This window comes from Cotesia glomerata, linkage group LG1 (assembly GCF_020080835.1).
Source record: "Cotesia glomerata isolate CgM1 linkage group LG1, MPM_Cglom_v2.3, whole genome shotgun sequence".
NCBI lineage: Eukaryota > Metazoa > Arthropoda > Insecta > Hymenoptera > Braconidae > Cotesia > Cotesia glomerata.
Window position 1 is genome coordinate 6,846,044 of NC_058158.1, and position 576,716 is coordinate 7,422,759.

General features: G+C 30.7%; 23 protein-coding genes and 4 long non-coding RNA genes across 48 annotated transcripts; 13 read left to right on the top strand and 14 right to left on the bottom strand.

The window, feature by feature from the left end:
* The first annotated feature begins 1,978 nt into the window (after positions 1-1,978).
* LOC123267057 (DNA N6-methyl adenine demethylase) lies at positions 1,979-77,380 on the top strand. 3 transcript variants are annotated; one of them, XM_044731559.1, is made up of 12 exons: positions 1,979-2,582; positions 10,621-12,751; positions 49,602-49,679; positions 60,255-60,506; positions 68,593-68,830; positions 69,029-69,267; positions 69,615-72,258; positions 72,618-72,793; positions 72,953-73,306; positions 73,386-73,613; positions 73,719-73,873; positions 73,951-77,380. In XM_044731559.1, exons 2-12 carry the CDS (start codon positions 11,636-11,638, stop codon positions 76,505-76,507), a joined length of 8,037 nt encoding a protein of 2,678 aa, XP_044587494.1. In that variant the 5' UTR covers positions 1,979-2,582; positions 10,621-11,635; the 3' UTR covers positions 76,508-77,380. The 3 variants fall into 3 exon arrangements, with proteins under 3 accessions (XP_044587494.1, XP_044587498.1, XP_044587503.1); XM_044731563.1 differs by lacking the exons at positions 1,979-2,582; positions 10,621-12,751; positions 49,602-49,679 and adding an exon at positions 54,537-54,971 and having other exon boundaries at positions 73,951-77,377; XM_044731568.1 differs by lacking the exons at positions 1,979-2,582; positions 10,621-12,751; positions 49,602-49,679 and adding an exon at positions 55,669-55,800 and having other exon boundaries at positions 73,951-77,377.
* Positions 77,381-109,388: 32,008 nt separating this feature from the next.
* On the top strand, positions 109,389-123,631 carry LOC123267406. 2 transcript variants are annotated; one of them, XR_006510027.1, is made up of 3 exons: positions 109,389-109,554; positions 112,736-112,961; positions 123,441-123,631. It is a non-coding gene; the product is annotated as an uncharacterized LOC123267406 (long non-coding RNA). The 2 variants fall into 2 exon arrangements; XR_006510028.1 differs by having other exon boundaries at positions 109,397-109,554; positions 112,736-112,864.
* A 9,984-nt stretch (positions 123,632-133,615) lies between these two features.
* On the bottom strand, positions 133,616-136,181 carry LOC123273791 (transcription initiation factor TFIID subunit 4-like). Its single transcript, XM_044741266.1, has 3 exons — positions 135,861-136,181; positions 135,295-135,767; positions 133,616-135,228 (listed from the first exon to the last, which is right to left on the bottom strand). Exons 1-3 carry the CDS (start codon positions 136,179-136,181, stop codon positions 133,671-133,673), a joined length of 2,352 nt encoding a protein of 783 aa, XP_044597201.1. The 3' UTR covers positions 133,616-133,670.
* Positions 136,182-157,123: 20,942 nt separating this feature from the next.
* On the top strand, positions 157,124-256,861 carry LOC123267128 (uncharacterized protein DDB_G0284459). 3 transcript variants are annotated; one of them, XM_044731659.1, is made up of 8 exons: positions 157,124-157,211; positions 196,733-196,984; positions 211,710-211,905; positions 249,222-249,674; positions 251,563-251,769; positions 252,045-252,229; positions 253,044-253,676; positions 254,900-256,861. In XM_044731659.1, exons 2-8 carry the CDS (start codon positions 196,784-196,786, stop codon positions 256,112-256,114), a joined length of 3,090 nt encoding a protein of 1,029 aa, XP_044587594.1. In that variant the 5' UTR covers positions 157,124-157,211; positions 196,733-196,783; the 3' UTR covers positions 256,115-256,861. The 3 variants fall into 3 exon arrangements, with proteins under 3 accessions (XP_044587594.1, XP_044587592.1, XP_044587601.1); XM_044731657.1 differs by lacking the exon at positions 157,124-157,211 and adding an exon at positions 162,785-163,692; XM_044731666.1 differs by lacking the exon at positions 157,124-157,211 and adding an exon at positions 162,786-163,692 and having other exon boundaries at positions 252,066-252,229.
* Positions 256,862-259,588: 2,727 nt separating this feature from the next.
* Positions 259,589-279,791, bottom strand: LOC123267027 (probable chitinase 10). Its single transcript, XM_044731510.1, has 22 exons — positions 279,605-279,791; positions 277,169-277,499; positions 276,773-277,029; positions 275,214-275,267; positions 273,880-275,148; positions 272,989-273,479; positions 271,538-271,955; positions 271,163-271,442; positions 269,925-270,181; positions 268,598-268,926; positions 267,176-267,743; positions 266,489-267,037; positions 265,194-265,598; positions 265,043-265,119; positions 264,902-264,982; positions 264,577-264,817; positions 263,861-264,072; positions 263,329-263,793; positions 262,960-263,245; positions 262,531-262,892; positions 261,237-262,169; positions 259,589-260,020 (listed from the first exon to the last, which is right to left on the bottom strand). The coding sequence occupies exons 2-22, from the start codon at positions 277,483-277,485 to the stop codon at positions 259,742-259,744; spliced, it is 8,130 nt and encodes a 2,709-aa protein (XP_044587445.1). The 5' UTR covers positions 277,486-277,499; positions 279,605-279,791; the 3' UTR covers positions 259,589-259,741.
* A 6,336-nt stretch (positions 279,792-286,127) lies between these two features.
* Positions 286,128-293,064, bottom strand: LOC123267143 (cyclin-dependent kinase 11B-like). Of its 4 annotated transcripts, none has more exons than XM_044731702.1 (6): positions 292,849-293,064; positions 292,330-292,707; positions 290,557-291,045; positions 290,285-290,473; positions 287,786-289,261; positions 286,128-286,575 (listed from the first exon to the last, which is right to left on the bottom strand). In XM_044731702.1, coding segments are annotated over exons 1-6 (2,604 nt in total). In that variant the 5' UTR covers positions 292,920-293,064; the 3' UTR covers positions 286,128-286,574. The 4 variants fall into 4 exon arrangements, with proteins under 4 accessions (XP_044587637.1, XP_044587623.1, XP_044587631.1 ...); XM_044731688.1 differs by having other exon boundaries at positions 286,129-286,575; positions 290,557-291,060; positions 292,849-293,063; XM_044731696.1 differs by having other exon boundaries at positions 286,131-286,575; positions 290,548-291,045; positions 292,849-293,059.
* Positions 293,065-294,029: 965 nt separating this feature from the next.
* On the bottom strand, positions 294,030-299,946 carry LOC123267167 (cyclin-dependent kinase 11B-like). Of its 2 annotated transcripts, none has more exons than XM_044731710.1 (6): positions 299,743-299,946; positions 299,193-299,573; positions 297,596-298,045; positions 297,328-297,504; positions 294,791-296,272; positions 294,030-294,507 (listed from the first exon to the last, which is right to left on the bottom strand). In XM_044731710.1, coding segments are annotated over exons 1-6 (2,562 nt in total). In that variant the 5' UTR covers positions 299,814-299,946; the 3' UTR covers positions 294,030-294,506. The 2 variants fall into 2 exon arrangements, with proteins under 2 accessions (XP_044587645.1, XP_044587651.1); XM_044731716.1 differs by having other exon boundaries at positions 297,596-298,030; positions 299,743-299,945.
* A 772-nt stretch (positions 299,947-300,718) lies between these two features.
* LOC123267213 lies at positions 300,719-302,758 on the bottom strand. The gene is made up of 2 exons (XM_044731770.1): positions 302,525-302,758; positions 300,719-302,435 (listed from the first exon to the last, which is right to left on the bottom strand). The coding sequence occupies exon 2, from the start codon at positions 302,364-302,366 to the stop codon at positions 300,840-300,842; it is 1,527 nt and encodes a 508-aa protein (XP_044587705.1). The 5' UTR covers positions 302,367-302,435; positions 302,525-302,758; the 3' UTR covers positions 300,719-300,839.
* A 992-nt stretch (positions 302,759-303,750) lies between these two features.
* Positions 303,751-309,927, bottom strand: LOC123267246 (6-phosphofructo-2-kinase/fructose-2,6-bisphosphatase). Of its 3 annotated transcripts, XM_044731816.1 has the most exons (8): positions 309,298-309,927; positions 308,232-308,659; positions 307,514-307,519; positions 307,046-307,435; positions 305,740-305,974; positions 305,513-305,658; positions 304,503-304,628; positions 303,751-304,250 (listed from the first exon to the last, which is right to left on the bottom strand). In XM_044731816.1, exons 1-7 carry the CDS (start codon positions 309,383-309,385, stop codon positions 304,572-304,574), a joined length of 1,350 nt encoding a protein of 449 aa, XP_044587751.1. In that variant the 5' UTR covers positions 309,386-309,927; the 3' UTR covers positions 303,751-304,250; positions 304,503-304,571. The 3 variants fall into 3 exon arrangements, with proteins under 3 accessions (XP_044587751.1, XP_044587737.1, XP_044587745.1); XM_044731802.1 differs by having other exon boundaries at positions 307,046-307,519; positions 309,298-309,911; XM_044731810.1 differs by having other exon boundaries at positions 305,513-305,640; positions 307,046-307,519; positions 309,298-309,903.
* Positions 309,928-310,983: 1,056 nt separating this feature from the next.
* LOC123267300 (probable serine hydrolase) lies at positions 310,984-313,751 on the bottom strand. The gene is made up of 4 exons (XM_044731868.1): positions 313,644-313,751; positions 313,285-313,554; positions 312,912-313,056; positions 310,984-312,023 (listed from the first exon to the last, which is right to left on the bottom strand). Exons 2-4 carry the CDS (start codon positions 313,285-313,287, stop codon positions 311,188-311,190), a joined length of 984 nt encoding a protein of 327 aa, XP_044587803.1. The 5' UTR covers positions 313,288-313,554; positions 313,644-313,751; the 3' UTR covers positions 310,984-311,187.
* A 2,067-nt stretch (positions 313,752-315,818) lies between these two features.
* On the top strand, positions 315,819-316,499 carry LOC123267373 (DNA-directed RNA polymerases I, II, and III subunit RPABC3-like). The gene has a single exon (XM_044731966.1). It carries the CDS (start codon positions 315,974-315,976, stop codon positions 316,427-316,429), a length of 456 nt encoding a protein of 151 aa, XP_044587901.1. The 5' UTR covers positions 315,819-315,973; the 3' UTR covers positions 316,430-316,499.
* A 291-nt stretch (positions 316,500-316,790) lies between these two features.
* On the top strand, positions 316,791-321,554 carry LOC123267197 (cell division cycle protein 16 homolog). Its single transcript, XM_044731746.1, has 10 exons — positions 316,791-316,977; positions 317,046-317,198; positions 317,481-317,645; positions 318,050-318,209; positions 318,291-318,537; positions 318,611-318,690; positions 319,463-319,552; positions 319,620-319,929; positions 320,001-320,356; positions 321,240-321,554. Exons 1-10 carry the CDS (start codon positions 316,867-316,869, stop codon positions 321,524-321,526), a joined length of 1,959 nt encoding a protein of 652 aa, XP_044587681.1. The 5' UTR covers positions 316,791-316,866; the 3' UTR covers positions 321,527-321,554.
* A 748-nt stretch (positions 321,555-322,302) lies between these two features.
* LOC123267182 (cytoplasmic polyadenylation element-binding protein 1) lies at positions 322,303-332,300 on the top strand. 2 transcript variants are annotated; one of them, XM_044731735.1, is made up of 6 exons: positions 322,303-322,778; positions 324,231-324,702; positions 325,847-326,007; positions 329,025-330,201; positions 331,208-331,416; positions 331,554-332,300. In XM_044731735.1, the coding sequence occupies exons 1-6, from the start codon at positions 322,758-322,760 to the stop codon at positions 331,719-331,721; spliced, it is 2,208 nt and encodes a 735-aa protein (XP_044587670.1). In that variant the 5' UTR covers positions 322,303-322,757; the 3' UTR covers positions 331,722-332,300. The 2 variants fall into 2 exon arrangements, with proteins under 2 accessions (XP_044587670.1, XP_044587662.1); XM_044731727.1 differs by lacking the exon at positions 322,303-322,778 and adding an exon at positions 323,964-324,096.
* A 1,815-nt stretch (positions 332,301-334,115) lies between these two features.
* On the bottom strand, positions 334,116-336,186 carry LOC123267360 (peroxisomal membrane protein 11C). Its single transcript, XM_044731940.1, has 4 exons — positions 336,138-336,186; positions 335,752-336,048; positions 335,433-335,611; positions 334,116-334,532 (listed from the first exon to the last, which is right to left on the bottom strand). The coding sequence occupies exons 2-4, from the start codon at positions 335,974-335,976 to the stop codon at positions 334,259-334,261; spliced, it is 678 nt and encodes a 225-aa protein (XP_044587875.1). The 5' UTR covers positions 335,977-336,048; positions 336,138-336,186; the 3' UTR covers positions 334,116-334,258.
* Positions 336,187-337,099: 913 nt separating this feature from the next.
* Positions 337,100-390,327, top strand: LOC123267083 (protein lap4-like). 9 transcript variants are annotated; one of them, XM_044731603.1, is made up of 33 exons: positions 337,100-337,534; positions 338,544-338,661; positions 362,090-362,168; positions 362,254-362,343; positions 362,462-362,582; positions 363,041-363,579; positions 364,759-364,934; positions 365,078-365,238; positions 366,077-366,187; positions 367,654-367,887; positions 368,222-368,488; positions 370,798-370,882; positions 372,704-372,868; positions 373,058-373,233; positions 373,376-373,513; positions 373,648-373,800; positions 373,873-373,953; positions 375,225-376,094; positions 376,456-376,563; positions 377,316-377,495; positions 377,769-377,798; positions 378,108-378,266; positions 378,407-378,787; positions 378,966-379,121; positions 383,342-383,899; positions 384,108-384,213; positions 384,943-385,114; positions 385,998-386,103; positions 386,179-386,292; positions 386,973-387,092; positions 387,402-387,602; positions 388,021-388,104; positions 389,527-389,664. In XM_044731603.1, the coding sequence occupies exons 1-32, from the start codon at positions 337,373-337,375 to the stop codon at positions 388,060-388,062; spliced, it is 6,159 nt and encodes a 2,052-aa protein (XP_044587538.1). In that variant the 5' UTR covers positions 337,100-337,372; the 3' UTR covers positions 388,063-388,104; positions 389,527-389,664. The 9 variants fall into 9 exon arrangements, with proteins under 9 accessions (XP_044587538.1, XP_044587514.1, XP_044587553.1 ...); XM_044731579.1 differs by lacking the exon at positions 388,021-388,104 and having other exon boundaries at positions 389,527-390,327; XM_044731618.1 differs by lacking the exon at positions 388,021-388,104 and having other exon boundaries at positions 375,225-375,821; positions 389,527-390,327.
* Positions 390,328-392,076: 1,749 nt separating this feature from the next.
* On the bottom strand, positions 392,077-393,382 carry LOC123267351 (33 kDa inner dynein arm light chain, axonemal). The gene is made up of 4 exons (XM_044731930.1): positions 392,883-393,382; positions 392,605-392,750; positions 392,341-392,538; positions 392,077-392,272 (listed from the first exon to the last, which is right to left on the bottom strand). The coding sequence occupies exons 1-4, from the start codon at positions 393,256-393,258 to the stop codon at positions 392,237-392,239; spliced, it is 756 nt and encodes a 251-aa protein (XP_044587865.1). The 5' UTR covers positions 393,259-393,382; the 3' UTR covers positions 392,077-392,236.
* Positions 393,383-395,217: 1,835 nt separating this feature from the next.
* Positions 395,218-397,433, bottom strand: LOC123267294 (alpha-2-macroglobulin receptor-associated protein). Its single transcript, XM_044731854.1, has 6 exons — positions 397,127-397,433; positions 396,738-397,050; positions 396,073-396,183; positions 395,873-395,990; positions 395,635-395,791; positions 395,218-395,552 (listed from the first exon to the last, which is right to left on the bottom strand). Exons 1-6 carry the CDS (start codon positions 397,346-397,348, stop codon positions 395,352-395,354), a joined length of 1,122 nt encoding a protein of 373 aa, XP_044587789.1. The 5' UTR covers positions 397,349-397,433; the 3' UTR covers positions 395,218-395,351.
* A 6,222-nt stretch (positions 397,434-403,655) lies between these two features.
* On the bottom strand, positions 403,656-404,326 carry LOC123267415. The gene is made up of 3 exons (XR_006510029.1): positions 404,255-404,326; positions 404,081-404,170; positions 403,656-404,007 (listed from the first exon to the last, which is right to left on the bottom strand). It is a non-coding gene; the product is annotated as an uncharacterized LOC123267415 (long non-coding RNA).
* Positions 404,327-406,203: 1,877 nt separating this feature from the next.
* On the bottom strand, positions 406,204-409,430 carry LOC123267279 (putative gustatory receptor 28b). The gene is made up of 4 exons (XM_044731831.1): positions 407,935-409,430; positions 407,766-407,837; positions 406,381-406,470; positions 406,204-406,296 (listed from the first exon to the last, which is right to left on the bottom strand). The coding sequence occupies exons 1-4, from the start codon at positions 408,985-408,987 to the stop codon at positions 406,228-406,230; spliced, it is 1,284 nt and encodes a 427-aa protein (XP_044587766.1). The 5' UTR covers positions 408,988-409,430; the 3' UTR covers positions 406,204-406,227.
* A 20,123-nt stretch (positions 409,431-429,553) lies between these two features.
* On the top strand, positions 429,554-433,158 carry LOC123267268 (POU domain protein CF1A). Its single transcript, XM_044731823.1, has one exon. It carries the CDS (start codon positions 430,876-430,878, stop codon positions 432,229-432,231), a length of 1,356 nt encoding a protein of 451 aa, XP_044587758.1. The 5' UTR covers positions 429,554-430,875; the 3' UTR covers positions 432,232-433,158.
* A 50,150-nt stretch (positions 433,159-483,308) lies between these two features.
* On the bottom strand, positions 483,309-489,924 carry LOC123267392. The gene is made up of 3 exons (XR_006510024.1): positions 489,834-489,924; positions 487,328-487,535; positions 483,309-483,410 (listed from the first exon to the last, which is right to left on the bottom strand). It is a non-coding gene; the product is annotated as an uncharacterized LOC123267392 (long non-coding RNA).
* Positions 489,925-492,543: 2,619 nt separating this feature from the next.
* LOC123267377 lies at positions 492,544-493,068 on the bottom strand. Its single transcript, XM_044731974.1, has 3 exons — positions 492,959-493,068; positions 492,804-492,900; positions 492,544-492,718 (listed from the first exon to the last, which is right to left on the bottom strand). The coding sequence occupies exons 1-3, from the start codon at positions 493,040-493,042 to the stop codon at positions 492,570-492,572; spliced, it is 330 nt and encodes a 109-aa protein (XP_044587909.1). The 5' UTR covers positions 493,043-493,068; the 3' UTR covers positions 492,544-492,569.
* Positions 493,069-541,564: 48,496 nt separating this feature from the next.
* On the top strand, positions 541,565-543,503 carry LOC123267327 (carbonic anhydrase-related protein-like). Of its 2 annotated transcripts, none has more exons than XM_044731901.1 (6): positions 541,565-541,862; positions 541,985-542,176; positions 542,490-542,640; positions 542,701-542,803; positions 542,897-543,127; positions 543,213-543,503. In XM_044731901.1, the coding sequence occupies exons 1-6, from the start codon at positions 541,799-541,801 to the stop codon at positions 543,321-543,323; spliced, it is 852 nt and encodes a 283-aa protein (XP_044587836.1). In that variant the 5' UTR covers positions 541,565-541,798; the 3' UTR covers positions 543,324-543,503. The 2 variants fall into 2 exon arrangements, with proteins under 2 accessions (XP_044587836.1, XP_044587844.1); XM_044731909.1 differs by having other exon boundaries at positions 541,566-541,859.
* A 675-nt stretch (positions 543,504-544,178) lies between these two features.
* LOC123267320 (carbonic anhydrase 2-like) lies at positions 544,179-545,781 on the top strand. Its single transcript, XM_044731888.1, has 6 exons — positions 544,179-544,437; positions 544,531-544,719; positions 544,812-544,962; positions 545,030-545,132; positions 545,209-545,439; positions 545,514-545,781. Exons 1-6 carry the CDS (start codon positions 544,368-544,370, stop codon positions 545,622-545,624), a joined length of 855 nt encoding a protein of 284 aa, XP_044587823.1. The 5' UTR covers positions 544,179-544,367; the 3' UTR covers positions 545,625-545,781.
* A 627-nt stretch (positions 545,782-546,408) lies between these two features.
* On the top strand, positions 546,409-547,873 carry LOC123267309 (carbonic anhydrase 1-like). Its single transcript, XM_044731878.1, has 6 exons — positions 546,409-546,575; positions 546,639-546,833; positions 546,911-547,061; positions 547,140-547,242; positions 547,336-547,563; positions 547,643-547,873. The coding sequence occupies exons 1-6, from the start codon at positions 546,518-546,520 to the stop codon at positions 547,769-547,771; spliced, it is 864 nt and encodes a 287-aa protein (XP_044587813.1). The 5' UTR covers positions 546,409-546,517; the 3' UTR covers positions 547,772-547,873.
* A 1,357-nt stretch (positions 547,874-549,230) lies between these two features.
* Positions 549,231-550,666, top strand: LOC123267344 (carbonic anhydrase 1-like). The gene is made up of 6 exons (XM_044731919.1): positions 549,231-549,385; positions 549,449-549,625; positions 549,703-549,853; positions 549,934-550,036; positions 550,130-550,360; positions 550,440-550,666. The coding sequence occupies exons 1-6, from the start codon at positions 549,328-549,330 to the stop codon at positions 550,542-550,544; spliced, it is 825 nt and encodes a 274-aa protein (XP_044587854.1). The 5' UTR covers positions 549,231-549,327; the 3' UTR covers positions 550,545-550,666.
* Positions 550,667-572,882: 22,216 nt separating this feature from the next.
* On the top strand, positions 572,883-573,476 carry LOC123267397. Its single transcript, XR_006510025.1, has 2 exons — positions 572,883-573,021; positions 573,083-573,476. It is a non-coding gene; the product is annotated as an uncharacterized LOC123267397 (long non-coding RNA).
* The last annotated feature ends 3,240 nt before the right edge of the window (positions 573,477-576,716 follow it).

A 576,716-nucleotide genomic window follows, 5' to 3' on the forward strand; every position in this document is an offset into this window, starting at 1 on the left:
AAATTATTATGATCATTATTTTTTCGAGTCAAATTATTTTTTTAATATAAAGAATTGTAGAAAATAATGGGCGGCAATGTAGAGAAAAAATTAATGAAGGAATTGTAAGATATATCAGGAATTGTCAGGAGCATATGGCGTTTACTAACAAAAATACGTGCATTAATATTTCAAACGTAATACAATAAAAAAAAATGATGGGGGTATGTCTCTGGTTACAAAAAAATATACACTGTTGAATCTCCATTGGTACGTCGGCACCTTCGATAATCATCTGTATATACCCTCATAATATAATAATAGTATCCAAAACTTATGTGATGTACCATCTTCACATATATATTTATGTACATATGTATACTAAATGTTAAATGTGAACTATAGTATCTTGAATCTCCTGAGATCCAGCATCAGACTCTATCATCTAGTTTTTTTCCGACACATAAATCTCTTATCTAAACTCGTGCGTCAAAAAACAAATCTCAGTAGTTTTCTCATAACGATAAACTCCGTCATTACCATACATCATTAATAACTTTGTGAATAAGTAAACAAATTTTTTGGCATAAAAAAATTACATCTGAAATTTAGACGGGAGAATTTTATTTTATCGTTGAGAATTTTCTAAGCTTGAGGGTGAATTATTTTTCCGATCAATAAATGGGAGATGGAAAGTCATCTGTTATTTATAATTGTTACTAAAAATCAATACATTGTTATTAAGTAAATAGTAAAACAATAATTTATTAGAAAAATTCTAAATAATTTGCCTTGACTTTAAAAATTTTTTATTACATTTTTTTTTTATTTGAAAATTCATGAATAATTAAAATCATAAATTTATTCTGTAAAATTTTTTTAGAAGATAATTTTTATAAAAATAATTCTAAAGTTATAACAAAAAAGAAAATATTTCAATAATTTTTGGCAGCAAAATTATTTTAGTAAAAGTTGAAAAGTTTCAATTATAAATAAATGCTTAGTAGAAATAATTTAAAGGTATAACGAAAAATAATATTTATCAATATTTCACTTAAAAATTTATAAATTACCAGATTTTTTTTAAGTTATTAATATTTTGTAAAACAATTTCTATAAGTAAAAATTTATCTAAAAAAATTTTATCACTAAAAATACACAGTAAAAAATTTTGCGTCAATGCGTCAAAAAATTTTGAGTTAAAAATTTTTATGTTAAATATTTAACACTTTTTTGTGTTATTTTAACACAATAAATGTTAAATAAATAAATAAAAGTGTTAAATATTTAACACAAAATTTTTTGACGCAATGACGCAAAATTTTTTACTGTCTAACTTAAAAATAATAACAATTTTAACATACTTAAAATTGGTTTCAATTTTCTTTTGATCATAAAATTATATCTTGAAAATCAAGAAATTAATTTATGAAATAACTGTCCAGTAGAAATAATTTCAAGTTAACAGAAAGAATAATAAAAGAATTTCTTAGAGCAATAAATATGACTAAGCTGATGAATTAAACATATAAATAGTATCACAAACTAAAATATATTCACAGTAATAGCAAACAACAGAGTGAAAAATAATAAAAGTTGATAATAAAATAAATAGCATATAAAAAATATGTTTTAAAAGCAAGGGTTGCAACAATATGGCGCAGTGCGCTTTGCGCGCGCAGAACATCCCCTCCCAAAATTCATCCACATACACATGTCGTGAGACTATGCGTGTATGGTATAATACATCTCTATACATATATGATAACTACCACAGCGCCTAGGTTTTCATTCCAGCATAGCCATAATAATTTTACTAGCACTCTCACCACCCACCACTCGAACCACCACCACTACAGAGGTCTATCCTGGCGTATCCTGGATTCCCGCCACGGTGGTATCGGGATGACACCCGAACCCCGACGAACACCTCCGGAGGTTGCCGAAGAATGAAACGCGGGCAGCTGCGGCTCGTCGGACAAAGAATACATTTTGGAGCACACACAGTCACTGCGCGGCGAGCACACACAACACGGGCCAGCCCGCACCAAAGGTACACAATTTTATACTCGTGTGTTCGGGCGTATATTTTATAATTATTATTAATTAATTATACACATTAAATATTTAAAAAACGTATTAATATTAGTATAAATAATAAATATATTTTTTATCCACAAAATTTAAATTAAAACGAGTAGCCGTAAGTGTTGAAAAAAAAAACGACTCCGTTTATGTCGGCGACAACGCCGGGTTATATATTTTTTGTTTTTGAAAAATTAATAAAAGTGTGGACTACTGGAGTTAAGTGTGCATTTATTATGTAGTGACAATAGTGAAATTTATAAATATATTTTGACTTCTCGTATTTTAAAATCGTGCGTGTTTATGTATTTTTAATATTATTATTACCAATAAATAATAAAAAAATAATACGGTGTAATATCGTGATGCGGGAGACACGCTCTTGTCATTACTGCTGTTACTCGCGTGAATTAAACAAGATTATTAAATATGCGTGACAATTATTGCCCAATTATTATGATGATGGTGATTATGATTACGATGACAAGGGATCAATAAATTATTGATAACTAAAACAAGTACGGACATTTTTATTAATTTACAATTAAATATAATAAGTTTATTAAATTAATATTATAAAACTTTTTAATTCCACCAATTTAAGCTCCAAATTTCGGGAGTTTTTTCGCTCCAATAATTCACTCTCAGTTTAATCTTGCACTTATTAATTTTATTTGGTGTTTTCGGTTTAATTTGGGAGCCCTGTGTATCAGTATGTGCTTTTGATCGCGTATTCCTTGTATACGGTTATAACAAGCACGCGTAGATGTTCTTATTTTATTTTATTTTATTTTATTTATTGCTTTTTTTACAACCAATGTGTGCACCAGTAGTTGTAGTTGTTGAGAATGAAAGTGGTATGGATGAAGAGAGAAGGAATGAGAGTGCACACTCACTCAGTAACTCATTCTCTGGCTCGCTCTCACTCTCGGTACTCTCGTTTTCATTCGCTTTATATTTGCATCTTTACTTGGGCTGTATACATATTAAAATGAAATGAATATGCACTCATATGTATGTAAGTATATATGTATGGTGCAGTCATTCTCATTGCCATGTGTGTATGTATTTTTGACTCTTTATTCTCTCATACTTTTTTCAATTTAAATTCGTTCTCTTTATCCCGAGAACGAATATTAATGCCGGGTTACCGTACGTATTTATTTTATTTTTAATTATAACTTTTATTATAAGAGTATATCCGTCTCTTAGTTTAGTTTGTATAAAAAAAAAAAAAAAAAAAAAAAAAAAAAAAAAAAATTATACTGCAATTATAATTGAATAATTATTAAAGTAATACATGGTATTGTAATGCAGTGCAATGTAATGCGAACAGCGAATATTTTGAGTGCTCAAACGGACTTTTATTAACGATCTGGATAAATATAAACAGTTAACCTGTGACTCACGAGTTGATAACCCCGTAAAACTCTGTACTGGGGATTTTAAAAATGTGGAAACGATAAAGTTTGAGTAAATTTTTTTTTCTCGGCCACGGAAGTTTTGTTTAAAGTTAAGTCAACCTCCGACTCGAAATTTAGCTCCTTGCTTCGGTTTTTATGATGTCTGTAATAAATTTGTTGTTTTTGAATGTAAAACAATGGGCTCGTGATAAAAAAAATCGTAAACCTGGTTTTAAAAAAGGGACACACGAGGAAACTATTAACAGTGATGTAAAAGGAAAAAAATAAAGAGCGAAATAACGCTCGAGGCCGTATAAAACACGGCTTCCGTTTCGTTACACGACAATTTTTCTGAGAATGGTCCACAGCTAAAAAGCATCCAGAGAAACAGAACCAGCTCGAGGATAGTGTATGTACTGGGTTTTTGGGCATCGCGAAAGGACCGCCACGAGCGGAACTAAGTTTTTTAGTGAAATAAGAAATCGGCAAACTTTTTTTTTTTTTCAACTTCTAAGTTATTATATTATATTTTATTATTTTACATTAAGAGGAAATACGGAGATGTGGATTTAGATCCTGGATCGGGATGTGGTACTCGTAGTGTATAATGTATGATACTATATGAGTATGAGGCATGAGGAAACCAGCGCGGGCACCGAAGAGAGTAGAAAGAGAGTAGAGAAACACAAAACGCGAGAACAACGGGCGCCAGGGAGAGATTTACGGGCGCACCGGTCCCTCGAGGTTCCTTTTCGTTTTTTACATTTTTATTTTTTTTTATTATCGTTTCTTTCTCCTTTTTTATTGCAGTTATCGCCCACCGAGAGGGAATCGGCACGCGGCGACGGGGAAACCGCACCGCGGTTTGCTGAAATCTCATGAGAGAATTCAAAAGCCGAGCCGCGCTCCGATTTTCGAGATCAGTTTTGTGTTTCATTTATTCGTGATTTAGCGTTTTTTGGTTTCGCTTTAACCCCAAATATATCAATTACACTTTTGACTTTTATTACGTCTCAATTACATTATTTTTTGGTCTTTTTTTATGAAAGCCTACTCGAATGATTTTTCTCAGAAGCTCTAGAAAAATTTATTCATTAATATCTATGTAAATTAATCTCAAGTTTATAAAATTTATCTCTTTAATTTAACAAAAAAATACTTGAATTAAAATTTAAAAAGTGAATCTTTAATAAATTATTAAAACACCGAAAGCTTTTACTCCAAAAAATTCTTCATTTATTATTCTGTCCCAAGAAAACACTTACAGATAATAAACATAAAATTTTCTTTGAACCCTCGTATCAATTTGGGCTGATTACCCGCGAGAAAAGTGTATAAATATAAAAAATTTTCTCGATGAAAAATTAATAATAAAAATCTTACAGCCGGATGTGTGTTTTGAGGCAACGACCCTGAATTAACGTAAAGCATTTATTCTTCACATGTATTTTTTTGGTACGGATACATAATCACACAAGCAACAGTAAGACTAAACAGAGTATACTAAATCGTAGAAGAGCTGAGAAAAAAAATTTATTTTGATCTATACCAGAAAATTCAAACGTTATATATGTTACATATGTGTTCTTATCGTTGTTTTTCAATCTCTCATACTAAAATAAAATAAAATAAAAAATGTAATGTAAAATTGTCTATGTGATTATTGCGCTAAAAAGAACTTACAATCAGCACACAAGGTAACTTGTTTTAAACAAATCCACCGCACGTCAATGGACTATTTATGACACCGATTACATTGCTCTCATTTCCATGCAGCGTCCATACATAATAATACAACATGGAAGTTATCTCGGATATTTCCTAAAATTATCACACAATACCCATAGACTATTTAACTTAAAAGTTGATACCTAAAGTTAAAACGCAATACAAACAGAAATTATCAAATCTTTTTTGTTTATTTATGTTACTTTCTGTAAATCTTGTCAGCTTTTTATCCAAAACAAATAAAATAAAATAAATAAAGAACAAAGTTAAGAATAAAGCAGCAATATTTTGTTATTTAAATTTATTTTTTTGAAAACCAGTTATACAAGATAAAGAAGAATCACATGGAGCGATGCAAAGAGCAGAGGCTAATACAAGTTAAGGCAAAAGCACTCGCTGTAGTTCGGGTCCCATTAATCTGTGGTTTAGCGAACCAATTTAAATATCAGCGACGTAGTCAACGCAATTTTATATCATTTCCGATATCTCCAAGGTGTATTGGTGCCAGTTAAAGGGTTTTATACACACACACACATATACATATTACATATTATGTGAACATAACGCAAGTACATTAGACGCATGCGCGACTTACGAAATATTATATATATTGTGATTGTTCGGCAAACAAGAGGAACTCTTTGCCCCGCAGTCCACCCACTGGCATACCAATTTTTCAATTTATTTATTTTACTGATATTTTATTTCCCCGTCTCCGATCAAATCGAATAGAATTATAAATATAAATAATAATTATTGTCTGATCGATAAAAAAAAACAACCGGAAAGTATCCGTAAATTTGAAACGTGCTTGTGGACCGTATGTGCGCATAAATGGGATGATGGTTCATAGTCAGTACCGGCACCAAAACGCACATGTGTGCTTGTAATTTTACTCATAAATTTGTGGTAGTATTTATATTTGTATTTGTATTTGGATTTGATTCGTGTTTGTACGGGCACCGGATAAAGGAGAAGAGAATAAACGCATGCGTATAAGTTCTATCCCGGGTGTATAAACGTACAAAACGCGATGTTGATAATGTGTGCGTGAGACCTTGAATCAAGCAGCCTTTGTCGCGAGACTCCACCGCGGCACATCTCACATCACGAGGTCGACGAAAGTGTACCCAAGAGCTTTTTTGCTTCATCTTTAACCCGTAGTAGCAGTAGTTGTTGTAGTGGTACTTTTTTTAGGAGGATCTGTTTCGACTTTACTCACTCTTACTCTTTACTCTCTTTGCACTAAACTCCTCTATATATACATAACATGCAATAAAGCGACAACCAAGCCAGAAAATGCATTCATCATGCTTTGTTATTATTTTTATATGCGAAGATTTCTTCGGATGGAAATTTTTTTTTTTTTTTTTTTTTTTTTTTTTATAAATTGGTTCAATTTTTATTTTTTTATCTTTTCAATTTTACGAAAAAAATCTCAATTTAATGATTGTGCTTTCAAAAAAATAATTTTGTCGTCTTTTATAAGAAAAAAAGGTTTTTTAACCCTTAAAACGTCATTTTCATGCACAGTTATAGTGTCAGAATGTTAGTGCTGCTATTTTTCGGAAGTATTTTTGTTTTTAAGACAAGAGCAAAGCATAATGTTTAAGTACTGATAAAAAAACGAACAAAAACAACTTCTGAGTCGTAATTCAATAAAATGAAATAAAATAAACGTTAGAGTAGATAAATAATTATAACTCTTTGTTGTCTGGGTTTTATCGTCTAATTAAATTAAATTTCGTGAATAGTTGGGATGCTGAGCTGGGGATTTTTACGAACCAGAGGATTTCGCTGGTGTATTGTAGTCAGTGTGTCACGAGGATGTGGAATAAATTCTTGGCGTTTTGTGAAGTAAGGCTGGATCATGTTTCCAGGAAACTCGTCGGACGTATTTGCCGTGGATGCGAACATATGTAATGCAAGTTTGTGGATGCTTGCGAATACCGAGCAGTATAGAGAGTAGAGGCTTCTACTTTGGCTGGTATTATTATTTTTCGAGTTTCGACGCATTCTGTACCCTGAACCGAATCTACAAGTTTCGGCGTGCACTATGGTGTACTCTGGAGTATAGTCTGTATTTTGTATGGTACATAAAACATACTATGGGCTACACTATGGACGACTTCTTTCTCTTTTTCTCCTGTTTTTTTATCCTCTTTCTCTCTACTCTACTCCGTCTACTCGCGAGAGGCGGTATTGAATTTTTGTGCGTTCGCTACGGTCGATTCAGCGAAAGTGCAGCGTGGCCCGACTATACACCAAACCAGCTGCTGCTCTCACATCCTCGTACACATCAGATATATTATGTCAAAAAAAACTTGTATGGTTAAAGATACCAAACGCTTTTAAATCTTCCTCATGCTTTTTAACTTTTTTATTCTCATCGTCATTTCTTTTCAAATTCGATAAATTATTTTTTCTTTCACCAAATGTCCAATTTTTATCATTAATTTTATTTTTTTTTTATACTTTACATTCGTAGTGTTATTCAAAATTATTAATGGATTATTTTTATTCAGATTTTTTTTTAAACAAATTTTAATTCAGAAAAATAAAGTGTAAGAAATATTTTTTATTTGATTATTAAAAACTCGAAGATTTTTTTATAAAAAAATAAAATTGATAATATAAATGAAAGATATCAAAACTGCGTAGTAAAAAAATGGTAAATCTAAAAATAGCTAAAATTAAAATATAAAATTAATAAAGACTGATTATTTTTATTGGACATTTAGTAAATAAAATATATATTATTTTTACACTATCAAAGTCAAAGACTGGCACTTAGCGCATATCTCATCTCACTGACAAGTTTCGCGACCTTTAAAGACTAAAGTTCGCGGTATTAAGTGTAGCCAAGAAATAATATTACACAGATTGGTTTAAGTTCAATCCCCGAGACAGGTCCGTGATCTCGCTGCGTAGAACCGTTATAATTGTTTACGAAAAATGTAACTTAATAATAAATAACAATAAGAACAATAAGTGTATAAAGAAAATAAAACACGTGTCGTATTGTGTATTACAATATATGGTAATGGGACAGGAGTGAAAGCGACCCGGTGGTTAAATGATAGCAAAAGCTCGAGTTGTAAATTTCTATGGACGTCGGGAGGTGGATGGAGAGTGGGCGATGATCTACAACATTAACAATGGGTCGAGGACGAGGACCACAAGCAGAGATAAATTTGAAAGTTAGAGGGAATTATTAGACTATTCTCGCGCTCCTATCCGTAGACTGCAAGCACGGGCAATATTAATGCCTTCAATTGTCGCCGATGTGCGATTAACGTTCATCCCCTTCAGATATGCCCATACATTTATTAACTATTACCCATTAAATAAATTATACTTGCTTCGATTCTAATATTTATCTATTTGTTTATCGAATATAACTTTACCAATTAATTTTGTTTTTTCATACACAGTAAAAAATTTTTCGTCATTTTGTAGAGTGTTAAAATTTGTGTGTTGAATATTACACTCTAGTGTGTAGAATTTAACATTCTAGTGTGTTAAATCATTAAATTAACACATGAGAGTGTTAAATTCTACACACTAGAGTGTAATATTCAACACAAAAATTTTAACACTCTACACAATGACGAAAAATTTTTTACTGTGTACATTAAGAAAAAAATAACTTAAACCAACCCCCATGAAAAAAAAATGTAAAAAATATATATTAAAAATCTATAAAAAATATGTATAATAAATATATTTTTAATAACTAACTTTTGGCCGATTTTCATATATATTTTATATATTTCAAATATATTTTATATATATTCAAAATATATTTTTTTTATATTTTTGGCTATGTATTTTAAAATATATTGAAAATATATAAAATATATATGAAAATCGGCCAAAAGTTAGTTATTAAAAATATATTTATTATACATATTTTTTATAGATTTTTAATATATTTAAAATATATTTCGAAACATATATTTTTTATATTTTTCTTTTTTCATGGGGGAAGAAGAAAAATTTTCAAACTAAGAAGTCGATTTTACTTCAAGAATTTTTCTCGAAAATCAAATTAATTTTTTTTTTTTTTTTTTTCAATGTTTATGGAAACAAATAGAAGGGGGTTCTAAAACTTTTGAACTGTCTAGTCATGCAGTTAGGTGTGTAGTATTATATATCAAGAGTTACCCGATCGATATTACGTGGTCCTTGTTACGTGACGCTTGAGCTTGAGTTATTATGGTGTTTCTAGTTTGACGCATTAATAAACCATTTTCATTAGTCAAACATTTCTAATGTATATTATACAATGCTCGTGATAATAAAAGTTAGGGTGGATAGTTATAAATAAATATTTATGTTGACATTATACATTATTTTTTTATTTGATAAAAAAACATAAGTAAAATTATTCTTCTTCGGAATAATTTTTTCAACTCAAAGTTTTTTAATTAAGTTTATTATTGCCATAAAAAAAACATAGAAAAATTAATATGTAAGTCTAATGATCTGAAATTAATAAAAGAACTGGAACATTAAAGCAAATAATTTTACCTGGAAAATAAAAACTATTAAGTATTATTATTATTGTGATTAGTTGTTATGGTTAGTGAGTAAAAAAAGCGAAATATTATGTAGTAAGTAGCGTACGTACTGTATGTAGTAAAAATAATTACACCAGAAGAATAAGTTGTTATCGTTGGTTGTGTGAATGACGGCAGTGGGATAGTCGTTTACGAATACTAAAGCGTGGGAATAGCTGAGGTGGGCGCGTGTGTAGGGGGAGTAGGACTCGTAATAGTAACCTTGGCAAGTAAAGAGAACGAGAGTAGAGCGCGTGGTCAACGAGCTTCGACTCCTATCCTCATGCTCGCCCGCCAGCTATAACTAAACATCTACATCCATTTCACTCCGGCACGCACTTACACCGACACCATCTGGATATATGTATTATTACATCTAAATAAATACAAAATATGTATGATGTACTTGTAATATATATAAAGATAAATATAGTTTACTTTACTCCATACTGAGTAAATTTAAAACAATTTTAGCCATCGCATGCTCAACTGGTTTGTGTTTCCCTGCTAAGCAAGGCTATTGCAGAAAAAAATCATCTATGTAAATGTATATTTAGCTGCTCGAAATAATTGTTACTTTAATTTAAGTTTAAATAATGTTAGACAATTAAAGATTGAAGGATAAATTATTTTTTTTATTATTATTATAGTGATTTTTATTTTTTTTCATAATAATTATTTGGTATTAAAGCCTTTCCAATCATTTTAATTCACTTTATTTTTATTAATAATTTTTTTTAATTGACCAAGCCAATAATTGAAGCTGAGTCTTTAAAAAATTGAGAAGGTTTTAATATTAAAAATTATTATTATAATTATTATTTATTGTTATTAATAAATATATTTTTGTTTTTCTGTTTCAGAACGTACAAATCAACAGCCTTCTAAGCTATATTAACCTCAAGTGATTTATATTTTCTTACGAAGTGCGAATGACAAATTATTAGCCTCTATATTGTCTACGTAATTAATTCTCGAGCTTAGGAATAAAAGACTTACCCGTTTATGTATTTTGTTGGATAAATTTAAACAAACAAAACGACTAATTAAGTAACGGAGGAGTAGTGTTAAATTTTAAAAATATCTGATACCTACAAAAAAAAAAAAAAAAACAAGTCCGCCAGTGCCAAATCCAAGGATTAAATTTTAAATTAAAGTGCATAGAAGTTATTGTTGACGAAGAAAAGTAATACTAATAATAATTAAAAGATTAATATTAATATTAATAGTAATAATAATAAGTAAAATAAATCGTAAGCGGGTGAAAACGGCGTAACGCAAACCGTAAACCAAAGAATCAACCATTTTTCACAAATCAACGAGGTACATAGCGCAAGTACATCAGTACTGACTTCCGTAGACCGTTGCTAAACGACTGGAGATAATAAATAAATAAGTTATTTTAATAATAATAATAAATTAAATAAAATAAAGTATATGAATAATAGTTAAACCTTTTAAGTATTTAACACAAAAATGAAATTTTCGCTCAGGAATCACGTAAATTAATAATTAAATAAATAAATAAATAAAGTTTTAAACGATTACGGGAACCAATCTACTTCAGTTCGTAGCCTAAACCTGTCGAGTACAAAAATAAACGTTTTTAAAATTAATAAACCTTTAAAGACAAGTAAAGATAGCCAACGTTAAGCTCAACGAATGTGTAGCGGAAGTTTTAAAACTTATTATTCAGACAAGCCTTGAGAATTCGTGATCACATCATCATCATTGCATCAAAGTACAATAATTTAATAAAATAATTAAATAAATTTAGTCAAATTTAGACTATTATCGACATTGAGTTTATTATCATCACTGACAATTATTAAAAAAATAATAGGCGCGGATGAATAACCAGAAGATGCGTCGGAGAAGATGAGCGCAGAAGTCAAAAAGGAGGGTATCGCCCCGGAGAGGGTGAGCCCCCCGAGCGCGTTGGCCGTTTCTCCGGGGAATATCGGCCCTGGTGAACGGAATCATCTCCCGCCGTTCAGCAGCTTCGCGGGAGACGTAAACATGGATAGCGGAACAACTCTTACGACTTTGCACAGCCAGGACGTAAGCTTGGGCCTGATGTCACCCTGGGACTACTACGAGGGCCTGACGGGCAGGCTGATTGATTCGAGAGGCGAAGTGATCCTCGCGAGTAATTATCGTGAGCAATTATCACGGCCCTGGGAGTCTAAGCACGGACTTATCGGGCCCAACAACGAGGGACTGCCGAGTTTCGCGAGTCAGTTCGCGCCTCCCAGTGAATCGGAGCCCCAGTTGACGGCTTTGACACCGTTATCCCCGGCCTCGATGTCACATTCGCCGCCAGTGACTTCCGCGGTTGGGTTGCCGAGTTTTCACACCCTCGGATCCATACCGCCTGCTCCGCCGCATTCGCATCCGCATTCTAGAGGAACGGTCGGGTATCCGCTGGTCCCCGCTCCGGTTCAGGCCAGAGAAGTCCCGGCTTTGCAGCAGCAGATGCTGGATGAGAGACACATTCAGTTATTGGGCTCAAGCCCGGTCCAGAGCTTCGCGGCTCCGCCTGGTCATCCTCATCACACTGTTCTTACGGTGGTGAAGCAGGAGTACCCGCAATTGCATCACACCAATTTCCAGAATCCGATGTCCACGGTACTCGACTCCTCGCCCACCTCTCGCGTCACGGGGGTCGATGGGAGGAAAAAGGAGAGGAGAAAAATAAGAGCCGGTTCTATGGAGAGCGAGGACGGCAGTGGAAACGTTGAGAGTTCCGGGCAAGTCGCGGCTGTTTCCTCCACTGGGAACCGCGGACCTCATGGGCATCTTGGGGGAGGAATCGGCGATACTGATGGAGATAATGGATTGGGGGATAAACCTGCCAAGAAAAAACGCAAGAGGTGTGGAGAGTGTATCGGGTGCCAGAGGAAGGACAATTGTGGAGACTGTGCGCCCTGCAGAAATGACAAGAGTCATCAGATCTGCAAAATGAGACGCTGTGAAAAACTTACTGAGAAAAAGGTTTGTGGCATGTTTTTTTTGTTATTGTTTTTTATAAAAAAACCGAACATAATTTTTTAACTTTAATTGAACTATAATTTTTGTCTTTTAAGGAAATTTTTTATTTTAAATTTATTCTACACTGTGAAAAAAAATTTTCTGATACGGTCATAGATGTTCATTTATTATTTTTTAACTAAAGTTAGTGGAAAGCTCCGATAGAGGGTAAATGATCGCTGAAATTTCTCGTTGCAAGAGAGTTATCTAAGATTAGTTTTTAGTTTAATCCACTAACAAACTACTCTCTTAAAATGAATCAGTGGAATTTCACTGTTTCACAGCTAGAAGTATACACTGATAGAAGGATTTGTTTATAGTTAAAAATATTTGTTAATATTTAACAAATAATTTATTAGAGACCACTTTTTAGTCCTTAACAAATATTTCTTAGCATTTAAAAAAATTTATTAATATTTAATAAATGAATATCAGATTTATTAAATACAAACAAATCATTTTAAATACTAAGGAATATTTGTTTAATACTAAAAGGTGGTCTCTGATAAATGATTTGTTAACTATTAACAAATATTTTTTAATATGAATAAATCCTTCTATCAGTGTACCAAGTGGTATACATAACTGTAAAATAGTGAATATACCACTAATTTCCAGTGATTTTCACTGTTTCAGATTTAGAGAGTAGTTTTTCTTATAAAAAAAAATTTCTTGACACAAAAATCTATATTCTTAATAATTTTCGCAAATTTATTTTCTTATCTGAAGAGTTGGTTGAACTGAGCACGAAGAAAATTAATAAACTTGGATAATTTATTTAAAAAAATTCTTATCTAGAAAATAAAGTTTTTTTCTCTCAGAGACGAGTAATTTTGAACAGTAAATAGTTAATTTTTAATAAAAAATTTCATGAATAATCAGGTAAAATGAAAACCATAAGCAAACTAAAACAAAAATCAATGACTTATTCATAAAGGCTTTAAATATTAAGGGAATAAGATTTATAATTTCCCACGCATTTATAAATAAATGATCCACGTGACTTGATAGCTCATTTAAAATGAAAATTTAACCCAGCGGAATTTTCACAATAGTAGATAGTAGTGTTGTTATCTTTTAGCGATGCATGTGGAGGATACGAGCGTGTGAACGGGACATAATGTAACCACAGCAATAGACTTAATGGAGTACAAGTGTACATACCCGGTAAATTATACTAGTAATGGAGGTGTTTATAAATATTTTATGTGGGGAAAACTTTAGCTATACATTTATAAATTTTAATCCAACTCTATCACTACTCGGTGACTTGGACGCTGGAATAGAGAATACAAAATACATAGAAATAGTCAGTAGCTTGGTATAGAAGCTAAAACGGTTGTAGAGCTGGAACCTCGACATTGGCCCCGTCGGATTGGACGGTCTACTCTATAGTATATATTCTAGCTATAGCTTTATATAAAATATATAACACGAACATGTGTATACATATATATATATTTAGCGTGAACTTGGCCTCGATGTCGGCTGAATGTACCGTCGGGAATAAACAGAGGGAAGCTATGAGGATGTAGAGAAAGAGGTTGAGGTGAAAGAGGATTCCCGGAGGGAAATACAGAAACACAGATAACCGAGCTGGTTTATTATTGTACTGACGTTCAATACCGGGTTTTATTTTTTCAGACCTCGTTCCTCATCTATTGTTACTCCCTATCATAACATTTATTTGCTTTAAAATGTTTTATAATTTTTTATTTTAATAATCACCGTGGCTGTCGAATCACCAGCAAATTATTCAACCAACTAAAGTTATCGTAGAGCGCAAGTTCAAGGCCCGACCCGGCTTTTTAATCATGTCAATTTTTTTTTAATTAAAATTTATTTTAATGAACCAATATATTTTTAAATTAAAGCTGTCAATGAAAAATTCTTAGAGAAAAACATTGAACTCTTTTAAAAAAATTTTTTTTTTTTTTAATTAAAATATGCTTTTATACATAAGTGATTTTTTTATTCATTTAAAATTTTTTATCACAAGTTTCTTTAGAAAATTATCCAATCATTTTTTTAAGACAAAAATTTTTCTATAATATTTAATTAAAATAAATTTTGTTTTAATTTTATCAAGTAATATTTTTACATTAAAAATTTGATTAAAATGACATATTTTAAAAATTTAAAATTAAGTTATTTATATTTACAAGCAAAGATATATTGAGACGATTAATAACAAGAGAACTGTAATGTATAAAACGTATTCGGTAGCACACACACCGATAGTGAAAGATTTTCGCAAGCAAACAAATCAATTATATTTCTTGACGCTGTTATTGTTGTACGACGTTTGACCTATGAATCATATGGGCATTGAACGCTCATACACATACACAAACACTTTGAGAGCGTTATTTAACATTGAATAAATCAAAATATTAATATCTCTATTATTTTTCGCTTCAACCAAGATAAATGTGTTATTTTTACAGCGTTCGATTGTCGGAAAATTTTGTTTGTGCTACTGATTCTTATTATACATTAAAATTGAACGCGTATTAATCTGGCGTCTTGCTCTCTACATCATTTTCAATACAATACAATCTGAGATAGAAATTGAGAATTGAGACGGCCCTGACTTTGAAGCCCGCGGACGTAGTCGATATCGAGATGGCTGCGACGAAAATGGAAGAGGTGAAAGGGCTCACCATACTGAGAAAGTTACGTTGTACATTACATTGTACCCTGTACTTGTTCTCTTACTCTGCTCCAAAGCGAGTAAACTTTGAGTTAAGTTTATAGACGACAGAAAATATATTGTCATCTTTCACTATCTCGGGCTTCCGATAATCGATAATGCCATCACTCGTTAACGTTTTTGTGCTTATTCTTAAGTATTATATAATAATATAATATACACTTAATTACATTACCCAGTCGCCATAACCGGCGTCTTAGTCCTAGCTCGTCTTGACACGAGGTTCTTGTTCACAAGAATAAGCAACTAATCATACGTTAATCTTTCAAAGTAAGCTTCTCTTCTATTCTTTGAAATTTCTTCATCTTAACTTGCAAAGTTTATAAATATAAAAAGAAAATAATTATTTGCCTCCAGCATTTTTAGGTCAGAGATACAGTTTATTAAAAGTTAACCGGGTATAAATGTATAGTAGGATATGTAAAAAAAAAGCCGACAATTTTTTTGATTTCATATGAACATGAAATTTTTGTCAAAATAAAAACCCTGTAAAAATTAAAGCTTTCAAAATATTGATATTTAAAAGTCGCGAATCAAAATTTGCCATTTTCTATTTAAATAACAGAAATTATTTTTAAACTTTAGAATTTTATATTTTGTTATACAAGCAATTTCTGAGATAGTATAATACTTATTTTGTACACTGAAAAAAAAATTAACCTGATTCAAGAGAAAAATTCTTGAACCCAGAACATAATTTTGAAGAGGGTAATTGTCTTGAATCAAGTAAAATTTCCTTAAATCAAGAATTGTTCTACTCAAATCAAGAATTTTAAGTTCTTCAAAATTATATACTTGATTCAAGAACATTTTTTTTCTGTGTAGGAAATTGAACACTACAAAAACGGTCTCATGATTTTTTGATAAATTTACTTTTTCCAAAATTATTCGAAGTTAAATTTGAACATATTCTAAATTGTTAGTTTTTCTTTCATTTTTAGCAAGATTGTTTTGTATCAGTATCAATATTTCTAAGTTCATGATTTGAAAAAATACAATTTTTCGGTTTTTTTAATGCACAATGAATATGTAATATTACTCTAAGATAAGCGAGTATTAGAAATAGGCGAGCTGCTGAAGAAAAAGAAGTAACTGAAGACAACGCATGACGATAAATTAACGAAACTATACATTTCATAGTAGTAATATTTATATTTACGTATATATATATATATATATATATATATATATATATATATATATATATATATATATATATATAGATGTATGGATATATAGGCATTACAGGTTCACAGTCATAACAACTCACCCTCCGAGAAAAAAAAAACGCCCTTCATATCCTTGGGGGATAGCTCCCTCATCTTTTTATTTTTTACACTACTTAACTCCACGGACTTTCTCAAACTTGATTTCATGTCATTTATGTATGGATATATATATATATATATATATATATATATATATATATATGTATGTATGTATTTATATTTATATAGACATACCTGTCCGTGATCTCTTCCGATCACGCAACCTCAACTGACACGAACAGTGGAGATTTTTTCGCCATTTCATTCATAAATCTTGACGATCGATGTTCAGGAAATTCTGCAATGAAAATTAGATATTTTACCTTGTGAATTTTTTGTACTCAAAGGAGATTTTCTATTGAGTAGAAAACTTAAAGAGTAATTTTAACTTTCCGTCACACACGCTAAAGACCTGACGTCGTTACACGCGTCTTAGGGAATCACCGCGATGCTTTTTAGCTTGACAGTGTTGCCAAATCTATTTTAAATGCGCAAAATATTATTTTTTTAAATTCAAATTAACTGTGAAAATTTTTTATAGTTCTATTTAATGTTGAAAAACTAAATCTAAAAAATTAAAAATCTGAAATAATAAAAATATTTTTCTTTTGATCAGTGAATATAAGTTAACAATAAATAATTGAGATATAAATTTTGAAATATTGCGAATAATACATTTAAAAAAAATTAACGTTTTCGGTGAGCATAAAAAGTTTTATGAATACCCAATTATGCCAAAATGTCTCAGGGGGATAATATTTGATGATTTCAAAGGTTGATAATCGGTTAGAAGGATATCTGACAAGAGTTATGTATGAATACAGTAGTAGTATCTGTCCTGGTTGCTCTCTCAGCTATCAGTGTTGGTATAATATACATACATACAATACTGCACGTATTATACATACGTACTGTACATATACTAGGTCGATATAGGTATGTACGTACGTACACTCGAAAGCCCTCGAGTTTGCCGGCGATAAGGGAAATATCGGTAATCCACTTGAAGATTTGATTGTGAGAGGCTCGTTTATCATCGGGATGCCGTAATATAACGTTACTTAAATTATTCTTGGTGAAAAATAAAATATTGTACGAGCTTCAATGAGGTACGGGGTAGAGCTGCGATAAATAAAAAAAAAAAACACCATTTTGTTTACGAGATTTTAGCTTTTGAGATCGCTCAGAGTTAATGGAAGACACTTTTCTCATTTCTTGAGGCTCAGACTTGAAGTGATAACACTATCTGGTTGGGGATAAATATTTAGGGGCTGATACTTACTCTTCCGCGAATTTTGACACTACCGTGAATTCTCGAGGATTTAAAAATAAGAATTTTATTTATATATACTGCTGTCGCATTCTAATACACAGAAATAGTAAATTGGAAGCTTCCATTTTGGGGTAGGTTAAGAAGAAACCATTTTAGTTTTATTCAGGTGCCTCGGTAGCCCGGGGGAATCGAATTTTCGAAATTGCGAATCAATTTTTCCCCCGAATTTATTTTTATCGCCTCAAATCTGCACGAATAAATCTTGGGATTAAGTTATATACATATTCGGAAATAAATTTTTGAGATGAATTTATCTCACTAAAAAAATTTTACTTTACGGAACAAAATATTTTGGGTGATAAATCTGTGGACTATATTGGATTTATTGAAGTAATCAAATCAAGACAGAATAACTGTTGTATTTTTATATATTTTTCTATGTTATTAAATATTTTTCTTTTGTGTTGATCATTGAAATAAAAGTTGACCTTTGCGAGTTTGTTGCCCTGAAGCCAAGATAACCCTGAGGAACTCGGGAATACAACAACTTATCAACCACTTATCGCCTTTAACGGCTAAGACCCGTTGTTTCAGATATTCTAACTTTTGTCCACAGGTTTTATTTTTTTTATGTTATAAATTATTAATTAACACTTTTTATTACTAACAACAGTAACCAATAACTAATTATAATAACACAAAATAACACCGCAGTTAAATTCATGTCACAATTTTTTTTTAGCTGTGAATTTAAAAGCGACAAAAATTACTAACTGTGTTTTAATTAATTTTACTAATTATTAAATACTAATTTAGATTGTAAGTTTTGTGTTAAACTAATTTGAAATTTACTAACAAAATTAATTAAATAATAAATATATTAACACCAAAAAAATTAACAGTACTAACAAGAGTGATTAACAAAAGGGTGTTGAGAAAATTGTGGAAAAATTACAGGAAATTTTGGACTTGTTTATGTCGATAAATTTGTTATCAAAGATTGTCGATATTTTTATCAAAAGTTATATACTAAAATAAAATAATATTACAAAATTTTTTCATGATAATTAAAAAAAAATAAATTGTTTTTCTCATGTAAGTAAATATTAAAAATATTTTCTGTAATTTCATATATTTTTTCTTTGTTCAAAAATGCTTCAGATGTAAATAATTTTTGATTGCATGAAAAATAAAAATTCAATAATTTAAAGCTAAAGCATTTTTGAATGGCCCCTGACTAACAAAAAATGAAATAACAATCGAGTGAAAAAAAGACTAACAACAATTAGCAATAATAATTGAACTCAATTCCCCTGAAAAAATACAAATTACATAAAGCATAAAAAAGAGTGTAGATAATAAAATAGGTCCTTTGGTAATTGAATACTCAGTATAGCCGGTAGTGAGGATGGTATCGCAGTGTAAATTTTCCCTTGTCACTTGTAGATCAGCATCATCTGCCCTTTACGACGTACTACACAACGAGGATATCCTCTTTCTCGTTTTACCTTTCATAGGCTTCCTCGTTTCGATTTATCGAGGAAACCGAAACCGTAAGCCAATGCGATACAATTATTTGTGAAGCACTGTAGCTGAACCGTCGCTTCGATCAAGTCTCGTTAATTTTTATTTTACAGCACCGAAACTTAAATACAGAAAAAAAATAGAAATAAAGTAAACAAATAAATAAAAAAAACTTCGATAAAAATGCATCCTCACATATTGATCTGAGTAAGTGGGGCTTTTGGTTACAGAGGTGTTGAGGCAACGAGTAAAGGGTGTGTGCCGACACACGATTGTCAAAAGTTTTATCCACTAAGTTCATACATAAAAAATATATAATTTTTAATCAATAAATAGGAATATTATTGTAGAAACAATTAAATAAAAATATGTATTAATAAACGATATTTTTTTTTAACATCAGTATTTTTTTATTCCACATGAACTTGTTCTGATAAAACTTTTCCACAGTATACTTTACTTTTGAGATACAGATACTCGATTCATACATGTGTAAATAAATATATATCTCTATAAAAGTGAACATTTAAGAATCCACTTTCTTAAAGTTTCAAGTACGAAAGTCTTCTTTTCTTCCCGAGGGAACTACTCGATTATCTGTTCCCAATAAAATATATATTTATTTTTCTTCAACCCCGTCTTGGGTTTCGGCAACTCCTAAAACACTACCTACCACTTTCTTCACCGTTGAACACACTCATACACATATAAAATTTTTTTTGCTAATACAGTTTTGGTCATAGGAAATCCAACACCTCTCAGAAAGTAAAAGGGCTTAGAAGTCGTATATAGACTTGATCGCACGTTAGTACCTACATATTTCAGGATTAACTCACCCCTTTTTATTTCAAATGGTTTTTTTGTCCACGGCGGGCGAGCCGAAATGTGTGAAAACTAAGCTCGATCAATTCGGAATTATCGCCCCGAAAAGTAATAAATAATAGCTCTTTAATAAATTGTATATTTTATGCAGCCCCAATAGCATTAATACCTTCTTAATAATTCCATTTAATTCGACATTATTATTCGATATTAATATAACAATAAAATATAATACAAGACCAGATGCTGTATTAACATACGAATAACACAAATAATTTAAAAGATTCATTTATATTTTACAAATCACAATAGTATTGATCGGCAATTATTCCCTATTGAATTATTCGTAATATAATTAAATAATATATTGCTTTAATGAACTCATTAATAATTTATTAAGTAATCCATATCAAATATTACACATCCAACTACAACTAAATCTCATTTAAAATTAATATATCATAGAAAATCAATACTAACAAGAAACAACTTTAGAATTTTAGGTAATATTTAAATAAATAATTACTAAATTATTTTTATCCTTATTGTACCAAATGCAAAAGAGAGTGGATTTGTTAATGAATAAATAAATAAAGAATAAATATGTGTGATATAAAAATGTGTAAGGGCTTTACTCGAGAAATGATGTTGGTAACGCGTGTCACGGAGCGTGCTACGCAGTTTCTGACGGTGGTAGGAGTGCTTCCTCGAGTCGATATATCGATCCCCACCCCCACCGTTGCTTCCTGGCCACGGGAATACAGGACTCTCTCCCATAGGATGAGTCACGCAGCCTCCCTAACACTAATACTACCGAGCTCTTATATTACCACTACTGTGACTTCTACCACTACTTCTTCCGGCATTATGTAGGACCTATGTGTATGTGCAGCACCCCTATTTTGCTTCATCTTTTACATTTTTCTCTTTCACTCGCCACGTACTTGGACTTACACATATCTGAGCTGACATACGCAGAAATATTTATCCGATATGTGCTCCACGTGTGTACGTAGGAGTACAGGCATAAAGTGTATGATCGACTTGTCAAAAGAGTATGAAATGGTGATGGTGAATTTACACTACTTTTACTTTATTTTAGATTTTTTTACGCTTTTTCAGAAGCCCGCTGTTTTGTTTGCTTTATATTATTATTTGGAGCCTTCTCAGGCGTTTTTAGTTTTATTTCACGATGCGACAACTCGATACTCCACCACTGTACCTCTTTTAGCGGACTTATGTTGAGTGAAGGAAAATCCACAGTAAATTTTAAAGCTAGTTCTACATTATTCAGCACGTGCCGTATTTTTTTTTTTTTTTCCTTTTTGCGAACAAAATATCCCATGGGGTTTTACCACACTTTTTGCTTAGGAAAGTTTATTTATTTACTTAGGTAATAGATTTTAATTTTTGGTAAATGCTGTTTTATATTCAAATTTCCGTAACTCGTAAATCGAATTTAAGGACTCGGGAATATAATAAAATTGAGTTTTATTTTAAATTTTTAGTTTAGTGGATTTTATTGATAAATAAAATTAACTTCAATAAATTTTGTTAAGTTGAAATCATGTTGAAAGATTTTTTTCAATAAGACTTAGGAAATAAAATTTTCAATTCTTTTTTCAATATACTAAAACGTGAAAAGTAATATCGAGAAATTTAGTTCCGTTCCGGGTGCTGGATAACCTTTTTTTTAATCCTGAAAAATCTTTTCTCACTGTACTATAACGTAAGGGGTGTAATTTGACAGCGATCAAGAAACCTCTGAATTGGAAAAATTTTTAGTAAAAAAATTACAAACTAACCATTTATTATTTCTTATCAAAAACTGAGTTAATATTGTATATAAAAACGATTATAAAGTTTGTATATTTTTGTATCTTTTCTGTGAGATTGTACCCACACATAGCGTCACTAAGGATTTTTTATTTGATCTGTCTAGTACGGTATGGTATATTTTTAAGTGTAAACCGAGCCTGTGTAAAGTCGAGCAAACTTCTATTGAAAAAAATCAACAGAATTATCTTGAGATAACAAAAATTTTAAAGTTTAGATATCGTGTATACAAAACCAAAAAACATGTATATTACCCAAGATTTAAGGCATTTTTTATAATAAATTACGAAAATAAATAATAAAAATCGAGATTAAAAATTACTGGGTAAAAAGTACAGTATAGAATGAGGAATGGCGATGAGACGCAATTAACCCGCGGGCAAATTTCTTCCCGACTTTCGTCGACATTAAAAGTTATACGGCCTTTTCTCCCTAAAATTGATCTCTCTAGGGGCGCGGAATTTTTCGCTGCCACACCTAATCGTCGCTTCATTTTATAAGAAAAAAAAGTAAAAAGCCAACCAGAGGCAGTTCTGAGGGAATGTTAAGCGGAACGGGTTAAAAATCAATCCTTGTATTCCCTCCAAGAGGAATTAAAATTAAGTTGAACTAAAAAATCCAATTCTGAAGAATATAATGAAATATAATATAGTATAAATACTTAGCATTTTAAATATTTAAGTTGTCATGCACACGTGTGTCCTTACTCACGTGCACCTAATAATATATCGGCAATGTGCCCTTAGCGTACAATTACCGTTGAAAAATGCAAAAGCACCCCGCACACGTCAATGACATTGCCAGTACGGGTAAAAAAAAAGTGAAACTAATATTTCCAATTCTCATCGACGGACCGAGTCTTTTTAAACGCACCCGTGTAATATTTGTCATCGAATCCGAGGGTCGACGCATAAAATGTATAGTCAGAAAAATTATTTGATTCATTGATAAGTTACGGCGAATTTTTATATTTTTAAACCAGTCCCCTAACATTAAAAATAATTACTACTATTTTTTTTTTTAAATATGCTTTATTGCGAGTTAACTTGAACACAAAAGTTTTTTATGTTTATGATTTTTAAAAGTTACGACTCAAATAATTTATAATTAAATTTATTTTCTCCTCGGGAGATATTAAATTTTAAAATTAAATTTAGTCGTGTCTGGAGTTAAGTTGGTAGGAAAAAAATTCAATAAAAAAATTGTCATTGGCAAGTAGAAAGAAATGCCAAAAAATATTTACTTATGCTCAAGTTTTTTTTAAAAGAAAAAAGAATTTATTGCACTTAGTGATCTACACTCTAAAATATTGGAAGTAAGTATAGATTTTTATAAAAAAAATTTCCTAAAGAGAACCGATTATTTAGATTAAAATAATTTTTTATTTACTTAAAACAAGTTTCATATGCCAAATTACTAACAAAAATTTTAAACAATTTATTTCAAGTATATGTTTGTTAATATTAATAATATTTTCTCAAAAATTTGACTTTTGAAACAAAAATTTGACATTGAACCAAATTTAAATACTAATTTTTAAATCTTTAGTTACGTATTTTGTAATTTTTTAACGATAATAACAACTAAATCAATTATAAAGCATTCACTCCGTAATTTTTTAAGGAATAGTATTTTTATTCAACAGCTCATTCTATATATTAGCTATTGGACCTCTCCAACCCATAAATTGCTCACATAAAACCCAAAAATTGCCGCATGTAGTAGATTTTCTATACTTTTGTGAGCTGTTTTGAGAATCATCGACTTGGCGAGAAGTTGTGGAGAGCGTAGCATGAAGTCGGTGGGGGAGAGCAAAGATGGGGTACACTTACTAGGGGGTGGGAGGGCTACAGGGGATGCAAGCATCACGGGAAGCCTCGTAAGGATATAATCCGGCTAGATTCGCCGTATCGATTTTCGAGGTGCAGCGGGTACGACTGAGCTAAGTATGCGTATGTGCGTGCTCTTGTGTGAGTATAGTAATAGTAATAGTGATACGTAATGTCTGTATACGTATGGATTAGTGTACATATGTATGAATGTATACAACTCTGTCCGTATACATGTGTGTGTATGTATGTATGTAAGTGCGTGCGTGCGTGATGCTCGAGATATATCGCTCGGCTGCGCGCACGAGGCTCCGTGACTCACTTCTTGTCGTTGTCGTTGACTGTATAGTAAACTATTATACGTATATACATATATATATATATATATATATATATATATATATATATATATATATATATATATATATATGTACGGTTAAAAAATATACATTATTACTATTACAAATGTTCACTCAACCGATCCATTTAATTTTAACTCTTATTCAAATAATTTCCTTTTTTTAAATGAATTTAAGGCGGACTAAATTTAAAATTACGCTTTACATTAATATAAAATTTTGACAATCTTACGACACATTTGCGCAATTTTAATAGATAGAACTAGATTTTTAATTGAAACCTTCATAGTTATTACCAATTGTCATTGATAAAAAAAATTTTTTTTAATAAATTTATTAACAGATAAAAAGTACAATTATTGTCACAGAAATTTGCTTTCAATAAAATTTAGCAAAAAAATGCTTCTTTTTTTTAATAATTTTCTTTTATTTCGCTCGACACAATATTCACTCCTGAAGTAAAATTACGCCGTTAATTTCACCGGCGAAAATTAACTAGAAATTAACTAGATGAAATTAGACTGAATTTCATCCTACTCGAAATAAAATAAGGGAATAAGGTGAAATTAAAGTACATCAGGGTTGCTAGTGGAATAAAAATCCCCCAGTACAGTAGAGAGGCAGAAGTTCCCTCTTTAACATAAACAGAAAGCAAACAAATAAAAGTGCGCGGTAACCCAAAGAAAAATTCCCTCAAAAAAGAATATTCAATCAATGCACTTGTTCAGACACGCGAGGGAGTCAAGAAGTTCCTTAGGAGCACGTGCTACATGTACACTTGGTATTTCGTCCTTGTTCTCCCTTTCCTCACCCTCGAAAAACAAATTTAACCTTTTTACTCTTATATTCGTACATTTTAGTGTAGTCTGCATAGAATAACCCAGTATTATAATATGTACGTGGTTACTGCGAGGACTACTTTTGTTTTGTGTTGTAAATATATTATATTATATATATATCCCTATCGTATCCTTGTATGTATGTATGGGGATGAATAATCCACACGTACGCACACACTTGAGCACAACAGGTAAAAAAGGGCCTTACAGCTGTCGGACAGCTGCTCCCCTCTGTCCTACATACATAACATTGTCGATTAAGCCAGTCGTAGTATATTTCATCCATATCCATCCATACATACATAAATTGATAGAGATAAAGAGTAAGACATGTGGAAAATACATTTATACATTGCAAATGCACGTGGCATTTACGTACATAGTAGAAGCCTTTCTGATACGCTTTTACCCAGTGTAATGTTAATAATTACGATGTGTCCTTTACGTTAGATATTGTTTGTTAATAATTATTATTTAATTTTTTTTAAGTTTATGATTGAATATGCTTGAAAAATTATGAGATTAAATAAAAATAAAATTACTATGACTGAAATTGTTTATTAATGCATCTAAAAATTGCCAGCAAAATCTTTTCTGTCATTACATTGAAAAAATTTTATGAAAAAATTTTTTCAATAAAACATTAAGAGTTTAACTAAAAATTAGACAAAAATGTGTACTTGTTATTTTTTTGACCGACGATTTGTGTACAAAATAACACAAAAATTTTTACTGTATGAGATTCATAAACTTTAGAAATTTTTTATTAGTATGTTCTTGAATATTGATGGAATTAAAGATCTTTCCACGCAGTTATTTATTAACAAAAATATCAAAATTTGAAATGAATTAATTAAAAATTTTATTTTGAAAACAATTCCAATTTTTAATGGTAAATTTCATGAAGTTTTTATTGACAAGTGCGGATTCAAACTGAATGCAGGAGATCGGATGTCAAAGAGCTCGATGTCGAGCATTAACAATTTCAATCGCTGTTTTTCAATGTCTGCTGCGTACAATATAGTAATGTATGAAACGACAACTGAGCTCGATTAATTCTATTAAATTTTCTTATTATCTTTATTTGTATTATTACGGACGCTCGGTGAGTACTCACGTACATATATGTAATGATAATAATAATATGTCTACATAAAATATGATGTGATTGTGGTATTTTATTTAAAGTACATACATATTAAAAATAAAAAATAAATTTGATAGATAAAAATTAGTTGTTTTAAAAAGGATGTGACTCATACAGTTTATTATGATTAATATATTTTAAAAATGTATTTTAAATTATTATATTGTTTAAAGGTACCTCGCGTATTTTTTGAATTAAAAAAAAAAAAAAATAAAAAATTCCGAATTTAGATTTTTTGTAATATAATTGTAGTATAATTATAGTACGGTGAAATAATTTTTCAAGCCCGAATTATAAACGTAATTATTGTAGTTAGGGAAACAATAGACCAATAGAGTGTAGGTCAGAGTAAAAGAACGTTGTGGAGAATAATGTCGACAATCCTCGTTGATTGTGAGTTCATTATGACGTCATAAAAGTGAATCTAATATATTAGTGACACAAATGTGTGTATATATAATATACGTAGACACACACGAAGATTTTTCTCGGGTATTTGATCTCTTTTTCTATTCAATCTCGAATAATAATTTTGATCTCGACTATTTATAAAACATCAAACGGGATTCGTCTAACGTTTAGACAAAAATACGGTATTTATTTTTGTTTGTAAAATATTAAAATAAATACTACCCAAGTGAGAGTTGAGACGGTTCCACGAATTTCGGGGATCAAGGTCAAGTATAAACGTCGCACGGAGATCTGGATTATCTGAATAATCGGGCATCATGACGGATATAAAAATAAAAGATAAATTGCTGGCGATAGAAATGGTCATTTTTGTCTTTAACTACGTATACTATATATTTATAAATATACATGCTTTTATATTTGTCCGAGTTGGTCCTAGTCTAGAGTAAGAAGAGACAATTTATCATATATATTGGATGTATTTTATGGCAGCACATTCGAATAGTCTGCCCGTGTGAATAAAGGGCGAGTGCTATAGTTAACTTAATATATAACATATATAAGCTTGAGTGAACTAGAGTAGTATAGAAACAGAGCATGATTTATTTGCGCCATGGGGCACCACCGTAACGCGTCATATTTCTTTCGGCTGCGCCCAAACGGCTTTCAACTTTAATCGATCTTAAACAATATGGCTCAGTTTTAAGCTGATTTATTTGATTATTATTTTTCATTATAATTGTTGATAAAAAATTTCCGTCTGACATTCATTAAAAAATTCCTCATCTTTGCAAGCGAGATTTCAATTTAATTTAATCCAAAAAAATTTTTCCTTCAAATTTAAATTACTTGCTCAGTATTGAAATTTTATGAACATTTAATAAAAAAAAAAAAAAAAAAAACATTTTTTTTTTTAATAAATTGATTTTGATTTATTGAATTCAAACTTAAATTTTTTTTTAATTTTTGAAAAAATATCTAAGTGTCTAATTTCAAGTTCATAAAAGTAAGCCTTAAAATATCGGAAAAATAAATTTTTTTTTTATTCCCTATTGTAAAGGCAGTATACAATACACTCAAAATTTTGTGAAGAAATCATAACTCAACCAATAAAAGAAAACTGATGAAAAAAAAGAGGGATGTAAATGAATTAAAAACAGATTTAGTAGGATTGTCATCCCGGGGAGCGAGATAATAAAATTTTTAATATCACGAGTCTTAGAGCGAACGTAACACACGCAATTCGCTTTGGAGCTCACGTACGCCGTCATATACTGTAGACACATGTGCGCACACACGTACCGCGGTTAATTCTAATCCTTATGGCCGACAGCGGCCCTGCTTCTGCTAATCCCAATTACGAGTGGCCATTAGTTTTATTCAGAAGCTAAATAAAAGGAAAATCGTCTCAGTTTGTCGTTTATCCATCTATCTATACACATCTATAAAATTCGCTGTATATAAATAGTCTTATTTGTGTTGGAGTCTTCGGCAGTGCGTGGCTCCCCTTGATCCCTTTCCTTCTACTCCCCGACTCCGTGTTATGTCCCCTGATCGATCCAGCGAGCCACTACCTTGATTTATATGCCACGCTAATTACACTCATTTACATCCAGATAGATCAAGCGGCTCAGATCAATTAAACTCCTCATCCTCGTCCTATCCAGTAAGCACCCTCATATTCACTCGATTTAGATACTTTTATTTGTTTCATTTATTTTGCAGCAACTTTCATTTTCAAAATTACTGTTCTCTAGTCTTGTCACTATTTTAGCTTCAAAAATGCTTCGTCACTGATTCGTAGTTAAGTTTCTTGTTCAAATTTCAAGTTCTCGTTGCTTGATAACAAGATTCGTTCGGGAGTAATCGATCATTAACAAACACGATTTATTAAAGTAGGTTAGTTAATGTTTACTGTAAAAAATCGGAAGTAAATTATTACTAAATTTTTTTTTTTAGACTAAAAAAAATTTTTATTTAATCAAAAAAAGTTTCACATCTGAAATTAATTACAAATTACTAATAAACAATTTATTTCAAGCTAAAATTTATAAATATTACTTATATTTTTCCAAAAAATTTTAATTTTGAAACATTAAAAAATTTTTCATAAAGAATATTTCAAGTTTTTTTGATAAATCTTAATACAAAAAATTAAATAATAATAATTTATTAAAATTAATAAGTTTAATTAAATAAAATCAATTAATACAAACAAAATTCTCCATAGAGTGATTTTCAGTTTGGATTTTAAATCAATTAAAAATCTACTCCGCAAATTTTTTAGAGAGTATATTCATTAATATATATACATAGACAGCGAGTATAGTACACGCAGAGGTGCCTATTAGAAACTAGATCCGCGCAACAGCTGCTTGACTCTCGAAACCGGAAGCTGTCAGCCATTTTGTTTGCACAGTTGTCATGGTAACTATGGGAGATTTTTTTGGACATCTAGGCACGTTCGAGAGTCCACTACAGCATAAACCAAAATACATGTTTAATATAATATAAAAGCTTGAGAAAATTTAAAGAGCTTCCTTGCATGTATATGTAGTAGCTTACAAACGCACAAAATGAAATGGATGTGGAAGCAAAGAAAACTGAATGATAAATCGAGAAATGAGACATTGAACTGCTTAGCGGTCTATATCGAATATTGTCCCGTCGCAAGAGGCTCTATCGGGGGGACTGTGACTAATAGGCTTCATTGTAGTTTGTAAGTTTAAACAGCATTAAATAAAACCAGAGATTTACCATTATTCATGTGCTGATGCCTAATATTCGATTTATAAATTTATCGTACTGCTTTGCGTTTCACGTACTTATGTTCGCTCGACAAACTCATATTCTTCTCGTGGCTCAAACGACAGATGGCTTTTTTTTATTAGTATTAATCCGATGTATACACTGAGAGAAGAAAAACCTTGATCACTAAAGTTAAGTTAAGTTGAGGTATAATGTCTTAATCCAGGGGCTGGTTCAATGATCAGCATCATTAATAATTATTTCACGAAGTATCAGTTTTTAAATTATTCATTCACACAATACAATAGACAAATATGAGTGTATACTGAACTGTGCCAAATAAAACTATTTTTTTTTCAACGGTTCCATATGACAATTACGATGCCTGTCACAAAAAAAAATTGTTTTAAAAATTCCGCTCTCTCTTTTTTTGTTCAGTTAACGCTCGTAAAAATAAGAATGTTTAAAGAAAAAAAATTTTTTCCCAAATTTTTGGTACATAAGTCGGCAAATATAACGGACAAGATAAATATCATGGTATATTTTTGAGGAGGAATTATAATCTAAAAAAACAGTTTGCAAACTTCAGGCTATTGATAATAATTGTCGACGGTCTAATTAGCAATTGGTCTAACTCTTTATTTTTTATAGAGTGATTTTTTAATATTTTGATGTAGCAATAGTCCAATTATAAATTATTTGAATGATTCAAACCAAAATATTATGCCTTTATTAGATATCAATGATATTAAATGGTTTTTTAGAGTGATAATAAATTTTGAACTAATTGTTTTTGTCGTACAAATGGAAGATTCTTTAAAATGGAGTTAGACAATTTGCTAATTAGAACGTCGTTGTTTTTTATAATAATGAATTTTTTTCAATTTTTCACGATTTTCACTTTCACCCTTTTTATTAACGTAATATACATAATATGGAACCACAGAAAAAAAAAATCGATTCATTAAGCACAGTCTACTGTATACTACAGTAAGAAATAAATCTTCATATTCAAGCAAATCGAGTAGAGATAGTGTCACAAAATTATTTTCAAATAGATAAATTCACTGCCCGATAGACAAAACTCTATCAGATTAAAATCGTTTACACATTTACACGTTTATCGGAGCTATTAATCTACTGGAGCCGGAATGAGATATTTAGGAGCTTAAAAGACTTGTTTCCATCTACAATACACCACATTTTTTTTCTCTTCAATAATAAAAGGAAGAAAAATGCTGCGGTCACTCGAAACGAAAGTTAGATTGTCATCTACACAGCAGAGCTCGTGGAACAAGTGGAAGACAAAACTACAATTGGTGAGACAAACATCTGCCGTCTTGTGCTCTGCCCTGCCCTCGTTAACCAGGTCTCTCCTACAAGAAAATGCACCTTCATTAAATGTTAAACCGGGCACACCAAAGAACACTGATGTTAAAGTAACATTCTGTTTAGTTCATCAGGACGAAAAACGTGCCCGCCTTAATTCCAAATTCAAAATCGGACATTTTTTATTTTTTAGACTCAAATTCAGTTTTACTTCTTCATATCATATACATACTTATATTTATGACTTAAAGTTACTTGATCTTGACGCTGCTCTCAAAGTTCGGGCAGATGTTTCAGTAGACTCAAGCTATGCTCCAAATGAGGACCACGTGTGGAGGAAATTCATTTCCTTTTACGTTGTTTTTAGGCAACACTTATTCTTACTCTTATTCTCTTTTAGTACTAACTATCTTCTACGTAATGTAGGTACTATAATATAGAAGAGAATTTCGTTTAGTACGAGAAGGACCGACAGCTGCCATCAATATCGATTAGTGCACCTTTGGCTTTCTCTTATTTATCTAGGACCAAGACTCTGGGATCTATTTAACAGAAGTGGTTAAAGAGCTTCTTTATTCCTCACATCAACCTTTCTTCAGATTAATCGTAACTGAAGAATCAAATTCTCTTCCACGTTCTCCCAGACTTCGTTCAGTTGTACACAGAAAAAACTAAATAGTCAAATTTACTTAGATTCTGGTTGCTTGGTAGTGTTCATTAAATATTATCAAACATAATTTGAGAAAGTATTAAAGCCAACATTTATAATTTAATACTTAAAAAAATGATTTTTAGCAGTTACAATATAGTAATCAACGACTCTCACTCTTAAATAGTGTTTATTATAGTTCAATTCTTTCCGTGTAGTTATAGTTATATACTACGATACTATTGAAATTATGAAACTCAATTATTTCAATTCACACGCCTAAATTAAGCCTTCGAAAACATGGATACCTAACAGCTGGCTGCAATTATCACAAAATCTATCATCGCTGTAATTTCGAGTTCTAAAAAGTTACCTGAACATATTTTGCTTTTTATACTACACATATATCTACTGTATTTCATTATTCTCCCTTTCGTTCAAATACAGCGATTCGAATTTTGATTATCATTCTGATTCCTGATTTTGATTACCATCATCGAGAACCGGGATTAAAATCGATGATGCGTGAACACAAGTTTTTTTATGTTAAGTACAAATACATAGATTTATATTTTATCCATGTATATAGCTACATGTATGTAGCACTACTTTTATTATAGAAGAGCTCATCATTCTTTTATTAAAAATTAGAATGCGTCTACTGGTTTTGAAAGCACAAATAGATTATTTAATGTACTTTTTTAAAGATAGACTAAAAAAAGTCAAATAAATTTCTCATAATCTGTAAGCCTATTACAAATTACCTTGTATACTGTATTCTGTATAAATATATAGCAGAATTGGTACAGTATGCGACCGTTACGAATACGCTTGTCGGTGCAACAATGGCCGATATTTTTATAGCGATTTGCTACGGCAGCTACATCAACACCGACCGGTTTTTCAGCGTGGACTGAAACATCTGCCGTTTATTCGTTTCTTCAACATCTCCATATGTCTGTTTCGTTTACAGTATATACTCGAATTTATATATATATATATCTATATATATATATATATATATATATATATATATATATATATATATATATATATATATCTATATAAGGTCAGGAACATTGCACTCTTATTTCACACACACGTGATTATTCTGAAAGAAAAATAATTTTGTCATTGTCAAAAGTAATGACGAATTTTCCCAAGCGACGAATGATTAATTGAAGGCGGACATTGCATAATATATATTGCTTTTTTTATTAATAAATTAACTATTAAAAATGATTAATCACTGGGTGGAGATTTAATGTTATTTAGAGATAAATTTCGAGTTATGCGCGATGTAGAATAAATGGTAAATGCAATCTGTGCTAGTATAGAGAAGGATTGACATGCTAGAGCGAATCATACTTGCGAATGAGTTAATCAATCAATTTCCCGACAAACTATTCTCGCAATGAGATCTCTGCGAATTACATTAACCTACAGACATATATATGTGTCTGGATCTGTCAAGACGTGTGTATGTGTGTATGGAGATATAAAATTACTCTGCTTGGTATGGAGTGTGTCTATCACAGAAGAACTTTGCTTAGGACGCGGTCACTCTCTGTATTACGGATCAGACTATTTGTAATCTTCAATTCTATTATAGTTAACTATTTAATTTTTATGTTAACCCTTATATTAATTTAATTCAATTTTATTATTTTTATAATTAAAATTGATAATAAAAAAATGGGTAATTATAATTCAAGATAAAAAATGTATTATTTTATTATACAATGAAAAAACAAAGACAAAAAAAATAAATTGTAAATGTACGTACGTGATATGATATAATCATAAATTAGAGAGTGTGAAATAAAAATTAATATTTATTATTAAAATTTATTTGAAGGCCATAATTTAAATCGTGTACAGTGTAGTGCGGATGTAGCATCTTTGTCAGCATCAGCGGGATTATTTTTCAAATTTCCCAAGAGACTTCCGGCGATGTAGTGATAGTGTACATACTCTCAAAATATCCATGTAAATGTACTGACATTTACAATGTAAGTGTAATAGTATAGGATACGAGACACTCGACACACAGTCACAGAGCTTGATCAAAGTGGGCATAATAACAACCGCGTTAATACTTACACACATATCATATATTTATAAATCTGTACATACGTGTACACGTGATTTATTCGTTCGTATATTAATATATGGCGTCCTCCAAAGTTGACAGCGTATGCGTGCTCTCTCAGGGCACTCAGTCTATTATGCAGTAGCACGTTTACAATCAACGTCACGCATACATTCACCAGATCACATACAAGTCAAATCTTGTACATATTACTTGAAATTAAAATATACGCGCATATATAATTATAATAATAACAAAAAATCCCGGTTTGGAGCAGCTCGAAAGATCTAGTCTTGTCTAGAGAGATGCTGAATCTTGTGCAAAAAAATATTTAATTCGTACCTTTAATTTACATCCCGACAATAGAAATTAATTCCAAGAGCAAGGCAAAACTTCAAACTTAAATTTTTTACACCGGAATTTAATGTATATAGAGTATAAAACAAAATTTTTTTTAACACCCGGAAGACAATTCAATCAACAAATGCGGGTGATACGAACCAACTAGATCGTGGGAAAAAATAACTAGTGTGTGGATTATACGAGAAAATTTTTCAAGCTAATGTACCCTTATGTACTATCATTAACCTTTTCTACCCTTATATACACATTACCTCCTCGTTTACTCCACGATAAAAACAAGATTCAACCGTTTATGGTTTTTTAGTTTTTTTTACGAGTTTACTTGTCATTTATCACCTAATTGACAACTAAAATTAAATTATTTTTATTAAAAAGTTACACATCGTTTAATTTTAATAAAAAATTTTATCCTACTTTGACGTAAATATCCAATTATAAAAAATTGCTTTTTAATCAAGTAAACATTTTCTTTATTTTTAAAAAAATTAATTAATATAAAAATAAAAATGATATTCAAAAATTTTTTTACAACACAATGAAGTTCACAAACTAAATTTAATGAAAAGACTCGAGTCAAAAGACTATATATTACCAGCAGGGCTTTTAAAGTCAAAAAATGTATTATTAAGCCTTGATAAAGCAGTCGGGCGACAGTCTTAAAGTTATTCGCAATGAAAAGGAAAGCAGATAGAAAAGGAAATGGGTTTTTAATTAAAATCTTCAAGATTCCCAGGAATAATATGTGAATAACTGCGCAAAGAATCTCTTTATAAAATCTCTCATTTAATTATCTCAGAAGGATATAATATTAAAAATAGATCCAAAAACCGGTGATTAAATTCAAAATTGATGCATCGCGATAATTGTTAATAACACAGAGTGGACAGGTGACTTAATTAAAAAGCTAAAGCTTACATACAATATACAATATACAGATACTGTGAGCGATATAATAATAATAAATAATTGTCGGTATAATTGATACAGATAAAGCTAAAGAGTGAGAGAGTTGTTATCTTCAGTCGAAAGGGCGAGAACGAAAAAAATGATGAGCAGCTGGCTCTGAAACGCGATAGTGCCGGGACATGCACAATAATCGGTTAACAGGTTTTATGAACCTGTAACGGTGAAGTGTGGACACGACGGAAGCCTTACTCAACTCCATACTGAGCTAGAGCCGTCAGTACTTACACTATACCACCGGGAATTAGCTACTGTACAACATCATCCAGCATCACTCGGTTAAGTCATCCTATCTCCTTCTCTTTACTCTCAGCTCCGTCCCACAATACACACTGTGCAATGTTTAATATAAATATATTTAGTAGACCGTCACGATAAATTTATTCCTCATTGCTTCAGTGATGATCACCAATTACAATGTTGGTGCGGTAGTATTCGCGGATAGAAAAATCCTGGGAACGAGTGACAGTCCCCGCACTCTCATCAGTGACAGTGTTGGTATTGCCAATAAAATTACAGTACATGTAACATGTATAGTCGTTGAGTCTGTAGTATGGCCAATAAAAATAAAAAAGGATGTCAGATTGCCGCGGCGTCGGAAGTTACGGATTAAGTTAGGAAGTCGACTGTTAGCATGGGATTAAAGAGCAAGGAGAGTCAACGAGACGGGTATAAACAGATATTTAAAATTTATATTTAATCGACGGTCATCGTTGCAATAGAAAGTAATTGAAATAAAAAACAATTATTGGCTGAAGTCGAGTTACGAGTTCAGAGAATTATGCTCGAAAAAAATGGAGCACGTGTAAGGAAATCGCGTGTCCAAGTTTACGGTACGTGTTATCCGTGGTCATCGTACTATACGCTGGTTGGATTGAGTGGTATATATATGTGTGCATTTATGTGTATGTCTATACACGAGTTTGCGACTCCGGAGGGTGTGGGTGGTGGATGAGACAGCGAGTATTAGAGTAGCGGGTGGAACCTTGACCTGAAGCTCAACTCGAGCCGGTTTGTTTGGGTTCCGCCTACGTCAGACCAATAGTGGATCAACCGCTGCTCGGAAACTTTTGCACGCGACAGTTTATCAACTCCTAATATGTGTGTGCGATCTAAAGGTGCAATGCTTTAATTCATTTCGTCGATATATGATACATTATTTATGTCGGGCAGTTGTTATTATTTATGGATTATGTACTTTGTAAAAGATCGGGAGTAGATTTTCAGTCTTATCACTTGAAGCGCAAGAATGAAGAAGTAAAACATTCAAAATAAATTTTTAATTAGCTGAAAAAAGTTTTATATGCCACATTACTGACAAATACGCCAAAAAATTTATGTCAAGTTTAAATTTATGAATATTAATTATATTTTTTCAAAAATTTGACTTTTGGAACATTAAATTAAATTTTTATAGTTTAATTTATTTCTAAGTTATGTTGATAAATTCGAATGTAAAAAGTAATAAATGAGTAATTATTATAATTACTATCTTTAATTAAATAAAATTAATTACTTTAATGTTACTGAAATTAACGAACTTATGGTAATTTTTAGATTTTTTTAACAAATGAATTTTTATAGAGAAAATTTATCGAAAAATTCGACTTGTAGAAATTAAAAAATAAAATTAATGTAAATTTTTTAAAATATTAAAAATTATTTGTTAAATTAAATTAAAGAAAAAGATTATGTTAATTTCTAAAATTGTTAAATTCGCATTTTGTAATTTTATGAAGAATAACAACTATTTTTTTATTTATATTCAATAGCAAAAATTAGAAAATTCACTCCGAGGAGTTTATTATTAATATAATTATTCGGAATTTCACTTCGAAGGGATCAAATTATTTAAAAATTATCAACACTGCGAATTTTTTACAGTGTATTAATGACAGTGATAATATATGTTGATGTATTATAAGATCTACTGTCACGGTGATGGATCGTAGAGTTTGAGAAATAAAATTTATATCAAATATATTCCACCGTAGGTTATATTAATGATTAATTAATGCATGAGAACGCTTGCGCTCGCAATATGCCCGCAACATCTGTTGGTTTTTTCAAGAAACTAGACTGGTTTGAGTGATATGATTTTGAGCAGGACAAACAAAAACTAACGATATGATGATCAAAATTGATAAAAAATTGATTGATTAACATGTGAAAAAAATTAGATGAATAAAAACTATTATATCGGGGTGGTTTTTTTTTTTAAATAACGGTTCGAGTGAGGAACTAATCAGTTTTCAAAGCACACACGATCTACTAGAGCATCAATATTTCATGGAGTTCCCGAAGTTGGTTCAGCTAAGTTTTGAATCCGGAAAAGTTACTAACCGAACCCGTAACTAGATCTGAGTGGCAAACAGTATTTCAAGTTAAACGCGGCAGTGATGCTGGTGGTGCTCTGGCAGCGAATAGGCCCCACGGGCGTTAAATTCAAAGTTACGAGTGGCCTCCAGAGAGCCGATCTAATATCTGCCCGGTTCGAACCCTTAGGAATAGAAGGAACCTCAACCGCTATCGTAGACGGCCGGAGAAATACACCAAGGAAAGACCCGCCGAATTCTGTTCAATTAAATTATGTGGATGTTGCCCTTTTCAAACGAACCGCGATATTACCGAGTCTCACCCCCAGGCACCCTTTCATTTTCCATTTATATCTTAATGACTCTCGCCAACTATTCCCGTCAATTCCAGTTAATTTTATCATCATGCTCACACTTTATAATTATTATAAAAATTTTTTATTGATAAAAATTAATTATCTCGGATTAAAATTTGAAATTTTAATTCATAAAGGTTTCTTTATAATAATTTCTGTGTTAAGAAATTATAAAAATTGCCGTATGTCAGTTAATTTCAGTAAAATTAAAGTAATTTATTTTAATTAATTAGTTTAAGATCCAATGATTCGAATTAAATTAAATATAAGAGGAATAAGGATCAGAAAAATATCAATAATTTATTACATCAGTAATTTATTTTATTTAATTAAACTTAGTAATGTCAATTATTTATTATTTTTTACTTATCACATTAAAATTTATTAAAAAAACAAAAAAATCTCTAAACTTAATTCATACGCGGATTGTTTTATTTCTTTTCTCCAGTACTTGAAATAATAATATCCAATTTTTCCAGTTTAATGAACTAACTTAAGCGACAAGTATCCCGTGCACAAAGATTGACGAAAAGTCAAAGACCACAATCGCAAGAAAAGGTAGAAGGGTTCGTCAGAAAACCTCTATACTAATGCTCATTGGAGGCAGCCCCAATACGGCTTTAGAGTGCCTTCACACTGAAAAAGACCCTCTTTAGCAGCGAGTGAAGCATGGCTGTCTTTTTTCTCCTCTCTGTCTCGGAATGTCGACCAGGAGGACAGGAGGAAGCGGAGATGGAGCAAACGAATGAGAGTACAGCTAACCCGGGAGCAGAGTAGAGGTATTACATAAACACCCGAATAGAAAACCCGGCGTATAGGTGATGCAAGGGCGTTGACGTTTGTGCCGTTATCGGGGTCAGGGTCGTCGGTCGTGCATACAAGGGTTGGGAAATCCACCGGTAGTTTTCCGACTCGTCACACCGCCCCGCTGGGAATTTGGGTCGCTGATTCTTCGTGACCTTGGTACACAACAGAGCGATATAAACAGTAGTCCTGTTCTGTCATCTCCTGACAATACTTGTCCCTAAACCTCAGCTATACCTTTGCCTTGCCTTTACCACATTTGCTTGTATTATGTTCGATTTGATTCAATTCCATTGTTTACACGTCTAGTCCATACAGCCCGGACTACCTGAGGCTTGGTACCGGGACTATCAGAGGAAATTCAAGCCAATACAAAGACCCTAATCCCCAATAGCTAATAACCCGTTGGTGGAAGCTTTGGAGCTCGAACGTTCGTCGAAGGAAAGAGCAAAGACCAGATGAAGTAGAAGAGCTCGGGGCGATCCGTGATATGGGAGACCAAGACAAACGTGCCGACAATGGGCGGCGCCTTGCCTCTTTTCACGTGTAGTGGCTCGTGCCAAACTCACACATATAATACTCAATACGAGTCACATACGAGCTACCAGTCGGTTCTCGGCCGAATGGGGGAGTACTTTGGATATACAATATACAATATAAAATATAAATAATAAGACCGGGGTATCCCTCACTAGCTCGTAGTCCCTTGGCATTTCGGCACTGGGCCCCTTGCTTTTTTTCCTGTTATTTACCGTGTATACAGAAGGTATTAGTTTATAGAGAGCACTGATTTTATAAGGTCAGGGAAAGTATAGGTAGTTTCAGATGCCTCTGGATAATTATCTGTGATGTTTGTGTACAAGTTATAAGTCAGTTTCTAGTGTGCGAGCGGTTGGGTGTACACCCTCGCATGCTGAACAAAACCCCAGACATTACACCTGGCATGTCTAGACGTCTTCTTAAAGACCGGGTGCTCGTACTATTACGATATAATGTACTGATCTCTATTTTTCTTTTTCTTTTCTAGATTTTTAGTTTTATTTATAGGATCGATGATTTTTATTTAATGCCTAGGGTAGATAATGTATCGTAAATTTCGAAGGTTTGAACAAAAAGTGTAACTATTTTAAATTTAGCTTTCTTTGTCTTTGTCGAAGATTTTCAAGATTAATTAGTATCTTTTCATATTTTGAAAGACCAGTTTTCTGAATTTTTAAATATTAATTACTTCGAGAATTATAAAGATTTATAATTGAAAATCGAATCACAGCTACATAACCGATAGCACTTTATAGTTAAATTAAAAAAAGTTCAATACAAATATTTATAATTAAAGATAACCAGTTTTTTGTCTCGATTAATCAAAAATGAAAAGATACCCTTTTGAAACTCAGCTCCTCAATTTCGGTCGAAAAATTATTCACTGAAAAAAAAATTAACTTGATTCAAGAGGAAAATTCTTGAACCAAGAAAATAATTTTGAAGAGGATAATTCTCTAGAATCAAGACAAAAAATTCTTGAATCAAGTAAAATTTACTTAAACCAAGTAAAAATTTCTTAGTTTAAGAATTTTTTTACTCAAATCAAGAAGATGAAGTTCTTCAAAATTATGTACTTGATTCAAGAACATTTTTTTTTTCTGTGTAAATGGACATATCATCATATTAAGTCATATATGAAGATATTTTTATGGACACTCATCAAAGATTCACTATTCTTCCACGTCCAAGCTCATACTTCCTTCAAATTAATTAAAAATTTTCAAATAAATCGCTTGAATTCAATGATTTGATCTGTGATACTTCATAGAGTGAAAAAGTGGAGATAAATATTATGAGTTTAGATACATGACATTAGTTGCTGAGTAGATAAAAAAACTGACCTATGACATGGGGACGAGCGTGTGCTAAATAAAAAAGTGGAGGGTAATGGGCCCTCCTACCCCTCGCTATCGTATTAAGATATCAAATGGCCGAATATCCGAGCAAAGTCCCCTCGGAGACATGTGCCACGACACGAGTTATAAGTCTAAGCGTGAGGCGAAAGACCACCAGCACCAGCGTATCAGAAAGGAAAGTTGCTTAACCACCTAGCCACCCTTTTCTAGCGTACTATAGTGGCGTAATGTATCGCTGCCCTCGCCCGAGGTAGAGGACCGAGAGTAGAGAGTAGTAGTCGAACGAAAACGTGCTGGTACTGAGCGGGTCATGAATGAAATCCCTCCTTGGAGGGTCGAGTGCTGGCTGGATATGCTTGCCGCTGTGGCAGTATAGCTCTGTCGACCCTCTTTACCCATTCCACCTTTATATCTCTGTTGCTGTATACGTACATTTATATCTATATACGTTTATGTATATCGTATATACTGTGCGGATATACTATACGTATAACGTGTGCTATTCTCATGTGACTCTACTTTAGCGCTACTCACTCAGTCAGAGAAACGAGGAACAAGTAGTATAGAGGAAAATCCCGCACTCAACAATAACATATCCACGTGGACATTCACGTGTGAGACACTGGTTGCATCTACTTTTTATTTTTTTTTTTCATTTTTTTAGTCACTCGTTTTTTTTAATTCAAACAGTTGAATGATTTTTATTGAATTTAATTTGTTTTATTAAGTTTTTATTATACACTGATAAAAATAAAAAATATTATTTGTACAAATATTTTTTAGCTCAAGAATTTGTTAAAATAAATTATTTACTTTATTAATTTTTTGATAATAAAACATTAATATTTACTTGATCATTTTTGAATAATAATTGTAAATTATTAATAGATATCAAAAATATATTATTTTGTAAAACAGATTTTCTTGATAGAAGTATTTTTATTTTCAGTGTAAAATTTTGTTTTGTTATTAAATTTTCAGTTATTTTTAAAGTGCAAAAATCTATTTGATAATTTTTATTTTTAACTCACGTATTCAAATTTTAAATTGTAAACTGTACAAAAACAAAAATTTGAATTTTGAACATTATTGATGATAATAATAAAAACTTTTATTATAAATTTTTCATCCAGCTGATACTTTTTGAAAAAGCCTTTGAATAATACGATGTATAATAAAAAAAGTATTTTTTTACTAAAGTTGGCATGTGTTTCCATTAAAGGATGCGAACTGTAATTTAAAATAAACGTAAAAATAAGGAACATATTACATATATTAGCAGAAAAAGGCCATGTGGGAACATTTTTACCATCGAGGCTGGTAAATGTCTAATACATTCAACATAAATGTGTAAACTGTCATCGTCCCTTTGACATTTAATCAACCTTGGTGGTCTGCACATGCTTGTGTCCAAAAATAACCCGGTATTAATGTAAAAAACTAAATTATTTCCTATCAATAAATACTCATAAACAATAATAAGCACAGTCAATCAAGTCCAATAAAATTTCATCGATATCCATGGCTTAGAATAGTCATCTCAAATTTGTCCATAACTAAAAATATACGAATAGAAATACATATATATAAATGAAATAGTTGCGTAGGCCGATGAGAAAGACCGTGGAAAAAGGGGGAAATCCGAGAATGAAGGTCGCGATATATATTCGCACTTGGTCTATTTCTGGCGACGAATGCGGAAGAATTTTCTATTCTATCCGCGGGGGGTTTAACAAATCGCCGGACTTAACTAAATACATAACTAACCCGGATTGCGTGCTCCGGGTTTCTCGCCCTGTTCACAACACACGTTAAACCTCCTCACTTGCTTAAACCACCGGCCCGAAGAGTTTAAAACACCAAAATATTTTTATCAATTATCCACATCGGCTTCTCAAACTCACCTCTTGTTAACTTTCTTCGTAAACTATATAATTAGCTTCTATTTTTAACCAACCATTATAATTAAAACTACTTTCCTTGTTTCTCCTTATTGATTTTTTTTTAAATTTGTTTTATCCTTTACTCATTTATAATTGATACTTAAATTATCGGGTATAAAGTTCGCAGGTGAAATTTTTTTTATAATTAATGTTTGTACTTTTATAAAGTTTTTTTTTTTTTTTTTTTGTTTTTTAATGATTAATAATTACATCAAAAAGGGTAAAAAAAGGTTATCAATATTCGATCCTGGTTTAAGGCTAGTTAAGCGTAAAAATACAACAAACTTCTATAAATATACATCGCGTAAACATTGAAGTTCCCTTGGTATGGCTACCGCTCAAATTCAAGGGAAAAAGGCGTGCATCCTGTGTATGCGTATATATGAAAATATTAATGTATATATATATATATATATATATGGTTTTAAGGGCGTAGCTACAGAACTTGCATACACAAGCCCTTACATACATTCGTATGGTATAAATGTATATAAATTGGATGGTAAGCCGCGAATATTGCCGAGAAGGCCAGCTGCAAGGCGCTCGAGCGCGACCATGCCAAGAAGACTTTTGTATGTGTATGTATACTTGGAAACGTTGTAAAAATAATTATTTAAGTCGTTACCAAAGTATACTTACGCGTATACATGTCGATATATATATACAAAAATAGTTGATTGGTGTTAGGGTTAAGGTAAAGGCCGCATCCGGGTCGTTCGCGACGTCTTTTGTTGTCTTAAGCCAATTATCAACTTTTGTTCATACGCGATAATCATTTTGGTTGGAGATAGTAATTATTTAATTATATCCGATTAGTTGTTACTTTTATTGTTGAGGTTTATGGAATGGTAGTTTTGGTAAAAATATAGATAGGTACATTTGATTTATGTATTGTGGAAATTTTTCCATTGTCAGAAACCCATACCAAGATGAATGATTTTTTTGACAAATAAAAGATCTCGAGGACAATAGATTAAAATTGGATCAATTTTTGAAATTAATGATTTATGGTTTAATGGGAGGAAGAATAGTTTTTGAATTGTGGTCGCTGATTAATGGACTGAAATGTTTTTTTTGTATATTGAATTTTTTTTTAGATAGAGAGAGAGAGAAAGTTTATGGAAGCTGTTATTTGTCACCCTAGGATCGATATTAATTTAATAATAAGTAAAAGGTTTTAATTTTGTTTTTAGTTAAAAAAATTGAATTTTACATTAAAAGCTAATGGAATATTTTTCGAGAATATAGCAGAGTATATGTATTGGTTTTTGATCAATGAGTAATGTGGTAACTTGATAACGAATTCCGTAGAAATTTGTTAGTGCAATTAGGAGTACACGTATCGGCTATTAACGGGTTTGTGATGATAGCTAATTTAGATTTTAGTTTATAGTTTGGACGCAAAGTGGAAAGTGGAAAGTATTAGATTAGTTTCATGAGTTTGTACTCGAGGGAGACAGTAATTTTTGATAGGTGTGTATGAGTCTGTAGAAGACGGCTGTCAATATAAAATTATAATCGGGCTTAAAATGGGTTGGACGTATCATGTGTGTGACGAATTAAGTGAACGTCGTAAATTTAGCCAGGTGATGCGGACATAATGCTAAATTATTATTGTTAGTAAATCGAGCGTAGCGGTGTATTGATCTCATGGCGAAAATTAAATCGATTCGTTGCAGACTTTATAGTTTTGCAAAAAATAGAAAATTTTTTTCCTTTTCTTTTGTTCGACACACGACAAAAGTCTATTTTTTGGAAATTAACTGTGACATTATAAACTTCTCCTTTTATTAAGAAATTTTTTTTATAAATAACTTATTACAAATTTATTATTGCTTATTATAGTTTAATTTTTTTCCGTGCGTAAAAGAATCAAACATTAAATTTTGCGACGAGTTATACTTGAGTGGAAATAATTAAACTTAAATACAAAAAATGGCTTATCTTTACTTAAAGTAAGACATCACGTTTCGATTTTAATAACAAAAATGTAAAAAAAAAATCACCATGCGAGAGAATTCATGAGCTAATTTCCGAAATCTTGATCCCCAAAAAAACTTGTTAATTTCGTACGTCAGAACAGAAAGATTAAGATATTTGGAAGCGACTCTCGGAAGGGTACGGCCACGTCAGCAATCAAAAACGTGTAATTTATAAATACTCATAAAAAACAATAAAAAAGTGAAATTTTTTGGTTCGTTGACCTGATTTGAGTGCGAGTTAACAAACTGGAGTCCTCTTCCGGCGAGCAGCGTGTAGCATACAGCATGTAGCGGGCGGGCCACAACAACCTGTTCTAACCGTCCATCAAGGGTGTTCTAATGAAAGCAACGGCTCTTTCGGGCCGCCGGCCATCTGTCGTAGACACTCAAATGAAATGGTTTTGCCGGAATTAAAGTCAGCTGATAGACATGCATGCACTCTCGCATACTGCAGACTACACCCATACTATATAATACTATACTAGTACGAGCTGCTGCTCGGTGAATAAAACGGGCCAGTCTTAATTCAACTTCTCTTCTCTTATTTTCTTGCCCATTTAGTTTTTATCTTCTTACTTACATTATTACACTTTTTATTTTCACTTTCGCGATCGAAAGTCCAGTCAAGTAAGACTTATAGACCCGAACCGTCAGACAAACACACACTGATCCAACATGACGAATTATCCTTCATGTCTAGCAGCTGCAAACTATTATACACACACACTCACACACTTAAAAATATTTTTTTTACTTCCAAATAACCATTGCAACGCTTAAATACTTCCGATCACCATTATTATTCTACTTAAACATATTTTTAAAGGACAAATTATTATTTATTTTCTTACCGCCCAAAAATTTTTTTAAATAAATACTGATTAAAATCACCAGTCATTTATTTTTACTCACTAACTAAAAATGTCATTTATTTTTATTTTAGAGGAAATCCGGTTTATTTTAAATATAATTTATTGCTTTTTATATTTTTAATTACTCCCTTTGTCTTTTCCTAGTTCTGGTATTTAGAATTAAAACATTTTAAAATATATAAACATATTAATATATGTACGACGTATTGTAAATTTTTACGGTAATTATTATTATAAGTTTACAACATATGGAACAAATGGTCGGTATATATATTTAATAATAAACAACAAGATCCAACTGTCGTTTCCTATTTCATAATAAATATTTTTTATTGTTAACACAGCCACCTTGTCATAGAGCTTTATCAAAATAAATTCCTTGTAGAAGATAATTAGCAACGAGATAGAGAAGACGGTACCGGGTTAGGTAAAAAATATTACCGACATCAATTTTTTTATCAATTAACTTTCATCAGCCAGCAGCAGAATTCGCCGTCCGGCTACTGATGACTCTGATTGTTATTATTTTTCACTTTTATTATCATTATTATTTATTCGAAATATTTTAATTAGCTTATCGTTAAATCGTTGACAGCTGCCGCGTGTACGCGCGTGCTTCTAATTGGCTCAGTGTCTTTCGCGTTAGTAATATAATGCGAAATACCGTATTCATAATACACTTAAATTAAACTACTGTCTTTAAAAATTAAAATTAGCTCCAAATGAATATTTAACATTCTTTATGGACGTCGCGTTAAAAAATTACAATATAAATATGAAGGACAAATAAAATTATATAAATAATAATTGCTTGAGCAATTATTAACTACCTTTCATATTTACTTTTACATATTAAAAGGTAACTGATAGCTCGAGATTAAAATCAACCAGAAAAATAATTAAAGAGATGACTGTAGGCATAGTGTCGCATGTCAATAAAAAATTGATATAATTAAAATAATATTTTAACTGTGTTTCATTTTATTTATTGAATATTTGAGATTTTACTGAAGAGATACCGTCATACCTGACAATTTTATTTTAAAATGTTCTGTTACTTTCTCAAGTAACTTTTTTTTTTTTTTTTTTAACAATTCACTATACATAAATACACTTTTTAATTGCTGACTATATTTTTATGTATTTGTAATTCATATTTTCTGATAAATACTTTTGATTATACACTGAAATATACTTCATAAAATTTATCTCAAATACAAGCTTGTAAATATTAATTATATTTTTTCAAAAAATGTTACTTTTAAAACAGAGAACCAAATTTTATTAAAAATTATTTGTTCTGTTAAACTATAGCTTGCTTTGTGAAGAAAAAAATGATACTTTTTTCTAAAATCACTAAATAAATAACAATTATTATATTAATTTATTCAATAAAAAAGAAAGATTTCACTTCACTTAGTTTTTTCAATAAAAATATAAATAAAATCCTTTTCGCGGTCAATTTCACTCTAAAGGGAATAAATCTATTAAGAATCATTCACCTCGCAAAATTTTTACAGTGTAATGTTAATTACTACCCAACTCATTAATATTTTTACAACCATTAATAATGTACACACTCGACGTATTTATTTATCATAAAGAAATCTATTTTTACACTAAACCCAAAGTAATAATAGAAATTTTCCCGCGAGCCCTTAACCCGCTTTATCTCATTAAAACTCGGACGCACATTTAAAAATCGCTTACGTATTCACTCTTCCGTAAGAGGAGACCGGTGGTAATCCCAGCGGGGAATGACCATGCGAGTAAAACCCTGAGGATCCCGTACGTGTAATAGGCGAGAAAATGTTATATCTTTTCCGCTATTAATTACGCTCTGATTCGCGCCCTTTCCACATTACATCGCCATTGACCATTCCGATCTCTTCTTCTTCCCTGAAAATTCGCCCGATGTAATACTGACATTTGCTGCGTACTGTACACTGTAAAAAAAGCGGTGTTAAAATGGACTCATTTTAACACCGCTATGTAACACCTCTGTATTAACACCGGTGTAGCGGTGCTCTTTTGCGGTGTTGAAAATCCGGTGTAATATCGGTGTAACCGGTGTAATACCGGTGTAACAGTAGAATAAATTTACACCATATCGGAGTATGAATATTACATGATCCATAAAACATAATTAATATTCAATATTTATCAAAATGAGACAACTAACATTTATTTAAGAATTTTCAATTTATAAAATTACGCAGAAATCGATTTAATGAATGTTATACAACAAGTTAAATAACATTTACAATATTAAATGTTTAGGAACAATATAATAATTATTTTTATCGTAACCATGATGTTTCTCACAATATAATACATGTTTTAAACATGACAAATCTACAGCTGTGCAAAAATAAATTATCTCTATGAAAATCATTTAAAAAACATTCAAAATTGTTCTAAAAATGTTTCAAATTTGTTGTAAAAACACTCTAAAACTGTCCAAGAAATGTTCCAAAATTGTCTCAAAAATATCCGAAAAATGTCTCAAAAGTATTCAAAATTTGTTCTCAAATAGTTAAAAAAATGTTTTAAGATTATTTAAAAAAGGTTCCACATAAAATTTAAGAACAAGATTTCAACTAAATTGCTTCAAATAAATTTCATTGATTCTAAAATTATCTTAGAAGTATTCCGAAAATCTTAAAAAAAATACTTAAAAATTATGAAATAATTACTAAAATCCACTATTTTGGAGTTTTCGATTATTTATATGATGCCATTTTTACATCGAAATTTTTTACAGTGTATTTATTTTAATCAAAAATTTTGATCTACTTAATATTTTATTATTTTAAACTTTCTAAATTAAATATTAATTTTTTTTTTTTATTATTTACCTTTAATTATTAAACATGAAAAGTTTAATTATAAAAATTGTGTTAGTTAAAATATTATCAACACCGGAAAATTTACAACACCGAGTTAACACCGAAAAAAAATATTTACACCGCGAACGGTGTTACTGCACTGATAGAAGGATTTCTTAGCATTTAAGAAGATTTCTTTGTATTTAAGAAATCATTTCTTAAACATCATTTCTTAACATTTAAAAAATATTTCTTAGTATTTAAGAAATATTTCTTAGTACTTATATTTCTTAATATTTAAGAAATATTTCTTTGTATTTAAGAAATATTTTTTAAATACTAAGAAATGATGTTTAAGAAATGATTTCTTAAATACAAAGAAATCTTTTTAAATACTAAGAAATCCTTCTATCAGTGTGCTACACCGATTTCGATGTTGAATTTAACACCGGAATTTTTAACACCGTACACCGCATGGACTCACACCGGTTTTTTTTTTTACAGTGTATACATAGAGGAAGCCTCTTTAATCCTCCCGTAACATGTGCATAATATACCTGCCGACATAACACCGCGATATTGATGCTGCTGATCGTGTGGTGTTAGTGAGAGCCCGGGAATGCCGGTGGGGTGGGTCTGTTGCATATAATACCGGGATTGCGAGGGAAATCCGTGACGATGGTCAAGGAGGGTGTTGCGTAATGTTATGCAAGGAAAACTACTGTGTAATGGGTGGAGAAAAGGAAGAAACGATGAAAAAAAAACACATGAGCTAACCTCTGAGGCACCCCTGTCTTTCGAGCGTACGTTTATTTAACTTAATGGAACACGGATACTTTTGCGAGGTGTAAAAAGATTCTCCTGGGTTATTCCCTAAGTGAAAATATTAAAAAGGTACATTACGTTCATGTGTATCGATCCCGAGTAATTTACCCTTTGGCAATAAAAGTTCCGAGGGCTAAGGAATAATTATTCTCGTCTTATTTCTTGCCTTCACTTTAGTTCCTTACTTTTGAATTTTTTTATTATTATTCACTTTAAAGGCAGTAATTACGCTCAGAATTCAATGAAATAGTCACTTCAATGCAGGCCAGTATAATATAAGGCGTGGAATCGAAAGATTCATTTGCTTTAAAAATCTGAAATGAGATTTTTCGTTTGATCGCTTAATTAGATATTTATCGAGTTTAATTGCAATTTCTGAGGGGGTAAAAAGTGTCGGCTTGCTGAATTGGTAATTAAATTTTTAGTTGAGTACCTTTGAAAGGTAATTTAATTTCTTGTGCAATGGCCGAAAAAAATCAATTTTTCTTTGACCGTACAAACTTACGCATGCGTGACAGTAAGTTTAACGGTTTTCGGTTATATTATACATTTCTTCCTGGTGATACGTCACGTGGGTGCTGCAGACATCCTTTTTAGCCACCGAAGACTTTCATCGCCGATATATCAAGCCGTCGGTAAAATGCCTGAGCAAAAATTGCAGATAGTGTAGATTTCTTTTGATATTTTTTTCTTTATGATCGCTACTTTATCTACACTCTGTCAGTTTGTATCAACTGACAATTTTTTTTTTGTTTTATAGTGAATATTAATTTTGCTTCTTTTAAAAAAGCATTTGAATTTAACATTTTTTTACTTTTTGTTACAGCATTTATATCACTTGCAAACTGCAGACGGGACTTTTAGAGAACGAGGGAGAGGTCGAGGAAAAGGAGCTGGAACAAGAGTGAGTGATTTTTAAAATCATTATTTATAAATTTTTTATAACGATTTATAAGAAAAAAAAAAACTTCTAATCAGATAAAAAACTTAATTAAAGTTATAAAAAATGTTGTAATCTCGGCGAGGCAAACATAAAAGCTCAACGATCATAAGTAATCCCTTTTTATAAAAATTTTTTTAATGAAATATTATCCATGATTAAGCGCGTTTGTGTAAAAATATCAGCACCTTGATCTCATAGAGCTTTGCTGCAGCAAAAAAGCTTGTATACAATCAAACCCATTCAAAAAGACCGGTGAATAGAAGCTGAAAAATATCCGCGCAAAGGATCCTCTTGTTGCTCAAGAGGGTGTGCCTTCCAGCTGTTTGCTAACAAAAACCAGCCCTGTAAAAAAGGTTAAAAAATCATCACCCATTCAGCAACTTTAAATTTTTCCTCTGTCGGAGGTTTTTCCGTTTATCCGAAATGCGGGCCACTTTGAAGCCTAGAAGCTAATAACAAAATTCACCGTGCCTCCTATTAAACAAGCCAGATTATTGATCGATTGTGCCTCGGTACTATACGCCTGACTGAGGGAGAGGTACGGCCATGTTTAAAATTTTATCATTTCCAGCCTCTGGCGGTAGCAGCCGAAACTACTCCACACACTCTTATCTTGCACTACACGCAACACAACTAACGCTTAACACATTGGAGGCTCGAACCACCATTTTATACACACACAAGCTTTCCTATTTCTTCTTCTTTCAGTTTCGTCCTCTCCCACCCGCGAACCTCTTGTCAACCTTCAACCTCATCTCACCGTTCAATATTTTTTATTACATTTTCTTTTTTCTCCTTTATTCATTATTATTATTATTCTTTTTTTATTATTACTACATGCCTTTTTTTGTTTTATACCTACGTCAGTCATTTAAACTTAAACTCTTGTATTTTCAGATAAATTTCCACTTTCTACGACAAAGGTATTAATTATTGCCAGGGTTACTATTTTTATTTCATTTATTTCTCTGTACTCTGTAAATTTACATACACATTAAAACTCCAAAATAGAAGTCACTTCAAATTTTAACTTTAATTCAAGCTCCTTTTATTATCCTGCTATTTATAGAAAACCATAAAATTCATATTCACTCAAATATATACATAGAGATTGGTAAAAATACGACGCGATAAAATTTTAAAGTCCTCGAGCAAACACTTCCATGGGAGAAAATTTTATGAGAAGAAAATTGAGAAGATTGATTTTCTCTACTAAAACAGATACTCCAAAATTGAAGATAAATTTTATATTCAAACATACTTTCCTTTATAAAAACGTTTACCGACATCAAAAGCTTTTTTTGTCTTTTGGAGTACGTTTAACCATGAAATTTCTCAATATAAAATAAAATTTAAATAATGCCTATTTACATTTTTATAATAATTATATATTTATTTTTAAAAAAATTTATTTTTTACTCTATCAAATTTTATTGCGTCTCACTTCACCTTCTCCCTCGCCAATAGCTTCGTACTATATACACACATAAATATGTACCGATGAGTAATGTTATGCTATATCAAATATTTGTACACAATTATTAATATTTACATTATTTAAATTACGCAAATACTCATCAGGCAATATTTACATTCGTAATGTTTATTAGTATATTCGCCTGTTTTATAAATAATTACTTTTTTATCTACTTGCAATAAATAAATTAAAAAATACCCCTTGAGTTAAACATTTAATTTATATTCTATAGTTTAATTAAAAAAATAATACCCCGAGAAAATATATTGCAAATAATAAAAGTAAAGATAAAATTTACATTTTTAATTATCAAACCAGAATTATTTTCACTGCGAAGGGGATTAGCTTAATAAAACTCGCTCGTAAATAACTAAATAAAAAGTATAGAAAAAAGTTCTATTGAAATAATAATATGCGCGTATATAATTTATTTTATTTATTAGATTAATATAAAAGTACAGATGACTCATTGAAAAGAATCCCTTGTATCAGTATCTTGGGAGAGTATGGACACACGAAACTAGTTTCATACAATGAATCTGCATCACTAAGTTATGTTATTCGGTGGATGGTATATATAGCACAGTAGTATTATTTATTATATATATATATATATATATATATATATATATATATATATATATATATATATATATATATATGTAGATACAGTATATAGTCACAGTAACTATAACTTACGCGATGGAGAACAAAGGAAGCTGATACACGTCTGCCGATTCAGATTGCACGTGTCTATTTTAGTTCACGTGCATCGACGTATCATTTTATAAATATATATCGGAGCATCGATAAGCTTCAATATTTCATCTATTGTTTTTTTATCTCCAACATTTTAATAACATTATAAGAATAAGATGAATAAAACCCAGATAGATAGAATGCAGTGAAAAGTAAAATGATAAATGTTGATAGTGTTTAATACTTTTTAAATATTTTACTTTTTTTGTTAATTCACGTTTTGTTTAATCAACGTCCAATTGGTTTTACCAATTTATAATCTCGTAGAGTTTAAATTAATTAAACGAAATGGGTGAAGAGCGTAATAGTATATACATTCATCACGGTTGGGTGTAATTTCATTTTGGTGAAGCTCAAGCGAGAGAAAGAGAAGGTTACATACAAAAACGATCGATTTTTATGTGTACGTAAATCGTGCCCCAAGCTTCTCGGACTATTATTGCATTTGTGATACTCGAAATATATATATGTATTTATATATGAATCCTCCCTACGGCATTAATTTAATGAATGTTAAAACTCTAGGGATTACAATAGTGTAATATACTAAGGCTATTATTTTACTTTTTAAATGCTTTTTTTCTTTGACATAGATTAATTTATTTATTATTATTTCAGTAGTGTATTCATTGTTAATTTATGCTCGAAAATAATTAATTTTTTTTATTGAGAATTTTAAAGAAATTTTTGGAGAAATAATAAATATTTTTTAAGAAAAAAAAAAACGGATGTTATTAATAATTTCCGAGACTAAATATTTTTGTCTAAAAAAAATAGGTTGAATTAATAAAAATAAATTTAAATGTTTTATTTCAAAAAAATTCTTGTCTGAACAATAATTTTTTTTTGTCTCGATATATTAAGGTTAATTATCGAAGGAATAATTTTTTTATTTAAAAATAAGAAAATGAATTTTTTTATAAATAAAATTAACTTCATTTTTCATAAATTTATAAGTTAAAACAGAAAAATAAAACATAATTAGATAATAGTCGATATCGGAGAAATAAAAACCGGAAAAGCAGGGCAAGAAATCACAATAGTTTATAAGAGAAGGCAGAACTATGTAAAACACCCTCGGGATATCGTATCTCAGTGGAAACGCGAGGATCTTCAGACGGGCCATGTAGAGAGAGCTTTTGCGGTATATAGTGTAAGTTGGCGTGTTAACAGCGAGTCTGGTAAGAGTAAGAGTAAGAGTAAGAGTCGAGTCGGCGTTTGAGTTTGAGTCGGAGTGGCTAACCGTAGGTCGGGTACACACAACACACAGCCAACCGTACTCGAGACTCGAGATTTCTTGTAGTAGCAGGGATGACGCGGATCGCTTTACACTTTACACCCGCAAGCTCCAACCCGCACCGTACCGGGTCTATCTGGCTCAACAGCTTTCCCGTGCACGGTAAATGCCAAAAGAGCTATCTGCTGGCGAACACCACGGGGATATATCGCTCCTCGTGTGCAATACGAGGGTGGTTATTCACTATTACTAACACGATCTGTGGTACTATACTCATCCACTCATCCACTCATCCACTCTCTCTTTTACTCTCGGGCAACTTGTTGCCGCAATACATATAATACTAAATTTGTTAATACACCGAATCCCTTTTAATTCATCCCGTCCATTCCTCATTACTCATTACTCATTACTTATACACCTCTTCATTATCATCATTGTAATTATAATTTAAATATTTTACGCTCATTCCACTATTGAGTAAACAAAGTATTCAAAATTCACGTATATTCTTGTTTATTGTTCAACTAAAAGTTTTACGTAATTAAATAATGGTGAATTTCTATTTCTATTGTTTTTTACTTCAACATCGAAATATGTAAAATATATTAAAATAATAAATTATTTTCTTTCATTACAATAACATGAACAGCAACCAAAAAAATTTGAACTAATAATTGATGAAAAATATTTCTATAATACTCATAAAAAAAAATTAGCTTGATTCAAGAGAAAAATAACTAAAAAAAAAAGGAATTTTTTTTGTTCAAGAACTTTTTAATTTTTAATTTTTTAGAATAAAAATAAATTAGTTCAACATTCATGATTTTATATATTATATATTTAAACGAAATTTCCAAGAACGTGGACGACAAAAAAAAATGTCGATTATTTTTTATCAGCGTAAGCGAAAATTTTTACTGTCAGATAAAATTAATTTATTTAAAAAATTGATTCAAAATTTAGTCATTATTCTGTAGTAAGATTCTTTTTATTTCCAATTATTGCAAGCTGTACTTCATCCTGAATCTTACGAAAATTTTTTGGAATCATTACACATGTATTCCGAGCAAATCCTTCATACAGAATATCCACAACAGGATAAGTAAAGTACAAATTAAAGTATCATCTAGAACATCCCGGATGGAGCTTGCAAGGAAGGAATCGGGAATAGGAATAGGAAGAGAGCAACTGAAGCGAAAGAGAAGCATAAAGCATTTGCCGGAAAGACACGAACATTTCCGAGTGGCCGGGTGCGACGCTGTTCTCCTACGGGAGTTCCCGAAGACACGAAGAAACGCGCAATTGACGCGCCGCGACTTACAAACCCGATGCAAGTGTAAGTGTGGTACGAGCAATACAAGTATCGCCGGTGAATTTCGTGGGGGTTCGCTGCACGTACACTCAAAGCAGATGTGTGATAGGTAGACGGAATATTCGCGAGCTCGGGTAGGTGAGCATGTGTGTGTCTGCATGGGGCGCAGTATGGATGAGAGGGATAGGACGAAATAGTGAAAGAGAGAAGCCAGAAAGAGACAGAGAAAGTGGATTCGAGCGAGAGGGTACGTGCAGACGCGGACGGTGAAGTGAGATGTGCACGAGGTTCGGTGTAGAGAGACGGCACGCGCGGAGGATAGTCGCGGTTCCTCTGGCTCATGTACCAGACGCATTATCCCGTGTGCTCCGATAAGTCGCGCGTATTTTTTGAAAGTATTTATAAAATACCTTTTTAATGCTCGTTACACGAGTCACTCGCCGATTTTATCATTTTTACTAACAGGTAGATATTTATTTACTTTTTCATTAATTTTATTTAATTTTGTTTATTAAAATTTTTTTAATCAAAAAAATGCATGAGTCTTGATAAGATGCACGGGTATTATAATATATTATTAAAAAAAGTAAAAATTTAATATATTATAAATTATAGGTATATTAAATAATGAAACATAAATTTTAATTAAAAATTAAAGTGGAATGTATATTAATGTCAGTGAGTTGTGATAAGCGCAGGAGCATCGTGGTACGTATACGCCGGAATTTGCAATAGCGAGGAGGAGAGAGAGGCTGGGGGGAGGGAGAGAAAGAGAAAGAGGAGAAGGAGAGAGTGTGTAAGTAGTAGTAGTAGAGTATAGAGAAACGAGTGGAGGACGCGAGTAGTATAGAGGACCCAGTACGAGGAGTCAAAGAGCGCAGAGACGGTAGAGCCAGAGAAAGACGGGGAGGAAGATTCCGAATAAGAAAGAGAGAAAGAGCTGAGTTAAGAGTAAACGGAGGAGAGCCGAGAGGCTCACGAAAAGAGGGAGTAACGAAAGAGACTGGCTAAGGGAGAACACAACCTCTAGCACGAGGGACCTCGAACGTGGACGACCAGTTTAAACTCCGATTTATCGTGATCAGTGATTTCATTATTTTATTTCTCGCGGATTAAATTGTTTATTTGGTTGCATAGATTCTAATTGCAATTAATTATTGATAGTGTCTAAGGATAGTTGGTAGTTTTTATTTTTGAGGTGGTTTGAGGAAGTAATTAGAATTTTAATTAAAGTACCGGATTCGCGGACGTTGGAGATTTTCAGGAAATCGATTCGCTGTTTTTAAAAAATAAGGTGAGCTTCCGTGGTTTTTTTTTTTTTTAAGAGTCTAATGAGCTTGTAAATTTATAATTTTAATGATAGTAAGTAGGATGTTTATTTAGGGAGGGTATGAATGATAAATGGCGTTTTTTTGGTTGTTAAAATTTTAAGTATTTATAATTTACGAACTAATTTTTATTAACTGTCAGCCGGTAGGAGGAAAATAAAATAAATAAAAAAAGGAGAGACGGTTCAGTGAACGCGTCGAGGTCGAATTGTCTCTCTCGCTTAGTGATTTTGCAGCGCGGGAACGAGAGTGAGAGCGTAAGTCGGAAGAGAGTTGAACAAAATTAATTTTAATGATATATATGTATGTACAAGCATAAGTATATGTACAAGTATACGAATCTCCATATACATACATATATATAAGTATATTATGTGTATAAAAGTCTGGAAAATTAAATTTATCCGTGAGTTTGCAACTTTGATATTAAAATTAATTTCCTTTCATCTCAGGCTCCGCTGTACCTTTTTATGAAACTTTCGGTATTTATATTTGGATTTTCATTTTTAATTAATTATTTATTATTCCCCGAAGTGCCTCGACATTATATTTTCAACAATAGCCAAAAGTAAGTGGATAATTTTTTGACGTATACTCGGGCTTTAAGAGCTGAAATTGCTGTTGAGTACTTGAAAAATAATTTTTTAAAGATCGTAGTTGTATTTTTTAATTACACTCAAACTAACAAGTCTTGGATTAAGAAAAAATTTTTTATTTAAATATTTTTATTTTTGTCATTTAAAATTTTTCGAATTTCAATACAAAATTAAAAATATTTAATTAACTGAAATAAAAAACTTTTTTTGTACTAAGCAATTTTTTAAATGATAAAAAAAAAATTCATCTGTCTAAAATTTCTTAGATATAAAATAAACAAATTACAATTATGATAAATATAAAATGTAAAAGCACGTGGTTTATCCACGTGGTTCTCTATCTTGTCAGTGTCAAAGGGATAACACAGTAGTAGATAGAGTAGTCAAGTCAACATAGCTCAAGCTTCCACTTCTATTCACTCAGAGGACGAGATAAGTAGCCGTGTTATATGTTACTACCACTCTCGTATCTTTCCATCTCTTATATACTATTGCTCTATCTATCGCTTCACTCTATATGTACTCACACTTACTCAGCCTATACTACAAGACCTGAATCTTACAAAGCGATCATCAAGACTCCGAAAAATTAACATCACGATTTACGAATTAATCTTTGGTACTGAGCGCCGAAAATATATAAATATGAAACGAATAAAAAATATTAAAAAATAAATCGAGTTCACAGGCCTCTATTCTCATCATTTTTTACAACCATTTATTCCTCTCGAAATTATGATTGACAGCCGAATGAATTCGTCCATTTATGACAGCTCAATAATTTTGGTCTTTTGTTGTTTTCGATTCTATTATCTCTTTAAAAAAATAATAATGACGGATAAAAAATTGAAAGCGTTTTTTTAAATTTCCGCTAAACGATAACAATTTTACTCATTATTTTTTATTGTAGAAAATTTATTGAAGCGAAAAATACAAGAGCGGTGCATATATATGTATACGCAGTACAGTGTAGAGCGGATAGAGGATTTATCTTTTGAAATAGGTATAATATTTATATTGTTTGGAGTAGCTTTATTGCAGACATTGTTATTGGATAGCTTTGAGGATTATAAAAAAAAAAAAAAAGAATTAAAAACTAGTAATAAAATAATAATGATGATAATAATAATGGATATAAAATTGATATAGGATTTAATGAGCATGGGCACAATGGATTCAAATTGCTCGAGTAAGCCAGATTAACCATTTGAATTATGATTAGTTTATATTAATAAATCGGTGAGAAGAGCTGTTTGAGCCTACTATGGGATATTCTAGCGTTAGTGGATGCTAATGCTGTAACCTATTGATAAGGTATTCAGATAATTTAATCTGCTGTAATTAAATAGTTGTGTTTGAAGTTGTAATTGATTATATTCGAAATTCTCGTGATTTGATATTTTAGAAGAATTATTTTTAAGAACTTTTTATTCGAGTTTAACGCTTGGAAGTTTTAAAAAATTCTGATGTTAGAAGCCAGATCGATATTTATCGCCATATTGAAAATGACGTTTCAGTCTGTTAATTATGATTTAAGTTATTTAATTTATAAATTGAAACAAAATATACTTTGAAAAAGTTTTATTTAAACTTTTCATTTTTTTTTTTATTTGCTATTCAATCTTATTTTATAATGATTGACGATCGAAAATTTAAAATTTAGTTTTATTAATATTACAAGAAATTGTAAGAAAATATCTTAAAAGTTTTTAATGAAAAGGATTGTAAGTAAAATTTATTATCAACAAATATTATTTTAATGATAAAAAAATAGATAAGTATTTTAAAAATAATAAAAAACTTTTGCAATTAAATCAATATATTTTTAGGATATTTTAAAAGTGTTTTCTTATTTTAAATTAAAATAATTTTAAGAAAACTTTCTTGAATAACATCTAAAATACACTCGATAAAATATTCAAGATAAATAGTTTTCACTAAAACAGCATTTAGTTTACTAACTAAAATGATAATTTTCCCATAATAATAAATTAAAAAACAATTAAGATTTAATTGGCATAAAAAAACGTTTACACAGAATTCCGCTAATGGAAAATTTAATTGAAAGCTAAATAAAAATATTTATATTCCATTTAGTTATTTGTTATTTTTAATGCCTCACTTTATTTTCTATTATTTATACTTTTTATTTCACTGGGAGTCCGTGAGTGGTTGCCGGGTAACAAAAACATAAAGTAAATGTCTGGATTTTTTAATGCCTTTTTTGCAATACAACCAATGCAACCCGAGCGAAGAAAGAGAACAAGTAAAGATAAGAGTATACTTCCCGACGTCGAGAATTCATTAAGTCAAGTACTTATCGAATGAAGGGACCGGTCTAGCTCTACACAATGCTCCAGCTAATTTACCTCAAAACTAAATTTCAAATAAAAATTCAATAAGCCCAAATTATATACTACCCTAAAAAAAAAAAAAATTTTAATCAAGACAAAAGCTTTTTACCAAAATTGCAATTCTATTTATTTTTCTATAATAAATAATTTTTTCAAGAGTCTCATTTTTTTTTTGTCTTGAATTTAAAATTTTTGGTCAAAAAAAAATTTGTCCAACTTCTCTTTCAATTTGATAAATAAAAAATTTTTAAGTTGATAATAATGAATAATATAATAAAAATAAAATACAAACTAAACTTTATAAATTCGTTTGAACATATTTATAAATAAAAACTTATATCAAGATTGCCTCAGAAAAAAAAGGCAAAATTTACAAGCAGGACAAGGACAAAGACAAGAAATAATCCTGTGGAACAATAAATAACAATAGTATTAACAACGTACATAGATAGACCCAATAAATCAAATAATATAAATCAACATATATCTTGGACACATATAACCGAATTCCAGCGGAAGGTCTGATCGTTGGCTTCCGGTTCGGGCGAACAGCCAACAGACGAGCTCGCGAATCGTGTGCGAACGATCCGTGATAATACACAAGATAGAAATATCTCCGCTTCCGTCTAATCGATACGTCTTTTATTGCCGCTAAAAAGTTGCTCCATTATTTTCCAAAAACTCTCATTGCATATTCACGAAAATATTTTTGCGAAGCAGCTGTACTGTAGCGAAGACAATCTTCAGATACAAACCAAGCGAAGCAACAGTGACACGAAAACAGGGAGTAAGTTTTCGTATAAATGGTGTACAAATCATTTGAGTTGGAGTAGAGAAAATAAAACCGAGCGGGTATAACGGAAGTAAACAAACCCACTTTAAACGGGAACTTCAGTCTGGTACTTCTCTCCTAAACTTTGCTTCAACTTCCCTTTTATTTTTCTTTGTTTGCATGTAAAGACTCGAGAGGAGGTCACGCTCTTGAGTATACGAACTGGAAAATACAAGAGTCTCTTTACTAAATTCTCTAGAGAAATAGATGAAATAACCTCCTCGACGAAAGCTCAGCTTAGTTATGTATTTTATATAAATTGTTGGTTTTGATCAAGCATACACAGCTCTACGTATTTATGTGTCCATAATATGTGTATAGTCGCGTACTGTATACGGAAATTTTAAACATATACGGTGCACCAAGAGTATGCTAAACTATGGGAAAACTATTCCGAGCTTTTACTTAGGTCTCATGTGCATAAATTATTTCAAGTTTGTGTAATTGGGTTACTTTGTTTAATATTTTAGATTAAATTTTGTCTTTAATTTTATTTAAATGATAATTAAATCTCAGTGACTTTAATTAAGAAAAAATTCACCATATTTTTTTATAAAGTTTTTTTTTCAAATGTAGGAAAATTTTTGGATTAATAAATGAAATATTTACTTAAAAAAAAATTTTTTTTATGATTACAGAGCTACAGAAAAAACATAGCTAGGCAAGTAAGCACTCCAGATAGCGCACCAGCAGGCCTAGGAAGTCCGCAAGGAGGCATAGGAGGTCTCCAGCAGCACCAGCCTCAGCAACAGCAACAGCCACAGCAGCCGCCTCAGCAGCAGCCTTTGCACACAGACCCGATGCAGCAGACAAAGGACAATCTAAACTCCGCGAGTCAGCAAGCCGGAGCTCTCAGGAACGGGAACCCTCCACCGCCAGTTGTTTCCATGGTGAGTTTTATTAATTACTTAGTTATTTGTTAATTTCATCGAGTGCTGCTCGGAGAATTTTTTAATCAACAAAAAAATTCAAATAAACGACCGAACTTTGAACAATTCAGTAAACAAAGTTTAATAATTCTAAAAATCTAATAATTCAAAGATAAAGTTTCGGGCTCGTATAGCGGTAATATGTGAGGGAAATTAAAAGTTTAAATTTATTCCAGTATAAAATATATGAGTTTTGAGGAACTACGTAATTTAAAATTTAATATTATTCCTTTATTAATAGCATAAAAAAGTTAATTTGAAATATTTCTCAGCTATGCGCCGCTCTTAAAATATATTGCCGTGGATTAAATTAGCGTGAGATCAATAACTCTCACATTACCCTTATATATACCCGTCTTCTACTACACACGTTTCCCTGTACTGATAAAAAAAATTTTTAAATATCCGCTTATGTTACTATTATCAGTAACCATTACTAAAAATTGCATTTCTCCTCTAGAGTATATATAGTACAGCTTAAATAATATTTTAAAGTGCTCCTTAATCTAATTACGCTGGATAAAGAACCATTAGGAATAAACTATTTTTTTCCCCGAGCCGGCTAAAAATATCCTTTTAATTTTATCTGAAAATTAATTAAAGAAAAAATTAATCTATCCATCCGTCTATCCAGCCATATATAGCAAATTTAATTATTTCCATAAACTTATCATGCATCAACGTCAGCAAGTAAACCCGAATAGAAACCGTATCAACAATATTCTGATAAATTTTCCTCAACTCGTGTATATTTATACCTCCATAAATAACGATATTGTATTTTGAGAGCAAGTTCGTGTTACTCATTTATTCTATATGTAAATTACATCGTGACAGTTCTCAAAACCGAATTGAACGAGTTAATATGGATGAGAGTCCCGAGATTTAATATTTAAATTTTATCAACTGAGAATAATAAATCACGAAATTTCTCAAGGTACCTAAAAACCCTTTAATTTAATTCCGCAAAGTATAAATAAAATTGAAAAGTCCAAATAATAAAAAATAAGATTCTCTGGAATAAATATTTCAGACAATTTCCTTTACTCGGCTCATAGAATAACCCAAACCCTTTTTCTCTTGATTACGTTTGGAATGCATGAACCTTCTAGAACTCTCAATTCCTCCCTACCAGACTCTAATACCTCTCTTTGCTCGTCTCCTCCACTCTGGTGTCGTCATTCCTGGCTTTACTCCTCCACTCTTGCACAGATCTAGTGTCTCACTCCCTCCTTCGTCGCCTTGGTGTTGGTCGTCATCGTCGTCGTCGTAGTAGTTGCCGTTGCTTGGCGGTTCCTGTTCCTGCGGGTATTGATTCGCGTTGGCGGTCGGTCACCGCCCCCATAGCTAGCAGCGTCTGCTGGTGGTCTGCACCCCTTCTTCTTCACTTTAACCCAACTCTACCACCATACCACCGTACGACTATACCTATAATTCCTATATACATCCTATGTACATCCACATAAATATACATGCATGCATACATACATATTGTTGTTGTTTTTTCTGTATGTAGTAGCTTACTGTACGACAAACAACAAGGAAGATGCCATTTCGCGAGCCGCGACAGTCGATCTGGCTCGTATTTCTAGAGCCCTCTTAAACCTGGTGACTCTTAACATAAAAGCACTCTTTTGCAAGCTCTTGATCACGATCGAGTGCTTGATTCACACTACTATTTGTCACCGTTTTACTTTACTTCTTCTCTATTCTCCAACCCGGAAAACTCACCACCGAGACTTTGTATTTTATTTTTAAGCCGATCGATTTTAAAGACCAAGAACCCCACCCAACTGTTGATTATTCATGGCTTGCTGGATTTTTAGGCAAAATAAAAATCCAGTCTTTCGTATTATATATGAATATAATATTATTCAGCGGTGCCGGTAAAAATTTGAATATTTAAAGACAAAAGTATGTTATTATAAAAAAAAAATTTGAGAATGCAAATTAATGGATAACTATTGCTTTTAGATATGTAAATAGCACGATGATGTATAGATAATTTTAGGGGTTGAATAGAGGAATGGCAGATGGAAACAGAGTGACAATAATTGGGAATATCAAAGGATGAAGGGGGTGTTGTTTCAGGTGCATTCATCGAAACGAGCAATTATGCAGCAAACCGAGACCACGGAATTCCGGTAGTTCGTTGCATTGGTACATACACACGAATTGGCTCTAACCGCGGTCGCGGTGAGTTATACGGAGCACATGTGGTTTTCACTTGGATATCCACATTCGTACTCGGCGATCACTATATTACCGCTACTAACTTATATTTGTCCATGCATTTGTACGATTAGATATCTAGCCACACCTAAAACGGTATTGTGATACTTTTATTGTCAAAGAGTATTCTGGTTAATTATTTTGATTGAAACATTTATCGCAATCGAATATTTCGGATATAAATTCATTTTTTGATTATGTACAAAAAGGGTTCATTTAAAACGAAATTAAATTTTTATAATTATTGCAATATTTTAACTCCTTAAAATTATTTTCTAAAATAAAAAAAATTAGGGATTCAAAAGTTAGCACATAACTGACATTAATTTTTTTTTTTTTTTTTTAATTATAAACATTTATTTTTTATTTGAAAATAAAGTTCAGGATTGATAAAACCGAAAGATGGACCTTTAGATTAAGAAAAAAATAAAAGTGTCTTCATTTTTTATCTTGAATTTTAATTAAAAAAAAAAAAAAAAAAAAAAAACTATTTATGCCAGCCAGCAGTTTCTTCTTCAATATATTTAAACTTTTAGCTCATCTTGTTCGTTGCAATAAATTTAAAGTTGAACAGAAGATAATTTTTCCACAATAAAAAAAATAAATTATACAAAAAAAAAAACCCGATAATTACAAAATTTGAAGACATTCTTGAGTATGAGAAAAAAAATAAAAATTAAACGAAGCGATTGCGCTTTATAGGGTTTCTGGGCGACGGCGCAACTCGGATGATGCCCTGGGGAGGCGTCAACTCGACTCTAGCCTACGACACGGGTCAAAGTAGATGCCTAGCGTATCCACCGGCAAATCTCGGTAAAGTGTATATATGTGTGACGAAAATGCACGTAGACTCTACTTGATGTGGATGTATTGGATGTAACGTAGCTGTTGAGAGTCAGTTCACTGTTGAGGACAGAGGACAGAGCCGAGTGAAACAAGAGTAGCAACGAATAGGAAGATATAATAGGAAATAGTCCCTTGTGTGAACGTTTAATCGAATATAACCCGTAACCCGTGCAGAGTGGGCCACACGGTTGTTGTACTACCAGCACGGATGATTGTCTGCGTTAATTTCCCGATAAATTCGTAACTGCGTGTCGAACACCATTTTCCCCTTGCGGCCTCATGCGGTGGTACTTGTGTGTGCCCAATTGGAAAATGGACACGAGTGTCTGCCTCTGTATTTATCTGTATATCTATATCCACATATATAGAGTTACACATATGCATATGTATATAGACATAGACATAGATATCCGCGGATGGTTCGGCAAAAGCTCGCGTTGACATTCCCGTCGCTATTTAAACCACCAATGGCCCTCAATACCACTCACTGGCCGGCCAACTGCTGCCGCGCCCACTCTATCACCAATCCGCGGGATAAAACACCGCTTATTATTATTGCACATGTGTCTTTCTATCACCAACAATCATCATCCGCTAGTTATCCTCTATCTTATAAATGATTTATTTCTTATAATTTATAATCAACCGCCCAGATTAAAAATTTAATAAGCTTACACTTTTTATCCACTTCCTGGATTTAAAGTAATGCAGTTAAGTTTAATTAAAAAAATAGCATTACCACTCGAAATGAAACATTAAATATTAAATATAAAATATCAACTGCTAAATGAGAAATTTAAATGGTAAATTTAAATTTAAGACTATAAATTATTTAAAAGTTTTAAATAAAATATAACTTGTACTAAAATTACCACACAATTGAATTATATATTACCTCAGACTTTATCTTTATTTAGCTTGAATCTACTCGTTAATATTTATGCTTTACTAAATTTATTACCATGTATTTTAAATTTTAATTCAATACCATTCTGCTATTTAAATTGTTTTAGTTCACTAAAATTATTCGATAAATAAAATAATATTAAAAAAAAATTGAAAAATTGGGTCGAAGTCAAGTACAAATTCATATCTATAAATGTATATATAAAATACACACATATAGATAGCAGTGAGTTGATCTCCAGGTTTAGCGTTGAGTTGTGGAGATGTCGTAGGTCATCCCATTTTATCGTCGACAAGTGTCCCGAACCGAGCGTTACTCTAGGTCATGATACCAACCAAACCTACTATTCCTCACGCTTATATATATATATATATAAAGAGGAAGGAATAGGAAGACAGAGAGAGCGGCATAGAACACAAATGGAATGGATTTCCCACGGACTTTACCCTCTTACCCTTATCGCACGACAGTTCAAGAGGGTGAGACGTCACGCGCACACAAGGGGTAGTACTACAGTTGCCAGTTGAGTGAGGCGGATGTTCGCGGCTCGGTTGGCTGCACGCCCGTTTGCTACCCTCCCAACACCTATCTACTTACTACCACTGCTTCTGGTTCTGCTTCTGAATCTGCTAGTACAAGTACAAGTACAAGTGCTACATACAACTCTCATCCTCTTTTGAGCTTTAGCTTCCGCTTCTTGGATGTTATCGGGCTTTACCGCAAACACACCGATCCACGGCCACTTGTGGTCTCTTCTGGGTTTACACCGCTTCAAATCTCCGCTGGTGTGCTCTACTCCACTTTATTGTAGCTACTTTACCTCGTACATACCGCACGGCATTAGTACTAATACCGGGCTAAAGTAATCGGCTTCCGGGACCTTGAAACCGCAGTACAACCTATCGGGTTTTCGCTTTCGTTGCTTTTTATTAGATTTGTTAAGACCAGAGTTGTTTAATTTATAGCCCCTCTAGACCGATGTTTTTTGTCAATTCACCAAAAAGACGTGTGTCACGGGCTTCCGGATAATTGACAATCGATTTAGTGTCAGACAAATGTAATATAATTGTTAATTTGAATGGGAAATCCAATTGAACTGGCTGATGAACCAGACGTCGACGCCAGTAAATAAACTCTCTAATTACTAATTAAATCTCTTTTGAGCTTTGTATAGATGTATATTCTGTGCAGCCGAGATAATATTTTATCCAAGTAACAAGAGTCACGTTTTGTTTAATAGAATTCAATTATACAGGCCACCGATTTTAGAGAATAAATTGTTAATTTATTTAATTTGTAGTAAAAAAAATTTTTTTTTGAAATATTTAAAAAAATTTTAGGCTTTGGTTTAGATTTTTGGCTAATATAAGTGTTTTTTTTTTCACTCACCCACCGAAATGTCTTGTTGCAGATGAAGAATTTCCTTGCTGGTCTGTGAAAACTGAAAAAATAAAATATATTTTGTAGGAAACTTGAAAGCAATATTCATGGGTTTTATTTTTAATATTAATTTTGTGGTTTTTTTTGGACAGAATGGTTATACATCGAATTTATTTAAAAATTTATCGAGTTAAAGTTTAACCGAACCAAGAACGAAGCGATGAAAATGTTCGAGGAATTTAAGTTAAAAATTCAGGAACACAAAATCAATTCATCATTTATTCCATTCGTCTATTTTTGAAATTTATTATTAATATTTAATCAATAAATTTGAATATAAATTATATTTTTAATAAAATCTAGATCAAAAGATCATTGAATATATTTGAATTTTAAATTCAAATATTTTATTGGTAAATTTTGGTGAATGTGTTCGTGTCATTGATATGCATTGAATGTCACGACAGCACCACCCGAGTGGTATAATCATAATGCAAAACGTGAAACCCGTCGTTATATAGTTATACGAACTAATAAGAAGACATATATATATATATATATATATATATATATATATATATATATATATATATATATATACATATAGAGTTTTACTGGTGCAGTTATATATACATCATTCCATCGGACTAACTTTAAATTACCCCCAAATTATATCTTTCTTGATGTTTGATATCATATAACACTGTTTGATTACTCCAAGTTTCATCATTATTATGATAATAATAATAATAATTATTGTTAACATATTCTTACTCTATTTTCTCAACGAACCATCGGAAATAATTACTAATTAATTTTAAAATTACTATCTAATTCATCCTCATTGTTTACTTTTTGGTAACCACAAATTTCCGGAAACAATTCAGCTAGGATTTCCAGCTTGGTTAAGTGACCCGAGGAAATTTGTTTCCGGCTTTCAGCCGTGACAAGAACTTGATATTACATCCGTAACTCAATTCCGTATAATTTAATAATCTTCTGTTTGGACTCGAGACAAACTAAAAAACCAAAAATAAATTTCTAACAAATATAGTTTTTATTTTGATAAAAATTTTATCGCAATGTTTGTGATTGCAGAAATTAAAAATGTGTCGGAAATAAAATGTGTAAAAAGCTTTAGGCAGTAAGTAAAAAGATAGAAAGACAGCGACAGTTTGTTGAATGCGACGCGAGTATTGTCGCGTTCTCGGCGGACCTTTACCGCGACCATAAATTCAAGTTTTTCTCTCTCTTAGTCTCAGTGACGGTAAAAAAATGAAATTGAAAAAAAGTAAAAATAAAGGAAAAAAAGCTCGAGCCGAGACTCGCGATATCAAAGCTTAGAAAAAGTTTTTAACGGGATAAACTACTCGAGTATATTCACTTTTTGTTTTTGTTTTATTGTTTTTCACTTTTATTTTTTTTTTTCGTTTTATTTTATTTAAACTTATTTTTTGTCCGCTTAAGAAAGCGAAAGTGGAAAGCACTCGTGAGGAGAATGGCTTTTCTGCTTTACGGGCTCGAAAGATACTGAATAAAATATTCATCGAGAGCAAAAACGCCGTATAACTTGTTGAAAAAACTTCAAAGCTCCGAGGCTTATGCTGCTTAAGAAAAATACATAAATATTATAATTTTACGCCGTATATAACAACTATTATATATTTATAATATCATGTATTATTTAAGTACTCTCCATTGAAATTATCTATGTATTTTTAACTTCCCGCTAAGAAAATTGAAAATTTTCAAAAATCGGGAAGTTACTGTTTTCACCTCGTTTTCCGAAAATCGAGTTTTCATCAGATGTTGACGTTTTGAGGTCCCAGAAAGCTTCCCTGACTATTCCCGCGATGGTGTCTGTATGTCTGTATGTGTGTATGGATGTGTGTGTGTGTGTGTGTGTATGTATGTATGTATGTATGTAAACCTCTCATAACTTTTGAACGGCTGGGCCGATTTGATCGCGGTTGGTGTCATTCGAAAGGGCTTGACCAAACTTAGATTTTGAATACGATTCGGACCAATTCGGACCAGTAGATTTTGAGAAATCGCAAAAAAACTAAAAAAAAAATTTTTTTCAAAAATGGTTTTTTTGGAATAACTTTTAAACGGCTTTACCAATCAATTACAGAAACTAATCAGCTTTCAACATCAAAAAATTACCTCGATCGCCACCAGTCCGGTCAAAATCGGTTGATTCGTTCGTGAGTTATCGTTGATGAAAGAAAACCGAAAAAAGTGTTTTTTTGGAATTACTCCGAAATTTTTCGTTCTATCAATTTAAACTTGAAGATTCTTCATGAAGCTTAAAAAACTGCATCAAATGCCACCTACCGCGTGAAAATCGGTTTATCCATTCAAAAGTTATTGCGATTTGAAAATTCAAAAAATAGTGTTTTATCAAACTCCCATCAAACTTTTGAGCTCGAAGAGCTCAAAAGCATCCAAAAACTATTCTTTGAGCTCGGAGAGCTCAAAATAACACAAATTGTATTTATGAGCTCGAAGAGCTCAAAAACGTCATAAGTGCAATTTCAAGCGTTTAGGTATAGAATTGGCGAGAAGTTGCAGGGATGGCCTTCAGGTCAACCGTTTTCCTAATTTTTTTTTTTTATTATTACGAATAAAATAATTTCAACAATAAAAAATAATAACAATTGTTATTTTATTTTTTTACAGTCACCTGGAGTAATACCATTTTATGGTGACAGTAGCGGCGGATTCCGGCCAACTGCTGGTTTCAGTAATGCCGTATGGCATCAGGGTGTTACGCCTGTAGGCGCAGTCACCGTGGAAGCAACAACCGCGACATGGCCACCGCAACAATTTATTCAACAGATACCTGCGCCAAATCAGCTTGATGAATTAAGGTATCACACACAATACAGCGCTGCGACTCCATACCATCCACAACCAGGTAATAAACTGTTCGTGATGAAATTTTTTTTTCATATAAAATGCATTCAAACAGCTAGAGTAAAAAAATTCTCGAGGTAGAAAAAAAAACGAGTATTTTTAATAAAAAGCTAACGTATGGAAATGAATCGCGAGAATTTTATTAAATGAAAATGAAAGTGGAGAAAGAGGTAAACAATTGTTTAAATAAATATTCCAGTGGCGTATCAGCAGCAGGCATTCATTGCAACAGATCAATCGGCATTCCAGCGCGCGGGTAGCACGGGACAATACGGAATCCCGGGGCAGCCGTCGCCGCTGGCACCGGTTGCGCCCCAAACAGGGGCTGCTCCTCCCCAACGTGCACTCAACGGGCAATTCATGGACCCCGCGGCAACGCCGGGACAACCGATAGGCTTTGAGACCCGTCAGGAGTACGTCAACGGGTATCAGCAGCAGGTGAGCCATCATCAGTAGCTATCAGACACCGTTTGTATCATTTACACGCGTACGCTTTCACTCCTTTCATCCGTCTATCCACGTCAACTTCACAATAACAATAACTTGTGTTTTTTTTTTCTGATTTTATAAATAAAAACATGAATTTTCAATTAAGTATTTTACAATATTTTCAATTCAAATAAATTCATGGTCTACAATAAAATTCTATTTTTTTTTACTTTACTACGGTCGGCTGTTTAATTAAAAAAAAATTCGTTAAAATCACCGTTTATCGAACCTAAGCGCGGCAATACTGAATACACACGATGGATTTTAAGTTACAGATCGAATGATCCTCTTTTCAGGATGTGACAATGGCTCCGCCGCCCTCGACGACGCCAACAAGTCGCAGTAGCTCTGTCCACATGGACTCTCAACAACAGCAACAGCAACAACAACAACAGCAGCAACAAGCGGCTCAACCACAGCCACCTTCAGACACACAAGTAAAGGGGTTTGCAACAATCGCCCCGACAAATGTGTCGGGAAACGAGATGCCTGGGTATCCACTTCAACCGGACCCACAGAGTTCACACAACTCTAACGGATATCCAGGCTACGTGGAAATGGGTCAACCGGCTCAACAGCAGCCTCCTCAACAGCCTCAGCAACAAAACCAGTGGCAACACATGCAGAATGTCCCGCGACAGCCTTCAGTCTCTGATGCGAGCCAAGCTCACTTGTGGTCAGACACTAGTTCCAATGCCAAGATCAACAGTGTCAACGACATGACATGGTCAGACACTCGCATTCAGCAACAGCAGCAGCAACAACAGCAACATATTAAGAACGAGCCTAATGTCAATCAAGACATATCGAGACCCGCGAGTCACATGAGCTGGGACAGCACTCGCGAAGCTCCCCAAACTTGGAACGAAACTGAGAACCAGCAACAGTGGCCACAGCAGAGTCCAAAGAACCCGCGGCTGACGCCTTCTCAGCATCAGCCGCAGCAGTGGCCTCAGCACTCGCCCAAGATTGTTGAGCATCCTAGTCCCGCTCAGCAGAATCCGCGGATAACTTCAGTGTCGAATCAAAATTGGCAAACTAGTCCCGAGCTCCAGTCTCAGAACGGGCATCCCAATCCTCGGCTGACTCCGCAGCATCAACAGCAACAGACTCAGCAGTGGCAACAGCAGACTAAAATTGAAGCCAACCCGCGATTGACGCCGTCGAATCAAATGTCCTGGCCGGACACGCCTACTAGTCAGCCGAATTGGTCCCCGAGCAGCATGAAGAGCGACGGCAGTCAACAGCAGCAGCCTCAGCAAACTTGGCCCGATTCTCAGCCCAGTCCTAGACGAACTCCGAGTCATCAGCCAGCTTGGCCGAACACTAATCCCAATCCCAATCCTAATCCCAACTCCAATTCTAATTCTAATCCTAATCCTAATTCTAACTCTAATCAAAATACCAACTCCAATCCTAATCCAAGCTCAAATCAAAATCCACAAGAGAAAATGGACCGCCAAATCGCAAACTGGTCCCCAAACTCGGGCCCCGCTGAGAATCCTGCTTGGACCCAACAGAACAAGCAGGACATCCAGAATTCTGGGGAGAGAGTCATGTGGAGCAATGACAGATCTAATGGGTTCAATGAGAATCAAGAGTCAAACAGGACAAACAAAGTGAGTGATCGGCTGAAATCGATGCTTTTACACAAGCAGCAGCAGCAGATGCAACACCAGATGCATCCGATGGGTCCAAATGGGTCCAACGATTATTCCAGCGACGATCGCGTTAGAGAGTCCCACGAAAACGCAGGTGACACTAAGACACACGAGAAAAGATCTTCAGAATATTCGCAACAGTCTAACATGATTTCCATGCCCCAGAACAACGATGCCATGACCGGTAATTTTTTATTGCATAGCCACCACCACCGGGCCGATAGTTTGCCCGGCGGTGGTGGCTTATGGGAGTGGACTGGAGGAGGAATTCATCACAATATTAATAACAAAAATGTTATTAACAGTAGTAACAGTTCTAGTAATAATAATAATAATAATAATATTAATATAAATAGCGTTAATGATAGTAATAGTAATAACAGTAACAATAATAATAATAGTAATAATAATAATAATAATAATAATAATAATAATAATAATAATAATAATAATAATAACAATAATAATAGTAATGTTAATCCGGAGATATTACCAGAAACCGGAATAACAGCTATACAAAATTTTATAAAGTACAATGAGAAAAAAATTCAAGATAAGACGACTAGTGTATGGGACAGTACGATTGGTATCGATGAAAATAGTGATAATAAACTATTCCATCAAAGTCTTGGAATTATTAATGAGAATAGCAATAAAAGTAACGAAGAAAGCAGAGTCAGTGACAAAAGTAAAAGTAACGAGTACTATACTTCTCCGAGAAATGTTGAGATGGCTAAAAATTCGGGTAGTGGTGATGAAATTATCGCGGAAGTTAATAATGATAACAGGAACAATCGAATGGAAATAATGAGCAATGTTATGTACAATCCAAGTCAGATAAAACAGGAGATCGTAGATTATTGTCCAAGCGATAACGTAGAAGAGGATCGCAGAAAAGAGAGTCTTCCAATGGTAATAAAGTCTGAGCCGGATGAAGAATCGGTTGATAAGAATGATTATAAAGACCTGCAGACCAAAGATGAGATCACCGAGGAGTCAGAGGAAGCCAATAAGAAGCAGAAAGAAGTTAAGGGTGAGGAAATCGGAAAATCTTGCAAAATTTCAACTGGAATCGGAAGTGGAGCTGAAACAACGGTAACCACAACTGGAAGTTTGAGCTCGGTAACAACTGTCACCGCTGGAACCGCAACAGCCAGTGTCGGAACTTGCACCAGTGGAAGTGGAAGCGGAAGTGGAAAACCGGCGCAAGATGTTGACAAGAGCAAGAACAATATGCGGAGCGAAGTACCTGACTGCGACTGTTTTCCGCCAGATAAATGTGAGTTGTCATTGTGTATTACGCATCACACTAACATAGAGAGAACACACTAACCATCAATATATATCTATATATCTATATCAGCGCGTACACTGTTATATTCTGTAAAATATGTGCGAAACATTTTTTTTAAACGCTTAAATATAAATTTATATCCAAGTATACGTAGTAAATAAAGACAAACAAAAAATAAAAAAATAATTGGTGGAAACGGGGTTGGATTATTCTAATCGGCTATTATATTATTGGTATTGATTATTGATACATAAGTTACTAAGTAAATCCAACTCGAGTAATTGATATTGGGAGAGGGGTCAGACTGCTCGATTTATGTAAATAAAATCAAGTTCAACCACAAGGTCCGCCGGAGCCCGGATCTTACTACACTCATCTGGGGGCCGCAGCCAGTCTTCCGGATCTGAGAAATGATCTCGAACGGAGAACCGGGCTTAAAGGAAATGCGATACGATTTGAGAAGGTAGTTTACACTGGAAAGGAGGGAAAAACTACTCAAGGATGTCCGATGGCTAAATGGGTAAGAATATTTACTTAGTTTTAACAAAATTTTTTCCATTGAAAAAAATTATTTGATTAATTAATTTATAAAAGTAATTTTCTGTTGGATAATAGCAAGCTATTAATTATTAATTAGGTACTAAATGGTAAAATAGATACTAACTCAAATATTCAACAGATACTGCGGAGGTCAGGGGTGGATGAGAAAATATTGTCAATCGTAAAGCACCGCCAGGGACACAAATGCGCCACAGCGTGGATCGTAGTTGTAATGGTCGCGTGGGAGGGTGTACCGACCCACGAGGCAGATCGCATTTACTCTCTACTCACCCACAAACTGAATCGATTCGGTCTTCCGACGACACGTAGATGCGGAACCAATGAACCGCGAACTTGCGCCTGTCAAGGTCTCGATCCGGACACCTGTGGGGCCAGCTATTCATTCGGGTGCTCCTGGTCTATGTATTACAACGGATGTAAATACGCTCGCAGCAAAACCGTTCGCAAGTTCCGGTTGTCCGTTAAAACTGAGGTAAATATCCTTCGGCGATTTTATATTCTACCTTCCACCCTCAAACTTCGATAACTAAAATAACTTTTACTCTGCTCAGGAACAAGAAGTTGAAGAAAGAATGCATGTACTGGCGACTCTTTTGTCGCCATTGTACTTGAGCTTAGCGCCCGAGGCCTTCAATAATCAGACGCAGTTCGAACGTGAAGCCAGTGAGTGCCGTCTAGGGTTCAAACCTGGAAGACCTTTCTCTGGAGTCACCGCTTGCATTGATTTCTGCGCTCATTCCCATCGAGATCTTCATGATATGAACAATGGCTGCACTGTCGTAAGTATTTTTACCTCACTTTCATTTAATTCAAATAAATCCTTTACTTTTATTGATAAACTCAGTAAATAAGAAAGATTAATCAATAAAATTATCAATTAACAGGTGGTTAGTTTGACAAAACATCGAAGCCTCTCAAAATCTGATGATGAACAACTACACGTCTTACCTCTCTACATCATGGATGAAACGGACGAGTTTGGATCCAAAGATGGACAGCAAGAAAAAATCAACTCCGGAGCTATTGAGAGACTTTCAAAGTAAATTTCTTTTCTCATAATTTCTGAAGATAAAAAAATTCAATTGAAACTTTTATTAATTGATAAAATACGTATAGGTACCCATGCGAAGTGCGAGTCCGATCAGTGCCCTTGCAGCCATGCAGACGACACGGAAAAAAGCGCAAGGAAGATGAGACAGATATAGCAAACGCGAAAAAAGATGCGGCAAAGGAAAAAGTTGCCGAACGACCGCCTTATCAAGATCCAGCGCGAACGACGAGAGACCCACAACTATCTCTAGAGATGACTCCGATGTTTGACGGCATGGACGCTCAACTCCAGAGTTCCCAAGTGTCTTCGACGGTCTTGGACAGTCCAGTGTCCATGTATCAAGGCTGGGGCTTTCAGGGTGACCAGCAGTGGGCGAGAAACAACTGGCTAGAGCAGCGGAAAAACAACTGGTTAAACCACTGGAGCGAGTATTCATTCAGTGGGATGGAGCGTGATAACAAAGTAGATCCCGATAGCACCAGTCTGGATGACAATCGACCTCGCAGTACTTATTCGCAAGAAGACCATCGGCCAAGATCGCGAAATCTGCCGGATTCACCGATAAATCGCGGATACAACCAGTCACCTCGTCATGCAATGTCGCCAAGGAACTCTTTACCACCTACGCCTGGAGAAGTTAGTTACGCAAGCCACACACTTTCTCCGAGGGCTCTTTCGACTCCTCATGATCCTAAAATGATGTCACCCAGGAGTTCAGGGTATCCAGCACCGCCTACTCCGCATACCAATGACTCAAACTACAGTTTGCCGTCTCCGTCTTATGGGAAAAATTATCCAGGGTTCAATGATAATAATAATCGGCAGCCTAGTGTGTCACCGCGTGGATATTCAACTCCTCATCCTCAACACCATGACCAGCGTTCGTCACCAAGAGGACAGCAAACTCCTGGTCCGGAAATTCACAGCCATATTCAACGATTGCCATCCCCGCGAAATGACATTCGCTATCCAACCAATAATAATCAAAATAATAACAACAGTAGTTACATAGATCTACAACAAAGGTCTGGTTCACCGAAATCACGCAACCAAGATTATTACGGGCGTTTAAATCAACCAACAAACCAGCCGCAAAATCCGACATACAGAAATGATTACCACGAATTGAATCCCGTTGGAGCAATGCATCAGGCGGCAATGTTTCCATACCCGCAACAGCAATACGATAATTACAATTACACGGAGCAAAAGAAAGAACAATTGCCGACCGCAAACAATTGGAACGCGGTCGATAAACCAGCTCCCGTGTGGCCAGACCGAGCATTACACTCGGAACAACCGAAGAATCCGTGCATTGAAATGCCGGATCCTTCGCCATTTCGCGTCCCAAAGGGCCGTCCGCCGTCCAGAACTACGCCTAATCAGAATCCGTCTGAAACGAGCTATCAGAATACATTCAATCGAACCTTTCTTAAGCCTCAAATACCCCAGGAACAACCGATCAGAGCCGATTATCATCAAGATCCAAATGCTCCGCGAACGCCATCTTATTCTGCAGTTAATAAAGAGGGTTATGAACGTCCTGTTGCCAATTCGATGTGGGCGGAAGAAATGAAGGTTCAGGAGCTACACGCGATGTCTAATTTGGGTCACTCGTTTCCCCAGTATCCGGGGTATCCTGGTTACTCGGGCTTTGAGAAACCTTACGGTAATACTTGGGATGGTTATAATTATCACCAGTACCCTCCGCAACATCCTGTGCATCCGCAACATCCAGTGCACCCTCAACATCCAGTGCACCCTCAACATCCCGTGCATCCTCAACATCCAGTGCATCCCCAGCATCCGAGCCATCCAGTTCCGCAGCATCCAACGCATCCTGCTCATCCAGAACACCCAGCACATCAGAGTCATCCGACACCAGAGTATCAAGCACAAATTTATCCACCTAAACGGGAGCCTTATCCACCGCAGTATCCTTATCAAAATGTAACACCACCTTATCAAGGATGGAACAGATGGGAAACTCCTCGCTGGGATATTTATCCTCCGCCGTCATATTTTCCGGTCTTGCCTGAACCACCACCGAAATCAGAACCTCTTGGTGAAGTCGCGGACTACTCTGACAACGAAGAGTGCTTCAAGGACGCTCAACTAGGCGGCGTTGGCATCGCTCTAGGACACGGCAGTGTTCTGTTTGAGTGTGCGAAACACGAACTGCACTCTACTACTGCGCTAAAAAGGCCCAACAGACTTAACCCGACGCGTATCAGCTTAGTGTTCTATCAACATAGGAACCTAAACAGGCCAAAACACGGTTGGAGTGAGTGGGAGGAAAAGATGCGGCTTAGAAAATTGGGAATCACGACCACTACTTCCAACACTTCTATGTCTAATAGTATTAATGACACGATTAATGCAGTGGCTGCTGCTGACGGACCCATAGTTGAAACTCCACCGACCCCAACTCCGCCAAACACAGACTCCGGGCCCAGTGAGGCCCCTTCCGAGGCTTCCGATAAATCTCTCCATGTTAACACGACGAATTCGCAGTTTATGATGCACTCACCGACTTATACTACGATGACTTGGACAACTTTGTTCCCGATGCATCCCTGCATGATCACTGGGCCCTACCAAGAGGGCGGTGCCATAGGATGAGTTAACAATAATCTCGACTGCAAATTAACGGAAGCACAAATGCGCAATCAATAAAGTTATTTAATAACCACAAGGTTTTACTCCACTGCCATGTTTTTATTCTATCAAATAAATCGGGCTTTCAGTACAATTAAACTTTTTTTTGTTAATTATTAAAACTGTATGAAGCAGCTCAAATTTCAAGTATTTGATTGAATTGACTTTCAATTAAATGTTTATTGCAATCAATTTGTGTCAATAATTTTATTCGAAAGAAAATATTTAATTGAAAGTTGATGAATTTTTTAGAGAGATGTTAGACATTTTTGGAGGGTAAAGCGTGGCTATTACTACTGAAGACTTTGATGGAATAAATAAGCAGATGTATAAGAATTATTATTCACTGATAAAAATGTACAATAATGCGTGTAAATCTGTATCTCATTAGCGAGTCGGTACAGTAAAGAACTAACACGAATACATATCTCATTGTATATCTATTGCAAATTTTGAAGGTTCAATAATTATTACAATAGTAATTAATAAATAAATAAATTAAGAATAGAAGTGTGTATACAAATGTACCCTTAAGGTGTATGCGTATGCTCTTCCTCATGATAAATAATTAATATATAATAATAAATATTAATAAATAATCTATTGGCTATATATTATGAATATGAATTATGATATATTTTACGTGTTGGCGTACTTGAAGAGTTAATAAAAATAAAAAAATAATAAAAATTGTAGCAACAAAAATAATGTTGTTGATTAGTTGTTACGGTCACTGCACAATTGATGACGCACTTTTCATTTTAAATTAACGGGAAATATACATTAATCAATAATTTAAAAATTAATAATGATTATTATTATTATTGTTATTTTTATTATGATTATTATTTATTATTATTATTATTATTATTATTATTATTATTATTATTATTATTATTATTATTATTATTATTATTATTACTATTATTAATGAAATATGGACACGAAGAAATAATGAAATGATCTCAAGTTTAAAATTAAAAAGTTATTCTTATTATTTAAAAGAAATCTTTGTACATTTTTGCGCTTCTTTGATATTTATTTAATGCACAAGTTTTGCACTTGCCACCGTACTGAGTCTTTATTAATTAATAAATTAATTTAAATTTAATTAACTCGTTTTGTTTTAAACATACTAACCACTCGCCCCAGGCGATTGAGTACAAATTTTATTATTTCTTTTCTAACCGACCCCTTATTTTAAATATTGGCTTTGTTAATTGTAAATTTTTTTTATTTTAATTTTAATTTATTATTAACCGAATTTTTTTGTACATACTTTTATCTTTTTATTTTTCTATCCACGTATATACAATATATATTTTATATTAAATATATATATATATATATATATATATATATATATGTATTATTTCAATTATAAATATATTAATTTGTCATATTGGTGTTTACAGTAGAGCGGATCGACTTATATTTATTTATTAAAACAATTGCATCGATCCTCGATTTAAAAAAAATTAGCATCATTTTCTTTAGATTAATATTATATTTGAATCATTTATTAATAAAATAATTGATTAATTTAATTAAATTGAATAAAAAAAAGAAATAAAACACAAATGTGGCAAAACCGCCATTTTTTCTCCGCGGAGAATTAATTAGTAAGAATCATTAATATATTATTCATATATGATTAATAATTAATTAATTAGTTGATAATTGATGAATATAATCTAATTTAATTTAATTATTTATTAATTAAGTTTTGAATAAGTTGAATATGTACCACAATTTATTATGATGAGTAATATTATTTAAAGCGGTTGGAGAACGTCGGTGCTTTGGTTGATTAAGTAAATAATTCTAAGGTTTAAGTTTAGAAAGCATTGAGTACCGACGGGTGAACCTATTCCAAAATAACTTTTATTTTAAACTTTGTAAGCTAGCAACTTTATGTTTATTAATATTTTTTCTTTATATTTAATTGTGAATTATGTAAGACGAACAAAGATCCTAGTGAAAATACTCGAACAATTGTTTTATTTTTTTTTTGTATGAAATTTTTTTTTACTGTGAAATATTTAATAAATGAAATAAAAAATGTCTAAGAGAATTGTAACGTATCAGTTTTTTTTTTTTATTTTTTTTTTTTTTTAAGGAAAAGCGTAAAACGAATCGTTTCAAAATTTAACAAATATTTGTAAAAGTAATTAAAAAAAAATACATTTATTATATTGATAAATTTAAAAAGATATTTTTAGTTGAACAAGTTAAATGTATTAATTAAAAAATTATCATAATTTTTCTTACAATGTGAAAATTTTACACTATTGATAATTTTGGTTTTAAAAATTTTTAATGTGTAAAAAAAAAGTTTTAATATTTAATTTTTTATAAAAATAATGAAACGATACGTTTTACTTTTACCTAAATTGTAATTCCTTTATTCCTTAAAAAAATAACATATAATTTTATATTATTAATACAATAAAATAATAATTTTTTTAAGTGTAATTTAAACAACAAACAAATGGTAAATAAATGCAGGAATGAAACGAACATTATCGTTAAAAAACAAAATGTATAAAATACTTCCACTGATCTAATAAACTTCTATATAAAAAATAAATATCTCAGAACTTTTTATAACAAAAATGAAATAATTTCAAACGATGCCAAAATAGTTGTAATATAAGAGTTAAATCTAATAAAAAGCTATCGAAATTATTTATCAAAAGTTAATAAAAGAAATAATAAAGGTAATTGACTGTGGTTCAATTTAAAAATAGAAAAAATGAAGCTTATTAAGCGTATTTTTTCTCCAATGCCAAAAAGATGCCATTTTGTTTTATATAAAATAAGAAAAAAAAATATTTTAAAAAAATCTTCTAATGCAAGTTTATGTAGCGTAGACTAAGATGTGTAACGAGTATTATAAATGATTGATATTAAAAAAAAAAAATTGAAAAAAGTAAAAAAAATTTTATTGTCTTGAAACTTGTCCGCCTTATAAAGCAGTTGAAAAAATGATTGAACGTTTGTAGTTTACAAAAGATAAAAAAAAAAAGAAACGTTTGAACAATAGTAATAAAACTGGTGTTACAATTGTCCAATTTATTATTATAAATTATAATCTGATTATTATCATTATTATGATTAATATAATTATTACAATTCAATATATAAAAATTTATAAATATATATACAACAATAATAAATAAACTGTAATGTTACATGCATATTTAAAACGCATGTACGTATATTTTTTGACAGATACTCAGATAAAGTAAAAATTGATTATTAATTGCAATGAAATTAGTTATTAATGGCTTAATATAACTCAAATTTCATCACCTGTTTCATTAAATAATAAAATAAAAATATTTACAAATCGTTGATTCGAATATTGATAAATAAAAAGAGTTGAGATACCAAATTAAATATATTCATAATTAAATTAAATAGAGGAGAGAAAAATAATAAAAATTAAAGCACGCGGCATTTCGATTGAGTGTTTTTAAATAATCGAAGCCATTGTCCAACAAATAAGTTGAGGAAAGATAATTTTAATGAAGAAAATAGCGAGGAAATTAATGTTTCATATTGATTAAAAAAAATACTAAAAATAAAAACATTATGTATAGTACGGAGACATATTTCTGGTTGACTTAATGGCAGAACGTTTGTAGGTGTGTTTGTGAAATAAATAAATAATATTATTGATAATTGAAGTAAATAGATATAAAGTGTAAGATTATTATCGCAAATAGTTTTTAATGTGTGTGAAATATTGTCTAAGGGATTATTGTAATTGAGTATGAATTATATATAAATATATATATAGATATATATAAATATTGAATATAATGAATAATGATATTGTAATTGATATGTAAGATTAACTATGTTTAGATCACACGACAAATGCATACAAGAAAATTAATTGTGAATATACCAGATCATAGATGATGAAAAATACATTTAAAATCTTTTATGAATAATATTGTTTTTTTACATCATTACCTTTTGAGTTTTCGAAATTTTTTTTTTAACACAACTTAAAAATTCAACGATAAGAAATTGCTTCGAACTTTTACATACAATTTAATTTATAAATTGTTTGCATTATTTAATTATTTTTATTAAAGTTAAAATTCAATTATGTTGGGAGAAAATGAGTTTAATATTGTGTTGTATTAAAGTGCTTCAAGATAAATTTCATAAGGGTAAACATATTTTAAACGTAGATGTGCATAAAAAATGTTAATTTAATAACCGGCAGTTTTATAACCAAGCTCGGTATCAAAAAAGAAGAAATTGTTAATAAATGACAAAGCTGCTACGGGTTACTGAAAAAAATTCCGAGTTGTCTTCAAATAAATTTAAATATTTTTACTCCTCCATAAATTTAAAAGTTCGCATTTTTAAATCTGTTAAAATTCACCTGATACGACGTGTTTTACAATCACGTGTAGTATAATTTACACACCTGTCATTAGTAAAAAAATATCAAAACGACGTAACATATCGACACTGTCGTCGTAAAGCTGACAAGCCCAGCCATCCTTTGCTCAGTACAGACCGTTAACTTTAACACCAGAAGTTTACGACAGCCCAGAATTATCGCGCGGATTTTGAGTACCACTAAAACCTTGAACCTTAGTATTAGTAAAAATTACCCAGGTTTTTGCAAATAAAAAATTGCTCCCATCCACAAAAAACAAATAATAGACTAGTACATCTTAGCGTCATTTTAACGCACACATAACTACCCAAACAATAATAATAAAACATGAGTGAGATCGTAAAATAATTTCGAGAATTTAAAATCAGGCACCTGTTTAAAGTTATAAAAAGCCATTGAATGAATTTTTCCTCAAATTGCACTTAAAATTAAATTTATAAGATTTTTGACCGATGAAAAGTTTTTGTTGCGACAAAATTCTGGATAAAAATCTTTAAATCAATACTTGTGTGCGATTGAGGGGATATTTGGTGAATTGTTACCGTGAAATTGGTAAGAATCGGAGTTGGGACTTGTTAGACTTGACCAGACCCAGAACCAGAATTCCGCGGAAGCGATAAATAATGGATGCGCCGAGTGGACAAGAGTTTGCGATGCAATAGCTGCTGGCCTTGGAGCATGTCCATTCGTTTTTGCTTCTCTGTATCAATACACGCGTACACAATGTAGTCTCTCTTTTCGCATCTTTCCGGCCTGCTTTATAATCCAAGAGCACCATCTTAAACTTGCGGATCGCTAATATAATCCTAGTACGAGAGTGAAATCAATAAAATTGTTATTATATATTGAATAGAGGCTGAAATTTATGAGTATGATAATTTTCTCGATTATAATTTATTTTCAATTAAATAAATTATAAGGTATTATAAAAAGTGTCAAAGTAGAATTTTCCTGCTCACTTTTAATTCAAGTGTTTAAAAAAATATTTACTAGCAGTTAATATATTATGATTAATAAATGATTTAATAAATATTTATTAAATCATCTAATATTAAAAAATCCTTTATTAACAGTTAATAAAGTTTATTGAATATTAACAAATCCTTCTATCGGTGCATCACATTAACGGAGCAGAGTTTGATTATAAATTTTGTCTATAAATATGAAACAGTTAAGAGTATAATTTAAAATTTCAATTAGCAATTAAAATATAAAAGTTATCATCAAACTCGGGTCTATTAAATATTAGGGATTAGGGTACTATATTTATCCGTAATCGTGCTTGGGTAACTACGATCTTAAAGTAATTGTCTAACTGTTGGTATATTAGATATAGAGCTAGCTAGAGAGAGGCTTTCTTCCCGGTGGGCCTGTTACGTACTGTTCGATGCAGCAATACCGGTCCAGCTCATGCCGTATTATATCGCGGATCGTAGAAATAACTTAAACTGTAACTATAACTATCACACGAGTAGAGGCATCCAGCTCTTATCTGTCCCCAGGAATCTTCATTGTGAAACTTACAATTAAGAATAATTATCAATTACATAAATCACCGCACTGCAATTGACTTTGTGCTCACAATATATCCCGCTTCACGTTATATTTACTTTTATGTCTCATTGTCTTGATTAAAAACAATTTCCCGGAAAAAAACGTGTACGTCTTATGTATCGGATATTATAAAATATCAATTACTTTCCTCGATTCAATTAAAGTTTACACTTTTACGTCCCCAAGGACAAATCCGAGTAATTCAAGTGTCATAGTCCTTTGATAAATATATACAGATATATATTTATACATTTATGTATATGTGTATAACGTCGGGGAATGTTGTCTGCACCGGTTGAGTTCCTGCAGGACCAGTCTGATCTGGAAGGAAATGGTCATTGGCAGAGGACACATGGAAACAGGTAGTATATCAAAAAATCGGGTTTATTTTATTTTTATTATTTTAATCACCATTTACCCGCAGTTTGTGGTATTTATTACTCTAATTACGATCCACTGAAATATTATTTAAACTTTTTTAAATTACGGTTCAATTATCCGAAATTCCTCCGCTAAATTATTTACGTTTATTTGGTTCATTAATTTGCATGCTAATATATAATTGTCCTGGAAAGTACATTCGTGCATAAGCATCAAGAGTCTGGCCCACCGGCTTGTAAGAGTAGCTACATAAGGATAATTAGTTGTCCCGAAAAAATCATCTATCCTCAAAAACTTTCTTTTTCTTAATTACATGTATTTTAAGTAATTTCTTTTCCAAGGTAATAAATTCATTACTTTGACTACATAAATGCCCAAAAATTTATCATATTTTAATGAAAAACAACCAAAGAAATCATCAGAAGAAAAATATTAATAAAGTTATATTTTGTCGTGATCAATATTTCTTAAATTATTAGACGTGAAAAAAAATTCTATACTAAAAATTGACTAAGATAATCGCGTGAAATTTTTAAATATTATATTTACACTAACTTTTATTTACAGAGTAATTTTATTGAATGACTCAGCAAAATTAAACTACTTCTCTAAGGTATTTATTTTAAATTAACACTTCATAAATATACCTTTCAAATAAAATCAATAAAAATTACCTTTAAAAATTAATATCAAAGATTACGAGCGCAAGAATTTTTTTGCACTAAAAATTTATTTCTGGAAATAATTGGATGTAAATAATAGCCGACCTATCAATGCACCATTAACCGGATTGTTACAGTTCACAGATTAAAAATCGTCACATTGTTCTCTTTAATTATCTAAATTACGATAACAATCAGCCATCGTAGCCAACGACTCGGAAGTTCTACTCCCGGCACTGAGAACATATAACAGTTATTACATCGTTCAAAAAAAAAAAAAAAAATTAAAATTAACAAATAAATAAAATCCATACGATCTTTAGTTTCGTTAATTCAACCTGTATCATTAATTTGTCTGGAATTAAAATTCAAGTAATCTAATCCGATCTAACACACATATTAAGTGTCGGTGATAATTAAACATGCCATGCCTCTTATATTAAGGTTTGGTGGTGGATACGCCTACACATTTATCCCACGGTACACAGTATCTACCGATTTCGTTCGTTCATCTTAATCATCTTCTCTTTTTCCTTCTCGCTCACCTTCTTTCTCTAAATTACATACATTCATATGTATAATGATGACCTGCACGTCTCACGGCACCAACGTTCGATTGTAAGTTGACCAGCGCGGCACATTGACCGGTCCTAAATCTCACTTATATTCCTACTACTACTACTATACACCATAACCACTTGCACGATAAATTTTTACCTACATTACATCTCGTCTTATATCTGGCTCTCCAGCTCGCACGATACGATACGATATGACTCCCACCGAGCCCATGGGAATGAGTAAAAGCGTGCAAAGCCGGAGGCAGATCACCGAATTTTCATCCCACATACATGCATATTTTTTCGCCGATCTTCGATAATCGATACCGATATAAATATCGATATTAATCTTAATTATGTCAACTGTTATTTTCGTAACACATAAGGCTTTAAAGTCAGGTCGATTGAATTAATTTGTCGGTCATTGGTTGCTTTTTTTCACCTGATGGATACCGAAGATTGGGGTTGAACGTTATCAGATTTTATCTGCCGGTGATAATAACCGAAAACCTAGCTTATAAAGAATTATTAAAATTAGCTTACAGTACTTGTTCTCAAAATTTTTCTAAAAAATGCAAAATTCAGAAAATTTGGACTTCTATGCTCAATTTTTTGCAAAAAATATAACGGAGAAAATTGTGAAAATGTTGAAAAAGTGATAATTGATGAAGATAATGACGACATGGATGATATTGAAGTTAGAATCGGTTCACAAGATACTCATGGAGATTTCTAACAACTATTTATTATTAACTGAACAATGAACAGAAATTTTACTAGAGAAGAAGAAGAAGAAGAAGAAGAAGAAGAAGAAGAGGAAACTGAAAGAGAAGCTTAAAATTATGCCATCATTAAAAAAAATTTTATCGAAAAATTTCAACTATATATAAAAAAAATTTGAGAGAATTTTTTTGTTTACATACTTGTATTTATCTACATATATAAAAGAGGATATTTGTATACATGACATCGATAAACTCGGAAACTATTTGACCGATCATTATGAAAATTGTTATGTTTATGTATTTTTTCACGGAGAAGGTTTATATGCTATGTCCATTGATGTAACTCGCCACCAGGCGGCGCTGTAAAGTATCGACTTCCGCCCCGTTCAATAGATTGTCATAAAAATTGGTATGACCATGTATTTTTTCACGGAGAAAACGAATATGCTATGCCCATTGATATAACTCACCACCAGGCAGCGCTATCAAGTATTGACTTCCGCCCCGTTCAACCGATTGTCATAAAAATTGGTACAACCATGTATATTTCCACGGAGAAAACGAATATGCTATGCCCATTGATGTAACTCGCCACCAGGCGGCGCTGTCAAATATCGACTTCCGCCCCGTTCAACCGATTGTCATAAAAATTGGTATGACCATGTATTTTCCCACGGAAAAAGTAAATATGATGTCCATGTCATTAAATATTACGATCAGATAGCGCTTCAATGCATTAAGTTCTATAGCGATCAACTGATTTAAAATTTTATATGCGGCAATGAAGGCAATAAAATGTTTTCTCATTAAATTCAGTGAGTTATTTTACAACTTACATTAAATAAGGAAATAAGAGAAATAACTAATCTTCATTAGTAAATAAAAAAATATAATTTATTTAAAAAGCAAATCAGCTAACTTCAAATATATCATTTGTTATTTAACATCAATATTTAATATTTGTCTGTCAAAACTAAACATAATTTTTTTTTATACCTGAATAAGATTTGCCGGAGTCATTTCAAATATAATTGGCTTAAGAACATCCGGGAACACAAATTATTTTATGTTTACCGTCGAGAAAAATAATGTGAATTACTTGATGATGTTAAAGGAGTATTCTGAGCTGTTAATTCTAAAATTTTATGAACATCAGGTAGAATATAAGTGAATTTGATATATTACATATAAAGTCATAATTATAACTATAGAAAATACAAGTTTGCGATCCAAAACAACAATTTAAAAATGATTTATCTCTTATTTTTCTTAATTGATACGATTTTCAGATTACAGTCGACGCTCTCTGTATTGGACCTCTCTGTATTTGACCGCTCTCTGATTTGACCACATTCTTCCTCTGTATTTGACGATTTTACACAGCTCTTATGGACAAGGACGAGTCAAATACAGAGAATGGTCCTGTACGAGCGAGTCAAATACAAAGAGCGTTGACTGTATCCACATTTACAGTATTGTATTGAGCATATGCTCAAGCCTTGCGTCGTACTTTGATCGCCGATGTTGAGATGAACCCGATATTTTTTTGTATACATCACAAAGTGGATGTTACACTAACTGATATGTTTATGAGTTTGGTTAACAATTTTCACCCGCTAGATAGAAAGCTTGAAGAAAATGAACTCGAAGATGAATGATGGTTGACATATTGCGATAATAGAATTAATTAATTGCAATGTATTGAAATATATATGTACTTTGTTTAATAAACTAAGCTTTAGCCCGGCGAAGCGGGTTGGGTTCGCTATGCTAGTAATTCATAAAATAATAACATAAGCTTTAGCTAAAAGCTCAAATTGTTTATTGATTCATGAAGAATGGATCTAGAGTAGTTTTAAAAAATTAAAAAAATATCATTTTCATATGGCTTTTAATAATAAAAAAATAAAACAATCGGTATATTAAAAAAAAATATTTTCAACGTTTTATTTATTTATCATATTATTTTTCAATGTCTCCCATTGTAAATAAAAAATTAAAAAAGCACAATTTACATGTTCGATTGTGAGGTATTGAATAGAAGAAGATTAGATCCAATTTTTAAAAATGAATTGAAAGTTAACGTCAAAATAATTGTAACCACGACAACAAAAATATAATGATAATTTTTACGTATTGTTTTTTTCATTGGAAACAATGCAGAACAATGGCTCGGCTCGGCTTAGTCCGCAGTGAAAAGAAATCCATAATGAAATTTATAAAAAAGCAATAGTGTATTGAGTAGCAGCCGGGGGGCAGAAGGGCCATACTCGTTTTGCGTAAGTATATAGCTACGTGACAAGCTAAACGGCGATTTAACTAATGCTTTATTATGCGACTGAGTACTCAAACGTAAACATACTATTATACATACGTGGATTGCTAAATAACAACAATAATAATCTATTCTTTACCAAGAAAAATAAGTGTCGGTGAGAAAAATTCAGTATCGTATCGGTTCCAGGTTGTTTACGATGACGTTTTAATAGACTCGTTTCATTTGCTAAATACCAGCCCTTTGTGCTTTTAAAGCCCACGTCAATCTCGGGTCAGGTTCCACATAATGCATACAAATATAATATAACATTACATTTCATTTAAAAATAAATAATAAATAAATAAAAGGGACATATAATGATAATGATGAGATGATAAATAAAAATGGATATAAACTTTGATGTTACACTTGAAATATCTGGGGCTTGTAAAAGTGCTTGAAGCATTGCATCGGACACAACCGTTACACAAAATCTCATCTCGTCTGCATAAATATAACTTTGAGAAAAAAATAAAATAAAATGGCGAGGCGCTTTGCTTAACCAAGCAAAAAAAAAGCTCCAGTCAAGTTGGAGCGGGTTGACGTGCCCAGTCTCTGGTCTCTTGCTTTTGGGTCCGTAAGGTTGTGTTTTTGCAGCACACATCCACAAAACGTATTTTCCCATGGGATCGATGTAAAGTAAGCTGCTGGCAGGAGGATTTTTTAACTCTGTGCTCCTTAACCGACGGAATTGGGTCTATAGGTAACATACAAGGCTGGCATCGACCAGAGGTGTTTATACGGTCAGCGTCGAAATCTCAAACCCTGGTACCGGACTTGCTCTACCCGCGCATCTCTTTTGTACATATATTACATACTTGTACTGGGACTTATATATATTGCTCGGAAGAATAAAAGGAACAAGAACAAGGCGACAGAGATAATATCGACAGTAATTGCGGCCGGAATACTTTCCAAAGATTTTATAACAAAAAAACATTCAGCCACTCTCATCCTGATAATGCTAATTTTTATTTTTGTTCACAGCTGAATTATTTTTTAACATTGCTTTGCTGTAGTTCGACTAGGGAGCGACATAATAATTTTATTTGAATTCTATCTAATCGAATACATTTATAGTTTAAACAAAGCTACCGCACTGATAGAAGGATTTGTTTATAGTTAAAAATATTTGTTAATATTAAACAAATCATTTATTAGAGACTATTTTTTAGTATTAAACAAATATTTCTTAGTATTTAAAATGATTTGTTTTTATTTAATAAATCTGATATTTATTTATTAAATATTAATAAATATTTTTTAGTCCTTAACAAATATTTATTGAGGACTAAAAAGTGGTTTCTAATAAATGATTTGTTAAATCTTAACAAATATTTTTAACTATAAACAAATCCTTCTATCAGTGCGGCTGAAATATAATGTAAGCAACTGAAATATAACAAAGTCAAACGTTTACAAAAGGCCAATGAAACTCCCAATGGCTGTGTATGAACGGAATATATTTGTTTTAGGATGTGTGTGTATGTCCGTGTGTATTGTAGAGGATAGATGTACCTTCAAATATTTATAGCGGTCATGTGAGATTAATAATGATGGTAGCTTTGATGATCATTAAAAAATAATTGACTTATTAAAAGGATAGTAAATATAAAACTTTCTCTGGATCCTTGTTACGTAAGGCAGTCTTGAACGTGTTATGTGTGTTTTATTTAAATGATGGACGGAAAAAGCGAGCAGTAGTTAAGTTAGTTGAGTTAAATTAAAAAGGTAGTTCGCGATGCTTTCTTAAATTGATTTTATGAGATGCAGTTGCGTAAGTTTGTGTGGGTGTAGCTGAGTGGTAAAGTGAGATTAATAGTAATAACAATGGCAGTGTGACTTCCGCGAGTTTTAGGTGTCAAATGGCTTTTGTGTTTAATGCTGCTTTACGAGAGGATTACTGTTCTCGGTGCAGTATGTTCACTGTGTGAGTATTATCGTTTAGTGAACTTGACGTCGCGTACCAACAGTTTACGAGCTTAATGACCTCACGACTTACCAAGAGCACAGTTCATTCATGCCAAGTTATTAAGTCTTTTAAAGCTCGTGTTTTAGTCACCACGGAGTTGTCATTTATTTTTATTTGTACGCGTACTTATTACCACTAAAATCAAAAGTATTATTATATTGAAAGAACTTTTTGACCGCAAATTATAGAGAAAAAAAATTTTAATGGAATAAAATTTAATTTAATCATAATTTTTTTATAGTATAAATTTATTTTGTTGCAATTCATAAGCATCTGACAATTATAGACTGTAAATAAATTCATCATAAAAATGTTCACTGAGATTTTTACATCACACTGAGTACAAGAAAATTTTTACAGAGCAGAGAATTTTTTTTAACCAGAAAATTTTTATTGGCAAATTTAAAAAAATGATCAATAAAGTTTTAAAAAAAATATTTTTTTATCGCTTTTTATTGCCATAGATTTTATATCCCCACAAATTTAATTTAATAAAAAGCAAATAATATAAAGTTGTTGGCATAAAATATTTATAGATAGAATATGATTGATTATTATGACACGTGGGAATACAAAGCTTCTATTTAGAGGTCATATATCTATTGGCAGATAATAAATACCCGCATATTTACACTGACGCATACGCTGTCATGTTTTTCGCGTATCACCATCGCGAACTGTGGAATTTGCTCAAAGAGATGAGGATAAGGACGAGGATAAAGATGAAATGATGATGGCTCCGAGGTTGTGGCTATCTCAGAAAACACGCGCGTGTGTATTAAGACGCCTCGTGTTACATTCAGTTATGTCATTACTAGTTATGCTTAGTTATGCCACTTTTATACCACAGACATATCCATTTATTTTTTATATCATGATTATTATTATGACTACAACAACGATAGTATCTTCCACACGTTGCAATTATATAAAGTGTACTTTTTATTTGTTTAATTATTTTTATTTATAATCCCAATAAAAAGACGCAAGTCGCTAAGAAACTTGTAACACATTTGTTGCACAAATTATGTTCTATAAATTGAGATGATTCTCGGCTAGTACGAGCGTACATATAATCCTATGTACCGTGTCATTAAAATAAAAATTTCAATTAATCACTTTATTTCTTAATTAGCGGGACATTTTTCATCAAGTTCGTTATTTTTCTCCAACATTAAAATCACGAAATTAAGTCATTAAGACTTTCAAAGTCTATCAGTTATTTTCTTTTTAATTCCATTGCATTCATTATTATTTCTTACAATATTAAATCTCAAAATTTTTCATACTTCAACAATAAGAAAATTTTTTTTCTCATTTCTATAAAATATCTAATTAATTATTTCATTTGCGGAAATCAAAAATTAAAATATAAAAAAATAATAAATTGAAATAAAAAATTATCCAACAAATTTAAAACCCAAAATTTTTATTTTATTGCCAATTAGATTTTTATTTGAATTTTTGAAAAATTTATACTAATCTGTTAAAAAATGTTCAAACTGTTTATTCTTGAGCAATTATCAAATGATTATTAATTGCCTGTGAGAAGTAAATAATAATTCTAACCATGTATTAATAAAGGATTAAAACTTTTTCCAATTAAATTATACACGACAAGTAATAAGGAACTGATCAATAGAAACAGCAGCATCTAAGTATTATAATCAAAGACATCGGCAAGCTAATGTTAATATTAATAATACTGACGGTAGATACAAGGATGAATTCCTGAATCTCAATCGACCAGATTCGTCGATTTAACATCATACATAATATACTACTCCTACGCTCGGATATCTCAAACACGACGGGGGACACCCTCTAGACATCATGTGCGTACTAAGTTTATTCACTGATTTAACACACACATTTACGAACTCGTGTACACCTATAGCATAATATAAGGTATTATTTAATACCGTAGTTTATTATGGAGTGAGTAGTTAAAAGTCATATCGTGTCAAAGACCCAGACGAAATACCCAGTGCTCAGTTGCGAGTTATGACCATTAAAAATCCCTTTATTGCACTCTCGGCGTTTTAAAGAACCAAAAAATACACACTGCTGTACTGAGATTGTTTAGACGCAGTCATGGCTCTGCATAAGACGTAAGAGCTTATTACGGATTGGGAACAAAAGATAAAAAACTATTTAATCTGTGACGAATACCAAAGCTTGAATGTATAATGTGATTCTGCATGGGTTTATTGCACGACAACTTTAATTACCTCTTATCTGAGCCAACGACTCAATTGCTCTTTACTTAATAACAATTATTATTAATTTATTTCTTTGTTTGGTTTGCAGCATTTTTTATACGATGTTGTTTGTTGTTTAGCTTGTATTAAAGTGTTTATATTGCAGGAGTAAAGAGATTATTATTAATGTTCGGACAATATTTTGTTTTAATTGGGGTTAACGAACACTTGCTTGCTGAAAGGTCGATGAGAAATTTACAGGTCAATTAAATCTCGAATTTTCCCATTTAAAAACAAAAACAGCTTGACTGAGTAATTTACCTTTTACCGATCTTTGCTAATTTTTGAAGTTTAAGATATTTGAAATTTAAAATTACAAAATACATGCTGTCATGCTTCTGTACTGTGCCGCCCTCTTTTTATTTATACCTTCATTATTTACTATACTTTACTTTCTCTCTCAGTTGTAGCTCTCTTTCTCTCTTATTAGTTGGCACAATGCGACTACTTAGCAATATATAATTCATATATTATTGTATGAATTTTTAACTGATAAATACAAGTCTAATTATAAATAAGTGCTCAATTTAAGCTAGAGTGAGGACATTGTTATCGTAAACAAAGTTAAACAAGCAGAGTGACTAATAATTATATATATATATATATATATATATGTGGATATTAATCTTTTATGTTTGCTTTTATGTTATCATTCATTATTCTGAAGATATTTTTTCCGTGAGAGATGCTTTAATCTTCCTATGATGCATCGATATATTTTTTAACTTAAATGAGATATAGCTAGTGATGCATCCTTAAGCTTGCTGGCTCACATTGATAGAAGGATTTCTTAGTATTTAAGAAGATTTCTTTGTATTTGAGAAATCTTCTTAAATGTTAAGAAATCCTTCTATCAGTGCAATAAAAAAATTCATACCGAAGTATGTTTAATGAAATCTCGAAAAATTCACCAACTTAACCCTTCGTAGGTAGCGTGTCTTTTCCGAACCAAGTCGGTCGCATGGTGAGCGCTCCGCCGCCGTGTTAAATGTACGCGCTGTTGCCAAATGTAAACTAATACTATTTCTTTGTGAGATAAAGTATTTTTCAATGTTTTATGATTAAATATAATTTTACTTTTATATTTTATCATAAATTTAATTGAATAACAAAATTTTTTTTTTTTTTATTTTTATCACATGTGATTAAATTTAACATCTAAGACCAGATTATAAAATTATAATATGACATTAAATCTAGCTGTCACTTTGAAAATTTTTAATTTTTAACAAACAAATTTTTTCAAAAAATTATTTTTAACAAATTGCATCTTTAATTTTTAAAACGTCTGAATGTCAATTTTTTTATAATTATTTTTGTCATAATTTATTTGCTACAAAAATTCTTAAAATTATCAAATATCCGCTAAATTAATTATCATTAAGACTAGCCGACACAATCTTTTTGTGGAGAGGTGTGCTATTCTTTATAGTAGCACTGTAAAATACCTTTGGGGTGACTATAGATAGTACTCTCTCATGGGAGAATCAAGTAACAAATGTGTGCAATCGCGCTATGAGTATTCTAGCACAACTAAAAATAAACAATGAAATATTTAGTGAAAGTTTACGTATTAAGCTAGTATCTACTTTAATAATTCCTCTCTTTGATTATTGTTGTGCGGCGTATACGAATATGTCAAACAAATTATTATTAAAGATGCAGCGTAAATTGAATTCATGTGTTAGATTTATCTATAAAGTACCAAAATATGAACATGTTACCCATATTTCAAAAAAGTTAGGTTGGCTAAAGCTTGCAGCGAGAAGAGATTATTTCATTGCTTGTCTGTTTTATAAGGAAATTCGACTAAATTATCGGCAGCTATTCGGCTCAAAAACTAGACTTTTTGCCTGTAGCACTGCGTAGAGGTGATGTCCGGACAAGACTATCTTCGTATACCGCAGGCTAATTGTGTCATGTATAATTCATTCTTAATTCATGGCATACGTATCTGAATGCAGTGCCAGCTGAGACTGTGGCTGTAGATAATTTGGTTGAATTTAAAATGCTTGCTTCAATCACTTTTTGAACATGACAATTAACAATTGCAATCTTTATTTTGGATCTTATTTAAATATTTTTATTGTAGAATTATTATGACTTTAAATTAAGTTATTTGTTTGTATTAAATAATCTATTTGGATTTTATAACATTTGAAATTAAATCTAATTGCAAACCTTTAATTAGTTAAGTAATCTTGTAACCTATGTAAACCAATGTAATTTAAATATTGATGGCTTTGAGGGAGCTTAGGTTCCAGAGCCAAATAAATTTTTTATCTATCTATCTATCTATCTATCATACTCAGAATTAAATTCAATCAAAAAAAATAATTTGAAACATTGGTATCCATTGTTTTTTTTTTTTAATTCGTTCACCTGAAATTTTTTTGTTTTTTCATTATTTAAATAATTAGTAATATATAAAGCCAGACATCTGTTAATTTTAGTATGATCTATTATAAAATAATTTATTTACCAATTGTATTATTATTACTATTTTTATATAAATAATATTTAATATGAGTGTAATTATTACAGTATTTTGAACAAATCACAAGTTATAATGTAAACAGTGAAACTAACCTCAAACATTACTTTATTTTTTGTACCCTCACATGCGGTAAAACAGATTGAAATAGTGGCGGTAACGACATTTGGCAACAGCGCAGTTAGAAAATCTCCCGGAGGCTCACTCGCACCGGCGGCATAGCGCCGCCCGGTTCCGAAAATTGATTTTTAAGTTATTTCGTAAATATTTTTATGCTTTTTGATAACGTCACGATTTTTAGAAAGGTTAAAAGAATGCACTTTAATTTTTTTCAAAATTATCAATGAACTCAATTTCGAGAAAAAAAAATGCCGAAAGGCGGCGCCGCGCTCATTATGCGACCTACAGAAGGGTTAATGGACGACCAATTTAACCATCTCACATTTTTGTGAAGAGAATCCATTGATCTACTCTTAAGCTTCCTGGAAGTTCAATAAGGAATTGAGTGACGTATTTGCTGTTGAATTTCAAAGCATCAATTTTTATCAAACATGTGGTGATTAATATTAACCACCAAATATTTATTTTCGTTATTACAATATAATGACATTATCCAAGTCAATATGAGAAAAATATTATTTTTACCGAACATAATTTATTAATTAATTTATTTATGCGGAAAAAAATGTACGGTTTTAAAGTCAAGTGAATCAATGACCCAACTCATCAATGATCATGGACATAAATGTTGAATTGTCAACAGAGAGATGTATGTTTTCACATAAGAATGAGGAAGAATAGTATATATTTAGCTTGGAACAGGTACATTTTGCTGTTAAGATGAGAAGTTTAGATGAAGGTGGAATTGAATAAGTGTATATGGGCTTAAATGTATGTACAAGATCCACCATTTGATCGAGCTACTGGCAAGTACTGGAGACTACAGACTGCAGACTACATTCTACGGACTGCAGACTTACTCGGATCAAATGTCTTGGCGATCGAGTCAGCTATAAGATCCTCCTACGACCAACAAGTCACTGAAGAAGAACAAGAAGCTTGAGCCTCCAGCTGAAGAAGCGGTTGAAAAACCTCCTGGTAGAAGAAACACAAGATCTATGACCTCATCTTCATCTGCTCGAACCTTTTTATAGTTTCGTATTTTATTTGCAATCATTTTTTGCTGTTAATAACTTTTAACTCGAGATGAGTTTAAAGCACTCTTTAAGCCCATTCACTCTAGACAAACGTTACATCTTACATCACCACCTCGTTCTCGTTCAGGATTTAAATGAAGAGTTTACTCGTCCCAACTGAGCAGCAAAGACCACTCTAACTTTGGAGATGTGCCTTAAAGTAACTTCGGTACCCATGTCATGTGATTCATTTATGCTTTAAGTATTTGAATGATAGAAAGCATACTGTAATAGAATATTTATGAGTCTCTTGAGTCTAGAAATTAGTCTTTTGTTCATAACTTGATTATTCTTTGTTCTAATCTTTTATAAAATACCGACATCATGATTCAAGAGCATATAGTTTAATTTTATTTTTTTATCGTACAATTATAATTGTTTTCACAGAATCCAAATACGAATAAATCATTTTTTAATCAATAAATTGAGTTCATATGATGTCAACATGTCTTAGTTTTCATTAAAAAATAATTTAAATCGTCATTACACTTTTAATAATAATTCAAAATCATAAAAAATTCAAAATTTATTATTTTAACCTTTCTACAAAAAAAATTTTTCACTTTACAACAACAATTTTTTTTTGGGCAGATTAATTTATTTTTGGCTTCTAAGAAATGGTTTTTTGTTTTATGACATTAAAATACTATCACAGAGGTCACAAAATCGAAAAAAATTATTGAGATGACAGGTTTGAAGACCATCGAGGTTAATGGTTTTTTAAATATTTTTCAAAGAAGTGATACTAAACTTACGCATCAATTCCAAAAGAATGTTAATTGCAAGAAGATAAAAAATCACCTTTAATAATAATTCACGGGGACATTTAATGTGTTTGAAATGTTATAAAATTAGATCGCGCCTCCCGGGAGCAATAAAAGTTTGCAGACGTTAAAAAACAGGTTTTCGGTGAATTAAAATCGAGAGGTCGGATATGTGATATGAGATTGGACTGATGAATAAAAAATAAAATAAATAATCCGAAGAGTTCGATTTAGTTGGTTAATAGCAAGCCAACTTTAATACAAAGTAGCAATAGAAAGAGGCTGGGCCCTACACTGCGCTACTGAGCTGAAGCTGCTAGTGCATATAGGAGCCAATTAAGGCGCGTGCATGGCATTCCGCGTGAGTACAAGTGTGTCGCCGGGTTATATAAGGTTATGCCGGGTTTTATTTAAAATTAAAGTCTTCGACTCGGAGTTTTTAAACAATGTCTATCTCAATCTACGCACTGCGCACTTAACTACAATCCGACTAATACAATTTAAAATCAAGCTGTGTTGGGCCTGGCTGGTAAGAGAGAACGTTAAGATAATATTATAGCTAATGATTGTTGTTTACGGTAATCAGAGGTGATAATGCGATGAAGTAATTTACTTTTTGTATTCCTTGTACTTTTAAATTATCGGAGGAATAAAATTACCAATTCAGGACACGATTTCTATGGAAAGCTATCTCCGTCTTTATATTAGATTATTCTGGAGTATTGGATGTGGATGTAGATCTGAAGTTACTTAAAGATCCAGTCGATGGTTAGCTGCTTCCAGTTGCTACCAACGACTTCATCGCTTCTCACGGTCTCTTAAGGCATCTAATCTTTACGAGCAACTGACGGTACATTGTATCCTAGTCAAATGACATTGAGGGTAATCCAATAAATTTCGAAAACTTTATGGCTCTATTTAAATTTATTTCGATACTATTAATTGAACATTTACTGTAATAACTTTTATGCATAGTTACTGTTAGGGAAATCAGCAAAATTTTTCGACATTTTTATTTTTATTGTTTGAAAATTGATAAATTTAAGGATTCAACTTTTTTTATTTCATAAATTATTTCTAAAACAATTCACAAATACCTTTCCAAAATTTTTGATCAAAATATTAATCCGTTCTGTTTTAAATGATCAAGTGAGCGTCCTTTTTTAAAGTGTCAAAACGCGCGATATGTTATTGGCTAAGTGCACGATGGTGCTGCCCTCAATTTTCATGCTTTTCCTATGTTAAATCAAATGGAGTAATTTAGTTCCAGTGGCCGCCATTAGCGTTAAATCATGCTCTCCCCATAAGATTTACACGTAAAAGTGGTAGTCAGCGCCAGCCCTCCCCACCATATACTTCGCACCCTGCCAATACGGAGTGGTTACTTTTTCTTCAAACGCATTTGTGTACACATCAACTTAAAAAGTTTTAACTAATCATTTCAAATAATTTGGCAAATAGTTTCTTAATACCATAGCAACTGATTTTCGGCAACATATAATTGTTCAAAGTGTTTTTTTTTGCTGTAAAAAAATTACAAAAAGTGGCAAAAAATCTTCTACCCAAACCTCTAAAAAATTTTAATTTTTATGCAAGCTCAGTCATGTATTATAACTATAAAAATTTTCTCATTTGGAAAGTATCAATTGATAACCATCGGAAAATTTAAAATAAAAAAAAATAAATAGAAAGTCAGAATAAGTGGATTGTTTCAATTTAGTTCTATAACAATTTTCCTAGAGCTTACTTAGCACTTTTGATGAATTTATAGGGATGCACTGCGAAACAGTAACATGAAATATATCAAAGACGCAGACGCCTGCACTATTTTACCAATAGATATATTCTGCAAGGCAAGCAATCCTGAACTAAAACACTGTACTAGCTCGACTCGTCTGATGGCAATGCACTTTGTGCGTATATTATATATTTATGGTACAAGGATACAAGGCTTGGTGCTGACAGTTTATAATTCACCCTCACGACTGCTAAATAACATTGTCAGTTACAATTTTCTTTGATTTATTCTCCCAATTATTTAAAACTCATTACAAGTTATTGGTAAAAATTGTATTCAATCAGACTTTCGATATCCATAATAAGAACTACTATTTAAATTTCACGCGCGAGAATTCGAAATCGTTGGATGATAGATTGGATTATTGGCAGCGTTAATAATTATTCCGCAATTAACACTCACTTACAAGCGAAAAGGGCACGGGATCTGTTAGCGAGTCATAGACTGATCATTAGCACCATCTAACATCCAGGATATCGCAAGTTAGTACGGAAATTTTTAAGCTTTCAAGTTTATTACTGGAAATTTTTTTCAATGGGTTATAAGTTATAACTTATAAATAACTGCGTTAAACTGACTCTGATTCTCAATAATTCATCATAAGTAAAAAAATTTGCGGAGCAATAAAACCGTCAATTTTTCAGTGGATTTTTCATTGGACTAAATATTTACAAGTAACGGTGATCGGCCATAGTTTGTTTGTAAAAACAAAAAACCCGGCAAGGTCGACGAGTATCCGAAAGCAGCATCCATAAACATTTAAGTCCGACTTTTAGTCATACATCTGAGTACGAACCTGCTAGAAAGTTGATCACGGCTATTTCCGATCGAAACGTGTGTCAATCTACATCCACGTATCCATCCATCGCATGCCTACAATTTGATGCACAAATACGGAAACTCCTGTAATTTAGTATTTTACCAAGATATACATAAGATTTCAGTGACATCAGAAACCACGGATCATCATCATCAACATTATTATCATTATAACCCACATATGCAGTTGCGGGTTGCAGGAAGACGAATAGATGTCTAAAGACCTATTTGGCGATTTTTAAGATTGTTATCTTATGCACAGAATAATCACTTAAATCCCGTCCAAATAGAACGGATTTGGTGGTGACGTGTGATGTGTGTTACCGTCTGTCTGATAAACGGCCGACTGATGCCTTCACCTTGACTTTTATGAGACTTCTGATGCATCTCGGGTTTTATTGCTCGACATAAAGCCCCGGAAAAATATCTAACGCGATTAAACCTCCTTAATTACTTGTAATATATTATTAACTATTTATCATTCGTTATTAATAACAGCTTCTGATAAAATTTATTACCCATAGAAAGCTTGCTATTACTGACGTATTCAATCGTTTGATCTGATAAACATATGTATTTTAATAATTTATTAAACCGTTAAGAAACATGGGGGGTAAAAATACTGAAATTAATCATGCAAAACCGCAAAAGTGATAAATAACCTAAATATTATTATTTTTAATCAAATTGCTTTAATGTTGAACTTATTGAAGGATTTATGGTAGTTTAATTAGACAGTTGTTGACTCGTAAATATCGTGCACTGAAAAAAAAATTAACTTGACTCAAAAGAAAAATTCTTGAACCGAGAAAATAATTTTGAAGCGCTTCATCGTGTAAATTTAAGAAAATAAAATTCTGGGAGTAAAGAAATTTTTCTTAATTTAATAATATTTCTCTTTAATGAAAAAAAAATTTTTTTTTCATTGTATCTACGTATAAAGAGAAGTATAAACAATCCAGGGTTACATGTAATAGTTGTCTTGTTCCGATAAATAAAAGGTAAATAAAAGATGATGCGTTAATAGAGGGACATATAGGTGATCAACTTTCACAATTAGCCGCGGGGATAAAACTTGACGCAATTCTCGCCGTGAACAACGTGTTAGTGTCACTGGTTTGGTAATACCCGTTTACAGTTTACATTCGATGACTTTCCGCCGATTCCGTTAACTGATGATGAATAAATATCCTCTGCGAGTTAGTATCGGCAATAACACGCTATATTTATTCAGTAAATCCAATTCGATATCACCCGATCAAAAACTACGCCTTTATTAATATGTTGAATTTTAATATGCTTTTAATTGTAAGCATGTGAGTGTGCGTTATTGTAACAGCTGTTATGAATTGATTGTCACATTTAGGATGTAAATATCAAACGTATAAAAGAGAATGTGTATCTGTTGTGTGTTATGTATTGATTGGGGATCGGTGATCGGTACGCCGATGTGTACCAACTTGGTATGATTTGTGTGACAACCCAATGGAGGAAATTCAAATAGACATTATCGCCCACAGTGGGCGTTTATTCGTCCTTTTACTCGTACAAACTAGAAAGTCCTGTTAGGATTCTGACTCGAGCCGGTGCATCCCATGTATTATACATTTATATATATTACAAATCGATAAACATTTAAATATACCCCGTCATATATTTAGCAATCATGATATTTAGCAAAGTGATTTTATGACCTTTTTATTTTAAAAATTTCATTTAAAAAAAAGAATTAAGTTTGATGAAAGATTAAATTTTGCAAAACCTCGTACATAAAATTCAAAAGTTCAAATTTGTCTTTTAAAAATAACAAACTGTCTTTTTGCCACAAGTGGGTTCAATTCCTGAGCAAGATTTTTTTTCTATAAGAATTTTATACATAAAATAAAATCATAATAATAAATAATCCACAAGAACTATAATTATAAAATAACGTAATAATTAATGAAAAAATAAAATACCACTCAACGTAATTTCCTAAGATAATCTTTCCCAGGATCATGTTACTATCAATAACATACTCTGCATGACAACTCCCTGAGGTGATTCTCACTAAGCATATATATATATATATATATAAATATATTTCAGGCCATAGATTAGCATCTGAGCATCACGACCTCAAGAGAGGACAATCGCGTGTCATCTCAATCATCTCGAAGTCATGAAGCCACTCTAATGTATAAGAAAGCACTGCATAGAGGATACTGTACTCAGCGATCTCTTTCACCCGCGTCTTCCTATTATATCTACATGTATACATAGCAATAATAATAACAATGATAAGAGTAAGAGTAAGAATGCAATGTAGTATGCATCCAACTACTTACTCCCAGGTCTTTTAACGAATAGAACGTCATTGGAACTTTGACCCACAGACAATTCTCGTCTTACTGCACCGGTACAGTGTCTCATGTGGTTTATGAGTCGCTCGGACCTCGGCTAAAGAGTGTGGGCTCGTGGTGGTGGATAATACTCTATAGAGGATCTATGGAGGATAGATGTTAATGCAGAGGACTTGGCGATGATCATCAGGATGATTGGTGAGAGCCGGTGGTACGACAGGCGAGAATCCTCGCCACGACACAATGTGTGATGATGTACACCGCCGACCCACCGTTCCACACACAATCTAATGTCTTTTACATATATAATATAATATAATACAATCCTGTCTATAGACTCTGGTCTAACGACAGTGTCTATACACGTCCGAGAATACATTGAGTACATGAACAAGTAAAGGCGAGGAGAAATTTTACAAGCTGGCGTATACAAGTTCTGACCTTCGCGGAAGCAATTACCGACTACTGAGATCGACTATCGTCCAGTATAAGTATTCTTACTGCTGGAGAAGTGAATCCAATATCCAGTACCAGCAGAGGTGCTACTTTACTTTTGTTGGACTCTCTATAATGCATATCTTTATACTTGTACTTATACTGATGCTCAATGGCACCCGCACAGTAATCAACTCAAGTATTAACACTTTGACGTCAACATTAACATTGACTGCTGGGACGTGAATCGCGGATTCATATCCAGAATTTTTATTTTTCTAGAGTAGAAAGTTTTCAAGGATTCACATGTGTTGTATATACAACTGCAATGATACTATGCTTGACGTTTATTTATTTTGTGAAATAATTGTTTTAAGCGAGCTTAGAGTTGTATTACAGCTGCTTTGAATGTAGAACTCAACTGGGTTTCATTTTTTTGAGTTGTGGTCGACATTGGGATGTCTTAATAAATTTAAGAGAATTTATTTGTTGTTTTGAATTGGTGTTACAAATTTTTGAAAATTTTTAAAAAAACTATACCTTTTAAAAATATTCACGCAACATTGAGAAAAAAAATATTAGGCAGATAATAATTAAAAAAATTTTCTTGAAATTAAAAATTAAATTTATTATTTTTTTGAGAAAAAAATATCAATATTATATCTAATGTATGCAAAATAAATTAATCTCAAAAGATTATTTCTTTCAATAAATTGAACAAATAAAAAAATCAATGATTTTCACAAACAAATTAAGGAATAAATAAATCAATATTATCATTAGCAAAACAAAAAAATCACTATTATTTCTATGTTAATAAGACTGACTAAAAACTTCCGCGTTGGAATAGCCAAGCGTGGAAAAATGACAGAAATAATAAGTACTCAATTGAAATTCTTTTCCTCCAAATGACTTATTAAGCATAAGCATAAGCACTTAACATTTAAGCCTGAGTAAATAGAATATAAAAAGTTATGGGACGAGGATTGAAATCCGCGGAATTCAAACTGATGAGACGTCGTGACGGCGAAATTTGCAGTTAAGATTGAACGATCGACGAAGGACATCTTTAAGACTAGAAAGTTTAAAATCTTACTTACTATGCATCTATATCTATTTATCTACATACAAATATATTCACGAGCCGAATAAACAAACTCACAACATTAAGGTAATAACCATTTGAGTCAACGATGAATACAGTAGGCCCAGTTTAGTTCTCCAGTCTTTGTATTATATTATATCGAGACCTCGCTCTTAACTTCGCTCGTTCCATGAATATCTATCAACTTTTATTGTCTCCACGAGAGACTATCAAGTCCGTTTAGTTTCTCAACATAACAGCCAGATTTTGTTTTCATTTTTTGTTCCCCTTATCTCAAGATCATCGCGAATACGTGACGAGGCTACGTGACGTAACGTTACATATGATATTTTTTTTTTTTAATGTTTTGTGTTGTGTCTCAACTCATATCCGAGTTTTCTATTGTACACATATCTCTGTGCTATACTATACCGAGAAACGAGGAATTATTTAAAAATGATTTATTGTTTAGTCCAACATATATAGTAACAGTATATATAATTTAATAGTAAGTGTAAAAGGCAGAGCTTTATGAGGATCAGGTTACACACAATAAATACTGGGATTGATAGCCTGTGATTTAATATCGTAGGCCGAAGAGTAATGCAAGTTAAATCGGTATGTCGTAGGAGCGAGGCCGCGGGTTAAATCTGTGCTAATTGCCTTAGGTATTATAGTGTTGTTGTCCTCGTACCGCAAGGAGGCTTAGCTAGTATTTTATAAATATCTCTGTACATACAAATGTTATATTGCTTTATGCTATTAATAAGAACACGGTGATAAGAATAAATAGAATGTTGTTATAAATCAATAAATCGGTTGTCTCAGTCTTATACTAGCCAAATCTTATGTTTTACATCTAATCTGGGTCTTGCAAGTCTCAACCGGTTTATTGTATATTTATATATCTGATTTTATTCTTTAAATCTTTGAATACCGATCTTTGATTACCGATCTTGTCTAGGTCCATACTACTAGGTAATTATTACACTTGACGCTTGATATTTATTATTACGCGCATTGGAAGAAAAACTAGTTTGAAAAAAATTTTTTTTATTAATTTAAAAGTATTATTTTCAGAATAAATAATTAAATTTTCGAACCAAATTATCGAAAAATTTGAAGCTTTAACCAAAAGTTCAAAATTGACTTACTAAAAAAATTTTTTGTGTTAAATCAAATAGAAAAATTTTTGAACTAAGAAGGTTTTCAAAATAATTTTCTTAATTCAAGTTTCTATTTCTTGAATCAACTTAATTTTTTTAACAATGTAAGTCTAAAAATGTCAGAAGTGCAAAGGATAATATATATTAAAACTATTTTCAAAAGAAAAATTTACTCAAATCAAATAATTCTTCTGAGCATAGTTGCAGTTAATACGACAATATAATAAAATATAATGATGATAATAATAATAATAAATAGAATCATGACTGCATAAACAGATTTTTACATGCGTCTGACACCCGAGGAATGTGTCAGCTGGAATGTTGCAATGAAAAAATAATATTTTATAAAAGATATTGGCAACGAAATTATTTATGTCAAAAAAATAATTGCGTAGTATTATTAGGTACATTTATCAAGAGAGACAAGTCGGAAATAAAGTGGTTACACAACAAATATATTTCTCCATGCTATATATTTAAATATGCTTACCTCGTTACAATGCATCGCGAAAGTGAGTGTCTTTCTTCTCGCTCTCTTAGGCTCGGGACTTGGACTGGGACAGCTAGAATTTTTTAAGCCTGAAAGTGAGTCTCATCTCAAATTGACTCAGAGTATTGTTCGCATTGTTGTCCAGCCTCCTCATGTCATGTGACCTTTAGAGATTTTTCTGTAACAAAAATTATTATCTAAGTCAACACATATCAATATATATGATACGATTGTGTTCACATATTTATTTCAGTGCAATACAATTGTATCTCTATTGCTCTAATAACATCCTGGAGGTTTTTTTTCTGTATAAATATTTTTATTTTTTTTTTAAACAGACAGAAGAATAAATTTTATCCAAAATTAGTGAAAGTCATTGTAAATTTATGGTGCGTCAAAGAATAATTATGATAATGAATAAACCTATTTATAAATTTAAGGGGCGTGTTATTAATCTTATTTGTATATACATACAGAGGGAGGTCAGTGAGGTCTTGCGGAGAAGTGAAGGATGATTCTTGGTGTGCATGGATAGGAGGGCATCCGTAAAAGATCTTTGTAAAACTTGGTACCAGGTCAAACCGCGATCTCGTCCCTCCTATGTTACTTTTACCATAATAGTTGGATACATGGCGACGCATTGACGGTTAACATAAATTGCAGTACAGTAAATAAGATGAGCAACAAGAACAAGAAGAAGAAGAAGAAGAAAGAAAAGGAGAAAAGGTGTAGCCGCTAACACCAGGAACTCTAAGAATGAATTTTTATGCCCCTGCGAAAACGGTACGTTTAAGAAGTAATAGTTGATAGACTTGCGTTATCGTACATTGCCACCATGTACTATATAACTCGCGGAATATAAGACGAAGGAAGGAACCTCGTTTATAATCTCGGCTAGTGTTGCTATGTTGCGGGGTTAAGCTCAGGTCCCCGAGGAAAAAGATCCCTAATCCGCCCCAACCTGAAAGACGAGTTCATCCTGGACGGTACCGTTACACTTGCATACGTTCAGTAACCAGAGATCCTGGATGATACACAACAAAGAAGCTTAGAGTGTATGTTATGTTTATATTTACTTATTTATATTATATATAGATATATATTTACATTATATGCTTATAACAACTTATAACTGAGGAATAACGAGTATCATGAGAATGACCAATGCAAACGGTAATAGTCCTGACACTTTACTAATAGCTTTCAAACGGGCTATTTTGTTGTTGATAGCTTCTATTATTTGATCATCAACTTGATATATTTGAATAAACACTGATAAAAAATAAACTTGAATCAAGAATAAAAATTTTGATTTTTTCGTGCTACTACTAAAAATTACGGTTACACAATATATGTTTAAAGTTTCAGCACTCTTACATTTGTAATAAATGATAAATAAAAAATTTTATATTTTAGAAATTATAATCAATAGAAAATCATTCGCTCCGCAAATTTGTTATAGTATACAAGTTTTTATAATTAGTCGTTAATAAGCTGCATTCAAAGTGGTTACTACTTGGATGGGTGACCGCTTAGCCATATCCTGGCTAACGTGTAGATCTTTGCACGCAAGGAAAGAAGGACTAATATTACGGTAATCGATAAAGAAGAATATTTTTCATCAATTATCGGAGGATTTACCTCTGCTTTGATTGTAATACCAAAACCAAAGTTTAATCAAGACATAGTATACGATGAATTTATATTCGAAATATAAATTTTATTAATGTCTTCACTTATTTGTAAATAAACTTCTTGGAAGCTTGAGTTAATTGATCAACCTCGCGACTTAATTCTGATTTAGCAAAAGAGATATCTTCGCGTGAACAAGGCCATGGGGTTCCAGCGATAGTTGACAAACGGTAAACCTGCTGGAGACCGTATATTTATCCTCTATCTCCACATAAATATGTATAATAAGACTTATAATTATGTTTTTGATTTTATAAAAATTACTACACCGAGTACCTTCGTACTTGCCGGTAAGATTAAAATAATAAATATAGTTTCTTCTCAACGAAGGCGACTGTAATTTATCAACGATCCTGAATGATACACCATTAGGGCGTAGTTTGCCCGCTAAAATCGACAGTCACGATAATTATTGGATTAATTAACTGCTAACTATTATAATTATAACTGCTGGTTAGCGTTATAATTGTGACCGTGACATTAGACGATAAAAATTTTATCGATTTAAACAAAAATATAAATCATATATTCTTATTTCTTAATATGGAAAAATTAATCTTTTTAATATGACAAAAAAAGTTCCAAACTATAATTAAATTTTTAAAATGTAATTTTTATTTTTAAAAAAATGTGTATCACACAAAAAAAGACAAGAAATCAATTAAATGGGAAATAAAAAATTGTTCAATTTTTTTTCTTTATTAGGAATTTTATCACAAGTGCAAGAAAATTTGCAGTGGGCGATCGCGATAATTCAGCAAAATGACTGAAAGTTTATAACTCACCAGAAAATTTTGGGAATTCATCATATTATATAGCAGCACTTTTTAAAACATTTGTCATAAAACGAAATTGAGTAGTTAAATTTCCAATAAAAGCTACTAATAAGTTACTGCATGAGTAATTTGCAATGAATTTCAAATACTTTTTTGTTCTATAGAAACTAGAAGGCCGGGAACTTGATATTTAATAAGATTCTCCACTTTGTTAAAAGATAAGTTCACTGTCAAAGATGCTAAAGATATTAGAGTGGTAGTTTGACGTGAATGTATTTGCTTTTAAGAATACTCGAACAATAAAATAGTTACTAAAAATCCAGGAATGCATTTACCGTTTAACTTGCCCAAGTGCAATGAGCAATGAAACTTATACAAGTCGCACGTGTATTTGATCTATTGCTTCGTGGTTTTGCACGCGACTTTCCTGCTAGGAGTAAATCCTTTCCCAAGTCCAGGACTAATGGAAACTGTTTTATTTCCGGAAGTACCATAAAATAATAGTTGAGAATTTATAAATTTAAATAAACACGAAGACGAACTAAATCTTAGAGGCACTTTCGCACGCTCGAGGATGATACTTTTCCCCAGAAATCCTTTAATGAGATAGAAAACTGGTCAGGTTGTACGTTCTACTCATCAGCACTCGCTGCGGACGCTGGAATCGCCGAGTAAGGGGTATCTTATAAAAAGACGCAAACCACTGGCTTTTTGTCGGTGGTAATGAGTTCTTACTGTCTCATTTTTTGCTCTATTACAATGCTATAAGCTCAAAACTGTCTAATAATAGCACTGAAAGAAAAGAATTATTAGAGGTCATGATATCCTAGTATATAATAGTTAGACAAACAAACGCGGTCGGAATACAAATAATATTCTCAATATCTGGCTTAATTTAAAGAATAATTAATTTTAAAAATTACTTGTTAAATTTTTTCCGGCCTTATTTCAACTCTTCAAACAGATTTCGATCCCGTACGAAAAGATTTTTATTGTGTGAAGCATTTTAATGGGATGAAAAATGAAATGTTAACCTAAAGCGGCGCAACCCCGTTTCCACAGAAGGCGGAGAAAATTTCTACCGCGATTAGATGAGAAGATTCACTCGGATGATGGACAAGTTTAATTTCAATCACGGCTCTTAAAGGTATAAAGGCATAATACGATACGATCTAATGGTCGGTTGTTAAAATATTATATTCAATTAGGTGTTTACGTTTTATCCTCGTAATTGATCTTTTTTATTTTTAATCCATTTTATAAATAAACATGCATTATTAATATTTATTTATTATCAAAAAGCCTAATTGCCGGTCAATTAAATGCTTCAGATGTTATTTTCTAATCACAATTTCAAATCACTCATTTATTTTAATTTATATTGCTTGTAATTTATTAGAAAACGAGTTTATATAAGGTCTCAGCTAATTATTTTTTATTTTTTACTAATTTAATCAGTACAGCAAAAACAAATTTTTTTAATTCACATATTAAATTTAATGGGAGTCTAATTGTGCCCCAGATTTTTTGTTTCCCTCGATTTCGCCAATAAAAATGTATGAAATTGCTCGAATAGCCGCATACAAGTTTGACAGTCTCTTGAATCGTCATTCGTCGAAAAAAAAAGTCGCGCGTGCACCGCATTTTGATCGCCGAGGGCCTTGACCCGAGGTCGAGTTTTAAATTTATAAGTTCAGTTACACCACTTTACAATGTTTTCAAAATTTGTAAATTTCTCCAAAAATAGCCACAAAATAAATAAATCAATTAATTCCGTATATCTAAATAGAAATTGCAAATTATTTCGAGTGCTGAGAAGATAACATAAGACACGTCACCCTTATTTGTCACCGCTCGTGATATTGATCCATCAGAAATCCTGTTTATTACCCTCCTCAATTTACGGATGGTAAATAAAACCAAACCAAGAGCAAAGAGATGAGAAGAATGAGCACAGAGCAATACAAATGACAGCCATGTTTAATGTTTTAAATATTTTAATTCGAAAAATCTCCAACAAATAATGACGGACATTATCCATCAGCCTGGATAAACAGAGCTGTTTTTAATCAACCATCTGTGTTATGAAGTACCGAGTAATATGATAGTAAATTTCATCATTTAAACTCACATGATGTAAACCGAGTCACGAATTATAAATATTGATGCTAACTATTTCTACATTGTATTGAATTACACTTTCATTTTTTTTCCAACAATGAATCGATTTGCTAATTAAATATTTAATCATAAACAATTTTTTGTATTTTATTTTCTTGCAGTAAAAAAAATAGACCGAGATATAATATAATAATATATTTTACGCTAAAACGTTTAATACCATTTCGAAAATAACAATTTTTATCGATTTGTAATAACTATAATAACTTATTCAAAACCTTAATTCAATGTAACACCTGCTGAATATTTGAGTTTAATATATTCAGTATATCTGCATTAATATCAGTAATTTGTTGTCGAACATCTGCCGTAGTGACCTAGCCGTCTCTAAAGGTTACTAGATACATGCACTCAAAATTTTAGCATACAAAGCTCCGAAAGCAGATTCTATTGAGCGTGGGTCGATTTCATCTTCCATCTTTCATCCGTCCTCTATTCTGCAGGAAACTTTTATTCGCGCGGTTTTTTACTACAAAATCTCGTCTTCAGATGAATAAATCAAACTGAAAAGATAGTAACACTTTCTACATATTTACCCGCAAAGAGTGAGTTGAGTGTTGGAGCTTGAATGGATTAAATCCAGTAGTTAGACTGATGAAGAGACTCGATAGAAGTTGCAGAAGCTCCGTTAATAATTAACGAGCTGAATCTGTCTTGAAAGTGATCGAAGCCGGTGCCGATTAGAATCGTGGCGCCTTCTTTACTTACGACTTACGACCCACGTTGATGTGATGCATCGTTAAATTACATACATTTACATGATACCAAGCTGGTATAGACACTAGAGATATAGAGTAGAGTACAGAGCACAGAGCAGACTCGATACCTACCAACTATTGAGTATAGTAGTATATAGTCACACAATTTACATTAGCTGAGTAGAAAGAAAACAAATTACTCGACAGTGTAACTTGTAAGTACAAACTTGTCTGTTAATACTATTACCGCAAAATGTTTGAGTTCGTATGTTAATGCAGTATGTAGTATGTTGTATGTTGTTCTTAGTATATAGAATACACGTGATGCGATAAGTGTGTGAGCTGTACTGTAAGGTGTTTTTAATCTGTCCTCAAGGAAATGTTTTCGAATGACACTTGACATGGTGTCAACTCGATAAATTTATTCGATCACGGAAATTGTTTCACCGCTGTACTCAATACTCAATATACTTTTATTTACTCCACTTGTTTTTTACGAATAACTTACATCAAATGTAAATGTTAAATAAATAAACATACGTGTTTCTTTGTTATATTACAAGATACTGTAACTTACTCTTATATATGTATATATTTATAATAATAAGAGTGTAATGATTTTGATTATACCAAATCCAGTTAATAAATTTTGTTTGTCTCTTTGTTGTATAACCAGAGAAATTTAACTAGTTACGTCGATTTTATATGACGTTCGACACTTGTTATATGGAAAAATTTATAGGAAAGATTACAATTTATTATGAAAATGGTTTCAAAGAAGTTTGGAGAATGGTGTAAGAAAAATGTCAATAATAAAAATAATATCGACGAAAATGATAATAATGTTGTAGCAATAGCAGAAAAAGGAAGTTAACTAAAAATTAGAATAGAAAAACTATACGAAAAAAAAAAGATGTAAAATTTTTCGTCTTGATTCAAAACAATTACCCTCTTCAAAATTATATTCTTGGTTATATTTATAATTGTTATATTTATAAAGAAAAATGATAAATTTTCAGAAATGAATTTGTAAAAATAACATACCCGGAAAAGAAATTTTTATATAATTATATATAAATGTTTATATAAAATTGTATAAAATTTTTAACCATACATTATTTTATATAGTTTTATATAATGCATTTTTCCAATGTAAAATTTATAAATTTTCTAATACTGTATTTACATTTATTCTAATGTAAATTTGCAAGTTATGTTTTGACAAGAATAAAACTGTAAATTTTACAGAATTTTTCTGTAATATTGACAAGACTTTTTTTCCGTCTTACAATCGAAAAAGAAAACTCAAAAAAAATAATGAAAGCACCGAAACTTTATTTATGCAAATACATGAGAGCACCTTTAAATTTCTTGAAATGATCCTATTTGAATGGACTGAAGTATCATTACTATCACTATCACTATCTCAGACATTACATCTATATGTAAGAATTCAGAAGATATTCGAGGCGAGGCTCATCCAATCCCAAGCTGATGGCTGATGGTATAGAAACCCTGTACTCCCTATCCCGCGAAACGAGTTTCATTTAGTTTTGTGGTCTGCGCAGTACAGCGCAGGGTACCATTAGGTCTGATGAGCGCTGTGGTTACGTCATCCTCATCATCTGTGATCCTGTCGGCTCTTTCAACTCATCAGTACATAACAGCTCATGCACTGACTTTATTCGTAGACTTTTTCATAAAATCAGCCGGATCTTGGTTTAATTTAAATGCCAAGTTACGCAAAATTATTTCGTTCTATTTAATTCGGAGTAGAGAACTGCTGAGTTTAAGTGTTTTAAAAGTAATTAATTAAATTGAGAGAAGTATTTATCTTCAGTTTAATGAAATGAGAATGAGTACTGAGAAAGAGGAATTTTGAGGATAGGATTTAATGCGATTATCTAAGCCTTGAAGTTGTTCTAGATTTGCCTCCAAGGTCTTATTGGTATGAGTTCTCGCAAGCAATGACACCACGTCGGTGTGTATCGTCAAGCGATTTAATTAAGGCGTAACGAACGTGAAAGCAATCAACTCTAAGACTATATATAGAATTATCCTAATTTTACCTCACGTAAACACACCAATTTCATTTACTTTTTAAACTTTAAGGGAATTCTTGCTGATCTGCTATTGGGCAACAGTCACTCTAATGTTTTATGTACCGATCTATAGATATATACTTTTATATATTTATATATAATATGTAATATATATGTAAGTCTGTGTTTGTGTTTTGTGCATGAAAGGTAGGTCAGCTGTAATTGTTGCACGATGATTGCTCACGATCAATCTTACTTTAATTCATATTTAATTACGTTCATCTTTTTTCAGTTATTTTTATTATAAATATACCTTTTAAAATATTTTTTTATCCCCGAAGAGTTATTGTAAATGAGCACAAAAAATTATATTAATATTAAAAAGAAGCCTCGTTTTTATCATCTGCTTTGGTTTTCGATTTGTCTGAGTTAATTATTTTTTTATCATTTCAATATATTACTAATAACTCTTTAAATAATATTATACTTAAATATTAAACATTTGAAAATTTTTGTGATTTTGTTATTCAGAAAAATTAATATCCAAGCTTTTTAAGTACTATTTTTTTTGCGTAACTATTTCATCAAAAATTAATCAATGAACTATGAAATAATTCACATTGATTGAAAATTATTAGCAGTTATTCGTCTTTTTTAGATAAAAATAAAAAATATTAAAGACGATGTCACAAACAAAAACTTTTGAAAATTTTTAAATAAATTAAATTTGAAAAAAATAAAATTAAGATATTTGTATTTGTTTCGTTGTTTGTTTGATAATTTATATCTTTATTATCAGAAAATAAATAAATAATTAAAATTCAAATATTTAAATGACCCTCATCCTAAATCTCGTTACTAAAAATTTGGTTTAAAACTCTCTATGCAAATGTTGTTTATTCAAATAAAATAAACTTATCGTACTTAATTTTCAATCAATATTGCTCAATAATTAAAATACAATTACCAATTAAAATTAATTGATAGAAATTATAACTGAATTGACAGTTAAATAACTTTTCACGTCAACGTAAATATATTATTCAATTGTCAATTAAAATGAAAAAATATTTCAATAACCTGTTTTAGATGAATTATTTATATTTTCTACCGTAATTACACAAACTGTTTTATTATTAATGTAATAATTTCAAAATCATTAATTCAATTTAATTAATAACTCTAACGGACTGTTATTATTAATTAAAATTACTCAATAATCAAAATACTATGTAACTGTCAGTAAGAAAATTAGATAATTAAAAGGATGTTTCAATTACCGTTTATAAGTTGTTTCCCAATTTTTAATAAATTTATTAGTCAATCTAAATTTACCATGAGAAATTAATTACAGAGGAAGACGACTCTTCTTCAAGGGCAATAATTGAATGGATTCAATTGGAATGAGACAAAAAAGGTGATGCATTGCGGCTCCGGGCTCCAGTACTGAACCTACGCCCAAAAGATCTAACAGAATCGATAGGTGAGCACAGTCTACGGTCTATAGACACACGGAAAAATTCCTACCTATACCAATCCAACGTGAGATGTGAGAGAAATAAATCTCTCGTAGAACTGAGGTACGTGTGTGCTATCTGCTGGCGATAGCCAAAGGGGCTTCCCGTTTTCTTGCAGACTGCATGTATATATAGTACTCGAATAAAATTCAATCGCCGATATTCCGGTCTCCTGTCAGTTCCTTGTTGTACGTAGCAATACAGCGTACTGCTGCACTAGTAGACGTTGTACGTTACTAACTATACTTATAGTCTTCTTTTTTGCCCTCAATCCTTGATCAAAAAAATGTTCCATCCATTTACAAACTCTGGTACAAATAACACAGTATCTTGCATTGCCGATTCTCATACCGATGAGTTACTTCCTCTCTACTGTATAACTGAAAGAAAAACTTTTTATTTCCTCAGAATTATATTTTTGTGGAAATAAAAGTTTATGTTTTTCTGATGTAACACAAACTTTTGGAGTCAATGCACTCTAGCATTTATTACAAGCTCACTCCATATAACATTCTGCACTTATACTGTGTACTGTGACCTCTATTAATTTTTAATGCCGCTTTTTCCCGAAGCTCTTCAAAACAAATCAATTGAGAAGGTACTTTGATCTAGAGAGTTGAATTACTTACCCAAGAATCATTATCATTATTTTTACTACTATCATCATCGTAAACATATTTTTTGACATGTAGAAACCATGAAGAAAAATTTTAAGAATTTAGACGATATTATCACATCAAAGAATTTGCTAAGTTGTCTTAAAAATTGCTTTCTCACTGCGCTTTTGATTATTGTTCATGACACAATTTCTAAAGTTGGAATCGACTGACTAATTTATCGTCAACTCACGCTGCAATGAACAAGGTAAAATTTATTTACATCGATAATGTATTTAATCTAATGTGTTACCCGGGGTAAAACGGTCAGTGGAGAAAATTTTTAACTGATTTTTTTTTTGTTAATCAAAAGTCTTTCGGTGGGTTAATAAGTGTTTTGATAAATTCTTGTCGAGTTTAATTGAAGTAAATGATTAATTGCGCAATTACACTTTTTCCAACTCGGAAGACCGCCAAGAGGTCGTTCACCTACCATCTTAACATTTTCGTTTTTTTAGCTAAATTAAAATTTCAATCTTCAAAGCTTTACAAAGTTGAATTTTTTAAAATTACAAGTGAATAAATATTTTATTAATTTTTAATTTACAAGAAAAAAAGCGTCATTGCATAATCGTCTAAATGTTTCATATCTGTTGTATAATTAATTGCTCGTTCGTCAAAATTATACCACGAAATGAAAAAAATCGATTGCGACATCCAATGAGCAGTCAGTAATTGCCACTGCATATAAACTAATTGTCAGTAATCAAAATTAATTAAATCACAGTGATCAGTATCCAGTAAGAATTTTCATTCTGCAGTGTATTGCGTACAAAATAACACTGCACCACAAATTGCTCTTGTACAATTTGATCGCTGATTAACCCGAGTGGCAACAAAGTCCCTCGCAAACGTACACCGCGATTCGACTGATGATTTAAGCGATCGTTAAGTATTATAAAAGACTACTACCTCTTATCTCCACGGACATATAATCTGAAAGACTGCGTATATTTTGTCTGAGATGTCACGGTATGACGTGCAAATAAAAGAACAGGAACCGTCGCCGCGAAAAATAATGTTCATTAACAACCCGACCGCCATATAGTATATTTATACTCGTATTTTTACAGTTGATCATAAAGTCTCTTTACGGACACAAGTTCGATTCGCAGGGTATCTCACACTGGTATCAAACTACTTGTTACTTGACGTCACCCTTTGAAAAATAAATAAGTTAAATAAATAAAAGACAGCATAGCGCTAACACGAGGAAGAATAAATAATGAATTTTGTTCTTTTTATTCTTTCTTCATCTTTATCGTCTCTTTTCTTCCCTTGAGCCATGATAATATCTTCCATCCTCGGCTGCTCGGACACTATTATCAAAGAGACTCTGGAGATTTCTTTCGTCACCGCTGGCATCAAGGGCCACCCATACCCATCCAACGGTCATCTGCGAAATGGCGCCATACCCAACATGGTTTGACGTATCGAACAAGTTTTAAAAATACACTTGCCGTCTTGTCTCTATACTAGAGTTTACCCGAGCTTGTCTGAGCTTGAGTATAAGTATTATTAATTTTATTTACTCATTTACTATTACTATTACGGTCAGGTATTTTACAATTAAATAAAAAATTATATTTCACTCTCCCTTATCGCGGTAATAACCATACTAATTTCCGCGCCAATTCCCTCATTTGTCACCGTACCGATGTAGACAACGACGACTATGGCTCCAGAAAACCACTTTCATTTAATATGTATCACGACGTTGTCATTTATGTTTCACAATTATCTATTTTTGTCGGAGACCAAGACTGAGATAACGTCATATCAGCTATCTACATTAAATTCGTAATTAGTTTATCAAATAATTAACTTACTTTTTCACATGATTGAATATTCAGAGCAATTACTGCCTACTCTAATTAATCGACAGATAACGAATTCTAACCGCTTTGGCCAGTAGGAAATGACCGATTCTCAAAAAATAGATTATATTATCTTATATATTTTATATTATATTATGTAACTAAGTCAGTAATTTGTTATATAAAAAAATAACCAATAATATTTTTAGAAGAAATGATTATTAGCCCGACTGATCATCTTCCGCGAACGAAGGATCTTAAAATGGCAATGAGGTCTGAAACAAGTTTTAAAAATACCTTCCCGATGAACTCTCACACGCGATCAGACTGACCAATTGATATTTGGACTTATATATAGATATACAAGGAAGATTTTTTTAGTTTTGGGCGCCAGTCGCGAACAATCCGTGTTGGAGGACTCGATAGTGAACATATACGTGGACATAATACTTGAATTGTTTTATTTGGCAAAGTTGGACCACAGCTTTATTGGAGCCCGCTGCCAAGAGCAATGAACTCCAAGACCGTCGTTCATTTCCGATAAATAAATAACTTCCACGTTGATACCGAAAAAAAATTTGGCATTGCTGTAATTTGTTGGAAAAATTTAAAGCTTGTAGAAATTAAATTAAGCAACGTGATTATATTTTAACTGTAAATAAAAAAAAAATATTTTTATTAAAAATTTTAATTAATTATCCAAAACAAAAAAAAAGAAACTAGTTTATTTAAATGATTATTAAATTTTTAAGATTAAACTACTCGACTAATTTCTCGAGTTTCTCAATATTTTGCAACGATATCTCGCTCCCTGAAATTGCTCAATAATTTAAAAATAACGAATCTTCTCTAGTCGAGCAGATCTACTTCATTTATTCCTGAGAGTGTATTATCCTGGAGGTGGGATTAATGCTTGAACGAGATTAATGAAAATTATACAGGAGAATTCGCGGCATGTAGCCAAGTAATGCCGAGGATGTTTTGCGAGTACCGCAACTTGTCTTTTGTCTTGTCGCTTTATTATTTTTTACAGTCGCTATCTCGCCTTTGTTTATTATTTATTTTTATTTGCTCACTAAACTTTTTATTATTTTTATCTCAACTTTTATTAGAGTAGAGGGCATTAGCTCGTACTCGAGTCTCGACTGTACGTTGCTAAAAGTTTGTGCATACATGTACTCACCCGTGCGTGGACTTTTCGGCGAGATACCCGAGATTTTGTTCTTACGTATGCGCGACCGCGAGTGATCTTTCTACCCAGGCCGTACGAAGTTACGAGTCGCATTGCGACAAAAAACATTCTGGATAATAAACGTGTACCTAAATCGTATGATATAAATAATATAAAAAAATTACTAAAATAAAGTATAACGAGATAAAGCGTTAGATAAAAACACAAACGCAAAAATAAAAAATTTATGGAATTTTTAATTTATAATATTATTTCATTTCTCACGATTTATTTTTATTTAGAGTATGACCGAGTGTCTTTTGTATGACTTACGGCATTAAAATAACTATTGTGCAATGGATTATATATTTTTCAGAGGTCAAACATACGATCTTTCTCGAAGATGAAAAAATTCAAGTCTATTGATAAAAAATAGCGTGGAAGCAGATAGGGACAGGGTAAAAAATAGTAGACAGAGTAGAGTATCGCAAGAAATATAAAGAAATAAATACATTGAATAGGATAGAACCGTGTATTCTGAACTCCGTCGTGACATTAGAGTTTTCGCCGACCTTCTAGCATCCGAGGCAACCACCACGGCGTAGTAAGCACACTTGAAGGTATTATTATTCTCAAGAAGCTTACATAAGTAGTTTTGAGTTACATCTCGTTAGGCAAACCAGCTTGCCGGCTGACTTGAATTACTACTGGATTATTCACTGCTTCAAGCACTGTCTCTCTTCCCTTTTAAACACTCTGCATTCTGGGCTTTACTTATATCTTATATTATTCTATATTATGCTTATTCTTCATCTTTGTATTACTTACAACTAACAACTAACAACAGTTAGTTAAATACTGTACACACTATAAAACACTTGACACTGATGCTCACCGGAAATAATGTCTCTCAGATTTTACTATATTTGTCTTTGCTATGTGTATTATGCTCATGCTTTGCTCGTGTCCTTCATCTTCACCCTTTCGCGTCTGATATCCTACATACTTTACTTTTATGCTTTTCGATCATTTTGTTTTTTGTACTCCTTATTTTAATTACTAATATTAATAAAAAATATTAAAAATTTTCTGTAATTCGAGATATATACAAGAAAAGCTCGAATTCGAATTCTATAATGACCAAATTCTAAAACTAAACTTACGTTGATCAACAAAATGATTTTAAATAATTGATTAAAATTTTAATTTTTAAATAATATAAAACATCTTGACAAAAAAAGTTTAAAAATTATTTATATTGAATTTTGATTTGCTTTTCCTGTATCTAGCATTGATTTGAATTTTTTACCTTGTGGAATTTTTAATAAAAATTGATTTCATCGACTATTTATTATGCTCAGAATAATTCAGCAGTTTAATAATATTACGTGAGTTATGCAATAAATTCTTTTATATTTTTTAAAAATAAAGAAATTTTCAAAAAAATTAAAATCCTTTTATAATTTTATAAACCAAATCATCTTTTTCAATCTAAAAATAAGGTATGTGTTCTATTGTGTTGACAAAAAAGTAAAGCCTATGTAACTACTAAGGTAATTACATAATATAATATAAATTTTCCGCTTAAGCTCAAAAAAATAAATTGATCATTATCACCTTACCTAATAAACAACCTAACAATAAAACGATTAAAAACAAAAACGGTGTAAATTCCATGGACAAGATAATCATCAATTGTAAATTTAACAAACTTTCCATGATAAATATAGAGAGATATTGTTAAAATAAATTTCCCACGATATTTTATTAAGTACATTGTCACTTGGTCGTACGTTTTGTTAGTTTTATTTGACCATAGTGCGTGTGCTTTCGCTGTACGCGTTGCCTTGTACCTAGAGTACGGAAGAGTGTTTTGTTATATTATATCCTCAGCTAAATAAATATAGTCAAAGATACAATACTGGCATATTGGATAGAATAGATAACTACAAATAGCCGTAAATTTAATAGAATTAACCTGTCAATGGTTTTGCGTTAAGTAATTTTGCTAAATTTATTTAATAATACATTTTGGCTTCTATTCTATCAGAAATATAAAATTCATGACTAAAGTGAAGTTAGTTTAGAATCAAAATTCTCAAAACTAATCGAAAGAATGAACCCTGATTCGTTATTTGTTTAGGATTAGAGTAATTTAAATTTCTAGTTTATTAAATTTGGTATCCCTTGTATTGCAAACTAGCTACCAACTGTTATTGTATTAGTTATTGTCCATATATACCTATGATATGAATATATGTATGAAAAGACAGCACAGGTAATGCACACCATATACGAGTGTAGGAGGGTGTAATATTAAAATAGGTGAAGGCAGTTTACAATAGCTTCAAGTTGCAATACAAGTGTTACCTACGCTTGTTGCATTAAACGTTAAGTACTTTGTTGTTCAATAAAATATGTACAAATGTAAGCACGACAATAGACTAAGAATGCAGGTAGGGGTAATACTGATCCATGTTTCACATAACACATAATTATGTCGGTACATAATTTAATTAAATATGATAAGCTGATGGAAGTATTTGTTTGATTTAATTTTTTTTTTTCATTTTTAATCAAATATTCTGCAAGCCTAATTCTCAAAAGCGTTTTAATAAATGTAATGATAATCATGAAATTTAGCTACTGACCGCGGTGTCGCGATTCGCAGCCGCTATAGCATGAAGTGAATATTAAACAGCGATGCATTCGCTGAGGAATTGGCACGTCTGTCTATAAAATATAATATATAACTTTCTTTGAATAGTACAGGACCCATAAGGTAATTTAATATAAAATATGATATATTAGTAGTTTTATCGCGATGAAGAATTTGAACGAGTCGCGGTGTGCATGGTGTGGAAAGTGCACCTGAAAGTGCACCGGGGATCAAATGTCTATGGCATTCACTCGTTATATTGCGACTTTCCTTATATTATATTCGATGAGACTACTCCTTTATGTTCGTATGTGCTTATTTATATAAATAAAAACATAAATGAATGAATATATATTATATATGCATGCTTAGAGATAGATGTAGGCAATCTATTATAAAACATACTCGGGAAAATAGTTTGTTATCATACCGAGGAATCCAATTGTAAGAAAAGTAGATGGGCTGGAGAAAGAATTTAGCTTGAGGTAAGGAGCTTAGCGCTCATTTAATATCATGCTTTAATATAATAGATGTGTATTTTCTCAGATAACTTTTAACGGGCAATTAATTTTATGGCCGATCAATTGTAACCTGTAATTTTCTTTGTTAGACGGTTCATCGGGTGTCATCTTGCTCTGCTGTAATTAATGTTTCTTCATCGGTGTTAGTTGAGGTTTTAGTTTTGTTTTCATCCGAGATATTTATGATTTAGTAATTAATAATTATTTTGTAAAAATAATTACAGTCATATTAATACCCACGTAAATAAATTTTTAAAATGACGTTGAGTAACCTTTTATTTTATTAGAATTTTTCGAGTAGAGCTACAAGGTTCATGTTTTGACTCGCGATTGGTTTACCGCAAATATATAAAATTTTACGTATAAAATTAAAGCTTATATTTTATACCAAGTAAATGAGTTACTCAAATAAATTGTGAATAAAATGTTTAGTTCACAATTAATAAATGCAAGACTAATAATAGATGTTGCAATAAGTAAAAACCATGAGGTTGAGTTTAACTTTAATTTATTTAAAGGAAAGAAATGCGACTGCGCGCTACAAGGTATGTAAGAATAACTAAGAGCAAGATCACGTCAACTGGACCCCCTATTTTCCATTTGATCATGAAAATTAAGTTCATGTATCTTTTTTATAAGTACATACCAAGATAAAATGATCCCCGAAACGATTTTTAAAAATTTCGATTTTAACAATAATTTTTTTTACAGTGAAAATTTTAGGTACTTTTAATTAAAAAATGGATTGTAAATCAACCGTTAAAGTCAAATTAATGTGACTTGAAGGATTTGTTTTTAAAATGTTTGTATTTTAATAAAATATTAATAACTAAAAATTATTTGTTTATTATCATATTGTTAATTAACTTTTAAGTTAACAAATGAAAATTTCACTGACTTCTCGTGAAAAAATGAAGTTTTTTTTTATCGGTTACATGCGTTATTTATTAAAGTTTAAGATTTCAGAAAAAAATTTCACTGCTCGCGATTTATTTAAACAATATAAATTTATTTAACTATCAAACAAATTTTATTATTATTATTATGATCAATATTATGACTAATAAAATAAGTAAATTCTCTATTATTAAAGAAAAATAGAAAAAACGAACTAGTAATAAATATTAAATTTTTTAGGCATTTGTTAACTTTATTTTATTTTTTTTTTTAAACTTGGTTAATAAAAACTTTTTTATCTTCCGACACAATATTATATTATTAATCTTTACATATATATTTTCTCTGTGCGTGTGTTTGTCACTGAACTTTTTCTAAACGGCTGGACCAATTTTAATGAAACTTTTTGTGTGTCTTTAGGTGGATTCGAAAATGGTTTAGATTCACAATTCAGTCAACGGAAAAATGTTTATTTATTTAAATTTTTATTTATAAATTGTTCTTGATCTTGGAATGTTTTACATTGGATCTGACAGACAGTATCGAATATTCATTTGAGAAAAAAAATTATAATCGAAATTCAAAAAAATTTTGTGTAATTGTGTTAAAATCAATCAGGTGCTAATTGAAATATGTCATTATAATAACGTTTTAATAATAATTTTCATCAAAACGGTCCAAACTGTAACAACTCATTCAAATAAACTTGAAATTTTTTAATTTAAGACGTGTGTACAAGAAAACGTCTGTCTGGTCCGCTAGTAATAATATAGTAATATATTACTATATTATTAATAATAATATAATAATGTTTCGGAAGATAAAAAAGTTTTTATTAACCAAGTTTAAAAAAAAAAATAAAATAAAGTTAACAAATGTCTACAAAATTTAATATTTAATACTAGTTCGTTTTTTCTATTTTTCTTTAGTAATAGAGAATTTACTTATTTTATTAGTCATAATATTGATCATAATAATAATAAAATTTGTTTGATAATTATATTCTTAATTGTTATTTTTAATTATAATTAATCGAAGCTGTAACATAGTCTGACGTTCGACGGCGCGGTATTCTAACAGCGCCTGGCGCTCGGCGCGCTGTGATAAATAAATTTATATTGTTTAAACAAATCGCAAGCAGTGAAATTTTTTTCTGAAATCTTAAACTTTAATAAATAACGCATGTAACCGATAAAAAAAACTTCATTTTTTCACCGAGAAGTCAGTGAAATTTTCATCTGTTAACTTAAAAGTTAATTAACAATATGATAATAAACAAATAATTTTTAGTTATTAATATTTTATTAAAATACAAACATTTAAAAAACAAATCCTTCAAGCCCCATCAATTTGACTTTAACGGTTGGTTTACAATCCATTTTTTAATTAAAAGTACCTAAAATTTTCATTGTAAAAAAAATTATTGTTAAAATCGAAATTTTTAAAAATCGTTTCGGGGATCATTTTATCTTGGTATATACTTATAAAAAAAATACATGAATTTAATTTTCATAATCAAGTGGAAAATAGGGGGTCCAGTTGACGTGATCTTGCTCTAACTTAGAGAAAATACAAAAATTGTTACAAGGAGAGTAAGAACTAGGCGTTACAATTACAAGCAGGAAAAATTAGGAGTAGGAATATTTGGCAACGAATTTAGTTAACCAGGAAATAATTTGGAGGCAGGATAATTGCAAGTTATGCAGTTTGGAAAAATAAGCAGGAAAGGGAATACGGATGCTAAGATTTTTACCTGGATGGGCGATACGTTTACAAAAATATTTCTAAACTTAGTTAGCAATTAAAAGATTAAAAATACGAAATTTACCAAAAGTAAAAACCCAAAGTAATATAACCCAGGTATCAAATTTATGACCATAAGCAAATTAAAAACTATTTAAGAAAATATCCCAAAAATTACCATTAAAAATTCATTTTCTATTCTAAATCTAGAAAATAACTAAAATATAAAAAAGCAAAAAAAAAATTGTCTAGACTGCTATTGCAATACCTAGGCTGGGAAATTTACAGCCATAAATAAAATTAAACAAATGAATAAATCTTTTTCTAGATAACATGAAATACTCAAAAATACGGGTTTGAATTTAAAATAAAATATAGTATTTATATTATTTACCGATTTAAATAATAATTTTCGAATATACAAATAAAAAGTATAAAATTATTTAATTAATTTAAAATTTTCTAATAAAACTAATCGTACGACGGAACAGCTCAATTGAGATTTTCTTCTATTTTTTTTTATGAGAAAAATACGAAAGCAAAATAATAACTTTTCATTAAATTATTACAAAAATAAAAATAATGCTTCAACTAGTGAATTGTACGCCATCTATACAATTATCATTCGATTCAAATTAAAAATATTAGAAATTTTTTAAGGAACTAACTTTTAAAATTACCATTTTAAAAATATGATATCAAGAATTGAAATTTAAAAAAATAGTGTAGCCCTGCTGTCTAGCGGTAACCGAAATAGTAAAAACCAAAATCACTTACGATGACTTCAACAAGATGATTAGTGTATTCTCGATTATCAGCTTTCATCTCCTCGGCCATAAATAAAATAAAATTTTTTTCAATAATCTCTACTTTGTCATATATGTGTGTAGTACTGACGTGTAAAATATATTTGAGTAGTGATATCGAATATCAAATTATTATTATAATATTTTCATTCTTATCCCACGGATGATCCTCAGTATATCCTCTCGCTTGATTACACTGCTGAGACATATTATTTGCTTATATCTTTCTCTATATATTTAATAGTTAATACTTAATATTTGTATGTACACAGGTGAGTAAAGGTGTTGCAGTTGCAAGAGCCACACATCGACACCGAGTATAACACACGTCTATGAAATAATAGCCGAAGATAATGAGGAGTATCAACAAATAAGCATCATCTCAGTGTAGAAGCATGCATACAACTCTAACAACAAAGTATAAGAGCAATATAAGTAATGTTAATCAATAATCGTTTATCGTTAATAGGCATGACTGTTATCTCTCTGTAGTGTTTCGTTGTTGTGTACAAATAAAATATAAATATAAATATACAAAGTAATATAATATAATATAAGACTCGATGATATATTAATACATTTATGCTTGCGGCCAAGTGTCATGTTTATGATGCAAACGAGAGATGTCCATCATGTGACCTGAAAGCGTTTAGAGCGAGCTATAAGCAAAAAATAACAATCCGGACGCACGATCTCACAATGTTGTACATTGTAAATACAAGACTACGTGCAGCGAGCAATTGTGTCTCGAAAAAGACATAACAAACATTCGTGGGATCGTAATACAATGATTGGACCATTGGACTGATTTTTATGTCTCTATAATTCTCTGTGCTCGGTTCTTTCTCCGTCCATACTATATTGGCCAGCTTCACTTAGCTCTCGACACTCGCAGTTTTCACTCTTCTTTATCAATTTAATGGCCATCGTCCGAGTCCCGAAACAAGCTCACATTCAACTGAGACCCAACATTTTATTCTTTCGATTGTTTGACACTATCTCAGACATTAAGTGATGGTTCTGTCTCGCTTTAAGTCTAGGGACGGTATATTTTATTACCTTATTAACCTTATTACGTATAAGTTATGTGTACCCGGTAAATCACACCTTTGCTGAAGTTATTTATTTGATTGATACAATACAATTTTCATAAATTATCTGATAAAAATTTGTACTCAAAAATTTTGTGATCTTTTAATGCCTCTATCGCAATCATATTACACTTATACAATGATATAAGTAGATGTACACCGAAAAAACATTTAAATTAAACAATCTTTTACTTTCTAAAATCATTACATTTTGCTATTTTGAAAAAAAAAAAACGTTTTGAAAAAAATTTTACGTGGACGTCCGGATGTCATACCATTTTGGATGTACCAACGATTACTTCCGAACAAATTGATATTTCAAGACCGGACCTTTTTTATCAGTTTAAGAATTCAATAAAATGAGTCCGTATTTCATATCAGTGGCCTAGTTTACGTATTTTTTTTTAAATTGAATTTTTATTAAAATTCACTACGATACAACCATACAAAGCCAAACGAACTTTTCTTATTTGTCACGTGAAAAGTATGGTGCCACTTGATCAAGCTAAATTTTTTTAGACTACGTGCGCATATGACAAGAAAAACGGGCGCCGATATTAAAAAAAAAAATGAAAAATGAAGAATGAAAAATATATCTCGAACTTAAATGATAGGCTAATTTTAAGATCAATTTTTAATAAAAATATTTAGAGATAGACAAAATAACTAATGGTTAAATTGAAGAAAATTTTTTAAATCAAAAATACAATTTGGATTGCAAAAATGAAACAAAGCAATGAAATAACAAATCGAGGCGAAGATTTAATGTAGATCATAAAAATAAATAATAGACGAGACGAGATCGAAGGCTGACCCTAGCCGATCAAAAGTTTGTCACGGATTGACTGGCAACTCGCGGATTCGTCCAGGGTCGGGGACAAAGAGGCTCTGAGATTGAGGACTCAGGGCTTACGACAGACCTGAGAGTAACAAGTAACAAGAGACGAAGTAGTGCGGGCGATTTAATGTAACGTAGTTGGGCCAGTAAACAAGACAACGGGACATTAATAACAACATCCTGCTGAAAAGGTAATTGTAGTGATACTCGAGCTGAACATAGTACATACAACGTGGACCGGGATAGACCGTATTGTAGTGGTGCATGTAATGTGCCAACTATTGACTAGCGATAGTAGTGCCTTTACTAGCCTCCGTTATACTAGACATAGACAGGGAATATAATACGACGACAACTCTAATATAATTTAATATAATAGTGAACCGATACGAGGAGAGGACGCGATGACTTGAATCGTACCGATTTGCCGCACGTTTCTCGATTGTCTTGAATGACTCGTGATTGCATTGATACCTCGAAACCCGTGATCGAGCCACGATAGGCTAATAACGGAGCCAACAGATTTTTATTAACCGGTTATTGACGCTGACAACAGGGTGTTCCCTTTGATGCTAAAGACGTAAAACGTCCTCGATTTGCGGAGAGGAGACCGATGCTAATTTTATTTTATTTTAAAAACCTTTAAAGAAGTAATAGCGATAATGGATGAATAGATCGTTGACAAGCCAACCGAGAAAAATAATAATGATAATGAGCGAGAGACGGGATTGTTGTTATAAATTATAACTAATAATAAATGAAAAGAGGTTGCGTCGCACAAAGTCGCGATAAGCCATCGGGGATCAGGGCGAGAGAAGAGCCAGCTCTTTACTCTTTCATGTCTCGATTATTCTTGTTATGTGAATAGCAAAGAGATGGAGCCTGGAAAAATGTAAGGCTCAACTCTGAAGAATGAGAAGATGAGGAGGCTCTCTGAGGGAGAAAGTTCTATTAATCGTATGCGCAGTATTGTAAATGGGAGCTGGGGTCGCAAAAATTTTCATTGCACGACCACGAAAGATAGATACATATATAAATGGCTATATATAATGCATATTCCTGAGAGAACTTCAGACTAAGATACTCGTAGTACGGGAAGATACCACCAACGACAATACACCCGGTACGGGCAAACACTACTTGTTGCTAGATTATTATTATACACGTTAAAAGGAGAATTTTGTAAGATTTGTTGATTAATACTTGAGATATGACTTAATAATAAATATTTATCAACAGTTGGTTGATCAGTTATTGAATGAAAAAATTTTATTTTTATTTTTACACTGATAGAAGAATTTGTTTATAATTAAAAATATTTGCTAATATTCAACAAATCATTTATTAACTTTTTAGTCCTTAACAAATATTTCTTAGTATTTAAAAAAATTTATTAATATTTAATAAATGAATATCAGATTTATTAAATACAAACAAATCATTTTAAATGCTAAGAAATATTTGTTTAATACTAAAAAGTGGTCTCTAATAAATAATTTGTTAACTTGTTAATTTGTTTAATTTGTTAACAAATATTTTTTGATACAAATAAATCCTTTCATCAGTGTAGAGTCGATCAAGTTTTTTGAGTGATTCTCAAGATCTTGTAGACGAATATAGTTTATTTAATTTACAATTTTAGAACATCCAAATTTAAAAGAGACTAAGAGTAAGAAACAAATTTTCATAAAAATTTATTAATTTGATGAATGAAGGATATAGTAACACGAATAGCTTCATTTGAAATAAATAATAACAATTTTAATAAATTTGACTGAATTATCAAAAATATATGTTCTAGTGTCTCGAAATTTCTTTAGTAGAATTCATGAATTTTTACAATTGAAATTTATAAATAAAAATTATTGATACGAAAATTCAAAAACTACACTGAAAAAAAAAATTAACTTGAATTAAGAGAAAAATTCTTAAACCAAAAAAATCATTTTGAAGAGTTTCATTGTCTTGAATCAAGATGAAAAATTCTTAAATCAAGTAAAATTTACTTAAACCAAGAAAAATGTCTTAGTTCAAGAATTTTCCTATTCAAATCAAGAAGATGAAGTTCTTCAAAATTATTTACTTGATTCAAGTAAATTTTTCTTTCTGTGTATAAATTAAAATTATTTTACGACTGAATAACGATAAAACTTTCTATCCCTACACGGAGAGAAAAGAATAGAACTTATTCCTATGTAAGAATGGTAACCATTACCATGTTACATAGTAACAGAAATTTTTGTGAGAACCCTGTGTAAATTTGCTAATAAAAATCTTAAAAATTGTGATAAAAATATGAACAATCACTCATTCGATGCGGAATGAAATTCGAAAAATAATGTTATTGATTTTTTATTTTTTTGATGAAAATTTCAATTTGTTATTAACAAAAAACATAACCAAAATAAAAAATCTCAGTTTTTCGTAAATAACTCAATAACTATTGGTGATATCAAAAATCAGAAAAAAGATCCTTAAAGAGGAGGAAATTTCTTAAAAAAAGTCTTGACTTCCGGAACTCTAGCTTGAAAACCAATAATTTTTATTTAATGTTGAAAATAGGGTTCCGCGCAATTGCCGTCGTATTTTAGCATCGGCGCGGCCGTATGACAAAAGTCGCGCGGAACCCTATTTTCAACATTAAATAAAAATTATTTTTTTTCAAGCTAGAGTTCCGGAAGTTGAGACTTTTTTTCAGAAATTTCCTCCTCTTTAAGGATCTTTTTTCCGATTTTTGATATCACCAATAGTTATTATTTACGAAAAACTGAGATTTTTTATTTTGGTTATGTTTTTTGTTAATAACAAATTGAAATTTTCATCAAAAAAATTAAAAATCAATCACATTATTTTCAAAATTTAATTCCGCATCGAATGAGTGATTGTTCATATTTTTATCACAATTTTTAAGATTTTTATTAACAAATTTACACAGGGTTCTCATAAAAATTTCCGTTACTATGTAACATGGTAATGGTTACCATTCTCACATAGGAATAAGTTCTATTCTTTTCTCTCCGTGTATCATTAATATAATTGTAGTAAAATGATAAAACACGACGATTATAGATAAAAAATCAAAAGTCAGATGAACCATCATCTGCTTCTTGAACTTCATTTGCTTCAACTTCATGCTATCGTAACTCAACAGTTAACATTTTCATGACCCAGGAAGCCATTTCATTATTAAACATATTTATTAATTCATCAATTTATTAATGATTATTATTATGATTATAAATCATAATCATCGTTGAGGTTAAAAATAATTAAAAATTAAACTGCTAATTAGATGGATATAATTGAAGGATAAAATAAAAACCGAGGTTTCTGAAAGTTGACACGCGATTCCGCGAACTTTGTCCGGGGATTCCTGTGGTCTACTGTCTAACCTACGCGGGTGTTGGAGAACAAAGATTAATAACCTCCATTTCTAATGGCACATGATCAACTTGTATTATAATCCGAGTAACGGAGAGAGTAAACAGAGGAAGAGGTTGAGGCAAATACAAGAGATAATATAGTATAAGAGATGCTCCATGAGAACAAACAATTCAGCACACAGTACACGAGTCTGGTAAATTCACAGAATAAATAATAACGCCGTAGTATATCTCATTCGATGGCCTCGCGATTGGCTAAAATGCTGATAGCTCGGCAGTTATTAATCGACTTGTTTATAATGTCAGCCACTAAGATATAATCCCTACATACATACATAATATGATATTGTTACCAGATATTCCTCGAGTACATTTATCACTAAGTCGGAAGTCCGTTTGATTAATTCCCTATTGCGTCTATCTGTGTACTTAGCTCGAAAATTTAATTATCTGAGCTTTTTAAACGCTAGTGTACTTCCGTATGAGCCTGTACCTTTTATTTGTTATTTATTTATTTTTTTTTATCAATAAAATCACATTGACAAATTTAAAATTTATATATTTAATAAATTACAAGTGAAAGTCGCTTTGGCTTCACTTCGGTGGTGAATATAATGACTATACAGGGACATAAAGACAAATTTATGAATTCTAATTACTGTGTCAAACAGAGAACAGAGCACACAGTGTAGGAGCACATACATTGATGGTTATATTGTAACTTATTATTGGTTTTATTATTTTTTGAACTCTATTGTGCTTCGTAAAAATAAAGTTAAACAGCTGTGTCGCCTCGAGCAAATTCGTACTCATTAAATTAATACCAAGTACATACTTACATTATCTATACTATTTGTGTGTATGAATTCTGTCCACACTAATATCATATTATACTTAACCATATTGTACTACCATTACACTGCGACAGGTCGGTGTACTTTCACCGAGTGATCTCCCTTTTGTTTATTATTTAGTGTGATCTTTATTAACACAAGAAGCCAAAGATTCTCACGTAAAAATATTTGCTGTCTTCCTATGATTTATTATACATATTATCAAGGTTTGTCGAGTTTTTGTCATCGTGAATTTCCTTAATCTCATGCATGTGCAATATAAATGCCGGAGAATTAAATCCAAACGTCTTAGTACGAGTAGAGCCGCATTGTGCTGCATGTACTCAAGTACTCTACCATGAAGATCGGTATTGTGATAATGTTACTGTTATTATTATTATATATACCGACTTATCGTAACACGGGAATGTGTAAAATAAAGAAAGAATGTTATTATGCTGGTTAATAAGGAAATATTTTTTTTAAATGGTTTTTTTTTTTTTTTTTTTTCGTTATTAATGCACGCTCCATTACTTCCGGATTTTATTTCGTTTATCTATATGATCAGCTCAATTATATTTGTTATTATGAATTATGATAATATGATACTTGCTATTAAAATAAATTAATTATGTGTGTTGTTAAAAGCTGATAGTTTACTGAGAAATGTATTCCTCAGGGCAACGCGTGAATGGAATATTCAATATTTAAAATTTCATTGTTTTGTTCACATGCTACACAAGCTGAGTGTTAGATGCGATAATTAATAAAATACTGACACGCCTTTTAGAATAGAAGGTGAGTTAAGTTTAAAGTTAATTTTTTAATTCATTAGTTTTCATCAATCACGATTACTTTCAATCAAAAATATTTTTAAATAAAAAAAAAATTAATTAAAAATTTTTAATTTCGATGAGACTTGAAATTTAGTTTTAGTCTTACATGACATATTCTTGCGCAGTACAAAGCAGAGCTTGTGTTAATATAAACCTGTGATACGTGTGAAGAAGTTTTTGATGGAAATTTGTCGTGTATAAAATAATTATAAAGAATTTGCTCATTAAGATCGTCGATTAAGTTTCCGAAAACCTTTCTCCTGACTCTTGACGATACGTATCGGGAGAAAAAATGTTCGATAACTTTCAAAATAAGCGTCGAGTCATCGGAAATTAAAAGTCATCGCATCGAAAAATTAATAACATATTTTTCAAGGTTATTAAGGTCGAGTCGAAAGTTCGCTAGATGATTTTTAATTAAGACAAATATCGTTTGTCTTATTTTTTGTCCTGCTGCTCATAATAATGGACATAGAAAGTTTAGATTCTGTACACAGATTTTGGAGTATGGTGCATAGATTATTCGTCGTCGGAATTTTTGGCGGAGATGGGTCGAATAATTGAGATGTGATATGTTTTTTTTGGTACGTGTAAAGTAAACCGCAGCTTTCGTGACAACTGCTGAAAAAATATCATCATCAATCACCTTCCCTTTGTGTCTTGACTTTACCAAAAAATAAAATACGCCTGTTAACTAAAATTACGAGCCACCACGCCCGTCTGTCTCTCGTACGATATAATTTGCTTTTTTTTCGGTTTTTGTCTCATTAACTTTAAATTTATCTTAATTCACAAACCAAATTTATTTTATCATACATTTGAATTTAACTTTTAAATTATTATTTTTATTTTTAATTTTCAACTTCAATCTCAATTATAATTTTTAAAATGAAGAACGAATTTCTAAGTACTTAATTTCACATGTTTTTTTTCTCTTTCAACTCATTAAATTATGATTTTTTTATTAAATAATTTGAAAATTTTTTATATTTCATGTTATTAATGTATTATATTTCTTAATTAAAAAATTTCACACTTTTTTTTTAATTATAACGAAATCTTATTTTAAAAATTAATTTCAGTTACTGAGTTGATCATAAAAATAAATATTCAATAGGAAATAATTATTAAAAAATACTTTAATTAGTGAATTAATAATTTACTTTTTCTTATCAAGTTCAATATATTACCAAAGATTTTCTTAATAATCTCAGTTAGATTTTAATTAGACAACTAAAAAAATTATCGACATAAAACGGAATTGACTTCCAACATTCCCCAGTTCAACACTGCGACCGATAAAATATTCAAATCCGTCCGGACTAATTTAAAATAATCGTGAGAAATGAATTAAAGCATACTCTACATATCGCACACTATTTATATAAACTTTTAATTTCCAGTATTTTTGCCCCGACTTTTAACATCAAGCTCGCGTTGCGTGAAAACGCGATAGCTGTTTGCCATTTATTCAGAATAGAAGAACTCTGTGCTACTTTGCACCGCGACTTTCCGTTCTCATCGTTAGACCAAAAAAAAAAAAAAAAAAACTAAATATAAAATATACCCACATATCCATATCTATCTATCTATAAATATGTATAATATAAGCTTATAAATGTGGATACTACACATTATGAACAAACATAAAAATCCAGAGCACTCAGTTGCATAAAACGGACAATTTCAGCAACCCGGCAATTTGTAAATAATAAAATAATAACACAATTAAATATTTAAAAGAAAGAGTGAATCATGCTTTTGGTTGCAAAATTTTGTCAGTGATTCAGCATACCCTCATGTTATTTACGACTCAACTGCTTGCGATAGCCTGGCTCAAATAAATCTAAGTAAAAATGAAAATATAAATAAAATCCAGACACCTTTACGTAAAGGACAAGCGTGTCGAACGACTTTCCCGCCCACGATTCCAGGTATTTGTATATATCTAGGCATATAATTCTCGGCAATAGAAACAGGTGAATATGTACACACCGCATACAAACAATTATTCAAGTATTTAGCTTACGGCTAAAATGTATGAGCGCAATAATAAAACATTTAGAATAAACATTGCAATAAATTAAAAAACACGCTGCTGAGATAGCGAAAATGCTTTATGGAAATTATTTGCTAGTGCTGCTGAAAGTCCAAAACTAAAAAATGAAAAAGTCAATCAACAAATATATAACATTGCGCTGAGATTGTAATAAGAGATAAGGACAATTGGATTTTGATATTATATTGAAATTATTATATGTGAAGCTGTGTTACATTGAGTATTAATATTTGCGAGTACGAGTTAAGTGTTGAAGTATTTAAAATGGATTTTAACAAGATACGAGAGTTATTTGACATGAGAATGTAATAACCGTGTGAGCTTACATTACTTTCTTTAGGAGATATGAATATATACGTACGGATTATAAGCTTAAAGAAAGTGTTGGTATGGGTTGTGTTGGTCGGTTTGTAAAGTAAGCAACGTCCTATCCGTTATCGACAGTTAATTAGCGTTCCATCTATTTCTCAGTTATTAAACATTAATTGGTCTGGCCTGAGAGTGTGTTTGTTTATAAATAGATCTAGCTTAGGTATAGAACGTACATTATTAGAGATGGGGCTTATTATATGGGATGTCCTCATTCTGGTGGCCTACAACATTAAACTCGCGAATAATCCGAGTGCCCGCGATCTCTGATCGGTATTATATGAATAGGAGTAGAGGCGAAAGGTCGGAAAAGCGATCACGCCAGGAGATTCAGAACGTAACTGGTAACTAGTGTTGTTATTTTTTTGATAATAAACTCTGGATTAATTATTGGATTTTATTACTTTGGATGTGTGAAGATCAGAATAAAGTCTTGTATTATGTTGGATCAGAGAGAAGTTATTATTCGAGATTCTAAATATAATTAGTGTTGAGGATTAGCGTGTTGGAAAATATCTTTAACGTCTGTCTTTCAGAAGCAAGTCAATGTCCAATTTTTTTTAGAGATCTTGATCCACTGATTGACTTATTAACCTACGAAAGTTTGTTATAAAATTTTTAGCTAATTGAGAAGTTTTATTTTATTTTAATTGCCTACCATTATTCAATTAAAATAGTTTTTCTTTTTATGACATTGAAGTCAATAGACACTTGACTACTTTTTTTTTTAATATAAAACTGACAAAAAATTTTTTTTGAATAGTTTGATCGTAAATTACTAACTTTAAAATTTTTTAATTATGATTAATTTGTTTAAAAAATAATGTTAGTTGTCTATTAATTCCAGCACCATTTTTTTCTAACGTTATATTGCAGTAAAAAAAAATTGTTTATGTATAATTAATAATTTTTTTATTGAACAAGTAAATAATAAAAGCAAAAAACAATCTCAGATTGAAAAAAAAAAATTGGTAACTGTAGATTCTCAATTATTATTTACAAATGTTCTAAACAGATTCAAAAAAATTAATAATTAAAACAAAAATACAAGTTGAATAACTGTAATTGTTGAAAAAACATTTAAATGGTTTAATTATTTTTTAATAGATTTTAAATAAGCTTTGTACAGAAATTGGCTGCGGCATGAATATTTTTCTTGCTGGAGAACAAATATCAAATCCTTTGTGCAGACTCTCTTGATTCTAGGCCTCATTACCCTACGAGTCAAAGCAGAAACCGTATTATCTTCAAGCCTTGGCTTCTTTCTCATAGGACCTAACGCTTGCAGCGCTGCCAAATTAGTATCACGAGTCAGCCTTTCTTCCATTTCAGCTTTTTGAATTGCCTTGGCTTGCTCCTTCAGCTTAGCAAGCTCTTCATTCTTCGATCTACTCTTGCTTGCTTTAAGAATTGCCTGGCGTTCCTCAGCTTCTCGTTTATCGCTCTGAGCTTTATCAACTTCCTCAAGGAATCTCAGCTGAGCTCTAACATCCTGCGTCGGTTCATACTGTGGATCAGTTCTGTTTAAATCTACGCGATGTTCAGCTACGACTCCCATTTTCTCCACCAAATCCTTGAGCCTTTGTTCGGTTGCATGAGACACCAAAGCAAGAACATCTTTGTTATATGCTTCAATTTCATGCTTATGTAGAATTTTATTAATTTTTTCTTTCAAGACTGACGAGATTAAAAACAACTTATCTTCACAGGATCGAATTTCTTCACCAATTTTTTCATGCGAACTAATTTCTGATTCTTTCTCTATATCAACAACTCCCAGTTCCATAATATCTGTGAGCTTAGCCACATTAGTCTCTGGAGACACTTCTTTTTTATCATCTTTTGCCAATGGTGAAATTGTTAAATTTTTTTTATTAACTGGTTGGACATTGTCAATTTTAATTCCATGATTTAAAGGTCTTTGAACAGTTGAGCTTGTTGAAACTGGTAATTTTTTGATATTTCCATAAGACATAATTGGCAGTGATGGTCCACTTGCATTAGAAATTGATGACAATAATGGTACAGTCATATTAGAAATTTTAGGCAATGATAATCCGTGAACATTAGAAACTACTGTTGATAAGTTTTGAGAAGTCTTCAAGCTAGTGACTGCTGGTGATTTTTGAATAATTCTCTTACCACTTACTGGAGTAAAAACTGGTTTTAATTTATCAAGAGAGTTAACTGCTTGAATTTGAGCTTTAGCAGGAGTAAGCAAAGTTTGACTATTTCTCACTTGAGTAGTACCAGCCATAACCGTTAATGAAACCATTCTAGTAGCTGCAGACATAGTTTTATTGACTACTGGTACATTAACAGTCGACGAAGGTCTTAACGCAGGCACAGTAACAGAAGACTTTAAAATTTTCTGAGATTGTGATCCATTGACAGGAACCAGTATTGATCTTCCACCAGATTTTCTAATGAAACTCTGATTATTGGTAGCCGTCTTCGGATGAAGTGAAGAAAAGACATTCACTGGTGGAGCTCTGATACCCTCAAGAGTCAACTCCCCTAAGTACAGCGCTCTTCTGAGAAACAGGATGTTTAGATTGAGAAAATTAACCAGTCCTGGCTGACTTTCTGCGTTTAGAATCACTACAAGGTTGGAACAAAAATCTTCGGCTCCTATTTTTTTGTCGACGAAACTTTAAATTAAATTTTTCAATCGTTTTTTACCATCAGCAGCGATAGTCTTCATAGTCTTAACCAACAAGTAGTGGAAAAATTTATGCAGCTTCGGTAGACCAATTTTCTCTTTATCTGATTGAGTTGAAGCTGCTGGGCTTGTAGATACAACTGAATTTGCTGATACTGTTTTCATTGTAGATGGAGCAGTCGTATTAACAATCACTGAAGGGACTGACGCGGTTATACGAGAAGTCACTGAAGTTTGTGATGATACAACAGGCCTTTGGTTTAAATTTAATGTTCCCGAACTTGATGTTAGATGATAAGATATAGCAATTGGTGCGACAGTTGTCGAAGAAGTAGTAACTTTAGGAGCAATCGGCATGGGACGAAAATTTGTATCCCCGCTATTTAATGTAGAACCGATTTTAACCAGCTGAAAGTCATTATTGGTTTTTAAAAATATGCTACCCTGTGCTCCTGGCAGTAAACCCTGAATATTGTTCATCGATAGGTTCTCTCCTGGTTTTAGACCAATTACTTTTATAGGCACTGGCTTATTATTATTATTATTATTATTATTATTATTATTATTAATATTATTAGAGGTATTATTAATAACAATATTGTTTTGACTATTATTATTTACAATATTACTACCATCGTTGTTGTTACTATCAAAAACTTCTTGCTTTATTAAAACTTGACGGGTTATAAGATTTGGGAGACTTGACTGAGTATTGATAAGTTGACTAGCTGATTGTTCGTTACAACTATCAAAAATTTCTTGTTTTATTGGAACTTGGCTCGCCATTGCGTTAAGAAAACTTGACTGAGGACTGAAAATTTGATGAACCAATTGTTGGTTATTAGAAACAGTAATTGGAATGCTGGTATTACCACTTGTGAATTGCATCAACCGCTGACATTGATTGTTTATATCGTGTGGTCCAAAATTTGTGTTAGACATTGTAGTTACAGTCGAAATGATATTGCTTGGATGATAAGAATAGATTTGAGGTATCACTGGTAGACACGGCAACACAATTATCTACAGACTGCAAGTACAACTATCAATAAAAATAAATCACACGGGCACTCAGTTTTTAATTTGAATAACACTTGTAAATTTTTTATAATTAAAATTGTATGGACTAATTTATTAAATTTTATTTAATAATTATTTTGATAATAATTTATTATTAAATTAATAATTATTATTTTAATAATAATTTTATTTAAAATAACACATGTGATTGTAAATGTTGGCAAATATTTTTAGGTTAAGTTCGCACAACCGTTCTGTTACTCGGATTTGTCGAAATGAGCAAGCGAGAGTACTGTGGAGTTGAACAGACTACGAAAATTAGTCACATCCAGTGCAGCCAGATTGCGGGATTTTTTACTACTACCCAAGCACTAAACGCACGGTAAAAATCCCGCGATCTGGCAGCAGTGGTCACATCCCTACCATCTCGTAGAAGTTAGGACAGTTAGAAGTTATTTATAATTCTGACTAGTATTTTCTTTATTAAAATAAATTGAATTTTCTATCAGTCCTTCACTTCCATTTGGAAGAATTGCTCGCCGTATGATCGTTTCCTTGTCGTCTGAAAATAACATATGTATAATCTTAAACAATTGTTTTATTTTTTATGTTATACTACAATTTGTAACTACTAACATAAAAGCGGATAAAAATAATAATTTTCGTCCAAGTGAAGATTTTCATAATCTTTTACGCATGGATGGTCCTGATAATCATCGCATGGCATTTCACAAATCCCACATGTAAAGTGAACACGTAATTTCTATATTAAAACAAAAAGTTGAAATAAAAAAGATTTAAAGAATTTTTTCTTTCTCTTACTTGATTAATTTTTTTTTCATCAAAACATATATATTACTTATTTAAAAAATAATGAAGTCTTTCATGTATTATTCTACTGATACGTTTTTATGTTTTTATATTTATTTATAATTTTAAAATTTACCTCAAAGCTCATGGTAAATATTTTAAACAATCACTGTAGTTCTTGATATAATAATTTATAGTTTAAAACAAATCTTTGCCTGCGACTTTTCAATATTTATTATTTATTATTTTTATTTTTACTGATATTTATCAAAACACATAGTAACAACTGGTAACAACTGATTGCTTTGAAAATATCGATTACTATCGATACACGGAGAAAAAAATTTTGCTATAGGAACTCTATAGTAGTTAGTTAGTTGTAAAAGGTTCCAGTAGGTTAACGTTTTCTTATGGTAACAATACCGTTTGGCTCCTGCAACTCTACATCGTAGAGCTTTGAGAGCTAAACGTTATTTACCTCTCACAACTCTACAGGATCGTTCTGAGCAGGGGCTGCTCACTCTGGGCCCCCACCATGCCCAATTTTGTCTCCGGAGGAAAAGAGAGTTGCAACTGTAGAAAATGAAATTTCACCATTATTGATTCCTCAAATGTGGCAGCACTGACAATAATAATAATAATATCCGAAAGATGAACCGGAAAAACATTATCCGCCATTCTTGTAGCCACAATTACTGCGATCATATGCGTTAATTTTGGTTATCTCGAATTTTTGTGATTAGAAGCGTTTATTCTTGATTAATGATAATTAATCAGCAATATATAAAATCTAATAACTATTTACGCCTATTTCTCTAATTCAACATTTATTTTTTCTAAGCCTTTTTGCTTATATTCTTTATTTAAGTTTTATAACCTCTAACTTTTGTGATTGTTTACTTTACTTTGGTTTAAATTATTGCTATTAAAATGGTTCTGAGACTATAACAAATTTTTGGCAGTCTGATTAATAATTTTTTTTACGATTTAGCATTGATAATTTAATAAATAAATGCGACAGAACGAATTTATATTGCCAACGATAATTGTATATGACAAATAAGAATAGTATTATAATAGAAATAAAATAATAATAGAACTTATATTACAAATAAAAATTATTTGTAAAATAAAAATATGGTCGTCACAAAATTATCTTATTTTCTTGATTATATTAATAAATATTGGACATAAAATCACTACCGTATATGCACAAGAAAAGATAAATAAACGAAAACAAATTTTATTTTGTGTTAAATGGGGTCTTTTGAATGTATTCCGATAACTTATTACTTATCACAATATATTCAACTAATAAATTTAATTAACAGTCACTGCAAATGAACCTTGAAAAACCATAATTACAAAACCGTTCTAACGAAATTCAATTTAACAAAAAAAAACCTATTTCCTTAAATAAATAAACTGAAAACTTAATTGTCCTCATATATTTTTAATAATATGGATGAGTAACAAAATAATTATGTTTGTCATTTTAGAAGGTTATGAAATATGTCAGCGCACTCCACTACTGCACAACGTAGGGCGCTCCCAACTATACCGTTTGGCTCTGAGAACAATCCCGTAGAGCTATGAGAGCTCAACAACATTGAGTTATCAGAACTAAATAACATTATGTTACTGTAACTCTACAACGAATAGTAAACTGTGTATAGTTGTGGTAACTCTACAGTTAGGTTATCAGAACGAAATTTTTTTTTCCGTGTAGCATTGTTGGAGTTACGTTGGCGCTAATATAACCCGGAAAAAAAGCTAAATTAAATTTAGCTTTTTCGCTACATTTTTTCTAGATGGCGCACATGTCAAAATCTCGTCACGTGACCATATTTGACGCTGATTTCCAGCATGAAAAAGCAACTAAAGCTCAAATAAAAGTTTTCTTTGAATTTTATAATTCTAAAGAATTAAATCGTAATCCGGTGTCATTTGCTATAATCTCTTATTATTTAAATACGAAGATGTAACCTTGAAAATTTTTATTTCTTAAGAAAATAAAGTATTTAACTGCTTGGCCTAAAAACCTTTTAGGGGATGTAAAAACAATTTTATTGGTACACTGATAGAAGGATTTATTTATATCAAAAAATATTTGTTAATAGTTAACAAATCATTTATTAGAAACCACTTTTTAATATTAAACAAATAGTTCTTAGTATTTAAAATGATTTGTTTGTATTTAATAAATCTGATATTCATTTATTAAATATTAATAAATCTTTTTAAATACTAAGAAATATTTATTGAGGACTAAAAAGTGGTCTCTAATAAATGATTTGTTAAAAATTAACAAATATTTTTACACAGTAAAAAAATTTTCGTCAAATTTAACACAAATATTTGTGTTACTGTCTGTTTTTACACAAACTAATGTTAATTTAACAATTTAGTGGGTTAAATCAACACATGAGAATGTAAAATTCTACACACTGGAGTGTAATATTCTGCACAAAAATTTTTACACTTTACACAATGACGAAAAATGTTTTACTGTGTAACTATAAACAAATCCTTCTATCAGTGTATAGCGCGCAATTTAAATTTCTAGTTCACTTATAATATTAATAATTAATTTTTGCTCTCAAATGAAAGAATCGATCTAATATGAAGAAAATTAAACAAGTATTAAAAAAAGCAATAAATTTGGTAATGATTATCCCGTGGTTTATTTCTACTGCAATTTAGGTAGTCACAAATCGTAGTGTATATCTATCGCACGAGTACAATTGACGCGTGAATAATGACTATAGATACTCGATATGCCAAAACCCATATTGTCGATAGTCTCTCGTATCCCCAACATAACAAACTAAACCGTTACCGATTGAATGGGCGCATTATACCTCTACTCGGGCAAAGTAATCAGAAAATCCAGTGAATCTGCTAATAAATCTTCCCGACATGTATATTTTATGCCACGCTGAATGTCGATCGCTAAACGCTGAATTCAGTAAAGTCCATTATAATTTTATCACCCGTTCACTATTCAATTATCAGAGATAAAATGGAATTCAGTGAAAATACAATCAATTAATAGCATAAATTTTAATAATTTTTCAAGCACCATTACAGTCATAAATAATTAATAATTACACTGAAATGTACAGATAGAATGTAAGCACAAGCAAGTATAATTTATTATTATAAAGCAGTGGATGAGACGAGAAAATATTAGTAAAGTATTTAGTTGTAATTAATGTGTCAACGATGAGTATAATAAATAAGGTACAACTGACGGTTAAAACTTTGGATGCAAATGAATGGACGTCGAGAGTAAACAAAACATTTCTTCCGGTTCCAGTGAGTCGTGACTGAGCGTGGAAAGTCGAATAGATCTTCTAGCTTCAGCTTTCGGGCCATACTATATCTAACCAGAAAATAAAAGATGTAAAAACCAAGTCGTCTCTGGTTGTTTTATTTGAATCTCCATCTATACCAGGCACATGCACTCAACTATAGGTATAATAATCCAACCACTACCACCATTATCCAGTACCTACAGTTCGTGACACGGGTATTCATTCCGGAAGCCAATGGCGTCGGGGGTTACAACGTACGAGATTAATTGCAAGCATTACCGGGATTTATCGCAGAGTTACTACATCCTGGCCCATTCAAAAGACTGTCCGAGAAAACAAATTATTTCTCTGCATGAGAATTTCCGATTGATGATTCGTTTGATCTTTAGTCTGTCCAAAAGTATCTGAACCTTCCTTTGTCCAATATTTGTCTGTCTATTTATTCAGTTATTTGTATCACTGCTGGATAAGAGAAGAGCTTAGATTTTACATGTTGCATAAACTGAAAGCTCTCGAGATGCGAGAGACGAGTAGAGAGAAAACATGCTGATAGATAATAAACGGTTAATGCGTCCATTAGTTAGGTGAGAAAACTATTAGCTTGATGCATCGAGCTCCTCAATCATCATCACCGTTTATTCAATAATTTAAGGTATTGATTACGTATTTTTATCCATCATCATTATTATTATACATTATACATATGTGTGGACGTAAAAGGTAGTTTTCGAGAAAACCACTGTTAGCACGAGGACGACCCGGATAAAAAATAATTTAATTAGGTATTTGGAAAACTATTTTTTCCGATGGGTCAAGGGAAAGTTACTTTCTAGTTTTTTTTTTTTTATTGGATATTTATTGTTTTGATTGATCGCTGGAAGCTTTACTTGGGAATTAAAGATTAAGAAAGATTTTGGAGGCGATGAGTTGATGTTTAGAATTGAGAGTGCAGATCATTGATTCATTTATTATTTAATAAACGGTAAATCTAAGAAAGCGATAAATTTGAGTCATGTGAAATTTGTTTTGTAGTAAAGCTGCATGGTGACTCCGGATTTGAGCAGATCATAAAGAACCCACCAGACGGATCTCCAGAGACTCATTTACAAAAAGGCGCCCCAGTGTCTCGACATTGTATACTCTTTTCTTATTGCAGCTAAAACTTGAAGAAGTTATTTTTTGGGCAATATCTTTAACTACTGTTTGGTTTCGAACGATTATTATTATGAACAGAAGAATGTTTTTGTTAAATAAATTGAGTTAATTAAAAAAATTGATTTTTTGTCATTAATTATTCTTTTTCTAAAACCCTAACAGGTTACATTAAATAAAAAAAAAATTTTTAATTTATTAAATTCAAGACGAACTTTTACTTGCAGGTCTAACAAGGCAGAAAATAAATAAAGAAAAACGACCTTGACCACTAATTAACTCATTAAAGTTTAAAGACACCATAAAACTATTTATATAATGATAAACGACAGGTAAACACAAAAAATAAAAGTGTCTCGTGGATTTAACAGTATAAAAAAAATTTATGAAATGTTTCTCCCTCGAAAAAAATAAATAAAAGAAAAATAAAAAAAAGATAGGAATTAGATTAGCTCGTTCGACGTCTAGCAGTGTCTCTCCAGCTGTACTAAGAATTGTGGGAAAATGATTCCACCGGAAACTTGTTCGGAAGCAGCGTACCGTGGATCGGCCTTCCTCATCACATCCTTATCCTTATTCTTATTACTATTACAGCTCAACTGCTCCTTATTCTCATTACAACTTCTATCCGGCTTGGACGGCATTTTAACAGGTGTATACGTACACACTTATGAATATTTTCGCCGCTAACTACATAACTACATGGTATGTGCCGAAAACTCACATGATCCACATTCACAAATAACTTACGCAAATTAAACGACGCGACGCTTTATGCATGTACTCAACCCACACAAACACACACATCTTAAAAAATCTCTACTCCCTTATTTATTTTTTCCACACTCCCTACTCTCATAAATATAAAAACTCATAAAAAATTTAAAAAGATCCCAATCATGCGGAAGACGAACGATTATTAAGTTAAACTTTTAAAAAATAATTATTCCACTTGACACACTTTCTGAAAAATCGACAGAATTTTAATTGAAAGGCCGATAAAGAGATGTATTATATATATGCTACAAGTACTTGAGAATATATATTACACCTGCGTGTGAAGTGTAATAGAAGTAATATTCTTCTCCGTCTATACTGTGCTGTATACTCATATGTAATTAAACTGCACAAGTATATAAACCCGATGAGAAAATATTTAAAGAAGAAAATAACTTATTCATTCCGCGCAAGTTGTAAGACACTTTATTGTTCTCTAGACAGAAATAATTATATATTAATGATAAAGATAAAGATATTGTATAAACACTGTTTAGTAATATTGTTTAATTAATGTGTAAAGTAGGTGTAAGATATCGACAGCAAAAAAATATTATATTATATTTGAGAATTTCTGCACGCGGTGTCGATTCTTAGAAGAAGAATATTAAATTAGCATACATGTTTAAAATATTAGCACGTTTTGACATTTTTTATTTAAGCAAAATTTCGGAGACTAATGTTAATAACGGTTTCAAATTAACGCGGTTATTCTTTGAAGTTAATGTCGTTTTATCTTCGATACTTAGTAGACAATTGGTTGGTAGGAAGGATCGGAAGATTATATGAATAATAAACTTAGATTAATCGAGACAGTGGGTGATTGGAGGCTTATACTTACTAGGATTATTAATACTTGTATGAATAACTTATCGAGAAGCTGAATATCGATGTGTGGTGAGTGTATAGAAAGTAAATTAACAAATCTTCAGAATTGAAATGAGGGAATAGAATAAACCGCTTTTAAAAATGAATGAGAAGGAAAAGAAATAAAGTAAAGGTATTAGAGGACGGATGATGAGTAGAGTAGTAAGATAATGAAGAAGATGAAAGAGATGACTTTGAAGAGGTGGATCTTTTAGCCTGGTAGACCTTGAACCGACTACTCGTGGTTCTTTTCTCTTTTATTTATTTTTATTCGCTAATACAAGTTGCGTGCGTATGAGTGAGCTTAGATAGTGTTGGCAGAAAGAAGGAGGCGAGATCCTGCCCGATGGGGGAAAGGGCACTTCATTGAGTAGAGGCTCTGTACGCGGTGTTAGTCATGGACTCTGCTGGATACGATAAAACTTTTTGCGGTGATTAGTCTCGGTAAATTCACGAGCAGAATTATTACAACCGTTACCATTTCGCGTCTTCATTATTATACACAAACGGATTTTTAGATGCTTGGATGTGCAATATATTTAAAAGGGAAGGAAGAGATAGAAGATAGGGATCGGGCTCGAAAAATATTTCCATGATTCATTGCTTGGGAATTTTTCCCCCAAGGACACCGAGCGTCTGGAAAAATTTAAGCAAATAATTTGTAATAAATTCTGACAGCTTATACTTCTGTTGCTCGTCAATGTCTTAAGGGTTATGGGGCATAGGCATGGGGTATGTGCTCACCAAATTGATTGCTAGTTACTCTGACTGGTCAAGGATAAAATCCAAGATGTTACTATGTAGCTGCAATAGTCAATAATTTACAACGTATCTCTTTTAATTTATTGGCATCTCCATTTTTTGCAGACTTGGGAATGTATAAATTGTTTTAAAAATTTTATTAAGATGCTTTCACATTCTTGTGGGGCTAGAAAAATTTTACGGTAGCTTCAATTATTTTTTGGGATGTAATATTTAATTTGTGCGTCATTTTTAATTCACTTTAAAGCTCTGTAAATATTACTTTTCAGTAAAATTTATTATTCGTATTGATAGAATATTTTAATTATAATATTTATGACAATTCAAATCACTCATGTTTGTCAATAACTGTAAATTCAAATTTTAATATAATTTTAGCAAATTTGTATAAAGAAAATCTTCAATACAATAAATAAAATAATAAATATTTTAACCCCAATAAATTAATTTTAATTTTAAAATGATTAAAAAAATTGTAACAAAAATTTATCGATAAATTATATAATTTAAAAAGAAAATTTTTAAAGCCTGCCTTACGTTTATAATTGCAGTAATACCCACAGTCACCCTATTTTCGATCGAAAACTGATAGTTTAATTTAAGATAAAAATAATAATAATAATTTTTTAAAAAGGTATAGTTTAAAAGTGATAGGATTAAATATGCAGATGCTGAATTTGATAATGAAATATCTTTGACACGACATCTTAGCCGTACTACTGTAATGGTATATTTTCCTGGTGTAACTGGCTCCAGCAGGAGCAGGAGTAAGAGCAGGAGTATACGGTGACACGATATACATAGTAGAGAAAAGAAGAGAAGAGAAGAGAATGAACAAACGAACGAGATGCATTTGCTTCATCTAAGTAAAGGTAAAGAGTTAAAAGACAACATTTTAACCCGACGTATGGCAGTTGTAGTGGCTTGACTCTTAAGCCCATGTCGTGACGTTCGCCTAGGCTAACCACCAGTGTGATAGTATAACATAGGTCACGCCTATATGTACTGCCGCGGGATAATGTCGAACGACCGTAAATTTATGGCGAGAATTTAACGATACGATAACGTGGGAGTCGCGTAACCGTATAGTAAGACGACGACCAACTGACTCGTCCGATAGCTTTAAAACTTTCCCCTGTACTGTCTGCTCACTACACCCAGCCGCTCGTTTTCGTAGTATCTACACATTATTATATTACGATAAACCCAAACTAACTTTATATACATATCCATGTAACATATTTTATCTCGGGTGTGGATTCCTCACCAGTCACCGATATATGTATATACATTGTACAAGCATTTCGATCTTACGCAACTTTTGTATCACTATATAAATACAAATACATTACACATTACACACTATAAATTATTAATAAACGACGGAGATTATTCATATATAATAATCCGAGTTAAATAACACGTACCTTAATAAATAAGATTTCACTTTTTTACTTATACTACTTATATACTGATAATTTATCAATTGCTCGATTTTTCGGCAGAGGACGATTAAAGTAATTTTTTTTCTGAATATGTTCTTATTTACCTCTAAGTAGTTTCAAATTTTATTTAAATTATCTGCTCGTTAAAAAATTAAATTAATTTAAAAGAAAATTAATCATTTTTATCTGCATGATTAATTATTTTTTTAAATTACTAATAATAATGAAGGTAGTTTTCAATGAAAAATAGAATTGAAATTATTTTTGTCAATCATTAATTATTTTTGCTCCTATAAAAATTTTACTTGACCTAAGACTATTTTGATCTTCATTAATTTTCTTGATTTAAATGAACCTCTTATTCTGAATAATTTTTATTTTTTAATAAAGTAAATCAAATTTAATTAAAAAAATAAAGTCGTTGGTGGGTAATTAAAGATTAATTCAAAAGATTGAATTATACTAAAAATAAAAAACAAAATATATAATTTGCGAGTAATGAAGAAGAGGTCAAATGAAAAGTGAATGCCCGACATTTCTCAGAGAGCTGTCGATGTAGGTGACCTCGTATCTTAATTACCTTGACTGGAGTTTGATTCTTAGCAGAGTTTAACAAACTTTAATATAATATACATCAGCATCGACATCTACGACGGCTCTACTCGGTTATACTCGTATTGTATATCGTATAGGAGTAAGGAGAGGAGATACAAGAGCTTCTATTCAGTTTAAATCAGCGAATCAAGGAATAGAATGAAGAATGAGCGATGCCAGTCTATCTAGATATCTTCATTAGCACCGGATAATCTCGCGTATCCGCGTCCCTAGAAAGTTCCCGGATGATCGTCGTCGATGCTTGCGCTCGATAGTAATTTTATATACCTCCAATACCATCAGCACACATGCATTCACATATATTTATTGGTATAATATATACGTATATACCCTTAGGCACGCGTACAGTCATGGTCTTAGATCGACAAAACCAATGAACCGTTGATTATATTTTCTATCCGATGGCTTATCTTATTGAAGATCCGCGCGAATTGTCCGGGCAAATTTACGCGACAGCCTTCACTTATCGGGTGCTTTTTATTCGACCTATTTAGAGAATACTGCTCGGGTATTTTTATAAATTTACATTCAATACTGTGTAAATAAATAAATAAATATGTAGATAACTTTAACACCTCAGTAATACGATAGAGGGTACAGGATCAGATCTATACTCGTAAGATGTCTTGACACGATCCCAGTGTGTCCGAGCGATCTGATAACCTTTGATTTCCCCGGCCAAGGCACACACTTGTATAAATAAATATAGGAGCATGTATATGCGTGAATACAATCGATTAATTTTGTTATCAAACATGCTTGTATCTCTTTCACCTACAATAATATATATGATACATTTACTTTATTACAAATAAAAGTATTATATGTACAATATACATAATTCCTAATATAACGTTATGTGTTTTAGAAAGTGTTTACAACATTCCACATACTTTATTGTTATTTTATTACCCGTTTGTTGTTACTAACTGTCGTTATTTTTAATAAATTTATTTCCTAAAATGAAAGTTAACAGTTTACTCATTTATAATTTTTTTTTTGGCTGAGAAATTTCGCGTGCTATCCTCGATCTAACGCTGCTTACATTAGTCTATATCTAATCTAAGAAACTAAGACCTGCGAGAAAGCAGAATTGATATCTATCGTGAGCTGGACACCATCGCGATTAGTTATTGACAGGAGACAGGAGAATACATCATGGTGAAGACTGTAATAAGCTAACAGGATTACTAATTATTCTATGTTTCAATACTTAAGATCAGTCTAATTATTGAAACAATAAAAGTTGAACAAAATAATTAAATGTCTTGTTAATTAAAATTATAAAATAATGATATCATACGAGGAAATAATAAAATCTAAAATTATTTTGACTGGATAATTCTACTGGAAACTCTTTAACATCCGGATTGTTAAACTTATTTTATTATCATATTAATACTAGCGCAGTAGCAATTTAAGCAGAACTAAAAGAACATTAGCCTTGTTATGTAGCTAGGAGAGTTTAATGCCACACTTCGCGCTTAAAAATCCAAATATGAGATAAATAAGAACGCTCATTCAGTTCATTCACTTGTTATTTTTTGATACTAATTGCTATTTGAATAAATTACATTAATTGTTAGTCATAATCATAATGAATGAGTTAGAAAATTAGTTATAAAAAATAAATGTTTATTAAATAGATCATAAATGTAGGCAAGCTGCTTTAGGACTTAAACTTTATGTTCCCTGGAGCATTACTGCTTACGTCACTCGGAACATTGACAGACACAGACCAAGACTTGCTGCTGCTAAAATTTTTATTATTGTTAAACTTGACCTTGCGCTTTTACAGCTGATTACTCAATGGTATTAATTTACGTAAAGGAAGAAAACAAATACTTTAAAAGTGATGACAAATTTTTGTCGTAAAATATTTAGCAATAAATAAAAATAATTTTTTTGTCGATTTAACGAAATGGAGGTCAGACGAAAAAAATTAATTGATAATTAGTAGATTGCCTTGGAATGAATTAAATTAATACTGATGTATTGATTGTATAAATTGATTGATTGTTAATGACAATTTAATTTCGCTGAATTATATAAGGATAAAAAATAGCTGTTAGTTCCCCCGTTTTATTGCGAAATGATTTATTTTAAATAAATTTGAATAATAAATGCGTATGATGTTATATTGTTCGGCGAAATTGAGTGTAATTGGCGTAATTAAATTTGAAAGAAAGCAACCGAGAAAATGGGGGTTTTAAATAAAATGTTAATATGCACAGACCGAAAATAAAAAGTTGAGAATCGCGTGATATGCGGTCGTTAATATAGTTTTTATATTATATTATTTTGAATTATTTAGTGATGTCTGATGTCTTAGTGGTTATTGACGCGGCACTGATGATCAACTTTAAATAAATAAGCTCACGCGAAATTAGTGTAGGTACTTGAGGGTAATAAGTATGCTGTTCTGTTGGTTTTTAGTTTATACTTATTTACATTTTGTTTTTGTTTTAATAAAGAAACTACTGTCACTTTCACGTAATATTATAATATTATAGCCTTTATTTAACGTATCACGGATCACAGAGACGGACTGACGAATAAATATCGTTAAGTATCGTGCATGTTATTCTTGTAACCGGGCCTTCGCAGCAAGAAGAGAAATTATTGGGAAATAAAAACTGATGAGACTGATTTTGAGATAACAGATAATACGTCGTTGGTCGTCAGGCTTTGTATTGATTTATTTTTATCTATTTAACTTGTATATCGCTTAAACTTTCATAGAATTATTCATAGACATCGAAATTATGAGATCAATCAACAACTGTTTCAACTATTAACACATGAGTGATATTTCAATTTCTTTTTTTAATATTGTCAAAGCTGAGAGTAAAAATTCGTAGCGTCTTAATAGAATCCTGAGGTTTGTTATCAGTTTCTAGAGCGAATAGCAGACTTGTAGGAGTTTAAGTAAAGAGACGTAATTCTAAAAGACACGGTGACGTTAGAGAGACGCCGACAAGGCAATTAGCCCGTCTTGGAACCTGGTGGTCTGAAGCGGTCGTCTGCATTTTCCTGTACTCACTCGCACTCGACAGGCTACACTAGACTTTAGTACAGTCGACGCTCTCTGTATTGGACCTCTCTGTATTTGACCACATTCTTTCTCTGTATTTGACGATTTTACACAACTCTTATGGACAAGGACGAGTCAAGTACAGAGAATGGTCCTGTACGGGCGAGTCAAATACAGAGAGCGTTGACTGTATCAGCCGTGGTTATTTCGCAATACAGCTTCGTACCAATGACTTGGAGCTTGGAGTAGCTGTAACATCAAAGTCGACACTTAACTTATATACTAGTCCGCTGCTCGTGCTAATCGACGCTAATGATGAATTAAAATAAAAATTACGCCTCGTCGGTTGTTGACTTACATGCCACACATCCACGTATGTTCATTCACCTTTATATTACTTTACTTATGTATATATTTTTATTATAAACACGACCGTCCCCTTTACTTTTATAAAAATATCCTCGATTGTTCTTACTCCAATTACATGTCTTTATTGTATTTAATTCACCTTATACCGTTATAATTTGTAAACATTAATATACCAAAACCGTTGTCGTTATGTCATATATATTCTGATATAAATATTACATACTCATCATGATTCCTTAAAGTTTTTTTTTTATTTTATTTTATAATGAAAAAAAAAGCTGAAATTTATTTTAATGTTAAAAATTATAAAAACTTCTTCAATTTATTTTATTGATCAATAACTTTTAAAGAGCATACTTCATTAAAGAAATATATCAGATTATTTATGACCATTGATTTGTTAGTTTTAAATTGCTCGGGTCAAAGAATACTTCTCTTTTTTTTTTTTTTTTTTTTTTTTTTTTTTTTTTAATTTTGATTTACTAATCCATCATAAGAAATTGTCATAGAAAGCTGATCATGTAATCGAATTAAAGATTAAAGGTCACTTTAGAAATATTTGATCTTCAAAATTTTCAAATCCAAATAAATGGACTTGAAATATATAAAAAATTTTTTTAGCAATTTTTAATTAAGCTACTCATTAAAAATGATGAGAAAAAATATCGATTGTAATTTTTTTATTAACTCTATTTGAGAATAAAATAATAAAAATTTAATAGTCATACTGACGAGAGTGTAATTACTGAATAGATCATCGAGAATAAAAATGATAGCGTTAGATAGAAAAAAAATGGCTAGAGATCACAAACACGACAAACAGATTGAAAAAAAAAAATAAATAAATAAAATGCTGAGCAGTATAAATATACTTTCACTGAGAATCTGAGTACGTATATCCAAGTGAACTAGATTTATTAACCAAGTCAATGGATCAATCGAGCAGAGTCTATTTAGATCAAGCCAGCTAAACATTTGAGATGTTATATTACGGTACAGTGTATTGCCTGATACTCAGTATTATTTCATAAATTACTCATTATTCATTAATAATTTCTCTCAACAAATTAAGACATTCACTAAAAATAATATTTACAACTCAATTTACTGATGTGAACGAGATAATCAACAGTAAACCACTCATGAACCTGTCACTGAAAAAAAAATATCGATAAACAATATTGCACGTGAAAAAATAAATAAAAAAAAATAAGAACCCGGCGAGGTGAAAGCCACGTGTAATCGCCGGTCCTTTAGCTTCCGCTTTGATACACCACTAACAATAATAAAGAAGTATAAATAAAATAAAAAACGTTTCGGGAGGTCCTTGGATCATTGAAGCAGGAAATGGCACGAATTTACTCCTTAGGCGATCTACAGTCACAAACCGTGAACGCAACTGAGCTCTCTTAACTTTTAGCTCTCAGCTCTTGCTCTCATACTCAACTCGGTATTATAAATTAACGACGAGATATCTAACTCGTGTAAGAGTACATAAATACTGTATTAAATATATATCACGAGAGCTAATCAAAGTTTCGTTATTGGATGCCCAGGGTCTATTAATATATTTATACAAACATATATATTGGTATGTATGCATTCAACATCTACCTGCATAGCAGTGCTAACCAACAACTTGATATAGAGTCACATCGAGTTGATCAACCGTAAAGCAGTTTATCGGACGAATTATTAAAATTGTTAATTAGATTAACGATTAGCTCTACTATCAACTATTACTTTATAAATCCATATATTCACATATAAATATTATCATTTCGTTCTACTTTTATTTAATTCAATTTACGAGGTATTTAGTTGAGATGGATTTTATTTTATTGATTAATCTATTTGATACTATAGTTTTATTTTATTTTTTTAATCAAATATTTATTGAATCTAACTAATGACGGTGATTAGAAATTTACAGTGCTACACGGAAAAAAGTAAACTACAATAAATAACAATCGATTTATAATAAGTAATGATCAACTGCTAAAAATTACCATTTCAAACAGTAAAATCGTGATTTTAATATTCACTATATAATATTTACCATTTAAACGTTACAATTTACTCTTTACATGGAAGAAACTACTATTTCAAACAGTAATATTCGCTATGTAAATCTCTAAAATGTTAATATTTACAAAGTTAAATGGTAAATTTTAAACGCAACGCTAAAAATCATACTGTAATTATTGACTTGCTTGGACTGATAAAATGTATATTTTAAAAGTATAATTTTTACTGTTTCAAATGTTAAATTCTTCCAGAGTGAGACCCCCTTCTCTTTCATCTAAGCTCTTAATATTATTAAAAGACCCCCTTCTCCTCATAATATGGACTATATGTTCAAATGGCAATTTTTACTGTTTGAAACTGTAATTTTTTAAGATGAAAGAGTCGTTATTTACTATAGTGACGGCTACTAATCACTTACTTTGGATATTAAATTATAAATTGTGACTTTTATACTTTCTACATTAAGTTCTGTAATATTTATAATTTTGCCACCCCGATGTCCGCTTTACTGTTTGAAACTATAAAAATTAACCGGAATCCGAGTGAATATTACAGTTTACTTTTTTCCGTGTACCTAACTGAATCAATTATCGCAGAAGTTTTATGTTGAATTGTTATCATTGAAATTAACTAATTAATCATTTTTTTTTTTAATTGGAATAACCTCAGAATCGTGAGAAATTTATAATTTCGTTAAATATTAAAAAAAATCTAATTGTTGTATAACTTTTGACATTAATATATTGCATTTCAAAAAGAAAACGAACCATCGTGACAAAGTCTCGTGATAAATAGACAATTTAAATCAGAATTAAACAACAAGTCGAATCCAAAGGTATCTAGATACCTGCATTAAATGTATAGTAATACAGAACCGAGAAATTGTCACTTTGCATACTAAAGTTTGTATCAAGAATAACTAAATGTTGCAGACGCTTATGAGAACCCGGTTGACTGGGTGAAGTTATACGACACGTAAAAGACACGAGAGACAAGTAACACACATACCTGGCACTTGGCAACTCAGTACACTAAACTCTATATATAATAACATAATACTACACTAGCTTAACTCAACTTATTGATTCATTTAAAACACGAGAAAAGGCTTTTGCACTCGCACGTGCCTGACATATATAATATTAACAAATCTCTGGGTTCAACGTTCAATCAATGGGAAAACAACGACTACATACTTACACGTTTTTTGACACTTTATAAATCAATCCGAACAAGACTTATTTTATTTTAACCGAAAACTATTTAATAATTCATTTATTTTAATTTTTATTTCAATTGACTGCGAAAAATTCGGTCATTTAACTCATTATTTATCATAAAAAATAAGTATTTAACTATTTACATATATTTTAATAATTAAAACTCATAAAATAGTCGAGAAATACGTCCGTCAATCAGCTATGTATTACATTTGATAATTGAAAAATAATAAATTGTTTAATCATAAATTACATTAAGCGTTGCATTAAAAAACATTCGAGATTCATCAATGCAACAGGTAATAACTAATTCAGCGAACTATCCACGGAGCTGTGGTTGTAAAATATTTATAAAATTAAAATACTTGAGTCTAAAAACTTGAATATAAATTGATATGAACAGATAAGAGAGTGGGACTAAAACAACTGGGCATGAATTCGGACTGGAATTGGGACCTGAGAATTTCACTGTGTTGAACCTGGCGTAGCAGCGAAATGCTGGTATACAAAGTAAAAATACATTTATAAATATTGTAATAAATATATACAAGCACGCATAGATATAAATTTATATATCATACGCAGATGTGTAATTTAATAAATATCTTATCAATCTATTAAAATGGGCGCGGATAAATGCTGTTGGGCTCAAGATAGAGCTATGGAAACTTATTTTCACGGCACTTTCTTCGTGTCGTATGCTAATTTCACGCACGTCTCTCGGGTAAGCAATAATCTTTATACCTTTATAACTCATACACACTTTATTTATGTTATATGTATATTTATATTTGTATGGAGTGTACGGAGGATGGAAGTCAGTGTACACTCGATTCATATTCATCTATATTACAAGTATACTAACACGAATATCCCGAGGCTACTGTTTTCACGCCCGCACACGATATGATACGATACGATACGATTACAAGTACGTTATTTTAATAAAATATTTAATGGACATATTGATCCGTCGTTTTCACACTGAATTATGATTTTCATATTCAACTGCGATAAGAAATACTGATCATAATCAATAAATTGTAAGTAAATATTTTTTTATATTTTTAGATATTTATTATTTAATTTTTTTATTGTAGAAAAAGTCATCAATGATGACTAGGAGAAATTTAAAACTAAAAGTGATTTTATCTATTGTACAGCTGGGAAGAATTTCAAGTGCTGATGATAAATAACATTTATTATTCTCACGATGGAAAAATTTTTGTTTCAATTTTTATTGGGACATAACGACTTTGCTATTTTTTAATAGATGATCAAATTAAATATTAAACTCCGAGATGGCTAATTGACCGTTGAGGTAATAATAAATTTTCCTTGTAGGAGTTTTATAGATCCATTAAAAGTATTCAATTATTTTATTAAATAAAATGCAAATGAAGGTATGAGGATTAAAGTATCCTATAAATTTCAATAAATTTTTTTTTTTTTTTTCGTAGAAGTTTTGCAATGACCATCATTACGGTGGTTAATTTTTTATAGCGTAATTTTTATAGGTGAATTATCATCAGCATTACAGTTTATATTTATGAGCAAAGATATAATAAATGATGAATTTTTATTTTTCTAATTGAATAAATTAAAATTTTTTTCAAATTTGAACTATCAATAAATCTTAGTAAGATTTAATAAATATCATTAGTTACTCAAAAAAATTATTATGAAATTAATTTTAATGACAATTTAATTAATAGTCGACCACCAACTGTTTAAATTTTTGTAAAAAACGTTATATGCAATTAAAAAGTAATTAAAAATACACATGACATGAAAATTTCAGAAATTTCTCTGTATGCAATTTTTTTATTGATATTGTTTATATTTACTCGTATATAAAAATTAAAAAATCGTCGACTACTACTTTCACTGTCATCAATTTGAGATTAATTTTGGAAATTAAAATATTGTATTAAAAATTAACTTACATACTCAATGATCTTGATGAGTTTTTTCTTTCACTATCACTAGAATTAAATCACCCACTTATTCACAAAACTACTTTTAATTAATAAAGAAACTAGCAGACATGCAATGATTTAAATTTTATACAAAACCGATTTAATTTTTAAATGCTTATAAATTTCAAATTTTAATAATTCATCAAACTATTCCAAAATTTCATACACATTTTTTTGTTAGATTTTATAATACTAAAGATAGCCGACGTTTTTAATTTTTTCTTATTTTTTTCATTTATTAAATTATAACTATAAAATATTTTTAAAAAATTGCACGTGTAATTTTTTTAATTTTTTACAAATTTTCTCATAATCATTTTTTCAATAAAAAAAAATTCTAAAAATTTTTAAATGTCGGCTAACTTAATTTTCATGTATATTTTTTTAAAATAAAAATTTAATATATTAACATAAAAATCATTCATGTGTAAAAATTTAGTTAAATTTAAGCCGCGTAAATGTAGAGGTTTTTATTTTTTACAAAACTATCAATATCTTTATCTATATATAAATTTTTCTAAAAAAAAAAGTGCATGTCTGCTGTTTTCTGATCACTTTCTATTTAATAATTCATCACTTTTACTTAAAATAAATATCTAAATAAACACATAGTACTCCATATTTCTATTTAAAAAACACTACCACAATTACACTCTTAACAGAATTCGAAAATAAATGTCCGAAAATTAAAGAACGCGATATGACATTCAAGCACTTGTATATGTAGATAAATTTATTAACAAATAAAAAAACAAAAATATAAGTTATAATATTGTTCAACTTACAGCCTTCTAAAAGTCAGTTGATAAAAAATTTCAAAGTATGGAGTATGGATTTCCATAGATGTATATCTATTTAGTCTCGGGTATGGTATGAATGCAATACGAAACCTCTAGAGACAACGAAATTCCAGGAACGTTAGTCTGCTGTTTCTTGAGCTACCGACACATCGATCGGGTTCTTGACTTCTATTCTATTCATTCAATAGCTTGATAGAAAAATCAAACGTCTGTTTCTTGACTTTTTCACTGACATATTTTAATTAAAACCGTGTGTCTGTGTCATTATTGTCTTTATCGATAAAATACTTTCTAATGCGACAGTTTATATATTTATTTGTTTATTTGACATTACATCGAACTCGCATACCAAAAAGCGACAATCACTCACTCCGATTTTTTACATTCTCCTCACCTGTGTATCGCGTATCAGCATTCATTCATCGGCCTCATTATTTTTAGTTATCAAAAATATTTATTTTTAATATTTATTTAATAATTAATTATTATTTGCTCATTATTAATTATTATTTAAGTCATTTAATAATAAATAACCGCTTAAATTTACAGCGGAGATGTCAATGCGCGAGAAAGAGAGAACAGTGAAGTGCGAAGTGCGAAGTCATGTCCGGAAACAATAGACGAGCTTTTTTCCAACGGATTTGTAACGCGACTCCTGATTGGTCAGAGCTTTTTGAAATGAGCCAATCAAATTGCCTGTTACAAAAACTGTTATAAAATCCGACCAATGAGAAGACAAATATTTAAAAAAGCAACCGCAGCGCACTCTAGTGACTTTTCGGGGACTTAAAAATAAAAATCCCGAAACAACTGAATGACTCGGCGGTATTTCGAGCGGGAAGTGAAGTACAGTCGGCTCGCGACATCTTGATTATTTATTTCGCTCGCGATTTTCGGTGTAAATAAAAACTTAAATTATAAAAAAATAAGATAGTTAATTATTTAAGTTTTTTTTTTTAATTATTTTAAATGTAAAGTAAGAAAAATGAAGTATACAAATTAAATGAAATGTGTTTGTGTTCGTAGTGATTGTTGTCTGTGTGTGTTCCCGGTATTTTTGTTTACATGAGTGGGGCTGTCACGTCTATCTTTTATTCATTTGCGTTTTAAATTTTTTTAGCTTTATTAATCATAACTTCTCAAATATCAAAGTCAAGTAATTTTTATTTTTTTTTTAAATCATTAATTATTAGAAACGAGAAGTTAAAAATATTCGTATCAAGATTTTCATGAATTTTTTTTATTTATTCAATTATTTACGAATACTTAGTTAATAAATCCATGATTGTTAAGTGTTTTATTATTGATTTTAATTATTGTAATTAATTCAAAAACTCGGGAAATTTATTCAATTGTTAGAAATGTCAATGTGTGATACTCAAAAAATTGGATTTTTAGACACTTTAAAATCTTTAGGTTCCTTTTTTAATTTTTTTAAATAATATTTGATTAATTTTAAATAAAAATGGAAACTATCCGGCATCTGCTATTTTTGTGATGATAAATATTTGGTTCATAAATTATAATATACTCTTCATAGATATGGCTTGTGACACTTATTGTCAGGTTCAGCTACTCCAGAAAATTTATTTTCGAAGCTTGAGGTAAAAAAATCCTAAAAAATTATCAAGGTTGTTTTAAAAGATTCTAAAATTCTGTTTTATTTATTTATTTTTTAGATTTTTTTCCAGTGATGAGAAACTGATGGAGTATCAGTCCCAGTACCTTTCGCAGTGTCAATATCGTGAGCGATGGTGATGCTTGGTTGCTCTTCGAAGTGAGTAATATTGATTCTAAAAATTACTTTATTCTATGAATTACAAAATGATGATAAATGGGTGAAAATTGAATAATTAAGTTAGTTTTGGCGTAAAATAAGTTAAAAATAGAAAACAAAAGATGGGTGATAAGTATCATCAATAAGTCATATTTGTTGATTCAATATTTATTCTATTTTTTTTATAATATTTTACAAAATTTATACAATTATTACATTTTTTAAAAGTAATTAAATATTGAAAAGTGATGATACTGAAATTAACAATAATTTTTTTCAACGAATAAATAAATATTCAGAATTTTTTTTTAAATTAAATTTGTAGAAATTTCTAAAATCTGTGAATGCAAAACTGAAAAATATTTTTTTAATATTAATTTATTCGTTGATTTCAGTATCATAAAAAATAATCTGCTGGTTTTATATATGTTAAATCTTTTTAAGATGATTAATATACAATTCTCAATCACTAAACCTCTCTTTTAGTTTTGAAATGGAAAATATCACCTAAATTAAATAAAAATAGACTATTTCTCGTGCAAGAAATTGAAATATCTCAATAACACCCCGCAACATTTAAAAAATAAATTCTTGCATACAAATTATAAGTCGTCTATGCATTATAAAACGTTTAGTAGTCAAAGTGTCGGTATTTACGTGCATGTAATGTTAACCTGATGGCACGGTACTTATGCTAATTCACACCGGTGGTCTCTCACCGTTTCAAGAGAATCAGGTGAATAATAAAGCAGCCGCTGAGCGCAACCTCGTTAAGAGACAACCGGTCAACCTACACTGCACACACACAAATAATATAGAAGCCAAGAGGAAGATGAATAAGACTCGGATCACTCTGGATAAGAGCCAAAGCCAGCGAATCTGGTGCGGGTGAAACAGATATGGTAAAAACGGGGAAATTGCGTGTAACTGAACTCAGCTATATGTAGCGTAGTCTTCGTCGTATTATATCCGTACATATACGTAGAACATATATGCAATGCAGGGAGTTCAACATATCTTTGATACGAATGGATGCCGTATTATATTATACGTCCAACGTCTACGATAGTTTATAGTTGGTGTAATCGTAGTAATATCAATAGAAATAGTTTAGTCTAAGTATCAGCAGTATATAGTGTAGCAGCAGTTGCGAGTTCCAAGTGAATAAGAGAGTAAATGAATGGGCTCACGTCCGCAAAACCTGTGCATAGCACAAGTGCCGGCTTTATGCGTTTGATACATTTCCTTCCATCTAGTATACTATTTCTTCTTCTTCTTCTTCGTTCCCCTTTCGCTGCCGCCAATTTATGGAAATCACGGATTTGTTTTGATCGCGAGAAAATCTGATTAACGATCGCACTACTTTCAATATCCAATTCAATCCTTTTTAACGCAACATTTTTAATATTTATCTATCAATTTCTGTCGATATAAATTTTCTTATTTAATTATGTAATAAATATTTATTTATTTTGCACGCTCATATATAATATATATAATATAATTAGACATAAATATCCTTGTTGCATATAGAAATCCATCATTAAAATATATTTATTGTGAGTCGCGAAGTATTTTTACTTTTCGTACATTATTTATTATTTACTACGTATTGAAAGCCTTCAATAGAAATTGTTTAAACAAAGTGAGTTAACGTAATATAAATGAGTTTGCAATGAATATTAAAAATGAACTTTGATTGAGTTATTGCGCGATATGTCAACACAGCAATAAATGAAAGAATGGCTATTGCCAAAGACACTCGAGGATGCTAAATAAATTTGATCGAGAGCAATGCAAATAAAGAAATAATTTAAGTACAAAGCTTATAGTGTTTTACAAGCGAGAGAGATAGAGATATATTATATCTTGTAGATTTAAGATACATGACGTGATGATTTCCATCGGCGACTTTAATGAATCCATATGATATCTTTGAATACCTATATTATATTATATGTATCCTTTAAGAGGAGCTCGTTATGATTTTATTACGAGTTTTAAACTTTCCATACACAAATTTCACTTTTAAAGGTGTATTATCAAATAAATCATCCTTAATTCTATAATTAATTTTTCATTTCAACGCAGAACGTCTCGCGAAACTTATTGCATTCGGTAAAAACGCACTACTCAAAGGGTTTTTTATTGCATTGTCTGAGAAGTTGGATGTAGTGGTGAAAACAAAATGAAAAAGGTGGCACGTAAATCGAAAATTTAACGTCGTGTCTCAGGACTCTGTTCACCGTGACCAATAGCGATGGTGTAACTTGTGAACAAAGTATTGCCTCTTCTTGTACCTACGTATATATTATATGCGTATGTGTATATTATGTATACTTAAAAAGATTCTGGGAGTTTACGAGGATACTGGCCCGCAAGGACAGCTCCGATACCAGCCGAAGATGGTGTAACCATATGGTCATAGCGGCTGGATATCGAGGCACTAAATATTTCCCGAGTGAAAACGATTCTCGTTAGTCTTTACAATGTCTTCATGCACGCGTGATGTAACAACTGATTGTGATGAAGAGAAAAATGAGAAACTAAACCAACAAAAAACACAAATTGTTTCTGATACGTGTTGTCCTTTTTTTTTTATTTCCGTGATTTACCTCAATTGTTTCAGCCCATTATCGTTTCAAATTTTTTTATGCTCTTGTATAATTTATTTTTATTATTATATGATTCATTAACGTACCCAAATTTTCTCAGCGCAATACTTTCGATTACTCCGATTCTCATCGCGATTACACTTGATATTATAATATAAGTTTATTTTTACATTCATTCATTCATTCAACATACGGATGCATATATTCCGTGAAATTTTATAATTTTTTTCTGTCAATTTCGAAATCTTGATTGTTTTACCAATACGATTTTAATATAGATAAAACATTTATTTTTTAAATTAAAAATTTGACTATGGTACGCATCATAATTTTTGTTTTTTATTGTCATAATTTTTACTTATATTTTAATGTTTTTATAATTTTATTTGAAAATTTATTTTTGAGCAGACTTTTATGATATTATTTAAAAATTTTCATCTACATCTTACTCTCATTACATAATATATTATTAAAAGTAATTATTGACTGAAATTTTTATTCATAAATTTACTAACTTAAATAACTCTTTGATCTGTCCAATGATTTGATTTATGTCATCATTAAAAACTTTAATAACGTCTTTATATTCATTATAATTATGAATTACATAATACAATTTTATTTTAATTTGTATATCAGACTTTCCACATGATTTCTTATCAATACTTATTATCTATTCACGTCAAAGAGAATCTTAAAAAATTCTCTTGAGATAATAGTTTAGAGTTTAAATATTTATTCCCAGTACAATATTCGCAAGTAAAAATTTCCAAGCCCGATTCCGATGGGGAGCAAAAATTCCCCCATTTTTTCCCCAATCGGCAGATCGAATTCCCCGTCTTGTTCATCACCCGCCGCCCGATCAATTTAACCACCCCTACGGAAATATTCCGCCTACACGCATGTCTACACACGGATCCATACATTGGTACGTACAGTACATAAGTACAATCAAACGAAAAAAGCGATTTGGTAGATAGAACTTGAACCACGACTACGGTTTAGTGAATCGAGCACAAACACACACATAAATATATCATATGTGTATATATAAGTTACTCTTTCGGGTTTCGAGGAACAGCTGTCGGCAGCACAGCTAAACTCGGTCTATACTCGCTTTATCCATCATCAAGGATAAACTTGTCCCTTTCCAACAAAACTCTCACCCTCTTCCACTCTCCTTTTCTTCCACATCCTACGAGTACCCCAACTTTGTTTCTTCTTTTTCTCAGTCCGATCAGATCGCCTCCACACACACCACCGTCTCCGATGCGTCTCAACCGTAACCAAAAATAATAAAAGACCCTTACCTCCTATTCACTCGTCCTTCTTCTTACATATATATTATTACATCCATGTAGTCGAACACACTCTCAAACAAAGACCAGCCATATAACATAGCCCATAGCGCCACGAGCCACTTTGTGTTTCTCCAGCTGCACTCTTTCGCCATACAATTATTTTCGTAAAAATATTTTTACTCGTTTTTAATCTTTTTATCTTTATTTCAATTAAATTTATTTACAAATTGAAACGTAAAATAAAAGAATAAACATTTAAACGCCCATCTTAAGGGTCAGAGGTCCAGGGTTTAAATTTAGCCGGTCACAAATCATCCAAGGATAAAATATCTTCAATAAAAATCTAGAGAGACAAAAAATACATGGCTAATAACTGTTACAGTATATTATACGACCATGTGTAGTCTTTTATTTATTAAGTTTTTTCTCTGCTGTCCTTACATTACTCTTAAGGGCCATGTGTGTAGCAAACTCCCTTTTAACAGATTCTTTTCATTTATGCCGTGAATTTTTGTGGTATTAAGAACGTTCAAGGCTAAAAAATTCTAAAATTAATATTCTATTCTTTTAATAACTTATTAATTTTTTAAAATACTTAATTAGACCATAGTTGAAGGGAGAAGTTATTTTAAGACAAGCTTGTCAACAGTACAACTAGTAATTATAGACTTTCATATTATTTAACAAATTGACTTCAATAATAAATATTTAATTTACATCAACTTTATTTAGTAAAATGTTATTTAGTAAAATGAGTTTAATTTGAGTTTAAAAATGAGTTTAATGCTCTAACTTCTAATCGTACTCTATTGTCTATTTTAAACACGACTATCAACGTGAAATCTTACTTTTAATTACAGCCTGTAATTATCAATAGATTATTCATATTTTCGATAAAATTATTTTGTTACTTGCATACTTGAAATATATTTAAAAGTAACTAAGCGTTTCTCTTGTCTAAGTTATAATAAAATTACTTTTATGACGTTGAGACATAAAAAGTTATAAAACTTCCATTAAATATTTATTCAAACTTTTATAACTTTTTAAATAAGTAATAATCTATTTAAAAATTTTCCAACAAATAATGACATAAATATTCTAAATATCGAATATCAACAATATTTTAGGCATATAAATTTTTAAATAAAGTGTTATATTTACTCCAAAACTCAATAATGGAACTAAAATAACCTGACATGTTCTTCAGAATAAAATATTTCATAAGATAAGATATTTATAAAAAAAAGAAATCCAATTTTTGAGATTATTTTCTTTAAAATGTCATTTTGAATATTAATTTCAATTTAATCTATCGAATTTTAGATTTAACACTCCGTTAAACTCATATGCAGTGCATGGGCTCTTGATGTTAATAAAAGTTGAGTTTGCGTTTAAAATCCTCCAGACTAATAAAACGCGTGTAGCCGGTACGCATCCCAATCCCATCCAGTCGCATCGGTCCAGGTCCATGAGTTGAGTCTCGGACTGGATCCCACTACTATCATCTATAGTTGGGATATATATCGCTCGACCACTGCCTCAATACCTAACCGTTCCACCACTACAGCACCCAACGACTTACACACTACCGCCACCACGGGCTTGAATCTTTCAAAGCCTAGAATCGCGGCGTCGACGGGTACTAACTCCTCCGATACGAGCTACGAGCCAGTTACTAGTTACTATACACTGCTCATACTCAGTGTGCTGGTGATCTGCCGGTTACGGTCCTCGGTCCACAGTCTGGTTCAGTACCTTTCTGTCTACCCAAGTGTTCACATGTCATTTCATTGCTTTTATCATGCCGACAAAATTTAAACTTCAAACTAATGAAATTATTTTTTAAGTTTGAAAAGACCGGTTGATTTTTTTTATCTGTTAAATTTATTTTATATTTTTTTAAATTGCGGACAGTGAATTGGAGTAGTGAATTTTTGACTGAAAAAAATTTAAGTGAATTTATTTTATTGAGAAGATAGGATGTAGCCAATCGAGATTTTAAATATTTTTCTATTACGACCAAGCTACGCTAAATAATAAAAATAAACAATTGACAGTTTTATTGAGCGACTTTTGGTGAATTCACGGTGAATTTAAGAACTTGTTTGGTGGGTTGTTTTCAAGTGGGAGAAGAAAAAAATAAAAAGAGGACCTCGGGAGCCGAAGAATTCGTGAACGGGAGAGCAAGGTTCGAACCCTCGACTTTAGTTCAGTTCTCTAGTTTTTTTGCTCTTTAACTTTATGCTTTTGCCTGTTTTGTACTGTGTGTTACTGCCGGCGTTTTAATAATAATTATTATTACTACAATACATTCCATACATCACTGTTGATCCTCGACACAGCTATAATTTAAATATTATTACTTTTTGGTCTTTTAACCGACGATAAATATTTGAAAGTGCGAGTGTTGTGCTCCATCGGGTGGCGAAAAATGTAAAAAATAAACTACGTCCAGCTGTTTTATTATTTTTTATTATATTGCTATTTAACTAAGCAACAAACATTTATGTGAGAACTTAAATACTGCAAAAAGCTTGGATATTTATTATTTTATCATTTTCGGTAAGTCTACTAGATACTTAATTCATATTTAGTTAATTATTTATTAGTCATTCTCTTTAAGTGAAACCGGCGCTTGGAAGATTTGTATGCTTTTATTTCGTAAAGTAACAATTAATTTTAAAAAAATTTATTACGATAATTGCCTATAACAGGGACCTTGATAAATAAACGTAAGGTCAAATGTTAACAATAAAATCGATCTCGCAACGGAAGTCCTTGTCTATAGATTTAAATAATTACTCTAAAGTCTGCAGTATTTTTTGTGGCGTTACTCAATTGCTGAATCAATTAACAAGGACTTTAAATACGTGTTGTATAATGTCGAGTATTAGAGACGAGTTGAATACTTATATAAATAAAATAAAGGAGTTGCGTACAATGTTAAGTTCGCTGCTGTAAAAATTTTACACAATTTTTCTTTATAATAAATTGCGAAAAAAAATATAAAGCAATTAGAATTCGTAAATGTTTCACTTTTTCGTATTTAAATTAAAGTTCTGTGTGAAATTTTTAAAAACTGTTTTGATTAAAAATCGAATTTCTTACAAAAAATTTCGGAGTTGAATTAAAAAATTCATTCTATGACTTGAAAATTCAATTTTCGTTTTAAAAATTAATGACGCTAAAATTGATAAGGACCATTTTTATAGAACATCAAATTTTCTACAAAAAATCCTTGTAAAATTTTTTCGTATCTCTAATATTGAAATTAAAGTCCGAGTTTAAAATAAATTTTTAAAATTTTGTAGAAAAAATTTAATTCTAAAATTCATTGCCGTTTTTATAATTAAATAATTATTATTTAAACCCAGCAAGTTTCCGCGATCGGTAGTAAAAATTTCTTGATCGTACTAGTATTTTTCCAGTAACAAGTTAAGGCAACGATGTTTTAAAATGCATTAGACGTTTAATTTAGCAAGGAGTAACTATTGGAGCGTCTAGGTCTGGTTCTAGCGAGATCGTAACACTGGTGAGGTCAGATAATTTAAATTAACTTACTCTTGGTATTGCTAATCGTGTAATAGCCTGTCAGGTGTGTTTACTTGTTAAATCAGTCAGTCAGGTGAACGTGGCCAAGTGACTGGCATCGTCATTGAAAACTTTCTCGCTTGCCGCTGCTGCTGCTGCTGCTGCTGCTGATGCTCAGCTTCTTCAGCTTTTATGACAAAATCTCATCTTTAAACTTTCATCACCTCATTTTATTTTATTGTTTCTAAACAATTCATTAATAATTATTGTTATTAGCATTATTAATAATAATAATTGCTGTTGTTAAATCTTTAATAACTTAATTTAATTAAAAAATTAAATCAGCGGAAAAAAAATTCTACAAGCGAAATGCGTAAAATTGATGAGCTAATTTTTTGTTTGATTAATTTATGAAGCGAGCATTATTTTCATGGTTTTTAAAATTAATATGTAATGAGTAATAAGTCAGAGTGAGTGCTGGAAGTGCAGAGTAATTTCGGATGGGTTGAAAAATGAAGAGTTTAAATTAAAGTGAACGTAGACGCGTATTATCCTCGAGCGGAGGATTTTCGTTTGATGATGCCGAGTAGAGGTTTCTTGACGGTGAACATTATGGAGAACTCCATAGTCCATGGGTATAAAGGTAGAGTCACATGCTGTCGGTGTGAGAGGGCAAAAACGCGAGAACTCGAGCGTAAATCCAGGATGTAAACGTTCCTGCGAGGGCACTAAAGTCACAGTCAAGGTAGTCGTCCTTCTATAAATATATTTTTGTCTCCAATCTCTCATCGTTTTTTTTTTCTTCTCTTGTACTCTGTACTTTTGAAAATACCTTCGTCATGAGTCATGACACGTAATAATTTTATGCTTACTTTAATTTTCGACAGTTACTTTTTTTCATATATGATTTGATTTTCTTTTATTGGAATAAATTATTGTAGTCTAGAGGCTTTAATAAGTACTCTCACTCTTAATTGCTAGACTTATTTTTTCTTTATGTTATTTTGTCAGGATTTTTTATTTGTTGAGCAACTTTATTATCTTATCGAATCTTATCGGAGGTCTATGTATTTAAATTAACGGATTGATGTATAAATTGTAAGTTTATTTGTGGGTAAACTTGAACTTGGTAATAGCCATTAATTATTTGAATTTTTAATATGTTTTGTGATTAAGATTTTACCGTTATTGTTATGAAAGAACAGTCTTATCGTTCATGACCGTTCATTTTTTTAAATAATTTTTTTTTGAGAATCAACAAACATAAATTTTTGAACTTTAAACGATAAATTTTATTAGTAAAATTTTTTTTTTAATTTTATTAAAAAATTTTTCACTTTTGAACTTTAAATTTAAATAAAAAAATTTCCCTTATAAGTTTTAATTACAATTTCTTACTAATTCATCGATTAAAGAAATAAATAATTAAAAAGCAATTAAATAAAAATTTGAAGTATGAAGATTTTCTTTAAAAAAATTCAATAAAGAAAATAAAAATATGAGCGTAATGAGAATGAGAATGAGGATAAATATCTGAAGGCATAAATATTAAAACAATTTAAAGAAGTATTTAGCCAAAGAACTGTTGATATTCCCAGTAAGCTGGCTAAGTTTAAAAAAGGAGTGAAAATAGTGTACGTAGATTAAGAGGATAAATAAGATGAATATACAGCAAGAACAAAGAGAGTAACGGAGAAAGAAAGTTCCTTGTACAATTCGAAATCGAACGAGGCTAATAGGGAAGAGGAACACGCGGTGGTAATTTCACCTACGCTTTAACCAGCATCTATATACGCCGAGCGGCCAGCAATGAGACAAGACACACGGCTCACAAGACACATCACACATCACACATCCGACATCAGCATCAGACATGATAGATATATACATACTTATATATTTATTTATTTATAAAAAATAAATAAGATGCGGGAAGAGGAACGTGTCGCGATTGCAAGTACACTTCAATCCCGGTGGACATTAAAACCGGTATGAGAGACATTATTGGCCTCTTATGGTCAAGGCAGACTTGAACTGCTAAAGTTAAAGCTGAATAAAATAAAATAAAAAGAAACCATGCCTCTATCGCGACCGGTAACTACTTCACCACTTAGTCACCATCACCCACTACTTTTAACTTTTTCAATTATTATTATTATCATCGCCATTCTTATTTATATTAATTATGTAATCCATCATTTTGCTAATTGCGTAATGTACTTGTTTTAACATTTATATTACTTGAGTCATAAAAATCTCCAAAATTGGTATAATTTCAAGTTTTGATTATGAATTCTGTTTTATTTCCATTAAAAGTAATTAAACATTTTTTTTAATTATTAAATTAATATTTTACATTTGAATAATTCATGAATTACATGTTTATACTTTTAAAAATTAATTTTCATTCCAAAATTTTTCACTGCAGTTTAAAAAAAAGTCTCTAAAATTTGAACTTTAATATTATATAAAAGAACAAGTTATCTCATCATTTAAAATAAAATTAATGATTAACTACCAAAAAAATTTTGAATAAATCAACAAGGCTTCAGGAGTTTTTTTTTAGTCTTCTGTGTTCAGATTATTTAATTTAAATAATTACGCGTACCGCATTAATTAATGTTATTATATAAAATATTGTCGCATTAGATAAAAAAGGATGAATATCTGTTACCCCTGTTATTGTTATCCATAATTTTACTTTCATTATAATATAATGCTCATATTTTTAACCTGACCTAAAGTCATATAACGTTATATATACAGTATAAAAAAAAATAACTTTCATTGTCGAGATGAGAAAATTCATAGAAACCCGTAATTAAACACACGATTTTTTTAAACAAAAATGAAATAATTCTCACACTAAGTATGTGAGAAAACGGGTATCATACAGCGAATATACAATTAAATAAAATTATTTAATAGTTGAAATTATTAATATTTATTTTATTCCTATTTTCCATTTCAATTCGCCGTCGAACCGATTAATGACTTTTTCATAAGTCATTGCGTCTTACGACTTGCACTCATCCCAGATCTTGTTCACATTTTACTTAGAAAATAAATACAAACTTCTAACACAATAGCGATGTATAAATATATAATTAAAGTACACGAGTAACATTGCAACGGAAGTTAGTACAGGCTTAAAGAATTTCTAGTGTGTACAGAGTACAATTGAGAATAAAACGCGTAGTGAGTCTACAAGTTGCAGAAATGAAAGGAAAAAAAATAATCTGAAATCACGACAAGTGTAATTATAATTTATTCGTCCAGGAAATTGTTTAGATATTGCTATTTAGATTTGAGTAAAAAAAATGAATTGCGAATAGTAAAATATTATTCAAGGTCTGCTGATGGATGAAAGTATAAATTTCAATTGAAATAGATTAAACAAAAGGTAGAAAAAAAATATTCCGCGCACTGAGAAAATATAACGATAGCAATAAATGTGAACTGGACAGGACTTGTGCTCACACATTTGAATTTCACCGAGATGGATCACGTATTTCATTAAATGTCGCTCGTTGATCCAACTGGCTTGCACTTACACTTAACTTAGTTTACATATAGTACTATTATATGCATGCACTCGCTACATATGTAGTTGCTTCTGTTCAGTAGTATTACACACCGAAGATCATATAGTTGCATTATATTGTAGGTAGGATCTTGCTAAAGTCTAAAGTGGAACAACCTAGTCTCATTTTATTTCTTTAATCTCGTTCTATTATTTTATTCTTACCATACCATACAGTACACGACGCTCTACACTATACGTGTTACTTTTTTCCGTGCCTATACGAATCTTGATGCACGAATCCGCAATGCCGGAAGCTTACTTTACACTGGCTACAATGTACAAATGGACTTGCGTGCTGATTTCATCGCACACTATTTTACAATATTTATTTATTTTGATTTTAAATTAAAAATTTAGTCATTAAAAATCGGTTTGTAAGTCAGCTAATTGCAAAAAAGTCTAAAAAAATTTCAAAATCATTAAAACATTTAAGTTTTATCTTTTAGACCGTGAAATTTTTCATTCGGTTAAAAAATAATTTTTATTACACCTTTAAATTAATTTTGAATTAACATGATAATTTTCCATCCATAAAACTGTTTAGCTCTCTTAAATTGAATTTAAAATAAAATTTGATAAGAATTAAATCTCTTAATTCAATTTACCTTCAAACATATAATAAGCTAGCAAGATTGCACCATAGAGAACAATAAACAATAGCTGTCCTTGTTTAAGCAACTCCAACAAGACTCTAACTCGACACTAGACTAGATCTTGATCTAGATCTAGATTTAATATCAATCATACAAACATACGTTAAAAGATTCGATTAAACGTTTATTCCGACTAGAGATAATTAACCTTTTTCTCACCCCGTATCTCACCTAAAAATAATACAAAACATTTTAAAATTTTTATCACGACATAAATAATTCTTGTCACATGTCAGCTTGTCCTATTGTCTCCTGTAATTAATGCAACGTGTGTAGTGTACTTTAGCGAGCAATAATATAAAAGATATAAATAAAAACAGCAAAAAAAAGTGAAACGTTCACTTTTTTTACGCCGCTCGATTAAGAAAAGAAAATATTTCCGGTCTCGTATTTTTATTTTATTCAGCTCTTGTTCTATCTATGTATTAATTCATCATTTATTATATTAATTATTCTCTTGATAACAAAAAAAAAAAAAATGAATAAATGAACATACGCACACGTTATTCTTTTTGGGCAAAGTTTAAATTTCTCTATTTTAATCGCGCGGTAAATCTGATTCAGATGTTCTATTCACTAATGGCAAATCTGCAAATATAATGCTAAGAATAATAAAAATAAAATCGAGTGAAATCTTAATACAACAGTTGAGATGTTAATTATAAAAATGATAAAGAATTATTAATGATTTATAAATGATAATTTTTCTAACTTTGTATTGTTTCAATTTAAACTTCCCTGAGTAAATTTTTAATGGTATAACTTTCATTATTTTCCTAATATACATTTATGTTAACCTTATAGATAAATATAAATATAAATATGAAGTATATTATAGACAACGTTATTTATCTTTTAAAAAGCGAGAGTGAAAGACGGGCATGCACGCGTACGCACACTTTACATTACATGTATTATGTTATGGTGCGGTGTGGATCAGAAAAACTATTTTATGTATAACCCGTCCATCCAATCAGCTACTAATTTATCTATTTATCGTTAATTTAATATCTTTAGATACAGTGAACGTAAACAGCGTTGTGAACACATTTACCAACAAACGCATTAAATATAACATATAATGTGTATAATAATAATTAAAAACAAACATATAATTATCGGTCGATTTGACTTTCAATATTATTTATCGTAACATGTTATTAATAACAATTTGTTGCTTTTTAATAGATTTTATAATAGAAAAATGATTATTTTAAAGTTAATGATTATGTCGTTTACGTCTAAAGTCTCAAGTCTAGTCGGGTAGAAAGCATTTTGTCCTTTTTACTCAACTTCTATCTATCCTTGGGTTTCTTTCCCTTTCAATCTAGTCTTTTGGTGTTTTTTACGTGTATAAATAACTGTGAGAGTGAGGGATATGATGGGATGATATAAATTACACACGAGTAGGGTCCCACGAGCTAAGAACTCGCAATTATTTTTCATTCACAATGGCGGCGCCGAGCCTCACTCACTCGAGAGATGCTCCCGAGACCATTTGTGCTCTCCACAGGACTTTAAAGAATTTTTTTACATTTATATATTAGATTTACATTTTTTATCTCACAATTCTTTGAAATTTTTTTTAAATTTATTCGAATACTTAATCCATATTTTTTTTTTAGTATCGTCTAAAAATATTCTTCAACAATTTTTTTTTAAATATAATTATAATTTTTTAAAATTTCAATTTTAATTAGTATTACACAATTTTTAATGACAAAATTTATGGTAGTCATTAATTTTTCCTCAAAAATTGTTTACAAATATTACTATGATTTTATCTGATCATCATAAATTTTCTTCAAATAATAATAAATAAAATCCCAATCATTGGAATATAACCGTTAAATTTAATTGTTAAAATAATAAAATACCTCACAGATAATTTATAACCCAGAGAATCGTTATCTAAATGACTTTCAGTGATACCGCGCATAGCAATGTAATGTATACTTTAACTAGTCCCACATGTATATTAGTCCTGGGAGTTTATCTTCCCTTGGCCACTAACATGCTCGTATTTATTAAGTAAACTCAATGACCCAGAGACTGTTTTTTATCTCAACTTCCGGTGGGAACACTTGTAGAAACTGAAAACACGTGTACTTTTTATACCGCCCTAGCTAATTGTATTAACAGTTATAACTTTTACCGTAACTTTTTTCTCATTATTCAAAATTTGCATAAATGAAGATACTGAATAAATCTCCGCTATAGACATATAAAATCATACATACATATTTGCATACATACAAAATAAAAAGAGAAAGAATAATTATTCCCCATAAATTTATAATTATGATTTTAATTTAAAAATTTTTTTACAAAAAAAAATATCAACATTATAAAAAAATTATTTTTATCATGCTAAATTTGTTTATTAAAAAAAGATAAAAAATGAAGTGTATGCTGATTTCAATGTCATTCTAGCATCATGAAAATTTTTTTAATACTCATATTATTTTCTGCCACTATCAAAATTTCTCACAATACATATACCTAAATACAATAGCACATTATATTACCAAAAAAGCGCTTATTTTTATCCGGGTAGAGTGTAACAAGCTGATGTAATTCACACTTATCGTTTGCACGCGACACAGGATATCCTTGAAGCCCGCTAACGGGGTTCGCCAATACAGAGTGCCGCGTCGACGTCGACACTTGAGTGTCTCTTTTATTTCGTCCTCCCCAGGAATTTCAATAGCATATTTTCCCACAGGTATAAGACATTGTTGAACAGTATGCTGTATGCTGTATGATAGTTACTTGTTACTGCTAAAGTATACCCGTATCTATCGTGTGCCCATTACCCCGTTTGGTTTACTCGAGTGCATTCGGTACCCAGCTCATACAAACCGTACTGTACCTGGCGTATCACATCCCGACTCCTTAATCCTCAATACTATCCTTTCCTCGATTACGATGCTTATATCAGACACCAATTTACCGTCAATACAATTCATCTTTTAAATTCTCAACTCTCTCGTTACCTCCTCTGCTTAATTCTTATTATATATACATATATATATATATATATATATATATATATATATATATATATATATATATATATATATATATATATATATATCCACTTGATCTAGCTCGTATATAATCTCCGGAATTCGTGCCGATCGTGCCCGAAATTCACAGACGACATTAATTATTCTCCGATAGACTCTACTAGTATTAGTTTATTCCACACAGCCAAGTCACTTAAGCTCTCATTATTCGGCTTGTATATATAGATATAAATATATATATTGACATGTTAAGTCGTTGTATTAGTTACAACAAAACCAAGAGCCAAATTGTTGTTAAGAAAATTCTTAAAAAGCAGATAGCTTCTATCTTTTTATTTATTTTTTCTTCACTTCAAAACAGAGTCACGACGATTGGGTGTCCCACCATATGTACACTGCTGGCACATTATCTTAATGTAAATGTGTCGGGCATGGGTATATTCAGAATCTCAACACAACTTGAGCTCATTATCGGTGTGTGGAAGAGCTCACATGTGTAATCCTATGCATGCGAGCTGTTAATATGTGTTGCAAGCTCACATCGACACACATGCCACACGATCGTGAGAATGCGATCCGCTTTTATGGGAAGCCATTACGGCCACCGCCAAGACACATACATATGCACTTATTCTTATTCAGCTTCGTCTCAAAGTTATCTCCCCAGTAGCAAATAAAATCTGTACAAGTTTAGTATAAGCAATAAACAAAGAAAGTGGGCCTTGACCTTTTTAATAATTAATTATTAATTTGTTTGTATTTAAGATTATATTTTTTTTATTAAATATTAAGTTGTAATTATTTATCACAATTAAAATTACGGCTACCGTGTTAATTACTTATTAAGTAGTCGCTTTGTTTGCTATTGCTATTGTTATTGTTAAGTATTAAATTGATTCATCTTTATTTCGGTTTTTTGAAGTAATTAAGAGATTTAATCAACAGAGAAATAAAGTAAGCTTAACATTGTAACGAACGTTTTCCGTTTGGTTCGTTGATCTTGGCTGTTGCGTAATCATATTTTAACATACTTATGTGTTAACGGTTTTTTTCCTTTATTTTTTTTGTTGGTAGTATTATTGTAGAGTTTTTTTTTTTTCCGTGACAATGTATGGAAAATAGTGGAATGAATGGATGTCAGTTTGAGTTGGATAACTATAGATAATCATTGCACAAGTTGCTAATTTTATGAAATTTATTATTATCCTAATAAGAGTATAAATATACCTGTATATTGACGCTAATGATATGAATGAACAATCGTGTATTATGAAAATATGCTATAACGGATTATATTTGTGTTTTTTTTTTTTTTTTTTCCATTGGTGTTATTAATTGTAATAGACTGTGAAAAATTATTAGCATAAAAATAGATTTCAACAAAATTTGATTCGTGAAATTTATGAAAAAAATTTTTACAGAAAAATAAATTTAAGCAAAGTAATTTGTCGCTAAAAATCTGAATAAAAATTCTTTAAAGCAATTTAAAATAATTTTCTCGGCAATTTGCCAAACAAATAGCAATAATTATTTAGAAAATATTAATTTTTGTGTTGACACTCAAAACCTAATTATCAATTTTAGCCTAAATGAACAACAACAATTCGGTTTAATTTGAGTAGGAACAAGGTCAGTAATTAGCTAATTAACTAATTAGGAGAGAGAATACGTGTAATTATTTTTTCAAGTGAGAATAACAAGGAGGAGTAAAAAAAAGTATTTAAAAAATAAACAAGTAAATTTAATGAGTTATTGGAAGAAAAAATATAAATAATGTGTAACAGAAATAGCGAGTATTAGAAAAGATTCTCATGTGATTTCTCTCGGCGAAAGAAAGCGCTAATCAATGACGAGATGATCTTGTTGTAGATTGCGATTACCGGAAGCATTTAGCTCAGTATTATATCGAGCAAAGTTGAAGTACTTACAAGCAGAGGCTTCAATTTAGAAGCGGGAGGGAATTAATTGTTTGCATGTAATAGCCCGAGTGTTTAGTTTATATTATACTATATTATATTACAAACAACATACTACAATATAGAATGTATGTTGTTGTGTTTTGTCGATACTGGATAGAGGTGTGCGTGAATGAGCGAGTAAATAAAAGCGAAGGTAAGCACAAGCACCAGATACCTCAATATCTATGTATGTTTGTAAGTTTGTAGTATGAGAGACTCCTAGCGTAGTGTAATGTAGTGTAGTGATCTGGCACGCCACAGTCGTCGCGATAAATCGTCGATTAAACGGTGGGTCACGACCTCGCATTAGTTAGCGAGACTTTAAAGCTACTCCACAGTCTGAAGTGCAGTCAAGAGAGTGTAGTCCTCTCTTTTATTAGAAGACTCCCCGATCCTTCCAGGAAGTTGCTCACCGAACTTCTTATTCTCCACTTCTGACCTTCCCCACGCCCTCGTCTTCGATTCTTGTTCCACTTGTTCCTTTTATTTTATTTATTTCCTCCATTTTTTGTCCCTTGGCACTACAATCACGATTGATTCCGTGAATTATAAACGAAATTTTATTTTTTTCCGTGAGAAATATCTGAATAATTAATTTTCTTAGAATAAATTTAAATGCAATTTATTTTATTAAAAAAATTATCTGTGAATGAATTTTAATTTTTATTATATTTTCAATTATTGACTTAATCAACCAACGAATAAATTGTCACTTTCATTGGAATATTAAAATTTTCCAATTCAAATCAAGGTCACAATTAAATCTTAATCTGTTGAGTAATTACGAAAACCATAACATAATTTCTAAAAAAAAAATAAAATAATGAGTTTTGAAATGGTATTAGTCGATTAAAAAGTAACAAATTAAATAAAATAGTAGAAAACAGTTGTACGCATTCGTATTGCTTACAGCGAGTAAGCGTAATGCAAATTGAATTTCATAAGTTGGGCGTTGGTATTATTGATGTCTCTAGATCAACATTCGATATTATTATATACCCACGTGTATCGCATTTGTCCATACTCACTGCACACGTGGGTGAGTTCATACACCATAACGACAGACGTTCCCATTTTTACAATACACCATTCACTGCTCATTCCCTCTTTATTTGAAAATAATTACAATAATAATTTAATCTAATCACTACCATTCTCTCAAAATGTTAATATAATGCCCATACTTGCGGATACTGATCTATTACAATGAAAATTCACAAGACTCCGATAATAGACTCACCATCTTTATTAAATCCAAATTGATAACCCTAACAATCAATCGTAATTATTATAAGTGAAGGTAATTGGGTCATTGATATCACTGAAATTAAAATAAAATTAAATAGAAAAAGCACATCAGTATTTTTTTGTCTCAATAATATAAACTTGTACATCCAGCAAAGAAAAAAAAAACCAGCTGGCATTCTTCATCACGACATAATAGCGGAAAAATATTTAGCTATCCGACAATCGATGTCACTGGGAAACTATTAACAATGCTTCCTCATTAAACCTTTTTTATAAATTATAAATTCTCTGTAAAATGGCAAAACTTGTTATGTTTCTTTCTTCTATCTCCTCTAAGCCATTTATCCTTATACATATTTGCTTAAGAAACATGTTCTATCAATTTTCTCAGCAAAGAATCCACCGGAATGTAGCGAGACTAAAATTTCAAAGAATTTTATAAATTATTGCTCAAACATATCTGACCCCCCAAGCTATCTTAATATCAAGTCAAGTGATCCTTTCATCCTTCTCTTATTTTTTTTTCCTTTATATTATATTATATTATACAGCCATCAGACTCATCCGCACTTGTCGGTATGCCCATAAATAATCCTCGGCTCATGATGAAAGAGTGTGTTATATAATACAACTAAAAATTTCGAGCAGGAACCATAAAAATAGCCGAGCCAAGAGGAGTTTACAACACAACAGAGATCCTGAGCAATTTGAAGAGAGTTTCCGAGAATTATAAGCTGTTGCCAAAGTTATCGTAGATCTGAGTAGAGGTTACCCGAGTGGAGTCTTAGCGACCAATGCGAGTGAGGCGTGGAAGTTCCCTTTTAGCTTTTAGCTTTGTGCATGTAATGGTTACTTCTTTGTATTTAGCATCGATCTATACATTGTACTACTGTACATACACGAATTCCGAACCTATCCTAACGATCGAACCAGGTATAAACCGAGTTACTTGGCTGGTGACTGCAGGTCGAGGTTTAAGTCCCACAAAGTCCCACGAGAAGACTGGTACCAGTCCCAGGAGACTGGTTAGCTGTGGCTACATTTGTTATTTTGTGTTTTATCCTCCTTACCTATACCGGCTACTAACTACTGTACTAACTATATCATTCTAAGGTTTACTAGGAACTTGGTTTTTGCAGAAAGTCAACTCCCATTCTTATTGCTCGACGACAGAAGAGCCAACACTTGGACTTGGACTCAGCTCCTCAAAAAGGCCAACACATGGCAAAAATTAATCAGCCTGATGCTAGGGTGACCATATAATAGTAATCGACGATAAATAAAATCACAGTTATGTGTTATGTGGATCGAGCAGATGTTGACAGTAGCTCGAGCTGAAGCAACATATCGCATTGTCAATTATTATCAATAGAATAGATAATGCAGCATTTGGGTTTAGATGATGTTCGGCTTACATTAATCCCTTTCATTTATATTCTGTGCTAGGGTTGATTTAATGGGTTAACATATGAATGCGTGTGTAGAAGGGGTCTTGTATGCCCAGTGAGTTGTTGCCACCCAAGAGTCCACTGGTGTTTTCTGTAGAACCTGAATCTCAAAGGTTCTCAACCTCTATTAGTATAGCTAACATTGGCTGGCAATTGCCAATACACACACACGCACACGCACTGTTACTAGTATTTGCTAATAAATAATCAGTGCGTGTGTCATGCACGTTTTGCAAATGTGAAACGTGTTTTCCGACGGAATAAAGTTAACCAAGTAGATCTATACTACACACATTTATATTTAATATGAGTGTTGCTATTATTATTAAATATACTTATATTAAACGAATGTGTATACCAAGTTAGTGACGATACTATAAGCTATGTAGATGTACTTCTTCATTCAAGGGACTGTGAATGCCTTATACGGGCGAGATTGTGCCGGTGTCATGTGTGCTAAGAGTTTTGCGTAACACACTAGCGACCAGTGTGTGCCATACGCTTTTTATGTGTGTGGATGTCGATGTGTGTAGCAGTTAAGTGCTGGCCTTTTTTGGAGCCGAGATGCCGCTACTCTAACAAACGATGCATAATTATTTTTTCCACACTTGCACACTTGCACACTCCTCTTTACTTCACTCGTCCAGGTCTCTTTCATCTGCCATTTAACCAACACACCGAACGCCGGTATTAATTTTATAAGATTATTATTAACTGCCGCGAGTGCCCGTACAAGCCCCCAAATTTCAATGTTGCATTAATAACGCTGACACTTTAAATAACTCAGGAACTGGTCTGGGGATCGCACTGGGGTCCTCTGGTACTCCCGACTCCCAATAATCGGTTTACCGGTGTAATACGGACGTATCAAGATTCCACACCATCGAGTTAAGGTTACCATACCATCGTATGCACTTTTTTTTTTTTTTGGATAAAGATTCTCGGATCTTGATTTTAATGTAGGTTAAGGTTGCTAAATTTGTGTTGTATATCAATTGGGAATTTCTCTTTAATTTAGTGATTGATTTTAACGATAATGCGGTAAACGTTTAACCTAGTTCACTGTCCTATTTTTTATTGCACCACAACCGGCTGAGTATACTGCATTTTTCTTGTTAATGATTGTTTATATCGCGAGTAAAGAAAGAGGGAAGTTAATTATGCTGAAGATTATTTAATAATTTTTTACAGTGATAAAAAAATTAACTTGGTTTAAGAAAAAAAATCTTGATTCAAGAAAAATGTTTAAAAAATTTTTAAGTCAATTTTTTTATCTGATAATCCAATTATTTAGCTAGTTATTTTATTGAAAGATTAAAAAATTAAATTATCTATCCCCAAAAATGCTCTTAAGCATTATTAACAGTCTTTATATAATTTTTGGCAATTTAATGTCTCAAGAAAGTTAATATCCACGAAGACAGGATATATCAAATTAATGAGTTAATTAACGACAATAAATCTTCAGCTAAGAGTAATGTGATGTAAAGTGAAGCTGATTTGAAAGGCAGGGTTTCTCAAAAAGGCGGTGTATTGAGCGTACTCACAATAATAAATATGAAATGATGAAAATAATTGAATGGCATCGGCCAAATAAATCGCCGGCCTTTCTCGCATTTCCGAGATAAGGCAATTTCTCACCGGTAGACGACAAGAATACGTATTTATATATAATAACAAAATAAAATATTTATCTAATGTACTTTGGTACATATAAGATTGAGCGTAGTATATCTCCCGCTGGTTGCATGGACAGATACTTTCCTTCCTGCATTTAGGCACGTGTCTTCTCTCTAAAAGAGGAGACAGCCGATCATTTGAGGCTCCTGCTCTTAGTCGGGGGTGAAGTGGGAGAACTTCTTTGAGAAGATAGGGGGTCGCGTGTCCGCCGCGACAGATAGAAAGTTTTAAGCCGTTTTTAGTTCTGTTTATGTTTAGTTGTTATGTTTGCTCTCTGTACATATTTACTTAACTCTGTTTGTTGGTACTTACAATCACATCATAAATAATAAAAATATTTATGATTGTGTTTTGATAGCGACGTTCGCTCTAATTGCCATGCTTGTTTTAATATTTTATTATAGACATTATTTCTAGACTTTAGAGGATTTTCTCTTCCTCCTATTCCTATTTATAATATAGAACGATGGTGCTTTGATTTAATTACGACAGAGTTATAATTTACAACAATAAGAAATAGTGAAACGGTGACGATCCTCTGGTTAGTTATCCCTACTATACATAGTTATTATATCTACCTACTAACAGAGCTAGTTGTAGCTCTAGGCTCTGCAAGCATTCCCGTAAATCAATCACAGCCTATTACTTATCGAATTGACAATTTACCTTTTATAGACTCCAATGCTGCAAGTGTTGAAATGATGTACCTCTTCAATTATATTTGTATTTTTTATCTCACCGATTAATTATTTAAAAATTTATAAATTTTTTATTTAAATTATTTACAGTCTTGTTTCAGAAAAAACTGAAAATAAAAAACACTTAACATGTTAAATTATTTATTTTCTCAATTCAATCCAATTAATAATTTTAATTGCCTCGGAAAAAACCTTGAAGCTAAATAAAACGGAGGTAGCGTTCAAGGACTTTCTCAAAATCGGTTCCTCTTCCGGCGGTTTGAATTTCGTGCCCGCAGAATTAAATGAGTGCTTCTGTTACTGCTGCTGTCATAGCAAGTAATTGCCAGAGCACTTTGTAGAGTATTGTTAAGAAATTAGCCTTAGAACCGTCACTCGTACTCGTTTAATTGCGGTTTAATTAGGCATTGTTAGAATCCGGTTGGATTTCACGAGATCTTGAGATAAGTCAGAGACTGGGTACTGGGTGCGCTACTGCCATTCTGTATCTGGTGGCGTGAAGAAGCTTGAACTTCGACTCTCGCCAGTTATAAGAAGATCAGTATCGTCCTGACATTATCTGCTTGAGCAAATCGATCATTCTCTGGTTATTTTGAGGAATAAAACGCTATTCCATTCACGAGAATCTACGCGGTGCCCACGCATCTTAGATTATCATAAGTCAACACTATCAATTCATTTTATCCGGCGAGTATCTGATTAATTATTTATTTTTATCTATCATTATATACTTACTACGCTAATTAACTCATTTTCATTACCGAGCTTGCTAACATTTACGTATTAATTAGCGCAGACTTATTAAGCCATCATATATAATCTTTAAACCTCAATCCCAAGGTCGGCAATTTAAATCTCACTAGAATTTTTTTTATATATTTTCGAACTTGATAATTTTGAATTCGTACTTTTTATTTAATTTTCAAGTAAAAATTTTTTTCGTCTAAAAAAATGAAACTTTTTCTTACGAAAAGTCGTGACACAAAATAATATTATATCCAGTGGCATTGGCTGAAATGCGACCTTGTCACGCCTACAGATTTCTTCTTAAAGTATTTCGCATTGGATGAGAAGCCCATTATAAAAAGCAGAGGATCATGGAGAAATTTAGGCCTAGTGTCCAAGTAGAAAACAGATCAGATCTGACACACAGACGTAATTACAGAAACAGAAATAGACACATGTCGTCCACTCTAATGCTATTAATAACCTCCAGGCAGGCATTGACATTGAAAATATATCGACTATTAATTCAGTGAATCAGATTATTGTGCGGCATTAATACAATACACTTAACTCGTATCCTCAAGCTCACTTCGAAAGCCTGTCAAACATATATGACAATCTTTTAAGAAGTAACAATATCACTCTCACATCGACATCCGCTCATGTGCAAGTACTCAAAGTAAATATAAAGAAACGAGTAACAAAGTTAATGTGTAGGCTTGAAGCAAATCGATCTCTTCAACTATCCATACGTACATACATACATACTTACACACAAGATATGAAGAGCAAAAATGCATATATGCCTGGTTGCCGTTACCGGGTGAGTCAATTAACAATAAATAAGAGTTAAGAACACTAGGAGTGACACTAGAAAAGTTGTAATGACGTTAATAAATTTATAAATCATTCACCATTTCCGGTCATGACCGCAGAGTCAATTGATGTGTGAATCAAATATGGCTTGGGATTAATTTGTTACCGAGCTAAGATAGAGTTGAATACACATACATGTGTTTTAATAAATATATTTACAGATGTAATGTGTATATTTAACCATAAATTAACTTTAATGTGTGTCTGCTGGGCCTTATTATATATTTATGTGTTTATAAACAAAGATATGCTGGTAAATGTGTGTAAAAGTGAATTCGAGAGGATGGAAAATAACAATATTAAAAAAATATAAGACTTTCTCCTGTAACTTTGCGTGCTATCCGCAACAACACAACATCACATCGCCGGTTAGGTGCTCTACGTATAAGCTTAAATAAAGCGCTGCCGCTGGTTAGCTCCTATCCTATTCTATCCCATCCTATCTACTGTTATATGTACTACGTACTTAATGCTATACTGGTTAGGTATTATATCGGTATTATTTGTAAACGGCCGCGGTAATCCTCGTCGGCGTTCCGCGTGACAACCGACGACCTTTGTATTGCAGTTGCGACCTAGAAATGCCCTCCAGCCACCTTTTGCTCTACGCTCCAGCTTAAGCTCCACAATCTATCAGTTTTATTTTGTTCCTGTACTATTTGTATTTGTATCTGTTGCATTCTTGCCTGGTTAGTATTATACATATAGCCGATAGCCGAACGGTCGATCTATGTAACTTTACTTAACTCGCTCTATGTAATTAATATTGAGATGATATTTATTTAGCTTTTATTTTTCCCTCCAATTTACCAGTTAATTATACCACCAGTCTATCATCACGATGAAACATCTCCTTCCGGTTTGTTACATCAGATTCAGATATCGGACGTTTCACTTTACTTCTCAATTAAAGAGTTTCTGCTAGTTTTTGTCGAATTTACAAATAAATTTATTGTTTTTTACTATAAACCCAGCGGCAAAATCACAATTTCACCGACACAAAATACAGTATCAGTGCGAAAAATAACAATCGGAGTAGAAATAATGATGATCAGCGATATATTTTCAACACGGGCCTTGTTTTTTTGGGCGTGACAAACGGCTTTACTTTTACTGGGTCAGCCTCTAATTGAAAGCATCATGCTTTTTATTGACTCGTCTTTCAAACAGATAATCTCCGGCTGGATTGATTGGCTTAAACACAACATCTGAGAATGAAACTAGTGTTGCTGTTACCTATATACACTAGTGCACTTTGTTTTTATGGGTTTTAAATTATTATTGGCCTTTTAAACGGGAATAAACTCGGTAATAATGACTTTTGTTAGTGCATGAAAAATACTCTCAATGTCTACATTAAATTTTATTAATAAAAATAAGACATTAAATTACTGCAATAGACTTTTGAATTTATGAGTACGCGGTTAAAAGATTTTTGCATGGAATTTTCTCAGCATATTATGAACAATTTTATGTTTAAAAATTGCATAATTATACATTTTTTTAATTCCTAGTTATTTAATTTTTTGTCTAAAGAATATTATTTAAATTTTCTACAAAAAAAAAATTTCAATCAAAATTTCGATGCCAAAATTTTATAATTTATTTTTCTTTTATTTCATTACTCGAAAAACTTTTTTTATATCAATTCTGTTAATCAGAAATGTTATAAAGTTTATAAGAAAATATTTTTAAAAAATTTCAAGCTAAAATTTTTTAAATTAATTTTTACTATCTTGAAATCACGAAATCGGTAATTTTTCTAGCGTGAAAGGCATTGAAAAAAAAAAATTGTTTTTAAAACAACATAGCACTTTTATTTACACCAAGATAAGCTGGTGAATAATAGAGTTGAAAGTTTTACAAGTAAAGATATACATACTAATACAGAAAGCAAAGAGATAAGCGCTGAGATGTATCATCGGTTTAAAGCTTAAGACACAAAAGTAAAGTTTTGTCGGTAACTCGGATAAAAGTTTGTTCGTCGAATAGCAATCGGTCGGGTTAAGTCTGTCACGCCGTAGACAGAACACAGTAGACAGTAACAGCAGAGAAACCGTGTAAATCCATTTTATTCCATTGAGAAAGTAAAGCAAAGTGAAGTTAAGGATACTTAATACTTACTGGTATCGAGAAATTCCCGGATCGAAAAAAGCGACACCAGTACACCGAGTACGAGGGAAGAGACGACAAGTTCCACTTAACGATACGTATATATATATATAGCATATATATATATATATATATATATATATATATATATATATATATACATATATAATACTATTATATGTATGTATATACAGTAGAGTACAGCCAAAGTAATGCCAAAGGCAGTTGATAGGAGGCTGACGCCTTGGCTCTTGCTTCAACTCAACTCTACTTGGTAGGAGGTAAAACGCATCTTGCCTTCGGGCTTTCATTTGATCTCGATAAACCATCTCCACTTGCCCTTACTTACTCTGTACCCTTTTCGACTGCTATCTGCCGCATATCTACCACACCCTCGCCTTCAGCGTCTAATCTCTATTTATTCCGGAATTTTATTCCGCCAGTACAGTAATCCGCTCGAAATCTCGATAAATAAGTATTTTTAACCTCGTACGTATTTTATATTGTATTTTAAATATTTTCACTTTGTATTGCGGGCAACTGTCACAAGATGTACGCACCACGTGTGTCAGTCCTGCGGTTTAGCAGCAGCTAGGATAAATATATATAAAATACAACGAAAGGAAGTCAGCGGATATAAAACAGATAGTCAAATAAAATAGAAATCACTCGGTTAAATAGAAAACCGTTCACTAAATCTTTCACAATTACAATAACTATTTAAATAAATTAAATGGACAATTCATTACTGGACAACGTAATTAAAATAACAAATAAATTAAAAAATAACCTAGCAAGCTGATTTACATAAATATAAAAGTTTTCTTGTTGTATGATTACAATTATTATCACAAATGTTATAAATTACATCTGAACGGCGGCAATATTGTAAACATTTTAAAATGTCGCGAAAGTCCTCCGGCTTTGAAAAAATAAGTCAGGAGTTTTCTTGGTAACACTAGAGTGCCGGAAGTAGATACTCGAGGAGGTGAAACTACAGAATAGAACAACGCTTGTGAATTAACGGTTGAGAGTTAATAAAGACGAGTCTCGCGATCTTTTGCTCCTCTCTTCTTATCTGTAAACATATTATACTTCCGATGTTATTCTTCAGCTCACTCGCTGTTATTCTTATTACTATTATCATTATTATCATTATAAATGAAAAAAAATTTTGCCACTATTTGAAGATATTAAAAATATTTTTTATCAATTTCAAAGAGAGTACATTGAAAAAAAAATTAACTTGACTCAAGAGCCAAAATCTTGATCCAAGAATACCATTTTGAAGAAAATGACTTTCTTAAGTCAAAAAAATAAATTCTTAGGTCAAGAAAAATTTACTTAAATCAAGAATAATTTCTTGACTCAAAAATTTATTCTCATGACTCTAGAAAATCATTTTCTTCAAAATGGTATTCTTGGTTCAAGATATTGGCTCTTCCTGAGTCGAAATTAAAAAAGTGATTTGAGCCTCATGAGCCTCCTTTCTTTTGTTGTTGGGTTTGCATTGAAATTTAAAACTGTATTTTCACCATCAGCCTAAATATAGGCTGTTGAGGTCGAAATCAGTTTTAACCCTTACACCGGCCACACGGGGTGACTAGTTACCCCAGGCTTAAAAAAAGTGGAATTAGAGGTCTTAAAACTTTCAAATTAATACAACAAACGGCATCTGCCGGTAACAGACAGGTGTAAGGTGTGATTTCACTACATAGTAAGTCAAAGAAATGCATGGTAGCGTTTTGAGCGTTCGTTTTCTCGGCCTGGGGTAACTAGTTACCCCAGTGTGGCCGTAACCGTAGTTCAGTAAAAAAAATTTTTTTATTTTAATCGACTTGTTGTAGTGTCAACCGACAAAATAAAGGTAACTTTTTGATTTTTTAGTACCAAAACAATTTTTTTTATCTTAGTTGTTATAAATTTTAGTCTATTTATGTAAAATTTGAATTGCTTACCGAATAAATCTCGAGTACGTTCAGTGTATGAAAACACATGGAATTCAGTTTAAAATTAAATAATGCTGTAAGGCGGGACAGAAGTGGAGTTACGGTAACTATTAACTGAAGCGTTCCAAGATTCACGTAACAGAATAATTGGGAGGAAGGAATTGAGAAAGGAGCTTCTTAATGAGAATTTATAGACTATGCGAGAAAAAATTCAGATAGCTCGGACTGGGACTCGAACCTAGAACCTTCCGAAGACATGTTGGCTACTCTACCATTTAAGCTACCCGGTCTATACCACATTTTTAAAATTAAATAATGCTGTGAAGCGGGAAATAAGAGGAGTTACAGTAATTATTACGTGAAGCGTTCAAACATTCACGTAACAGGATAATTGGGGAAGAAAGGGATTGAGACAGGAATTGGAAAGGACCTTTTTCATGAGAGTTCATAGAATATGCGAGAAAAAAGGACCTTTCTTTATAAAACGCAAAAGAAACCAATTTCATGACTTGTAATTTTTTTCATTTTTCCTTCAAGTAATTTTGCAAAATAAATATACTTTTTGAATCATTGATGGATACTGTTATTTTTTTGTGGTAGTAGGATATATTGTGCGGATCACCCTGAAGTTTTAGTCGTAAATATTTCAAAATGGCGGAGTAGTGAATTTTTTTTGCAAAAAAAGCCATTTTTCCGGAGTTTTGATGTATATGACTAGTTTTTAGAACGCCATCTATAAATTGACCAAGTTAAACCATTAGAAATATTGAAGAACTCGTCAACAAACATGACACAATTAGTTAAAAGTCTCAAAACATGTACACATCTTGTCCAACCAGGTTTTTCAGCGTGGGGTAATGAGTTACCCCGTGTGACCGTTATATGGCCTGGGTGAGGTGTGGCCGATAAGGGTTAAAACTGTATTTTGAGCCTAAAGAGCCTACATCAAGGGTCTGTAGGTTGATTCCATCTCTTTATTTTTTAGAACATAGAATTTTTTCATAATAGAAAAAATTTTATAAGTAAAAAACTGGACTTAGAAAATTTTTAACTTTTATCTTTGCAAAAAATTTTTTTAGTATAGAATTGAAATAAAAATTATGACTATTGTAATTAATGTTGTAACAATTTATCAATAATCCATAAAATATACGGACGGTAATAATTGAGTCAAGTTAATTTTTTCATCAGTCTATGAATGGTCACAATATCGATATCCCTCTTTCTCCAGATCATTTACTGCAAGAGCTTTTAGTCAGTTTGATGTAATTCTCTCACACAAAAGTTATCCTCTAACCGATATTCACTTACTTAGTTACTCATGTACTCGACTTGCACCGGTTGCCCCGAACATAAACAGAGTTGTAGTTAAGTTGAAGTTACCTTTACAAAGGCTCACCGAGAGAAAGGCTTCCGGGGTTGTCCTTGAGCATCCGCAAATGAAAAGAGTTTCCTGAGGATAATGATAATCATGATGTACTTACAGACAATGTTAACCATTTGCATATACTTATTTTATGTTAAGTATCAGGTAAAAAAAGCAGAGTCGCTGTTCTGTCGAGTTGTTTAGATAAAATAACCCATAATCATATCGTTAGATACATATATTTTTACATTTATTTTATTTTATTTTATTCTATACATTTATGTATCTTGTTGTTGTCTTATAGTTACGATACTTTTAACACTTTCATTTTATTTATATTTATATATAATGTAATATAATACTGTAGAGACAAGACATGAAAAGATAAGTCAGTGAGGGATAGAATAGGAGCTTTCATCGGTGATTCGCGAGTTGTTAATATAGAAGGCCGTTGGTATTGCGGGTCACGATCGACGTTGGACCAATTCAACCTTACCTGGTGAACAAGTAAAACTGCTAGAGGACTTTCGTTTCTGTTCTTACTCTGTTCAGTGTAAACGGTATTATATTGTACTGTATATATAGGATAGGATTGATCGGACAAGCTTGATACTTGATACCCGATACCCGGGTTGTCCGCAGATGGTGTGCATGCCGATGCTGAAATGCCCGACAGTAACAGTACAGGGAATAAAACGCGTTCGATAATGAGAATTATTTTCGTCAGATAACCCGATGAAAGTGAAAATAATTATCAGCACGAGCATGTAGGCTACTCGCATCTCGGATCTTGAATCTTGCATCAAGGATCAAGAATGAGATGTTATATGTTATGTCGGATCGAGATGGTAAGAGCCTTCGGTAATTATTGTTGTGACTGGCAATTAGGTCGGACGTTGTTCATTACTCATTACTTACCGTATTGGTAAGCATACGAAATCGTAATGACGTGCAATCAACGGACGGCTTACAATAAAAATTAATGTTTGTAGTTTTATACGTATATTGTACGGTATGCAGTGCATTGAAAACGCGTGACGCCGTGACGCGGCATCTGCATGGCTCCAATTATTTTTTAGCTTATATGGATTGTTTTTTTTTCGATTTTTTTTTTAAGCCAGAAGAGAAAAGTGATGACTGACTTGCAGCTTGTGAGTTATAAATTGTAAATTGTGAGTTGTAAATGAAACAGAAAATAAAAATATTTAAAAAATAATATGGATTAATTTTGACCCGGAAATATACGGGCAATTGTGGGCAGAAACTTTCCCTGTTAATGTTAGCGAGACAATTGGGCAAGGGCTTTGCAAGGTTGGATGCTCTCTTTTTTTTTAAATTACTGGGTATTTTTTGCATTTGTACGATATATGTAACTACGGTTGCGCAAAAAAGAGAGGTCGTAACTTATATTACTTATTGCTACGAATATAATGATATAGTCTCTGATGATTTATGTAAGAAAAATTGATTGTAATGATAATGATAATAATGATAATGAAGGATAATTTATCAATTGGTTGTCGATAAAAAACGTGAGAGGGTTATTGATTATTTTATTATTGTTTTTTAATCACGTGGGAAATTTATTTTTTTATTTGAAAGTTCGCTCTGTAATTGATATATTTATAAACAAATTTATAATAAGGTTATTTTTTTTGTATATAAGCGCTCAATTGAATATTTTATTTGAATTTTTTTATAAAGTTTTTGTCCATTTTTCTTTTATTATAAAAAATGAAAAAATTCAATTGCAAATCAATTTTTAAAAAATTATTTGTAAAAAAATTCAACTAAAAATTAAAATTAAAAAACAATTTAAAAAACTCATAAAACAAAACTTTTACAACTTAATTTTCTCACACTTAACATGACAATGAAAAGTTAGTCACGTTTCATCTTTGAATGATATTTTATGACGTGACACGATCGTTGACGAAGCTCGTCTAGCATACCAGTTATGAGAACAAAATCTAATCAAATAATTCCCTCGTGTATTTTGTTCATTCTTCTTCATCTTTTTCTTCTTATTATATACTGTAATAAAAGTATTGGAAAAATAATTTATTGGCAATGTATGAAGTTGAATAAAATGAAATTACCCGTTGACATTGTGGCGGTTAATATTCATGACTTAATAACACACGAGCCTGAACACGCTGAGCGCTGAAATGTCTTACAGATGCAAGCAAGTACATAAATAAAGTACAATGAAATGAAAATAAAATATATCCGGGTAAGCGGTGAAGTGGCGCTAACCTTAAAGTACATCTTAATTCGTTTCTGCCACCCACAGCATCCCACTCTCTATTCCCACCGGATAGAAGTTCGCAGCTTGTAGACTACACTCTCGACAAGCTATATATGTGCAAGAACAAATTTAATTTCCCAATGACACGTATCTCGGAGAAAATAATTAATTATACACAAAATCATGTAATTATTATTTTATATTATTATTTTCAGATGAAAAAATAATTGATTGACGTGGTATGAAGGAATATTCAATTAATTTTATTAGATGGGAATAAGAAATATATTATAAATTATAAATAATGATTTGTCAGGGGTTTAGCGGTTGTAAATTTGAATATAGGTGATTAATCTGAGCAGGTGGTCTGCAAAAAATAACTATGAGTATGATGGTCAACCTTGTTGATAGAAGAATGGCATTGCTCTTTGAGCCCACCGTAGTAACGTGTAATTCTAGGTGGTCCCCCTACTACGCCCGGTACGCGCTATACCAGTACGGTCTTCGAGTACTTGGTTTATATGCTCAAGGCAGTATATTCATAATGTATCCGCACTATGCAGAAAATAATATGCCAGACGATCCATTATATCTCGAGGAGCGTACCTGAGGATCGTATTATTGCTCCGGGCGATATTAAGAGTACGACTCAGCTCCTAAGATTTTTCAATTCTAACACCCGCCTTTGTCAACCAATAAATCTGATATTTATTTTATTATATTAATACATGTTATTATTAGATTGCAAAAATTTTTAAACAATGATCCTTTTATTTTTATTATTATTACTATTATTATTAATATCGGCTTAATCTTAATGTCCGATTTTAGTTTTTATTTAATTACTATACACTGGGACTATATAATACAAACAAATCTATTCTTTTAACTCTGACTGTATTTATATTATTCATATGTGACAAAAGTAACTTTCTGTTCTTTTCAAAATATTTTTTTAAAAGTCAATTCGACGTTATGACTTTATTTATTGATTCATTTTTTTGAAAGTAATACAGGAAATTTTGGGTCTGCTTATTTACAAAAACAATTTGACATTTAACTTTTAAGATTTTTTTTTTTTTAATATTTCATTGAGTTGATAAATTATAATTAATTTACTACAATAAATAAGTAATAGTTCCTTTCTAAATATAAGATAATTTTTTTTTTTTAAACATATGCAAACTGTATCAGTTACGTTCGAATAACTGAAATTGAATAAATTAATATTTTTAATTTTCTTATCACTCGTCAAATATTTTATTGATGATTAAAAAAATAACCAAAATTTTTAAACAACTTTTTTTAGAAAAATTTTAGAAAAAAAATTGCAGAGTCCAAATATTTATTTTTTCAATGCATCAATTGATAAATTTCATCAACAATGTATCCTTTAAAGATAATGAATAATTCCCACTCAATTAGAAGCTTAGTTAGTTACTCATAAAAAGAATAAAAATAAAATTAATGTCAATATAAACTTAAAATACAACCCAATATTTTAATCCACAATAAGTCATCCAAAAACAAAATAAAATAAAAACCTTGAAACAGTTTCGAACTAGCGACCTTCCGGTTGCTCAGCGATAGGTAACACCGCCACGTAAAATCCAAATAAATATTAAAGTGTGTCACAGACAAACTATCATCACCTGTTAAATAAAATAAACACATTCACTATTAAAACTCCAAATAAAACCTCTCATGGAATGAAAAACCCAAACCGAGCTCTGGTATTAACAATCTAAAAAAGAAATTCAGATTGTACCGGTCATTCCACCGTCCTTGTATCGATACAAGGCCTCTCTTTCTCTACCTGTTGAATTTATTACCGACGAATATCCCCGGGAAATTCGCGGAGTTACTCAAGCGGATAATGCATCATCGAACTGGAGCCCGGTGTATAGTTAAACTGAGCACAAATAATACGACTAAAACTGCAGCCCGAGCTTGCATAAAGACGCGGGTGTGCGTGTGACGGTGGTAATCGGTAGTATGTCAGCGGTAATTCGCGGTGTCCAACGCAAACACTCAGCTTCTATAGTATACTCATATCCAGCTAATAAATATGTGCGTGCATCGGTTACGAGACAGCTCGGCACCGTCAATCGCTAGTCGATTGAGGTGAATGAGTAAAAAATGATAAAAAGCCATACACATACAGAGGCGCAATAGCGTGACGGGAAACGATCCAGGACGATCTTGACGACTTAATCGATATATTCATGGGACTGTGACGGAGGTCAAGCCCCCCGCGGAGATATTTAATTTTATATTATCTCTATCTGAAACGCTATTTCCCGCGTAATTTGGAGTTTTTATGCAATCCCGATCGATAATTAACAATCGATGCTCAATAAACAGTTATACAGATTTACAATTTGCATTACGTTAGCATCAAATGGTAATAACACGCCATAGACTCCGAGCTTACCGTAAAATTAATAGTGTGTATCATATCATATCCCCACTGATGTGATACGAAGAGCCTAAGCATATATTTGTTTATTATTATACATAGATTGGATTGCATTTGTAAATAACATGTATGTATATGCATGTAGTAGCACAGATCTATTCAAGCGAAACAATAAACGTGAGAACACTTATTCGTAACCCGGATGTAACCAGTAATCGCACAATCTCGAGGATCTAATCGACACGTCCGACGGTTACGTCTAATTTCTTGGTACTTTTTTACCGTGTAGACAGTATGTTTATATCGTTGTAAATGAGTATGAGTAAGATGAAAGTATACAGATGAGAATATATTTTCAGGTCATGTTAAATAAAACTACAAGACGAGTATAGCTCTTCTATTTTAACTAATCTAATGTAATAGACACACACATTAAACCTAATATTTATTATTACATATTATAGTTATAGTTGTAGTTATCGTTATGGTTATTATCAAAACTATCATTCTCGAGATACCTATTAGACTCAAAACTTACACCGGAAGGGATCCTCAAATCAACCATCAGTCGGTCTAATTACAGATCCGTTAGGAGCAAAAAAAAAAAGCAAACAAGAAATTAAATCTTGATTCGGTAAAAAAAGGGGTCTTCATCTTCAAACACGTCTTTCTGCTCTGAAAATTTCTATTTTCTTGTATTAAGTTTAAACAAACTTGTTTTCAGAAAATTTAAAATTTCCAAATTAAATTCCAAGTACCTCGAACTCGGTTAGGTATTTACTTTGTCGAGATCTCTTTTCATGTCTGTGTGATAAATAGTAGCACTCGAACGGTTGCAGTTACAAAAAGTAGCCCAAACAGAATAGAAGAAAATAAAATAGATTTTCCAATGACAAACTTTATTCATGATTTACTTTTTGAAAAGTCTTTTATATCGAGATTTTATCGAACGCTGGCATGGGTCAAAGACCGTTAGCTTTTGTCGTGACCTCGTCCTTCGTAAACGAATTTTTACCTATCATTTATTTACATACATACACGTTTGTACATTTCAATACATCGGTGTATAATATATACGAGTAAAGTACAGAAAAGTATAAGTGGAACGAAAACATTTGATATGATACTATTACTGTGCATTGTCAACGTGGTCCATGATCGTTGTTTATATACATCATATACATTACATATATGATATATGTATGTTTGAAGGGATTACCGTTAGGTGAATCCGGTAACAAAACAAATAAAAACAAACCAAACAAAAAGAGCTTAGTTCAACTACACTTGGGCTCAACTTCGGGTCTATTGGTTATGAGGACAAGCTTATTGTTTCGCGGTGACTCTGTTCACTAAATTGACTCTGAATGTTTGTTGTCGTTAATCTCTGAGAAATAGTTGCTCTTTAAACTTGTTGCTGTAAGCATGACTAGCCGGTTTTCATCCATTTCGATCATTCGATTGCTTCCTTATGTATGTTATACTATATGCGTACTTCTCAGGAAAAAAAAGTTTTGAAAACTCACAAATGTTCATTAAACTTCTGTCCTCTAAAAAATATAGAATTATATTTTTTTTCACAATTTTATAGTCTCTAAAAGCTAGGTAATATATTAAAGAGTTCTTTTTATAACTTAATACTTAATGTATTTTACAGGATATCAGAGCATTAACAAAACATAAACGATCTCAGATAAGTTATATCCTATGTTCTTCATTTAGCGATAAAGCACAAGCTCTTAGAGGCGTGAACTAGTTATCGGAACTGCTCAGTGCAAATCAATTCTATCTTTACCTTTACAATATAGCATTATCTACGAATTGAGTTATAAATTTCATTGACTGCTTCTCTGTTATTTAAACATTAAACACATTTTCCAAGCTATACGTCAAATTAAACGGAATTAGTACTAAACGACCGCTGATTGCTGATAATTGATAAATTAATGGGAAAGCAACTTTGTTGAAATAACTTTCGATAGTAATCTGTGAACCAATTAATCAATCCACCTTTGCTGAGCCTTTACTCACCAGCAGACTCTATATAACAACAATAATAATATCTACATGATATATATGATAAATAATATTTAAGTCTAAAAAGCATGTTTTATGTGAACGTTATCATATTTGATAGTTGCTTGAAATTTCTTTTATAAAATTTTGTTAATGTCATATTGATTATGATTGTACGTGTTACTTTCTATGTCGTTTATAAAATATCATGAGTATCATGATCATGAGTGAAAGCTTCTGTATATATATATATTTATATTAACTGTTAAATAAAGTGGACTAAAATGGTAGTGATTGTATTTTATACTTTATATTTTATATTTATAAGTAATATCAGCGGAGTTTGCTCTAAAAGAGTGTGGAAAATTAATAGAATTGAAATGTCGGAGATTGCTCAGTGATAGATGTTGATAGAGGCTAGGAAGTGAATATGATCTAGTCTAGTCTAGTCTACTTGAATTAAATTTTTATAATATATTGTATTATATTATATTATTATATCTCCGCAAACTTGAAATGATACCACACACGATCGTGTTATTATTAACAAGCTGTACCATTTATCTAAGTGTGCTTTGTTATTACGTCGACTCGTTTTTCGAGTGCAACTTGCCTGAAATCGACACGATAATTCACCATTTCATTGCCAATTACATACCATACAATACGTGCTTTAGAGTTTTTTCAGCCGCTAAAATAGTTATTGAAAAATCCCAACCCGACCGAAGTTTTAAGAAAAAATCCAATGCATTTAAATCGCGCGTTTACTTTTATTTCTCTGTCTAAAGTACATTTCTTAAACTCAGCCATCAATATCAAGCATCGACAGACTGAGCTTAAAATCCGTAATATCAAATTCTCGTTTGAAAGCTTTCTAAATAATAGGACGAGATGAACGGACCTTGAAGCTGTCAGATCTCACGCAGCTCGTGCGGGTAATCCTTGAGGACTTTATCTCTAGCTCGACTTCCCTCGATCTCAAGTTTTTGTGATGTCTTTTCCTGACGCCTGCGGCTAAGTAGAACTCGTTCCCTTCCCATTTAGTCACCCTCCAAGTAAAGTTTGTCTTTGAGGTTACTAGAGAATTGGGAACAAAGCACCCGAGGAGAGGAAACAAAGATTATTTTATTCAACATCCTGATAGCATGGTAAATTTATTTTATTTTACTATAATGGTACTATACGTAGTCAGTAGCTTTCTGTGCCAACTGGGACATTGAACTTCCGTGGAGGACCAAAACTTATTTTTATTGATCACTTAAATTTTACAGCTCCCAAAAATCCAACTTATTTTCTCCTATTCTGGCGTTAAAAATAAAATAAAACAGTAAATCATCGAAATTACAATTTTTCACTGCCATTAACATCCTCTACATGACCTTAATTACGTCCAATAAAATGTTAATCTACTACCAGTATCTGGTACAGTACAGAATAGATACTAGTACTAATAAATACTAACATACATACGCACAGTAAATATTAATGTTGGAAAAAAAAATTTTTCAAAATAAAACAATGGATACTTTATCGCTCGACTAATATTTCTGAAACTAATTTCCATCTTACGGTTGTTAAATATTAGCATTAAAACCACCTGACTAAACTTTTGTTAAAAGTTATCAGACGTGTAATATAAAATTGATGGTACTTATTATTTGAATATTATAGAATTCCCCGAATTTACCGACGAAGGAAAAAGATGAATAATTAAAGTAACAAGTCTAGTGTCTGGCAGTTAAACTTGAGTATTTGGACTGGATCCAACTTCAAAATTCAACAATATCACTCACATTCTGCTCTAAATACTTTCCTCGGAATTCGGGATTCCGTTCCAAGAATATTCCAAAAGCGAAAAATCTTGTCAACTCTTCTTGTGTCTTGATGAGATTAAATATCTGAGCAGAAAGCAGAGTAAGAGGATCAGAAAATAAGTCCTACGTGTAAATCAATCCATTTAATTTGTCTGTGTCGGTATTTGGGTTTTGTAACTAACATCGAGATTAAGTCCGCGCATCCATCAGCGTGACAGCAGAATGAACATTATTTGGGGAGTTAATATAATGGTAATGAACATGTAGGTATATTAGTTTTAGGCAGCTCATTTAGAGACAGCGGTGTTCGCGGACAAGCAAGAAGTAATTGTCGGTGATAGAGTCTCGTATGAAAACGGTTCATTGGTTTGTTCGGTATCGGAATCGGTATCGGTGGACTAATTTGCTCAAGGCAATGACGGAATGACGAATGGGGATTGTCTAACTGACACACCCTTACGAATTGTAACATTTGTTACTGTTCATCAATGTGGCGTTTCCGTTAGATTCATTATGCCGAGCGCTGTACGGAGCTTGTACCGTCTTGGTACTTGGTACTTCGTATCAATGCTGAATTCATCTAAGTAAATAGAAACTCAGTCAAGTAATTGTATAGATTAATGGCTCTCAATGTTTACTCTAAGATTATTCATGTTATCGTTTGTTGATTTCATTAGTTACTTTGTTGCCGAGTTATATAACTGATATCGGCAATTAAAACTTCCTTTCTTTGCTAATAAATTGGATTTTTCAATTATAGTCAATTATTTTACTAAATTCTTCAAATGGTTGACAACACTTTTTCATAGCATTCCATTCCGTATTTGAAAAAATATATCTTATAGATGCTAGTAAAGTTGTTACTAATTTTACAATTATAAAAATTGTAATAAAATCAAAGTTTACAAATTTTGAATGATTTCAGATAAAAAACTAAACTGTTTTTTAGTTACTTTTGTTGAATTTTAAGACTGAAAAAATTTCAAGTTACAAAAAACTAGATTATACGTGGGATTAAGGGAACAATAAAAAAATAGATTTATTTTTTTAATAATTTATTATTTAAAAAAATCTTTCAATTGACTATTAATTGTTACCGCTAGAATCTCAACCAGCAATGTTTGGACGTATTTAATGCGAGTCACTACCGTGTCTCTGAATTCAACATTTAAAGAATTGTATTATTTTTTCTCTTAACTATTAAATTTATTTTGATGTAAGTATTAAAAATTTTATGACACTTCAATTTAAGGTTGAAAATAAATTTTTGATTAAATTTATCTCAATGTTCCATTTTGTTCTGGGTGTTATTGAATATCTGTGACATTTGCTCATATGGCTATCGATTGAAATTTGTTTTTCACCCTAACATATGGCCTAAGAGTTAAACCAATTACTGAAAAATATTTTTAACCGCAAATTAAATTTGTAACCAATGGTAACATGATCCAAAATAATTTTATGTCGATTTTTCTCGTTAAAATTAATTTTATTAAAATCGTTTTTTCTATAATTTTTGATGATTATAGTAAAAAAATGGTTGCAATTTTCTATTTCATTAAAAATTTATTAGTATAATGAAACACATTACTCAGTAAAAATAGCAATAATTCCTATCATCGAAACCTCATTATCCATTATAAATTACTGGAAATACATATTAATAAAATGTTACATAGTACTGTTTTTTAGAAAGGTCGTGCAATCCGCTTCGAACCTCTGAAGCATTTAATGATATGCTTCTGCTTCGATAACTCCGAAAAAAAAATCCATAAGCATTTTGCGAATTAATTATTAATAATGTAAAAGAAAAAAAAACTAAACGCAAATTCCAGATGGTAAATAATTAAATGAATAATAACTGCATACATTATTATTATTGAAATCTCAATAACGTTAAAAATTGAGCACATACAATCGAAATAATTGTGATGATCATAGAAATGCGAATTATTCTTCAGAAACATACAATTAAGAAGCCATATATCCTGCTTTCACTCATCAATGTCCAAAGCCAGTGCAACAAAGTCTCACTAAATGTACAGTGAATTTGTTTCCGCGTTTATTTCTCCATAAAAACAATGAGACGTGTTAATCTTTGTGATTTCGTTATCCCGCGATCTAAGATCTTAATTTTAATTTTAATCGTTGACAATTAAGTCGACAAAACAAACAATCAAATCATTGCATAAGTGAAAAATGAGGAATTTAATTAAATTTAAATGATAAATTTTGAATTTTTCAGATTGTAAAATGCCGCCACCTGATCCTCAGCGTTAAGTCAGGCCTCTAAAAAATGGCCTCGATTCTGGGAGACGGCACGGGTCCCGGCGGGCCCGGATCCACGAGGTGCCTGCTCCTGTTGCAGCGGTCTCTAGCCATTCAACTGAGCCGCGGACCTCCGCCAATGATTCTCGCCACCAGTCAACACGAGACCATCAAGGAACACCCGGCTGATGAGATGTGGATGTATGACAAGGGCTACAATCTCTTCCAGGTAAGTCTCGTTACTTTCTATTCATGTTCTTTCTTTCTTTTAAGTACTGTCTATATAATTAAGAAGATAAGAAAAATTTTGTGATCATCGGAAAAATATTAAGTCAAAGTTTTTTTATTCATAATAGTCAAAAATAAAATTCAAAAATTAAAAATCAATAGTCTTCATGCCGGTTACATAGTGACATAACTCTAGCAATAGTTTTATGACAATCAAGTCCCGTTAAGTTAAAAATAAACTCGTTGCTGATTGGGCTCACCGTTATTCGTGGGAATAAAGTACAAAGGAGTAGTCCGTAATTTCATAAAATGTATAACCTGACGCAACAATTATTGCTGAGACAATACCGGATACTTATTATTTGTCTTAAAGACCTTTTTTTAATTTATTTAGCAAATACCCTGACCGCTAAAATCATCACTACCAATACCACTGTACTTTTATACTTATATTACAAGTTACATTGAAGTAGCTGTGCATTTACAAACAATGTGACTTCGCTCGGCTGTCTTGTCATTTTAATTCGTCAAACAAAACAATAACCGTAATTGTTATTATCATCATCGTGGATTTGATTTAAGAGTCAGCATTTATATTAATGAAATTCTTCTTGTGAAACGTAAATATTTTAACGAAACAGCTGACAATTTTATTATGCAAAAAAAAATTTTTTTTTATTGCTATCTCTGCAGTTTTAGTCTTTATTATAAAACGCCCTGAATTTATTTATAACAACACTATTGTCATTTTTTTAATACTTGACATACATTTAAAAGTACTCTTGGAAAAATAGTTTACTAATGAAATTGGCACGTCTCATTGGCTTTGACCGAAAAAAGTGCTGAGACATTATAAATTAGACAAAAGCTCCAACCCGAGTCTGAGCTTATCGCTATTTTTGTAAAAAAAAATCGACCTACAATTTTTGTTTGATTCAATAATTAAATACAAAGATTTTTTTTATCTATTAAAAATAGTCAAAAGCTGAAATAAAATTTCATTTTATTTTAAATGTCATAAATTATAATACTATAAGATTTAAAAGTTGAGACTTGATTGTTGTCCCAATAGAACACTAAAATTTTCATAAAAAAATAAAATGATCTATTAAGTGTCCAGTAATGATTATTGTATAAATAATCATAACGTTATTATTTATGATACTATTAAAGTAAGAAGAACATAAATCTTCTAGCAAATAGAATATTACTTCCCAGTGTCACGCGAATCGATAAATTTGTCCAGTGTTTTTATCAACAATAATTCAAAACGATATTAATCTACATAATGGCCTTGAAGAGTGATTAATTACCGCGTAACTTTACCTTAATACTCAGCAATATAAATGAAAATTTTCCTAACCGCTAATGCACAAAATAATTCAAGAGCAACAAGAGCAATAGAAGTCGGTACCAGTAAATAATAATTAATTACAAAATAACAGTACGTGATACTTACAGTCGGTGTATTTATAATTTGAATGAAATTATTTTTTAGTAGTTTATTGAATATTTAAATATATATATTTACTAGGCAATAAAGTGTAATACTTCTTAGTGGTATTTACCGTTTTCTTTTTATGTATACACAGTAAATATCGGTGTGGATGTAGAGTATTATGTATAGATAACGATATGAATTCAGGTAAGTAAATATCTCTCTCCTCTTTAACATCAATATGCAGTCATGGTTGATGTAACATACCAGATAAAAAATAATAATATTCAATAAATTAACGACTTTGTCTGTGTTATTATTCAACTACACAACTACAGATTATTAAACATAAATAAAAAAAATAGTAATCATCTTTGTTTTTTCTTTAAGCAGTAATTTAATAATTACTTTTATTACAACGAGGAAAATTAATATTTATTATAGAAAAAGTCCCAGGTCAATGAATTATTGAATCAATAAAATATTTAATATAATAATATCGCGGCTCTAATATATTAAAGGCATTAGATCTACTAACTAAAAATTTACATACAAGTTCTTTTCCAATTGCTTCAAATGAAATAAACTAATTAAAAAATAGAAAAAAGGCGCCGAGTATCATAAATTTGAATAACATATTTTCTTTTTACATGATCTATTTACTAAATTAAAAATTCCAGTCACACATTTTAACAAGTTGAAATAATTATAACCACTACTATTCAGTAGACTATCCAGTATTCATTTTTCTTTGAGTAATGGAAGGCCATTAATATCAATAAATGCTCACCGGTGAGCTAAGTATCATCATATTGACTACCTGAATAATTATGAAAACATTTTTTTATTGGTTGCCCTTTTTTTAGTAGACATGATTATTAATAAGTGAAATTAATTCTTGAAGATCTTCTTGTAACATTTTTTTACTTTAAATTCAGGTAAATTTTTCAGGTATCTAAACAAGTGTAAAATTAATTTAATTGTTCCTTTATTCTACCGTCTAAGAAATTACTCAATTTTTTTTTTTATCAATTAAAACTATTTTTTAACAATTAAATTTATTTTATAGCTCGATTTTGTAATTCAGTCAATATTATTCAAATTAATTCCACAAAAACGCGTTTTTTACGATAAAATTAAACACGCGATTTAAGATTTCATATTTATTTACATCACATCCTTAAATGTCGAAATGACATACAATTTTTTTCATGAATATTCACATAAAATAAAATTCAAATTTAAACAAGAGAAACTAAAAAAAATTAAAAAACAATTTATGATTTTCGACAGTTTTTTTATATCATTGACTTTCATAAACTTTTTATCATTTTTATCTGTTAAAAAAAAAATTACCCCCAACAAAAAAAAGCGGTAGTATTTTATCTGACCTAATAGAGTAGAGTTTTATCGAGTGCTTGAAATTTTCAGTTGTTTGCAATCCAACATTGATTCCGGCATGAGCAGAATTTCCCCGGTGAAAGTGACTCTTAAAATCCACCCTCAGCTTCTCTACCCTCTACCCTAGACTCGGTAATCACTCGGACTATGATATATACAGAACATGAGGATGACTGGCCGAATGGAAACACTTGCACACTCACGTCGCAAGAGAACATCCCACCCACGGACATTAATCGCTGCAATATCGATTTTCCATTGGTCGCATCGGGCTGAGCGAACTAAAACGAGACATTGTATCAAATAAAAGTGACATTGTTCGTAAGACATTCCAGTGAATCATCTCCAGGCCTATGACTTATAATTTATTGATGATATTTTTTGAATATCAGAAGAGAATATAGCACAGCTTTCGTATTGTATCATTGATGCAGACATTTATATATTAATATTAATATTTATAAAGATCAAGCTGATGTGTTCCGGGCTGTAGTTATTCACGTATAGTAGGATCATACATCTGAGATGAAAGCTGAATTATATTAAATAAACAAAGAATATAATAAGAGGCATAGTCTTGCAGTGAATTTTGCATCGGTGTGTATATTCGATCGATCTTGGAATATAGTTTATTCCCGGAAAAGCAACCTCGACGAGGGCATTGGCTCGGTAACTTGCTCACGCACGGTTAGAGTTGTTGAGTGTGCTGTTGTATATTGTAGACTAAGAAATAGAAGAAGTCCAACCGTAAGAACAAGAACAAGGATAAGAATAAATATAAGTATATATAAGAAGAAGGCAAAGTTGATGTGCGCACAATATTATACCGAGTCCTAGTCAGTTTTGTTGAGGTGAGTCGAGTCTAAACTCTTGAATCCTAGACTGGATTACTATACGTGCTGACTTGGAATGGAGTATCGAGTATGGAGTTGTACTTGTACTTACATTATATTATAGGATAGGTAATGTGTAATGGTGTTTGATACTGTTGAAAACGCAGGTTATGCTGGTACATGCTGGCGAACCGAGTTTACTAGCCGGACTTAAAACCGCCCGTCGAGTATGCATAAAGATAAGAGAGGCGTCTCCTCTGGGGCACCCAGGAATTCCCTTTACTTACTTATACCAAGCAACAGTGAATTACTAAGTCGAGACGGCCTTCGGCGACAAGATTCTATTTATTTCCGCGGCAATAATAACATTTTAATTTTTTATTGAGGTAGATGATCAGAATGATGAAAATATCGTTTGATCCTACTCGGAACTTATTAAATGTTTGCATTGTAAAAAAGCTTGGAAAATCCAAAACAGTAAGTTTTTTTCTATAAAAAAAAAATTTTATTCATTTTTGGTTTTAGATCACTTTCTATTTTTAAAATTCTTGAGATAAATAAATATATGCCATGTGTATGTTTAAGAAAAAAAATTTTATCACTTACAAAAAAAATAACAAAATTAAAAAAATTCAATATTATTATTATTATTATGATTATTATTATTAAAACATTTCAGAACAAAAATGAATTTTTGTTGAAAAAATAAAAATAAAAGTTAATTAACAGATTTACAGAAAGGTTCAGTTAGGATGGCTATCACACTGATAGAAGGATTTAGTTCTATTTAATAAGATTTAGTAACAGATACATGATAACAGATAAATGATTTATTAACAAACCTTTTATTACCAAATATTTAGTAATAGGTACTAAATCTTTTATTAAAGCCCATTTAGTTCCACCAAATAAATATTTAGTAGTATTTAACAAATGATTTATTGGTACTCAATAAATCGTTTATTAGTATCAAAGAAATTAATTTTTTAGCTAATTTTAGCGTGTAACCTAACTTTTTACCTTAAAATAAATAAAAATAATTAGTAAAAATAATTTTAAGTAAAAATGTAAGGTATTATAAAGAAAAGAATCTCATTAAATTATATTTTTTTGTTTGAGACATTTATAAAATTTAAAATTAAACAAGTTTTTAACATATCAATAATAGACAAATCAAAAAATGTAAACTAAACTCCACTGAGAAAAGACATAAATAGAAGACATTTATTAGGAGTATCTGTGTTTTTAAAGGTTTAATAAATCTCCCGAAATCGAGCTGAATAAAATAATCTAAGTTAGTGAATAGGTTATGTGTCACATAAACATTGGAATTAAAGCATAGCCATCTACCGACAATACTTGCCAAAGAAATATTTAGTACCTGTTACTAAATATTATTTGGTGGAACTAAATATTTATTTCCATGTAATAAGACTTTGTTCATATAAAGATGGGTACAAAATATTTGTTTCTCCCAAATAAATGAATAAAAATTTTGTTACTAAATCAGTTTAGTACTCCGTACTAAATCCTTCTATCAGTGTAGGGTACCCTGCAGGGTAGTTCTGAACGAGAAAGTTTAATCTTTTGTTGATAAGGAAAGGTTTTTATTCTTCAGCCGTATTGATTGTAAAAACATTTTTCTCTGTGGATGAGAAGCAAAGATAAAAATAATAATCCACTTATATGACTTTTATAACGACAGCTTTCGATTCGGTGATATGCGGACACGAGGTAAACCAAAACCACTTGGTGAACTGCAGTGAGTACTTTCGCCCAGACCGAGTGTCTAGAATTATCATACATTTATTATTACACTTTATATGTACTCCTGCAGCAAGTGTCTCGTATTTGTGTATACATGTTTCCATTTGTATATATGAATACAAATACATTATTCTGAATAGAACGCGAGGGGTATAAAACCACGTCGCGGTTTTCGTTGACCACTTCTGACCGTGGTAACTTGTCACACTTTCACTCAGCCCTCGTACTTTTATGGAAATTTATTAATTTTACTAAAAAGTCACTTTATATAATTGTCTGGATGCTGTTAGTTCGTTGTAGAATGGAAGATGTTTTGTTTAATTCCCGAGGAGGCGCATTAGTAAACGGGGAACAATTGATGCGCTTACGAACATTAAAGTTTTCCATAAAACGTTTAGCACCATTGGTTATTAATTTAATTAGTCAATAACACAACGTGTGGTTTTTCTTGGTTTTCATTTGGCTTAATGAACCATTACGTTGCTTTATGTGTTCTCATTTCAATTTTAATTACACTCCATCTTTAGAATCTCTATCACTGCTCACTGCTCCCAGCAAAACCTCTACTCAGTATAAGATTTAATTAATAAAATCCTTTTTAAATTTCTGCATAATGCACTACTAGTAAGTCCTTTTTTAAACAGTAAAAATGAAAGTTATTGCTTAGTCAATTATTTACGGCTTTTTTTGACTTGAATATTTACAAAATTATGATCGTTTTACTTCATTGAAGAACTTTTCTGCTTTATTCAAGGTTTAGAAGTCGTAAAAATATTTTTTTATTCAGAATTTTTTTTTAATTATTATTTTTACCAGTGCGAAAATCAATATTACTATTATTATTTTTTTATACATTGAAAAAGAAAATACTTGAATTAAAAAAAAATATTCTTAAAAATTTCATTCTTGTTTCAAGATATTTAATTCAAGATGTTTACTTGCGAAAAAAAAAAAAATAAAAATCTTAGATAAAGTAAAAAAGTTCTTTCTTCATAAATTTGAAAATTCAACAAAAAACTTTATTAATTTCAATAATTATAATAAATAAATTAAAATTAATAGGATCAATAAAATCAAAAAATCAATCCAATATTGAAACTAATCGCATATTCAAGAAAAATTATATTTAAAAAAAAACTATTACTAATTCATTGACCTTCTCTTCTCTTCCTTGTTGATTTAACAAAAATAAAAAAATAAAAAGTCTTGCAACTACCGTAAGGTGCATTGCGAGAATTACAAGCTATCGGTGCTTTACCCCGTAATTTAAACAAAACAAAATAAAATAAAATAAAATAAAAATAATAGATCTGAGAAATGGCACTTATCACGTCCGTCATTACCAATCGGCAGCCTCGAGGGCCCTCTAAAACAAAACGCGCAGTCTCTAGAGTACTCAAGTGTAGTTGTAGTTATATTCCGCGGTACGTCTGTGCCATTCTACGTTCTATTGTCAAGTGCTCGATGCGCAGAGCTGAACGTTTAATCAACAACCCCTTGCTCACGTTCAATCGCCCGTACCCATAATACACACGTACTGATTGTAAGTGTATGCATATAGAAACATTAAAAAATGGGAGTACACACTGGGTATGTTATACTCCGCAGACCCAAGATCTAACTTCTGCCTCGAGCATAAATCACGATAGCATAATTTATATGCTAATACCAAAAGAACCTAGCAGTACTTGGGTTTGCGTACACGCGGTATCCCGGACGTGGGTAGCATGTGCGTCTTTTCTTAACCGTACACATACACCATGCATCCATGTATTTATTATTATCTTATACATGTACTTACTTTTACGGACTTGACAAGTACGTCCGTATCAACTTGTACTCTCATGCAACATTCCTAGTTGAGGATATTACGGATTGTAACCTTGTCCCCGTTTTCATAAATATTATTATTTTTTTTTTTTTTTTATTCTTATCTGTTTTTCAACATTAGTCTCTAATTTTTTAATTTATTGTTGTTATCATTATTTTTTTATATTTTAAGTATTAATGACCGCGGTTAATTTAATACTACGATAAAATAATTTTCTATAATAATTAATATTAATATGAGCATCGGTAAAAAAGCTCCAGTGCTCTCGTTAACTTTCTCCGTGGGCTGTGATCACGCCATGATTTAATATTAAGCGCATTAAACCTGGAGAAAGACTGCTCTTTTGCCGATCTACATGGATAACATGCTCGATCATGAGATTTAGCTTGACGTAAGATTCATGCTCAAGTAGTGTACTGTCACCCACCAGTGGTTTTATCTGCTTTAATGCTTCTCTATGCTTAAATTATTACGTGCTTTTACTGATTTATTTATAATACTGATTTATTAATAATAACTAGCAATTTGTTGACAACTATTATAAAGTATTCTATTAATTATTTTAACGATGACAAGTGACGACGTTTCTGAAATATAAGAAAATATTTATTGTCTTATTGAACTTAATTTACCGGATTTTTATTTGTTGATTTTATGTCAGGGAGAAGTTTTATTGTCGAGATAATATCAAATGAAGAATTTTCATTATATTGGATTTTTTTTTTTAATATAAAAAATAATCGTGCACAGAAAAAAAAATTTACTTGAATCAAATAAATAATTTTGAAGAATTTTATCTTCTTGATTTGAGCAAAAAAATTTTTAAACTGAGAAATTTTTCTTGATTTAAGTTAATTTTACTTAATTCAAGAATTTTTCGTCTTGATTCAAGATAATGAAACTCTTCAAAATTATTTTCTTGGTTCAAGAATTTTTCTTTTGAATCAAGTTAATTTTTCTTTTAGTGTGCAAAATTTTTATGAATTCGTAGGATTATTTCATTTTTCTAAATAATTTTAATTAAAATTTATTCTTGTTATTTCTACTTGATAATGTTTATTCTATACAATTATAAATAATTTTTATTAATCGAAATTTTTAAGAAGACTTAATCTGTAATAATTTATTCATTTAAATTGAAAGCTTAATTAATTTGTCAAAATAAAAATTATGAAAAAAAAAATAAATGTGAAATTAAATAAAATAATAAAACCATTTAAATAGTAAGAATAAATAATAAATACCAGTGGTGTTTGCAATTAAAGTTAATAAGTTAATTAATTCATAGTGTGAGTACCATTTAAATAAACTAAAGAGCAATTACGTCTTAATAAAAGTAAATAGAGATATAATTAAAAGAAAAAAAAATCTAGTAAAGTGTTAACTTTACGAATGAAATTAGAGGTTTATACGTATTTAGCAGAAATAACATTTCACCGCCTCTTGCAATATTAACTAACAACTACGTACTACTGTAGACTGTAGATGCTATACTGTCTGATGGACGCTAAAGGGTAATCGTGCGCGTGAGAGAACGTCGAGTTATTGCATAATAATTAGTAGCTGAGCAATAACTATCGTGTACCAGTACCAGATACCAGTGTAGAGTCTACATTAAGCATTTTACATTGCAGCAGATACCACGGTAGTGAGAAGTTAATAAAAATACAAGTATGAATATAAATAAATACCCAACCCTAAGTACAGTTTACTATGTAATAATCCACCAAGTTCATTGCCAGCCGTGCTTAAGCTTTAACAACTTATATTCCCGCAATATTTATTCCTATAAGAAAATCACTCAAGGTATAAGTAAATTATGGAGTGAATAATCGAGCTACTAACAGTGATATACTATCCTTGCCATACTTTTTATAGACTCAAAGTTTTTTTCCTCGAAAAATAATGACTTTATCAGCTCGGCATAGCAGCTGGAGATAAAGACACTGAATGCCTTTCTCATGGTAATTCCAATGCTATTTTCTGGTCCCCTTTTATGTGGAGAAGAGTAGAGACTCAACGAGGAATATTCTACTATCCTCACCCTTCGAAGAAATAAAACGGGCGAGCCGTCCTATCCTAGGATACTTCAATGACTTTGAACGAGCTCTAAATCACCGCACCAGTCGAGATTTCTTCGAGAGGATCGAATAAATATGATAAAATCTAAAAGTAAATGCTCCAAACGATCCTTTGCTGACGAGACATTAAAAATTATACCAATGTGATTATAAATTCAACTTTCTGGCCGCTGCGCTAAACAAGGTTGCCACATTCCGGCTACGTCGAGCAGAAAAATAGTATGCACACCTTGGCCAGTAAAAAGTAAAGCCTCAGATCACATGTTTGTCAACCTCGGCTTCGCCTCGGCCAACAATTACATGTGATCTGAGACTTTTCTTATTTTACTGGCCTAGGTATATTAGAGTGGTCCAAAAAAAAATAGTTTTTTGCCTATCATCTTAAAAGCTTCTCTAAGGTATAAAAAAAAATTCTCTCCAAAGCGCAGCTTGATATCTCAATTCTTCATGAAGCTCAATGAATTTTTATTTTCCCATTTAAATAATACGTAAAAAAATTTTATTTACGTTTTCATTCGGTAAAACTATGAAATACATTTTTTTTTGTATTTTTCGTCAATTATTCTTGTAGGAAATTTAATTCTCTACAAAAAAGTACTGAGGTAGTTTCTTCGTAATCTTAACGAGTAAAAAGTTATTGAGCTTTAAATACTCGCACAAAAGAAAATTTAAACGAAGATAGTTTCAAAGCAACTTTTCGAAAAATTTTTTGGTAACTGTATGTAATGATTTCAAAATTTATCAAATTAGACTGTTTCTAATATAATTAACACGTGTCTTTAGATGAAGTATTAACTGTGAATTATGAATAATTTCTCTCATTACAATTTAGATATTTTTTCCTATGAGCAGTGATTTTTCAAAATTGAACTTGAATTTCATTACGGAATCTGAATCGAGGGCAAGCTAGTACTTCCGGATGTATACTGAAGTAAATTTTTTTATTTAAGAACATGTAGGACAGGGAGGACAGGTGAATATTTAAATTTTGAACATGATGCTGGGACATTTTTTGACCGAATGAAAAATCATGAAACTTTGCCGGAGTACGTAAATAGAAGTCTTCGTGCATTGATTTTTATTTTTGAATTCAATAATTAAAAAAACAATGATAAATAAACAGGTAGAGTTCGTGCGTAAAACTGCCTAATCTCAGGAGTCATCACATATTTAAATAGACAAGCTTAACTATAAAGAAATTGCTAATAAACTTACAACCAATATAATCTTTAAGACTGATTTAATTTTTTGGTTTTTTCTTATTTTAGTTTATATGACTTATAAGACATAATTATTAAAATGCAGCTAGGTTAGGGTAAAAAACTAATTGTCAACAAAAAATTTAATTTACTATATATCTTCACGTAGGCCGCAAGAGAGTGCTAAAAGTAAATTATCTAGTTAAAATTTTTTAAGCAGTGGTTAGAGTATTTACAAAGTCTGGTAATCTCCTTCAGTGCATTTTACATGTGGTTCAAATAAACAAACCGATATATTAAATTATCATTTGTTGTCACTGGTCCAGACTGAATTACCGATATCAGACTGTATACCATGTTTTTAAGAAAAAAATATAAATTACATAATCAAATACTTTGAAACAGAAAATGTGATACAACATGGATTCTAAAATCATATCTGATTGAATTTTCTTTTATTGCGAGTATTTAAAGCTTAATAACTTTTTACTCGTTAAGATTACGAAAAAACTACTTCAGTACTTTTTTCTAGAGAATTAAATTTCCTAGAAGGATAATTGACGAAAAATACAAAAAAAAATTTTTTTCGTAGTTTTACCGGATGAAAACGTAAATAAAATTTTTTTACGTGTTATTTAAATGGGAAAATAACAATTCATTGAGCTTCATTAGGAATTGAGATATCAAGCTGCGCTTTGGAGAGAATTTTTTTCATACCTAAGAAAAGTTTTTGAGACAGCAGCACTTGAAAAAAAAAATAAAAATGTTTTTTTTGGACCACTCTAAGGTATATAATATACTATTATTGTCTTCAAACAGCCATTGTAGAACTATTTAATTTATTAATCTGAAATTTTATCAACCAAAAGAAAATTTCAATCAATCAAAGATTTATGAGTATGTTTTCATAAACTTTCAACTTTCAAGTTGTTTAATAAATAATGAACCTTTCTTCTATTACTTATTAAGAAATCAAGTGTACAAAAATTTAATCTAAGATATAAATAAATATTTGTAAGTTAAAATATAAGTTATTTTTTCCCTATAACTGAGAACCCGAGATATTAAGCATTTTTAGATCGATTTGTTTTGTCTCAGGACACTTTGTCTTACGCATGTGCAGAGTGGGTGTAAACTTTGTTCCTCAAAGACGTTGGCGTATCGATTCTCCCCGCTCGCCGAGCCCCGTGTTCCTGCTGCTGACACCTTTGAATTACGCTTGATTCTACTATTATTTTTCGACTCTTACCACCTTGTCGCTGAATGTAAATAATGTCTTACGGTTTTTGCTCAATGAAGACGTTATAAGATAACTCACTATAGCACACTTACTCACTATCGGATTTATTCAATCCCTTTAATGTGAGTACGTCTAGAGAATTGAATTCATTCACGGTCTATCGAATGGCTTTTTACAATATTTCTTTTTTTTTTTTTTTCATTTTTTTTTTTCTGAAGCTTTTATTACTGCCTAATGGAATTTTTTATCGCAAAATTTTTTATGGACGAGCTTTTGAATCCCACGTAGAAATTCTTTGAGAGTTTGCATTCTAGAGATTCAGTGAATTATTTTAGGTATTGAATTTTGTTTAGCTGTCATAAAGGCTGTGATTTTTAGAAAAAAATAAATTGAATTTTTTTTTGTAAAAATTTATAAAATATTTTTACAAAAAAAAATTTTTTCATCAAATTTCTTTATAAATTTGAAAGAATAAATTTTTCCCAGGCAATAAAACTGATACATATATTTATTAAAAAATCAATTGACGGGCAGCGAAGCGAGTAAAGGCATTGCCATAATATATATACAGTGCGAATATAAATATAAATCAACACAACAGATAAATAATATTTTCTAAGCACTTAAGCCTATATCGATCAATGCTAATTCAAATGGATTTAAAATAAAAAATGAGGGAGATATATCTCTCGATAGAGCAATAGTAACAATCCAGAATAAAATCAGTAAAATTATTTTCACCTGAGGTATCATATAGGCATAAGCACACCCATTTTCCCTTATGTTGATATAACTCATACGAATAACTGATATGAGAATTAGTCTTAGCCATAATCCACGTGCACGTCCGTCATGGCGATATGATTTCGCATATATGTTGACGCCGGTGAGCTTAGCACTCCTCTACTCTAGCTGATACAAATTAACCCTATTATTGCCGGTCGGTAAATGCAACGAGCTGGCTATAAATTTTCATCAGCCAGCTCTGAATCTGCTATTATCTTTATAGGACTTGATATATTAGTTCTGGCTTAAGAGTTTCACTCGTTTAAATTATCGCACGTCAAAACAATCTAAATAAATTCTCACCCCTTTTAGCGGTCGATCATTGAATACTGCCAATATAAATATAAAAATAAAATAGTAGAAATAAATAAATAAATAGAATAAAGAGCCGCTATTACTTACAAATCTCAAGCATTCACAACTCTTATTTACGATCGTACTAACCGATTCTCCTTATGTCCTCGGCAATCCTGCTGGTATAGTAAATCGAGGGTTGGAATGACTGAGTAGGGAAGTAAAGAGGGCGAACCAGCTTTTTTTTCCGAACAGCTTCTAAATGGTCCTCTATGCAGTAAACACTCAATGGTACTGCAGTATTTCATCCGTTTGACGTGAGTCAGAGGGTCTTAAGTGGACATAGTAAACACTTGGACTTGGTACTGACAATTGTTTTATTTGTTTTAAATCAATATTCGCTTATTATTTTATTTTATGCGGAAGTTTATCGATATTTATTTTGCTATGTAATTTTATTTACGACGACTTAGTAATTAAATTAGGGTTTATTGGTATTTAAATTTCCCCAGTAATAATCTTCAGTAATTATTGAACAATTGATCAATGTAAAGCTTAAATATGTACAAAAAATTTTCATAAATAAGCTTAATACTATTTTTAATTGTTAATAATTTTATATCAAGTGTCGATAAAAAAAATAACTATCTATTGCAAATGACAAGGATAACTTTAAAAAATAATTTTAATAAAAAATAACTAGCAACCTTGCGGTCACTATGTGACTGCCGTGACTTGAGAACTATAAATAAATAAAATTTTGCTTTATTAAATAGCGACTTTTGTTAAATTGTACTGTACTTTTTTAACTATTGACGATTTTAAAGTTATAAGCTCATCCCGATGTTACACTCATCAAGAGCTTTCATTTGAGTACCCACATGCATTTTGATATATTGTTCATATATACATCTATATAAATATATGAAAAATTGATGTGGATACACAAGATACAAGGTCATTTCTTAATTATGTTAAATTGTACTACACTTTCTTAAATATTGACGTTTTTAAAAATATAAGCTCACCCTGATGTTACACTCATCAAGACCTTTCATTTGAGTACCCACATGGCATGTTTTATATATTTTATATATATGGTATTTGTGAAATATATACACAGAAAAAAAAATTTACTTGAATCAAGTAAATAATTTTGAAGAATTTCATCTTCTTAATTTAAATAGAAAAATTCTTAAACTAAGAAATTTGTCTTGGTTTAAGTAAGTTTTATTCAATTCAAGAATTTATTGTCTTGATTCAAGACAATGAAACTCTTCAAAATTATTTTCTTGGTTTAAGAATTTTTCTCTTGATTCAAGATAATTTTTTTTTCAGTGTAATATAAATAAATATATGAAAAATTTATGTGGGTACTCAAATGAAAGGTCTTGACGAGTGTAACATCAGGATGAGCTTATATCTTTAAAAATGTCAATAGTTCACAAGATACAATGTCATTTCTTAATTATTGACATTTTTAAAAATATAAGCTCATGCCCATGTAACACTCATCAAGAGCTTTCATTTGAATACCCATATGCATTTTGATATATTTTTCATATATACATATATATAATATATATAAATATATGAAAAATTGATGTGGGTACTTAAATGAAAGGTCTTGATGAGTGTAACATCAGGATTAGCTTATATCTTTAAAAATGTCAATAGTTCACGAGATACAAGATCATTTCTTAATTATGTATCTAGAGATAGAACATTTTCGAATGCAGTTTAAATACTTATCATAATAAGCGGCATGATGGCCGAGCGGACTAAGTCATTATCCCGTTAGTCAAGACATTGATTTTATTTGCATTAATTAATATAATTTTTTAAATTAATTGCAGAGCTTCTTGGAGGCAAATTCCAAGTGTTGGTGGAATGCAGCATTAGTGGACGCGACTCGTCAGCTACGATATAAAGGACATGTATCACCGGGTGTTTTGATGGTGGGTGGACCTCCTTGTGCCTTGGAAGTGCTGAGAGCAGCCTGGTCTCGTAATGTTTTAAGACCACCGGCTGATCATGCCATCACGTGTCTCGGTAAGTTATTTTATCATGTCTCTATTATAATAAATTAAAGTCACTATTAAAACGATTTTAAAAATACGATAGTGCCTCGGTAATTTATAGTGAGATTGCGTAACGTAAAATAAGAAACAGGATTTTTTCGGATAAATACGACAACGTAAAAAATATGAGTTGATATCTCAGTACAATATTCAACGGAGCATGTAAATTACCGTGCGTTATTTTATCTTATTTTATCTTCGCACATAACACTAGTCTTGCTTTTTTATATTATATTATACTACATTACTGTATAATATGCCGAGCGGGAGTGAAATAGCTCGGAAAATATATTCGGAAGATGCGTGTCTTTACTCGTCTTTGTTGTAAAGTATACAAAGCCTGAGAGTGCTGTTGTACATGAAAAAATGTTATCAGGTAGCGAGAATTTATACAAGCGACAAGTCATTGTCGTACATGTTCTCGGATACAAATATATTTTCTTAAGCTCCCACACATGCGATTATTCATTCAATAGCATATACACCAGTCTTCAAGGATATAATACAACATATTATTTTTTGTCATTTAAACCAGAGACACCGAACGCGACACTCGCAAAACCTAATGCAATTACACGGAAAAAGCTGTCCGTTATATTAGTATGAATTTAAATTAAATGTTGCCGCGTACGCAGTAGATGATACACATTTGCCTGCCAGCGTATTTGTAATGTATTTTATCTGGACTCATATGTAGTATAGATACGTACAGTATATCTGTTTACAAACCAAACCAATGCATTACATATAGAAACTCTATAATTACTCCTAGTTACTTTTATGTCTCTTTATCGGTGAGTATAAATTACTTTTATACATCATACTTTCTACTTTATTCAAATCAAATCCCTCAAGACAAATTTCTTTATACCATTTATATTTATATTTATTTAATTATTTATTTGTACATCAATAAATACATATCCCGACTTTTTTATTTTATATGAATTTATGTGATTGTCATTTTTCCTTTTTTACGTGTCCGCTTTGCAGCTGGTTATTTTTATTTTTTATTTCATTTTATCAACTATCATTTATCATCATTTTTTTATTACTCGGATTTTTTATTTGTACGATCAGGAATACTGAAAGTCTTGAGAAGAAAAATTTATAAAGTCATTTTGCAATTTAATGTGAATAAATTATTCAAAGTTCCAAATAGTTTATATTTTTTTATAACACTTATAAGTGTATTCAATTTTTCAGTATTAGTTGTTGGATTTTCTTAGGTACCCCCAAAGAATTATTTTAAAAAGTGATATCATCTTTAATCAAATTGAAAAATTCTTAAACTAAAATCTTGTTCTTGGCTTAAGTAAATTTACTTGATTTAAGAATTCTTATTCTTGATTCAAGTTAATTCAATTTTTAAGGGAATTTTTAAGTTAATTTCTTTTTATTATTATGCAGAAAAAAGTTGATTTCTTTTTGAAAAAGTTTGGGGTGTAAAAAAATGTTTATTTAAAATTTTAATATTGTCATAGATCATTAGACTAAATTATTTTACAAGCGTTCTATTATAAACCAAAAAAAAAAAAAAAAAAAAAAAAAAAAAACAGAAACTTCGATCAATCTTTGGAATGTGTCACGCAAGATTTATTTATCAGATCAGGTATAACTGGCATTATATACAGGGGTAGTAGAATTCCGAGGGCATTTATATGCTAAAATATACGATTGCATATGAATAAAATATGCGTCGGAAATAATTAAAATAAAATATTATATCCACTTAAACATAGCAGTTTGTAAAAATAAAACTCCATAATAGATCTATCAGCGAAATTGTCTAAACAAGACGAATCGACGTAGCTCACGTCTGTTATCTCACGTTTATTTGTTTTAGGGTAGATAAATTTTTCACTAGAAGATTAATGATCTGAGAATAGGCAGGAAGTGTCGCGGTGATTAATAGAAATATTAAAGTTTTATAAAATCAGAAGTAGCCAATAAAAAATATGTGATGGATGCCGGATAAGCCTAGACTAAGCCGGGAGAAAAGTTAAATAAATAAATTGTTCGGATGAGTGCTCACGGGTAATAGTAATATAAAGACAGCAGACCAATTACGCAAGGAAACTCTTTTAGTACGTGGACTCTTAAGTACGCACGTTTTATTTCGTTTAACTTGTTTACGTGTGTATTAGCATAGGAATTTAATGATCCTCGCGGCACGTAGGCGTCTTGATACCGGGACAAGACGTAATCACAAGTGCGATGATACCAGTTCATATAACAGTCGGGTTATTTTATAACTTAACATATTTGTTTGCTGAGGTTTATTTATGTTCAATTCCGTTAAATATATTGTTTATATCGCACTTTCTAGGGAATTTTTTCTTGAATGACATCGTTATAAAAATCGTTTTGTTTTTATAAGACATTTTTTTATCTAAGAGCGATTAATAGTCAATTTTCAAACGTGTTTTGCTCATGTATAAGATAAAATTTCGAAAAAAACGCTTTGCTCTTCGATAGATGATTTAATTATCTATCGAAGAGTGAAGCGCTTTTTTTAAAATTTGCATTTATTTATGCATAAAATGTGTTTTATTTAATAATTTATTATTTATTTATTTATTTTTTTATTTAATAATTCAAATTATTAGTCAATTGTTATGATATTTAATAAAAATTCAAATCACAAATATTTACTCCATTACTTATAGTCACCAAAATTTTTTAAATAATATTTCATTCCATGTTTTGAAACGTTAGATAGTGATGTACGATCGAAATTTTTTTTTCTTTTTTCACTTATTATTAAAATTATTTTCTTAATTTATTCTTGTAGTGTACAATAAATAATTATTTTTTTTTTTTACAAAAAATCAAATGATATGATTTTATTATTTTTATTCTGATATAAAATTTCACAATTTTCAACATTCTCGATTTCATCAAAAATTCGCGATAGTTTTAGCCACGTTACGTCACTTTAAATTTATATTGTTAAAATTTCTCTGCACGTATGCATGAAAAATAAAAAATGAAGTATTTCTTTCTTGAAAGATGAAATTTATTAAGCTTTCCTTCATGTCTCTCCAGAATTATCTAAAATAAATAACGAAAAAGCTTAGACTTTAATAAGCCGATAACAAAATACCAGAAACATTAAAATAAAAATAAAATAGCTAGGTGAATTACGTAGTCACTAAAAATAAAAACAAAATAAGCCTTGAGGGTTCTGTAAAGTCGATAGGCAAATTCTTGGATGAATCGAGGCGCAATAAGAGTTTTATATACACGTTACGTATCCTTATGTACGTGGGGATCGGAGGTAGAGGTAAAGCAAAAATAAAGAAACGGCTGGCCTGGCCTGGGGATAAAGGCGCTGTCTCTTCATAAAGATCGGGAGCCTTTAAAGACCACGATGCTCGTAAAGATAGGTGGTTAACTCAAGACCAAGAAGCTCGGCTTACTTGTGTTGTACTTTTTTGTGTTTTGCCGCGTACCAGCAAAACCTGTGCCTGTGCCTATCGAAAGACGCCCGCAGGCGCGCTAGGAAAACACCCGCTGTCTTACGTGCTGGTCCTATTCAAGTGTTTTTAGGCCGCCGTAAAAATACGTGACCTTTTGCGAAAGTTAACCATTACGAAAGTTTTTTTTTTTTTTAATGAAACAGGAACACGTGACAAAAAAAGGCAACAAAGTATCGTTAAAAGTAATAAATTTAAAGCAACATAACATATCACCGTTAGTTCTTTCATCGATATCAAACAATATCGGAGATTCAATCTCGTTATCGATGGCTCTAAACCTTCTAACGATAGTACAGTCTATAGCTACAGTAATAGTAATGAGAGTAAAGCTGCCACCGGCAGATGAAACCAGGTGTCTAAATCATAGCTAAATATTTTAAAAAGTTGAGTTTATATCTGTAAACACGATTATACGATGCCGGTCTTCACTATGTAGTCTCTAGTGTGTGCAGAGTGTCAAAGATAAATTTACGAGATGTGAAAAGTATCCGACGTAACTTTATTCTTTAAATGATCGAACGATACGCGTACGCTTTAAATTTATCTGCCTTTTATTTTACCTTTCACTTGATCGTGTAAAATTAAATGCATCTGATTTCAAACGCGGTTAAAATATCTCACGTCTTGAGATTTTCTATTAAAATTGCTAGTGTATATTTGTTTTTTGATTCACTCTACGTGATCTGAATATAAATAGTCTTATACACTTAAAAAAATTTGTAAGATGATTCTAATTAGTTTAACTCCTCCCGATTGAAGGATTTTATTTATATTGTTGATAAAAAAATTCAGCGGAGTGAATTATTTTTTTTTCTATTAAATAATAATAAGAAAATAATTAATAATTTATTATTTTTTATTTTTTACGTAGGATTTCTCAACTAGACTTAATAACAAAATAATCTTTATAAAAATTTAATTAAATGTTTCAAACATCAATTTGTTTTAGCTAATTAAAATATAAACTCTTTACTTGGTTGTTTTTTGGATTAAAATCTATATTTACTCCATATTTTTTATGATGCGATTCGGTTGACAGGATTTTTTTTTTTTAGTACAAAAATATTTTATTGTTTTATTCGAACAAAATAAAAAAAGTAGGTGTGTTATGGATATAAGTATCAGTATACAGCGTATCGTGTGTAACACTGATACTATTTAAAAAAAGTGAAGTAAGTTAGACGAGAAAGATCCCGTGGAGTCTGATGTCGCCGCCTGAGGCCGAGGTCTTGTCCTCGAAAGGAGTATCTCACGGTGGTACGTTGACAGGCTACGATTTCCATCTGCGCAGCAAGCACTAGCCTTTGGGAAATTATCCATTTATTGTCCAGGGTTTTTCGTCATCTTTCATTTAGCCTTACATGCCTCTAGCCCGAGGTTACCACGCGTAGAGGCTTGCTCTTGCATTCGCCGTGTGAATTCGTCTGCGAAACGAAATAAGACCGAGAGATCACGGCTTAATAACTATTTAATATCTCACGGTCCAGCCCTTACCTCGCGGGCACTCGGATATCGCTGACCCCGGCTCAGTTAGAGGGCAAACTAACCTTTGTCATCATCATCACCATCACCATCAGCATCTACTTCGTGGGTTATTGATCACTCTTTAGGCTTCCCAGTAATTAAATTCAAAGTTATACTCATTCTCATAAATAATTGATCACTTTCTGCATAAGACTCATCTATTTGCCGGAGCACGAGCCGGAGGGTCACATAGATTTTTACGCAGTGAAAATTAATTATTAAAATAACAAAATGTTATTCATTTTTTCAGTGATTAAATTTTGAATTGTATTTATTTTTTTTTTTTTTAATTAATTAAAAAAAATTTTCAGATTATTATTTTTGAAAAGTTCGAATTTTTTAAATCAAAAGCTATGTCTACACTGAAAAAAAAAATTAACTTGATTCGAAAGAAAAATTCTTAAACCAAAAAAATAATTTTGAAGCGAGTAATTGCCTTGAAACAAGACGAAAAATTCTTGAATCAAGTAAAATTTCCTGAAATCAAGAAAAATTTATTAGTTCAAGAATTTTTCTACTCAAATCACGAAGATTAAGTTCTTCAAAATTATGTACTTGATTCAAGAACATTTTTTTTTCTGTGTACTTACAAAAATAAAATTAAAAAGAAAATTTTTTTTTCTGAGAATTTTAAGAACACATAATTTACGATTGAAGTAAAAATTTTTCTGTTAGTTATAATTACAATAATAATAATAATAATAATTATTATTATTATTATTATAATCATTATAATTATAGTTTCAGAAAAAAAAAATTACTCAGAATAAAAATAATTTTCATAAAAGTTTCTTAAACAAAACAAAAAATTTTTAGGAGATATTTGTCTCCGTTAACACCAAACTACCCCTTAAAAATCAGTTTTATCACTTGATGTCACTGTATATAACTGTCCGTCTTAATTTAAAAAAAAAAAAAATTTAATTAAATTAATTAGCGATATTAATTTAAGAATAATTATAATTACGACGACCGGTAGCGAGATATGGTCGGATGTAATGCAGTAGCGAGTGGTAACGCTAAACCCACAACAGTATTAACCACCAGATACATGTGAGATACTATTATATGAACAGCGAATTAGTTGAGTAGAGCCTGGATATTATACATTATAACATTATACATTATACCGGCTACCTAACCAGCCACCAGCCTACGACTGCGTCCTAGGTATATAATAGTAAGTAAAGCGTATCGGTGTCTTTACCTCTCTCAGATCTAGCAATAGTTCGTACTCGCTCTCAACACTCTTTAATATTACGTGCAGTATAACTACACTAGATACATATTGAGTAACGGATAATTGCCACGCGGCTAATAAATAAATCCTGGACCTCCCTCGGTCACGCCCACGGTTCGAATAATAAGTTAAGAAGCTAAGTCTAATCGTTCTCAGCTCGTGTCGCCTCGTGGTGTTTGGCTGGAGAGACTCCAAGTCACTCTATTCTGTACTTCTGCTCCTGTCTCGCGGATCCATTAACGACCAGGCACCGGTAATGAGACTGAGACCACTTCTCGCCGTACCGGGCATTAACTGCTCCATCTTACCCGCTAAATCGTTACTCTTTTTAAATTCCCTCAAGCAGTATTACGCACAAAGTTTAAATTATTTGTTTTAACAAATTGCGAGATCTTTTTTTCCAAACCTTTCTCTTTTTTTTTTATTTTCTTCTAGGCTTATATTTTTATCGCAAATTAATAATAATAATAATAATAATAATAAATTAATTAAAAAAAATTAAAGAATACGATTTTTTAAAATTATTTTTTGAGTAGTAAAAAATTATTAGATGTAAAGTATAATCTCAAAATTAATAATAATTAAATTTTTATTAAATTAATTTTTTTTTTTTTTTTTCTATTAATACTAATAAATTTTTCATTTTTTTTTTATCAATAAAATTTTTAATAATCACAATAAAATTATTCTAAAAATTTCACTGCAATCTCGTCTCACAAATTCATCATTTAAAAAAAAATATAAAAAAAAGTGAAAATATAAATTTCAAATCGTGTGTAAAAGACATCTCACGTTCAAAGAAATTAATGTCACGATTACCTTCGAACTACAGGGTGAGAAACACAAGAAACAATGTTATATAAAATTTGTATAAATTTTAATATATAATAATAGTAATAATAATAACATGATAAAGTAATAACTTGATGAGGCAAATAAACGGCTTAAGAAATTTAAGATTGCAGGGTCGTGTTAACGCACTATGTAACGATGTAACGATGAGTGAACGACATTCTCTGGGTACTATGGGTATTGTACTAAGCCCAATAAATGGATATTAATATAAACGACACACGATATGAGTACCGAGGATTCTTAACTTTATATAATGCAGCGTTTAAAAACGTTTAAGATGATGATAATAACAATAATAACGGAACGTTTAGCCTGGCAAGGATCTTCGGCACATGAGAATTTTCTCGTTTAGTTTTCTGTTTTCTGTTCACGAGGAATAGAAACAAAACGCCCGACAAACGTTTCCACACTTATATATGATACTTAAATATTATACTATACTACATTATATTGCTATTGCTATTGCTGTTGCATCGGTACACCTATTACACACCGGCTTATAATGCAAGATGATCCGCGGTCCACTCACTTGCTCGCTCACTCGCTCCGAGTTATCCTTTGGGTAACAACCGCGAAGGTAAGAATAAACTTGGGAACTTGGGAATAAGTTTAAGAGTAACTTTATAGTTGCCGCTCGTAAGCAAGCGAGCCCATTTATCCTTATCTTAACGAGAATCGGCAATTTTCTGGCCGACTTCGTCGCACGAGGTACTTCTTTTAGCATCACGACAAGCTGTAGTTATACATACACATATATCATATATATTTACACGTATATATAAATACTAAAACTGTGAGAATAGATCTTAGGCGGATCTCAACACTGCTTTTGAGTAATTGCCAGTGAAAGTATTACCCTATCGAAATATTACACTTTTTTCATTTTCACCCCGCGAATTAATATTCCGCGGGCGATAATATTTCTAGGGTGAAAGCTCGATTATTTTTTATAATTTTATTTATGTTATTTCTTGAAATCAACCAATAAATTTTCAAAATTACACTCTTTGTTCTTAAAAATCATTTTTTTTTATTTAAATAAAAAATTGCAAAATTTCAATTTTTTAATTTTAGCTAAAAAAAATTATTATTAACAAAATTTTATTCTTACATTGCCGACTAGTCAAAATTGTTTTTTTTTCTTATTTTACACAGTAAAAAATTTTACGTCATTACGTCAAACACTTAGTGTTAAAAATTTTTGTGTTAAATATTTAACATAAAAATTTTTAACACAAAATTTTTTGACGCAATGACACAAAATTTTTTACTGTGTATCAATTCAATATTTTAAATGCAATGGAAAGTTTTTTTTTAACCCCCAAATTAAAATAAAAATTCACACAGAAGAGTGCGAAATCCATGGCGCAATAATTATTCAAATGAAATCAATAAAAAGCGTCTGAACATTTATATTTACCGGAGATCTGAGTAGATAATTATGAAAACAAATAAATCAGTTCTCAGTTGAATGATTATGTTTCTTATAAAAACCAGTAATTAATCACAAGATTAAATCGAGCTGGTAATTAAAGGTACAAAAATAAATAAAGACATGCAAAATTCAAAATGATCATCACGTTTATGAATAACAAATATCTATAATATACCTTTCCGTCTAACTAGACTCTTGATATATTAAATAAAGTATCATGGATAAATATATTGTCTGTGATAAATGAACACACATGTGAGTTATCTAGTGGCGAGCAAAGCAGGCGAGTCGTGTATAAACATATTGCCCGGTCATGGGAACTGGACCGTTCCAAATAACGCCTCAGTCTTATTCTTAGTCTGTACTCCTACTCAGGATCAGAGTCTTAACAGATAGATAGATAGATGTACATGCATGTATGAGTATGGAGGATCTAAGTTTACCTCCTTTACACCCTTTCTCTTGTCTCTAAACTCTGGTTATGCCCGTTAAAGCGTTAAACGGCGTACTACATGCATACACCCATCTCTCATTCGCCATGGACCTCGGACTCCTACGCGTCTTCATAAACTCTGTTCCGCGGCTTAACCCAGCTAGTATTATATCAGGTATAACACTTTTGAATTTTATTTATATTTAGTTTTTAACAAAATAGACTCGGAGTTTATTATTGAGGATAATAATAAAATAAAATAAAATTTACTAGCACGTCGTAGAGTGCTGGATAAGGAAATAAGAGTACTGGTAAGGAATGGATGGAGATTAAATGCACGCCCGTCACTTAAAAGTGTGCAAGCCTGCCCGAGAATCATGTCAACAGCGTTTCCCATCTACCTTTCAATCAACCTATCTACTCATATCACACTTGTGTTGAATTGTTGTATATTCCAGATGCAATATATTATCTTGTTAACTTAACTATTTTTAACATTTCACGGGAGAAATGTCAGCAGACGATCTCATAGTCAAACCCCTTTTAATAGAATTATTTTTTAGAGGCTCGTGTCTTGTGAATTGATATTTCTAAATCACTCAAATCATTTTTGACATATTGAATAATAATATTTATGTACACACGTTTTATACTGAAAAGGGCAATGGGGATGTTAAGACAAGACTTTTGTAATATTAACTATGATTAATTTTTTTTTTTTTATTTATAAGTACGATGGATTATAAAATTTATAATTCTCTTAATTAAATAGAATGCATGACTTTTTTTTTTTGTGTAATATAAAATAATTAATTCTTAAAATTGATTAATTTTATAAAATTATATTGAAACGTTAAAACTAAAGGATGGTAATCGTAAAAAAATGTTTGAGTTTCAAAATATTGATCTCAAAAACTTCAAAAGAAAAACAGTTTTTATTATTTATAAATTTTTAATTAAAAAGAGCTCAAAATTAATTTAATTTTTGATGTGACTTGTTGCTTCATATGACCTTACATTATTATTATTATTATTATTATTATTATTATTATTATTATTATTATTATTATTATTATTATTATTATTATTATTATTATTATTATTATTATTATTATTATTATTATTATTAGTCAGTAATATATTTCTATTCATATAATAAGTTTAATACATTATAAAAAATTCAACATCTAACTAACCAAAAAATCTATCAATCATTAATAAAATTTTGACTATTCGCTTCATTAGCTAACAATTTTTTTTAGATGAAAAAAATACCTAATTTATCGTATACTGTTCGACTATTCCCAGAATAAAGTCTGCTACCACATAATAATTAGCGTGACATAAAACAAGAGTATTACAAAATATGTAAATAAAATGACGGCGCGTAACACAAGCTTGTAAATGATAAAACAGACTTGATACTTACGGGGATTTGAATATTTTGACCAGGGATTTGATCGGATGAATATTTAATGATGAATAATTACTTATATGAAAAAAGCAGGAGTCGACAGTGTCGGGAGTTCGCGTCAAGCTACCGCAAGCATAAATGCTGACCGCGAGAGCATAGATCACAGAATCTCATTCGTGGATCTGCCGGCGCATAATCGCGAGTCGCGAGGGTATATTCGCCGCAGTACACTATTACATACACCATATATTATATACATATAAGACTAGTGTAGATTACATTATCTCTCATAGCTTATGGCGATGCTACGTGCGCAGTCAGCAGCCGGCTGAGAATAGGCAAGAATAAAAAGATAAATAATACCTAACTAGTGGATTCAGTAACACATCCGGTGGTCGTGGTTGGATCGAGTATCCGCTCATGCAGAATTATTCTTCAAGGAAATAAAACCCGTATTGTTGTTATTATTTTCAAATTTACTGCATGCGTAATCTTATTTCCTGCTTATTTAACTAAAATTGTTTTTCCTTAAATGTTTTTTTTAATTTCTACACAAAAATAAATTAATTTAATTCAAGAGAAATATTCAAGACTCAAAAAATTATTTTAAAGAATTTCAGTGTCTTAAATGAAGAGGAAAAATTTTTAAATGAAGTAAAATTTACTTCAAATCAAGTTCAAGAATTTTTTTAATTGATTCAAAATGATAAAGCTCTTCACACGATTTTATTTTTTTTTTTCGAGAATATTTTTTTAATGTGTAAATTATTTTCTCAAAAATTTTTTAACATTAAAAATTTTTACTGTAAACAACAATAGAAGCTTGTAATAATTTTCGATTGCACAAGATTAATTTAATCGACAAACAATCCGATGATTTAATCCAAATGACTCACTCAGAGATCTATGAACTTATTTATATGTAATTACTTAACGCGATCGAATGGCAAATAAAATATTTTACTTGTTCGCTGTGAGCAATAAAAAATAAAAAATAGAAAACTCGATTGAAGCCAGGCAGAGTGAATCGACAGACATGCACCTCCTTGTATACCTGCCGCTCGTCGATCAAAGAAAACCGATACATATATATATATATGTATCGGTATACCTTCGATACATACATATAAATAAATATATCTTTATGGGTTTAAGTAGTTGTATTGAGAGTTATTCTCTGCTCGTTTGCCTTCCGCTCACTTTACTTGCAGGTACGTTGCTTGCGGTCGATCATCACAACTGCTGCTTATGTTCAAACTTCTCTATACATGTACAAGTACACGTACATATAATATGTATGAGTATGAGTTAAGTATCGGTATCAGTATCAGTATGAAATAAATAAAAATAAAAAGACAAGTTAAGTCGTGAGATGCCGATCCAACCAACAGGTGACTATCGATGTCTACGGTTCGTTAGTCAACAATTCAACAGGCGGATTGGCCTTTTATTCAATAAATTAACAAATCAGCTGTCTTTATTTTTAATCTCGTATCAGGTATCGCGTTATATCATTGAATAAGAATTGTAAGAAGAATTATTATTTACTATTTACTATTTTCAGTTTTGTTTTATTGCTTTTATTACTCTAACTCGGTTTATTTACGATCACGAGTTACCTGTGATTAAATACCTGGAGGTTTCAATTTTAACAACAACCCATAAATATTATTTCATTATGTTCTCTGTTCTCTATTCTCTTCACTGTATAATACCAACATAACACTCAACTATGTAGTGGAGGCTAGGAAAAAAAAGACCGTTATCCTGGGACTAAGACTAATAATATAAGTCTGGAATTGATATTGATATCAATGCGAATTGAGTGCCGTTGTTATTACTAGTGTCTAATGTAAGAGAGCAATAAGTGAGAGTTGGACTCTCGATCTCTCTGTGCTACCCACGGAGACAAGGACGTCTATCGTTGGAAGGACGACGACGACTTTGACCGGTTTAGCACCTTTGCAAGTCGTTCACTTTACTCGGCTGCCTACTAAGGCCAAAAACTAGAAAATATTTTTATTTTTTATTGTTAATAAAATTATGGTCAAGTCATTTTTTATTTAGTAAAAATAATTTTACAATTCGTCAACAATTTACATTATATATAAAATGATTTTTTATTTTTACTAATATGAATGGCTAATAAAATTTAAATAAGAAATAATAACAATTATAAAGATAAAATTAATATTAATTCAAATTTTGAAAGTTCAAACCTGTTTGAAACTTAATCATTTTTATAATATAGTATGACGTGACAAAACAAAAATAGATGTTATTATTTGACAGAAATGATTTTTCTTTGAATAAGATTATTACATTTCGTATCAATATTTATTTAGACACTTTAATGATTATTTTTGTACTAAAATAAATTTAAATAACCCAAAGTATTTGTTCCGGAGTAAAAAGTTTTTATGATATATAGTGATGAAATTTATTGACTTTTAGATAATGAATTTGATGGTTCAATAAAATTATCATTGTGAATTAAAAAAAATCCAGTTACATATAATGTCCAAAATTTGTATCAGCTTAGTCATAAAAATGATTGATCAAAATTATAAACCATTTTATCTTAAGAATTAGACACTCAGCATTTAAATTTTAATTATTTAACAGGTGAGACCATCTTTTTCTCGCTTTGCTCTCACGGAGTTCAACGAAACTATCTCTGTCGCACTCCCAACAGCAGAGCAATTGCAGTTTCGATTGGTTTCACGAAACGAATGAAATTTTTGAAAAAAAACGCTTTGTAGTGAAATAGTTTATTAAATTATCTATTATCTCTAAAAACGTTTTTTCAAAATTTCCATTCGTTTCGCTAAACCGATTGAAACTGCAATCACTGGTCTCGACTGTTAAAGGAAATCCGTCGAAGGTATTATATTAATGCCCAGCAGAGGAATTTCGGGTTTTATTAGAATAGAAGTCGCTGACACAAATCTTGAATAAAGACTTGACCACACCTCGCGGCATTCAACGGCCTCTGTGACGCCTTTGTCACCGCGTAGGAGTATTTACGACTATTTTACCACCAACTAATGCTGTCTAAAGGTCAAATTTTCTTATAAATTTTGATTGTCATCTCCAGGACTTTTAAATCCAAAGATAATGACTAATACAAGACTCAAGATTAGTTGTCAAAAATCCAATTTAAAAAATAAACAAAAAGATTTGATCAATGCAATATAATAGTAATAAAATAATAATAATCGCAATTCTTAAGTCATTGTCCCGCCTAGGCGACAATTAGCCTCACCCCAAGGACAAGCAGAGTGTAATTATTACCACGCATACTCGCGTAACCCGGCTTAGTACATCCGTTTTAAAATGTTAGGTGTGACTTGTATTGAGTGAAAAGCAAGTAAAAATAAAAAAAATAAACAAGCCGAGACAATGTAACATCTAATAAAAATAAATATGCAATAGCTCAGCAGTAACATAAAATATAAATATAAATATAAATACATAAGTACAAATACAAATGTTCAAACGTGTTGACCTATCATGGATCTACAGAACGGCAACATGTAGGCTAATGTTAAGAAAGCATGACGACTTGCAAACATACTCCAGACTTGCCAGTTGAGTCTGCAATCTTGAGTCTTGAGTCTTGAGTTAAGTTAATATAAGTCCCAGTCAGTACAGATGGAAGTAAAGAGTACATAGTAAGTACTAAGTATGAGTATGGTGCTGATGCATACTGCACAAGGAGGCCCGTATAATGCCTATATGCTGTACTAACTGTGGTGTGCTGTGCTGTGCACCTTCTGATTGATGACACGCGTCGTCACTTTGTCAGCACGTATATTTATGCGTAGGGGCATCGCTTTCATCCTGGATAGGACTTTGTGTGGTATATTGTAATATAATAATGCTATACCATACGAATGTATAATAGGTATGAATATAATGACTGCACTAACAAATTATCGCTAACAATTTACGTCAGTCGCACGTGAGAGTAATAAGATGCAATTATCTACCATCCAACTTATTATTATTATTATTTTTTAACATTTTATGTTTCAAAATTTATGCGGAAAATATTTATTGGTCATTTTTTATCGTACAGTAAAAACAAATAATAACTAACATTTTTAGGATTTTTAGGCAAAATAATTATTCGCTTTTTTGTCAAGAAATTATGAAAAAAAATCCACAAGTAAAAATTGTGAATTAAAATTTTTTATAAATGATTTTTTGATACTATTTTATTTGTTAATTAAAACAAAAACTAATAATTTGATCAAATTTTTATTGATCTTAATAATATTAATAAGAGAAGAATAATACTAAATTTATTTCATTTTTGCCAACAAGTGCCATAAAAGTTAGTTTGTAGAGTCTTTAATATATTTTAATCTAATCTAAAATATTCCAAAAATTTATAAATTATTTAAGCTAGTTAAGAGTGATATTAACAATAAGACGAAATGAAATATTTAAGTAAATAAATGTGGTGCTAGAACCAGAGCTTTAAATATTTATTAAGATGCAGATTTAATTTTAAGAAACTGTGATGAAAAAATTGTAAAAAACAGTTCCTACTATTGTACAATGCAAAATAAATATCTATCTACTAAATTTATTTATTATTTTTTTTAATTTCTACTAAATAAAATTTATAGCTGCAAAAATAAATTTCTTATAAGCTTATGATTTAACAAAAAGTAATATTTATAATAATAAAAAATATTATTATTATTATGTTGATTTTTTAAAAAAATGTTTTGGCTTTTAATCTCTAACTAACGCCTACACAAGTGATAATAAGCGATTGATCTATAGTTGATTTTCTCTGGCGTCACGCGTAACAAATCGATAATTTATCGATTTGGAACTGAACCGGAATACTATTTTTTATTGGATTATATTCTTGTTACATATATTACGCGTGTGTGTGCGAGCAATAATAAAAATATCGACATAATGATAATGATAATAATGAAACGAAAAAACTGGGCAGTGGCTCTTGGCTTGAAGCCGAGCGAGATTAAGTTCGCTTGCATAAACCTATTTCACCCTTGGTCGATTTAAATCGATTGCTGCCGATTCAAGAGCTGCCACTCAGGTACCACATATTCGTTGACGTGTCACGCAACCGTTCAATTGTGAACATTAAAATATAATCTATGGTTTATGCACGTTTCTCCATACCATAGCTATACCACTTTAATTAGTCCATTATATTTTATCTTTATACTTTTAACAGATTGATAACGATACATCGGATTTTATTCTATAAACATCGTGATATTTTAATCAAGTCCCGTCGTTAAATTTTATTCATCCGCTTTTTACATTAAGACATTAATTTTTTACGTAATAATTTTTTTTTGAAATTTTCTAATAGATCTTAGTAAAAAATTTTTTATATCTTTGATTTAATTTTTTTAACAATCATTAGTTAAACTATAAAAGTTCTTAAAGTAATGGAGTAGTTTAGTTTCTGCATATAATTATGATAGTAATCTTAATTATATTTAATGTTCAGTAACTGTACAAGTTGCTTTTAATAAAAATTTTTTAATTTTTCTAACAAAACACAAAACAAATAAATTGCATAATAGTTAATATAAATTTTTTTTTCTTAAACAAAGTTTTTACACCCAATTATAAATTTTTATTATCTTGCAAAAATCATTAACATTTTTTTTTTAATTATTTTGTTAATTTTATTTTAATAATTATTTAATTAAAATTATTTTATTTAAAATTTTTTCTAAAATACTTTAACTGAATTTTCAACTTACACTTTACACATTTTTAAAATTCTTACATATAAATCCCATGAATAAGAAAATTATCTATTTGATATTTAATCAGCAATTTTTTTAGTGAAAAAAAGCATTCGACATAAAACAGTTGTTACAATTTATGAATACAAACTAAACAAAAGTTAAGAAAATAAATGTAAAGCGTGTAATCATTGAACTTGAAAAGCCCACGCGACTTCCTGCCTCGACCGTCAATTTAACATGATTATTGAAGAATATAAAGTTCCAGTTATAGATGATTTGTAGTGTGATAAATGATGTTTTGAGATTACTGTGATTAACCAATCGTATCTACCGATCAATCTACTTTACTCTACTCTACTCCAGTTTATATATTACATACAGTATTATTTTATTGTAGATCGATCATCTATTTAGTATACAAATGACCACCACTGATAATCAATTTTATTTATTAAAAATATATTTGAGTGAATTATCATTAATTAAGTTAAGTATACTATTACTCGGCAAACAGTTAGTTATTTATCACTAATAACAATCATCGTTCGAATCAATATAAATATTAAAATTAAAATAAAAATAATTTAAATAAAATAGTTTATCATAATCGTAAATCAGGAGTAGTAAAGTTGTAATAATAATACGAAATAGACACCCAGATCGGTCGGAGTGATGCTATCAAAGAGAGACAGGTATGCAGATTGATTATCGATACGTTCAATCGATATCCCAACAGCAACAGCCGGACAGGTTTAACTTCTTCAGTACATTACATATATATATATATACCGGTTGCAGTTTGCTGGTTTCTGTGATGCTGGACTCATTCTCGACTTAAAATCCCTTTCCGTGACACATAATACACATCAACCAATAAGATACATATCAACTTGCTTAACTTTATTATTTTTAATTCACTTTATTTATTTAGTTTTTAATTTTTTGCATTAACAAAACGAGTTTTCACAGCCGACTACAAGCTGCCTTGTATACGCTGCCTTCACGGCAACACTCTAACAATCTATTGATTTATTTTAAAGATTTATCGTGTGATTAATTAATCACACGGTAACGAGACAGTTGGACGACAAGTCTGATAAGAAGAAATTCGGTTAGTAGGCAAATATATATAGATATAAATTTTTTTTTTTTAATATTGTTATTTATTATCGGCAAGTTGTTTGCGACAATTGTTATTTCAATTTTAATGATCGAGCAGTCATTTTTTTTTTTATTTTTTTTGACAGTATCGTAATTTATGTAATTGCAAAAAAAAATTTTAATTATTTACCAACAATTATTTTAGTTAAGATTAAGTCAGGTAAAAAAATTAATTTATTTTATTTTTGTAAATTGTTATTTAAAATACTGCAAATTTATTTGATAAAAAAAAATTAACCCATGTTGGAAAAACTAAATAATAATTTTTTGGTTTCATAAAAAAAAAAAAATGAAATTACAAAAATATTTTTAAATAAAGTGCGCTCATATTGTCTCCAAATTTTAATGTGTAATTTGTTCACAAATTTTCTCTATAATGATTTAGTTGTTTAAAAATTTTTCTAAAATAAAAAAATTCCAAAAATGAATTAAAAAATATCTCAATGATAGCACCGTGTGTAAATAGCAACAAAGCGTGAAAATATTGCTGCAAATTCAATTATACAATTGCAAATGCAAAATCGTCTGACAACGAAGAGCCGTAACACGCCCACGGCAATCCTTTTATTTTTAATTCCATTTGCTTCATTCCACAAGCTGTACATTACACACGACACATCCATACCATACCATACCATACCATAGTATACTGACGCGGCGTACACTTCAGGAAAGTACCAGCATAAACAGTAGAGAGTCGAGTGGAGATGAGAATGGAGTAGAGAGTGAGTAAATGAGAAAGAGTTTCCACTATCCTCTATCCTCTATTCACTATCCACTGTTTGACCGGATCCAACGGACACACGCGACCCCGTGTAAACGTGAGACCCGCAACTACTCCCGCGAGCTTATAAGCCCACCACCGTCATCGTGAGAAATAGACTTAACTCCTTGCCTTGCTTATTCGACCAACATACACATACATCGTAACACACTTGTATTATTTTAAAAATCCAACATAAAACATTACACACTAATATTTTATTTATGTGAGGGTGTGGAAATAGCAGACAGGACTCGTGATGCAACGACACATTAAATAAATAAATCATATCTTTGTTACTATACTCATATATAATTGATAAATAATTCAAGATTGAGTTCACACCTCTTTTATATAAATTAAAATATAATCACCCGTATAAGCTACTTTAATTAGCCGGTTTGTTTCTTTAAAAATATAAAATAAATGATCGGTAGTTGGTTGAATATAATTCCGAAAAAAGTCAGTAAAATAAATCGGTAAATTTATTTAATTCTTGGAAATAACTACACAAATTCCCACGTAAGCTGGCTTCCAGTAATGCGCACTAATGTATGTAAATCTCTTGTACCCTAGTATCTAGTATTTTCTTAAATTCATTGCATTCAGCATTACTACGTTTAGTTAAATTACATTTTACATTTTACATTACATTACATTAGATTAAGTCGATCGGTGCACTCCTTTTTCTCGGTAGTGTGTCTGGTGCCGCGACCTCGCTATCGAATTCGATCGATCGTGATCAGGGATCAGGAATTGAATCGGATCGCGAGAGACTACTCCCTTTCTTTTATTTTCTTACCTGCTAACCCTTTTGCCGATATTTTAATCTTGGGAATTTATTTTGTCGAGAAATAACTTTAAATATTTACATACGATACCTTTACAAGAATTCCAACAAATAAAATACAACATTTCTTTCAAGAACAACTAATTTTTATTATTTAATTAGCCTTGAGTTTTTTAATTAAAAAACTACTTAAATAAAATCATAAATTTAAATTAAAACATTTATTTTATACTTGAAATATCATTTGCTCCATTCAATGTTTTTAATATTTAAAAATATCATGTTAGTAAAAAAAAAATTAGCAAACAATTTTTTTTTATTAAAGTAAATCTTTTATTTTTTTATTTATAAATTACGATCATTAAAAAAATTTTTTAAATATTATTAACTTTTAGTTAATTATATACCAATGAAAATTATATGAACTTTAATTAAAAATTTTATTTAAATTGACTATAATCACATATCTAATTTAAGAAATTATTTCTCTTACAATTACTCTACCTCAGATCTAATTAAATGAAAATAAAAATAACAAATACCCAGCCTGTTACAAAATATCAACAATAGGCCAGCATCGGCACAATCAATAAAATAAATATAACTATATAACTTTAATTGGGATGTAAAGTGCTGAATATCACGATAAAGTAGCTTGCGACAGATGAAATTGCTCTAGAAATATAATATAAAACAATTTTACTCATGAGTCAGTCACGAGTTTTAAATAAATCAACAATCAAAAGCTTTTCCCTTATTACAGTTCACTCCCAGTGAGTAAAAAACTGCGCAATTTATAAATAAATAAATAAATATTTATAAACAAACAAAGCGACAAACCGATCGGCTCATTAGCGTCAGTGACGTCTTACCTCGTTCTCACCGAGCCCTCTCGTATCGGTAGAACGTTGGATCGAGCATATAACATGGAACATGTCGATTATTCAGTAATTGCAGAGTGCAATTGCCGGTTTTTATTATTTTTAATTTATCCTCTTAACTTTTATTTGAACTGCTAAGGCGAGAAGAACCTCCTCTTCTCGTCCTGGCTCCCAAGCTATATCATTAGGATCATCACGATTGCTCCGGATCAGCATCCACTTTGGATATAATACAGCAACGCAACACGAGAGTTATCGTATCGTAAACTACCTGCTTAGTTTAGTTGTGCTCTGTACTGCCTCTACTGAGTATCAATACCTTCTTATTCTTTACTCTTTATATTACACACTGGCAACTGCTTTGTTGCATGACCTAAACAATTTTTTTTATTTTATTTTATTTTATTTCATTACATTTAATATAAAGACGATACTATAAAAAATAAGCTTGCCGTGTAATGATGAGGATGGCCTGTTTGGAAACCTACACACTCTCACGATCTTTAAATCAGGCTGCAAATTTATCTTTCACATTATTATGTGTTATGTGTAATGATAAATTGGCAAATACACTTTATGCATGAATAAAAAGATAATAAAGTGCGTTATTCTTCATGCATGTATACAGATCGTGTAACATAATACAATACAATGTATATATGTATTTTTAAATAACGGAATTTTATTATAAATAATCTCCTCAATCATATCACTGAAAGATCTTCGGTACAATCAAAATAATTTAAATTATTATTTTAAATTATAATATCAAAAATTTTCCTCAATATTTTTAGAATTTTTTTCTTTTAACTTTTGAATTAAATTTCCTGTAAAATAATGCCGGTAAAAAATTTTGCGTCATTGCGTCAAAAAACTTAGTGTTAAAAATTTTTGTGTTCAATATTTAACACTTTTTTGTGTTGATTTAATATTTATTATGTTAATAACACAAAATTTTTTACTGTAGGAGAGATAAAAATTGACAAAGATCATTTTTATAGAGAACTAAATTTCCTACAAAAAAATTCTCTTGCAATTTTCACATCTTCAATATTTTCCTCGGAATAAAAATTTTAAACTTTCATAAAGATTTTTCCGACATAAAATCTGACAAGTCATTTTAACATCGCACAAGTATTTGAATAAAATGTAAAGTGAAAATATTCTGATTGATAGAGAACCCAATGACCCAGTGACACATACACTTATATTGCTATCATACATGAACATATGTATATATTTATATATTTTATAATAAGAATAAGAATAATAATAATATAATGATACAACGCCCATGTATCTAAAATAAAATAATTCAGTATTATTAAAATCCCGAGGTGATTTTATTTATTACCTTTACTTATTCGATATAATACATTCGTAAATACATATAATATTTATAGGCGTGTAAATTTGTGAGTAGAGTGCAGTACAAGTAAAGTGAATGAGGATAATTTCATTTGGATTCCCACGGTACTAATAATTTAAATCCTCAAAATGAGCTGGTAATTTGTTTTAAATTTATTGAAGCCTTCCAATAGTTTCAATCGATTGATACATTAGTTATTTTTACGGAATTAAGTGTACTTTCTCGTTTACTTCCATGCATTCAATTAATTCGCTAATTCAATGTTTCCGCAGTATAACTTGCAGTTATAAATACGACTGGTAGTGTATAGTATAGAGTTATTAGATATTGTGTGGGATTTTTAAATTTCTTCAGTGTTTGAGTTATTTATTCGATGCCGTGATGGAATGAAAGTATCAATTTTCGATTATCGTTATCAGGGAGATCTGGGCAGCTAATAAAATAAACATGGTTTTGTGTTGTTTTGTTAGGACTGATACGGGTGTTAAGTATTAAATATCGCGAATTAAATAGTTGATACCGAAGATAAATGTTATTTTCACTTTATTAGTATAGATTCTGATATACATATAATATAATATAAAGCATTGCGGCGTACATCTGTCTTATTCTTATTTTACCGCCCACTCGGACGATATATCTATCAGTTTGTTATTTATTTGAGCTTATTTTCATTAATACATGTTAAGGCCGGAAATCATTCGTATCAATTTTATAATTTCCTACTCGAGATCTCGTGGGACTTGCCACTTGTCTTTGAGTCACCAGGTGCACGATATATTCATCGCCTTTTTTTATTATCATTTATTTATTTTATTTATTGATCGCTTTAAATCAAACGCTTTTTTTTTGTGTATTTCCATCTTTGGAAAATTTATCATTGATTTATCATTTATAATTGATTAAAATTATTCGAAATTAAAAATCTAAATATTAAAAGCTCGAAATATGAAAATTTGTTAAAACGATTTTAAAAAATTCTTCTGTCTAAAAATGTTAATTAAATTAGACAAAAAATTTTTATTAAAGTCTGACGTAAAGTGATAATTTATTAAAATAATTTCACTTTCCGCTAATTCATAATTGCACTGATATATATTTTTTATTCGTTAAAAAAAATGAATAACATAAGTACTGTCTCAATATCCTGATATCTTGGTTAAAAAAATCGAATAAATTATTCTTAATAGTATTTGTTAAAACTAATTTAACCGGGGAAATAATTTCCATACATCGTAATTAAAATCATAAACCAACCGAGAAAATAAAAAAGGATCTAGTGTATAATAGAATAGAAAGTCATGATCATGCCCATACAAAGCATCTCGAAAACCTGAGCAAGTTCCAATAAACAAACCACCAAAAAAAAAATTTAATTACTAATTAGTAATTACAAATACGTGATTAATAAACTCCGGTATGCGATTCCCAATGCAGAGCTCATGCTCGGCACACATGCAATCGTCCAGTATTGAGCTTAAAAATAACTAAACAAGGAAATAAAATTAAAAACAACAATAATCGTTCATTCATTCTCTTTGCCTGCTTTAATATCAAACCGAACTCTATCTTATGTCTATTCGGGAACCCACGCAGGCTAATAAATAGTCGTTAAACTTAACACATTTTATTCGACACTACTTCAGAGTGGAGTGATAGTTGTCCGGCTAAATAAAACCGCCATTAACACGTACTTTTTTTTTAAACAACTTTTAAAACTATTCAACTCACGCACACTCTTTCTGTATTATAAGTACACTATTATATACTTTATATATGCTATACTTATAATACCCGTTTCCCGTCACAATCACCGTAAATAATTCGTCACATTCATTCATCCAAAAATGTATTTTAGTTCATTAATTCTGCAAAGATTCATCCATTTTTATTTGGTCACAACTTTTTAGCTTAGAAATTGAGGCTTAAATTCTAACAAACTATTTTTTCTCAAGACTTTATTTAATTTTTTTTTTTAAGTATTTACATTTTTTTTTGTTTATGTAAAATAAATTTTTATAATAAAATGTCTTATACAATTTTTTTTTTCGATATTTGATATAAAATTATTAATAATAATAAAGTTAGCCAACGTTTTTAATTTTTTGATTATTTTTAATTTATTAAATTAGAACTAAAAAATATTTTTAAAAAATTGCACTTATAGTTTATCAAGTTTTTTACAAATGAAAATTTTTTTTTATTTTTTTGTAATAATTTTTTTAATAAAAAAAAAAATTCTCAAAATTTTTAGATGTCGGCTAACTTAATTTTCATAATTATTAAAAATTGAAAATAGTATTAACTTTATTATCGAAACTTTGCTGTATATATTTAAATTTAACTTTGATTAATTTATGTACACAACACAAGTACTTGAGGCATGTGAATTTAGATTTATTAAACTTTTTTTAAGATTTTAATTACTCAAATTTTTTTTCTATAAATTCTTATCAGATGCTATTTAAATCAGCCGATTAATTTACAAAAAAAATGAATAATTAAACGACTGTAAATAATTGTTTGGAGTATTAATGAGAACCAATAAATAAATACCCTATTTGAAGGATAATTTCGTTAGCAATAACTAAAAAACCAACATAATATAAAATTACTGGATCGAGTATCGTCATAAAGTAGGTTACCGCCCGTTTTCTCCTGAGCAAACCGATTTCATCGAGCGCCACTGTCTCTGAGTAAACTCAAGTAAATAAACAGCACGGTTAACGGAGCAAGAGCAAATCAAAAGGCAAACTTTTATTATTTTTACAATGATAATAATAATTACCATCAATATTCAATAATCGGCAAGCTTTGAATATAAATGACTGTTAATTTGTACCCTGAATAATTCTCGGGCTTAACTTTGTATCGTAATCAAGATCGTTAGTTATTCATTAATTTAATGAGTAATGATAATGATGAATGAGGGTAATTAGATAAAAATAAAGAGTGTGCGGTTAGTATAGTATAGGTGGTCCCGCCTCGTTTGAAGACCCGGTGACTTAGACCAAGAGCAAGACTAAGACTAAGACGAGAACGACCCGGATCCCATCGAATAATCACGATCTCTTATAAGTCAGCGAGGAACAGTGAGCGAATAAAAATAAAGAGTAAATAAAAAATGAGAGTCTAAAGTCACTCTGGTATCGCTAGTGGAGTATTCTCTCGTGATCGTCGCTCAAAGGTTACCCACAAAACCAATACAACACAACCCGGTACAGAGTTACTGAGACTGAAACCGATATATATCGAGTCAGTAGAGCCAGTTCACTTAAGAATAAGTCAGTGCGGTGCTCGGTACTGCAGATGAGGAGAGAATAGAATAGAATACACGTATATAAGTATACAAACACGATCAACTGTTACTGAGAGTTAGATTTACATGAAATTTACATTCTGGCAATGACTCCCGTACGATATCTAATGCAATGTAAGTCTAAGTCTGCCTGAATACACTCCGCGGATATGTATATGTACATGTACATAGAGATACAGATGTTGAGATATTTAGTCTGTATAGTGAGACGGAATTTTATTTTTACTTTTTGCAAGACTGGGATGAAAAATAGGAGCTCATGGTCTTTATTGGTGTGCTTGTTTAACCTCATACTCACATAATGCAAGTTGGTAGAAGATTTAGGAGTAAGTATCAAGTAGCGTAAAAAGAGTAGAAGCAATGTCGTGCAGCAGCATCCCTTTGGCTGAAAGCAGCACCCACTTGGTAGGACGCTAGGATGATGATACACGGTGACCCACTGGTGGAATAAACTACTAGGAAATTACCTTCGTTCACGTGGGAATCAGATTAGTACACACAAATAACTAAACAACGTGACTTTACTTTGTGAATAGCCTTTTTGTTTATTTACTTTTTGACGTTGACATACAATACGATCCGGAGATAACGAGCTCATTTTATTTGCTCCACCATTATTTTAACATCATTAATTTTTTTTTTTTAGTTTTTTTAGACACTCTTTCTACTGACAATTCAGTTAATAAGCTTATATTTTTCAAGGCTCTTTCGGGATTACTTTTTTAATTGGCTTAAATGTGATACCATTGACTATTTATAGTTTTTAAATATTCACCGTCTATTTTAGTAATTTTAAACTTGTACACTGATAAAAGGATTTATTTGTATTAAAAAATATTTGTTAATAGTTAACAAATCATTTATTAGAGACCACTTTTTTAGTATTAAACAAATATTCCTTAGTATTTAAAATGATTTGTTAAATATTAACAAATATTTTTAACTATAAACAAATCCTTCTATCAGTAATTTTTAAAAATTTTTTACTCATATTGTAAAAAAACAAAATAATTACATAACATAAAAAAAAATTACAATTCAATAGAATCGCATAAATTTTTGCTGTTTGTACTTCACAAGACTATTTGCCTTTAACTTAATTTTTTTTTGCTGTGAGAAACTGCAATGTGTTATACAATCTTCCATGATTGTTTAGTTCTCAACAATTGATATATTGCACAAATGATATTTCTAAGTCGATTAGTTTATTAGCGTACAGTATGGGTGTAAATTTAAAAACTGAGTTTTAAATAGTATGGCTAACGGGCTATTGGTTACACGAGCAAGGTAAAACGGATAGCGTGTACACGAGACAAAATGACTATTTTTACTTGTTTGTTTGCGAACCACACCTTTTCCACAGCAAAAAGCAATTCAACTTAAGAAAAATCAAGTGTCTCAGTCTCCGTATTCAATTTGACTAGACCAGTTTAAGTTAATGATCACACGTTGAGCAATATTTGTATTGTGCATGTTAACTTTTTCCAAATAAAATATAAAACTACACTAGATCTAATTGGCAGGCGTGCAACTTTTATCAATTTGTAATTTATTATAAATTTATTCCGATTAAGCGTCAAAAATTAACTTTTTTCTAAAGCTTATTTTCCGCAGAGCAGTTGAGTTTGAAAGTAAAAAAGGTTGCGTAATTAATGAGTAATAAGAAAGTATTTTTTTCATGTTCAAGGCCGCAGCAATAAAAGTGATTTTTTTTTGTTGAATTTTTTGTCGGTTTGATTATTGATTCTCGGCTATAAAGCTGTAGGTCATGGACCAGTGAGTATCAGAATCATTGAGCGTGTCAGTGGCAAAACACGTGGATCACCCACTCACTCTTTATACTCTCTACTCTGTCCAACTCATCCAGTTGCTCTTATTCACTACTCACTATTATATCTAATCAATCTAATCATTATCATTATCGTAGATATTTGAATCTCGGTATATTATATACATTACCCGTAATCGCAAATCGGATCATTGCCTTAAGAATTTTCTTACACTCTTAATTACTCCTGACAATTGAATTGAAGACATTATGCTGTACTTACCGCCAAGAACAAACATATCTGATTTTATATCCCAACTCCAGATCCATATTTATAGCCCTGCTTTTCAAATTTATTTCTCAGTCTATTAATCCAAAAAATTGGCTCTTTTATAAATTTTACAACAATTTTATAAATTTTTTATTTTTTTATAGTAAAAATCTTGAAAGTTTCAGTAAAATTAAAAATTTTTGTTGTTTGCCCAGAATAAGAGGGACGTAGGAGGTTTAAAAATTATAAAAACACCTGGCTGATGAGTTCTTCATTGTCTTATAACCATATATCCTATTATCTTGGAATTTATTTTTCCTTCATTCATGTGCCATTTTCATTGACTATAAATATTATCAATTATCATCATTTGTATACAAACTATTCTCTCTTCCTAATTGACTTGGACAATAAATTGATACTTGAGGAAGTATGAGTATAAGCGGGGAAGAAATAGTGAATTTTGATGGGTGAGGATAGGTTAAGATTGTTATGAGGTGAAGTGACGGAAATAATCACGTGACTTTTAGTATGTGTTTATCCGTATAAGAAAATTAATTTAAATTTCATTAAAATTTTTATCTTTTATTTGGAATCGACTGAAGAATATTTAGTATTTTTTTTGTAAATGTTATAATTCTCAAAAGAACATTTTCTTAATTCAAGTAATTGTTTTTTTTTTTGTGTATTCACAGTTTTCTTATATATGAAAAATCTATTTATCTTTGTTTATTTATGATTACAACCATTCATAAAAATCCCCGTATATTATGTCGTCTTAAACAATTTTTTTCTTGAGAAAATATACTTTCTTAATTTGCATAAATTTTAATACTAGAAAAAATAAAAAATAAAAATTCAAAAAATGTTGCAAAATTAAAATTTTTTTCAAATTCTGTATCTTACTTTCTGTTTTATTGTAAAAATTTTTTTAAAAAATCAACTTTATTTCAGTTAATTAAAAATAATTATTCTTGACGGTAAAAATTAAAATCTATTCAATTTATGTAAAATAAATATGGATATTTCGACTCAGGGAACCGGAATGTCCTAGAAAAAGGAAAAAAATGAAAAATAGCATAAAAAGTTGTCTTAGAAACTCACCCACGCGGATCTGGGCGTTTGATACAGACAGAGCATATAAAAGATACGAAGAACAAGAAGAATATTTAAGACATTTATAGTATGTAAACTCTTTCACTAGAATAGCACCAGTACACAACAAACGCATGTACTTTGGTAGGTTTTTAAGCCGTCAACAGAAGAATTTCACTAAGGCGCGAAAGTAGATTGTTATCGACGTGACCAATCGTGCGAAAGCCGGTGTTTATCGTCGCGAACAATCGGATCGTCGTCTTAAGCCGCTCATAGAGTCAGTAAAGTTACTTGCATGCATGTGCCCAGTTTTATAAAATAAATAAATATAAGTGCATGATATATATTTATAAAATGATATTGGTAACAAAATAACGATAATCGGAAGAGATCGGGCTGGATTGTTCGACCTTCTGGGTCGCTGGTAGAAGACACGTTAGCGGTTAGTGTACTATGCTAGTTAACAGTTGATAGCTGGTAGTTGGTAGTTGGTAGTTACCGGTCTTGTGGAATTGGCTGGCATACTGTCTCTTCCGGTCTCTTTCAGGTGCTTTATATGCAAAATACATTAGCGGGCGTTCTTGTCGTTACTCTTGTCGGCGTTTTATATAGAAGAATAAATAAATAAAAGAATAGTGGGTATAGCAAGAACTAAGCCGAGAACGAGAGATCTGCTTACGTCCCCATGACGACGACGGCTCTGTATTTACGCGCGAAAGTCGAAGGCGAGAGATAAGTCGGCTTATCGTCGTGATCCATCGTGTCGGGTACGCTCGACCTACGCCCGCGGTTTATAGTTTGTCCATGGGAAATGCCAGCGTACACACACCAAACGCCAAATCAGGGAATCACCCTCTTGTTAAGACTATTCAGGACGACCTTTTCACCATTACATTGAAATTTCGCTACAAGTCAAACGCCGAGCACTGTGTACTCTTAATTGTCTTAACTTAACTGGGTAACTTTTTACCGAGTCTTTTATTTTACTTTTATAAATTAACATTGTATCCTTTTTTATTTAAATTATGCACAGTCATCGTTTCTAGTCAAGATTTTTATTCTTTACTTGGAATTAAGTTTTTTTTTTGTTTTAGCCTTATCATTATTATTGATCGATTTTTAATTGAAAAGTTGATGAGTTAAAGGTAAAAATGTTTATGTTTAATATTAAAAACTTCTGGATTTTTAATTAAATATTGAAAATTAACAATTTAGACATTTAAACTCTCAGTAAAAAAAAATAAAAAAAATTTTGACGCAAAATTTAGAAATTTCGGTAAGAAATTGAAAAAAATATTTTAAGCTTTTATTTAATATTATAAATTAACAATTTGGACATTTAAACTCTCAGTAAGAAAAATAAAAAAAATTATGCGTCAAAATTTAGAGATTTTGGTAAGAAATTAAGAAAAAATTTTAAGCTTTTATTTGATATTAAAAATTAATAAATTATAAATGTAAAGATTTAGAAAAAAAAATTTTTTTGTAATTTTTACTGTAAAATTATGTCAATTATTTTTATCAAATAATTTTATAAAAAAAAACCTTTAGTAAAATTTCATAACAGAAAATAAGAGTTGTAAATGTCTTTGAACTCAAGTAATATCAACATAACTCGGACTTATTATTTACAAATCAAAGGTGGTATATAATTTAAGTTAAAAAACCCTCACTTTCAATTTAGTAACCTCCCTCTTCCGGTAGTAAAATATCACTTACGATTTCCATTTACCAACATGCATAAAATAAAATGAGGAACAAGCTGAGCTGTAGCTGTAACATAAAGAGTCAAGTAGAGTGTGCAAAGGATCTCGGATGTGAGGAGACCAGATAGACGTCAATTTAACTGTTAAATTAGCACTTTCCCAGTGGATAGTTACTAGGATGGGAGTACTAGTTGGCAACCTCAGTACCCTCTTCATATCACGGTAGTTGGTGTCGGAGAAGATGTCAGGTATTATCAGGATAGGAAGAATTCTCTTCCTTACCGCTATCTAAATCCATTTGCCGTGTGTGTTTAAGTGCTTTCGCATAAATGTGAATAGAATATATAAATGAAATTCATAATGCATAATACTCGCCGTCCCAATGTGCAAAAGGTTAACATCTCAACTCAGCTCGCGAGCTCAAGAACCAGCTTCACCACCTCTCACGTTTTATCTACACTTTAAATTTCTTCTTACTTTGTTCTGTTCTCTTCTCTACTCTGCGATAATGCTATGTTATGTTATGTGTAGTGACAGATTTCGATTCTCTACTTTCTCACTTTCAATATTTGCTAAAACCCCCAGTGAGTTGTAGACACCAGACAAGATCAACTTGTCGTACATTTTAACTATTATACACCTTCTCTACAAAATTTAATTATGTATATCTTAACATAAGTATCGTCGGAATTCATATAAAATCAATTTAATTTAATATTTTATTACTACATCAAAGTCTATTAATTTAGTATTTCATTTTTATTACAGTTGAAATATTTTTTTCGACAAGTATTAATTGAAAGAAAATTTCTAGTTTAATTAATAATTTTATTTAATTAAGTTCAAAGGATAAAATTGATTTGATGTATTTAAAAATTTTTTTTTTAATCAAATTATTTTTTTTTTAAAGCAAAAAATTACAATCGACCTTAAGTTAATGATTAAAAATAAATAACTAAAACTTTTTTTATCAACAAAAATAAAAACTGTTTTTGTTTAATAAATTTAGTGGTTTCATCCATATCCATATTTGTGAAACTGTGAATTAAAATCCACTTGAAAAAACAATTTCAGTCAAACATTGACCAAAAAAGTCCTCAATTTCCGCTTGTGTTAGGTTAATAAAAATATCAAAAGTACCATATTGAGTTAATGAAAGTCTTAAAAGGATTTTCCCATAAGAATGAAGAATTTAGTGCTCTGAAATCGCAATAACACTATAAAAGACAACAAAATAATGAACGTCTGTGTGTATATCCTCTGAAGAGCATCATTAAATTAAAAGACGTCTAGTCGACATGACGACATAGCATACAGCGAATAGTACTGAGGATAGAGAAGCATAAACTGTTTAAATTGAGAGCAGCAAGGCGTGGTCTGGTGGCTCCTTTCCCTCGTTGCATTTAAGATCTCTTTAAATTGTGCAACTTCTCCCATACCCCTCAGTCTCTTTTCCATCTTACGTTTCTTAATCCAGAATTTAAGAAAAAAAAGGAGTCGTGTATGAAACAGATCCAGATCATGAAATGAGCATTGCTATCGAAATGAATTCTCCCACGCGATTCGTTCGCTAATTTTTAAATATTATAATGTTTAAATAATTTATCAAAAAAGGCGTGGTTGTCTCTAGCTATTTAAATAAAAAGCCTTTAATGTAAAATGTAAAATGAAAAAGATCAGCAAACAATCTCCAGATGAAAATCTTGGCAATAAATTTTCTAACTTGGTGTTAAAAATTTTTACAGAAAATAAATAACCAAAGATCACGGCCTCGACTATTTACTTACTAAACTCCCACACGTTACACGGGTGATGTTCGGTCCCCGGTCCCCGGAATACTCTCGTTTTGACCCATTTAACTATTTACCACAAATGATTGGACATGTTTACGTTATTAACTGCCGTGTACGCTCGAGAACGTGCCAGTTAATATTATACGCTAAACATACAATAAAACCCAGCAGTGCTTGCTCTTGCTTAAAGTTATATTACCAGACTAACTATAATATAATTTAATATTACTTGAGATCCAGCCTCTGGAACGGATCTTGTCCTCCGAAAGGGTTGACAGTCTCTAACTGCTACGGTCTTTACTTATACATACTACCTCTAGTCTAATGTTGGCATTTAACTTTCACGCGTACAATAGACACCAAGATCTGGCTGCAATTATCCGTTAAATACATAAATATATATTATAGATTTTTTTTATTTTAAATAGTTATCCTCCAGTGGTTTCGTATGCATTAAACCTTGCTAATATAATATAGTATGATTAACTTGGTATACAAAAATATTAAATAAATGATGTATATATGTATTAAAGGAGTAGGTGGAGTGTCCTTATCATTGTGGCCTTTTAATTCCGCGGAAATCAGTGCACTGACATTATTCACCGTGCCAGGAAACTTTAAACAGCTATTCCGTGAGGCTAATTTGTTTAGCTCGTAATACTATAATGTCGCGGCTAGTCAGGTTAGTGTCACTGGACATAAAGTACGTCGCCGCCTTTCGCGATTAATTGTTACGTAATCCGCGGATATTTTATCAGGATAGACGGTAAATTGTTGGGACAACTTTTAATCGCGGAAATACTTTTTTTGTTGTTTCTTTCAGAGTTTATTACATTAGTTTCGTAGAGAAATTTGTTGAAGAATTTCATTCGGAATTTGGAGTAAATTATTGGAGATACGGAAAAGTTTTAAGAATTTTTTTGTAGAAAATTTAATTCTTGATAAAAAAAATTCTTATTAATTTTGTCGTATTTTTTTTTTTTAAACAAAATTTAAAGTCTAATTTTTTGAAAATTTTTTAAATGAAAAATATTTGTACAAATTTCGAATTCATTTTATAGATAAAATATTGAAGATGCAAAAAAATTAATAGATAACTTTTTTGTAGAAAATTTAACAAAAAAAATCCTCAAGAATTTTCTCGTATCTTTAATCCAACGAGAATTCTAATAAAAAATTTAAATAATTATTAATAATACTGGAAATTTTCTGCAAAAATAATAAGCAAAGTAATTATTCATAATTTTCAAGGATCACTATCACATAAAATTTTTACAATGACATTAAATAAACTTGACTATCTTCACAATTATGACACCAAAGTTGCGCAATATTTGAACTCTAAATATTTACATACTAATTTTTTCACATAAAAATAATTGAAGATTCAATATTTGATGTAATAATTGATGCATTATTTATTTAATTGTATGACTTACGCACCTGTTGATTTAATGCAACACAAACAGATATTACATGTAGAAAAACAGAAGGAGCTGTCGGACAGTTCAGGCGTAGACATTTAGTATTTTCTCTCTTAATAAATAAAACATTTAAATTGAAATAATTAAAAACTACCGCTCGTAGGAGGACCACTCCCGTCTTGGTTACGCATGAGCCACGACACGTGCAACATTTGTACATATTTAGATTTTTAATCTATAAATCTTAAGAGCGATAATACAAGATTTCAATCAGCTTCCACTGTGGTTTGTAAATAAATGCTTTAAGTAGATCTCGAGCAATTTATGTACTTTTGAATGGCAGTCCCATTTTTGTTTTCCTTTTATTAAATTCCAAAGTTAACACTAGTGTATGCTTATGTTTTATTACATTAAATATAACCGTGCTTGTATGGAGGGATATTATTAAAGTTATGTTTCTTGAGCAAAGTATGAAGATATTTTGCTAAAAGTGTCACGTTATCTTGTCACAAACACCTCGTTTAGGCTTCTACTTGAGCAGCTTCATGTTATTTATGTTCTTCTTTAATCTTTCTTTATTACATTACCCGTGTTATTATCATCTTCGGGCTATAGTGTAATATAAATGTAATCTCCCATATTTTTTTTAATACAAAAATATTTTCTTCATTTTAATTTATTACCACTTACGGTGTTTTGATCCTTTCTACAGTTATTATTAAAATTTGTCTAGACGGATTCTTTATTTTATTGAACTTTTAAGACAGATTTATATTTTTTTAATTTAAAAAAATTTTTTTATTCCTTCATTCTTTGTTGAAAAGCTTTCATTCAATTTTAGTGATTCCAGTGAAATTAGAAAAAATTCATAATAATTATTTAGATTTTAAATTTTTTCTTTTAGTGTTCTAAATTTATAATTTCCAAAAATATCTTTCATAATTTTAAATTTATCAGTCAGAAAAAAAATTTTTAAATTAATAAAAAAGATTTCAAAAATTTTTTATTAAAGAAATTTTTAACCAACTATATAATTTATAATTTAATCAAAGTCTATTGAGTTTAGTTTTTAAATATTTTGTTATTAATATTGAATAAAAAGAAATACACCTATACATGTATCGAGTAAAATTCCTCAGGTAATTTTAAATTTATAATAGTTACAAAAATGTTAAGATTTTAAATTTTACACACTATCAATTTAAAAAAATTAAAATATGAAATAATAAATCCAAAATTCAAACTTTTGTAAATCAACTAAATAATTTATTTTTCTAATTTCCAAACGATAAATCAGATGCAGCTTTAAAGATTAAAAACATCTGTGAATTATCAATTTTTCCTCTTGATTAATCTTCAATTCACCATCGGATAAATAATTAATTGAATAAATCAAATGAAATGCATGCAATGGCGCCAATATCAATCATCGATGTAAGCCATTCATTGATGCTAAGAATATTTCTATTTTCCTATCGTCACGTTCGCGTATATATATTTATAGAATATAATATAAAACATATCAAGTATAAAGTAATGTGCAGTCAACTGTGCGTAGAAATTGTATCGTTAAGAAGATCCGGATGTTGTTTATCTACCAGCCGTCGCACTCTTCAATTAATGCTGCTTTTACTATTTCCCAATAATAAAATACAAGGCGTCAAATATTAAAAACAACACACGTTTTATAAGTTTTCGATAATAAATAAATATAAACATTTCTTCATCTTACATTAAATTTAAATTTAAATTAAATAGATTAATTATTAATTATAATTATTGAATTATTCAATCACAATAATAAATAAAAAGGTCTCTGAGATGAGTATATGTTAATGAATAATTTATGTAAGTGCATAATTACGATACCTTGACCCTACCTGAGTCGCGGCTCTATTTTTGATTGAACATATTGATTACGAATTAATTATAAATTGTAATTCATAATTACAACTTGATAATATTATATTATGCTCACAATTAATTACCAGTCAATTGTAGAGACATTAATTATAACCTGGACATGTAATTTTACATCATATAGAATCATGATCAATACAGCAAATCATTTTAGTCCCTCGTCTAGAAGACGTCCAATCCCGAGGGTCAATTTAACAGTAATAGTAATAGTAATAGCGGCCCGAAATCTGATTGATAGCTCAATAGTTTCTTCAAGTCAATAGATCTCATGCTTTTTAATCTAATAGATAATAGGTAATTCTAACTCTTATAATATAATAAAGTAATTTAGTCAGTTTATAAGGTAAAGGCCAACATCAAAGCTCCGACTTATTGATCTGACTTTTTTATAATCTGGTATTCAGCGTGCGTACCAAAGACCAGGAACACCTATTGAATTTCTAGAACACCCTTCCTGCCTGCCGCTGAGTTTTCGAATAATCTATACTCTTTATATTGCTTGCCGGCGGTCTCAAATGTAAGGGAAAAAGCGCCTCAGCTTACAAGCTTCTGAGACCACGTCCTTGGATACGTGCTTGGAATTAGTTATTTCTTTGGTTTTAGTGATACACTTTCTTTATTCTAGGACCAGAAGGTTACACATTTTCACGTTTTCCGTAAATTGCTTAATTCAATTTATTTTTCTGTTTATTTCGGGGACATTATTAATGTCCGTGGTTTATTTTTATGGAAGAATAATTATTTGAAATTTATTGTTGAGTCAATTAATGATCAAAGATTCGAAATTAATTTTATTAACACATAAAAGCAATTTTTTATTTTAAAAAATAATTTTTCATCATAATAATTTTTTAAACGGTCTTGATATTATAATTGTAGCTGTAATGTCTAGTATAATTATATATATATATATGAATTGATTATTTTTGCCATCTTATATTAAATATTATAATTAGTGATCCTGTTAATGGCTGTAAGCTGTTGGGTCTAAATAAAGGAAAAAAAAAAAAACGGTCAATTTATTGATAATTTTTGAGAAAATTATTTTTAAGGTCAATAAAAATGTTTTTAAATTATTTTTTTGGTTCAAAATTTTAGTTCTTTATTCATTTATTTATCAGAAATTAAAATTTTTATTAACTATAAAGCCAGTTTTTTATATTTCGTTTGAATGTTATTGATGATTGTCTATTTTTTTTTTAATAAACTATTTTTAATATTATGTATAAAAAAAAAAAAAATTAATGTCAGCCAGGAATAAAAAAAAATATAATGCACATTTAATGTAATTTGAATATCTCTTCTTTTATTTCTACATAGTCAACTTATTGTTTCACAAATATTTATAAGCAAAGCAAAATACTTAAAGAAATCTAAAGTTATTTTTTTACGATTAAATTCCAAAGAAAACGAGTGTAATACATTCTTAAGCGTATCTCATGCATAACTCAACGTACAGGTATCAATTTAAGCTATTTCGGTCACTAGTTTTTGCCGTAAAAAATCGTATCAGGTGGTCTTCGGTAACTAAGATGAATTAAAAATAAAAATCAGCAAGTACAATATTTGTAAAAATAGAATTAGTGAATTAAAAATAAAAATTTTATCGGCTATAAAAATAAAAGTTTAACTACCAATTAAGAGGCTGATGAGCTTACAAAGTTATTAAAGTAGAATTAATTCTTAACAAGATTTAGTTGTTTAATTGTCAAAGTAATAGGTGCGTTGGGTTATATGGGCATAAATAAGCAGTAACGGTAAAAGTTTGTTTATGGCATAAAAACACAAAATGTGGATTGAGTTTCTAGTTGATTGCATGCAACAGGTGGTTAAAAATGTAGTTTACAATGAGATTATAAGATGATGCCTCAAAGTTGGTTTTATAGCGCCGTAAATTACAATCTCGCAAATAATCCCGCGGTAGTGCCCTCTGGGCTGAAACTTGTACGATTAAGGTGCGAACGTTTCACTGTCTTGGTAAAACGAGGAAGAGTATATATAATAAACTCTAATGTAGCTTTTATTGCTCGATGCGCTCCAATATAATATAATATATTAATAATAAAATATATATCTATCAGTATCTTTGACGAAATTCGGGTTTATATTAGAAAGGCATTACTTTTACTTGTTACTAAATAATGTAATGTGGTTAATTTATATATTTAATGTAAGGTTATTATGTAAAAATTAATTGACTATGCATTAAACGTCATTACCATAATTATTATTATAATTATATAATTTTAGCCGTCTATTATTCTGATGTTACTAAACTATGGACCTTTTGAATTCGTGTAAAGTAATAGAGCTATTAAATGTCGAAGAAATTATTTATTGGAAATATTTTTAAGGATTTATAAAATCGAGTTTTTAATTTTTATTTTAGATATTTTCAGAAATTTTTTACTAAAAATTGTGAAAAATTTTTTGAAGCTTTAAAAAAATTTTTTTTTAATTTTAATAAAATATTTTGAATAATTCAATTTTTGCCAAAAAATGATTAAATTAATTTTTGAAAATTTTGATCCTCGTAATTTTATTAAAAATTGAAAAATTTTTTGGAGCTTTAAAAAAAATGTTTTTTTAGTTTTAATAAAATATTTTGAACAATTCAATTTTTTACCAAAATAATTTTTTAATTAATTTTTGAAAATTTTGATCCTGGTAATTTTATTAAAAATTGAAAAATTTTTGAACTGAAAAAAAAAGTGTACTTTCTTAAAAAAATCAAAATCAATTTTGAAAAAATTTTCAAATTTTTACAAAAACTTTAAAATTAAAATATTATATAAAAAATTTATTTCAAATTGTTTTTTGAAATTAACTATAATTAATAAATATTCTCAATAATTTGAATAAAAAATAAAAATATAAACATTGTATTGTTTCAGGCGATATTGAAGACTGTTTAGTAGCCCCGGTGTCTCAAGGGCAATTTACACCACTACCAGAAGCACTTTGTTGGGCAATACTGGAGTTAACATCCCAGCGACAGGCCGCAACGCTGGACACGCTGCGTTCAGCGCTGAGAAATGCGTTTCCTACAATGCAGCGACCGAACCGTGAACTGGTGTACGACGCGCTCGCTAAATTAATGCAGGAGCGTAAAATCTACCATACCTCGCAGGGGTACTTCGTGGTGACACCCGAGACCAAGAGATTGAGACGAGATTCCAGCGGTTCCAGGAGAAATTCGCGCGAGGTCTCGAGCTGTCGCGGGCAGGGCATGCTTATGAGCAATGACGAAGCAATGGCACTCGTACACGGTGAGATGCTCACCCTCAGGGACGGTAATGTGACGCATCAAGCCGTACAAACTAATTTAGCTGACGTTATTTGTGGAGGTAAATTTGTTAATTTTATTTTAATAATATTTCCTTCCTTTCCTCTGTCTCTTAACTTAACTCGTTAGTATTCTAAATATCAGTCGATAAAATAACTAGTCGGCTCGTAATACCGCCGAGTTTATCGATAACTTTTATAAAAATTAACTAGTTAAGTTAAATATATATATTTATATTTATATTTATATTTAAAACGAGAAAGCAGTAATAACATTATATTGTAAGGGAAGCTCGTTTATACTTGTCGTCCTTGACAAGTTTGTACGCGATGTCTGGAGCATTTGCAAAAAAATAAAAACTACTTAACTTAACTTTATTTTAAAAGAATAATTTTATCGAGAATTTATTGTAATTAAATTAGATGGCAAGCAAAATAAGGAATAAAATAATAATAGTAAAAATAGGGTCAACAACTTATTCAGTATCCACTTTTGTCATTTTGTAAGCGGTGAAAGATGGATTCACGTAGATCTTAAACTTGGAACGTGATCACTCTTTATATACCGCATATCTAACGGTCTCTTTTCCAATTGCACGTTCTTTTATTGCCTTTACAACCGATACTCTACGTAAAAATATAATAATCACCTCATAAAAAAACGGTATTACCGATATATCTACGATCTAGACTAATGCCAATAATTTTCAGACAGTAAAAAAATTTTAAACAACGTACTATCAAATAATTTACATGTCATTTATCTCATCATCCATCACTTGAAAAACGGAACGAGCTATTTGTTCTTATATACGCAAAAAAAAAAAAAAAAAAAAAATTATTAAACTTGATTTAAGACGATCAAATTTTTTAAAGTTTATTTTTTTAGTTCAAGAACTTTTTCTCTTTAATCAAGTTATTATTATTTTTAATATTTATTTTTTCTAAAGACTGGTCTATATAATACTTTATAGATATTTTTCTGACGTAAGTCATTGAAAATTTTCAGTTTATTGGCTATCCAGTCTAATACAACAATTTCTTCTCTAATTATCCATAGTATTGTTAGCCTGTATTCCCTTCAGGTAACCAAAAGATCCAGGTTCGAGTCCTGGTCTGGGCTGTCCGAATTATTTTTTCAGTCAAATTTATATTTAATGACAAATTTAGATACTAATTGAAAATAAATTGTTTATGCCTGGAGGGAATACAGGCTAACAATATTATGAATAATTAGAGAAAAAATTGTTGTATTAGACTGGATAGCCAATAAATTGAAAATTTTCAATGACTTACGTCAGAAAAATATCTATAAATTATTATTATTATTATTATCATTATTTTTTTCAGTATACTTTGGGATTTTAATGTAAAATATTTGTAACTTTTCGGCTGCGCAATTTTAAAACACAGTAATTGACAATTATAAGATTTTTTTAAATTTTTCTTATTAAAAAAAAAGTTTACGCGCCAAATTGATAAAAAATTTGATTTAAGAATAGAAAATACTTGAATATAAATAGTTTTTAGAAAAAAGACTTGAAATTAAGGTCTAAAAGTTACAAGAAATGCAGTAATACTAAAAAAAATCAGGTATAAAAATTTTGCAATTACTGTGTTTTAAAATTGGGCAGCTGTTTTATTTCCAAGCTTCTTAATTAAAAAATTTTGCATTTAAAAAAATATCAAAATATATAAAAATGATTCTTATTTTATTTTATCAAAAAAATGTTTAATTAGTATACAAAAAAAATATTCTAACATTGTTTTAAAATAATATCATTGAAAAAAAAAAAAAGTTCGTGTTTTCGTCAATAGATGGCTCATTAAATTTTTTTCTCGCAAGTACTGAGCTAAAAAATGAAAAATCTCAATATTGTTGTACTTTACTAATTAAAAAAATGCAGAATTATAAGATTGATAATAACAATAATTATTTTTAACCTTCAGGAAATCCGAATGATAAAATTCTATTCGCACGATGTCGTTCAGTGCCCGGTCGCTTAGAACGAAGGCATTCGTTGCGACTGTGGGGTTCAGCTCGTCGACTTCACAGGAGCGGAAGTTCACGATCACTGCCACGAAGACCGGAAAGAAGTGACACCTCGTCAAGCGCCGAGTATGCGAGCACCGATAGCGCGCCTCACAGTCCCACTAGTGAGTATATCATTCCGCGACATCTATTTTTAATAATTATATGGAATGGGTTGTGGTGACGGGTGTTATTAACTCCATTGCTAATTCGCTACTAACACTGCTGTCATTAATCATAATCATTAATTGTAAATTATAAATTACAAGCCATAAGTCACGCAACTTAGTAACAATTCACGGCTTGAACGTGTGATATATGCAGCGAGTCACCCTTAGCTGGCAATCCATTCCCGACATTCCTTGCAGAGCATTATGAGCGTTACACTTTTAATAATCAGGTCTGTCTGGGCTGTTTACAGAGAAGATAGGCTTACTATCAAGGCTCTTTCGGCGCAGCAGTCGGAGGAAGGGTGCACCGTTGATGGGCACTTTTAGTGCTCAGTATCCGCCAACCGAGTGGTTCAACCCGAGGGTGGTTCATCTTCACAGCGTGGCAACGCAAACTAGAGCAGTTAGTCCATCGGTAATTTTTTTATTCATTTATTTATTTATTTAGTGGATAAAAAATTATTAATTGTACAAGAAACTTTATTGGATCAAAGGTAATTGGATGAAAAACAAACTATCAGGTCATATATCTTTTTTATTGTATGAAATTTCAACTATTCATTTATTTTTCATCAGGTTATTAAGATAATAAGTCAAATTTTGTCTCCGGTTATTTATACGATAAAATTGATTTTTTCTAAGTAGAATTTAGCATAATTTAAGAATTATTAACATAAATTTATGTCCTTTTAGGGTTTGATATTGTTTTCAGTAATAATTAATTAATTATGATAAGTTTTTGGAATAGTTATAAATAGATTCAAATTTCGGACTGGATAAAATATTTTTATTTATTAATTTCGTTTTGTAAATATTAATTTTTAACGTCAAAAAATATTTATTGTTTATTTATTTATTCCAACGCCAATTGGCTTTATATATTAGTTTTACTTCAAGTAATTTTAATTTTAGGCGAATTATTAAAACATCTAATCCAAAAAATTAAGAAAATTTTGTGACAGGCAAATTTTTGATAAAAAATGGATTTCTATAGTTAAATTTGGTACCACAAAAAATATAATAACCTGAATTTATGTCTTTTAACGGTTTGATATTTTTTAGGAGATAGTAAATTTATCATTTAAATGATTAAGAGAGTAAGAAAAATTTTTTGACGGGCATACATCGTAAAATAAATATTATACGATAGTTACTTTAGCTTTTTATCGAATTAACTTTGATCAAGTCAAATTATAACTAGCAGAAAAATTAACAAAAAATGCTTGCAGATGATGGAAGGATTAGACCAATCCCAGGCCAGTTTTCAAGTATGGGACGACTCAAGCTCCGTACGATCAGCGACGTTACCCCGGCGGCATCGCCGTCAACCGAGCGGAGATTCTACCAGTCTGCTCGCGAATTCAACCCCACGAAGCTCGCGACGTCACCGCTCTCCGTGCTCGACTTTGCCGCGGTCAAAGTGCTCGAGTCTGAGTCGCTGCACGTCTCGCGCCTCCGTCCTGCCTCCTTCCACCGCCATAAACCCCGAGTCGTATCACCAATCACGTCCGCAGCTGCCCACCGGGAAGCACTCGAGCAACTCATCACCGAGCCGCAGCGGCGGGAGTTCTGGATCCGTCCGCGTGACCACCATTAACACCTCCACAAACAACAGCAATAGTCAAAATAGCCACACCAGCAATAATAATAGTAATAGTAATAATAGTAGTAATAGTAATAGCAATAATAACAGCCACCACCACCACCACCTTCATAATAACAGCAATAGCCATAGCAATAGTCCAAGCCCAGCCAAGACTGCAACACTGGGAAGGTCAAGCACTCGGCATAGCTCCAGAAGACCAAGTCACGACTCAACTGGTAGCGGCACCAAGTCTTCGAATAGTTCACCCCAACATAAGGTCAGATTAACAATTCAAATTATTACCACACACACAACACATTTATACACTCGTACTTACATACTTACTTACAAACTCAAATTTTTTTTTATATATATTTACATTAATTTTTTTGTAATTATTTTTTATTATAAGTTTTTTTTTTCTTTCAAGTACACGGAAAGAACAAGACGACACTGGATATTCATTCCAGATTATACTCAGTGATATCTGTGGTGAAAAAAAATTTCAGATGGTAGCTAAAAAAATCTAGATTATACTGCGTTGTATCTGAATTATACTCATTGTAATCCGGATTATACTAGCTACTATCTGAAATTTTCTTTCACCCAGTATAATCTGGGATGATATCCAGTATCATATTGTTCTTTTCGGGTAGATGGAAAAAAAATAAACATACGAAAATTACATTTTTCTATAGTTTCAAAAATTATAATCTAAAACGGTAATTTTTTTAGTTTTTTTTTTTTTTATCTAAATTTTTTCAACAGAATTCTGTCAAAAAAAAATTTTCATCTTATAATTTAATATTACTAATATTTATTAATTTGTAGTAAATTAATCAGAAACGTGTTTTTATTTTCTTACTAGGAATTTAAAAAAAAAATTCACTTTCTTTAAAATATTGTGCTAAGAAATTTTGAACCTTGAAAAATTTGTCTCAGACTAATTAATTTCTTAACTATTAAACAGCGAGTCATAAAAACATGTTATTTCACTTAAATTACGAGTTTTTTAGTTTATACAATGTAACATTCCATCGAAAACATTGTTATGCACTATCAAGAATCTGTTATAAAAAAGCGAGTCCTTTGACTGACCCACGTACCAGTCATAAACCCAGTTTAAACTGACTTACTTTTCCTTGAAAAAATACATGTCTTCTCTAAACTTAAATTTAACTTTTTTGAAACATTCAATAAATTATTTTTAATCAGGTGAAACTTTTCTTGATTATAAAATTCATTACAAGATCCAAAAAACAAACTGATAAAAATTAAAATAACCAAAAATGAAATTTATTTCTCAGTAATAAATTAAGCATTTAAGTGTCGGAAGATTAAATTAAAATGGTATAAAAATATTTGCGAGTCAATTAAATCTCGTACCTCATTACACATACAGCGATCAAAGCTCACTCCATAATCACTGATCACTGACACATTACCATAGCTAAGAGAGTAAAAATACAAAAAAAGTAACTGGTTTAATTATTTAAATAGATACTGCAGAAAGCCTCGTCGATGCACTCATCAACTCACCTAACGGCGAAATCGGTGTCCAGTGGTAAATTATCATCAGCGTCATTATCATCATCCCCACTGAAGACATCAATTACCGCGTCTGCCAAGTCATCACCGCTAAAGGTTATCCAGCAGGGGTCATTAACGCCGCTGCAAGAAGCCCAGAATTCAATAACCTTGCAGGTATCAACGAACCTGAGTCCGGTGAGTCCGCCTCAGGACCGCGGGAGCATATCGAGCAGCGTGACTCTCGCCTCAAACGCCTCGAGCACCACCACTATAAGCGGCTCTCCGGGGACTAAAATTTACGTCCATCAAAACAACTCGCCGATGCGGTCAGTTATCACCTTCGAGAACGGCACCACCAAGAGCTGCCTCGAGGAGAAGATCTTGAAGGAGGAAAAGATCTGCAAGGAGAAGCAAGAGCTCGTCAGCGAGAAGGTCCACAAGGCGATGATCATCGAGAAAGAAAAGCTCCTATCTTGCAAAGAGGATGACAAACTGCTCACCATGAAGAAGGTCAACGACGACGACTGGAAGCTCATGAAGATCGAGAGACCTTCCTCGTTATACACCAATGGCAAGGACGGAAAGTCCGAGTCCGATAAAGAGAACAAGCCAAAAGTAGAAGAAGAAATTCCTAACAAACTCAAGCTCACCAACCGCCTGAACAACAGCCAGGTTCACCTTATTGACGGCTCCACTAACAACATCGACAAGTGCAATTCTGATATCTCAGCTGTCACTGGATCCACCATCAAGAACACCAACGACGCGATGAACAACTCGAGGAAGCTCAGTCTCTCTTTGTCCAAGGACGCGCTCAGCTTCAGGAACCTCTTGCACCCTGGCTCCAAGAATAATATCGCCTCGAACCCTCCCTCGCCTACTAAATCCTTTGACGGCTTCGGTGGCTCCTATAATAATGTTTACATCGAAAATCTTGATACTTTAAAGTCGAGGCGCGCTCCTCAGGGTTCGGAGCCCAATTTGGACAAAAGCTTGAGTCGCGCGGATCTTTACTCCTATCCCAGCCTCAGCGACATGCAAGTCCAGTTTACGAGCTTGGCTGCTCAGAAAATCCTCAAAGGCTGTCCGATTAACAGCGTTGACACTCTGGTGGAGGTCAATATGGCCGCTGATAAGCCCAATAATAGAGATGTTACCGTTCATACTGATTTTGGTCTTGTTTGAATTGACATTTTGATCCGAAATTTATTGCAAAGATTTTTATTGGGTTGTTTTATAAAAAAATTAGGATAGTTTTTGTAAAAATAAATTATTATTATTGAAGAAATGGATGAAAAAATTTTGTAACTTGTTCTTTTTTATAAAAATTTTTGAATTCATTTCATATTTGGGAAGAGTTAAGGTAGTTGTTGTGGTACAATATTGTCAAAAAATTAGAGATTATACAGGCTGCAAAAGTATATGAATTTGTAAGTAAGTAATCCATAATTTTTACGGAAAACTGTACTCGGAGAGACGTAAACTATACAGTATTCATAAATTTAGATATCAGGGTGTGCCAAATTTTAACTTCCGTGATGGACCTCTTGAAATTGAAATTTTGAGTTCCGCTTTTAAAAGGAGTTGTGTTAGGGCATTTCATGAGATATTTTGAGCGTAAGGGATTTATTTAATTATCTTAGAATTTTTAACAGGAGTTTTGTTTAGACATTTTTGCTGAAATTTCAAAATTTGGCCAAACAAAACTCCTGTTAAAAAATTATATGAAAATCAAATAAATCCCTTACTCTCAAAATATGTCAGAAAATGCCCAAACATAACTCCTGTTAAAAGCAGAACTCAAAATTCCAATTTTAAGAGGTCCATCACGGAAGTTAAATTTTGGTACATACTATACTCTGTATATACTTTTTCATAAATTGTTGAACTTTAATCCGTTGTATATAAATAATTAGATGGTAAAAAATTATTTTTTTTTTTAAACTTACAACAAATTCATTAATTAAGACTGTTAGTTTTTTGAAAATTTCTGATAGCTTTTTTTTATAACTAAGAAACTGGTACAGAACTGCAGAGAATGTATGCAATCAATATTAAATATCCAATTTTTAATTGAATTTATCTCAGGTTATACACTGAAAAAAAAATTAACTTGATTCGAGAGAAAAATTCTTGAACCAAGAAAATAATTTTGAAGAGGGTAATTGTCTTGAATCAAGACGAAAAATTCTTGAATCAAGTAAAATTTCCTTGAAACAAGAAAAATTTTCCTAGTTCAAGAATTTTTCTACTTAAATCAAGAAGATTAAGTTCAAAATTATAGGGTAGAAGTACCGTTTGTGGCCACTGTACCGTTTATGGCCATTTATTGTTTAAATAAACGATAGAAATGAATTTATACTAATTACAAACTCGATTTGTTTTAATATAAATTTTTTAAAACAACAAAAATATGGTTATAATATTATAATTTTTTATAAATTAATTCAAATGTTAACTGACCAAAAACGGTGCTAAGGTGGCCAAAAACGGTACTTCTACCCTATACTTGATTCAAGAACATATTTTTTCCTGTGTAGATGGTCATTCGACTTGAAATTTTAACAGCCGGTCTCTACGATTACAGCTTTATATTTCTCTTCTAGACAAAGAAGAATTTTCAAAAAAGCTCTGTTACGTAATAGATTTTTTAATTATCTATTTCGTAGCAGAGCGTTTTTTTTAAATTCTCATTTGTTTAAAAGAAAAACATAAAACTGCAATAGCTTTATAATCATAAGTGCAACAAGGATAGTACCGTTTCTTGCGATGAGTGCGATGTGATCGGCTGTTAGAGGTAATTGTATCATCATGCCCTTAATAAGTATACAAAAATTTATAATTTTCTGACGCTATTATTTTATGCCTTAACCACGACAACTACCTTAATTAAATTGAAGAATTTAAATATCAATACATAAATAGTAATGAATGAAATTCAACCAAAATGAGGAAAAATATTGTTTATATTAATGTTTTTTTTAAGTCAATAAGCAACATGAGCTTAGTAGATAGTAAATCGTCTCATCTTAATAAAAAGTAACCTAAGGATCAAAATAATTAGGCAGTGATTACAACGAAGAATAAGTAAAGTAAAAATAAAATAAAATATGAGTATTTACTAGTGTAACTAATTAATGGCCTGTAATATATTTTATACATAGCGATCGAGTTAAATAGTGTGTCACGTAACGATAACCGGCCCGTATATCAAATAAATATGACGATTTATTTGTAACGAAAAAAAAAAAAAATAAATAAAATACGTAATTGCCATTACCACTAATTTCGATTTTATTCGGCTAATTAAAGTTATTGATTTATATTTAATGTATATTTAATTTGCAAAATAAAATTTTACATAGAAGATTAAATAAATAATTGTTAAATAATTTACTGTAGATAAAAAAAACAACTCTGCTTGTTACTGGATAAGTAGCGGAGAGATTTGAATCATCGAGCTTCCTCGCAGTTAATCAAGGCCTCTCGGGGCTCACTCTATAATAAATTATGGATGGATAAAACCATTTAAAAAAACTCTTGAATAATATTACTAATAATTAATTAACAAATACTAGTGACATTATCTAAATTATAAATATTAATTATTTTTTTTTCCTTTTGTTTTTTTAATAAATAAATTTATAAAAGACTGTTCGCAGCTTTGCATCGCTTTACCGTGTTAAAACGATTTGCTAAAGCAAATTTATTTATTTTATGGCATTTAAATGATCAATATAATAATAAATAATATAATTATAATTATAATCAATAAATAATTATCTGAGAGTCTCGTTAGGCCTTGAAGATAAATAAATTAACGGTAAAGCGTGTACTGTAAAAAGCAACGAGTTTTTGTTTACAATTTAATTATCAAAATTTATTTTCAATAAAATTATTTTTAATTAAAATTTAATGAAGTAACAGTAGACTTAATAAAGAAAAACGTACTAATTTTAGTGCAATTATAATAATAATACTTTTAAAAAATCCAAGTGCCAAAACAGTAGAAATTAATTCGATCGCCTTGAAAAAAACGGTGAGCGCATCGAGAATCTTTATAAATTTTTAATAAAAAAAATACCAAACATTTAAACTGATATCGATATCGTTGCTGCTACCGTATTTTTTATTTTATGTATATGACTGTTCTTCTCTTGAAAACTGATGAGACAAAAGTTATAACTAGTTAAAAAGTAATAACATTAACCGCATTATTAAAAACAATAATGACATGATTAAATAAATATAATAATATAAATTTTAGTTTAAAAGTAAGAAAATTAATAAAATTTATAATTAGGCGCTTTGTAAATTTATACCTCGCATTTTATAGACTTTATATATTAATAATTAATAATAATTAGTGGTAGTAAGACTTATTAATTTTTCGTAATTCACGTAATGTATCGCAAGGTGACTAATTATTTGTAAAGCCACTGCGTTATTAATTACTATATTGATGAATTAATTAATTAATTATATTTTTCACTTACAATACGACTTATTTTTAAACTCTCAACTAACTTGTAGAATTTTTCTCCAATGTGTAATCAATTTGTCACATAAAAATATAATTAATTATTAATTACCATAATCTAAATATATAGATACATTAAAACCCAAAATAACAACCATTAGTTTAATTTATTTATCATTTTTATTCTTGTTTCATCAATCTTCGCAGGTGACAGAAAAAAAAATTGTCACCCGGAAAAGTTTAAACAAGGATTAATTACAATTAATTACTCTATACTTAATAAATTGTTGCACTTAAAAAAAAAAATACATTTAAAATTTCAAGCCAAATTACTACGTGCAGTCTTTTCCGTGTGTAGATCCTCCTAAGCCGCGATTTAGCGCGCTGAGAAGCGGATACTTTCCACACTTGCATTTACCTTTGAAGTCGTCAAGATCCAGCGCCCAAATCATTCCACCCGCGAGGTCCAATTCGCGGATGAATGAAGCCTTCGCTAGGACATTTGTTACATCATCGTAACTTACCCACTGATCATTACGGATTGCATAAGGACCGATACGTTTTAAAGGATCTTTTGTTATTTTCCATCCGCTTTTGACTTTCTCGCAAATCTAAAATATTAAAAAACAAAAAATTACATTTTTAATATTGAATTAATAGGAATCTTATAGTTACTATGTGACTGCCGTGATTTGTGAACTATAAATAAATAAAATTTTACTTTATTAACCCTTCGTCACTCGCGTCATGAGCAGATTGCCGCCTAACAACTACTCAACCTATAGAGACTCACTATAGTGCGAGCGAGAAACTAAAAAAGACGCGAGTGACGAAGGGTTAAATAATGAATTTTGTTAAATTGCACTGTACTTTTTTAACTATTGCCGTTTTTAAAGATATAAGCTCATCGCGATGTTACACTCATCAAGAGCTTACATTTGAGTACCCACATGCATTTTTGATATATTTTTCATATATACATATATATAATATATATAAATATATGAAAAATTGATGTGGGTACTCAAATGAAAGGTCTCGATGGGTGTAATATCAGGGTGAGCTTATATCTTTAAAAATGTCAATAGTTCACAAGATACAAGGTAATTTCTTAACTATTGACATTTTTTAAGATATAAACTCATTTCGATGTTATACTCATCGAGATCTTTCATTTGAGTACCTACATGATATTTTTCATATATTTTATATATGTGGTATTTGTCAAATATATAAATATATAAAATATATGAAAAATTGATGTGGGTACTCAAATGAAAGGTCTCGATGAGTGTAACATCGGGATGAGCTTATATATTTGACAACGTCACTAGTTCACAAAATACAAGGTCATTTCTTAATTATTGACATTTTTTAAGATATAAACTCATTTCGATGTTACACTCATCCAGACCTTTCATTTGAGTACCCACATGGCATTTTTTATATATTTTATATATATGGTATTTGTGAAATATATAAATATATGAAAAATTGATGTGGGTACTCAAATGAAAGCTCTCGATGAGTGTAACATCAGGATGAGCTTATATCTTTAAAAATGTCAATAGTTCACAAGATACAAGGTAATTTCTTGATTATGTATCTAGAGATCGAGCATTTTCAAATGCAGCCTAAATACTTATTATCATAAATTGACTATTGGTGAGAATAATATGAACCCTTGAAAAGCCACTATTTAGATCAAGACCTTTCTAATAATACCAAATTTAACCATAAAAACCCCTTTTATCATATAAATACACTGGTCAAAAAATTTTGCTTACTCTCTTAATAATATCGATTAGATAAAATAATGAAAATTACCTCATAGAAAGCTAAAAATCCAGCACTTCTTGTAAAAGTACCAGCATATCCTGGTCTTGGAGCTGATGCTTGCAAACCAGAGTCATAACTACTGGACAGCGTGAAACTTTGCCCGTAAAAAGGAACACCCATGACCAATTTCGAAGGCGCAGCTCCTTTTTCAATCCAGTACCTCATCGAGAAGTTGGCATTGAAGTAATCGTACTCATCACCCGGATAATAGTAAAGCGGTGCTACATGTCCTGTTTTCTGTTCCCAATGCCCGTGGAAGTCGTAAGTCATCACCGCGATCCAATCCAAGTACTTGTTAAGCATCGGAACATCATAGCCGTGATCAATGACCCTTTTACTAGGAGACACAGCTGCAGAAACTAGCCACCCGCGGGGCTTAAATTCCTGACTCAGTTCTTTGACCAGCAATGCAAAAGCTTTCTTGTCTGAAGCTGGACCACTTTCGCACTTAACTTGCCAGCAAACTGGGTACTCCCAGTCCAAATCCAACCCGTCGAAGTTGTACTTCTCGACAAACTGGACCGCGTGTTTGACAAACCGCGCTCTGGCAGTCGGGTTGTTGACTAGACGACTGTATTTGTCGCCTGCGGAGTCATTCCATCCTCCCAAGGCGACTAGGACCTTTATACCCTTGGATTTGTAAGCGGTCACTCGCTCGTAGAATTTGTTGTCTACGTCTGCCCACATGTCGTGCATCTTTATGGTCAGCATGTCATAGTCCAACACCGTGAATCCGTAAACGATGTGCGTGCATAAGTTTGGATTTATGTCTTCTGGAAGATATTTTCCGCTTTCTGGACGGTACCATGCCCAGTTTGTAAAGTAGCAGATAACTTTTTTCGAGCCGCGGTTTATTTCCTCGACTTCGTGGATTTGGGATGGCATTCCCATCACCATGTCTGATTGCGAAATTGCGTTACTCTGGAATTAAAATATTAGTAAGAATTATTAGCAAAAATTATTTTGCTTTATTAAATAATGACTTTTGTTAAATTGCACTGTATTTTCTTAAATATTGACATTTTTAAAGGTATAAGCTCATCCCGACGTTACATTCATCAAGAGCTTTCATTTGAATACCCACACGCATTTTTGATACATTTTTCATATATACATATATATAATATATATAAAATATATAAATATATGAAAAAATGATGTGGGTACTCAAATGAAAGGTCTTGATGAGTGTAACATCGGGATGAGGTTATTTCTTTAAAAATGTCAATAGTTTACAAGATACAAGGTCATTTCTTAATTAGGTATATAAATAAAAAATTACCTCTTCAATTTTCTCAGCTTTTTTTTTACACTGAGCATTCTCCGGCCAATCACAGTGATCTTTGTTCCAATGCAAACCTGAAGGACAAGTCATCACCGACAACTGTCCGAAGTTACACAACACATACTTGGAACAGTCTTCAGCATGAGGAATAAACTGTTTATCATCACACTCTCCTATCGGCAGCATCGTCGGAGGTGGAGCTCCAGCGATAACTTCTATAGAATCATCTGGGTCGATTGGCATGGGCTTGTGGGTTGTCGAAACCGTCCATTGGTCCCAAGATGTCGTTTGTTCCCATGACGGCTTCTGGCTGATCGGCTCAGTTGAACTTATTGGCGCTACTTCAGGAGCTTTTGACCCTGTTGAATTTCAAAAATGAAATTTAATATTTTAAAATTAAAATAAAATAAGAAGAATATTAAGTACCTGTAACTTTGCAAGTAGGACCAGCCGGATAGTTTCTTAACACACGATTCATGGTCTTCAACAGTGGACTGGCTTCGCAGCCGCATCGGTTTTCAAAATCATCAAGATCTAGAGCCCAAATCATTCCACCACCAAGTCCAAGCTTTTTGATAAATTCCGACTTGAGTCTTATCTGTTCCGCGTCGTCAAAACTGACCCACTGGTCGCCTTGGTACGCGTAGGGCCCAATACGTCGCTCTGGATCTTGAACGACAGTCCAACCCCTCTTCAATGTTCTTTCGCAAATCTAAATAAAATTTCAACCAAATTTTACTCAGAAATTTCTACAAAACTTCGAAATTAATTAATTAAAATAAAAATTAAATATACTTCATAGTAAGCCAAAAATCCACGAGCGCGAGTCGAGTCCCCGGCTTCTCCACCTCCGTAAGTTGGAGCATTCAAGTCATGTTGGTTCCTTTCAGCGAGGCTGAAAGACTGTCCATAAAGCGGAGCTCCCATGACAAGCTTCTTCGCTGGCGCGCCTTGCTCCATCCAGTAGTGAATTGAGAAGTTTGCATTGAAAGTCATCTCCCAGTCGTCTGGACGCACGTACAATGGAGCAACATGTCCTGTTTTCTTGTCCCACTGTCCGTGGAAGTCGTAGGTCATTACGGAAATCCAGTCCAAGTATTTTGCGAGAGCAGCTACGTCGTAACCATGACTGATCACTCGCTTGCTGGGAGATACTGCTGATGATAGCAATAGACCCTTGGGCTTGAATGTGTCGCTTAATTCTTTTACTAATGCTGTGAAGCCTTCTTTGTCTGAAGCTGGACCTTTTGTACAATCAACCTACAAAATTTAAGTTTTTTAGTTGAAGAATAAGTTCTTAATAAAACTAGTTTTATTATTGATATACCTGCCAGCAAACTGGATACTCCCAATCTAAATCAAGACCATCGAAGTTATACTTCTCAATGAACTGCGTTACGTGGGTGATAAATCTTGTTCTTGAAGATGGAGAGTTAACTAAACGACTGTATTTATCGCCTGCTGAATCGTTCCATCCTCCAATTGCTATCAGGACTTTTATTCCTTTGGCTTTTAGAGCTACTACTCGCTCATAAAATTCTATAAAAAAATTTGTAATTTGTAATTTTTAAAGTAATTAATTGTGTAAGGTAAAGTTATAATAAGCGGCTATCCCTCTTTACATCTCAGAAATAACGTCTCGTGACAATAATATCTCAACAATTACATCTCAGACATAAATGTCTTGGTGCAATTTTGAATTTGTGTGCTGATTTTATGCTCGAAAATAGGCCAACAAACGCGCGTAATCGTGTTGCGCCCTTTTAACATGGTTTTTGGGTGTGTTTATACTCGAAAATATAGGCCAACACAGACGAGATACTATTGTCTGAGATATGATTGCCGAGATATATTTACTAAGACATTATAGACTGAGAAATTATGAGGGGTCACCATAATAAACAACGTTTAAGTTTGAACATCAATTAAATAAATAAAAATATTTTGAAATTAATTAATTATTAAATCAACTTTCAACTAAGTCAAAATATTTTATAAAAAATAAATTCTACTAATGATTTTTTTTAAGAAAAAATTTCTTACTGTTGTCAATATCTGCCCAAGAATCATGAGGTTTAATAGTTAACGAAGTGCCATCTAACACAGCAAATCCATAGATGACGTGAGTACACAAATCACTATCAATATTTTCAGGTAAAAATTTGCCACCTTCTTGACGGTACCATGCCCAGTTTGTGAAGTAACATACAACTTTGAATTCTTCAGGTCCATGTTTCATACCATGGCCATCATCATTACCATGATTATTATTATTATGATTATTGTTATTGTTGTGATGATTATTATTATTATGATTATTGTTATTGTTGTGATGATTATTATTATTATGATTATTGTTATTGTTGTGATGATTATTATTATTATGATTATTGTTATTATTGTGATTGTGATTATTATTATGATTATTGTTGTTATTATTGTGATTATTGTTGTTGTTATTATGATGATTATTATTATTATTATGATTGTTGTTATGATTATTCATATGATGAGGTGTCATGGATTCAGTAGGCTTGCTAGGATTATTCCAATCCAATTCTTGACCAACTGCTGGAGGTAATATAGCTGAAAAATTGAATTTTTCATTAAATAAATAACAAATTACAAAGTATTACTATTTTCCTAAGAATAATACTTACGATGATCATGTTTATTAGGAGGCTCAGATAAAACAAGTTGCAAAGTTTGCATCAGCGGATGACGACCTTCACCGCATCTCCCTCGGAAATCGTCAAGATCCAGCGCCCAGACCATTCCACCCCCAAGATTCATGTCTCTAACAAACTGGGCTTTTTGGCGAATCATATCTGAGTCATCGAAACTTACCCATTGGTTACCCTTGTACGCGTAAGGTCCCATACGGCGTTCAGGATCCTGGAAGACTTTCCATCCGCGATTACGAATTCGGTCGCAAATTTCGTAGTAAGCCAAGAATCCAGCGGCTTGAGTGAATTCGCCAGCTACCCCAGCACTCGCTGGGGCGTTTAGTCCGGTTCCAGCTTTCGGATCGTGGATTGAAAATGATTGACCGTATAATGGCATTCCTAAATTCCAAAAGTTCATGGATGATTCGATTTTTTTTATTCTTTTTTTGACTTACAATCAAACAATTAAACACTGCCAGAAGAATTTATTAACTATTGATTAATTCGTTTGTTTAGAAACATTTTATTCATTTATTGAATGTAATAAATATTTTTTTTTACATTTATCAACAATAAATAAATATTTAATAACAATTATTAAATATTTATTAACAGTTAATAAATTTTTAGAGTTAATTTGCCTTGTTTAGAGTAAAATATAATTATCATTCATAAACAAATAATGCGGCATAAATATTTATGATAAAGATACAATCCACCAATTATTTTCAACGTCAAAAAAATTCCTGTTACTTATTACAGCCATTAATTTATTATTAATTTTATTTCTTCTATTTTTTTTTTATCAAAAAATTAATGTGTCGGATCAAATTGAATTTTTTATTGAAGATATGGAGTTTTAAAAATTGTAAAAATAGAATTTTTGTGCCCAATTTTTATTAACTGTTTGTAAATATTCAATAAATCATCTAATATTAAAAATCGACGTTCTAATTAGCAAATTGTCTAATTCCATTTTAGAGAATCTTCTATTTGTACGAAAAAAAAACAATTAGTTCAAAATTTATGATCACTTGAAAAAACCATTTAATATCATTAATATCTAATAAAGGTATAATATTTTGGTTTGAATCATTAAAATAGTTTATAATTGGACTATTACTACATCAAAATGTTAAAAAATCATCCTCTAAAAAATAAAAAGTTAGACAAATTGCTAATTAGACCGTCTAAATAATTTATTAACAGTTAATAAAACCTATTAAACATTAACAAATTCTTTTATAAGTGAATGATCAAGTAATTCAATAAATAAATAAATAAATTACCCATAACAATTTTCCTCGGCGACGCGCCTTTAGCGATCCAATAATTAATCGTGTAATTGCCATTAAAGAAGTAGACCTCATCTTGATCGTGATAATAAAGGGGCGAAACGTGTCCCGTTTTCTTATCCCACTGTCCGTGGTAGTCATAAGCCATAACCGCGATCCAGTCGAGGTATTTATTCAAAGCGGGTACATCATACCCTTTGTCAATAACTGTTTTACTGGGAGACACTGCGGAGGACAACAACCACCCGCGGGGTTTGAACTCAGCGCTCAGTTCGCGCAACAAAGCCGCGAAACCTTCTTTGTCAGACTTAGGTCCTTTGCTGCAGTCGACTTGCCAGCAAACTGGGTACTCCCAGTCGAGGTCCAGCCCATCAAAGTTGTACTTCTCGATAAATTTAATTGTATGCTCAATAAACTTCCGCCTAGAAGCCGGTGAATTAACCAAGCGACTGTACTTGTCACCCGCGGAATCGTTCCAGCCTCCGAGGGCCAGAGACACTTTAACGCCGCGTTTTTTGTAAGCTACCACACGTTCGTAAAATCCTGGAATTTATAAATAAAAAATAAATATGAATATATGTATTGTTTGATTGAACTTGAGTTACAAAAAATGAATAATTGATTAATTATTAAGTTAATTGGACTTTACCGTGACTAGTAGCGGTAATTAATCAAACTTACGATTATCATAATCAGCCCATGAGTCATGCGCACGGATGGTAAGCTCGGAATAATCGAGTACCGCGAATCCATAAATAATGTGAGTACATAATGTATGATCGATGTGTTCCGGTAGGTATTTTCCGATTCCTCGGCGGTACCATGCCCAATTTGTGAAGTAGCAGACTACTTTGAAGTATCCAGAGAGTGGAGATACTTTTGTTGGATCTATTTCTGCAGAAGGAAGCGGTTTTGGAGCTGCTGTTGTTGTTGTCGTTGTTGTTGTTGGTGGTGGTGGTGTCCATGGAGTCTGTGTAGTTGTCGTTGTTGAAGGAGAAGAAGAAACAGTCCACCAATGCTGAGTAGTAGGCTTGTACGTTGATTTCATAGTGGTGGTAGTTATTTCATTTTGGCTAGTTGCAACATTTTCTTCACAGTTAGCGCGGTGTGGCCAGTCACATATGTTGGATTCTCTGTTGAAGTGTAGACCTGGAGCGCATGAGAATTTTTCATGGCGACCCCACAAACATGCGTGGTAACTCTTACAATCCCCAGGAACACCGCTGAAACTTCCTGAAGTACAAGGTTCCTGAAAAAAATTTTTCTTTAAGTTTATTTGATAAATAGCTATTTTTAATCTTTAAATTCTCACGAATTTTTCAATGCTAATTAATTTCAAATTAATACAAATAATGTATGAAGTGGGGTCAACTCCATTTTGGACCATAACTAAGTGAAAAATTAATATTTAAAAATGTTTTTTTGATTTGGCTTGTTTTTACGACACATTTATGATAAAAAAATGTCGTGAAAGGAAAAAATAAAGATTTCGATCGCTTTTTTAGCTTTAAAAGTTGGAAAAAATATTGGCTTTCATGTTTTTGAATAAAATTTGTATTTTATCCTTTTTTTGATATATTTTTTTTTTTTTTTGAAAAATACATAAGAAAAAAACAAATAATTTCAAAAAAAAAAAAATTCTATCGCCAAACATAAGGCAAAACGGAGTTGACCCCACTTGTCAATAATTACCCGAATTTTTTGTTAAAACAAATTGAAAATTCAAGAAAATATTGAATTTAGTTAGACTTTTAGAATTAAAGCTTTCTTCTATCAAATCTCGATGTTTTGGAATCTTAAGTCTTTTTTTTTTTTTTAATTTAAATTTGCATAACCAGAACTTTAAAACTTTCAATTTCTGACGCAGAAAGTTAAAAAATAATTTTTTTTTTTATATTCTCTTTTGGTTTTAAAAACGCTATTTATTAAAAAGAAGAAATATAATAAATTACAATCATACAATAAACTGTATTATATTATTTATTTAGACTAAAAAAAAATTATAAAAATGCCAAAAAAAAAGTTTTAGAAATATTACAGATAATTTTTTTTTCTAAATAAAACAACCAAATAGCTAATGATAAATGATACATCATGACTTACATTCAAAGAATCCATTTCCTTCATCATCAGCGCAGAAGTTTTTTTCGGCGCATCTTTACAAGGATTCATAAAAGCCCAGTCGCACATTTTTTTCGCGTCATTCCAATTAAGACCGGGACCACATTGCTGTTTTACGAGGTTGTCATTAACGCAGATTAAAAATTGCGTACACGAATCAGGAACGGCGTAATATTGTCCATGTGAACAAGGTTTGCCTGCTGCTGTTGTTGTTGTAGTAATTGTTGTTGGACGCTTTGTGGTCGTTGTAGTAGTTGTGACTGGTCTTTGCACAGGTTTTTGGGCCCAAGGTTTGTCGACATTTTGATTAACTGCAAAAAATTATTTTAAATATTATAGTACAAAAATTAACAAGGATCTAATTTTTTTTTTGACTTTACATAAAAAATAAATTAATATTTAAAATATTTTTATACCAATCATAGATAATATTTGTTGTAATTGCTGAAAATAAAATATCAAAAATTGATTTAGCAAATTCAAAAAATATAAGAACTAAATTAAAAAAATGACAATACCTAAAAACACATTCTGTAAATATTTATCGCCAAATACTGTGAGAGAGTTTAAATTATTCTTTTTAAATGCTAATAAAGAAGATGACAAAATAAATAGGACAGTAAATACAATGCCGTAGATGTACATGGCACATTGAGTTCACTTAAAAACCACTCGTTTAAATTAAACACTTAACAAAAGTAAGAAGAAATACAGAAAATACCGTTTATATTTAAAGTCTAGTCTATACTACTCCGTACTGGTGAATATAATATAAAAGAAGACAATAGCACTCTGTGACTACAACTACGACTATGCGACACTTATAAAGTATGAGTCTTTAAAAAAAACTGAAGAAGCGTAAGAAGAAAAGTCTAACATTATTCCGCTTAATTCACGAGTGACAATTTAAATGAACAACTGGTTTTTACAGTTACAATATATATTAAATATTGCATACATATTTTAAAATTCCACATTCAGTTTATTGCTCAAAGAATTATTTAATACATAAATAATAAACAGTCTGAGTAATTACAGAATCCGATTATATTTAAATTTGCTTTTTAATCGCGGAATTAATTTCTGTCAACTTGCTAACTTCATAGCTATTAATTAATAGATAAATTATTTATTTAACACTTTTAATGACAAATTATATGAAAAAGGTACTCATCAATTTTTATTAATTTTTTTTTTTCAACTTAATGAATCTTCAATTGAATCATCATTTTTTTAATTCTATTAAAAATTCATTTTTATTTATTTTGTGGTTGTCTTTTAATTTAAAAAAATTATATTAATTAAATACCTCCTTGGTGACACCTGGCAGTAGCAGGCCAGTCACAGCGATTGTGAGCACTGTCCCAGTGTAATCCCAGTGTACAACTTCCACGTCTGAATTCTCCAAGGACGCATCGGAAGTACAGACGACAATCGTTAGGATCAGGAACATATTCTCCTGAATTACAGGAGTTTCCGGTGGAAGATGATCCTGTTGAAACTGACTGGGTCGTCGATTTTTGAGTTGTCGGTTTTTGGGTCGTCCATTCAGTCCACGCCGGTGCTCTGGAAATAAATAATAAATAAAATTTATTAATCAATTAAAAATTCCTATAAAATAAACGAATGAAAATAAAAAGATGTAATAATAAAATAATTAATAATTAATAATTAACCTTGATCATCTTTATATTTTAAAAGAGAAAATTTCTCTTAACCTTTAGCCACACTTGCTAATAATCTTGAGATCGTTAAACGCGTCGCGAAGAGTCGCTGCAATACTTTTTAGCTCGAGATTGTTGCCAAATACATTTTAAATTTACAATTTATTATTTTATGAAATTTTAATTAACTGTAAAACATATTATTTCATAGAATTTAATTTAATGTTTGAAAAATTTTTCAGTTTCAATGAAATTTTTATTGTTAAACAATAAAAATTTACTATAAATATTTCTAAGTTGCAAGTAAAATTTATCAAGATGCATAGTGGAAAAAATTTGTAATTTCTCGTGAAATTATTATTTAAAATCTAAATAAATTAAAAGTTGAGGTCTGAAAATATTTTTAGATTAATAATAAAGTAATTCTTAAATAATTAGCAACAATAGTGCTAATAGTTGTTTAAATATATTCCAAATAAAAAATATCATTCGGGGATTCCCTCAATTGCGCAAGTAATAGACGGTAAAAACGTGCTTATTTTTTAGAAAATTTTCAGTGAAATTTTACAAAACATCACATTTATTACATCTTTGAAGATTTAATTTAATAAATACACAGAATAAAAAAATTAACTTGAATCAAGTAAATGATTTTGAAAAACATCTTCTTAATTAAAGCAGAAAAATTTTTAGATGAAGAAATTTTTCTTGGCTTAAGTAAATTTTATTTGATTCAAGAATTTTTCGTCTTGATCCGAAACGATAAAACTCTTCAATATTATTTTTTTGGATCAAGAATTTTTCTCTTGATTCAAGTTAATTTTATTTCTTCCATATTTGTATCACAGAATTGACAGAAATAATTATATAATATTTATATTACTTAATTGTTGTTGTAGAAGTGGTCGTAGAAGATGTAGGGTACCAAGTACTCCAAGTCCAAGTTTGCCAATTAACAGTAGTAGAACTAGGTTTTTTCGTTGTCTTTTCGGTCCAAGTAGGCCATGTAGTAGCTTTTGTAGTTGAAGTAGAACCCGGACGCGTAGGCCGCGGAACACCGTCGTTTGCATCGCTGTGAGTCGTCAGCGTGGGCGGCGGCGGAGTTACTGGCTCGGAGGGTCGCTGACAGTTTTCTCCTTGTGGTGTCGGATCCAGAAGCCGTCCTAGACATTATATATATTACGATTAACAATTTACGTAATATATTACGCTATAACAGCATCGCGATAATAATTAAAGTAATAAAATCTTAATTTACCCAGAGCACGATTCAAGCTGCGCAACAGAGGGAAGGGTTCTTTGCAGCACTTGTTAAGAAAATCGTCGAGATCGACGGTCCATGCCATTGCACCGCCAAATCCGTTGTCTTTTATCCAGGCTCCTTTTTCTGCGACACTTTTCGCGTCATCATAAGCTACGAATTGGTCATGGAAATAAGCGCTAGGGCCAGAGCCAGTTTTCCACCCGCGGTATTTTATCCTTTCACAAATTTCGTAGTATCCCAGCATGCCAGGCTGACCTGTAAATTCTCCAGGCGTTCCAGGTCCTGTCGCGGGATCTCCTAGATTAGAACGTTCTGGCTGGGAAAGACGGTACGCTTGACCGTAGAATGGAATTCCGACTACTAATTTTGATTTTTGGATTCCTTTGGCAATTAAATAATTAACTGTCCAGTTCTAAGAAAAAAAAAAATATTTATTAAAGATCATGTAAAAAGACAAAGTTTATTACCAATTTTATTTAAAATAATATTGATACCAAAAAAAAAACATTCAAATTAATTATTATACAAAGGAAAATTTTCAGAATTCTCTAAATTTATTCTTTGATATGCTGATGAGTATATATGAGTAAGAAAAAAATTTTAATTTTCATTTATTGATAAGATTAATGAGAAAAAACTTCGGATTTATAATTTTTATCTGAGGAAAATCATATTAATAAAAAATTTCCAATTTATGGATTTTATCTTCAAGTAAACATTATAAAGAAAAATTTCTAACTTATAACTTTCATTTATTGATGATTATATTAAAAATCGACGGTCTAATTAGCAATTGGTCAGACTCCTTATTTTTTAGAGGGTGATTTTTTAACATTTTGATGTAGCAATAGACTAATTATAAATTATTTGAATGATCAAAAAAAAAAAATATTTTACCTCTATTAGATATTAACGATATTAAATGGTTTTTTAAAGTGATAATAAATTTTGAACTAATTGTTTTTTCGTACAAATGGAAGATTCTCTAAAATGGAGTTAGACAATTTGCTAATTAGAACGTCGAAATAATTTTTAAAACTTCATGAAAATATTTCTCTAATGACTTGTGAGCGTATAAAGAAAGAATTTATTGGTAGAGTTATTATTAACAATTCAATTAAATTTGGTACATTAGTAGAATACTGTAACATAATTACATTAAATTTTCGACAAGCTACATAGATTTTTAATTAAAAAAATTTTCAAGTTTACTTCACAAAAAATATCGTTCAGATTTCAATAAAAATTTAATCAATGAGAGGAATTACCATACTGAATATTTTAATATTTTGCATAATTGAAAGTAGAAATTCAAGACATGTGATGATAGGAATTAATAAATAACTTTCAAAAATGATCTCTATCTCTCTTTTTTCAATATAACTTTGCTCAGATTTTATGTACATATTTAATTTAATGTCTAAATTAAAACAATATTTACTCACAACATTGTAATAAGGATAATCATCTTGCGGGTGAGCATACAGTGGAGCCAGATGACCGGTTTTGGATTCCCAGGCCCCATGGTAGTCATAAGTCATAACAGAAATGAAGTCCGCAGCTTCTGAAATCTCTTGAACATCATAAGCTCTGTCTATAACTTCTTTGTACCCTGAAAGAGTGACTGCTAACTTCAAAGAAGGCGTCGCTGCATTAAAAGCACGGCTCATTTCTTTAATAAACTTGGTGAAATTCGGACGGTCCGAATCTGGGCCTTTTTTGCAGTCGCTCTGCCAACATTTCGGGTAGTTCCATTCGAAGGACAGTCCATCAAAATTGTGAGCATGCAAGAAATTTATCGCGCTTTCAATAAATTTCTTCCTCGAGCTTTCACTGCTGACTAATCGCGAGTACTTGTCTCCAGTACTGTCTGTCCAGCCCCCAATTGCCAGCAAAACTCTTGCGTCTCTTGATGAAGTAATTCTCTCATAAAGACCTTTAAAAAAAAAAAAATTATATTTTACACTCATTATTTCTTCTTGGAATAATTACACTAATAGAAGGATTTATTCATAGTTAAAAAAATTTGTTAATATTTAACAAATCATTTATTAGAGACCGCTTTTTAGTCCTTAACAAATATTTCTTAGTATTTAAAAAGATTTATTAATATTTAATAATTGAATATCAGATTTATTAAATACAAACAAATCATTTAAAATACTAAGAAATCTTTGTTTAATACTAAAAAGTGGTCTCTAATAAGTGATTTAGTGATAAAATAAATAATTATAATTAAAATAAACAATGATAATAATAATAAATAATAATTAAAATAAATAATAATCTCTAATAAGTGATTAAGTGATAAAATAAATAATTAAAAATAAGATTACCATGTTCAATATCTGCCCAAGGATCAAACGGCTGTAGGAGCAAAGTATCAGGATTCAACCCCGCAAAGGCATAAATAACATCAGTGCACAACCTAGTATCCAAATGTTCCGGCACGAATGTCCCTTCATCCTTCCTGTATAACGCCCAGGATGTGACATAACAAACAACTCTAGGTCCTGATCCTCTCTGCAATTTTAGCTGCTGACTGCGCTGTCTTTCCTTCAAGGCTGCTAAATAATCCACCTGCTCCGCGTACCGTCCTAAGTGTCCAGGATTACACATCTCAGGGTCAGCCTTAACACACCTTTTCTCTCTAGAATCAAAGAACTGATCATCTTTGCACTGTCCGTGGTAAAGATTTCCCCGCTCGCAAACGAAAAATCCCGCGCAGTTCTCCCTATCGCTGTAAGTCTCTTCCGTATTGCATTTATCAACCGGAGAGTCATACAAGCCGAGACCTCTGGCGGCGACTTTCAATATCGGCCAGGGATCCCCACAAATTCCTACAAAATCATCAAAGTCCAATGAGCTCAGCGAAACACCGCCAAGATTCGTGGACTTAATATAAGCGACTTTGATTTTTATTGAAATAGGGTCGTCATACGCGACCCATTGGTCGCCGAAATTAATGTAAGGTCCGTCTCTATCCCTTCCGTGGTCCCAAAGGCCCTCCAATTTACTGCAGATCTCGTAGTAGGCCATAATTCCGCGTTGTTTCGTGTAAGAGCCGTCGATTCCTGGCCCCAGGCTGGGCGAAGAAACTTCGCTTGAGTTTTTGTACTTCAAGGTGTAGCTTTTGCCAAACAGCGGCAGGTCGATGATTATTTTTTGCGGACTGACGTCTGCTTCCAGCCATCGCTGCGAAAATGATGACAGAGAACGGAGAGATGCGAGGTGGGAAGTCTTCTGGTAATTCAGGTGCCAGGGCCTCAGGATTATTAAGTCTGAAGTTTCTGCTAGCTCTGGGTCCACCAAATCGTGTGGTCGCAGTACTACGGCCAGGGTGTAGCCTCGGGAAGACAGTGAGCTGTAGAGCGACTGTAATAATGATTTTAATTGGTAATTTGAGGCCAATCGCCATTCTATCTGCACACCGTCGAATTTGTTCTCTTCGAGGAACTTGAGGGTGGATTGAATAAACTGCTGGCTGCAGCGGTTACAATTTATCAGCTCACTGTAGGCTTTTGTGTGGTTTGATGATGTTATCGATGTCAGGATTTCGAGCGATGGGTTCTTTTTACGCAATCCTGTTACTGCTTTGTACCCACCTGATTATTTTAATATATTTATTTAGAATTTGTGATTGAGGTTTTTGTATTATTAAAGAGCTTACCTCTTTCTACATTGTATTCTGGGTCACGCGGTTTTATGGTATATGTATTTGAATCTATACAAAAAAAGTCATTTTATTCAAATTTAAATATAAATTTATTTATTGGATATTTTATATTAAATAATTTAAAAGAATACATAAAAAATCGCGACTCTTGATTTTATTTTCTTTAACTTACATTTCCCTTCTCTTACTATAAATTTAAATCCCACTCCGCCTGGGCCTATACTGCCAGTTATTACTCGTATTGAAAATTTACGGCGTGGTGTAATTTTAATGCTTATTTATTAATAAAACGCCTGTCATGCAATTGCAATAAATTTATTCTGCTGAAAAGATAATCCTTACAAATTCTAAGAAAAAATCCCTAGAAGCCCTTTTATTTATTTATTTATTTTTGTATTTTATTTAATAATTTTACACGGCGATCAAGTTGAAATTTCTTCTTGAATTATGTATTTAAATTTATTATTTTACTCATATAAAAGAATTATAAATAATTTACGAAGATTAGTATGCAATACAATGAAATATTTTAATTAAAATATAATCGAATTTTGTTATATTTAAAAATATTTTTATTATGTGATAATGTGATAATCTGATAGTGATTAATAAGGCTACTATTATAGTTTTTGCCGTATGAAACATTAGTATGTTCCATTTCTTAGCAAGGTAGTGATGGTTTTACAATAAAAACCTAAGGTTTACCTATCATAAATAAAAAAAGTAGATTAAATATTCTTTTGTCAAGAAATTAATAAATTTAAATGGTTTACCTCAAGATATTTTCAAACCAAGAAATCCTTGCATGGACAATAATTTTTATTTAACTTAGTGTATGGGTAATTCTTATTTTAAAGCGACCAATTATACTCTCACGGACAACATGTCTTCCTTCATATAATTTTGTTTTTAAAAAAAAACAGCTCATCATCATCATCATCATTTAAGGTAAATTATAGAATTAAAAAAAAACTTTTAAAGAAAGTCATTTATAAAATGACTTTTAATAATAATACTCTTAAATTTTCAAAAAATTAATTTGATCAATTTTATGTACATTTAGACGAAGGAACATTATTCTTAAGAGCGGTTGATAGTTAATTTTCAAACGTGTTTTGCTCATGTATAAGATAAAATTTCGAAAAAAACGCTTCGTTCTTCGATAGATAATTAAATTATTTATCGAAGAGCGAAGCGCTTTTTTGGAAAATTTTCATTCATTTATGCATAAAATGCATTTTAAGATTCTATTTGTTGTACAAGTATGACAGAGATATTTCTGTTTGACCAATAGAGGGCGAGAGAGAAAAAAGTGTAAACACCTCGACAAAGATTTCTTAGGTAAAAAAGTTTTCTCTTGAAAAATTAATTTTTTTCCAGTATTTCAATCAATTCGTCCATTTCTTCAGACAAGCAAATATCTTTCAAATATTTCTCAAAAATAAATTTTTTGTGTCAAAAAAAATTTTTTCAATCCGATTATTTTTTCTTACTTTACAAATAAAGTATAAGAAGTTTAAGGATTTAATTGATTAATGTATTTATGACATTACCTATAGCCGCAGCATTGTAAACCAAATGAGTACAATGTCTAGCAGGAATCTCCTGAGGATGCAACGCGAATGGATCATCACGATAGACAGCATCGGCATTATAATAGCAAATAACTTTAGGGGGGCCTTGATTGCGCCTAATAATTGGTGGCGAGAGCTGTTCAAGCCAGATAGACTCGTGCTCAACAAGATTCGTTCCCAGAGGAGGAGGCGGCCGTCTTTCCACGGCTTCTCGCTGCAGTGTTCCCTGAGTTAATCTATGTGCAACAATTTATTTTATTTTCAATTTTTCTACCATCTCCAATTTATTTACAGTTGTTACGTATAATTTCACTACTTAGTACTTAGCATACCAATTTACCACAATAAAAATAAACAGAGCCAATAAATACAAACCGCTCAAGGTCTTCTTGCGAAGCCGCGGATTTCATCCCGCCGGCGTCGCGGATTCGCGGAGACGCCTCCACTGCTTCGCGGAGCGGCAAACTCGTAGATCCAAATTCAAGTTCATTGTTGATGTTGGAGGATCCCAAGGCTAGGGGAAGGCCTTCGACAGAATTTCTCTGAAACGTTGGAGTATCCGAGGGTGGAATGTGCTTCTGCAGCGGTGGCAATAGCCGGTAGTCTGGCAGGTGATAGGATGCCACTAAAGTCAAGGTCGACAGACTCAAAGTCAGCCTCAGCAAGGCCGATCTGCGGATTGCCCAGCCCATCGCTGAACTGCTCGCTAATTTACATAAATCCACATTATCTAATTAACATACGGATAAACCTATTTTTTATTCGTGGTCATTATTTTTAAAGTAATAATAAAAAAACTCGTTTATTTTTATTTAAATGCAATAATGCATTGCTATCGCGCACGCGGGTGTCCGAAATTATGCAAATTTTTTTCCTTGCGTTCGGAAGAAAGAATATTATCAGCGTATATGGCTTTGCAAATGAGTTTTATCTTACATATAAATATATATTTATAGTGGATGTAGTAAAGGATTTTTTTTTATTATTTTATTAAACTCTGGTATCTGTATCGTGTTATTGTTTTTTACTTGCATCCGCATCTTAGCGCTTTTTCTCTCTTCTGTTGACTCTCAACTCGTAATGTACCTGGAATCACGCACGATAAAATAACACGAACTGGTGGTAAGGAGTTTAAGTGTAAGAATAAAACTCAACCGACAAGTTGTCAAGCTGCTGAAGAAAGAGCAATAACTGATTTTATTTTTATTCTTTATTTTATTCTCAGGCGACTAAGTGATAAATTGCTTTTTATTAATTTACATTTCTTTGTTTTGGTTTTTTTATTTTTATTTTGTTATGGTTTTCTGCAGGTAATAAATTATATTCTAGTTAATAAATTTTATAGAATTAGTTCTATTGAATTTTTTAGTTAAGTAATTATAATTAATTTGGGGATTAAATTTTTAGTAAGAAAGAAAAAAAGGAAGACTTTGATTTTTATAAATTAAATTATTGTTATTTTGTTGGATTTAACCAATTCTTTGGATGAAAAAAATTTTCTTTCGTTGAAATTAATTAATTGATCAATCAAAGGACTAATAATAATTTTTTTATTAATCAACAATTAATTTTTCACTAATAAGGAAACAATTTTGTTTAAACAAAAAAAAAATTCGCGTGATAAATTAACATTTAACTATGTTTAATTTATAGTTTGATTGTTGTGACCTTAAAGAGATTCGAAGAACGTTTTTATACGCGATAATTTCATGGTGATGGTTGTAGTATCATCAGACCGAAGAAAAGTAACTTTTCTTCTTTGATTCGTCTATTAAAAATTGAAGTTTTATATATGACAAGCATTATTAAATAATTATCAGCGTCTACATCTAAATTTTCTAAATTCTTTATTTTATCAGCGAATTAACAAGCGTGTAATATATAAAATTACTGATTGGTATGAATGAAGATAAAAATATACAAACAAAGTATAAATACTATAAATTTAAGTTAGCAACAAAACAATTTTTTGTGCAAAATATTGTAAGTACAAAAAAAAATTGACATTCATTAAAATGTAAAGTTTAAGATTCATAAATTATAAATTTGAAAATTACTCACAAAAATTCAATAAAAAAAAAAAACTTAGCTTGAAAAAATTTTTTTACATCGTCAAAAATTCTCCCCAAAATAAAGTATATACTTTAAAAAATTCTCGGTTAATTAAAATTATGAAAATTAATCATCAAAAAATTTATTAAATTAATTGTAACTTTTGTTTAACAAAAATACTTAAAATTTTTGTTGTAAAAAAATAAAAAAAAAGTTTTTTCTCCCGTAAAAAACTGGATAAAAAATAAATAAATTTAATTTTAAAAAACACTTTTTCTTTCTTAAAAAAAAAAATTCTTATTCTATCATCGGATATTTAATCGCGTCACCAAAAAAAGTGACAGTGAAGTCACCAATAATACTAGTATAGACATGAAATATTAATCAATATTAAAAAATACGTGGCAAACTTTTATTGAGTCATTTATAAACCCGTTATCATTTCAAAAGTAATCCACTTGTAAATCGGAAGTAGATAACTAAAACAATTATTAAATAAATATTTTGATTTTTTTTTAATATATATCTTATCATCTATCAATATAGTAAATAAAACGTGCAGATGATTCTCCATCAGATTGAAGTGCACAAAGGAGATTGATTAATTCATGTCTCGCGCGCAAATTCAATAACTCGGCGGCCCTGGCGATTTCAATCACCCTCGAATATTAAATAAACAATCTTCGTTGAATACAAAATAAACTATGATTAAAAATTAAATGTAAAATTAATTGATATAAGAGAAAATTAGATGAATACCTTGGCAAAAATGTCTTTGATAAAATCACTCACAAAAATAACTTGAAATGTAAAATTAAAAATCATCAAACAACTAATCACAGAGAATCACTCAACACAGTTGTGCAGTAGTTTAAGAAATGCAACCGAGTATCGGAGGTGCCGGCTCCGTTACTACGTGATTAAAGAGGGTCCGGACAACCTTGCTTGGTAGGGCAAAATCGTGAATGTGGTATTCCGGACGCGTATAAGGCCCATATATACTCCTCGCGAGTCCCCGTAGAGACGAGCTCACTAACCACACACATGACGAGGATTCAAAGATGTCGATGTCGATGTTTATGCCAAAGCCAAAGCCTCGCCCTTGTATGTCGACTTTTGTTGTTAATTCTTTAGCTGTTAAATTATTGGAGTTTTAAACGCTTGGCTTGCAAGTACTTTTAATTTTTTAATCAGGATTTTTCAGAGAAAGCTGGAAAAATTTAGTTTTTATAAATTAAAGTTCGGTCAAAATTGTTTTTTTATGTAATTTTTGTACTGATAAAAAATTAATTTGATTGAAGAAAAAATTTTGAGAAATTTGATCATTTTTAATCAAGAAAAATTCTTGTTAAATAATTATTTTAAATAAATTTTTGCTTGATTTAAAATAATCAAATTCTTTAAAATAATTTAAAGAAGAAATGAAAAACTTTATACCTACAAAATTTTACATAAAAAAATTAATTTACTTCTTCAGAATTGCTTTATTTTTCAGAACAAAAAATTTTTAATCAAATAAAATGATTTTTTTTTATCAAGTTAATTTTTTACCTTAAAAAAATTTTTATTGACCTATTACACAAAAATCACTGAATATTTTTACGTTAAATTTATGAAAATGAAGTTAGTCGACATTTCAAAATTTTTAGAAATTTTTGATTGAAAAAATTTCAATTAAACAATTAAAAAAAAATTTTCACATGTAAAAAACTTGAAAAACTATAAGTGCAATTTTTCAGAAATATCTTTTTAGTTGTAATTTAATTAATAAAAAATGTCAAAATTTTTCAAATGTCTAACTTCAGTGTCATTTAAATTTGCATAATTAAAAAAAACATCTGTACTTTGAAGATTTAAATTTATTTAAAGAAAAATTAAATAATATTGCGGTTTTAAAACATGACTTATGTATGTGACAAAAAAAAAAATTGTATAATCAGATAAGTACTTAGTATAACTTTTACAAGATAAATATTTGATCATTTTCCACTAAATCATTAGATCACACCGAAGTCGTAATTTTCCAGTATCTCATAAAATATATAATAATCTCAATAGTAATAATAATAATAATAATAATAATAATAATAATAATAATAATAACAAACTACCAAGAAACTATGACTGAACCTTCTCACCTCATGATTCATTTGTTAAACGAGATAAACACCTGATGTTTACAATATTTAACGCGGAATTACCTGGAAAAACCAAATATAAGAATTAGCCACCTAAAATTTCTACGATAACTAATTTAATTTATTCTATCACACCAAATTCGTTTATTCAAATGAATTTATACTTACCACTCGATGTATTGGGTGATTTATTGAGACGTTGAAATTTCGGTGACACGTTAAGTAATTATGAATCCATAAATACATACCAGTCGATAAGATGAGATGAGAATAAAGATTTGAATTGAATGATCTGAAAATTTATTTATTATAATGGTCGCCGTAAATCGAAGGTCGGGTCGTTGCCACTAAAGTGTCTCTATCTACTCGGTTATATTAATCACAATCATGTTAGGCTGTGCATATTTTTTTTGTGATTGATTTTATTTTCTTTCAGGAACAAGAACCGAGTAGTGGCTTATTTTATATTAATATCGGGATTAACTTGAGAGGATTCGAGAAGAGGGAATCACTCGAGAACACTGGAGTTATGTAAATCTCTGACACAACTTTTTTAAAATAATAACTATTTACATAAGTGCTTTTATTTGGGTAATCTAAATGGATTCTATGCTCGGACATTTAGGTACTTAGTGATAGGGAATATATCTATGCTCATAAGCCTTTCGGGTACTTTCGCAAAACATTAAGTGGTTGAAAGATACTTTTAACTTTTAAGGCTTGTGTAATATTTTTATTAGAATATTTTTAATACAATTGTACTTGAGAAATTTGGAAATTCGTTAGTATTCGCTCGTTAGGACAGCTATTGACAAATACGTCATACAAATGGACATGAGAAAGCTATTAACGCGGTAATCCCCGCTAATTTATCATAAGTACTGATAAAAAAATACCTCGGATAAACGCTCAATTTATTTCGCCCGTGAAACTACTTTTTTTTGTTACATCATCTTCCATAGATTAATTTTTTTTTTGGTAAAGTATTATGTTTAGAAGTATTATATCCGCAAACATTAATTTTCATGTAGATTTTAGGTCCACGGGCAAGATGGGCCCTCTGAAAAAAATTTGATTTATTACGTCCTTAGTTACAATATTAATATCATTTTAGATGGATATCAATGTAAGAGAAAATCAAAATTTGTGCGACTAAAAAATGAAAAAAATGAAAAAATCTCAACAGATTTATTTTAAGAAAAAGTAAAAAAATTTTAGACAGCTAGGTTTAGTATATTAATATTTTTAGACTCGATAGTTTTTATTATTTTCTCCGAGAAATTTTATGCTGATAAAAAATAAAAAAAATTGATCAATGACATTTGAATATGTATAAAATATTTATTACAATTTCCTGTCGAGTATAAATACTAATCAGGACCTTGGTGTTATTGTTATTTACAATTAGGATTGTTTACATGTCAATGATTTTATTTAAATACTTATTGCTGTAATAAAATTATTTCAATGTCAGTATGCGACCATTTAGTTAGGCGCGGTTTATAAAGGATGATATCATTCTTCATAAAGGTTTCATATCATTCTCACCAATAGTGGATTTAAGATGATAAGTATTTAGGCTGTATTCGAAAATGCTCTATCTTTAGATACATAATTGATAAATGACCTTTTATCTAGTGAAATATTAATATTTTTTAAGATATAAGCTCACCCTGATGTTACACTCATCGAGACCTTTCATTTGAGTACCCACATCAATTTTTCATATATTTTATATATTTATATATTTCACAAATACCATATATATAAAATATATAAAAAATGTCATGTTGGTACTCAAACGAAAGGTTTCGATGAGTGTAACATCGAAATGAGTTTATATCTTAAAAAATGTCAATAATTAAGAAATGATCTTGTATCTTGTGAAATATTAATATTTTTAATGATATAAGCTCACCCCGATATTACACTCATCGAGACCTTTCATTTGAGTACCCACATCAATTTTTCATGTATTTTATATATATGGTATTTGTCAAATATATAAATATATAAAATATATGAAAAATTTATGTGGGTACTCAAATGAAAAGTCTCGATGAGTGTAACATCGGGATGAGCTTATATCTCTAAAAACGTCAATATTTAAGAAAGTACAGTGCAATTTAACAATAGTCATTATTTAATAAAGCAAAATTTTATTTATTTATAGTTCACAAGTCTCGTTAGTCAGATAGTGACTGCAAGGTTGCTGTTTTTTATTTATTAAATTATTTATCGTAAATTAGTGTAACAGAAGCTTCCGACAGATTAGATATTAATTCTCTTTATAATATAAAATTTAAAATTCTGATTTTATGGTAATTTTTAAGAATTATGTGCAAAGGGTCAGTCATAGTACTTTTATTTCATAAATTATTTTTATCAAGTGATTGATTAAAGAGTTTTTGATTCATAGAATTAAAATTGGAGATATGAATGAATGTTATGAATAATAAATCAGCGATGAGAATTAAAAAAAGTTTACGTGTAAGCGAAACCGGGTTGATTGACTAGAAAAAAGAGTGAGAGTTGACAATCCCTCGGAGGAGCAGAGTATCAGTCTAAAATTGTATCGTAAAAGTTGGTTCAAGGCCCAGTCAGGTCAAACTGGAGCAGGTTTTTTTCTTTTGGTTTTTATTTTGTTCCCCGGTTTTAAATTTGGTACTTAAATTTAATGGTATAAAGATCCGCCGGCTCTAAAAAAGGCCTTAAATTATTTGTCATTAGATATCTCGATCTGTTATCGAGAGTGTTCAAAATCTCCAGAGACTCAACTGAGGTTGAACGTCCGATGCAAACCGGTGACATCTCGGCTAAATTAGTGACATCGCGAGCCCGGGAACCCGAACCGGATAGCTTGGTTTGTATGTGCCAAATCAGGTTTTGGGACTCCTAGTGATCTGCACCGGGGCCATAAGTACTGAATAAGAAAAAATATTCCCTTGAGTAATCGTCTTGTTAGAATTTTTTTACAACCCGTGGATTTTATTAGTTGAAAAAAATTTTTTTCCTTAAAACTATTCATTTTTATTTTAAATAAAATTTTTGATTAATAATAAAAGATTTTTTTTCTTTTTCAATTTTTATTTTTCAAATTTTTTAATAAAATAATCTATAATATTAAGAGAATAAGAAAAATTTTCTTTCCAGGATAGTCATATGATAAAATCGGTTTTTTTTAGTGAAATTTAGTGTCATTGCAATGATCTTGACTTGAATTTATGCCTTTTCATAGTTTCATATCATTCTCACCAATAGTCAATTTATTATGGTGAGTATTTAGGTTGCATTCGGAAATTATCTCTAGATACATAATTAAAAAATGATCTAGTATCTTGTGAACTATTGACATTTTGTAAGATATAAGCTCACCCCAACATTACACTCGTCGAGACCTTTCATTTGAATACCCACATCAATTTTTCATATATTTTGTATATTTTTATATTTCACAAATACCATATATATAATATATAAAAAATGCCATGTGGGTACTCAAATGAAAGGTCTCGGTGAGTGTAACATCGAAATGAGGTTATATCTTAAAAAATGTCAATAATTAAGAAATGACCTTGTATCTTGTGAGCTATTAACATTTTTAAAGATATAAGCTCATCCCGATATTTTACTCATCGATCCCTTTCATTTGAGTACCCACATCAATTTTTCATATATTTTATATATTTATATATTTCACAAATACCATATATATAAAATATATAAAAAATGTCATGTGGGTACTCAAACGAAAGGTTTCGATGAGTGTAACATCGAAATGAGTTTATATCTTAAAAAATGTCAATAATTAAGAAATGCCCTTGTATCTTGGGATTTATTAAAATTTTTAAAGATATAATATAAGCTCATCCCGATATTTTACTCATCGAGCCCTTTAATTTGAGTACCCACATCAATTTTTCGTATATTTTATATATTTATATATTTGACAAATATCATATATATAAAATATATAAAAAATGCCATGCGGGTACTCAAATGAAAGCTCTTGATGAGTATAACATCGGGATGAGCTTATATCTTTAAAAACGTCAATAGTTAAGAAAGTACAGTGTAATTTAACAAAAGTCATTATTTAATAAAGCAAAATTTTAATTTTTTATACTTCCCAAGTCACGGCAGTTACATACTGACTGCAAGGTCGCTAATATTCCATAATTTCGATCACTATTTAAAAAATGAAAGTTTCAACCAAACAAATAGAGCGTACTTGAAAAATATCAAGATATACTCCTTGAAAATGTCTTCTGCAGATTTCATAAAAGTCGAGTGTCTTTGACAGATTTTGTGACGTCAGCGGGTAGTATAAAATCCATGATGATTTATGGGAAATCCGAAGTTGTCTTGGAGCTTTCTAAGCATCAAGTTCTCTATTTAAATTCATTTATTATTTTTTACTTATGTTTTGATCATTAATGACAAAAATTTAATAATTTATATAGTCTTTTAAAATTTTTGACTCGGCGTTTAAAAAAAATAAAAAACCAAGTTAAATTTTCAAGTAAAACAAAATATTTTAAGATTACTTATAAATATAAACAGCCAATTAAGTTGACAATAATTTTTTTATTGCAGAAAAATGATTCACGCAAGTAAAATAACAGCTAATATTTTAATATTAACTGTGTTTTTATTAATTATTGACTCTACTGACGCGACAATTGAAGACATGGATCGAGAAATAGCGGCTAATTTTCCGTACGGGCGAGGAATGGTAATTACTTTATTTTTTTTATGCAAAAAATCACATAAAATTTTTTATTTATTATTTACAGGATAATGAGCAAGTGCAATTAGCCAGATTATTGCTATCATACCCACGAGGTATGGGTCACCCAAAACGCAACTCGGAGTTGATAAATTCACTGCTCGGGTTGCCAAAAAATATGAACAACGCTGGTAAATAAATAATTAATCAACCTTCTGTAATGATTGATGACAAATGATTAACAAATTTGCAAATATGTTTAGTATGTAATCCAAATATATTTACTACTGTAGTTAATTGATAAATGAATTTAAATATTCGTCTGTATACCAAAAAAAAACCAGATATATAAGGTGAGATAAGATTGTATCAATGAATAAATAAGAATGTGAATTACATTAAAGTAGTCTTTATTTTTTATTTATATTTTTTATAAGTATATAAATCCTTGCTTTTATTTTTTAACTTTAATTCTGTACACGATACACACATTTATTACACATATAACTGCAACATACGATACTTTTATTAAAAGTATCTTACAGGTTATTTATTTGATCGATTTATCACTCAATCAATCAATTTATAAGTTAATTATATTTACACTATTTTATTTTTTACCTTTGCATCGATATATGTATGTTGTTTTTCTATTTAATAGTAGTAAAAATAATTAAAAAGTATAAAATAAAGTATGAAATAAATTCCAGTAGACGTCAATAAATTCATTGTTCTGTTACATTACTTTTTTCGTTTTAAAATTTTAAATAATAAATCCGATCATAAGTATTTTTTATTAATAAATTATATCAGTGCGTTCTATTCCATTGAAATTGGAATGTCGATGTACTACCACACGGAATCTAAACAATTATTAAAATTATGTTATTATTTCTGATAAATATTAGTTATAATAAAATTAAGGACTAATAATTAATTAATTAATTAATTAATTAAGTCATTGAGAACGTTCATACATGAGAAGCTATGAAAAAAAAATAAATCATTAACAATTTTAATTCATACAATTATAATCTATATTATTAAAAGAATAAATTTTGTGGCCAGTGTATTTATATGATAAAATGGGTTTTTATGATTAAATTGGGTATCATTGGAAAGGTCATGACTTGAATTTGTGCTTTATCAAGGTTTCATAACATGCTCACCAATAGTCACTATATTATGATAAATATTAAGGCTGCATTCGAAAATGCCCTATCTTTAGATACATAATTAAGAAATTATCTTGTATCTTGAGAACTATTGACATTTTTAAAGATATAAGTTAATTTCGATGTTACACTCATCAAGACCTTTCATTTGAGTACCCACATCAATTTTTCATATATTTTATATATTTATATATTTTACAAATACCATATATATAAAATGTATAAAAAATGCCATGTGGGTACACAAATGAAAGGTCTCGACGAGTGTAACATCGAAATGAGTTTATATCTTAAAAAATGTCAATAGTTAAGAAATGATCTTGTGTCTTGTGAACTATTGACATTTTCAAAGATATAAGCTCACCCCGACATTACACTCATCGAGAGCTTTCATTTGAGTACCCACATCAATTTTTCATATATTTCATATATTTATATATATTATATATATGTATATATGAAAAATATATCAAAAATGCATGTGGGTACTCAAATGAAAGCTCTTGATGAGTGTAACATCGGGATGAGCTTATATCTTTGAAATATATATTATATATATGTATATATGAAAAATATATCAAAAATGCATGTGGGTACTCAAATGAAAGCTCTTGATGAGTGTAACGTTGGGATGAGCTTATATCTTTAAAAACGTCAATAGTTAAAAAAGTACAGTGCAATTTGACATAAGTCATTATTTAATAAAGTAAAATTTTATTTATTTATAGTTCACAAGTCACATAGTGACTGCAAGGTTACTAATAGTTATTAAATGAAAAAAAAAAATTAAAGCGAGTTTAATAAAAACAGTAAAACAATTTATTATAAAACTCCCGTATAATATATCATCATATATGAACGATCTTAATAACAGTAAATAATAAAATAACAAAATTACCAAAACTTGAGATGAAAACCACCACCGACAGGCGCTGCGCCGCGGCCGCTTTCCATAAGACCCATATGAAATCCACCCGAAGCATTGATCTCAGCATCGTCATTGTCCCCAAGCTGTTTGTACTCTTTGCCACCACTGGGTGGCTTAGGAGAAGCATTAGTAGTCGCACGGATGCCAAGCTCCGACTTGGCAGGCCAGGTAGGGAACATCGCGGGGTCTATTGGCAGCGGAGTCTCCGTAAAGTAAGTATGCTGAAGAGCGTCCTCAGCAGTCATACGTTGCGCCGGATCATAGGTCAGCATTTTATTCAGCAGTTCAATTCCGTTGTCAGATAACTTCAAACTGAATCGCTGTCTTAAATTGTTCACCGGATAAGATTGTGCGAAAGGTATCTTAGAGACGACTGGCAGCTTTGAGTAACCAGGCCAAATACGGTCACTGGGAGTGCCCAGTTCTTTAAAGATTTTTTGCAGTTGATCAATCTCGGATTTCCCGGGAAAAAGAGCTTCCATGCGTATCAGCTCGGCGAATATGCATCCTACAGACCACATGTCGATAGGCGTGCTGTATTCTTTGCCATTTAGCAATAATTCTGGCGCACGGTACCAAAGAGTCACCACAACTGGAGTGTATTGGCGCAGAGGTGATCCATATTCTCTGGCTAATCCAAAATCACCGACCTTGAGGATCCCCCTGTGGCTCAGCAGCAGGTTTGAGGTTTTTAAATCGCGATGGAGGATCCAATTGTCGTGTAAATGCGCTACTGCTTTCAACAACTGCTGCATAAGACACTTTACTTCGCTGGGCAAAAAGTTTTGCTTTTTCTGCTTCATCGTTTCCATCAGAGACTTCAGGTCGTGCTCTACGTAGTCCATCACGATGAATATCTTGTCCATGTTGCTGCCGACGACAATCTCGCGGACGGTAACAATATTCGGATGCTGCGCTTTCAACAACGTATTTATCTCCCTTAGACTAGTAATAGGAAACCCTTCCTTTTCCTTCTCCATTTTCAATCTTTTCAGCGCGACTATTTCTTCTGTGCGTTTATCACGTGCCCGATATACAACACCGTAAGTACCTTCTTCGATGCGGTTCAGACACTGAAACTCTTCTACGCTACGGCATCCTTGGATGGCAGGTAAGTATGGAGGTAGCTCGGGTTCTTTTTCTTCTTTTACTACAATTTTCACCCCTTCGGGTTCTTTGGTTGTGCCGTTCGACTCGATATGTCCTGGAGATCCTCCATCAGAGTGGTCTGACTTGGTGAGTCGCTCGACAGAAAGCGGACTAGGGTTGTTGTAATAGTCAGACCCGTCGTTAGAGTCGTCGTTGGACCCCTTGTTCGTGTCATTCGAGTCATCGTCATCGTCATCGTCATCATCGCTACTCGTGTCTGACGAGTCTGACGTATGTCTATCCGATGATTTGTCTCGACCGCTGTGGCGGTCTTCTGACGAATGCCTTCCTTGAGATCTGCAATTCGATTTAGTTTTTTTTTTTATTGACTATTTCCATGTGAATAAATTTGTTTAATATATAGAAAGAAAATAATTAGGCTATCAAACACTAGTTTTAAGATCGGTCTTAAGATCAAAAGTTCACATAAGAATTTTTTACACTACGTATACTTTTTTTGTACTAGTGACATTTTTAAAGATATAAGCTCATCCCAATGCTATACTCATCAAGAGCTTTCATTTGAGTACCACATGCATTTTGATATATTTTTCATATATACATATGTATAATTTATATAAATATATGAAAAATTGATGTGGGTACACAAATGAAAGGTCTTGATGAGTATAACATCGGGATGAGCTTATACCTTTAAAAATGTCACTAGTTCACAAGATACAAGGTCATCTCTTAATTATTGACATTTTTTAAGATATAAACTCATTTCGATGTTACACTCCTCGAGACCTTTCATTTGAGTACCCACATGGCATTTTTTATAAATATTATATAGATGGTATTTGTGAAATATATGAAAAATTGATGTGGGTACACAAATGAAAGGTCTCGATGAGTGTAATATCGGGGTGAGCTTATATCTTTAAAAATGTCAATAGTTCACAAGATACAAGGTAATTCCTTAATTATTGACATTTTTTAAGATATAAACTCATTTCGATGTTACACTCATCGACACCTTTCATTTGAGTACCCACATGGCATTTTTCATATATTTTATATATATGGTATTTGTGAAATATATAAATATGTAAAATATATGAAAAATTGATGTGGGCACTCAAATGAAAAGTCTCGATGAATGTAATATCGGGGTGAGCTTATATCTTTAAAAATGTCAATAATTCTCAAGATAAAAGATCATTTCTTAATTATGTCTCCAGAGATAGAGCATTTTCGAATGAAGCATAAATACTTTTTATGATCATCATAATTTTTCTTATTCTCTTAATAATATAGAGGTACTGAATGGGTTCATATAAAAATAAAAATAAAAATAAAAATAAAAATGAAACATACTTTGGAGATTTTGACTGGTCATCATCTGATTGTACAGGACTAAGACTATCGTCAGTCAACTCAACAATTTGATCATGATTATGATCTGGACTATGTGGACGTTTTTCCCCTCTCTTTAATCTCCTTGCTTGTAATTCTATTCTAGAAACTTCCTTCCTCCTGACCATTTCCCGATCAGCTTCCAGTAGTCTATTAAAAATAAAAATTATCTCAAAAAAATTCTAGTTACTTAAAGATTTTCAAAATTATATAAATTAACATACTTAAGGTACCTCTCCTTGCGCATTTCCTGCTCGTTAAGTTCCTTAATGTCTTTGGGCTGCAGCGGCAAGTCATTGAGATCCAATTCTTCAATATCATGGATCTGTATACCCTCCATCATTGATTCGCGCATCTGTTTATCGCGGTGTTCGCGTTCGCGGTCGTTTTTATCTCTATCCCGATCGCGCGCTCTGTCGTACTTGTGATTCCGCTTATGCCGCTTCTCTCTGTTCGATCGCTCCTCCATCAACTCATTTTCAGGATACGGATCATCTATATTCTGTAGATGACGCCGGTCGTCCATTCGTCCGCCTCCTCCTCGGCCGTCATTCATCATCATCCTTACATCACCCCGTCTGTCGCGCGTATCCTCCATTCTCATATCTCGGCGGTCTCGAGGTTCACGCGACTCTTCTAAACGCAACTCCCGACGTGATTCCGGTTTATATTCACGTAAATCCCTTGGATCATCTCGTCTTTCACGTCTTTTGTCAAGTAATCTTGAAACGAAGTTCCTTTATTCAGTATATTAGTAAAAAAATTGTACAAAAATAATAAATAAGTTGGTTTAAATAAAATAAATAAGTTAACAATTAATATGTATTTTTAAATAAAAATAAAAGTATTCAATAATGGAAAAATTTTTCGTAATGGATCATTACAAAATAACTGAATTGATTAAAAGTTTTTTTAACAATTTAATTTGTAAATTATTAACAAGACAAATTTAAGTGCTTAAATGTGTGATGTCTGGTAAATTTAGTATTATCTTATATAATAATAATTTGGTAATTTTTTAATAAAAAAATATTTACTGCAGACAAATATAATTATTAAACAAGACAAAATAATACTTTAGACGTATTAAAAAATTTCAGCTATTAAGAAATTTTTCAAACAGAGAATTTTTAACAAATTTAATTAAAAAAAATTTTTTTTTAATTGTACTTGTAATTTATGATACTGAGATTAGCTGATAACTATCAATTTTTTTAATTTTTATGAAAAATTAATTACAATAAAAAAATGTTTTAAAAAATTTTTACTAATAAGTTTTTTTTAATCTTCACATGTGAATTTTTTTATTACATTTTTTTCATCATAATTTCATTGCTATAAAATTATAAAAAAATTTCTAATATTTGTCAACTTCAGTGTCATTATAATTTATAATGCTAAAGTTAGCCGACGTTTTTAATTTTTTGATTATTTTTCATTTATTAAATTAGAATTAAAAAATATTTTTAAAAAATTGCACTTATAGTTTTTCAAGTTTTCTACAAATAAAATTTTTATTTTTATTTTTTTGTAATAATTTTTTCAATAAAAAAAATTCTTAAATTTTTTAGATGTCGGCTAACTTGATTTTCATTTATAATTTATATAATATTTTTATGACAAGAGTTATCCGACATTTAAAAATTTTAGAATTTTTTTTATTGAAAAAATCATTACAAAAAAGATTTTTTTTTAATTTCATTTATAAAAAATTTAAAAAACTGTAAGTGGACTTGAAAAAAATTTTTTTTAGTTTTTTTTTAATAAACTAAACTAAATCAAAAAATAAAAAATGTCGGTTAACTATAATTATAATATTTGTAAGTATTTATTTTTCCTAGTAAATAAATACTTAAAAAAATTGAAATATAAATTTTGTACTTTATTAAAAAAAAAAGTCTGACTTTAGTATAATTTTGACATATTTTTTGTCTATTTTTTGCATAACTGATACTTGTTAAATTAAAAAAAAAAAAAATCAAAATAGCAAATGAAAAATAACTTACCTAGTACGTAAATCTTCAAGAACACGATCACCAGTGTTCCTTTCTTTCCTTTCATGCCTAGATGACTCTCTGTCACTGGTAGCAGCACTTCGAGAGTGAGAATCGAGTCTCTCAGAGCGTTCTAATCTGTCACGATCTCTCTTAGACCCGTCAGACGCTGATTCCAAACCGTGTCTACGGTGCCTGTGTTTATTTTCTCTGCGCCGATCTTCCCGGTCGTGGTGCCTCGACTTGCGATCTTTGTCATCGCGCCTATCACGTCTCTCTCCATGTTTCTCTCGTCTTCTCGAGGACGTCGATTTACGTAAACGTAGAGCTGCCTGTGGTGGTTTGATATCCAACGAATCAGCAGTATCACCTGCTTCCTCCTCTGAGAAACTGTTATTAATTTTATTATTTTTACAAACCGTCTATCAATCAAAGAACGACAATTAATATCAAATAAAATAGAAAGTTTAATTCATTAAATTAATCAATAAATAGATAAATAAATAACTAAGTAACCTTAAAATAGCTCACCTAAAATCATCAATATCTTTCATTGGACTTTTTTTTATTTCACCGTCCTCACTCTGATTGTCTATGTCCATTTTTTTTACAGTTTTTACTAATCACATTTGTGTATCTTCATTTGTGTTTGTTTAATAAATAAAAAACGTAATTATTACGTTATTATTAAATATATATTAATATAAATGTTTTTATAATTTTATTTGTTGGTTACAGCCATCGTTTCGGATTAACGCCGCTCAGTGGCGCACTCATTCATATTCGTCATACTGAAGTTAGCTGACAACTGTCAATTTTTTAAGTATATACTCATAACAAATCAATTACAGTAATAAAAAATGAAAATAAAGTTAACCGATATCTAAAAATTTTTATGATTTTTTTTATTAAAAAACTATAACAAAAAAAAAAAAAAATTTTTTTCATTTGTTAAAAACCTCAAAAACTTTAAGTGCAATTTTTTAAAAATATTTTTAGTTATAATTTAATAAATTAAGCAAAATAAAAAAAATAAAAATTTCGGCTAACTTTATTAATTTAGCAAATATTTAATAATTTTAAGAATTTTTCTAATAAATAAATTACTGCATAAAAAAAAAAATAAAAAAAATTGACCTTTAGAAAATTTAATAAATTAAAAATGCAATTTTTCAAAATTAATTTTTTGGAACAAATTTTTTATGTGAAATAAAATTAAAAAATGGTCAAAAGTAACAGCTAACTTTAATATCATTGATAAAAATGCTTTTCAAAATTTCCTCATGTAAATTTATTTAGCAGATATTTAATAATTTTAAGAACTTTGTTAACAAAAAAATTGACATCTAGAAATTAAAAAAAATCAAAAATGCAATTTTTTTAAAATAATTCTTTGGAACAAATTTTTTTGTTTACTATAGTTAAAAAATGATAATTTTAATGTCATAAATTTTTACTAATAATTTTTTTTTAATTTTCACATGTGGAATTTAATTTATTAAATTTTTTTTCTAAATAATGTCATTGCTATAAAATTATAAAAAAATTTCTAAACTCAATTTCAGTATCATATATATATATGTTTCCAACAAGTTGGTATTTTCACTTCCTATTGGCTGATTGAAATAATCCGCGCTTTATCATGTCAGAACACATCCAAAACAATTATTATAAAAAATCAATAATTAAATACAAGAAAGAATACCAAGTGCTCTATTGAAGTAGTCATTTATTTTCAATCATTATAATACAAATATATAAATTCAATAATTTTACCTAGTCTGATTTGTTTCTGGGTTATCTTAAACCTGTGAACAATGTCAATAAACTTTAGATATTACATAATTATAACAATAAATGATACTTTAATATAAAGTACCTTACAAATGACTTCATTAGTATTTAACCTTATTACATGCGTTTTGTGGTTGAATATTTAATTAATTAACCATTTGTACAATACTTAGATTTAAACATTTAAACTAGCCGTAGAAAAATAATTGGCGTGTAAAGAACATACCATGATATAGTAACAAATTTCAATTGAAATTTATTGTATTTTTAAAATCTTAAAAAAATTATTTATTTACGACAAAAATAAAAGCTATTTCAATCTTTAATGTATTTCGTTGACGCGCTTTGTTAAGTAGAGTCGAATCGTCATTCGAATCATGTACATCCATCGGAGATCTAAAAAATTATAATTAATAATTAATATTATTAATCATTACTTACATTATCAAGTATATGAAAACTAATTAAGCAGATAGTTGATCAATTAAAGAATTTTTTTAATAAACAAATTATAGCAAAAAAAATTGACATGTAGAAATTCAAAAAAAATTAAATATGCAATTTTTTAAAAACAATTTTTTGGAATAAATTTGTTTGTTAAACAAAATTTAAAAGTTGTCAAGTGACTGCTAACTTTAATGACATATCAAGTATTGATTTAAAATAATAAAAATATTACCAAAATTTAAGATGAAAACCTCCGCCAGCAGGAACAGTTCTACGGCGACCGCTTTCCATAAGACCCATGTGAAATCCATCAACAGCAGGACCTAATTCAGCTTCATCATACTCCCCCAACTGCTTGTACTCTTTGCCGCCACTAGGAGGTTTCGGAGACGCATTAACTTTCATGGCTGATCTGTCTTTGGCCTCTGACTTAGCAGGCCAGGTTGGAAACATTGAGGGATCAATCGGCAGCGGCGACTCAGTAAAATAAGGATGCTGTAGAGCGTCCTCAGCGGTGATACGCTGAGCCGGATCATAAGTCAGCATTTTACAGAGCAACTCCATTCCGTTGTCAGACAGCTTGAGCCGGAATCGCTGGTGTAAATTATTTACCGGATAAGATTGAGCGAAAGGTATTTTAGATACCAATGGCAAGTTAGAGTAACCTGGCCAAATACGATCGTTCGGTGAACCGAGTTCTTTGAAGATTTTTTGAATTTGATCAATCTCGGATTTCCCGGGAAAAAGAGCTTCCATGCGTATCAGCTCAGCGAATATACATCCTACAGACCACATGTCGATGGGCGTGCTGTATTCTTTACCATTTAGCAACAATTCTGGCGCACGGTACCAAAGAGTCACCACGATTTGAGTGTATCTGCCCAGAGGTGATCCATATTCTCTGGCTAATCCAAAATCACCGACCTTGAGAATCCCCCTGTGGCTCAGCAGCAGGTTTGAGGTTTTTAAATCGCGATGGAGGATCCAATTGTCGTGTAAATGCGCTACTGCTTTCAACAACTGCTGCATAAGACACTTTACTTCGCTGGGCAAAAAGTTTTGCTTTTTCTGCTTCATCGTTTCCATCAGAGACTTCAGGTCGTGCTCCACGTAGTCCATCACAATGTATATCTTGTCCATGTTGCTGCCGACGACAATCTCGCGGACGGTAACAATGTTCGGATGCTGCGCTTTCAACAACGTATTTATTTCCCTTAAACTAGTAATAGGAAATCCTTCCTTTTCCCGATCCATTTTCAATTTTTTTAGCGCTACAATGTCGCCTGTGCGTTTATCACGTGCCCGATATACGACACCGTAAGTACCTTCTTCGATGCGATTCAAGCTGACAAATTCATCTACATAGCGGCAGCCCTGAATGGCAGGTAGGTATGGAGGTAGCTCTGGTTCTTCCTCTTCTCCTTTTACTTCTTCCTTCACTTCTTCGGGTTCTTTGGCAGTCCCGTTTGATACGATGCGACCGGGAGAGCCTCCGTCAGAGTGATCTGACTTGACAAGGCGGTCGACGGATATCGGGCTGGGATTGCTGTAATCAGAACCATCGTTTGATTCATCATTGGAACCTTTGTTAGACTCTGTTGAGTCGTCGTCATCGTCTTCTTCTTCGCTACTCGAATCCGATGAATCGGACGTTTGTTTTTCAGATGACTTGTCTTTGCTACTATAACGGTCTTCTGATGATTGTCTTTGAGATCTGTAATTGTAAAATTAAATAAATAAAAATTTTTTGTCTACTTCTATATCATTAAAAGAATAAGCAAAATTTTGTGGCCAGTGTATTTATATGATAAAATGGGTTTTTATGGTTAAATTTGGTATCGTTGGAAAAGTTATAACCTGGAGTTGTGCGTTTTAATGGTTTCATATCATTCTCACCAATAGTCAATTTATGATGATAAGTATTTAGACTGCATTCGAAAATGTTCTATCTCTAGATACATAATTAAGAAATGACATTGTATCTTGTGAACTATTGACATTTTTAAAGATATAAGCTCATCCTGATGTTACACTTATCGAAGCTTTTCATTTGAGTACCCACATCAATTTTTCATATATTTTATATATTTATATATTTGACAAATACCATATATATAAAATATATAAAAAATGTCATGTGGGTACTCAAATGAAAGGTCTCGATGAGTGTAACATCGAAATGAGTTTATATCTTAAAAAATGTCAATAGTTAAGAAATTACCTTGTATCTTTTGAACTATTGACATTTTTAAAGATATAAGCTCACCCTGATATTACACCTATCGAGACCTTTCATTTGAGTACCCACATCAATTTTTCATATATTTATATATATTATGTATATGTATATATGAAAAATATATCAAAAATGCATGTGAGTACTCAAATGTAAGCTCTTGATGAGTGTACCATCGCGAACGGCTTATATCTTTAAAATATATATTATATATATGTATATATGAAAAATATATCAAAAATGCATGTGGGTACTCAAATGAAAGCTCTTGATGAATGTAACGTTGGGATGAGCTTATATCTTTAAAAACGTCAATAGTTAAAAAAGTACAGTGCAATTTAACACAAGTCATTATTTACTAAAGCTAAAATTTAATTATTTATAATTCACAAGTCACGGCAGTCACATAGTGACTGCGAGGTTGCTAGTATTCATTAATTTAATTAAAAATTGAATTTTACTAATCAAAATATTTAATAAAAAATAATTTTTTTTAAAAATTCTAATTTATAAAATTGAAATTAAAAACTTACTTGGAAGATTTTGATTGATCATCGTCAGATTGTATAGGACTGAGGTCATCGTCACTTAGTCTATAAACTGGAGCAGGACTGTGCGGACGTTTTTCTCCTCTCTTAAGTCTTCTTGCCTCTAATTCTGCTTTAGAAGCCTCTTTCCTCCGTTCTAATTCTCGGTCTGCTTCGAGTAACCTGTAAAAAAATAAAAAACATCAATAAATAAATAAATTAATTCTAACTTCTTAAAAAAGGTACACAACTGATAGCGAAAAAAGAAAAATACCTCTTTTTACGTAACTCTTGCTCCGCGAGTTCTTTCGGGTCTTTAACCGACATCGGCAAGGGACTTGGCTCGTCCTCTTCATCTTCAACAACCTCCATGGTTGCTTCGCGCTGCTTTTCACGGTACTCGCGCTCGCGATCTCTGTCACGTACTCTGTCATGCTTGTGACTCCGTTTATGTCTTTTCTCCCGATTAGGTCGTTCTTGCTCCAACTCGTTGTCATTGTACGGCAAGTCTTCGATACGTACTTGGCGACGTTCTTCCGCGCGAATTTCATCCCGCTTATCACGTGTGTCTTCAATCCTTGATTCTCTTATTTCTCGACGGTCTCGTGGTTCACGTGTCTCTTCCAAACGCAGCTCTCGACGGGATTCCGATTTATAGTCACGCACATCCCTTGGGTCATCTCGTCGCTCTCGCCTCTTGTCCAGTAATCTTGAAGAGAAATTCCTTTTTTATTAAATTTATCAATTTATTAGAAAATCATCAATCTAAAAATGGTTAACTGTTTTTTTTTTAAATTAAAACAGAACATCAATAATTTATTTATTCTATTTATAATATTAAATTAAAATATCAATTTAATTGAATTTTATAAAAACAAATCTAAAATCTATTTTGTTTCAACATTGTATTATAAATACAATTTTTTTTTTTTAATTACAGATTTTTATAGAAAATTAAATTCTTTGAAATAAAAACTTGATTTGCTTTCTTCGTAATTTCAACGACTGAAAAGTTGTGTCTTAAAATTTTAACAATAAATTAATTAAATTTTTATTATATACACAGAAAGAACAAGATGACACTGGATGTCATCCCAAATTATACTGAGTGAAAACAAATTTCAGATAGTAGCTAGTATAATCCAGATTATAATGAGTATAATCCAGATATCACGCAGTATAATCTAATCTAGATTTTTCTGTCTACTATCTGAAATTTTTTTTCACCACAGATATCACTGAGTATAATCTGGGATGATATCCAGTGTCATCTTGTTCTTTCCGTGTACTTAACAATAAATTAATTAAATTTTTATTCAATACTTAACAATGAATTAAAACGCAACATTCAATATTTTTTCAGAGAAATTATTAAATTTGATTTTGATAATGAAAAATTTTTAGTAAAAATTTTGCTATGAGCTCACTATAACGAAAAATTTTTTTTAATTTACTTATTTCCATTAAAATTAATTAAAAAAAAAAAATATACGAACTTCTCTCAACGTCTGACTCACTAGTCGCAGTAAAAAAATATACGAGTTACATAAGCATATATCCATTGTAATACAAAAAAACTTGATACTTACGAATTTTAAAACCTTTATAACTATTTATGCGTTGAGATTACGAAGAAACTACACCATAGCTTTTTTGTAGAGTGAAATTTCCTCTAAAAACATGTATTTTTAAATTAGAATAGAAAATAAAATACTTTCACTAAAAGCAAACAATAAGTTTGACTAAAACGGGGGAAAAAATACAAAAAAAAGTTATTTGAAAATCAACTGAATACTAACTGATATAAATAAATAAATATAAATGAATAAATATTTGCTTAATTAAATCAACAGCTAATAAAAATAATTTACCTGGTGCGTAAATCCTCAAGGACACAATCTTCACTGATTCTTCCTTTTCTTTCATGTCTAGAAAATTCTCGTTCGCTGGTGACGACACTGCGAGAGTAATTATCTAACCTTTCACTGCGCTCAGATCTTTCGCGGTCCCTCTTGGACACGCTGGTATCAGATCCTGACTCTAAACCATGTCTACGGTGTTTGTGTTTGTTTTCTCTCCGTCGATCTTCACGATCGTGGTGCCTCGGCTTGCGATCTCTATCATCAAGTCTATCTGAATAACCAGAATGATTATCACGCCTTCTCGAAGAATTTGATTTGTATGAACGCTGAGATGCCTGCGGTGGTTTTATTTCCAACGAGTCCGTGGTGTCTTCTCCGTCTTCTGAGAAGCTGTTGATTTTATTTTTTTTGTTATTAAATATCTATCTGTCAAAGAATGTCAATTACTATCTAAATTTACTTTAGATATTTATTTTTAATGATATATAAATAAAACAAAATTAATCTTGAGGAAAATTTATGTTGACAAAAATAAATTTATAACCTTAAAATTTCTCACCTGAAATCTTCCGTGTCTTTTATTGGGCTGTGTCTCATTTTTCCATCATCACTTCGGCTGTCAACTTCCATTTTATTGTAACAGGTATTTTTTTATTTACGATTGTTAAAAATATAAATACTAATCATATATTTAAATTCTGTTTTATAAATATGATTCGTTGGCAAAAGTGGACTAACGTTTAAGAACGTTTTCTCTACCCTCCATAGAACGTTTGTATCAGCAAATTTTTTTTTTTTTTACATAAACCACCATCAGGTGGCGTAACTCTTGCCATTTTTCCGGGAAATTCAAAATATTAAATGAAAATTAATAAAACAGATTTTTAATAATTTAAATAATTTTTGTAACAAATTAATTATGGTAAAAAAATTAAGAAAAAAAAATTAACATGTAGAAATTTAAAAAAATTAAAAATGCAATTTTTTTAAAATAATTTTTCGGAACAAATTTGTTTGTTAAATAAAATTAATAAATGATCAAGTGACTGCTAACTTTAATATGACATTTTTTTAATTTTATTTATCAACAAAATTTGTTCCAAAAAATTATTTTTAAAAAAGTGCATTTTTTATTTTTTACAATTTATACATGTCAATTTTTTTTTGCCATTATTTATTTATTAAAAAATTTTTAAAATGATTAAATATAAGCTAAATTAATTGTCATAATATTCAAACAAATATAAGACAGTGAAATCAGCAGACACTTGACAATATTTTTTTTAAATTAAATCAGATCTAAAAAATTATTTTTAAAAAATTCTATTGATTAATTTTTAGAGCTTCTAAATATAAAATATTGTAAATAAATTATTCTTGCTGTAATTTATTTATTAAAAAAATACTAAAAATTATCAGATATCCCTTAATTTCAGTATCATACAAATATTTGCAATTTACATTAAAAACTTTTATTCAATTATTGCTTAAAAAAATATTATCCATACATTTTTACTAGAAAATATCTAAAAAAGTATTTTCTAAAGTTTTAATTCTTTAACTAATAAAAAAAATACATTAAAACCTTACAAACATTAAATATAACTTGAAGGATATTTTTACGACAGTATAAAATTACAAATTATACTATTTAAATTACTTCTTGTGGTTATTAGCCCAGGTCGCAGGACTCTGGGGTACAGTAAGAGCTTTGGATGATTTAATCGGCACAGGCGCCTTGAACTCCGGCATCGGATGTGCTTTCGGCTCCATAGTTTTTCTCAACGCTAATTCTTCAAGCTTTTCCTTCTCACGCTGCTTTTCTTCCCACATCATTCTTAATCTATCAATCTCCAGTTGCTTCTGTCGTATCTGAACATCAAACTCATGTCTCTCCTTGGCTCTCTTATCAGTGTGCAGCTTTGGCGGTCCTGAAATTCTGCTCGGCTTCGGAGCTTGAGTTTTCGGTTTAGGAATAACATTCGGCGTCTTATTCTCTTGATTAACTTTCGTGCTAATTTTTGCATTGCTCGAAGACCTGGTGGTATTTAAAACACTTGGCTTTTTAATAGTCTTGTCCATTACTCTCGATGGTACATTCGAAATTCTTTTGGCAGTCAGTGTCTTATTAACTAATTTATCAGATGCGCTGGCTAATGTTTTATTCATCGTCTTATCAGTAATCATACCACCGATTGTTTTATTCATTACTTTACTGGTAGTAGCATTCAATGTTTTATTACCAATTTGTTTTGTATCAGATGTTTTGCTAGTGATACTGTTACTTTTTCCCCGTGCTAAAAAGTTAAACGGTTGAGCCTCAATGTGTTTTTTTCTTCCGCAAATTACTGGAATACCAAAGTGATTTATTCGCTCTTCTTTGAGGTGTGCACCATCAGAAGCATCAGTAATTGTTTTAATTACATGCTTGGTAGCTGGTTTTGTAACTTTTGATCCCGATTGATCCAACATTGATGAATTAATATTTCGAGGCTTTGGTTTAGGAAGTAAAGAAGGTGAAGCAGGCTTAATTTTTTTAGTAGATTGGTTTAAAACTGTACTCTTATTAATATTTCTATTCATATTCTTCTGATCAGCGTCCGGAATAGATTTACTGTCATTGTTTATCGATATGTCATTTATTACGTCTTGTGTGGTGTTTTTTTGCTCTCCAGTATTGTCAGAAGTAGACTGAGGTTCAGAAACACATTCTTGGTGCTCGTTCGTTGGAGTATCAATTATTTGGCTACAAGATGTTTCTTCTTTCGTGTTATCAGTCTCTGTTAGACAATTATTTTGTGTCACTTCTGGATCTTCACTTATTGGAATGTCACTAATTTGGTCACCGGTTAATTTTTTACCTTCTACAGAGTGTGAAGGATCATGAATGACGGTATTGTTGATCGAAAGGTCGATTTGCGTGTTTGACGACAAATCCTGGCAGTCTTCGTAAGAACTATCTAGATTTGGATCTGACCGTGAAGATCTTCTTGGTTTTCCCGCAGACTCAATACTTAAATTATTCAGAGCATTCAGGAGTCCTTCTTCAGAAGTTAAGCTTGAATTTGCATCCTTCTGAGTATTCGAAGATAAAAATGATGAGTTTATTGTTGATGTTATCGAGTCATCTAGACCAAAGTCGGAATTTTCGTCTTGAGACCGCCACTCTGTGCTGTTCATCATTTTTTCTTATCAATTAGATTGTTTTTAGACTCAACAGCTGTTAATTTATTTTATGAAGCTGTACTTCACCTAAAATATAAAAATAATACACTTAGTATTTTGCCGGTAATAACAATACAACACAACCTTAAATTAAATGGGATAAATAAAATACTTACTAGTGCGTTAATTATTTATAGAACAAATATATTAATTGTCTTGGAAAAATATTTTTTTTTTAAGTGATTTAATTATTAATTTTATATTTTTTTTATTGTGTTTTTGTTGAGTTAAATGTGGAGATCGCTGTCAACAAAACGGTTACGACGCTCTATTTTAAAAATATACCAAACTATATATACTTTGACACTTAACTATACCTTTTTCAGTTAGCAGAAGTGTAGTAGTTAACTTTAACTGCCATCTAGATAAAAAAAATTTTGTTATTTTGAATAACGTTGAAATTAATGAACGTTAAAAATTTTATGAAAATTAAGTTAGATGACATTTTAAAATTTTTAGAAATTTTTTTATTGAAAAAATTTCAATTAAACAATTAAAAAAAAATTTTCACATGTAAAAAACTTAAAAAACTATAAGTGCAAATTTTTATAAATATCTTTTTAGTTGTAATTTAATTAATATAAAAAATTTTTAGACGTCTGCTAACTTTAGTGTCATAAAAATTTTTTTAGAATCTTATAACAATTAAATTGTTGTGAAAAAAATTTAATTAAAAAATTCCACTTGTAATAATTAAAGAAAATGATAAGTGAAAATTTTTAAAAGCATTTTTATTATTGTAATTAATTTGATAAAAGAATTTAAAAAATTGACAGCTAACTTCAGTATCATTTTTTTGAAAAGAAAAAAAAATTCTTAAATTTTTTACTCCATGAAATAATAAAAAAAATTATAAACATAAAATGTAATGACCATGAATTTTTATTAAATATTTTATTGTTTACATCAACTTGATGTTTATATATTAAAAAATATAATATATTTATTTTTATTACCATTGCTATGACAGTATTTATATTTTAATTTAAAGTCATAAGACTTAACGAGCAATAATAATAATTAAAAAATAAATATATTATATTTGTACAATGATTGTTTTTGTATAAGTAAGATGACCTATGACTTTTATTTTTAATACAGTCCAATTTATAATACAAGAGAGAAAAGGTTTGTAATAGTATATGTATATATAGTATAAGATAAAAATGTATATATTTAATTTTTTAGTTTATTTTTCTTCTTAATAAGTGTAATTATTGTAAATATATCTATAGGATTTTTGTCATCATGAATGACATTTTTTTTTACTTAATTGAATAACTTTAAAAGTTTTTTTTTCTTTTTGTTGAAAGATTAAAAAAATTTTCAGCCTCTATTTTTAAAAATTTTATTTATTATTTTATTGAGAAGGAAGTATTAGCTGTTTATTCAAGACGGTTAGTAAACGTAAATCGATCAATAAAGAACACATTTATGATATTTGATAATCAAAAAAAAATAAAATAATCATACTAATATAATTAATAATCACCAATTAAATATTCACACACTGCCTTGAGCATTTTTATCACATTATCATTAAGCATCAAAAATAAAATGATTAAATGCCCGCGTATTTTTTTTTGTTCAATTCAAAATATAAAACACTAGAATTATTCAAACTATTCGTATACATCAATTATCAATAATCACGAATAATTAATAACATAATAATTAAATAGAAAATAATTTGGCACTACATGAAGCTCTGACTTGGCAGCCTGCTGCCTCAAAAATGCTGCTAATCATCAACAAAATCAGGTAAACAAACAGGATGGAAAATAATTATATTATAAAGAACCATAATCATACTGATGTGAATTTAAATTGGCAATAGTAATAATACGGCTGCCTAATTTTAAACCACAGTAACTGCAAAAATTTTATACCTGATTTTTTTTAGTACTGTTGCATTTCTTATAACTTTTAGACCTTAATTTCAAGTATTTTTTCTTAAAAATATTAATATTCAAGTATTTTCTATTCATAAATTAAATTTTTTATCAATTTGGTGCGCAAACTTTTTTTCTAATAAGAAAAATTTTTTAAAATTGTAAAATTGTTGGAAACTGTGTTTTGAAATTGGGCAGCCGAGTAATAATTAAAATAATAATATTGATCAAATTAAATTAAATTTAATTAAATATTATTAAATGATAGCTATCAGGTGTGTTGATTTTCCCCTTTGGATCTGAATCTCTCCTCCAAATATCCGGGGATCTGAAATTAATTTTATCTTGATATATATTTTATATACTTCAATAACTTCATACAATTAATTTATAGCCAACAAATGGGGTCAGTACAGATTGTTGCATATAATTTTAATAACTCTACATATATAAAAAAAAAAAAAAAAAAAAAAAAAACGAATAGTAATAAATAGGCAAATGAAACCAAGCATCTAGCAATAACATTAATTCAACAATAAAGTACTGTAGTACGATAGATATTAATATAGTACATTAAACACACATTCATATGCACATATTAACTTTTCTCAAGTTATTACTCAATACCCGGCTATTCAGTTGGTTAACTTTTTAAGAAAAAAAAAAATAAAAAAAAATTGCGATAAAGAAGATTCATTTATTCAATTATAAACAAAAAAAAAAGTTAAAATATTATTAATTTGCATTCCCAATTAATATTTATAAATATATATTAATCGAACAATTAATTTATTAATAAGTCATTATTATGAGTGGAATGATAAATGATAAAGTAAAAAAAATTAATTGGTAAAAATAAAATGAAAATGAAAGTATTAGGAAAGCCATGAGTAACAAGAAAGGAATAAAAATAAGAAAGGAAAGAAAACAAAATCAATCAGATCTTTTTCTATTTAAAATGACAATTAAAAAATAGACAATTAATGAGGACTATTTAAATACAAGCTAAAGGTCAGGTTATTTTATTAGCAATGATAAAAAAAAAATTTATTAATTCATGGTCATAAGCTGGAAATAAGTATACGTCGCTTAATGTTTTTCTTTCCTTCCTTGGTCATGGAGTACGGTGACATACTCATTACTGTACACATAGCAAACCTAATCTACTGAATTATCATTTTTTTTAACAATTTCATTAGATTTAGCTTCTACCTTTGGTTTTGGTCGATGGGTATCCACTGCATCTATCGGTAACCGAATCCGCTCTACTTTGCAACCATATGCAACTGGTGTTAATTTTAATATCGTATGCAAAGGTACTTGTAAGTATGGTAACTCATCTAAAAGAGATATATATTCTGAATATATTACGGAAATTAATTAATAAATTTTATTATCTGTAATAGTAGTTATTGAAGATATAATTTATTACTACTTACCAGAGTTCTTGTCAAGAAAATAAGCAAGTAAACAACGTAGAACAGCTTGGTGAGTAACAACTAAAACATTTCCTTGTCTCTCGAGTTCCATTATCACCGGTTCAAGGCGAGCTACTAAATCTTCATAACTCTCACCTCTTGGATAACGGTATGAAAATTTATTTTGGTCCCGTGCAGCAAAATCTGTTGGGTATTTACTAGCTATTTCTTCATAAGTCATTTCTTCACATATTCCCTGGAAGGTAAAATTTAATTTATTTTTTCTGAAATAAAATAAAATAAATAGGGTAAAAGACCCCATTACTGACACTTGATTTGATTTTGGTACTTATTCAATTAATAAAATCATTAGTTTCAATAATGAATATATTACAGAGAAAAGTTTTATATTAAATAAAAACTAGCAATGCATGGGTTATATTCGAAAACAAAAATGCACGGATTAAATTCAAAAACAATACTTGATGAACATTTATAAAACTACAAATTTTAATGCTACATTTAATAATATAGAAACTATTACTCAAAGTTTTAAATTAAATAAAATGAAAAATTTTATATGATTATTTTCGAAAATAATCAGTTACTTTCATTTGTTTCTTCCATTTAAACTGTACGTATATGTTTTGTAGTTCTGTACAGAAAAAAATATTAACTTGAATCAAGTAAAAAATCCTTGAACCAAGAAAATAATTTTGAAAAATTTCACTGATTTAATCAAGACAAAAAATTCTTGAATCCAGTAAAATTTACTTAAATCAAGAAAAATTTCTTTGTTTAAAAATTTTTTTACTCAAATCAAGAAGATAAAGTTCTTCAGAATTATTTACTTGATTCAAGTTAATTTTTTTTCTGTGTGTAGTTTTGTAGTTTTTTGTAAGTATATTTACTGCAAAACGAATGAAAGTATTTGTCAGACGCTATAACAAATGAATTTTGCTATGAGTTTACTATTATAAGTACTGTGAATTCGGTTGCTATAAACGATTTGTCGCTATAAGCAATCTTGTTATAAGCGGTTTTCGGCTTGAGAATTTTATATGTAATAGAGACGAGACTTAAAAATTTCATCGCAATAACCAGCACGTCGCTTTAAGCGAAGTCGCTGTAAACGGTTTTGACTGTAATTCTAATCTTCAAGACCTTTAGATTAAAAAAATTTTTAATTTTTATTCCAAATAGAACATTTTGTCATTGAAAGAAAAATTGCCACTAATAGTAGAATAGGGGTTAAAGGTGCCACTAATGGGGGCTTTTACCTTAATTATTACTGAGTAATAATTTAAATAAAGATAAAAAATCTTACAGCATCAATTTCATTTAAAGCTTTCCACCTTTCCTGTGGAGCATTAACGTCAGCAGCTGTTTGAATAGTTCTCTTCAACCAGCTAGTCCATACACGTAAATTCTGTATATCCTGTTCATCAATATATTCAGCAAGTGCTTTGACGTATTGTCGTCCTCGATCGCTGAGATCGGGATTACCTCCGATTCTTCCTTCTAAATTCATCATACTCTCACCGTGCCTCGTTAAATAAATAGTGCGCGGTACAATGTGAATATTCATCAAGTAATAAACTATTCTACTTTGTATATGACCCTCATGTTTATACACCAGCACCTTTTCTCCAGTATTGTATATTTTCATAAATGACAAATTAGGTTCTTTACTCTCGTCTAGTGCCTCGTATTTTTCCTGATAATGTTCAATTCTTAGCGTAAAATCCGCTAGTACTTCTTCTTTATTCATATTCGCATAATCTGGACTGCTTACCTTTACCTTTAGCATAATAAAAAATAAAAATCAATTATCAATATTATATATAGAGATAAATAATATTGTACCTTTACACTAGGGTGGCGCAAAAAAACCGACTACTTTTTTTTTTTTTAGTCTCGAGTAAAAAAATGTCAGTTTTTTATGTTTTAAGAGCCCTCTCCAAAGAACAGTTAAAAAAAAAAATTTTTAAGAGGTCGCTCCAAATTTTTTTAAATTTCAGAGTCAAAAAATGCTACAGTCAACGCTCTCTGTATTTGACTCGCCCGTACAGGACCATTCTCTGTATTTGACTCGTCCTTATCCATAAGAGCTGTGTAAAATCGTCAAATACAGAGGAAGAATGTGGTCCAATACAGAGAGCGTCGACTGTAATCCAATTAAATAGTCACTAATAAATTAAAAAAAAATTATGAGCGACCTTTTAAGATTCACATTTTGATCTGAAACTTTCAGGAAAACTTTTTTTTTTGGTCTATAAAATTATGACGTAACGAGAAAAAAAATTAAAAAATTCGATTTTTGAAATTTATAAAAATTTGGAGCGACCTCTTAAAAATTTTTTTTTAAGCTGTCCTTTCGAGAGAGCTCTTAAAACATCAAAAACTAACATTTTTTTACTTGAGACTCAAAAAAAAAAAAATAGTATGGTTTTTTTGCGCCACCCTACTATACATATTTACAATAAATCAATAATAATAATAATAATACGAACCTCCATAATATTTTGTTCAACAATTTCCGGATCGTCACAAATAGACTCTACAAAAAAAAGTTTAAATCCCATTTTTTCAACAACAATATCATGAATCATTTGTCTCCTTTCGGTTGTTGAATTAGTGGCATCAAAAACAGCAACTTCGCCGTCACCGCTCTCCAGCCAATGACAAACATCATTAAGCGCATCAACAGCGCACTGGGTTCTTATAGCCATCGCTTTTATATTATCAGGACGAAAAAAATCATGACATTTGTATGCTGTTGTAGCATGTCGTCTATATTCACCTAAATTGAAGACCTTCGTGTTTATACCAATCCAGTTTAAGTATCTACATAATTTTTTTGATATATATGTTTTTCCACGTGCTGGTAAGCCGACCATTGCTATTACATGAGGCTTATTTACAAAATTTTCTCGTTCACCTGAAAAATTACAATCATTATAATAAAAATCTAAATAATTTAAAAATATAAATTTGTATTTTATCATTGAAAAAAAAAAAGATTATTATAAATTTATAATGAATTGACTCGTTCAATGTCCATATGTAGGTGATAAGATTGAGTTAATGATACCAATAAAAACTTAAATACAAATTTACTACACCATATTGTAGTCAATAAAAAAAAATTTTTAATTTGCAAGCAGTTTGTATAATATGTATGTATTTTTTTTTTATTAATATTTGTCCTCGATATGATATCTTGAATGAGCAAGGAGGCTAGAGGTTAGTGACAAATATCAGTGATACAAAAAATATATAATAATAATAATTATTAAAATGCATATGACTATGTATTACGTAGAGAATTTTTACTATTGTTTGTCAATTGACGTAAGCGATAATTTAAAAAAATATACTCAATGACTAGTTATCTATTACTCAAATAATTGCTCAATATAGCAAGCAACAGTGTCAACAATAACTCGAGTTATATTAATTATTGATTTACTCTACATACCGCCTTACCTGTTAATATAATTACATTTTTGTAAATATATTGTAATCCACAACAACAATAATAATAATATTAATTAATTAATTAATTAATAAATATACCTCGAATGGGAAATGGCTTTGTTTGAATAGTATCTGAGGTCGGTGGTGTATAATGCCCCTCGGTGTTTCGATCAGTCATCTTGCTCATTGGTAATTTTATTTATAAAAATACCCAGTTGTAATTTTAAAGTAAAATATCACACAAATACTTTTTTAATTTTTTAAAAAAACTAAATACTCAACAACATAAAAATTTATAAGATCACAGACAAAATTTTATATTTTTTAACCCTCAAATTTTAAAAGATATTACAGAAGACTTTTAAAGTCTTATTGTCTGGTCAAGGACGAGATTTAGTAATATTATTCATAATTATTATTATTATTTTTATAATTAAATAAACTTTTTCACTTTTTTATTTTAATAATAACTTATTATTAATAATAATAAACGATACTGTTGCAGTGATCACTTTTAACCAGTAACTGGTTCGATGGTAAAGTGATAGCTGATGATATATCAGAGTAGAGCTGAGAGTGCGTGGTGGCTTTCAATTGCAAGCTTTTGAATGTTTAAACGCACGCGCACTTTAATAATATGTCATTATTACTACATACACAATTGACAAGAGCGCAGTAATGTATATATAAATAAAAAAAAAAATTTCTTTTAATTAATTGTCAAATTTTTAATTTATTAAATTTATTAAATAAATTAGTTATTATTTTTTTAAGTTTATTTTACTGAAAAATTACACTGAATCCTCGCCAGACTTTAACTGGATCAACAATTGTGTCAAATGAAACCCAGCAAGTTTTATTACTTGACCGTGAAATCCGACTATTTCAAGATCATCAATGTTTAGACTATCAAAATTTATATATCGTCACTACTTTATTAATTATTTTTATATACAGTGATATAAAGACAGTAGGAGGAGAAGATTTAGTTTTATGAGAAATATCAAGACTAAACTGACGTTAACCAGCAGATTTTTAAGTTTAACTGGCCGCAGAAGTCGAAGCCCCACTGCTATTACTTAAAATCACGCGACTCGTGTACTCGCCAGTCACCAGTACTCGCATCTTTCAAGTTCATATATACTACGTACATATACGTGAACTTACGTCACAATCACGTACGTTGACTAGCTCTTTTTCTTCCGGTTTGGCGCCATGTATAATATATATAACATTTTTTATCCTCACTTCAATTATTCATGCTTAAAAAAATTACGTTGATTCACATCATTAGGTTTCATTCTGATAAATACTCATGCGTTTATTTATTTAGCAATTCTTTTTTTCAATTATCAAAATAATTTAATTTATTAAATAAATAACTTTACAAATTAGTCTAATTGTAGATCCGAGTCAAAATTTCCGATATCAGAATTACAGCACCAAAATATATGATACTAAAGTATGAAAATTAAGTTAGCCGATATCTGAAAATTAAAAAAATTTTTTTCTATTAAAAAAATTGGTACAAAAAAAAATTTTTAAAAATGTCACTTGTAAAAAACTTGAAAAATTGTAAGTGCAATTTTTAAAAAATATTTTTTTGTTCTAATTTAATTAATAAAGAAAAATCAACAAAATAAAAACGTCGGCTAACTTTAGTAATAATACTAAAGTTAGCCGACATTTTTAATAATTAAATTAAAAGAAAAAAATATTTTTAAAAAATTGCACTTACAGTTTTTAAAGTTTTTTACAAATGAAAATTTTTTTTCTTTTTGTCTGTAGTCATTTTTTTAGTAAAAAAAAAATTAAAAAATTTTCAAGTGTCGGCTAACGTAATTTTCATCGAAAATATTTAGTATGAAAACATTTAATGATAACTTCCGTAATTTTTTTTTTATTACAATTATTTTCGTGATAATCAAAAGTTTATCGTGATCATTTTTGACAGACCCTCTAGTTAAAATTAATTGAAGTAAAATTTAATTAAGCGTATTTAGATATAAAAGGATTCATAATCTCCGAAACAGTGGCAGCATTGCTCATATGAAAATGATGCGTCCCAGGTACGGTGTGGAAGCGAAAGTCATCAGAGACTTCTTTCAATTCTTCGAGTACGTCATAGTAAAATTCTTTGGGCTCGTTGTGTTTCGAATTTTCACCTTTTATAATCATGTAGGGGCAGTGAATTTGACGGGCGAGTAATTTAAGATGGTCGTGCGTGTATCCTGTGTCCGTCAAAAATAATTTGACTCGTGGATCGCGGTGAAAGTACATAGTACCGTCTTCTTTTTTAGTAACACCGCGCTCCATCAATATTTTACATAATTCAACGTCCAAAGAGTTTCTGGAGGCTTTTATCCATCGTGTTATCGCTTCCTCCTCGACATAGCTTGGAACAGGCGTCGTAAATTTTTCATAGCTGAAAAACTGATTCCATTCTCTGGCGAATAACGGTAGATGTTTTACGGCGTTGAGTGATGGGTACTTGAAGTAATCAAAGGCTACTACAAATTTAACATTGTCAGGAAATAATGACGTGTAATTGAAAGTTACCATGCCGCCTAAGGAGTGGCCCATCAGCCCAAATTTTTCCATTCCAAAGTATTCTTTTATGCGATGAATTGTTTGGACGTACAGAAGAGTATTGTACATGAGCCCTTTGGGGATCCAGCTGGAGAATCCATGACCTGGAAGGTCTATAGCTAGCAGAGATATATTTGATGGTAAGTTTACTGCCAGGGGATCGAAAGAACATGAATTGTCTTGCCAGCCATGCAAAGCTATTATTGGCGGTGCGTCTGTTGGTCCCCAATGTTTACCTGTAATTATTTTTAATCTTAGTAATCAAACGATTTAAAAAATAATGAAAATTAATTTAGCAGATATTTAATCATTTTTAGAATTTTTGTTAGTAAATAAGTTTCGAGAAAAAAAATAAGAAAAAAAAATTGACATGTAGAAATTTTAAAAGAGTGAATTTTTAGAATTAATTTAATTGTTAAATAAAATTAAAAATCGATCAAGTGACAGCTAACTTTAATGTCATTAAAAAATAATAACTATAATATTTTGCAATGAAAATTAAATTAGCCGACACTTGAAAATTTTGATAATTTATTTTATTTAAAAATAATTTTTAAAAAATTAAAACAAAAATTTTCACATGTAGAAAATTTGAAAAATTATTCGTGGAATTTTTTAAAAATAGTTTTTTAGTTATAATTTTAATTTAAAAAAAAAATCAAAAATTTTTTAGCGTCGGCTAACTTAATTTTCATTATTTTGCAATGAAAATTAAGTTAGCAGACATATAACAACTTAGATAGTTTTTTTTATTGAAAAAATTATTACAAAAAAATAAAAATAAAATTTAATTTGTAAAAAAATTTTAAGTGCAAATTTAAAAAAATTAATTTCCAGTTCTAATTTAATAAATAAAAAATAAAAATCAAAAACGTCAACTGAGTATTATTATTTTGTAAATGAAAATTAATTTAGCAGATAATTAATAATTTTTTTAACAAATAAATTATAGTAAAAAAAAATTGACAAGTAGAAATTTCAAAAATTTTTAAAAATAATTTTTTAGAACAAATTTGTTTGTTAAAAAAAATTAAAAAATGATCAAGTGACAGCTAACTTTAACGTCACTGTAACTTAGTTATAAAATAATAATTTTTTTGTATAAAAAAATTTTTTTTACTCACCAGCTAATTTACCCCATGGCACTTTAATTTCAACTTCCTTAAATTTTTTTCCAGATGAAAATTTCCGTTGTTGAAATTGAACTGTCAATTTAGAAGACTGATTTTTTAATACTCTATTGCAAATGCGTGCGAGCATGTTGACTGACTGCGGAAAACAAATACAAATTAATTAAATTAATGAAAGAGTGACACTTGGTGATTGTTAGAAAAATAAGGTGGAGGTGGTTATTATAGTGGACTTTGAACTTGCACATGAGAAGCGTGAGTAAACTGAGCCGTGTAATGAAACACGAGTAATAAGCTAATTATTTATCAGTTGTATCATTTTATTAGATTAATGTAAGCAAACAAGTTAATATAATAGATAACAAACCATTGCGCGATGAGTGTGCAGAAAAATACTTTAACGTCACTTTCAATCGCTGATACTCCGAGATGAAATTTAAATAATTGAGTATAGAGAGATTCAATCCAGCTAGAAAATCTAATCTATTAACGTTTCAGGGTTATGACGCGCAACTTCACACCTTCTGATGCATTTTTGTTTCTTGGAAGCGTGTGTGTATTATATGGAGACTATAGACGTGTCTAGTCTTCTTAGTGTGTGTGTTTTTTTCTTCACACGACAAGTGGAATAAGTCAACTACAAAGATAATAATAATATATTTAATTTAATTTTCATTATGTATGCTTTTAGGTAGAATATATATTTTTATATACTGTTTACATTACCAATAAATGCCTTCGGTCCCCAAAAAATACATTAATTGAAAGCACATATTTTTTAATAATGTCTGTGATAATTTGTCGTTAGACTTAATTATATGTTAAGCATTATAAACAAATTTATCTTTATCTTATTATTATTATTTATTTTTTTTTTTAAAACATCCAAGAGTTAAGATTGTAAGATGATAAAATATATTTCCTTTTTATCGATATTTGTATATTGCGCGATATAATTGACACCGGAAATTTCGAAAATTTTTCTATAAATAATTTTGTTAGAAAAAATTAATTTGTGATCAATAAAAATGAAAATGAGATTAGTAGACTTCTGAAAATTTTTAGGAATTTTCTTATTTAAAAAATTATTACAAAAAAGTAAAAATAGAATATCGTTTTTATTTGGATAGCGTATTTTACAAAACTGTATATGGGTTGCAGTCAACTAGTCAGATTGACAACATTCCGAATTAATAAATTACTAGAACTTAGAAAGTAAATATTAAATGTAATTTAAAATAATTAATTTTCCAAATTTTGAAATTCCGAAAAATATAGTCTTAAATAAAAAAAAAACTAAAGCTATATTAATAGAATCTTTCAAAGTCACAAAGTCTCAATAAATTAAAAAACATAACAACGAAAATTTGTACGCCAAAATGAATGAACAGACGAACACTCATTTAGCCGAAAAATGTAAATAATTTTATATTTAAATTAGAAATTTTTTTTAATTAATTTTATTTTAATTTACAAGCATGTATATAAAACACTTAAATTTCATGCTTGTAAAGGTGGACCATCTAAGAAAAATTTCCAATTTTTTGGATGAGTAATTTTTGGCCGAATTATTCGGATGAATATACGTCGGAACGAACCTTTTTCGAAATCAAATTAATTTTAACTCTTGAGGGATATAAGATTTATATTTACTTATATTCGATAACCCGGTGTTTTATAATTTACAAAATTGTTTTTCGGCTGGTATTCTATTTAAGCTTATGTATTTTATAAACTTTGAATGTAGCGGAATTTTAAATTTTCTAGAGTTTTAATAATTCGGAATGTTGTCGATCTGACTGGTTGACCGCAACCCAACTGTATCTTATATGTCTTAATTTAATTATTTACATTTGCATGTACACTAACTTTTGATTTAATTTTTAACATATCGTGTTCCAGATGCCATAAGGGCGTATACCGGCAAAAGGTCCCGGTGAAAAGCCATAAGGGCGTATAAAAATTTTTTTTTCGGGAATCAACGTAGTTTCATCTGAAATGTGCAGAAATGCGAAAAAAAATTTCATACGCCTTTATGGCACCCGGGACCCATCTCGGATGCCATAAGGACGTATAAAAAAAAATTTTTTTTTGTAATCGACGTATTTTTGTATGAAACGTGTAGAATTTTTTTTGGACTTAGAAAAAAAAAACAGAATTTTTATTATACGCCCTTATGGCATCCGAGGTGGATCCCGGGAGCCATAAAGGTGTATAAAAAAATTTTTTTTTCGGGAATCAACGTAGTATCGTCCGAAATGTACAGAAATGCAAAAAAAAATTTATACTAAAAATTTAGACATTATCGTTTAATTATAAATTAAATAATAATTATTAATTATAAATTAAATACAAGATTATAATTGTTAATTATTTTAACTTAATTTTGCTTAACTACAATATCATATAAAGTTAGATTTTAACAGTAAATGTTATTTAACAATCTTATTTTTGTTTAGTTACATATGGTTTTGTATTATTCTTTGTTACTTTAGAACAAGGGTCTATTGAATTTCACACGTGTCTTTTACGACTTTTCCTCATAGGGTTTTAAGTTCCATGTGGCGAGAAATAGTCCTTGAATTATTCAAGTACTTTTTATGGGTTCTGAGAATTCGGTTACAATGTCCTTTTGTACCGAAATATGTTTCTTTATTTTATTTTATTTTCTTTTGTAAATAAAACAGAGTTAACTAAAAGATGTTTATTACAACTGGTAAGAGTAAAAGCATCAAATAAATGATTTGAATATTTACTTCGAATATAAAATTTAACTAATTTTAATCATTTAATATTTATTAATTTGAATATTTCATTTGAATTCGCGCTCTCATAATAGATAGCGCTCTAATAATAGGTAGCGTCACCTGCTGGATGCACTAGGTGCATTACAACTGTAATGGTTACTTATTATTATTCAAGTGTTTGAATTGAACACATGGTGTAACTTAACCTCTCTTTCAATATTTACGTTTATATTTTCTAAAAAATAGAAAAATCCTTTGCAACCTAAAAAAATATTTACATTAAAAATTAAAAAGTGAAATTAAATAAAAATGGCTGGTGTTTTATTTGAAGATATTTTTAACGTAAAAGACATTGATGCTGAAGGAAAAAAATTCGACCGTGTTAGTCGATTGCATTGCGAATCCGAGTCCTTTAAAATGGACTTGATACTAGACATCAACAGTTGGCTTTACCCCATGGAACTTGGTGATAAATTCCGTCTAGTCCTCGCCACGACGTTGAGAGAAGACGGATACCCTGACGGTGGAGACTGGACAGCAATCGAGCAAGAAGGAGGATCAAGAGCGGACAGTTTTGAGTACGTTATGTCCGGCAAGGTTTATCGTATGGAAGGTGACGAGTCGACTAACGAACCAGGAAGCCGTCTCTCAGCTTACGTTTCTTTTGGAGGACTTCTGATGAGACTTCAAGGCGACGCGAATAATCTTCACGGGTTTGAAATCGACCAGCACATGTATTTGTTGATGAAAAGACTTGCCTTTTAGTTTATTTATCTAGGTTATCCACTTAAGACTATTATCTAGATAATAATGTATGAAAATTTTGATATTGTTACTCAGTAATAAACCAACTGTTCATCAGAAATTAAAAAATTATTTTGAGAATTCAACTAGACATTTGTTTGATAAATAAATAAATAAATAATTGTTAATTATAATTCTTTTGATTATTTACTTATTAATTGTAAGCTTAGTCCTTAATTATTATATAGTTAAAAAAAATATTTTGTAGATAAAGTAGATCCTGACTTTTCATATTTACTTGTTTAGTTTTCAGTTACCGGTTCATAACCTTAAAAATAAAATGTATATTTATGTTTTTCTACTTATTTTTATTGATAATTAAAATAACTTGTATAATAATAAATAATTATTTAATAATAAAAAAATAGACATTTGTTGTAGAATTTAATAAAATAAAAATGTCACGACTAGAGTCTGATATTGATTGCAATGGAATGCAAAATGAAAGTGACTCTAAAAACATTAATTTAGACAATTTTAGAAAGCTAGTCAAATCTTATATAGATGCGGTAAGTCAAAAAATTATTAAAAAAATTTTTTTTAATTAAAAAATTAATAAAAAATACTTTTTATCCAGCACCTGTACAGTGCAGCATTATTTTGGGCTGATAAGGTGGTTTCTTTGGGCAACGAGGAACCCAGGGATATCTGTACCCTTGGACAATGTATGTATTTGATGAAACAATATCACAGAGCTGCTCATTTAATTAAAAGTCGAGGCTTGGAGAAGGTAATTAATGATTTGTTATTTTTTTTTTTTTTTTTTTTTTTTTTTTTTTTAATTACACTTGCATTACCAGACACTTGATAATTTTTATATTTTTCTTAAAAAATAAATTAGGCATAGAAAAATTATTAAAAAATTGCATTTATAATTTTTTAGAGCTTCCAAGGATGAATTTTTTTTATATAATTTTTTCTTGTTATAATTTATTTGTTGAAAAAATTAAAAAAATTATCAGTTGTCTCTAAATTTCAGTACCATTTTTAAAAATTATTTGTTTGTCTGCAGACGGATCCTATGTGTCATTATTTGACTATTAGAAGTTTACTTGAAGCCAAAGAGTTCACAGAAGCTCTTCAAATAATAAATGAAACGGAATTATGTACGAGTATCTCGCAAACGGGTGTTAGTTTTATGGATCACACAAATTTTATGCAAGATGCACCGAAAAATGTTAGTAAAATAATTAATAATTAAGGTAAAAGACCCCATTAGTGGCACCTCTAAGCCCCTACTAGTGGCACTTTTTCTTTCAATGAAAAAATGTTCTACTTGGAATAAAAATTAAAAATTTTTTTGGTCTAAACGTCTTAAAAATTAGAAATACAGTCAAAACCGTTTACAGCGACTTCGCTTAAAACGACGTGCTGGTTATTACGACGAAACATTAGAAATAATATATTCATAATAGAAATTAATGATTTCATTAATAGAATAAGTACCAAAATCAAAGAACGTGTCAGTAATGAGATCCCCATCACTAATAGGGTCTTTTACCCTACTATATACTTTTACCCTACTACTTTTTATTTAATTATTCAAAATAAATTTTTATAATAATATGATTAATGAAACAGGTCCAAAGCGCGATATTTTACGTAAAAGGACGAGTACACGAAGCTACTGATAACAGATCAGTTGCAGCGGATTGTTACAAACAAGCTCTACTTTGCGATGTATATTCCTACCAAGCATTCGAAGCTTTAGTACAAAACCAAATGCTCTCTGCCGCAGAAGGTCGTCTAATGATTAAATTTTTAAGTTATTTATTAAATTTACTATCGGACTTGAAATAATTTTCTTCAATTATTTTTGCAGAGAAAGAATTATTAGATACTCTGCCTTTCAACGAGCAGTGTTCAGAAGCAGATCGTGAGCTTCTTAAAATGTTATACGAGAGTAAATTAAAAAAATATCAAGCGCCATTGGAAGATTTGTCGATAACTTGTGCTAAAGGTGTTTTGGTAACTGATAGGCTTCAGGAGAATTTAGATATGCAAGTTGCTAAGGCTGAAAGATTATATTATAATTGTGACTATCAACAATGTTTTTCACTAACTGAAGTGTAAGTATGAAAATTACTATTTAAAAAATTTAATTAAAGTCTTTAATCAATATATTAAAATTTTTTTTTTCAGGATTCTAAAGAAAGATCCATATCACAGTTGTTGCCTACCTGTTCACATTGCCTGTTTAGTGGAATTAAAAAAAACTAATGGTCAGTTGACAAAATTCAGTAATTAATAAATTATTCTATATCATTTATAGAGTAAGCAAAATTTTGTGGCCAGTGTATTTATATGATAAAATGGGTTTTTATCTCTAGATACATAATTAAGAAATGACCTTGTATCTTGTGAACTATTGACATTTTTAAAGATATAAGCTCATCCCGATGTTACTCTCATCAAGACCTTTCATTTGAATACTCACATCAATTTTTCATATATTTTGTATATTTATATATTTCGGAAATACCATATATATATATAAAATATATATAAAAAATGCCATGTGGGTACTCAAATGAAAGGTCTCGATGAGTGTAACATTGAAATGAAATTATATCTTGAAAAATGTCAATAATTAAGAAATTACCTTGTATCTTGTGAACTATTAACATTTTTAAAGATATAAGCTCATCTCGACATTACACTCATCGAGACCTTTCATTTGAGTACCCACATCAATTTTTCATATATTTATATATATTATATATATGTAAATATGTAAAATATATGAAAAATTGATGTGGGTACTCAAATGAAAGCTCTTGATGAGTGTAACATCGAGATGAGCCTATATCTTTAAAAACGTTAATAATTAAAAATTTACAGAGCAATTTAACAAAAGTCATTATTTAATAAAGCAAAATTTTATTTATTTATAGTTCACAAGTCACGGCACTCACATAGTGACTGCAAGATTGCTAGTTAATAATTAATAAATTTATAAAATGAGAACTAATTACTATTTTAAATAAATTACAGCATTATTCTACTTAGCTCACAAGCTAGTAGATTTGTATCCTGACATGGCATTAGCATGGTTTGCAGTTGGCTGTTATTATTTCGCAATTGGTAATTTTTAATTAAATTACTTATCATTACTCAATAAAAGTGTTTGATTAAATTAAAATGTTAATAGGAAAGAGTGATCATGCAAGGAGATACTTAGCTAAATCAACAGCGTTAGATCGACTATTCGGACCAGCCTGGTTAGCGTACGGTCATTCCTTTGCTGTTGAAAATGAGCATGATCAAGCAATGGCTGCCTATTTCAAAGCATCGCAATTAATGAAAGGCTGTCATCTTCCTCTACTGTACATTGGGCTTGAATGCGGGTTGACTAATAATTTAAAACTAGCTGATAAGTTTTTCCAGCAAGCTCAAAGCATTGCGCCGAATGATCCGTTTGTCATTCACGAGACTGGAGTTATTTCTTTTTCTAATTTAGAGTAAAGTATTTTAATTTTTTCATATTTCTTTCACAACAAGATCCATCAAGTTAATTAGTTTTTTATTTTAGTTACAAGACAGCAGAACGACAATTTAAAGAAGCGTTGAGCAAAATTCAGATTGGAGGGAAAAATATCGTTTTACCTAGCAAATGGGAACCGCTTCTCAATAATTTAGGACACACGTGTAGAAAACTGAAGAAATATGACGAAGCTTTGGATTATCATCAGCAAGCTCTCGTACTAAATCCTCTTAATCCATCAACTTATTCAGCTATTGGATTTATTCATGCACTAATTGGCAATACCCAGGAAGCTGTTGACGCTTTTCATCGGGCACTTGGTCTGAGGAGAGACGATACTTTTACCACAACTATGCTAGGATATGTTTTAGAACAGTTGATCGATGAAAGTCCTCCTTTTCCAGGTGATTTAATTGATGAGATAATTTATCTAAAATTTTTAATTATTTAATCTATATTATTAAGAAAATAAGAAAAATTTTGTATCCAGGATAATTATATGATAAAATCGGGTTTTTTTTTAATGAAATTTAGTCTCACTTCAAAGGTTTTGACTTGAATTTGTGCCTTTTCAAGGTTTTACATCATTCTCACCGATAGTCAATTTATTATGATAAGTATTTAGGCTGCATTCGAAAATACTCTATCTATAGATACATAATTGAGAAATGATCTTTTATCTTGTAAATTATTGACATTTTTTAAGATATAAACTCATTTCGATGTTACACTCATCGATACCTTTCCTTTGAGTACCCACATGGCATTTTTTATATATTTTATATATATGGTATTTGTCAAATATATAAATATATAAAATATATGAAAAATTGATGTGGGTACTCAAATGAAAGGTCTCGATGAGTGTAACATCGAAATGAGATTATATCTTAAAAAATATCAATAATTAAGAAATGACTTTATATCTTGTGAACTATTAACATTTTTAAAGATATAAGCTCACTCCGACATTATACTCATCGAGACCTTTCATTTGAGTACCCACATCAATTTTTCATATATTTATATATATATTATATATATATGTATATATGAAAAATATATCAAAATGCATGTGGGTACTCAAACGAAAGCTCTTGATGAGTGTAACATCGGGATGAGCTTATATCTTTAAAAATATCAATATTTAAGAAAGTACAGTGCATTTTAACAAAAGTCATTATTTAATAAAGCAAAATTTTATTTATTTATAGTTTACAAGTCATGGTAGTCACATAGTGACTGCAAGGTTGCAAGTTTAATTATTATTGATTGTTATTATTGTAGATGCACCAGCGGAAATGCCTAAGTACAAATTCCCAGAAGCACCTCCGACAACAGAACCAACTGAATCGACCGACAACTCGGCAGCTGGAACTGCAAGCGCTCAAGAACAAGAAATTGAAAAATTACGTGTTAACTTATTTTCATCTTGGGGTGATGATAATACCGGAAAATCTGAAGAAAATCAACCTCGTCCTACAGAACGTCCTAGTGATGTCAATTACTCGTCCGGGGAAATGGACTCCGAGATCGAGATGCTGGACTCTTCAACAGCTCACATTGAATATTAATTAATATGATTCTGTTTTTTTTTTTTAATTATAATTTTTTTTAAATATAAATTATTGAAAAATATTTTCTTTTATTTAATTTCACTTGGTCATATATTTAAAAACAAATAATTTTTTATAAAAATTTTAAATAAATTTTAATATTCTTAAATAAATACTCAAGTAAATATTATTAGATTGACATCCTGAAAAATAATTTTATTCGCAGTCATTTTTATTTTTTTAATGAATTTTATTTGATTGAATAATTTTTAAAAAATTTCAAATATTATTTTTAATAATTTTTTAAGTTATTAAATTTAGTTAGTTTAATTAATATAATACTAAAGTTAGCCGGTGTTTTTATTTTTTTGATTTTCATTTAATTAATAAATTAGAACCAAAAAATATTTTTAAAAAATTTCACGCATTATTTTTCTAGTTCTTTACAATTGAAAACTTTTTTTAATTATTTTGTTATCATTTTTTCAGTAAATAAAAAATTCTAAAAAAAAATTTATTAATTTATAAATAAAAAAACTTTTTTTTAAATTGCACTTATAGTTTTTGAAGTTTTTAACGAATGAAAAAAATTTTTTTTTTTTTTTGTAATAATTCTTTAATAAAAAAAATCAAAAATTTTTAAATGCCGGCTAACTTTATTTTCATAATTTTTATCTAATTAATTGATACTGCCAAGGACTTTTTTAAGGATAACAAAATAGCGCATGCGTCAAAGTAAAAATTAAAATTGCGCGCGTGATCAAAAGTAGACGAGCCGTTTGATTCAGTTAGCCGAGCGCGACAACATGGTTAAGAATCTGTACTTTTTACTCCCATAAGCCCGTATAGTATATAATCACACATCAAGTATATATCAACTTTATTTTACGCTCGAGTCGTGTCAGTCACTCAGTCGTCCTCACAACAGGCCGTGGGCAACAGATCGTTAATAGATTTTCTTAAAATAATTAAAATAAATAACAAAATTTAATATAAAAAAATAAATCTTATTTTCACGACTCGTTATTTATCGTAATTAAAAATAAAAAAATATATTTATCGTGTTGTATGTAATTGTTTCTTCATATTATTTTCAACAATGTCTTTCCGAGTTGTCTAAATATAATAATTATTAGTTAGTATATTTTGTGCGAATTAAACAACACAAGACCACCGTCGAGGATATCAAGATTAAATCGCACTTGTTGACGGTGCTCTTTTCTTTCTAACGAACAAAGAAACAACTGAAATGCCGAGTCTTCATCAGCAGGTACAATTTTATTTTTTATTCTAATACTATTTTTATTAAATAATTCTGTAATAGTAGATTAAAAATAATTAATTACTATTTATTTTTTAGTAGTTAGTGTAATATTAAATAATCTTGCGTCTTTGTTTAGTCCTTTGTTTGAGCTTGTAAACGAGACAGATATACCAACGCCGGATAACATAAAACCAAAGATCGGCATCATATTTATGTTGAGTAAACTAAAACATCAACACTAAATTAAAAATATTATATTTTACTTGCAGGTTAATTTTTTTTGTTGCTATTTATTTTACAACAAGCTTCATGTTCCTCACTTCTAGGAACTTAATACTGGGATTAGTGATTTAACAAGTTATTTATTTTCTCTTTGTTAAAAAGGATCTGTTTACTAAAATTGAAACGCAATTATTATAAAAATTTTAATATTTTGGACAGTTGTGCGTATGTTATTTCTATAAATATTTTTAATTATCGAGTAAATTAAAAGTAAATATTTAAAAAAAAATTACTATTAACTAGAAAGTTAATTTTTTAAATACATAAATTTTTTTTATACAAAAAGTTCACTAAAATCAAAATTAATTAAAATCTCAATACAAAAAAATTCATTTTTTTGAATCCCGGAAAAAATAGACCTGGAAAAAATTTTAAAGTCATGAAAAATTCATATTATTTCAGATTTATTAAATTATTACTATTATTATTATTATTTTAATGAAATAATATGAATTTTTCATAATTTAAAAATTTTTTTCGGGTCTATTTTTTCCGATTGCCCAAAAAAATGTATCTTAATTCAAATCGATAAAAAAAAAGTTAAATAATTTGAAATAATTTTTTTCTGAAAAACAAAAAATAATTAATTAGTTCTTTTAGAAATTAGTGTGTATGTGTACTGTAAAAAAAATGCTTTGTTCATAAATTTTTAGATCGTATATCAAAAGATCGTATTCTGAGAAAACGTGAAACTTTTGCTCGATAATTAAGGGGCGGTAAGTTTACTAGCGGCCTCTTATCATACACAGGCTTGTAAGCTCTTTTTTCTTTATATATTAATTCGTGGAAAGTAATAGCTCAAACTAAATACCCACACCACTGACTGGAATATTCCCACATTTTACCTATTATCCAGCACCTAGACTTCCCTCTCCCCTTATCACCAATTTTCTTTTTTGCTATTATTCTATTTCATTGTGTTTTCCTTCTTCAATTGCTACCAGTCGATCATACCTTCCGGAGTCTTTGAACAGTCATGTTCAAAAACGATTTATGGGAGAGTGATAATACCGAGAATTCATTTGATTTTCATTTTCCCACGGTTCGTTTCAATACAAACAATATAATCTTTTATTTATTATTAATTACTAATACACAATAAAAATAATTTATTTAATAACTTTATTGAAGAGTTTGTTAATAATAAAATTTAATAATTTTTTTTTTAAATTACAGCTGGCCATGTCCTTCGAGGCTGAAAATAACAATGCAACCGATGGATTACGAGGATCCGAGTCGTCGTGCGAGCCACCGCAAAAGCACCAATTGCAACATGATCAGTACGATCGTGAGTACCTGCAGCCACAGCAGCTCCAACGTGACTACGAGGGGCTTCAACTTCCTCAAGTAGACTTCCAACGTCAGCACGACGTTCAGATACGAGAATACGAAAGAGAGCAGAGCTCAATTTACCAAATTCGTGCCCCTCAGAGAGAGTCGTTATTCCAGCGGCGTGAACGTGAACGAGACTCGTTTCAATTGCATCACCAGCCGGAGAGATCTGAATCACGGATCGATCAGTACCGGGATAAGCTTCACCAACCGCTCAAAACTCTGGGAAGTCTTTTGCTGGATGTACCAACTCCCACGGTACCCTTTCATCCTCACAAAGACACCTCTTATGATCAGACTGACTCGAATCTTGAAGGTATGCATTGTTTATTTATTTTATATTTACTAACACTTGTTTATAATAATACATAAGTATTTTTAAAATGATTTCCCTACTAACAACCTTGCAGTCACTATGTGATTACCGTGACTTGTGAAATAAAAATAAAATTTTGCTTTATTAAATAATGACTTTGGTTAAATTGCACTGTACTTTCTTAAATATTGAAGTTTTTAAAGATATAAGCTCATTCCGATGTTACACTCATCGAGAGCTTTTATTTGAGTACCCACATGCATTTTGATATATTCTTCATATATACATATATATAATATATATAAATATATGGAAAATTAATGTGGGTACTCAAATGAAAGGTCTTGATGAATGTAACATCAGGCTGAGCTTATATCTTTAAAAATGTCAATCATTTACAAGATATTTGTTAAATTGCACTGTACTTTTCAAACTATTGACGTTTTTAAAGATATAAGCTCATCTCGATGTTACACTCATCAAGAGCTTTCATGTGAGTACCCACATCAATTTTTCATATATTTTCATATATACATATATATAATATATATAAATATATGGAAAATTGATGTGGGTACTCAAATGAAAGGTCTTGATGAATGTAACATCAGGATGAGCTTATATCTTTAAAAATGTCAATAGTTCACGAGATACAAGGTCATTTCTTAATCATGTATCTAGAGATAGAGCATTTTTGACTGCAGTCTAAATACTTATCATCATAAATTGAGTATTGGTGAGAATGATATGAAACCTTGAAAAGGCACAAATTTAAGTCAAGACCTTTGCAATGACACTAAATTTAACTATAAAAACCCATTTTGTCATATAAATACACTGGTCACAAAATTTTGTTTATTCTCTTAATAATATAGATAATCAGCGATCTGTTTTTGTTTTAATTTATTTTTATTTATATTTTAAAATGAATCACTAGATAATGATGAGTTAATTTCAGGCTGGACTTTATGATTAGTCGTTTGTTATTAGTTATTTAAAGCAGTAATTTTTCAAGTCTATAAATAATTAAAATTAAAAAAAAAAACTGAAAATAGTCTTGTGTCATTTGCAGTACAGATTATATTTTTAATCGTAATATTTATATCTACTAAATTTACTAAAGCTAATAATTTGATTTGAACAGAAGACATGTCTATTTCCGACTTGTTTGGACTCGGATTACCCAGAGGATCGTTGATGGGCAGCCAATCGTCAATAAACTCACCGGGATATCGACATCACCAGCAACAGCAAACTCAAAATCATGGACAGAGTAATGTCTCACGGCCTTATAATAAATATCAGGTCAGTATTGTTATCTATCAATTTATCTTAAGAAAAAATATCTATGCTATTGGTTTATGCATTGTTTAAATTTTAATTCTATTTAAATAATTTATAAAATGAATTAAAAAACTTTTTGTTTACGACATTTTCTATGACAACGCTACTATATATGAAAGCAACAGTTTTCTTCATTTGTTCTCGGTACAGACTAAAGAATGTTAATATGCAAAAGCTTACGGTTACATTGTATAAGCCTCATTTTTAGAGCGTATGTCTGGCAACCTTTTAATGCTAAACTTTTTTGCGTGTTACAATAGATTAATATAATTTAAATAAGAATAGAGACGCAGTTTTTAAAATTAAAATACTTTCTTCATTTTTTAATGATATAAATAATAATTTTATTAAAATAAAAAAACAAAATAAAAAATTATTTTATTTAAATAATTTACAATCGTATTATATAAAAATTATTTTATAGTCTTTTTTTTTTTTTTTTATTTGTAAAAATAAAAAAATAAATGTGTTTAACTTTGTAAATTTTTATTTCGACTATTTTCAAGTACTACCGTGTAAATAGATGATTGAGAAACTTGGAAGAATCGCATCTGCACGTGACGTTTCAATATAAATTCTATATACACTAGGGCTATAGGTACTTGGGATTGCCGCTATTGATATTGTAACCCAATGCCCAATGCCAGATAGCTTATTACTTATTACATTTAGATTCACTTATCGAATTTATATATATATATATATAAATTTTTTTTTTTATTTTTTTTTCCACAAAAGCACAAAAATTACTAATCAAGTTCATCCAATATAATTATTATTCTATAGTTTTTAATTAATTAGTTTTTATTATTATATTATAGTTTTTTCATTAATTTAATCTAGACAGCAGTAAATTTGTCGTAAAAGAGATTAATTCAATAAAATCCTTAGTGTAGACAAAATTATAACGATCGAATGCGTTACATACGTGAGGATTGTGTACACATATGTATTTTTATGTCGAGAACATTTAAGTACATGACATTAGGATAGTAAAGCGAAGTACAATGGAGATTGGATAAAATAATAAATTATCGTAAAACGACACGTTAGGACGACCCGATTTTAAGAATCGAGCCAAGACTTATGTATTTTCAGGCCTGATGTGAGCCAAACATCTTTATTGCTACTCTTCGTCTTTCTTCATTTCTTCATTCTCATACAGTTATTCCTATTACTATTATTATTAGTATACAATATCAAAGGATAAGGTCTCGTGATAGTTTGTCGAATGGACATTACGCGGGATATTATCTTGGAAGTTGTCCAAAGATAGTGCTGGAAGGCTAATTCACCGACAGTAAACGCATTAAATATTATTTATTGTATTCTTTATTCGGTAGTATATGGGACATTCCATAGTGATTGGTGGGACATTTGACTCTGGGATTCCATCAATAATAATTATAATCTATAATTATGTGACTGAAACTTATATTATAGTAAAATTTATCTTATAATATAGAAAAATAACTAATTAACAACATCCCTTTATCAAAAACCTCGATTACTTTTTAAGTTTCTCGTAATTATCATTTGACTGAGTGTGACTGGTGGGACTAAGAACAAATCCTTCTCTCTTACCGCGGTATACTTAAAGTCGAATTTCAGTTCGACCACTAAACTTTTAAAAAATACTTCCCTATCAATATAAAATTTATCCTACAAACATTCAATATTATGAAGAATTAGACTGATTACCTACGTAGAAATAATTAAAAAAATTTTTTTTGTTGTGACTGGTGAGACAAGTACAAAATGTCTACATGAAGTTGTTTAATCAAAAGACTTTTATATTATTTCAACCTTAGAAACATTATTGTTTATATATTTAACTATAAATTATTTAGGATAATTAAAAAACAGAAATAAAGGATTTAGCATGCTGACAACACAATCTTGATAAACTTAGGTTTTAATTAATAACGAACATAAAAAAATTTGTTCTTAAAAATATAAAAATAAATAGGGTAGAAGTACCGTTTTTGGCCAGTCAACATTTGAATAAACTTATAAAAAATTATGATAGTATAATCATATTTTTGTTGAGTTTTAAAAAATTTATATTAAAACATATTGAGTTTGTAATGATTTATTAATATAAATTCATTTCTATCGTTTATTTGAACAATTAATGGCCATAAACGGTACAATGGCTACAAACGGTACTTCTACCCTATGTTAGCTAATAACAAACATAAAATAAATTTGTTTTTAAAACTATTAAAACAACATTTGACCTGGATACAAGTTAGTACGGCTGATAAGTTACTAGGAGAGAAAAATCGATTTTCTTATTGATTAAAAAAAATTTTCTTTACAAATTAGTAAAATATAAACTTTTAATAATAAATTAGAATGAACTAGAGAAATTTTAAAATTTTAGTCATTTTCCCATTTCACATGGAATGCCCCATATCGACGGTCTAATATAATTAGCAATTGGTCTCTCCTTATTTTTTAAAAAGTGATTTTTTTTAATTTTGATGTAATAGTCCAATTATAAATTATTTGAATGATCTAAACCAAAACATTATACCTCCATTAGACATTAAATGGTTTTTTTAAAGAGATAATAAATTTTGAACTAATTGTTTTTTCGTACAAATAGAAAAATATCTAAAATAAAGTTAGACAATTTGCTAATTAGAACGTCGATATAAAAATCTCTTGCAACATATAAAATATTTTTTTTATTTAAATTAAAGTTTTTAACACCTAGCGGTCAAGTGACTAGTAGTTTCTTTCATTCAATGAACATCTTTACAACTCGAACATATACTACAAGCTTTTAGCTTCACTAGCATTCAAATTCGATGGATCCCCATCGAACTTAATTATCGTGAAGAGAGAATGTCTCTCGACCAATAGCGAAGATGGAATGTCCATCCATTGGCTTGAATTAGATTTACTAGTCACTTTAATTTATATATACAATTCGGTTACAAAAATAATTGATAGTTTTTTTTATTTTTTAGAATTTCGAGGAAGATCGTGGATATTTTACATCATCACCGAGTATCGACATGCCAGGGACACCAAATTCAGTGGCGACTCCTGGGAGTCCAGGTACTCCAAGCAGTCTGTACTCGAGTGCTTACAGTTATTCAACAAGTGGTACCGGCAGTTCGCAGTTGACATCATCGCCTGCGTCAGCTCGATCGGGCTACCAGTCCTATGTAGGCTCCCCTACGTCGTCAATTAACTCGCCGCCTTACTACGGAAGACCTATTCGTGGATCTTCACCGTACAGCGACTGTAGTAGTCCTTCGATGGAGTACCCACCTGTAATCAGCTGCAATGGATCACGATCTACCTCGCCGTCAGACTCAGATCTCAGCGGTATTAACAGTATGGAAGGCTCGCTGTCAGACATAATGGCTTGTTTGTCATTAAATTCACCTGTCACACACTCGTGTCACTCACACGGCTCAGCTAACTCTGACTTCGCTGATATTTGTCCGAATAACCGCGCTGCTGCTCTCCAATGCATGGCCATGAAGAAGTATCTTGCTTCTACGCATCATGACCAGTCGTTCCGTCATCACCACTGCTGCAATAGCAATGGCAACCACATGATGCCCGTCAGTTCTTCCGGTGGACTCAACGAGCCGTACATTTCTTTGGATCGCGCTGCCAGAATACACCGCAGCGCTGCTTCCCTTCACAAAGCGACCCACACTTGGAGTGGCACTCTTCCAGCGCGTACGTTGAAGCCCACTGGGTTCTCATCGAAAGTTTTCCTCGGCGGGCTACCTTGGGACGTCACCGAGTCCACTTTGATCGCGACGTTTAAGCACATCGGTCCGATAAAAGTCGAGTGGCCGAAAAAAGATCATCCCAATGCACCTGACCCTAAAGGATTTGGCTACATTATTTTTGAGTCGGAGAAAGAAGTTAGAACTCTGCTGTCCTGCTGTGTCCCTTGTTTTAACAACAAGAATCGGTTACTTTATAAAGTATCCTCGAAGCGTATCAAAGGCAAAGATGTCCAGGTAATTCCGTGGGCTCTGAATGACAGCAACTACTCGAAATCGTCCTCTCAGAAGTTGGATCCGGGGAAAACTGTATTTGTTGGTGCGCTTCATGGTATGGTAACTGCTGAAGGTCTTGCCAATATAATGAACGACTTGTTTGATGAAGTTATCTATGTTGGTAAGCATCATCTATATTATTAAGAGAATAAGAATTTATTATAAGTATTTAGGCTGCATTCGAAAATTCTCTATCTCTAGATACATAATTAAGAAATGACCTTGTATCTTGAAAACTATTGACATTTTTAAAGATATAAGCTCATCCCGATGTTACACTCATCGAGACCTTTCATTTGAGTACCCACATCAATTTTTCATATATTTTGTATATTTATATATTTCACAAATACCATATATATAAAATATATAAAAAATGCCATGTGGGTACTCAAATGAAAGGTCTCGATGAGTGTAACATCGAAATGAGTTTATATCTTGAAAAATGTCAATAATTAAGAAGTGACTTTGTATCTTGTGAACTATTGACATTTTTTAAGATATAAGCTCAACCTGACATTACACTCATCGAGATCTTTCATTTGAGTACCCACATCACTTTTTCATATATTTATATATATGTTTACATGAAAAATATATGAAAAATTGATGTGGGTACTCAAATGAAAGATCTCGATGAAGGTAACACCGGGGTGAGCTTATATCTTAAAAAGCATCAATAACTTAGAAATGACCTTGTATCTTGCGAACTATTGACATTTTTAAAGATATAAGCTCACCCCGATGTCACCCTCATCGAGACCTTTCATTTGAGTACCCACATCAATTTTTCATATATTTTGTATATTTATATAAATTATGTATATATATATATATAAATATAAATATGTAGATACATATGAAAAATTGATGTGGATACTCAAATGAAAGCTCTTGATGAGTGTAACATCGGGATGAGCTTATATCTTTAAAAACATCAATATTTAAGAAAGTACAGTGCAATTTAACAAAAGTCATTATTTAATTAAGCAAATTTTTATTTATTTATAGTTCACAAGTCACGTCAGTCACATAGTGATTGCAAGGTTGCTAGTTAAATATAAAACAGATCAGAAAAAATTTAAATTTTATTAATTAATAATACAAGTAATTTTTTTGTCAATTAGGTATCGACACGGATAAACACAAGTATCCAATTGGATCAGCTCGTCTTACGTTTAGTAGCAAACGTTCTTACAGAAAAGCCGTCGCTGCAGCTTTCATTGAAATAAAGACGGCTAAATTTTCAAAAGTTGTTCAAATTGATCCGTATCTTGAAGACTCTGTTTGCTCTGTATGCTACGTGCAACAAGGACCTTACTTCTGTCGCGAACAGGTAAAACATTCAAATAATTTAAAATTATAAGGTAAAAGCCCCAATAGATGATCACGTACCAGTATATGATCATCTATTGGGGCTTTTACCTTACTCATTTATTTGAAACAAAATTTTGATAATTCATTTGGTTATAGGTCTGCTTCAGATACTTCTGCCGTAACTGCTGGCTCTGGCAGCACTCGATGGATCCGATGCGTTTGCACAAACCCTTGACACGCATCTCAAAGACAAATCAAGTTGTAGGACTGACTCCCGGCTTCGGAATGCCCCCAGCGTCTCGTACATCTGGTTCCGTTATTTAAATTTTTTCGTAACGAAAAAAAAAATTGCCCCCGCCGCTAGAATCGTGTTTAATCGTTATCTAATTATAGTTAATAGTGTCCTAAACACTTTGTTCGATTATACTTTTATTTTTTTTTTTTTTTTCAACAGCTGTCAGACGGTATCAAGTATTTTGGTAGATTTAACGATAGTATCTTTATAAACATAGTTATAGTTGGGCAATCGTGACGGAAAGATTTAAAACTATGATAATTAGTTTGAATCATGTTGAGTAGTTACTATACAGTGCATTTAATAATGCCGATCATAAAAATGTTTTATTATTTATTTATCGTTTTTAAGAGACTGGATCTCTTATCATTCGAAACTGTTTTTTTTCTTTTTTTTTTTTTGCGCCGCGGCAAATAAAATCACCATCCGTTTATTATTATAATATTTAAAAATAAGTAGTAATTAATAATTAATGATAGTAATTTAATATTTAAAGGATCAGGTTTAAAAAGTATCGGTACTTAATTGATCATTAAATAATCTAATCTGGCTAATATTTGTGTACACTAAAAGTCACATTAGTAATTAGATAATGCCCATTAATAATTGTAAAGATTAAAGCCATTACGATCTTGTATTTGATATAATTTTTTTTGTTCTTACGCCGTTGCGTAATAAATATTCTATAAGCGTATTAAGTACACTGATAAAAGGATTTATTTGTATAAAAAAATATTTGTTAATATTTAACAAATCATTTATTAGAGACCACTTTTTAGTATTAAATAAATATTTCTTAGTATTTAAAATTTGTATTTAATAAATCTGATATCCATTTATTAAATATTAATAAATTTTTTTAAATACTAAGAAATATTTTTAAATACTAAAAAGTGGTCTCTAATAAATGGTTTGTTGAATATTAATGAATATTTTTTACTATAAACAAATCCTATCAGTGTATAAGATAAAATGTAGATTTTTTAAAAGCAAATGATCTAATGGCTGAATTTATTATTAGTGTTATTTATTATTTTATAAGATTTGTGCCATAATTACTTGAGAAAATAATCTTTAATATTTTCGTAATTGCAATGTTATAATCTATAACCACGCCAAAGCGTTTATAGAGTGTTATTAATATTATTATTATTAATTTATTACGTTAAGTACTTTTATTTCAATCGGAAATAATTACCGTAGTAATTAAACCCGCGGGTGAATTTCAATCGTGATAATGCCTAACTAGTTTTACGTTTCATTTCTTAGGTATAGCAAGATTGAGCCAAATATTATTGAGTTAGAGCTAATAAAAGAGTTGGCTGTTGATTATCATGATAAGAATAATTGTAAAATTATGCATTGAGAAAAGAGTGAGCTTGACTCGCGGCTCAGTTTCTTCATAAGTTAGATTTTTGTTAACAAAACTATTTCAAATTATGTTATTATTATTATTATTATTTTTAACATTTTTTGTTGTTAAATTTAATTAATCTTTTGATATCAAAAGAAATAAGCGTAAAATTATTCAGGCTGAATTTAAATAAAAAAAAGAAAAAAATGTTCTTTAACTTTTGATATAATTTTGTTGATCAATAAATTAAAATCACAGTTTTGCATATATATTTTTTTTATTTTTAATTATTATTTATCCTTTATGTTTACTTTCCTATTACTTTATAAATCATCTTTCATTCATTTATTTATTTATGCTAGAAAACTTTTTATCTATGTAATATTTGTTTTAATTATAAACACTACTTAAATTTGAATATTTAACAGTAATGCTACTGAAGCTTTAACTAATTAATAAATAAAATTAAATTAAAGCTTTTTACTTAAAAAATAAAAATATAAAACAAAGTTAAAGTCAACTTGTTGGCAGGAAATTAAAAGTACACTAAATTTCACAGTATTAATCTTATTATTGGTATTTTAGAGAAGAAAAAAAAAATAGTTAATGAGCTAGCTTTTATTGTGACGATAAAAAGGAACAAAAAAATTTTAAAACGCCTCTTTTATCTAAATCATCTGATTTAAAAATATAAATTTTAATAAGTCCGTGCCTTTTAATGATATAATGACGTGAATTTTATTATAAAAAGTTGTTAAAGGATTCAAAATGAAATTATTTTTTAATTAAAATAAATGTGATGATAATGATTGTTGGAGCGCATAATTTGAAGCTTTTAATAATTATTTCATTTGTGTTATTATTATTAAATTATAAGTATTTTCAAACGAAAGTACAAATATAATTTTATTTATTATTCATGTGCGTTTATACTGAAATTATTTTAAAAGTAAATTATTTTTTTAACGACTGCTCCCTTATTCAGGAGCTCGACTATTGTATTTCCTTAGCTTTAATTGATTTATAAAATACAATTGATAAAAAGCTTTGTACGCTTTGAAAACTTCAATGTAATCGTTACAATGTTTTATTCATGACAATAAATAAATGTTCTCTTAAAAGTTTAATAATTATTATTATTAAAATAATTGAAAAAAATTATTTTATTTCAGTAAAAAAAATACTGTAAATATTTGATATTAATCTGATACTTTAATTGGCACGTTTTATAAGTGATTGATAGAGTCCTATGAGTGATGATACAGTTCCAAGTGCTCCAACTTGCCAAGTAGACAGTTTGCCGCCCCAGAGAGTACCATTAGGAAGATAACTCACTGCATAACTCATGTCTAGCAGCATACGGACACAAACTAATGTTTCATTGTACATTTTATGCCTTAAAGCTTTTTCCTCGTCTTTATTACCACATTTATTCTTCAAACTCATCTCTCTTTGCTTCAATAGGAGTTTATATTTTCGCAAGGACCTAGGCAATTTAATATAGCAATAAATATAAATTTACAAAGCTATAAAAATATTACAAATAATGACACTGAAGTTGACAGACATTCAAAATTTTTTTGCAATGAAATTATTATGAAAAAAATTCAATAAAAAAATTCCACATGAAAAATTAAAAAAAATTTTTAGAAGCATCTTTTTATTGTTATTGATTTCTTAAAAAAATTAACAGCTGTCAGCTAACATCAGTATTATTACAAATGATAATACTAAAGTTAGCCGACGTTTTTTATTTTTGGATTTATTTTCATTAATTAAATTAGAGCAAAAAAATATTTTTTAAAAATTGCACTTACAGTTTTTAAAGTTTTTTACAAATGAAAAATTTTTTTTTATTTTTTTGTAATAATTTTTTCAAGAAAAAAAAATTCTAAAAATTTTTAGATGTCGGCTAACTTAATTTTATAAATAATAATAAAGTCACCCGACATTTTTGATTTTTTTATTTTGCTTAATTATTAAATTATAACTAAAAAATATTTTTAAAAAATTGCACTTATAGTTTTTGAAGTTTTTAACAAATGAAAAAATTTTTTTTTAATTTTTTTGTAATAATTTTCTAATAAAAAAAATCATTAAAATTTTTAGATGTCGGCTAACTTTATCTTCATATTTTATAATACTAAAATTAGCCGACATTTTTAATTTTTTTTCAATAGTTAAAATAAAACAAAAAAATATTTTTTAAAAATTGCACTTACAGTTTTTTAAGGTTTTTACTAATGAAATTTTTTTTTTTAATTTTTTTGTAATAATTCTTTTAATAAAAAAATATTCTAAAAATGTTTAGATGTCGGCTAACTTAATTTTCATTTACAAATGACATATTGTAGGTCTAAAGCTCAGGTCAAGAATTTACACTTACTTCATCAAAGAAATATACAGAGAGGTGATCCAGAACCACGTGGACAGAGTATCCCATTTGTCAACGTCTACATTAACCAACTGATGTTCTCCAGCCCAGCAGAGGGTCTCGATAGGAGAGTAAATTACATCCACTATAATTTCTATCATCTCCAGCCATTTGATGTACGAATCAGCTGCCTGTCACATCGAACACGTCAATTAGACATCTAAAAAAATTTAATACATCATCACGAGTCTACCGACTCATAAATAAGTATATTTATTTATTTATTTATTTATTATAAACATAAATATTCTATGTATACTTATTTTATTACTTTGTTCGTCCAATTATATGTCAAAGCATAATTGAGTGTAGGAATGTCATCAAGTAGCCGAAGGATAACTCGGCAATTACTCATCTGGCTTCCAAATATTTTAAACTTTTTTTTATTTTCCTCAGATCGCGGGATCACTGTTGCTAATTTTGCTGCGTAAGATAATACTCTTAATAATTTATCTCTACCTTCATAACTTTCTAAATAATTCGACATTAATTCCATGTTTGTTTATTTATTTTAAAATTTTTTTCGAGGTTATGCCAACTAATTCTCTTGTCATGTGACAGATGATGACTGAAAAAAGTCAAAATGTTTTTATATTATATAAATTTTTCTTTTAAAATTAATAAAAATTGAAAAGTATAAGTAGAATTATATATTACCTTAGTTTTATTGTTTTATTTAATGTTTATTGTAGAAAATTTATTTATTTTCTAAATACATAAAAAATTTGTCATCCTCATTCATTTTATCAACAATTATCTTAGTTATCACACTTGAGTCATAGAAAAAAAAAATATTCTAATTATTTTTAAAACATCTTTTTAAAAAGTCTGAGTCATGAAAATTATAGAAGCAGATATTTAATATATTTTAGAATTTTTTTAAGAAATAAATTAGTGCTAAAAAAATTTAATAAAAATTGATATCTAGAAATTTAAAAAAATTAAAAATGCAATTTTTAAAAATTAATTTTTTGGAAGAAATTTTTTTTGTTGAATAAAATTAAAAAATTGTGAGGTGACTGCTAACTTTAATGTCGTGTCTGAGTCACTAAACGTAAAAAATAGATGAAAATTAAATTAGCCGACATTTGAAACATTTTGATTATTTATTTTATTGAAAAATAATTTTTTAAAAATTAAAACAAAAATTTTCACATGTAGAAAATTTGAAAAATTATCCGTGGAATTTTTTAAAAATAGTTTTTTAGTTCTAATTTTTAATTAAAAAAAAACAATCAATAATTTTTGAGTGTCGGCTAACTTAATTTTCATAAAAATAGATATTTATTTCCGAGGAATGTTAAAATAAAGCGAGTGAGTTTAATTTAAATTATATTACATTTTTAACAATCTGTAATTTATTAAATTAATTAATTAATTTTTAAACTGTTTAAAAAACTTTTTTAATATGTTTATTAGTTTTTTTTTTAATCATTATATATTTAAAATTTTTGTACTTATAAAATAAAAAATTCCTGACGCGTCACAAAAAAATTTGAAAATTTGGCGCGCAAAAAAGTTCTTCGTTTGGCCGCCAGAGGCGGTAGTTTCCTGATGTCGCCTTGGAGAAGCCACAGTGGTGACGTCAGACATCTAGAGGCAGAAGCGAGCGCGTTTGAAGCCGAGTAGGGCGTGATAGTGTGTGTCGTGCCGCCCGCAACTTTTAGCTGTCTTTAGTATTCTCTTAATCAGGACCTACACAGAGTAAAATAAGTAAATCTGGTGGAAAATCCATAAACAAACTAGCCAAAATATGCTCGAATAAAAAAAAATCACTCTTAGTACCGGTTAAAATATATACAGTGTGGTTATAATACGTGTGACAATAATGCTTGGTGTTGCGAATAACAGTGTTGTGTGATAAACGTTGTGTGTTGAGTTTAGTATATACCATGTTTCGCTGCATTCCAATCTTTAAAGGGTGTAACAGGCAGGTGGAATACGTTGACAAGCGTCACTGCTCACTGCCAAGCGTGCCCGAGGATATCCTCAGGTACTCCAGAAGTTTAGAAGAACTCCTTCTGGACGCCAACCATATCAGGGATTTACCTAAGGTACAACCAGAACACATACCAACATTCCAACTTTTTTAACCACATTATATATTTTATTTATATACACACACACCTTCAACGTATACTTAAATATATCTATATATTTATATAGTATAATCACAATCACCTAGTGTAATCATGATCATCAAGGACAGTGTTAACAACTCGTTATTAATTTTGCTATCCCCTTCACCTTAACACACACTCGATTCTCCTCCAATTCCCGTAACATCATATGAGATCGTGGATCTCCCGATGAAAATTAATGTTAGTCGACATCTAAAAATTTTTAGAATTTTTTTTTATTGAAACAATTATTACAGAATAATAAAAAAAAATTTTCATTTGAAAAAAATCTTGAAAAACCTTAAAAAAGTCCTTGACAGTATCAATTAATTAGGTAAAAATTAATGTTAGCCGACATCTAAAAATTTTTAGAATTTTTTTTATTGAAAAAATTGTCAAAAAAAAAAAAATTTTTTTCGTTCATTAAAAACTTGAAAAACTATAAGTGCAATTTTTTAAAAATATTTTTTAGTTCTAATTTTATTAATGAAAATAAAATTCAAAAATTAAAAACGTCGGCTAATTTATTTGTCATAACAAAAAATTAAGTTAGCCGATATCTAAAAATTTTCAGAATTTTTTTTTACTGAAAAAATGATTACAAAAAAATTTTTAAAAATTTTCAATTGTAAAAAACTGAAAAAACAATGTGTGCAATTTTAAAAAAATATTTTTTAGTTCTAATTTAATAAATGAAAAATAATCAAAAAATTAAAAACGTCGGCTAACTTTAATATTATGATCTCCTGTCTAACTTGTCTCGTTTCATTTTTTTTTTTACCTTTTCTCATTTTCAGTCTACGAGTTTATCGTATTTTTAAAAACGCGCACTTGATTCTTATCTATAATACATATTTTATTTACATAAATAAATAAAGTAGATTTTTTTTTTAATATTTAAAAATTTTAAAATAAATTATTAACATCAATTTATTTATTGCAGAATTTTTTTCGACTCCAAAGGCTACGAAAACTTGGACTGAGTGACAATGAAATTCGTCGATTACCGCCAGATATTCAAAACTTTGAAAACCTCGTCGAATTCGATATCTCAAGAAATGGTGAGTTTTTAATTATGAATTTTAAAAATAATTTTTCTTGTTAATAAGATTAATTTTTAAAGATTTCGGAATATAAATAAATCGCTCCGAACTCTTTTTTTTTTGTCTCTCACTCGAAATTCTCTTGTGACACATTTACTTACTATTATAATTATTATTATTATTATGATCACTGTCATGCTGAATGCAAAAGTAGATGAATGACAAAAGTTTAAATGGATAGTGGATTTTATTTTTGGTTGTAGACATTTATAGAGAGAGTTTATTGAGCCCGAGTTTGACTCGACAAACTAAAGTTGTATTATATTTATATAAATATACATATAGTGTATATATACTGCCGTTTAGTTGTGTTGGTATCGGACAATTTCATTGCACCGAGTTGACGATTATTGCGGAACGACTTTGATAATATAATGAATTGTAGCACATGGTCACGCCGGCATTGACGCGTCGACTACGAGCCCGAGCGTCACAAACTTGTCAGACATGTGGCGAGAAAGTAAAGACCCGAGGTGTATGTACACACTCTTACATTATTTTACTCTACTCTACAATACAATACAATACAGAATATAATACAGTACCATACGTACTACGTGTATGTAGAATAAATGTACATATGTGCTCTGAATGTGTACATAGATTTATGTAAAGATGTCTATGTGTTTATATGTTCGAGTGTTTATTGAATTTTTTTATTATATTCTCTATATTCTTGGCCTCTATTTATTATATTGTTATGTTGTATATTGTAACACAGATTATTGTTATCGATGAATTTCAGAGGTATTCCGGATAATCATAAATTATGCAACCAGTTATGAATAATATAATAAATAAATAATAGATTGTATTGTATTGTATTGTTATAATTGCTGGTATTAATGATTTGAGTTGAATTGAATTGAATTAAAATAACAGATCGTTGGACTGGATGTTGAATAAAGTGGCTGAAATTTTTTGTCAGAAAATTAATACCGTAACGGTAAATTTCCTGGTTTACGTTCCTCTACAGTCGGTGGTTTCTCTACAGGCATCCTTACAGAAATATATCTATATATATATATATATATATATACAGTAACAATAATGATAAATAATGATAGAAGTAGACGAAGTAAAAGACCAAGACCAAGACGATTACACTTGATGTAAATCTCCGCGGTCTTAAGTGCCAGTAAAGCGCCGTTATACTCTCTTCACTTGCTACAATTTTACTCTTCTATTAAAACTACTGCTGAGTAACATTTAGATACCCAGTTGACTTTGAAAGATAGGTTCCCTATCCCGTTTCTCCAACGATTAAATTTAAAATGTTGCTCACGATTTAAATAAATAAACCCTAAGCTTTCTGGGCAATCTGACTTGTATTTACAATAAAATTATATTTTATTGTATTGTAATTATATTGGAGAGAAAGTTTTAATGATTTATCTCCAGGGGATGATTATAAATATTTATTTATTTATTTATTTATTCATTTGACGCCAATCGGCATTATACATCAATCAGTACATTCTTTAAATTATAAGATATTAATTATAAATTTTTAAATCTGAGAATTTTGGCTCGAAAATTATACACAGATAGGTTTATTTGGCGATGCCTGGAGAAAATTAAAAAAAAAAGTTCAATAGTTCAAAAAAAACAAATTGAAAAAAAATATTTTGACGGTGTTATTAATAATATTGCAATATATGTTTCTTAAGATAAGAGCGAAAAGCCTGGAAGGAGCCACTAAAAAAGTTCACGGAATCATTTATACTGATAAAGTGTTTAATTTTGAAAATAACAAGTATTGAAACGGGATTTATTCGGTGAGATTTTTCTATCATAAAATAAAATTACAGACTTTTAGTTGCATCGTGCTCGTTGTCGACTACTTCAACTTGATTATTTCACTTTTATTCTCCTTTTCATGACTACAACCACGACTACGACGACGCGGTACCGGAGTAGACAAGTTGTCCCAGATCACTGAGAGTGGATTTACTCAGAGCTTCTTCTTATAACTATTTTTTTTCTTTATACCTTAAGCTCATCTTTTTTTATCTTTTTTATATTCTCTTTATTTCTTTAGAGTCACTTATTCGTTTTCACAAAGTCACTTTGCGGTAGAAAACCGACTCTTTATTCCGTTCCATCAGTCTTGGTAACTAAATTGAACTACTTTTTGCAGTTTCAAATTTTTTACCTCAATGCTGTATTCATATTATTTTTTCCTTACACTTCCTTTGTAACAATCTTTCACATATTTTAACTCTTATGTGTATAAAATGAAAGGTGATAATTTTTTCTGATTTATCGAGCATTACAATGACGATAATTTTATTTATTTTGTACTCAGTATTGTAAATAAAAATAATAAAAAATTAGTTATGCTAAAAAACTTTCACTGAGACTGAGATGTTTTTACAATCGACCAACCAACTGGTATTTCCGCTTCACTCGTGTCGCATCACGATGAGTATAGTAGTTTTTTTATGCGATGAGCATACGCTATTTCTATATGCCGCAATGATGACATTATTCTTCGTCTTGTCGATTTGTCATTAACTATTTTTAAAATACAAAATGAAAAGAAAAAAAAAATAGATTATTAATCATCTGGGCGGAGTAAAAGCATTTTTTCATCATCTTTAAATGCCAGTTAGAAAATATTTATTAAACTGATGAGTAATTTATTTATCAAACGTTTTTGAAGCTTTTGATTAAAAAAAGCTGTAAAATTCTATTTTTTTTTTTAAATTATATATTTCAATTACAATCGTTTATTTTATAACAATAAATAATTTTTGTAAAAAATTTAATTTAAAGATTTTAATTTTAGTCATTTGCTAAAAAAAAAAAATTATTATCGTTATTTACTTCTCATCATTAAATATTTACAAGAGAGACAGATTAAATAACAAAAACTCTTGATCATTAATTTTATATTAAATTTTTTTACTTCCATCAGTTGTCAAAGTAAAGAATTATTTTTTTAGTACTCGGGTAAAAAATTATACAGCACTTGCGTCAAATTCAAAGCTCCTTGTCTAACTTTTTTCATAAATGTTTTTGTTTAAAAGCTCTCAAGATAGATGGTTACTTTTTCTCACTTTACTTATATCAATAGATTAATCATTTCTCAAAATATTTTCAAACTTAGATCCATCGTTAGCCTATCAAAACAAATAAAGTAGAAAATAAAAATAGTTTGCATGAATTGGTTCATTTTTTAAAAATATTATTTGAAGGAAAAACAATTAATATAACTAAGAAAAAAAACAATGAAATATTGCAACAATAAACTCGACATTTATAGGCTCTTTTGAATGAAAACAATTAAAAAATTTTCAATGGTACTTAAAACTATTCGGCACCTGTAAAGTGCAATAAAATAAATCAATCGTGTTTCTTTCATTACACCCAAACGCTTTTATAACCTATAAAACTAAGTCTTTAATCAAACGCCTTTTAGTTTTTAAAAATGCATCCTGATGATAAGAATAGCTTATTTTAAATGTCAAACAATTACAGTTTTTTTACATAATAAAAACGAAACATATTTTTTATAAATACCTGTTCTATATAAAACATGTTTACGTATCCTACATATATTTAAAAAAAAAACCAATTGTATAAAGAGTCTATTTATTTAATCGTATTTATTTATTTATCATTCAAACATTTGTGGTAGTCATTCATCCGAAGTATAAACATCAAGTTTAAAATATGAAAAGCTGTTTTATTTTTTATTTTCATTCAAAATATTGGGTTAATTCGCGGGTGAGTTAAACCGTGTAATAAGCGTCGTAATATCCTCGGGTACATTATACGGTAGCTAATTTTTTTTTTTCATGGAGCGTAGAAATGCAGTAAAGGACTGGGTAATTGATTCAATAGCATAAAGTATTTCGTAGGTATGCGGTACAGGTAAATTAACACATTGTGGAGAACGCCACTGAGTTATTTTATTAATTACGCTAACGAGATATTATAATTCCATTTGTACTCAGCTTCTGTGTGTAATTATCTTCCAGTTTTACGATTAATAGGACGAGCTGCTCTATTGTTGATAATAATTGTTAATACATTTATTGTAATTAGTCTTACAGTACTATTCATTCAATAGAGAAGTATGTTTTTTTTTTTTTTCTATTTAAAACAAGAGAATAAAAACATGAGATTTTTTATGAAAAGTTGTTTAAATTACTCGATACAATTACAAGTTTGTAATAAAAAAGTTATTAACGATTGTGTGTTTTTAAATCAGTATTCATTCATTTATGCTAACAAATAATAATTATTTTTATTCATTTTACGAAAAAAAATTTATCAGGTGAAAAAAATTACAGATTAAAAATTATAAAATTCTTTTTAACTTGTTAAATTAGAGTATTTATCATTGTAATTATATTTACATAAAATTTTATAAAAGATTTAGTATGTGTATTAATTAAACATAATTGAAAGTAAAAAATGTACAATCGATTAATCTTAAAAATGTTTCGCTACGAAGTCACTGAGAAAAGAGAGAAAACAAATAATTAATTAAAATAAAAATCAGGTCGTACAGCATTAATCAAGATAAATTTAACACAGTTGTTGTATGCATGTGTCTAGTTATATGTATATGTATATACCGCGTAGTGGTCGTTTATTGCTAGCATAACGTCAACACAAAACACATTTACTCCATATATAACGTACTAGTTATTAAATGGTAGTACAGTCTACTTTAGAGGACGATACTGAGAGCAACACAGTGCAGGATTTGTTTTTAAGTAGGCCAGCGGCGTTACATTTAACGTGACATTTAGTACACATTTAAATAATTATTATTCTCCAAAGGTCTTTCAAATTAATTTTTAAAAATAATCTTTGGTCTACAGAGCAGAAAAAAAAAGGCGTCATGTGTCACCCGTTGAACTTTCAGACCTTTATTATTCATCGAACCAACGGAGAATATTTGAACAATTATTGAAATCCAATTAGTAGGTTAAATTGCAAACAGTAATTACGGAAAAAATAATTTAATGTAAATTTTTTAACCTAGTTTGTGACTTTTTGTTTTATAGATTTTCGATAGTTAATATTTATTTTTTAAATTGACTTTATATTTATATTTTTTGTATAACTTTTGGCCGATACGGGAAATATCGTATCGGAAGAATTTATATTTATTTTTTAATTGTAAAAATACCGAGTTTGACGATTGAGTATAGCATAAGAATGAGTATCGTTGATGTTCATGATAAGATCAAGTAAATAAAACGGGAATAATGTAATTATAGTATTAACCTCAGTATTAGCCTTGTGCAGCCTTTCATTTAACTTTTAAACTTAACGACCTCGATATTAACCCCTTAGGGATAATTGGGCGGGTGTGGTTCTGCACCTCATTTTTTTTTTTTTTTTGATTAAAACCTTTTTATTTTTTCATATTAATATTAATATTCCATGCAAATTGCAGTGACAAACTCCATCAGAGCTTAGTCTCTTATTTCATAAGCCCTTTTTAATATACTGACATAATTTTGTTATTTAATTACTCCTTATGTTAATAATAACAATACTATTTTATATTATTGATACAATAATATCATAATATTTGCACAAAATTAAACATTATGAACAAAATAACATATTGTAAACTTTATAAACAATCAAATCAAAAAAAGTTTGGAAAATCCAAAAGTGCACGCTTAATAACGCTCATTCATTTTTTAAGAAAAAAATAAATTGTGTAATTGATTTAAAAAAAAAATTATAATTAAGTAATTTGTTACAGAGTATTTTTTAATTTTTTTTTTAAATATCGGCGCCCTTATTTCTTGTCATATGCGCACGTATTCTAAAAAAATCCAGCTTCACCAAGTAGCACCATAGATTTCACGTGACAAATAAGAAAAATTCGTTTGGCTTTGTACGGTTGTATCGTAGTGAATTTTAATAAAAATTCAATTAAAAAAAAAATATGTAAGCTAGGCCACTGATATTAAATACGGACCCAGTTAATCGAATTCTTAAAGTAATAAAAAAGGTCCGCTCTTGAAATATCAATTTGTTCGGGAGTAATCGTTGGTACATCCAAAATGGAGTGACATCCGGACGTCCACATGAAATTTTTTTCAAAATAGCTACATGAAATGATTTTAAAAAGTAAAAGATGGTTTAATTTAAGTGTTTTTTCGATGTATGTCTACTTATATAATTGTATAAGTGTAATATGGTTGTGATAGAGGCATTTAAAGATCACAAAATTGCTTGACCTTGACGTGTCGAGTATAAAGCACAACCTCACGCGCTTCGCGCTATGAGGCGTGCAATACATAGACGTTTGAGTTAAAATTATCGTAATAAGATGCCTAAAACGAAAAAGAAAAAGTTAATTTAACGGTAATAATAATCTAACAACTATTATTGAATTATTAATTGTAATATCATATCAAGTAAGTGTTTTAAATCAATCAGATTAGTCTATATGAAATTTAGAATAATGTTTATGCAAATTTGTAAAAATTACAGCTGTAAAAATTGTATATAAATGTAATATAAAAGTAAATAAATTTCTGATGATACCTGGAGAGAAATACAGGCAAAATACCACAAGAAATTAATTAAAACATTTATTTATTCGACTGGACAGCCATTAACCTAAAATCTAAATAACAATACTGTGTAGTGAATTATTGAATTATTATTAATTTAAATTGCAAATTATATTTAACTAATACATCCAATTTTAAAATTTTAATATATAATATATGATATCTACATTGTTAAATATTGAGTTAAAATCATCCTGAATATTATATTTTCCATATAGATATACTATATATCTAGAGTAGGTTGAAGAACATGAAGATTAGAGACAAACAAAGAAGATTTCAATCATCTATTTTACTCATTCAACAATAACTTTTTTAATTAACGAGCCTGACTTCTTTGTTGAATTTTACTCGCATAATGCAATAAAAATTAAAAAAAAAAAAGTTTAGTTAATTTTTAATGAATAGCTTACAAGTATACTTAGTACGAAGTTAATTAAAAAAGTCTGTAAATCAAAGTTTCAAGCCGGTTGTACAGTCTTTTCAATAAACATATTTTTAGTTTACTAATTAATAATTTTACTGCCGCTTAATATCACCATAAAATTAATATCACCATAATTAATAACATTAATTAACTTTTTAAAGAATAACAACCGATTGAATTTTTTTGAAGTAACTCTTCTTGCCACTTTTTCATGAATGGAATTATTTTAGAGCGTTGGGCATAAGTACGCTTATCTCCTGATATTTTTCACACGTCGTAGAAACTGATAGCCCTTAAGAGAAAAAACAGGCGCCTCTATAACTAGGTTTATTCAAAGTTGAACCAACAAAAAGTAACCCATTTTTCTCAGATACCTTTTATTCTGCTCTACCTTTGTATAAAACCTTTGCTTATTTGTATACGTCTGTAAAGATTGCAAAAGAAGCCTTGGCCCTTCTGGACGACGGAAGTTGGTACACATGGCTGAGCTCCATGAGCCTTGAACGTTTCTTCTATCTGTTCATTCTATTAAGCATCAATCTTTTTGCTTCGTAAGAACAATGGAACTTCACCGTCCAATGATTTATCTAAGACACAGGACACTGGGTAAAAATAAAAAAATCTAATTTTCTTCATCTTAAAATTGAATTATTACGCTTTAGCTTCTTCTTTGTTTTTAGGTAATAACAATAACGTTTATCCGCAGACGGTAATCTATCGGAAAAAGTAAGATAGAGTAAAAAATAGCTTGAGAAAACGATAAACGTTAAATAGAGGTGTGCCGGCACTTATAGACTCTTTTTCTACTTCTGTAAGATTAATAATAATAATATTACTGCTAATACTGTACCTTGATTCCACCAATGGGTAAGAATAATGATTGTTCCAGAAAATTTTTATACTCTTAAGAATATTAGCGATAAATATTTTAATATCTCAGCAGTTAATATAACTTTGCATTAAATCGTAAAAGATTATTACTAACTTTAATGTATATTTTTATCTTTTGATACATTTAAAGACTGTTATCACCAAATAAGAATTTCCCGTAAATCTATACTGAAAAAAATTGACTTGATTAAAAAAAAAATTTTTTTTAATCAAATAAAATTAATTTAAACCAAGAAAAATTTATCATTTAAAGAATTTTAAGATGATAAAGCTTTCAAAAATGATTTTATTGGTTTAAAAATAAAATAAATTTTTTTTTTTCATTGTACACTACAAAACGCCTCAAAAAACTGAAACAAAGCCCATAACCTGTAGAACAAAATATAAATTGATAGCATTGAAACTTGCCCACCAGCACAACTGGTAAAAGAGGCTAGTAAATTTATTTATACATCTCAGACACTTTGACGGATTCTATTGTTGGGCTATTACTAGTAAGCAAGCGTTAAACTCTTTTTTAAGTCGCGCGATTAATCTTGAGCGTGGGTAGTCCATCGACAACAAGCATTACATCGCGAGCATTCTTCCCTTCTTTTTATATTCTCATTCTTATTTATTGCTTCTCTTCTTGTTTATCTTACTCATAACATCCGTGGCTTCACCCAGCTCCACCCAGTCATCTCAGAATTTATCTCGATAGTAATCAATTTATTCAATTGAATGCACTTTATCATTTTTATAAACTTCCAATATAATGTTCTTTTATTATTATTATCACTAAAAAGTGTCATTATCGTTACTTTTAAGTCTTATCCATATCTTGTATTACTCTAGACATGCGAGGATGTAACTTTAAAAATTCTAAATTTAAAAAAAAATCATTAACTCTTTGGCGATTTATTGAGAGTATCAAAGCCTACAGTTATTTTAAGCTCATTCGATTAATAAACTAATAAAAAGTATATTTAAGTAACGAATCTTCATTTTTAATTCATTTGTATTACAAATGTACCAGCTGTCTACGAAAATAGACCACCACTCGACAGTTTTAGTCGCGTCTCAACTCCCCCAACGCCCAAAATAATCAATGATTATTTAATGTTACCTATACGAGTTATTTTAGAGTATATTTAACCTGAATATCAAAAGTTTCCCAGTAAGCCAGATCCTTTTAGCTCAACAGCGATAGTGATAACATAATTTGTATAAATATAAATATATAAATCGCATAAACTAATAAAAAAATTCATTAACTAATTAAATTATTTTTTTTTTAAGAATTTATTGATTTAATAATTATAAAAATTATTTTTTAACTTTTGATAACCATTTTTTGAGGAATAACAAATCTTTTTATCAGCGTAGTTGAGAGTACACTGATAGAAGGATTTAGTTCTATTTAATAAGATTTAATAACAGATAATAAATGATTTAGTAACAAACCTTCCATTACCAAATATTTAGTAATAGGTACTAAATCATTTATTAAAGCCCATTTAGTTCCACCAAATAAATATTTAGTAGTATTTAACAAATGATTTATTGGTATTCAATAAATCGTTTATTGGTATCAAAAAAATTAATTTTTTAACTAATTTTAGTTTGTAACCTAACTTTTTAACTTAAAATAAATAAAAATAATTAAAATAAATAATTTTAAGTAAAAATATAAGGTATTATAAAGAAAAGAATCTCATTAAATTATATTTTTTTTGTTTGAGACATTTATAAAATTTAAAATTCAACAAGTTTTTAACATATCAATAATAGACAAATTAAAAAATGTAAACTAAACTCAACTGAGAAAAGACATAAATAGAAGACATTTATTGGGAGTATATGTGTTTTTAAAGGTTTAATAAATCTCCCAAAATTGAGCTGAATAAAATAATCTGAGCTAGTGAATAGGTTATGTATCACATAAACATTGGAATTAAAGCATAGCCATCTACCGACAATACTTACCAAAGAAATATTTAGTACCTGTTACTAAATATTATTTGGTGGAATTAAATATTTATTTCCATGTAATAAGGTTTTGTTCATATAAAGAAATCATTTATTAAACTGTAACAAATAATATTGATGGGTACAAAATATTTGTTTCTCCCAAATAAATGAATAAAAATTTTGTTACTAAATTGGTTTAGTATTCCGTACTAAATCCTTCTATCAGTGTAAGTAAATGGAAACGTTTGAATTTGTGCCGAGTTGAATATTATTATTAGTACGGGAGATTACTCGTACTAGTAAGTAAGTTTGATAATTATTCTACTTAAAGTATCAAATCTATTTGACATTTGTATTGAGCTATCTAGTTGGTGAGGATTAGTTGGTACTGCGGGCTTTGTATTCATGTTGAGCACTTGTCGTTCAATATCGTTTGCTTCGAATCATATTAATCGTCTACGTCAACTGGTTTGTGCTATTGTCTCGCAATATTCTCCCTGATATTCTATCTCTTTCTTTACCCCAAAATCTATTGTCTGTTGATTGCGGAGCAAGTGGAGTAGAATATTCGATTCTCATGTACTATACGACAATGTATTGAGTGAAGTTAGACGTTATCAGAATAGTTAGTTGAGTGTTTCTGCAATTCAATTTAATCGTCTTGTTGTCATTGGCTATTGGTGATAGTTTCTAGCTAAATCAATGTCTTTACTTTGGAGAAATATAAGGCCTATAGATTTGTGAGTGAAAGGGTCGAATGATATTTCCTCGGCTGATTAATCACCAGCAGATTCAGTTGACGAACTACGGATGAGGGTAAAGAGACTAGGAAATTAAATATAATCTATGAAATTATACCATTTCCGTTTTATTTATTATTTCTGTGTTGTTATTAGTGTTATAATTTTTATTGTTATTTTTTATTTGTATGGGTGGGAAATAAAGAAATAAAATACTTGTTTAGGGTGGAAGGAAAATAATATTTAGAGTTTGAAATTTTTTAATTCCAAGTTTCATTGCTGGATAATATAGAGCAAAGAAAATGAGATCAGAGAAAATAGTTTGAAGAAGGTTATATAGACATTGGGGAATAAATAGAGTCCATTGGTCTTCTTATAGTACACCGGAGGACATTGAAAAGCGATCGAAGAAGACGAGAGTGTTGGTGTGTCGGTGCCCGATGACAGACTGGGGGTGAGCTGAGTAAACTGGGGCGCGTGGAGAAGTTGTCGAAGCCGTAACAAATAGTCTCTTTTACTTACGATAATAATAATTATTATTGTTATTATTATTCCAACAACAATAATAATTATTATTATTATTGTACACGGAGAAAAAAGTATTGCTATTATAGCGATCCAGTGGGTCGTGAACGAAGTATCGTGATTAGCTCAAAACAGTATTGTCATATTCACCATACGAATACAGTTATGCTCGAAACAGTGAATACTGAATACCACGCTCAACTGTATAGTGAATATCTCAAAACGTTTTCTTACTACACGTTTTCTTACTAATACTGTGATTATCACTATCCACAACGCGTTCAGTGCCACCACACATAACCAAGTCTGAAACTTACGAGTTTATTTATTTACAATTTTGGTGATGAAATAGCGATAATTGCACCAATTTATATTAACAGCGATATGGACAATTGGGTTGTTGATAAATTACTCGAGTGGAATCTTGAAAAACTCATGTCGTTTTTTGAAGGTCTAGTAAAGAAATAAATCTTCCTATGTTAACAGTGTTAATACTGTGTCCGTGGTTATTGTATATAATTCTACTGTGTTGATAAAGAAAAACAATGAACATTATATATTGTATTAAATAAATAACATTTGTGTTTTCATAAACGGTCTTTTTAGCATAAATAATTTGATCCTATACTACTTTACGCAAAAATATGTTATTTTTTTTATAAAGTACATGGAGTAATAAAGAAGTAAAAATTCCATTAAAAAATATTTTTTTTTATGATAAAAATAATTGCGTATTTTTAATGAATATATCAATAATACAAATTTCTAGGCTAATATTTTTAAAAATCAAAACAAAAAGTCATATAAAATAAATTCCAACTGCTGTCAGGCATTATTTAAACATTTTTAAACCTAACCTAATTCTTGACTGTCATATAATTCTTGACTGTCATATAAACTACACAAAAATTTTAAACTAATCAAGCTATACAAGGAATTCGTACACTGATAAAAAAATTGACTTGACTCAAGAGCCAAACTCTTGAACCAAGAATTTCATTTCGAAGAAAATGATTTTCTTGAGTTAAGAGAATAAATTCTTGACTCAAGAAAAGTTTCTTAGACCAAGAATAATTTCTTAGCTCAAGAATTTATTCTCTTGACTCAAGAAAATCATTTTCTTCAAAATGGTATTCTTGGTTCAAGACTTTGGCTCTTGAGTCAAGTCAATTTTTTTATCAGTGTATTTATGTTTATAACAATAATATACGAAAAAACTAAAAAAAAAAATAATCTGCAATAACATATAATTAACATTTAATCAAAAACAACTAATAATCATCTACAAACCGTAGCAATATAGACATTCGATATCCGAATCCATGTGGATCGTGATAATCACGATCCACTAGATTGGACATATGCGCATCTAAAGTATAGTCATACGTGGATCGTGATCATCACTATACTGTATCGTGATAATAGCAACACTTTTTTATCCGTGTAATAATAGTCACAGTGATAATGACAGCTTCAAGTATGTGTCGACTTTTTTTCTCAATTATTTCTCGTTTCTTCTTTTGACTAAAATATCAATCAATCTTTGAGATTTTTTTGAAGTAAAATTTTTTCTTTGACAATCCGGAGTTTGATATATTTTGATTTTATTTATAGAAAAGTAACTTGATGATATTTTTTGATAGATTTATTATTAGACTTAAGAAAATAGAATCCTGGTTTGATAAAATAAGTTTTTTGATTTTGAAAATTGTTGAAGAATTTCTTCACTGAACGGTCAATATGAGTAATTTATCTATAATAACTGTTTTAAGAAATAAATAATTTATTACTGAAGAAAAGTAAGTTTTAACAAAGTTAACAGTACGATGAAACATGATATGAATAATAATTAGTTACCCAAGAAAACTAAATAAGGTTCTGTACAATTGGATTGCGTTAGTTCCCCATTCGTGCTTCCCGGACGTTTTCAGTTACATTTAGTGCTCTATCTTGAATAATATACTATACTGTACAGTAAATACTATATAAATAAGTAAATAAAACAACTTACACTCCTTACTACTCTATAGACTCTGGCTGACTCAAAGGGAAGTTGATGTCTTACGTCCGATTATTTTTCATCGTGAGAAAATTTATTCTTGACTTTATAGCTTTCGCATCAACACACGTGAAGATCAAGAGAAATAGAGATAAAAAATTTAATAAAATAAAATAAAATCTAACGGGAAAAAGTATTACAAAAAATGCTGACATGAAAATCATTTTGATAAAATTGACGTAAATCTAATACATATATACGGTTAGTAATGTAATAAAAATGGTAACACGATGTGAGTTAATGGACTAATTGTATTATTTTCATTTTATTTTCGATGTATTTTTACTCTTACCAAGATTCTTACAATCATATCATGTCAAATCAAGTTTTGTTCTTAACAATTATCGCTGTGATAATAAAATTAATTTTTTAATAATATCCTTCAGACTCGAGATGCTTTTATCCGCTTTACTTATTAAATGTCTGATTTGTTATCTGCAGTATACAATATATAAACAGCGAGTAAAAGTTTCTTTCTTCTCGAGTATTTTTGGCATTTATTTTCGAGTTAATGCTTTTATCGCTAATCCGATTTTATTAAAAAATGAAGATACTAATTTATTCTTTTATTAAATTTTTATTCATTATTAAATTTCCTTTGTCCGTATTTTTATAATAAAATTCAATATTGTGCGACGTTCTTTCTTCTTTCTTTTCAATATTAAATATAATGCTCATCATTTAATATCGAGTATGTCCATGTAATTTTTAATTAATATATATCCAATACAATGTAACATAACATAAATTTTAATTTAAAAACTTCACTAGATAATAATAAAAAATATGTTATCGAATAATGGATGCATGTAAAGGAATTTTTTTTTCATATTGCAAATCATTAAAAAATACCCACGGTATTCCAGGTCTTGCAGTACTGTTATTATTTCTCAACGTTATTTCTCGATAAAATTTCATCTTCCACATTGCCGATAAAGTTGTTTAGTTATTTATACACATACATATATTTATTTATTTATTTCTTTGGAATAGACACTCGGAATATCAGATTAAAGTCGTGTTTTCTATTGATGGTGTGAACTAGTTTGTGATTATATTTTTATTTTTGTTATCTGACAGATATTCTACCGTATGGATTCAGCCAAATATACGTATTATATAAAATCCTATTTATATCCTACGTACATAAAAAATATCTATGTATTTCATTTGTGCTTGTATAACTTTTTAAGTTGAAAAAGCTTTTAAATTGATAACAAAAGCTTTCAACTTTTAATCTCAAAATATTTATGTTTCAGTCAAAGTAAAAAAAAAAAAAATTATTGAACGCATCTTAGTAAAACGATTTTAAGAGCACTGCTTTGCATGAGCGAAAAAGGTCAACCGTAGGAATTTTAATTTAAAGGTTTACTTTTTTTTTCATTCCTATCCTCATTATCTGGAAAATGCAAAAAAAAATTTAATCGAAAAATGTAAAAAAGTTTTTACAAATATTAATAAAAAATATCGATTGGTAATTGTTACTCTATTTCATATCAAGCTACAAGGAAATTAAAATCACACTTCAGTGCTTCTGAAAATTTATTTTCTTTCAAAAGTATTGCACAAAAATTTTTTTTTTTTTATATAGTAAAAAACTGTGTCACAGTATAAACATTAAACATTAGTAAATTACAGATGAGTACAAATTGCTGTATCTGAGATTTTATACCAAAGACTCGGTATTTTTCATTTGATATTTTTAATTTACAAGTTAAATATTTTTCTTTCTTTTAAAATTCTTTTTATCTTATCTCGTAAAACATTTTTAAAATATTTCGAACATCTCGTAACGTTTTCTAAAGTAGAACACCATTTTTAACAATAACATTATTGAAACCACCCATTTAGACCACAAACTGTTAAATGAAATCAATAAACTATTAATTAAGTGTTTGGAAGCTTTTGAAAATTTTCTAACCTTTAAAAAGCCCCTCTAACAAAATTATCGAGTCCTTTCTAAATCGATATCAGAAATAATTTTTTCCTTCTGACAAAACTAACGCGATGTTAGAAGCACCTCTTCTATTTCCAGAGTATAAATATTTATACTTATATATTTATAGTTCTGAATTATTGATTGATCATTATAATTATCAGCAAACAACATGACGTTGCATGTTGAAGCTTAAAACTTTCTCATGAGCACATAGAGGAAGTAAAGACTTAACCTATAGGTGCCTAACGTTCCCTATATTTATAAACTGATTGACTACATAATTCAAGTTTGCTTGTTGAAAATTCGTCAGCAAAATCGTGTGGGGAATTCTTCAATGTTTCTCCGATATAGCTTCTATATTTATCGATTCTCTTATTATATTCGCCACAAACTACTCGGTATATGTATACATGCTCGTGGAATTTAAAGTATATATGTCCTTGCATCTGTTATCGTATGCCTGTTGCATCAAAATTAGATTGACATGTAACGTCAAGCTCTATTTTCTAATTATCCTTTAAAATCTACGCCCACGCTTTGGATAACAGCTACTATTGCAACTGATATTGCTTTCATTAAAACTAAACTGTTGAAAGTTTTCGAAGATTTAGTGACTTTTCGGATACAAACATATTTTTAAATTAAATATCGAGTCTAAGAAAAAAATAATTAATAATTGATACCTAGTAATACTTATTCTCTACTAATTTTTGCGTGCATGTCCTTCAAAAATTAGCTTGTTATATATTTAACAACATATCAGTTAAATTACAAGACGAAAAAATACTAAAATACAATACTGGATTTTATAAAAAAAAAAATTAAACTTTTGTAGATTAAAATTCCAAAATTATCGATAGAATTAGAAAATTTTTTAGATATCAATTTTAGTAGATAGCCGAGTTTGTAAAATCAAATAATGTTCATTCATCATTACTACTAATTGTTATTTATAAAATAAAAAATTTTTTTAATAAATTTATTATCAGACATAATATTAAAAAAGCAAAATTCAAATAGTAATAATCTTTCTGCAATTTATTTCCTTGAAAATAAAATTTCGCATGTCTGCTAATCTTCGTACCATTAAATCCAAACACTTCTTCATAATAAATTAATTATTTCACTTGTTGATGAAAATCGTACACCAGCATCTCATCTCTCCTGCTCATGGTAAAAAATAAATAATTATTTTTAGTTTTGTTTATGATTAACCAACTTTTATATAAATGAAGAAAAAGTAAATAAATATAAAACATATATATATATACATTAACACTGAATAACGCTATTTATAAAACGACGATTTGTTGTAAAATTGAGGTTTTGCCCAGAAAAATATATCTATATAATTTCCGTGATGCTCTACTTCAGAGCTTTTCCAAGAAGCATTCGATGCATAAAACAAAGTGGCCTCAATTGGTACGTCATACCAGGGTGTGTTTTTAAATTCCATTAAAAGCATATTATATACAACTTCCAACAGTTTAATTGCATCGCTCTCCATTTAAAAGTTTATTATATTTTTATACAACAATAAACTTTTCATCGTTCAATTTAAACAATATTTTCTTATTTCGCCCCATGACACAACAAATATTATTGCTTATTGAGTTAATAACTAACAAATATCCCTCTAATTTGACTCCAATAAATTCATTAAAAGTTTATAACTCATTCAGTATCTTAGCAAAGTAAATAGCAGTATTAAGTTTGCCCCTAAAGTTGTAGCGTTTGATACAAAAAAAAGTACATATTAATAACAAAGTACTGAATTCTGCCTATAGAGTTTGTTGGTCTGTTCGTTATAAGTTATAATATAATATAATGAAAGTTTATATTACGTGGGCTCGTGAATACACAAACATTTCTCTCGACTGTGCTTCTATTCACCAATGCAGTAGAACCTGTACTGTATATGTCTGTCGTACAGCTACAATGGATACGAAAACAGCATCATCATACACCCGTACATATACAAGCGTACTACAAATCTCATATCATCTCATCTTATTAAAAGGATCTTTGCTCGCAGTCAGAGAGGAACTCGTTAAACGACGTTTTATCATGTACCTACTTGCTCATGCTCTCAACTTTTATTATCACTATTTTACTTGAATTTACATAGACAAGAGATAAAAGCTTTGAGGGACAACAGTGGCAACAGGTTTGCCCTCATCAAACATCAACAAACTCGAGCTTTTATTAAAACTTTATCCACGTTGCTAGAACTTTTTGCTGTATGCATATATATGTGTAATGTTAATTTGCATCTAACTCATAACTAGCGTATATGATAATTGCAATTCGTAAGCTTTTATTTAAATTCACATTGAAAAAAATTGAAATTATTTTCAGAAAAGGATTTTTTGGCTCAAAAATTAAATTAACACTTTTGTAGGAATTTATGGATGGGATTGATAATAAATAATGAGAAAATACAATATTATTAAAAAATAGTGATTTAAATAGAATATTTATTTTAAAATAATCGTATGGAGACACGGAAAAAAGTAAACTGTAAAATTCACTCGGATTTCGGTTAATTCTTATAGTTTCAAACAGTACAGCGGACATCGGGGTGGCACAAACGTAAATATTACAAAACTTAATGTAGTAAGTATAAAAGCCACAATTTATAATTTAATATCGAAAATGTAATTAGTAACTGTTACTATAGTAAATAACGACTCTCTCATCTTAAAAAATTACAGTTTCAAACAGTAAAAATTGCCGTTTCAATATATTAGTCTATATTATGAGGAGAAGTGGAAGGTCTCACACTCGGAGAATTTAACATTTGAAACAGTAAAAATTCTACTCTTAAATTATATATTTTACCAGTCCAAGCAAATCAATAATTATAGTTTGATTTTAAGTGTTGCGTTTAAAATTTACCATTTTATTTTGTAAATATCGACGTTACTTGTATAGAAATTTAGTAACTGTAGTTTATATTTTTTTACATCTCATGCGATCATTTTTTAGGTACGAAATTATAAATATCAAAGTCAAAATTCTTAATTATTATGCTTTAACATTTTCAACTTTCACATAGAGAATATTACTCTTTGAAATAGTATTTTCTTCTATGTAAATAATAAATTGTAGCATTTAAATGATAAATATTATGAAGTGATTGTTAAAATCACGATTTTACTCTTTGAAATGGTAATTTTTACTAGTTGATCATTACTTATTATAAATCGACTATTATTTATTACAGTTTACTTTTTTCCTTGGAAAAATGTCGTTACTTGACAAATTTTAGTCGCAGACTGACTATAATGTTAACATTATTTTATTGTGAGGTCTAATCCTCTGTATTGTCCGTAGTAAAACACATGTTTTTCCTCTTAACTAAGATCGTAATATTTGGTTGTACTGCACATAGTAAAATAAGGAGTCCTTTGTACAATTTAAGTACCTAAGGTCATAAAATCAAGCCTATACAGGCTTTCTTATTCTATCTCCAAAAATGTGCCTCAAATGTGTTTTTTACATTTCAAAACTAATAAAATAAACTATACTATTTTTCTAAAATAAATATTTCTAAGAACAGAATATCTAAAATATAAAACTAAAAGTTTTGTAACTGGAATTTATTTTTTCTCAGAGAATCCAACAACCTTAGTATATTAATTTTTTGACCAAAAAATACATATATTTTTTAATTTTAATAAGCAAAATAAAAATTATTTTAATCGACATTTATATAAAAATTTGCACTTTAATCTGCGCTCTCTGCATAAACATATCATACAAATCTAATATTATCTGCTGTTATGTATTATAATACTACATTACGAACATTACGTGTACACATTACCTCAACACAAATTGAATTGAGTAAAGTCTGCGATTGCCGCCTGCAGTGTAGTATTATATAGTATTCAGCTGTTTTCCTCAACTTGCAGTATCTCACTTTTATGTGTGATATATCTACATTACATACCGCACACAACATTGGACAAAACACATAAAATTATAATAATAATAGTAATAGTAATAGTAATAAAGATACATAATAGTAGTAACATTTCTGACGATTTATGTATCGTGTAGTTGCATCGATTGCAACAGGTGCCACATTCACTGCCGACTAGTGAGCGTACTTCCCAGCCAAGGCTACTGTTTTCCTTTACTCGGTTTTCATTTCAATTTAAAATTTTTACTATCTACGCTGTTCGTAAAAATTATTTTTTTGCAGTACTTGCATTTAGACGGTCATAAAAACTAAAAGCCGCTCGTAGACACTCTAATTATACGCTCGTTTTACTTAATGAGCATGAAAAAAGAGTTTTTTTAGTTTTAAAACTCTTGAATTTAACAATGTTTAGCTAGATGAATTAAATTAAAGAATTTTCAACTCTATTGAATTTATATTCAACAATTTTATTTATAGTAATTAATGCAGAAGTTATTTATTGATGATTAATTTATTTATAATTATAATTAAGAGTGTTTGCGTGTTATTGTCTCGATTATCAAGCGTACTTCCGACATGACAAGTCCCTTCACAAATACCGGTGTAATTTAGATTCAAAAGATACCGTGTTAAGAACTACCCAGTTTATTTAAATTTTAATTAGTACGACTGCATTTTTAATTTTCCTACGACAAATTATTTATTATTATTACTCTAAAAAAAAAAATAAACTTGATTCAAGAGAATTGCTTCATTATAAAATAAAACTGTCCAGTTTAAAAAAATTCTCCAATCGCTTCTATAAGTATCCATTTATTTAGTACTTAGTACTCAGTACTTGGTTATCGTGATGAGGTAATATAAAGGTATTGATGAATAGTACACATACAGTGGCTAAAGCTCTTCATCAACCACTTAAGCTATACTGTACCTGAGAGTTGTTCTTCAACGTAATATCTCTGACATAATTGAGTCAGTGAGATGAAAGGTGACGTGATATAGGGGAAAGCAGCTTTGATGACTCGATGAGAGCAGACCATACAAGTAAAGAGACTCTACTCTCTCGCAGATTCCACTTATGTTGCTCCGACGTACTTTCTTGCGGAATTACGCTTTGCTGTTATGTATGAAATGGTAATCGTCTCATAAATGATTCTCTATCAAATTATTATATAATTTATATAGTTGAGAAAATAAGGAAAATGTTGTGACTGATATCTGTTTTATAAAATGGGTTTTTATTGTTATACAGAAGAAATAGCTTTCTTGAGTCGAGAAATTTTTTTGAAAGATCTAATAAGTTTTTTTGGAGTTGGAAGAAATTTTGAGAATTTTGAGAAAAAAAAAATTTTTGTCCAGAAAAAAATTTCTTGGCTCAAGAATCGCTTAAAATAAATTTTAGTTTTTTGACAAAAGAATATCAATATCTATCATGATAATAAAATATTGGCATTAATTTTGATAGATTAACAAACGAATAGGTTCACTTGAATTAAACAAAAAATAATTTGATCAATTCTTGAGACAAGAAAATATATTTTTGAAAATTATCAAGAATATATATTCTTGTAACAAGAAAATTTTCTCAAAAGTAATAATTTTTTTTCTCAGCGTAAATAATTTTTTGAGCCAAAAAAATTATATCTTTAATGAAGATTTTTTTTTTTCTGTTTAGATTTGGTAAAATCAGAAAGGCCTTGACCTAAATTGATGCTTTTCAAGGGTGAAAATTTTTTTTTGGACGATACTCAATTTAAATTTAAAATTTTTAATAGTTTGTTGGCTTTTTAAGTTTATTTCGTCACATCTTTCATTAAATTCTCCATTGATCTTTAGATAGCGATATTATTTTTTAAATTAATTTAAAACTTATTTAAATTACGTAAATTGTATTTAAAAATATTTTAAAAAATTTTTTAGCCAATGAATGTCTCTTCAATCATTCTTAATGTCCGAAAACATAAAATTCGCACACATGCAAACAATTAAAATCTTCAATTTGACTTATTCATGCATTAAATAGGATTAATATTCATTGAATAAAAATGTTTGTGAGTGGGTTGATGTTATTTCAATTCATTGCAGTTCTCTATAAAATGTATTTATATTTTTAGCCAGTAGGTTGAATAAATGGGCGCCTATTAATAGTTTTTTTTTTTTTTTGGTTCATTGTAAATTGTACGGGGAAGTAAAAATGTGAGACGTTAAAAAATTAGTGTCGACTCGTGGCATGATCCCGTTGTTGTCATTGTACGGTTTGGTTTTAGGTTTAAGTTTAAGCCGTTGTTATCGTTTATTTATTCTTTTGATCCACGAGTATAGTACTCGAGGATATGTACAATTTATTTTTGGTCTCTGGTCGTGAGAGCACGCAGCAGTCGTGGCAACGATCTGACCCGCGGCGAACTTAGAAAGTCGGGTGGAATTCAAGGCGAAGGTTGGCTGTCTCGCGTGAGCGAGAAGATACCAACAAAAACTAAACAGTATACGAGAGACAGTAACACGCTAGCCAGGAAGCTTGTCCAGGTTCCTCTTAGCTTATATTTTTACTCTTATTTATTTATTTACTTACGTACTTATTTCAATTTTTATTGACGTATCTATCTGTAGATTTATTTATTTATTTATAAATAAAGAGGAATGATCGCCAAGGGAGATTAATTGTCCTATTGTCTTGCGGAAAACACACGCCAGGCGGGCGAAACTTTGAACTAAAAAGGTTTTAATCAAGACAAATGATAGATTCTGGGGGTTTTAATTACTGATCGCCGGTTCAATGCCTTGATTTATTAGCTTAAGTTTGTTAAATAATTTAAAGAAGGAAAGGGCAGATTATTTATTGACTTCAGGACTCATTCATTTTTTTTATTCTTTTTCTTTTAATTATTCCTTGGTTTAAATTAAGAAAAAAAAACACTAAACATTATGGTAAAACCCACGTTGGTAATTACAAGCCCGGTTTGTTTTGTAGACAGCCAACAAACTCTTGGTACGTTTAAGCTGATCGAAAGAAAGTATCTCACTTATAAGGTGCGATCGAGGATGTTGTGATGCTTAAATGGTAAAACAACATTTGATTTCAGTCAATATGGTTGTTGTTGTTTTACTGAATTTACGAAAACATTCTCAATACCAATTACTCGTGTTATTTTTAAATTCTCGTGGATAAATATTTTTCTTTTGTAAAAATATTTTACTAAAGTTTAATTTTTTTTTTTCGATACTTAATCGATTATTTTTCTGTTTTTATTTTATTTAGTTTAGTCAAAACAATTAAATACACTGAAAAAAAAAATTTTTTGCCTAGAAAAAAATTTCTTGGCTCAAGAATCGTTCAAAATAAATTTTGGTTTTTGGACAAAAGAATATCAATATCTATCATGTTAATAAAATATTTAAATTCCTTTTGATAGATTAACAAACGAATAGGTTCACTTGAATTAAACAAAAATTAATTCGATCAATTCTTGAGACAAGAAAATTTTCTCAAGAGTAGTACTTTTTTTTCTCAGTGTACACTAAATTATTTAAAATATTACTGTTCAGTCAAATAAATAATAGTTTTAATGATTGCGAATTAATTTCAATTTTTAAAAAAATTTTATTATATCATTCAATTACGAGAATCGAATAAAATAAAATAATGCGATAAAATTACTACCAATTTCAATGTTTACTATTAGTGTAAATTAATTTTGATATTTCATTATCTGACACAAAATAATGACATTGACATTAAATCTTATTTATTATTATTCAAACTTTAATAATGATATTTAATTACTTGCATTACTATAAACTATAATTATTATAATTACAATTTAGTATTTTGATAACAAATTTTTATTAATTGTAGCTGTAATTATAATCGAATATAAGCAAGTCCCTCGAATCAAAATGATAATATATAATATCTAATCAACAACGTATGTAATATCAAATATTATTCTTATCAAAAAAGTGGTGCCTTGTTTTATTTTTAACACAAAATAAGTTTTAATCTGTATCACTAATGTTATTTGTAGTAAAATAATCATCAAAATTCTTATTAAAAATGTATACTGGTTTATTGTTGTAGATAGTAGTTACATTTTTTGTTACAAATTGTAATATTTAAAAAAAATAATGTGTTTATAATTACCTTTGTTTTGTAAATATTTAAATAAATATGTTGATAATTTTTGTCATTACTCTAAAGAACTTTAAAATATCCGCGTTGTTACGATAAATGAAAGCAAAACGTTTGCCAGTGAATTGTTTGTTCGCCGGTTGCATAATTTCCCAGGTGTTTGGCTCTATGTCGACATGTAAAAAACCTCGGGATTAATAATAATAACAACAATAATATGACCTTGGTTTTATTGTTATAGATATATCGGACATTCCTGATAACATCAGAAATTTACGAGCTCTACAGGTGGCGGATTTCAGCAGCAATCCGATACCTCGGTTTGTATTTTATTATAAATTAAATGATAGTTTATTTGTTTGTATTCTACGCTGTAGTAGTTACATAATTTTATTTTTCGTACAGACTTCCCGCGGGTTTGGTGAAGCTGAGAAATCTTACAGTACTCGGCCTCAATGATATGTCACTTACTAGTTTACCGCCAGATTTTGGAAGGTAATGAATCACTCTTAATGTTTTTTCGGTCAATAACTAATGATTTACGGCAAAAAAATTTCTTATGCGATAATCCTGTCATTTTGATAGCTTAATGAATTTTTATTTATATTTTTAGCTTGGAAGCTTTACAGTCGCTTGAATTGAGAGAGAATTTACTTAAAAATTTGCCCGAGTCTTTTTCGCAGTTGAGTAAACTTGAAAGATTAGATTTGGGTGACAATGAAATTGAAGAATTGGTGAGTATTATTTTTTTTTTATGAATACAAAACAGTATCTAAATTAAATTATAAAGCGCTTTGTACAATTTATTATTTTAATACAATTCAATTTTACTTTGGCAGTAAATTATTTTATAGATAACTCTGTCACGTATATTATTTTCATTTAATTATATAGTTATCTGATTAATGATTTTGTTAGTAGTTTACTATTGTTAGCCGTTATCCTTGACCCGCTAATTGTTCGTAGCCTAAACAGACCGCGCATCTGCTAAAGTAATTAAAGTTCGGTAGTAATTAATAATTATAATTATCTATGACTATAATTTACCAGCCGATAAAATTAATTATGATTATCATTGAAGATAATTTATATAATAAATTTTAATTTAATTGATTTTTTTATCACAAGTACAAGATAATAAAAGGAAAAAAAAATAATTATTTTATTTATTAAATTATTTTAAATATTAAAGCCACCGTATCTGGGACAACTACCGGCTCTTCAAGAATTATGGTTAGACCAAAATCAATTACAACACTTGCCACCAGAAATTGGTCAATTGAAAACTCTCGCGTGCCTTGACGTCTCGGAAAACCGCTTAGAAGATCTGCCTGAAGAAATAAGTGGCCTTGAGTCATTAACCGATTTGCACTTGTCGCAAAATGTTATCGAAAATCTGCCCGACGGTATTGGGGAGCTTAAAAAATTGACGATTTTGAAGGTCGACCAAAATAGATTGACAAGCCTGAATCCAAATATCGGAAAATGCGAGAGTTTACAGGAGCTGATATTGACCGAAAATTTTTTATATAGTTTGCCATCTTCAATTGGTAATCTTCATAATTTAAATAATATTAATGTCGATCGTAATAGCTTGCAGTACTTGCCAGCGGAAATTGGAAACCTTAAAAATTTAGGTGTATTATCACTTCGTGAAAATAAACTACAGTATTTACCTAATGAAGTTGGACAGTGTAAAGCTCTGCACGTACTCGATGTATCGAAAAATAGGTAAACAATTATACATATGTTTATATTTTTTCATATTTTACGACAGTATAACTTAAAAAGTAGCGGAGATATATATCAGCTGATACACACCGTAGGTTATCTTCCGACTTAGGAGGTGGAGTGCACTATGGAAGCCATAATTTTTATCTGAAATCAATGGCACGGAAAAATTAATTTTCTTTATATAATTACGTCGAATATGAACCTTAATGATAAGCGATATTTTTATTTAAACTATTTTTTTTTTAATAAACATCGTATGAAAAAATGGTAAAAAGTAATGACTTAATTTCACAGCCCTCTAAGAAATGCAAATTTTTTTTTTTTTTTTTTTTTTTTTTTTTTTTTTTTAATTGAGGTTCATATAGAAGGTACACATATAAAATAAGTAATTTTTCTGTGCCGAGTGATTTCAGATGAAAATTGTGGCTTCCATACTGCTCACCAATTGCTAAGTCGGATTTATTTATTTATTGATCATGGAGATAATTCTCCTTTTGACCACAAATCCAAGTGATTAGAAAAATTACAAAAATGGTTGAAAATACATAAGTTGAAAGTAATAATAATAATAATAATAATAATAATAATAATAATAATAATAATAATAATTCCGAATTATTTTTTCGGTAACCGAAAAAAGTTTCACTGAGTAAAAAATAACATGTTTACTTAATCTTAATAAAAATTGTCAATTAAATAAAAAATTTTTAATTATTGGATGTATTCACCCGAAGATGGTATGAGTGCTCATATACAATAATGTGGTGAAAATAGTTAATAAATAAAAATTTAATGAAAATCAAATTAGTCTACTATTAAATTAGTTTACCATCAACTGGATCGGGAAAGTTGGCTTACAATAAATAACAATCTCTTTATTAAGTAAAATCACCGATCTTAGGAATAATGTTTAACAATAATAATAATTGCTAAGTTATATTGCTATTTAATACGAAAAAATACTCATAAATAAATGTATAAAATAACCTGATAGTTTCAATAAGTAATATTAATTTTTTATACCTTAAAAAAAATTAATGAAAATTAGCATGAAAACGGCCTTCTACACGTATTTCCTCCTTTAATAAATTAAATGTAAAAAAAGAATTTTTTTTTTTTATTAAAAAATATTTTTGGAATAATCAATCTAATATACAACACAAATAAATTTTTTAGATTGCAGTTCTTGCCGTACTCGTTGATTTATTTGAATTTAAAAGCAGTTTGGTTAAGTGAAAATCAAGCTCAGCCAATGTTGACTTTCCAAACAGACATTGATGAGGATACTGGCCAGGAAGTGCTTACTTGTTTCCTTTTGCCTCAGCTTGAAAACAATGCCGGAGGCTTACAAGGTAATAAATATATTTATTTAATCAATAAAAATAAATCTCCATTAAATAGTAGAGTATTACATTTAATTGAGCTTAATTTGATTGTCTAATTTGATAAATTGGTGAAATAGAAGGATGATAAATTTTTTGTATTTTATTTTTAGATGGAGGACCCTTAAATATGATAGCAGGAATGAGAAATGCGGTTCAAAATAATGAGATGAGGGAGTTAGCCAGCAGTGACGATGAAAATTGGCAAGAAAAGGAAGCGTCGAGGACACACTCGGTTAAATTCACTGATGACGGCCCAGAGGCCAACAAGGAGGTGAGCATGGTGCTCATAACCAAGCACTCAGCCTCTGCACAATCTGAATTAGCTCATTTTTTCCGGCACTTATGTTGCATGAATACCACTGACTCATTTGAGTCTATTAATTCTAATGTTGAACTATACAAATTTATTAATTTACCAACTTAGATTCCACTATACCTTTGTTTTAACAACTATACAGACATAACAAGCAGTATTTTAAATGTATTCACATTTATTTTAATATTTTTTGCATGTAATGCATGGTAGTTTTAACATTTCTTTTATTTTAATTATTAATATTGAACTTAACCTGTTTTATTTTAAAAATATATTTTATTTTTTTTCTTTTATTATTAATTTATATATATTTTTTTTTTATTAATTTATAAACCTGGTATTAGTTAATTAATTGGGTCTCGATTTGCATGTCAATGAAGACGTAAGTATGCTTTGATTTTAAAATATATATATATATATTTGTGTATATATTAGATTGTTTTTTAATTTATCTCTTTACTACTAATCTAATTAATTAAATCTAATAACAAAAATTATCTTGTGCGCTATTATATCACTAATGACGACTCTAAAGATTAGTTTAAATATCAGTTCAAGGGCTTTTTCATATTTCTTATAAATTCTTTTATTTTCTTCTTCATAAAAAAAAATACAAATAAAATAAGTTATTATTTAATTTATTTAATTAGTATAATTATAACATGCTTGCTTATCAATCTAGTCTGTAATTATCTAATAAAAAAACATGAGAATGGGTTACGAGTAATTAATTAACTAATTACTTGATAATACAATCTAATTAATAATAAATGACTCGATAAATTTATTTCAGACACCATTTGTACGGCAAAATACTCCTCACCCGAAGGAATTAAAAGCTAAAGCCCACAAGCTCTTTAGCAAGGGGAAAAATGACAGTAGATCGGGCTCGACAGACGAGCAGGTAAAATTTAATATCCAAAAATTTATTAAATTAAATAACTTTTAATCAGATTAAGGTATACTCTTGCGCGGTAAGGGGAGAGCAGTAATCATATGATTTTTCTCAATATATAGATATACATTTACACAGAAAAAAAGGTTCATTGAGCCAAGAAAATATTTTTCTTCTTAATTATTTTCTTGAGCGAAAAAAAAATTTTTTCTTGACACAAGAAATTTCAGTTAGTCCAACAAAATTAATTAAGGTAAAAGACCCCATTAGTGGCACCTTTAACCCCTATTAGTGGCACTTTTTCTTTCAATGAAGAAGTGTTCTACTTGGAATAAAAATTAAAAATTTTTTTGATCTAAAGGTCTTAAGGATTAGAAATAATATATATTCATAATAGAAATTAATGATTTCATTAATTGAATAAGTACCAAAATCAAAGAATGTGTCAGTAATGGGGCCCCCGCCACTAATGGGATCTTTTACACTTTCTTGCTTTAAGAAATACGTATCTTCATCCAAAAAAATTTATTTAAATCAAGAAAATTCAGCCTCTTGCTCCAAAAAATTTAGTTCTTGATAGAAGTGAATTTTCTTGTCTTGAGAAAGTTTCTTTCTTGCTTCAAAAAATTAAATATAGAGATAGAAGTAAATTTTCATTAATATTTTTATTGATTAACATATCAAAAGGAAAGATCAAATAATATTGAATTATTTTTTTTCATTCAATATGTATAATTGCACGCTAAAATAATATACAATGGGTATCAAATATTCAAGAGAAAAATTTTCCCAAGGTGAGAAAATTTTTTTCTCAGCTGAAGTAGGTGGCGCTGCTTCCCTAAAGTATCAAAAAATCTTGGTCAAATATAAAAAGTTATTGTATCAAGTATTTATGATAATCTGAATTAAGAAAAAATTACTTCCACCAAGAATAGAATTTCAAGAAAAATTTTTACTTCAGCCAACACAACTTCGGTCTTCCTTCAAGCACCCGAAAATTTTCTTGAGCCAATAATTTTGTTCTCCAGTTAAGAAATTTTTCTTTCTGTGTAACATTGGCTAATAGTGGCATTTATTTTTCTTTTAATTGATACACTTTAATTAGCCGGGCAAGTGTAAAATTTTTTAAATTAAATTTATCACTGATATATTTACTTTCATCCATAAGTTTTTTAAAAATAGTCACCGACAGTTTTACGAGAAAAATACAGAAATGTATCAATGTTTGAAGGTTACCCCATAAGACCAATTTTAAATTACTCAACTTCAAAGTTAATTATTTTTTTAAATAATCTTCAAATTTTCGAAATTTATTTAGACATATTTAAACTTCATATTAAAAAAAAATCAAGCCTTATCAAAAGTTGCCTTGGTGCTCATTCTATTTTAAATGAAATCAGAGTTTAATCAAGTACTTGTCTTGTCTTTATTACCGAGCGTCTTAATTTAACGCTAAACGAAACCTGATTGCTTAGGATGTCTCTCAAACATTCGGCCTCGACAAAACTGATGTAGACGCGTCTCACCCTAATGAAGAAGAGCAAGAAGCTTCGCAACCTGTCACAACCACTAGTACCACCGCAGAACTTGATGAGAGTGCACTATCGAATCAAGTTAAAGCTGCTGCGTCAGAACCGGCAAACGATAACTCTGTTACTCAAATTGATGAACGTGAAATCCATCATCAATCATCCGAACAATTATCTCCGGTAAGTTTATTGATTAATAATTTATTTAGCAATAATAATAACAATAATAATATTTAGCAATATATACATAAAATATTACCAGGAATATTTATCAATCCATTGTTGATTATTATTGTAAATATTTATTAAATACAATTTGGAATTTAGTTAAACCGCCCGGCGTATGCGTTCAGTGCGAATATTATATTGATTTTACTTTTTATTTATTAATAGGCAAATAATGGAACAATGGGGATGTAAATAATATAAAATAATGTAGAATAATATAATATAAGGATAAATAGTTAACTGGTTGTGTGAGTGGTGTGTTGTGAGAATGGGGCTCCTGTTGCAGGATGCTGTTGATGTCGAGGTTTCGGTGTCAGAAGTATCGGCTAAGGGTAGGCAGGAGGGTGGTGAGGATGAGTCCTCCGAGGGTGATGGTGATGATATGTCACAAAGACGTGTTGAATTTACAATATCGGAAGATCCGGATTATGAGGGTGGGGTTAATACGGGAAAGCCAAACAGGCTGCACCGACGTGATACCCCGCATCATCTGAAAAACAAGCGAATACACCCCACGATTGACAAGGATAAAGTCGCTTCCATCATCGCACAGGTCAGCATTTGATAACACTTCAGTCACATTTATTTGTTTAACTTATTTATTATTTTATTTCAACGTCATCATTCTCAATTAATGCACCGCCTGCACTCGTGCTCACAAGGACAGCACAACTGTGTTATTATATATTGATGATAATTCATAATTATTAAATTAATAATAATGATGTTACTGTTACTAATATAATGCTTTTTAGGTTTTAATTAGCGCTAAAAATAACTTTATTGTAAATGTCGTAGTGAGTGTTTTTTTTTTAAAGGAGATTTCTGTTTAATTTTTTATTAATCGTTAGTTATATTTATGAAGGAATATAATTATTTTCAATGTATTTGTCATAATATTTTTTCATGGTTGTCGTTATGTGGTGTCTACTTGACTGCTTTTGCATTCGTTTTTTTCATTTATTTGGTAACGGTCTAAAAATATGATTTATTGTCTGAAAAATTACTTCAAGATTATAATAATCTATTGATTTAAATTTATCAAGTTCAATACAATAAGTAAAAATATTATAATAAGGTAAAGTACACAGTACTTGAACACTTATAAAAATGGGACCAGTACTTGAACAGACTTTTCGAATTGTTATAATACGAAATCCGTAAATTTATTATAAGTAATATGCGCATATTATAATTATTAAATGATACAGTAATTGATTTCTATAAGTTTTTTCAATTATTAATCAAAACAATTATATTTTTGTTAACTTAAAAGTTGACATGTCGAGAATCGTCGATAGATGCTATTTTTTTCATGAAAAAGGGACTAAATCGTAAACCGAACAATCAGTGAAAGAAACGGTCCATCATTTTAAGTAAAAAAAAATTGTATCATCTAATGAAATAATCAATTAGTTTTTTTATTCGTTATTTTATAAATAACACATATTTTTTGCAAAGATATAAACTATAATTTTTATATTAAATTAAACTTGAACAAGCTGGGGCCGTATAATTTTAACAGCACTCTAACTTCTAATAAGTTTTGTAGCTAAAAATTAGTGTAATTAAAAATTATTGAACGTTTTGAACTGATTTTTTTTTTATTTATAATTGAAAATTTGCTTTGTCATTCATAAAAAATAGAATTAAAAAATTAAATGCAAATATTTCTCATTTTTAAATGAACATATTAAATATTCATAGACTTATTTTTAGTATTAATCAATAATATTTTATAAATCTTTGGATATTTCAATAAAACGTTGAAAATTTTTGGTGTTCCTATTGCCATATATTTTATTAGTTCAACTACTACTTCTTTCATCGTCTTTCTTAAAAACGTTGTCAAAATATAAATATTCAATTGCCTGTGTTATTTTGTGCTTCAATCAATTCAAAATTGTTTATATTTTCATGAAAATCACTTGTTTTAATTAATAATTACATTTTTTTATATTAAAGTAGGGTCAAATACGTTTTACTTTGAAACCTGTTAAATTACTGGGTATTTTACCTTATATTTTATTAGAATAAATTAGTCACGTCAAATTTTAGACCATTATCATTTCTTCTTCTATTTTAAATTGATAACCAATTGGGCTCGTTGGATGTACTTTTTGTCTATGGTCAATTTTATTCTTCACTCTCACTTGTTTGTTTGTTTATTACTTATATGTACTATATTTAATATATAAAATATAATAACATATCATTGGGTGCTGATTAGAGTTACCAGATCGATGCGTTGTAATCATAACGTCACAACTATTAAATGAAATTGCTTGTGTATGTATTAGAGTACTTTATTGCAAGATCTATTTATAAATATTTTTAAAACTTTTTAAGTAAAACAATAAAACTTATTTTTATCCAACACTTACTAAGCAATAAAGTGCTCTAATATATAAAATAAAATTAAATATAATTTCAGAAGTTTAAGAATATAATTATTAATTATAAAACCATCAAGCATTTGCTTTGTTCGCACTGAACGTTTCACTGTCTCCATTCAGCTTTATTAATTAACATTTATTTGAATTCTATTATTTACTTATTCCATGTTTCTATTATTAATTGTCATTGTTATAATTATAATAATAATAATAATTATTATTATTATTATTATAAATATTTTATTCAGGAGCAAGCGTTAAGTCGACGTATTTATTATAAATGTTATGAAATGAGGTAGCACATAATTTAGGTATCGCGTGTAGAATTATTATTTTTTATTTATAGTTAGCGTATAACTTACTGTTATTGTAAACCGCTGGCACAACTGGAATGGTTAACCGCAGTACTTAAATTTTAAAAATCTGGATTATATTTAATATTATTACTTTTCTTTTTCTCTCTAAGGCTATGATGAAGAAAAGTGACGAGACGTCCGTATCAACAAGTCTTCCAACCGAGTCTGCCGACAATTACGACATTCATAGTCAAGGTAAATTTTTTATATTAATTTTAAATCAAGCTACAGATACCGCTATCTAGTTTTTCATTTATATTATCGTTCTTAACGTCATAATTATATCCAATAAAAATTAATAAATAAATGTATCAATGATATAATGACTTTAAAAAAGGTATATTGAAATAGATTATCTTACCGTACCGTAAAAAAACCTTGTTCTAATTTTACTCAATGTATATACTTATTGAAACAAGTAAAGTCTCCATACCAGGATAATTTGAACCGTCAGTAAAGATGATAAGATACGATTAAATTACTCACGTCTTATCGCTGATACACTATCTCTATCTCCGATGATACGATTGTTGATGTAGACGTAAAATTATATCGTAGTATCTCGCGTAGTTTACGTATGTATGATGTATGAATGTGTATGTACGTGGGTTTGTGTGCTGTATCTGTATAGTGTACAGCAACATAACAACAGTACCTAAACGGAAATAGTGATTAACTGTGAGGTAGATTGTTGTGTGAATCATAATTGGAATTCTTGTCCATGATTAAATTGTTTTGGGCTTCGATAGCCAATTAATGGTCTGGTGAATAAAAATTATTTTTTTAAAATGCCAAAACGTTACCGTATGTTTGTTAAAACTCGTCGCATTAAAGGTGAATTTTATTTAAGGAATTTATTTATTTGTTTTCATTAAAATTAATAATAATAATGACTAGCAACCTTGCAGTCACTATGTGACTGCTGTGATTTGTGAACTATAAATACAAATTTGCTTTATTAAATAATGACTTTTGTTAAATTGCACTGTACTTTCTTAAATATTGACGCTTTTAAAGATATAAGCTCATCCCGATGTTACACTCATCAAGAGCTTTCATTTGAGTACCCACATGCATTTTGATATATTTTTCATATATATATATATATATATATATATATATATATATATATATATATATATATATATATATATATATATATATATGTATATATAATATATGAAATATATGAAAAATTGATGTGGGTACTCAAATGAAAGGTCTTGATGAGTATAACATCGGGATGAGCTTATATTTTTGAAAATGTTAATAGTTCACAAGATACAAGGTCATTCCTTAATTATTGACATTTTTTAAGATATAAACTCATTTTGATGTTACACTTATCGAGACCTTTCATTTGAGTACCCACATGACATTTTTTATATATTTTATATATATGGTATTTGTGAAATATATAAATATATAAAATATATGAAAAATTGATGTGGGTACTCAAATGGAAGGTCTTGATGAGTATAACATCGGGATGAGCTTATGTCTTTAAAAATGTCAATAGTTCACAAGATACAAGGTCATTCCTTAATTATTGACATTTTTTTAAGATATAAACTCATTGCGATGTTACACTTATCGAGACCTTTTATTTGAGTACCCACATGACATTTTTTATATAATTTATATATATGGTATTTGTGAAATATATAAATATACGAAATGTATGAAAAATTGATGTGGATACTTAAATGAAAGGTCTTGATAAGTGTAACATCGGGATGAGCTTATATCTTTAAAAATGTCAATAGTTCACAAGATACAAGGTCAGTTCTTAATTATATTATTTTTCACTAAAAAAACCGATTTTATCATATGACTATTCTGAAGACAAAATTTCTCTTATTTTCTCATTAATGTAGATAATAATAATAATAATAATAATAATAATAATAATAATAATAATAATAATAATAATAATAATTCATTTTCATTTATTTTAAAATCCATCAACAACAATAACGACAATAACAATACAACATAAAATAATTGATGTTTCAGGAGCAACGTCAGACGCGGAACCGTCGTTAGAAGTACGCGAAGAGCAGTATGAGATTCATATTGAGAGAACAACAGCCGGTCTGGGTTTGTCGATTGCAGGTGGTATTGGTTCGATACCATTCAAAGGAGAGGATGAGGGGATATTCATTTCCAGAGTAACTGAAGGTTCATTTGCTTTATAATATTACTATATACATAAATTAATATTGTTAAATACAATATGTATTACTATCTTATGTATACATATATAAATCAATTTTAAATAAAAGCAAACAGAAGTACTATTACATTCTGAAGGCTTCAGTAGTAACAGATTTTTTTTTTTGTTATTAATTGGGTCGATTTGATCAATAGGTGGTCCAGCCGATCTGGCCGGGTTGAAGGTTGGAGACAAAGTTATTTCGGTAAATGGGGTTTCAATGGTTAACGTAGATCACTACGACGCAGTTGAAGTTCTAAAAGCTTGTGGAAGAGTCCTTGTACTTGTTATAATAAGAGAGGTCACGCGAATAGTACCACCATCTGAACAGGTTAATATAATAACTCAATAATAATTACTAGCTCTATTTATTTCGCTTCTCTTTTGTGCTGTCATTATTGCCGGTAGTGGCTTAACTGTTAGTGGGTTAGTAGTGCGTGAGTGGGAAAAGCAATTATTATTTTTAATTTCAGCTGTCAACGCGAAAAGATTCAGTCTGCTCGAGTCTCAGTACCAGTCGTGCTCCAAGTGCTACATCTTACGTATCGTCGACTGCACTGTCCCATAATCTCGAAAACGGGGATACCAGTTTACCCCGTGATTACGTCAAAGTAAGGAATATATCCACCTATTTATTGATTTTATATTACTTATAAATTATAACTATCATTGTTTTTTTTTTATATCGTATTAATATTTATAAATAAATAATAACAAACAATTTTTTTATATAATTTTTTTGCAGACAAAGAAAATTCCCGAGCCTTTGCCGACAATGAGCAATGATGAGACATTAGTACCGGTGCTTGTACACACAACATTAATACGAGATCAAAATGGTCTTGGGTTTAGTATCGCGGGTGGAAAAGGTTCAGCGCCTTTCAAAGACAATACCGATGTAAGTGTATTTAATACTGGTACAAGAATAAATAATCTTTATTGACGTATAATTTATTTTATCTTTGTGTAGGCTATATTTATCTCGAAAATAACCGACGGCGGTGTTGCACAGAAAGACGGTAAATTATTAATTGGCGATAGAGTTGTATCGGTAAGTAATCACAAGCTTTAAAATAGTAATAATAAAATAACTAGCAACCCTGCAGTCACTATATGACTTCCGTGACTTGTGAACTATAAAAAATTAAAATTTTGCTTTATTAAATAATGAATTTGGTTAAATTGCACTGTACTTTTTTAAATATTGACGATTTTAAAGATATAAGCTCATCACGATGTTACACTCATCAAGAGCTTTCATTTGAGTACCCACATGCATTTTGATATATATTTACATATATATATATAAAATATATGAAAAATTGATGTGGGTACTCAAATGAAAGGTCTCGATGAGGGTAACATCGGGGTGAGCTTATATCTTTAAAAATTTCAATAGTTCACAAGATACAATGTAATTTCTCAATTATTGATATTTTTAAGCCAGTCCCATGGCTAAGCGGTATAATGCTTGTCATGCTTGCTTGGGACTGGTGAGGCGTGGGTTCGAATCCCGGTGTGAGCTGAAATTTAATTTTCAGTGAACATCGGTGCTCGTAACTCACGCCGGGCTGTACAGGTTTGGGTTTTTCGATGGTTTCCCCAAGCCCTGTGCTACCGGTGGGGCACAGGCAAATGCGTGCAGTTTCCCCAAAGTCGGCCCATCGCCGCATTACTCTCCAGGCTGAAAAAGTATGTAATACCGCCAAACTTATTCTGCCAAACTTAATGTACCGATCAGCCTGGAGTCCCCTTCCGGTCTCGGCCGGACCCCCATCGAGATAGAAGTCTGAAAAGCGGGGTAAAAATAAAAAAAAAAAAAAAAATTATTGATATTTTTAAAGATATAATACGCTCATCCTGACGTTACACTCATCAAGAGCTTTCATTTGAGTACCCACATGCATTTTGATATATTTTTCATATATACATATATATAATATATATAAATATATGAAAATTTGATGTGGGTACTCAAATGAAAGGTCTTGATGAGGGTAACATCGAGGTGAGCTTATATCTTTAAAAATGTCAACAGTTCACAAGATACAAGGTCATTTCTTAATTATGTATCTAGAGATAGAGAATTTTCGAATGCAGCCTAAATACTTATAATAATAACTTAACTATCAGTGAGAATTGTATGAAACCTTGAAAAGGCACAAATTCAAGACCTTTGCAATGACACTAAATTTTACTTAAAAAAAAACCGATTTTATCATACAACTATCCCGGAAAAAAATGTTTTTTTATTCTCTTAATAGTATATAAATTAAAAAAAAAGTAATTTTTTGATCTTGTGCCACTTAATAAATTTTTCAGATCAATGGGGTTGAAATGACCGAAGCTAAACACGAGCAAGCTGTAACATTGCTAACCGGTCTTGATAGGTTCGTGAGGCTAGTGGTCGAACGAGAGATACCTCGTTCTCAGGCGAGCTCACTGATGCAAGTAACCCCTTCGGAAAAATCTCCGCGATTGATCGGCGCATCCACGCCGCGTCCCTACACCGGGCTTTATAATGCAAATAGTTACATAGCAAATCGACCTGGTTACGCCGGCTACCGACGTTCTATCGACGCAGATAAAACACTCTCCCCAAGTCCAACGGCGAGAACACCGCCTCCTCCACCACCGGCGCCACTCGCGTTGGCTAAAGAACAACAACAACCTGTCAACGGCATTGCCAAGATGAACGGCGTAAGCGACAGTTCTGCGGCTGGCAAAGTTATCAGTCGAGGTGCCGTGAATCCACCCCAGCCTGCGCCGCGACAAACTCTACCGACTCCAACGTCGCAGCCTCAACAAGTTCAACCTCAGCAACATCAACAGCAACAGCAACCAAATCAGCAGTCTGGTACTACAACTCCGAGTCAGCCGGAACCAACCAGACCGACTTCGCCTCAGGAAGACATACAGGTACCGAAGCCAATCACCAACGAGGAATTTCAGGCCATGATTCCCGCTCACTTCCTACGACCTCCGACTTCCTCGCCCTCGCCAGACTCCCAGCAGGGCCCAGTCGTTACAGTGACTATCAAGCAGCCTGATAACTTACCTGGAGACGTTAACTTCCCTCCGGCGCCCACTACACTTGGTAAAGTTACCGAGACCATCACTAAGAGTACACTCACCGAGACAGTCGTAACACGTGTCACCGACAATCATCTGGTCCAGCCAGTAATCATTGAGGTATGCTCGCAGCTTCACGCATGACACTTTAACGTCAATAATTATCATTATTATTATTTTTATTATTATCATTTTTATTGCTATCACTTTCTGTTACTGTTTCTCTCTTGTTGTTCATAAATATGTATTGAGACAAATACATCACATTACCATAAATTTCCAACGCACACTCGATATATTACTTATTATAGAATTATATAATAAATTCATTAGCTAGACTAGACGCTACAACTCACCAATTCCAGTCCTCTCTATTAATCCTCCATCGTTGGCCATCTCGTCCTCAGTATCTGGATTTAACTCAAGTGATTTTTATTCATTTAATTATTATTATTGCTAATATTTGTTGATTGTTATTCAGGACGTCGTACTGATGAAGGAAGGATCTCTTGGCTTTAGTATCATTGGTGGTACCGATCACTCCTGCACGCCATTTGGCGCTAAAGAGCCTGGTATTTTTATATCACACGTATGTATAGTTTATTAATAAATTACAGTGGATTCTCGATAACTCGAACTTGGTTAAGTTGAAATTTTTAGTAACTCGAAAAAAATTTTTATTCCTTTCCGCTGAACTCTTAAATACGTGATATCTCGAATTATTTAGACTCTGTAACTTGAACTTAGTATCGTTTCCCTTGCAGTATCGATAAAGAATATTTATACTTTATAACGCGAATTTTAAAAGTGAAACTCTACACGGAAAGAACAAGATGACACTGGATATCATCCCAGATTATAATCAGTGATATCTGTGGTGAAAAAACATTTCAGATAGTAGCTGAAAAAATCCAGATTATACTGTGTGATATCTGGATTATACTCATTGTAATCTGGATTATACTGCGTGATATCTGGATTATACAAGCTACTATCAGAAATTTTTTTTCAGATTTTCACTCACTATAATTTTCACTCAGTATAAAGACGTTTTTTTCTGAACTATCCAAGCTTAAAGCAATCAAATCTGAATTCCTATAGGAATTTGCAATCCTTATATTCTTGTTTGTAATGTATATTTTCTCTCTAAGTTATTTTCTTGCAAATCAAGCGTTTTCTTAATTTTTTTGATCTACTTGCAAATTTTGAACATTTTGTTAAGTCGAAAACTCGTTAACTTGAAGTTTTTATCACTTCCCTTGAAGTTCGAGTTATCGAGAGTCCACAATGTAATTATAAATACTTATAATTATCATTAATAATTTGTGGAATCTAAAATAGGTTGTACCTGGAGGAATAGCTGCTAAATCTGGTAAACTTCGAATGGGTGACAGGATATTAAAAGTTAATGGTACCGATGTAACTAAAGCCACGCATCAGGAAGCTGTTATGGAGTTATTAAGGCCTGGTGAATCAATTGTTTTGACAGTCCAGCATGACCCATTGCCAGAAAATTACCAGGTATTTTAATATTTTAATTATTAATCGCTTAATACGTAATATTTATCAGCAGATTTCACGATTAGTTGCTTCGCTAAATGCTACATATTCGCACGCGGTTAATAATTATTGTTTTTTATTTATATAATTAATCTTAAATCGTGGGATAATGTAAATACTTTCAAATATTTATTTTATTTTAAATAATGTTAAAATTTAAATCGGTTTTACGGCGAGGTTTATTTATTAATCGCCTATCTATCTTAATTAAATAACTTGTTGTTATTTAACAAGCTGGTCGAAATAGAGTACATTCCAGTAACAGTAAGTAATCGATCTGATGAATATATATCTCCATTACATCCCTCGATTATTTCATTTTATATTTTCTTCTTTTTTTTTTTCTATACTTAACTTTCCTCTATACAATATTATTACATAATCAATAAAAAATTTTAACACGGCTTTTTTACTGCTTGGAGCTATTAATGTGATGCTTATCTACGTGCTCACTTGTACTTTTTTTAGCAATACAGTCACGTTTCTTATCTTTTTAAATTATAATTTTTATAATTACTTAATAGCCAATAAAATTCTAAGGTGATTTTATTAAATTTATTTATTTAATTTTAGGAACTTGTGATAGTAAAAGAGCCTGGTGAAAAATTAGGCATGCATATAAAAGGAGGACTCCGTGGTCAGCGTGGAAATCCACTAGACCATACAGACGAAGGTGTATTTATTTCAAAAATAAATTCCGGCGGTGCAGCTAAGCGTGACGGAAGATTGAAGGTCAGTTATTTTATATAGCTTAGATGATTCAGTTAGAGTGACTTTAATTAACTTAATTAACTTTAATTAATGTCGATTTAATAAATTAAATTCAATGATTAGTAATAATTGTTATATATTTTTTTTTAATTTATATTTAGGTGGGAATGAGATTACTCGAAGTAAATGGTACGTCATTACTTGGAGCTACTCATCAAGAAGCGGTTAATATTCTTCGCTGCTCTGGTAATACGATAACTCTTGTTGTATGCAAGGGTTACGACAAAAACGAAGTCGAGCACTTGTTGACGCTCTCCGGAAGAGAGTCTAAAGAATCACGAAGATCTCAAGATTTAAAAGACACATCCCCTACTGAGGGATTAAAGTCTTTGTCTCAGAGTGTCTCAAGTTTGGATCGCGATGACGAGGAGGCAGCAACTTTGAGACAAGAACAGGAAATGAAAGAAGAGCTTGTCGCTTGGGAACAAGAAGAACGCGAACGAGCGTTAATTGAGCACAGAGAAAAATCAACTCCTGAAAAAGTACGTTGTTTTTTTTTAATCGTACAATTATTATAGCGCTGGCTTATAAGCATGAATTTTTTTGGTTTTAATATATTGCTAGATTTAATTTAAAATTTTATCATTAAAGTTAAATAATAATTAGCGTATAATAGAGCGAGTAGATTATTAGACATAGAAAAAATATTTTTTTGCATAGGTAATGGATGTAGTAAGGGCCGCTGAATCGTTAGTTAATAAACCAAATAGTCCAGTTGACACACCTGTGCCACCAAAATCACCTGGTGGAACAAAAGATCTCAAAACCACTACTATTGTCATGAGTAAACACACATTGGCACCGCAGAATCCCACTGTAAGTACTCATATTATTTAATAAATGCTATACTAGTTATTCTAGATTTATTATTATTAGATTGATAGCTTGTGTATAAATAATTATATTATATTATATTTTTCTGAACTTATTATGCATGATTGATGCATGTATAAATAACTATTCTCATCTTTATTAAAACTATCTCATAAATAATTTATCGTCAACGTTATGAGTGTTGCACTTATAGCTTTTCCAGTAAATAAAATCACTTTAAAACACAGTTTAAATTATAAATTAATTAGTTATATATTTATGTATAAAAATAATGCTAAATCATTTGCACAAATTCAAATTGGAGCACTTTATACCGATTTATTTTAAATAGTTCAATGTTTGTCAAGAGAAATTCAATGTCTGGATGATATTTCATTACTATTATTATTACTACCATTGTTATTATTATTACCATCATTATCGTAGTTTATTTCGTTGAAACCAAACACTTAACAATTTATAAGGTCCTTATATTCATTATTGCGTACCCGTGATTATTTAGATATTTAAATAGATGTTTTTAAGCTACTCAGTGACTTAGCATGCAAACATTGCACACTGGTATATTTTATTTATAAAATAATTTTAAAGTTGTTTAGGAGACCCACGAGTACACCCACATGTGCCTTATTTTTTTAATTGTACGGAATTCATGTCATATGCACTCAGACATTATCTTTTCTTGATTCAAGATTAATTTGCTAATTATTACATACTAGCAACCTTGCAGTCACTATGTGACTGTCGTGGCTTGTGAACTATAAATAAAAAAAAATTTTCTTTATTAAATAACTTTTGTTAAATTGCACTGTACTCTCTTAACTATTGACGTTTTTAAAGATATAAGCTCATCCCGATGTTACACTCATCAAGAGCTTTTATTTGAGTACCCACATGCATTTTGATATATTTTTCATATATTCATATATATAATATATATTTTAAAAATATAAGATCATCCCGATGTTACATTCATCAAGAGCTTTCATTTAAGTACCCACATGCATTTTGATATATTTTTCTTATTTACATATATATAAATATATGAAAAATTGATGTGGGTACTCAAATGAAAGGTCTTGATGAGTGTAATATCGGGACGAGCTTATATCTTTAAAAATGTCAATAGTTCACAAGATATAAGGTCATTCCTTAATTATTGACATTTTTTAAGATATAAACTCATTTTGATGTTACACTTATCGAGACCTTTCATTTGAGTACCCACATGACATTTTTTATATATTTTATATATATGGTATTTGTGAAATGTATAAATATATAAAATATATGAAAAATTGATGTGGGTACTCAAATGAAAGGTATTGATGAGTGTAACATCGGGATGAGCTTATATCTTTAAAAATATCAATAGTTCACAAGATACAATGTCATTTCTTAATTATTGACATTTTTAAAGATATAAGCTCATCCCGATATTACATTCATCAAGAGCTTTAATTTAAGTACCCATATGCATATTGATATATTTTTCATATTTACATATATATAATATATATAAATATATGAAAAATTGATGTGGGTACTCAAATGAAAGGTCTTGATGAGTGTAATATCGGGATGAGTTTATATCTTTAAAAATGTCAATAGTTCACAAGATACAAGGTCATTTCTTAATTATGTGTCTAGAGATAGAGCATTTTCGAATGCAGCCTAAATACTTATCATAATAAATTGACTATCGATGAGAATGATATGAGACCATGAAAAGGCACAACTCCAGGTCCTGAAGACTTTTCCAACGATACCAAATTTAACCTTAAAAATTCATTTTATCATATAAATACTCTTGCCACAAAATTTTGCTTATTCTCTTAATAATATAGATTAAAAAATGTACAAATTTATAAAAAAAAAAATTATTTGATATCGTAAAAAAATTATTAATAAATAAAAAAAGTAATCTTGAATCAAGAACAATCAATTAAAAATATTTTAATTTTTTTCTGAGTGTTGCTATACTCATTTTCCGTCAATCATCGTATTTATTATTCGTTCATTGGTGAAAAAAAAAAATCATACTTCATTGTATTTTCAATAAAAACTGTATATTCCATGATCAATGGCGCATGGATCGTGTTACTGTCATATCAGTGTTTATAGTGACGCATGCTCTGGTTTATAAGAGCCAAAAAAGAGACATGTTTCACGTGTTTACAGACGATGGACGGTGACAGTACCACCCTGGCCGCCCTCTGACAGGAGTGAGTTGTTCAGTACTATCATTTATCTCTGTATCTGCGTACAAGTCTACCCAGGACACTGTACTGCGGTTTATTTGTCTTTTAACTAAAGTTGAAGCAAATAAACTAAATAAAGCAACCAACCAAAAACAAATTTCAGTTAAAACCAAAATGTATTTAATTTAAATATCTATATATTAATATAAAAATAATAATTAACAAAAAAAAAAAAAGAATTTATTGTGCTGTCCCGTACGTATAAATGTTATTAATCATACAATTTAATATAAATACATATTGAGTATATATTGTTACTCCGTTTGTTACTGCCATCAAGATTAAGACTCAAATCTTGCAATTTCTATCGGCCAGTATATTATTTTATTTACTTTAAATAAATTATTATAAAAGTCTTTGGCTATGGCTATGGCTATGGCTATGGCTAAATGACTATGGCTAAATATATTTACTGAGATTGTAAATAATATGTAATTTTATTTAAAATAAAAAATTGGCCGATGGTTAGGGATATTTCTGTGATAGGGTAAAAACAAAATTTTAAATATTATTTCGAGAGTTTATTTATATTTTATATGCATTACGCATTTAATAATAAATTATGACTTAAAAGTCTATAAAAAAATTCTTCACGGAAGAAATTGAGCTTATTTTGACTCTCAATTAATTGTAACGTAAAATGCTGCTAGATTTTATTTTTTTCTTATTTTATGCATTCAATTTTTAGGCTACTAAAATATTTTTATTAAATTAAATCTGTAATTGGCTTTGAATAATTACATAATTGCTGTAGCAAGATTATTTAAATAAGTAAGCGCTTTAATGCTTGTATAAAATATTTCCTACAGAATATGAATCTTGTGTCGTCCAATCTTAACGTTAATGGGATATAATAATAATAATAATAATAATAATAATAATAATAATAATAATAATAATAATAATAATAATAATAATAATAATGATGATGATAATAATTATAATAATAATCTTCAATGCTAGTACTGTACAAATGTATGTATCGTCTTTTGATATTTACCATAAATTATTTTTATTTATTTTTTGAAGAATAAATTAATATTTTGTTTATTATTAAGTTTAAAAAATCACCGAGGTTGTGAAAAAAATTGTAATATATTAATTTACTGTGTTACAAAAAAATGTCCAAAGTATTTATTCTATATAAATAATTAATAAAGCATATATCACTCGTACGTAAGAAAGACAAAATATAAAATCAAATATTTATAAAACCAAAGAAAGTGATTTTTTGAAAAGAATTAAAAAAAAAAAAAATATTTATACATATAGAAGTATATAATATTTATGTTTGTGAAAAATTATTATGCAATCACTGTTACGCAAGCCCATACTACTAACAAGATTGAAAAATCTTTGTTAATTTAAGCCGATATAAAAAAAAAAAAGAAAAAAAAAAGAGAAATTTTCTATCAATGTTATATGTTATATATAACTTTATTAATGGACCAGATTTATATATTATTACAAAATATAAATAAAACGTTAACGTTGAAAATTAAAAATATATATCAATGCTTGGATTGTTAATTATTAATTTAAATTTCACGATTTTATTATAAATTATAAATTATATTAATTATTCATCGAGACAGAAATTTCTCTTGGCAATAAAAAATTTATTTTCATTAATTACTTAAAAATTTGTATCAAAAATTTATTTTATATTAATAACTCTTTGTGGCATATTAATTAATAATTATTAAGTTTTAAATGAAATAATAAAACCTGAGCTTTTAAATGAAGGCTAAATGTTTTTTACCAATTACTTTTTGGAGTAATCGAAATAAGTGTTACAAAGAGCTAAAAGTATGAATAATGTAAAAAAAAGCAAACGAAAAAAAAAAATATATATATATACAGCTAAAAAAAAATACTACGTACCATAAATAATTAAAGCCCTGTTTCCTGAAATGAACTAAAGAATCTAATGTACTTTAGGCATTACAGTCAAAATTAAAAGAAGAATACGGTACATCTGTGGATGATCCTGTAGGAACTTCAATAGACCATCCAGTAACTACTTGTACTTCTACTACTACTACTGCCTCTACCAAGTCACAACCCCATGCATCAACGACTAATTTAGACCACCATTCACAATCTAAATCTCAATCTCAATCTCAATCTCATACACTTCCTCCTAAAAAGAGTCAGCAAAACGCTAAAAAAAGTATTACCTTCGCGACTCTACCCTCTCCTTACAAATCAACTCAGTGTATAACAACTCCTATTGTTAACTCAATGCCTGCCAAAGATAACCGTCCAATTTCAATGCACGAAATATCTAGTTACTATCCAGCCACTGATTTTTATAAAAAAAATATATCTAACATTGATAATGATAACAAGATTAAATCACCGCGTTTTCAACTTCCTCCGACGCCACTGACAACTCCTGTGGCTCGTTTTAAGGATTATGGGTCTAAGAGTATCACCACCTCACTTAACGACTTACAGATTGCACGTTCTGTTGATGGAAAAAATTATAAGGTTGAGGTGAGGTCTTCTTGGCATGTTTAATAACTAAACTAATAATTTATTAACTTTATTTATTTACTTTTCAGGGCTTTTATCTTTAAGTTTTATCTTTATCACACGCGTTTTTATTACTTTACTTCGTGATCATTTTTGACACTATTTATTTTATTCTTTCTACTGTTTAATTTGTCGTTTATTAATTTTATATTTTTTTACAATTGTTTAGCCTTCACCAACACCTTCACCAACACCAGCTAAAATGTCTGTAAGTGATCGGAAAAGATTATTTGAGTCTGCTGTTGAAGAACATCTTAAACCATCTCCTAAACCAGGTATTTTATAAGTTTATTTTAATTTATAAATTACTTTTGTAATAAAATTTATTTTTACAAAAATAATTATTAATTTTTGCACGACTCATGATGCACAACTCAAGCATCAGAGAGTGCTTTATGATCGAAAAATTATTTTCGCCTCATTTCGGCAACTATTTTTATTATTATACTCTTGTTAGTTCACGGAATCAAGATATTTTGCAGACTATTGTCAAGATAATTTAATGGAGATTAATTTGACATTTTTAAAAAATTGATTTAGTGCAATGGAAACGAAAAAAAAACATCAAAATAGGTCAAAAAATTTTCCTGTTTGTCATGTATGCACTAAAAAAAAATTAACTTGAATCAAGACGAAAAAATGCTCAAACAAAACTCTTGTTAAAAAATTATGTGAACATCAAATAAATCCTGACACATCAAAATATCTCAGGAAATGCCCAAACTTAACTCTTGCTAAAAGCGGAACTAAAAATTCCAATTTTAAAAGGTTGATTTTAGAGATTAAATTTTGACGCACCCTACTATATATATATATATATATATATATATATTATGTACATTTATCTCACTAGAAGCTCCTGCGCATTATCGCGCTATTTTAGTTGTTTTATATATTTTTTTTAACATTCTTTAATTTATTAATATTTCATAATTAAATGAGCATTATGAGTCTTGCACTTTTGGATTTTCCAAACTTTTTTTATAATTATATTATTTTAACAGATAAAGTGTTCACTTTCCTCAGTCAAGATGAGGTAGAAAAATTGAAACAAGAAGAGGAGAGAAAAATCGCAACCCTCACACGAGATGAGTTAAAATCATGGGCTCAGATGGACATGGAAGGTATGGAAGAGCCTGAAGAAATAATCGAAGAACAAGATAATAGAAGACCTAAGTAAGCGAGTATCTATTTTTTCAACTATAAAACAAAAAAATGCATTGCTAACTCTTCGATTGAGCACTGTAAAAGTATTTTATTTATTATTTTTATTTGCACCATCGGAGGAAGACTGTCTCTACACGAGGTGTACTTTTTTATACTTTAGCCAGCTGCAATTTATTATTTTAATTTGTTAGTTTTTATTAAATATTATATGTACATTTTAAACTCTCTATGTACATATGTAACTACGTTTTTTTTTTATAAAAAAAAAAAAATCTTTTTTTACTAGATTTATATAGTATAAATATATAAATGCACACAAAGTTATCAATTTTTAAAGTTAGTAAATAATTTTAAAGGATCAAGTATTTTATAATGTACTTAATTACAAATAATTAATTGGTATAAAATCTACGAATTCTACGTGTATGAGAAATGATTGCATGCTTTTATTTTGCTTCTTTATGCTTTTCTTGAACATCTTTGAAAAGTTATTTATGTTTTTATGACGCTTTTTGTGCTTAAGAATAATAAAATAAAAGTAATTTAGTTTTTTTACTCCATCTTTTTAAGCGTAAAACAATTAAGGTGAAAGGATAATTATATTATTTCATAAAGGGAACAATTGTACTGTAGTGACGTTTTTATAATTGAATTTTGAATTATGTACGCTAAAAGAAATTTATAAAATGTAACAACCAAGAAAACACTTTTTTTTTTTAAACTTTTTTTTTTTAACCCTGTGCAGTATTTTAGTGAGTGTGTGTGAGAGTTATAAAATTGCTTCTACTAAGAGCAAGAGCTTTTGTATCTATTTTTTTACTGAAATAAATTAACTGCAATTGATATAGTAAAAATAAAGAACTTTTTAGTACGCTAATTGATTACCTTACAGTAGCCGATTGAGCTCGCGAAGCTCGTTACCTTCCCTTCAAGGGTATCCGAGTGTCGTAAGAACAGCCAAGGCTGAACGTCGTTTGAAAGAAAAGTTGAAAGAGGAGGTAAGAAATTTTTAATCTTGTATTTATTTTCTCATTTAAATTAAACTTATATTTACAATCATTTTTCTTTAATAGGGATTGATCTCAGATGAAGATGAAGAAAGTCATTTAAGTCCTGCAGAACAACGTGCGCTGCGTGCGGAAAAAAGAGCTGCTTGGAGACATGCTCGTCTTAAATCCTTAGAACAAGTAAATAATATTTATTTAATTTTTTTTCTAGTACTTTCTTAAATATTGACGATTTTGGAGATATAAGCTCATCCCGATGTTATACTCATCAAGAGCTTTCATTTGAGTATCCACATGCATTTTTGATATATTTTTCATATATACATTTATATAATATATATAAATATGTAAAATATATGAAAAATTGATGTGGGTACTCAAATAAAAGGTCTCGATGAGTGTAACATCGAAATGAGTTTATATCTTAAAAAATGTCAATAGTTCTCACAAGATACAATGTCATTTCTTAATTATTGACATTTTTTAAGATATAAGCTCACCCCGATGTTACACTCATCAAAATTTTCCATTTGAGTACCCACATGCATTTTTGATATATTTTTCATATATACATTTATATAATATATATAAATATGTAAAATATATGAAAAATTGATGTGGGTACTCAAATGAAAGGTCTCGATGAGTGTGACATCGGGATGAGCTTATATCCTTAAAAATGTCAATAGTTCATGAAATACAAGGTAATTTCTTCATTATGTATCTAGAAAAGGCTTACATTCAAGTCAAGACCTTTGTAATGACACTAAATTTCACTAAAAAAACCGATTTTATTATATGACTATCCTGGAAACAAAATTTTTCTCATTCTATTAATAATATAGATTAATTATTAACAGGATGCATTACAAGCGCAAATGGTGATAAAAAAAATGAGTGAAATGGTGGACAGTTCTACAAAATCCGAAGTATTAAATTCAAGTCAAGTGGATCCACCTCAACCAGAAAAAATGGCAGAGGTATTTGAAATAACTAATTTAACTTACAATTTACAAAATAAAACTTTTTTTTTTTTTTTTTTTTTTTTTCCTATAAACTATGAATGATAATTAACTAATAATTGTGTTAAACATCTCACGTTAACACACTTACTAATAGCTCGTTTTAAAATGATTTATTTAATCAATTGATAAACTCTAACTTCCATAAATGTGGAGATTAATTTATTAATAATTAATTAATAATAATAATAATAATAATAAAAGAACGATGGAATGCTGAGAGGTTATAACAAATGGGTTGTCGTTTATTTTCTCACAATCATATAGTTTGGTACATTAAGGCCGTCTAGCGCGGATTTTCCAAAACTTGCCGTACGCAGCAAGGTGGGTCCGCCGAAAGCCGTCCGCGAATCTGAAAAAATAGTGGATGAAAAGGTAACTCGGCGTACTGAGGAGTATGTGGACGAAGTCACTGGCGAGCGTCGCGTCCGAACAGTCGAATACGTCGAGAAGCTCATTGAGCGCGAGGTAGTAAATCATCAACAACAACATCATCAAAAACCACAAAGTCACTTAATTAAATTAATATTATCACAACACATTTTGTGAACGATCATGCACCATTTTATTAGTCGTTTTTTTTTTTTTTTCATTGCATTATTCACCCGCTGTATATTTTTTATCATGTCGTACGCCAAAGAGTGCTGGCAAGCTCGATAAAAATATTTTTTAATTGTCCACAAGTAAATTTTATTTTTTTTTTTTTAAATAAATAAAATCAACAAATGATAGGCCAGATTCTTCGGGACGACGGATTGCTCATTTATTGCACAACGGCTTTTATTTTTTTGCATGCTACATTTAATAACTAACAACTAATAATTATTATTAATTATCAATATTAATAATTGTATTATTATTACACACTGATACTTATTGTTACAAGATACCAACACATGCACCAGGAATGCAACTCACAATGCACTGACTCAGCACCGTTTCATAATTATTTTATTCTTCACTTCTATCGGTATGGTTTTTCAATTCTGATCATTTTTCTTTTCTCTTTCTTTCGCTCTGATAAAAAAAAAAGTAATTAATACTAATAATTATTACTTGGTATGAAAAAAAAATAAAGAATTACCTTGTAATTATTATTTTTAGTCATTTAATTGAATTAAAACTAACAAAAGTTGAAATAAATAATTAGTCTATGGAATAATTAGTAATTAGATTTATTATAGAATTTTGGAGTGTATTTATTTTAGTTTGTTAGACAATTTAATCAGTAGTGGTCACACTTCTTAAAAATAACGTAGTGGTCATACTGGGTCTAGTTGACCCCATGTATGGAAAAAATTGTTGCTACTTGCGTTTTTTTCAATATTTTCACTCGAGCCGTACATGAGAGTAATTCTTAACACTTCCGTTGAATAACTCATCGTCTTTTAATTTTTTTTTAATTGTTTGATTATAAAAAAAAAAAAAAATGCGAGAAAGTCAAATTTTGAAAAATTTGACTTTTTTTTACTAAAAACTTCATTTTTTAAGATAAATGAAAATGACCTACGGGGTTCAACTCCGAATATCGCATACTTTGAAAAAAAAGTGGTGTCATATCAAGCTTTTCAAAAAGTATAAGGTACCGGTGGGTAATAAGGCCTATAGCTAAGGGAGATTTAGAAAAAAATCGAAAATATTGCATTTAAATATTGAAATGTATTATTAATTTTTATATTAATACATTAGCCATAAAATATAATGGAGTAATGGTAATGTTCACCATAAACAAACACAAAATTAAATTTTTTCAAAAACCTTGCGAATAGGCTTTATTTTACTATGGTAGGGTAATAAGGCCTGCGGGTAAAGCATACTGGAAATAGTTGTACTATACTTAATGAAATTGGTATTAGAGATCAATCATCAATTTATCACTTAAATTGAGCAACAATATTTTTTAAGATGTTGATAAAAATTAGAACAATGATTTTAAATTATTAAATATAAAATTATAAAAAATGTTTATCATTTACCCAAATCGTTTTTTAGGAATTCTTCTGCGCTACTTTAGCATATGACGGATAATGAAATATAGAAGAAAGGGAACGTTGTATCGGGACTCTATAAACTTGTAGCGACATTTCTATGCTACACGCTTCTACTAGAGAAGCATTTAGCGGAAGCGGTTATTTTAAATAGCATTTCTATCACTTAGGCCTTATTACCCGCGGGTACCTTATTTATTTGTGCAATTGAAATAAACTTCCATGAATTTCAAAAAATTTTCAAACAATAATAGATGGTACCACAGATACCATTTTGATTGATATCTTCGAAGCAAGAGCAACTCAAAAATTGTATGGGGTCATCTGGACCCCATAATGACCACTACGGGTTAAAAATTATTTTATCAACTGATTAATTAAATTGGGATTTTATTTTTAAACAGGTCGAAACACTGAGAGAAAAAATCATATCGCTGGAATTAAGCAATGCAGAGGAAGAAGTAGATTCCGGGAAACTTGGAGCGGACAGTGAACCAGAAAGCGAAAGTGAAGATTTTACTGGACAAGATCTTTCAACCAGTGTCGCAGTCGAGAGTTCAGACTCGTTCATTTGTACGAGCCCGACGACGGAAACTGTACCGAGTATTGGGAAAAACGCGGGTCCAAATAATTCATCTGTAGCAAAAAAAAAGAAACGAAAGCGCTCGAAAAAAGGACGGAATTAAAATAAATTAATTTAGTCTGGTGCGATTATATTAATATTTAATATTGTATAGTATATATACAATCTTAGATAGGGTTTTAGGCACTAAAGATCAAATTTTTATAATAAAAATAAATAAAATGGATTATTTAAATTTATAAATAATATATTAATGTAGTTATTGATGAAAATGAAATCAAGTAACTTAAAAGTGTTGTAATAACTATAAGACAATATTGTTGCAATTGACGTATGAAATTGTGTATTTATATATTTTTATTGAGCAACAATTGATATAGAATGATTTTTAAAATAATTTTGAGTTTTTTAAAATTTTATTTTACCGAATTTTATACATATATTTTTATGACAAGCCTTTGGGATAGATTTTCAACTAGCACAGTTTATACTTATCATTTGATAGTATCAACTGATTAATTAATTAATTAATTTAATATGACATCAATACACACATTCCTAGTATCTATTTTGTAACAATAGACATCACATATTAAATAAATGAATAAAATTCCAGCATTAACTCTTTGTAACTTTTATAAGCTGCTGATCTTGCCCCCAGTGACTATGTTAGATTAAACATTTTAAGAATAAAATAAAAGAGAACTTAATGTAAGGATTTGAGTGAAATAATTATTGAGTTTTGTTATAAACCATAAGCGAAAGATTTATGTCATAGAAAAAATAACTTGAAAGTTATTTTAAACAGCGTGTAAAAATGTTTTATTTATTTGAGAACAATATTAAGTAGATAGGACAAGATTTTATTAAATTTTAATTCATGAAAATTGAATCCCGGAAAAAATAGACCCAAGGTAAAAGACCCAGTTATTGACAATTGCAATTTTATTTTAATTAAAAAAAAACAAATTAACTCTGATAAATTAATAAATATAAATTTTGAATTATAAATTTTAAAATAATTGGTTTTTTGAGAACACTTTTTTTTTTAATTAGAATAAAATTGCAAGTGTCAAACAACTAAGCCAGTGTCAATAACTGAGTCTTTTACCTTAGAATAAATATTAAAGTTATGAAAAATTCATATTATTTCATTAAAAATATTATAAAATAAAAATTATAATAATAATAATATTTTTTTTTTGTAATAAAAAAAGGAGCTATCATTTTGGGGTGCTTGTTTTTCAGGAAAATTGTGGCAGTGATACAATTATTATTATTATAATTTTTATTTAATAATTTAAATAAAATGGTATGAATTTTTCATAACTTTAATATTTTTTCCAGGTCTATTTTTTCCGGGTCTATTTTTTCCGATTACCATAAAAATTTTAACCATTTATAATTATGTATTTTTTTTTTTTATATGAATATATATTTTAATAAATATGAAGAATAGCTTCAGAATTTATTTTGCTGTATTATGGGTGCAAATGACTTTTTTTATTACTATTATTATTATTATTATTATTATAATTATAAAGATTTTTTAATTAATTTTTATATTGATTAATAATTTACAAAAAAGTTTATTAACCAAAATTTAAATTAAAATCTTAGGCATTTAAGAAGTAAATTTTTGGCCTTATAATTGTTTGACATAAAAATTATATTTTTAAAATAATTTTTTATGCCGAAGATTTTAAATTTAAATAAGATCATTTGATGTTTGTTACTTATGAAGATAAATAAGTAACAGGGCCTTATTATGAATAGTATTATGTTTGTAACGAATGTTTACAATATTTTCATATGTCGTTGCACATGTTGTTGATCGATACATATATGTTATAGTAAATAATGTATAAAACAAATAATAATTATGTTAAAAACTATATGAGTGCTTGAGAGTTGAAATATCTATCCGTGCGGCTGTTAGTAGCTACAAGAGTTCGTTGAGCGAGGGACCAAGAATTTATAAATAAATAAATCAATCGCAAACGTCTCTATCATTAATTAAAGTAAACTACATCCAATTTATCAGACGCTTGTGGCTTGGTATTTTATTTTTTTTTTATTATTATTAAATTAACACATCTAAGTTAATAATAATTGAAAAAATAAAAATACGGCGTATTATTACTTATGAGTCAATTGCACTGTTATATCCATCGTTAAAAATTATTATTTTAATTATTACTTCAATAATCGTGAAGAGTAAGGTTGATATTGTTTAAAAAATGGACAAATGGGTTTTAAGTGCGACGTTAGAATTAATTATTGGACTTTAATTAAAAAAAAAGTATTTAATATTTTAGATTGAAAGTATATATTATATAAATATATTTATTACTGTCAACTATATGTCTTTATTAAGCAATATTTATACGTTTTGTAATGCTGAATCCGTATATTTGTAAACAAAAATATCATTCATATAAATAATCACTGAAATTAAAAAGATACTAAACAATTTATATTATAATATTTATTGTAAAAAATAATCAGTCTTGCTTTTCTTTACTAAATTATTATTTTTTCGGAGCAATTATTCCCTCCAGTTGAGTCTGTAAATTATAATTAATGTTATTTTTATCACAAAAAAAATTGTAAAAAAATTATTATTTAAATTAACCTTTAGTTGTTGATTAGTTTTCTTCAAAAATTGTATTTCTTCATTGTGCTTTTTTTCTTCAGCTTCGTGCAACTCTGCGGAACGTCTTTCGGCTTGATCAAATTTTTGCCGCAATTCGGCTACTGTTTTTTCCAACTCAGTTTTTTGAAGTCGTAATTCTTCCGCTGTAGCTATTAAATCTTCCTTACCTTCTTCGGCCTATTAATTGTTCTTTTAATTAAGCAATAAACTCTATTACAGAAGATAAATTATAGAAAACAGTACCTGCAATGCTTTGCGTATTCCAAAGGCAATACTACTTTGATAAAGTGTTTGATAAGCAGCCATTGTCATTTTTATTTCATCGCGAACTCGTAGTAATAATAATCCACGCTCTGCGCAATTTACTGTCACTTGCCTAATTATTTCATCTGTTACAAATTATGAAATTTATAATTTTAATTACTTAGATAAATTTTAAATTTGCTCTCAGTACCAATAGCGATAATAATAATAATAACAATAATAATAATAATAATAATAAATTTGAAAAGAATATTTACCGAAACATTGAGAATAAAGTTCACGGCGAACTGGACAAATTCCAGTTTCTCGGGCTTGTCTCTGCTGCAGTCTCATATCCAATTGTTCTTGTAAATTGATAACATCCAGTCTAGTTGCTGGAGTACTTGAAACAAACTGGGTCCAAATTTGCCCATCTTCCTCCCATTCTTTCGGAGGCAAAATTCCATTCAGTATTTCAGTGGTTTCGCGTCTTATATCAGCAGTCACCGGCGAAGATTGACCTTTACACGCCGATTTCTTCCCTGATTTTTCTTTAGGAGTTTTTTCCGGGTGCTTTTTGACCAACACGGGGTTGTCGTATTTCACCAAAGTATTTGTCGATGGAATTATACGTTCTTGTGCAACCGTAGCCATTTTTTTGAAAATAATAGTATTTATCAGTAAGTAAAAGATTAAATGTCAAGTTCACTGCACGTGTTTAGTAAATTTGGCGTTGCTATGACAATATTGATCAATTGTTTTTATTGTTTGGATTAAATTTATAAATTTATATCTAATTTATTAATTATCGTTATTAACAATTAAATAATTAGTTTATTTTTTTAATAAATTTTATTCAATAAAATTTATGATAAAATTAAATGACTTATAAAAAAGAAGAAATAAAAAAATTTTATTTATTTTTAATTAGATAAGATTAAGAGAAAAAATATAAAAAAAAAATTTATTTGCATTTATATCATTTGAAACAAAGTTATAATTTATATTTTATTTTTAATTTGATTAAAATTTTAAATTTTACGCGGTGCGCGCGCGCCTCTTGACCAATAAGGAATCGGCAACCATATTTCCGATATTTTGATACTTATTTCAGAATTAATTATTAAATTAAAGTTAATTTATTGATTAATAATATTCATTTTAAAATATAATATCTTTACTTTAATGATATAATCGTAAATTTAAGTAGTAAAAATTTTGAAATGATTCGACCAATCGCAAGCCTGAAATTCAAAATGTTACTGCGCATCCATTTTGCGTCACTTCTAGCCGTTACACATTTATTCGGCTCCCATAGACACTGAACTAAGAAATGCAATTTAGCTCTGACATTAAGGTGACTATTTATTGTTTTCACCGATCTTTTTTAATTGATTTAAGTTTTTTTGTACATAATTAGTTAACCGAGAGCTGTTTATATAATAATTTCAATAAATAATCTAGTATAAATAATTTAATTTGCCTGTAAATATGAACGTACTTACGTTCGAGAGACTTGAATCATTAGTTCATAAAATTTTATTGTTTAAAAATTTTTATCAACATATTTTTGCTCAAAAATATTAAAATTGAATAGTTAGATAATTAATTTTAAATAATAAATTATAAATTTAGTTAATAAATGTTCTGTCAGATACATTGCTATTTTAGTTCGATCATGTCAGTGGGAGCTGATATATCTTGTGAGTTTTTGAAAAATCCAGAAGTTTCTCAACTAACAAAAAGATACTTCTGTCCATTTTTTTATGAAATATTTTTAAGTAAAATTCTAGAAATTGACAGATGTCTGTTAATCTCAGAATCATTAAATATAAAACTCTAATAGTCACGCGGCGCAGATTTATTAAGACTTGAGCGTTTGAATAATTATTGAGTCATTTAATAAAGACAAAAAAATTTTGTTCAGTTGATTTTATTTTTATTTTAGTGAATATATAAATAGGTTTGTTAAGTAATGATTATCAGAAACTATAATGCAAGTAGTGGTCGTAAGTTCATGAAGTGAAGTGAAGTAGTGTTTCAAGTGAAGTAAAGTAGTTCTTGAAGTGAAGTGAAGAAGTGTTTTAAGTGAAGTGAAGTAGTAAATTTCTTAAGTGAAGCAGTGATGTAAGTGAAGTAGTAATTTAAATAATTAGTGATTAAAAAGAGCTGGTCCAGATCAACGACTCCTGATGCTGAGTCTTAATGATAAATCTTCCACCAAGGTTAGTCAAAGAAAAATCCAAATTTATTGAATACATGAAATTTTATAATGAAAATTAAGTTAGCCGACGTTTTTAATTTTTTTTTTTCATTAATTAAATTAGAACAAAAAAATATTTTTTAAAAATTGCACTTAGAGTTATTTAAGTTTTTTACAAATGAAATTTTTTTATAATAATTTTTTCAATAAAAAAAAAATTCTAAAAATTTTTAAATGTCGGCTAACTTAATTTTCATAATTTTATATTCATTAAACTGATGTAAAATTTCTTTTTTGTTTCATGAAAACCAGATAAGTAACGACCTAACGTGTTCCGAGCTTTTCTTGGTGTGGTGAGTGACAAAAATTATGTTTTTCCATGAATGGCCAAATTTTATAAGATTATTTCATTTATTTATTTAAAAATATTTTATTTATGATTTATTATACAAAAAATTATTTTAATGATATCTTAAACTTTGTTCAATCTGACAATTTAAGTCACTGAAGACATTAGCAGTTAGTGTAAATATAAAATAAAAATTTACAACTCAGAATGTCGTTCTAAGATTCGGGATTCAAGATTTGCGTGGAGTTTTTCAACAGTACGAGCGTGCTTTTTAATATTTTCTCTGGTAGTATTATCTGGGTCGTAGGTTTTCCCATTTTGAGCAGCGTCCAAAGCTGCCTGGCTGTGCATATGACGCAATTTTAATAATCTTGTTTGATAATGGTGAAGTTCTTCCTATAAATTTTAAACAAGAAAGTAAATTAATAATTTTGTTTAATTAATTATTAGACAAGTTGTTTTTGAAAACAATGTTTACTTTTAAAGAATCAAGCTCATTTTTAGTAAATTGCGCAGCTTTGGCTATTCTCCACAATCCCTGGACTTTTGGTTCAACAAATTCTTGATGGTCTGGACCTTCAGCAGTCTTTTTATCTAACTGATCGTATCCGCTCTTTATTTGATGATGTTTTTCTCTAGAATATTTCAGAAAGTTACAAATAAGACGACAATCAAATTAAAAATTTTGCAAACTAAAATTAATTATAGAATTTTACCGTAATAAATTAGCTTTGGAAACATAATCTTTTTTAGTAGGAATCGCGTTGGTTTCTTCATCAGACTCTTCTTTGTCGTCAATTTCATTCCAGCTAGGATGATTTTCTTCAATACTGTCTAAAACATTTAAATAAAATAGTTGAAATAATAAATCATTGACCAAAATAATAATATAAATAAATAATGACAAAAAAATTACTTTTGTACGCTTCAGGATCTCCATTTTCGACCTCTGATAAAATACTCATGTATTCATCAATTTTGTCTTGATGATGAGAAAACTCTTGCTTCAGAGCTTCTAATTCTTCAGCTGTTGATATAAACATTTCAAATATTAATAATTTAAAAAATAACTAGACAATTTTTTTATAATAGTTTCAGTTATTAAGAATATTATCATTTTAATTAAAGCATTAAATCCGCTTTAGCTTTACTACAATGATTATAAAATGTCTGTTTTGTTTTATAATTATTCAGAAGATAAGATAAGCAGGCAAATAAATTAAATATCAACCAAAAGTAGAGAAAATAACGACACTGAAGTTAGCAGACGTCTAAAAATTTTTGATTTTTTTTATTAATTAAATTACAACTAAAAAGATATTTCTAAAAAATTGCACTTATAGTTAGTTGCCAAGTTTTTTACATGTGAAATTTTCTTTAATTGTTTCATTGAAATTTTTTTAATAAAAAATTTTGAAATGTCGGCTTACTTCATTTTCATAGAAAATAACGTTACAATTAAATTGTGAGTTTTGAAAAACTACTCTAGAAACTCCCAGAAAATTATACAATAACAGATGTTAATTTATTTTTATCGAACTAATGAGTAACTTTTGATAAAAAAAATTAATTATTATTTACCAATAAAGCCCGCATTTTCTGCTTTTGCCCACAATTTATTGAGCTTTTTGTCTTTGAACAAATCTTTGGCTACATAATTGCTGCCATCATTAAGAGGCTTATGACGTTTCAGCAATTCTGGGTCATCAGTCTCCGCGAAATGTTCTAATAACCCATAAGTACTCATTATTCCGATCAATTTCTTCCTCAATCTGGCAGCTTTCAAGCCATCTGTGTCTTTTCCTTCTTCTTTGTAGTGTTTATAAGCCATCTCTTCTTTGTCATGCATCTTCAAATCGCTGAACAATGATTGCAGTTTCACATCCGTTAGTCTCTAAAATTAATCAATCAATTAAATAAATAAATTATAAGTACATAAACAATGAATAGGCAAAATAATTGTAACTCACATGCTTCGCTTTGGTCCAGACTAAATTTAACTTAGCCATGCGATAGGGTTTCTCAAGCTCTCTGATAGAAACAGGCACTGGAATCTCTTTGGAGTCATCATTTTTTTCATCAGTCGCTTTATTCGCGGCCGCGGAATATTTGTTGAGCCCCTCACACTCATTAATTATAAATATTGCACCTAAGCTTAAAATAAAAAACACCGAGACCAATTTCGATACCATCTTAATGTTTTACTTCAAACATAAACACACGTGCGTTCTTATCAGCTGACTAGATGCGAATGGAATTAAATGCCAATCAGTACCAGCCGTATCCTTTGTTTACGTCATCATTAAAAATAAATGTTTTGACAGAACAGAAAATTTTCTTACCTTCAAGTCGGTCAAATCAAAAAACAAACTACCACTAAATATCTCAGGTCGGTAAGAAAATTTTTTAGAAGCTTCCTTTGTTTGCTCAAAGATGACACTCAAAAAAAATTAAAATTTTCGGAAAATATTCCATTTTCTGTCAAAAAGACAAATTTTTCAAAATTGATTATTTTTAGTCCAATTTAGAGAAATTTAATTTCTAAAAGATAATTTAAAATTCTAAATAGGAATTATTTTTAGATTAAACTTGATCTAATTTTCTAAAAAAAAAAAAAATTATATAATATGCAAATATAAAAATTTAAAGTTCACATAATTTTGACAAATTTTTTCTTGATGATTTAATAAGAATCATTTAGTAAAAAAAAGAAATAAGATTATTGAATGTAGCGCCAGGGTAAAAAAAATAAATATATAGAATTTGCACCCTGCTGGGCCGCCTAATTGCCTCGGCTCGTTGGTTAGCTCAAAACGTTACTCGAAAAATCCACGAGGTCTAGTCAGGTTGCCCTTGAACTCTTGTAAATTCTCGGCACTCGCATGCCTCGCGTTTATTAATATGAGACTTAGACTCTTCTTCTATTATATTATAATTTATAAAGATATATATAATACTTTAGTCTTAAACTCTATACCTAATACACTACTCATACCTTCACAAGCATCACTACTGATACATTTAATATATCTATCTGTCTACTGATATATAGTAATAATATTAGTTATTTGGCCTCCGCCCCTCGACCCACTAAACAAGCAACGTCATCTATCACCACGCGAAACGATATATTTGTTTTTCGTAGACCTATCTAATTATTTACGAGCCCCAGTCAGGTCCCAAGAGACTCGAGATCAGTGAGGACATAACGAGAAGATGAAGAACCATCAGACATCCAACTAAATATTTTCCCCAAGGAAAATTAATTTTTCCATTTTTTCTTTAGCCTAGAGAAGAAAAAAAAACAATAAGAAAACGTAAATGGATAATTATTTCTAAATAGCCGGTTAATTTCGATGATCAAGAGGAGGAGGGCAGAAATAAGTGAAGACTTTACTGAAACATGTAATTATAAAAATGACGGGCGTTGCTTTGGCTCAATGGTGTGTCCACCTGATACACCTTGCGTGAAACCAAGAGTCTTTACTCGGTCTTCTCTCGTACATGGTACATGGCATGGCGCCCCCTCAGGCTCTCCAAGCCCATCACTCTGCCCCTCGAACCCTGGGAATGATAAATTACGGTTGAGATACCGGCACCTCCTCCGTGAATAAGTGCATCGGCAAAAACAGTACCATCAACAGTCACTTCGGTTTACCTTTTTTTTTTTTTTCGAATTATTTTTCTTCTCAATCTTCCTCCGAGCGCTTCGCTAGCTAAGCTTTTGTGCATCCAGCAAAAGCAAATTCTGCGCCAGTTAAAAGAATACGCGGCATCAATTTTTCTGCGTAAGCAAATCCAGTCCAGATACTCTGATGCTGACTGAGTACTTGATGCTCAGCCATTCCTCGAGATCAGCTGTCTCTCCGACTCCTTTCAAAGTCAATCCCAGTGTCGAGATATGTCTCGCAACTTGTTTCCGTGTTTGCTGCCCATTTTTTCATCGTCATTATCATTATCTCCTTTCTGGATAGTGAGAACTTTATTTTCTTCAATAATTTGTTTAGCTGCATCTTAGTTTGATGTTAGCTGGATCGAAGTACAACAGCTTGTTTGCAATTAGAAAGCAAATTAATTAAAAAAAAAAAAAAAAGCTTGTGTCTTATGATATCTGATGGAAACAATTAAGAGCTTTGCAGCAGCTAATTGTTAGATTGAATGATAATAACCTGAAAACAATGCGTGTAAATTGTAAATACATGGTTCACCCGAAAGTTGTTAGTGGTCTGAGGATAATTATTGACAGATAGAAGGTATCTTTAGGTAGAAAAATTCGTTACGACTTACGAGTTACAAGTGTGTGTTTTCTTGTTTGTATCATACATAGTTAAAATCTTTTGTTGTTTAATTTTTTTGGTTTGTTCTTCTTGGGATCCGCAAATATTCCTCGGGGAATCAGACTCGGTATGGACTCGACTCGAGGGACGATGAAAACAATGAAGGACTGATGAGAGAAACAATGGAGAACGGTGGAAGAAAAAACAATGGATTCTATTAGCATCTATACCTGAATCTTGTGTGCTCTTTTATTGAGGAAAAAATTGAATAATAAGATTTAAATAGTTTTGTTTGCTGTTTTTCACCCGTTCTTATCCTGCTTTATGTCCATATATATGTTTAGTTTATAAACTATTTTTTATTTGTTCTACTTTATTTTTTGATTGTGTATGGAGACGGTATATATATATATATATATATATATATATATATATATATATATATATATATATATATTTGGGCATGAGGTACAAATGTCATGACAGTGAAATATTATTTTCAAGGATTAGGCTACGGGGCACCTTATTGTTTTACAGAATTTCTCCAAATGTATCTGTGTAGTATACTTTACAGTTGCTGTGCCTTTAGGCATGTATTCTTCCGTGTCTGTCTCGAACATACTTATAATTTTGCTTATGTACACACAGACTTTTGACGCCTGAGTTGTTTGAAATTTTCACGCTCAATATTATTTAGTCTTTTGGAAATTATAAATTATTTACGTGGTTTTTCAATTTTCCACGTCTTTTTGGTCGTATAATTTTTTTTAAATTGTCTATTGTCTTCTTGTTCAAACTTTAGACTAAAAAGTCTGCGGTTGAAATGTTTGTTTTGTTTTTTTGGAGATAAAAAATTTGCTATCGCCAATCGTTGATTCTGGGACTATGTAAACAATTTTTCGCTTCGACGAGGCAAAACATGACAGGTTAATGTATGTAATAATGTAATTACTTGTTGATTGTTCAAGAGGAGCGAAAAAAAGAATTTACGAACCGTGATCGACATTCTTTTAGGAGTAAGATATGTAACCGAAGAATTTACGATTGTTATGCGGTGGTGTTATTTGAATTCGTTTAATACTTTTGTTTTTTGACTTCCTGCTTGAAAATTTCTTTTAAAAAAGGAGAAAAAATAAATTAAATCAATGTTTTTTACATTTTAAAAATAATCATTAATTTTTTGAATGATAATTCTATTCATTTTTTAGCGAAATGTAATTTTTTTTCTTAAAGTAAAATAACTGACAATGGATCAAAAACACAAACGACCATTACATAACTTGTTTTTTAAAATCATTTAAGTTTCAATTTAAAATATAAAATTAGTAGGATTATAAATGATATTTAGTAACATGCTGAGAGAGGCGTGAATCAAATAGACATACTTAATATTGTTGCTAGCACTAAATCGCGCAATTCATGACACGAGATATGTCGCGCCCCATTCTATAAAGATCGTTTTTCTCTCCCCAGGACGTTAAACGTTTTTCATCTTGAAATATTTTCGTCTAAGTGTCGAATCATGACAAGCTTTTTTCTGGTTAATCTGTCGTCACTCTCAGCCAGCCAAGCGTTTTTTCTTTAATAATTTTTCCGAGCGGACAAAGTCAAACAAGAAGACCTCAGACGAGTTACGAAGAAAGTTACGTGATTAATAAATAAAAACAAAAGTCAGATCTCAAGAGATTATCTTTCTCTGAAAGGTGTCTGCAATACGTGTCGGACAATTGTTTAAGATAAAGTTAACAAACGAGCGTTCTAAAATCAAAAAAACTCAGAATTAAAAATAGTGTCGTCTGTATTTTCGGTGGCACGAGCCAGGGGATTTTGTCATCTTTTACAGTAAACAATAATGGTCTTTTTTGATGATTCTCATGCGATAACACCTCGTGGAATACAGAAAGACAGAAAACATGGAGCATGTAATGGTAGTCGTGACTAGATAGCTTATACACAATCTAAATAAAAACTCAAAGTATACTCATACAGTATACATATAGTATTCTACACCGTTTGCATATTTTATTTTCTTAGTTTTCTCTGTTTTTAAAATTTTTCTCAATTCTCGACTGGATGTACTCTACAGGCGATGAGTTTATACATAACGATGATCAGATAATCTAAAAAACGTCCTCGTTGACTTCACTGATCATCAGCTATTCCTAGTACTACACAAGTTCCGACAAGCAACCTCGGTTTTTAACATGATCACTAGACTTGCTTTTTTACCAAAAAAGTGCCGCAAGAGATTAAGAGAAAAAAAATGTTTTCAGGTACGATACCTCTTACTTATTTCTGACATGTCGTTTTGTTTTTTGAGAAATGCATTTTCCTCTTCATTCTTCATCTACTCCATTTGTCTCAATTTACTATAAGATGAGTAGCTTAGAATTTCTGCTTTTATCATTTGAGTTGTTTGTGCTTTCGTAAACAGTTCATTCTAAGATTCATTTATTTCAGTAAATTTTTTTTATTTTTTTATTACCTTGCTGATTATCACTGATCGATCGATTAGTTGTTGCGTCTGGCTGAAATTTGGTTTTCAAATTATATAAATTTGTATTTAGTTTATACACGTAACTGTTTGTGTGATCGGTATCTATTTTAGTTATGCCGTTGTTGAGTTAAAGCTGCTGTGTAGTGGTGTGTCTCTTTTTAAACAGGTCACACTGGATGTCAAATTGGATTCATCATTCGTCTGTTTTTCCGAGACGATCATCATCATCAGGATTATTATCCTCAATTTTCGATCCTCGTAATCGAATAGTCGCCTGGTATAGATCGCAATGATACATAAATCCATTTATAAACTATATTTACAGCAGAATCGTTTTGCCGTAACATTTTATATTTTATTTTATTTTAAACCTTTTATCAATGTCTACCGGGGTTTTATATCTGTCACTAAAGTTTACAAAAATGGTGTGACTGACACGTCGTATTTTATTTTTTTCATTTTTTCTCCTTCCATGCTTGTGGTACGATTTTTTCAAAACCTTTTTGAAAATGGTCTCGATAAAGTGCAAAAATGCCTCCATTATTCACGTAAACTTTACGTGATGTTGCTTAACGCAATGACGAGACGCTAATCATGATACAATGTACGGAATACACATACAGTAGTGGATGTGGCTTATCGGTATACCCTATCAGTAAAGATACTTTTACGTAAAGCCGGTTACCTACACGTGTCAACATTAGAAATAGACATTGAATATTTTTATTTTTAGTACTATCGTAAGAGCTACTTTGCATTTAGTTCGCGGACATGTCCTGTTGACAATTGTCTTGATAAGAATTTTGTAAATATAAATGAGTTGATTTCAAAAATATTTTTAGTTTTAATAAAAAAAATATACTATTTTTGAACAAAAATTTTTTCTGACTATGAACATTTATTAACTAAATGATTTTTTTGCTTGAAAGAGAAATAAAAAAAGAATTTTTTTTTAAAGATCACCCAATTTATTTGAAATAAATAAAATTTTCAGATTTTTAAAGTATGATAGAACATTAAAAAAAAAAAAATGATTATAATGTAACACGTACTATGCGAGACATTAATTCCTCCCGGTTAATAGTTTATTACTATTAATTGTCAAATATTTTAGAAGAAAAAATACTATTTATTCATGAAAAAATACGATAATACTATTGTAAAAAGTAAGAGATGAAAATTTCCAGTGCTGCCTCTGTATCTTTCCAATAGAACTATAGCAAATTTTACAATAGTTGAATTGGAATGTTTTTCAATTAGTGTGATGGCCGTGCACAGCGCTAGACTTCGAGTTTATGTAAATGTTAAAGGATATGCGTCTTAGTTTACCTCGGATAACGTAGCGCGTGAGTCTCTGGCTGCCAACACAGAGTTCTAGGTTCGATTCCCAGATAGCACGAAAATGTCGGTTTCTTTTTTCGATTACTGTACAGGTACCAATTAGTCCAACCTTCTATCTCTCTACCTCCCTAATATTTCTTTTAAAAAAACCAACTGTGAATTTTTACAATAGTTGAATTGTAAAGTTCACAAACACATATTGTATAATTTGCTCTATAGTATTCGACTTTTTACGACTCTTGTTAGTCTTATTTGTTGGATAAAATTTACAATAGTAGATCGTAAAAATTACTAAATGAGAAGTATAGTCCACCGTTACTATTTTATTTAGTAAAAATTACAATAGTAAAATAGTAAAAACTCCTTCAATTTTCTTTCCGTGTAGTAAGTGGTCACAATAAAAAACATCTGAAACCTGTTGGAATATAATCGATTTAGACCTAGTTTCCTCTCTTAAATAGTTGCTTATCTTCATTTATTTAAACCGTGAATCAATAAATACGTACTCGAAACTCATCAGTACTTAATGATAATAATTAGCATGCTAGGTATTTGACAAAAATTATAGTTACACACTTTGAAAACTTGAAGTGTATTAATACTGACTTCACAACTAAAAAAAATCACTTGATGGAGTTTGATGTTAATCAATAGTTGTCGTCTAATTGATATAAGGTGATAAATTTATGCGAATTAGTATTATTATTACGAGGTAAGCCGTAATTGTGGAACAAATCTACAAAATTAAAAGGTAAAAATCAACAAATTTTAATACAGTTTAAAGTTGTATTATTTTAGAGATTACTTACATTGACTAAAAGTGTTTGATCGAGTGGTACCATATCACATGCTGTGAATTTGACTTTGAAATGTGAAATGATGTTCAAGAATTGAAATAACTGTTAAAGAAAATTGGTTATTATTTCATTTCAATTTGTCAGTAAATAAATATAATATTATTGTTAAAAATTTTTTATGTGTACTTGTTTTTTAATTTCTTGATTTGCAGAAGGTCGAAGCATGAGTAAATTTATAATTTTAGTAGTTTCTTGACTCTACAAAAAAATAATAAATTAATATAAAGAATCGAATTGTAAATTTAGATAATTATGTTATTGAATAACATTACTTGTTTAATTGTTTTTGTAACATTAGATGTCAATACTATAATTAAAAATATGTTCCGTAATGATATGGATACCATCTGAATTGTTTCTCTGGCATCTTCTTGCATGTAACGAATTGAATTCCAAATTGTGAAGTACAACATAGATAAAGTTTTAACACTAAGATTCAAAATATCAATCAAAATTGGCAGTCCATAAAATTTTTTCAGACTGTCACATATTTTGTATAAGTCCACATAAGCATTTACACTATCATTGTCAATAATATGACGATCTGGTTCTGGTTCTGGTACTGATACTGCCATATTTATTACATAAGATGGATGCACTTGTGCTGTATTGATTTTCGTATTATCTACATCTGAAATGCTTGAATTAATAGCTTCAAAATGTTTAGTGATGATGTTTAAAAATATTAAAAATTGAATTATCATTCCACCTTCAAAAAAACATTCCAATGTTAACTGCTCTATCATTGTTACTGGGAAATTATAACAAATTTTAACTAGCATCATGCTACTGATTATTAAAAAATCCGTAATTAATGCTAAATAAATTGTACAGTCTAATTCATTTTTGAAGTCGTTACATTGTCCAATTTTTTTTGTCACTAGCTTTATTTGATGAATTATACTTATTAGAGATCTTTGCCGGAAAATGAATATCAACATCATGAAAATTAAACTGTGTGATAAAACTAAATAAAGCTTTTCGTATAGTTCTATTGATAACACTTGCTCACTGTCTGGATTAGAATCTAATGAATAAACGATATAATTGAAGTATACTGTTGAAACATAGATGATAATGATTAAAACGCTATAGAATATTCCAATGTATGAAAAATAACAGATATTATTTTCATCTTTGCTAGGTGGAGTATTCAATGCCCACGGAGATAGTCCAATTATTTTGAACCAAAAATATTGAATAATCATAAAATATTGATAACACACTGAGTTTCATTGATTGTAATTTAATTTTTTCTTTAAATTGCTTAAATTTAAACCCTTCATTATTCAATTAATTTTTTTTTTGAAATATTTTTTATTTATTATGTTTATAACTAAAGTTTTCACTTGTTAGTCGTTCAATAATGACTAATAAAAATAGTTATACGAGAATGTTTCTTAGCGAAACGCAAATGGTTAGTTTTACTTTATTATTTTTTTCCATTTGTATATTGATAGTTTCCACTGATAATTTGATAAATAAATAATATGACGTGAGTGCAACCTTCAGCTAATTAACCGATCGATGATAATCTATGTCATTTTTTCTTCTATAGAATACTATGTAATAGTTCAATTATATTTATATTGAATTTAATGACAAAAAACATACCTTTATAACTTCTTATTTAGATTTTTTAACTCTTCTATCGAAGATAAAATAATTTATTCAAAAATTTTCCGGAATTTTTCAAATGAAAATTAAGAAATAAGAAAATTATTTGTTCTAAATCTCTTATTCGTGATAGTGTTTGCTTATTTTCTACGCCAATCGATATTTATGTATAATTTGCACTCACGAGATATGATTTTAAACTAATATACTCCTACAATTATTTACAAAGGTCATCATTCAAATAAAAGTGTAGATGAAATTCTTTTATTGATTTTTTTTATATATCAGCAATACAATAGATTTATTCACTTGTGCATTAGGAAAATTTTCACTCTTAAGACGCTGTTCTTAGTTAAAATCTTCAATTACAATTTTTATGTAGCAATAAAGATGAACTTGATAAAAATTAATTATCATAAGTGAAATTATAAACATGCTATAATATAATATGGTGATTGGAATTTTATAAAATTCATCAATAATTATTTGGAAGTCGAATTGATTTTAAATTGTATAGCTATAACAATGTATGATGCAATAGTAGAAGCAGTCTAAAAAATACGACGGGAAAATAAAATGTGTTAGTATATTTTAGTAGTATTAGTTTTGGTATTTGTAAAGTCGGTTTTACTTACCATCGCTAAAAGTGTTCGATTTAGTGGTATCATTTCACAAGCAGTAAAGTCGATCTTTGCGATGGTCAAGAAACTCGATAGATTAGTTAACTGCGAATTTGAAATTAATCATACTTTGATAATCATTAATAATTATTAATTATAAATGAATTACTCATCAACTCATTGCTATAGAAAAAATTAGGAAAACGGTTGACCCTGAAGGCCATCCCTGCAACTTCCCGCTAATTCTATACCTGGACGCTTAAAATTGCACTTATGCCGTTTTTGAGCTCTTCAAGCTCAAAAATACAGTTTATGTATTATTTTGAGCTCTCCGAGCTCAAAGAGATAACTTTTCTATGCTTTTGAGCTCAAAAGTTTAATAGAAGTTTGATAAAACAGTATTTTTTGAGTTTTCAAACCGCAATAACTTTTGAATGAATGAACCGATTTTCTTGCGGTTGGCGGAATTCGACACAGTTTTTAAGCCTCATGAAGAATTTTTAAGTTTGAATTGATCAAACGAGAAATTTCGGAGTAACTCCGAAAAAACACTTTTTTGGGTTTTCTTTCTTGCACGATATCTCTCGAACGAATCAACCGATTTTGATCGGATTAGCGGCAATCGACGTGGTTTTTCAAGGTCAAGAGCTTATTAGTTTTTGGAGTTGATCGATAGAGCCGTTTGAAAGTTATTTCAAAAAAACCACTTTTGAAAAAATTTTTTTTTAGTTTTTTTTAGATTTTTCGAAATCCATCGGTCCGAATCGGTCCAAATTGTGTTCAAAATCTAAGTTTGGCCAAGCCCTTTCGAATGGCACCAACCGCGATGAAATCGATCTAACCGTTCAAAAGTTATAGAAAGTTTACATAGTTATACTCTCACACACACACACACACACACACACACTGATAAAAAAATTAACTTGACTCAAGAGCCAAACTCTTGAACCAAGAAATCCATTTTGAAGAAAATGATTTTCTTGAGTCAAGAGAATAAATTCTTGACTCAAGAAAATTTTCTTAGACCAAGAATAATTTCTTAGCTCAAGAATTTATTCTCTTGACTCAAGAAAATCATTTTCTTCAAAATGGAATTCTTGGTTCAAGAGTTTGGCTCTTGAGTCAAGTCAATTTTTTTATCAGTGCACACACACACACACACACACACACACACACACACACACACACACCCACACACACACACACACACACACACACACACACACACACAGACATAGTGACACCCTCGCAGGGATAGTCAGGGAAGCTTTCTGTGACCTTCAAACGTCGAGATCTGATGAAAACTCAATTTTTGTAAAACGGGGTAAAACCAATAACTTCCCGATTTTTGAAAATCTTCGATTTTCTTAGCGGGAAGTTAAAAAATATGAATAGTTTACCTTCTCTTTGAGTTGTTGGTCAGCATAATATCGTATCAGAAGTAAATCGACGAGTTTCACCATTTTTTTGCTCTGAAAAAATCGAACGTGTTGATATAAACAGATTAATAAAATGTAAGTGTTTATTGTTAGAGTCGATAGAAATTAGGGGATAATTTAAAACTTGTACCTGGTTTACCGCTTTCGTGACACTAGACGTTAAAATTATTAGTAAGAAGATGCACCATGATAGAAGTATTACGAAATCATAAATTCCGTATTTCATGGATGATAAACCAACAAAATAATGTAGAAACAAAAGGTACATATAAAATGTATTTCTGATACTGAGAGTTACAGTGCTGATCAAAATAGGGAATCCATAAATATCTTGAAGATTCTCGCATATTTCACACAAGTCAATGTATGCAGATATTATATTGTTTAAATCACTAAGAATTACATCAGAAAATATTGATGATTGTATTGTTGATATTGTAGATAGTGCGTGCGCTTGATTTCCAATAATTTTTGCACCGAGAAGTTTTGAAAGAGCTGAATTAATTTTCTCCAATCGTTTAATGATCATAGTCAAAAATATCGTGTGTTGCATTATGACACCACTTGTAATAAAGTCAACAACTATTTGATTTATTATCATCACTATCAATTGAAAATTATTTATTGTTTGGATTTCTTTGCTGATTCCAAGAACAAAAAAATTAAAAATAAACAGAAAATACATTGTAAAATCAAATTCTGGTTCATAGCTATGACTATAGCCATTCAGTAATCTCAATTTCTTATTCATATTTTCAAATTTATTTATTATCTTTATAAGGGATTTTTGATATATTGTCAAAACAATATTATTTAAACTGATAATCAGTGCTGAAAAAATTAGAACATATCGGGTTAGTACTAATGCTGACATTTGCGAGTCAAAATCCAATAGAGTAGATGTTTTCTTGAAAAGAAAGTCGCAGTTCAATGCAAAACAGATAATGACCAATATAATGTTGTAACATGATCCAATACATGAATAACTGCAAATATTACGACCACAAAAACGAGCCTTTTGATTCTTTTTTAATACTTTCGACATGTTTAAGGTCCATGGTGCTAATCCGAGTATTTTAAAACAAATATATTGAATACACATAAAATATCGGGAACAAATGGAATTCCATTGGTTAAAATCGAACTTTTTTTTATTTTGGTTGGTGAATCTTGCTGGTTTCATTATTTGACGCGTAGACTTTATTCGTCAAAAATAGTTATTCTTGTGTGTTTGCTTTGCAGAAGTACAATTAAGACTGATTAATACTACAATGAGTTGTAAAACGACATACACAGATTTACGACAGCTTTTAGTAAAGATGAAAGATATGAGTAAAGTGGACAATAATTAGTTGATTTCAGATATAATAACTCTCTTGTATTTTTCATTTTTTGAATAATTTATTAATATTGATGTGCAGGTAACTTATTCAATTTATTTAACCTTGTCATTTATGATTAAATGTGTTAATTTTTATTTAAAGACACGCATGTATATTCAGTGAAGGGCACTCAATAATATTTATGCATAAACAACATTATCTTTTTTTTTTTTTAAGCAATAAATTATAAAAATGGTTAAAATGCTCATTGCCAAATTAAACTCATACTACAAAAATTAACTAGTGTGAATAATTTTTGACAGTATCAAAAGGTTAAGAAGAGACATTGAATTGTATAATAATATTCAAATAAGATGTGATTGTGGAACAAATCTAAGAAAATAAAAAATATTTTTAATTTTATGGTTTGACTTTTGATAATTGAAAATTATATTAATATAATACTCACAACCACTAAAAGCTTGCGATTAAGTGGAACTAATTCGTAAGCAGTAAATTCAAGCTTTGAATTTATGCGAGCTCTTAGAAAATTTGCTATCTATAATTAAAAAATAAAATTTCGTTAGTCACACATGAACATCATCAAAAAAGAAGGTTGTCTTACCAGCTCTTTGATTTGTTGGTTGAGAGGACATTGCAAAATAAGTAAATTCATTAGCTTCAAAGTTTTTTTACTCTGAAATAAATATAAGAATTATATATTTTAAAAAATTTTATGGATCAAATTGATTTTATTGAAAATTTATACCTTTTTTATAACTTTTGTGACATTCAAAGTCAACGCAGTAAGTGAGAAAATTTCCCATGATGTAAGGATTATATTTAATTGGATTATTTTTGAAGAAACTTCTAAAATTTTCAGCAGTGATACAATTATCTCATACAAATGAAGTAAATTTGCGATGCCAAAACAAAAAGTGATAATCACTAGAGGCAATCCATAGAAATATTGTAAATCTTCACACATTTCACATAATTCAAGGTAAGAAAATATGATATCGTCAAAATCGTGAGGAAGTAATTCTGATGATACTAATATTCGTATAACAGGAGAGTTTTGAGCTTGATTTTTTTGGATTTTCATGTTATAATATTTCGTAACAGTTGAATTAATTATATCAAATCGCTTAGAAATCATATTCAGATTGATTATGAACTGAATTATCATTCCATTAGTAATAAAGCAACAAGTTAGTTTATTAAACTTCGATAGCCATGAGTAATTATCCATATGGATTGATACTAAGCTTCCAAAAACGAAAAAATTAAAGATAAATAAAAAATAAATGGTTAAATCAAATTCTATTCTGTAATGACTAAGTAGTTTCAATTTTCGATCCACATTTCCAAATCGATTGTATACACTTATTATTGATTTTTGGTGTACAAGCACAATTATTGGTATCATAATTATAAGTAACGAAAGAAAAATCAAAACATGTCTTCTTAATATTCTCATTGTTAATACAGATGGTTCTAACAGACCAAACTTTCCAAAAAATAGATAATTAAAGTTTAAGAAAACACTATTAATGAACCATAAAATATTAAAACAGCTTCCAGCGCATGAGTAACTGCATATGTTAATTGTTTTGAAACTAGATTTTCTATCTTTATCAAATATTTGAGAAGGATTTAAGGTCCACGGTGCTAGTCCGATTATTTTGAAACAAACATGTTGGATCAAAATAAAATATTTAAAACACACTGAATTCCATCGGTCGAAATTCAATCGTTCTTTTATATTATTAAAATCTATTAAATACATTATGAAATTTATATTTTGTTCGAAGAATTATGTTTAACTTCTAACGGATACTTTTAAAACTGAGTACTACAATAATATTGTGCACAATAACAAAATAATGCAGGTTTAACTTCAGTGCGTGATAGATGTTTCATCTGCTCTATTAGAGTGCATTATCAATCACAGATATAAATAATTAGCTGATTGGTGATAATATATCTTCTCTAATTATTTCCTTGTTATAAATAAATTAGTCATTTTTATTTGAAATGGTAATTTTTTTATTTTACTCTGAAAAAACCTTGAGCGTATCGATTTTTTTGAATTTCAATCGATGAAAAAAAAATTATTCATTATAAAAATAATATCGTTAGTAGAAAATATTAGTTATCAAAAAGTAAAGCGATAATTTTATATAAATTCAAAATTAATTTTGATTTTGCGTAAATATTAATTTAATTATAATCAATTATTGCTTCATAATATTTTTTTAGTGGTTCTGATTGAGAATTTATTATTTTTATACTTAAAAAAGGAATTCAAAGATTTGACAGAGAATAAAAAAAATTATAATATTCGTATTACATGTATATTACACAGATTCAAAAGTTAAACCAAAATCTAAGGCATAATACAATGTATTGGAGTGTCATATCTTGATGACTTTTCTTAACGTGTATCTCACCCACAATCTTAAGTGCTCGCAACCCTTGGACATTAGAAAAGAGACACTTAATTCTCACCGTGAGAAAAACATCTGTGAAGACGTTTTTATCGTTTTACACCTGAAAAAAAAAATCAAAATTAATTCCCATCGTTAATAAAAAGAAAGAAAAAACGAAACGAAGCCACATGTTTTGAAAATACTGAAAACTAAAATATTATAAATTGAACCTGTTATAGTTTATTGTTACAAATATTGAATTCTCCGAGATTCCGAGTCTGTTCATCTAGAAGAAACCACCTTACAAGTGGCTTATATAATAGACTATAATGATTTATTCTTGCCAACAATCATAAACTGATGCGCGATCGAGGACTGAAGAGAGAAAAAAAATGTTCACAGTTGGAAAATAGAAAGTGTGTCGAAATAATAAAAGCGTCGTTAGCTGAATTACAATAGCCATAGTCATAACACTCACAGATATTCTATTATATTTTATTATATTATATATATATATATATATATATATATATATATATATATATATATATATATATATATATATATATATATATCTGTAAAGTTCGAGTGGTTTTCCGAGGATCCAAAAACTTGCGTCGACTTTTTGACTGTAACACCATCCGAGAAATGGAAAAAAATATCATCTATATAATATAATAGTAACATAGATATAGAAAAAAAAAAAATGCACGCATGAATTCACTTGGTGAGGGTGAACTTGGATAAAAAAAATGTAAAAAGTAAATCGGAGATCCCGGGTCATAAATTGTCGAGTTTTAGGTATTTAAGCGATAGATCATATTTTTAAACAAAAGTCCGTGTGAGATTGGTGGACAAGAGAAGAGCCAACGGTGAGTGCGACAGCGTTATACAGAAGGGTATGAGATGGTAAAAAATAAAAAATGTGTACTAGGTTTACGGCACGCCCTCTTTTACACACACCAGGAAACCCCATAAATCCTTCAAACTGCGGACTATGTTACACTATTTTCTAATATTTTGATTTATGTCGCTTTCACTGGTCTAATTTGGAGACCCAATCCAGTGTAGCTCTGTTACCGCATCAACAAAAACCAGGCAGCTATCGTGTGGAGTACCGCTGACCACCCTAAAGAACATTTTCATCCTTTATTTGCGCATTTAGGGATAAAATTTTTTCTCCAGGACAAAAGAAGTTTGTGTTGCGGCATCAGTACCTCTCGAGTTTCTGTCAAAAACCGTTTGGTTACACAATAAGGTATCGGTGTCAATTGTGGCTTTTAAGATAAAATTTACTCCAACTAAACATACTCATAATATTTTAGTGACTTGAGTTTTTCTAGTTCTGCTTCTATCCCTCAAATATAAAAGGATGTTTTAACTTCATACCAAACCAAAATATTACACAGTAAAAAAATTTTCGTCAAATTTAACACAAATATTTGTGTTACTGACTGTTTTTACACAAACTAATGTTAATTCAACATTTCAGTGTGTTAAATCAACACATGCGAATGTGAAATTCTACACACTGAAGTGTAATATTCTACACAAAAATTTTTACACTTTACACAATGACGAAAAATTTTTTACTGTGTAAATATAGAAAAAAGACGTCTTGGGGTTTTTTTTGGAGTTACACCGTCATTTGACCTAATAGTAACAATAAAAGGTCCTTTAAATTACAACACAAAGCTCGTGTTGATTACTTTTATCTTGAAAAAAAAAATATTCAAATATATTCAGATTTTTTCAATTTTTTCACTTCGGCGCCTAGAGTTGAATTTGTAACAATAGCCAATGGCTTATTATAAAAATAAATAACACCGCAATAACTGAGTGGGATAAATATTTAAAATAAGTTTGTTTTGGTTTATTTTATACAATAGTGTTTACGAAAATTGCCGGTCGCCGCTAATATATTACGTTGAAGCATGAAGAAGCTATTTGTAAGTGATGGGTCATGGTTATTTGTATTGTCAAAGATTTAAGAGGGAGTTTTATTATTTTTGTTGGATTTAGACATCAAATATTTTTTTCTTGTGCTCGAGTGTATACGCGACGTCAAAAGACAGATTAAGTTGCCGAAGGGGCTGCGATGCGAGATAAATAAAAAAACGAATCACTTCCTCGCAAAACTTCCGGCGGCGGGGTTAGTCCGCGTGTGCTTATATCGCCCATTGTCCTCGAGTACGTCTAATGATTCGTTCTGATCCGGTGCCTGGCTGAATAAGGGGATAGGACTACTACAGAGCGGCATTCCGTACATTTTGGCTTCCTGACAGACCAGTGTCTCTTCGTCTTCTCTCTTGTTGTCGGTTGGTGGTTGTTATTGCTGCTGTTGTTCAGTAAAATGTCCTCGTTGACTGTAGTCTGATATACCTTCATGTATAGATGGAGTATACAATACATGCATGCACAACTGAGGGATGTAGAGGAGCTTGAGAGAGCACGTTGTCGTGCTAGACGGATAGATTTAGCACAACGGAAGGGGGTAATGGCTTAGTAATACGTCGAGGGTAACACACGTCCAGCGGAAACGACTCAATCTCTATATACCTACTCACTAGCGCAAGCGTATAGATTCACCACCATTCACCCTTATTTATTATCATCAGCATGACCGAGCTATATGTATCTATTATCTATTACTTTTGCTAATTCACCGACATTAATAAATATCTAAATATTGTAGATCTATATACACATACACTTGTACTGAAAAAAAATTAACTTGATGCAAGAGAAAAATTCTTAAACCATGAAAAACATTTTGCACAGTAAAAAATTTTGCGTCATTCCGCCAAAAAATTTTTATGTTAAATATTTAACACAAAAATTTTTAACACTAAGTTTTTTAACGCAATGACGCAAAAATTTTTATTGTGTGGAGAGTTTAATTGTTTTTAATTATGTAAAATTTATTTAAACTAAGAAAAATTTATCAGTTAAATTTTTTGGAGCTCTATAATATACATAAATGTTTCCAATATTTTACCCAAAGTCTTTTGTATTTATATTGTAAGGTAAAAAATATTATTGTTGAGGTAAACCAAAGTATTTAATGACTATGATGGGTCGAGAATCCTATCGCCTCCGGGAGTGCTTAAATTCAATTCTCAATCATGCCAATTGTCAACCGTTCAGTTGTTTAGATGTCACCTCAGGCTATCACTCGACATCTGCTCAATTACTTTTCCAGCTTGCTTGAAAAAATGTTTTAAAAATTCAATTTGGAATTCGGAATGATAATAAATAGAGATTGAGAAGGAAAAAAATTAATATAACGGGAAAAAATAGTGTTCTATCAACTATCATTAACAAATGATAAATATTTTTGGTCATAAATATTTTTAATACCAAACACATAACACATTTATTCTCGTTAGACAGCCGTGTCTAAAAAATGATGATCCACCGGTCAAATTAATAAAAAATCTAATGTCTACTTTTTCAATCATACCCATGTATTTGAGAGTTAACTAGCGTAATAAATTATTTAATTAGAGAAAGTATTTAACAATGCTTTCGTGCATTCTTTTGGTTTACAATAATAAAAATCCATGCGGAGGTATTATATTATATTACATATAATAAATTGTGTATCAGTTTAGTTGAGATTCAATATTAGAAGAAGCAATGTGAAGAAGAGAAAGCTTCAGAATGATATTTGAGGAAGAAGGTGTATGATAAAAAGTATAATACGAGTAGAAGGGAAGATAATGCATTGGGGTTTTGGTCAGGCCTTGTTTATAATGGGTTGAACAAGGGTGCTAGAAGCCAGTGGGGGCTCGGGCCCCCCTAAGGTGTGGGTCTTATAGGGCACTGTGAGCCGTCGCAGTGTTAACCCGTGGGTTGCCTCGCTGTGTGTGCTCTCTAGTGTTTACTATAGTAAGCCGCGCTTGGTATTTAGGGATAACAAGAAGGCCACTTCATCATATACATCGGTATATATGATAAAAATATATTTATAAAGACGAAAAATGCTTGTTATAAACAAGCCTAATCTTTCTTACTCGTTATTTTCTGTCATAACCCGCCTACTTTTTTTAAAAACTCTCGTGAAATTTTTAAGAATTTTTAAAACTCTGAGTAATATGTTATTTATAATATTTATAACCCGTTGCGTAATTTTAAAAGTAAATATCGACATGAACATTTTACTGTAATTAATTAACAATAAAATATTTTTTATTACTATTTAATTTTATATGAATATTCATTTGAAAAATGTGTGGTATAAATTTAAAATTCGGCTTGGTGAGTTCAAAAGTTAAGACCGACTATGCAAGAAAATTATAAAATCCAGAAAACCCGGTAGTTTGTTATTTTTTATCGCAAACTTGATGAAGGAATATGCATGTAATTTAAGAAAAAAGTAATAAAACGTCCAAGTCGTAATGTTGCGGCGTTTTGATCCTTTTGTGTGAATTCAAAGTATCGATAATTGTTGGGGCGCTTTTGTGACTGATTTCGATCGAGGCTTCATGTTAATGTAATAAAATGGGTAAAAAATTGGTTGACTGAATGTCAGGTAGCAAGCGACGAAAGGTCAAACGATTGATCGAGACTCTAGATCGAACGGATTTTAAATGTACGCATTATCAAGTCAAATAAATGTGAGTGTAGAGTTGAGAAAACATGAATCGTGTTCAGTAGTCGCGCATCCGACTGATAACGATCTTGAGATTGGTTTTTTGAATAATATATATAAATATATCGACCATATTTTTTCTTTCCGTATTATATATAGGATTCTATACATATATACATGTATTACAGTATAGCTGAGATTGAGGAAATAATTCACATCATCTTTTTTAAACTGCACCACATTTTATGTTTAATGTATTTCTTTTTTCAAATTTACAAGCGACATGGCAGGTATATGCTATCCGGAGACATTTATACAAATGTCCTCACAGATTAATAGATAAATATATATATCGGCGAGTCTTGGTGGGTATTAGTATAAAAATCTGTGTGACTTATTGCTCGTCAGTAAAATCGGTGTACGTATTTTTTATTTTTTAGGGTATGCTCGATTTTTCCCCATCCGCTGACATAAACACGGGAATCAATTCACGTAGATTATCTTTATCGATTGTAAAGATGTCGTAGGGTCGCGTCTGAATGATCCATGACGGATGGCTAGGAAATATTTAATGTAGTTAAGAGTTTCCGCTTCATATTTAGCATCGAGACATTTCGTTGTGACATACTACGTCCTCTGTTTTTTCTTCTTCAATATTTTCAAATATTTTTTAACTTTCTGCAGACTAAATTAAAAAAAATCTGTACATAATTATTTTTACCCAATAAAAATTACTTTTTGACCGAGTGACTGAAATAAATAAATTTATTGAGAATGAAATAAAAATAAATGAAGAAATCTAATTACGAAAAAAAATAATAAAACAAAAGAACCAGCGGAAGTATGTGTGACGGGGTCACAAGTATCATATTGACTGCGTCGTCTTTTCCTGTTGGTATCATCACGAGGTCAAAATCTTGTATATAGTTAATTTATGTGTGTATGAAGACGTAGAGTCGATTATTGTGTGAGTTTGCGAATACAACCAAGTCAAGAGTTCGTTCGACGCGAACTCGTTGCATATTGAAGCAGGAAGCATGGGAATGGCGCGAGCCAAAGCCGATATGATACTCTAATTAGAGACTGGATTGACGTTAGTTTGTCCAGGAACGAGCAGCGCTGAGTGCTCAGAGGTTATCTCGATGTCTATAGTGGTTCAAACTACGGCAAGCAGAGTTAAGAGTTAAGTTTTAAGCTGTAAGCTGCATAGTAGTTGGTGAAGTAAAGAGAAAACCAACTACAACGAGGCTAAGTATCCACACGGAAAAAATTTTATTGTTGCTGCAACAGGAGGTAGTCATGTTGCAGCAACAGAAAAAAAATCCTGTTGCAGCAACAGGATTTTCCTGCAGCTGCAACAGGAGGCAGCCATGTTGCAACAACAGGCACAAATCCTGTTGCAGCAACAGGATTACTACTGTTGTTGCGACTTGATAGTAAAATATATTTGGGTCAATCCATGTCAAATCGACCAATAGTTGGAATCGACCCCTTTCAATTTGGATAAATTTTGGTCAGAAGTTTTCTTTTATCATACAACGAACTTCTGCCAAAAGAAAAAAAATAAAAAAATTTTTTTCAAAAGATATGCAAATTCAAAATTTCGCGATTTTTCCAGTTTTTCAATTTTGTTTTTGTTATATCTCGAACGCTATTATAGATACAAGAATGGCCTTTCGTTTTTTTGAAAGGGGACACTTGGAGCTATTGAAAAAAAAATATTTTGAAAAATGCCAAATTTGTTAAATTTTGAATTTTTGAAAATCGTCAAAAACGACGATCTATATTAAAATTTTAGCTCAATTTTTTTTGTATAATACCTTGTACTGATCTTAAAAGATCCTAAAATTTTTAGAACTGTGATTTTTTTTTCACTTTACTTCATTTAAAGTTGTCGACGCCACTTATCGTCTTATTAATATGGAAATGATTTGAAATTTGAGATTGAACAACATTAATATGCAGAAATTTGTAAGTAAACAAGTACTCAAAAGAACGAAAAAAAATTGATATTCTCACCACATTATTTCTGATTGTTATTGAAAATTAACATCTGTTTGAGTTATTTGACGTTAAAAACTGTTATTGAAGTGAAAAAACGGACAAAATATATCATGCGTTAAAAAAAATAAGAAATTATATCATGTGTTAAGCCTGACTTTAAGATGACGTTCAAAATATATATTTTTTCCTGTTGCTGCACCAGGATTTCTTCCTGTTGCTGCAACATGACTGCTTCCTGTTGCAGCAACAATAAATTTTTTTCCGTGCAGTCTCTTCTCGCGAAGACGAAAAGGAAAATAATAAAATAAAATAAATTTGTGTCCAGCTGGTGGCGGTCCTGTATCCAAGCCATATCCAAATGAAATTCAATCTTTGACTCGTGGAATTTGCATACTTTCCCCGGGCCCAGCTCGGAAGCGATCCGACTGTCAACGCATAAACATGGCATTTGCATAAAAGGACTCTGTTGAGTTTTGTAGGCGAGAGAATCGATCCACCGGGTTTATATAGGTGTCGACAGTGAGACAACTTCAAGAATTCAAGACTAAGACTTTATAAGATTTAACACTCAAGACTTTGTTCAAGACATGAAGAATACTGGCGAGCTCCCGAGATCAAGGGATGGCGCCCCATGCTCAATTTTCTTTCCTTTTTGTAACTTATTTATGCTATTTTGTTTTTTTCGTGCTCTACAAATTTTACAATAGCGGCTTTCAAAAGTCCGTAAGTTTCAGATAGTAAACTCATCTTCGTTTTATTAATTCCGACAAAGAGTGACGAACACAGAACATAGAACAGATAGCTGATAATTGATAACTTCAAAATAACTGATTCCATCTAGAGCTTTCCAACTTCAGTTTTTTGAAGCAGCCCAGACTGTTGTTTTGTGTAATTTTGACAAAAAACTCCAAGTCACTCTTATGAGTTTGTATATAAAGGTACATCCCCGAGTAAAAATGAAATTATTATTTTTTACGGAAAAATAATAAATTTCGTTCGACCGCCGCACCACCGCTGCACGACCGCCGTTTGGCGGACTATTACGCCGCACGCTAAAAATTTACTCCCCCTAGCATCGCCGCACCAGCGCTGCACAAATGGTATCATAATTAATTTATCACGCAATAATTAATTAATAAATAATGCGACTAGAAATCTTAATGTAAGACCTATTGATCAACCTCCTTTTAATCAAATGTCTAATATTCAAAAAAAAATTTTTTTTTAAATCAGACCAAAGCACCGCGAAATTATTGATTTTTTTAGTCGTATTGTTGATGTAGATTTTTAATTTCGTCCTCGGGTTGCACAGAAGCGGTACGCCTATCGAAATACTCTGAAAGAATTTTAAAAATTGAACTGTGATGGGATTCGAACCTGGATCGTCTGCATGGAAGTCTCGAACATTGCCTACTGCGCTGCAAGCCATAGTTAACTAAAAAAATTTAGTTAAGCTATTTGAAAGATCAACAAATATTTTATCTCAATGTATATACCATCAAACAGCAGTATGGTGCGGCGGTCGAACGAAATTTATTATTTTTTCGTAAAAATTATTAATTTTATTTTTACCCGGGCGCGTCACATCTGTGGTGCAGCGGTGGTGCGGTGAATAGAAATTTATTTACTTGTCACGGCGGCACTTGTAAAATAATCAAAATTGTCACGGCTGTAGTGCAGCGGTGGTGCGGCGTTTAAAAAGCCGTGCAGCAGTGTTGCGGCGGTGGTGCGGCGGAATTCTGTTTTTACTTAGGTCGGAATGTTACCAACTACAGCCGCATACGGTAAACTCTTAACCCAGTATCTCAGAATTGATCTAGATTTTGAAAAGCAAAGCTGACGTCTACGAGATCAAAAAAATGTTTACTTGACTTTTGTAAATATTTTCAAGCAAATTTATCATTTCTGTTGTTGTATTGTAAAAAAAAATCAACTTTGTAGGAAGATTATTTTTTAGTGAGAAAAACGTGGCTGTGCTCGTGATATCCCGAAGGCTCGCAAGAGACTGACGCATCATCAGCAGGAACAAGGATAATAACCAATTATTTTCGAGCATATAATTAGAAAATTACTGAGTGAGGTACCAACCTACCGAGCGGATCCTCTATACTCTAAATATATGTATATATCCTAGCGCAAATAAATAAAAAAAAAAATAAAGAAGCTCTGGGTCTCGTGCTTGAACGTGTTCTACATTCCCTTCTTGGTGCTCAATACTGTACGGTGTACTCTACTTAGTACATACTCTGAATAATTTTTGAATTATAATTTATAAATTTATTTTTCTCAATAGCATAATTACATTAGTCGATTAAATAACTGGCATTAAAATCTTAACTTTGTCTGAAATCTGTATTTACTTTCCGTAAATTAGTATAATTGTTGAGAATAAATAAATGAGAATAAAATTATAATGTGCAATGCAATAAATTTATAGCAGGATATTGACTGAGTAAACTATTAATCACATGTGAACGACGACAGTTTATCAGATTGTTTCGTAATGAAAAACAATTGATTGAAAAACATATGCGGGTATGTTGCCTCTGAAATAAACCACTGTCGAACCAATTACCTTACATCTACTCCACATGTAACTCTATACTAATTTTTTATTTTTTTTAGTAAATTTTTTCGGTCGCTTATTTTATTTGTCGTTAATAAATGATTGGGTGGGTTTACCTTGTCAGTCACTTCTTGACAGTCTAAAGTATTAGCCGCAGAAAATAAAAAAATACATAGTAATGATACGTAAATTAATAGGTGTGTACGTTTAAGTCAGTTATTATGTAAGTATGAATAATTTCTAATGCCCGTTGACGATGACATTGTAATACTTTGTCAGTGATATGTACGTACAATGCTCGAGACATTTCTTTACTTATTTTTATTTTACATATTTTTATCTAGTCTTCAAGAGAAAAAAAATTGAAATTGTAATTAAATAAATCAATCAAATAAACTTTCAGCTGCTACTTGGCGGTATTTTATGGACAATTTCGGTAAATAATCGGAAGTCCCGACAGTGTACCAGCCAAGAAGCGTTTAAAATGTTTAACCTCCGGAATCAACGTTGAGTCTGGGATTTTTCGTTGGCGTTGGGGCCCGAGAGAAAAACAACGGTTAAAAATATAAATATATATATCGGGTTTTGTTTTTGAGGAAGTAAGATGAGGGAGAGTTTGGGCCCCGAAAACTCCTCGTACGTGCGTGACGTCAATATGTCGGGGGTAATAAGATGGCCGGCGATAAAGTGGTGGGTGTAGATACAAGATAACAATCAGGCTGCAGTAGCTCCTGGCAATCTCGTGATTACAGGCTTAGCCCCACGAGTATCCTTATACACCCTCCGTTACTCTCCTCATCAGTCCTTGCTGTGCAGTCTTTATCCTTATACTCTTTCTCATCCCATCGCCGTCTTTTACGATATATATATTTATTATATTATATATACACGTATACTTTTCTGTACTAACTGACTCAACTCGGTCCTCAGTCACCAAAAAAACTAAAAGAATGATGAATTATTTTTTTACTTATTCTTATTTCATTTAGTCCCCCCACGATTTTGGTGCTGCATGTATACTATATATACATGATATGATACTATGCATGGTTATGCTCGATATCGTGGGCTGTGTTCGGGGATGAAAGGGTAGGGCCAGTAAGTTTGGGTTATAGAGTATCGTGAGTTGGTGGATGGGTGCCTCTTAATAATAATTTTGATCGGCAAATTGGCGTTGTGCATATTTCGGGATCGATCGTTATCTCGCGGAACTTTCGGGCCTTCTTGTAGTACTCGTTTGTGGCAACAGACAAAGATGAGGGTATGTTAGGGAATTAGTTTGAGAGAGAAGCAATAAGCGCAGGAGGTGGAGGTGGAGGTAAAAGAAGCTCGAGGAAAGTGAGAGACTAAGAAGTAGTAAGATAGCGACGGCTGCTGAAACTACTCTGTTGCGGTGCCCCAGGCTACATTGTTTCTTCTCTCGTTCATGGATACACATATATATAGAACTACCTCTCAACGCGTATGCAGTTTATATTATCGTCTGGAGAATGTTGCTGCGGATGATGAAATATTTTTTTTTTTAGTTTAGTTTATAAATTTAATAAAATTATTTACGGTTGAAAAATAATTGATAAATATTTTTCTTAATTGCAAAAAAAAATATGGAAACATTTTGAGTCAACCAATTATTTTTCGTTTAATTTTATGAATTTATTAACTCTAATTAAATTCAAATAAATTTTCAGAGACTTATTGTTTTTTGGAATTGAAATGAATCATAAATAATTATTGAAAGATATTTTGATATGTAGCTTGCAAAATGTACGAAAGTAGATTTAATATTGTTTAATGGTGTATATTTTCGGGTATGAAATAGAATTGTGATAACCGCGGCCAGACGATAAAGTTATATTAACGTCGTGAGATACGCGTTGCTGCACAGAGGGTTAAACAGTTTTAGTTTCCTCTCTATCTAGATACTGTGTTATCTATAGACATACATAGATAGACAAAGTGCTAAACTGTCAGCGTTAACCAATTGCCAGTTGTAGGTGTTACGAGCGATTTTCAAGTCAAATTTAATGCACAGCCGGAATATCAGCTGAGTAGTTTCGAGCTCTCTTCCATTACATTCCGCGATTGCGGTGCCAGAAGTTAGTGTCGAGTCCACCACACCAGTGTAATCCGTCCTCATTACTCGTGTCGAGGTAGTTGGATCCAACTGTTCCTGTTTCCTAATATTATTCCCTCCGGGCCTCATGGTCGACTACTACTCGAGCCACCGTAATTGTTATTTGCCTAATCGAGTGTATCAACATCTTACTCCTGAATAGTTTTTAAAAGTCGTTTATTCAATTTAACGCTTAATTGCTCCGAAATATAAAGAAAGGTTTCTTTTGAATTTTAAATACTGTTTACATATATTTTTACTTTTTGTTTCAATTAATGTTACTCCATATTCATAATACAATTTTAAATTCAAGCACAACTTATAAAATTAGATATTGTGTTGTGAAAAGATTTTACATTATAATATTGACAAAATGTTTCAAGATTAGACAAATAATTTTTTAATTTTTAATGAGAAATATTTGAATTTAAATTTAATTCAGTGAAAATATACTGATAATTCATCAATTATAGATAATTTCTAAAAATAGCACCAAACAGAACACACACATTAGGCGATAACAGTTCGAAGTAAATATTGTGATGATAAGAAATATATACTTTAAATTTTCCAAAAAAAGACTCGAGCTAGACCAGATCTTTATCAAAATGTTACGGTTGAGCGTATTATTACTTCGCGAGACAACATATGTGTATAAATGGATGTACAGATGTTGACGTTTTGAATGTATGTGTATTTATAATAATAATAATAATAATACAATAACAGTATAAAGACGTTGAAGAATCGCAGTCCCGACTTGGCCCACTGACAATAAAATTTCAAGTCACGTAAACTACGATAGTAAATAAACCACTGTCGTTCGTCCTTCTCTCGAGTTGAATTATACGTGTCCTCTCACCTCCACGTCGGGGTCATTGATTCTAAATGAGATATAACACTAAATAAAATTGTCAAACATATTTTTTCATCATACACATTTATATAATATAAGGAAAAAAGTTTAAGAAAAAACTTCTCAATAGAAAATATTTTTATCTGATCATCGTAAATTTTCTTAAATTTCACGCACCTCTATTTTTGGGTTACATTAATTTATGAAATACACAAACAATAAATTTTAGCCTAATAATTTTTGTTGAATTAAGAGGCGCCAAAAAAGGCGCCTATAAATTTTAGAGAACGAAAAAAAAGTTTTATTTTTGTCTTTTAATCTAGACGTTTTTTTCTTACGATCTAATCAAGATATCTTTTTACTCTGATTTTCTCGGGATTAAAATAGTAACCGCAACATTTTTTTTTCTATTCTGGAACGAAAAATTTAAACCACCAAAAATAGAGAGAACTATTTTTAATCCCTGTAAATATTTTTTTTAGAAACAAAAATTTGATCAATTATTTTAATTTTTAATTTCCGATATTATTAAAAATATATAAAATAAAAAATTCTCAGCGTTACTTATGAGTTAAACTAACAGATGGCGCCAGTGTGTTTGGAAGTAGTCATAGCCAATACTAATCCTCGAAAATGACAAAACTTTAGCTTCGTAACATTCTCAGCCGTTAACTGCTGACATCTGGCGGACAACCTCAACACTATTCTCTTCCACTATAATAACTTATCATCCTATCCCAACTACTACCCGCCAACACACCATCATATTCCCTCTGTTCTCAAAAATGAAATCCCCTCTTTTATCCCTCATATTTCATCCCCACTGTCTTAATCATAAAACACACGTCCATCTACTATAAACTACAACCGGTGAGCGCAGAGCGTCTCGGTGATGAGCCAAGGGACATTTACAGCACACTCCTTATCCTCGAATACTATCGTATCATCCCTTGTCTGTACACCAGCTCTAGCGCTGGGATATAAAATATAAAACCTAGGAATAGAATAAAAAATTATTAAAGAAGAGAATAAGAGAATAGAAGAGGAGCTTTTCGTTGATCGCACAATAGGGAAGCAAGCGACGTAAAATCCTTCATAGTATATTTTGTATTAAAATATTAAAATATTCATTCACTACGATAAAAGCGGTCAAATTACGACGGTTAACTCCCCATTCACGTACAAGCGTGCGTATACTCTGATCGTTTTTTAGTTTTTCTTTTGCTCTTTTTTTTATTTTATTCTTTCATCTACTTTTTTATGTGTACTCTAGGTAATACATAAAGTTTTTTTTTTTTATATGTAAAACCTTATGTTTTCTGACCTACCGCACGCTCAAAAATATTAAAAATCAATCGAACAAAACCCTTTATATAATAAACTAAATTTTTTCTCATTCCACGTCACAGCTTGATTACATTTGATGATACACTTTTTGTTTACTTTTTTAAATGTAATGTATTCATTTTAATACATAATTAAATATCTTCTTTATTGTGATTATAATTACCATTACAAATTGTAAATTGAATCATACTGGATTGTGGCATTTAAATAATTATGAATGAATGAAATTTAATTGAATTATTTATAAACATATTAAAATTTTTTAAAGAAACATTTAAAAACAAGTTTACATCTGATCTTTTAAATCTTAATTGGTCATAATGCCTTTAGCAAATAGGTGTTTATAGAGATAAAGACTACTATTTATTCACCAAAATCTCTGGCTCTTAGTCCAAACGGTAAATAAAAAATAAGAGAGATTATACATAATAACAATATGTAAAAGAGATAATCTATGGAGTTTAGTATATTCAGTACGAGTGACCTGCCAGACACTAGGATGTTTATAGCAAATATTTTTGCACCCTCTTGAGCGCTAACTAAACCAACTGAGACTATATCCCAGAAGTGTATAGAACAGACCACCATTGAGCTGGTCCGCAGTAGTCAGGATTTGTAAGTTCAGGAGCCAAAACCAGCTCACGAGGGTCCCACATACCACTTATATACATTAGGTGTTCTGTAATGCTCAGTAAGAATATATGAGGGGACAAAATCGCTCGTGAAACACGGCTTGTGCCCATTATAAAGTATATGCACAGTTATAGTCCTTCAGGTAGTCACCCGGTAGCTCTTTCAGAATAGTCACAAAAATTACAAACCAAAGAGGAAGGACTTTATCCCAGACTATGACTAGAAATTTTTACAATTATTTTTTATAACCAAGCCAGAATTATTGAAATAATTTTATTTTTCTAACGCACAGTGAATAGTTAAAAACATAGATACGTGTGTGAAGGTCAAGATTATGTGTGTGTGATAATACAGCATGATGTTGGAAGCCCGTCGGCAGTACCTGTCGGTCCTAAGCAAATATTTCACGCGCTGTTCAATCCAATTTGACACAATGGGCTACGAGAAATCGAATTAAAGGTGCATTACGGTTGAGGAACAGACTCGAAAGCCGATCGATTGTATAGCTTTGCGTTGCGCCATACTCACATTTATAAAATATAGTGATGCATACACTATCATATAGAGCTTTTTTTAGTTAATGAAATTGATTCTTTTTTTAAAATATTGATTGCTATTTCCCGAGACAAAAATTTGAAGACTGGAATGAAACTGCCAAAACTATCGATTACTATATTTTTGCAGTTTTAAAATTAGTATAGAAAACGGTGACACACGTTAATATCCCCGGACAAAATATCCCCGCGTTTTTGTTGGTTTAATTTTGAATAAACACACAAACACACTAAAAAAATAATGTTAAGATTAATTTTCAAATAATTATTGATGAATTTTTATATTTTTAAGAATTTTGTCCGGGGATATTTTGTCGCGGGGATATTTTGTCGGGGATATTTCATCCGGGGATATTAACGCACGTAACCTAGAAAACTGTATTTGAAGATAAAACTGAGTTGAACCTTCTAGTTCCGAATATTCGACGATTCAGGAGCATCAGGTTGAACTTAAGGTTCATTTTGATGATAAAAAAAAATCATTCAGTTTTAAAACAGGTTGATAATTTAGGCAGTCGGAGAATGATTTTCGTTAATAATAATTTGGTGTAGTTGATTTTTAATGAATTTAAATCACAACAATAATCAATGAACTTCATTGTGAACTGTACGTATGAACATTCCATTTATAGACAATTAATTAATAAAGCTGAAAAATCAAATGGAAGAAATTTATTCTGGACGGGACTCGATCGCGGAACCTCAGGATTCGAAGTCTGGAACGTTAACCACAAGGCTGCACTCAGATTTAAAAAACTTCCATTATTCTTCACTTTTAAGACTCAAAGATATCTGACTTAGAAAATCAGGTTCTCCAGTTCAAAAACAGAACATTCAATTTGATAGGATAAAAGAAATGAACTTGATTTCAACCTTATCAGACTGACTCGAACAAATAATTTGGTCAGCATCAATTCAGGTTCATATTTTGTTGTACAGAAGGTCGTTCAGTGTCAAAAAAGCTCAAAAAGTTGATGCTGGTTTGAAACTGGAAAGCCTAAATAATACTCTGGTTCCATTCAGTTTCAAATCAGTTTGAACCTTAATGCTTATATCAGGCTGAATAGTTTGATTTCAGTTTCAATTCAGCTTAGTCAGTTTCATATTAAGTTCAATTCAGCTTGAACAGTTTAACCTAAGCTTGAAATCAATCTCAACAGCTTCAATTCAAGCTTCAAATTCTTGCCTCGGGTTATTATCAAAAAGTGTTTTAAAATTTATCTTTTGGAGTTTAAAATTAAATTGATCAGAAATTAAAATTTTATTTATCATATTACTAAATTATTTATCAGAAAAATTTCAAACATATTTTTTTATCGATCGGTTTTATTAATTCAATTGATATCAATAAGCAATAGAGAATGAAAGATTGCGGATTAAAAAGATTTGTGTATTGGCTTGCAACAAGCATTCATTTAATTTTTATAATACAACTGTTGATTCTGTATGTAGAAAAAAAATTGGCTTTAAGAATATTTCTTCGAGCGAAAGGGCTCGTAAAATTTAGCAGCATTATCCCCTTCGAAATATATAACCCACCTCTATGAATGCATTATATTACACATTTCAGCATCCAAACATCCATCTCCAGGCAGTCTGCCACGACATGCACACTAACATAAAAATATATACAGATACAAATAAAAATACGAATATATATACAATACACTTATTTTCTAGGACTCTATAATACAAAGTGTCGCTTTTAGCAGCATAAAAAAATTCGCGTACGTGAATTTATGTGTACAGTCTGTCTTACTGGCGCCATGTACTAACCATTATTATCATTCTTCAAACAATCTACCAAAGAAAAGAAACATCCGCGAAGGCGCGTGTGGTAATACTCATATTTAACATACTTAGATTTATTACTTGTATATATTTTACTAGAAAATAGTATTTAAAAAAATTATTAACTTACTGTATACCTACAAACAGATATGTGGATATGTACACCACTGTATACTCCAACAAAATGAGAAGACTAAAAATAAAAAGTAAATTATTAGTATGTTAAAAAGTTTAGTATAACAGAAGTCTCTTAACCTGTTGCACGACTTTAACATTATTATATTCATCCGTATAATCAAATCGTAACAATCCCATTGCGATAAAATATGAAAATTCACTCTAACGATATACCATTATGGATATTCAACGAGTTCGAGTAGTGTGAGGTATAATACATAATAATAAGTAATATAAAGACAACCTTGTGCTCTCTCTAGCTCTAGTCTTCTTCCTCTATACATCACACTCTGCATGTATATACCTACATAATACTGTATATATAGATATACAAATATGGGTATTATACTCACAGCTGATCGCTAGATACTGGATTACAAGTTCTAGCGACATCATCATCCAGTGTCTCAGTCTTAGTCTATATCTCAGTGTCTTGCTACCCCGGATTTTTTAAATTTATTCTTTCTCACTTTCTTGCTCTACTCCCTTAGTTATTGCCCCTCTTCTTTCTTATTCAACTATTCATCATAAAATTTACAATTCTGCATGCATTAAATAATTATAAGTTACCTGTTGCGTCAACTAAAAAACGAGATACATTAATGTCCAAAGTTTTTGGTAAGAAGTACCAGATTTTTTTTAATTTAATTATTAAATAATTATTAGTAAGAGGTATTAATATTAATATTAATAAACGAAGCATGTGAGTAATAAAAATAATTTGTGCACAGAAAAAAAAATTAACTTGAATCAAGTAAATAATTTTAGAGAATTTTATCTTCTTGATTTGAGTAGAAAAATTCTTAAACTAAAAAATTTTTTTGGTTTAAGTGAATTTTACTTGATTCAAGAATTTTTTGTCTTGATCCAAGACAGTGAAACTCTTCAAAATTATTTTCTTGGTTTAAGAAATTTTTTCTTGATTCAAGTTAATTTTTTTTCTGTGTGTGGTTTAATTTCTGACTCTGGGGTTCATTTTATCTAGAACTAGGAGCAGCAGTAGTAGAGCAAAGTTACAGAGCTAGAGAGCTACAGAATCGGAAGTAAACTCGGATACAGAGTATAAGTATAGAAGTAGAAAGCAAAGCAGAGCAGAGTAGAGTGTCAGAGTTTGCTATTGTGAATAAGGCTGCTGGTGGCTGCAAGCATGCATGCATGCAGTTAGGTTGGCAGGGAAAAGCGCTTGAGGGGTAAAAAGAAGCTACAGAGCCTGATTCGGGGGGTTGACAGGCGGTACTGGTAACCTGGCGCCGCCCAATAGTGACGTAGTGCCGACGGCCACCTTGCCCGACGGACGAATGAACGGCTGAAAGTTTAGTGGTGGGGGGATCGACAGAAGGGTCGCGCGCATGACGTGAACGAGCTGGAACCTCGGGAACCTCGGACGAGCTGCGAGGCGAGGCAGTCAGTCGCTCTCAGCTACGACATGCATAACGCATGAGAGCCAACAAGATATCTTTCTCTCCCGTATTATTATTATATATTATTATTATTTCTTTTTTATATATCTTTCTCTCTCGTTGGTGTCCTCGTGTGTACAGTCGCAGTCGTTGTCCCGCGAGTCGAGTTCAGTTGAGCAAGTTAAGTAGTAAAGTTTTAATAGTTACACACTTTGTTGTTAACTCGTACGGGTGTTTTACTAAAAACTGTGCAAGATACCGTCGACGGTTAAGTCTTGCACCAAGTCCAGTTTTATACGATAAATCTCGTTAATTTTGTGAAATTGTCAGCAACCTCTACTTGGTTATTTTTTTATTTTGTCTAATTTATTTAAAAGACAACAAAAAAAAAAACAAAAACGGAGCAGCCGTCTTTTAAAATTTATATTTTTTTTTTAAATACAAATAAAAAAAAAATTCATTGAATTAGTGTGATGATTTATTATTATTATTCATCTGGGACTGAGTCCCAATAAATCACATCAATGAGTTTATTAATTTGTTCGGGACTTTGATAAGTGATAGTGCGTGACTTTAACACAACACACGGGACCACACTTGTCACTTTAAAATAAGTGACACAATTGTTTTATTATTATTTAAAGCTAAATAAATACAAAATCGGTGTGAATAAAGTGAAATATTTAAATAATAAATATTTAAAATGCGTAAGAACTCAGAAAGAGATGTAGTGAAAATAGTAAGATCGTGTAATCCACCGCCGAACATTGGCAGTGAATGAAAATATTTAAAATTATTTAAAAAAAATAGTAGTAGTAATAATAAAACATTAAAAATAAATAAACAATATAATACAATATAATATACGAACAATATAATACGGACAAGTTTTATTGAACATTATTTGACTATTATGTAGTAATATAATAATAGTAATTGTGGTAACCCTTGAATTCGGTGAATAAAAATCGAATCCCACGGTTGTAGCAACTTTGCTGTATACCTAGACCTAAACCCTTAGAACCCAATCTCGGCAAGTGCTTTAATCGATCAATTGGATTGCCGACAGGTTGGCACAAACACATCAAATTACTGCTCAAAAAAGTGTGTAATAATAATTATAATAATAATAACAAAATAAAAAAAAGGGTAGTGTCAAGTGTGTTGGAGTGAAATTTGAGAAGCCGAAAAGTGGTATCCTGCTACAATCTAGTGGGTACCGCTCCGACTTGTAAATAATTACGAGGGCGGACAGTCTTCGCGTTGACTGGGCAAGGAGTAGATGGCAGCTACCACGTACATGCCGATTAGTAGCGCAGTATCGGCCGACCTGGACGGTGGTTCGGGTACAGCTATCGGGATGAATATTTCCGTAAGTGGATACTCATCGGGCTCGCCTCGCAGCGCTGCCGATGCTGGTGAAATGAAATATTTATCAGCACCCCAGCATCACCATCACCACCACCACCATCACCAGGTGTCCTCGTCGCCGTCGCCTAATGGACTCTCGCATCCCGCGAGCCTGTCCTCGGCGAACCCTTGGGTCAGCTTGCAGCCAGGAAATGATCCTTGGGCGGCCTCCATGGGGATGCACCACACCACTCACCATCCCCATCACCATCCACACCAAGGAAACTCCAGTTTAGATGTTAAGCCTCTCACCGCCGCAGCGACGGCCACGGACTCCGTTCAGGGTATGCATCATCGGGGTCCCCATCAATCCCCCGGCATGGGTTCGCCCCATTCTTGGCACGCACCGGTTGTTCCGTCGGCACATTATAACCCGAGCGGCGGTGCAGCCTCGCCAACTACCTTGCAGCAGTATCACGCCGCGATGAACGGAATGCTGCACCAACACCCGCATCAGCACCCCCATCAGTTGCACAACCACCAAACGGGACTTCCTCATCACCTCAGAGAGGCCCACAACCACAGTCCACCCTCGGGACACCCTCTGCATCCTGGACATCCGCTCGATCGGGATCACAGTGCCGGTGAAGAAGATACTCCTACGTCTGATGACCTCGAAGCGTTCGCCAAGCAATTCAAACAGCGACGGATCAAGCTGGGTTTTACTCAAGCAGACGTTGGTCTTGCGCTCGGTACGCTTTACGGCAATGTATTTTCTCAAACTACGATATGCAGGTTTGAGGCGCTACAATTGAGCTTTAAAAATATGTGTAAGCTCAAACCTCTGCTCCAAAAATGGCTCGAAGAGGCTGACTCGACGACGGGCTCGCCGACGAGCATTGACAAAATTGCGGCTCAAGGAAGGAAGAGAAAAAAACGCACTTCTATTGAAGTCTCGGTAAAGGGTGCTCTTGAACAGCACTTTCACAAGCAGCCAAAACCTTCCGCGCAAGAAATAACTTCTTTGGCAGACAGTTTGCAGCTGGAGAAAGAAGTTGTGAGGGTGTGGTTCTGCAACCGTCGGCAAAAAGAAAAGAGGATGACACCTCCGAATACGCTGGGCGACGGAATGATGGAGGGCATGCCACCAGGACACCAAGGCCAAGGCGGTATCCACCAGGGTTATCATCCACAAGACCATCTCCACGGATCGCCTATGGGCCACAGCCATAGCCCACCAATGTTGAGCCCTCAGGGTATTACGGCACATTCGCTTGCGGCTCACTAGCGTTCGCCAGGGCCTCCCCCGCTGGGCCTCGCTATAACCAGCTCGCAGTCGAACCCAACCAGCCCTGAAGGGTTACCGCCCTTCTATCATCACTACCTCCAGGCGCGAACCACCGGATACGGTGCTTCGTAGCTGCAGTGGCAGCCGCAACATCACTATCATCAGCCAAATCATCAGCATCAACGGGAGTTTATCCGCGACATGCAAACGTCGAGCGGTGTTGCTGCTGCTGACGAAGATGATGACAACGATCAGCTGCCATCAGAAGAGGAAATTATTGCGTTCGATTATGTGAGACGGAGCGAGGCCTCGTCGGAGCACCGGGGAGGCCGTCGGCCGTACGTCCAGCTCGATAACTTCGCGCTGCGACAATACGAATTACCGCGAGTTTAATTTTTGTTAATAAAAAATAAAAACACAAATATATTATTACATATATAAATGAACTCTTTTTGTTAAATTCGCGGCAACGAAATACTAATAATAATAATAACTTAAAGTTAATATAGAAATAAAATAAATGGAAATAATAATTACAAATTAATGTACATTGTGTCTCACCGAAGAAGAGGACGTTTATTAATAAAATTATTAAATTAAGGACTGGCAGAAAAAAAAAATAATGACAGTTTTAAGGACAATCTATTGTAACAAATATATATATATATATATAAATATAGTTATTAATATTATTATTATTATTATTATTATTATTATGATTACAATTATAATTATTATTAATATAATTACGGACCTCACTCTTCGTCGTGCCGACGTTGTTGTTACTAAATTGTTATTTGTTTGTTCTGTGACGTGTGTCTCTCTCGACAAAGTGGCGTTCGCGTAGTGACTCGCCGTCGGACAGATTGGTTATGTCCGGACACCTTTACTATCATAATAAACGTAACAATAATTAAAGCAAAAGTTAAAAAAAAAAATATTAAATTTTTCACGGTTTGAATGTACTGGAAAAAGTGTAACGTAGTTAATACATCCGTTCGCCCTTTGTTGTTCGTACTCATATCTGCGGGTGTGTTGTCCAAATAAAAACGCGAGTAGTTTATATTTAAATTCATTATAACATCTTTCGCGTACGGATCACATCATCAAGAGACAAACCGACCGCACAAACACATCTTAATATGATAATAATAATAGTTATAATACAGCTAAAACTACAACTACTACTACTCAAAAAACTTAATACTACTACCTTCTACCTTCTACTACTCACGTACATCCCAACCAGAAAATAGAGAAGAACGAAAAATGTAACTTCTTCTTCTTCTACTTCTTCTTCAAGCGTTCCCGAGAACTGGCTCTCGTTCCAGTGAGAGTGAGTACTGCATACTCAAAAAAAAAATATAAATACTACCTACCTACCCTACGACGGCATTTGCTAAGCTTGTATTTTTATTTTCTGACGGTAGTAGCACGAAATTATTTATTTTGTTTTTTTTTCTTTTATTTTTTTTATTGCAAATTGTAAACTAAATTATGTTGCAATTAAAATCGCGACGCGGTATCAGTTTTTTAGAAAATTATTTTATCATTTTTAAAAAGGACACACACCAAGATAGAATTTATTAAATTATCCGTAATTTTACAGTTAGATTATTGGCAATACCCAGGTGAAAAATTTAATATATTTCCGATGTAGAGACGCACTAATGAGAGAGAGACGACGCTCATTGGCAAAGTTTACTATTGCTATTACCTATGTATGTATGTATTTATATTTATGTATCGATATGTACTTACATAGGGGAGTGCTTTGCGACCGTGTGGAATTTGTCCCGTGCAAATCCACCGGGTGATGTAATATAAGTAAATATGAACTGTAAATAATCTACCAGATAAATATCGTAAGTTAAGTATGTAAGCATTCTGCGTCGCGCGTCACCGGCGTAATTATTCTACAGCCCACCCCTTTTTTCTAAAAATTAACAATTATACATTATTAAATAATATATATACATGTGTATATATTATTTCGAAAAATTGTATGTTATGTGAAATGAGCATGGACTGTGTGAAATTTTTATTTTTTTAAAAATGTGTATTTTTATTTTTCATTTGAACAAAATTTTTTTTATTATTTACCTAAATTTTTTCCGATTATGATTAATTAATTAGTAAGTATGAATGCGAAAATGAAAAAAAAATCGACGTGTAATATAAAGTTTAATTGATAATTTATATTATTTTATTGAAAAAAGTTCAAAATTGTTTTCCAAATAAATATAATAATTCAAAATATTTTTTATTTATCATTTCTTAAGTTAGCTAATAATTGTAAAATGCTCGCGGCCAGATGTTTAACGAGTGGAATTTTATCAGTCTGATTGTTTTTAAAAATAAAAGATTTTTTTTTTAAAGTTAAAAAAGATTATTTTTATTTTTGTCGAATTGAAAAAAAATAGAAAAGAAATTTTAATTGATTAAAAATAACTTCGGTTCTGTAGGGATGGGCTGTCATGAGTGTATTTCATTCCAGGGTATTGAATAATTGTAAACAGACAAACAGAATACAATAATATGTGTCTAACTAAATATTTATATATAAATTTAATAATAATAAAATAATATAATAATGATAAATAATAATAAAACCCGGCATATGAACGCGCTCGCTGTGCAACTGGCCCGAGAATAAAACAAAGCGTATTATCATCGTCATGTATATAGATATTTATTATATACTTTTGTGTAATACTAGTATTACTTGCATTGTTCCTACGTACTCTAAGTCTTGGGTTTATTATTATTATTATTATTATTATTATTATTATTATTATTATTATTATTATTATTATTACTATTAATGTATACACGCGCTTGCAGTGGATAAAAATTCTTTTCTGTAAATATAATACTAGGATCTAAAATACCCAAGTGACTAGGTCCTAAAGTGACCGTAAAATTTGTTTAAATGTACGAAGAGAGTTTTTAATTCAAAATTTTAATACTTAGCCAAATACATATGCGATTAGATTATTTTGTGAGAAAAAGAGTTTTAAACAAAAAAATTTTTTTAAACGAATATTGTTAATTAAAATTATTAAATGCGTAAGTCGCGTTGACGCGGTACTGTAATATTATAAAAAATAAAAAATAAAAGCGGATTTATTTATAAAATAAAAATTTAAAGTTATTACTATCATTGCAAATCCACTTTTTCATTCTGACGATCTGATAATAATTTTACAACAATTGCGCTTTCTTTAGAATTTTTTTTTTTAATATTAAATGTATTTTTCAAATATTTTTTTTGGTATTTTGTTGTATAAAAATAGATAAATTATTTTACGCATGAATTTTTATTTAAACGAGAAAAAAATAAATCGGATTTTCTGGTGATACATATGATATAAAAATTATTGTAAGCTATTATTACTATTATTATAACTACTTACTATACTTATTATTTTTATTAGTTATTATTATCATTATTATTATTATTTTTATTGTAATTAAACAATCGTTGTCATTGTTATTACCCACCGATTATTATTTTTCTCGTAAGCGCGTGTGTAAAGTTTGTTGATTTTTTATTTTTATAACGTTAAAATCGAGTAAAGAAAATAAAAATTCGTTGTAAAAATATTTCGATATTACGTTGATAAACTAACATGTAGTAAGATAATGAAAGCGCAATTATTGTGAGGGTAAATGATCGCTCTGTCGTTCGTTAATTATTTGATATTTTGGTTTTTGTTATTTTAATGAATTAATTGATTTATTAAGTAAATAAATGTATGTACAGTGAAATAAGAGTAAAGAAAATTTAAAAAAATTATGTGACGTTATGATTGGAGAAGAGTGAGGCTAATTATATAAATAATAATAATATTTTTTTTTAATTCGTAATGAGTTAATTAATGAATAATTAATGGTAAATATTTACAGCAAAAATGAAAAGTTAGCCAATAGGAGTCGTATTCTCTTTGTACATATTACCTGAAAACCGTACACAAGTTAAGGATTACTCTGAGAGACAAGTGCGATATGTATGTAAGTGAATAGTATGTGAGATATGTGCAAAAAAGAAAGATAATAAAAATGTTAGGTCACTTGCGAGAAATCCATTCCAATTCCCTTGTATATTATTATTATTTTTATTATTATTATGATTATAATTATTATTATTATGATTATTATTATTAAATATTATTATTATTAAAATTATTATTATGATTATTAATTATTATTAACGTAAAATAATATTAAAGATGATAAAATAATATCTGCAGGCGAGTGGTAACACGTTTTGTTAGAATGGCAGAAAATTACTACTGAATTTTAATTAATAAACGAGATGAAAGTATACAATAATTCATTGACTACGGTTTTATTTATATTTCCTCAATTCCATTATTACCTTACTCTCCAATTTATTCATAATTATTTATTAATCATTAGGTCATTAATCTTAATTGTAAGAATTAAATTTAATTGACTTTATAAATTAACTTAATTATCGAGTCTTATTTAGAAAATAATTGCATGCTACTGTATTTAATATTTTAGAGGTTTATTTATACAACTAAAAATAATTACTATTATGATTAGTGTTACTGTAAAAATTAATGTCGTTGACGTGACTTGAGACATAGCAAACGTCCTTGTATGATATCTCATAATTACGTACAAAGTAGTGTTATATGTATATATCTGCTCATTAAAAAAAAATAAATTACCATAAGATTGATTTATACAAGTGACATGTGATTTTGGAAATAGATATAGATATCACGCAGATGGTTTGCCAGACATCGGTGAATACTTTCACTCTGTCACATGATTAACAGCAAATCTTTTTCTATTATTTTTTTATCTTTATCTTAATAAAGAAATTAAATTTTAAAAATTCCCGGCTTAGAGCTCCAGACGTTTCATTAAATAAAATAAACCACAATAAAAACGATATCAGCATTTATTCAATCAGCGGATATTTTAATTTATACCGACGTAAAAAAAAAAAGAGAAATGACCCACTATTATTTATTAATCGTCACGTTCTGTCACAAGCTTATTTTCACTCCTTATTTTCTACCGTTAAGTCCATACGTCACCTTAGTATTCAATCGTTATTTACGGAGCGGAATATTCATCATAAAAATCATTAATTAAAAAAAAAAAATTATTTTTTCGATAGTAAAAATAAGTTTCTTAAAAAATATTTCATTTTTTCACCGATTAAAAAACGTCTGTCGTTTAGAAACAGCAACAAAAAAAAAATATTTTAATCCCTCTATTCTCTCGAAATATCTTTTAAACTATAACAATAAAATTTTTGAAGGGTAGTTTGAGATTTAAAAAATTTGAATAGGATCATTTCGCCTCTTTCCCCCTATTAAAAAAAAATAATAATGACGTACATAAAAGTAAAGATTGTAGCGATGATGATGCATCTAGATTGCGTGCTAGCTTGAGATTAATTTAGAGTAGAAATGCAACTAGTGGAGTGTGTTTATGCGTTTCCACACGATAAAATATGAATATAGTGAATATATAATATATAATACAGAATAACAGGAGCCACCATCAGCGTATAAGTACTTATAAATGTACAAGTAGCATGTAAATATGCTCGAGCGGTTGATTGAATGAAATCGAGTTGTTTAATTGTAACACTTGATATGAGCGCGACATCATTGGTCTTGTTTATCTACCACACGACGTTTAGCTACCAACTCGGTATCATACTGATGGATATAATTATTATTGGTTTTTAAATTCTGCCGCGTGTGTAGCGCTGGGTTGGATACTCTACTCTGTTCATATTAATATCTCCTTATAGAAATACATTTATAATGTCTAATATAATATAAAATATAGTGTATCTTACATAGATATAGATATAGGTATAGGTAAATATATATTATTATATATGAGCTAAGTGAATAAGAAGTAAAGCGGTTGCTGGTTCGAGAAGATATTAGTTATGACCACACAACTTATGACCATGTGGTCTCATGTCTCGATAGCCTCGGTTGCAACTACTTGCGTATTATACAGTAGGTACAGTAATATATAATAAAGTATGCTACACTGATAAAAAAATTGACTTGACTTAAGAGCCAAACTCTTGAACCAAGAATTCCATTTTGAAGAAAATGATTTTCTTGAATCAAGAGAATAAATTCTTGACTCAAGAAAATTTTCTTAGACCAAGAATAATTTCTTAGCTCAAGAATTTATTCTCTTGACTCAAGAAAATCATTTTCTTCAAAATGGTATTCTTGGTTCAAGAGTTTGGCTCTTGAGTCAAGTTAATTTTTTTATCAGTGTAGTATAAGTAATATAATCCCCGGGTTTTAAACGACAACAAACCAGTAACCATGCATAGCATTCGTTTACTCTCTGATGTGACTCTGACGATGCTTGCATACCTTTTTGTACTGATCATCTTTTCAATTTTATTAGTAGCATAGTTTTATCGCGAAAAATATTTATTGTTTTTCTTCGATACTTTTGTTTTTTATTTTTTACTCCAAAAGAATGTGGGTGTAAGTACACAGAAAAAAAAATTAACGAATCAAGAGAAAAATTCTCGACCTAAAAAAATAATATTAAAGAGTTTCATTGTTTTGGATCAAGCTGAAAAATTCTTGAATCAAATAAAATTTACTTAAATCAAGAAAAATTTCTTAGTCTAAAAATTTTTCTGCCTAAATATAGAAGATGAAATTCTTCAAAATTATTTACTTGATTCAAGTTAATTTTTTTATCTGTGTATGTGATTTTATAGTAATTGTAAAAAAATTTTAAAGCAAATCAGTGTATGAACGGAGATTGTTTTTATACAACTAGGGGCCTGAGGTTGCAGGAAAACGAGTAAAAATAATAACAAGGAAAAAAATAAAATCACAACCCGCGTCGTAATAACCGAGTGTGAGATAGGACGATGCATAAGGGGAGAGTTTAGAGTGTCTAAGTATGAGTTATTATTGTGTGTAAAAAAATGTATAGCAAACTTAGAAAAAAAAAATAAAGGAAGCGAGTGGAACCAGGTGTCATCAGGAAATCGTCGGACGGTTTCCCCGCAGGACGCGTGACACGCGCAAACAATGAGCGTACATCGCTAAAAGGGTGACCGGGACGTGCAGGGATGAAAAGAAATCAGAGCGACGTGTTCACGGGGGCACAACCAACTGAGAAAATCTGTATCGATGTCTTTAAAAATATACATTGTTATAAAATAACAAAAAAAAAAAAAAATAATATGCAATGCTTAAGTAATTAACTCGTTAAGATAAATATTTAGTTTGATTATCAATTTTCACGGATTACAAGTGATAAATTATTAATTTTTAATAATTAATTGATTGTTAGATTGTACAGAGGCACCTCGGTAGAGACGAAAAAAAATTAGGGATGATATGAAGTAAATCGACGCTTGCGCTGGTTATTTCTGATATAATTTTCCCGGACACATGCGCTTTAGTCTTAACTCATCATTTCGTCTTTCTCGCTCAGTCTGGTGTCCTCCTCCACCCACACTCGAGCTCCCGTATACATATTGTAAGGCTTACACGTGTGCGATATCTCAAATACGAAAATGTTAACACCTACCGAAATAATCGGCGCTTGCGTGCGCAATAAAATGTCGACGTTTAATAATTAAAATGGAAGAACAATGACAACACAATGAAGGATGCGGACATGTATGTGAGTAAGTGTGTGTGTGTGTGTCTGTAGATAATTGAGCCTAATCGAAATTGAAACGGATGTTTGTTTGATCAATTATTATTTTAAAATAATATTGGAAATATATAACAACACGGTTGCGCGTAAATATGCCATGTTGGTGGTGTTTTAAATATTAAACGTGCTCATATAAGCACACGTTTGTGTGAGAGGTATATGACCTTCGATTAGAGACCGATTAAGATAGTTTGTATATAATATAAAGTCGCGAATCATTGGCTACCGTGCTCAGTTGAGTAGACTTGCTCGTTATTTGATATCAGGTAGATTGATATTTCTGTAAATTGACACCTTTGTACATTATACACACACTAAAATTTAATTTGCGCGCGCAAGCGCGCGCCTCATATTTATTTTCATGATATATTTATGTGTCGTTTATGTATATTATATTCGTTTTCAACCAATCAGAATGAGAATAAATATTTTCAACCAATCACATTACGAATAAATTGGTTTCACATACATTTCATCTCAATTTTATTATGGGATTACATTAATATCCTTTAAATTAAATTACATGAAAGTCTTGAAGTTAGTCAAAAGTCGAAACTCGCAAAAAACGGGCCACGATTCATTATTGGTTAAAATTTAAGCGCGCGCGTAGCGTGCTATTCAAATTTCTAGTATTTTATACTTTAGATCAATAATACAAGCCCAATAGGTTGATTGAATATATATTCTTTTATTATTACATAGATATATATATCTATCATTTAATGACAGGTTTTATTCTATTAATTATTATCGTGAATTGTGTTTAGATATTAAATTAACTACTGAATTTTTATTAGAATAGTTTTTATCTGATCTTTCATAAATTTTAAATTCGTTCTATTAACATGCGTGAATGTTTATTATTTTATAATCATTATAATAAAACAAGCAGAGATTTAAATAAAGTACTAAATATTTAAAAAAAAAAAATTTTCCCTAATAAAATTTAAATAATTTTTTTTTTTGAAGACTTAAAAAAAAATTAAATTAAATTTCAGTTTTTTGAATAAAATTTTTTTATTTTCTCAAAGAGCCCAAATTTTATTTACCAATGAAAGAATTTTTTCACACATAAAATTGATTAAATTTGATTACAAACCCTCTTCTTCTTTTAAGTGAATAAATTCAAAAAATAAATTAAATAAGGAAGTAACTTCCGGTGCATCACGGAGGCGCGAAGAGTTTGAACACTTGCGCGCATTGATTTAATAGCCGATGCCCACACTTGGTGGCAAACTTATATCACATAGGTATTTATATAGATACCTACATAGATATATACGCACACGTATATATGTTTAACAACGACAATGATGACGACGAGCACATCCGCGCGGACACAAAACGTGTACGTGGCGTGTGCGGAGGAAACAATTGCGGCTGCTGTCTTTATTGCCACTAGTTTTACTCTCATCTCCTTATCTCACTTTTATTAAATTTATATCTCTAGCTCGCTTTATCCACCAGTCAAATATAAGCTTAATAAGTGCTGCTACCTACATTTCATTTCCGGTCAAGTTTACGTCACTACCTCTTCTAGTAAGGGAGTAATGCTTTTTCAACTCCAATCCAAATGATGTGATAACTTTTCAACGATAATAATTGCAGCAATCAAATCTTAGATCTATTTTCTATTTTATTTTTATTTTTCATTATCTCGTAATTAAAATAATAAATGAATCTTCTCTCATTAATCAGTTTAAATACTTTGGTACACAGTAATTAAACACTGTGTATTAAAATTTATCAGCTAAGAATTTTTTTTCTTATTTTTTTTTTTTAATAAATGTGTTGGTTTGTATGCCAGACAAGTCAAGGTTTTTCCTTCTTATTTAAACTTCTGACTAGCTTTAGCGCTGGAAAAATAACTACATGAGAAAAATAGTTATTAATTCCGGGCGGCGATGTCACCGTCGTCTTGAAAATTCCATTTTACCTGAATAAAATCCAAGTAATCGATAAATTAACTCCGATTAACAAAATTATTATTTTTCTCTATCGATTGACTATTTTCATAAAAAGTATTATTTTTTCCACAATTGTGGTCATATCACATGAACACATGTACCGATGAATACGTACATATATGAGTATATAGACTCAAGTTTGCCGGCATTTTTTCTCTACAACTTCGCACCTCCGTATTGCGCAGTCGTGGCACGACCAATCGTGGCTGTCTCTAACCAGGTAGGCCTTGAACGACTCGGAACTCGCGGGGACCCACGCGTTATTCCTCTCCTTCTCTCTTTCTTCTCTTCTTGTACATATTTAAAGTTACTGTTTTTTGTCTCTCACATCAACATGTTGTGTGTAATACTGAGTAGAGAGCCCGAGCAAGCAAATGAGAGAGCAGAGTGAGCAGTATAGTAGACGAGAGTGAGGTCTATTGATGTGTAGATATGTGTATTGATGGAGCCATGAGCAACAATACACTTGGCTACTACCTATGTAGTATGTAGATATGACTACTATCTATATACACATATATGTACAGTCGCGGTATATTATGGATGTTTATTAAATGTGTGTATAACCGCATGTGCGCTGCCGGGCAAAAGACAGATAAATAACTCAGGTATGGCGTTGGCTGAGTAAACGATCTGAGCACGTGTGTGAAACTTACTGAGTCTACATCATCACACATGTACTGTATCCTCCTCATATACTTTGCCTCTGTTTCTTATTATTTACTTATTTTTTGGATATTATTATAATCATTACTCGTTACACTTTAATATTACGTTTACATTTTCAATTAATTATCCATAAGCTTCAAATAATAAAATTATTTTATCATTTAGTATTGATTTTTTGTTTACACTTTCATTGTGAAATTTTTTTACTTTTTTTTTTTGTTTAATATGCATATTAGCTTCGAGATATGATTTATTAATTTCAATTGATATAACAGATTAATTTCAACCGTCTAATGTGTGTAGATCTGAATAAAAATATTAATTGAAATAAATTATAATCGATGAATTAAAAATTTGAAATGTATTAAATATTATTTTATTTATTTATTTTTATTACATTCATCTTCAATTAAAATAAAAACAATTTATTTTAATTAATTGATAATTGGTTAATTAGCGCACGTGAGTGAGCTGAGTGTTGGGTGTAAATCTTAAAAACTCTATTAAGAAAACTTTACTTAGCAGTATCTTGCATTATACCGATATATATGTATATATGTATATATTTATACATACTCAGATAAATTAATCGATCGAATGTTAAAATCTCAGAAGGAATTTCAGCTCGTCACGCGATTGCGCTGCCATCAGAATCAAAGTCTTTAAATGTATGCACGTACCAAGTTTATAATGTGCGAAAGAGTTTTATCAAGGGCGCACGTTCCAATAAATAAATCGCCGTGATAAATATATATTTAAGTGTCTTTTATTTTAAGATACTCTCAAAGAATAATAATAAACTATAAGTAAGAGAAAGAGTTAATGTGAGTAATTATCCGGTGTGCAAAATTACTGTCTATCTTACGGATTAATCGAACATTAACTTACGTAAACTCTTAATCGGCATTACGCTCTTAAACATCGCAGTTTATGTGTTTATCTCTAATTGTTCTAACAGCTGCTCAATAATTTTCTCGCTTTACCGGGATTTTTATAATAATATAAAAAGTGAATTTTTAATATTCACGGAAAAAAGTAAACTAGTATTCACTCGGATTCCGGTTAATTTTTATAGTTTCAAACAGTAAAGCAGACATCGGGGTGGCAAAAATATAAATATTACAGAACTTAATGTAGAAAGTATAAAAGCCACAATTTATAATTTAATATTCAAAATAAGTGATTAGTAGCTGTCACTACAGTAAATAACGACTCTTTCATCTTAAAAAATTACAGTTTCAAACAGTAAAAATTGCCATTTCAATATATAGTCGATATTATGAGGAGAAGGGGAAGTCAGATGAAAGAGAAGGGGGTCTCACTCTGGGAGAATTTAACATTTGAAACAGTAAAAATTATACTTGTAAAATATACATTTTCCCAGTCCAAGCAAGTCAATAATTACAGTTTGATTTTTAGCGTTGCGTTTAAAATTTACCATTTTACTTTGTAAATATTGACGTTGCTTGTATTAGAAATTTAATAACGTTATTTTATACTTTTTACATATCATAACATCATTTTTTAGGTACGAAATAATAAAAATCAAAGTCTGAATTCTTAATTATTATACTATAACATTTTAGACATTTACATAGTGAATATTACTGTTTGAAATAGTATTTTCTTCCATGTAAAAAGTAAATTGTAACGTTTAAATGGTAAATATTATAAAGTGAATAGTAAAATCACGATTTTACTGTTTGAAATGGTAATTTTTAGCAGTTGATCATTACTTATTATAAATCGACTGTTATTTATTACAGTTTACTTTTTTCCGTGTTTAAAAAAATAATTAAGTCTTACAAATTAATTAAAATTATTTTATTAGCATGATTTATAAATTGAATAATTTAAAAAATATATCATTATTATTTTTAAATAATTATACATTTTTAAAAATGATAAATAAGGTCAGTATCATTAATTAAAATTTTTTGAGAACCACAAACTGATCGATCGATCTAATCGATACAGTTATAAGCGTATAGAACCCACGGGACAAGATATTGGATCGCGTTCTTTTCTGTCATATCAGGTTCAGTATCATAATCAGTATAACGATGACGCCGATCTTTCTCTCGGTATAAATGTCTTATTGTGACACGTATACCAACATTCACTTTACTCTCTCGCTGGCCACTTGTCCCTACTAAGATTCTTTGCTCATGAAACGTACAACTATAACCTGTACGACGGATAAGAAAAATATAAATGATATATAATCCATAAAACGCCTCGCTGTGTCTACAGATCGAGCAGGTGCGAATGCCTATACACACTCTACTGCTCATCAAGTGATCATCATCAGTAGCATTCCATTGGGACACATGTCTGTTATGAGAACGATTCATGTACACATACATACATATTGATAGATATGTAGGTTTATGCACATGTACATGTGTTATATATTTGTAACAATCTATATGTAGTATCTCTCATCTCTTGTTCACGAGATTTGGCACTTGTAGTCAATGAAAGACATTACATTGTACAGAGAGCACGAGTGATCTTTAAGAGCAACGGGCGCACACGCCTTCTTACTCACTTATAAAGTTAATTGAGGGCAAACGTCCACTATCAATGTAAATGCTATTGTCTCGTCCGAAAACATTAGTCTATGTTAGTGAAGCTTTTAAAACCTTGGACTATTCAAATCAAACTAAACTTTCATCTTCATCCATCCTCATTTTTCATCCTTTTCAATTCTTCTTGCTAGCTTAAAAAAATTATAATGATTAACGATCTTCAAACAAAATATCACTCAGTTTATTAATTTAACGTAAACACGCTGTTTAATGATATTTATTATCTATCATTAATTTTTCGAGTTAAATTAATAAAATACAATTTATTTTTAAAAGAGATTTTATTTTTAATAATAATTGTACACAGAAAAAAAAATTTTCTTAATATTCTTGATTTGAGTAGAAAAATTCTTGATTTAAAGAAATTTTATTTGATTCAAGAATTTTTTGTCTTGCTTTAAGAAAATCATCCTCTTCAAAATTATATTCTTGGTTCAAGAATTTTTCTCTTGACTCAAATTAATTTTTTTTTTCAATGTAACAATATACTAAATAAACATATAAAAATGTAAAATGAAAACTTGATAAAACAATTATCATTCTCACGTAAAACTTTTACTTTTATCCACACAATAATCAACAGCAATTACGCTCTCGATCTTGAACCTCACGTAAGATCATTTAGACAAGCCCAACGGTTATTATTGTCCCTATTAGGCGAACTTGAGTAATAATATTACTTTTTTATTCTGCTTGTGGTGTATAATCATAATCATAATCATACACGACCGAGTCATTCATATCATATCGTTTTATATTATATTATATATTATACCTTTACTCATAGGATTAAAAAAAGTGTATAGCCTGCTATGTAGACAATTAATTTATTGAATGTCCGCGATTATAATTACAATAATTATAAAAATGTTTTACAACGATACGGTACGAGGCTAGTATGATAAAATAAAATAAAATAAAATAAAATAAAAAGGCATGAGTGATTTGATGAGAGTACAGAGAGCGGTCAGTGGTTAAGAAGCTGCAGAGAGTAGCAGCAGCATCTTGGATCAGATGAACCTGCAGGATCGTTGCACGTGCCGCGTCGCGTGCGTGTCACGTTGTTTCGCGCATACATACATCCAGACAGGGCATATATTCACAAGGATGTATAAAATAAATATGTATTGTGTAAATAAAACATCCAACATTAAAACAGAAGTTTGTGAGTGTAATATGTATGCAGACTGCTACAGACACAAAGCACGCAAGGAACGTCCCTCTGTATTATACAGTGTTATGTGTCTGTAACGTGTCTCGTGCCGCATGCACATTCCGCATGCCGCGAGAGGGCGATAAAACGTATGCAGATTAAAACATTTTATTTGAATGATAATATAACACTTGTTGATGCAAGCGCGTTGGCCTAGGTTAGCATAATAAACGTTATGTAGATCTCCACTGTACTGCAGGCTACACTCTATCTGCTGTACTCTGTTATGTTATATTTATGTTTGCTGCGCGCGCACATGTGTACTCATCCTGTGTCATTATAAAAGTCCTTATTATTAAATTAAATGCTATCAAATCCAAAGTCAGTGCGGAACAAGTTTTATGAACAGAAAATAAATTTTTGGAAATTAAATTGTAAGATACATTTGCACTTTCAATAATTTATTATAAATTTTACATATTGTGGTCATTAAATACACGCTACAATAAAATTCTCACCTTGTATTGGTTCAAAATTGTTAGTTTATTTATAATAAGTGTATTAGATGATTAGATTCGAGGCGGAGGCGGCTGAAAATATTGGGTACTTGAACAGTGTGATTGCAGATTGCTATTTACTCTAAAAACTCTCACGCGGCTTTCCACATTCACGAGACGCTCATTCATTCATTCATTAAAAGACCCCGGATCCAGCCGACTGTGCATTCTCAATTTTATCGATAGTTCCCATCGACGCAGTCGCGATGCAATCTCGCACTTGCTGCACGTGCCAACTTGTACTTTACTACTGTTGTGTTATTAGGGGAGGGGGGGGGGGCAAAATGGGGTACTTAAGAAACTGTTATGATTTTAAGGACTTAAATATGCTGATTTTTCTCGTTTTCAGTCGTAATTGAAGGAAAATAATCAAATTTCAAGTTTCCGTAGAAAAAAAATTTTTTTTTTGCGGGCAAAATGGGGTACCCCCTGAAAAAGTGAAAAAAAAATTTTATTATCCGAAAATGAAATGTCGTTAGAAAAATAACATTTTCTTATCGATAAGTCTACGAAAGAACCCAGAGAGATGAAAAAATCACCCAAAAAAGAAACATTGTTATAGTTGACGCAATATACTCCTAACAAAAATTGAGGTAGCAAAAAAAATTTTTTAATTTTGTAGTAATTTTTGACGGGTTTCGCTTGAGTAAAAATAATATCAAGATAAAAAAAAGAGTTTCCTTGAGAAGATTCTAATTTTTGGATTTCCCGGAGAAAAATTTTTTAGACATAGTTCTCACGCAATTCCAAACAATAGCACGAAAAAAAACATTCGTAATTTTTTTGCACTCTCTTTCTTGGTTTAGGGATTCAGGGAAATTTTTTCAAGTTGAATAATCTTGTAGGCCTGAAGATCTTACTTTTTAAATTAAATATCTCACAAGCCCACCAAATGATTTTGAAGAAATTGGCAGACTCTGACACAGTTTTCTGAGCATTAATAGTTAAATTATGACATCAAAAATTATCCGAGAATAAATTTCGAAGTTATTTGAAAAAGACATTCTTTGAGAATGGTTAGTTTACACAGAAAAAAAGGTTCACTTGAGCCAAGAAAATATTTTTCTTCCTAATTATTTCCTTGAGCGAAAAAAAAATTTTCTTTTTGACACAAGAAATTTCACTTATTCCAACAAAATTAACTCTCTTGTTTTAAGAAATATATATCTTGATCCAAGAAAATTTATTTAAGTCAAAAAATCTTCTTGTTTTGAGAAAATTCAGCCTCTTGCTCCAAAAAATTAAATATAAAGATAGAAGTAAATTTTCATTCATATTTTTATTGATTAACATATCAAATGGGAAGATCAAATAATGTTGAATCATTTTTTTTCATTCAATATGTATAATTGCACGCTAAAATAATATAAAATGGGTATCAAATATTCAAGAGAAAAATTTTCTCAAGGTGAGAAAATTTTTTTCTCAGCTGAAGTAGGTGGCACTGCTTCCCTAAAGTATCTAAAAATCTTGATCAAATGTAAAAATTTATTGCTCAAGTATTTATGATAATTTGAATTAAGAAAAAATTACTTCCACCAAGAATAGAATTTCAAGAAAAATTTTTACTTCGGGCAACACAACTTCAGTCTTCCTTCAGGCACCTGAAAATTTTCTTGAGCCAAGAATTTTGTTCTCCAGTCAAGAAATTTTTCTTTCTGTATAAGATTTTTCTTCGACACATTAGAGGTTTACACTCATATACAAACACGCCGACAGATATCCTCGTAGGAATATTAAAAACTAGTTCCTAGGACCTTAAAAATGTGAAGATCAGATTAGAACTTGATTTTCGAAAACTGGCATGGAACCAATGACTCCCCGATTTTTTTTTTTTTTTAATCATTCATTTGTAAAGCGAGAACTTAAAAATTTAGAAAAAGTAATCGTAGATGTGAAAAAAAATTTATTACGATGCACAATGACGATAAAAATTACTGTAAGAAAAGTTAGAAAAAAAAAATTTTTTTTGTTTTTTTAATTAAAAAATTTTTTTTTTCTTTTAAATTGTAGGAAATGACGTTAAAATATATTTTAGGAAGCTGAAAGAGCTTTTAGGAAAAAAAAATTTTCCTTACGAAATTTTGGGGGGATCCATTTTGCCATCCCTACCCTATTTTGCCCCCCCCCCCCCCTATATTAGTTATTATGTTCTAAATCTTGCTATTTTATGTTTTTAAGGGCAAATTTTTCTTTTTTTTTGTTTTATTAATTGATTTATAAATAGTTTTGCATGTAATTTCAATTATTCTGACGTAAAAAAGACAGATAAATTATAAATTTAGTTAAACTAAAAATTTGCACTGTTGAACATTATTTTTTAATAATCAAAAGATAAAATTAGTTAATTAGAATTTTTTTAAATTATTATAATAAATGAAAATCAAGCATACTGTTAATTCAAGAGAATCTATCTTGACTCAAGAATTTTTCCTCTTGGCTCAAGAAATTCATTTTCTTCCAATTGGTGTTCTTGGTTCAAGATTTTTGCTCTTGAGTCAAGTTAAAATTTTTATCAATGTAAGTAGTGGCGCCTTGGCTTGCAAATTTCTCAGTTAATTGGTTGACGTTAAGGTGAGCGAGAAACGGCAGAGTATGCCTAATTGGATTGTCGCTCGTTCGCGATTAGAAGCACGTATTCTACTTTTATATCTCCGCGGTTTCTTGATCCGCTATTACGCTATTATACACACTATAAATACATGCCGGTGTTGTGCGCAAACAAACTCTGGTTTATCAACTTTTTTTAACCTATCCTTCAGTTACTACAGCAACAGCTACAGCTAATACAGTAATTAACGCGAGCGCGTTAACTATTGATCTATAAGCTCTCTTTATCGTTGATAACCTGAACAAAAAAATAACCGCTCACTTACGGCCGTAAAACATAATGTGATATTATTTCTTGATTTCTTCATTACGACTTACAAAACATCAATACCTTTTTACTTATTTTTATATTACAACTGTACTAGTACTAGTACTAGTAGTTATGTTCATTTATCTCGTTAAATTGAATTGCATTATATATTTAGTATGTATATGTATACATATAAAATCTCGAGTAGCTCCGAAAGTTTACCAAAAAAATAATTATTCGAATTAACATATTTACCAAGATATACATAAAATAATCCAGATTGATTGTCCAGATAAGCACGTACAGTTAATTCAATGTTGGGCTTGTGTCTAAGTATACAAATCAATGGAGCGCAAAGTTTTTATCTGTCTTTATACTCTCGCGCGATCGTTATCACTGCCTGTCTGACAGCAACTGGACTACCGTTGAGCTACTCTCTACTCTCTTTATACAAATAAAAATAACAATAATAATAAATACATACTCACACTTGACCATAAAGTACGTGGGCACATTTCGTTAGTATCTGAAGAAAAATAAAAATACCACGTGAAAATAATTTAAAAGTAGAACAAATAAATAATTCGTTTTTTCGACGTAAAAAAAATAACATAAGGAAAAATAATTTTTTTTCTCTGGGTTGTGAAAAAAAAAAAAAAAAAAAATAGCACAAAGAACAAAAAATGAGTAGTTTGTATGTCATTAGCCTGTCGGAGCAGAAAAGAAGCCGAGTATTCCCCGAAGACTTCGAAGGTCAAGGTCTTTGAATAATTCAAGTCGTGACGTGAATTTTTTTTTCATCAGCCTTTACTTTGGATATGTATGTTTTGGTTGGAGATCATGTTGGTATCTTTGCTCTGCTGCTCCTTGCATGCTACGTCTTTTCTTTGTACTTGCTTTCGTTGTTCTCTCCTCTACTCTGCTCTGATATGACGGCAAGGTGGAATAGGTGTCTTGACACACGGATAAGCAGCCAGACGAGATGATGATGATGATGATGATGACATGATGCTAAAGAATTACAATAATAGTAACAATAATAAAAGTAACAAGGTAAATGGTACAAGTGAGTTAATAACATTAAGTGAAATAAAAGTTAAAAATATACCGGCTAATTTTTTATTATGGTCCTGACCTTCACACCCTCGAGCAAGAATTTTTTTTACGGTGAATTGCTCTCGCTCGACATTACTCATTTTAATGTTTTATCATCTCGCGCTGGTAGATGTACACACTATAATATATCTATATATTTGTGGGAGTGTGTGACTATGTATTAAGTACATACATAAATGATGTACTTGGGCTGGCGACGACAATCGGATGTTAATGCCATGCAAATGTCTAAGGAGAAAAGAGAGCGGGGTTAGTGGTGTTGAGTTAGTTTGAATGAGACGGCGAGAACAAGTTAGACTCGTAAAAATAAGATTACTGATTATTCAATTGATATTATTTTAAGCTCAACTTTTTTTTACCCCGAAAATATTTTTTTTATCGTCTCTTAAAATAAAAAAATTCTACCACTGTTAAGTGAATTTAAAAAAGAATTTATCAAATTACGTAAAGAAAATTTATTGCATAATTGTCGTGGAAAATTGATAAATATAAGAATGATTCACGGCTTGAATGACGAGTCAGATGATGAAAATAAAAATATAAATAATATATAAAAAAACATCGGCGAGTATTACTAGTTACTAACTAACCAAGGTTACAACAAAGATTTAAAACATGAGACGCATTTTTATTTGGCCTCTTGGACACTCCTATTATAAACTATGTATACAATAATCACGCCTACGTACTCACGTGTTAATTTTTTTTCTTTCCGGTATTTCCATTTGTGCAAAGCACTCCGTACCAACGGGACACGGTGTCCTATTTAGAACTCGCGAGTTTCATCGGCACAACTATAACCACACACTCACATCAATGTTTATGTGAGTGTATTTCTGGCGTGCAAAAATTAAGTGTAAAAATATAAAAAAAGTATTGTTGTATGTATCCACTTCCTGAAATTCAATTCCAGCCTCGGGGACACGGCGAACCTCGGGGTTGCGGAGTCGGCAGAAAAAAGCAAGGGAGTGTTATGTTGAAAAAAAAATAAGTAAAGAGAATTAGCGGTAGGACGCGTGCAATGTGGACGTAGTTGTATTGTTACTGCGTCGCATTAGCGACTTTTGTGTCGAGGGGATGAAATCAGTGCCCTAAAATTTTTTTATGTTTTTTTTGTTTGCACTCAGAGTCTGTAACGCGTATAGTGGCTGAGGGGCATCGTTGACGTTCTCCTATTTTATGGATTTTCTGTTTCGGGTTTTAGTTTTTTCTTTAAAGTGAACTTTTATTTATTGAGTTTGGTGTCAATTATTTTTTTAATAGAGTTTCTAAATTTTTTACAATTAAATTTTACTTCAATTATTGTAAAAAAAATTTTTATTTTAAATATTTTGATAATTAAATCTATGGGCAAAAATTGGACTTTTGTTGTACTTAAATAACAAAAATAGATTCAAGACTGTTATTTGTAACATTTATAACAATATTTGCTTGTCAGTATCATAAAAAGATCCGTCACAACGTGTCATTTGTATAGATAGAGACCGATGGAGCTTGTGCCTGGCTTTTGTTCATCCCTAGTTGGCTTTGTACGTACTTTTACTTGCACGTTTCACTCTTCCTCAGTTGCAGCTTAGGCATTGCAGAGTAAAGCGTTTACAAATAAATATAACACAGTGTAGAATAATAATAATACACGATATAATAAAAGTAATACAAAGTACAGGAGGATTGAGTACCAGTGGCATCCCGTGGGGGTCGGGAAGCCAGCTGGTCATGAGCTATTTTATGATCTATCTCGTATTATAGATTTTTACTCTATACTGTGCTATAACTACTAAGTAGTATAAGGGACAGACGTTTCGCATTTCCTACATAGGTAGCATAGCAGCATCATGGGGGATTTTCCGAACATATTGGCCGGCTTATTTCAGGTCACGAGGTCAGATAGGACGATTAATTTTTTCCCTAATATCTTTTCTGAAAAAAACGACGGAGGAAGTATAGATACATATAAAATGATAAATTTGATATAAAATTTATAATCATGATCCTTTTGTAAATAAATTTGCTGATGATTTTGTTGTAGACTAATCCGAAAAGTAGTAGATCGTTACATTAGTTCAGGCAAGCAGATTTTATTAAATCTAGGTGATGGCTGCTGAGAGCTTTAGCTTTTAAAAAATCCACGGATATGCTTCAGCGAAAATAGAAGATGCCTCGCTCAGCGGGAGGCCGTGGATATATGTTATATGTCGATACAAAGTGCCTTTACCTTCGATATTACGTATTACATAGGAGCATAGGTAGATGTATATGTATATAATACATAATATGAAAGTATGTACATAAGTATATGTGTTAGCTTAGACCAACAACGCTAATACCAAATAAGAAGCAGTTTATAATCCGTAGAAGTTAAGATCACACGACAATGGAACCTGCGGAGCGTAATAAGGGGAACTGCTTACAGGATTACGTTTACGTATATACTGTTGTTGTTGAGTTACTATACAGGTAAAGTTTACCCTCATCGTGTGAATTTATACTTTGCTCTGATAAAATAACCCTTTTTAAACTTTTCATTTTTTTACACTATTTCATAATTAATAAATAATAAATTACAATCTTTAATACAGTTTTAAAAATAATTATTTTTAAATACAATTTTATTCAAACGAATTATTCTTGAAGACCTAAAGTAGTTATCGGTTACTGATTTTAGAAAAATAAATAAATATTTAAGTCACATTTGAATTTTTCACCTCAATAAAGTATTGTTATCCCGTATTAGTGGTTAATATATCGAGTAAAAATAAATTGATTTGAATAATTTTTAACAAGTGAATCAGTATCTCTGCTAATTTAGAAATTATTTTTTTTCCTCTTGAGTTTTATTTACATGCCACAGAATTTAATGTAAGCTGCATAAATTTTTTTTTCAATTAATACCTCGTATTCAAGAACTCTTCAAGCTTGGAACAAAAATAATTACACAAATATTTTCACTAAAAAACAATTTCAAGTAACTTTTTTATTGAAAGTAAAGATGTAGTTTATTCAATTTTTTTTTTTTTATTAATAAAGTCTATTTTAACTCATAAGTTTTAATTAATTGATTAAAGCATTCAGCAGAATAAATTCATTCATTTTAAAATTGATTTTTAATCATTTTTGATCAGTGAGAGAACCTTTTCAATGATTAAAAATTTTAGTTACTTTAATGGATGTGTAATAAAATTTTCCTTATTTTTTATACTTTAAAGTTTGACGTATAAAAATGTGAGATATTTATGTAGTATTTTTTATCGAACATAAAGTATATTGAAATTGTTTTTGTAGAATTGATTCTTTTAATAGACCGGTAATAGTATAGAGTTGTACACATTTATATCTATATAGATGTTTATAGATAGTGGTACAGTGATTCTTGTAGGTTCGATTAGTAAGCAAGGAACGTTTAGCCGTTAAATACGACGTTTGCTGACGGTAATAGCGGTAATTATCGCGTTAGTCTGCGGTGTTTCCGAAGGCATCCATATATACCCGTCGATACGATTCCCCTGTGCAATTATGTCTCATTACGATCCCACGGAAGCCACCTAACCATTCGATTGCTCTATTGCAGCTCGGATTTATCATTTTTTGCCGCGATATAATTCTACAAAGGTTTTATTTACTGCTGGCACTGGTGCAGCACAGCGATGCCCATCGGGCGATCCTCGGTACTACAACAATATCGACATCGTGATTTATTTCCATGAACAAGAAAAACAACTCGAAATAATAAAAATATATAAATACGTGCGATGGTAATAACAACAATAATTGTACTACAAGTAATAAAAGTTTAAGGAGACGAGGACCAAAAAATGAGAGTTGATGTACACATTCTTGTCATGAGATGACAATCATTAAAGCGTTTTTCGTCTCGTGCCAAAGTGGAACGTCGTCACTTATTCCTCGTGAATCGAATACATATAAGATGGGTAGAAAAAAAAAAACAAGACTCGTTCATCTTGATGGCCTTATAAAATTAGTTTCTTCAGTAAAAAATAATTTTGCATTCTTAAAAGTGTGACCAAACTTTAAAATTGGCTTTATGTCCTCAAGATCACGTATTTTTGTTTTGTATTAAATTTTTTATAAAAAAACGAGCCTCTACTCCCGGGTCGCTCTTTTCATACAGAGTTACAGTTTAGTTTTGAATATCCGGATGACGCGAAAGAACTAATATATATAAATGGAGTTTAATAAAAGAGACCAACACCTGAAGCGAGGTCACGGGGGAAACGTAATCCTTCGACTCCGTTGCCTGGCACGGATTCTTTTTGGATGCTCTCAGAATTTTATACATATATATATATATATATATATATATATATATATATATATATATATATATGTCTTGTCTATATATGTATAAATACATCTACTGTATATATATTTGGTTGTATCCGCTTTAAAACCTTTACTTAAAAAGTGATCGTGGAATTTCGAGACGCAGTCAAGTTAGTCTACGGTAAAACTTTCTCGAGCGGTGTTTTTTCTTTATTTTATTTTATTTTTTATATTCTTTTCTATGGATTTCTATTAGTCACAGTGTCACACCAGATTCAAATAAATTTTAAAATGATAAATATTATTTAACATACTAAAGTCATTAAGAAAATTTAATTTAAAATAATTGAAGGAATCGTAAGCTGTATGCACGAAGATATAAAAATTATTTCGAATGTCAGTAATTACTAAAATGAAAAATGATGTATAAATCAGTAGCAGAGACCATTTATCAATCATGCGCGTGTGTATTATATTATTATAGAAATAATAATCAATAAAGAGACTACTTGTATCATGCACGAAAGAAAATTGTTACAATAATGATGACTGATCGATTATGACATACGATCGATCTTGGGGGAACGAGTGGGTCACCGAGGGTCACCGGACAGCGAGCCCAACACCAGTGGCTTGCTTTTTGAATAAAACTATTATTATAAGGATAAAGACCTCCGAAAGAGGGCGTATACAGTAGAAACGGTGAACAATACGTCATTTTTGTGCTTTTGGATTTGGCCTCATGCCCACTGTCTGCTGTAATAATATTATATCTTATATGTCTTATATTTATTTCGGCTGATTAGATGGTTTGTTTATTTAAAGTATATGAGTTTGCTAACTCAATTGTCATCAATTGAAAATGACCATATATCATAACTAAAGACACACATCGAGTAGGGAGATAGGACACACACGTAGAGATAAAGACGAAGAACCATCAAATCAGTCAAGTCCAATTTAATTAATCAAATCGAACAGTTGGCCTCGTTTGACCTCACTACATTTCAATCTTCGAAATTGACCTCTCATTCGCAGATCGCGATCCATTACATTCGAAGAGTAGAGAGAAAAATAATAAATAAAAAAAACTGCAGGATGATTAACAAATCAGGTAATTACCGGGCCAAGATATCCATTAAAATTCTCGGGTTGGTTTGTAGTCTCTCGGGTTTTTTCGACTTGAGACAAGAGATCGAGAGAGGAAGTTATAGAGTGTAGATGAGAGATCTGAAAATAAAAATAAGAGAGCTCGACTGTGTATTTTCGATCCTCGAGAGTAAGGACGAGTGAGCAAGAGTAACATGGATAACATGGTGAGAGCAGCAGGTAAAAGAGAGTCTCAACGTATCTAGTCGACGCCCGGTCAGCGGGTGCTCTCGATCCGACTCGACCGGTTTTGCCGCGAAATTCCCTAGGAGTCTCTAGCCTTCGAGACGCTACTCCTTGCTCCTTACTCCTTTTGCTAGCTCACTGTATACATATAATACAAAAACATTCTGCTCGGCTCAAACTCCTTTTGGACTTGGCTGCTACCTAAGAGCAATCGGTCATAATTTTTAGTTAAATATTTTTTGCTCAAAAATCAATCATAAAAAATCTCGTCAACTTTTTGCTAGACTAAAAAAATTAAATAAATAAAATTTCCTCAGTTTCCTGACACCTCTCGAACGGGATCGAAAATCCAGTTTTGAAATCGAGTTCTCTCTCGACCCCGATGTCGTGTACGTCTACGAGCCGGTGGTTATTTCTCCGTATATATTTATATCTATATATAATATAAGCTAGCAACAGCTTCAGAAAACGGTCCAAGTTGATGGCGGTTTAAACCGAGCGCGCGAGTTTTAGTTGGGAGTTGCAACTTGGGAACTCTCCCAGTCCTCCAGATGCTGATCTGTGTAGTATAGTGTTATGATTATTATTGTTATTATTATTATTATTACATATTTGCTGCAAGCTACACACACATAAAAACATCCATACTTCCTCAATACAGATACCCGGGTACTTTTACATGGCATGCAACATCTACGCACTAACGGTCAAACGTTTTGTGTCCGCCTGTCAAACTACCCAACACCTGAGCTCGTCGATTGTTGCTAGAAAAGACAAGGGGGTCTGGTTATTCGCTCATATGTATTACTTATACATCTACGTCCTTGTGGGAATATTTTTATCAGTACTTCATGCTTTTTATAATTAGATTTATATTTATCTTAGCTTTGATTGGAGCTTTTAAAATTTATTGACGGCGAGTAAATTAAGTGCGTAGTTAAGTTGTAAATGAGAAAGCACTGAGATAAACATATGTACATACGCGAGGGACGATACCTTCCATTCATTTGGAGCGATCCAGTCATCAAGAGTGACAAGAAGTGCCATTAACGTTGACGTTAATCGTTGTAGGAAGCGGGCTTGCTCTTGATTCATCGGGAGGCGTAACTAAACCCGGCAAAGCAAAGAAGTTTAAAAGATGATCGGAGTTATATTTACTGGATAAAAAGTATTGTAGCGACACTGAGCTCTATTTTACATCCTACGTCTTACATAGATATTTATAAATACACATTCATCGTTCTATCGACGCAGTGATCCGGGTTGAGAAAAAAAAGCTTGACTCAAGGAACAAAATTATACAAGAGCGTAAAAAAAATCAATTTTCGTAATAACGCCACTTACTGCATTTTAATACTTTGGAAGTAATATTTAATTCACTTGTTACTTTATTACGATGTTTTGAATTGTAATTATCCGAATGTTGTTTTTGGCGCTACAATGTATGGAATTACAGTAGAGCTAGTATGCTGCTGCTGAGATTATTATTGCTGTTAAAATAATGCAAGTGGAGAGATTGTTATTATCATCCTCACGTCTCGCGTCTTACGTGCTCGAAAATTACTTAAATTTACTTATTCGGCTTGTCGGGATAAAAAATACTTGAAAATTTAAAAAGATCGCCGATTTATTTCAAAGATGCACAGAAAATATCCAGAAATACACTTTTGCATCGCGTGATCTGCGTGTCGTTCGCCGAAAGGGTTGCTGCATTTTTTTCAAAAAATTCACGAATAACGATAATGTGTAGAATAAAAAATATTATTATTATTTTTGTTGTATGTAGAATAAAAACTGGATGTTTCGGAGACACATGCGAGCAATTGAAGTTGGTAAAATTGTTGGTGATTGTCCCCATTGAACATATCAAGTGTCGCGATCATTATTATTATTTTTAATAGTTTAATGGTTTAATAATATTAAATTGGGTGTTTAAATTTTAAAAATTCTACGAGCTCGTTTTCTCTTTTTTATTTATTTTTGGTTGTTAAATAAAAAGTGTGTGGATATATTTTGATTGCGGTTGAGGATAAAAATATTTTTATTTGAATGCCTGTGTGTATTTATTTTCTTTTTAGTTTATTTTTAATTATTTAGAAAGTATTTTTAATAAAATAATCGAGCGTATCGAGATTTTTAGGCAGGTAGAGTTTTAAAAGTGAGCACTCGAGAGACTAAGACGCCGGCTCAAATTCCTTCAGTGTATGAACCAAAGGTATTTTTTAGATATATACTATATACACATGTATGAATACACCACACATGAAAGAGGAGAGAGTACTGTGAAGCATCTGAGGAATATCGTGAAGAGTGAACAACGTATAATGATATTAATCAGGGCGGCGCGTTCGGCTTCCTTAAAATTGCCGGCAGGCTCAATTTCTCACTTAAAATCTAATTAGACCTTCCCTCAAAAGAAGACCCTAAGAGCTCGAGAACTCTGAGTACCAGACCCACTCGATTCGCCTTTTCTTATTCTCTTTTGCTCATATTCATCATTCGCGGATGATGCCCGTACATTTTTTTAAGGTCCATGCCACCCTCCCGAGTCTTCTTGCTGCCAATACTTGACCCTAAAATTAAAGACTAAATAAAAAATAAATAAAAAGGCCTTTAAAAATAAAAGGCCCTCAATTTACCAAATTGCAGTTTGCTGAGTTTCAAACGTACACATTCCCCCGTGCCCCAATGAATCAATTTTATCAATTCACAAGCTGTCTTAATTAAATTTATAAGCTTTATTTTCGTTAATCACACGATAAAAAAAATTTTAATAGAAATTTTTTCACAAATATTCATTATTTTCTATCTTATGTTCAATATATATTTTTATAATCTCGCTTTGATACTCGTATTAATAATAAATAAGAGCAACAAAGAAAATAAATTTTAAACACGGGAAAAAAAATAACATGATGGGCCGATCGTTAGTAAAGTACAAATTTCGGCGTTTGCCGCAATAAACCTTAAGAGTTGGCTTGTAACTTCTTAAGACAAGGGAGAAGGCATCATGAGTAATCGCCTTGTTAGCCCTTACGGCCCATGGCGCTCATACTTGGTGTCTGTCGTCCTTTTTTGAGTACCGCCGAGCTTAAAATCTTCTCTTGTTCTTTTCTCTTACTATATTACTACACACTATACACTATATACTACACAGAGAAGAATTTTAAGATAAATAATACCAAGAATTATTGACAATGAAATTACACTTTGGCCTTTACTGTAAAATTATTTCATCAAAATTTACTTGCATCGATAAATCAATTTTTGAGAGGCTAAATCTTTAAATATAAACAAATAAATCAAAATTATTCCGTATAATATAAATTAATGTTAGATTATATATTTCATCATTGCAACAATAATTTCCCATTCGTTTTGTTTTTTACATTACAATTTTTATTTATACAATCCCTCCTTACACCACTCGAATGAGAGACGCGGTGTAAACCATAGGCAAGATACAAACAACAACATACCACAACATACAACATACATCGAAATACAAGACACAAGAACGCAGATCTCGGCATTATATCCACGCATCCTTTGGATCTGTTTGCATATGAGGCCCACACACTTTTCAATAAAAGTACATATTATATCGGCCGGTGTACGACGTACATGTGTATGGATATTTGTAGGGTGGTGTGGCGATGCCAATAAATAAGCTTCGTTAAAAAAGTTAAACTTACACGGCCGAGGTAATATGTGTATACAAGAAATCGGTACGCGTGCAGGATATTTCCGGCCATCTTTCCTCTTTCCTCTATACATCTCTAATCTTGTACCGGATGGTCCGAGCCCAGTGTAAGGATATTTCTGGCATTATATATGAGCACATGTGAGTGTGAGTGGAGCTAATATAAGGAGGATGTACCTTAGAAATTATTCAGGGATTCTCGCGGCAACACGCACGCAAATGCGTTTACGTTTAGCACGAACACAGCCCGGCGTAATATAAGGAGTACATACATGTATGTAAAACCGAGCCTATAGAGTAGGACTATAGATATAGGCCTATAGAGGAGGTGGGTGAGAGGGCGAAGGGATAGAGTGCAACAGACAAGTCGCGTGGCCCCATATCTCCGAGAAGAACCAGGGGGTCTACACGACGACGCTCTCTCCGTACAGACCAACACCGTTTTATCGTGTAACCAATTAATAATCTTTCTCTTTTCTCTCTTTTATTACTTGCCATTGTAGATTTTTTCGTACTAAGACTACTGCTACATTTCGGCTATGAAATTCTGTACTTTGAAATTTTATTGCATACTTCAGAAGGTAAAAAGTTTTTTTTTTATTTTGTAACATTTTTTTTTTTTTTTTTTTTTTAATGGTTGGGTAATTAAAATGTTGAGAAAAAGTTGATTAAATCTTTAAAAATAAATTAGTAGCGTTACATAATTATTGAAAAAAGGTTTAGTCATTAATATGATGACTTAATTAAATAAAAAAAAAATAAATATATTCTCAAATGTTTATTTTTAAAAATCATCTAATCTTAGTGAAAGCTAGGCCATGAATAGGAGTCCCGATGATTAATAATCTACGGATAGAAGTATCGGTGATTTGCGAAAGTGATATTGCCAGGTATACAGAAAAAAATTAAAAAAAAAAAACTAAGCAGCGCAAGTGGTCTAGTAGAGGCCACGGGGGGCTGGAGCGCCGTTCGTTAACGGATCGAGGATGATACGCGCAGTGTCTGCTGTCGAAGATCGATGGACGATTAATCTCTCTCAATCTTCTTTGTCTGTCGTTTAATCACTTCTCGTCTTGCTTGTTACAGGTAAAGCACTCATCATTCGTAATACTATGCAGGCGGCATGACACGCTGGAGACGGCCGGGGTCCGAGTTCCGACGTCTTGTCATAAGCAAGTGGACGACCATTCACGCCATACGCGAATTAAATAAACGGCCGGAGAGTGACTGTTTATAAGTAATAACAAATAACAAGACAACTTGTGGCTACGTATATGACGACTTGTCTTTCGAGACCCGCTACTGCTGTTTGCTGTTTATTGTAAATGTCTTTTTGACTTTGTACTCGTTGCATAGAGTAAGGAGACAAAATTTAAATTAAAGTTTAAAATGAAAGAGCCGTTTTTTGAATAACTAAAATTATTATTAATTAAGTAAGTAAGATATTGTGAAGCGTTAGCTGTACATCATCTTGTCATATAAATACTGAGTACGAAATAAGTAGATATAACGTAATGTAAACTATATATATATATATATATATATATATATATATATATATATATATATATATATATATATATATATTATATACATTATACATAAAAATATATATATATAAATATATTATGTCGAAATTTTAAAAATTGCTGTAAGGAAATGGGACATCTTAATAAAAATGTTATTTTACCTAATAATTATTTTTAATTTCAATTGATTTATTAACTTGTGAAAATTTAACGGAGAGTTATGAAATAATTATCAGCAGTATATCAAAGAAAAAAAAACATTTTAGCAAGGGTTTGGCGTTATGAATTGTTGAAAAATGTTTAATAAGGAGGTAAGTAAAGAGAAAAATAAATTAAAAGCAATATTAAACATCTGTGATTCAGTAATTAACAAAAGGGTTCATGAGATTTTTTTTTGCCAGACATTTTTCTTCGGTACTTAAATCTCAGGGTCTTGAGTTTAAATACCGTCGACTGTAGTCGATGACAGTGCATTTGATTTACGCCGAAAAGTTTCACTAGGAACAACTATGTTTTTTTTATTTTATAGCAGTAGAATATTTTCAAGATTTCATAACTTAATTCTAGATAGCTATAAGCTATAAAATATGAATTGAGTTTGTTTTGGGAATCGAGAAGACAAACAGCTGTAAGTTGAGATAAATTATCGTATCTTCAGTAGGACGATAGTGAGAGAAGGGGTTAGGAGGTTTAAATGCGGGACGATTTTTCATCAGAAGCAGAGATAATTTAGTGAAACATTTATCGGACCACCAAGCGGCTTTTCTAAGGGCTGAAAGCACACGTGTATACATATATCGCGGCTTGACTTTGGGCTTTGTGAGGCCAGAGAGAGAAGTTTCGACTGTATAGTGGGGAAGGGGAAGGGGAGCGACGTCATGGGACTGGTTGATGCACGCTTAATTCGGGATTTGGGACTAGGGGCTAGTTAACCCCCTCAGATGGGTTATGAAATGACTTTATGGCTGATCAGAGGGTATAGGTGTAGGCATCGCGCTGCAAGACTTACTTGCCACCCTCGATTATGGTCGCGGGGGTGTCACGGAACTTCAGCCCTTTAGCCGTCCCTTCACAATGAGGGTGACAACGAGTTTCTCCATGCATCTGGATCCTATTATATCTTATATGTGTACTGTAGACACTACAGAACGTATTATAGACTTTTTATCTTGATTTATAAAATAATATTTAGCAGCGCTTAATTAAAAATTCACGGTGAAAAAATTTAATCGGCAATCAGAGATAAATTTCTCTGTAATTAAATTTTTTATTCGCAAAAAATAAACGACAGGAGATATCCTCCTGTCGGTGGTATTATAAAGTAAATATATGTATATGGATATCCTTCTTCTCAGCGACAACTACTAACTACTATTTTACTATACATATACCACTATATACCACTCGGTTAATCAAAAGAGATTCGCAAAAAGATTCGGGTATTTACAAATGTGAAATAAATAATTCGAAAATACATCTTTGGTATCCGGTGAGTACCGTTACGTTTTACGACGCAGTCACACGATTTATTTTTGATCATACGAGATATCGCTGACCTTTACGATCGACTATATGCTCCGGGTTTCTCTCTATACCCGTAAATACCACGCGTCAACTTCTCTCCATCTAAATTCACTTATGGCTTAGCATTTTTGTCCAATACGACACCAGCAAGCTCACAACCTATTTAATTAAACACAAAAATAAAAATAAAAAAAATATAAAATATTATTATAGGCTAAAAAAAAATAAAACCAACGGAATGATTTCGCAAAATAAAAAATAAAAAAAAATAAAATAAAAGAGAGATCGAGTTTCGTGGCTCGGCAGTAGCGATTGTTGGGTGTTTGAGCACCTCTTGGCAATTTCACTCGGATCCACATTTCCACCTTTCTTCCCCAGTGGGGTGGCTGGCATCAGTGGAGAGCTGACGCAGTGGGGTAGGTGGTCGCGGTATGCCCGGTAGCCAATTGCCGGCTCTGGGCTCGACTCGCCGGGTCCATTCATCGCGGAGCACTACGTGACCAGTTTGCCAATCCCGTGTTCTTTCTCTCGGCTACACACCACGCGATCAGTTGCTCTGCTCTCTCCTCTCTTCTCTCTGCTTCTCTTCCGCTAATCTCGTCCTCCGTCTCTCTCTGTCACGTACTCCAAGGCACATACCGCTCCCTCCCGCCCAACAACATACATGTATATATACTTCTATATAATATATATTATTCTATACCTATGTGTACCTCCGCCAAACAACCCTCTCGTCTCTCGCGCCCCTCAGTCCCTTGTAGTTCCACGGAATTTCATGCTTTTGCTATCGACCGTCAGCTTCGCTACTCATATCTCTGTTATTCAATGCCAAATTCAAAATTTATCTCTGACACAGGGCTAAAATTTTATTTCTTATTTTTGGAATGAGAAAGTCTAGAAAATTTTTTATTTATTTGTGGAAATTCAAAATTTGAATCCCGGAAAAAATAGACCCGAAATAATTTTGAAGTTATGAAAAATTGTCATGTTATTTCATTAAAATTATTATAAAATAAAAATAATAATAATAATAGTAATAATGATATTTTTTTTGTAACAAAAAATGGAGCAATCATTCTGGGGGTACTTGTTTTTCAGGAAAATTGTGGCTGTGATACAATTATTATTATTATAATTTTTATTTTATAATAATTTTAATGAAATAATATGAATTTTTCATAACTTTAATATTTTTTCCAGGTCTATTTTTTCCGGGTCTATTTTTTCCGGTCTATTTTTTCTGATAAACTCAAAATTTATCAGATCTCAGTGTTATTAATTTTTTTATAAGTTTTCTGCTGAATTTTTACATAAATCAAAAAATTCAATTGATTGAAAAAAAAAAAATTTTGAATCAAAGAAATCATTTTTAAATATTTTTATTGATCTAAAAATTTTAATCAGTTTTATAATTTTTATATTGGCTTCAAATGAATGAAATTCTTCAAAATTATTTTTTAATCACAATTTTTCCTTTTAAATTAACTAAATTTTTTTTTGTTATTTAAATTCAAGTTCATAAATATAAAATAATCTTTTTTCGCTAAGAAATTAAAAAAATTTTAATTTATTAATTTTATAGTAAATATTATTCAAAACGTGCGATATAATTTTAATAAATTTCAAGAATGATTAAATACATAACACATGAATCGATAAATAAAATTACAAGTTGATTAAGAGCAAGTATAGTAATTATTATCATAATCATTATCAGTATAAATTATTTAAAAAAATGATGATTAATAATGTGAAAGTATAGTCTTATTAATTGAACATTTAGCCAGGAGCGAAAATATTGAATTGAGATGTTGAATTGATAAATTACAAGTTCAAGTGCAAGAGCTCTCGGAGTCATGTTCGATAACATGTTAATTTATGGGTATGCATAACGTGATATTGTACCTATATAATAGACATCTCCTTGAATAACGTGTGCAATATTCCGTACATCGAGTGCTTGATGATCGAGTAGTTATTGTAGGAGCCTGGTGTGTATTATATTATTATATTATATGGTGACTGGTGTTGAGGTGCGGATGAGTACGAGAGAAAAGACACGAGGCGGACTAGTGTAGTCACAGCGATACAATATCATATAATATACATATATACATGTAGTAGAAGGAGCTAACTCCTTCCATTCCTTATTCCTTGAGTAATAACCGAGCTTATACTTATAACTTATAACTTTATACTTATCTTGCATTAATTCAACGCGATAGCACGAGCTATGAAGAATTAATCAAGGAAGAGTTTGTTAGACACGGGTTTCGTGAGTGAGGAACGAGGTGAGAGGTGTTCGATGAGGTCCTCTCGGGTGACGACCAGTCATTGTCGCCCTGCCTTCTTCATCTGCATACAATGCTCCAAGACAGTACAGACCCATAGACTCAGACACATAGACTCTTCTAATAAAACGCTCAGACCAGACTCTCTATAGACTCACTAACTCTATAACCGTCCATCAAAGCCAATTTTTATAAAAATATCTGTTCATTGAAATATTGTAATTTTTATGTATCTTCGATTGAATTAATAATAGAAGAGAAAACTTACTTGCATTATGCCAGCTTTTATTTCGCGTTGAAACTCGTAAAGTTTGTATTTAAATTAATATTTATTTTTATTGCTAATAATTAATTTATGCTTGCATTTGGAATTTTATTTGTTCATAATTTAATATTAACATCCTGATCTAAAAAATAAATGAAGGTTTTCTTTTTTAAAAAATATTTTAATAATTTTTTTAAGTTTTAAAACAATAAATTACCTTAGATAATACTTCAAAAATCATTTACAAAAATAATTGTTGATCAAAATTTTTTAGAAAAATTTAAAATTTATAAGGGTTTTTGAATAATTTAATAACTTATTAATATTTTATTAAGTTTTAAAGGTTATAACAGTTCATTAAACCCTTGTAATTTCAGAAATGTCATTTGAAAATAACTTTTTTCATACAATTATCTATTCAAAAGCATAAGGGTTGACTAATTAGAGAAAATTTTCATAATTAAAATTGAAACAAGAAGTAAAGGTAAAAGATCATTTTGATTTATGTAATTGTGGAATATTTTGGTCAGTAATTATCTAAAGGTTAAACATTTGCAATGCATAATTATTTAGACTAAAATAAAAATGACTAAGCTAAAAAAATTATTTTTAAATTTGGTTTTAATTTAAAAAAAATTGAATTTTCACGTCTATGAGCTGCATTGGACTACAAATCAATATCAATAAATTATATTGGAAGAAATGAAATAAAATGGAGGATAAATATGAGGGCTAAAAATAATTATTTTTATAAAACAATTATTTAGAAGCAGTTTGGTTAAATGTCCTTCGTATGGTTTTATGGCGTTAAAGGACTGCGATCCATCAGAGTTCGGAGAAGATTGAGCATTCAGAAGGGCAATGTAATGAAAGAGATGAGATATGTAGTATTATAGCTGGCCAAAGTACCTCGTATACGTTTAGCCACGCACCGCGGATCATAACTGTTAGTGCTGGCCCATTTCAAACTGAATAGAGGCAACAGTTGCGGTTTATGAAATTAAATCGGCCGAGGCGACCGAAACGAACGACTAGCGTTTGTCCCCCGGTGCTCTCCTTCTCTCTTTCTCTCTCTCTCTTCGGTTTGCTGGGGAGAAGATGTGTAGGCGGTTTGAAAAAATTTTCAGACACTGCCGTAAAGTTTTAGTACACATTCATATTGGAAAAATTTAATTTAATAAAAATAGAAAGAAGAATGTGAAGTATAATAAAAATCGGATTTATTTTCGGCGATTTATTAAAAGATAGATGATATAGATAATTGGGTAATGAAGTGAATTAAATGGTACAGATACATCTTTCTGGAAAGTCTCACCCTCGGTTTATAATAGAGGGCTGTAGCAATTTGTTTTGAGTTCTCTTCTATTATTATTATCACTGAATTTCTTGTATCTCTTTTTGGATTATTACAACCGACGTCTGGTCACGTGTATTAATATATCTGACTATTATATTGGTTGTAGTAGTAGTAGTAGAAGACTATAGAGCCAAGAGTGAGACGGAGTGTGACTTTTATCTCTTCTATTAGCCCCCACTGAGGTAATTAAATTAAATGATCCTCGGGCCCTCAATCATCTCTTTACCATCATGTTGAGCCAAGTGTAAGTATTCAAACTTTTTTATACCTCTCTCTTATATAAATTTTTACTGTACCGAAAGAAAATAATTATTGTGGGGCCAATATTTTATTCATCCAACAAATGTAATTAATTAATTCAAATATTTTAGAATTTAAGATTTATTTGAATAAAAATCTTAAATTTTGTCTAGAAAAGGATTTTTTGGCTCAAAAAATTTTTTTAATTTACAAATAGATTTATTTTAATAAAATGAAAAGTATTTTAATCAATTTTCCAAACAAGGTAACACATTTTTGATAAAATCAATTTTTTAATAAAGTAAAAAATTTTCTTGATTCGATAGAATATTCATGAGGACATCACAGTAAACAATTTTGCGTCAATGCGTTAAAAAATTTTGTGTTAAAAATTTTTATGTCAAATATTTAACACTTTTTTGTGTTAATTTAACACTTTTCTGTGTTAATTTAACACTATAAATGTTAAATTTATACATAAAAGTGTTAAATATTTAACACAAAAATTTTTAACACAAAATTTTTTGACGCAATGACGCAAAATTTTTTACTGTGATTAATTACCTTGAGTGAAATAAAATTTTCTTGAGTGAAAATTTCTGCTTTAAGAAAAATTTTCTTTATAAAAGTATTTTATTTTTCAGTGTAAAAAATTATAAACTTCTTGTATTAAATATATTCAAAGAATTTCAGGACGAAAGAAATTTTCAACAGCAATGCTGGTTAATAAATAATGGAATAAATTCAGCTTGAGCGTGATTTGTGGTTCAAGTCTAATAAAATAAAAAATAATATAAACAAATCTGTAAAACACGTAGTTGAAATAATGGCCCGGAAATTTTATCGAGAATCGAATAAAATTTGTGAAAAGTAGTACAGCGGATAAGACGGGGTGCAGCTGGGACAAGAGTGCGAATGGAAGATCTGTTCAATTCGGGAAAGTTAGTACTCGTTGGCAGTATATCAGACGCCAGAATCCCTTTGCATTTGCACTACTGTGACTGGTATTACTCTGATGTAGTTTTTCACATAAATATATCTGTATCTCTACAGAACAATATATAAATAAATGTATACATATACGGCGTTGTTAAAGCCCTAGTACAGTAGGTCTTTGTATGTATATATCTATATATCCTTATATATACATGTTCTTATACTCACCCTCGACACGATCCAGGAGCATCAGGATGATACTAGCTCTCTCACGGGGCTGGGGGCTGGCGGCTGGTTTTGTGTGGCTCCTCATTCGGGCATTGCGCACGTGTTAGATGGAGTCCGTAGACTGAGGAGCTCCCGAGAGAGCTACGTACCATTTTGCATAAATCGCGAGACACCCCGTGCCGTACTCGCAGCAGAACCTCGGGGAGATTCCGGAATAGCTTTAACCTATAGTATACTGGCATAATACTCGCGCACACTCGCCGATCTTGCCGAGAGGATAAAAAAGAATAGCTCCAGCCGAGCAGAGCGAGGGAGCTCAATTTTTTCTTTATTTATTTTATTTAACTTTTTTCTCGGATACGGTGGAAAAATTTTACTGAGATGTGCTTTAGATTGTCTGCTGGGCTAATATAAATTATTTTTAGTTTTTACATACTTGGGTATTTTTTATCTTACATGCGATGATTAATTAGTTTTTATTTTCATTTTTTGGGAAAACATGTGTAATGAAAATCTAAAAAAAAATTTATCACAGTAAGGACATTTTTAAATCTTTCCTACTTAAAAATTTTTATATACATACACTGAAAAAAGAAAACTCGAAAAATTACAGTTTATAATTCAACATGGCGCTTCTTGATGAAAACTGGAAAAATTACAGTTTCAGATTGTAATTATTACAGATTTTATAAGAATTACATTGTAGAATGTAATATTTACATTGAAAGCTCTGAATATTAAATTAAAAAATTGAATTTAGAAAAATGTTATTTTAAACTGTAATTTTTCTAGTTTTGATTACGACGGGACCGATTTTACATTTTATACAGTAATTTTTCGAATTTTTTTTTCCGTATAATTTTATTAAAACTTTTTAGTTTATTTGGTTAATACAAAGTTGTATTGTTAGATTGCCAGCAAAACAATAAGTTTAAATTCCACTAGCTCATCCTCATTGCCAGGATTTACATGAGGGAGAAGTTATAAATGGAACGTATAACAATAGCTCTGGGTGTTGTTTTAATACCCGTGACAATATTTTAGATTACATTTCATTTTAAAAACAACCTCAAATAGTAATAAACCAACAATCTCCGTTACTCATACCTGTCCGACATATATATAAACCGTTCCCAAAGTTAAGCTGACATATATTTTAAATTAAACTTCTATATATTTATATATAAAAGATATTTTGCGCAATTAGTCAGTCGCTGAGAGAACGATAATCAATAAAGGCATATTGTCAATTAAAAATGATTTATATGACACCAACTATCGGAGAGTAGAAGTAAAATACATCTCAATGCCAGTGGCTGAGAGTTGTCGTGAGATGTGAGACGAATCGGTATCGCACATAAATCGATCCAGGAAACACAATCTCGATCTTTTCGATCTTCCATCATCTCTTTTTCTATGACGGACAGGACTTTGACCCACTTTTATTTTTTTCTCTCCGTCTCCTTCTGATCCGAGTGCACTCAAGAAGAAGACGATGATGTTTTAGCCGCTGTCGATACTGATGATGATGATTGTGATTATGATGACGAAAAAACGGACTTGGGAACTGAACTGAACTCATGGCTCCGGGCTCTCTTTCCCCTCATGTCTTACGTAACTCTCTGGATCTATATGTCAAGATTAGCCTTGCTTCACAACTCTAGAATAAAAAACGGTTTATTTCATAAAAAAGCTGTTACTTTAGCTGTTTAAAAAATTTTATCAAAATTTTTTAGATCTCGCTTTATCGTTGGCGATCTGAAAGGGCTATCGAACGAGTTTTTAAAGCCTGTCAGCCTCTGGAGCGAGTGTGTATAGAGGACATAAGCGAATCGGGTTGTAGGCATTATAAAATATAAAGCAAATACAAGTAAAAGGTGTAAACGAATAAACGAGGATGCAATATATCCGAGTGGGAGGTTAAACTCACCATTTTATGTGCATTCCGACACTAAGGATCCTCCTCGTTCTGGCTTACGGTCACACTTGTGTCGTGTCTACATATTAAACGTTAAAATGTTCAAGTAAACGCTAAAAATATATATACTTATGCTTATACTTGTACAATGATCGAAAAAATTAATTTAAATCAAGAAAAAAATTTTTTTTTGGTTTGAGTAAATTTTACTTGATTCAAAAATTTTTCTTTTTTTAAGTTTAATTTTTTTTAGCGTAAATTTTTACAAACAAAACAATATAATATTTTCACTTCAATACAAACTACTCCCAAATCGGCTCCCCCGGGTCTTTGGGCGAGCCCACTGTTATTTCTCAGTCAAGTCCGGCGAATGAGAATGGAAATCAGGTTTTGGATCTCTCATCGAATCTTCGGTACTAAAAATTTCGTACGATACTCCTAACTTAAACTTTAAGTTAGTCTTGCTATCTCTTAAGATTTTTCATCAGTAAAAATCAGCTTCCGGTTAGGTTATTATACAGAAAAATGAATGCCACATATCTATCGTGTGTTTATCTACCCTTAAAATCTAAACCAAAAATCACTTGCACGTCAGGTTAAATTAATACGTTTAGAAGAAGAAAAAAGTTGTGATTGATGGATTTAATATTATAAAGTTATAAAATTCCATGACTTATATAAGTGTTTAACGGCTTTAAAGATACAGCTGCCGATATATAAATATATTAAGTAAACTGTCTGTCTGTATATAAGGAGCAGAAAGTCTCGTTAAAGTGACCAAGACCGTGGATCCTTTGGTAATTTATTTATCGCACAAAGTAGCTTAGACAAGATTGCAGTGAGTAAAAAATATATATTACTTGGGTGTATATTGTATAGTTATATGTTGCTTGGTAAAATATCTGCACCGGCAGTATAAATATAGTATCGTGTAGTATAGTGGAACCGGCATATGTGGCATCCGGTTACCGGGGAAGCACACCGGTGATTGATAGTGATTTGGTAGATAGCGATCGAAGACATCCAAGACTGAGATTCTGTGATGCTATAAAGCGTCAGATCATGTGAGTGGATGCACCTGACTAAGATGACAGTATTTTTCACTCTTATTTCAATTTAGATTTTTTATTTCCCTCGATTTATCGTAACCACGTTATGTCCATCTATCAGCACCAGGCGATTAAAAATAAAAAAATTCAACCTCAAGATTCGCAGACTCTCGTCTAAATTACTGTTATCCGAGGGACGTTCATAAAATAACAGACATTGGGTTTGTTTAAGCCTCGTAAATATTTGTTTGACTTGAAAGAGTGTTTGACACGTAAATTTCAGTCTTCAGGCATTATTGCGTAGCAGGAAAAAAATTACACTGAGAGGATAGGAGTTAGAAAATTTCTAGTGTGTGGATAGGGAAGAGAGTAGAAGTATCTTATACCTTATATTATATATAAGTAGGTCTCGAGGGTGTACGATAAGGTCCAGAGTGAGTGAGTGGGCATTTGCCACCGACGAAAATCGTCCGGGAAACCATTATCCGGCTAAGACGCCGGGTATCGGGAACCGGCGATCTCTGTTTCGTGTGGGAGTCTCAATGTAAGTGGTTATATCGGTGAATAAGAGCGCATGAGTCGTCGGGAGACCAACGGAACTAAACTGAACCGAAGACGACTGAATAAGAGTGGATATAGTCTTGCTTACAGTAAGAGCAAACAGCAAGGATAGGACCTGAGGCCGAGGATAAGGTACAAGGATAGATGGATAGATGGACAGATATATCGCCACCCCGCAGGGAGACGCCGCCCCCGTTTATATTGCTCTGATCTACTCTAGACACCTTCTTAGACACCCTTTCAATTTCCTATATTATCTGATAATAATCTTCAATACTCTACCGGATGGCTTGAATTTTGCTGTTGTTATTGCTGCTATCTTAAAGAGCTCCAGCCTTGCAGCCCGAGCAATATTTCACTGTCTATAAGAAATGTTATTATTATTTTATTTAAAAGAAAATTTTTTGGGAATAAAAAATAACCGATGAATGATTAATTCAACGACTATAGCATCTGCCGGTAGCTCATATGTGTATAATGTAATATAATATAAATGAAAATGTTTGAAATAAGTTTCTTTAGCAGCTTGTCACCAGCAATGGCCTTTTTATTGTTTCCCCAGTGGCACGTTCGTAATCTATAGCCTTCAAATTTTGTAAAGTCTCCAATCACCCAGGCATTTTCATGCAAAAGCAAATCGTCTCACCGCGGTTGTCGTTTCTTTTTCATCTCTTATTCTTCATAATACACTTTTTACACACAACTAAGCTCTCCTCTTCTCGTCTCTTAAAACTCAAATGTATACATGTTATATACGTTACAATAACATCACCCGTAGGGTACGAATCTACGCGCTCAAATAAACTTTCCGTGCATATTATTAACGTAGTAATTCCCCGTGAGAGTCACGCAGCAGCCTTGCCTGTTCTCTCTCTGGACCCGTGGATACCTGGGACCCCATAAGGGCGTCCCATCAGGCCCAATTCCTCCTCGTCACTCGAGAAAACCTGCATACAGGCTCACAAATAAAATCCAAAACGTGTTTCAAGTGCCAAAAATTTAAACAAATCATTAAGTATATTTGTTATTCACCGTTTTAACAAGTACTATCGATTTCCGTTATATATATTTGTAAATTAATTCCTTGACATATCACGTCTATTTTTATGTATTTTTAAAACGTATTTTGATGCTAAATATTTTTATGAATAATTTTTAAACAACCAATGGAGCCTGGTAATACTAAACTGATCGCGATATTAATTTCAAACATGTATCCTTTACTCGCTCTCACGAGAAATAATCTTTTATAATACATATTACATACTAAATATTTTAATTTACAATAAGCCGATACGCATAAATGACGTGCCGTGTAAACTGTCTAGTAAGTAAGGCCCCAAAATACGAGCTCCATGTTTAGTTTCATGTCTTCAGTCGTTTCCCACTCCCGTTATTTTTTTATTTCTTCGTACAGTAATTTATATGTGAAGATAAACACATACACGCGGACACACAGTATCTGTATTTCGGAGGAATATACAGACTGAGGTCCTTAAAATGCATCATCAGACATAAGGCATACGCCGGCGACTACCCGGACCATAAAGAATAAAACACAGAGACAAGAATAAACCCGAGTTATATTATATTATAAGCAGTTGACTTATTTCAAGCGGCCGGTGCAAAACGCAAGCCCGAGGGGCCCGACGAGATAGCCCGAGGCTCTCCGAGGGGACTCGCCGATACGAGAATTTTTTCGGCCCCTCGGGGGCAGCTGAGGAACAAGGTACATACTCTCCTCTCCTCTCTTTCCTTTTTTCCTCGGCTCTGTTCTCTGCTCGATCCACACAGAAGCAATAACAGCAGCAGCAGCTCCTACAGTAGTGCTCCAATCGTGCAATATTGGCTCGACCTTTGTGATCCGCGATACACAGAGCTTGCCCGCACACGTTGATTTATGAGTGCTGTGCGTAAACGTACCATTCGCGGTGTAATTATCTTAATAACTCTGAAGACGTTTATGCGTCTTACGGACATACACTGGTAGCTCTAATTTTACGCTGTGTTCCATCAAATCATATATTTTATATTACTCTTTTATTATTATGTGTGTTTTATTTATTACATTCATTTATTTAGTTATTATTATTGATCCAGAGTATTTATGAGGGTTTTTCGAGTTAGAAGTGAAAGGTCGGGCTTACTTTACTTTATCTCTTGACCATTTTTATTAAAATATTTGTAATTATTTATTTTTTTTTTAAATTATATAATGTAATGCTGTAGAGATCGTAGATCCTGTGAGTTATTTACTCTTTCATTATAGAGATGGAAAGATATTAGTTGGTAAGCAGTTGAAATCAATAACTTAAACTTTTATCAGATGATCATAATGCTGTTGAGTAGAGGAGAAAATTAATTACGAATAATTGCTACTGATTAACCACCACAGACAATCTATTAATTCCATCTTTTTAATTGTTACTGCATTAATAAATTGTTATTTTTATTTTAATCCTTGTTCGGTAATTTTTATTATTATTTATGAACATTATAAAGTTGAAGTTGAAGTAAACTTTGAGTTTAAAATTATTTTTCGGTAAAACACCAATAAAGATTAATTAAAACCCCGGATTTTTGGTTTCATAACACAGCATGGAGGCAAAAAAAGTGAATATTTATAATATATAGTATAATATTTGTATGTAACGCACTAGACACTTATTTTTAGCAAGCGAGTCATGTCAACCGGTCTACCATAAAGTTGGAACCAGTATATATAATACTTGTCACGACAACTTGAGAGAGTTTCATTGAATTTCGGCACGATTGACACTACTTGTTTCTTTATAAATACGTATACACTTTTTATTTTACATACATATTATATTATTTACGCAAAAGACTTGGCAAATATTATTTACTGGTTGTCAAAAAAATGCGATACGTTAAATAAATTATATTTATAATTTATAATATTTCATATATAATATCATAGTCACATCACTAGATTTATCAAAGTCACTGGTTTCATTGTTTGTAATTATGTACCTCTGACAGGTTTCTCATCTACGATATATAATAGACACATATATATGTATGTACACTTATACATATATGTTATTCATTATCTATCGTGTACATTGACGATATAAGCGTAAATTAAATCACTGAGGCTCATTAAAAAAAAATAATAATTATTTTTTTTTTTAATTTTCAAATATAAAAATAACAAACGTGTGAAAGCAGGTCGATGATGAGCATGAAGGAACTGCGAGCTACACACTACACAAAATCCTTTATTCAGAAGCAGAAATATTTATCAATGCAATATTTGCACATAAAATGTTAACGCGTGGTTTCATTTTGTAAATTTGTCCATATATTTAGACATTACGTTGACTCATTTTTATTTGCCCTCTCATTTAACACGGTAATTTTATTCACACTATTTTTTCTCATTCAACTACACACGCTGAGATTTTAAATGCGAATAACATAAGAGCACTTGTTTGTAGAAAAAAATTGTGCAAACACTGAGCGCAAATATACTCAAATTATATTTTTTATTTTTAAATAAATTTTATTTTTCGTAGATGCATTAGTTGTTCGTCTGTTGTCTGTTCGCGCATAGAGTATATTAGATTATATTTTCTTTCATTTTTTTTATACTTCAATAAAATTTTTAATAACTATTAATCATTATCCAATAACAAGTTTGACAGTTTTCTTAGTTATGGTCTCTGTCAAGTGTACGCAACATACATAGGAGTAATAAATATTTTTAATAGCAGATAGTAACGTGCAATTAAACGGTAGATAATGCAGAAATTTCTCATGAAATATTAATTAAGTGATTAGTATTTAATTAAATTTAAAAAAAATTATTAATCTCTAAAAATGGTAGTTATTAATTTTTTTAGATTTTATTTCGATTGGCATATTTTGTTACATGATTATTGAAGGTGTGCACACCGAGTTTCCAGCATAACATCCAGATTTAAATTTTTATTAATGAACAAGATTTTTCATTAACGTCAGATTGATGATTAGCACTGTATATTTATTATGACTGATTGAGTATCACTGAGTTGACCAGTATTTGTTTTTTAAAGGCATGTTATGTGTATACGGTTATTAATATTAGAGATAAATATCTCAACAGGTTTGTAGCAAGTATATAATAGGCAAAACCTGGTAACCCAATTGCAATCATGACTGTATCAATCTATCCACCACTTAACTAGGTAATAACTAATAAGTACATAAATAAGTGAGCAATAAGTGAGTGAGCAGAAAACTACAGGCGAAATACAACCAGCATGGAATGTGTGTAATTTATATATCTTTATATATAAATATATATAAATCTAAATGTACAAATGCGTAAGTGTGCATGTATTTAATTTCTTTCCTAGCATATACATGCTGTCGATTATCAGCAAAGTCTTCACGCCCCGACGCATACGAGAGCGACGAGTTTTGCGAGAGACCACTACACGTCGTTGTCATTAAAAAATTGAAAGTCATACAAGCGTATACTCCTTACACTTGATATGCACATACATTCGAAGGCTAACCTGGTGTCTTTGGTGTGCCAGGTGGAATATGAAAGGACATGTTTAATAACTTGGTTAAGCTACTGGCATTATGGAATTTATTTGGCTAAAAAATGAAATTATAAAAAAAAAAACAAAAAAATTAACTGAGGATTAAAAATAAATAAATCACGGTACTCAAGTGGTCTATTAATTTCACTTGTAATGCGAAAATAATGAGTCTTTACACGGTTTGAAATGTCTATGGACAAAAAACGGCTCAGCGTTTCATTTGGAGTTATGTGTGTAATATAAAGATGAGCAGAGATGATGAGATGAAAAAAAAAAATATTAAAAATAAATGAGCGAGTAAGTCTGCGAGACTGTTTCTAGATTTTTGCCGTGGGCTACAGACGAAAGTAGATATGGTTATGATTATGATTGTGATTATAATGATGATGATGATGATGATAATCGGCGTAGTGACCCATGGTATTGGGATACACGCAAGACAAAACTGAAAACTACTCGCCTCCTTATCCAGTTGACCCAACCAGGCTCTTTTTCTTATTTTGAGAAAGATGGCTCGTCATTATATCACTAATGACTCGCCTTTTATCTATACTAGTTTTATTAGTGAAGGCACCTGCACCGTTCAGTCGGTCACGTGTGCGTTTTTGTGGAACATCTTCAAAATTACGGTGACTCGTCGATAAATTCCAAGATCCATTGGAAGATAGATAAGCAAGAGACAGGCAGACATAAGTATCTCTTTCTGGATCCTCGTTTCTAAAATAATGGAAAGGAGGACTGTAATTTAACGGGGCAATTGGACACACGCGACGTGAAAGTATTCAATAATTTTTAAAAGCCTGTATTAAAGCCCGTAATCGTATCCAATACCACCAATAATTGAAAGAAACCAAAAAATTTTTTTTTTTAGTTTTGGACTTTTAATAAAAATACACTGCTTAAATATTTTGACGTTAGACAGCTGGCTAGAAAATTATCCCATTTGCGGATTGGCACGCGACTAATAATACGGAAATTTATTTTTGCACGCCACTTTGCATTGGAAATTTATTCCCAAATATTATTTCAGTGAAAGGTATATCTAATAGATAATTATTTTTTTGGAATGCTGTAATTATTGTTGTTCTTTTGAAAGTGTTGGGATGCATGTAGAAGAAAAAAGCGAGCACACGACTAACGTTGTTGTTTTTGAGGATTTTAATGTTATGCGGGATTCCTCTTATGAATGAATGAACAAGACTGTATAATCAAACGTGCATATATATATATGTATAAAAAAAGCGTATATATAATAATACACATAACTTGTGTAAATAAGCAGTGTCTGATGGCTTAGGAAGTAGCTGGCCCACTTGATATCGCAGTATACTAATGAGAATGAGAATGAAAATGAGATGACTGCATTTATTACAATTTCATCAGGTGTTCTATAATGTAACGTGAGCACCTGCAGAGCCGAGTGTTACTAAGCGACGTAATATAACGAGCTGTACGGCATTTAGTGAGCAATAATAAATATATGTACATATTACTTATAATGAGCAACTGAGAGAGAGAAAGAGAAAGAGCGGATAAAGAAAAATAAAAAGGCTAGACTAATTTTTTTATCGCACATTATTTATTATGATTGTCTACTATTAGAGTTTTTTGGTAACTAATGGGTGTGAGAACCGTTCGTTAGAGTGTATAATGTATAATGTGGACTCATATATGTAGTCACGTATATAATCATATGATTTTGGTAATTTTTTTTAGTCCGTGGCGCCAGGCTGGCTAATAAAGATGAAAATGAGATGAGTAAGTTTATTTAAATTTTACGAGGTGCCGACGCGGTGGTTCTCTGTGGCTGATGATAATTAGGCACGAGCACGTGTGCCACGTCATACTCAAAGATTTTGCTGTGTTTCATTCATGATTATTCTCTTTCCCTCGAGTACTCCCAAGTAGTATATATTAGTATGAATTAAAATTTTTTTTTTCTTATTCATTTTTTTCCTCCACTATTTTTTATTCTCTTTCCATTATTTGTATTACGGAATGAGAAATTCTCCGGCCAGCTTTTTAAGGAACCTATCAATTTATATCGAGTTATATTTGCATAACACGTCGATATAAATCCACTCTGATTTATTCTCCGCATTTTATTAATTACGTCAATAAACATTGTTGTGAAAATAATAAATAATTTTTTTTTTCAATAACCTTAATACTATCAAAAAAAAAAATCAAGTTTTAAAAAATTTCTAGAGAGAAATCTTTTTTTTTTTCAATCAATATTTTTTACCACCAACGGTCGTTTTTTACGACAATCGCGACCGGTAACGTGCATCCGAGATGAACCAGCTCTTACACCCAAGCCCAGAATAAGACAGTCAGTAAAATAATGATGCAAAAAACGGTTGAGCATAAAAAAACGTACTCGCGCGTATACACAGTGACGGTTGGTTGTTTTGCGTAACAATAGGATCCGTGAGCTCGGCTTACTCGCGGTCGTCTTGTCTCCGTCTGATCAGTGGAATACGACTGGCAATACATGAGAACAGTCTTGGAGACACGGACCGAATTTTTTTTGGCATACATTAATAAGTTATAAAGAACAAGTCGTGTAAGAGTGGTGGATGCAGAATGGGGATGCTTGGATCACCTTGGAGGTTCGACAGGATCAACCATCAAGCTCCAAGCATCCTCTAATCGGAGATACACACAATGAAGAAAGTGAAAATATAACCCAAGAGCATTGCGTGGTTATTGCGTAAAGGGTTACCGAATAAGCAATAGGATCCACCAGGGTATATCTCTGGGGTGTGATCTTTTTTCCCCCACCACTCGCCGGGTGAGTCTTTGACTATTCACGGAGCAACATAACATAACATATTCTAGTGTACGGGGTCACAATGGTTTGCATATATTTTCCCATGAGGATGACACCGGCTGGCGGACCTCTACCTGGACCTTTAAACGCGGGAGAGCGTGGTAAAAAAGCACACAAGAGGAAGCCAATGTGTATACCGGCATAGAAAACCGGGGACATACTCATAACATATGGAGATCTATGCAAAATCGCGGGCTTCAGGTAGAGTCTCGAAGGAAGGAAGGTGAAAGAGAGAGAGAGAGAGGCGAGGAAAAGGGTTTCAGGCCTGTGTATTTATTTAGTGAGCAGCTCCTGAGGTGAGAAGGGGAGAGAGATAGTGTGCTGGGAAGGGGACGGGGGTAAGTAAGCGAGTTGGGTCCACGGGCCCAGTCCTTCCTACGACTTCACCCCTCATATTCGACTCGCTAGTCCATTGTTCCAGATCGTACGTATGAACGAAAAAGGAAGGAAGGTTTAAGGTATAAGGGTTGCTGAGGATCCCCGTAGCGGGTCCACCATCCATCCCCCCGAATTTAAATATATGCAACGACCGGCCGTCGAAGGACCAGCATCCACCAGGTATATTCAAATGCGCTGTACACATTACCTGAGCTCTTCCTATTGAAACACCCTGTCCTCCCCTCCCCGCCTCCAGTGTTCGATCATCTGAGATTTATAATAGACCGGCAAGGTGGCACCTTTAGCTTTCTTTCGCATATATTATGTTTTATATATTATATATTATATATTATACTTACGGTAGAAGGTACACACATGCCACGCAATAACCACCAGCAAACTGTGGGAAAATAATCGGAATCGCTTCCGTCCAAAACCCAAACCAACAGCAACTGTTTTGCCTATCAGGCATAACCAATTCATGCTTCAAAGTTACTAACTTGGGATGCTGTTTGGTACTAGAGTGTATAACGGTTAACGGCGGCTTTGGTGTAACTGAAACAAACTCGATGTTTAATTTAAAGCTTAATGATTTTATAAAAATAGTTGTAATATTTTTAATAGGAATTTGTTTTGGCTGAGATAGTTTATCGGATTGATGGTGTCGCAGGAAATAATAATCAGGATTTTAAATTAATGAAATGCAGCTTTAATAAGAAGCCGAACAACCTCGGGAATTGCCTAAATAGCTGGGTAAAGTCGTGAACCAGACGTAGTAATATGCAAATAGGATGGACGAGTGGCGCACGCCAAGATGCCACGAGGAAACAGCCAAGTGTGGCCAAAAAGAATTGCATGCATAATCATAACATTATTAGTTATAAAATCTGAGTGTGAATGTGTGTCACTTGTTTATTTGTATGAATAAAATTTTTTGTTTACATGCCATGCTTTTTTTTCCCCTGCATCATGTTGTGGGCTACTGTTCACTTGCAGTATTACGTTGTAGTTTTTAATCCATTATTAATATTTTTTTTTTGCTCGAGTTAGGTTTTTTATACTTGACTCACGAGTTAGATAAATAATTCATTGGGTGCTCATAATTATGCTAATTGACGAACCTGTTCAGATCGTCACCTGTTTACTGGGTCGCTGTGTTTTTTTCAATTTGAATTTCAGAATTAATCTGGCTAGACTCATCCGATGATAGTCTCGAGTCGGAGGGCTGTAAACAGTAAATAAATATACATACATGTGTTTTGTTGTGTCTATAAAAGTGATAATTATAATAATGCTACTACATAATAAATAATACGATTTAAAATTAAGAGTTGACTAGATATACATAATATGAGATGACTATTTTTATCATCATCTGGACTATAATAAGTGTGAGTTGCAATGAGGGCAACGACCACTGAGAATTTTCTAGTTCTGAGATTTTTAAAGTGAGCAAGAGCAACTTGACAAGTGGGCCCACGCTCTTCTTCTTCTGCTGGTACGCAACGTACTTCTGCTTATGATATTGACGGTTTACTTAGTCGCTACAGGTGCGGGATTATTCTCTTTTTCGAAATACGAGAAATCTCAGTAGCCCGTCCTCTTTTTTCAGGGCAATGTCCTCATTTCTTTCATTTCCTTTCACGTTTTCTCTCCTCTCTTCTCTTCGTAGTACTACACGCTGCTTCGTTCATACGTATCTTCTCTTTGTATATATATTGGTCCGTGTAATACCGAACATCTTAAACGCACTCGCGGTCCTTTTCAATAAAAAAAAAAAAATTTATTTATCTAGTAATAGTCACAGAAAATAGAAAAGCGTTTTCTAAAAAAAGATTTAGTGGATTTTATTCTTAAAAGATTTCTCTATTTTACAATTTTGTTTCGGCATTTTCAACGAGTTAATAAATCTGGATGTTAATAAAAAAAAAAAACTTTCACATTTTACTCAATACCTTAAACTTAACACTCAACATTTTATTAGGCTAATAAATTTCCAGACTCACGTTTCATAATACAGACTTCATAGGAAAATTAAATTAGGAAATACTTAACCATTAAGTTAAATATTATACATATGTGTATATATTATAGTATGTATTAAAAAATATAATTTATTATTACTTTACTATTACATTTGGTTGTTTTTTTGTTATTTTTATTTTTTTTTATTGTAAATGTCATTGGGAGTAATAAATTGATCCCACGCGGGTAGTGATCCTCAAGAAACTGCCAAGACCCGGAAACAAGGAGGTCGACGGGTCTCTTATCGGGTCTCCTCCGGTGGCATTTATACGTATTTTATATAAAGAATAAAGAGTGGAGTAAAATAAAAATATAAAAAGATTAAAGCAGAAGAAGGAGAAAAAAGATAATAAAAATAAGAACCGTGGTGGCGGGCCAGCGGGCGTTATTAGCATTGGCTGTTATCCCAGGCTATCTAATAAATTGTTCAAGGGGCGTAAGTGCGTGTGTGCGTTAACTGTTAGAGCCTCGAGCTACGATACCATACTCCTTGCTCTTTACTCTTTACTCCTTACTCCTTATATCCTACGAGCTTAGAGCTGAGAGTATCCTCCGTTTTATACCTCACCTATCTATCTATACACTCAGGAATGTTGACACTCGCAAGCCTATTACTTAAGGCCGCTTAGAAGACAACCGCGGTACCTACTATGGCTCTGAGCTCTAGTGTCCGCTGGATGACACTCCAAAGAACCGTTGCATTCAAAACACTATTTTTTAGTGGCTCCGTAATGGAACTCTTGTTAGATCGGTCGTTTGTCCGTTTATGTTCGGTAAATTTTCAATTTACTCGACCATTTAGTTTCAAATATACTGTATAGAGAGAAGAGATAAAGTAAGAAAATTTTTTTTTTGGTATAACTTTGTGTAAACTACTAAATAATGAGAAGGAGATTTTGGTTAGTAAATTATTCAATAAAATAAATTATTAGGAAATAATTATGTTGTTTTCTACTGCGCTGAAAAATTTTATAATTTTAATTAGAAAATTTAAGAAAGAAGGAAGAGTAATTTTATGAAAAATTTCATTGAGAAATGTTTCTTAAATAATAAAGTTAAGAAAAAAATATATCAAAACTTGGAGAAATAATGTAATATTTTATTATCGAAATTTTGTTCAATCTTTGTTTGAAACATCGCTGGTAAAAATGTCCATAGCAATTTTATAAAAAAATGTTCGGAAACTGATTGCAAAAACGTTTAGCTAAAATTTTTATTGGGCGTTTTAATAATACAGAACTTAGCGTGTAAGATTTATATGTGAAGATTGTAAAATTACAAGAATTTTTTATAGATTTCTTCACATGTCTAGGAAAATTACTTGTATAATACTAATTTTTGGATAGATATACATTATTCTGTAATTTGAGTCATTCTTTGTTTTGTAAAGCACTTGATCACGCGCTTCGTGAAACGCTTGACCACCAAGATCTGTTGGATGTATAATCAAAAAGACCCCATCTTCAATGTGATTCTGATGATCCTGATGATCCTGATGATCCTTGGCGTCCACCTCCAAATAATTGGGAAAAACAGCTGAGAAGAAGCGCCTGAAAAAGAAATTCATTATGACTTTATAGTGTCAAAAAAAAATATTAAACGAATTTAAAAAATGTCATGTATCATTTGTCACATCAAATTATTATATTTTCCAATTAAGCTGAAAAATTTTGTTGAAAAATATTTTCTAAGGAATAAAAATGTAAAGATAGACAAAAATACACGGAAAGAAAATTATGGGAACTATTCCTATACCATTATGGGAATGGTTCCCATAATGCTATAGGAATAATTCCTATACTATTATAGAAACTATTCCTATATCATTATGGGAACTAATACCATAATATTATGGGAACTATTCCTATAATATTATGGGAATAGTTCCCATATTGCTATAGCAATCGTTCCTATACTATAATAGGAATGGTTTCCATAATTTATGGGAACCATTCCCATAATAGTATAGGAATGGTTCTCACTATATATAGGTTTAAATCCTACACGGAAAAAAAAAATTAGGGCTGCGACATGATACATTCCTGTGGAAGATACATAACTTTCATGTGACAGCAACATGATTTTCATGTGGCAGGCAATAATAGTTAAAACAACAATAATGATTAAATAATAATAATCATAAAAATAATTTATATTATTAAGAAAATAAGAACAATTTTGTCTCTTGGATAGTCACATGATGAAATCAATTTTTTAGTGAAATTTAGTGTCATTGCAAAGGACTTGACATGAATTTGTGCCTTTTCAAGGTTTCATATCATTCTCGTCGATAGTCAATTTATAATAGATATTTAGGTTGCATTCGAAAATGCTCTATCTCTAAACATATAATTGAGAAATGACCTTGTATCTTGTGAACTATTGACATTTTTAAAGATATAAGCTCATATTGATGTTACACTCATCGAGACCTTTCATTTGAATACCCACATCAATTTTTCATATATTTTATATATTTATATATATTATATATATGTATATATGAAAAATATATAAAAATGCATGTGGGTACTCAAATAAAAGCTCTTGATGAGTGTAACATCAACACGAGCTTATATTTTTAAAAATATCAATAATTAAGAAATGACCTTGTATCTTAGGAATTATTGAAATTTTTAAAGATATAAGCTCATCCCGACATTACACTCATCGAGACCTTTCATTTAAGTACCCACATCAATTTTTCATATATTTTATATATTTATATATATTATATATATGTATATATCAAAAATGCATATAGGTACTCAAATGAAAGCTCTTGATGAGTGTAACATCGGGATGAGCTTATATCTTCAAAAATGTCAATAGTTTACCAGATACAAGGTCATTTCTTCATTATGTATCTAGACACAGAGCATTTTCGAATGCAGCCTAAATTCTTATTATAATAAATTGACTATTGGAGAGAATGATATGAAACTTTGGAAAGGCACAACTCCAAGCAAAAACCCATTTTATCACATAAATACACTGGCCACAAAATTTTCCTTATTCTCTTAATAATATAGATTATTATTATTATTATTTAATTATTATTGTTGTTTTAACCATTATTGCCTACAACATGAAAATCATGTGGCTGCTCCAATTTTTTTTTTCCGTGTATATATTAAAGGAATCATTTCGAACTCACTCCGCACGAAGATTTTATCTTTATTTCATTTTGAGAATGATTCCCATAATGGTATAGGAATGATTCCTATAATATTCTAGGAATACTTCCTATACCATTATGGGAATAGTTCCCATAATAATATAGGAACCATTACTAAATCTGGTAGTACGACAAATTACTCACTGTAAATATGGTCTGTTTGCCGACGACAAATATATATATTATCATTTTAAACCTACTTCAGTAATCGAAGCAATTAGATTAGTAACAATTGATGCACAGGGGATAGCTGATTGGGCTAAAGATCATGGATTACAGGTAAACTTAAATAAAACAAAATCTTTGATAATAGGGTCAAACAGTAAACTAAAATCATTAAACATTGACTCGCTACCACCCATTATTATCAACAATGTTCCTTTACCGTATGTAAGCCAAACAAAATGTCTGGGTTTATCGTTAAATAATGATCTCTTGTGGAAAAATTATGTTTCACAAACTGTTAGAAAAGTAAATACTGCTCTATATACATTAAAAAGTCGGAAGAATATTTATACTACTGCTATCAGAAAACTTCTAGTCACTGCAACTATTCTTCCTCTTATTGATTATTGTACTGTAGTGCTTATTGATGCCACAGCTGACAACAATTTAAAATTACAGCGAGCATTAAATAGTTCAATACGATTTATTTATAATCTAAAGAAAGATGAACATATTACTCCGTACAGACGTAAATTAAATTGGTTATCTGTGAAGTCAAGACGTCTATATTATTTAATCACTTATTATTATAAACTATTGCAAACAGGAAAACCTAGTTACCTTAGGGAACTATTTGTTGAAGATGAAGCTAGACGTTCTGAAAGATTAGCTATAAAACGAATAATGTAAATTTTGAATTGCCAAATTTTTCTACAAATTATCTTGAAAATTCATTTGTAGTAACTACAATACGTTTGTGGCAAAATTTACCTGCAGAAATTGCAAATGCAAGCAGTCTAGAAGTATTTAAAATAAAGATCTATGACTATTTCTTGGAACTTGACTTTCAGTAAATTACCTTCACGTTGGCTTCTGTATATATTCTAATATTCTTACAAACTATTGTTACTTACTAGTCAAAGCAACTACCATTATATTGTTAAATACGTGGATTAGAATAAATATTACATTGTTATTTATTAAATCAAATTTAAATCTAAATTAAAACAAAAGTTAAATCTAAAATAAAATTATAATTGTTATTTTATAAATAAGATTTTGATGTACACCTACACCTAAGTTTATTACTTTGTATTAAAATTCTAAGTGAAAATTTATAAAACTATGTACAAACCTTTGCCATTCGGCTAATTGCCTTGGCATATTAAATAAATACATACATACATACATACATACATACATACATACATTATGGGAATGTTTCCCATAATATTATGGGAATGGTTCCTATAATTGTATAGGAATCATTCCTATAATTATAGTAACCATTCCTATACCATTATGGGAACCATTCCCATCATTATGGGAAATTTTTCCATAATTCTTGGAAAATTTCCTATAATTATGGGAACAGTTCCTATAATTGCCTGGGAACTGTTCCCATAAAATTATGAGAATAGTTCCCATATTTTTCTTTCCGTGTATATATCAAAGCTTAGAGAAATAATGTAATGCGTTATAATTGAAAATTGATTCAATCTCTGTTTGAAGGATCGCTGGTAATAATTTCCATAATAATTTTATAAAAAGTACAGTACTTAAGCTGTCGGGTTCATATATAAGGATTGTAAAATTTCAAGAATTTTTTGTAAGTTTCTTCACATGTTTAAAAAAATTATTCATATGGAATTATAATTTTAGATTGGCATATATTGTTTATTAATTTTATTCATATTTTTTTTTGTGAAACGAGCTATTTTACAAAAATTTTTGGCAGAGAATGCTCAAAATATCAAAATCTGACTGTACGTCTAGAAGAACTGCTGAAGCTATTTGAACTCCAACTAACGAGTCTCCAAAAAACAGGACCGAAACTTCCAGATGTTTCTGATCGGTTTGATGATCCACCTGTAAACAATGCATGAAAGCAATCTGGAAGAAGCGCCTAAAAAATAAATTTATTATGACTTACAGTGTCAAAGAAAATCTAATTAAATCAATTAAAAAAATATCATTCATCATTTGTCACATAAAATCAAACTATTCTATTTTCAATCAAGCTTAAAAAATAACTACGCTTTGTAAAAAGTATTTGATAATTTTTTTTCAGATCAAAATGCATATAATTTTGCAAAGTAGTTACAAGTAAACAAGTATACTTACATCGGCTTTTCCAAAAAATGGCGATGAAAGAAGTACAATACTTATTGTCACAGTTAAAAACAAAAATTTATACAGCTCCATACTGTTTTAGTTTTGTAAAATTTGTAATATGTAATTCTCTTGAACAAAGTTGATGATTTGATGTAATTAGGCAGAGTTTTCCTGGCCTTATATACTGTCAGCGTGTTATCAAAAACGTGAATTCGTGCTGAAATGAAAAATAAATGACAATGACCATACCTTCGAACAATAAAATTTTTTATTACTAAAATGAATATAATTTAAAATTATAAACAACACAATTGATAACATTCCATAGTTTTAGCCTTTAATTATTTATTTTTATTCTTCTCAAGCTCTTCAAAAAAAATTTTTTCATTCAAAAAAAAATTTTTTTATTCAAAAAAAATTTTTTTATTTAAAAAAAATTTCAAATAAACTATTGTAAAAACACCAATAATTCCAGATAAAATCTGAAAGTTTGAAATAAAAAAAAAGTTTAAAGATTAATTGAAAGATAAAGGTTTTTCTCTATGTGACCACATGTACTCTTCACATAAATCTCTATCACTATCCAACTATCCACTAATTTATGACTTGACCTCTCGATTTAAATTCCCCGAATAGAATAAAAAGAACCAAAATTTTAAATTCAAAAGTAGGACACAACAAAACAAGAAATAAGATCTAGGTCACTTGTCTCCATAGTACCCCATATACGTTGCTCCACATGGAGCACAATCAGATGAGCAGAGTAGTCAACGACAGATACTTGATTCTATTATTCCCATCAATACCATCCGATCATTGGAATTCTACCGATACAAATATGAATACACATATCTCTTTATACCCCTTTGATAGATTTTTAGTTGACAACTGAGAAGGGAGAAGGGCGCAGGAGAGAGTTTCCATCGGCTTATGGGTATATATTATCTAAAGAAATGTGTACACAGAATAGGAAAGCCTGCAGTAGGCCGTGGGGTCCGTGACACCGATCCAACAGGTACGAGGCTCAGTGAGCAGGTAGAGGCATTGGGGCATCAGCCCTTGCACTTCATAGGAGCGCAACCCTCTTCAAGCCCCCGCCACAAAACACCGTGTACTTAAATAATGTATTCCGTCACTGTAACCATCATATTCACCCCGTTGTTATGCGTATATGCTAAAGATTATAAGGGAAAGTAAAAGTATTAGAAAAAAAAAGCACCTTGACGGTCTCTGTCCCGGCTCAATCCACAGTCACTGTTCAATGTAAACCATCAGTCTTACTTCACTCTTACTTTATCGAGTATAGTAATTTAAAATTTAAACGCCGTCGAAGAGCTGTCGTGCGTTAATGCGTTTCTTTTATTATGCAATATATATTTATTCGTGAATATAAATAATATAATAGCGTAGCGATATGACCTGCAACAGGAACCGTTTAGGGAAATAATTTCTCTAGTGTTATGTAAACGAGGTAACCGACAAAAAAATATTTAAAATAAAAAAGAAGCACCAACCAAACCATACGAAGAAAGGCGTAAAAAAAAACGGCTGTAAGATGACGACGTGAGGCGGCACGCGATAATAAAACATATGCATATCGATCATCATTTTTCGATCCTTCAAATAAGTACATAATATACATCCTGGTAGAGCTTAGCGTGAAGAATGAATTTTTTCGGCGAAGGATCTGATGGCACAGCTTTCGCCAGGAAGGACCAACGGTTTTACACTTCACGGTAGTCTACTCGTATCGGTTCACGGGAAAGAAAAAGAAGAGTAGCTTTGGCACATGGTAGGTTCACATACCGGAAGACGATCTTGGCCGTGGCTAACAGAGAAACCTGCGGTAGCAGCATCATCAACAACAACAGTAGCAGTAGCTGCGAAAGCTGCCTGTTCAGATCGATACTTTGGATAAACGAGGATCGGGTGTGCATATTTTATTAGCCCGTTGACGGAAGATGCAACGGATCCACGCAACGCTATATGTTGTATGTTCGCACAGAATCGGGTATACATATTTTTATTATTATTTTTCATACTTGTGGGTATGAATTCATGCGCAGGAAAGTAATAAATTCGCTGAAGATCATCCGTGGGATTTATTGATGATTTAAGGAGGTGATTTATGGGGAATGGTGAATTGATTTTTACAATTATTTTTTGATAGTGTGGATATTTACTCTAATATGAACTTTATTTTATACATAAAATGATTTTAATAATACATTTATTAAAAGTTTGTATAGAAATTAAAAATATTTAATAATTCGTAACTGAAATTGTTATGTTAGGACTAATGATAGTGCCCCTCAAATTTGTAACTAGATTTTGCATAATAAAATGAAATATTTGTATCATAATCTGGTCTGTCACATCTCATTTGATTTTCAGTTGATAATTTGCAGTTAAATTCTTCTAAAGCTATAAAAATAGAAAATGTCGCATGATTAGGATAAATAATTTCATTTCAATAACAATATTCTATTCAAAAGTTAATAAAATGAGTTCTTACGTTTGCATCCGATAAAACCTGATTTTTTGACACAAATTTGATTACTTGTACACGAATCCTCACATGGATTTTTTGAGAAATCTACTTTCGAGACAACTATTTTCGGGTCTACCTTTCGGTCTTGACAGTATCCTGAAAGACACCTTAACCGACTCGGACAATCATCATTATTATCACATGACGTTGTAAACCACAATCTCAATTCTTTCCAACAATCTGAACCAAGCGCCTGAAATTTATAGATTGTTGTTATTTTAGAAATAAAGAATAAGTGTACAGATTTTTGAAAAAAAATTGGTCTTTTGATTAATACTCACGTCAACTTTCCCGAAATACGATGATGAAAGTAGTATAATAGCTACTACAGCAGTTAAAAAAATCAAATTCAGGGGCTTCATAATAATTTTTATGGTAAAATTCGTAATACACTTGAAGGAGCTTCGTTATATGGTAATGTTAAATTTGTTTCACGTTTTTTATATACTAACGTCGCGTAATCAAAAACGTGAGTTCGTGCGAAAATGAAAAGCAAGAGACCATGAACATACTTTCGAACAATAAAATTCTTTTTTACAACAATCATTGTGTTATGAAATTTGATTAAGAAAAAATAAAAAAAAAGTTGGTATTTGCTATAAAAAATTTATCAATTTACATTATTTCATTGATTACACACTGTAAAAAATTTTCGGAGTGAACGCGGAGTGAATGAAGAGTGAATGATTCTTAATTGATTCACTCCCAGCGGGAGTGATATTTACTCCGAGAAGGAGTTAATTTTTATTAATAATAAAATTCACTCCGCATTCACTCCCAAAATAAATGAATTTAGAAATAAATAAATTTTTGTAAATAAAATATTTTTATAAACCCTTTTTATATTTAATTATTAAAAATTTAATTTATTATTTTTAATAATATTTCATTTTAATTATTATTATAATTTTTTTTTTCTTTTTTTTTATAAATTATTCATAATTAAAAATTGTCAAAAAAAAATATGTAGATATATATATATATATATATATATATATATATATATATATATATATACAGGGTGTCCCAGAAGTAACGGACGCCATTGTAGCATCTGACAAACAAAATAATTCTGAGGCGAGAAGTCCTTAGCCATTTTTTAATCAGACGCATAGATAATTAATTATTAATTAAAATAACGTCCTTTTATGCGTTAGAGAGAGAGAGCGCTAGTGTCAAGTCAAGTGCGTTCCAACGAAGACGCTTGCACGTGTGAATGTGTAAGTAAATATGTGTGACTACGTTAGCTATAGAAACTAGTTAGTCATACAGTTAGTTGTGTCTTTGTTTGGCACATACTTTACTGGACACTGGCGCTCTCTCTAACAAATAAAGAGACGTTATTTTTAATTAATAATTAATTATCTATGCGGTTAATTGAAAAATGGCTAAGGACTTTTCGTCTTAGAATTATTTTTTTCATCAGATGCTACAATGGCGTCCGTGACTTTTGGGACACCCTGTATATATATATATATATATATATATATATATATATATACTAGCGGACCCGACAGACGTTGTCATATACACACGTCTTAAATTTAGAAATTTTAGGAATGAGTTTGTACAGTTAAAAACATCATTAGTTAACAATATGCAATGGGAATTCTTCAATAATTAACATTTTCGTCAATATAAGCCCATTCTGATTTTATACTCATCAAGAGCTTTCATTTGAGTATCTACATGCATTTTTGATATATTTTATATATTTATATATTTGACAAATACCATATATATGAAATATATAAAAAAATGTTATGTGGGTACTCAAATGAGAGAATTCGATGAGTGTAACATCGGAATGAGCTTATATCGTTAAAAACACCATTAGTTAACAAAATACATTATCATTCGTTAATTATTAACATTTTCATAAATATAAGTCCATTATAATTTTATACTCATCGAGACCTTTCATTTGAGTACCCACATGAATTTTTTCATATATCTTATATATATGATATTTATAAAATATATGAAAAGTGCATGTGGGTAGTCAAGTTCAACAACAATTTATAAATAAAAAATCTATTAAATAAACATTTTCTCGTGGACTGAATTGTGAATCTAAACCATTCTGGAATCCACCGAAAGACACACAAAAAATTTCATTAAAATCGATCCAGCCGTTTAAGAGGAGTTCAGTGACAAATACACGCACAGAAGAAAATATATATATATATAAAGATTAATTTTGAGATTTTTTTTGTAGAACGAAAATTCATCCTTATTTTATTTATTTTAAAAACTCCGAACGTGGATGTTTTTCGGAGTGAAATTCGAAATCACTCTGAAATCACTCCGCAAATAAAAACTCCGGATTCACTCCCTACGTGAAGTGATTAATTAATTCACTCCGGAACTCCGAGTGATGGGAGTGAAATAGGAGTGAAATTCACTCCCGATTCACTCCGGATTTTTTACAGTGCATAAAGGAAATATTTTATTGATGATTCAAGGAAGTGATACATGCTGTCAGATGGTTAAATGAAAATAAATGTTTGTAATTTTTAATATTATTTTAATTAATATGAATTTTATTGAATACATGAAATTATTTTGATAATATTTATTATAATATCGTTTAGCTGAAAAAATTTATATAAGTTTGACGAAGAATAATGATATTATTGTTAAACATCGAATTTTATAGTATTATATTTTTTTCTGGAAAGTATATCTATCGTCTACCAACTAGTAATAAACATATTCGCAAACGTATTCTGGAAGAAGATTGAGCCAACTACGATAATTTATTGTACAGCATCGTACTGAATTTGTAGATAGTTCATAACAATATTGATCACTTGAACAATACTTCTCACATAGGATTATGCACCTTCCTGGAACATAGTCAGAAACAAAATGAAATATTTAATATTATAACTACACAATAACTCTGTTTGTAGGTTTCGAGAGTGTCTTTACCTGAAAAACACCACGAATCACTCGGACAATCACTATTACTATTACATGACATTGAAAACCAGGATGTCAATCCTCTCCAACAATCTGGATCAAACGCCTGAAATTCATAGATCATTGTTATTTTAGCAATAGTCTGTCGTTTAATTAATACTCACGTCAACTTTTCCGGATGATGATGATGATGAGAGTAGTACAGTAGCTACTGTTGCAGTCAAAAAAATCAGATTCAGTATCTTCATAATGGTTTTTATAGTAAAATCCCTCAGATGTAGGGATTATAAGATTAAAAAAAAATAAAAAAGGAGTTAATATTTGCTATAAAAAATTTATCAATTTAAATTATTTCGTCAATTGCATAAAGGAAATGTTTAATTATTTCACTTTTAGTCAACAAATGACGAATTATAAAATTATTTTTCATCTAAAACCGTAAAATTTTAGAGTAATACAATTTCTATGATATAATTAAATTATAATGTTATTTAAACACATAATAAAATGAATTTACACAGTTTAATTTGTCATTGTCAGAGCATTAATTGAAACACGTATAAATACAAGCAAATGATGATGAGCAACATTGCGTCAGTCGAATAAGTACATACATGAACCGAATGAAGTATACACAGTTGAGTAGTAGGTAGCGTGGTATCAGATTGTAGGATTTGACAGTAGTGTGTAACTGGCTCTTGTGTGAATGAGGATATCTAGTGCGAGCAGTCTGCCGGCTGTGTTGTGTTGTGTTTTGTTTGAGAAGTAAATTACAATAATTGAATAGACCACTAATTTGGCCCTTGAAACCTTGGAGGAGAGTCTGCGAGCACGCATGGAGATGCTTCCGGTTAACCACCAGACTGTACTCACGCCTCTGGCTTTTATTCACGACACAAACACCCATTTCTATACCAACACACACACATCTGCTCATCCCTTTACCTCCATACATGTTTATGTGTGTGTGTGTTTTTATATACAATACATGCTTTGAGTTCAGGAGCTCTCTATAGTCGTCATCGTGGCCACGTGCACACGTGCCTCACGATTAATTTAATCCAGCAAAATATCATAGCCTTTTTAGAAACAATTCATCATAATACGTCCGTCTTAAAGAGCTTATTCTTTGTAGAAAACGCCGCTAGAGCTCTATATTTCCGTTCACATTTTATTATATATTATGCCTATATGGATGAGAGTTTAATCCTTAAAACTTTAAGCTGTACCTTTATATGATAGTTATTTATCTAAGGTGTGCCCAAAAATGCCCAAAGTATAGTCCAAGCCAAGCCAAAAAAAAAAAAAAAAACTAAAACATTTAACCATAACTCCTTTGTTTGCAAATGCAGATAAATTATTTTATTTTATTACAACTTTCTTTATATCGGATACTTTATTTCCAAAAAATAAAAAAATATATATTTATATAATAGATAGTTTTTAGCTAGAGTTGATCGAGACGAAAAAATAATAAAAATCGTGAAAGAAACTGAAGAGCAAAGTAAGCGGCTCGTCTTTAACTTTTAACTTTTCTGGTCTCTGGTCTGCGAGTCGGCGGGCAAGAATACCCTACAGAGTCCCCCAGGAGTGTAAGGGACTGACGATTATAAAGAACGGAGTGAAAAAGAACCGAGGAGAATGGATGAGGACGAGAGTGTAGTGATGGTTCTGCTGGCAAGTCGCGGCTAAAAAACCAGTTGTGAGATCCGCGAAAGAGCCAACCACGCCGAGGATATACACCGGCTCATTGTGGGCCTGTGTGGTTGAGGCACAAGCGCGTGGGCCGCACGGGCCCTCTACTCTGAGGACGACGCCGTGCTATGGAGCTAAAAGCCAAAACGACGACCAGGGACCAACCGAGTAATATAAAGAGAGAAAGACTGCAGAAAAGCAACAACATCTGAGACGTACTCAACAACTAAAAAAATAAAATTAAACAAAAATTAAAAAAATATTTCTCTCATTCTCGACATCAGGCCCAGTGGATCGTTCAACTTGCTGATTGGCTCGGTGATGTGTTCTCCTAAAAAATTCCTCCTCAATTGAAAATAAAATTATTAATAGCAAATCTGTGAATTTTAAATACTTATTTTTACTTTTTATTTATTATTACTATTGTTATTAAATTTCTTTTTTGATTTTGAGATAAAAAGTCGAAAACTTTCGAGATAAGATTATCTGAATATACATATACGATAGAACTGTACACTACTGCGGGCTAAATTAAATTCCATTATGACATATAACGGGATTATATTGTTCGGTAACAAAGAGTGAATAGTATGGAGTGAAAAAAAAGGATTGTCATTGCTTAAGATCAAGACCAGAAGCTGACTACTCGTTTGGTGTGTATCTCGCCCACGGAATTTCATTTTGAATCCTTAGGCCGTTAGTGACGTCATCACAGAAGCAGTATGTTTTGTACGTGGCCGTGTATGTGTGTGTTGTAATATAATAATACCTATAAATGTATGCCTGTATTTGTGTATTATATATTTATGTGTGTGAGTGTATATGTAGTTCTTGAGCCACGGAAAAGGATTACGGGACGCGCTAGTGCAACGAAAAATTATGCAAATACCATGCAAATCCGGGGTTGAGCGGTGACGCTAATCCGCGTCACAATATTGGAGGTAATTGCCCGGATCCAAAAGGCCTTGCTTGTTCCTATTTCTTATTATTGTATTTAGATTCTTTGTACTTTTCTTCTGTACGGTTAACTTTGAATTTTCTCTGGATGGTACATGCATATAGCTCCTTTCTGGAGCCTAAATCTAAAATCTAAACACCGGAAGTTTTTTAACCGTTACTTTATATACATGGAGAGAATTTTGTGGTAGCGTCAACGATTTTTGTATTGTAGTTTTTACAATTTATATGATAGTAATATATTAATCAAATGTTGTTAAATCTAGCATTAATAGATTATAAACTATTATACAATAATTGTAATTTATAAAAATTAAACTTTTTCAATTAAACACTGGAAATTGATACATTTTTACTTGGAATAATTTATTTAAGACAAATCTAATAAAAATGATAAGAATTACTATCATATAAATTGTAAAACATATAATACAAATATCGCTGACGCTACTACAAAATTCTTTTCGTATATTAATCAATATAAAAGTCAAAATGTGTTGTGAATCATCGTAGAAAAATTATTTGCTGATTAGCAGGTTGAATAATTAGCGTATGTAAAAAATTTTTATTATAGTGGCCGAAAAAAAAGTAAAAGTAAGAGTTAAAAAGGCAGATGAGAGTTTAGTTTGAAGATGGGAGATGATGAATGACAAGCGGGCAACTGGACGGTTAAAGTTATCAGTGTAATCTGATAGTGCGGTGACGGCGGTCGTTTTCGTCCCGAATTTTTATTGCGTTTCGCTGCAAGGGCGAGGTCAAGAGACGCGGGATAATCTTAAAGACTGGGTCAAGTTGGTTGCATCAGAGACCTACTGCCGCTGTGGATCATTTCATGCATACATACATATAAGACCACAATACAACACACATATGTCCATATTATAAAAATAAAACTAAAAGCCATTGAGTTCGGCTTCGAGTAGGTGTCTTGAATTGGTGGCGGGCTTAAGACGCTGTACCGTGAATTAACGCGATTGTTCTCGATGACTGCACGGAGTCCTTGGCTCGATGACCCTGCTCATCACGTTACTCAATTGTTACGCAAGTTATTTTAAGCTGAGATGAGTAGCGACGTCTATAGTCTAGAGTCTGGAGCGAGATAAACGATGAGTCTGCATGCATGTCTGCGAGTTGTAAGACCTCACGAGGAATTAATAAAAAATTACCAGCATACTTGTACTTATAGTGACATCTGTTATGATTTCGAGTTAGAAAAAATTCATACCTTCGATACGGATGCTTAGCCGGGGATACATGAGACGAGGTGCTCTGTTCGATGTGAATTGGGGCGAGATGCTGCTAATAAAAAGGCTTACGATCCAACAAAGAAAGCCAGATCCAGATGTTCTCATCGACAGCGTACCCCTCTAAGGGTAACGACGGGCCCCAAACCCAACTCTTTTTTAACTAAAATAACATTCATAGTTACCGAGTAGGAAGTTCTGATTGTTAATATTTTATAGGGTATTACAGGATGCTGTTACGTATTTGATTTCTATTTCTTATGTCACGGCAATGCAGGTTTCTGCATAATTTATTTGTTAACATTCATGTATCCTCGATCTTTCTTACTTGTTACATATTTGTCAGTTTCAATTCTGTAAACTTCACCGAAGATCTCAAAATAATCAAACGATTCAATGAAAGATAACGGTCCGTGAAAAAAATTTATAGATGGTCTAAGGTGTGAGAATAAAAAAGTAATTGATTATTTTTTTCTAGAAATGTGTACGTCAATTAACATGTCTTACTAAACAAAAAATGATTTTTTATTTCATAACTTAATTCCTCAAACTTAACTCTCCTACAAGGAGATGATTCAGCGACTATGCGACCTCTATCGAAAATTTCCAAAACTACATTTGGTTGAAAAGTTACATATGATTATATCAGGTCTAATAAAGATATATTGAGTCATATAAGGACATATCAAACCAAATATAGAATTATTTTTATGTCAGGTCATATATTAACATATCAAATTTTCTGAATAAATAAATATCAGAATTTTTCCACAATTGATGAAAAAAACTCGGTTAATTTTAATCGAAATCAGGAGTATAAATATAAGGTTTTATTTAAAAACTCGTGATCTTCGTCGTGACCGCGTATACCGGCACCAGCTTTTGCCTTTTGGAAAAGGTCAGACAGGTTCTCTTTGGGGCCTACAACTACTATGCTCGTGGCTCTGTGTTATAACCCGACAACGAGGCTGGACCCGGTCGTTGGGCATCGGATTTAGATTTTAAGCTGATTATAAAACCGCGAGACCGGTTCGTTAGAGATATCTCTCGTTACGGGAAAACAATGCCAAGGTCTCTATATGTAGACACACATACACGTATACATATTCACATAATATACATACACATATACTCTTATTTGATCTTATGTGTAACAAACAACAATTCCAGTACAACACAGTAGACTCGCAGACATATTTATATAAATATAAATAAATCTCTTACGAAATGTTATTGTTATAAATATAAATGTAGATTTTTAACCAGCCGTCATAGTCAGTAATATAAATAAGATATGATCTACATGCACACACGCCAAGTGTTTATGAAGTTAAATAAATTTAAATAGTACATAAAAATAAATCTGGTGCTGCTCAAGCTCAAAACCCAGTCAAGGCAATAATCCAATAAATTTATTTTATTATTTCATTTCATTTAATATAATAATATAAATTTTAAATAAATATCTTTAACATGGTCTGGTTTCTTGATTCACGATATGAACACCATCTCTGCATCGCTTTAGACCATTCATTGGGCCCCGATGAATGAATATGAATGGTTGATGGCAATATACACATATGTTCGCGATTCTGACGCTCACTGGTTGCTCGTCTGCGTCAACGGCCAAGGTATAATATTGTATCAAACGTAGTTTGCTTGTGAGCGTGTTCAGAAAGAAAGAAAGACAAATTATGTACGAGGTTGGGATTGGTGTAAGTGAGGGTTGATGCTGCTGAATGCATCTCAGAACTCAGGTGAGTAAGAGTAAGGATCTTTTTTACTCTTCACGGTCTTTCGTTTCCAATGAATATAATCTTGTTGGCGCGTGTGAGTTGTATTCACATTGGACTGCACTCCAGGTTATTCACTGTAGGACACCTATGCAACACACATATGTATATATTGCACCGTCATTATTCAATGGCGATAGAGTAATTGATCTCACGCCTTCAGTAAGTTGTATCGACAATTTTTATAGTCTCTATTTTATTCTACTCAATTTCTCGATCGATCGACTGGACTTAACTGTTCAACTGCTGTAATCTAAGAGCTGAGATATTGCTTATACCGTATGTATTTTATTGCCTCTTTACCTTTCTATAAGCTCTATAAATTCAATGGCTAAGCATTAAGATTGTGTTTGAAACAAATATTTTAATTGCTCTTAGTGAATAGATCCATAAAAATCAAGCTCTTTAGTTTATCGGGATGAAGTATGTAAATTACAATTAATTTTAAAGTTGCAATTGTAATTTACTTTAAATATTTTTATTCTAGAAACGTAAGTTAACAGTCTTGACAACTCGAGTGTGAATAATGCAATAAATCGTGACACTCTCGTGTGGTTTGTGGTTTTAGACCTAACAGCGGATGTGGTATTTAACTGCAATGAATACCTTGACTATCAATTTTAATATATTTATATTTATAAAGAAGACCCATCGCTCATAGTTTTCTAAATAATAAAAGCTGGCGCCGTATCACTGCGTACCTGCGGTGAAGAGTTACCCCAACAATCCCACAAAATATAAAACGACGTAGTCAAAGTTAAAAGTTTATTTCCGTAAGATATCGCAATGTTAATTTTACTTTTTATTAGAACCATTAAACGAGTAATTTATCTCTGCTATCGATGCAGATGAAATTGGCATACAATCTGGCGTTTAAAGCTTGTTTTCATTCTCCGTTATAATGAGAGAAAGAGAGCGAGAGAAAGATAAAAATGAAGATAAAGATAAAGAGTAGCAGTCTAGGGTACCAACTTATTTTTCTTTTTGCAATCTTAAAATTCCAGAGCATCAACCATATCTATACCTATACCTGAAGAACACATATGTAGGCGAGGATAAACGAAATAAGATGATGAGGACAAGTGATCAGCCGTTCCAGCGTGTATCGGTGAACCGAAGTTTTTTTAAAATCATCAAGATCAGTTTTCGATGCTTCTTATTCTCGACTGAGAGTTCCAGCGTCTGGCCGGAGGCTTCTATGTCATATCCTATCCAGAGTTTCATAATACCACTAATAGCGATCTTTAGCCTCATACTCGTACTCACTTACACTGTATCCACTGCTATGTATAATCTACTATATCCAGTTCTACTTGGGCTAGAGCGAGAGAGACGGCAACAGGATCGAGAGCACCCAGCAAACATGCCCTGAAACCCCGGCTTCAATATTTACAGTCATGTTAATGTAATACACACACCAAAGTATTAATTAATTATTTTTATTTATCGCGTATCGCATTATCATACATATACGTCGAATGAGTATATAAGCATGTATATATAATATACAATATGTAATAAAATCCTATTGGGCAATTAAAATATCCGGCAAAGTATAAATACGATTATTGTGATACGCACTTGTCAGTTGAACAACAAGCATCATCACCCCCTCTGCGTATTATGTCCTCACTCTCATCTCCCAATGTTGTTCATTATACCTACACACACATGCACACCCTGAGCTTTACTATATCGCGTTCAATATACGTGTGTGCCTGTATAATATTCCCAAGTCTGTTGTTTGTATGCACATGTAAATCGACGGGTATTGTGTTTGCCGATTCCATCATCAGAACCTCCATATATACCATATCGAGCTGGTACCTATATACAAATCCACTACTCACTGCTCAGTATGTATCTATCGTGAGCAAGCGCATCTACATACACCTACAACTCTTATTGCGCATATCGCACACTACATCGAAACCCACATGACACATATGAACAAGTCAAAATGTCTGGTATTGTACCCACTCTTCATATTCACGTCCTTCGTTTTGTTTGCTTTCTATACCGTAATCCACACTTCACCTACTTTTTGGACCTCAATAAAAAAAAATCTTCAGCGCCACTGAAACCCGACACCCAAAAATGTTTTTTTTTTTTTTCCAGGTTTACGACAGTCGTATTTGCCTATTACATAGGCTAGCTTTTTTATTAATTATAAATCTTTATCTGTTAACGAGCGTAGACAAGACACTGGTCAAAGATTGGTGCGTACATAAAATAACGGACCCAAGAAAAACGGACATCGGCGAGTAGTTTGTACCCAAAACGAGACGGAGTTTTAATGCATCCCAAAAATCTTGAGCTACAAAACGGAATCAGCGTCACAGGAATGTGATGGTGTGCATGTGTGAGTGTGTGTTTAAATTGTAAGATGATGCTGAGAGAAATAGAACTATGTAGGATAAAGATGTAAGAGAAGAAAGCTACGCAAGATACTTGAGGTGTGTATGTGTGTGTGTGTGTGTGTGTGTTTGGGTAGGACATAAGAAGGTATCTTGGACCCACAGCATCACCTGTCTTCTTCCTCCCTCTCTTCTCTGAAGTCTGATGGGCCCACTACACGGAGTTCTATCTACTGACGTCCCTACACACTCAGCACGACGGACCCAAACACACACCATTCACGAAAGGAGCTCCTCGAGGCTTAACTTTTTCTTTCTTTTCTCAGCATGTATATTTATTTCTTTAATTTCTTTCTGTAGACTGTAGACTAAAGCCCATGGAAGAGCACATACTAAGGAGCTAGATCGTGAAACTCGACTGTCTCCTACACTAAACACCAAACACAAATCTAAATCTATAGGTTAGGTTTTAACGCCTAGTTTGGCTGGTCCACTTTCCTTTTTCAGGGCCCACAGACCCCCGTCACCGCGGCTACGGTTGTATGCTTTGTGGTTTGCGATTAGACAAATGAATATGACGGCTTTAAAAATTGATCCCTATTTATCAAAATGACTTTCTGTAAGATTAGCTTTTAAGATTGATTTTTAAAATTATTTTAAACTGAAAAGACCTGTTGTTGGTTCGTTGTCAGTGATACCATCATATCACGGAACCTGTTTACTTTTTTTCATATATACATACGTCTATACATATACCTGAACATATTTTTGTTGGCCTCTGTCGGACGTATTGCTAAACTCCACGTACCAAATATTCTCATTTAAATACAAAACAGCATCGCTTTTATTTATTTTTCAGCGGTTTATTTGTTAAGCACATCTCGGATCTTGAATTCATCTTGAGTATAGAGTGGCGTGTGCCGCCACCGGCACTTATATTCCAAGAAGTTGATCACGTTCCATACAAAGTAAAGCATCCACCAGCATCAAAACTGTTTTAGCAAAACAGTTCGCGTGCCGATTACAGTCAGCGCTAAATTATAACGTTTGTGTCACGCTTAGAGGTGATGCAGTGGAAGAGGATGATAAAATTTAGCATAAAATAAGAAATAGAGTTGAAAAAATAACTAGGCAAATTATCATTATCATTATTTATAGTATAGGAGCACGTGTCTAACGTCCGAGTTGTTTGATGGTTGATGTTTGATGGCTGACGCAGTAATATGACTTAACTAATTTGACGTGCGCCAAGGGATGTATCCTCGCGATCTGAAACACGCAGACCACCAGACACGAAAGATTATCATCTCGCCTCTATTTTGTTTCCTCCTGACACCGCAGAAAATTCAATTACTGTAATCAGTTAGCCAGGATAAATTAATTGCATCGTTTTGACTGATAACATGATGGCGCTTCTATTCGGATCTTTTTAATTTAATTATGTATTATAAAAATAAAAACGTAATATTATACCTTTTAGTAGCAGGCTTTTGAAATAACAGTTATTGCTTAGCTCACTTGAAACCATCATCAGTGAATGATATTTTTAAGTCATCTTAGAACACCACTTTGAAGCACTAAAAAACATAAACTTATTCAAGGCTGTAAGGCTTCCGAGCGTGAGGTAGTGAGCGTTAAATGGTTTGCGGTTCGCGGTTTTCTCTTCACGGATTTCACTGAAATTTTTGTACTTATGCATCATCTAGCAACGCCAATAATAATGATAATAATGATAGTGAAATAGTGACCAAGTATTAGAAGCAATAACAACAGCAACGGCAGTAGCAGCATCACCATCATCTTGTACTATAATCAGCGATGATATTCTCTCGGTACATTGTCATGGTGTAATACTTCTTGCATTACGCGACACGCGCTCGTTTGCACGTACACACGATAGGGTAAAGAAGGCGTGTACACGCATTTACAATGACGCAAGATAACCAGTACACCACCAGTACAGGTATGCCGTATAATATTCAACATTAATAGCGCCACTTTGGCGATTTTCAAGTGCTACAAAACCGGTAAGTAATCTTGATATTTTACTGGTCTAGTGTAATACGTGTAATTTTAAATTATTTTCCTGGAAGAGTCATCATTGTGACACAATCTTAATGCCCGATGAAACCTGTTTTTTTTTTCTATAAAAATATTTCGTAACCACTTTTTTTTTATTTAGTTGTTTTTCTAGACATTATATTTTTCGACACAACGGTGTTTTTGAAATTTAAACTTCAATTTTTCTGATAATAATTAATTTTTAAATTTCTGGCGTCTGAATTTAATTTCTCAATGTACTTTTTAGTACATTGTCTCGGTATGGTTCCAGTTTGAAATATTTGTACTTCAATTTTTTTTCTATATAGTATTAATATTATTATCATCAATAATAACCAAAATAAAAACAATATTTTCAGTAAAAAAATTTACAATTAAAAATTATAAGCCGTCATATAAATCCCTCATAAATAAATTTTATTTGATCAAAAAAAAAAAACTCTGATTTATTTGGTGCAAGGATGAATAGGCTATTTTTAAAAAGCAGAATTAAATAAAATAAAAGCTTAAAATTTATATAAGAGACTAAAAGTGAGTGTCTTCTATTTGTTGAATCGAAATACAGAAGAAGAGCGGCATTGAGAGCACCGAAAAGAACTAAACCTTCTTCAATCGTTGCGGACACATGAAAGCCAAAAGCCGAACTCTGAAATAAAAGCTGTCGTTGATCTAGTGCCCCAGAGTGTTGTTAACTAGGTCCGAATCCGCGGCGAGGTTCCAATCCGGCTCAACAAGTAAGAGCAAGGGTTCCAGGACATGAGACTTTTATAGCTCGGACTATAGACGCATCGACAGTCGCTGATCCTCTGCAAAGCCCTTTATTTATGTGGCCATACAAAATTCTTGAGAATGCGCATGCTACTCCGAGCTCTGCTCCACAAGGAGAGTATCAAAATCTGTCTTTTTTTTTTATAACAATTCTTATTCTATTAAAAAAAAAAAAAAAAAAAAAAAAAAAATTGTAGGTGCATTTAGGTAAGACTTGGCAGCGTGCCGATATTCGAAAGATCGTGTTGCAATGTTCTTCCTCAAGGTTCCGGGGGCCGGCGTATAGAGGCGTCCCGTAGGCGTCGCGAGCCGTTAAACGCATTCCTCCATAGAGGTTACGTTGCGAAACTTGCATATATACACACTCTACATTGCTACTTCCACTTCTATATTATATTACATACATATATGTTTAGATATATAGATATAGACACACATATATATGTACACATGTCTCGTTAGTCGCGATTCTCTCTCGTGTGTCCTTGTCTCAAGTTCGTGTTGGTCCCGTTCCAATGCTCTCTCGAGCACGCGCAATAGCTCTAATGACTATCATTTGCCAATCCATTGATCTGATATATATGTATATCATTATTATACATATCAGACTACCATAATATTGTTAGCACAGTTGTTAAATGATTAAACAATTCTAAAACCTCCAGAACAAAATTGATATATCTTAACTCAGAAGAAATAAAGTCTTTCATTTATATTTTAATTCAAAACAAAATTATTTAGATCCGAGCTTTTGGATTAGATTTAAATAAATTTTTTTAAAATTTATTTACTAAATTAAATATGTATATAAGTAACTATATAAAAACCGATCGTCGCAATTTTCATGGAAAGGATATTACACATAATATTATGACTCAGAGACGAGGAAAAGCGTAATTTAAAATTGTTGGGAAAATCACACATTGTGTGAATTGAATGTGCATTAAAAAAAAATAGTTAATCTGTCCTGTCTAAACATTTATGTCCTTTCGCGCAGCAGTCACGGGCGATCGGCTCGAAAGCACACCGCAGCGTCAGTAGACAAGCTGTATAGTATGCGTACGAGTGAAGTTGAAGTATGAGCTGGTAAAATAACAGAGAAAAGAGATAGCAATAGTCAGCTCAGTATCGTAGAGTGTTCACTAGACTAGCCGAAGGCGAGCGAACAACTTGGACTGATTGCGTAATTCCGCAACGCGACGAAGGCGAGCGGGATCGCGGTCCAGTCCATTTATACACGTGATAGGTAGGTAGATTATACGTCCTATACGTTTTTTTTATTTGTAGATTTTTTAAACTTTTAACTCACTCATATCATTACCGATAGGTATAAGCGGTTATCTCTGGAGTTTAATTTTAAAAAACAATAACATTTTGTATCGGTATCTACTTTTTAGAGCCCGAGTTAAGCTCGAGCAGTTTAGTATCTTATTTATAAAACGCGGCAATAGACTTCCGATCGACGTGACTCTCGACTGCTTCGTGTGGCTTTTTAGAGATTTATCCAATCGATAATGTCCCTTGGACGTTGAGCTGACTCGTATATATATGTATAAGTAAGTATTATATACTCTGGAGAGTATTAAACCGCTGGCTCTTTAAACGCTCTACTCGTGGAAATTTCCAAAGTCCAATAAGAGATAGGATAGGATTGTGGTAGTTGGTAGTTGATAGTTGATAGTGGACGACTAATGCAGTACGCTGAGTCTTCGAGACTTGAGACTTAAGACTTGCGTATCTTTCATTGCTGTCTCAAGAGCTTACGGAATAGGATATAAGCTCAGACAGCACAACAGCAATACGCTTTGTCCACTTACACTTTACGCTGACAGTACACCTGTTTTCTTTCCATGATATTGCTATCAACTCGAGTCACAATAAATATAAATATCTTTAATATAAAAAATTGTTCAAGATACTAAACGTTAAAAATATTTAATATTAATTTTAATGTCTTAATATATCCATATTAGGCCATATATAATTTTTTAACCAAAAGTTGTATAGAAAATTTCTCACAGATGGCGCATGGTCGCTAAATTGTTTCCTTATAAGAGAGTTAAGTTTAAAATTTTAACTTATAAAATTAAAAAAATTTTTTGACTGATCATAATAACATTTAATTAGGTTTTTTTTAATAGAATTTTATCTAAATAAAAATTATGATAAATTATTAAATTTAATTACAATTAATTAATCCGTACAATTTATAAATAATATAAAAACATAAAAATTATCACTAAAGATGTTTAATAACTGTTTACACATTTTAATTGACATATAAATTCAGAAATTTTTCAGGGATAAAATTTGATAAAAAATATTTACACCGTAATAGATTTTTTTTTATTAAAACAATTTTTTGAAGTAAAATAAAAAATCAACACAAAGCACTTTGTAATATGATGTGATGTGATGATCCATTGCGTGAGCTGGTACTCGAGAGTATGACGTCACGAGAAGGCTAAAGGGCGAAAGACAACGTAAGCGTACGGCGAGTAGAGGTAAGGTGAGAGAGCCTTAGCCTTACTCCTATCCGTTCGTGTTGTATGTAAAAGCCTCGAAGGTTGCCAAGCATTAATAAAACAAACACAATCTTTGACGCAACTCTTCTCTCATCGGCTTATTGTGTGTTGAGAGAACACTGCCATGCCTAAGATAAAAAATTTTAAATAAAAGCTTATTTTCTTTTTTCTTTTTTTCAAGCAGGTAGAATTTAGGTTTATTTTTGGATTTTATTTATCGGTGTATTAATTTGTGATACTTTGTCATAAAAGGCCATAAAATTATTTGACTGTACATATAACTACTACCCAACATCGAGTGGGCTGAACGGTAGAATTACGATGATAGCGATGACGACGATCATGATCATGATCATGATCAAGAGGATGATATGATGATGATGGTGATAATGATGATAGGCTGCTCATTATGGACACCGAGTAGTCTATACTAAAGGCTTGCCAGCACTGACGTCGTCAAATGTAAGTTGCGACACATGAGACTTAGGCAGGCAACGCGTTGCTCGCACAAACCCGATCATCCTTGACTGCTGCTGGCTGTATGTCTCGCGCAAGCACTTAAGAGAGCTGTTATATTGGATTTCTCGTCGATTTCTCAACCTCTGTCTATAGAACGTCAGCTAAGAAAATATTAATAAAAAAGGTTCAGTATTATAATGTGTATTTAGAAAAAAAAATTTTTTATCATATACGCCATGTCATAAAACGTGATATAATTTATTATATTTATGTACAAAATAAAATTAAAAAACAAATTATAACAAAGAAAAAAACTAATACGGAAAGATGAAAATTATATGATTCATTAAATTATAGGAGTGATAAGCGGCGATTTGATTTTTTTACGCCACGAGATAATTAATGACAGTGAAAAATTATCGGCCAGAGAGACGATGATTTACTTGTATGTTTATCATATATCATATTGTTGACAAACAGCAGTGGCGAGCTGCTTATAATGTAACTGATGCGCATGCGTGGCAGATCAAATCCCGCGTTAAGGCTCGCGCATGTGTGCGTGCTTAACATACTTGCGAATTTTATGCAAATAGATGTGAGTTGAGGTTGAGGTTTAAATTAAACTAATAAGAGTAATGTAAGAGCTTGCGCGTTGTAAATTGTAAATTGTAGTTGATAGGATTGTGCACAGCAGGAGTAAAGGCAAAGGTGAAGCCGATATTGATATTGATGCTGACAAACAGCGATATAATACGCGTTGGACCTAACCTGGGTGTGCCCCGCGTACCAGACCGCAATTCACTTATATTATGTTAACTGTTATGTGTTATGTGTTATGTGCTGTGCTGGTAACGACAGCCATCACACCTGCATTCAATACGTGGGGACACGACTAATGTCGTGGGCAACCGTGGATGATTGGTGTATTTCACGCATCACACGTCATGTTACGTTATTAATATTTCATATTTGTTATTATATCTTTTTTACTTTTGTAATCTTTAGATACTTTTTATTTCAATTACCTTTGTTCATCTTTACTGATGATAAAAAAAAATAATATGTCAAAAAATTTGTGAAGCTTTATACACCGTTGAAGCGTTTAACTAGGAGTCCTGTAGAGAGTCGACTCATTTACATTTTGAAGAGAAATTTTCACTAGAATTACAGCTGAATTTTCAACCAGCGTTGATCTGTTGAACATTGTAATCATTGAATAAAAAAGAAGTCAAGGCTAGAATCAGAAAATTGACGATTGGAGGTTAAACTCCTAAAAGCTGTAAATATATAAGCAGATACACATTGCGAGTCCCTTGACTCCATTGCACAGGGCGATTATTCGCGATCGAGGAGAGGGAAGTAAACACGTCGCGTAACACAGGAATATGCAGATTGTATGGTAATCATGTAAGATAGGTGGTACGTTTGTTGTTCAGTCGTTTGCCGAAAATATTGTCAGTTCAGGATTTTCGAATCACGACAAAGGCTTTTGTTGCTTAAACTTTATGCATCACACGTGAAAAACGCTGTTGTAAAAGTCGAAAAAAAAAAATAAATTTTTTGCTGTAATATGAATATATTTTATCCAAAAAAATTTTTCGTGGTAAAAAAAAACTCTTCTCAAATATTTGTTGTGTGTTTCATTTATTGATAGCAGTCCAACGTACAAGAGTTTAATAAAAAATTTATACTGTAATACCGGGCTACCATTTATACTTTTTTTAATATATCATAATAATCAGGAATGTTTTTCTAAGAAGGCATATTTGTTTCGTAGATGCCTGAATACAAGTGTTCAGAGACTTTAGCTCGGGTACCGTTTCACGCTTAAACTTCACAAACCTACCTGGCAGCGTCTGTTCGCGTCGTCAAACTGGTTTATTTGCCGCCACATAATATAATATATATGTATATACATACACATATATATTGTGTCGTATCTCGCAGTATCCACAACAATAATAGTACATTGAAACCGTAGGAGCGAATGCCGAAACGCGTTATTTGCGTTTTATCTTCGCCTATTTTTCTGCAAAGTAGCTCTTTTCACTCATCCACTTCACCGCCATACTATAAACGTCACCATTTTGAGTCTCAGCGTGGACTTAAGTCCTGTTAAGCCAGTATAAACAGCATCTATCAACAATAATAACCCCAGAAGAGTCTGAAATTCCGGATTTTCTAGATCTCATGCAAATAGTCTCATATCTTTCATTAATTTAAAAATATTTAAATAGCAGTGGTCGTAAGGTGAGTCTAAGTTGTCTTCTCCTCTCCTGCTGTTCTCCTCTATTCTCATCATTACCTGGACATGGTGATCAGGAGTAGCACCATAAGAGGCAAGAGGCTAACCAGTAGCAACCCGGTGATGAGCCGAGTAGAGGCTGAGGACAAAGATCAGAAGCCATTGACTTGTGAAAAAGACACTTTTCTTCCAGCTAAAATATCTCCCTTGCTCTCGTCACGATCTGGTCACGAGTTTAAAAGTAGCAGCTTAATCGCAAGTGGTGGTTGCTGCTGTTCCTGGGCACTAAGAACCTCTGCCGAGACGCTAAAGACTCATCCAGATAGAGAGATCCATCCAGGAGTTAAGACCGCTGCCAGCGGGCTTATAGTCACGGCTTAATCGACAGATTAATTATTTATGAGGCGTGTTTCATTCATTAAAAGTATATATGTGCATGCCTCCACTCTGTGGTAGATCATTATGACGTGATAATGTCTTAATTAACGATGGTTAATGAATCCCTATCGTGGGATGATGATCATCGAGTTCGAATAAGAGCATGCTTGCATTCTTATAAAGAATATCTGTATTCTTTTCTCGGATGAGATCCAGCAGGCTCAGCTCTGCTGAGGATACGAAAACTCGAGACTCAAGCCCAGAAGAGCAGTCAAGCCTTGCTTGTCTAAATTGCGAATTAATCTGCTGTTAATAAACGATCCGGTGTCAGCACGTGCTCTCGTGACCGTCTCGTATTGCCGAGTCCAGGATACGAAGCAGCTTTAGCTTTGTTGCCTTCCACTTCATCTTATAAACCGCGATCGAGCTCCTCCTCGTCTGTTCCTTCGGATTAAGCGATTATTCGAATCCCGGTTAAAAGACCACTCACGTCCTCGACTTCCACCCGCACGTTGATCGTTACTGTTGCTCGGCCCGAGGCTTTTTTTCACTCTTCACTGGTAATGTCTTCATTTTGCTGTTGGCTTTAATGCTGGTCTTTAAGATTTTTTCAGACCTTGACTCCTTGTTGATATGAGAATAAATTGCAGAGAAAATTCTGGAATAATAATCACGCTGAGAGATAAGACAGTAATTGGATATTAGATATATTTCATTGATTTTATTGGATCAATTATTGTCGCTATGTGTTTTTTAACGCTAATTAATTGATTTTATATGATTTAATTGCATTATATGTGGTTTAATGTACAATTAAACGATCACTTAGGGCTAGACGGTGTGTGCCGAGTCACGATGTCTTATTAAGTCTCGATCCACCGGATCATTCAAGCGCGTCGGTACGTATACGATACCATGCCAACGGGAATATCGAAAGAGAGAGGAAAGTCATACTCGAGGAGGAGTCCAGCTGATACAAGTATGTACGAGTATGTGGATAAAGAATTCATTAAACGACCAAAATAAGGTTGGTGCTTTAATGAGATCACTGATACGACGCTCCTGATTAGCGATTATGATCAAGATTGCGATCGTCATCATGTTTAGTCATTTGTTAATTTACATATATGAAATGAAAATAAATAAAAATTAGTTGAAATATATGAAAAGGTGTTGGACTAGTTGTCTTAATGGCTGGTGTAGGGAGATTAAATTGAGTATTTATTGATGCATAAAGTCATAATAAATACCGCGAGTACGCGATTGTAATTATTGGGCAAAATAATTACCGACGCCTTTTAGCGATTCATTTTTTTTTTTATTTCTTTTTTATTGCGTTGCCATTAACATCCACCGGCTAAAGGAGTGTTAATTAGCTATTTCGATTTTATTCACGATAAAGTTCATCACGGGTATATTTTACTCGTTAACAAGTGTGTACCTGATATACTCCCGTATAAAGTCTCAAGTCTACTCCGTCCCGGTGGTAAATTGTTAAGTGATTATTTTCAAACATTCATAAAAGCTACCGGATGAAATTATTATTACAAACTACTTATTAATTTTATTTTCAGTACTTCAAATGTTTAATTAAAATTTTTATTTCATCCAGTTGTAGTTTGTAGGGGCTACTAAATTATTGGGATTAATTAATAATAATATACGAAAAGTATAATTATTAATCTTTAAGTTAAATAATAATAATAAATATAAATATTGAGGCTAACATCGAGCTTCGATTATTTACGAGTTAGGAATCTTGTATTTTTTAATTTGATAAAAATTTTATTGGCAAAACACGGATGTTAAAGCAAAGTAGACTGCAATGGTAATTTTTTTTAATTTTATCAATAATTTACTGCGAAAAAAAATTTTTATTTAATCTAAAAATAAAACGATAAATATTTTATTATAAAAAAAAATTTAGATTTACATAAAATGAAGCCGCGATGATTTACGGGGTTGTGATTTTGTATTCGTTAATTTGACGAGAATTATAAGAGAACGTGGAAGTGTGTGAAAACAAACTAAAACAGGACGAATGAGCGAGTGAAAATAAGGACATCAGTAGAGCTGGTAACTGAAGGTGTGCACATAGCAGCAATGTGAGGGCTGTAGTAGTGGCTGAGCATCGAGTGAGAGACAAGTGGGAACGAGACAGCAAGGGTGGCTATCCCCGATTTCCATTTTAATTGAACTCAACGCAACATCATACTTAATGCCAGCGAGACCGGTGGTTGTACTTCAATTAAATGCCAGCGCTGTTTCACTTTATCACTAGTGCATAGTAGTCTGCAGACTCTGGCTTTGCTATATAGTATATCGTATATTTTTATATATTGTATATTGCGCACGAGCACTGGATTGTGGAGCTATCAACAGCAACGCACTATCGATTATATTACTTACAAACGGTGGAATTTATCGAAGGACGATTACAAGGTATTTTAATCAGCGACGCGTCCTTTGATAAAGTGTCCCCAGAGTTTCAGTCGTCTAGATTTATGTCTACTATGTAGCCATATAATAATACGCACAGTAGTTTGCACCAAGTACATAAATGCGTATCGAGAAAAGTAAAAGAGAGTAGCGTAAAAGTCGCGATAATGCGCGGAATTATTCATGCATGACGTCCTCATGCCCATGTATTTATATTTTAAGTAATCAGTAATCAGCAATTACTGATATCAGGACCAGTATGCTCGCTCGAAGACATCTGAGTCCTCTACTCAGGTTAAGGCCCAACGAAAGGTCCAGGTCTAGCGTAATTAATTATAAAATACAAATAAAAATTGATAGATAAAATTATTTTTTATTACATTATAATCATAAGATTAAAATCAAACATTTATTAATAATGTACTATTTAATTGAATAAGTCGCCAATTAATCATCCAATATGTCAAGTGGAAAAATAAATACATAAATATTAATTCTGATAAAAAATTTTAACCACAGTTTAATATTAAATATTTTTCCTCTTAATAAATACTTAGTGTTTTTGTGAGATTCACGTAAATTGTTGAGAACTTGTGTATGATTACAAGGAAGCAGGGAGCGGCGGCGGTGACATAGTCATGCAGTGAAGTAGAGAGTCCGCAGAAATGCCGAGGCCACCTCTACTCCCTATCCCCGTGTGTGGACCGACTTGATTTATTGACAGGAAAATCTAGTCGCCGTCCAGCGAAGTATAAGCGTTGGGCTCGGTTTACCTCACCTACACTTAACTCTAAGTCTACCTGTATCTCCATTCAGCTATACGTACTGTACTATTTTAATCGTCTTAGTTTCGCTGCACCAAGTCTGTATATTTCCTACGACGTCCTTCGACTTGGACGTCGTGCTATATACGTAACGCCACCATCACTTCGGTTGGAGTTTTATGTATTAAGTAAGCCAGCGTCAGATACAAGCTCTCTTGTTTATCTGTTTTACAAATATAAATAATAAAATAAAACGTGTTGTAATTAACATACTGATAAATAACCTTTTAATATCTATCTAGTATTTATTTATTTTTTTCGAGCAGAGTTTTATTATTACATATTTTAAAAAATATATATATATTGACTGGTCATTAAATTCTGGTACTAATTTATATTGGGAGTTAGTCGATCTCGAGACCAGAGACTGGAGACTCGAGACGATGAGTAAATGTTACGTCAGTGTTTAGAATATTCAAAAATTTTCGGAGACAGAATTATTGCGTAGAAATAAAAAAATAATGGATAAAAAAATGGAATAAAATAAAATAGGAAGTCTAAGAAGAAGACGAAGAGGTAGTAGGTGCGATAACCTTGGTTGACCTGTCTGGAGAGTAGAAACGGTTCCTCGAGGTCAGACACGAGGCCAGGAGAGACCATGTCACTACAGAAGAGACAGTCAATGAGTTTTAGTAGTTTTTATTTTTATTTTTTAGTTTTATTTACCAACTGCTGGCTACTTCGGTGGACTACACTCCAGCACGACCGAAGCAACACGCTATTTCCTTAATTTAATTCTTTATAATCTGTTTAAGCCACCCATTAACGCATCCTCAATCGTTTTCCAATTGGCTCTATCCGCGATATTTGAACCCTCCCAATGTTCTGTTTTACTTTTTCTCGTATTATTATTTACATATTTTTATTACACAAGATCTATTTTGAAATCAATTGCATTCACTTGTGTGGATTAACTGTGAGAGCGACTGTGAGAGCTTTGGTAATAAAAACAGCCAGAGAAAAAATATTTAACTTATTAGTTCTAATAATAATTATAATAATAACTATTAGTGTATGCAACAATAACTACAGCTGAGTCAAAACAGATTGGCCGGGAAGACTCCGGGCATTTCGATGAGGTACGACGTCCTCAAATCCTTGGAATGCGCCACGACCGTCACTTACCCGCATTCCACCGCCTCTAATCATCTGTGTAGTTTATAGTAAGTATCCGCGAATTTCCAGCTCAAGCCCAATCATCAACTGGATTATTCACGAGGGAATTTATAATAATGTTCAAATATTTCCTCCCGATGAATTATAAGATAATTCGAGCTACTGGTGTTACTGAAAGCTTTTAATAAAGATCAGTTGGAGGTAAAAATTGGAGGGAACAATAATTATTGGGGAAGATTAAAATTAAAATGGAAATAAAAATAATAAAACTGGAGATGGTGGCTTGTTTTTAATTTATTAGAGATTGATTATTCCAAATAATAAATGGATAATGGCTAGTGACTTAGCCCGTGAATAAGTCCGGGGACTCTTAAATTCAACTTCGGCCCTATAGACTATTGGGCCACGAATGAGGAGGAAGGCATTGAGATGCAGAGAGCGTGGTGCTACCGTGCGATGGTCCCGATACCGCCTAATGGACCGTCCCGCCCTCTTTCCTCTTTCCTCTTTTCTCTTTTCCCTTCGCCATCTCAACTCACCGATCCTCACTTTCTCGCGTCCTCCGGCACCTTCCAGTTCTTCTTCTACTGGTTCTTTATCCAGCCAGAGCTCGATCTCCAGCTCCAATTCCAACTTCAATTCCAACTTCAACTCTGCTCCAGCACATCAGCTTCTGCTACTTCTGATACTCATCCTTCTTTGCTCTACATTCATATATATGTATAGAGCCACACCAACCCGGCTCGATTAAACGGAAACTACTCGACTCGCGCCTGCTCTCGAATTCGGTTCCTTTTCCCAGCTACTGCCTGGTCACCGTCATCACGTATCGGCTGCTAGCTCTCTGGTCCTTTACCCACTCCTTTTTTATTTTTTAACTTTTTTTTACTTAACTCCTCTTCCTCTCAGTTGCCCCAACACCGATTGCCTATGGGCATGAGATAAAAGGGGGTAAAGAATTGGCCAGCGAGGCCGTACCAACCAAACTCGATCGAACACCCGTACCCGAACGATAACGATCGATCTTCTGAGGAATGAAATAAATAACTTGCTACTCTCTTTTAGTTATATATGTTGTACGTTATATATACATATACATTCCTTAGCGCATTCAGAGACAATGAAAAGTTTCAAGCGCATCGACAATCTTATACATAAATTACTTGTCTGATTTTTTATGATCAATTTTATCAAATAATTCTTTTTTGTTGTTTTAATTTATTACTCAATTCAATCGAAATAATAAACTCACATGAACACAATGGACTTGAGTTTGTGAAAATGAATAATATTCTTGAGAAATTATTTTTGGGATTGATAGCTATTTTATTTTTTTAATATTTTCTACGATTTTAATAGTGAGTACATTTTTTTAATACGGCCATATCAGGCTATGTATGAGAATTGAAAAATAATTTATTATTTTTCTTATACATGTTTACTAAATTAGTTGTCTGGTAAGAAGACGATTTAGCGACTATGCACTGATAGAAGGATTTATTTGTATTAAAAAATATTTGTTAATAATCAACAAATCATTTATTAGAGACCACTTTTTAGCATTAAACAAATATTTCTTAGTATTTAAAATAATTTGTTTGTATTTAATAAATCTGATATTCATTTATTAAATATTAATAAATATTTTTAAATGCTAAGAAATATTTGTCTAATATTAACCCTTCAGGACATGGGTGTTTTTAAGTGTCTCACTTGCACTGCAGCGACATCCATTATGTTAAATGTTGTTGCGTGAGAAAAAATCTCATAGCCCATGTCCTGAAGGGTTAAAAAGTGGTCTCTATTAAATGATTTGTTAAATATTAACAAATATTTTTAACTATAAACAAATTCTTCTATCAGTGTTCGCGCTCTGTTGGGGATTTTCAACACTTTTTCTTATTATTTTATCGTAAATCCATTAAATTTAGGATAAGTTTAATATTTTATCGGTAAGTAAATTTATTTTTAATGTGATAAATAATTTCGCTGAAGAAACAACAAAATTTTGGTGAAAAAAAGGCAGACAATATTTCATAGAGATGCATCACGCCAATCAAGATCCATCGTACCGACCATATTTCACAGTTATGGGCTAGATAAACCATGATTCTCAGTACTGGATGTATTATACCGTCGTCCTGGGAATAGGGTTGCATCAATGATGCAACGTCTAGTGTAGTCGATGGCGTCGAACAGGCGTTTGTCTTCCTTAGACCTCCACGGACCGGATATTCCAGGCAGGATCCAATGCTACGTTTTATACTTTACGATTTTAACAAAGATTTATTGCCCTTGATTCCCTCCCATGTACTCCAGCCGTTTAATTTTTTCAGCATAAATAAATTTGAATAATAAACTAGAGCATGATTTTGTGGTGGCGAAAAATCTTTGAGCTTTTATATTCAAAGCACAGCTGGAGAATCTTCAGCAACTTTTAGGCCGTGAGATTGGACTGTATGGGTAAGGGAAAAATATAAAGTTTGAGGGAGTCCTTGGTTTTTTGCTGATCCACGAGAAATCCCCGGTTTCAAGTTGACACAAGGGTTGCCGCAGCCCAACAGCGTTTCGAGTGCTATGTGTCAGTACTGGGAAGCATCGAAGGATAGGAGAGGACGGACGGGATAAGATAGTAGTCTACACGACCCTGCCAATGGTCCAACTAAAGAAAACGATGCTTTAAACCGCAGCGATATCTCTCAGTTTTATAAGACATAACAAGCCAAACCGATCATCCCTTGCGTACTGCTGCAAACCGAAACTCAAGTCCGGGTTCCCTGAGGGATCGTCAGCGCCACACGCTACTTGATCGGGGACCCGGAGATACATTCTAGGTTGGCCACTTGCGGGGTTGCCGCTAAATTGGAAAGGGGTTTTTTTTTATTCCTTGTTATATATACGTGTGGTGGAGAAAGAAATTTATTTTTGTGGATTGGGAAGGAATGACACTGATGGTCCTCATAAAAAAAAAAAAAATCTACGATATTTATTTTATAATATGTTATACTTTAAATTTTATCTCTGTAGTTGATGACCAACGATTTTTTCAAAGTTTTTAACTCTAATCGTGTACATTTAATCAACTAATATTTCATTTATTTATTTATTTATTTAAACAAACAAACCCAACAGCTTACGCCATTAACAGGGTTAATAGTTACAATAGTTAGTATATAAAAAAACAAATTTATAATGTATAACAAGATGACTTACCTAGAAATAATACATTAATTTAATAGATAGATTGCTAAATGAGTAGACCATTGATGTGTTAGCAATTGCAAACCAAAACAAAAAATAATAGGAATTGATAAAAATAAAAGAAAAAATGATAATAATAATATTAATAATAATAATAATTATAATTTAGAAAATAATTGGCTAAAAGATTATCAATATTTTATTTAAAAATACTAGAATTTAATTTGCGCGCGCCTGAATATAGAGTTTACATATATTTTCATGCTTATGATATATTTGACCAATTTCGTTACGAATAGTTTACAACACATATTTTTAATCTTAATTTTATTATAGGATCAATTTTAATTTGAATAAAAACAATAAAAATTGTTGACAGAAAAATTGGATATTTTTCTACCATAAAATATTAATTTATAAATTTTTTTTCGGATCGTAATGATGGGAAATATTTTTCAAGAGAATAAAAACTTTATTTATGTGAAAAAAAAAAAGAAATGATGTAGTAAAATATAAAATTCCATCAAGTGTAATATATAACTGGGCAATATAAATTTTCCCCTTTTTTCTTCTACTGATTTTTTGTGACGCTCACTTTGATTCGCGGGCAAGCTTTAGTATCCACGTATGTATATAAATATAAGTATAAATATAAATATAAACGTGTATACCAGTGGGGTGGACGTGATGTAGAGAGTTAGAGTGTAGTTGGCTTTTATATATTTGGGGTTTTGGATCTTATTAATGATTGATCGGGGGATATCGACATCGCCCCTTTCTGACGCGAGACTGATATATATTAAGCTTACTACGGTAGTGCCTCTGCACGTGACGCTATAAAAACACTTGTGACTTTTTCTTAAATATTCTCGGTGCAGCAGCGGTTGTTACCGTGAGTGTCACTGGATTTCTATCACTGATAAGTTCCTCTGATTCCTGATAACATAACTGAGCTTTGAATTTATGTCCAACTATTTTATCATAGGAATCCCTCACACATGCAATCGTTATGCTATATTATAAGTTATAAGTTATAATACATGTATCATGTACCTTTGTATAATTTTAAAATTATCTCGAAATTGTTTTTATGGGAAAAATTTAGTTTACGTTGATACTCGGGTTAGGTATCGTATCAAGATTATCGGGAGAAATAGACTGGAGGTATCGGATGGCGGTAATCCCGAGGGTGGCATTAATCCTACCCTTGAGTTAGTTCGCGAGAAATATGTGTTCTTCTTAAGCAACAAAGACCAAATAAAAGTAATCATATTTTCCTTCGCTTCCCAGAGGCACAATTAATGTCTATATGAATCAGTTATAATATAATAATTTAATAACAACTATAACAATATTTATTACGTTTTAGTTTTTATACACTCTAATAATTCTCGATCTGTAAATAATTTTTTTTTTTAATATTTTTTTGAATTTTGGCTTGAAAAATTATATTGAAAAGTTAGAAATTACACAACTTTCCATTTTATTTGATTATACAAAATTTTAATACTTTACTTAACATTTACTATAAAAAAAATAAATACTGAAAGTTAAGTTATTGCCAAATAAATAGTATCTGATTTTAGTAAACACGTTTTCAAGTGAAAATAATTTTATCCAATTATGTAAATAATGTTATTTACAGTCAAATAAATTACACACATTCGAGTTACGAAAATTTTATAAAAAAAAAAAAAAAAAAAAAAAAATAGGGATTTTTTTCCATATTTTTACCCAAAAAACTAACTAAACTATTTTTACATTGAAATTTAAAAGGAAAACATCAAACAAAATACAAAAATTAAATTAGTTTTGTTTAAATTTGAATTTAAATAAAGCAAAACAAATAATGTACTGTAAGAATAAAAAACATTGTACTACACAGATAAAAAAATGTTCTTGAGTCAATATATATTTTTGAAGAGCTCAATATTCTTGGTTTGAGTAGAAAAATTCTTGATTTAAGAAAATTTTTCTTAATTTAAAGAAATTTTACTTAATTCAAGAATTTTTCGTCTTGATTCTAGACAATTACCCTCTTCAAAATTATATTCTTGGTTCAAGAATTTTTCTCTTAAATCAAGTTAATTTTTTTTTCTGTGTAGTATTAAACTCCAAAAAGATAAATAGTGATTTTTAAAAGTAAAAGTAGGAAGCAAATTTTGTTTGAAAATTCGAAAAATTTTTGATAAAGATTTCTATAAAAAGCTTGAAATATAATTTAAAAACTACCAAAAATCCTGGCTAAATGTTTTTAGGGTTAAACGTTGAAGCAAAAAGTGAGCTAAGAGGTAGACGGTAAGAAGATGATAGTCTTCAAGGGTAGTTGAAGTTAGTAACTCCCCAGCGAGTAATATAATCCACGGGGTCCTTTTTTTTAGCCTACACAGCTCGAGAACCGGGAATTCATCGAGCCTTTTTTTCGGCTCTCATACTTTCGCCCTTCATCATTACTCCTCCCGGCTTTTCACCTATACCTCTATCTCTACCTTTGCCTCACCCTCCAACCTCTCGGTTCCCGGAGCACCTCCATCACCGGGTCTCATTCCTTCACACCCACCAGGTTATTTTTTTCCTCGAAATTTTCATTCCCGTCACGTATGTGGCGAGAAAAATTGTAGTCGAGCGCTTTACCCGGTTCGCGTTCTGCACGCTTGGCTCGCAACTCGTACTCTCTACTCGCTTTCCTCGCCGCCGTCACACGACGCCTAGACCTAAAATCCTCCTGCAAGTACATACCTATACTATACTATACGCACTGATAGAAGGATTTCTTAGTATTTAAAAAGATTTTTTTGTATTTAAGAAATCATTTCTTAAACATCATTTCTTAGTATTTAAAAAATATTTCTTAAATACAAAGAAATATTTCTTAAATACTAAGAAATATTTTTTAAATGCTAAGAAATGATTTCTTAAATACAAAAAAATCTTCTTAAATGCTAAGAAATCCTTCTATTAGTGCGATATACCCAATACAAAAAATCATACACTAATACCGATACACACTTCCTGTCAATATTTTTGATACCCATCCAACCGTGACTATTTTTATATTTTTATATTTATACCCAATAAAAATTATTTTGGTCCTTTCAAACTAAAAAATGGAAAATGAATAGAGTCATTTAATCGATTTGCCGATGATTTAGAGCGTGGTAGCTAACATTCGGTAGCTGGTAGCTCGCGATCCATTACCTCGATCATAATAAAAGGGTACACAATTTCTGCCTAACGAGATCGCATAAAATAAAAACCGCGGAGGCTCGTCTGGCTCAAGTTAAAATTACTAAAATGCGGAGGATGATTACCTGGACAAGAAAAAAATATATATTTATGTATAAAGTTATTTCTTTAAGTCTACTTTATAATAAAAAATATATAAATATAATAGTGCAGCAACCTGACCGGCAGTGTCGTGCTCAAGTCCTCTTTCACTCGCTGCAATAATGTAATTACGATGGAATGAATCTTGAAGTCGTGGCAAAGGCCTCGCGAACCCTTCTCAATACTTAACCTCACAGCAGAGTACCTTTGACAGTATGTTTCAGATTAATTAGAGCTTCAATAAATTTATTTAAAGTCTCTTCTTGACCTGATACTTTTTTAATTTAAAAAAAAAATAATTAATTTTTGATTAATTAGTCAATTTTACATCGCAAATCATTGTCATAAAATGTAACGAGATTTGTACAGCTAGATTATTTAATTAATAGTTCATGTTTACAGAGCTCTGAGAAACGAAACTAAAAACTAATAACAATGATAAATATTCTCAGTAGTATTCAATAATATCGGGTAATTAGCCATTTCACAAAATTGTACCCAGTGCAGAATTAATCAATTGACATTATGTGTATTTATCCGAGAACCATATATTTTTATTTCACTTACGCATGTATGTTTTCATTTTCTCAATAATTGATGGACATGTCAGCACTGGCGATTAATATGCAAACACAAAATGACCGCTAATAAAAAATCAATATTTAGTGGTATTATTTTTATTTTTATTTCTATTAATAATTATTAATTATAATTAATTGTCAAGAAAAAAATTTTCCAATAATTTTATAAGTATCGATTAATACTGTGTGATAATTTATTAGTCTAAATTTAACCTTTCAATATTTACCAATTTCATTTTTGAAAAAAAATTGATATAGATTTTTTAATTATTGTATTTCTATCTGCAGCTCTTGATAAAGTCTTGAGAAAGGAAAAACGTCCAAAGATAATAAATGAATCATTAAAAACAATTTAGTTACTATCCAAATTTACCTGTGAACCATTGAATTGAATAATTTCCAAAGTAACCGGAAATGAGAAGATTTGTTTCTTTTTTTTTTTTATTTATATTACAGCATTGAAATAGTTGAGGTGGTAAAAGGGAAGACACGCGCATCCTGCACAGGTCGTGACAACATGCGTACCCATGACTCTGTCTTTGTTCTTGTCCATTACACATATATATATTTCTATGTACATGTGTGTATTGTGTATATTGAAGACCATATAGGCTGAGTTGGCTGAAGTCTCTAAAAGTGGTGGCCGTCTTTGGGATAAGATCAAAAGCACTTGAGAAGATGGTATCACTTGGATGGTGCATGGTATTATGTGGAGGATTTCCTTGAAGTTGATACGCGGTCACCGCGACAATAATTGTTTCTTACGACTGTAGAACGGATTGGAGAAACGAGTGAAGCTCATACCTGTCGATGTCGATGCCAAGTCCCATCCAGTGGATTCGCGAGTGTCGGGTATGCAAATTGCCACCGGTTACTTGTCTGTCAGTCGCTCGATCTCCTCGATGCGAGTCCATGGAACTAACCCGAGGTTGTATCAGCGACACTTGCGAAGCGTAAGGCCTTCTTGGAATCCCAACTCCAATCTCGTATTTTATTTCTTATCCTCATTTTTATCTGTGAAATAATTGTTTAACTGTATGGGTGAATTTAATTTACGCGGTTTTTAACCGAGAGGATCTATGCATACTGGGATTTGTCACAACAGCTGGAAGTGTCACGTGGTAGCCACGCGGTCGATAGTGTGTAGAAGTGTGTAGAACGTGGCATAAATATGTAAGAGCTGCTCCGTGTTGAGCGTACCGAGGTACTCACTAGCATCCCCTAGTCTTCCTCATATCAGCATTCTCTTTCTATTCGCCGGATTGGATCCTACTGCGCCTGAGTAGATTCAAGTTAACCACTGTTTATGTTATGCATCAACAAAAAATTATTCCTCGTAAACATAACATTAAAAGCGTCGATAGAAAAATTTCAGCCTGATCTAATCTATCACCTGAAAATATCCTCTTATTTCTTTATCTATCCTTGTTCTTTATCGATAAAAAATTTATTCCCACTTTTATTTGTTGTGTTCTTGTAATGGAGTACTTACAATACAAGATCGCTTCGATGTTTGATTTCATTCTGTCTTTCAATAAATGTTTTATGTATTTTTTATGCGTCTAGTATATTATGCTTAATTTGACAAATAATTGGATTTTAGTTTTTTAAGGCAATTGAGACAAATTAACTAAAATAATATTTTTAAAATATTGCAATCATATGGTTTATATTTTTTAAATAAAAAATTATTTTTATTTTCTTTGTAATTTATTGGATGAAAAAATTCTAAAAATTATTATTCATGTGTCAATTTTTTATCATTTTAATTCAATAATCAAAAAATTAATAACCTTGCTCTAATAAAAAAATTGACTTGATTCAAGAAAAAAATTCTTTAACCAAGAATATAATAATATTTCATTATCTTAAATTATAAATTTAAATTTAACTCAATCATGAATTTTATATTAAAAAATCTTCAATTCAAAAGTTGTTCTCAATTTTCACTTGATCCAAAAATTTTTTTCTTGACTTATCAAATCAATAAAATCATCAAAATTTTATGCTAAGATCAAAATTTTGTCTTTTGAATCAATTGAATTTTTCCATGAGTATTAAAATAAAATAGATCTTAAAATCGAAGTAAAAAAATAGAATTGACCAGGGGGAAAACAATGATAACAACTTCTATAAATGTAGGACGAAATGAGGCTAAGGTATGCTCATTGTGATGAAGCATGAGTCTGACCCAGTGGGCCAGTGGGGCAGGTCGTAGCACCAGCGGATGATACATACATATTTATGTCGCGCACTGTTCAACTACCACTACAAAACCACCACCGACGCACCACTACCAGACTATAGCCAGCATTGCTCGCTCGAGATAGAGCGAACTACAACAACGTTTCCGTACACGTTCCAACCCCGGATACGAAGTCTACTTTCTACGTTGGCTTGTGTAAGGCCAGCCAGGGTGCCATTGGCCTTCGCACGGCTCACGGCTTCAGCTTGGGGTGCGATGCTAATCAGGAGCCCCCCGAACGCCGTCGAGGAAGGTGCGCATCCCGAGCACGCGCTCTGCTACCAGCTCATGGTAATGTGCGCCCCACAAAAGGACTAGACACGTGAGACGAAAGCGTTAATGCCGCTGTTGCTTCATTGACTAGTTTTTTTCATCTGTAGTTGAATGTCGTGACCTTTACGACTGCTTACGCTCTTTAGCTCTCACCTGTACTTGCTAGACTTTAATTCGCAGTGCTAATAATAATACCGATATTACACTACGCATTTATAATGTTAAAATTATAATTATAATTAGATTATGATCTATGTCAATAAAAGTTGTCCCTGATACTGGTTAAAGAGGGATGATGTCTTGATTAACTGCGAGACACGGCTTCATCAACTTTAAATTAATTCTTTATACTTTATTGCATTTAATTTAACGATTATATAAATCCCGGATCATTATTCACGTATGCATGTATGCGTGTAATAATCGTGTATTATATTAAAGTACCGTTAGATGATAGTCGTCATCAGGTTGATGTTTATTTTTCTCATTCATATTTAAATATAAATGACAAGTTAATGTTGCAATAACAACTTACATAGTATTCAAGTAAAAAATATAATTGGAAAAAAGATTGACGTATGTATAAAAAATGTTAAATGTTTGTAGCTTATAATGATGCAAAAAAATTGATGACAGTTTCTTATGACTTCAATCGGAGAATTATCTTTTTGTTTCAAGGGGAAAATTTCTAGTTTCACTCAAACTGATACTGAGTATGTAATAATAATAAAAAAGATAAGCAAAAAATTCTTAACGATAAAAATTTTTGATAAAAAAATTTTTAGATGAAAATTTGTTTCAAAAATAGTAAAATTTATTTTAAAAATTTATTTGAGCTCGGAGAAAAGGACATTCGGTATTATTATTGGTAATTTAGTAAGAATGTTACAAGATATTCGCGAGTATAGAGTACAGTGATCCACGATAGACGTCGTCGTGAAGAGATATAGAACTTGATAGGTAAACTTGCGAGGTAAGGCTAAGACTTCTGTACGCGCACGGATTTATTGAACGATAATATTCTTGCGTAAAGTGTATGTTTATGTACTTGGATGCGCCATTAATATCGCGTTTACTGGTGGCTTTTCGACAGGCTACTGAATACGATAAGCTGAATCCGCTGGTGCTTCTTCACCAAGTAGAAACAAGCATAAGGCAGCTTCGTAGGTTTATGCATGCGAGAATGCGTTAATAAAATTCAGAACCCCGACTGCGCGTTATTTTTTTTTTTTTGATGGATTCAGTTACACTACTGTTACACGATTTATAAGATTACGCTGATGTTTAATGACAATATTCGATATTTATGTCCCGGGATTTTTTTTTCATTTATTCATTCATGACCCGGCGGAAAAACATTTAAGCGAATCTATCTTTTTTTTTACTTTAAATAAATTACATATTCTCATATTTCTACTTTTTCTCAATCGTTTGTTAATTAGATAAATATTTTTTAATACGTTAAATTTCTAATATAAAAATAAAGAATTTTGTAAAATAATATGAAAAATTTTACAGTTTAATTTAAATTCAATATCAATAATAAAAATAATGCAAATATTTGTTTATCGTTCAGTTTACTAGCGTAGATATTTTCTTAATCTGAGTTTATCGATTTTTCGCCCACGTAATATTGTAAATAATAATAAAATGTGCAAGAGCTTGTCTGCATTTATCCAACTTACACCGTCAGAAATCGACATCATCGATTCCCTTCGGAGCATTTGATTTTCCGTACGCAATTGCATTCGATAAATTATTACACTCTTCCCTGTAAAATTGCCCTCACTTCGTGTAATAACATCTAAAAGCCCAGTCAGCTCTCAAGATTTTATATCCTTATTTTTCATGATAAAAAAATATTAAAATGAAATTAAAATTTAAAACAGTTTAATTGGGATCATAACTATTAAATAAATAAATACAGAAATCGAATGAAATTACAATAAATAAATAAATTATTGTCGCTACAGGTGTTGAAAGCTGGTGCTGTATACATATTTTAATTATAATTATTTATAAATTTAAATTAATAAGTATACATTAAATAAGTGACACATGATATCGATCATGAGCCGAAAATTCGACAATGAATTAGTGCCTCGCGCATAAACAATCATTTGTTCAGACAATACTGCTGTAGATAATAGCAATTAACACGATTGTATCGTTAAATGTTTGGTATCGTCAATAATTTGGATCCCGGGATAATTATCTGGTGGATTTATTGTACGAGTAATTAATGAGTAACCAACAAACATTAACATTTAGTTAAACTATGTCCAGTGTCATTTTCAATTGTTTTCAATTAATCATTTATTTATCAGATAAATATCCGGTACATGTAATAGATTTAATTATTTTATTGTTTGTTCCCTTATTTGCCTGGCACTGCTCGGGCTTTTATATAAATTTATTTAGTGTTCTATAGATACAATATGTTGGTTGTACTCTTGTATCGCGGATTATACTATAGCGGGAGGATACTTGTACTCGAGTAGATAGCTTGTTACACGTACGAGGACATATCTTGGCACTTTGCTCTCAAACTGTTTTGCCGCCGCGACGACGACAAAACCGCCACGATGCGACTAGATGTCCTTGCATCTTAAATAAAAGCAAAAACCAATTTATATATACGGGCTACGTGTGTGATATTATATTATTGTCTCATTGAGATATTTCATGCAGTGAGACAAATTTATAAAATAATCTGTTACAATTTTTGGTTTTGTTAAATGTTTTTTATTTTTGGTAAGTACATTATTTTACGCCAAGATCATTTTTAAAAATTGTATTGTTTTAAATTAAGAAAATAAATTCTTGATCAAAATATTTTTTTTAGTCTTAAATAAACTTCACGTAGTTCAAAAATTTTTATGCTCAATTTCAGACAATTTTATATAGATAATTTTGAATATTAAAAATATTATTTCTATAAATATTATTAAATTTTTGGAGATCTTGTCTCTCTTTTATCCAATTAAAAATACTAATTTCATCACATAATAAAGATGTTTAACTAAAGCTATTAAGTTAATATTGATAATATGTAATTAATTTCTGTACATAATTACTTAAAATGTTTCTTTTTTTAAAAAAAGATTAATTTATTCCGACTTCTTTGTACAATGTTACATTTTTTAGGCAGTCAAATTTGTTGCTACTGAAATGGAAATATAAAATTAACGTGTTTTTTTTTTATTATACTCTGAGAAAAAATTAAAATTTATAAACTTACCTGTTCATTTTTTTAAAAACATCTTTAGATCACTCTGACCAGGTTTTAGAGGTTCCCTTTAACCCGATGCTCATAATATGACCAGACCCGCATTCTGAGGCATCGACTTGACCACCTAGCCTAGAACAAAATATAAACTTCAAATTTATTGATAGGTATATCTGGAAATAAAAATGTAATATTTCGTACTCAAAAGTGAGCATTCAAACAACGTTGAAACTAAATTCGTAGTTAAGGCACACAAGTCCTCCTCGTCGTGTTTGAAGAAAATTGAGAAGTTCGTCTTTCTCACAAATAATATCACTGTTGAAGTAGTGATGAACTTCCAATTCGCCAGAAAATTTACTGTCCTTTAAACTGAGACTTGAAAATAAAAAGAAGTTATTACTTATAATTGTTTACCTTCTTAAAAATTTGATTTTGTAAAAATTTAAAATATTTAATTTACTGCATTGTTTTTTATAATTTTTTACTTACAAAGACATAAATACAAAAGTATCATAAGATATTTCTTTGAGATATTCTGTGTTGTTAAAGAGCCATTTTCCAATATCAAACAAAGTTGATGAGGCACCGTAATACTTTGTTTTGTCACTTGAAATAAATTTTTGTTTATGTTGGATCTGTAAATTCAAATTATTTTAGATTACAATATTAAGTAACTAATTAGCAGAAATTATTTACCAAGTGAGAGTTGACTGATGAAATGATACATAATATCAATGTATTTATAAGCAAATCTGTAGAATAAAAATTATCCAATATAATTTTGTTTTTTAGATCTAAGGCTAAGTTAAAAAAAAAAATTACTTAATCATTTTACTTGTTAGAGACATTAGACATCGGATGTTAAGGCTATAATGTTACTTGATAGTTTATAAATAACTAACTTACATTTAAAATTAATTTGATAAGAAAACAATAATTGTAAAGCTATAAAATTTCCGAGATAATTAAAAACTGAAATAAATGGAATTTCTAAATGACTATTTAATAACGTTGTTTTTTTTTATTTTTATTTTTTTATAATCATAAATAATCATAAAATAATTAATTACATATTTTTTTATGCTCAATTTAATACTATTTAAATTTAAAAATAAATATCATCCCGATCGTTTTAAATTAAAATTAAAAAATTGAATATTAATAAACAGACAAATCTATTATTTGAAGAAACTTTAAGATAAAAACTTTCATCCTTACACTTGTTTGACAAATGTCAAAATAAAAAAAAATCAAGTGCTGCATCCGTAATAAATAAAAAAGAAATTAAAAGAGATGAAAATAATTTGTTTAAGTCATAGCATATATGGTAAAGTGCTGACCTAACTCATGTCCACTTATAATTGAAACGCCGGGTTTGTTGTCGAAAAAAAAACAAAACCAAGGATTGAAGCTGGTGAATGGCGACTGTTGAAGAAAATTGTAAAGGATATAGAGGAAGACTTAGCTTGTGAGTGTGGAAAAAAAGTGCAAAAAGCGTAGTGGACACTTTGGACGATGACCACGATCCGTCGGAGCAAGAATGAGATACGAAAAAAAATATACATACATAGAAGTGAGAGTAAAAAAAGGTGCGTTTTCAAAGAGAATCCCGAAGGAACGGCCCGAGGCGACCCGATCGCTACACCCCAATTTTAATCAGGACTGGAAGTATGCAAGTAGGATAAATGCCTGCGAGCCTCCAGCCCCCTCGTCGCCACCCTCTGTCGCTCCTTATTCCTCTCCGACTCCTCTTACTGCCGAGCGTTACGATGCATGTAATTTATTTTTATTGCCGCCAATTTTTTTTCGACCCTCGATCACTGGCTCTCTCCCTCTTCCTCTTGCTCTTTATCTTTTTTCCCGTCTTGCGTTTAACTGTGTACCTATATAATACGTACCTATACCTCACTTGCTCTTACTCTTACACTGGTATTGTGTACTACTAATTTTGAGCTTGAGAGAAACGACTATTGAGGATAAATGTGTAGTTGGTACTCTAACGCGAGTAAATGGCCCCGCGGCATGTATATAAGGGTGTATGCTTCTGTAACATTCTTCTTTTCGTCTCTTCTTTCTTCTCCCCACCCAGTCCTACTATACTCCCAGTATCAGCTGCTGCAAGGCTGCACTGAGTTCTTACGACGATTTATACGCGATCATTTGATTGTCAGGGCTCTGATGTCAAATAAAAAGTCTCAATAAATTTATTTTAAGCTTTCGACATTTTTTTACTCCCGGTCTGTCTAAAATCCAATATAAAAAACATAAATAAATAGCTATTAGCTCTGCTACTCTCTATATATTCTCTCTTAAAAAAAATTGCCAATTACAAGTCACGAGACTTTTAAGATAACAAAATCTAACGGATTAACAAAAATCTCTTGAGTCCACGTGGTATTGAGTATGTTTAGGATGAAATCTCTTAAAAACACCGTAAATTTTTAAATTTATCTTTATGTTTAAATAATCTCAAAATTTACTTTCACGGAAAAAAGAAAACAGGAATAATTACAGTATAAAATGTAAAATCAGTCCCGTCGTAATCGAAACTATAAAAATTACAGTTTGAAATAACATTTTTCTAAATTCAATTTTTGAATTTAATTTTCAGAGCTTTCAATGTAAATATTACATTCTACAATGTAATTTTTATAGAATCTGTAATAATTACAATCTGAAACTGTAATTTTTCCAGTTTTCATCACAAAGCGCTACGTTGCATTATATACTGTAATTTTTCGAGTTTTCTTTTTTCCGTGTAGGAGTACATTTTTTCCACACTATTATATCATTCTCAGTACACTGATAGAATGATTTGTTTATAGTTAAAAATATTCGTTAATAGTTAACAAATCATTTATTAGAGACCACTTTTTAGTCCTTAACAAATATTTCTTAGTAAAGTAAAACCCCCAATAAATGATCACGTACCAGTATATGATCACTCCATGTATTTGTATATCTATATTCACAAATATAGGTATACAAATACATGGAGTGATCATATACTGGTACATGATCATCTATTGAGGCTTTTACCTTATTTAAAAAGATTTATTAAAATTTAATAAATGGATATCAGATTTATTAAATACAAACAAATCATTTTAAATACTAAGAAATATTTGTTTAATATTAAAAAGTGGTCTCTAATAAATGATTTGTTAACTATTAACAAATATTTTTTTATATAAATAAATCCTTCTATCAGTGTAAATATCACGGAAATATTTAAATAGTAAAAATTATTAATTCTTACATATAATTTATTATAAAAACTTTTATTTAATAATTATTAATTCTAACAGTTTTAATAAAAAATTATAAAGCTATTTATTTTAACTCTAGAAAATTTTTCTACCGAGATATGCGTAACAAAAAAAATTTTGTATTGTATTAGATAAAATAATTAAGTTAGCTTTTTGAATGAAAAGGACTACTTTAAAAGCTGTACTGGGGAAGTCATCGGATTAAATGGTCCGACGACGTTAGTTTCGTGGCTGCGCTTTTTATTTTAAAGGTGCTTGAAGATTTATTGTCGAGCACCAAGAGGCTCGGGGGTGTTGTGAGTTGGTGGTACTGTAAAAGAGCTACAGAAAGGCAAGCTCCACGATATTCAAGGGTAACAGCGAGAAAAAGAGAGAGAGACAGTTAATACATCTATATGTATAAAGTAAGTGGATAGAGTAGAGAGTAAAGTGGAGCGTTGGGTTTTTGAGTTTGAGCCGCGGGGTTATTGCAGTAAGCCTTCTCTTGGGGGTTCAAGATTACATACTACCTATACCTATGCCTTATACCCAGAGCCTAGAACCCAGAACCCAGAGTAGAGCCGAGAGACTCTCTGTATATGTCTATCTGAGTCTCTCTTCCTTTATTTGCTCCCTCGGATTTCGCTTACACTATTTTTTCTCCCTTATTCCTAGCCCACACTGACAACACACAACACCCACCGCTGGGAGTCTTTTTATTACGAGAATGAGAAAGAGAAATAGCCTACGCTTATTTTCTCGCCCTCACGATCATCATATACGGACCGGATTTTTTTATATTTTTTAAAGGCGCCCCACTTAAAAGAAACACGGTTTACGTTTATGGGCACTCATTCGACGGCACGGTACGTGAGCCAGCGCAGCCGTTCCGCAATTCCACGGGGTGCTGGCCCCGGTCGGAGCCGAGGGGTGCTGGTTTTTTTTAGTGTGATAAGCAGTTACAAAAACACCAGAGAATGAGTGTGGCTAAGAGGTTTGGGGAGTTGACTGAACGTGCCGTATGCTTTTCAATACTTTTTTTAGTGTGTAATCAAAAGTCCTTTATTCGGCCAATAATCTCTTTTCTTATTACTTCAGGCTTAATCGTCTTAAAAAGACGAAGAGCTTTTTAATTTTAAAATTCGAAAATTCTCTAAAGTCGAGGAAGAAAAATTCTTGAGCAATTAAATTAAAGAAAGCATTTATTTTATAACTTTTATTGAAGTTCCGTAAGAGGAAATTGATGTCAGAGAAAGAACAAAAATGACTCGGTCGCGCCTCATGATTTTCTCGCACTCTCCGGGGGCCTGTAGACTAAAAAATACCCGAGGAAGAAAAAAAATTACTAAAGTATCTAATTAAACGTAAGCTCTAGAGTCATTATTTTCTTATTCTTAATCTCATGAGACTTTAGGGTGTTACATATATATTTATATATGTACTTTGTTCATACATTTCTAGTATTAAATAAAAAAAAATAATAAAATGATATATTAGCTAACAAATTAATAAAATAAATTAAAACCCGTGAAATAATAAAATTTACTATGAAAATAATCCCCGTAATTTTGTTAAATCTCGACAAGTAAACATTAAAGTGTAATTTTGATAAGATAAACAGGAAAGTGGATCACTCAGAGGACTTAAGTTAGTGACTTGAACTGAAGCACGGCAGTATAGCAGCAGTTTAGTATTTTGTAGTGAAGCTTCTTATAGTCTATACTTATACATATACTGAACGGGGGATGAAATAAAGTGAAAGTGAAAGGCGAGGGGATGTAGGAAACGTAAAATGAGGAGCACCAGACTCGCGGGAACGATTAAGGTTTAAAGTGCTAGCTGATCTTACACTCGACATTTCGGCTTAGTCTCGCTTTATTTAACGCGTGTTTAAAACTAATAAAATTCAGAACCAGCTTCTGAGACGTTTAAAATCCTCCTGAGGAATACGCAATCAGCGGCGAAAAATAAAGGCGTTATTTTAAAGACACAGACACATGTCGGCATCAGAATTGTCAGAATTTTGGGTGTTCACTTTTAGTTAACTTTATTTAAAAGTTACTTATTATAACTGTGATTTTTATTCGGTTTAAATTTTCGACTATTTTCAGGGGAATGGCTTGATTATAAACTTTTGGACAACGCATTAAAAGTTTTGATGCTCAGATATACAATAAAATAATGTACTTAAAGTTGTAAGTTGTACCCGGGTAATACTATGGGAATTTAGTACTTAGGAAAACTGCTGTAGTTCTATTTATTGTGTTATATTGAGTATTGTATTTAGCTGGGAAAAACCAGCAAGAAAATATTTGACAGCCATATACTTAAGCCGAGACTAAACCAACAGTCTTAAGATTATAAAAATAAAATCCTTGAGCTTTGGAAGGGATGTACTATAAACAAACGACTGAAGAACCAAAGTTGTGCTACATTGTCCATTGATCTCAAGGCAAATAACTGCACGGGCCGCTGTGAGTATTGATGAATATGTCGACAAGACCTGCTTGGTTGGTTGGTTGGTTACTTCCAACGACTGGTGGTACATTTACTTGTATCAGCAGGTAGTCTGACGCTTACTCAGCACTACTGACCCGGGCTTGACCCTAGATGCCGGGAGAGCGAGAGAGAGCGCTCGCCCCGAGGGAAAAGGACAACCGCCCTCACCTTTCTTGTATTTATAAACGCTTGTAAGTTGTTTTTGACAAGGTACTATTTTATTGTGCACACTTTGCTTCGGTACTTGAGGAAGATGTTATGGGCATTAGTGTCATTACTTTCACTGATTCTCAGATTGTAAATCATTGCCGGGGAATACCCCAAATTTTTCAGACAAACCTGCTGGTACTGGACGCCATGCTCTAGGTAGACGTGGGAAATTCTTCCTGATTTTTGGTTTCGCAACTACAATACCCAATTGTAAAATTTAATAACTGGGATTTTTCTTCTATTTTATTTTATTGTGGGAAAATTATGAGCTTGATTTATTGAACCCTTATATTAGACTGGGATTTTTTATTTTTATACACTTTTTTTTTTAGACTTATTAATTTTTATAAAATTTATGATCAAATATTATTAACAAATTGAACTTTTTTTTAAACAATAAAATTTTTTTAATTTAAAAAATACATTTTTTAAACAATAACATTAAATTTTTTTTTTAAATTATATTTTTTATAACAAAAATTTTAGCTAAAAATTATTAACAAATTAAATTTTTGTTAAAACATTCCTTTAAAAAAAAAAAATTACTCGAGGATAATAGAATAAATATATGAATTATTTATGCGCAAGTTTAAAAAAAAATAATGATTCTAAAAATTTGTCACATTGAAAATAAATGTCCGTTTAGTCTATTGGACAGGTCTTTGTCGAAAAGACAAAACGAACCTGCTGGTCAATAAACCGATTTAAGTAACTGAGATTTTCCCGCGGAGTTTCCCACGTTTTCCAGTACCAGTCGAAATAACAAGTAACAAGTGTTTCTCATAGTTATATATGCAGTACAGGTTTGGTCTTTGTGAAATTTAAAGGCAAGTGTACCTCAATTTATGTGTGATGTTACCAACAAACCTGTACACAGACAAAGCAATGAAATGTGTGGACATCTACGAAGCTTGTGTACCCCTGAAATTCACTTGCGCGCTCGAACAGTCATCTACATCTAAAATGCTGCTGGTAAAATAGTAGGCGGTTAATAGCCGACGAATATTTTCTCAAGGTCTAGTACACAAACAAACCTCCGTATCCAGGAATCCTCAGTTGACACTGAGAATTAGTTTACGCACCTGAGGGACCACGTGTCGACCAGATGTGAGCACCTTCTTGCTATTCGTCTCCCATCCCGTCTAGTCTACCGCCTTCCATTTACTTCTCTCGCGTCTTTAAATTTACACCCGAGAGTGAAGATCATAAATTGACAGGTAGCGTTGTATTCTGCAGGTACCGATTCTTAATTTCTGGAATTTTGTTTATTGCACACAGATGCCTTCCTCGAAGCTGTATAATTTATTTTTAACATGCGAAATATAATTTCAGGTGTGTCATTTATTCTGCCGGAGATCGCGTGGGAAATTCACACGCGTGTGTCACCTAGCTCTAGGACAATTTACCAGAGACCTGCAGCAGCAGGTTGTGCAATGGTTTACGACCAAATTTTCCCAAAAACTTTAAACATATTCTATTCTTTTGAACAAACACACACATACTGCATACCCTTCTGACGCACCGCTGCAAGTGCAGGTTCATGAATTTTTCAAATTTGTTTTTTTATTTTTTAGCTCTTAATATTCTTAAAGCATTTGTCAAGGTCTTAAATTATTATCGCTTACACTTTCCCAGCAAATAAATATGTACATACATACATATTTATTTAGTTCTTTTTCTTATTCTAAAAAAATTTGCTTTTTTTTTCAATGGAAAAAATTCCTGAGCAGTGACGTGTAAAAAATCGTAAAAATCGTTGAGAAATTATAACGACTGGGAAATTCCCGGATGACCGGATGGAAAATTTATTGAATGCTTGAGGTGTGTAATTTTTTATTTTGTTAGTGCTTCTCCGAATCTCGGCTTAGTGTCTTCGGTAATGAAAAGAGAGTCACAGTTGAGACTGTAAGACATGAAAGCAATTTTCTTATTCGGCGTCTAAATAAAATCGAGGTTGGACCGGTCGGGTGAGAGGAGAGTTGAATTTGCTGGCATGTCCGCGCCTCTCGGATTCATTAAAACCAAGTTAAACGCCCCCGACGGACGGCTTTACGAGTCGAGCGTGTTCCTTGGCTTAAATTATTACGTTATAACGCCGCCGGCGAGGAAGATCCCGAGATCCTGAGATAGGAATCCTCGGGCGCGAGCCGTCCGCCATCAGACGCAACACTGACTGGCTACTTGCAGCATCACATGTGTGTAGAAGAAATAAGAATAAACTAAGGGCCCCTCCGGTGGACCCGAGCACGCATACCAACCTGTCGCTCTCTTTCAATCTACCAGCGAATGGACATCAGCCCGCTCGACAATCAACCGTCCAAAAAAATCTAAACTCTTTAATTTAACCCGCGAAACTCTCTCCGTCCTTTCTACTCCCTCTATATCATCATATTTTATGTATTATATATTAAATTTACATCTGCATCTGCTGAAATTCGTCGGTATATCTGTATCTGTTTGTTTGTTTATTTATTTATTTAGATTTTAATAAGTATCACGTAATCGGGAAGTATTCAATCCATTCCGTGAATATTTAACTGTTTTTTAAATTAACTAAGTGATAATGAAGTTTTTAGTAAGAATAAATTATTAATTATGTAATTCAATCAGTGAGTCATTGTATGAATAGTTAAGTGTGTTAATTATTTATTATTGGGATACTGAATTCGTTATCAGTCGACCGTTGCATCACTGACAAACTTTATAGCTGGTTAGGTGTTGTTATTTTTATTTATTCGAATAATTTAGTTTGTTCAATTTCAATTCATTTATCAATTAAACAATTCCTTTGTTCAATAATATGTTGCCAATCTTTGTTTTTATTTGTTAGAAACGTTTTTGATAACACGTCGGTATATAAATCTGCTCGAGATACTTGCAAATTGTCAGTAGAATTTTTTTTTACGTCAAGTTTTATACTTTAGAATAATTTAAAAAGAGAATATGAAGTTAAACTTTGTTTTTGTGTCTGTCGCAATAGCTATTGTGGTATTGTCATTTGCTCAAAAAATTCATGTAATGATTTTATTAAATTAATTTTTTTATACTCATCATATTAATATAATTGTAACATATATTTGTTAAAATAAAATTTTTTAAAAGTGTCAATTTTATCAACGGAAGAAAATGAAGTATAATTTATTTTTAACTTCCCGCCAAGAAAATTGAAAATTTTCAAAAATCGGGAAGTTATTGGTTTTACCCCGTTTTTCGAAAATCGAGTTTTCATCGGATCTCGACTATTTTCACGATGATATCCGTACGTCTGTGTGTGTGTGTGTGTGTGTGTGTGTGTGTGTGTGTGTGTGTGTGTGTATGTAAACCTCTCGTAACTTTTGAACGGCTTGACCGATTTCATCGCGGTTGGTGTCATTCGAAAGGGCTTCGTCAAACTTAGATTTTCTGTAAATTGGAACCGATTCAGACCACTAGATTTCGAGAAATTGCAAAAAAAGTGAAAAAAAAGTTGTTTTTTTTCATTTTTTTTAAATATCTCCGAATTGGCTGAACCGATCAACTTCAAAAACTAATCAGCTCTTAACCTTAAAATCCCGCATCGATCGCCACATAGAACGTCAGAATCGGTTGATGCGTTCGTGAGATATCGTTGTCGAAAAAAATCGAAAAAAGTGTTTTCTTGTAATAACTCCGAAATTTTTCATCAGATCGGAGAGCTCAAAATAACATATAAATTGTATTTTTGAGCTCGAAGAGCTCGAAAACGTCATAAGTGCAATTTTAAGCACCTAGGTATGGAACTAGCGGGAAGTTGCAGGGATGGCCTTCAGGGTCAACCGTTTGGAGACCGAGATGGACACTTCGAGAAATTGAGTTCGATCGAGTGACCCCTAAGCTTCATACCGCATTTTTAGCAACCTCGTACACGCGTGTAAATTTAAGGTCTTTAAATAAAGTATTGTAAGAATATCTCCGTGCACTTCACTTAAATAATCAACGCCCTTACTTCCCAAACTTCAATCATAATTTATATGATTATAATTATTAAAACGCTATAATATTTTTTTAGGGTTTCGATGCCAATTGTTGGAATTTTTTACACTCTCTATTTTCATCGTTTTGTACAAGTAATGCCGATTGCCCTGATAATCATATTTGTGTACTAACGAATTCAGGGTCAACTTGTATATTTCTAGTAGATAATTATAATTACTGGTTACCACGTTATATACTTGTACGTTAAAAAGTAAGAAAATAAAATAATATTATAATTTTTAAAAAATAATATGTAAACTCTTTTTCGACTTTTGTAATTTTGTTATTAATATATAATATGTATTACTAATGTTTTAATAAATATTATGAACTATTACTGTCATTAATAATTTTTTTTTGCCCTCCGGGCGGAAAGTGGCAACTTTCGTCCCGCTGCGCTAAACTAAGTTGCCGCTTTCCGCCTTCGTCGGACAAAAAAATAGTATACACTCCTCGGGAAGTAAATAAGAAAGCCTCAGATCACATGTTTGTTGACCTCGGCTTCGCCTCGGCCAACAATTACATGTGATCTGAGACATTTCTTACTTTACTTCCCTAGGTGTGTAATATACTATTTCTTAATTAAAGAAAAAAACAAATGCGTCAATAAAAATTCTTTAACAATATATTTTTTAATAAACTTAAGGAAAAAAAAAAATTAAATATTAATATCATGAAATATTATCAATATTATAAAATTTGTTATAAATATTAATTTTTAGCAGTTTCAAACGTAATTTAAAAATGTAAATCCCGCTTCAGATGTGCAAAAATCAAAACACAAAATTGCTCGACACTGACAAAAATAAAAACAAAATTGAAGCTTTGAAGTTACCCAAGTCTGTCCAGTTATTGACGTCAGAAAGTAAGTCTTGAGTCGTTTCATCTCCGGTCGACATATTTCAAAGATGCATCTCGATACTATACCCATGAGTCAGTGTGCTCTGGAAAACAGTGTCACAAATAAAAGAAACAAATATAATATGCCAGACTTATATTCTTCTGTATATTCCGAGAAATCTTGACATAAAAGATCATCAATCTCCAATGGACTCTTATAACGTAATATTATCTATTATCTTTCTCATACATCCATACGTAGATGTATAATGTATACATAAGCAGTCAGTAAATAAATAAATAAATAAGTAAAGTTCATACGTATGTAGAATGTAAAGGTAAAGGATGTTTTTGAATTGTTGATAGAAAATAAAAATTTTCAATAACATATCGATTGGAGGAATATAAAAGAGAAAATCAGAAACCTGTGGTTTTATAGTAAGAAAAATAATGACCATGTCGATGGTGTTCTCTTAAAAGCACTTGGGTGTTTAACTATTTTAAACATTACCGAGTTTAAACTCTTTTTATATTTATGTGTGACAAGTAGACTCTCTTGAATTATATAACACCTACGTAAATAGCTTTTACTTTAAACTTGTAACAGGATGTTTACTTGTGTACCAATAGCTTACAATATAAAAATTTATTTACAGTCTATTTTTATGCTCTATATTTTTTATTTAAATTTAAATCCCTTATTCTTTTCTTTGCTACTAACATCAATTTTATTTAAATATAATTGTTAACCAAAAAATTTTGAATGCCCAAAAGAGTTCTCAGAATAAGATGTACGTATTTTCCCACATATTAATGATATTCATTGAATGAAAATTAATGGAATCAACCCTCAAATAATATGTATTGAATATAGAATGAAAAATAATAACTAGAGCTCACTTTGGGGCTTCAGATGAATATTTTATAATTTTAAGTAGAAGATTTCCTGGTAAGTTTATACGTATATATTTATTTTATGTATCTCTCATTGGAAATGAAAGACAGTATTGCTATATATATGATAGATCTATGCTATGTATATGTGGGAATTGTATCAGTCGAAAATGAGGATAAGATCCCACGACCTCGCGGGTAGCGACAGAGAAAAGAGAGCAGGTGAAGGAGCGATTGGGTTAGAACTCACGTGTACCATGGGATTTTATGTAGATGATGATGATGATGATGATGATGATGATGATGATCGCGACGAGGATCAGGAATATACTTTCAGCTATTATCGATCGTGGCAATAACAAAACGTAAGTTGGATATATAACCGGTAGGTCGAAGCATTAAATAAACATGAGGCATCGATACTGTGACCCTGTGACACCGGTTGTTACGTTCTACGACACAATGACAATCATATACATATATGTGTAAATGTCGCTTTCGATCAGAACTACAGCGATGCTTTTATACGGGCAGAGCTGTATATTTAACGTACGGTGCTATTCACCTACGCACAATAGATCTCACACTCTTGTCGAACATCTTACGGCAAGGGCTCAAAACTAAGACACCCGGGGTTTTCGTCCTGGGAATCATTTTGTTAACCAAATTATCAATTCTGTTAAATTATCATGCGACAACTGGGGGTTCTTTTTTTTAATTTTATTTACCAGACCATTTTATTTTGCGTTAAGTATTTTTAAAGTTCTTCAAGAGAAAAAGCAAAAAATGAAAGCCTTAAATTTTCTTTAAGTTGAAACATTTTATAAAGATTATTTTAATTATTTTATTCCAGTAGAATATAGTTATTTTCGATACGTATGCGCAATGGTAGGTATTTTGGTAAGCTTGAAGTGACGTCACGAGGTTGAGATTATGAGTGCGTTGTTATCGGTCGAGCGAAGCGAGACCAGATAAAACGTACGAGGTTTTGTTGAGAATGTATTTATAATCTCAGACAAGTATCATCACTTCAAGTTTATTACCAAAATACCAACCTTTGCGGATTTGTATCGAACAAAATTTTTTGTAATAGCAACGGCGAAACTCGGATTTGAGAGGATGCAAATAAAATGTTATTCATTTATGAACTGTCACACGTAAATAAATAACAAACTAAAATATTAGTAAAATTGTTTACAAGAATCGACTTGTCACCAAGATTTTTTTTTTCGATTCATACTCTCCCTAGTGGATGATTGTAGAAATAAACGAAACTAAATATCCTATAGTACTTTTTAGCATCCATGCGGGAATGTAGAGACAGATAGAGAGAGAGAGAGATGTCACTTATTTTTATTTACCCGTGCTAATATTTTTATTTAAACTGAAAAAAAAATCAAGCTGAATCAAAAGAAAAATTTATTGTTCCATTGACTTGAATTTAGTTAATTTTATGTTCAGGGTATTATTGTATAATTACTTTAAATGTCTTGAAGTGAAAGTAATTTACGAATGGGCTGATGGCGAAAAGAAGATCCCTGAAGTTTATGGTGATGCACTCGATAGTTATTTTATTTTGCATTCCATACAATTTCGTTGGGGTTCCGATCTCAAGTCTGGAAGCGAACATTATATTCTAGGCAGAAGGTATTATTTATAAAATCGAAGATTAAATTAACATTATAATATAATTATTAACTGTACTAGTCTTCCAATGGAAGTCCAACTTGTTCATCGCGACTATGAATTTGATAGCTTTGAGGAAGCCCTGGAATACGAAAGAGGAATATTGATTCATTTTTCATTTTTTGTAAATTATCACTCATTAATATTTTTTCAAAAAAAAATTAACAATTCTTGACAAAAATCACCGAAAAAATTCCTGAAGTTATACAGCCAGGAACCGAGACTGAAATTGAACCATTTTCAGTGGAAACTTTTTACCAATCAAGTGATTTGAAGAATCTTATAATTTACCACGGATCGTTGACACATCCACCATGTACCGAATCAGTCATTTGGATGATATCCGGCAAAATATTTACCGCTACTGAAGAACAAGTAGACTTAACAATTTATTTTCATTCGATTAATACCTTTAACTTATCTTCCATCATTAATGTTTTATATTTTTATATTTCTACAGCTACAACGGTTTCATACATTAAAACTTTTGAATGGCGACGATCACAATAATCGACCACTTCAAGAACATAATAATCGCGAAAATCGACTCACTTTTATAGGTGTTGATAATCGAAACAATGAAGCCCTGTTCAAATATACTGATTGAAAATAATTAAAAAACATAAAATTAGAATAAATTAAAGTTATCAGGAACGTGGACCAAGGACCTTGGTCCACGTTCCTGATAACTTTAATTTATTATTTATATCATGGATGAAAGTAATTTAAATAAAATTAGAATTTTTTTCAATAATTTCAATTCTTTTGCTTATATATATAGATATACAGTTTGCATGGAGTGACTGCTGCTCAATTCTTTTCAATCAATATTCTTAACCAGGGATAGTACACGGAAAATATTAAACAGTAAAAATGATCGTCTAATTATTGGAAAGTTTTTTTTATTTATTTCGATAGAAATGAATATTAATTAGCTTAGTAAATAAATAACCTGAAATAAAGTATCTAACAGCAGCATAATAAAATTTACAATTCTTGACATTACCTAAAAATGATAAATTTAATTCTTTTTACATATTTATAAACATTATCAATATTGCAAACGCTATTTTAAGTTATTCGTATTAATTTGATTGAAATCAGAATCTTACAAACTCTATTAAGCTTGACATAAATATATTAAGTGATGATAATGTTTTTTTCAACATCATTAAAGAATCACAAAGAAAAATATTCGATAATAGTTAGTTAATAATTTTAATATATAACGGAAATATTACAAAAATAAATATTCTTCAATCATCAAGAAAAAAGCCAACTTGCTATTTGTTGTTACAATTATTAAGATAAGTTATCATTACTGCTACAGTTTTCCAATTTTACACATGTTCTGCAATATATTTTTAATGTGACTGTCAGCAATAATAATAAAAAATTAGATATTCAACCGAAGACGGTTTTTATATTTAATCTGAAGAATTTGAATTTTTAACGATCATCGATAAATTTCCGGAATTTAAAGAGCCTGGAACCGCTACCGAAATTAAACCTTTCGTGATGGGAGAAGTTTTTGAAGAATATCATGCCTCGAATTTCTTCAATAAAATAATTGTTTTTTTAGATTGCAAGTTTTTCAGGATAAAGAAATTCAAGAGTTATTCAAATGAATTTTTTATTTTTTTAAAGTTTCAGTAACAACTCCATCCTTGGTAAAAATATTGATGTGATAACAAACTACGTTTTACTTAAAATTAGTTTAGATAATTCGTAGTGATATTGGAAATTAAATGTTATTACAATGAAGGTTATTCATGATCGATAAATATAATTGTATCGATAAGTTGCTTGTTGCATAAGATTTGTGTATTTATAAAGAAATGTTTGCAATGACAATAAACATTCTTTAAAAATAAAAGGACTGTTAAATTTTTCAAACGTAATAAATTAACGAGAAAAATGATTTTTTCTATATTTAATTTTGTCTTGATATCACGATCTGTGTTATTAATATCTGCTGGTAAGAATTGAGTATACTGTTTTTATTTATTTATTAATTTAATACAAACAGTGGATCCAACAGCAAAGCTATTGAATTTTTAATTATTGTTTGATATAATTTTTTATTTAACAAAAAATTTACAGATTATAGTTATAGGAATGCCGATGACTGGAAAAATGAATTTCCCGAATGTGGTGGTTCGGAGCAATCACCTCTTGATGTTGGGGAAAATTATGATATTGAGGACAAACTTAGTAATTCAATCAACGAAATATATTTCGAAAATTATGACACTTTACCTGAAAGAATGATTTTGAAAAACGATGGCCATACACGTTAGAATTTTTTATTTATTTACAACTTCTAATACGTTATATACAGTGAAAAAAAACATCAACTTGAATCAAAAGAGAAATTCTTAAACCAAAAAAATAATTTTGAAGAGTTTTATTGTTTTCATCCCTAGACTGGTCACCCGATGAGCGTGTCGCCACCTAACAACTACTCAACCTATAGAGACTCGCTATAGTGCGAGCGAGAAACTAAAAAAGCGGTGACCCGTCTAGAGTTAATCGAGCTAATTTTTTTTTCTTTTTTTTCTTTTTTTTTTCAAGATAATGTTGTATAATTATTTCAAACATTTTTAAGTGAAAGTAATTTACGAATGGGCTGGTGGTGAAGAGAAGATACCTAAAGTTCATGGTAATGCACTCGATAGTTATTTTATTTTGCATTCCATACAATTTCGTTGGGGTTCCAATCTCAAATCTGGAAGCGAACATCATCTTAGAGACAAGAGGTATTATTTATAAAATCAGTAATTAAATTAACATTATAATATAATTATTGACTGTACTAGTTTTCCAATGGAAGTCCAACTCGTTCATATCGACTTTGAATTTGATAGCATTGAGGACGCCCTGGAATATGAAAGAGGAATAATGATCCATTCTTCATTTTTTGTAAATTATCAATCATTAATATTTTTTCAATTTTAAAAAGGCTGACTTATAAAAACGAATTTGAATGCGGATAACATTTTTTATAATTATCAGAAAATAGGTTCGGAGGAACACGAATTCCTGACAAAAATCACCGAAAAAATTCCTGAAGTTATAGAGCCAGGAACCGAGACTGAAATTGAACCATTTTCAGTAAGAATTCTTTATCAATCATCTGATGCTAAGAATTTTTTAATTTACCACGGATCATTGACACATCCGCCATGTACCGAATCTGTCATATGGATGATATCTGACAAAATATTTCCCGCTACTGAGGAACAAGTAGACTTAACAATTTATTTTTGTTCGATTAATACCTTTAATTTATCGTCCATCATTAATATTTCATATTTTTATACTTTCATAGCTACACCTGTTCCATACATTAAAACTTTTGAATGACGACGATCACAATAATCGACCGCTTCAACAACGTAATAATCGCAGAACTCGACTCACTGTTCAAGGTTCCGATTAATGGAACAATAAATAGTACACGGAAAATATTAAACAGCAAAAATGACCATCTATCAATTATTGGAGAGTTTTTTTTTTTTTAACATGATAGGAATGAATATTATTTCTTAGTAAATAAATGACCCGAAATAAAGTATCTAACAGCAGCATAATAAAATTTACAATTCCCGTACTTAAAAATAATAAAATTAATTTTTTTTACATATTTATAAACATTATCAATATTATAAACGCTATTCCCCCATGAAAAAAAAATATAAGAAAAATATATTTCGAAATATATAAAAAATATATTTTAAATATATTAAAAATCTATAAAAAAATTTATAAATATTTATAAATTATATATAGTAAATATATTTTTAATAACTAACTTTTGGCCGATTTTCAAATATATTTTATATATTTCAAATATATTTTAGATATATTTTTTTTATATTTTTAGCTATGTATTTTTGATGTATTTTAAAATGTATCTAAAATATATTTAAAATATATAAAATATATATGAAAATCGGCCAAAAGTTAGTTATTAAAAATATATTTACTATACATATTTTTTATAGATTTTTAATACATTTAAAATATATTTTTTATATATTTCGAAATATATATTTTTTAGATTTTTTTTTCATAGGAGTTTGAAGTTATTCGTATTAATTTTATTGAAATCAGAATATTAAAAACACTATTAAGCTTGACACAAATATATATAAAGTGATGATAATGTTCTTTTTAACATTATTAAAGGATCTCAAAGAAAAATATTCGATGAGAGTTGGTTAATAATTTAAGTATGTAACGGAAATATTACAAAAATAAATATTTTTTAATCTTAAAAAAAAAAGCCAACTTGCTATTTGTTGTTAAGTTTACTTGAAGGTTGTCTTTAATTTTTGCATATAATTGTAAAGATAAGATTATTGAACTATTACATTAATATTCACTCGACAAACAGTGTTTCACAGGTAAAATTTAGCATTACTAATGACAAGTTTTTAGACTAATCGGTTGAGTTTAGAATTTCTTTGTTTAAAAAAAATTAATGAAGAAAGACATGATTTTTCTATTCAACACATTTTTGATATTGTCATATCTGTTACTGATATCAGCAGGTAAAAAATTTTTTTTATAGAATATTAAATCTATGTAAATACTAACATATGATTGAAAACTAATTCATTAAATCAATTGAAATTTTGGTCCAGATTATAGTTACAAAAATGCTGATGAATGGAAGAATGAAAATCCACAATGTGGAGGTTCACGGCAATCGCCTCTTGATGTTGACCGAGTTGAGATGGAGGACTCCAGTGGTGAACCTAGTGCAATAAAATTTGAACATATTTTTTCTACTGTACCTGAGAGATTGATTTTGCAGAACGACGGCCACACATGTAAGACAAGTTACAAATTTACTTATATTTATGATTGAAATACTATCATTATTATTTTATTAATTATTGTTGTGATTTAAAATATTATAAAGTGAAACTAATATTCGAATGGGCTGATGGTGAAGAAAAGATACCTTACGTAAGTGGTTCATCACTCGAACATAAATACACGATACATTCATTTCAATTTCGTTGGAGCTCTGACGTTAATTCTGGAAGTGAACATCGAATTTCCGGTAAAAGGTAAAAATATTTTTTGTTTCATTTTTTATTATTATGGTTATTTTCTTAATCATGTCACTGTTCACAGTTATCCAATAGAAATGCAATCCGTTCACTATAACGATGAATACGATAGTTATGAAGATGCAGAAAATACCGAAAAAGGAATATTGATTTACTCTTTATTTTATGTAAGAACTTTTCCCGCATCTATATACATATTATAGTAATCTTGTTTAATATCTTGACCCATTTTTAATTCAACAGGAAGTAGGATCCGAAGAATTTGAATTCTTAACAAAGATCATCGATAAATTTCCGGAAGTCACTGAGCCAGGAACCGCTACCGAAATAAAACCCTTCGCGATGGGAGATGTTTTTGATGAGGATGATACCGCAAATTTTTTCATTTACCAAGGATCTTTGACACATCCGCCATGCTATGAGTCAGTTGTTTGGGTTGTATCTGATAGAATTATTCTAGCTACTTTGGGACAAGTAAGTTTCATTGTACTAAATTTTTGGAATTCATGATAATTATGTAACATAATTTAATATTTTTATTTTCACAGCTGCTCGCGTTTCAAAAATTAAATCTCTTCCATCATGATGATCACAATAATAGACTTTTACAAGAAATAAATGATCGGAAATTTGAATTGGTTGTCAAGGATATGAAATGAGCCAATAAAGTTCCATAAAAATAATTAATATTTATCAGATATTAGTCCAAGTGACTTAATTGTATTAACAGTATTCCTTCAAATATTATGGAATTATGTTTTGGTCATTAGTTGTAAGACGAAAATATTTCAGAAATAAATGAATACATATTTTGAATTGCGAAAAATTTTTTTTAAACCGGATAGTTTCTGTTTACGTAAATTCATGTAGAAAGTTGACAATACATTTGTATTGAAGTTTAACTGGAGGTCGTGTATAATTATAAAGATAAGTTATCATAACTGCTAGAGACTTCAATTTTACATATGTTCTGCAATTTATTTTTAATAAGTAACAGTCAGGAATAATAATAAAAAATTAAATATTTCACCGGAGATGATTTTTATATTTAATCCGAAGAATTTGAATTTTTAACGAAGATCGTTGATAAATTTCCGGAAGTTATAGAGCCACAAACCGCTACCGAAATTGAACCTTTATCAATAGCAGAAGTTTTTCATCAATATCATGCCTCGAATTTCATCGTTTACCAAGGAACTCTCACTCTGATCAAGTAATTCCTGCTACCGTGGAACAGGTAAATTTAACGATTATAATTTTTGAATAGTATAAAATAATGTTTTTTTTTTTAAATTATTATTATTATTATTATTATCAACTCGAGTAATGAAAAAATTATCGACTTGATAATTATAATGGAATTTTACTGAAGGTTACATTTTTAATTACTATGAACAATTATAATGATAAGTTATCATTGCTGTTTGAATTTTAATTTTACATACGTTCTACAAGAAGTGCTTCACAAAGTAACGATTAGTCTTAACATTAACAATTTAGCGACTGAACACTTAAGTCTTTAAATTTTTAAATATCAATATTAAAATAAAAAATGATTTTCATGTTTAACGTCATCTTTATATCATCATGTGTCTCACTGATATCAGCTGGTAAGAATAAATTGTATTGTTTAGCTGATAATAATTAAATATATATGCGAAATTTTTCTCCAGATTATAGTTACAAAAATGCTGACGAATGGGCGAATGAATATCCACAATGCGGTGGTTCACTGCAATCGCCTATTGATGTTTCCTTTGATCTTATTGATGAATCTGATTTCGATTCTGATCGTAAGCCATTAATATTTGAAAATATTTATGATACCGTAGCTGAGAGAATGACATTGGAGAACGATGGCCACACATGTAAAATTTTAATTTCTTTTTTATTTTTTTTTCCATTCGTATTTTTGATTCTTACAATAATTTGAAATGTTATCAAGTAAAACTATTGTTCCAATGGCCAAACGACCCGGAAAAGGTACCCTACGTTCATGGCGGACCTCTTGAAGATGAATATATAACACATTCTTACCAATTCCGTTGGGGATCTGACATTAAGAATGGAAGCGGACATCAGCTTGGTGGCAAGAGGTATTATTGAAAAAATTAACAACACAATTAATCAATATCAGAATATAACAATTATTTTTGACTAATAATCTAACATAGTTATGCAATGGAGATGCAAGCAGTTTACTATAATAAAGAATTTGGTAGTTATGAAGAAGCTGAAGGCTCTAAAAATGGACTAGCGATATATTCTTTATTCTATGTAATGTATCTTTCAGAAATTTTCAAAGTGTATTCTCAATTTGTATGTCACAGTTCAAGTCTTTTAACCATTTAACAAACTTTTAATCTATAGAAATTAGGAAAAGAATTTGATTTCTTAACAAAAATCATTGAGAAAATGCCCGAAGTTTTTGAACCGGGAACTTCCACAGATATCGAACCATTCGCATTGGGTGACTATTTTGATAAGAATAGACCTTCCACTTATATAGTTTACCCTGGATCTTTGCCACATCCACCATGTACTGAGCCAATCAATTGGATTATATCTGAAAGAATAATTGAAGTCTCAAAAGAACAAGTAAATTTCACCATTTAATTATCTTCAATTTATTAACATCCGTTACAATTATAACATTTACTTGATTCTATTCTTGCAGGTAAGAGCATTCCAACAGTTGAAACTTCTGAATGATGACGACCACAACAATCGACCTCTACAACCTATCAATGGTCGCATAGGTCATTATGCTGAAAATCCTAGTGCTTATAAATTAGCAAATCCATGAAGATATAACGATAATATTTTTAATGTTATGTAAATTATTTTGTTTTTGAATCTCTAATAAAGAAATTATCAAGCTTAGTTAGCTTGATATACTGCATCTAAATCAGATGAAAAGGAGAAAATTATTTTTATGTTAATCTAAATAGTAAAAAATTTAGCGTTATTCTATACACGAATCATATGTCACGATACATGATGATTACATATATTGGTGTAGGTTAACGCTTAATCTACACAGTAAAAAAATTTTCGTAAAATTTAACATAAAATTTTGTGTAGATGATTTTTTTACATAAAATTTATGTTAATTCTACACAAACTGTTTGTATTGATCAATCCATCCATTTTTTAACACACTCAAGTGTTAATTCAAAGTAAAACTACACTTTTTTAATGTTATTGGTCAACCAACACAAAATTTATGTTAAAGAATACTCCCAGTCGGTTAGTAGTATAAATAACACTTTTTAAATGTCAATTCAATATAAAGGCTGTGTTGATGTTTTCTATAGTAATACAAATAATATGTTGAATTTACACAAAGATATGTTAAATTATGACGCCGCTCCGCTTTATTTTGCGCGGAATCTCGGGAGTACGAGCATAGTCACGTATGCCACACAAGATATTTAGACATGTGAATGTGATAGCCTCAACGTCATTTTAATTTGGTGGATTTTGATTTGTGTCATTACGTGAAATACTTAAATGCAGCGTGAAAAAAAAATTATTTTCCATTAATATATAATTAACGAGTTTATTAATAATTAATAATTAGAAATCAATACATCATTAATCCTATAATCATCTATTGCCACTGACTTATAGTAAAAAAGCAACTATTGGTTAAAATTAATTAATCACTATTTAAAAATTTTGAATACTTTATTGAGTTCTTTAACTTTGTATTTATGGGAAACAATTTATTTTTTATTCAGAAATTAAAATCTATTTAAATATATATTTAAATTATTAATAAAACTCACAAATTTGACAGCTGATCTGAGTAACACAAAGAAAATGTTAAAATCAACACTTTATTTGTGTTATGGATAACATTTAAGTGTGTAGAAATCCGAGAATCAGCCGATGAAAGTTTTAACATATTTTTGTGTTACTTTTAACACAGAATTATGTTGATTTTATCAATACAAACAGTATGTGTAGAATTAACATAAATTTTGTGTAAAACAATCATCTACACAAAATTTTATGTTAAATTTTACGAAAATTTTTTTACTGTGTATCATCCACAAAAATTTTTTTGACATAAAAATAAAAAGTAAAAAAAAACCATTTCAAAATAATTTTCTTAATAATTATTTAGCTGTACAATAAAACACAATCGATTTGATAATAACAATGGAATTTTACTGAAGGTCAATTTTTTAATTGCTATGAACAATTATTATGATAAGTTATCAATGCTGTTTGAATTTTAATTTTACTTACGTTCTACAAGAAGTTCTTCACAAAGTTACGATTAGTCCTAACATTAACAATATAGCGACTGAAAACTTAAGTCTTTAAATTTTTGAATATTAATATTAAAATAAAATGATTTTCATATTTACCGTCATCTTAATATCATCATATGTCTCACTGATATCAGCTGGTAAGAATGAATTGTATTATTTAGCTTATAATAATGAAATATATATTCAAAATTTTTCTTCAGATTATAGTTACAAAAATGCTGACAAATGGGCGAATGAAAATCCACAGTGTGGAGGTTTACTGCAATCGCCTATTGATGTTTCCTTCGATTTTGGTCCTGAAATTGATACAATAAAATTTGAAAACGGAGCAGACTCTGTAGCTGAGAGAATGATTTTGGAGAACGATGGCCACACATGTAAAATGTCAATTTCTTCTTTATTATTTTTTCTATTCTTATTTTTGTTTTTTATAATCTTTTTTAATGTTATTAAGTAAAACTATCATTCCAATGGCCTAACGACCCGGAAACGGTACCCTACGTTCGTGGCGGGTCTCTTGATGGCGAATATATTAAACATTCCTACCAATTCCGTTGGGGATCTGACATTAAGAATGGAAGCGAACATCAGCTCGATGGCAAGAGGTATTATTCAAAAAAAATTAACGACACAATTAATAAATATCAGAATATAAAAATTTCTTTTGACTGATAATCTAACACAGTTATGCAATGGAGATGCAAGTAGTTAACTATAACAGAAAATTTGGTAGTTATGAAGAAGCTGAAGGCTCCGAAAATGGACTAGTGTTATATTCTTTATTTTACGTAATGTATCTTTTAGAAATTTTCAAATTGTATTCTCATTTTGTATCTTACAGTACAAGTCTTTTAATCATTTAACAAACTTTTAATCAATAGAAATTAGGAGAAAAAGAGTTTGGTTTGTTAACAAAAATAATTGAGAAATTGCCCGAAGTTTCTGAACCAGGAACTTCAACAGATATCAAACCATTCGCATTGTCTGATTTTTTTGATCAAAATGAATTCCACCGTTATATAATTTACTCTGGATCTTTGACACATCCACCATGTACTGAGTCAATCCCTTGGATTATATCTGATAGAATAATTGAAGTCACAGAGGAACAAGTAAATTTCACCATTTCAATAACTTCAAATTATGAACATCCGTTACAATTATAACATTCCCATGACTTTATTTTTGCAGGTAAGAGCATTCCAAAACTTGAATCTTCTCAATAATGACGACCACAACACTCGGCCTCTGCAACCAATCAACGGACGAAAAGCTAAATTCGCTACCAAATCCTAGTGCTGTTAACCATGGCATGGAGAAGCGGCGATTATATTTTTAATGTTATAGAAATGATTTTGTTCTTGAATCCCTAAGAAATAAATCATCGAACCTAGTGTCCTTGATATACTGCATCAAAATAAGATAAAACGAGGAAAATTATTTACTTAATTTAATATAAGTTTTGACGAACATAATGTCTCGAATTTCTTAATTTATCAAGGATCTTTGATCTATCCGCCTTGTTAATCGTCAGTCGTTTGGGTTGCATCTAATCAGGTAATTCCTGCTACCTTGGAAAAAGTAAATTTGACTATACGTCGACTTTTGATCATCATCGGACATTTGATGTTTTAATTTTTTAGATAAAAGCATTTCGAAAATTAAATCTTCTCAATAGTGACCGTCACAATAATCGATCTTTGCATGACTTAACTGGTCAAAAATTTAAGTTGGCTCCAACAGATGAAGAATAAGTCAATAAAAATACATCAAAATATTTAATTGTATTATAATGATATCGATATTACAATTTTCGAATAGTATAAAATAATGTTTTTTTATTTTTTTTTATTATCTATTAGTGCAGTAGAAAATTATCGACTTAATAATAATAATGGAGTTTAACTAGATGTTACATTTTTAATTACCATGTACAATTATAACGATAAATCCTCAGTGCTATTTTAATTTTAATTTTACTTACGTTCTACGAGAAGTTCTTCACAAAGTAACGATTAGTTCTAACATTAGGAATTTAGCGACTGAAACACTTGAATTAAGTTTTTAAATTTTTAAATATTAATATTTAAATTAAAAATGATTTTCATATCTAGCGTCATCTTCATATCATCATGTGTCTTACTGATATCAGCTGGTATGAAAAAATTGTGTTATTTAGCTTATGATAATCAAATATATATTTGAATTTTTCCTCAGATTATAGTTACAATAATGCTGACGAATGGGCGAATGAATATCCACAATGCAGTGGTTCACAGCAATCGCCCATTGATGTTTCCTACGATCTTTTTTCGGATAAATTTTGGTATACAAAAGAGATTATAATTGTTCCAACGATATTTGGAAATATTTATGATACCGTAGCTGAGAGAATGATATTGAAGAATGATGGCCACACATGTAAATTTTAAGTTCTAATAATTTAAAATTTTATCAAGTAAAAATATTGCTCCAATGCCCTAACGACTCGGAAAAGGTACCCTCTGTTCATGGTGAGTCTCTTAAAGGTGAATATATCACACATTCATTCCAATTCCGTTGGGGATCTAACGTTAGGTCTGAAAGCGAACACGTGGTTGCTCGCAGGCGGTATTATAACAAAAATTAACAACACAATTAATTAACATCAGAATATAACTATTGATTTTATAATAATCTACGACAGTTATGCAATGGAGATGCAAGTAGTTAACTATAACAGCGAATTTGGTAGCTATGAAGAAGCTGAAGGCTCCGAAAATGGACTACTGATATATTCTTTTTTTTCGTTATGTATCTTTCAAAAACCTTCAAAGTATATTTTTAATTGGCATGCCTCAGTTAAAGTCTTTTAATCATTAAACAAACTTTTAATTAACAGAGAAGAGGAAAACTGTTTGATTTCTTCACAAAAATCAACGAGAAAATGCCTGAAGTTTCTGAACCGGGATCTTCAACAGATATCGAACCATTCGCATTGGGCGATTTTTTTGATAAAAATGAAGAAAATACTTATATGGTTTACAATGGATCATTGACACATCCACCATGGTCTGAGTCAATCACTTGGTTTATTGCTAATGTAGAAATTCTAGTCTCATCGGCACAAGTAAATTTTAGCATTTGGTTATCATCAAATTCTCAACATCTGTTACAATAACAACATTAACATGATTTTATTTATGCAGGTAAGAGCATTCCAAAATTGAAATCTTCTCAATAATGACGACCACAACATTCGTCCTCTGCAATTGATCAATGGTCGAGGAGGTGAAATGGCTGCCAACTTCTAGTGCTACTGAATAAGCCAATGTATGAATACAGTACGATAATATTTTCGATATTATGCAAATGATTTTGTTCTTGAATCTCTCATAAATAAACCATCAAGCCTCGATTGCTTGATAAACTGCATCAAAACCAGACAAAATGCAAAACAATATTTTATTAATTTAATGTAATCTTTAATCCGTAAGAATAAGCACTTAAAAATGAAAAAACACAAGACTCGTGGTAATCACGTACTGTTCTTCATCTTACACCCATTCGATCGCACGAACCCTTTCATCTTATTCCAGCGGATGACATCTTTGTACCGTCAACTTCCGGCTCCCAGGTTCTCGGTTTTTTCTCACTACCAACACTCACTTCTAGCCCATATTCTTCTCCCTCGTGCATCACCTATCATCCCTACATTTCTTCTTGGTACAGCACACACTGAGTCGAGGCGTGGGTCCCTGGACGATAGATACTCGCTTCAGATAGCGACATCCATTTTTTTTGTCCCCCCGTAGTGTCATCTATAGGCATTATAACTCTATGGGTTGTGGAATTGCTTTTTAAATAGATAGCGAGCAGTCATCCACATACACACATATATAAGCGCACACACACACACACCAGAAGAGATGAGATGAGATGAGCGGAGCGGGATACATTAAATTAAAAAATAAAATAAGACAAAATGTATATAAAGCGTCCGTCTATTGTGCTAGTGTCCAGATGATTTATGCTAGATGACTTTTTAATAATTCCCGAGACTAATCGAAAAATCATTGGTGACAAATAAAGTTATCTTGCCGGTAACTTTTATTTCTATTTACAACTAAACCCGAAAGTTCAAATGTTTTTAATATTGTTATTATTATTCTTGTATCCATATGTGTATGAATATTAAAGGCTAAAGTATGAAGACATAGTATGAGCCGGCGACGTTTATTCGGGCATGTGTGCTCGCATGTGTGTAGAAACGACACGAGTGTCGGAGAGAAAAATGAAAAGAATAAGTGAGTGAATGAAAGAAAGGATTGAGTAGTCCAGAGGAGCCCTGGATGTTACTAACAACAAAGAGGGTGTCGCGGCGCAACGATGCCTCGACAATGCCACTCTGATAAACGAGGCGAGATTGTCTGTCTGTTCGTCCTGGTTGCTTGTCTTTTATTCCTTTTACTTTTTTAACTTGTTATATTTTTTTCATTCACTCCAAGCCCTTTATTTTATTTTGTCTACTCTTGAATTTTTTAGATTAGAAAATTACAATCCAATTTAATGAATAATAATAATAATAAAATTAAAATCAACTACTTGTAAATATTATAAATTTATTAAATTAATAATCGAACAAAAAATAAATAATGTTGTTTTTTATTGTCAATAGATGTAACACCTCCGCACTTAACTTTTGCCGACACATCCGGCGGCCTTATTTTATTTTCTCAATATTTTTATCGATTTAATATCTCGATGCGCTGCATAAAAAATCCTTAATTGGGCCAGCAGAATATAATTTTATTTTTTTTTCCACCTTAAGATTTCCGTTGAGTTTTTTTATTGGGCCGAGCCGATAAGCCGATGCGCTGCTCGCTCGTTTGCTCATTCACTTCCATTCGGGCAGACACTTGTAAATAACGTCCACAATCTCTCGGTCGTGGTCGGATCGACTCTAGTCTTAGCTCGAGCTTGTGTGACTAGTTCCATCATCGAATGACGAAAAAAAAGTTAAATAAAGTAAAGAAAAAAAAATAAAACATATCGTAGGTAGGTCTACATATTTTGTTGCGCAAGTGTGTCTTTTTAAAGATTGCTTTTTTATTTAGTTTTTTATCTCTTTCATTTTTATACACATATGCCATTGGATATTTCTAGGAGCGTGTGAATCCATCTCTGGTTACTTACTTAGTTATATACTCGATGTATACCAGTGTTACGTATTTTAGTTTTATTTTATAAGCGTTGGTGTTTTTCAGTGCCTCAATGGCTCGGGAGAAAGGGTTTTAGTTTTGGTCCACGTATTCATTTATATATATATGTATATGTACATATTATATTTTATAGATATATATGAATTTTTTTATTTCATTTAACAAGGGGAACTCGAAGGTCGACTGAGAAAAGGGACACGATTTCAATGGGCGTGACTGTATCAAAGCGCTCGTTATTTGTCGTGATATTTTTTTTTTTTTCAATCAGACTATAACTATAATATAATATAATGAATTAAAAAATTAAATCCCGAAAAATGAGTCTTGTAGGTAACATGGTAGTAAATTCGCGGGGTCACCCGCACCCGCAGAAAATCGGATCGGATTGAGAGACTCGGTATTATTTATTTCGTCTCGGGGTCAATGCATTATTCATGCGCGAATCCCTCGTCATTCATCCAAGCACGAGTATGGAATTTCCTCGTAAATCCATCGTTCGTTTCGATATTGATAGCCGATGCGGAAACCCTGGTCCAACAGACAGACTAGATTTTACTGATGCTGCTACTGCTTTATACTGTCTTTCTTTCACTCTTACGGTAATATTACTATTACTCGTATATTAGTTTACTCTCGCGCACTGCTATAGATATGCACTCTCGTAATATAACAAGAATCCGCGAGGTGGCTTGCCTGGATTACTCGGAAGCTTTCTGGTTTAGTCCCTGCTATCGGGGCTGAGCTCACCTTTCAGTTATTTTATTCAATCCAAAGAAATTCACTCAAGTGAGATTTTTGTTAAAAAAAAAAAAAAAAAAAATTTTAAATTTTATTTTGACGGCTAAAAAAAATATTTTTAACTTTATTGGCCTGGAGAAAAATATTTAATAGAATATTAAAGAGTGGAGACTGGAAAAAAAATTTTTACTCACGATAAAAAAGGACTAAAATGATAATTATAAGAGAATAAAACAAAATTATCGGTTTTAATGTGTAAATAAAAGACAACCGACAACGTGAAATTCGATGTCTTTCTTCACCTCCGATTTACCGAGCTTAATTCCCAAGAGTGTGTTCCAACAGCACCTCAGCCACCACCAATAAACTACACCCAATGTCGTCTTATTCTCAGCTGCACCGCTGTTTCCGCTTGTTTTTGCCTTGGAGGAGCATTGTCGTCGGATAGGAATTCTCGTAAAATAATTAAGAGAAAGCACAGACCAAGCACCGGCCGGTGATACGCCAAGACAACTAAACAGCAAGCCGCTACCCGCGATGAACCGCCGGTATTTTAGAGCCTCGTAAAAGGGACATTAAAATCTCTTCGTTCTCCACAATAAACTCCTATCCACCACTACACCATCATCCTACCGCTGGATGTATATACTTCGTCTAGTGCTAAGTATTCTTCTCTTCTTTCGTTAATTCAACCCCTTGTTTAATTAAATTACAAACAACTATTAACAACAAAAAACTTGTTATTCTTCCTGATAGTTAATGTTTTGTTTGAGTCAAAAGTAAATTTTAATTAACTCGAGGACAAAAGAAAATTATCTTAATTCAAGAATTTTTCTGTTTGATTAAAAAAATTAAATTTTTCAAAATATTTTACTTTTTCTTTTAATTTAAATCGAATTAATTTTTTTCATCAGTAATATAATTGAAAAAAAAATTAAAATAAATAATATCGAGCCATATATAAAAATTATTACGTTACTCGTATGTTACGGTACACTTGACCGTTGTCTTAGGTTATAAAATGCTAATGAAAATGTTAACCCCCAGGTGTAATGAGACTAACGTTCAAGAACCAAGAGCCGCTTATAAATATTCTGAGAATCAAGGAGACACTAGACTGGCAGACATGTGTATATGGAATTATAAAATAGAAAGTATTAGTTTATATTAGGAAAGGATTTATACAAACATACATATTAGTAAAGCAGGTATATTAAATATATGTTTATGTATCAGTGGTATACATAATATAAAAGTTATGAGGCCAAGTGTAAAATGAGGAAATATTTAAACTCGAGTCATGAACACTCAGGGGCTAGTTAATTATGTATACCCAGATATAAATGATTGTTCACGCTTATTCTACTCATTCTGTTTAGTTATATTGGTGATAACACACTCGCGTGCTGCTACACGTTATTTTATGTGTTATTATTTATATAAATAAATAAATAAATAAATAAATATATATATATATATATATATATATATATATATATATATATATGGGTGTATTGATGCTAATGTATACGTACATGAGCCATCGAACTCGGAGTAAAACATTAAAATGAGATGATAATTACCTCGATTTATCTGACTGTTTTTTTTTGAAGAGGCTTATTACTATTAAACTCAAGATTTTTCTTGCATTTATTAGTAATTTGTCATTACGGATTATAACACATTTGTTTTATTAATAACCGGTAAATTGTTTAGTTTTACTATACTTTTTATCTCTGTTTTTAAAAATCCACGATCGTAAAACTAATTAGATGAATTTCAAGCATAAAATTATCATTATTTAACGATGAGATATTACGAAAAGGTCAGGATGGAGTAACTTCTCTCTTTCACTAGTCCAATCAATAAAAGATAAAACTGTCGCGTAAGTATTTAATCGGCCAGACATCGGTTTTTAATTTTTCTTGCTAAATTCCATGTAAATATCCTCACCGCCGTATATACTATATATATTGTAGCTTAGAGGTGTCTAGTATTATGCATACATATATAAAATAATTTTGCGCCAGACGAAATGGTTTTATTTATCGCAACACAGTCGAATTAAAATGAGGGTCCTTCATTGGGGTCGCGAGAGGTCACGAGGAGCTATGACCGCCGACACATGAAATATTAGGATAATATTACTCTATGGTTTCTGTATAAAAAAAAAAAACACTCACTAGACTTTAAAATATATTCCATATTACGGATGTATATTTATTTATTGCTTTTTATGTAATAATAATATCCACTAATATAATGCGGATGAGAATATTTCTGTGTCGAATTTAGCGAAAAAAAAAAAAAAAAAAATACTAAAATAAATAAATAAAAAAGTACACCCTGGATTTCGAGACATCGAACTTTGTGGTGAAAACGAGTTTTGGTGACACCGAAAAAGGTGCTTTCTCCCACTTTGCTGATTCTCTGGTGGTCTCGTCGAACTCTTTTCAATGTACCAAATTCTACGTTTATTTTTTTGCTATTTTTCTTTCTTCAAGTTCATCCCAGTGTTTCTATTTTTTCAAAACTTTAATCTAAAATTTCAAATTAATAAAAATATTGTAGAAAAATTAAATTATTATTGAAAAAAAAAAATTTACAGACGATGCATACACTGAAAAAAAAATTAACTTGATTCGAGAGGAAAATTCTTGAACCAAGAAAATAATTTTGAAGAGGGTAATTGTCTTGAATCAAGACGAAAAATTCTTGAATCAAGTAAAATTTACTTAAACCAAGTAAAAATTTCTTAGTTTAAGATTTTTTTTACTCAAATCAAAAAGATGAAGTTCTTCAAAATTATATACTTGATTCAAGAACATTTTTTTTTCTGTGTAGAGCCGAATAAATTTTTATTTTTCATTTGAATCCTCAGTTTATCTTAAATAAATTTTATTTGCCATTCTCTTGCTGCGTTTGGGCTTCTGTTTGTTGTCCTCGATCAGTGAGTATAAGTTCCAGTAGGTTTTATCTCACATCGAGCATTGTCGCTTGCCATGGCCGGCTGACAGGCTCGCGTATGTACCCTGAAAGTAAGAGTACAAGTTCGAGCAAGAGCACATTACACACAAGATATAAGTATAAGTAAAAAAGCAACATAACATAACATAAATGCCTAAGAAGACCGCTGAAATACACGGATAAGGCCACGGAGCTACTATATGACTATATGGCGCATGCAAAAGATCCAGAAGATCAGAAGCTATGATTCAAGAGGAACGAGGAATGGAATATGGTACAAAGGGTGCGGATGCTTTTGATTCTGTCCAGCTGGCGTTCAGGTCGCCGTGTTTTCTGTTATTGTATTCTCCTTACTTACATATCCGCTACTCTATATCTTCCATATTACACACACGACATTTTATTTCCACTGGCAGCTTCTGGGCAATTCCGAGCCTCCTTTCCTTCCATCGCCATTTTATTCCGAGCTTTGCGTTGCAACTTATCGCTGGTACTTATTTTGATACTCCGATGCGCTTCTGCGGTGTAAGTGCATCGCACTGTCTCCCGTTACACCTTACATGTACATATATGTATATACACACATACGTGAAGCCAACCGAAGACATAACAGAAGCCCGCGAGCCGCGAGAAACCCAAACCACGTAAAAGACGCCCGTCACGTTAAACTAACCGACAACTCGTATCCAGCCAGTAGATTCTACAATTACTCGATGCATTTCTGCAAACTTACTTTGCTTGGATTACTTCCATTTCTTTCGGTATTTATTTTATTTTATATTCTGATATCTTTATTGCTACATTGTATTTAATCTACTCAATTAATGTATCTCTTTTATTTACGATTGACAAATAAATTTTATTGCATCAATTTTTACTGGTACATCAGCGTTCTACTGAGTACACAAAATTTAATTTTTTTTTGTTTTTAATTTAAATAATCGTTTTTTTTTTCTTCTTAATATTTAAATGTCACTATCAACTATCAACTATCTGAATATTAAACACCTATCAATATATTTTTATGATGTTTTTATTTGTTACCGACAAATATTTTTTGACTTTAAGTGTATAATTAAATTTTTTCAATTATTATAATAAAAGAATAAATTTACTTTTTAACTATCTTATATATTTACAATCCAACTTAGATCAACGACTATAATTTATAGCCTAATAAAAATTACAAAAGTACAAGGATTAAAAAAAAAAAATTAAACAGTGATTACTATAAATTTTTTGTCAATTGACAAATATTTTTTTTTTTAATTAATATATACTACCGATTGTTTAACAGAAATTACTTACTAATGTTTTTAAAAAGAGATAATTAATTATAAGTTTGAGATTTTAATTATCTACACAATAAATTAATTTTCTTTTCATCGAAGAATTTTAATTTAAAGTGAAAACAAAATACATACTTACAAATAAAGTACAAAAATTTAATTCGGAAATTTCTATCCAGAAAATAGATCGTGTAAACTTTTTAAGAACCACTTTTATTCCTTTAATTTTTTATAGTGTAATAATGAAGAGTACTTGCAGTAATGTATCAGTGCCGGCGTAATTACAGATGAATTGTGTAGACAATTTGTCTTAGTAAGTACTTACTGTAAGCATTTGCTACGAATAATTTAAAATCTAAACTACTTACTTCACCTTCTTCTCTGTCTCACTATCCCGAGCTTTATGTACATATATAGTTATATATACTACACAAGCACAAATAAAACTCTTACACAATTTTTCATCAATTACATTTAAAGACATTAAATGCGTTAAGTCACTGTTGACAATAAAAGATGATGAAGTGTCTTGGACAATAATATTCATAAAAAAGTCTATATAAATAGATAAAGTAAAAAATCTGCAGCATAATGCACTCACGTAATTCAACACTAATGGACAATAATATTGCTCAATGTCCAACTCAATACTTACAGGCTTCCGGTTAACAAATCCTACCACTTATCTTTATTATAAACCAGTTTTTATTTATTTATTTATTTAAGATCATCAAGTAATAAAAAAATTTAACTGAATTCAATTATTTTATGCCCTACTACAACTCCTACTATTACTAATAATCTAATAATAACAACAATTACAATTAGCGGTGGAGATTTATAAATTTTAAATTTGTAATATTAAAGCTTTCCTAATATTTTAATTTAGCTGTATCATTATTGAAAATTTTATTCACAACTTTTAAGAAAAAATTTTTGCTATTTTAGTGATTTTTGTTAAATTAACAATAAAATTTATAATTTTAATTAATTGAAATGTACCAGACCAACTTTAAAACTAATAATAAAATTGAATCAAGTCAGAAGTCGAATCTGGATTTCTGCAATTACTTGTTTTTTTAAAAGTTATCCTTGTAATTTTCAGCGAATTTGCACACTGATAGAAGGATTTGTTAATATTTAAGAAATCATTTCTTAGTATTTAAAAAATATTTCTCAAATACAAAGAAATCTTCTTGAATGCTAAGAAATCCTTCTATCAGTGTATTATAAATTTCATTGTTAATTAAATAAAAATCACCAAATACAGCAAAAATTTTCGCTCAAATGTTGTGATTATAATTTTTAATAAAAATAACTTTAAATTAAAAGATTGAGAATGCGTTAATATTAAAAAATCAAAAATAATAATCATAAAAATACAAGTCAATTTTATTTTGCTATTGAGGCACATATACATAAATATTTATACTTTAAAACGATAACAAAATAATGAGCACGTGTGGGTGCATAACCACACATAAGTACCGTCGATGAAATTACTAGAGTCTTGTTGTATACTGGGCAAAGTTTATGGTCGAGTTGTATTGGCTGGAATACTCGACAGGTAGATGCGAGTAAAAAAGTTTGTTCTCATTCGTGATATTAAATATATACCTACATTGCATATAATAGTTGTATATTAAACCTACCTTCCTACCGTTTTATTTAATTCAATTTTACATTTTACATTTAATAAAAGTTTCAAAAAGATGTTCGCCGGGAAAAAGATTTCACTTGATACGACTCGAACGTGAAATTGGACTTAAAAACTGAAATACCGTTCAATGTAAAATGTAAAATGAAGCAAAGGTAAGCAATACCGCGATGACTGAACACAACTATATATTTATATCTATATATAATGCGTACGAGTATGAGCATGATGCACGTTGTTAATTCTGAATGTCGGGTGGTACTGGACTTGAAATCATGCGAGCTCGACAAATACACCAGCTCAGATTATATGTCATTTTATTTATTATCATTATAATTCTTAAATTTTTATTATTATTTGTTATTTATTATTATTTTTTTATGTTTGATTTCCTTATTTACTTTTTTGAGTAACTGAGTGTACGCGAGTATTCTCGAGGTATGGAACACGTTGTACCTGTTGCGCGGCGACTAATATAAATAAAAACCGATTAAATATTACTGTGCTACTGAGTTAACATGCCGATTAATCATTATAATTTATTTATTATATTTATAAGAGTACGAGCTGTTTTGCAACTGTAAATTTTTTAGACAAGTGTTTTAAATTTAATGTCGTTTGTCTCATTAACTTGATTGAATTCATTGATAAGATTAATGCTCACAATTAATTATTAAATACTTGAACTAATTCTTGCATTATTTATTATTTTTTTTTTATCAGCCGTATGGTAATTCACGTTTTAATTATCATTATTAAACAATTTTCTACTGATTTATTATTAATTATTAATTATAATTATTACCAATAAATATTTAGCTGAGCCAAAAATTCATTTTTCAGAGACAAATTTTAAAAAAATGTTTCTTGTCTCACTTTAATATGTAATTGAACCTCATTATGAAGATTTAAAGATTTATAGTAAGCACCCGTCGAACTTTTAATAAAAATAAGAAAGGATAAATTAATGGTTATCTCCGTTATTGTGTTCGATGGATTTATACCGAATTAATTAATAGTATAGATGCAGAGTCCGTTATTCTCGGCACACCAGATGCCCAATTCTTCGACTCGACTGCTAGGAGTATTGAGCAAACGGGAATTATAAATATATATCGAAGAATTTCGGAATTAAATCACGTAATAATTATTTTGTAATATCAAAATCTATTCATCACCGATCTCTTGACCTTTATTTTACAGTTTTTTATTTTTTCTTCATAACTCTCGTGTAGTAGTGATAGAAAAAACACGTTGTTTTAAAAGTTAAAATATTGTAATTGAAAAAATAAGAAAAAAATAAACGTCAGCAAATTTAGATTGTAAATGTGGTGTCAGCTCTTGATTCAACATTTTTTTTTACACTGCACATTGTAACCGCTCTCGGTCAATAACGAAGTTCACTACTCGAGGGAATTTTGAGTCTACAAAGTCTGGTGATCGTGGTTATCGATAAAATTAGAAACTGTTACCAAAATAAAAAAAAAAGAAAAAGTTCTTCAAACAAAATTTTAATTTTTTAAATTTACACATTTCATTATTTAAATATTTTTTTTTTTAAATGATATTAATTGACTTTTAGAAAATTTTTCAATTTCTATTTTACGAAAATGAATTTATAAAATATTTACTTCCTAAATTTTAAATTGAATTTATGCCCCCATGAAAAAAAATATATTTTGTAATATATAAAAAATATATTTTAAATATATAAAAAATATATTTTAAATATATAAATATATAAAAAATATGTATAGTAAATATATTTTTATTAACTAACGTTTGGCCGATTTTCATATATATTTTACATATTTCAAATATATTTTAGATATATTAAAAATATATTTTTTTATATTTTTAGCTATGTATTTTTTATGTATTTTAAGATATATTTTTAATATATCTATAATATATTTAAAATATATAAAATATATATGAAAAATCGGCTAAAAGTTAGTTATTAAAAATATATTTACTATACATATTTTTTATATAGTACGAACTATATTTTTTTTTCATGGGGGTGAGTAATAAATTTTTCGCTTTATTTTCAAAATAATATTGAGTACCGACAAAATACTAGCATAAAATCTTCCTTACCGCTCAATTGATAAAAAATTTCCGGACAACGCATATCTTGAATGTATTTTGTGTAATCTAAATAATTTTAAAATCTATCATAAAAAAAAGCTTCTCTTACACCAGAAGCAATTACTATAATTTAACAAGTCTTTTAAATGTTGGACGAACCGATGAACGGGCAAGCAGAGGTAAAGTGGAATCATCGGATGTCCCTTGATTGATGCGGTTGTCGTTAGACGTTGTTAGAGAAAACCGGTATTCCTCCTGGTCGTCATCGACTGAGACTTGATGGTCTTGGTCTCGGTCTTAGTCTTAGTCTCGGATCGTTACCTTCGTTGTATCATACGTTTAGTTATCGAGAGCTATATTGGTTCTCGCTGTAGCTGTTAGCTGTGCTGCTGAGGCCGTCCTACGGGAGTATCACAACAGAAACCGATCAACTATCGATGAACCAACTTGGAAGTCGGCGAAGGACTCGGATAAATTCTCTGAGCATTCGATCACTTTATTATTTTTTTATTTTTTTATCCACATTGGTAATAATTATTATTGTTGTTATTGAGACCTTGTACTTTGAATATAAAATATGATATATGAGAAACGAGATTTATTTATTAGGTATTTTGTTAATGTAAAAAAAAAAAACGTAAATATACTTTGAAGCACTCGCGGTTCGATTGTCAGAAGCATTTGTGGCAAGTGCGCTGTATTGGGAAGTTGTTTTTATCGATTGCACGATCGGCGATCGACGATCGACAGTCAAGACTACGAGTGACCTGCTAAAGAGTTGTTCCTTGAACTTTCTACCGGATAGTTTCACCAACACCGCTGTTGACGTCTCATGTCTTCGTTCCCGTCTCACGCCAAAAAATAATGCTATATTTTTTATTTTTGCAAATGTTCATTATTAATTATATTCATTATTATATCGGTATTTTTCACAAAAGATTCTAGAGCAAGGATAAAATTATCTCGCGTGTTCAAGATCTATATTATTTATCATTAAAACTTGTATCGTTAATTTAATTGCAATAATAATCTTTAATTACGATTTATAGATGTATCGAGTGACTATTAAACATGCAGCTAAGGAAAAGGAATAATCTTCAAGAAAAAAATATCCATAGGATTTTTTTTTTTTACAAATTATTATTACGAGTATCAAGACAATACTTATCAAATAAAAATTTTTTTAAAGATTTACTGAATTTTTTTCCTTTTAATTTAAATAATTTTTATTGAAAAAAATTACAGATAAAATAAAATTATTTTTTCTACTTTACGATTTAAGAAATTATTTACTGTTCAAAATATCGAATTAATGTATAAAAAAATAAAAATTTTTTAGTATTCTAAAAATATCTTTTTGTCTGAATATTTCTCCATATTTGTATAATTTTTTATTCCCTAAACAAAATACAAAAAATTTCCGCTTTTGCGATATATTCGCAATTGTCACATAATTTGATTTAGCAATGGGAGAATATAACGAATCACGTACGACACTATATCAGGATCTACAGCTTGTCGATCGCGCCCGCATACCTGCATCCAGTTAACCACTAGTAGATGTCAACCTGGGCTTTTGTAAGACTCACACTAATATTTTTTAATTGTTTTATTTTTATTTATACCCGTCTTTACAACTTTTTATGTAATTTATTATTATTTATTTTTTTTTGCAGGCCAAATGGACTTTAATTATGTCATTATTTTTTTAGATGCGATTATGAAATTTATTATGAATAAATTTATTTTTTAATGCTTCGATTAAACGTCAGAAATAAAAACAAATAGTTGCTGATAAATAAAAAATTGTTTCGTAATAAAAAAAACCAACTATGAAAAATAAATAAATATATATTTTTAAATTGATTTATTATTAATTTATAAATTGGACAAATAAAAATTCGATAACTAATATAAATGAACTCGTCGGCAATAAGCCTGTAAATAGCAATAAGAGATGACTTGAACACGGTGGTCTCCATTATAGCTAGTGGCATTATCGTCATGGTTTGACACACGACAAAAATCTTTGACTCCGTCGAGTAGAGTAGAGTAGTGTCCATTAGGCTGATCGATCTCGAAACTCTCGATCGGTTGAGCGACACACTGTCGAGCGCGCATTCCACGCGAGTGATCCGATTGGATTTAAAGACTTTGAGCCGTATTATACACACCGATGATATATACAGGTATACGACTCTTAACTGAGACCCGAGACAACACAGTACAGCTAATCCAAAGACAGAGATGAATAAACATAAAATATCAGACCAGAATATCACACACATTAATAAATAGATATTTATACATTTACACATATCAATATATATTTATATTCGAGCCCGGAGAATTTCCGAAGCCGATCCTGTCGTATGCGTCCTTCGCTTTGCTTATAACTCACACAGCACCGGTCACTTTGTTGCGTAACCAGCCATCGCAACTTAAAGCGTTTTATGTCGATAAATGTGTGTGCTTTGTCAAACCTGATATATAAAAATTTTATTTTATAGGATTAACCTTTTTTTTTTGTTTTTAATCTCTCCTTTATCTGGTTTTATTATTGTTATTATTATTATTTTTTTTATTTTTATTTATACTACGTGAAAAAACCTTGAAAAAAAAGTACTTCTATGATTTTTCCACTTGACATTAGTTAATTGATGTTTACTTTTTGCATTTGCTAAATGATAACCATCAGTAATATATAGACATAATAATCCAGGAGATTTTTTTTGCTGACTGCGTTAATAGAGGCATCGCGTTGTAACCAGCAATAATATTCAGTCTGAATCATTCCTTTTAATACTACTACTCAGACAATATTAACACATATGTGAATATAAATACGTGTGTATTATAAATAAATAATAATTATCATCATTATTATAAGAAAAAAAAATTCATTAACGATTCATTTGATCACAGCAGAGATATATTATAATTTATTGTGCGCAAATAAAATTTTTTTACTTTTGTTATTTAACTTATACATTAATTTACGACTTTACAATAATTCGCAATCGTGAGATATATACGTCGGCTGTTTTTCCATAAAATATAAATCTGTATTTATGTAGAAAAAAAAAAAAAAGATACATTTTTTTTTAATTGTATTTTGCATCAATTAAAAAGTCCAACAAAAAGTTAACTAGCTCCAAGATTCATCATTATTGTGATCATAAGCTATTAGTTGAGCAGTTTAATCGATTAATCGACGGTCAAATTGAGATTTAAATGTTTCAGGCACTTTTTAAGCTGCCTGAGAATACATAAATTATATATTTCAAACTATATATACAACTGAACTACAACACAAAGATAACTAAATCCAAAGTGGAGGTGGGTTGGTGGGTGATTGGCTTTCGCAGCACGATTTGACCTAAAACCGTGCACGGTTCGATGTTCGATTGTACAGTATTTTCATCGTCTAACTTGGGGTCTTCTCCAATTCTCTTCGTTTAGTCTCTTCGATACCATATCGTGTATGTGGATACATATTGCATTTAACTGTAACTGGAAGACTGTGACCGCAGATGGTAAAGAAATCATGGTAGCGACCGCGAGCTAAAGGGCCACGGAGGTTCCGTGTCAGCTGCTAAACTTTCAGTCCCTGAATCAAGCGAGTCCTGATCAGGAAAGCGGTAAAAATAATTAAATCCAACGAGTATACATTTATGAAGAAAAAAAAGAGTGATGTTGTTATAAAACTGGTGGTGTTCGAGTATAGTATTAATCTCTTGAGTTTTTTACCGGACTTAGCTGAGCTAAACTCTGATCAGAAAAACGTTGATTTCACTCCGTTGGAATGGTGACATGTTGTTCTCCAAGTTGGTACGGGTACATAAACACGTATAAAAATAACATATATATAATACTCCTCACGTCCCTCTGGTATTGCTTGCATTGTACCCCACATACCGATTCGCGTCTACTCCCGTTAACGAGCCGCGAACTCAGTTTCTCGTCTCTTGACTATTTTATTGTATTCTCTCTGCAAAATTTTTATATTTGTATTTTAAAACTGTATCATTACTTACAGACAAAATACATCGACTCGAATATATATCTACAACTACAGTATACTACACATGTTCGAGTGTCTTCATAAATTTCAGCATCATCGGTAACAATTCGAACGTTTGCGAAAACGATCTTTATGTCACGGACCCTCAGCACTTGCGACGTACCATTATATTCAAAGGCTGTCGGAAATAATTTTGCATACATGAATAATATTCGCGCACCAAACATATTCTTCGGTAAAACCCCGGGATCCAGAATCTTCGAAGATAAACGAAGAGGCTATATTTTTTTTTTCCAGTCTGCGTTGAAGAACAAGAAAATGTTCTTGTAAAGTTTACATAAGTCGAAACGTATCGAAGCTTTTCGTTTTTACGTTTGTAAAGTAAAGGTACATTTAGATATTATGTATCCATAAATATACATATCTATACAGATATATGTATGTTTAAATGAAATGGATAAGAAATCGAGGGATGGATGAGGGTAGAACTGCGGAACTAAAAAAGATTGTTATTATTAAAAGTATGTGACGTAAGAAATCTTTGCAGGCTTTGATTTGGTATATTCTGAGATACAGAGATAAGATAAGAGGACGGGGGTTGGGGATGTTTGTGGTTGATGTTCGGTTCGAGAATGCGGTTATGATAATGCAATGGCTACCGAACTACGCAACATTCTTAAACTCTTTTGAATTTGTAATTATCTTTTTATTCATTTTTTTGAAATCTTTATTTTGCTCGCGGTTTTTTTTATTGTCGTGAGGTAACAACTTATCCTTTCATTTATTTATTTATTCGTTTAGAGTGATGACACTGATGATAGTTAAATTGAATATACGTTTTTATGATCACTAAATAATGAAATATAGCGGTGAAGCTTCTGTTGAAGATGCATTTTTAGTATTTTGTAAATGGAACACATAATATTGAATTTTAATGAAAAAAATTTTTTTTAATTTAAAAAAATGTTTATATTAATAATAATTATAATAATAATTAATAATAAATAAATAAAGAGCTAGAGAAATTTAAAAGAAGCTTTAAAAGCTTAATAAAAATAGGTAAATGCCAACAATTCGCCGTAACATAATAAAAACAAACTCAATAATATCCAGACGATTAAATACATCATTGGGTCGATTGGTTTTGATTTTAACAATGTTTTCTCTCCCAGATTCCCGTCGTTAAGACCCGCGCGTTGAGAATAAGGAAGTGTAGGATCGACGAGCGGAGGAATAGAAGGAATCGTATTAGTACAGTAGGTTACAAAAAACTTTAGTTCGACGAAGAAATAAGGAAATGAGAGAGATAAAAAAAAGAAAGTGTAAGGGAGAGTCCTTAGAAAGAGTCACCTCTAGCTCACCGAGGCTTTTTCCAGGGTGGTTTTTAAATAATTCCACTATTTCCATGCATATTGCAGGAAACAATTACAAGTGTAATTGCTAATAGAAGATTCCAGACGAGGCAAGGTTTATCTCGGTTTAAACCCAACCAGCACAGTATCCTCTCGTCTTCTTGTTTTTAATTTTATCTTTTCTATCCTCTATCCCCTTTAACTTACACCTTTGCGTTACACATTTTCTTTGACGGCGCGTCTTGTTTGTCGTACTCCTGTTTTTACATCCTCAATGTGGCGTTATAGATCTCATGCTACTGTGCTGCCGAGTGCAGGTTGATTGTTTTTTACAAACAGCTTTTGTTTATTCATTTTGTACGCGTAAACAGCTGGCTACAATCGCCTGTTAATTACAATCGTATTTTTTCCTCTGGAATTTGAATTCATAAAATTATCACTAAAATACAGCGATTATTTGACAAACATGGGAAGTTAATCGACATAAACATGTTTACTTTTTTTTTTGTATTAATCGATAAATATTGAAGAGAGAAAATTTTTCTATGTTCTTGTGTATAAATATTTATACTATCAACAGGAAAAAAATTATTTATTAGTTGATTATTAATAAATATTTAGAGGAGAAAACATAGACACTGGTGTTTAATTTTTTAGTATAAATAATAGTTTATTACTCGGATAAAAAATTTAAAAAATACAAAAAATTTTTCTACGAATGAATTTCTCTCGCGCGATAAACAAGTTTTGATCAAGAAGAAAATGTATACTAAACATGCATGTCGGCGAGTTACACAAAGAATTTTTTGCTGTTGTTCTATTTGTATTACTAGTGTAGTATATCCTGGTGGTAGTAGCTAGTAGTCTCGGAATCGCGATATATATATAAATGTATCGATGTATCGGTTTTATCGGAAATTTTTTGAGCCTGCCGGCAGGACCTGTGTAGCCTGTTGTATAAGGAGAGGCAGGAAATTCTTTATAAATGTCTAGCGTAGATCTATAGATTTTGTGTGTAAAAGTACGGAGATGTATGTACGTGTGTGACTTTGAAAGTATGTATGAGAAAGGAGAGAGCTAAAAGGGAGGCAAGAGGGAAAAAATCAAGCAAATTGGTATGCAGTACACACAACAAGCTAGAACGGGGGCGGGAGAGACTTCTACAGGGGACAAGGGGTGAGTTAGGCCAGCTAGGGAGTAGCTACTCCGAAGGGTGAGATCAATACTCTCTCTCTCGTCTTCTCTTCTTTCTACTATTTTTTTTTACGTTTCTTTTTTCTGTATCTAACACATTTTATTACTCCAGTCATTTTGTTGAGAATGCTATTTTTTATTCACACAGTAATGATATTGTTTTATTTTTAATTTTTTTCTTGGTAAATTTTATTTCTTTTCAATGAAATGACACGTGTTAATAAACACAGACTTTTTATGAATTAAAAGAGGTAATTTATGTATAATAACAAGGTATTTATGTTAATTAAAATACTAGCAAACTAACGAAGTGTGACGCGGTGGAATGTGATTTAAACTTTTTGTCACCCCTTTCTCTTTATATTTCGTTCAGTCTTAAAGTATTTTAAGAATGAAAGGGGTTAGAAATCGTGAGCTCCAACTTGTTTATGACTCAATCGAGGAAAATTTTTATCAAACAACAATTAATTTGAATAATTACAGTACTCATATACTCGCTGTAATTTTTTTTAAATTCGAAAAAAATAATATGTGTATGAAGAAATTTTATGAAACTTTTGGTACACAGAAAAAAGGTTCACTTGAGCCAAGAAAATATTTTTCTTCTTAATTATTTTCCTGAGCGAAAAAAATAATTTTTTTTGACACAAGAAATTTTACTTATCCCAACAAAATTAAATATCTTGATAGAAGTAAATTTTCATCAATATTTTTATTGATTAACATTTCAAATGGGAAGATCAAATAATATTTCATCATTTTCTTTCATTCAATATGTATAATTGCATGCTAAAATAATATAAAATGGGTATCAAATGTTCAAGAGAAAAATTTTCTCAAGATGAGAAAATTTTTTTCTCAGCTAAAGTAGGTAGCGCTGCTTCCCTTAAGTATCTAAAAATCTTGATCTAATATAAAAATTTATTGTAGCAAGGATTTATGATAATTTGAATTGAGAAAAAAGTCTTCCTTCAGGCACCCGAAAATTTTCTAGAGTCAAGAATTTTGTTCTCCAGTCAAGAAATTTTTCTTTCTGTGTAGATGCGAGAAAAAGTATAATAAATAAAAAAGGTGAAAAAGAATAACGAATAAAATGCAAGAGACCAGTCGGTGGGTCACGATTCGAGTTAATGCAGCGTAGAAGAAAGTCCCTAGGTTTATTAAGCTGTTGCCGAGGGAAAAAGATCAAGCCGTGCAAGAGACGCAGGATAAAGTGCACGAGAAGTTAGGACCAACGAGTAGAGAGGGCTACGTGTGTTCTATGTTGAATAAAAATCTATGGAAAAACAAACTTTACTGTGAAAAATTTAAGCGATGGATAAGAATGATGATATTAAATTTGAAGAATTATTAATATCTCGGAATGTTGGACATTGTTGTTGAATATTATGTGCATTTATTTGGCGAATGATAACGCACGAAAAAATTTAGTAAATAAGCACTTTCATAAATTTATAATTCGCAAAATAATCAACTGTAATTTTTATACAATAACAACGATTATTAATGGATAAAAAAATTTGTAAATATGTGAAGTGCAAAAAAGTTAGCACGTTCCAGAGATAGAGTAAAGTTAATAAATTAAATTTAAAGTGAAATAAATAGATAAGTCATTTCATATTGAGTCAAATAACGTGAAATTGATAAATACTTATGAAAAATAATTTATAGACTGATAGAAGGATTTGTTTATAGTTAAAAATATTTGTTAATATTTAACAAATCATTTATTAGAGACCACTTTTTAGTCCTTAACAAATATTTCTTAGTATTTAAAAAGATTTATTAATATTTAATAAATAAATATCAGATTTATTAAATACAAACAAATCATTTTAAATAATAAGAAATATTTATTTAATACTAAAAAGTGGTCTCTAATCCACGATTTGTTGAGATAGTAGAATCCGAGCAAAAACAGTCACTGTAAAAAAATCGCGCCAAGTCCACATTCATAAGACTATTAAGAAAAAAAAATTTTATTTCTTTACAAAAAGATATAAAATAAAAAATTAAAAATCCAAGTAACCGATATGGTTGTATATGATTTCGGAAATTAAAAAAAAATTTTGTTGTAAATTTAAAAATTAAAAGAAAAAGTTTTGGAACGTATTTAGTGTGCGTGGTTATAAAATATTTCACTTTTTATGAAATTCCTAAAATCTATCTACTAGGACTTTTAAAAAAAATTGAAGTACACAATGACGCACACCAAGTACGTTCCAAAATTTTTTCTTTTAATTTTTAAATTTACAACAAAATTTTTTTTAATTTCCGAAATCATATACAACCATATCGGTTACTTGGATTTTTTAATTTTTTATTTCATATTTTTTTGTAAAGAAATAAATTTTTTTTTCTTAATAGTCTTATGAACGTGGAGTTGGCGCGATTTTTTTACAGTGAAACTGTTTTTGCTCGGATTCCAGTATTTTTCGTAATTATAATAAAAATTGACAATTTTAATTTAATACATTTCTGGTGACAAACTATCCCCTTTAAGCTATAGTTCATGTAAAAGTTATTCTTGCGCCGCCTGGCGTTTGTAATTGCAAGCTGTTAAATGTCTTTTTTCACTGTAGCTTCCCATCTATTATAAGATTAGCATGCATCCTTATATTATTTAGTCTCTGGCCGTCCGCTTTATACATAAAAAAAATGTTAAAATCTAAAAATCTGGGTCGCTATAGTTTGTGCTGATTATTTTTAATAATTTTAAATAGAAATTATAAAGATAATTGATAATAATCAAGTAATACGTGTAATAAAAAGCATGAACTACTATTATAAAATATCGTGTAAAAAAAAATCAAAATAAATTTGAAAAAAAATTTGTAACCTCAAAAAACCGTTCTGCTTAAGGTATATACACACTCGGTAGTCTGGTTTGAGAACGGAACTTGGCGCCAGACTCTATCGAGTCTGTTGATTTTGTCAATCGCTTTTGACGACTGGATTTCAAAACTATACGATGTGGATGATATTAAAGGATAATTGATTGTTTGACGTTTCTTGTCTGATAATCGGTATCTTTATAATGAATCCGTACGTTCGAGATGCTTTACATGATAAACATGAATATAAAGCTGATGCAGAGTGGTCATTTAGAGGAAAAAAAAAGTTGACATTTGGAGTAATTTGGAGTCGAAAGTGCTTACGATGACTGGGTTGTAATGAAGGTTATAGGTGGGAAAACTTTTGTTCTGTATATTGGAATAACTATCTGGCTATATGTATCCTTCGAGATAGAGAAAAGCAATGTAAGTATCAGAAAGGAATTATGTCGAAAAATGGTAGACCTAAAAACGTATTTCATTTCAGGCATGGACACTTGGGCACAAGATTCCTAATCAAATGAAATGGTACAAGATGCGGTATTGTTTACGAAATCGTGATTGTGAGGATGATCAAATCTGTGGATTGGGAATATGTATCAATCCATGTTTATACAAAAAATGTTGCAATAATGAAGCTTGCCAAGTAAATAATCATAAAATTCGTTGTAAAAAGGTTCTGCTTATGACAAACATATCTACAACAAATATTTTGCCAGATACAACACCTTCTCCTGTCATCGTATCAAGTCCACTTTAATCATCTACTTATTAACTGTACTGGTGTTGATATTTTGTCTATTTACATACACAATCATTAACAACTGTAGATGATGCCTTGCATTTAAAATGATTGAATATTATTACTTTTCTCTTTCTTTAATATCGACGGTCTAATTAGCAATTGGTCTAACTTCTTATTTTGTCGAGGGTGATTTTTTAACATTTTAATGTAGCAATAGTTGAATTGTAAATTATTTGAATGATCCAAACCAAAATATTATTTATACCTCTAATAGATATTAAATGGTTTTTTAAATTAATAATAACTTTTTAACTAATTGTTTTATCGTTCAAATGGAAGATTCTCTAAAATGGAGTTAGACAATTATGCTAATTAGAACGTTGATATGTTTTCTTTATCATAAAAGCGCAATAAAACTTTTTCATTTGAAATAAAATTGCTATTTATTGTCATTTGAAAATTTTAAAACTAAGTCTATGTCTCAACTCTATTCTATTACATAGTTGTTAAAAATAAAAGCATTCTTTTAAGGTTGATATTGAAAAAATTAGCATGGAGACAATAAATGGGAAACTTTATTCGTCGAGCGATATCCTGTCCCGAGCTGACCCCAAGGCCGGAAGTGTGTGTAAGTTCGACGGGAAAAGGTGTCCAGGCGAGCGAAGAATATATGCATTGTAAAACAATGACGTTTGTCACGAGACTATTGCTTGTATATATATACTATATATATTATTGTTGTGTATATATATGCTACGAAATATATGTATAATAGAAGAGTATTAAGAGACACCGTTGAGGTGACGAACTGGGTTCATGGTTGTTGATGGACAACTGGGGTCAGATGTCGTGATTTCCTATTTTATTTATTGAAAAATATCAAGGTTGCTTATTTTGGACCATATTTCACGGACTACGTTCTTTTGCAACAACCTAACGGAATTTTTATATGGGACTGCGAAGTAAAGATGTAAAGTAAAGAACTCGTTTCAATCCACATCATTTATAGTCTCACTTTACAGTTTTTCAAACAATTTGTCTTTTTATTACACTCCAAAAATTATAAATTTCTATTATATAGACGTATCGATGTTCTAATTAGCAAATTGTCTAACTCCATTTTAGAGAATCTTCCATTTGTACGAAAAAAATAATTATGTTATGTAAAGAATTTTTCTTTACATATTTATTAATTATAAAAAATTCGAGTATGATTTTATTGCATTTTTTAACGATTGTAAAATATAATTCGAGTGTGATCATTAAGTGTCTCGTTCGACTCCTGTAAGAGGCCCAGGGAATTTCCCGTAATTAGTTTGGGCCCAGGTACATTTAAGAGATTAAATAGATAAATGGGAGTTTTGTTATACGTAAGCAAACTCATTTATACTTAAAATAAAAAAATACTTAAGTAATGACAAAGAATATTAGATAAAAAGATTTATTTTAAACCAAAAGATTTTAGAGTAACTTAAGTACAGAATTTTGAGTGTTGAGACAAATGTCTAAATGAATTTTAATATTGCAAGTTTTAAATAATTTTTAGATAATCAAAATTAAATATTAAATGAGAAATGAACTTTACGGATATGAAACAGATAAAAAAAATAGAACTTGAAAGTTAAACAATTTAAAATAAACAAATATTAAATAATGAAATTCTAAAATAATGCAACAAATTTATAAAATGATAAAACAGAAGTATTTCTACAAATAAATAATTAAATTCAAAAAACGTAAGAGATGCTATAATCAAGTACATATCTATTCATTCGATTTAAATAAATAAATTATTGTTAAACAGTACAAATGTACTTTATCTTTGCCTTTGTCTTTGTCTATACGTAAATGCGCTTACGTATACACAAAAACATAGATGTTTAATAGAACATAAGAGTAAGTAAGAAAACTATATTGCACTCTGACCCAAGTAGAGGGGACTCATGCGATATTTTTGAACAACTTAAGAGAGAGGGTAAGGGCCCAAGAAAATAGACAAATAATTGGACATTTGGTTCCCCCAATGAGTGGAAATTAGTAACGCCCTAAAATTCGACACCTTACAATTTTCACAAGAAAATCTCTCTCGTTGTCCTGACGTCCTAGTGTTAACATCACCTAAAGTTTTAATAAGTCTGAATAGACCACGTGTTAAATTTACTGAATAACGAATAAAAGATTGTAAAATTAAAAGTATAATTATAAAGTGAATCAAATCTAAAGAGTAAGTCAAATCATCAAAGTTCATCATTTTTATCAGGTACATTTTAAATAACTAATATTTGTGAATTTAATAATATCGTAAAATCGTTATATGAAAAAAAAGTTAACTTTGAATCACTGTGTAATAATTGTAATTATTGTAATTTAACTAATGATATTAATTTTTGATTTAAATAATATATGTATTAAAATTATTCAACGTCCAATTTATTCAACAAACTTATCATTCTCAATAAATAGAAACTCGGAAGTTCCCGGTCTATTAGCCTAACACGCTAGGACCGAATACTTAAACACAATAAATAATTTAAATGTAAAATCAATTAATTTCCCTAAATTAATTTTTTTTTACATAACAATTAGTTCAAAATTTATTATCACTTTAAAAAACCATTCAATATTATTAATATATAATAAAGGTATAATATTTTGGTTTGAATCATTCAAGTAATTTATAATTCGACTATTACTACACGGAGAAAAATTAATAATAGTATTTACTATACGAAAATATTAACTCCTACTATCTGAAATGGAAATAAAATTAATTAGTCACAAAATAATAGGTGTTATCATTGACAATTGTACTAGTTACTATTAATAATGTTAACGATTACTATCTAAAATGATAATTGTAATTATTAAAAATTATAACTGCTATAATCGAAGATGGTAACTGTAACCATCTCAGATTGTAAAAATTCTGAAAGAAAAAATAATATAAATTTATTTAATTTAATTCTTTATTTGTATCCATATTTTAGTTATTAACATTTTTTCCTTTAAAATATTAAAACAAATAATAACACAATCGTTTAAATCCATATATGATAAAAATTTCTAAATATTAGAGCTGTTATTGATTATTTTGAATAATTGACTATGAATATCAAAATAGCAATCATCCAAGATTTGGGTTACTAAGTCTTATTATTATCAATTATTAATATTTTTTCACAAGATAAAATAATGAAACATCATTTGATGGTTCCATTATAATTGAATTCATTGTAATCCTATCATCTATATTATTAAGAGAATATCATTAAGAGAAAATATTCTATCTCTAGATTCATAATTAATAAATGACCTTATATCTTGTGAATTATTGACATTTTTACAGATATAAGCTCACTCCGACATTATACTCATC

Coding starts and splice junctions, on each gene's coding strand:
- LOC123267057 (XM_044731559.1), top strand. CDS start 11,636: ATGAGCGCAGAAGTCAAAAAGGAGGGTATCGCCCCGGAGAGGGTGAGC. Junction 68,831..69,028: donor TCCATACCATCCACAACCAG/GTAATAAACTGT, acceptor TAAATATTCCAG/TGGCGTATCAGCAGCAGGCA. Junction 72,794..72,952: donor GATGTCCGATGGCTAAATGG/GTAAGAATATTT, acceptor AATATTCAACAG/ATACTGCGGAGGTCAGGGGT.
- LOC123273791 (XM_044741266.1), bottom strand. CDS start 136,181: ATGTCTAACACAAATTTTGGACCACACGATATAAACAATCAATGTCAG. Junction 135,768..135,860: donor ACAACGATGGTAGTAATATT/GTAAATAATAAT, acceptor AATAATAATAAG/CCAGTGCCTATAAAAGTAAT. Junction 135,229..135,294: donor CATAAATTTTTCCACTACTT/GTTGGTTAAGAC, acceptor TTTAATTTAAAG/TTTCGTCGACAAAAAAATAG.
- LOC123267128 (XM_044731659.1), top strand. CDS start 196,784: ATGGCCTCGATTCTGGGAGACGGCACGGGTCCCGGCGGGCCCGGATCC. Junction 249,675..251,562: donor AGCTGACGTTATTTGTGGAG/GTAAATTTGTTA, acceptor TTTAACCTTCAG/GAAATCCGAATGATAAAATT. Junction 253,677..254,899: donor ATAGTTCACCCCAACATAAG/GTCAGATTAACA, acceptor TTATTTAAATAG/ATACTGCAGAAAGCCTCGTC.
- LOC123267027 (XM_044731510.1), bottom strand. CDS start 277,485: ATGGGCTGGGCAATCCGCAGATCGGCCTTGCTGAGGCTGACTTTGAGT. Junction 270,182..271,162: donor ACTTCTACAACAACAATTAA/GTAATATAAATA, acceptor ATTTATTTCCAG/AGCACCGGCGTGGACTGAAT. Junction 262,893..262,959: donor TCCTACTTGCAAAGTTACAG/GTACTTAATATT, acceptor GAAATTCAACAG/GGTCAAAAGCTCCTGAAGTA.
- LOC123267143 (XM_044731678.1), bottom strand. CDS start 292,919: ATGGACATAGACAATCAGAGTGAGGACGGTGAAATAAAAAAAAGTCCA. Junction 291,061..292,329: donor CTTGAAGATTTACGTACTAG/GTAAGTTATTTT, acceptor TACTGAATAAAG/GAACTTCGTTTCAAGATTAC. Junction 289,262..290,284: donor GACCAGTCAAAATCTCCAAA/GTATGTTTCATT, acceptor ATCGAATTGCAG/ATCTCAAGGAAGGCATTCGT.
- LOC123267167 (XM_044731710.1), bottom strand. CDS start 299,813: ATGGAAGTTGACAGCCGAAGTGATGATGGAAAAATGAGACACAGCCCA. Junction 298,046..299,192: donor CTTGAGGATTTACGCACCAG/GTAAATTATTTT, acceptor TTAATAAAAAAG/GAATTTCTCTTCAAGATTAC. Junction 296,273..297,327: donor GATCAATCAAAATCTTCCAA/GTAAGTTTTTAA, acceptor TTACAATTACAG/ATCTCAAAGACAATCATCAG.
- LOC123267213 (XM_044731770.1), bottom strand. CDS start 302,366: ATGATGAACAGCACAGAGTGGCGGTCTCAAGACGAAAATTCCGACTTT.
- LOC123267246 (XM_044731802.1), bottom strand. CDS start 309,385: ATGAGCAAGATGACTGATCGAAACACCGAGGGGCATTATACACCACCG. Junction 308,660..309,297: donor AAAGCCATTTCCCATTCGAG/GTATATTTATTA, acceptor GTAATTTTTCAG/GTGAACGAGAAAATTTTGTA. Junction 307,520..308,231: donor TTGAACAAAATATTATGGAG/GTTCGTATTATT, acceptor ATTATGCTAAAG/GTAAAGGTAAGCAGTCCAGA.
- LOC123267300 (XM_044731868.1), bottom strand. Junction 312,024..312,911: donor GCCATGGGGTAAATTAGCTG/GTGAGTAAAAAA, acceptor AAATAATTACAG/GTAAACATTGGGGACCAACA.
- LOC123267373 (XM_044731966.1), top strand. CDS start 315,974: ATGGCTGGTGTTTTATTTGAAGATATTTTTAACGTAAAAGACATTGAT.
- LOC123267197 (XM_044731746.1), top strand. CDS start 316,867: ATGTCACGACTAGAGTCTGATATTGATTGCAATGGAATGCAAAATGAA. Junction 318,538..318,610: donor TGTTTTTCACTAACTGAAGT/GTAAGTATGAAA, acceptor TTTTTTTTTCAG/GATTCTAAAGAAAGATCCAT. Junction 319,553..319,619: donor CTGTTATTATTTCGCAATTG/GTAATTTTTAAT, acceptor AAATGTTAATAG/GAAAGAGTGATCATGCAAGG.
- LOC123267182 (XM_044731727.1), top strand. CDS start 324,031: ATGTTCAAAAACGATTTATGGGAGAGTGATAATACCGAGAATTCATTT. Junction 324,703..325,846: donor GACTGACTCGAATCTTGAAG/GTATGCATTGTT, acceptor TGATTTGAACAG/AAGACATGTCTATTTCCGAC. Junction 326,008..329,024: donor GGCCTTATAATAAATATCAG/GTCAGTATTGTT, acceptor TTTATTTTTTAG/AATTTCGAGGAAGATCGTGG.
- LOC123267360 (XM_044731940.1), bottom strand. CDS start 335,976: ATGGAATTAATGTCGAATTATTTAGAAAGTTATGAAGGTAGAGATAAA. Junction 335,612..335,751: donor CATATAATTGGACGAACAAA/GTAATAAAATAA, acceptor TCGATGTGACAG/GCAGCTGATTCGTACATCAA. Junction 334,533..335,432: donor CTGTATATTTCTTTGATGAA/GTAAGTGTAAAT, acceptor TAAATTGCCTAG/GTCCTTGCGAAAATATAAAC.
- LOC123267083 (XM_044731579.1), top strand. CDS start 337,373: ATGTTTCGCTGCATTCCAATCTTTAAAGGGTGTAACAGGCAGGTGGAA. Junction 377,496..377,768: donor CATTGCCAGAAAATTACCAG/GTATTTTAATAT, acceptor TTATTTAACAAG/CTGGTCGAAATAGAGTACAT. Junction 378,267..378,406: donor AGCGTGACGGAAGATTGAAG/GTCAGTTATTTT, acceptor ATTTATATTTAG/GTGGGAATGAGATTACTCGA.
- LOC123267351 (XM_044731930.1), bottom strand. CDS start 393,258: ATGGCTACGGTTGCACAAGAACGTATAATTCCATCGACAAATACTTTG. Junction 392,751..392,882: donor ACTTTATTCTCAATGTTTCG/GTAAATATTCTT, acceptor AATTTGTAACAG/ATGAAATAATTAGGCAAGTG. Junction 392,539..392,604: donor GAATACGCAAAGCATTGCAG/GTACTGTTTTCT, acceptor AACAATTAATAG/GCCGAAGAAGGTAAGGAAGA.
- LOC123267294 (XM_044731854.1), bottom strand. CDS start 397,348: ATGGTATCGAAATTGGTCTCGGTGTTTTTTATTTTAAGCTTAGGTGCA. Junction 396,184..396,737: donor AGAAAATGCGGGCTTTATTG/GTAAATAATAAT, acceptor TTATATCAACAG/CTGAAGAATTAGAAGCTCTG. Junction 395,991..396,072: donor AGATCCTGAAGCGTACAAAA/GTAATTTTTTTG, acceptor TAAATGTTTTAG/ACAGTATTGAAGAAAATCAT.
- LOC123267279 (XM_044731831.1), bottom strand. CDS start 408,987: ATGAAACCAGCAAGATTCACCAACCAAAATAAAAAAAAGTTCGATTTT. Junction 407,838..407,934: donor TCACGAAAGCGGTAAACCAG/GTACAAGTTTTA, acceptor CGATTTTTTCAG/AGCAAAAAAATGGTGAAACT. Junction 406,471..407,765: donor ACCAACAACTCAAAGAGAAG/GTAAACTATTCA, acceptor TCAAATTCGCAG/TTAACTAATCTATCGAGTTT.
- LOC123267268 (XM_044731823.1), top strand. CDS start 430,876: ATGGCAGCTACCACGTACATGCCGATTAGTAGCGCAGTATCGGCCGAC.
- LOC123267377 (XM_044731974.1), bottom strand. CDS start 493,042: ATGAAGATACTGAATCTGATTTTTTTGACTGCAACAGTAGCTACTGTA. Junction 492,901..492,958: donor CATCATCCGGAAAAGTTGAC/GTGAGTATTAAT, acceptor TATGAATTTCAG/GCGTTTGATCCAGATTGTTG. Junction 492,719..492,803: donor TGATTCGTGGTGTTTTTCAG/GTAAAGACACTC, acceptor ACTATGTTCCAG/GAAGGTGCATAATCCTATGT.
- LOC123267327 (XM_044731901.1), top strand. CDS start 541,799: ATGATTTTTTCTATATTTAATTTTGTCTTGATATCACGATCTGTGTTA. Junction 541,863..541,984: donor GTTATTAATATCTGCTGGTA/AGAATTGAGTAT, acceptor AAAAATTTACAG/ATTATAGTTATAGGAATGCC. Junction 542,177..542,489: donor GAAAAACGATGGCCATACAC/GTTAGAATTTTT, acceptor AACATTTTTAAG/TGAAAGTAATTTACGAATGG.
- LOC123267320 (XM_044731888.1), top strand. CDS start 544,368: ATGAAGAAAGACATGATTTTTCTATTCAACACATTTTTGATATTGTCA. Junction 544,438..544,530: donor TCTGTTACTGATATCAGCAG/GTAAAAAATTTT, acceptor ATTTTGGTCCAG/ATTATAGTTACAAAAATGCT. Junction 545,440..545,513: donor TTCTAGCTACTTTGGGACAA/GTAAGTTTCATT, acceptor TTATTTTCACAG/CTGCTCGCGTTTCAAAAATT.
- LOC123267309 (XM_044731878.1), top strand. CDS start 546,518: ATGATTTTCATGTTTAACGTCATCTTTATATCATCATGTGTCTCACTG. Junction 547,243..547,335: donor CGATATATTCTTTATTCTAT/GTAATGTATCTT, acceptor TTTAATCTATAG/AAATTAGGAAAAGAATTTGA. Junction 547,564..547,642: donor TTGAAGTCTCAAAAGAACAA/GTAAATTTCACC, acceptor CTATTCTTGCAG/GTAAGAGCATTCCAACAGTT.
- LOC123267344 (XM_044731919.1), top strand. CDS start 549,328: ATGATTTTCATATTTACCGTCATCTTAATATCATCATATGTCTCACTG. Junction 549,854..549,933: donor CATCAGCTCGATGGCAAGAG/GTATTATTCAAA, acceptor AATCTAACACAG/TTATGCAATGGAGATGCAAG. Junction 550,037..550,129: donor TGTTATATTCTTTATTTTAC/GTAATGTATCTT, acceptor TTTAATCAATAG/AAATTAGGAGAAAAAGAGTT.